At 44.2% G+C, this 480,719-nt stretch overlaps 1 protein-coding gene and 1 long non-coding RNA gene across 20 annotated transcripts; one reads left to right on the top strand and one right to left on the bottom strand.

The window, feature by feature from the left end:
- Positions 1–13,121: 13,121 nt before the first annotated feature.
- LOC143982497 (uncharacterized) lies at positions 13,122–30,710 on the top strand. The gene is made up of 2 exons (XR_013274474.1): positions 13,122–13,381; positions 30,344–30,710. It is a non-coding gene; the product is annotated as an uncharacterized LOC143982497 (long non-coding RNA).
- NFASC (neurofascin) lies at positions 30,303–289,728 on the bottom strand. Of its 19 annotated transcripts, none has more exons than XM_077481264.1 (33): positions 288,984–289,728; positions 209,256–209,313; positions 193,534–193,668; positions 176,974–176,991; positions 176,355–176,460; positions 172,220–172,416; positions 168,850–168,972; positions 165,430–165,600; positions 163,686–163,742; positions 157,913–158,024; positions 140,091–140,275; positions 135,693–135,824; positions 123,467–123,604; positions 118,151–118,262; positions 117,816–117,982; positions 116,906–117,053; positions 112,283–112,407; positions 107,450–107,494; positions 106,523–106,624; positions 104,691–104,888; positions 102,311–102,381; positions 98,188–98,410; positions 94,399–94,514; positions 93,844–94,048; positions 86,096–86,218; positions 84,597–84,770; positions 84,241–84,255; positions 70,293–70,490; positions 52,820–52,936; positions 48,320–48,472; positions 46,724–46,855; positions 37,085–37,154; positions 30,303–32,566 (listed from the first exon to the last, which is right to left on the bottom strand). In XM_077481264.1, the coding sequence occupies exons 3-33, from the start codon at positions 193,613–193,615 to the stop codon at positions 32,335–32,337; spliced, it is 4,047 nt and encodes a 1,348-aa protein (XP_077337390.1). In that variant the 5' UTR covers positions 193,616–193,668; positions 209,256–209,313; positions 288,984–289,728; the 3' UTR covers positions 30,303–32,334. The 19 variants fall into 19 exon arrangements, 18 of the variants coding, with proteins under 18 accessions (XP_077337390.1, XP_077337391.1, XP_077337386.1 ...); XM_077481265.1 differs by having other exon boundaries at positions 288,996–289,728; XM_077481260.1 differs by lacking the exon at positions 209,256–209,313.
- Between the last annotated feature and the right edge of the window lie 190,991 nt (positions 289,729–480,719).

Genomic DNA, 480,719 nt, shown 5'->3' with positions numbered 1-480,719 from the left:
AAGTAAGTTCCTGGCCAGGTGTCAGGGGCCATTCTAAGTGATAGAAAAGCTTGGTGAGGTAAATTATAAAGTACACCAACCTGGGAAGTGAAAGCTTTACCAAATCTACCATGTGAATTTGTTCAAATTCTGGAAAGATCGAGAGCAGGTAGTTCATAGAAATTACCTTGAGGTCCCCTGTAGGGATGGACTTTAGTTCCTTGTGAAACTAATGGATACCCAATTTGATCAACAAATATTTCCAGAACTGTTGAAAGTCCTTGGGGACCCTGGCCACTCACTACCAGGGGTAATGTCTATAATTACACAATTTGGTCACCATTCTGGTCTAATCATAAACTGGTCTAAATCAGCCTTGCTGATGCTAGACGAGGAGCAGGAGGTGGTCCTTCCTGACTCTTGCCCCATTCCTTTGGTCACCAGTTTTAAATATCTGGGGGTAAAGATTTCGCCAAAACTTGAGGATTACTGTTCCCTTAATATAAACCCTTTACTATCTATGTTTTGTGATAAGATAAATACATGGAATAACCTAAACATGTCGCTAGCGGGTAAGGCCAACTTAATTAAAATGATTCTAATGCCCCAGCTACTATACTTCCTACACAATTCGCGAGTAGTGAACACCCTTTTTCGGCGATTGCAGTGGAACACTAAACCCCCTAGAATCAGACTTGAACAACTGCAGCAGCCTAAAGATGGCGGAGGGTTGGCGGTGCCCAACCCTTGGTTGTACTATATAGAGGTTCAAATGCAACATCTGGTAGGATCTATGTCACAAGCCCCAGAAAGTTCAACAGCAAAATTGTTGCTATTTGCAAAGTCCAATAAACTGACCCCGACACTATCGCTTATTCAAAAGATATGGAATAAGAGCAGGCAACTCCAGGAGGTACGGGCTTCACTGACTACAGTCCCATTTGGGGCAATCGTTCATATGTGGCCAAGCTACAGCAGGGGCCAAAGTGGAAGGCACATGGTGTGGCTATGCTATCTCACATATTTGAAAATGGTAGATTGCTTTCTTTTTTGGAAATGCAGACCAGGTTAAATTGCCGGCCAACATGTGGTATTCCTATTACCAGCTGCGGCATGTAATTGTGGCTCAGGGGAATGCAGGGGAATGGGTGTTTTCACCCACCCCAGTGTTCCATGTGCTGCAATTGAGCAATTCAACTAAAGGAATTATATCCCAATGTTATCAAATGTTACTCGCCAGGCATCTAAAGGCCTATCCTTGCAGGGCAGTGAAAGCATGGGAGAAGGACCTAGGCCAAATTACGGGGGATCAATGGGAGGAATCATTGCAGTCAATAATCACCTGCTCTCTAAATATAGCCCAAAAAGTCTCCCAACTGTACATAGTATTGAGGGTACACTACACCCCTGAGAAATTGCACAGGATGGGCAGGTTGGCAGACCCTGTGTGCTACCGCTGCCGGCGACAAGGAGGGGACCTCATCCACCTCCTGTGGCACTGTCCAAAGCTCCACCAGTACAGGACCGAGGTGGTAGACATGCTAAATATGGTGTTCCAAACGAAGGTACCCAAGGACCCAATGTGTTGCATACTTGGGATTCTGGAGGAGGTAGTCCCTGAGAAACTGGTCAGAGTTGCACTTTCAATGGCATTGTTCCAAGCCAGGAAGGTGCTACTGATGGGATGGAAGTCGGCTTTACCACCTACTAGCGCCTCATGGATAACACATATGGGGAAAACCCTGATTATGGAAAAATACATTTATCAACATAGGGGATGCCCGAGCAGGTTTGAACATATATGGGCACGATGGCTGGATATGTCTGGGCAATGTTTTCTTTTAATGAAGAAAGTTGTTTTTGTTTGCTAGTTTTTGAGAAAGTAATAATTTTACAAGAGGATGGCTGTTGCCCCCCGGGCTCCCTTTATTACATTATACATTATATATTTTTCATAGAGGGTCTGGATCTGGTCAGAGGAGACCAGTTTTACACCCCTCCATGCAGATGTGTGCAACAGATCATTTCTTTTTTTTTTTTTTCAAACTTCTTTTTTTATTAGTAATAATTGGCACAGACAGGTAAAATAAAATAGACAGTATACATCTTTGTGTAGTACAAACAAGACATTATAAACAGTAGCAAGTCTTACAGCAGTAATTTCCCTGTGCTTCATTTATACAGAAAGTGTGTACTGGTTTTGCTTTTATTCCCCCCCCCCCACCCCCCAAGTAACAATAAACAACCCCGCAAATAACAGATGCACGCATAAGTAAGACATCCTGGTGGCCATTAGGTCAAAACATCAAACCATTCCTCCGAGGTCACAATAATCCCATGGCAACATTCTCATATCACGGCAGGTCATGATTCAGCAGATCCACACGTTTCTATCTTATCCACCCAGTCTCCCCATATTTTGAGAAATTTTCCTGGCCTACCCCTTGTCTCGTATGTTATTTTATATATTGGTATGTCCTGATTAATCAAAGCTTTCCATCTGTTCAAGGAGACCAATGTGGTTTGCGTCCAATGCAATAGGACAGTTTTCCTAGCATAATATAGTAGAAAACGCAAGAATTGTTTCCGACAGTTACTAATGTCTACCTCCTCAAAAACCGAGAGGAGACACCATTTAGGACTACATATATTGGGGAGGTCAAAAGTAATCGCCACAAAGTGGGTCACCTGAGACCAAAATGGTCTTATCTGTTCACATTCCCATAACATATGTAACAGGTTACCCTCTTCTTTACCACACTTATGACACATTGGGGTAGGTATTTTCCGCATACGGAAAAGGCGTAGAGGGGTATAGTATATCCTATGAAATATACGCATCTGAATCATTTTATCTCTGGCGGAAATAGCAGTGCTAAAATAAGTATCCAGAAGTTCCTCCCAATTATCGTCTGATAGCCCAGGTATATCCCTCGTCCATTGTTGTTTCAGAATTTGTAATCTAGTAATTTTAGGTTCATTCAGTATTTTGTAATAAGTGGAAACAAGTTTAACATGTTCCGGTTGGGCAAGCGCCCCTTCCAAAGTAGAGTTCTGAAAGACAACATCCCGGAGTCCTAATTGGGACTCGGATGCATGCTTCAATTGTAAATACCTAAAGCTCCAGGACTCAGGTATACCGAGCTCCTGTCGTAACGTTGGAAATGTTTTAAATCCCCCCTCCTCGTACAATTGGTGGACATATTTTAAACCCTTTTCAGCCCAACTGCCAGCGGCAGGGAGATCTCTAAAGTGTGGAAAGAAAGGATTATTCCATATGGGCTGATTAGGTGAAATCGTAGGGTGGGCTTCAGGCACCAGCGTCTGGCATACTTTAAAGATTTTAAGAGAGACTTTAATCATATCTGTACTCCTCTTCTCAGAAACTGCTCCCCTAAAGATCACATTCGACAGCGCTTCATAGGAGGAGAGCAATGCTGCCTCCGCCGCAGTAGCAGCATTATTCAATTGCGGAAAAAAACACCAATGTACATATACCAATTGTGAGGCGTAGTAGTACAGTCTCAGATTTGGTATTGCCAGTCCCCCTTTATGTACAGGTAATTGTAGAGTAGTCAGTGCAATCCGTGGGTTTTTAGGAGACCATAAAAATGTAGACACCAGAGAGTCAATCTCTTGAAAAATCGTCCTGGGCACATATACCGGACAGTTTGCCAGGACGTATAATAATTTGGCGAAAAACACCATTTTAAATAAATTAGCTCTCCCCATCAATGTAAGGGGCAAGTCAACCCAGTTGTTAAGTTTAACCTTAAGGGAAGCTATACAAGGAAGAAGATTATCTGGGATGTATGTTGAAATTGGTAGCCGAACCACCACCCCCAAGTATTTAAACGATGTGGCAATCTGTAGAGGACAGTTCTGCGGTAAGTGAGCAGGGGAATCAGAGTCCAAGGGAAATACAGTGGATTTAGTCCAATTAATCTTCAGCCCTGAATATGCGCCAAAAGCAGTAATCAACTGCAGCAGTTTGGGAATCGTACATTTGGGGTTTGACAAATAAAGCAGCATATCATCAGCATATAGTGATATACGCTCCTCCAATGGCCCAATCCACATGCCCTGTAGTTCCGTGGAACTCCTCAACAACCTCGCCAGAGGTTCCACTGCCAGAGCATACAGAAGGGGTGATAAAGGGCAACCTTGTCGGGTTCCCCTATGGATTTTAAAGGGTTTAGAAATAATACCATTAAGCCTAAGGCGGGCCATGGGTTGGTCATACAATATCTTAATCCAGGTGATGACATTATGTGCGAAACCGAATTTCTCCATAATATATATGAGATACGGCCATTCCACGGAATCAAACGCTTTGTGGGCGACCAGGGACACAATTGCTCTGGGGACTGTCAATGAATTGGGGGTTTGTAGATTGGTGTATAATCTGCGAATATTACTATAGGTGGATCTTCCAGGGATAAAGCCGGTTTGATCTGGGCTAACGAGGGTGCTAATGATAGCATTTAATCTGGTTGCTAGAATTTTAGATAAAATTTTTAAGTCTGTATTAATTAAGGAGATGGGCCTGTATGATTCACAGTATTGTGGGTCTTTATTGGGTTTGGGGATTAATACAATAAGTGCTTCTTTCATGGATGGAGGTAAGCAGCCTTGTGCAAAAATGGTTGAAAAAAGTTTTCTCAGTCTAGGAACTAGGATATCCTGATATTCTAAATACCATTCAATGGGGAATCCATCTGGGCCCGGGGTTTTGTGTTTGGCAAAACTTTTAATGGTGAGCGCTATCTCCTCGGTGGAAATGGGTGATTCCAGAGACATCTTCTGTTCTAAGGGCAACACCGGGAAGTCAATCATATCAACATATTCATATAGTTCGGGAATGGTATAGTGGGCCTGGGAGTGATACAAGTTCGTGTAAAAACTGTAAAAAATCTCCATAATCTCATCCTGAGTATCCTTAAGTGTATGTGAGGTATCATAGACACAAGGGATGAAAATAGGGTCAGAGAGCGGTGCGGCTAAAAACGCCAACAATTTCCCGCTCCTATCGCCCATCTCAAAAATCCGCTGACGTTGGTATAGGGTTTTCTTTTGGGTCTTTGAAAGAAGTGCAAGTTCATATTCCCTACTAATACTCTGCAAGTTCTGATAATGGAGGGGAGAGGGATCCCTGACATAAGAATCCTCTGCCTCCTGTAACTGAGAGGCCAGCTTTCGTAGACAATCCCCATTCGCCCTCCTAAGATCAAGTACCCCCTTCATATATGCCCCTCTAGAAACTGCTTTAAAAGCATCCCAAGTTATCAGTTCGGGGACCTCCTCCCTGTTTTCCTGCCAAAAGTGTGTCACTGCGTCCCTACAAGTAGATGTTACCATGGGCTCCTGCAACCAATACGAGCTCATCCTCCACACTCGGTCACCCAGGGCACTACCCGCTCTCATAGTCAATTGCAGAGGTGAGTGGTCCGATATTGCCCTGGGTAAATAGGAGATTTCCTCCACTCCGGGCAGCGCAGCCCCAGAGAGAAAAAACATGTCTAGTCTAGAAAGCGATCTATAGGATGCCGATGCACAAGAGAATTCTCGCGCCTCCGGGTGCTTCCAACGCCATACCTCCTTGAGGTCATAGGACGTGGCCCAGTCACTCAACACTGCGGTCGATGGTCTAGTGCAACGTAGCCTATCCCGATCAGCATTCATGACCTGGTTAAAATCTCCTCCTATAAGAAGGTGACCTCGTAACATAGGAAGCACCACCGCCATACAGGCCCTCAATCTTTGTAAATCAAACGGTGGCGGCATATACAGATTTACTAAAGTATATAACACTCCCAGGTATTGCAATATAACCACGACATAGCATCCCTGTGGGTCAGTCCTAACTTCCAGTATCTGGACAGGTAAGGATCGTAGTATAAGTATAGATACCCCTCTAGAGTAGGTCGAGTAAGTAGCATGAAAAGCATGTGCAATATATCTCTTTTTCAGGGCCATGACCCTCGATCCCACCAGGTGAGTTTCTTGGAGCATAAGTATTTGCGCCTTAGTACGTTTTAAGTAATCAAAGACTAGTGACCTCTTAATCTTTGAGTTTAGTCCCCTGACATTCCAAGTAATACAGTTAAAACTCATCGATGTGATGCAGGATCCATACAACAGAGAAGGGGAGAGAGGACAGGCCAGAAAAAGCCTATTTCCCATCTCCCCCCCCCCCTACCAACATATTACCTACATTATGCATAGAATATAAGAATCGAGCCTCCCACCAGTACTTTCGTTGCCAGTTCGTGCGTGCATCACTTATGCCAGAAAAAAAGAACAAAAACAAACAACCCCACCCCAACCATCTAGGTTCTCCCCTCCCCCCTCCCTGCTCATTAACCCCAACTATAACGAGCTTCATCCCAAAAAAACAAAAAGGAAAACAGTTCAGTCCAGGGAGTGACCAGACGTAGCTCCCAGCTTCAGTTAGTAAAGAAAAAACCTTGTCAGGTCAGTAAAGGGGAATCTTGTGCATCCCCCGGCAAAACATGGCACATATAAGGCACTTGATGAAGTAACCAAATAAAGAGATGCGCATCCCAGGTTGAGTGTAGGCGCCAAGTCTAGGTCCGCCAGCTGAATATAAGGGTAGTACAGCAATAACCACGGTTCCCGGGTAGGATAACCCAAAAATAACATGAAAATACCTCATATAACGTTCGTCCTCCCCCATAATCAGGGATTCCAGCCATAATAATTAGTAAAGTCAATCTCCGCGACGGTCATGTGAAGCCATAGAAAAATGGGATTATTACAGTCCATCCAACCATTCCGAAGCCTCGGTGGGTGAAAGGAAAAATTGCACTCTGCCTTCATTAACTACTCGTAGCTTGGCCGGATACATCATACTGTAGGGAAGATGTTTCTCCCGAAGGCGCTTCTTAACATGGAGGAAAGCTGCTCTTTGCCTTTGGGTGGTAGCAGAAAAATCAGGGAAAATGGAGATCTTCTTTCCGTTATATTGTATATCTTGTAGGTTCCGGGCAGTACGCATAATGCATTCTTTATCTCGAAAGTGGAGCAGCTTGGCCACAATGGGGCGCGGAGGGGCTCCAGGGGGCATAGGGCGCATGGGCACCCTATGAGCCCGTTCAATCGCAAACAAGGGTGATAGGGCTTCCCGTCCCAGTAAGGTACTCAGCCATTGCTCCAGGAACTGCTCTGTGTCCTTGCCCTCTGCGCCTTCTGGGAATCCCACAAAACGCAGATTGTTCCTGCGCATTCGGTCCTCAAGGTCCCCCAACTTAGTGGCATGCTCTTTAAGCTCCTGTTGATGTGTGCGGATAGTAGCAGACATAGGTTGCATATTGTCCTCCATATCACTGATTCTTTGCTCTGCAGTAGAAATCCTAGAGCGAATCTTCTGCATGTCATGTTTAACAATGGATAAATCCAGTCTGACTGTTTCAATCTGTGTGGTCAGTGTGGTCTGGCATTGATGGATAGCCTCCATAACCTGCTTCAGAGTAAGCTCTTCCTCACCCTCCATCGCCCCCTCCGCCTCCATCCCCCGGTCCGCCCGTGGTGTGGGATCTCCAGGGTCACTGTCCTTCTCCCATGTCTCGTCCTCCTCCCATGGCTCCACGGCCTCCTCCGCATGCGGCGACACCGGCGGAGGGGTATGCTGACTGAGTGGGGAGTCCGCAAAGTGCTCTCTAATGGTCGTCGGGGGTTTAGGCTTACCAGGATTACCGGAGGACACTTGTGTACCAGCCGAGGGTCCGGAATCATTTTTCGACTGCGGCTTGCTTTTGGACGATCTACCCATAGAGCAGGGTTGCGCCGGCGCCATCTTTGGCCTTGTTCCCCGCCTGCGTGGCCGCCCGCTCTGCAGCGGATTTCTGACTCGCCGGGCCGTTCCGACCCATTTTAACGGCTCCCCGGGAAAGCAGCGGGTGTTCTGGCGGCGTCTGCGGGGCTGGGACAGTGCTAGCGTAATCGGATGCTGTAAAGGATGATTCGGTGCCGGAGGAGCTCACAAAACGTGCTGTCTACATGTCCGCCGCTGGCCACGCCCCCCCACAGATCATTTCTAATAGTGATCTATTGCTGGCTGAAAAAGCAAGCAATATATAACTGTAGAAAGAGAATTACAGCACTATGCCACTAGGGTGAAAAATAAAAATCCTTAAAAGCACAGCTGCTGTCTAATTGATATTAAATCAACTGTGATAAGTGCTGAAGTTTTTGTAGTTTGCACTTTTAGTGCAAAGTGAATTTGCCTTTCGTAAATAACCCCCAATATGTGTATGCGTTCCACCCACAATACTATAAGTTCATAAAAAATGAATGGTTCTAAGCACATGTATCAAATATAAAACAATGATCAACAGTTCATGTGAATACATATAAAAGTGCATCAACGAAATAGTCCAAATATGTGTTGAAAGTCTTCTATCAATCACCACACCACCACGTGAATCCACCAATCCATCCAGAGAGTTCAGCAGGAGCTAACCTTGTTTAAAAAAGACTAAACTATTTGACTTCTGTCAGTGGAGACACACTACAATGTGAGTGATTTTATTGAATGTGTAAATAAAACTGTTTTACACTATGTGAACTCTTCTGTCCTCTCCCCCAACACATGGATGGATGGATTGAAGGCTTTATGACTATGACAAGGAGATAACTATGAATACTGCATAGTATTACTCCTAGAGGGAAATGCTTTACTAGCTGGTTTACAATGTTACCAGCATATGCCTCTGGTGAGTTCATTTAATTTAGCCGGTGATGGATTCACGTGGTGGTGTGGTGATTGATAGAAGACATTTTTTTATATTAGTTCAAGATATTTTATATTGGTTCAAGATATTGGAACAACTTTCTGTTTCAATAATTCTTATTCAGTTTTAAAGCGGGGTTCCACCCTAAAGTGGAACTTCCACTGATCGGAACCCTCCCCCCTCTGGTGTCACAATTGACACCTTTCAGGGGGGAGGGGGGTGGAGATACCTGTCAAAGACAGGTATTTACACCCACTTCCGGGCATAGACTCCCGTGGGAGTCTATGTCATTTCCTGTCCTGCCGCGCTATCTGCTGGGACACACACGGGTCCCAGAGACAGCGCGGACAATTCCTATTGCGCTGCGTGACTCGCGCATGCGCAGTAGGGAACCGGGAATGAAGCCGATTCGCTTCACTTCCTGATTCCCTCACCTAGAATGGTGGCGGCAGCAGCCGAGAGCCGAGCGATTGATCGGCCTCAGCTGCCGGCATCGCTGGACCCCGAGACAGGTGAGTGTGCATTTATTAAAAGTCAGCAGCTGTAGTATTTATAGCTGCTGGCTTTTAATATTTTTTTTGTAGGTGGAATCCCTCTTTAACAAGTAGCTAACATGCAATAGTTCTGCCCATGCAGGGGCTAGCGTTGACAGTGGTAACAAGAGTTAGCTAACAAAGGTAGACAAAATGAAGCAGTATGAAAACGAGAACTGATACAACAGTAGGAGATAGGAATATATAAATACAACCGCGCTTAGGCAAAGAAATGCAATAGGTATGCAGCCTACCCTGCTAGGTCCCCCCAGAGGGACTAGAGTGTACGGAAATAGAAATAAGAGCAATCTGGCACTCCCTATATAGTGAGAAACAACAGTCCTGTCAAATAAATATACTGAATAGTGATGTGGTTATCAAAATAAATATACTGTGATAGACAAAAAGTCTGAAAAGCGACAGAAAAAATCATAAGTCGCCTTACAGAGTGCTGCACTCCTTAGTTGCTACAATGTACATGTGTTATAAGTTTAATGTCTGTACCATAACATAACAGACACTACCAATGTAATATTAAAGCGGTTCTTCACGCTAAAGGGGAAGTTCCGCTAGTATTATCCCTCCCCCCCTCCGGTGCCACAATCGGCACCTTTCGGGGGGGGAGGGGGGTGCAGTTACCTGGATAATCCAGGTAACTGCACCCACTTCCGGCCAGACCGCCGCATGGCTCCGCCCACCGCCGCATGGCTCCGCCCCCCCCCCCCCCCCCCGTTGTGTTCTGGGAAACACACAGTTCCCAGAGACACAGCGGGGAACCAGCGCAGCGCGACTCGCGCATGCGCAGTAGGGAACCGGGCAGTGAAGCCCTCTTGCTTCACTTCCCGATTCCCTGACAGAGGATGGCGGCGGTGGCTGCAGCGAGACGAGCGATCGCTCGTCATCTGCCGCCGACATCGCTGGAACCTGGGACAGGTAAGTGTGATATTATTAAAAGTCAGCAGCTGCAATATTAGTAGCTGCTGGCTTTTAATATTTTTTTTTTTGTGCAGCTCCTCTTTAAGCCGTGATACTCATACAGTGCCAAAAAATAATAAATTGCATAAAAAATTGCATAATAAATAAATAAATAAATGAAGTGTAAAATAAATACAGATGTGAAATAAATAAATAAACCAAGTCCAAATAATAACGTCCAAAACCATGCAAATCTAACACAACTAAAGCCTTTGGTAATTCTTAAGTGCTTAGTGACTTCCTATTGTAGTGAATGCAGAAAAAATCCAGATGACTTTCGGTACTCCCCCTTGTGGGTCCCCACTCACCAGCTCCAGTCACCCCTGCAGGAGTATCTCGCATGTAAAGGGACTTTGGTGCCCAGATGATGTTATAATCCTAAACATCCGGTATTCAGCTGTTATGGATCATCCGAGGGTATCTTGCTCCTGGATCTGTTAGGATGCACCTAATGTGCTCAAGGGGCAGATCACCCAGCTGTATTGGTATCCAACTCCTTAATTTCACCACTCTCTGATGCAGCCAAGCGTATGCATGCGAAAAAAGATAAGGGCTCCTATAGTGTAGTAAAACGTTTTTTCAAAAAAAAAAAATTATTAAGTAAAAAGCGTAAAAATCCAAAAAACTAAATAAAAACAGGTTTTCCACAAAATAAAAAGTCCTCAAAAACCAAGTCTACATCTACGGGACAAGCATAGGTGGCTTATAGGGTTGTGGAGTAACGCTAACAGCGTGCGTTTCAGCTGTGATCCATAGACACCCACAGCCGCTATTGTACCCGGAAGTGACATCAGTACGTGGTAACGCCTTATGCACGTTTCATTTGTGAACGTCTTCTGATGCGGTACCAGGCATCTGATGTGTATGTCATATATAGGCCAGCGCCAGACAGGATCCACCCATAAAATCACTGTAAAGCAGAATAATAATATGAGGGAGAAGCATCAAATAAGGGCAACTGTCTTTCCGCTGGCTCACATAGAGGAAAAAGTACATATGGTCTATCATAGCAATACATATAATACATCATAATTATAAAATTATTGTACATACATGGTAACATAATACATCCAGGAGGATCTGATAAGCTGCATTATCAGCCTCATCAATCCTGGTAAAAAATCCTGGTAAAAAATTACCTGGATATTAAGTAGGAGATAGGTTTTTTTCTTGAAGCAATGAGGACCAACTTGTTCTAGAGCGGTTCCCTCCAACAACAGCGCACCCCCTAGGGCCTGCCAGTAACTATGCAATGGGACAATTTGCAGCCTATATCAATCTAAAAGGGAAGACGCTCTGCTCAACATTTATCCTTTTTATTCCTGTGTTCTCTTCTACTCCACTGTGGGCTACCTCATCCTACTCTCTAGTTGACTGATCATGTCTCCGACAAAAAAAAAGTGACAGATGCCTAAGATAAATTCCGACATAAGGAGAAGGAGGCATTGGGGGAAGGTGACACTGCTGTGCTCTCCACTACTTACTCAGCCAATGCTGAAACTACAAAAGTTCTAGAGGCAATCTCTACCTGCCAAAAGCACCCTCATGTGCAAGATTGAGGAGGTGAAGGTAGACATATCTCTCATCCGCCAGGACCTATAGAAGTTGAGCTTGGCCAGAGACCCAGCTTGGCCATGTGGAAGATGACCTGCCGCCAGTGGCAGCCTGTCCGCACCGAACCCACCGGCTGCCGCACTTGAAGTAGCAGCGTTGAGTGCGGTGCGGCAGCCGTGGGTTCCTATATTCAGGGATATGCTCAAGTATATGCCTCCTATCTACAGAATTGTTGTACTCCCTCAAAGCCACCACGGATATCAAGTGCCAGGATAGGAGGAGCTGTGTGGTACTGGACCTCTCTCCCTTCTCTCCCCCCCTCCCTTCCCAGGAGTCAGTGTTTATGCTGTTTGACCTTACAGCTGTAAGGTAATTTTTTAGCACGGTGGACACTTGGATGATATGCACGGGACACCTTTTGGCACATACGAGTGATGACTTTCTAGCATTGTTTGGAGGACTTTTAATCCACTATTTTATGTATTTTCACCTTAGTGACACCATTGCACTGTGTATTGGGATATACACAAAGATATTTATTTTTTAAGTTTAATTGATTATCTTAATTTATTCTATTATTATTGATTCACTTAATTTTATGTGATTAATTTTCACTATTCATATTTATTATTTTTTATCACTGTGATATTTATTGTTGTTATCACCAGCTCAACATTTTTTGTATTTTGTTATATTGATGATTGATTATTTAGTTATTTGGATTTTGTCCGACAGATTTTGTCCGATGGATTTTGTCCGGAATGTTGCATACACACGGTCGGACAAAGTTGTCTGAAAATCCGATCGTTCAGAACGTGATGACGTAATTTCGTTACGATGGGACTACGTTCAGGCTAGTAGCCAATAGCTTTGATCTAGGAATTTGATCTGAGCATGCGGGGCACTTTGTGCAATCGGAATTCTCTACACACAATCAAACAAAGTCCGATTGGATCATGTTGTCGGAAAATTTTATAGCCCAGCTGGAAAACTTGGTCCGTCGGATACTCTGATGGAAACAGTCCGATGGAGCCCACACATGGTCGGATTATCCGACAACACGGTCCTACCGGACATTGTCCATCGGAATATCCGACTGTGTTTACAAGGGCTTAGACGTGATCTATTTATCCGCAGGAGCCATACATTTTTTTCATAGTCTATGGGAAGCTTCCCAGCTTCCAGCTGATTGCAAGCTAGGAAGCTGATTTGCCCATGTTCAGGGCGTGTTCGGGTGCTCCAAACACTCCCACTCTTTAATGATTTGTTTCTGGCCGCCTGTTCTTTATTTTTATTGGACGGAGGACGGTGGGCGGTCCTTTTTCAGTATCATTTCCAGTTTCCCTGTCCTATGGACTGGGCATCTAGTAGAAACATGCTGGAGTTTCTACTCATTCACCTCCCTGGGCACATGGGACCTTTTACAGCATGGGACTGAATTCCCCTGGAGCAGCTGGCAGCAGCGATGGATGTCACAATGGCGATCACAAAGTGTCTGAAAGGGGGAATGGCCAGCCTCTGCTCTCTACATAGAGGACAGATACGTTGTCCGGTGAGGGATGGAACTAGTGCACTGTCTATAGAAAGGTGAGATAATGAAGCCAGCAATGTGAGTGCAGCTTGTTACTTTCTCACTAGTTTTCTCCACTTCCCCCTCTCCCTAACCTGCCTGCTTGGATTGCATTGGCCATGCTGGAACAATTACACCCGGCTGTGAGGGGACCATGAGAGTGTTTAGGAGGGGAGGGGTTCACCTGTTAGTGTGTGTGTGTGTGTTTGTACATGTCTACTGCCTGTGTGTGTGCTACACTTAGACAATTGGAGAACGCTGGCTACATGCTGAGAGACCGCTCCCCTCCACTGTATACACTGCATGTCAGAATACACAGTCCCTGATCTGGACACCGGTCCCTCTCCTTCACCCACTACTGTGTATGGCATTGTCCAGGTCCCTGTTTAACCACTTCAGCTTCGGAAGATTTACCCCCCTTCCTGACCAAGCCATTTTTTGCAATATGGCACTGCTGCACTTTAACTGACAATTGCGTGGTCATGCGATGCTGTACCCAAATAAAATTGCTGTCCTTTTATATAGAGCTTTGTTTTGGTGGTATTTGATAACAATATTTTTTACTTTCTGCTATAAAGCATCCAATAAAGAAATTGAAAAAATATATTATTTCATACATTTAGGCCAATATGTACTCTGCTACATGTTTTTTGGTGAAAACAAATCCACATTTTTTTTTTTATATATTTTTTGTGAAAAGCTTGGGGGGGGGGGGGGGGCAGACCCTGTGGATGGGTCGCCACTGCCAGAGACGCACCACTTCATTCCAGGGATGCTCCACTTCATTCTAGGGACATACCACTTCATTCCAGTGAGACACCACTTCATTCCAGGGTCACAGGGACACCCCACTTCATTCCAAGGACACCCCACTTCATTCCAGGGACACACTACTTCATTCCAGGGACAAAGGGACACACCACTTAATTCCAGGGACGCTCCACTTCATTCCAGTGACACTCCATTTCATTCTAGGGACGCTCCACTTCATTCCAGGGACACTCCATTTCATTCTAGGGACGCTCCACTTCATTCCAGTGACACTCCATTTCATTCTAGGGACGCTCCACTTCATTCCAGGGACACTCCACTTCATTCCAAGGAAACTCCACTTCATTCCAGGGACGCACCACTTCACTCCAGGGACACTGCACTTCATTCCAGGGACACGCCACTTCATTCCAGGGACACGCCACTTCATTCCAGAGACGCACCACTTCATTCCAGAGACGCACCACTTCATTCCAGGGACGCTCCACTTCATTCTAGGGACACTCCACTTCATTCCAGGAAAACTCCACTTCATTCCATTGACACTCCACTTCATTCCAGGAATGCACCACTTCATTCCAGGGATGCTCCACTTCATTCCAGGGATGCTCCACTTCATTCTAGGGACACTCCACTTCATGCAAGGGAAACTCCACATCATTCCGTTGACACTCCACTTCATTCCAGGGACGCACCACTTCATTCCAGGGATGCTCTACTTTATTCCAGGGAAACTCCACTTCATTCCAGGGAGGCTCAACCTCATTCGAGGAACACACCACTTCATTCCAGGGACACTCCATTTCATTCCAGAGATACAGGGACACTCCACTTTAGTCCATTGACACTACACTTCATTCCAGGGACGCCCCACTTCATTCCAGGGACACTCCACTTCATTCCAGGGATGCACCATGTCATTCCAGGGACGCTCCACTTCATTCCAGGGACACTCCACTTCCTCCCAGGGACACAGAGACACTCCATTTCAGGGATGCACCACTTCATTTCAAGAATGCTACACTTCATTCCAGGGACAACCCACTTCATTCCAGGGACACCCCACTTCATTCCAGGGACACCCCACTTCATTCCAGGGACGCACCACTTCATTCCAGGGATGCACCACTTCATTCCAGGGACACTCCAGTTCCTTCCGCGAACACACCACTTCATTCAAGGGACGCTCCCCTTCATTCCAGGGACACACCACTTCATAACAGAGACGCTCTACTTCATTCCAGGGAAACTCCATTTCATTCCAAGGACACACTACTTAATTCCAGGGACAAAGGGACACACCACTTCATTCCAGGGATGCTCCACTTCATTCCAGTGACTCTCCATTTCATTGTAGGGACGCTCCACTTCATTACAGGGACACTCCACTTCATTACAGGGACGCACCACTTCACTCCAGGGACACACCACTTCATTCCAGGGACGCACCACTTCATTCCAGGGACGCACCACTTCATTCCAGGGACGCACCACTTCATTCCAGGGACGCACCACTTCATTCCAGGGATGCTCCACTTCATTCCAGGAAAACTACATTTCATTCCATTGACACTCCACTTCATTCCAGTAAAGCTCCACTTCATTCCAGGAATGCACCACTTCATTCCAGTTATGCTCCACTTCATTCTAGGGACATACCACTTCATTCCAGTGAGACACCACTTCATTCCAGGGTCACAGGGACACCCCACTTCATTCAAGGGACACTCCATTTCATTCCAGGGACACACTACTTCATTCCAGGGACAAAGGGACACACCACTTAATTCCAGGGACGCTCCACTTCATTCCAGTGACACTCCATTTCATTCTAGGGATGCTCCACTTCATTCCAAGGAAACTCCACTTCATTCCAGGGACGCACCACTTCACTCCAGGGACACTGCACTTCATTCCCGGGATACACCACTTCATTCCAGGGACACGCCACTTCATTCCAGGGACGCTCCACTTCATTCCAGGGACGCTCCACTTCATTCTAGGGACACTCCACTTCATTCCAGGAAAACTCCACTTCATTCCATTGACACTCTACTTCATTCCAGGAATGCACCACTTCATTCCAGGAATGCACCACTTCATTCCAGGAATGCTCCACTTCATTCCAGGAATGCTCCACTTCATTCCAGGGACGCTCCACTTCATTCTAGGGACACTCCACTTCATGCAAGGGAAACTCCACTTCATTCCGTTGACACTCCACTTCATTCCAGGGACGCACCACGTCATTCCAGGGATGCTCCACTTTATTCCAGGGAAACTCCACTTCATTCCAGGGACGCTCCACTTCATTCTAGGGACACTCCACTTCATTCCAGGAAAACTCCACTTCATTCCAGGAATGCACCACTTCATTCCAGGAATGCACCACTTCATTCCAGGAATGCTCCACTTCATTCCAGGAATGCTCCACTTCATTCCAGGGACGCTCCACTTCATTCTAGGGACACTCTACTTCATGCAAGGGAAACTCCACTTCATTCCGTTGACACTCCACTTCATTCCAGGGACGCACCACGTCATTCCAGGGATGCTCCACTTTATTCCAGGGAAACTCCACTTCATTCCAGGGAGGCTCAACCTCATTCGAGGAACACACCACTTCATTCCAGGGACACTCCACTTCATTCCAGAGATACAGGGACACTCCACTTTATTCCATTGACACTATACTTCATTCCAGGGACGCCCCACTTCATTCCAGGGACCCACCACTTAATTCCAGGGACTCTCTACTTCATTCTAGGGACGATCCACTTCATTCCAGGAAATCTACACTTCATTCCATTGACACTCCACTTCATTCCAGGAATGCACCACTTCATTCCAGGAATGCACCACTTCATTCCAGGAATGCACCACTTCATTCCAGGAATGCACCACTTCATTCCAGGGATGCTCCACTTCATTCTAGGGACATACCACTTCATTCCAGTGAGACACCACTTCATTCCAGGGTCACAGGGACACCCCACTTCATTCCAGGGAGACTCCACTTCATTCCAAGGAAACTCCACTTCATTCCAGGGACGCACCACTTCACTCCAGGGACACTGCACTTCATTCCAGGGACACACCACTTCATTCCAGGGACACACCACTTCATTCCAGAGACGCACCACTTCATTCCAGAGACGCACCACTTCATTCCAGAGACGCACCACTTCATTCCAGAGACGCACCACTTCATTCCAGAGACGCACCACTTCATTCCAGAGACGCACCACTTCATTCCAGGGACGCTCCACTTCATTCTAGGGACACTCCACTTCATTCCAGTAAAGCTCCACTTCATTCCAGTAAAGCTCCACTTCATTCCAGGAATGCACCACTTCATTCCAGGAATGCACCACTTCATTCCAAGGATGCTCCACTTCATTCCAGGGATGCTCCACTTCATTCTAGGGACACTCCACTTCATGCAAGGGAAACTCCACATCATTCCGTTGACACTCCACTTCATTCCAGGGACGCACCACTTCATTCCAGGGATGCTCTACTTTATTCCAGGGAAACTCCACTTCATTCCAGGGAGGCTCAACCTCATTCGAGGAACACACCACTTCATTCCAGGGACACTCCATTTCATTCCAGAGATACAGGGACACTCCACTTTATTCCATTGACACTACACTTCATTCCAGGGACGCCCCACTTCATTCCAGGGACGCCCCACTTCATTCCAGGGACACTCCACTTCATTCCAGGGATGCACCATGTCATTCCAGGGACGCTCCACTTCATTCCAGGGACACTCCACTTCCTCCCAGGGACACAGAGACACTCCATTTCAGGGATGCACCACTTCATTTCAAGAATGCTACACTTCATTCCAGGGACACCCCACTTCATTCCAGGGACACCCCACTTCATTCCAGGGACACCCCACTTCATTCCAGGGATGCACCACTTCATTCCAGGGACACTCCAGTTCCTTCCGCGAACACACCACTTCATTCAAGGGACGCTCCCCTTCATTCCAGGGACACACCACTTCATAACAGAGACGCTCTACTTCATTCCAGGGAAACTCCATTTCATTCCAAGGACACACTACTTAATTCCAGGGACAAAGGGACACACCACTTCATTCCAGGGATGCTCCACTTCATTCCAGTGACTCTCCATTTCATTGTAGGGACGCTCCACTTCATTACAGGGACACTCCACTTTATTCCAGGGACACTCCACTTCATTACAGGGACACTCCACTTTATTCCAGGGAAACTCCACTTTATTCCAGGGAAACTCCACTTCATTCCAGGGACGCACCACTTCACTCCAGGGACGCACCACTTCACTCCAGGGACACACCACTTCATTCCAGGGACGCACCACTTCATTCCAGGGACGCACCACTTCATTCCAGGGACGCACCACTTCATTCCAGGGACGCACCACTTCATTCCAGGGACGCACCACTTCATTCCAGGGACTCTCCACTTCATTCTAGGGATGCTCCACTTCATTCCAGGAAAACTACATTTCATTCCATTGACACTCCACTTCATTCCAGTAAAGCTCCACTTCATTCCAGGAATGCACCACTTCATTCCAGTTATGCTCCACTTCATTCTAGGGACATACCACTTCATTCCAGTGAGACACCACTTCATTCCAGGGTCACAGGGACACCCCACTTCATTCAAGGGACACTCCATTTCATTCCAGGGACGCACCACTTCATTCCAGGGACACTGCACTTCATTCCCGGGACACACCACTTCATTCCAGGGACACGCCACTTCATTCCAGGGACACGCCACTTCATTCCAGGGATGCTCCACTTCATTCCAGGGATGCTCCACTTCATTCCAGGGATGCTCCACTTCATTCCAGGGACGCTCCACTTCATTCTAGGGACACTCCACTTCATTCCAGGAAAACTCCACTTCATTCCATTGACACTCTACTTCATTCCAGGAATGCACCACTTCATTCCAGGAATGCACCACTTCATTCCAGGAATGCTCCACTTCATTCTAGGGACACTCCACTTCATGCAAGGGAAACTCCACTTCATTCCGTTGACACTCCACTTCATTCCAGGGACGCACCACGTCATTCCAGGGATGCTCCACTTTATTCCAGGGATGCTCCACTTTATTCCAGGGACGCTCCACTTCATTCTAGGGACACTCCACTTCATTCCAGGAAAACTCCACTTCATTCCATTGACACTCTACTTCATTCCAGGAATGCACCACTTCATTCCAGGAATGCACCACTTCATTCCAGGAATGCACCACTTCATTCCAGGAATGCTCCACTTCATTCCAGGGACGCTCCACTTCATTCTAGGGACACTCCACTTCATTCCAGGAAAACTCCACTTCATTCCATTGACACTCTACTTCATTCCAGGAATGCACCACTTCATTCCAGGAATGCACCACTTCATTCCAGGAATGCTCCACTTCATTCCAGGGACGCTCCACTTCATTCTAGGGACACTCCACTTCATGCAAGGGAAACTCCACTTCATTCCGTTGACACTCCACTTCATTCCAGGGACGCACCACGTCATTCCAGGGATGCTCCACGTTATTCCAGGGAGGCTCAACCTCATTCGAGGAACACACCACTTCATTCCAGGGACACTCCACTTTATTCCATTGACACTATACTTCATTCCAGGGACGCCCCACTTCATTCCAGGGACCCACCATTTAATTCCAGGGACACGCCGCTTCATTCCAGGGATGCACCATGTCATTCCAGGGACGCTCCACTTCATTCCAGGGACTCTCTACTTCATTCTAGGGACGATCCACTTCATTCCAGGAAATCTACACTTCATTCCATTGACACTCCACTTCATTCCAGGAATGCACCACTTCATTCCAGGAATGCACCACTTCATTCCAGGAATGCACCACTTCATTCCAGGGATGCTCCACTTCATTCTAGGGACATACCACTTCATTCCAGTGAGACACCACTTCATTCCAGGGTCACAGGGACACCCCACTTCATTCCAGGGACACTCCACTTCATTCCAAGGAAACTCCACTTCATTCCAGGGACGCACCACTTCACTCCAGGGACACTGCACTTCATTCCAGGGACACTGCACTTCATTCCAGGGACACACCACTTCATTCCAGGGACACACCACTTCATTCCAGAGACGCACCACTTCATTCCAGAGACGCACCACTTCATTCCAGAGACGCACCACTTCATTCCAGAGACGCACCACTTCATTCCAGGGACGCTCCACTTCATTCTAGGGACACTCCACTTCATTCCAGGAAAACTCCACTTCATTCCATTGACACTCCACTTCATTCCAGTAAAGCTCCACTTCATTCCAGGAATGCACCACTTCATTCCAGGAATGCACCACTTCATTCCAGGAATGCACCACTTCATTCCAGGAATGCACCACTTCATTCCAGGAATGCTCCACTTCATTCCAGGGATGCTCCACTTCATTCTAGGGACACTCCACTTCATGCAAGGGAGACTCCACTTCATTCCGTTGACACTCCACTTCATTCCAGGGACGCACCACTTCATTCCAGGGATGCTCTACTTTATTCCAGGGAAACTCCACTTCATTCCAGGGAGGCTCAACCTCATTCGAGGAACACACCACTTCATTCCAGGGACACTCCATTTCATTCCAGAGATACAGGGACACTCCACTTTATTCCATTGACACTCCACTTTATTCCATTGACACTCCACTTTATTCCATTGACACTCCACTTTATTCCATTGACACTACACTTCATTCCAGGGACACTCCACTTCATTCCAGGGACACTCCACTTCATTCCAGGGATGCACCATGTCATTCCAGGGACGCTCCACTTCATTTTAGGGACACTCCACTTCATTCCAGGGGCGGGCTTCTTCATTTGAGGGACGCACCACTTCATTCCAGGGACACTCCACTTCATTCTACAGACACAGGGACACTCCACTTTATACCAGGGATGCTCCACTTCATTCCAGGGACACTCCACTTCATTCCAGGGACACTCCACTTCATTCCAGGGACACTCATCTTCATTCCCGGGAAGCACCACTTCATTCCAGGGAAGCTCCACTTCATTCCAGGGACGCTCCACTTCATTCCCGGGACACTCCACTTCATTGCAGTGAAATAGGAACACTCCACTTCATTCCACGGACACTCATCTTCATTCCAGGGATGCACCACTTAATTCCAGGGACACACCACTTCATTCCAGGGACACTCCACTTCATTCTACGGACACAGGGACACTCCACTTTATACCAGGGATGCTCCACTTCATTCCAGGGACACTCCACTCCATTCCAGGGACACTCCACTTCATTCCCGGGACACTCATCTTCATTCCAGGGAAGCTCCACTTCATTCCAGGGAAGCTCCACTTCATTCCAGGGAAGCTCCACTTCATTCCAGGGACGCTCCACTTCATTCCCGGGACACTCCACTTCATTGCAGTGAAATAGGAACACTCCACTTCATTCCACGGACACTCATCTTCATTCCAGGGATGCACCACTTAATTCCAGGGACACACCACTTAATCCCAGGGGCACATCATTTCATTCCAGGGACAATCCACTTCATTCCAGGGACAAAGGGACACATCACAACATTCCAGGGACACATTACTTCATTCCAGGGACGCTCCACTTCATTCCAGGGACACACCACTTTATTCCAGAGACACAGGGACACTCTACTTCATTCCAGGGGCACATCACTTCAGGTGTGAATGGGCATGTCATACTAAAATTTTCTTTTTGACATGCCCAAAAAATCAGGGTATCAGGGGAGCCCAGGCTGGAGGCTCCGTTTGTAGATAAGGACCTGGAGAGGTTTGTTTGCGCCCCCCCCCCCCCCAAATTTTTATCATCAGCCACCACTGCCTGCTGCCTTCACAGGTTACAAGTGAAAGGCTTCAACACCAACTGTATGCCGTTTAAAAAAACAAGACAACATGGAAAACAGGCTACAAGGCTGAAACCTGAGGTTTGTGGGCCTGCCTATAGATGTAGAGGGAACCCCAACCCTCCCCACACACACACACACACACACACACACACACATTTCTGGAGAATCTGCTTATCACTGTCTTTGGTAGACCAGCATTCTCCTCCACCTTAGTAGTGGAAAGAGCCAATGGCCTAGCTGCTAGATGACCCCCCACAAGGCGCAACTCCATGTACATTTATTGACAAATTTGTGAACTATCGGGACCGGGATGCTATATTACAGCTCCCCAGAGAGAAGGATAATATCTCTTATCATAATAGCAAGATAATGGTCTTCCCTGATTTTTCTGCAGAAGCAATGTGCACAGTTCACAGAAGTGAAACGCCAGCTCAGAATACACCAATTCCGTATGCCATGCTTTTCCTAGCCAGACCCAGCGTCATGGGTGAAGACAGGGCACACTTCTTCGAGGACCTGGAATCTGCCTCTGCGTGGCTGGAACATTGAGAGGCGTGAGAACCAGCTGCTGGCTGACATACAGTTGTACTCATAAGTTTACATACCCTGTCAGAATGTATGATTTCTTGGCCATTTTTCAGAGAATATGAATGATAACACAAAAACATTTCTTTCATTCATGGTTAGTGTTTGGCTGAAGCCATTTATTAACAATGAACTGTGTTTACTCTTTTTAAATCATAACCACAACAGAAACTACCCAAATTACCCTGATCAAAAGTTTACATACCCCGGTAATTTTGGCCTGATAACATGCACACAAGTAGACACAAAGGGGGTTGAATGGCTATTAAGGTAACCATCCTCACGTGTGATCTGTTTGCTTGAAATGAGTCTGTGTATATAAAAGATCAATGAGTTTCTGGAGTGCTGACAGACCCTTGCATCCTTTATCCAGTGCTGCACTGACGTTTCTGGATTCTGAATCATGGGGAAAGCAAAATAATTGTCAAAGGATCTGTGGGAAAAGGTAGTTGAACTGTATAAAACAGGAAAGGGATATAAAAAGATATCCAAGGAATTAAGAATGCCAACCAGCAGTGTTCAAACTCCAATCAAGAAGTGGAAAATGAGGGGTTCAGTTGAAACCAGGTAGACCAACTAAAATTTGAGCCACAACTGCTAGGAAAATTGTTCGGGATGCAAAGAAAAACCCACAAATAACTTCAAGTGAAATACAGGATTCTCTGAAAACATGTGGTGTGGCTGTTTCAAGATGCACAATAAGGAGGAACTTGAAGAAAGATGGGCTGCATGGTTGAGTCGCCAGAAGAAAGCCATTACTACCCAAATGTCACAAAGTATCCCGCTTACAATACACAAAACAGCACAGAGACAAGCCTCAAACCTTCTGGCACAAAGTCATTTGGAGTGATGTGACCAAAATGTAGTCAACAAGGCCTATGATGAAAGGTACACCATTCCTACTGTGAAACACGGAGGTAGATCGCTGATGTTTTGGGGATGTGTGAGCAACAAAGGCACAGGAAATTTGGTCAAAAGTGATGGCAAGATGAATGCAGAATGTTTTCAAAAAATACTGGAGGAACATTTGCATCCATCAGCCAGGAAGCTGCGCATGGGGACGTACTTGGACATTCCAACATGACAATGATCCAAAACACAAGGCCAAGTCGACCTGACATTGGCTACAGCAGAATAAAGTGAAGGTTCTGGAGTGGCCATCTCAGTCTCCTGAACTCAATATCACTGAGCCACTCAGGGGCAAACGTGCAGTTCATGCAAGACAGCCCAAAAATGTACAGGAACTGGAGGCTTTTTGCCAAGAGGAATGGGTAGCTTTACCATGAGAGAAGATAAAGAGCCTCATCCCCCAAATACCACAAAAGACTTCAAGCTGTCATTGATGTTAAAGGGAGTAATACATGGTATTAAGAACTGGGGTATGTAAACTGTTGATCAGGGTCATTTGGGTAATTTCTGTTGTGATTATGATTTAAAAAAAGTAAACACAGTTGATTGATAATAAATGGCTTCAGCCAAACACTAACCATGAGTGAAAGAAAAGATTTTGTGTTATCATTCATATTCTCAGAAAAATGGCCAAGAAATCATACATTCTGCCAGGGTATGTAAACTTATGAGCACAACTGTAGTTATAGTTCCTGCTTGACTACCTACTGTTTCTGAAATGTCCTTTACTGGGGTGACCACTATCTCCCACACTGGGCAGTTCTTCTGATCCCCACTTCTGCCCCTCAGATGCAACATGTGAGTTCTTTTTTCTCTCTGATAGCATAACCCCCCATGATGGATCAGAAAAAGGAAATACGGATCAGAAACCAGGCGGAAAGTAGGCAGAAGGTGATACTAAAGAAAGAGAAAATGCGCACCTGACAAGTAGAGATCCGGAGAGAGGAGAAGGAAGACTAGAGAAGAAGGGGGGCCAGGGGGCTAAGGGCCAAGAGAAGAGGGAGAGGTAAGGGCTAGGGAGCATCAAGGCCACCCGTTATTGGAGGCCCAAGCTAGCTGAGGGGAGAAGGGGAAAGGCATATAACAGCCATGGTTCCCAAACTTTAAGGAACTTAGCATGAGAGTCATTGCGAATGCTAGATATATGCTCGTTGTGCAAAACATGGCCATGCAATCTCTCACCCCCTGGAAGGGGACAGATGGTTTCTTCCAGGCTTGGCCAATCGTATATACAAAAGCCTGTGATATTGATAACACTTAACTGTGGCAAAATTAGACTAGAACTAGGCGAGGGTGTGCTTCCCTATGCACCAAAAGGCCACTAACTAAAACTTAACCTTTATTGTATATCATAAAAAGTATATAAATGACCATATCAGGTATACCTATAGGATGAGGTCAAAGCCATTATATATAAAAATCTAAAAATCAATGTTATATCTCTATGTGATAATATTAACATCTACCAAGTTTAAATGTTGAAAACTTCTCTTGAATATATATGTATAGACAATATGAGGGTTATAATTTCCTCCTATATTCAATATAAAGGCTCCAGGCTGTATTAGAGGATATGTAAATTAAAGGTCTACTCACCAACACCACCTGGTATCAAGAGGTGGGGGTATATCTGTCTCTCCTCCAGGGGAGGCAATAGGAGTTTATGGGGCCCCCAGGCAATCAGATTATGGGACCACACAGTATACACAAATGCACACACACAGTATACAATCACACAGTATACACAGACATGTTTCTATTGGCTGAGAAGGTACTGAAGGTACTGGAGAGGCGGGGCAGCTATAATCTTGGGATTTTTAGACCAAAAGGATGTCAGTAAGGGACATTTCAGAGACTGATGTAAAAAAAGATTTTTACATACTGTCCCTGGTTTTACTGAGGCTGGCAACCCTGATGGGGCCCCCTAGTAGCCTGAGGCCCTCGGCAGTGCCCGAGTGGCTGAATGGTCAGTCCGCCCCTGCTCTCCTCCCATCTATTGGCCACATATAAAATTAAGATGAAAAGAAAAAGAGAAGGTATACTAGTAAATAATGTCTTATGCCGTGTACACACGACCGGACTTAGCTGCAGACTAGGTCCAAAGGGATTAGTCCGTCGGACAATCCGATCATGTATGGGCTAGTCTGATCGTTTTTCGAAAAATAAATCTGATGGACCTAGAAATAGAACATGTTTCAAATCTATCCGACTGACTCAATTCCGACTGACTAAAATCGGGAAAACCGTTCGTCTGTGGGCTGGTCTGACAGACCAAATATGATGCAAGGGTAGTTATTGGCCACTGGCTATTGAACTTCCTTGTTTATTCCCGTTTACTTCATCACGTTCAAAACAAACTGATTTTTGAACTGACTTATTCAGTTTTTGTGTGGCCAAGTCCGTTTGTTCACAAAGTTCGTCGGAACTCCGCCGAAAGTCTGTCGGGGAAAACCATCGGACCTAGTCTGCCGGAAAGTCCGGTCGTGTGTACGCAGCATTACTGAAGATGTGGGCTATCTATCTTCTGCCCTATGAAATGATCTATCTCTCAGATATGCGATATGGGTACACTCATCCATGTGGACACAAATAACCACTAATGGACATATGATAAAACGAAAATGTATTTTCCAAAAAAAAATATTTTCACCATGTGACAGTCAGCTACTCTTGGTTGCTCATTTTCTTTACTTTCTTTAATTTTTTTTACCTCCGAAGCTATATTTGAAGAGTAAAACATGTTAGGTTTGGGTGATTTGATTGTGGGAGCACCTTCTGACTTTATTTTCATTTAGATTCACATGATTTAAAGTGGTTGTAAAGTGGTTGTAAACTCTCCCCCACAACCACAACCTGACTAAGTCTGCCAGATAGTCCGGCAGAACTCCGCTGCAAAGTCTGGTGGATTGTCTGCCGGACTAAGTCTGCCGGAAAGTCCGATCGTGTGTACGAGGCATAAGACAGTATTATTTACATATCCTCTAATACAGCCTGGAGCTTTTATACTGAATATAGGAGGCAATCGTTCTTCGGCTGAAAAAAAATAGACAGGAAGCGAGCTTCCGCTGATGATATCGGAGCAACTTTCAACACATATTTGGACTACTTAATTGATGCGCCTTTATATGTGTTCACATGTACTTTTGATCATATAGGAATTGTTTTGCATCTGATACATGTCCTTAGCTTGATTCATTTTTAGAGTTTTTTTATGAACTTATCATTTTGTGGGTGGAACGCATACACATATTGGGGGTTATTTACGTAAGGTAAATCCACTTTGCACTACAAGTACACTTGGAAGTGCTGTCAGTCGCTGTAAATCCGAGGGGGACATGCAAGGTAAAAAAAAAAAAAACATAATTTTAGCTTGCACATGATTGAATGATAAAATCAGCAGAGCTTCCCCTCATTTCAGATCTACCCCTCAGATTTACAGCGACTGCTCTTCCAATTGCACTTGTATTGCAAAGTGGATTTGCCTTTCATAAATAACCCCCATTGTGTTTTTGAATTGCACTTATTAATTGGCACTAGTGCTGTTCTTTAGCACATTCAAATATATAACTATAGCAGGATTGAATCCAGTCCATACGCCGTTCTTCCAGTGAAGACGTCACCTGTGACGAAACGGCGTAGTGAGGAGCGACGTGCTGACGTCACTGCATACCGCGCTGGACCCAGAAGACACGGGCAGCGTTTAGGAGCCGGCCGGCTTGATGATTTTAAATGAAGCGCTCTTTTGACTGAAAGTCTGTAAGTGCGGAATTTTACTATTTAAATAAATTATTTGTGTGAGGGTTACACTATGGAGGCTCTTCTATCTTTTACATGGGGGAAGAATACTACCTAGGATATCCTGATATTTCGCTACCACCTGGGATTTTGCAGTGGGGATTACCCTCTTGACTCTCAAAGTGAACCCCTGGCTGGAAAAGAATTGCAGGCTGTTGTAGATCTCCCTAAAAAAGAGATCTCAGAATCTTGTAAGCGGCAGAGTGATTAGAGGTGGAGGATCTTTTCTTTGGAATTCATCACTGTTCTCGGGTGCTTCTGGTGTGATGTCACGATTAACAGATCACTGAGGATATAATTTTTGGCGGACTTTCATTTTTTAACTGGTTGTTCCAGCACTTTACTATTTATGTACTAGGTCTAATTATTAATTCACTTAATTATTGGATTATGTCATTTCATTGCATGCTTTGATTTATCTACTTCACTAGATTCATTGGCATTCTGAGATATTTTTTTGTGTAGAGTTTTTTTTACAGCGCAGCTGTTTCTAAGAGCCCATTCACACAGGGGCAACTCCTGATCCGACTTCAGGTCGCCCCTAGTCGCCTCAGGTCGGACAACATTTAAAAAGCAATGTAAGTGAATGAGAGCCGTCTTAATGCACACTACTGAAGTCGCTCCGACTTCAGAAAAGGTTCCTGTACTACTTCTATCCGACTTGTAGGCGACCGGTACCCATTGATTTCAATGGAGATCGCCTCCAAGTCGGATCTCCGTTTATACGGAGGCGACTTTGACAGAATTATCAGCTCTCAAGGGGGAACTCCACGGCAAATTTCTGAAAAAAATTTGGCGTGGGTTCCCCCTCCGAGAGCATACCAGGCCCTTAGGTCTGGTATGGATTCCAAGGGGAACCCCCTACGCCGAAAAAACGGCGTGGGGGTCCCCCCCAGATCCACACCAGACCCTTATCCGAGCACGCTACCCGGCCGGCCAGGAAAGGGGGTGGGGACGAGCGGGCGGCCCCCCCCCTCCTGAGCCGTACCAGGCCGCGTGCCCTCAACATGGGGGGGTGCCTTGGGGGAGGGGGGGCGTGCGGCCCCCCCCACCCCAAAGCACCTTGTCCCCCATGTCGATGAGGACAAGGGCCTCTTCCCGACAACCCTGGCCATTGGTTGTCGGGGTCTGCGGGCGGGGGGCTTATCGGAATCCGGGAGCCCCCTTTAATAAGGGGGCCCCCGGATACCGGCCCCCCACCCTATGTGAATGAGTATGGGGTACAATGTACCCCTACCCATTCACCTGTGGAAAAAAAGTACAAAAAAAAAACACAACACAGGGAAAAAATATTTTATTGCACAGCTCCGGGGGTCTTCCGTCTTCGGGGGTCTTCTCGCCGGACTCCTCTGCTATCTTCTTGTAGCTCTTTTACTAGCGGAGGAGTCCGGCTTTCTTCCTCCCCGCCGCCGGCCTCTTCTCCCGACTTCGGGGGTCTTGTCCCCCTCTTCGGTTCTTCTGCCGGGCCACCGCGCCTTCTTATAGCTCTTTTACAGGCGGTGGCCCGGTCTTCTGTCGTCGCCGCCGCCGCCGCCGCCGCCTTCCGTTCTTCTTCTTCTTCTTCTTCTCCAGGAGATGTTGACACGACGCTCTCTCCGGCCGGAATGCCAGAGCCGCCCTGCGCTGCCACTTATATAGGGACAATGGGGCGGTGTCACATGGGTTGATGTCACATGGGTTGGTCACATGGGTTGATGTCACATGGTAAGGGGGCGGGGTCACCATGTGACATCAACCCATGTGACCAACCCATGTGACATCAACCCATGTGACACCGCCCCATTGTCCCTATATAAGTGGCAGCGCAGGGCGGCTCTGGCATTCCGGCCGGAGAGAGCGTCGTGTCAACATCTCCTGGAGAAGAAGAAGAAGAACGGAAGGCGGCGGCGGCGACGACAGAAGACCGGGCCACCGCCTGTAAAAGAGCTATAAGAAGGCGCGGTGGCCCGGCAGAAGAACCGAAGAGGGGGACAAGACCCCCGAAGTCGGGAGAAGAGGCCGGCGGCGGGGAGGAAGAAAGCCGGACTCCTCCGCTAGTAAAAGAGCTACAAGAAGATAGCGGAGGAGTCCGGCGAGAAGACCCCCGAAGACGGAAGACCCCCGGAGCTGTGCAATAAAATATTTTTTCCCTGTGTTGTGTTTTTTTTTTTTTTACTTTTTTTCCACAGGTGAATGGGTAGGGGTACATTGTACCCCATACTCATTCACATAGGGTGGGGGGCCGGTATCCGGGGGCCCCCTTATTAAAGGGGGCTCCCGGATTCCGATAAGCCCCCCGCCCGCAGACCCCGACAACCAATGGCCAGGGTTGTCGGGAAGAGGCCCTTGTCCTCATCGACATGGGGACAAGGTGCTTTGGGGTGGGGGGGGCGCACGCCCCCCCTCCCCCAAGGCACCCCCCCATGTTGAGGGCACGCGGCCTGGTACGGCTCAGGAGGGGGGGGGCCGCCCGCTCGTCCCCACCCCCTTTCCTGGCCGGCCGGGTAGCGTGCTCGGATAAGGGTCTGGTGTGGATCTGGGGGGGACCCCCACGCCGTTTTTTCGGCGTAGGGGGTTCCCCTTGGAATCCATACCAGACCTAAGGGCCTGGTATGCTCTCGGAGGGGGAACCCACGCCAAATTTTTTTCAGAAATTTGCCGTGGAGTTCCCCCTTGAGCTCATTCTCTGCTTGGCCTCGGCAAAAGTCGCCTGGCCTGGGGCGACTTGTAAGTCGTCCCAAGTCGGGCTTGAAGTCATCACAAGTCGTTTTGAAGTCGCGCTGTGATCTTAACTCAAGTCGTGTCCAAGTTGCCTGACTCAAGTCGCCTACAAGTCGTGTTGCCCCTGTGTGAATGGGCTCTAAATGTTTGTTTTTCTTTTGGTTTAACAAGATGGTATTTTTTCTACCTAACTGCAACTATGTAATAAAATGGTATCTGTGTCACTTTAACATGAAAAATATGAAAGAAAAGAGTTGAAATTGAAAAAAAAAAAAATGAATTTATTTCTTTTGTTTTACAGTGATTAAAAAAGACAGAACAAGGAACGAACAACAGACAGATATAAACTGATTAGTGGTGCTCATGCAGTTCTCTGCTTGCTCCAAACAAACATAAAAAAGGATTCAATGATACCTTTTTGTGGAAAAAAACATTGATTATTCATTTTTCATTGAGGGGGACACTACTGTCTTGGAGGACTTTGCAGCATCTCTTGCAAGAGGATTATTTATTACAAATTTCAACTCTGGCAAGCAAACCCACTCACCGGAAGAAAGTAGTTTTATTTGTTTAGTACCAAGAATCTTATATGGGCAAACCAACATTCCATTGGTATAAAGGTGATTAATGTGTAATGATTAGATATAAATATATTAATGTTTCTCTGAGTGGTATTTAAACATGGTTTTAAGTTACTATTTACAAGTCTTACTCAAACATAAAAAATGAAGGAATAGTTAGTGCAAAAGGAGAGACAAGGCCGAGTGTTATATAAGTATAGTTGGGACATCTTTGTACCACTACTACACAAAATGTGGGTGAAGGCACCCTTTTAATTTTGGGTGACTGTTAAGGCCCAATTTGGCAAAGCTTCAGAACACAGCTTAAGATATACTAAGGCAGTGCCAGCTCCCCTTAATTTGAACACACTCTGATATGGTACAGTATAGGCAGTGGAAGTTCCAGCCTTCTCCTTACACTTGATATGCATTAGGACAGTATGTCTGTCACCACTATTTTCCTAGCATACGCATCTGTAACAAAATGGAAACACATACAATATTGTAAGGGTGCCACACCCACAGAGAAAAATAAGCTCTTATATGTATGCATAAGCATTCCCATTAGTGTACATAGCTTTACTTTGGATCTTTTGCAGTTCCCCAACCATAAAAAAAAAAACAAATTGCTTATAACTTTTCATTTAACATCTGATTTTTTTATAATCACAAGCATTTACAAATATGGACACTGCCAGGTCTTCTTCTTTACACACCATTGGTCGGTGCTGGTCCCATCTCCACCATTCTAGTGACAATTTTCTTCCAAATAAAAGTAGATGGAAAATTGGGTGATCCAAACAGAAGACAAGACAGGAACAGATATGTTCTGCATAGATTGTTAGTGACACAGAGAGTAAAGGTTTATGTATATAATGCAGTTATTTTACGCTCTTTGTACTGCTACTGTGTTGCTCCTTATATCCTTCTTGCAAAGAGGTTAATGGCAGGAGTTGGCTCTTACACACTGAGATAGTGGGATATGTAAAGATAGCAGCTACAATCGAAGGTCCATGTGACTGGAATTTGTTCAATGGCAGTACCGGGTTCCCCATAAGCAGTAAAAATAGTAAAAGACACCGTCTGTGGGAAATGATAATGGAGCAACACAAATCCAGAGTGTCTTATTGCCCTTTCTGTTATACATGTCATATTACAGAATACTCTGGAGCAGAGCATATAACTCATATTAAAATTGGAGGTAGGGAAAAAAGAATAGTTACCACATATTTGTTATATAGGGATTAGGTACATATCTGACTATCAATTATGCTGCTGCAATGTCACATTATAAAGTAAGAATAGTTCAACTCCGTCTGAGAAGAGTTTGACTTCTGGAACAAATACTGTGAACTTTAGGAGAAGTTAGACCGCCCCTTTCTGAAGAAATTCCTACATATTTTGAATATCAGACAGTCATCCACCTGAGGAACTCAATGGAACTACAATTAACAGATTGCAAGGCAAGGCTCAAGGATGTCCCAGCAGGTAATAATACTGTGTGGGGCTTGTACAGGAACTGCAGCAGCTGTAGGAGGGGATTGCGCTCTACACTTCCATGGCTCCTAGTTGCATTTTGGATGGTAGTTGTCCTTTGGATGTTAGCAGAATCCACACTCAGGTGCAGGCTTAAAATCTGAATCTTGCACGGTGAAGATGGAACCTGTGCTCCAAGGAGAGGCAAAGTCATGGAGGTGGTAGTAGAGTAATAAGGAAGGTAAGTAGTAGTGTCCTATGCCAAAGAATAGATGGCATTAACTGGTGAAGTGGCTTCAGAACTTTCATTCCCTTCTGTCTCATCTTTGTCCTTTTTAACTGTATACTGCCCTATAAATGAGCCGTCTTCATTGAACTGTCCTTCTCCTCCTTCACCATAATCAACAAGGCTGTCGTCACTTTCCTGCTGCTTTATGGTTCCATCTATTGAAGTCTGGCTGCCTTGCAGTGGCTTGTTGTCTTCGTCACTTATTAAAAAAAAAAAAAAAAGTATATTATTTAAACAGTTCTATATATTAGAGAGATCAAACAAAATGCAGAGAACCATATCATACCCAGATTACTCTTTCCAGTTGTTTATGATGCTTAGGGCAATTAAAATGATTGCAGCTTGATTGCTAGGGATTTGTGCATATTTTGCAAATTAAATTAAAGTATATCTAAATACAAAATATATTTTTTTGGTAGAGTGGAGAAATATTAAAACCCCTGTGATGTGTTTTTTTCTGCAGTATGTCTTTCCATGGACAAGAACAACTGTAGTTGTCTTGAGGGCTATTATCACCGGGACAGAAACTAATACGAATTCAAAAATGTTACAGTTTTAACTTGAACAAGAAGTTAGGGGATATCTTCCAAAAGTTACACCTATACCAAATGTCTAAGCCCTTGTACACACGGTCGGACATTCTGACGGAAAATGTCCGATCGGACCGCGTTGTCGCATAATCCAATCGTGTGTGGGCTCCATCGGACTATTTCCGTCGGAATATCCAACCGACAAAGTTTTAGAGCTGGGCTATAAAATTTTCTGACCACATGATCCAATCGGACTTTGTCCGATCGTTTGTAGAGAATTCCGATCGGACAAAGTGCCACGCATGCTCAGATCAAATTCCTAGACCAAAGCTATTGGCTACTAGCCTGAATGTAGTTCCGTCGTAACGAAATAACGTCATCACATTCTGAACGATCGGATTTTCCGACAACTTTGTCCGACCGTGTGTATGCAACACCAGTTTCTGACAAAATCCGTTGGACAACATTTTACGGATTTTTTTGTTGGAATGTCCGACCGTGTGTACAAGGGCTAAAAGAGGATTTCCCCTTACTTTCTGCCCATCACATCACTGCCTTTATAACAGGAAGTGAAGCACAATTTCCTTAAAGCGGGGTTCTGCCCTAAAGGTATTTACACCCACTTCCAGGCATAGACTCCCACGGGAGTCTATGCCGTTTGCTGTCTCGCCGCGCTGTCTGCTGGGACACACATGGGTCCCAGAGTCAGTGCGGACCATTCCTAGTCCGCTGCACGACTCGCTCATGCGCAGTAGGGAACCGGGAAGTGAAGCCGCAAAGCTTCACTTCCTGATTCCTTCACCTAGAATGGAGGTGGCAGCAGCCGAGACCTGAGCGATTGATCGGTCTCAGCTGCCAACATCGCTGGACCCCGGGACAGGTGTGTATTTATTAAAAGTCAGCAGCTGTAGTATTTAGGCTGCTGGCTTTTAATATTTTTTTGTAGGTGGAATCCCTCTTTAATAGGACACAAACAGCAAAAAAAAAAAAAAAAAAAACACAGGCAGTTTTACCTCTATCCCATTTTATCCAACACTTAAAAATGTGGTTTTAAATATACATTAAATAAACATGATTATATATTGCTACAGAAAGGGAAAACAAAGCAAGAAAAAGTTATATCAGCTTGATTCGTATTTTCAGTTATTGTTAAACATTTTTCAAGTGGTATTAAACACAAAAACAAAAATTTAATATATTGCAGCTTACTAAACATTGGATGCGGTGGCTGCATTAGTTCAATTTAAAGCTTTTTTTCCCTATCTGTGTTCACCTAGTGATCTGACCAGTAACACACCTCCTGTATTACAGTGTCTACATTCAGTATAAAGAAGCAACAGAGACATCTTTGGACAGCAGCACCATCAGTGTGGGGGGAGGGGTGTGTTAGATTTACTAGCAGCTTTAGATACACTAACAACTTAAATGCAAACTCCAGCTCACACTTTATAAGATGTTACAGCAACTGTTTTGCTCCTTTTGGGATAAAGGTTTTACATAAACAAATAAAAGCTGAATATTGTAAGCACCCTTGTCAGTAGTAAATGGTTTGATCAACTCTCTAACTACTACATCTGCAGGACATCTTGTTCTACTGAAAAACAGCAGACCCACTGGCTGGATCACCAGGTCAAAATAAAAAAAAGCCTAAAAAAGAAAACAAATGCAGCCATCACAACTAGGAAGCTGCAATAAAGGTTTGTTTTTGGGTTTAATACTATTTTAAAAAGTGAGAAAGCATTAAAGCAGGGGTCTTCAAACTATGGCCCTCCAGTTGTTCAGGAACTACAATTCCCATCATGCCTAGTCATGTCTGTGAATATCAGAGTTTTACAATGCCTCATGGGATGTGTAGTTCCACAACAGCTGGAGGGCCGTAGTTTGGAGATCCCTGCATTAAAGGGTGTTGTATAGTAAAATGCATATAGTTAGTAAGATACGTATAGGTCATTGACTGCAGAACTTGGTGCAAGGTGTATCACATCTCTTTAATACTGCAATCGTTTCCTTTACCTGTAACATGTTAGAACATGTTAGAATGAGTATTTAGTTGTTCTATTATTAGATGAGGAATTACAAACGTTTATTACACTACTGAGTTAAAGTGGTTGTAAACCCTAAAAAAACAAAAACAAAAAAAAACCTGCAAGACAAAGGCATAATGAGCTAGTATGCATAGCATACTAGCTCATTATGAATTACTTACCTGAGATCGAAGCCCCTGCAGCGGCACTCGTTCACCCCTCTGGCGGCCGACATCGCTCCCAGACTTACTTCCAGGTATCGTAGGCTCTGGCGATGTGATTGGCTGGAGCTGCTGGTGAAGCCACAGTCTAACTGAAGCAATTTGCTTCAGTGCGCATGTGCCGATGATGTCAGCACATGCAAATACAGGGGATATCTCCTAAACCGTGCAGGTTTAGGAGACATCCAGTGTAGCTACAGGTTAGCCTAATTATGGGATTATCTGCAGCAAAAAGTGGTTGTAAAGGGTTTCCCACCCACTTTCAGGTGCCATTGTAACAAGATAATTAATGTGATTGACTTCACCTGTCAGTGGTAAAAATGTTTTGGCTGATTGGTGTCCAGTAGGATTCAAGTTGGTTTGAAAAAGGTTATTGTTGTTGTTTCTCACCCTTCTTTATGTCAAAATCTACTAGAGCTGTACGATTCTGGCTAAAATGGGAATCACGATTTTTTTGCTTAGAATAAAGATCACGATTCTCTCACGATTCTCGTGGTGTAACATCTTTCACATTATACAAAAAATTGGGCTAACTTTACTGTTGAGTTGTTTTTTTCTAGAAAATTTAATTTTCAATTCATGAAAGTGTATTTTTTTTTTTTAAATTGCGTTTGAAAGACCGCTGCGCAAGTATGGTGTGACATAAAATATTGCAACAACCACCATTTTATTCTATAGGGTCTTTGCTAAAAAAAAAAAAAAAAAAAATCATGTTTGGGTGTTCCGAGTAGTTTTCTAGCAGAAAATAATGATTTTTACTTGTAATCTACAAATTGTCAGAAAAGGTTTGGTCTTTAAATGGCTAAACTTCCTTCATTTACACACTGGAGTTCTTCTTTCCTTTGATAAAGGAACTAAACAATACTTTGTTTCTACTTATTGGTGTGTTGTGATTAAACTTGGCAGGCTGCCCAGATTAAATTTTTTTTCCCCAGCTTTGAGAACTCTCTGCACTTGTTAAAAAGAATCATGACATGCTGTTTTGAAGATCGGGCAGAGAAAAAGGTTGTGATTTTGATTTTTAACGATTAATCGTGCAGCTCTAGAATCTACTGTTGTGGCTAGGTTATGTTATAAACATTAGTATCAGCAAGGAAAGGTTTACTGTAACAGACAAATAACTTTATCCTACCTTCCAAAAAACCTTTAATGGGAACAAATAGAAATATGATAATTATTTAGGAAAAGTGGATAAAGAGAATAAAGAGACATAAAAAAAACAATGAAAGGTAGGACACATATGGGGTGGAGAAAGAGAAGCACACGTACTGCTGTAACACGGACACTCTTTTGACACATCAGTTTCAATTAATCAAAGGAAACAAATCAATAGCTTATGATAAAATTATGTTCAATTACACTTGTATTACAGTTTAAAGATTGAACCTGGCTTGATAGTCAGATTTTTACTTAGTGCATTGTTTTTTTTTTTACAATCCAAAGAGCTGCACACATGACTTTATAGATTTTGATCAAAAACATAGCAGACTATTGGTTGTTTCAGAGGCAGGTTGCTGGCACACATAACGCACAGAAGGTGACACGTAAGCAATGACGTGCCTCACCTGTGCTCTTTCCTGGAGAGCAGGAAGAAAACAAAGGCACACATGTTATAAGCACAGGCCGGTATGACACAGCAGCAGAGAACTGTCCTTTGTGTGACACTGTGACCCTGTGTGTTGGTCTGACTGATATTGACATATTTCTGAACCATTCTGTTTGCTGAAAACAAATATGTGACAATTATGAACTGTCTTGAGTAAGTGTAATTTATTACACATATCATGTATCTATAATATACTATAAGTGTACTTACAGATATGGAAGTATACAATGAATATATTACAAAGTGATTTATTAGTGGTATTTATCTGTAATGTATATACTGTACATGTCAGATTTTCTACAGGTAATAATACATCATTTTGGAACCTATCCTTACCTGTAATCAAATGATCCATCTTCATCCTTTTGATCTTCAGGACCCAAAGCCACTTCCTTTTTCTCTCGCACTAAAGAATACAACAGAAAAAAAGTAGACTTTGTAAATATTTCCATGGGACTCCATCACTGAATTTATTCACTAGCGAAAATGTGTGTATGGTCTAAAATGGGCATAGTTGGGCATACCAAGAACAAACATTACTGCTTCATTACGTACAATGATGAGGAATATGTGCAGGGAAGGAAAGCATACAGAATCACAGAGAACAATATGTGCAAGGAATGGAGTGCCAGAAAATCAAGCATGGGGTAGAGAGTGCAAAGAGTATGAAGGCAGAAAGTATGTGCTGGAAAGGAGAGCGGATGGTAAGAAAGCAATATAATATTTGCATAAGGGAAGAGAAGAGGGTGTGAGTGCAAGTAGCATGTGTAGAGTTAGTGCTTGAGGGTATGATGAGGGGCGGTATGTGCAGGATAGGAGTACTACTGTATATACTCGAGTATAGGTCGATCCGAATATAAGCCGTGGCCCCTAATTTACCACAAAAAAACTGGGAAAACGTATTGACTCGTGTATAAGCTGAGGGTGAGACATGCGTCCATCCCTGTGTCCATCCCTGTGTCCATCCCTGTGTCCCGTCCATCCCTGTGTCCATCCCTGTGTCCCGTCCATCCCTGTGTCACGTCCATCCCTGTGTCACGTCCATCCCTGTGTCCCGTCCATCCCTGTGTCCCGTCCATCCCTGTGTCCCGTCCATCCCTGTGTCCCGTCCATCCCTGTGTCACGTCCATCCCTGTGTCACGTCCATCCCTGTGTCCATCATAGCCTACCTGTCTCTTTGCCTTCTGCAGCCTCTGTGTGCCGAGCCGTGCCATGCCGAGCCGAGCCGTGCCATGCCGTGCCATGCCGAGCCGTGCCATGCCATGCCGAGCTGTGCCATGCCGCACTTCTCCTCCTGGTCTGACAGACGGCGGCCATTCCACTGTTCAAAAGCCGCGCCTCCGTCTGTGATAGGCGGAACACTCAATTTCCCAGCAGTCAGTGTTCCGCCTATCACGGACGAGAATGAGCGGATGTCCGTGATAGGCGGAACACTGACTGCTGGGAAATTGAGTGTTCCGCCTATCACAGACAGGGAGGCGCGGCTTTTGAATAGTGGAATGGCCGCCGTCTGTCTGCACGACACGCTGATCGTGTAGGCAGACGGCGGTGACTCAAGAATAAGCCGAGGGGGGCACTTTCAGCCTAAAAAAAGAGGCTGGAAATCTCGGCTTATACTCGAGTATATATACGGTATATGATATTATGGCAGCCAATATGTGCAAAAGATGACTCTAGGGGGATTTCTCTGTATGTACAACAGAGAAGTGCTAAGGATACAAGGGCGTGCAGATTTTACAGAACGAAGTGTGAAGGGTATAAAGATGGTTAGTATCTGTAGGAGGGGAGTGGAGAGCAGGATAGAAGTGTAGAGTATGAGGTAGAGCATTGTGTGCAGGTGGGGCATACCAGAGGGTATATGTGAAGGGTATGACAGTAGCCAGTACACCCTCTGCACAACAGATAACTGTATAGTGTGTTGAGGGTATGCCAGTGGGCAATGTAAGACAGAAGTGCAAGCAATGATCTTGCACACATTTTGCATTTGTTGAAAGATTACATATTCTTTGGCCAATCTGATTTCTATAAGCACTTTAGCAACTAGTATAAGGGATGCCAAGCATAGATAGCCTTATGATACTGTGGTAAATTAGTGTTTCTAGAGTTTGCTATGTTTTCTTTACATTTACTGAGATATTACAGTGTACAGAAGTTTTTTCCATTTAGAAGTCAGCAGCTACAATAAGTCACCTGTCCCATGGTCCAGAGATGCGGACACACGAAGCCTCGCTCCTCTCCCCCTCCTCTCCATGGTGCCGGCATTGCAACTTGGGCGCCTGGCTGTGGCTTCACAGCCGGGCATACACTGCCCATGCACGAGTCACGCTGCGTGTTGTGAATGGCCGGGCAATCTTCTGGGACATGTGACATGTCCCAGAAAATTGCAGGGAGGGAGGGGGGAGAAGTGAATTTCCTTCTGGCGCCGTGGAGCCAAGGGAGGAAGTGGAAGCTGGGTGCCTGTCAAAACTGGGTAACCCGCCTGTGAACTGCCTGTGAACTGCCTGTGAACTGCCTTGAATCAAGCTACATGGTCACGAAGTGCAAATATTCGCAGACATCTGTCCAGCTACGGTGCAAAAATGCAGATCCTTCAAGCCTTTACTATTGCCTCTACAACAAAATGGAATACGGTATCACTGGTCGTTCCCTTTTCGCCTCACCTTCCTCTATAAAGGCAAATCCTTCTCATTTTATACCTTCACAGAAGGAGAAATATTTCTGAAATGCCTGGGCTTAATTTCTTCTTCCCCTCCATCATCGCCAGATCCCCACACTTCTTCATTGTCCGGCCGTGGCAGGGATAACATAGGGCGTCCAATATCCCGATTGTGGCACTCACCCAGAACCACCAGAAGCCATAACCGTTATCAGCCTATACCACCTTGACAGCCACCGGGGCCGAGAGGATTGATTCATTTACTGGAGGATTTATTCCGACAGTCTTACACTGGGTCTCTTAACAATCAATGTGGAACATGTTCTATTTACTAGTTATCCTGACATTTATTTTTTATTTTTTGCTTGTATTCTGTGGCTTATGGACCTCCTATATTACGAATAGATCAAATTGTAGTTTGTATATCTTCCACAAGAGGGCAGGAGTGCAAAAAAAATTGCTAGTTCCCCACTCTGGAACATCACCACACCTTAAGCCACTGTTTATTTACCCTAGTTCCCATTGCCGCTTGATTTGGGTCGGGTCGAAGGGCATTGCACCTCCCCCTATTCCAACCACCCTTCCTCCTTCCTGGTTTATTGGGAGGTGGGGTCCTTGGAACACTAAGGTCCTATTTGTGGCATATCCCATTGTTCATTTACGTGTTATAACTTGATAAATTATCATTCTTATTATTGAAATGCGTTTACACTCAATGATTATATCTTATACTGATGACCTCTTCCTTTGGTCCTCTTTTCAGGCCTTCACCCTCATAAGGGTCTTTAACCTTTTTCACTTTCTTTACCATCACTTTCTTCAGCATCCCTCTGGGGCTCCATCAGAATCCTGAAATCCTGAATGTTCCTCCTCCGGGGGACCAGTTGATCGGTTTTGTACACTCCGGTAAGGTAAGAGATACCAATGCCACCAAATGCTATGGCTGACCCACAATCATGCAAGCCTATAAAATGTTTAATACATAATATGCAGGGTCTTAATTTGCCCGTAAAAAGGTGGAAAGCCTTCAATTACTTTCATTCAGTAGGAGCTGAACTAGTATTTCTCCAGGAATCAAATTTTCCGCCTTCTTATAAACCTAATTATAAACCTTGCTAAAAGATATAAATTGGGATAAAAACATAGGAACAAAGAACAGGGAGGAGAGATGGGTTCGCTTTAAGAGAATATTAAATAAGGGCATTAGCCAGTGCATCCAATTGTGTAAAAGATTTAAAAAAGCAAACAAAAGTCCTGAATGGCTGAATGGCTTAACGCCAATCTAAAAATGCATATAAAAGCAAATGAGAAGGCCTTCAAAAAATACAAGGTTGAGGGATCATCATCAGCATTCAAACTTTATAAAGAATGCAACAAGAAATGTAAGGGTGCAATTAGGGCAGCTAAGTTAGAAAACGAAAGACACGGGGAGAGCAAAAAAAAAAATCCCAAGAAATTCTTTAAGTATGTAAATAGTAAAAAAAGGAGGACAAACCATATTGGCCCCATAAAGAATGAGGAAGGACATCTGGTTACAAACGATGGGAAGATGGCGAAGGTATTGAATTTATTCTTCTTCTCAGTCTTCACAAGGGAATCGGGGGGGGGGGGGCTTCAGTAACTACAACTGCAGTGTTAATCCTTATGACACATCACAAAAAGCACCCTCATGGCTAACAGAGGACAGAATTAGAATTAGACTTGGGAAACTTAACATTAATAAATCATCGGGAACGGATGGCTTGCACACGAGAGTACTTAGGGAATTCAGTTAAGTAATTTCTAGACCATTGTTGCTAATTTTAACTGACAGTCTACTGACTGGAATGGTACCAGCAGATTGTAGAAAAGCCAATGTAGCACCAATATTTAAAAAGGGCCCAAAAAAATCCCTGGGAATTACAGACCAGTTAACCTAACATCAATAGCATGCAAGCTCTTGGAGGGGATGATAAGGGACTATATATAAGATTTTAGTAATGAAAACGGTATCATTAGCAGTAATCAACATGGATTCATGAAGAATCGTTCTTGCCAAACCAATCTATTAATCTTCTATGAGGAGGTGAGTTGCCATCTAGAAAAAAGGAAGACCAGTAGATGTGGTGTATCTGGATTTTGAAAAAGCATTTGACACAGTTCCCAATAAATGTTTACTGTACAAAATAAGGTCTGTTGGCATGGACCATAGGGTGAGTACATGTATTGAAAACTGGCTACAAGGGTGAGTTCAGAGGGTGGTCATAAATGGGGAACCGAGGTTTCAGGAAGTAGGATTGCACTGCTGTCTACACAGACATTCTCCTTACCTCTGCCTGTCCCTGACTACGAGTCTGCTTTCCGATTGTATACCTCACTGCCAGCCTGTTGCCAACTCCTGCCTGTTCCTGACCCTGCAATGGATCCTGTTAGACTTTTCCTGGACAAGTCCAGTGTTCAGTGTTCTCCTTACCACTACCGGCTACCAGGTGATATTCGCACTGGCACTTTACATTGCTTGAGTGTATTTGATTTTTAGTACGTATATTATGTAAGGAGATGATTGGGGTTTATTAAATGCTTATCAACAGTATTACGCTATGTGGCAAATCAGTTTTTTCATATGGATCCTTGCATGATAGGGCTATAAATCTGGTGGGAGTTCTTTCGGAGTGGTGGACGGTCAGTGATAAGATCTAAGGAGCATTATTTCTGCATATGTGGTTAGTGCATCCCCAAAGGGGAGATCATCTCACATGGTGAAGTGTTTTGGTGGATGGTGTTTGTCTCCACGATCAAAATTACTACATGGCACTACTGAACTGCATCGCAATATTCCATATATGAACAGTATATTGAAGCTTGCCATCTTTAATATATGACAAGGGTGCTGCTGCAATATTTGAAAGGGAATCTGTTATTTAGAGTGTTTTTTAGTATTGTTTTAATATGTTTATTTATTTTTTGAAGGGCTGCTGTTAATGTGATTTTATAATTAAGGTTATATTTTCATCTGATGTTCTGATATTTTTACCACATAGTACCCTCAACTGATATATCCAGGGTGCTGAGCTGTGCTTTTTTAGGTGGGCAATACTAAGCATTTTTTTTGATAAATAGGAAATACTTGGAATGGTCTGAGGGACCCCACGTCCCACAGCGTTCTGTGCTGGGGCCAAACCTATTTAATTTGTTCATAGATGACCTGGAAGATGGGGTAAACAGTCCAATCTCTGTATTTGCAGATGATACTAAGCTAAGTAGGGCAATAACTTCTCCACAGAATGTGGAAACCTGAACAAATCAAAGGGGTGGGCAACTAAATGGCAAATGAGGTTTAATGTAGGAAAATGTAAAATGCATTCTAGGTAGCAAAAATATGAATGCGATCTATATACTAAGGAGAGAACCTCTGGGGGAATCTAGGATGGAAAATTACTTGGGGGTCCTAGTAGATGATGCAATGCCAAGCTGCTAACAATGAAAACAGAATATTGGCATGCATTAAAAAAGAGATTAACTCCAGGGATAAAGCGATAATTCTCCCACTCTACAAGAACCTGGTCCGGTCGCACCTGGAGTATGCTGTCCAGTTCTGTGCACCAGTCCTCAGGAAGGATGTACTGGAAATAGAGCGAGTACAAAGAAGGGCAATAAAGCTAATAAAAGGTCTGGAGAACATTAGTTATGAAGAAAGGTTGCGAGAACACAACTTATTCTCTCTGGAGAAGAGTCGATTTCAATTTACAAATACTGGTGTAATAGGGATATTACAATATTATAATACTATATTATTATATATTATAATACCATATATTATTATATTATAATACCACAATAGGGAGAAAAATTTTTTGCGGAAGGGAGTTTAACAAGACACGTGGCCACTCATTAAAATGAGAAGAAAAGAGGTTTAACCTTAAAACTACGTAAAGGGTTCTTCACTGTAAGAGCGGCAAGGAATTCCCTTGCACAGGCGGTGGTCTTAGCGGGGGGGGGGGGGGGGGAACGATAGTTTCAAAAAACTATTAGATAAGCACCTAAACGACCGCGACATACAGGGATATACAATGTTATACTGACACAATATCACACACATAGGTTGGACTTTGTGTCTTTTTTCAACGTCACCTACTATGTAATTACTGTATGTAATTATATACATAAGCACTACTCTTCTTTCTAACCAATGCCCCAGACAAGATGCTAAATGAAAAATGGAAAATACTGTGCTAGATAACATATGCAAATTCAAATCAAGCAGATGCTAAAACGGATAAGATAGAAACAGATAAATAATACAAAGTAGCAGTGCTGAAAATACCGTGACTAAAAAATGTGAAATAAAGAAGAAAATAGTCCAAATTGATGGTTGTATATAGATTATTGTACATAAACAACAAAAGTGATAAATGTCCATATAAAGCACAAATAAGTGGGTTTTTATGCTATAACACCTCTTGATGACAGTGCATCTCCGCCATATGAATTGTGTGCTTACCAGAAGGAAAGCTTATAGAAGCCAGCGGCTAACCCAGCCTATACCCAGCCAGGGCCTCTATCTAAGAAGGAAGATGGTTGTCCACAGTAGGTAATGGGAAGGAACTTAAATTGAGCACCAAATAGCCTGGGAAACTTAAGCATCGGCCACAAAGTAAAAGATAAAAAGATCATAAAAACACAGCTGGCTAGCAAGGGAACACCCGTCCACTGAGTACAACGCAATGACATCAGCACATCTACCTCCCTACATGCGTTTCGTCACAATCTGACGTCATCGCCAAAAATTTTGCCTTTTCACCCTTGGCACCTTGGTAACATTCCTTTCCTATTATGCCCTGAATAAAGAGGAATTGCCCTTCTTTCAAAACCTACTCCAGCAACTGTCCCACCTTTTTAAAGGCACACTCCTAATGGGAGGGGACTCCAACATCACTCTAGACTCAAATTATTCACATAGAAATACAGGGGGCAGTGGCACAAAACTGTGGCATACAATGTAAATGTAAGTCCTTGAAATACAGGGGGTAGTGGCAAAAAACTGTGGCATACAATGTAAATGTAAGTCCATACAAGAGTCCTTTGATCTGTGTTGCTCTAGTATGAGATGATAGTCTGTTGTACCCAGGGCAGCCTTGCAAAGGGAGTTGAAGAAAATGCCAAAGCATGTGAAAAAGGAAACCGAGAAAAAAGGCGCCACTTAAGTAAAACTGTATTATTTTAATGAACAAGGTGCATTAAAAGACTAACATGGAGGTTTCTCTATAGAAGCATAGTGACGTCCAGTGAAATAACAGTCTCCGTTCTGGCTGGCAGCATTAGCCTCTTCCTGTAGGGTCGTGTAGAGCAGAGCTGACATCCTATCCACCAGGTGTCTTCCAGCTCTTGGGCGGGAATCAGAGCGAGGTCTGGAGCGCAGTCAGCAGGCATTGGAATAGGGCTTGAACGCAGCGTATGTTGGGATGATGTCGTAGAAGTGATGCGATGCATTTCACAGCGTGCGCAGTGGTGAGATGGAAGCACTGCATGCTCCATGGTCAAGAGCCATAGAGCCTTTCAAGAAAAAGAAATCACTGTGGAAAGAGGTTCTGGCCACTATAAAACAAAGCCTCGAGGCCCGGATAGGTGTACTACCCTGTACTACAAAAAATTCTCCACTTTATTGGCCCCCTCCCTAGCACACCTCTTCAAAGACATAGAGAAAGGTGGTCCAATAGACATCGACTCCAATAGAGCCTTCATCTCTCTTATTCCCAAACCCAACAAAGATCACAGTGATGTAGCCAACTACCAACCCATATCCTTAATTAACACGGATTTGAAGCTATTCACAAAAATTTGGGCAGGAGGTTGACATTCCTGGCTGACTACATCCACTCCGATCAAGTTGGCTTTCTGCCATACAGACAAGCAGCTGACCAGGTCAGGAGAGCAATTGACCTTATATCCTTATTAAGGGGCCATGTGTCAGACTCAATCCACATCTCGTTGGACACCCGACAGGGATGTCTGTTGTCTCCTTTACTATTTGTGATAGCCATAGAAACATTGGCGATAGTGATCCACCATAACCTAGACATTTTGGGAATAGAAAGTGGGGGCAAGAGTCCTAAGTGCGCTTTATTTGCAGATGACCTTCTGTTTTTTCTCATGTCCTCCCATACCACACTACAAAATCTCTTACCCTTATTAAATCAATTCTGGAAAATTTCCGCCCTGCTAATCAATCACGATAAATCAGAACCAACTTCAACTCTTTAGAGCATCAAATCTCAATTTCCTTTTTCGAGGCAACAGTCGTCTCTCTCTTATCTGGGTTATCAAACTGACTTTCGATGCACCCTTACTATATAAAGCTAATTACCCTCCCGTGTTTGCTCGATTACTCGAAGACGTGAAGACATGGTCTGATATGAATTTGTTATGGATAGGAAGAATCGCATCAGTTAAAATGACTGATTATTATATTACATTTGAACCCTGTCTATACAAGTTCCGTGGTGGTAATGTACCATTTCCATTCTAAAATCCTCCATTAAATCTGGGGTACCAAAGGTCCTAGAATATCTCACGCTATGATGTATGTGTCCAAAGACCTGGGGGGTATGGGGGTGCCTGAGTTTCGGAAGTTTTATATGGCAGCACAGTTGGCACAACTATTTCAGCTCCACAGTCATCACTACTGCCCTGAGTGGGTCTCATTGGAGTCCCAAGCGTGCACTCCGCTGGCAATGGACCTCATGCTTTGGACTTCCCAAAAGCACCATAAAGCTATTTTGAGTCCATTGCTTTCCCTTTTCTTATGCATTTGAGAAATGAGTTGCAGGAGATGGCCCCTATGGTCAGCACATACCCCCCCCCCCGTGGCCCCACTCTTTGGCAATCCCTTGTTCCCCCCTGGCATGCAGCCCAATAGATTTGAATGGTGGGTAAACAAAGGACTATACCACATAGGCGACTACTTAGATCACAGAGGACTACATCCTCCCTCGCACGTCACAGGCAGTTTGGAGATACCCCCGTGGAGAGCTTCTGTCTACAAAAAATTCTACACTTTCTTCAATCATTACGGAAAGACGGATCCAACCTGGTGGTACGCACTATGTTCGGAAACAGGTGCCTACAATACACTATATAGGAGGTACAGTATATTTGTATGGCTAATCTAATCCATTAAGCAATGTTTGAGGTTACTGCTAAAAAGACGATTTAAAAAAAAAAAATGCATTTTATCAGGGTTTGTTTACGTTTTCTATTAATGGGCCCCCCCTGTTTAAACCTAGATGAAGACCACACATTTTTACACACATCTGCGATGCAGCCAAAAATGTTCTACTTACCTGGATATTTGCCTCCTCGACTCCTCTTAATGAAGCACACAATCAACAGGATAAGTACAAGCAGAGCAACAGCACACATGAGCCCAATGAACCAGCCTTGAGTGGCAATGTCTACTTGGTTTTTTGTGTAAGCTGCCAGAAGTAGAAAAACATCAGTCATATATGAGAACTATACTTGGTGTAAACATGGCAAACAGCAATGTTTATGTACAACAAATAATACATAACCCACACGAGGAAGAAAACAGTTTAAACAGTATTTAAAGAATAATGAAAGCTTGTATATCATCAGGACTGTAGAAGACAGAGCCCCAACCTTGTCCTTCAACTCAGACAGTAGTCTTTTTAGAGTCTCTTTACAGGATAGAAGGTGGGTATGTATGGGTCAATCACACAGTTTCTCTGGAGCTCATATGAAGAGACCAAGTAACCAGGTTTTTTAGGGGGGCTGTTGAGGATCGAAGAAAGGAACCTCTGTAGTTAGACAATCAAAACAGTAAAGGAGAAAAAAACAGAACTTAGCCTAAAGTAATAGAACAAAAATGTGTGGAAAAAATGTACATACGTATGCATATTTACAAAACACATTTTGCAAGAAACTTATGTATAAAACAACATTAGATATAAAACATTTATTCACAGCATATGATTTAAAGAAAATCTAGTTTACCAATAAAATCACAAATACTCCTACACTTAATTAAATGGGAGGGCATATTCACAAACATATTTTGCAGTTTGGTATGGAAGATATTTTTTCTACTATTATATTTTTAACTCATCACTTAATAGAAAGTCAGATATTTTGCAATAAAAATGTGGCTTCCTGTTAACAAATATTAAAGCTTAATCAAACAAGGAAGATGTGTGGAGCACTAATCAAGAAGGTATTAGCATACACTAAAAAATAGAAGCTTACATTTAAAACTGATTAAAGCAGCTTGATGTCACTCAGCAAGTCTCAAATGCACCACACCATTTTATGCTTCATCAATGAACAAGCTTGTTTAACAAAATATTAATCCAGAGCAACCAATTTAACTGTATTTTTTTAGTGCAATTAAAGATAATTTCTAATTGCTTGCTATTATGTACTGAACTATGCTGTGCTTTTTGAACTGCCTTAATAGCCTCAATAAGCCTGTAAAGAACATATAAAATGCAAATGACCACCCAAAAATTATTGACTGGGTAAAAGTAAAGGTAAACTGGTTCAATTTTGCACACATTAAAAACTACTGCATTATATTGAGCAATATATATCTATATATATATATATATATATATATATAATTGACAAAATTTGACATTTGTCATAAAGTCACACACAGCTGAGTAGATAGATACAGAAGTACAAATAGATAAGTAGATAGACAGATTGGAAAAACAGAGGTAGAGGAACCTTACAGACTGTATGCAATGTATTATCCACAAAATGTAAAAACATCCCAAAGTATACCTTTCCCCTTTACAACCTTATCGTATAAAAACTGTAGTACTTTTCAATTTTAATTTTGTTTTACAAACTATTTTTGCCATTACAAAGATCAGAAAGATTGTACCTGTGTTTCCATTGAAGGAACACAAAGCCCTCACCTGAGCTGGTCTCGAACGTCACGTATGGGCTTGTGACTGAGTGGTGCTCCCGGGAATAAACCCGTACTCGGTAGGTCATCCCGGGGACCAGGTCAGACAGCTGAATTGAGGGGGGATGACCCTTAACGGGAACAGTTCTGTTCATGTTATTACCTGATAGGAAAGAGCTAAGGATGAATGTCGGCTGAGTTGACAGCAGGAGATGGAGAGGAAAGCCAGAGCAAAAGTTTCATGCAATGTGCTGCAGACCCACATACGCACAGATAAAGGCTTTAATAAAAGAAACTGTGCTATCAAACATTCTTGCTGTAAAAATTGCTTATCACAATGCTCAAAATGTAAAAATCTTACATGTAAACATAAACAAACAACCCTAATTTAGTTCCCACCCCTTGCCTAGTTTCTACAGAGGTACAAACACAATGCTTTTTTTTTGCATGGTCATGCAACACTGTACACAAATTAGATTTATACAATTTTTTTCACGCAAATAGAGCTTTCTTTGCTATTTAATCACATTTTTTCCTATTTTTTGTGCTATAATACGATAAAAGATCGAAAAATAGGGGGGAAAAACAAAACAAAACAATATTTTTTACTTTTTGCTATAAAACCTATCCAAACATATTCAATAAAAAAAAAAAAAGTCTTCATCAATTTAGGACAAAATGTATTCTGCTGTATTTTGCTACATGCTTTTGGTAAAAAAAAAAGAACCCAATAAGTGTATATTAATTGGTTTGCATGAAAGTTATAGTGTCTACAAGTGATGGTATATATACTGGAATGTTTTTTCCAAGTGATCAGTGACTTATATATCCGGACTGTGATAGTGCGGCAGGAAGTCTGACACTAACCGACAGTGTTGTGGACACTGACTAACTGACACTGTCATCTCCACTGACACTAATACTGTGCTCACTGCTAAAAATATGCACTGCCACTGTACTAATGAAGTTGGGTAGGAAGGGATTAAAATCTGGCACAATCAAACAGTTATCTGTGTGCCTAGCAAGTGTTATTGTGTTAACTTTGTGCTGTTTTAGCTAAGGGATGTAACAGTTTTCATTCCCTGCTTTGCAGGGAGACAAAAACCTCCACATCACTGCTGTCAGTAGAGAGATCTGTGTTGTTCACCAACACAGATCTCTCTCTGATCTTCGGCTCCAATGATCGGTGGGTTCCAGCCATGAGTTATTGGCCAGGACCCATTGATGGGCATCTAAGAGAGCCAGGGAGAACACAACCAGATGGATGGAGAAAAAACAATCAGGTATATTTATGTGATTCTGTGCAGCCGGTCCGCACTGTAGCAGTAAGACTACAGTGCATGGTCAGAAAGCAGTTATCAGGTGCTTTTTTTGGAAAAGAAAATGATGATAAACCTCCCCAAGGGGACACAGACAGCAATAAAGCTTGTCAAATGTTCCAACCTTTCCCTGCTTTATGATAAGAATAAAAATTGTTGAATTTCTACTTTAAATTTAATATGAGTAGCATTATTTTCCACAATCTTTCAGTCAATTATTATGTCAGTGAGGGCATCATTTTCTGTATTAAGACTGACCTATGAAAAGATTTCTTCTTTAAGCTAGCCTAATTTCTAATTTAATTCATGGCATGGCATCCTAGAAGGGAGCAGGGAACTTCTACTATTTTGGTATGGAATGGGACTTGCAATGCACTTTACATAAAGTAGAATTTCTAAAGTAGAAGACATAAACCACAGTATTTCCTTTATTCATATGCAAAAATTGAGCGGCGTGCTGATGTCACCACTGTTCCCCGTCTGTACCGGAAGCGACGGGCAGCTAGAGAGAGCCGACCGGCTCAAACACATGATATACGCTTTTGTATGTACAACAATAATGTAAGTGCATGATTGACACATTTGTTTGAACGTTTTTTATGGAATTATGCTATGGGATCCCTTTTGTTTTTATCTGATTTAATGAGCACCTATCAATATGGCCGTGAGGAATAATTAGAATGGGAGTGTTTATGCTGGTTCAAGTGGAACATCGGGACATATTGTGCATAACCCTGTACAGAAGCCCAGGTTGGGGGATAAACCACGTGCATATTAGATCTCCTTAAAAAGAGATCTAGCCAGCTGGTAAGCGGCAGTAATTTCATTGGTGGAGGACTTTCCCTTGGTGTACCCTGGCACTTCTCTGAGGGTGTTGTGTGCGGTGTCACTTTTGAGGACTGAAGTTTTACCCCTGCAATTTTTGAGAACTATTTTTTATTTATTCACATTTTATTATTTAAAAAAATCTTTTTTTATTTTTTCACTGTTAGTGTATTAATTCACAATTATATTTGTGTGATTAAGATTGTCATTTTAATTAATTTAATTTTTTGGTTGCACGTTAAGATCAATATTTTGCAGTTACACGTTATAATATATATATTTACTTAAAGCGGAGGTCCACCCTAAAATGGACCTTCCGCTCATCGGATTCCTCCCCCCCTCCGGCGCCACGATTGGCACCTTTCAGGGGGGAGGGGGGTGCAGTTACCTGGATAATCCAGGTAACTGCACCCACTTCCGGGCTAGCTCTCTGCGGAAAGGGGCGTACATTACGCCCCTTTCCGCAAGTGCCCGCCTCCTTCCGCAAGTGCCCCGCTGCCTGCTGGGAAACACACAGATCCCAGAGGCAGCGGGGACCGTCCTCATTGCGCAGCGCGGCTCGCGCATGCGCAGTAGGGAACCGGGAAATGAAGCCGAAAGGCTCCATTTCCTTATTCCCATACCCAAGATGGCGGCGGCAGCACTCGAGTGTCGATCTAGAGATCGGCTTCGGGTGCCGACATCGCGGGCGCGCTGGACAGGTAAGTGTCACTATTTTAAAAGTCAGCAGCTGCAGTATTTGTAGCTGCTGACTTTAAAAAAAAAAAAAAACACGGAGTCCCGGCAGACTCCCGCTTTAAGGGTATATAGTTTTTTATATTTTTTTTAAAATTCAGCGCAGCTTTGGTTTATAGATTTGGATTGTATTGTGTGTATCTCACATTGAGTTGCAGCAGGATTTTTTCTTTTTTATCATTTTTTTATTTATTCACTTCATTCATTTTTCATTCATTTTTCAATTCCTATCACTATCACAATATATTATAAGGATTATTAGACAGTGCTGTTTTCCACACGATTTTGCAAAAATAAAATATAAATTAAAGGCCTTATAGGGAATGGGAGCCTGTATTTTAGGCTGCATCACTGTATTATGGCATGTGCAAAACCTTCTATCTATTTTACATAATTTTATCATATGAACCTGATCCACTATATATACCATATTTGATATTTTTATATAGATATAGACGTGCACAATACACATATGCATAAACCTGGCATCTAGACATATTGACCACTTGTTTTATACAATTCTTTGTATAGTGTTCCAAAACCTTCTACTACAGGTAACTGATCCCATACAATCTCTCTAAGTGGAAAACCATTAAAAACATCATTGTAGCAGACGTCTGCATTGCAGTCTGTACACCACAAGTGTGCACAATGTTTATCATTTATTTAATCTATGCTCAAAACATTAGAAGACACTTCCATTTTTAAAGTCACTTCAGCACTAGTGCATCCATGTGGCTCTGTCTGTCAGTAGTAAACAATATGGAAGCTGTTGGCATGAAGCATGACAAATGAACACACACGCAAAGCAAATTCAGCGCAATGCATATCAGCCAAAAACTCTTTGATATATGAGGTGACAAGACCTTTTTTAACTGTAAGAAAACATAATGAATGGGCAAAATGCCATGCCAAACACATTCATTTACCATAAGCAACTGGCCACCTTATATATACTGTATATATAATATATCAAACTCACAGTCATATATAGGAACTTCCACCCCAGAGAAAGGTGAAAACATCCTTCTGCGCTTTTAGATAAGTAATGTGTTGTTGGTCTCGAATATTTTTTTAAAGATAGTTTTGCAAATTTGGAGCTGTGGTATTTTCAAATCATGTTAACACACCAAAAAAAAAGATATATGCTCTTGTAAGTTGGTATAGTTTTTTTACTCTCAAAAACATATGATGAAAGTTCCTATAGATTTCTATGTGAAGACATAGCACTTAACCTGATATTATAAGCTGATTAAATGCAAAATAGACACTCCAGGAGCAGGAAACTTAAGGTCAGATTTATAAAGTAATAAAGCTGACATTCACCACACATTCATTGCAGGTAAATCTTCTTGGTTTCAAACTTCAATGATTGATCCACCGCCAATAATGTTTGTTGAACGTCACATTAACCGCCTTATAACTATGCTTATTAGAGCAAGCAAAGTTGGGTAAGTACATAGGATTTTTGATATTGCAAAGCAATTGCTGACCTGTTCTTCTGGGAATGTGCTCCTGAAGTGCCTTTTTGTGCTTTGCTCAGTCATGGGTGCAGCAGTAGGTGATTGTATGTAGTAGCTAAAAAAATCCATTATGGCTACACACAATACACATGCTGAAGTGATGCTTACTATCAATATACTCAACCATAAACTCAGAGCCAGGCCCCAAGTTATGCATCCAGGTGATGTTTGCCCAGTGGCTGTTGGGCAAAGCTGTGATGTTCCAAATAGGTTGTCCTGATGTCGCTAGGAAAGTGATTTAAAACAGGTTAGGATGAACAGAATCTTGATTAGGGCAACATCCTAGCAAGCTGGGTGTCTCGTTTTTCAAAGTATACCAACTCTATAGTTTATATTTATGTTGTTATCAAAGGGAATAGATGAATTAAAAACATTATTCTTCTCTGCAAGGGTCCATTCACACCACAGTTTTAAAACACACTGCAGTGTTTTCTTGTCTTTTTACTTCTATTGTTATTACTTAGTGCTCCAGCACTTTGTGATGCATTCAGCATGCCAGATCGCACGGTGTAAAAATGCCAGCTATTTTTTTGTTAGTGCAAACCAACGCAATGCATTGGTGTGAACTTAAACTATAGGGATGCTTGGGACTGCATTGGGCAATGGAGCCAAACACAACCTAACACTGCTGGTGTGAATGGGCCCTAATTGCTGTTAAGTTGCTATCTTACAATATGATCAATATTGTAAATATCTTATAATATATATGTTCGTCTTTAAATTAATACTACTTTCTTTCAACAGATATGCCTTGTTTAATGTCTGCTTCATAATGTGATAAACACAATATAGTATAGTGCTTTATGTACAAAAATACTGTGCTCTTGTAATCAAACAATCAAATAATCAACTAATTTAAGGTGGTAAGTATCCAGTGAAAAAAATTGGATTTTTATAACAGCTTACCTGTAAAATCCTTTTAGTTAAAATACATCAGGGGACACAGAGCCATAGTAATTACTATGTGCATGGGCGTCCCCAGAACTTTTTTCAGGGAGGGGCATCATTTTAAGGTCACCCATGCTCTGACCCTTTTCGACACTGTCATTATCACGGTCATAGACTGCAGACATAGTACAGGTGATGGTCAGAGACAGCAGACATGGCCCAAGAGACTGTTAGAGACTGCGGACATGGCCCAAGGGACTGATAGAGACTGCGGACATGGCCCAAGGGACTGTCAGACTGCGAACATGGCCCAAGGGACTGTCAGAGATGGCATACATGGCCCAAGAGACTGTCAGTGACTGCATACATGGCTCAAGAGACTGTAAGAGACTGCGGACATGGCACAAGAGATGACCAGAGACTGCATATATAGCGCAAGAGACTGTCAGAAACTGCATACATGGCTCAAGAGACTGCGGACATGGCACAAGAGACTGTCAGAAACTGCATACATGTGGGGGGTGATAGAGAGAGAGAGGGGGGTGACAGAAAGAGACAGAGGGGGTGACAGAGAGAGACGGGGTGACAGAGGGGGGGTGAAAAAGACAGAGAGGTGAGAGAGAGAGAGGGGGTGACAGAAAGGGGTTATAGGGGTAATCACTCCTGATCCGATCCCTGATTCCAGGGGGGGCACTTGCCCCCCCTTGCCCCTACCTGCGGACGCCCATGACTATGTGGGTTATAGGCCACCTTAAGGTGATGGACACTGGCACACCCTAAGACAGGAAGTCCACTCGCTATATAACCCTCCCACTACTGGGAGTACTTCAGTTTTTGTAGCAAAGCAATACATGTGTATAACAGAAAAAGGGGAGGGACCTATGTGTCCTGTGATGTACTTAAAAAAAAAAGGATTTTACAGGTGTGCTGTTATAAAAATCCTATTTTCTTAATCGTATATCATGGAACACAGAGCCATAGTAATTACTATGTGGGATGTCCCAGAGCAATGCCAACTGAAGGGAAGGAGACACAACAAAAAGTAGGGCACCATGAGATCAGAGGACTTGTAATGCTGATATGGTCATGACTTTTTACATCCACATGATTGAATCTGATAAATGTATGGACTGAAGACCAAGTTGTGGCCTTGCAGATTTGAGCCATGGAGGCTTGGTGATACACTGCCCACGAAGCACTAACAGCCCTTGTGGAGTGTGTTTTTATTTGAAAAGGTAGAATCTTCCTCTTTAAACCAAAAGCTTGAACAATTACTTGTTAAATCCATTTAGAAATAGTAGATTTCGATGCTTCCTGTCCTCTTTTAGGACCTTCAAGCAATACATACAAAACATCAGTTTTTCGAATCTGTCGTGACTTTTCTTCCATAGAACCGGGTTCTGTAAAAAATGAAGGTAGAAGAATATCCTTGTTTAAATGAAAACTTGACACTACCTTCGGTAGGAAGTTAGGATGAGGATGAAAGAAGAAAGAGAAGCCAACTATGATACCCTTCTTACAGAAGATATGGCTACCAGAAAAACTAGTTTCCTTGTCAAAAGGACCAAGGGAATATGTTGTATTGGCTCAAAAGGCTGTTTCTGTAATGCCCCATACACACGGTTGGACATTCTGACCACAAAATCCGTCTGATTTTTTCAGATGGATTTTGGCCAAAACTAGTCTTGCATACACACGGTCGCACAAAGTTGTCAGAAAATCCAATTGTTCGGAACGAAGTGACGTTCATAACGTACGATGGGACTACATAGAGGCCAGTAGCCAATAGCTTTCGTCTCCAATTTTTTTCTGAGCATGTGTGGCACTTTGTGCGTCGGAATTCTCTACACACGATTGGAAAAGGTCCGATCGGATTTTGTTGTCGGAAAATTTTAAATCCAGCTCTCAAACTTTTTCCATCGGAAATTCCGACAGAAAGAGTCAGAGCCCACACACGATCGGATTTTCCAACAACATAATCCCATCTGACTTTTTCCATCGGAATTTCGTAAGGGGCATAATACTGACAGAACTAAATTCAAGTCCAAAGGGTTCAGGGGTGACCTAACCCGAGGATTAAGCCACGTTAACCCCTGAATAAAGCTACAAACCAAAGAATGCGAAGCAAGTGGTCACTGTAATAATACCGTTAAGGCCGAGACCTTGCCTTTGATAGTACTCAAGGCCAACTTAATTTCTAACCCCATTTGCAGAAAGTCAAGGATTCTACCTATGACATATTTCCTGGGGTGCCAACCCCTGGATTCACACCAGGAGACATATGCCTTCCAGACTCTATAATATATGATTATGGAGGCCGGCTTCCTTGCATTAACCAAGGTAGCTATCACTGAACCTGACAGCCCATGCTTCTTCAGAATGTGGGTTTCAATAACCGAACCATTAAATTTAGCGTTTGTAAGGTAGGATGGAATACTGGACCTTGCGAGAGAAGGTCTGGACGTGGTGGTAAGGTCCATGGGTCCCCTACCGCCATCTTTATGATCTCTGCATACCAAGATCTCCTGGGCCACAAGAATCACCAATTTCCCTTCCTGCTTGATCCTGCGAAGTCGAGGAAGCAGCAGAATAGGAGGGAAAGCATAAATCAGTGAAAACTGATTCCACTGGAATACCAAGGGATCTATTCCGCAAGCTAGCGGATCTTTTGTTCTTGACACAAAGTTGTCAATCTTTTTATTGAACCTGGATGCAAACAGATCTACGTCCGGAATCCTCCATCTTTGACATGTTGTCAGGAGGATATCGGGGTGAAGAGACCATTATCCTGGGAACAACTGCTGGCGACTCAAGTAGTCCGCCTGCCAATTGTCTATTCCTGGAATGAAGACTGCTGATAGGCAAGGTACATTGTTTCTGCCCAAGTTAGGATATGATTCACCTCTCTCTGGGCCGCATGACTTCTCCTGCCCCCTTGGTGACTGATATAGGTCACTGCTGTGGTATTGTCGGAATGGATCCTGACAGGAAAATTCCGTAACCTGGACGTCCAGGCCCTCAGGGCCAAGCAAGCTGCCCGAATCTCTAGAATATTGATGGGCAATTCTAATCTGGACCAAAACCCTTGGACAGTCGCCTCTTCCAGGGCTTCTCCCAACCCGAAAGGCTGGCATCTGTTGTTACCACCTTCTAGGTAACTAGCAGGAAGGATTTTCTCTTCTGCAGATTCTTGGTTATCAACCACCAACTGAGGCTCTGGCGCACCTTTGGAGACAAACACATTGGGAAATCTACAGCTTGGACCTTCTTGTTCCAACCTGATAGCATACTGTTTTGCAGCAGTCTCGAATGAAATTGAGCTCAAATGAAGCTACAATCTTTCCCAACAAGCTCATGCAAAGTCTAATAGAAGGATTCTTCTTTGCCTTGACTACCTGAATCAGCTCCCTTATGGCCCTGATCTTTGCCTGGGATAAGAATACCCTCTTCTTGGTTGTATCTATGATCAGACCCAAGTATTTCAATCTCCTTGATGGTTTTAAGGAAGAACCATACTTTGGTCTAAGCGGGCTACCGATTGGTCTATCAAGATCAGATCATCTAGGTAAGCTAAAATCGTTATACCTCGAGCCCTTAATCTGGCTAGAAGAGGGGCCAGAACCTTTGTAAATACTTGAGAAGCAGTAGCTAGTCCAAAAGGCAGAGCTACAAACTGAAAATTAAGATTTTCTATCTTGAAATTTAGATATTTCTGGTGAGCGGGAAAAATAGGCACATGGAGGTATGCATCCTTGATGTCGATTGACGCCAGAAGTTCTCCCCCTGGTAGGATGGAGACTACCTAATAGGATTGACTCCATGCGAAAAGAGCAGATATTCAAAAATCAGTTTAGATCTTTGAGATCTAGAATGGGTCTGACATCTCCATTTGGTTTTGGCACCATGAAAAGGTTTGAATAAAACCCCAATCCCTGCTCTTCCATGGGGGCCACCGATATCAACTTTTGAGAGAAAAAGGAGAGATTTATTTTTCTCTGGATCCCTGGGAACGTTTGATCTGAGAAAACAAGGAGACAGGGACTCTTGGAACTCTAGTTTGTACCCTAGAGTTATTGAGGAAGCCACCCATTTGTCTTGACACTCTTCCTGCCAGACCCTTGAGAACGGCAGAAGTCTTCCCCCCACTCGAGTGAGCGGGGTGCCCCTTCATAAGGAGGCATTAGTATTTTGTTTTGCAGGTTTCCTTCCCCAGGACTTCTTTTGTCCCTGTGGTTGACACTGAGGTTTACCTCTTGAGTTTGACGGTGGAGGCCATCGTGACTGCCTGGAGGCTGATGCTCCTGGCACTGGAGAAAAGGCTTGTTAAAATGAAATACACTTACTCCTTTTCCTAACTGGCCAAAGAGTACTTTTTCCATTAGAAATTCTTTGAATTTAAATATCCAGATCAACCCCCAAACAGCCGTTCACCACGAAAAGTAAAACTTGCCAGGAGATTTTTGCATGGCACTTTGGCTGACCAATTTTTTATCCATAGTATTCTACGCATATGCACCAACCCAAGCGTAAGGCGTGCGGCCTGGAGGATAGAATCTCTCATAGCGTCGATTGCAAAACATAAAACCCCTGGTAGCTCAGCCAAATCTTGGGCCTGGTGATCAGGAATAACCTTGAGCACCTGTTTAAACTGGTCTCTCAAGGATTCACATACACCAATTGCTGTCAACGCCAGCTGAGTTACTGAACCTGCCAGAGAAAAAGTATTCTTTAATAGGAATTCCAACGTCTTATCCATTGGATCCCTAAACATTTGATCATTGTTTACCGAACAAGTCAAACTTTTATTCACATAGGATATAGCAGCATCAATTGCTGGTATCTCCCATTTTTTATTAAACTTTTCCTCCATAGGATAAAGTGTTGGAAACTTTTTAGGAGGATAAAAATGCTTATCTGGTTGATCCCACTGAGAATACATAAGCTATTCCAGCAATGAATGGATAGGAAAAGCATGCTTAGCTCGGGGAGGCTTTAGCGAACCCAAACAAGAACAAGAAGTAGGTTTATCAACCAACTCAGTTAAGGGTAGCAAAAATGTGGAGCGGCCCAATTCAGTAAGAGATTGTACCATCAATCTTTCAGATTATTAACATCGATCCTTCCGCATTTGACCACTCAGAAGAGGAGTCACTAGCCTCTTCCCAGTCCCTCGAGAAAAATACATCATCTCCCGTCCCCGGTTCCTCAGTTTGAGGGTCCTGGGTAACGGAAGGGTACCTATCATGCTTAGTCCCACTCTGGGAATGCGATTAAAGCCGCTAACCTCTGCTCCAATCCTAATACGTTGAGGAAAAAACCTCCTCAGTAACATGGACAGGGGTTGCAGTGTTGGAAACAGTTGCAACACCTGACGGCCCTGATGGCTCACTCTGATCAGCCACTTCAGATCTCTCAGGGGAGGATGCCATTGTAGAGATGAGTTTAGGCTTTTTTGAGCTTGAAGGAGTCCCTCTTGAGCCCTTTTTTGGGGTGTTTCTACCTTCAATTCTGATCATAGCTCAATGCACAAATGCAGAGGTACAGAGGTACTACCAGAATAAATTGCATCCACTGCTTGAGCAAATAATCCAGAAACTGCTACTGCTATTAATGCTCAGCCTGATGCTTTTAGTATATGTGCCAAGGGAATGCCTGTGTCACCAAACCTCTTACATGCCCCTTTTTGCTCTTACATAGTTACATAGTTAGTCAGGTTGAAAAAAGACACAAGTCCATCCAGTTCAACCTTAAACTTGTGTCCCTCCGACAGCTGCAGCCAGCAAAAATTGAGCTTTTAAAACATACTCCCGCTCTGGACGTTGCTGCACACCAACGCCGCTCTAAGCCCCGCCCGCTCTGTCACATCGCACCCCCTCTCTTTGCAAAAGAGTGCCTCGGGATCGGCATGTGACAGCGTGCATGTGTGGGGGAGGATGGCAAGGAGGAGACCTAGTAACAAACCGCCGTGCAGGGGCGGTGAAAAACCGAGCGGCATTGCCGACTGTTCTGGCTTACCCCTATCCTGGGAGAGGGGGAGAGCTTTGTCCAGACGGGGGGTGTTTTTTGGAAAGGAAATCCCCCCCCAATCTTACCGGAGGCTGCTAGCCAGAGGGAATCTGCAGCTTCTGCTGACACAGTGTGATTTTTGAGGAAAGCATGACAAGATACATGCCCTATACAGCCCCCAGTGGTGACTTTTAGGCATGACAACATATACAATTCATAAGAAACCAACAGACCCAATCTTCACTCCTCACAGTGGGCTCCATTTAAAAACCTTCAGGAACTGGGGCCCCTTTTTATTGGGGGATCCACACTCCTGGACCCCTAAAAGACCCCACCAGAAAAACTTTACGGCTGAAAAAACCAAAGCACTGGATCCCAGGGTCCAGCTCTCTAAAAAGAGAAGCTTTACCGGCTAAACCTCGTTTCTTCCACCACAAGGCCCCGGTGCCATTCAATTTGGCCTAAAAAGCCACTTTGAATGGATCCGGCTGCATAGCTGGCCCCAGCAGGATTGCTCCAGTGGAGCCCAGCACAGCACATCTTTACTCGTGACCAACACCTAAGCCACTGGCGAAAAAACTGAGGTACTCCCAGTAGTGGGAGGCGTTATATAGGGAGTGGACTTTCTGTCTTAGGATGTGCCAGTGTCCATCACCTGAAGGTGGCCTATAACCTATATATATATATATTTTTTTTTAGGGGTTGGCGGTAAAAGCATCCAGTCGCTTACAACTGGGATTTACCCGGTGGTGATCAGGTCTCCACCTGGTTGCTGGGGACCGCATGCTCATTATGGGCTTCTGGCTGTGCTCTATTACCTTTATGGTAACAACTAGCAGGCCTGGGCTGTGATATTTAGTGTTATCTTGAACTATAGGGTTATTGACCATGCTGTGGTTGCATTAAAATGTTATGATTACTAGTGTAGCTCACTGTATATTGGCTTTCCCCCTTGGGCCCCCCTACTTACGTGAGGATAGTCCTGAACTTTGGTAGTCATAGTAATCTTAGTTGAATTAATACAAAAGAAAAGAAAAACACCACGCTAATTCAATAATAAATACAAAAAATTGTGAAACTGCAATATTCCTGTGAAAAACACAGCCAAGCTGCTGACACACAAACAAACCAAGTTCAGATTACCATATATACATAAGTGCAGCGCTTAAAGGTACCTATATCCATAAGTGAAAATATGCATTGAAAAAAACAAAACAAACAAATGATATTGGTGAAAAAGTCCACTAGAATCAAAAAATAAGTGTAACCAGTCTCAAAATTAATCTCTATGGCCGCGTACACACGGGCGGACTGTTCGCTCAACTTTGTCCGCTGAACAGTGTTTCAGCGGACAGTCCGCCCGTGTGTGGGCTTTCAGCGGACAGTTTCAGCGGACAGTTTGACGGACAAAGTCTTTCGGAAATTCCGAAAAACTGTCCGCTGAAACTTGGTTTGAGCGAACAGTCCGCCCGTGTGTAGGCTACTTTCGAAATGAGCAAACTGTTCCCGCTCGGAGGGAAGTCTGCTCATTTCGAGCGCGTGTGAAGGTAGGCGGGGCCCGCGACGGAGACATCGTGGGCTCCGCCGCCTGGAATGGACTTAAAGGGGAACCCCAACGCCGAAAAAAATCGGCGTGGGGGTCCCCCCCCCAAGTCCACAACAGACCCTCGTCCGAGCACGCTACCCGGCCGGCCAGGAAAGGGGGGGCGAGCGAGCGCGCCCCCCCCCTGAGCCGTACCAGGCCGCGTGCCCTCAACATGGGGGGTGCCTTGGGGAAGGGGGGGCCGCGCGGCCCCCCCACCCCAAAGCACCTTGTCCCCATGTTGATGAGGACAAGGGCCTCTTCCCGACAACCCTGGCCGTTGGTTGTCGGGGTCTGCGGGCGGGGGGCTTATCGGAATCCGGGAGCCCCCTTTAATAAGGGGGCCCCCGGATACCGGCCCCCCACCCTATGTGAATGAGTATGGGGTACAATGTACCCCTACCCATTCACCTGTGAAATAAAGTACAAAAAAAACACAACACAGGGAAAAAATATTTTAGTGCACAGCTCCGGGGGTCTTCCGTCTTCGGGGGTCTTCTCCGGACTCCTCCGCTATCTTCTTGTAGCTCTTTTGCTAGCGGAGGAGTCCGGCTTTCTTCCTCCCCGCCGCCGGCCTCTTCTTCCGACTTCGGGGGTCTTGTCCCCCTCTTCGGTTCTTCTGCCGGGCCACCGCGCCTTCTTATAGCTCTTTTGCAGGCGGTGGCCCGGTCTTCTGTCGCCGCCGCCTTCCGTTCTTCTGTCGCCGCCTACTGTTCTTCTGCCGGGCCACCGCGCCTTCTTATAGCTCTTTTAGAGGCGGTGGCCCGGTCTTCTGTCGCCGCCGCCGCCGCCTTCCCTTCTTCTCCTTCTTCTTCTCCTGGAGATGTTGACTCGACGATCTCTCCGGCCACAATGCCAGGGACGCGCTCCGCTGCCACTTATATAGTGACAATGGGGCGGTGTCACATGGTATATGTCACATGGGTTGGTCACATGGGTTGATGTCACATGGGGACTATGACATCGTAAGGGGGCGGGGTCACCATGTGACCAACCCATGTGACATATACCATGTGACACCGCCCCATTGTCACTATATAAGTGGCAGCGGAGCGCGTCCCTGGCATTGTGGCCGGAGAGATCGTCGAGTCAACATCTCCAGGAGAAGAAGGAGAAGAATGGAAGGCGGCGGCGGCGACAGAAGACCGGGCCACCGCCTCTAAAAGAGCTATAAGAAGGCGCGGTGGCCCGGCAGAAGAACAGTAGGCGGCGACAGAAGAACGGAAGGCGGCGGCGACAGAAGACCGGGCCACCGCCTGCAAAAGAGCTATAAGAAGGCGCGGTGGCCCGGCAGAAGAACCGAAGAGGGGGACAAGACCCCCGAAGTCGGAAGAAGAGGCCGGCGGCGGGGAGGAAGAAAGCCGGACTCCTCCGCTAGCAAAAGAGCTACAAGAAGATAGCGGAGGAGTCCGGAGAAGACCCCCGAAGACGGAAGACCCCCGGAGCTGTGCACTAAAATATTTTTTCCCTGTGTTGTGTTTTTTTTTGTACTTTATTTCACAGGTGAATGGGTAGGGGTACATTGTACCCCATACTCATTCACATAGGGTGGGGGGCCGGTATCCGGGGGCCCCCTTATTAAAGGGGGCTCCCGGATTCCGATAAGCCCCCCGCCCGCAGACCCCGACAACCAACGGCCAGGGTTGTCGGGAAGAGGCCCTTGTCCTCATCAACATGGGGACAAGGTGCTTTGGGGTGGGGGGGCCGCGCGGCCCCCCCTTCCCCAAGGCACCCCCCATGTTGAGGGCACGTGGCCTGGTACGGCTCAGGGGGGGGGCGCGCTCGCTCGCCCCCCCTTTCCTGGCCGGCCGGGTAGCGTGCTCGGACGAGGGTCTGTTGTGGACTTGGGGGGGGGAACCCCACGCCGATTTTTTTCGGCGTTGGGGTTCCCCTTTAAGTCCATTCCAGGCGGCGGTGCCCGCGACGTCTCCTTCGCGGGCCCCGCCTACCTGTACACGCGCTCGAAATGGGCGGACTTGCCTCCGCCTTACGTGGGCGAGTCCGTTCATTTCAAAAGTTGAGCGAACTGTTTGGCAAACAGTTCGCTGAAACAGTCCGCTCAAAAAAGTGCCGTGTGTGGCCATGTCCGTCCATGCTAATTTTGAGCGGACTGTTTGCCGAAACTGTTTGACGGACAAAGTTGGGCGAACAGTCCGCCCGTGTGTACGCGGCCTATGGATCTCAAAGTGGTACTTTTGGGACTTTTTGAAGTTGTCAGATGGTATTCGTGGCAGAATAGTTCGCAACCTTCTCAGACCTTCTCAACCTTGCAATTACTTTGTTTTTATGTATCACGTGATTTTTATAGACTATTAGTTCTGTTTTATTTAGAATTTTTTCAATAAACCATCATTGGTTGTATTTCACCATGCGAGGCGTTTTTTATGCTTTGTCCCCCCTATGGTGAATCCTTACGAGAATTCTGGTACCAAGTCCTTCAACGATCCACGGTTCAGAAACTTTATTCACCTTTTCCACCTGGAGATCGCAAGGAATCCTGAGGGGAAAACACCATTCGGCTAGTGTATTGGGGTGCGTGGCTGGAGCCCCCCCATAAGCTCGTATGACACACTACTATACGGTGGATGTGTCCAACCCATCTGGTAAGAGTACCTAACTTTCTTTAATCTGTTTAAAATCTACTTGCAAGAGGCTCTGAGGTCTGAGATGGTTGCGAACTATTCTGCCACGAATACCATCTGACAACTTCAAAAAGTCCCAGAAGTAATACTTTGAGATCCATAGAGATTCATTTTGGGACTGGTTACACTTATTTTTTGATTCTAGTGGACTTTTTCACCAATATCATTTTTTTTTATTTTTTTTTTTCAAATCATATTTTCACTTATGGATATAGGTATCTTTAAGCGCTGCACTTATGTATATATGGTAATCTTAGTTGAATAACTATACTATTTTGCTTGAGCCAATGTCTTTTTTCCTAAGGCTGCATTCACACCTGAGCGTAGCTTTTTCAAGCATTTTTTGCGGCGTTTTTTACCGCGATTTGCGACGTTTTTACCGCGATTGCGGCGTTTTTTACCGCGATTCGCGGCGTTTTTTGCCGCGTTTGGTCGTGAATTTGTGCAGGGCAAAAGGTCACCACTGTTAAGCATTGAGCAGATACAGCGTCAAAACGCCCATAGAAACGCTCGTTGTCGCGCTAAACGCTCGAATCGAGCGTTTCCATTAGTTTCTATGGGAATGAAAACGCCCAAATCAGCCCGATTCACGCGACAAAAAAGGGTCCGGAACTTGTTTGAGCTTCAGGCGTAGGGCTTCAGGCGACTTGGAGTGGAGATGTGAACCATCTCCATTGAGAATAATGTATTTTTTCCCCTTCAGCGTTTTGTAGCTTCAGGCGTAGGGCTACAAAACGCTCAGGTGTGAATGGGGTCTTACTGTTATGCCTTTACATAATTGTTTACATATATTATGTATCCTGTCCCCCCTCCCCCCGAAAGGTACCAATTGTGACACCGGAGGGGGGAGGAATCCGATGAGTGGAAGTTCCAACTTAGAGTGGAGCTCTGCTTTAACTGTTACCTCTGGAAGGGGAGGAAAGCGAGTCACTCTTTAGTAAACTTAAACCCCATACACACTATCGGATTTTCTGCTGATTTTTTCCTTCAGATTTACCAAAACCATATAATATGAGGTCAAACCTTAGGAGTTTCAATTTGTATGCAATCAGGCAGGCCCTTGCACTACATGGTTTTGGTAAATCTGAAGACAAAAATCAGCAGAAAATCTGATAGTGTGTATGGGGCTTTACTCTAATGCTACGTACACACGAGCAGACTTTTCGATGACCTTGGTCCAGCGGACTGGAATCCATCTGACAATTTGATTGTGTGTGGGCTCCAGTGGACTTTTTCTTCCCAAAAGTCTGGCGGACCTAGAAATAAAACTTGCTTCAAATCTTTCTGATGGACATGAGTCCAGTGGAAAAATCCGGTCATCTGTGTGCTAGTCCAACGGACTAAAACCAACGCTAGGGCATCTATTGGCTACTGGCTATGAACTTCCTTATTATACGTCATCACTCTCGAATTCGTCAGACTTTTGGAGTGATCGTGTGTCGCCAAGTCCTTTCCTATGAAAGTCCGGCGGACCTTAGCTGCAAAGTCTGTCAGAATGTCCGCCGGACCAAGTCCGTTGAAAAGTCCGATCGTGTATACGCAGCATTACTAGAAATGCGGGAGGAATGGGACATGTAGTAAATAAAAGACTACCACAAAGCTGTAATTCTCACCCAATGAAAATCATGGTTCCCCCCTTCCACTATCACATTGTGGGCAGAACTAGAATGTTCCCAAATATCGGGAGACAACCTATACAACTTTATGCTAGCTAGTCGCTTCACTACAATCTTACATTTCTCGCTTTCACCTACTATCAGAGCTGCACTGGCAACATGGCAAGAAATCACAGATTTACAATTAGATGACACAACTAGTACAAATCTCCCTCTTCCCATTCTTAGTCTCTCCAATATCATACCACAATATTACAACTTGGCCATCTAAGGGCCTAGTGACAGTAGAAGATCTTCTTAATAGGCCCAGCCATGAAAATGTTCTGATCCTACTAATCGAAATATACAATCCCCAATCTATTACAACTATCTTCAGATCCAACACTTCCTACAAAACAACAAACAACATTTTATAAGATATCCAACACCGAAATGAAAGGTATATCTCTATTTTATACTAAGTTCAGTCAAAAAGACACCTTCATTAAAACCACTCCCTTTAAGAAATGGGAGAGAGATTTTCGGACAATTTACCAAACCTTTGCTTGGCAAAAAGCTCTATCTACCACTTATTCAGTAACCAGAAGCACTAACTTATGGGAACTAATCCAGAAACTAGCCTTGAAGTTAGAGGCGTAACTAGAACCCCCTGGGCCCTGATGCAAGAAACCATAAAGGGCCCCCTGACCCTCGGACAGGGCTCTTTTCTCCGAGCCTGGTGGTGGAACAACAGGGCCGGTCACAAGTGGGGGGCTGCATATAAAAGAACCGATTTCTCCATTCCCCCCACTTCTCCTACTCTCCCTCCCACAGGCATTCAGCGACTGCAGGAGGAAAATGGAGAGATGGGTTCCTCTATGTCTGGGTTTCTCAATCTTTTTCCAGCCAGGGCACCCTTGAAGTATACCCCTTGGTGGATGGGGCTACACTGAAACCACCCTGCAACTGTGTGCATTGCATGTAGTTGCAGCATAGTGATGATGCATTCAAGGGGTTAAAACAGGCAGTCAGTAGGCAACATATTGCCTCTTTACCAGCTGTCAAGTGCCTCTAAAAAGCAATCTGAGGTTCTGATTGTACACATATAGGGGGTCAGGATTAAAAGTGCATACATAAGATGTGCACACATTACTGTAAACACACATATATACTGTGTATATATATATATATATATATATATATATATATATATATATATACAGTGGTGTGAAAAAGTGTTTGCCCCCTTCCTAATTTCCTGTTCCTTTGCATGTTTGTCACACTTTAAGTGTTTCGGAACATCAAACCAATTTAAACAATAGTCAAGGACAACACAAGTAAACACAAAATGCAATTTGTAAATGAAGGTGTTTATTATTAAAGGTGAAAAAAAATCCAAACCATCATGGCCCTGTGTGAAAAAGTGATTGCCCCCTAAACCTAATAACTGGTTGGGCCACCCTTAGCAGCAACAACTGCAACCAAGCGTTTGCGATAACGTGCAATGAGGCTTTTACAGCGTCCTGGAGGAATTTTGGCCCACTCATCTTTGCAGAATTGTCCTAATTCAGTTACATTAGAGGGTTTTCGAGCATGAACGGCCTTTTTAAGGTCATACCACAACATCTCAATAGGATTCAGGTCAGGACTTTGGCTAGGCCACTCCAAAGTCTTCATTTTGTTTTTCTTCAGCCATTCGGTGGTGGACTTGCTGGTGTGTTTAGGATCATTGTCCTGCTGCAGAACCCAAGTTCGTTTCAGCTTGAGTACACGAACAGATGGTCGGACATTCTCCTTCAGGATCTCTTGGTAGACAGCAGAATTCATAGTTCCTTTTATCACGGCAAGTCTTCCAGGTCCTGAAGCAGCAAAACAGCCCCAGACCATCACACTACCACCACCATATTTTACTGTTGGTATAATGTTCTTTTTATGAAATGCAGTGTTCCTTCTACGCCAGATATACTTGGACACACACCTTCCAAAGAGTTCCACTTTTGTCTCATCGGTCCACAGAATGTTGTCCCAAAAGTCTTGGGGATCATCAAGATGTGTTGTGGAGAAATTGAGACGAGCTTTGATGTTCTTTTTGCTCAGCAGTGGTTTTCTCCTTGGAACTCTGCCATGCAGGCCATTTTTGCCCAGTCTTTTCCTGATGGTGGAGGCATGAACGCTGACCTTAACTGAGGCAAGTGAGGCCTGCAGTTCCTTGGACGTTGTTGTGGGGTCTTTTGTGACCTCTTGGATGAGTCGTCGCTGCGCTCTTGGGGTAATTTTGGGCGGCCGGCCACTCCTGGGAAGGTTCACCACTGTTCCATGTCTTCGCCATTTGTGGATAATGGCTCTCACTGTGGTTCGCTGGATTCCCAAAGCTTTGGAAATGGCTTTATAACCCTTTCCAGACTGATAGATCTCAATTACTTTCTTTCTCAATTGTTCCTGAATTTCTTTGGGTCTTGGCATGATGTGTAGCTTTTAAGGATCTTCTGGTGGACCTTACTGTGTCAAGCAGCTCCTATTTAAGTGATGCCTTGATTGTGAACAGGTGTGGCAATAATCAGGCCTGGGTGTGGCTAGAGAAATTGAACTCAGGTGTGGACAACCACAGTTATAGTATGTTTTAACAAGGGGGGCAATCACTTTTTCACACAGGGCCATGATGGTTTGGATTTTTTTTCACCTTTAATAATAAACACCTTCATTTACAAATTGCATTTTGTGTTTACTTGTGTTGTCCTTGACTATTGTTTAAATTGGTTTGATGTTCCGAAACACTTAAGTGTGACAAACATGCAAAGGAACAGGAAATGAGGAAGGGGGCAAACACTTTTTCACACCACTGTATATATATATATATATATATATATATATATATATAAATGTACCTATGCACACACACATATAAACCAGTGGCGGCTAGTGCTCACATTTTTTAGGGGGAGGGGGGGCGCAAGCAAACTGAAAAATTCAAAAAAAAAAAAGACATCAATTGCAGCCACTGTGCCCATCAATTGCAGCCACCGTGCCCATCAAATGCTGCCACTGTGCCCATCAAACGTTGCCACTGTGCCCATCAAAAGCTACCACAGTGCCATCAAATGCCACCACTGTGCCCATTAAATGCTGCCACTGCCACCAAATGTCACCACTGTGTCGTCAAATGCCGCCACTCTGCCCATCAAACTCTGTCACTGTGCCATCAAATGCTGAAAGTGTGCCCATCTTTTGTGTTCTGAGAAGGAATTGTTTTGTTTGCACAGTTTGCTGGAGCACATATTTTGGATGAAGAAGATTTGATGATGAAGGACTGGACTTTTTAAAGACATTTATTTGTGGTTATATAATTTATTTAAGTATAGAGGACATGCTGGATGAACTTTAAATTCACTTTATAGTTTTTCACTAGATATTTACCACATTAAATAAGTTGATTATTTATCAGATTTCTTTTTCACATTTACATGGATTACAAGAGCACAGTATTTATGCACATAAGAGGTGCACAGCATTTTATTGTATTTATCACACAATATCTGTTATCCACTTAGATAGGGGGGTATATTGTTCACAGAGCTAGCAGCCTCCAAGGAGTAGGAATACCACAGTAATTGCATAAGCACAGCATCTTGGTCATTTTCCACCATGCTTAGTAATGTAAATGAGAGGTATTTTCAGTAAGTCATTATTTCAAAAGTTTAAAATGGCAGATGATCTCTGCTAATACTGTGTTATTTTAGAGAACCTTAACAATAACCTGAAAGGTTTTTCTGTAAGAGGGTGTCTAGACAAAGAAGCATGGAGAAGTGCCTGACTTTTACATTGCAGTTTACAGTATTTAGAGAATTTATTGTAAGCTCCTTGAGGGCAGGGACTGATGTGAATGTACAATGTATATGTAAAAGCAATGCGTAAATTGACGGCGCTATAAAAAGTACCTGAAATAAATAAAAAATAAATTTACCTCCTGATAATTTTATGTATGGTTCTCTTACAGGCCATATAAACAGAAATTGGTAAAAGCCAGTAAAAAACCTGTTCCTGTCATGGATCTTCTAGAGCACCAGTAAACGAGCCCCCCCCCCCCCCCGAACCATACTAGGCCGCATGCACTCGACATGGGGGGTGGGTGCTTTGGTGCAGGGGTGCCCTGCGCCCCCCCACCTCAAGCTCCATGTTGGTGAGGGCAAGGGCCCCCCGCCCCAAAGCACCGACTCCCCCATGTTGAGCATATGCAGCCTGGTACGGCTCAGTCAGGAGGGGGGCGCTTGCTCATCCCCACCTCCTTTCCTGACCTACTGGGCTGTGTGCTCGGATAAGGGTCTGGTATGGATTTTGGGGGGGACCCCACGCCATTTTTTTGGCGTGTGGGTTCCCCTTGAAATCCATACGAGACTGAAGGGCCTGGTATGCTCTCGGAGGGGGAACCCATGACGTTTTTTTTTTACATTGTGCGTGGAGTTCCCCCTAAAGAATGATACCAGACAGTGCCTGGTATTGTTGGGGATCAAAGTAGGATCCCTCTTCATTGAAGACAGATGCATGTCGGACTTCAAGTCATGGGCAAAGTCAGATCCACAGTCGTATGACTGTTCTGTCGTACCAGTGTGAAAGGGGCCTTAGTAAAACTCAACTTTACCAAGTGAACATGCATTGCTCTTTTAGTAAACCAACTCCATTATCTGTTAAACACAAGTTTAAATGGTGTATCTGCCCCTTTACACAAACCACTTTATAATAAAATAACCAGACAAATCTAATTCTTGGTTCAATTTAGGATATTACAATCTAAATGATCTGTAATAAAGAAACATTGCACAGCTATGTGTGGCATGTTTGTTATAAAAGCAATCCTTTCAGGTGGTTAGTACCTATTTCGTGGATGCTAGCCACTGTTGTTTGCCTTATTTCAGTAGCAGTAATGAAGGTAGTTGTAGAGAGTGTGGTTGTGCTAGTCGTAGTAGTAACAGTCGTAGTAGTAACAGTGGTGGTAGTACCAGGAGTGGTCAGGGGAACAGTTGGAATTTCTGTAGGTGCCTCCGTGGGAGATACTGGAGACGTAGGGGCAACTAAGAATGAGACAAGAAAGCAGAAGAGAAAGATGCAAGCCTTATCCAAAAGGTATAAAGCATACATTGTGACATTAGGTCCAAAGATCAATTCATGAATGTAAATCTGACACACATGCACTGTGTCTTTTAAGCAGGATTCAAATATATTTGTTGCAATGTGTTTACTTTAGCTGAAATGAAGCTAATACATGTATTACATGCATTGGGCCATGACAACATGTCCATTATAAAGTCAGAACAAAGCATCACTCTTTATATTGTAAATGAATCACTGTAATAGAAAGGTAGAATAGTTTCCTTGTAATACATGGATGCAGTTATAAATTTATGAAGACCATACCTCTTCAACAGAATCCACAAAATATTTAAGAAGCTGGTGATTCAACCCACCATTATCTATTTAATACAATGTCACTTTTGTAAGGAAAATGCACTTTAAATAAAATTGCAGTTCACGATTTCACATTTTCAGTGCAACTGCATAATAATACAAGGGGTAGGTAGAGGAATAGGTGGAGAGGGCACGTTAAGCTGAATCTTATTAATTATTGGCCACTCTAGTACAAACCATTTACATCATCTTCCTCTTTGTGTTTATTATGCAGGAGACCTTGAAGATGCCACCACTGTGCCAGTGTTATACTAGCCTCAAAGAAATGTTTCTGTTTTGAACAGGTACACTTTTTTATATCTTATAACATGCAGGCCTACGGAAGAAATGCATTTATCTTTTTTTAAATGCAGTTATCCTTCAAATTCTGGAGTAAACCAGGCGACAGAGTCACAAAGAGTAAGCCTCATGTGTGGATACAACTAAGACATACAAGAATCATTAAAGACCTAGGTAAAAAATACAGTTAGGAAAAACATAGAGCAAAAGTGATCATCTATCAAACTATAGAGAGCAAGCATACAGAAACTGTATGGCATTAAACAAAAAATAAAAATCAGGAATCAAACAAAAAAAGGGCATGACCAATCAATCTCATTTAATTACTTTTATGACAACTTACCCAAAAATTATATATTATATGTCTCTGCACAGCTTTATTTTGTGAACTATACAATTTGGCGATATCTCCAGTCTGGTCAACCTTTAAACCAAATTTAAAACTGTGTACTCAGTAAGGTTATGTATAGATTTTCTACTGAAATGTAAAAGATAGTTCTAATTTAGTAAAAATGTAATACAGGCAGTCCCCGAGTTACACACATCTGACTTACATACGACTCATATTTACAAGTGGAGGGAGACAACAGGAAGTGAGAAGAAATCTACCCCTAGGAAGGGCAATTCACTCCTGTAATGATGCTTACACACGATCGGAAATTCGGCCAGCAAAAGACAGATGAGAGCTTTTGGTCAGAAAATGCGATCGTGTGTATGCTCCATCAGACTAATTTCGGCCAGCAAAAGATTGAGAGCATGTTCTCAATTTTTCGGTCAGAAAAACCTGCAATTCCGACGGGCAAAAACTCACGTATGCTCAGATTCAACTACGAGACGGAAGCTATTGGCTACTGGCTATTGAACTTCCTTTTTCTAGTCCTGTTGTACGTGTTGTATGTCATTGGGTTCTTGACGGTTGGAATTTGGTGTGACCGTGTGTATGCAAGACAGCTTGAGCGAAATCCCATTGGAATTTCGTTGGGAGAACCATCAGAGCTTTTTCCAACCAAAATTCCGATTGTGTGTATGTGGTATGTGGAGTTTTGTATGGGAAAAGGATGTCTCCACTCAAGCATTATAACCAATCCTTATTTTCCACAACCCAGAATTTTCTAAATCCAATTGTCCCAGGGACAGAAAGTGAGATGAAGTCTTCTGAACAGGGGCACAGACAGCAAAACAAATGTTATAGGTGTGTTAACCCTTTCCTATGCTATGGCTGAAGTTATGCTTTAAAAATTTACCTGTTCCAACTTACATATGAATTCAGCTTAAGAACAAACCTACAGAACCTTGTTTGTAACCCAGGGACTTCCTGTATAGTGATCTTGTACCAGTTTTAGAAAGTATGAGATACAGTTGGTCCTTATACTATATGTAATTCTTACACCCCATTTGCCTGCACAGAGTTCATTCTTACATAAAATTATTTCACAATAGTGGTTAAATCCCAGCCAGAGTTTATTTTTTTCTTATTTAGATAATGTAAGGGAGGGTTAGAACCACTGTCAGTTTTTCTTGTTGTCTATGCCCTGTCTAGGGAGAATGTTCTTCACTTCCTGTTGCAAATTGCATATTAAATATATATATATATATATATACATATATACATATATGAAACCTGGCTGAACTTTCAATTTAATGCTGAACATTAGGAATATATAAAGTACTATTTAAAAGGGGTGTGGCGGAATTATTGGGCACACCTAGCCTAGCTCGAGAGCCTGCACAACTGCCCCTACAGTAAGTGCTTGCAATGGGGGCAGACAGACACAGATGAGGAGGAGTCAAGATTACAAGTGGGGAATCTCAGAGTAGGCTCAGGGCTGCTCTGTGCAATACCACTGCACAGACAGGTGAGTACAACATGTTTATTAATTAAGTTCTAAAAAATTGTCTTTACAAACACTTTAACACAGGGGTGCTCAAACTTTTGAAGAGTGAGGGCCACTTAAATGATCTAGTAACCAGTTGTGGGCCACAATAAACGATGGGGTTTTACCACCCCCAAACCGCAAATGTAAATGAGCCCTTGCTGTTCCCTATAAGGCTGCTTTCACATTGATGTGCTGTGGTTTACCTGCACCATAGGTGCAGCACAGTGCACCTACGCCTTTCCTGCTGGTTAGCTGCCCTGAGCCATAGACTTCTGTTATATCTTGTGCACATTCAGAAAGCACACCAAAGAGGGAGGGGCCAGGATGGTACAAGAGGCAGTCTATCTGCCTAGGAGGAAGCATACACCATTCCAAAACCAGCCGCTGTAATATTTCATGCCATACACAGAGTGGTGAACTGACGCACCTGGTACATGTGAGTACCCAATTGGGGGATTGTTCTTATTTGTTTAATAAAATGTTTAAAGCGATATCACACTATCAAGGCTTTTTATTTCCCATTATTCCTGAGATACTGCGGAAGCCCAGGATCCTGTTATAATTTTAGAACCCAGGGGATGGTTCACAAGCGTGTATTGACTGAACGTAATTGCTAAGTCACACTCTCCAAGGTGAGCATTTAATACCTAGGCAGTCACTGGAATAAGAGCACTAATGCATTATCTGCAACACCTGTCAATCATCCTTAGACGCATGGATTTATAAGCATGTCAGCAGTGCTGTTACTGGATACCACGCATATGCACTTTTTTCAACAGGACTGTCACAGTATTGTTTTATAAGAAGACTTGTTTTTGCAAAATAGCACTTTTTGCTATTTAAAGTTGGACTAGTGTTGTTCCTTATATACTACCACCTTATATACCACCGGACACTTATATCTGTGTTACACAGCACTTGGATGCACATGAGCACGTTATTATGAATCTTTTAATTGACATATTTATTGTTTTTATTTTGTTCATACCACATCTATGTCACATATGTCACTTACGTCACATTAACACTACACGTGTTTGTTTTAATCTTCAGCGCGCATTTATTGTGTAATATTCTAAAGCGCAGCGTATAATTTACTATTTTTTGTCTGTACAAGCTCATGAGTGTAATGCTTCCTTAAGGAAAAGGCCCGATTATATTGTTGGAAAATCCGATAGCGTGTGGGCTCTATCAGACTTTTTCCTTTAGAGATTCCGACAGAAAAAATTTGAGAGCAGGATCTCAAATTTTCAGACAAAAAAAAATCCAAACGGACTTTGTCCGATCGTTTGTAGAGAATTCCGATCAAAGTGCCACGTATGCTCAGATCAAATTACGAGACCAAAGCTATTGGTTAGTAGCCTCAACGTAGTCCCGTCATAATGAACGAACGTCATCACGTTCCGAACGATCAGATTTTCCAACAACTTTGCCCAACCATGTGTTCAAAATCTGTCAGAGGTTTTCCGACGGATTTTGTGGTCGGAATGTCTGACCGTGTGTACGGGGGCTTACACTTGCAGCTGGTTAGTGATATCTACAGTATTAGGCTTTGGGTTGATTGAGGCTCTCAGGAATTGTATTACTTTCACATTGATGTGCTGTGGTTTACCTGCACCATAGCTGCAGCACAGTGCACCTACGCCTTTACTGCTGGTTAGCTGCAGTGAGCCATAGACTTCTGTTACATCTTGTGTACATTCAGAAAGCACACCAAACCCACAGGATATAATAGAAGTCAATGGCTCAGTGCAGCTAATCCATGGGAAAGCCACAGATGCGCTGCGTTACACCTGCAGATTAGTGTGAAAACAGCCTAGAAACCCTTTTTTTATAAGTGCTAATATATGCCCACTGCAAAAGTGCCATGTATGTGATACACAGACCTTTTTCTCTTTCATCTTCTACTGGCATTGCTCTCTAGGCTGCTAGAAAGGCTGAGCTCTCTTTATAAATTACAACCGTCCAGGCTGGATTGTAAAATGAATGCTCAGCACTAGTGATGGACGAACTTCCGACGGGACGTTTCGCGAAAGCGAAATGCGAACGGACCCAAACGTTCGCGAAACCGAACGTTCGCCGCGGGCCCCATTGACTTCAATGGGAGGCGAACTTTGCAAACCTTCATGTCGAATTTGCGGCCACGTGGTAATTATTAGGGGGTAAAACGTAGTCCCACCATCTGGACAATGACATAATACATGTATGAGGTGAATTTGGGATCGATAACTACAAGCATTTTTATTTTATTTGGGAAATTGTTCTAACAATTCAGGACTATGGAGCTAATGAAGGCAATGGAGGAGAGGGAAGGTCAGGGACCAGGGTAGGCAAAGAAGAGGGTGCAGGAGATGATCACCAGCAGCGTGACATACCGGAATGACACATGCACCGTGATAGAGGCATCTGACAGCAGCACCGTAATACAGAGCACTGACAGCAGCACCGTGACATACAGCGCTGACAGCAGCACCGTGACATACAGCGCTGACAGCAGCACCGTGACATACAGCGCTGACAGCAGCACCGTGACATACAGCGCTGACAGCAGCACCGTGACATACAGCACTGACAGCAGCACCGTAAGCAGCCCCAGGAGGAAGTCAGCACAGCACAGGGATGGTGTGATCCCCTCATAATAAGAACCCCCAGGAGGAAGTCAGCACAGCACAGGGATAGTGTGATCCCTTCATAATAAGAACCCCCAGGAGGAAGTCAGCACAGCACAGGGATATCATAAGCAGCCCCAGTAGAAATATGACACCGCTCAACCTCTTCAAAGAGGAGGGTAGGGGCATATAGTACGGTGTGCTTTTTTGGGTCAAGGAAGTGAGCAGACTGTACGTCAGTCCCTATACCGCTGAAGGACTGCTGCAGTATAGGGCAGCGGTCAGCAGTGGTGCACGTCAACCCTATCTATTGTGGACCGATAGCGGTCCTTACAGAACAGCAGACTGTACCGCACTCAAGCCTATGTACCGTAGCACCCTATACCAAGTTACCAGTCCTTATAAGAACTTTTGTGGAACAAGTGAGTTGTGAATGTTTAGCAGACTGCAGCAGAAGGGCAGCAGTCAAGTATAATATCCTTTCTATATTTGGAAGAAAGAATATTATACATGTACAAGCCTATTACTGTACCACTGATACCAGTCCTGAAAAGAACCTTTGTGGAACTAATAATAACAGCAAGTCTTTAAAATTACCCTCACTGCCTGACAACACTGCTTCCTTCCTGTCCCTATACAAATTGGCAAAAAAAGAGAACGATTAGTGGTTACTGGAACAGCTCTTTTGTGGACCTTGATAGTAACAGCTAATGATGATGATGATGATGATGATGATGAAAGACTAATCTGGCTGTCCCTGTAGCATACACCGTCCTTTCCCTTTCTCTAAACTAACAAAAGACACTCAGGCTGCTGCAAGAATCAGCAGCACAGCAAACCTATCAACACCTAACACCTATACCAGTCCTGAAAAGAACTTTTGTGTACCAAATAGCTAGTGGTTTATCTCTCCCTACTCCACACAGGAACCTGTCCCTATCGTAACAGAAGAAAGAATGTAAAATGGCCACCGGATCGGGTGTATTTATAGGTTAGGGGGAATGTCCAAGTGTCCATGTGCTGTCATGTCTCAATTGGCTGTCCTGTATCACATGATAAACGTGTCACCAAAGGTTAAAGTTCTTGTATACATTAAACACGTAAGTCCGCCGCGGCGAACGACGGAAAAAGGCGTTCGAACGTGCGGACCGCGAATGTCGGAAATTCGCCGCGAAACGACCGCCGGGCGAAACGTTCGTCCATCACTACTCAGCACTTTACTGTACATTTCCAGGATCTATAGAAGTATCTGTTACTTCTCAGTTACTTCCGCAGCACTTACTTTTGTAATGTTTCAAACCACTAAATTCTAATGGAGGAAACCCATGTTCACATGTTATTTCTTTGAGCCCATACTTTTCTCAGACAAGGGGTTACAGTTCCAGTTTCCCCTTACTCCCTCCATAGAGGAGTAGTGCAATGTACACCCCAGCATGTATGCACTGACACGGTCCTGACTTATGTCTCAAAGGAAGAATTCTTATTCTATCTCTGTTGCCCATCAACCACTGCTGGGCTTCACCCACCTTTACTGAAAGCAGTATTAAACCCAACAACAAATATTTTTTCTGGCACTTTGCATGAAACAATCAGTTTTTTGGTTAAAACATTTCTTAGAACCCCCAAACATTCTATATTTTTTAACCACTTGCCGACCGCCTCACGCCGATGTACGTCGGCAGAATGGCACAGGCAGGCATAATCACATACATGTACGTGATTTGCCTCCCGCGGGTCGGGGGCCCGATCGGGCCCCCGCCCGGTGCCTGCGGCGGTCGGTTTTCGTTCGGGAGCGATCCCGGACGAGGGGACGGCCATTCATTCATGGCCACCCCCTCGCGATCGCTCCCGACGAATGGAAATCCCCGGTGACATCACTTCCTCTCCTGTAATGTAAACACAGGAGAGGAAGTGATGTATTCTCTCCTCCGTGTCGGTATTTTTCGTTCCGACACGGAGGAGAGCGGATCAGTGAGTTGCACCAACACATCCCACACACAGTAGAACATGCCAGGCACACTCACACCCCCCCTTTACCCCCCGATCACCCCCCCAATTACCCCTGCCCCCCAGTCACAGTGACACCAATGTCATTTTTTTTTTTTTTTTTTTTTTTTTGCATTGGTGTCATTTGTGACTGTAATAACTGTTAGGGCAGTTAGGGTTAGCCCCCTTTAGTTCTAATGTACCCCCCTAACCCCCCCAATAAAGGTTTAACCCCGTGATCACCCCCCGTCGCCAGTGTCACTAAGGCTGGGTTCACATTGCAGCGGTTTATGAGAACGAATGTGATTCGCACCGCACTGCAGTGCAAATCACATCCGATCTCTGTGCGATTCGAGTTCAGCCATTCGCCGCACCCGCCGCACCCGCCACACCCGCCGCACCCGCCGCAAATTCGCACGGGACCCTTTTTTTGGCCCGCAGCAGAATCGGATCGCATGGGTGTTCACACCATGCGATCCGAGTTTGCAGATCGCACTGCGATATGCGAACTGATCTGGGGGTGTCAGTAACATTTCACTGACACTCCCAGCAGTTCGCATAGGGCAGTGTGAACTGCCGCCGGGAGGCATGCGATGCGGGAACCCGCCGCGGATTCGCGGCGTTTCCGCATCGCTCCAGTGTGAACCCAGCCTAATAAGCGATCATTTTTCTGATCGCCGTATTAGTGTCACAGGTGACGCTAGTTAGGCAGGTAGGTATTTAGGTTCGCCGCAGCTTTTTATAGCGCTAGGGACCCCCATATACTACCGCATAAAGCCCCCTGATTGCCCCCTAGTTAACCCTTTCACCAGTGATCACCATATAACTGTTACAGGTGACGCTGGTTGGTTAGTTATTTTTTTATAGTTTCAGGGCACCCGCCATTTATTACCTAATAAAGGTTTAACCCCCTGATCACCCGGCAGGTGTCATTTGTGACTAATAACTGTTAGGGCAGTTAGGGTTAGCCCCCTTTAGTTCTAAGGTACCCCCCTAACCCCCCCAATAAAGGTTTAACCCCGTGATCACCCCCCGTCGCCAGTGTCACTAAGGCTGGGTTCACATTGCAGCGGTTTATGAGAACGGATGTGATTCGCACCGCACTGCAGTGCAAATCACATCCGATCTCTGTGCGATTCGAGTTCAGCTATACAGATAGTATGGCTGAATTCGTGTCGCACCCGCCGCACCCGCCGCAAACTCGCACGGGACCCTTTTTTTGGTCCGCAGCAGAATCGGATCGCATGGGTGTTCACACCATGCGATCCAAGTTTGCAGATCGCACTGCGATATGCGAACTGATCTGGGGGTGTCATTAACATTTCACTGACACTCCCAGCAGTTCGCATAGGGCAGTGTGAACTGCCGCCGGGAGGCATGCGATGCGGGAACCCGCCGCGCATTCGTGGCGTTCCCGCATCGCTCCAGTGTGAACCCAGCCTAATAAGCGATCGTTTTTCTGATCGCTGTATTAGTGTCACAGGTGACGCTAGTTAGGCAGGTAGGTATTTAGGTTCGCCGCAGCTTTTTATAGCGCCAGGGACCCCCATATACTACCGCATAAAGCCCCCTGATTGCCCCCTAGTTAACCCTTTCACCAGTGATCACCATATAACTGTTACAGGTGACGCTGGTTGGTTAGTTATTTTTTTATAGTTTCAGGGCACCCGCCATTTATTACCTAGTCTCACTAGTGTACCCCTAAATTTAGGGGTGTCTACTTTCTAAAATGGGGTCATTTGGGGGGGGGGGTTTGTGCCATCTTGGCATTTTATGGCCTTCAAAACTGTAACGCCCTTAGAAAGCCTGAAGGCGGTGCTTGGTTTTTGGGGCCCCGTACGCGGCTAGGCTCCCAAAAAGTCCCACATATGTGGTATCCCCGTACTCAGGAGAAGCAGCAGAATTTATTTTGGGGTGTCATTTCACATATGCCCATGGCATGCGTGAGCAATATATCATTTAGTGACAACTTTGTGAAAAAAAAAAAAAGTTTGTAATTTTCCCGCAACTTGTGGCAAAATATAAAATATTCCATGGACTCAACATGCCTCTCAGCAAATAGCTTGGGGTGTCTACTTTCTAAAATGGGGTCATTTGTGGGGGTTTTGTGCCATCTTGGCATTTTATGGCCTTCAAAACTGTAATAGGTAGTGAGAAGTGAACTCAAAAAATTACGCCCTTAGAAAGCCTGAAGGCGGTGCTTGGTTTTCGGGGCCCCGTACGCGGCTAGGCTCCCAAAAAGTCCCACATATGTGGTATCCCCGTACTCAGGAGAAGCAGCAGAATTTATTTTGGGGTGTCATTTCACATATGCCCATGGCATGCATGAGCAATATATCATTTAGTGACAACTTTGTGAAAAAAAAAAAAAAAAAAAAAAAGTTTGTAATTTTCCCGCAACTTGTGGCAAAATATAAAATATTCCATGGACTCAACATGCCTCTCAGCAAATAGCTTGGGGTGTCTACTTTCTAAAATGGGGTCATTTGTGGGGGTTTTGTGCCATCTTGGCATTTTATGGCCTTCAAAACTGTAATAGGTAGTGAGAAGTGAACTCAAAAAATTACGCCCTTAGAAAGCCTGAAGGCGGTGCTTGGTTTTCGGGGCCCCGTACGCGGCTAGGCTCCCAAAAAGTCCCACATATGTGGTATCCCCGTACTCAGGAGAAGCAGCAGAATTTATTTTGGGGTGTCATTTCACATATGCCCATGGCATGCATGAGCAATATATCATTTAGTGACAACTTTGTGAAAAAAAAAAAAAAAAGTTTGTAATTTTCCCGCAACTTGTGGCAAAATATAAAATATTCCATGGACTCAACATGCCTCTCAGCAAATAGCTTGGGGTGTCTACTTTCTAAAATGGGGTCATTTGTGGGGGTTTTGTGCCATCTTGGCATTTTATGGCCTTCAAAACTGTAATAGGTAGTGAGGCGTGAAATCAAAAATTTACGCCCTTAGAAAGCCTGAAGGCGGTGCTTGGTTTTCGGGGCCCTGTACGCGGCTAGGCTCCCAAAAAGTCCCACATATGTGGTATCCCCGTACTCAGGAGAAGCAGCAGAATTTATTTTGGGGTGTCATTTCACATACGCCCATAGCATGTGTGAGCAATATATCATTTAGTGACAACTTTGTGTAAAAAAAAAAAAAAAATTTTTTTTTTGTCATTATTCAATCGCTTGAGGCAAAAAAATAAAATATTCAATGGGCTCAACATGCCTCTTATCAATTTCCTTAGGGGGTCTACTTTCCAAAATGGGGTCATTTGGGGGGGTTTTGTACTGCCCTGTCATTTTAGCACCTCAAGAAATGAGATAGGCAGTCGTAAACTAAAAGCTGCGTAAATTCCAGAAAACGTACCTTAGTTTGTAGATGTGACAACTTTTGCGCAAACCAATAAATATACAATTATTGACTTTTTTTTTACCAAAGACATGTGGCTGAATACATTTTGGCCTAAATGTATGACTAAAATTGAGTTTATTGGATTTTTCTAATAACAAAAAGTAGAAAATATCATTTTTTTTCAAAATTTGCGGTCTTTTTACGTTTATATCGCAAAAAATAAAAATCGCAGAGGCAATCAAATACCATCAAAAGAAAGCTCTATTTGTGGGAAGAAAAGGACGCAAATTTTGTTTGGGTACAACATTGCATGACCGCGCAATTACCAGTTAAAGCAGCGCAGTGCCAAATTGTAAAAAGACCTCTGGTCATTTACCAGCAAAATGGTCCGGTCTGAAAGTGGTTAAAGAAGAGGCTCTAGAGAATAAATTGGTAGGGTTTTGCAAATTTCTACTTTACACACTGTCCAGAGATTCTTCAAATGCAATTTTTGGGGAAAAAATACACTTTTTACAATTTTATAAAAAAAAAACAAACAAAAAAAAACAACAATATATAACCAATATATAATAACTTTTTTGTAAAATATAAAAGATAATGTTACGCCGAGTAATTAGATACCAAATACCAAATGTCACGCTTTAAAATTGTGCACACCCGTGCAACGGCAACAAATGACGTAAATGTTACTATCCATAGGCGACGCTTTAAAAACCTTTACAGGTACCGTAATTACTTTAGATTTACAAAAGAGGTCTTGTACTAGAGTTACTGCCTATTATCGGATGTTCACGGTGATACCTAACATGTGTGGGATGGTCGCTGTTTGCGAAGGTGCAGGACCGGTGCACACTTTTGCCTTTGCAAAATAAATTATTATTAATAATAATTAATCAATTATTACCAGTTATTTTGGTTATTTTTTTATTTTTACATTGTTGCTTTAAACAATTTTTGATCACTTTTTTAGCTGTCACAAGGAATAAAATCATCTTTGTGACATCAATAGACATGTGGAAGGTACTCTTTATGGAGAGATCTGAGGTCGATAAGATTTTTTAAAAATGGCAGCGTTGACAGCTGGTTAAACCATAAGTGATGTCATGTCATTGCTTCTAGGTTACTATAGCGAACAGGCTATCAAAGCCTATACCGGCTTTGTGTGCCTCTCCTGCCAGCGGGCAGATGTGCCTGGTTGCTCAGGTACCCTGTCTGAATGGGAGAGCCTGAGAAAGCTGCGGAAGGCGGTGGGGGAGACGTCCCCTCCAGCTGTTAGAAATAACAATCAAGCGAACTAGGTTGCTGCTCAAGAAAGCCGACCATCAGCTGCAAATCCGGGTACAACCACCTGAAGACCGTTGACGTACCAGGTAAGCGACTGGTTGGCAAGTGGTAAAATTGCACTACATCAAATTAAATGGCTGCATTTGTATTCTTTTTTTTAGGCCTTTTTCCTTTATTTTTAGCTTGTGATCCAGCCAGCAAATATGTTATTTTTCAGCTTACTTTAAGTGGACCAGGCTGTCCACATGAAGTAGCATTTAGAAGGTTGAGATAAAATAATAAACACTGTCAGGGATGCTTACAATAAATCAGTTTTTTTTCATGCAAAACCTTTTTTCCAAAAGAAAAAAATAAATTTCTGTAACTGCTTATAAAGTGTCACCTGGAGTTTAGCTTACATTTTTTAGTCAAGTCCATCATAGGTCCAATGCTCCCCTGAATGCCTTTATAATCCCTGAATCCCTGAATGCCTTTATATTCTGGCCATTAGAATGAACAGCTGATTGGAAGAAAGGCACCCCCCCCACTCCTCATAGGCAAAGGAAGGAAGGAATGTGCAGAGCTGGGCTCTGACAAGTCAAGACAAGCTGTCTGCTAATCTATTTATAGCAACCTTTCACTGACACTAATTCCAGGCTGGTTTTTATCTCCTGTGTCAGAGAACTTGTCAGAGGTTATCATGCTGATAACAGAAGAACAGAACAGGAGAAAGCCATGGGACATAGTGCTTTGAAGATAGATAAGAAAACACTACAGATATATCTGCCCAGCTCAAATTTCATGCCTCGAGTTTCCATCCACTTTAATAAAAGGAGAGATGCCAACTTAAAGGGCTTCCTACTAAGTGACTAACTCGATTTTAGACATTTGTTACAAATGAAAAGGGACATCTTGTGGCATCCAAGGAAATTATATACACTAAAACTTTAAACTGCAGGGGTAGGAGTGAGGATTTAGTTATATTATTTAATGTCTAAGGAAATTAAAAGAGGCATCCCCATGTCCTGCACACCCATACACTTACAAAATCAAATGTAGGCACAGATGGCAAACATACGAAATAATGACTGTCCTGAAAATTATCATTTTCAGGTTTTCAGGTTATGAAGCTGTAATATTTTGAGGGGATTTTGGTTTTGCACTTCCTATTAGCTTTCAACCAGATATTAACTGCTAATATATTCATATACGTGTCCACTGTTTAAATGTGATGCAAGACACTGCTGAGTTTTTCACAAGCTGTTATAACATAGGAACTTGGAAGCCACCTTGTGGTAAAAGAGTTACATAGCTTGATGTTTTGGTACATAATTTTTTATAGTGGCTGTAAAGGCTAAAGTTTTTTTTTTACCTTAATGTATTCTCTCTCCAGCCCCTCCTTACATACTTACCTGTGCCTGATCTTGATTGAGCGCTGCTCTTTCTCCTCACCAGAACTCAGGCAGGGGACAAGACGCACTGCGTGTCAATAGATGTACACAGCCTGGCTCAGGATTGAACCCGCATGTGTGCCACCATAGGAAGTGGCTTTTTATGGGGGCACACAGAGATGAGGAGGAGCTGGGAATGCCAGCAGGGGACCCCAGAAGAGGAGGTTTGGGCCACTCTGTGCAAAACCACTACACAGAGCAGGTAGGTACAGCCTTTACTATCACTTTAAGTGCACCTTTATAGGAATTGAGTATCATCAGGTTAAAATAAAATATTCCCATTTTTTCTTTGTTGATCTTTGTTGATCCTTTGCTGCTTGATGTTAAAAAGAGTATGTGCACATAAAAAAAACATCTTAGTACTCATTCAATTTTCAATTGTCAATTTTGCCCACATTTATGCAAAGTATGGTCACTGTGCAGCATGTCCAAATGCCAACCACATCAGAAATAATTTCCTGTATGAAAAATAGACAGTCATGCAAAAATGTAAACTGTAAGCATGCATGAAGCCCCCATGCATGTTACCTTGCTGTTACTACTTTACCTGACGTGGGGGGAACTGCAGACCTCACAGAAAGCCAAGAGTAAGGAAGAGCAAGGAAGAATAGAGAGAAGAAAGAAATAGAGTGGAACACATAAACACACATACTAGAGAGTGTAAGTATCAAAGACAATGAGAAATCAGTCCAGCAAGGTATTTCTGCAACAAAATGACCCTACATGCATGGCTGCACTGCAACATCTAAGACATGAAATTATATCACAACAGACATTTCCAAATGACACCAGTCACAATAACAAATGGCAAAATGTAAAATATCCATCTACACCTTGATGCAATGTGTGGTAAAACTTTTGCAACATTATAATATTCTACATCTACCAGGCTCTGTCTTTTACCTTCATCTGGTTTGAGAGGTGTGTCAACAGTGACAACTTCTCCAGCTCCAACCTGAGTCCTGGCACTCAGCGTGATTCGATAGCGTGAAATAGGATCTGTTCTTGTCAAGGTGTATTTTGTCTGATTTGGTGACAGCGTCTCTACCAATGGTCTTGCAAATCTGGTTCCATTAACTGATTGTAAAATGTAGTAAAAAATAATAGATTATTAAATGAAATAGTCCTAGACTATAATCGATTGCATACTATACTTCCTAAATATTTGAATTATATATTCTCCCACATTAAACCTGAGATTACCTTTTATAGGGGCTTTCAAGTTTTAAGCACTCGGGTGCCCAGGCCTTTTTCTCCCCAAATATATTCCTGTGCCCCAGAGCATCTTTTTTTTTTTTTGGCAAAATTTCGGTTCTGCACATTATAATTTTTGGGGTCCATTTACACAGGTCATTCACACACCCTGAAAATTCCAGCAGCAAGAATCAGTTATGAATAACTGTGGCTGCTGTCAGCCTACCACTGCATTGCGCTGGGCTAAGAAGCTATTCACGTGCAGGGGCAAGAACGTGGACTTTCTTGTCACTGGAATTAACAAGGTGTGCTGTTTTGGGGGACAGTTGGTAACAGATTTGGATGCAATTTTTTTATTTCCTTGGTTCTTATTGGGAATAAATAGCGAACATTTTAAAAGAAAATGCCCCTTGCTGTAATTTTTCCTAACCTTAGGAAAGCTTTATTCCCTTTTCAATGTTAAAAAAAAAAACCTTAAAGGGGTTGTGGGTTGTAAAGGTTCGTTTTTTTTTTTTTTAAATAACAAACATGCTATACTTATCCACAGCATAATGCTGCCTCCTCTGTGCAAGGGTTTTGTATAGAGAGGGCCCTGTCCTCCTCTTCTAGGCTCCCTCAGCTACGCTCCTGCTCTTCTCAAGTGCCCCCACGGAAAGCCGCGTTCCATGGGGGGCACTCGTGCAGGTGTGCTCCTGGGTCCTGCTGCTGCTGCATCCACTGACACAGACAGCAGGGCTTGGGCCCCACCTCCGGCTCACGAGTCACTGGATTTGATTGACAGCACTAGGAGCCAATGGCTTCCGCTGCTATCAATCTAACCAATGAGTACCCGAAACAGCGGCTGGAGCTACTGTGCTTATCCCCGTCTCTGTAACGATCGGGTTCAGGTAAATAAAAGGGGGGCTTTGGGGGGCTGCTGCACTACAGAAGGTTTTTCACCTTAATGTATAAAATGTATTAAGGTGAAAAATTGAGGGTTTACAACCCCTTTAACTTTGCAAAAAATACCCGATCACATGCAAAGAAAAAAAAAAAACAGGGTTTTTTCTTGCACAGTTCTGCACAGAAAATTTCCAAGCAAAGTGAAAATTTCAGTGAACCTGCTCTATTTCTTTAGTAAATCAGTCACTTTCTCAAAAAAAATACTTTTTCACAGGTGCAAAACAAGTGCATAACAAGCTGTGTTAACCTTCTTTGATAGGACTCACATGCTTGGTAGCGTAGATTATATCCAGTTAGATTTCCATTTGGGTGCTCTGGAGGGCTCCATTCCAAAATAATAAATTCACGATTTGGCTCACTGAATCTAAAGTTCTTAGGTTGACTAGGTGCTGTAAAAAAGGAAAGTTTGGTTAGATTGTTAGATTGCATATAGAAATATATATATATATATATGGAGTGCCTTGCAAAAGTATTCACCCCTCCTTGGCATTTTTCATGTTTTTTTTCGCCTCACAACCTTTGTTTCAAATCTATCTTTATTTTTTATATTATGAAACATACATTCAAAAATTTTCCATTCAATTTTCACATCATTATAAAACATTCCCCATACACAACAAAAACATAACCGCACAAAAAAAAAAAAAAAAAAAAAAAAAAAAAAAAAAAAATAAAATTAATTGTCATTACTGATCCATTCAGTCCCCCACCCTTACATAAATTCCCACAATTTTCCTGAGGTACTCAATTCCTCCCATTTCTTCCAATAGTCCGACATCGGTTTTTCTACATATCCCTCTTGTCTAATCTGTTTCTCCATGAAGCACACCTCGCTCATCTCATAGTTCCACTCTATTATTGTTGGGGCTACTTCCTTTTTCCATTTCTGTGCTATTACAGTTTTAGCTATTGTAGTTATTTGATAAAAAAATTCCATCTCTTTTCGTTTTAGTTTTTCAGGTGTATGGGAGAATAGTATTGTCTTTATATCAAGATTTATTCTTATACCTGTCAGTTCCTGATATATTTTTATTATCTTACCCCAAAATATTTTTATCTTCCAACAACTGTACCAAATATGTTCTAGAGTACCCTTCTCCTTCTTACATCTCCAACATAATTCAGAGTTCAGTTTATTTATTTTATTCATAATCACTGAGCTTCTATACCATCTTAATAGAATTTTATAATTTTTTTCTTGATATTTAATAGCTAAGGGTGTTTTATATATTCCTTCAAATATCTCTCCCCACTCTTTCTCTGTCAGCTCCTGCCTTATTTCTTCCTCCCATTTTTTTATTCCTGCTATTTTTTTAATATCCCCACCAGGAAGTAATAGGTTATATATCTTAGCTAATTTCTTATTTGCTTTATCCTTATTCATTGCTATTTGTTCAAATATGGTTGGAGGTCTATTAATCATTGTCTTTATTGGGTCAATAAATGCCCTCAGCTGTAAGTACTGAAACCATTTGTTTTTATACTCTTGCCCCAATTCCTGAAACGTTGGAATATTTCCATCATTTAGGATTTGTATTATCCGGTCATGTTCATCTATATTCCATTTCAAAAATGTATTATCCTTTATAGCTGGATTAAATTCGGGATTACCAAATAAAGGGGTCATAGGGCCTATTAATGATGATAGTTGTTTTTTCTTTATCATATCATCCCAGATTTTTAAAGTTGTTTTTACAAAGATAGGCATTTCCTTCCTCTCTGGTGTTGTCTTAGGTTTTATCCATGGCTGATGTTTTATTTTAGCCCCTAATATGTCTTCCTCCAATTTTATCCATTGCTTGTCTTTTTCATTATGCTGCCAATCGATTATTCTCATTAGAGAGGCAGCTTGTGAATATTTAAAAAAATCAGGCAATGCTAATCCCCCCTTATTTTTCATTCTAATTAATACCTCCCTGCCTACTCTAGGGGTCTTATGTGCCCATACAAAGCCTTCTACCATTTCTTTCAGATCTTTCATAATTTTTTTTGATGGTATAATGGGTACCGTTTGAAAGATATACAGCATAATTGGCAAAATCTCCATCTTTACAATATTTACTCTCCCAAACCATGATTGGGTTATTTTATCATATTTGCCTAGAAGTTTCTTTACCTTCTGAACTGCCAAGTTGTAATTCATATCTTGCAAAAGTTTTAAATCTCTTGGAATATATACTCCCAGGTATTTTATCGCATGTTGCTTCCATTTAAATGGAAAATTCTTTTGTACAATAGTTTGAACTTTCTCTTCTAATGTAATATTCATTAATTCAGATTTGTCATAATTTACTTTGAAATTACTAATTTCACCAAATCTATCAAGTTCTTTTATTAAATTTGGTATAGTAATTATAGGGTTGGTTATATATAATAGAAGATCATCTGCATAAGCGGCCATCTTATATTCTTTACCTTTGACCTTTATCCCCGTAATATCTTTGTTTATTCTTATAGCCTCCATGAGATGTTCCATCATCATAATATATAAAAGTGGTGATAAGGGACACCCCTGTCGGGTTCCATTTGATATATTTATATACTTTGATAATATCCCATTTGCTCTCACTTTAGCCCTTGAGTTCTTATATAGGGCCATGATCCTTCCTAACATCTTGGGTCCCATTGCTGTTTGTTTCAATACTTCCTCTAAGAACTGCCATCCCACCCTATCAAATGCCTTTTCGGCATCTATAGCCAATAGGCAGGTAGGGATGGCAGTTCTCTGAGCGTATTCAATCAACGTGCATGTTTTAATGATATTGTCTCTTGTCTCCCTCCCTTTCAGAAATCCCGTTTGTTCCAGGCTTATATTATTTGAAACAATATCCGTTATTCTTTTGGATAATATTTTTGAGAATATTCTTATATCTAAATTGGTCAACGATATAGGTCTATAATTTTTACATAGTGATTGATCTTTTTCGGGTTTTAATATTAGTACTATATGAGCCTCTGTACCTTGTATCGCAAATGGTTGATCTACAGATATAGAATTAAATGTTTCCTTAAGTATGGGTATTATTTGTTCCTTAAATGACTTGTAAAATCTGGCAGTATATCCATCTGGCCCTGGACTTTTCCCCAGAGCAAGTTCTTCAATAGTCTGTTGAATTTCTTCTGTTGTAATTTCTTCCTCCAACCCCTCCATCTTTTCTTTTAAACAGTTGAATATAGCCATTTCCTTTACATATTTTTGTATGTTCTCCCCTTTGTTTTCTCCTTCTTTGTGATCCTTACCATCCTTAATATTATATAATTTAGAATAGTATGTATGGAATGTTTCAGATATTTCCTCTGGGTCGTATGTAATTTCCCCATTTGATTTTACAATTTTCTCTATATAACTTGGGGGTTGTTGCTTTTTTAAGGCCTCACAACCTTTGGATAAGTCTCTATGGGCTTGCCACATCTTACCACTGGGATTTTTGCCCCATTCCTCCTTGCAAAACTGCTCCAGCTCCTTCAAGTTGGATGGTTTGCGCTTAAGAACAGCAATCTTTAAGTCTGACCACAGATTTTCTATTGGATTGACGTCTGGGCTTTGACTAGGCCATTCCAACACATTTACATGTTTGCCCTTAAACTACTCAAGTGTTGCTTTAGCAGCAGTGTGTTTGGGGTCATTGTCCTGCTGGAAGGTGAACCTTCGTCCTAGCCTCAAATCACACACAGAATGGTACAGGTTTCGCTCAAGAATATCCCTGTATTTAGCACCATCCATCTTTCTCTCAACTCTGACCAGTTTCCAAGTCCCAACTGCTGAAAAACATCCCCACAGCATGATGCTGACACCACCATGTTTCACTGTGGGGATGGTGTTCTTTGGGTGATGTGATGTGTTGGGTTTGCGCCAGAGATTGCATTTTCTTTGATAGCCAAAAAGTAAAATTTTAGTCTCATCAGACCAAAGCACCTTCCTCCATACATATTGGGGGTCTCTACATTCCTTTTTGCAAACTCAAAACGTGCCATTTTGTTTTTTGCTGAAAGTAATGGCTTTCTTATGGCCACTCTGCCATAAAGCCCAATACTATGGAGCATACGGCTTATTGTCGTCCTATGAACAGATACTCCAGTTTCTGCTGTGGAACTCATCCAGGGTTACCTTAAAGGGGTTGTAGACACAATTTTTTTTTAAAATGACAAACATATTATACTTACCTCCAGTGTGCAGCTCGTTTTGCACAGAGTGGCCCTGAACCTGGTCTTCTGGGGTCCCTCAGTGGCTGTCTCAGCTCCTCCCCGCAATAACTAACCGCCTTTATGCAGGCTCTCTCGCATGGTGGTTAGTTCTTGCGGGTGCACCTCCATGATATGGCCGCCGCTTATAGCCGCTCACTGTATCACTCGGGCCTACCCCCCGGCGCACCGCATCATTGGATGTGATTGACAGCAGCGCGAGCCAATGAGTGGGGGAGAGGACATCGGGGGCAAGCATAGTAGGTGAGCGGGTTCAAGTAAAACGGGGGGGCTGGTATTATCTGATGTTTTTTCACCTTAATGCATAGGATGCATTAAGGTGAAAAAACTTGAACTTTTACAACCCCTTTAAGTCTCAGTGCTGCCTCTCTAATTAATGTCCTCCTTGCCCGATCCGTGAGTTTTGGTGTGCGGCCGTCTCTTGGCAGGTTTTCTGTTGTGCCTTATTCTTTCCATTTGGTTATGATAGACTGGATAGTGTTCCTAGAGATCATCAAAGATTTTGATTTTTTTTTTTTAACCTAACCCTGACTTGTACTTCTCAACAACATTGTCCCTTACTTGTTTGGAGAGTTTCTTGGTCTTCGTGACAGTGTTTGATTAGTGGTGCCTCTTGCTTAGGTGTTGCAGCCTCTGGGGCCTTTCAAAAAGGTGTGTATATGTAATGATAGATCATGTGACACTTAGATTGCACACAGGTGGACATTATTTCACTAGTTATGTGACTTTTGAAGGTAATTGGTTGCAGCAGAGCTTTTTATGAGCTTCATAACAAAGAGGGTGATGAATACATACGCACATGCCAATTATCAGTTTTTTTTATTTCTGAAAAATAGCTTTATGTATATATTTTTCTAATTTTACTTCACCAACTTAGACTGTAATGTAACAAAATAGGTAAAAAGCCAAGGGGGTCAATATGTTTGCAAGGCAGTGTGTATATATATATATATATATATATATATATATATATATATTATAGATATAGTTATATCTATATCCAGATATAGATATATCTATAATTGTGCTCATAAGTTTACACACCCTGGCAGAATTTATGATTTCTTGGCCATTTTCCAGAGACTATGAATGATAACACAAAAACATTTCTTTCACTCATGGTTAGTGTTTGGGTGAAGACATTTATTATCAATCAACTGTGTTTACTCTATTTAAATCGTAATGGCAACAGAAGCTACCCAAATGACCCTGATCAAAAGTTTACACACCCTGGTGATTTTGGCCTGAAAACATGCACACAAGTTGACACAAAGGGGTTTGAATGGTAACCATCCTTACCTGTGATCTGTTTGCTTGTAATTAGTGTGTGTGTATAAAAAGTCAATGCCTTTCTGGACTCCTGACAGGCCCTTGCATCTTTCATCCAGTGCTGCACTGATGTTTCTGGATTCTGAGACATGGGGAAAGCAAAATAATTTTTTCAAAGGATCTGCGGGAAAAGGTAGTTGAATTATATAAAACAGGAAAGGGATATAAAAAGATATCCAAGGAATTGAGAATGCCAATCAGCGGTGTTCAAAATCTAATCAAGAAGTGAAAAATTAGGGTTTCTGCTGAAAACAAACCACGGTCAGGTAGACCAACTAAAATTTCAGCCACAACTGCCAGGAAAATTGTTCGGGATGCAAAGAAAAACCCACAAATAACTTCAGGTAAAATACAGGACTCTCTGAAAACATGTGGTGTGGCTCTTTCAAGATGCACAATAAGGAGGCACTTGAAGAAAGATGGGCTGCATGGTCTAGTTGCCACAAGAAAGCGATTACTACGCAAATGCCACAAGGTATCCCACTTACAATACACCAAAAAGCACAGAGACAAGCCTCAAACCTTCTGGCACAAAGTCATTTGGAGTGATGAGATCAAAATTTTGCTTTTTGGTCACAACCATAAATGCTACATTTGGAGAGGAGTCAACAAGGCCTATGATGAAAGGTATGGAGGTGGATCGCTGATATTTTGGGAGTGTGTGAGCTACAAAGGCACAGGAAATTTGTTCAAAATTGTTGGCAAGATGAATGTAGTATGTTATCAAAAAATACTGGAGGAACATTTGCATTCATCAGCCAGGAAGATGCGCAAGGGACGTACTTGGACATTCCAACATGACAATGATCCAAAGCACAAAGCCAAGTCGACCTGTCATTGGCTACAGCAGAATAAATTGACGGTTCTGGAGAGGCCATCTCCATCTTCTGACCTCAATATCATTGAGCCACTCTGGGGAGACCTCAAACGCCCCCCCTTCCATGCACTCTGACCCTTTCAGGATGCCAGACACAGGCGAAGGGTGGGGGTGGTTCTTTTTGAAGCCCCCGATTAGAGCCAGAGGCTCTAATACAGGCATACCCCACTTTTAAGTACACAATGGGGTTTATTTACTAAAGCTGGAAAGTGTAAAATTAGGCTTGCTTCTGCATAGAAACCAATGAGCTTCTAAGCCCAGCTTGTTCAATTAAGCTTTGGTAATAAAACCTGGAAGCTCATTGGTTTCTATGCAGAAGTGAGCCTGATTTTGCACTTTCCAGCTTTAGTGAATAAACCCCATTGTGTACTTAAAAGTGGGGTATGCCTGTAGACTTAAAAACAGGATGGGCTTGAGCGCAGAGAGCGCACCCTGATCCCACCCAATTGTGTGATGATAGCGAAAAAAAAATTGCTATTTTCACACTAACTTTCCTCCCCACCAATCAGGAGGCAGGGCTTCAGTCCTGTTTCCTGATTGGCCAAAGCGCCAGGCCACCCTGTTGGATGCCTGGCACTTAGGAAGAGGAGCGGAGGAGACATACAATGAAGAGGAGGTCCCCGTCATTCTGGTAAACTTGGAGAGGAGCTGCTGCCTGGCGGTAAGTGCCAGGGGGTCTGCCAGAGCCGCGGGGGGGTGGGGGGTTGGGGGTGCTGCCAGAGCCATAAGCCCCACAAGTGTGGGAGTCGGTGGACACAGTGGTTGCATATGAATGGCACAGTGACTGTATTTGGTGGGCACAGTGGCTGCATATGATGGGCAAAGGGGTTGCATTTGATGGAAAAGTGGCTGTATTTGATGGGCACAGTGGCTGCCTTTGATGTGCACAGTGAGGCTGCATTTGATGGGCACAGTGAGGCTGCAATTGATGTTTTTTTTAAAGTATTTTTCAGAATTTTTTAGTTTGTTTGCGCCCCCCTCCAAAAAAATTTGGAGCACCAGCCGCCACTGCAAGACAGCCCAAGAATTTACAGGAACTGGAGGCTTTTTTTGCCAAGAGCAATGGGCAGTTTTACCATCTGAGAAGATAAAGAGACTCATCGACAAATACCACAAAAGACTTCAAGCTGTCATTGATGTTAATGGAGGCAATACCCAGTACAGTATTAACTGGGATAAACATTTGATCAGGGTCATTTGGGTAGTTTCTGTTGCCATTATGATTTAAAAGGAGTAAACACAGTAGATTGATAATAAATGGCTTCAGCCAAACTAACCATGAGTGAAAGAAAAGTTTTTGTGTTATCATTCATACTCTCTGAAAAATGGCCAAGGAAACATAAATTCTGCCAGGGTATGTAAACTTATGAGCACAATTGTTTTATCTCTCTCTCTCTCTCTCTCTCTCTCTCTCTCTCTATATATATATATATATCTTACATTTTGGAATGCAATATTTTTTAAAATAAAACCATAATTAACCTTTTGCGCATATCTGTAAAAAGAATAGAAGCTCTTACATTTATCAGCATTAGATAACAAATAAGGGATCCCATGTGTACACTTAACAACATGTAATTCTGCATATTATATGGAAAAACTTACCACCCTCTGGTGTAGTAAACTCTTTAATATCACTCTTCGGGCCATCCCCTCGTCCATTCACTGCTACCATGTATAATTTGTAGTTGCTGTAAGGTATCAGGAATGACACAATCCCCCGCACGCGATCTCCAATAAAACTCTGCTGTAACTTCTTTCGAGAGACCCAGTGTCCCCTCAGCAAACTACTCTCCCTCCAGTAATAGGCCTTCAAGATACACAACTCAATAATTTAAGAGCTAACATTTTAATATTAGTGGGAAGTTGATTGGGTTCTCAGGGAGTTAGGACAGTCAAGGGTTCACTGGTTAGCACCATTTTGGATTTTGAATAAACAGCAGTCACATCCTTGGTACTGCACAGTGGTTAGACATGGCTCACATGGTATAAGAGCAAATACAATATTGTAATATTGTCTTATAGATTATTTATCAATTCAACATTGGTTAGCTGGTAACTGGATCACATTGTTTAAAATTAATAAGGTTGTTTTTTCCATATTCGTGTTATTTAGATATCAGTGGAGTGTTATAAGTAGTACATGGAGGTTCTGCTCACTCTGTATTCCACAAGGCTTCCTTGGATAGAAGCAGGGGTCACACGACTCCACTGAAGGGAGATGGCAGTGCTGTTCATGACCCTCAATTTAATGTCAGAGGGTGCAGCCTTAGGATCTGAGGGCAAAGAAAAGCTTTAAACAAAGCTAACCATAAAATAGTTCCAGTCCTATAGAAAATTATCCTCAATTGTTTGTTGTACTGGTTCTTCCTGCTCCTCCATATTTACTTCTCAATTAGACTGGTATCAAACAAAAATGTTTATTATGCTTACGTTTTTATTGAAATATGTTTTTCAAATGCAGCTACCTTTTTACTAAAACGTATGACGCTATACCAAGCTATGTATTATCTATACATATCTATATTAACTATTATCTATAAACAGATATTAACAATTTAATGCTTACAGACAAAACCTGTGGTAATAGGATCACTTAGAGCCCTCAAACTTTCTTCTCTCCAGCTTGATTCACTGTAAATTGAAATGGGGTGTTGGCTATTTATGTTCTGATTATTTTTAAGGCACCCTCAGCACTCTTCATTACTTATCAATAGCTTTATTTATAAAGATTGGTATTAAAAAAAAATACATTTAAAGTGGTTGTTACTTCACTTATGAAAAAACATGTAATTCTTTCTTAAATGGAGATCCAATGTGCAGTATATGTGTTTTTTTAAAAATAATTCCACAAAATACCTTATTTACAGCGCCAGAGAGTGCTCACATGACCTCCTGCTGAATCATTTACAAAAAAACACAGATACTGCAAATTAGATCTCCATGTAAGAAAAAGAATTACGTGAGTTTGCACTAGTAATTTTAAACAGCTATAGCAGCCAAAAGGGTGGGGAGGAGATGGCTAACACAGACTCCTGAGATGATAAGCAGGGGGGAGAGCAGCGGGACGAAGGCACGTATCCTGACCACGGTAATCAGGGATCAGCAGCCATGATTACTGTAGACAGGGGGACATAGAAACTGGCAGGATCAACCAGTTTTTTTTTAGAACATAGAGAGGGGCAAATAACAGAGCACAAGCACTATGCCTTGTATTCTGCTGTAAAGGATCAGGATAATTTTTTTTAGGATTACAACCAAAACTTTTTTGGTGACAGGAAATTTCAATCTCAGTTACTGCATGTAGGGCCCATTCACACATTAATGCTTGTTATGGTACATTGCTTTGCATTGCATTTATTTGAACTGCCTTTCTAATGCACCAACGCACCCAAAAACAATCCATTCTAATCTGTCAGCAAGGTGTGTGTGAGTGATAAGAATGAATGACACCACACTGCACCAATGAGCGTAACACATGTACTGCAAAAGCGTGAATGGTCTCTAAATGCACTCAAACTACAATTACATTCAGCAAACATTTAACAGGCATTTCACATCATCATCAAAGTCTTTAATTACGCTTCAGCTTTAGTCTAGCTGTGTTAAATATCTGTCTCCATACAGTTTTTTTCCTATACTTTTTGACTTCTCAAAATGGATTTGGATGATTTTGGAGCAGAAGAATTCAGTGCAAACGTTGGCAGAAATACCCTTTGCCACATATATTTTACACTTATTGCCACCGGAAAGTTAATTTATCACACCCAAAAAAGGTAATTAACACATACTGATTCCTAACCTCATTGTATCCATTAAACAGACTTTACGTTTAAATTCAACCTAAACAAAATACCCAAATGCGTTTATATGATTTCAAAAGTTGTTTTATAATGTTTTATGTCTTCCGTTTTTACCTGATGATCCTGTCTTGAAGGTGCTGTTTTAAGCACTTACTGTTACAAGGGGCTTGATTTACTAAAACTGGAGAGTGCAAAATCTAGTGCATGGTAGCCAATCAGCTTTTAACTTTAGCTTGCTAATTAAGCTTTGACAAATAGAAAAAAAACTGGAAGCTGATTGGTTTCTATGCAGAGCTGCACCAAATTTTGAACTCTCCAGCTTTAGGTAAAAATTAACCCTAAGGTGACAGCAGTCTCACAATTGTGCACCTGCACACACATCCCTTGGTGGAGACTGCAAGTGGGTATGCCAAAAATCATTGTGTAGGTATTTTCCACGACTGTTACTATTGGAACCACCAATACTTACTGTAAAACCCCCCCTTTTTTTTAAGGGTGCTTAAAGAGGAAGTAAACCCTGATGGGTTTTACTTCCTCTTTTTTCCCCTGCAAAGCAAAAGCATAATGGGATAGTATGCATCGCAGTCACAGAGCTGTGGACTTCGGCACAAACCCCTTAGAAACGTGCCCTTTCTTCAGTGCGCAATGCGATGTCGGCACAAGCGTATATGGTAAGTATCTCAGGTTTAGGAGATATTTCCAGTACCTACAGGTAAGCCTATAATAAGGCTTACCTGTAGGTAAAAGTGGTGCAACTAGGTTTACAACCATTTTGAATAAAGTAAAGGAGGGTTATAACCCCTGTTCATTTTTTTTATTTATTTTTTTAACAAGAAAGCCCCTGCTCATTTTTAGTTGCCATCTGTGCTTTACTTCCTGTCTCATAGCCAAAACAAGAAGTGAGAAGAAATCCTCCAAAATGAAGGAATCCTAGGGTGTCACCAGAAGACTTTGCCTCTATTATTGTTTTGGTGTCCATAATTTTTGATTTTATTTTATTTTTACTTCTGATAAAAACAGTAAACAGGACAAAATGGGGACCCAGATAGTAATAAAAGCTGACAGGTATTGTAATCCCTCGCTAATCTATAAAAAACGAAATCAGGTGTTGTCTTTAGTTACACTTTAGAGGAGCTCCAGCCCCCCCAACCCAAAAAATGTAAAAGAAAAGAAAAGCAGAGCTTCCCCTTTTGGGTGGAGCCCTGCTTTAGGTTTCAGCTAATGCTTTTGGAGGAAACTCACAAATTAAACCAATCATAAAGACAATAACACAATGTACTAAAAAATAATCCAGATAGAGCAGTGTTGAGGATAACCAAAAGAAGCTGGATCTGCTATTTTATGCACTTCATAATCGCAGTATAGATTTCAATGTTATATGAAAGTTATTTTTTACAGTCTACTGTATAACATCATTTTGTGTTCTTGCATGTAACAGATTTACTTTAACAGCTAACCAGTCAAATAGAAATGATGGTGGAAAATGCTTGACAATAAAGCTAAAGCAGAGGCAAGCCTCTAAACACAAAACTGAATACAGATTCTGTGCCACCTGTCCTATGATACTTCCCTTATATGAAGCACAGCAAAATCCTAAATCACCACTGCAGCAGTTTGGTCAAGAACACTTGGCCAAAATATACCCTTATCTTTCTGAATTGTCAACGAAACTTCAGCAGTATTCAGATGAAGTAATTACAGGAGATTAATTTATAAAACAAAGCACTAGCTCATTTAAAATACATTAAATTACCTGTTAATGACTGTATTAATTGGGGTTCTTAATATCTGACTAGGGTTTAGCTTTAATGTAAATATTCAGACTTTTTTGGTGTCTGATCTGATCGCCTTCCCCACAGAAGTCAATGTGAATAGAAAAGCAACAAAAAACAGCTTAATGCAGTGCAGAAACAGTCCAATGCAGGTTAAGAGCAGCTTCAAAAAACGCTCTCAGAAATTGCAAGGCAAATTAATGCAACTCATTTGCCTTGCACAGCAAAGCAGAAGTACCCGAAAGCATACTGCATTTGACTTCTTGATATCTACATAGCCCTTATACTTTGCAGGCAATTATACAGCAACATAAGGAGTACACTATATCAGAGTAAGTAAAACTTTTTATGTTACTGTGTCTACTAGTACTTACAGTCTTCTCCTGAGTATCCAATGACAGTGTTCGGATCTGGAGCTCTGCCATACTCATTTTCTGCCTGTACTCTTATCTCATAAGGTGTGTACACTGGGGTGTTCCAGACAACATGCCTGTTATTCCAAACAGTGACATTATTCCAGGCTTCTCCTGACTGACGTTGTCGCCATTTTACATTGTATCGCAAGTTTGGCCCGTATGCCTGCGTGGAGTTCAGTGGCTGTTGGTCGTAAAGAAAAATAATACACAAATATAAATGTAGTGTCCATGTAAAAACGATTGAGCTTGTCTTACTAGCAACGTTAAATTGGACTCTTAAGCCCCATACACACTTAAGCCCCATACATCAGTTTTTCTGCTAAGTTTTTCCTTCACATTTACCAAAACCATGTAGTGCAAGGGCCTGCCTGATTGCATACAAATTGAAACTCATAAGGTTTGACCTCACATTATATGGTTTTGGTAAATCTGAAGGAAAAACTCAGCAGAAAAACTGATAGTGTGTATGGGGCTTTACTCTCCTATCATTAAAGGGTACCAAACCCATAATGTTCTTTGCTCATAGACAAAATGTTTCTTATATGGAAATGCTGTAGAATATTCCTAAATATTGTATAAACACAGAATAGCAAGAACAGTATAAGAAATACACAATCCAGTTTAGGGATTTAGAGTATTTGCAACAGTGATCCAAACAGAAATACATATCTAACAGGGGTTATACTAGGAGGTCCCTACTGTACTAAATCATATTCTTCTTCTGTCTGTGTTGCTGTGTGATAAAATATCAACAGGACAGAACGTAAGGACAACAAGGCTCTTGACAGAGTTTCTAATCTGAGAGGGGTTCTTACACTTTCTAGCTTTATCAATAACTAAGAAAAAGGTTTTGAGTGGCTATATACACTTATATCTACCTGTCAAGTGGTTGTTATAATATAAAGCCTAATACATTTTTAAGAGAGGTGACCTTTGGTGGTTGAATATAAGAAAAAGTTGTATAAATTATTTTAAAATGAAAATGAAGCACAGCAGTGATTTGCTCTTTCTACTTTTTATTGTAGCATTAAATATTGAAAAAAAGAAGAATTACAACTGAGGTAAGCAGAAAAAAATGATAAAACCCTTGATCAATCTATTTATTTGTGGTATATGAAATCCAGTTATAAAGAGTGTTGTCAGATGTTAGTGAAATGCAGTTATAAACAGGGCTGCCCCAGGCTGGCGAGATAACTGAATCAACATTTAACAAGTTACTTCAATTTTCGAAAGAAGACATGATTGGTGATAAAATTTATGAGACTCTACGTGTATCAGAAACTGACATCGGTAAGTGTTGCTTAATGCAAATTGTATGTGATTGTTAGACTTGCAAAATATTAACGACAATAACTTATGGATATAAAAAAATAAAATCTAAACTATTGCTTCACCTTTTTAGGTATAAAAATAAAGTATACACTTGCATTAACTGTAGATAAAATATTAGTAACAATAGAGGTATACCAACTGTCTTCCATTATATTATACTGAGAATGCAGTCTGAGGTCCAGGAGAAGTTTTCACCATGGTCAGAAAAACCCTAAAAGTGTCTAGTGTCACAAAGGGTAAGGTAATATAGAGATGTGGTGGATCGTGTAGGAACAAAAATCCTAACCAATCTTGTGGTGAGGAAGACATATTTATTTGTTGATAGATAACCTCAATGATACGCTTTGTGACAACTTGTAATTTCCTCAGAGTGCAGGAGGATGATTAAATGTCTCTAGTGCCTAAAGCAAGCTCAGATGATGGAAAAGGACTAAAGACGATTCTAGACTTCAAAACAAATGTAATAAATCACAATGGGCTTGATTTACTAAAACTGGAGAGTGAAAAATCTGGTGCAGCTGTGCATGGTAGCCAATCAGCTTCTAACTTCAGCTTGTTCAATTAGGCTTTGACAATAAGCCCTGGTAAACATTGGTGCGATCTGACATGCGATTTAACATTTCAAATCACATGTCAAATTGGCGGTAATTGCCGGCAATGACACTGTCCTAATTGTCCTAAACTTGCTGCACCGCACCGATTTCAAAAAGTAGTTTCGATACTACTTTTTGCGATTTCGGGGTGCGATTTCCATTAACATCTGTGCAGAAACCTGCACAGATGTCTGTGAAATTGCAGCCAAAATCGGGACTGACATGCGGGAGTGAAATTGTGCGAGATCAGCTGAACTCGATTGGCTTCATTCCCGCAGCTCAGTGTGAACCTGGGCTAAAACCTGGAAGCTGGTTTCTATGCAGAGCTCAACCAGATTTTGCACTCTCCAATTTTAGTAAATCAACCCCACTGTAACAATGAGTCAATAATAAGTTACAATGTAATGTAGCTTGTTTCATAAACATTGGAGTATGTAAAAGTAATGTATAAAAATATGAATGTAAAAAGGAAATAAATAAATATAATGAAATAGTAGTAAAAGATAAGAGCAGAACACAAAAGGTCCTATCACACGGACGGTCTGATCAGGTTTGCCTGTCAGTTTTTGCAAGTGGACCTGATCGTACACCCCATTCACTCCTATGGAGCAGCGGATGTCAGCGGTGATATGTCCACTGACACCCGCCACTATCCAAACCGATTCCAGATGAATATCCAAACCGATTCCAGATGGATTGTGACCTTATTTTCTATCCATCTAGAGTATCAGATCAGATAAGATTAGGTAAAAATGGACAGGCGGCCCATTTTCACCTGATTTTCCCATAGGGGAGAGCGTGACTCTGTCTGTCTCTGCTCTGCACAGTGAGCGGAGACGGACCTGCCATCTGCCTGCTCAGTGATCAAAGTGGAGTCTGCGTGAAATGACCCTAATAATGGTTAAAAAAAAATAATAATAATCATGAGCAATACCTTGCCCCCTTGTGACACCATCGACTGCCCCTGATCGATGATGTCACAAAGGGGCGAGATCACCCATTGATGCCACTGGGTGGCCCCAAGGAACTATGAGGCGGCGGAGCTGGCAAACGGTGGGACACTTTTTTTTCTCTCTTGTCATTGGCGTTCAAGATTGACGATGGATCTACACTGGGGGCACATTTTTTTTATTTGTACTTTTTAAATAAAAAACTGGGCAAAAAATGCCTAATGTCTTTTTTCAAAAGCACCCCCCCCATGTTGAGGGCATGTGACTTGCTATGGTTCAGAAGGGGAGCGGGCAATCGCTTGTCCCCTTCCTTTCCTGTCAGGCTGCATGCTCAGATAAGCATCTGGTATAGATGTGGGGGAAGGGGCTCACACCATTTTTTTTTACATTTTGGGGTTTCCCTTAAAAGGCTGAAGGGTTTAGGGATGGGATTTGGCGGGATTCCACACCATTTCTTTGCCCATCTTTTAATTGACAGCAATTGTTTTTTTTTTACTTTCCACTGTCAGCGGGGAACCCCCAGCCTGGAGCACCCTGTTATCATTGTAACGCAATGCCTTAAAATGTTATACAGTGAAAGAGGACTTCTGGGATTTCAGGAGCAGTCAGTTAGAGAGCAGTAGTCTGAACATCCATCTTCTGCTTCTCCCCATGTAAATAGAATGTTTACCAATATCAGTTGCAGCGGCAGCCCTCAGCTGACCAAACCTTCGGGGAAAGGACAGGACAGGGTAGAACTATCCAAAAAACGTGCTTCCAGTTGTCAGCCCACATATTATTATAGCTAAATCTATCTATCATGCAGATATGTACACTTTGCCACTAGGGGGCCCCATCAGGGTTGCCAGCCTCAGTAAAACCAGGGACAGTATGTAAAAATCTTTGTTTTTTTTACATCTGTCTCTGAAATGTCCCTTACCGACATACTTTTGGTCTAAAAATCCCAAGATTATAGCTGCCTCACCTCTCCAGTACCTTCTCAGCCAATAGAAACATGTATGTGTATACTGTGTGATTGTATACTGTGTGTGTGTATACTGTGTGGCCCCATAATCTCTGATTGCCTGGGGGTCCCATGAGTTGTCAGTCCGCCCCTGCTTTGCGTTAATCTTTGCTAAACACACAAGCAAAGGCTTAATGACATTTGATTACTTTTGGCCTCAAAAGCTACGTATATGGTTAAAAACTTGCACTAAGTATACTCACTGTCCATGTTATCTCCATGTTGTCTTTTCGAGTGCCTGCTCCACGGACATCACTTGGGTTAACTTCTGGGGCTGAAATGGCAAATCGGGGTCAAATCGTAATGAAGATCAAACGAAAAGATAAATGGAGTGGTGCAGTAATATTGACAACCCTGATAAAGTAATTCTGACTATCGTGGCTTCATTACCTTCCCACAAAAGCTAGGACTTGTTTTATCCTAAATAAATCCTAGTATTTTAGCTGGACAATGAGGTACACAACATTTTCATAACATGGAATGCAGTGTTGTGCTACACCCACACAAATTACAATAAGTATATATTTTTTCTATATAGTTAATGATTATATAAGCATGGAAATGTTTTCGCTAATACATGGATTTAATTATAAATTTAATGAAAAAGCTACAAAGTTAAATCAGTGTTAAACCAAAAAGTCAACATTTATTAATGGATGTTTTGCTGTATTAGTTTACTTTTTTAGGGCCAGTTCACAGCATAGAAACGCAGTGCAGATGCGCTCTAGATGAATTTCTGCATGAGTGTTTTTGATGCAGTTTTGATGCATTTCTATTGTGTTTTTAAAACTTTACAGCATGTTTTCCCCACTTTTTTTACTTTACCGTAAGGGCCAGTTCACACCACATGCAGTCCAGTGCGTTTTTTTTTTTTTGGAATGAAAAAGCATGGATAGTAGCTTATATGGTTTTCAATAGCATCAATAGTTCACACCAGTGCGGTCAGTTCCAGTGTGTTCCAGTTCCAAAAGAAAAAGTAGAACATGCTGCATTTGTTCTGCACTGGAACACAGTAAAACGCATCAAAAATGCACCAGAATGCACCCAAATGCACTAAAAATGCACTGGAGCACACATGTGAAAAAATTAAACAGAAAGCATCAAAAACGCACCAAAAATGCATCAAAAACGTGCATGCAGAAAAGCATCTGGAACATACCAGACTGCATTTCTATGGTGTGAACTGGCTCTAAATGGGGACATGTGCAACAGGTGCATTTTTTGGTGGGTTTAGGTGCATTCCCAGTGTGTGTTTTATGTGTTTTACCATTTTCCAGTACAGTTTAAAAATGAGAAAAAATAAAAAAATGCAGCACGTTCTACTTTTTTTCTGGAACTGGATGGTACTGTGACTGCAATGGTGTGAAATATTCCATTGGAAACCATATAACCTACTATCCATGTGTTTCTGATGCAAAATGCGCTGGACTGCATGTGGTGTGAACCGCTTCTTAGGATTTTTTTCTATTTTCATCTGGTGATCCAGCCAGCAAGTCTGATTTTCACTAGTTCCAGCTCTCCACTAAAATTTAACAGTTTACATGGATTAGGCAAACCATTTAACACTGGCAGGGGTGCTGACAATGATCAGCTTTTATTTATTTATGAAAAATCCTAAAAGTAAAAAAGACTGCTGTAACAGATAATAAAGTTTGAGCTAGAGTTTGGCTTCAATTTGTTAGTATAACTAAATCTGATGATACATTTAACACCCCCCTCCCCCCTTATCCCGCGTACACACAATCGGAATTTCGGCTAGCAAAAGACCGATGAGAGCTTTTCATCGGAAAATGCGACCATGTGTAGGCTCCATCGGAATTTAGCTGGCTGAATTCCCAGCAGCAAAAATTCGAGAGCATGTTCTCTCTCAATTTTTCTGACGGAAATTCCGATTGTCTGTAGCAATTCCAACGCGCAAAATTCCTACGCATGCTCAGAAACAATTCGACTCATGCTCGGAAACATTGAACTTGATTTCTTCTTGGCTCGTCGTAGTGTTGAACGTCACTGCGTTCTTGAAGGTCGGAATTTGGTGTGAATGTGTGTAGGCAAGACAGCTTGAGCGGAATTCCGTTGGGAATTCCGGAATTCGAGAAATTACCTAGGGAAAACCATCAGAGCTTTTTCCGACCATAATTCCAAACATCCAGTGTGTATGCGGCATTAGACTAACAATGCTGCTGTCTGCTGTGGCGGTTGTTCTTATTCCTCCAGAGTCGTCTCTCACTAACGCAGGAGCTGTGTTACTGGCTAGATCCCCAGGTGAAAACAGAGGATAAAAAGTCAAAGTAAAGGAACCTGGTGCAGCCATCACATCTAATGATTAGTAAGCTGCAATATAATAGATTTTTGGTTTTGGGTTAAATACTGCTTTAAATAAGAAAAATTGGAGTTCTGAAAAGTATTGGACTCAATATTCCACAATTTGGTATGCTTTTCTTTGCAGTTACTATGTTTTTACTGCTGTTTTTTACTAGGACTTTTTTTTTTGTTTTAACCATATTTTTGCATTTTCAAACTATTTAAGAAATCAGGAAACACTGAATATAATCAATTTGTTTTTTAATAGTTTAAGTTACTCACGTGCCCCATTGGTCTGATATCTTTCAGAAGTTGGGCTGGGCATGCTGCTTCCAAGATCATTTATTGCAAGTACCCGAAATTGGTAGTTGACATACGGTGAGAGACGAAGCAAAGCAGAGTTTACATTACCAGGAACAGAAGCAAGGTTATGCCATGTGCCTGGCTGATAACGATCCTCTTCAAACTGTACAATGAAACCTGATAAATGAAGAATATTTTGTCAGAAGAAAAAAAAAATGTTTAAGAAAAATGCGTGACAGTTAAAAAAATATCTAAAGTAAAAATGGCACAAGCAACATAAATAAATTTGAAGTATGCAACTTTTTGCATCAAGTGGTTCACAGCCGACTTTAAATTGTTTGAATTACCCAAACCAAGAACAATAACAAGTGTATTCAGCAATTTAAAGAGTAACTTTTTAGTGTAAAAGATATCACCCACTCAAATGTATCTTCAATTTTAAAACTGAAATAACACTAAGCATTAAGGCTATATTCACACTGCTTCATTGCAAAACGCAGCAAAAAATGCGTTTTTGCCAAGTTTTTACATTTCCGATGTGCTTTGCACCTGTAAAAAAAAGACACATAACTCAAAAAACGCACCAAAAACACAACTGCAGGTGCATTTCTGTTGAGTTTTTCATACAGTTTCCATTCATTTTAATGGGGAGGTGCGTTTTATTTTTTTTACCAAACCAACATGCACCAAAAATGTGGCATACAAGATTTTTTCAAATGCAGCGGACCCACGACTGATCAGTGTGAAGAGTTCCACGGGATTTCATGGTAATACTTCAGAAGAAAAACGGATCAGTGTGAAAGCAGCCTAAGAACATTAGTCTTTACCCCATAGTAAGAACCCTTTCACACTGAAGCATCTCTAAAACAGCGCTAAAGTGCTGTTAATAAAAGGACACTTACCTGTCCAAGGAGCCAAAGCTTTCCTCAGCCGGGGCAGTTTTTAGCCAGTATTTAGGTCCCTGGAGCTGGTATGTTTACTGTGGGAAGCCAGCTTTGACTCCTTGCGGCTTTACAGCTGGCTTTCCACTGTGCACATTGTGAATGGTCCTGCAGCATTGTGAGACCTGTGACATGTCCCAGAAGGCTGCAGGCAAAGATAGTGGGGGCCGAACTCCCGTTTGGATTGCCTAGTGGGTGTAGGTACTGCAGACATTCCTGTGTCTGCAGCGTGAGCTTATCCAAGGCATATCCTACTTACCCCTGCTTCTAATGATTACTATTCCTAATAAATTCAGGGTTTCTTCTTAAATAACTGTGATAGCCTAGTAACTCTAGTTCTACTGAGGGCTTTCTAGAGAAGAACATGTGCCTGAGAACCTGTAGTGAAAGAATGATCTTGCTCCTACTTCAAACTAAGGATCTTATTCCTGCATCTCTCTTGCTGCCCATCAATGATGCTGCTGGTGTCTGTGAATCTGTGGTTCCACCACCTCTCCTGCTGCCTGTTGATCATTCTCTCCACCAGCCACCCCAATAAGCAGCAGTTTATTCATTTATCACCAGTCATCAGAGCCGGCAGGTTTGAGGCTGAAGGATATTAAATCATTTCTGGGGAAAAGATCAGCTTCAGGGAATCTACAGGCTATACTAGTGACCAGTCTTCGGCCCTTTCCTTGATGTTTCTTTGTCACAGCTTCCACAGTATAGGTCCTTTTTAATAATCTGACTGCATTAACTTGGAATCTGATTGATTGCTTTAGGTTACTTTTCTTTATAAATCATCATTGTTTTTTGCACTGCCTTACTGAATAAGCCTGTACATCCAAATATGAAAAGTCGCTTAGCATGTAACACCAAGGGCGTATTCACCTGTTGTAGGACTGTTATTATCGTCACCTGGGATCCACGTAAGACGAACACTTCTTTCGGCAAGATCTGTCAGTTCCAAATCCATGGGTGGGTCTGGTTTGTCTATATATCAAAAGCGAGTAATTACTATATATATTAAATATTCAATCCTGAAACATGGTGTGTGTGTGTGGATTTAAGAATTTAGCTTTACAATAAAATACTTCCCAGGTGTTAGGATTTGAAACACAGCCACCTTCTTCTGGGTTCAGGTATGCCTTTCAACCTGTGTCCCAACCCCAGAGTTGCAACAAAAGGGTAGGGGTATGTGACAAGGAGGCCAGGAAAAACTGATGGTTGTGTTCAGGCAAGGAGATATATTTGTCCCAGGTTCAGGCAGCATGGAGACTGTTTTTCTTTTTCTGCTGTGTAGTGAGCTTGCTGGGTTGGATGAGGTTGGGTTAACAAGCCCAGCTAAAGCAAGTCTGGCTAATCTGGGCTCTATAAACTCTCAGTCTGCTTAGGGAAACTGCTCCAGCCTGGAATCCATGTCAGATTGTGTGTGTCAGGCAGGGGAGCAGACAACTCAGCTGTGTGGTAACAGCCACATCCTGCAGATGGGACTGGGTTTTCTATGTGACAGTTATGTACCCGAGCAGCAGTAGGCTGCTCCAGGATAGTAAATCAGATCCCAGTATGTTAGCAAGTCCTTCAAAGCGGTAAGGATTTTGTTTTTGGTTTTGTTTTGAAGCCCATGCATCTTGGAAATAATCGCTGTAAAAAAACTCATATATTTTCTTCTGCTCCATAATAAGTTCAGCTTAGAAAACTGGAATTGTATACATTGCCAAATTATACATTCTGTATATGCCATGGTAGTAAACATTAGTTATTACAATAAAATTTCTAGTTTCCAGAAGGTTGACAGTGTTAGTAAGGAATGGTTACCTCTTAGTATTGTAGTCAGATGACTAGTAGGTGAGGAAGATGTTTCTGTGAAACAACAGGGATATGTTAAAAACATAGAGTGTTAATGTTAAGGCAAATGCCAGAATCTACATTTTACTTGGAAAGAAGGAGAAACATATTCTACCCATCAATGTGCATCTAAGGAACATTTAAAGGGTATATAGTAGAGCTGCATGATTACTCGTTAAAGAATTGAGATCGCAATTCAACCCCCCTCACGATCTAAGAACAGCATTTCCTTGATTCAGTGCAGAGCCGTTCTCTGCTCACAGCTGTCAAAAAATAAATAAAAAAATAGGCAGCCTGCCAAGTTTATCACAAGATCGCTTAGGCAGAGAAGACATTGGGGGTTATTTACGAAAGGCAAATCCACTTTGCACTAAAAGCGCACTTGGAAGTGCAGTCACTCTAAATCTAAGGGGTAGATCTGAAATGAGTGGAAGTTCTGCTGATTTTATCATCCAATCATGTGCAAGCTAAAATTCTGTTTTTTTATTTTCCTTGCATGTCCCCCTCAGATCTACAGCAACTTTACTTCCAAGTGCACTTGCAGTGTAAAGTGTATTTGCCTTTAGTAAATAACTCCCATTGCAACATGTACAGGCATACCCCACTTTTAAGCACACAATGGGGTTTATTTACTAAGGCTGGAAAGTGCAAAATCAGGCTTACTTCTGCATATAAACCATAAGCTTTCGGGTTTTATTACCAAAGCTTAATTGAACAAGCTGGGGTTAGAAGCTCATTGGTTTCTATGCAGAAGGGAGTCTGATTTTTCACTTTCCAGCTTTAGTAAATAAACCCCATTGTGTACTTAAAAGTGGGGTATGTCTGTAGTTCTTTTAGATCAAAGGAATGAACTTTGGCCTGTAAATGAGGTCAGTTTAACCACTTAAAGAGGAACTGAAGTCTGCTCACAAAATTTGTAATAAAAACATCCTTGCCATTCTAAAGCTTCCCTCCAACCACTTTGCATATTATTTTATATATACAGTGACGCTGTACTTGCCAAATATGCTGCAGAAATCTCCCTCCACTAAGTCTGGCTGCAGCAATTTTAACTGTGGGCAGCTGAAGCTGCTGCCTGTTCACTTCTTGGATTTACACTGACACACACCTCTAGCTCTGCAGCTCTCATTGGTTCTCTTATGACTCGTCCATCCCTCCCTTCCTCGCAAACTCTCACGAAAGTGAGAAAGAGCTGTGTATGATGTCATAAGCCTAGGCTTTTTACCAGACAAGAAACAGGAAGTTGGCTGTATAAGGTATTTACTGGCAGAAAAAAAAAGTTTTACTATCCAAAGTTAAAGCAACAAGGGCAGAATATCTAATAGAAGTAAAGATGAAAAAATTACTGAAAGGAGTTGTAAAGATAGAAAGTTTTTATCTTAATGCATTCTTTGCATTAAGATAAACACATTCTGTGTGTAGCAGACTCCCCAGCATCCCCAATTACTTACCTGAGCCCCTTCTCTCTGTAGCAATGTTCACAAGTGTCTTATCTGTCCCAGACACTCCTCCTGATTGGCTGAGACACAGCATTGGCTGTCAATCAAAGTCAGTCAGCTAATCAGGGGAAAGAGGGGGCAGGGCCAGTGTCTGAATGGATACATGGAGCTCTGACTCGGCTAGGGTGCCCCCTGTAGCAAACTGCTGGCTGAGGGGGCACTCACCAAAGGGAGGGGCCAGGAGAGCAGAAGAGGGACCTGAGAAGAGGAGGGTCGGGGCTGCTCTGTGCAAATCCAACTGCATAGAGGAGGTAAGTATAATATGTTATTTAAAAAAAAAAAAAAAAACAAGCCTTTACAATCTCTTAGAGACTAAACCTTTTTCTGACACTTGTTGCTTACAAGTTAAAAACAGTATTTTTTGCTAGGAATTCAGTGTTCTTTCAAACACAATTTTTTATGACAAAAAATACACTTTAATGAATTAAAAAACATAAACAGTAAAGTTAGCCCAATTTTTTTGTATAATGTGAAAGATTATGTTACACCACAAGAATCGTAAGAGAATTGGGATCTTTATGCTAGATCAAAAAATTGTAATGCTCATTTTAGCCAGAATCGTGCAGCTCTAGTATATAGTAGCAAAAATCCATGTATTATAACTTAGGTAAAGCTCCTCATGATGGTTGGTTGTAATGTATAGTATAATATTAACGGTTAGGAACCGTTAAGCAGCTATCAACATAAGAAAGACCAGCAGTGGACAGTGCACTGAACTTTGCCACTATAACACATCTCTAATAATGATATAGGGTGGGTAAACTGACTCACTTTTGTCACTGAAGCTAGTCTCTTGGCTACTACATGCTATAAGATGTAAGACCGAGAGAGTAGGAGAGTGGGGCTCACTGACGTCACGCTGTTTAGCTGCTGCATGGTTTTCAGATAGAAGTCTGCTTGGCCACTACCAGTTTTTGCAGCGCCAACATGCCACAGTTGCTTGCAGTAAAATAACAATTTTCTGGCAATTACTAGCTTTCCGTTTTATTAAGTTAAGACCAGTTTTGTGGGGAAAAATAAACACTCCTTTTGTGGTCTCATATATACAAATGCAAGGATTTTTACACTTTAGTACACAGTTGGACCTGCTTCTATTTCTGTGGAGAATGTAAGAAGAATTCTATTCACTCCCTACTTAATGTAGGCACTTGCTACCTCTTGAGTGCTGAGCAGGAGGTTTTGTTTGGTATTGTAACATGAGTCCCAGTTGTAATAAGAGAAAAACAAACGCAAAAAGCAGTCAACCAATTACACAGGTGGAAAATTACATTTCTGTGGGACTTCTGTACAAAATAATGTACACAATGCTACCACTGTTGTAATGTTTGTCATAGTTAGTTAGCCATATGTGATTTAATTTTTGACAGGTTTTTAGAAAATTTTAATTAGGTGAAGACTGAAATGGAAAGGTAAGTAACAGTAACAAATACTTCAAAAACTGCGCTGGTGTCAGTGGTACCTTTTAAATATATGTGAGTAACAGCAGTGACTAAACCATGTGATATAACCACAGTCCAAAATCCATTACAGCAAAAAAAGTCACGCTCGTTAAAAATAAAGTGAACAAACCTCAACCTGGATCAAGCAACAATACAAATATTGTGATGAGATATGAATAAAATAAAACGTAAAACGTCCATGTGAAAAAGTAGTAGTGTGGAAATTCTTCAAAGTATTATCCAGTAAGGATTCCTACACAAAAATCTGTAGAATCTCCTTCAGTGAAACCCACCACCTCAGTTTACAGGGGTGCTTATTAGATCCTGTTGACCCTTTATCGCTAGAAAGGTCAAACAAGCTTTAATAGTAACCCTCAGTCTGATAATGTGTAGATGAATATGCCCTTCTAGTAGACATGTACACTGGTGAAAAATGTGTTTGTTTTCGTTTCATTTGTTTGTTTTTTCATTTTTCGGGTCATTCGTTATGATCGAAATACGGAAATGTGAAAATTCAGAAATCCGAAAATAAGAAATAAAATCCAAAAATTCAAAATAATAATTAACTAACTAACTAATAATAACTAACTATTAATTGGAATTTCCTTTAAAATTTGGCTGTTAGTCAACATAAAGAACACAAATTTATCCAACGTTACAAATTATCCAAAATAACGAATGTTGCATCTAAACAAATGGAACGGAATGAATTAATAATAATAATAATAATAAAAAAAGTTTTTATTATTATTGTTATTTATTATTATTAATTTGTTAACTTCCATTCTCTAACAGCCAAATTTTAAAGAAAATTCCAATACCTATAATTAAATAGTCAGTAAGTTATTATTAGTTAGTTATTTCAGATTTTTGGGTTTTTGAATTTTCTGATTTTTGTTCTTTTGAATTTCCGTTCTCATTTTCGAATTTCCGAAATTTTAGATTTAGAATCTTCGAATTTACGATTATTTGAATTCATGCGTTATCGTTAATTCTGATATTTTCGAGTTAACAGATTTTTTTAAATTTGTTAAACTAATTTGTAACAAAACAAATTGCACATGTCTACCTCCTAGGGTCCCAGACTCCCGCCACTTGTCTGCAGGCCAGCCGTATCAATTGCCACAGAACATGGTATATATAGGGAGAGAAACACTCCAATAGTAAAATTGCTTAATTTCTTTATTTCTGACTCCGGAAGTGCGAGTGGATTGATCCTTTTTTTCAGCAAAGAGATAATTTTAACAAGTGAAATTACTAAAAGCAGTATGTAAGTGCAATTTTAAACTATTTTAATAAAGAAATTAAGCAATTTTACACTATTGGATCGTTTCACTCTTTTTCGTGGCAATTGATACGGCTGGCCTGGAGACAAGTGGCGGGAATCTGAATCTAGGAGGGCATATTCATCTACATTATCCCACTGAGGGTTACTATTAAAGCTTGTTTCACCTCTCCAGTGAGGTCAACAGGATCTGGTAAGCACCCCTGTAAACTGAGGTGGGGTGTTACTGAAAGAGCTTCTACGGATTTTGGAGTTTGAGTCCTTAATGAATAATACTTTGAAGAATTTTTACACTACTACTTTTTATGTGCTATTTAAATCATATCTTATCACAATATTTGTATTGTTGTTTGATCAATGTTTATTGAGGTTTGTTCACTTTATTTTAGTGTGGCTTTTTTTGCTATAAAGTAACAAACAGTAAATTGCAAAATGGCTTATAGTATATTATTAGATATCAAAATTTTTAAAACACAAAAATATTTACTCAGGATGTTCTCCTGCTTTACAGCTATAAGCTTACAAGACATCCAGATTTTATCTTTTAAAGTGGGCTAACACATTCAGTAAAAGCAATTACCCAGTATAGTGAGATATGCTTTTGCAAAGTCCTGATCCAGTTCTGTTTTAGCCACACAGGTGTATGCTCCCTGATCCTTCTCTGCTACTCCAAATATAGTCAGGCCATCATCTTCCTTCTTCATTCTACAGAAAAAGAGACAGAAAGAGGTAATGGTAACTGTAGGCGCCAAGAAGTGCATACAATACTTGGGATATTAGATAGCTAGGCAATTAGTCCATAGCATTAAATATGGCAGGTTGAGCAAGTATCTGACAGTTCAGGGGTTAAACAGGTAAATATTGTGGCTGGTCAAAAAGGCGGTTGCTTTCCTCATAGAGCTGGCTCTGTAGTAGGCAAGAGAAGGTAGAAAAAGGAAGCACCACCTAAGTGTAGTATTAGAGGATGCTTTAATAACACAATATAAGGTGACACTTACAGGAAAAGAAGGTTAAACAGGCTAATCTGTGTGTATAAGATGATCCATGGTGTGGTCGTCAGATCCGGATCCGGTGGTATAGCTTCCGGTTTTCTCACAGAGAAGCAGGGCTGTGGATCGATGATTCCTGGCCTATGGAACGTCCTGTGGCTGTCAAGAAGAAGCTGAGGCTGGCGTGGAGCACACGTGACATCTCAGGTCATACGATCACTTCCGAGAGCACTTCCAGAAGTGATCCACACCATGGATCATCTTATACACACAGATGAGCCTTTTTAACCTCTCTTTTCCTGTAGGTGTGACCTTATATTGTGTCATTAAAGCATCCTCTAATACTACACTTAGGTGGCGCTTCCCTTTTCTACCTTCTCTTACAGAAAAAGAGAAACACGAAAACATTCCACAAAGTTTTTATTCTGTGTACAAAAGTATGTAACATAACTATATATAAAGGTCTATATGTAACGGCAAGCCATTTTAAATGCCTTTCACCAAATAAAGTACCTTTTAAATATTTTTTTTCTCCACAAGACAGATAACATACACTATATTGTCAAAAGTATTGGGATGTCTGCCTTTACACACACATGAACTTTAATGGCATCCCAGTCTTAGTCTGTTGGCGTCCAATATGGAGTTGGCCCACCCTTTGCAGCTATAACACCTTCAACTCTTCTGGGAAGGCTGTTCTTTCCTGTTGTGGGTACTGCATGTCTACCAGCCATCTCTTTCCACAGCTTTCTGGATTCCCTGCATACTTTGCAGCTTCTCTGCTGTTTGCTTTTGATTTCTAAAGAGACTACATATACCATGGTACCTTGCTGCTTGTAAGCAGTCAATTACTGTCTCCGCCTCCTGAAAATATTTCACTTGGCATCACTGTAGTTCTTTGAGTTCTGTGACACAGCAGTGCCTTTCTTACAGGGCATAGTGAATAGTCACAATTCAACAACAAAAAAAGTGTGGGAATCTTCACAAAATAGGTTTACAAACGACAAGATCATACAGATTAATAATAATAATAACACTAAAAATAATTGAAATGTGATGTGGAAATTAATGAATGGTTTTAAATTTTAAACATAGCTACACTTTAATGAGAATTTGATAGAAACTAATTTGATAGCAGGAGAGTTTGCACCAGCGTGAAGAGGGACAGATCCAGGGAACCGCATTCCAAGTTCTGTTCACCAAATAAAGCTGTCTTATACTACTTGCTGAAAAAGTATGAACCATTTATAAACACACTTGGAAAAGGGACACAACGTCATCCGCCCCCCTCTGCGCCTCAGCCAACTAGATGAAGATTTTTATTCATTTATAGAACACAAAACTTCCTCTGAATGGCTAAGCAGCTCCAGCTCAATATTGTTCCAGGAGTGGGACAGGAAGTACCCACCCCCCGGCAGAACACAGCGCTGCATACTATATGTAGCTAAGGCTACATACAGTTTATACAGCACACACCACCCTGCCCTATGGACTTCTACAGACCAATCAGAAAATGTTACTCTCATCAAACTACAAAAAATAATAAGACAATGACTGGAGTTCCTTGTCACAAAAGGTCTGTTAACTAATACAAAATCTTAAAAACACATACTACAGTATTTTAAAACATTCTGGACAGCTGGGTACATTTGATATCACCTTACTAATGTGTATCATTAATGCCAAGGGACATATAATGGTTCAAATCTCATCAAGCCAACTATATAGATCCACCCAAGTGCCTATCTGTTTTGCAAAGTGAGTAAATTAATCCTTCCTTAAAGTGGAAGTTAACTTCCATGCATGATTTTACCTATGGGTAAGCCTTTAATAAGGCTTAGCCATAGGCATAGCTCCATCCTGATTTTGAGGGACAGTCTCTGATTTGGAACAAAGTCTCTTTGGCCCTCTTTCCTCCTCATTTGTCCCAGTATAAAGGAATAGTAGTGGTAAAAAAAAGCACTTGTGGGTTTAATTAATATTTTTTGTTTAATTTCTCCTTTAGGGGGTGTGGCACCCCTGCCTGGCTAGTAAAAAAAAAAAAAAAGAATAAAAAAATGCCATAAAAATGCTATAAATCTTTCCCATAATATGCAGACGCTATAACTTTTGCGCAAACCAATCAATATATGCTTATTGCGTTTTTTATATGTAATAGATCATTTTTTTACACCACTTATATTGTTTGTTATTAGTACCGAGACAATTCATCACAATTCTTGAGCCTGGGAATAGATATATGGCCAGCTTCAGCAACTGTTCCATTTTCCCACCCTCATTCCCTTTTTTCTTCTGCATAGATAGCCCAAAATCAAGGTAATCCTATGGGCATAGTTCACATCATTGCAGTGCAGTTCAGCGCAGTTTAAAAAAAGTAGAGCATGCTGCATTTTTCGCACTGCAAATGCATGGACTGTGTTACAAAAACAAATCCAAGCGCGCGGCAAGAGCACGTGAAGTGCACATCAAGCAAACATGCAGTCAAAAATGCCTAATTATGTGCAGTTTCTGGTGTAAATGGGCTTTTCATGTCATTTCTGTCTGCTGCTTCCTTCCTCTATCAGCAGGAGTCTCTTCTAACAAGTTTTCCTGACACCAAGAGCTGACTGACAACCTCAGTTCTATTCAAGTGTGCTGTGTGATAGAGGGGTGTGCCTATCCCTCCAATCAGCTCTCAGAGCTCTCCTCACAGAGTTCTGCAAAATGAAATTTCAGCTCTCCACCCCTCTGTTTCTGAATTCTCAGACAAGCTTTGTAAATTTGGCAATTTGAACAGATGTAGAGAAGAGAAGGCTGCAGATATTTAGGTCCAACTTATGCAAGAGAATTTGTTTCATCTCTGTGTATCATCTGAGGCCAGTCACTTCACTGAGTATTCTGTATATAAGGGTTTACAACCACTTCAACCACTTCAATACAGGGCACTTAAACACCTTCCTGCCCAGACCAATTTTGAGCTTTCAGCGCTGTCGCACTTTGAATGACAATTGCGCGGTCATGCTACACTGTACCCAAATGAAATTTTTATCATTTTATTCCCACAAATAGAGCTTTCTTTTGGTGGTATTTGATCACCTCTACGGTTTTTATTTTTTGCGCTACAAATAAAAAAATACCGAAAATGTTGAAAAAAAAATGTTTTTTTTGTTTGTTTCAAAACTTTGTAAATAAGTACGTTTTCTCCTTCACTGATGGGCACTGATGGGGCTACACTGATGGGCACTGATAAGGCGGCACTGATGGGCACCAATGAAGTGGCACTGATGAGGTGGCATTGATGGACACTGATTTGTGGCACTGATAAGCGGCACTGATGGGCGACACGGATGGGCGACACGGACGGACACTGATAGGTGGCACAAATTGGCACTGATAGCTGGCACGGATTGGCATGGATGGGCGGCACAGATGGGCATGGATATGCGGCACAGATGGGCATGGATAGGTGGCACAGATGGGCATGGGTGGGCACTGATAGGCGGCACAGGTGGGCACTGATAGGCGGCACAGGTGGGCACTGATAGGCGGCACAGGTGGGCACTCATAGGCGGCACAGGTGGGCACTCATAGGCGGCATTGGTATTATACTATAGTAATGGATGCCAATCAGTGCCAAACAATAATGCATGCCAATCAGTGATGCCCATTGTGGGCACTGATTGGCATCCATTATGGGCACTGATTGGCATCCATTGTGCTGACTGGCATCCCTGGTGGTCTAGGGAGGATTATCTTTTCCCTGGTGGTCTGGTGGCGTCCCTGGTGGTCCAGTGTGGGCATCCTCGGGGGGGCTGTGCTGATAATCGATCAGCACAGACCCCCCCTGTCAGAGGAGCAGCCGATCGGCTCTCCTCTACTCGCGTCTGACAGACGCGAGTGAGGGAAAGCCGATCACCGGCTCTTCCCATTTACACTGTGATCAGCCATGATTGGACACGGCTGATCACGTGGTAAAGAGTCTCCGTCGGAGACTCTTTACCGAGATCGTAGTTGCACGGTGTCAGACTGAAACCCCGCAACAACGATCGCCGCGATGCGTGCCCCCGGGGGCGCGCAGCGGCTCATAATCCTGATCACGTCATATGACGTCCGGTCAGGATTATGCAACCACTTTGCAGCCGTCAATTGCCTATAGGGCGGGCGGCATATGGTTAAGCAAACATTTACTTCTAAATATAATTTCTAACCACATAATGTAGTCTGTTTACACAAACCTGCTGCTTATGTACAGCTGAGTATCATCCTTCATCCACGTGACTGTTAGTCTCAGTGTATTATCCCACCTAACACGACAGTCCAACCGAATAGTGGAGCCACGTCTAGCAATCTGATCTTCTGGACCCTTCACAATGCGGGTTGGTTCTGGAGAAAAATATTAGGTAAGTGGCCTTGCATAATAAAACTCTTATTATTTACAAGGTGAAGTTATTAAAATGTATGTAAGACTATGATGTGGGAAAGTGAGAGTATGTGTTGCCCAGTGCCTCAAGGCTTGAAGCTTGAGTAAAAGGAGGAAACAGCAGAATGATGACTTCATCGTTACAGCGGGGTACAGTGGAGAAATTGCCTAAAAGGTAACATCTATCACATTTTAAAGACATATTTTTACTTCCTATTGAGTCTACAGGACAGAAAGTAAAGGAGCATCTCCCTGTGAGATACAGATGACTGTACTTACAGAGTGGCCCATCATTATCAATCCTCAATTATTTCTCTGCCCCCAAGAACTGCTAGTGGTTCAAACACTGACCCATTACCAGTATGGGAGGTCTAAATAGTAAATTTCTCTGCTGCTAATGCTAATCTGCCCATAAACCACTAATCATAAATGTTATTCAAACTTAATGCTGTATATCCTACAATGGAGTTTCACACCACCTAAGATCATTATCTGTATGTGAAATGCTTCAGCTGAATTCCAAGTCAAACGTTTCAGCGAAATCCTTCTAATTCCATATCAGTTAAACATTCCTCCATATAATCTGTGAGATTGCTGTGATTGAAAACTACAATTATATGCTTGAAAACAGGCTCAAAAACAATACTTGAATATTTTGATTACTACAGACAAAGTAGAGACAGTTGAAGAAAAAAACAAAATGAACTCTCCATTCATGATCCTACCTTTGACTTCCAGCCTTACGGTGTTTTCAGCATTGCCAAGGATGTTTGTAGCAACACAAGTGTATTTGCCTTGATCCTCCTTTCGCACAGTACTAATCTCCAGTGTACCATTTTCATGCACTCTGTAATTTCCTCCATCCAGGTTACTGCCCTGTCCGTTCTTAAACCTACCATGTCCGTTGAAACAGAGTAAAATAAAATGTATGACGTGGATCCAATTGTACAGCTGTCAAAAGTAAAATCCTGTTCTGCTTTTACTTGATATTCTCTTTAAAAGAATATTCAAAAACCACAATAGAGAAAGACATGTTGGCTACTTGCAGTACAAGCCTTACCAGCGAAGAGTAGGTATAGGAGATCCAAAAAAGGGGCAGTCTAACTGAGTCCTATTATATTCAATTACTCTAATGAACTGGTTCCGAGGGCCCAGCATTCGCGATGGAACATCTACAATAGGGAACACAGAAGCACTGTAAATGTATGTATTTGTTCACAATAGTAAGCCATCAAATGTAAAAGTACATTCTAATGCAGGAATATACAGACAACATGGTGGGATGATAGATAAAAAAAAACAAAAAAACGTAGGGAGCCAAGAGATGCATGTAATGCTAAAAGTCTAAACAGTTCCATATTTCTTTCAAATGTAGGAAAAAAACAGTGATAATCAAAGTGCCGTACATACACTATATTGTCAAAAGTATTGTGATGCCTGACTTTACATGCACATGAATTTTAATGGCATCCCAGTCTTAGTCCGTAGGGTTCAATATTGAGTTGGCCCACTCTTTGCAACTATAACAGTTTCAACTCTTCTGGTAAGGCTGTCCACAAAGTTTAGGAGTGTGTCTATGGGAATGTTTGACCATTCTTCTAGAAGCTCATTTGTGAGGTCAGACACTGATGTTGGACGAGAAGGCCTGGCTTGCAGTCTCCTTTCTAATTCATCCCAAAGGTGTTCCACTATTAATTCCCTTGGGATCTTGAGCTCTTCCCCTGAGTGTAGTGTGGTCATCTCCACCTGTTGTCCTCTCTGATCCATCCAAGGCAACTGGGGGTGATATGTGGAATGGACAAGAGGAAGCCCAGCGGGGATCAGCCAGAACAGGGAGATCTGCCACAGCAACTTCCCTGCACCACTCTGCATCAGCAAATTGCTTCTGTGCACTCCTGACACCACAGTTCTGTACCCTCCTGACCTCCCAGTACAGTGCCCTCCTAGCTCACCGTATACTGTCCTGCTGACACCCTGTCCCCTGCCCTGCTGATGTTCAATCCTCTACCGTGCTGACCTCCTGTCCTCTGCCCTGCTAATGCCTGATCTGCTTACTCCTGTCCTCTGCCCTAGTGATCCCTATACACTGCTGGTCTTATTACTGACCTATTATTTACCTCTGTACACTCCCCTAATTTTGCAAGAAAATAAAACTGCTGTATTTTTATAAGAATGGATTAGTTTTTCTTGGGTACCTTTGCTTCCTTCAGCCTACTAATTAAGAGGAGTGGTTAATTGGACACAGGTGCTTGAGGCCTATATAACTTTGTGTAGAATTCATTGTGAGCCTGCTCATCTTGAGTCTGCGGGGAACTCTGTCTAAGTGGAACTGGTCAAAGTGGTGAGTTAAAAACCAGAGTTTAAAACAGGAGGTTATAACAGGGGTCATAGGACCTGTGTAGTATGAGTACCTGAGTGTTGTCTGAGTAGTGTGTATGGATTGTTAGTACTTGTGTATTGTGGGTGCATGCTGGTCTGTGAGTACCTGTGTATTGTCTTGAGTACCTGTGTACTGTCTTGTTGAGTATTAGTGTCAGGAAGCTAGTTGTTAGGTAATTTGGACTGGGTATAATCTCTAATCCTAATTAAATTAATAGGTACGATGCCTGGCGGGTGTGGAGAGGCGACTCGGTGTACATCTTGCGGCATGTATGTGTTCCTTGATCATCTGATTGAGAGCGAATACTGCTGTGCAAAATGTAAGCACATTTTTTCCCTGGAAGCCCAGGTTCTGAATCTGGGGAAGCAACTGTCAGCACTGAGAGGACCCTCCATACTAAAGGAGAGCCAGAAACGTACATGGCAGGTGTCAGCAGGGGCCAGCACAGAGGTGGGTGGAGACAAAGAGGTGCAGGCACTAGCAAAGAGTAGATGGGTGACAGTCAGGAAGGGTAGAGGGACAAGTGCCAGGGAGGTCGATCCCGGGCTGGAGCATCCTAATAAGTACGCTCCATTGAGTGACATTGGAGATCCCAGTCAGGGACCAGCACTGCTGGAGCTGAGAGAGTCTCCTAGCTGCCAGGGGAAGAACTCCTCCAGTGAGAGTGGGGGGGGGGGGGGGAGCGAAGGGAAAGGAAAAACAGATTCTGGTGGTAGGGGACTCAATTCTTAGAAGGACAGAGAGGGCAATCTGTAACAAAGACCTGAAGCACCGAACTGTATGTTGTCTACCGGGCGCTCGGGTTCGGCACATCACAGATCTGGTGGACAGATTACTGGGAGGGGCTGGGGAAGACCCAGCTGTCCTGGTGCATGTCACATAGTTACATAGTTACATAGTTAGTAAGGTTGAATAAAGACACCAGTCCATCCAGTTCAACCCTGAACATTGCACACTCACATCGGTCCCTACCCTCAAGGAGCCCACAATCCAAGGTCCCCCTTCATATACTAGGGCCAATTTGGGACAGAAGCCAATTAACCTACCTGCATGTCTTTGGAGTGTGGGAGGAAACGGGAGTACCCGGAGGAAACCCACGCAGGCACAGGGAGAACATGCAAACTCCAGGCAGGTAGTGTCGCGGTTGGGGATTCAAACCAGCGACTCTTTTTACTGATAGGTGAGAGTGCTAACCACTACACCACTGTGCCGCCCTAACGTTGGCACCAATGACAAAGTCAGAGGCAGATGGAGTGTCCTAAAGAATGACTTTAGGGACTTGGGAGTTAAATTGAGGAAAAGGACCTCTAATGCCGCGTACACACGTAGCCAACTATCCGACGGACTTAGTCTGTCCCGCCAGACTGTCCGTTGAACTTTCCGAACGAGCTACTTGCCCACACACGGCACTTTTTCAGCGGACTAAAACGGCGTACTAAGTCCGCCGTACTATCCGCCTTACTTTTGAAATGAACGGACTCGCCCACACACGCGGAGGAAAGTCTCCTTCGCGGGCCCCACCTTCCTGGAGACGCACCTGGTATGGACTTAAAGGGGAACCCCAACGCCGAAAAAAAACGGCGTGGGGGTCCCCCCCCAGGTCCACATCAGACCCTTGTCCGAGCACGCTACCCGGCCGGCCAGGAAAGGGGGGGACGAGCGAGTGCCTCCCCCTCCGAGCTGTACCAGGCCGCATGCCCTCAACATGGGGGGTGCCTTGGGGAAGGGGGGGCCGTGCGCCCCCCCCACCCCAAAGCACCTTGTCCCCATGTTGATGAGGACAAGGACCTCTTCCCGACAACCCTGGCCGTTGGTTGTCGGGGTCTGCGGGTGGGGGGCTTATCGGAATTCAGGAGCCCCCTTTAATAAGGGGGCCTCCGGATACCGTCCCCTCACCCTATGTGAATGAGTATGGGGTACAATGTACCCCTACCCATTCACCTGTAAAATAAAGTATAAAAAAAACACAACACACAAGATAAAATAGTTTATTGCACAGCTCCGGGGGTCTTCCATCTTCAGGGGTCTTCTCGCCGGACTCCTCCGCTATCTTCTTCTAGCTCTTTTGCTAGCGGAGGAGCCCGGCTTTTCTTCCTCGCTGCAGCCTCTTCTTCCGACTTCGGGGGTCTTGTCCCCCTCTTCGGTTCTTCTGCCGGGCCACCGCGCCTTCTTATAGCTCTTTTACAGGCGGTGGCCCGGTCTTCTGTCACCGCTGCCGCCGCCTTCTGATCTTCTCTTCAGATGTTGCCTCGTCGCTCGCTCCGCTCACAATGACGGGGACTGGGCGTGCGGCGACTTATATAGGGACATCGCCGGATGATGTCCCCGCCCATTATGGTGTCACAGTCCCAGAGGATGCTGGGACTGTGACATCATAATAGGCGGGCACATATGTGGTATCCCCGTACTCAGGAGAAGCAGCAGAATATATTTTGGGGTGCGATTCTACATATAACTATGGCATGGGTGAGCAATATACCATTTAGTGACAACTTTTTGTAAAAAAAAAAAATTTTTGTGTCATTATGCAATCACTTGGGACAAAAAAAAATATTTAATGGGCTCAACATGCCCCTCAGAAATTTCCTTGGGGTGTCTACTTTCCAAAATGGGGTAATTTGGGGGGGTTTGTACTGCCCTGTCATTTTAGCACCTCAAGAAATGAGATAGGCAGTCATAAATTAAAAGCTGTGTAAATTCCAGAAAATGTACTCTAGTTTGTAGACGCTATAACTTTTGCGCAAACCAATAAATATATGCTTATTGACATTTTTTTTTCTAAAGACATGTGGCTGAATACATTTTGGCCTAAATGTATGACTAAAATTTAGTTTATTCTATTTTTCTTATAACAAAAAGTAGAAAATATCTTTTTTTTTCAAAATTTTCAGTCTTTTTCCTTTTATATCGATAAAAAATAAAAAATCGCAGAGGCAATCAAATACCATCAAAAGAAAGCTCTATTTGTGGGAAGAAAAGGGCGCAAATTTCGTTTGGGTACAACATTGCATGACCGCGTAATTACCAGTTAAAACAGTGCAGTGCGAAGTTGAAAAAAGACCTCTGGTCCTTAGGCTGACAATTGGTCCGGGGCTTAAGTGGTTAATAAAAATGTAATATGTGATAGCAATCATCTTCCCATATTTCTATGTAACTAGAAAAGGAAGCAAAGGGAAAATGAAAAAAAAGAAATGTCTCTAGTTCTACTGAGAGACAGGGAAGTATTGGTTAAGCCCCATACACACTATCAGTTTTTCTGTTGTGCTTTTCCTTCAGGTTTACCAAAACCATGTAGTAGAAGGGCCTGCCTGATTGCATACAAATTGAAACTTCTAAGGTTTGACCTCATATTATATGGTTTTGGTAAATCTGATGGAAAAACTCAACAGAAAAAGTGATAGCGTGTATAGGGCTTAAGGTGGCTAAAAGGTTGCTGGAGAATTTTACTAATTACTATGCCATAGGCCAGGTTGTATATTACATGTTCCTAAGTTCCGCACTCTGTATGGTGTGATAAATTACACTCCCAACAACTGCACTTTGTACAGTGCATACAGAGCATATTACGTACTCCTGACTGACCACAGTCTATCCGTTGAGCTATTTATCACATAGCTATGGCTAATGTACTCCCCAAATACACAATATTGACACGTTGGACCCAATTTGGACATTTTCAATTAGAGGTGTACTCACTTTTGTTGCCAGCGGTTTAGGCGTTAATGGCTATGTGTTTTGCTATTTTGAGGGGACAGCAAATTTACACTGTTATACAAGCTGTACACTCACTACTTTACATTGCAGCAAAGTGTAATTTCTTCAGTGTTGTCACATGAAAAGATATAATAAAATATGAATAAAATTTACAAAAATGTGAGAGGTGTACTCATTTGGTTGAACTAGATGATTTGGTTGAACTTGTGTCTTTTTTCCACCAGACTAAAAACAAATGAATAAACACTATGTTAAAAAAAAAAAATACTTTACTTTTCTTACCAAGTATTGAGACAAATGCATTAGCCAACAGATATCCATGGGCATTAGAAGCATTACACTGAAAAACTGCACTGTTACCAGTCTGTACTTCTCGGAAAATGACAGTGTCACCAGCAACTTCAAAATTTGGGTTTGGAGCTGTTACAATGGAATAGCATGATAACATTAGATAGTAACATGTATTGATAATGGCAAATTCCTTTTTAGTCAAAATTTCTCAAAACTCTTACAACATTCATCAGATATACCATACTATTAGTGGCCAAGGAAAACATGGTAACGCAAAAGGAAATCTTACTGATTCAAACATCCACCCTCATAACCTCATAAATTAGTTTGTAACAGAATCATTATTTTTTCATGTTTTGAACCAATAAGCATATGCTTCTGCATTGCAGTGAATGCAATTTTGAACTTAAAGCGGGAGTCCGCCGGGACTCCGCGTTTTTTTTTTTTAAAAGCCAGCAGCTACAAATACTGCAGCTGCTGACTTTTAAAATAGTGACACTTACCTGTCCAGGGCGCCCGCGATGTCGGCACCCGAAGCCGATCTCTAGATCGTCTGTCGGGTGCTGCCGCCGCCATCTTGGGTATGGGAATCAGGAAATGGAGCCTTTCGGCTTCATTTCCCGGTTCCCTACTGCGCATTCGCGAATCGCGCTGCGCAATAAGGACGGTCCCCACTGCCTCTGGGATCTGTGTGTTTCCCAGCAGGCAGCTGGGCACTTGCGGAAAGGGGCGGGCACTTGCGGAAAGGGGCGTAATCTACGCCCCTTTCCGCAGAGAGCTATCCCAGAAGTGGGTGCAGAATACCTGTATTGTACAGGTATCTGCACCCCCTCCCCCCTGAAAGGTGCCAATTGTGGCGCCGGAGGGGGGGAGGGTTCCGATGAGCGGAGGTCCACTTTAGGGTGGACCTCCGCTTTAAAGTGGAGTTTCCACTGTTAAATTTATTTTTATTTTTAGTAACCATATCTTTTGTTAATAAGGCTAATTTAGAGCACTCACGTTTTTTCTGCAGAATCTGCCCCCGGATTGAAGATTTCGTAGAGGAATATAATTTATAATATATCTTCTGTAATAAGGCTTACCTATAGGTACTGTGAATATCTCCTAAACTTGCACTGTTTAGGAGATAATTAGAGTGACGTCACCAGTGAAAGCACTCTGAAGGTCTGGCATACAGTGTCGACCTTCAGGGGCCGGACCTTCAGAGCCGTGTCGTAAACGGCAGCTTCCACACGCATGCACAGGAGTGACGTCATCACGCCGCTGCTATTTATGTAGAAAGGGATGTGTAATTTTACAGCAGCTAGAAAGCCAAAGTTGTGATAACAGGGCTTCTTCAATATTTCATTAGCACAATAACAAGTCTTCGGTTAGTTTGGAGGCACTCATTGTCACATGCAGAGGTAACTGTCCATGTATCACCATTTTTTTTATTCTTCCACATATGCATGAGACCCCAGTCTTTCTGATATCACACTGTATTAACAAGTTAAAGGTAACAGAGATATATAATGAATGCAGCACCATACATTAAATTAACTTAGACAACAACTAAAAAAATAGACCATAAATGTTCTATACCAATACATACTGTGTTAGAATCAATGAATATATAATAAAACCATTTGTAAAAATGTGCTCAAAATTGAATAATATTTGAATTAGATAAAATTCCATCAATTCATCAAATTGATGTGCAAGAGAAGTAAATAACTGTAATGATTATAAATACATATGTGCAAACAATTCTGACTTCCACCAATTTATGCGTATTTTCTCACATCAACATTCTGCTCTCTACACACTACAAAAAAATGCTGCACAATGATTGGCAGCTTAAGTGCTTTATAAACCCATGTAAACAGGTTCTCCTTCTCACAGCAGCTCTGGTCCCTTAAAGGCTAAGCTCACTTTTTTTTTTTCTAAAAGCCAGCTTTCCTATATACCAATATATTAATGTTCTTCTTTTGCAGAAAAGAATGGGCTTTCTATATGTCCTAGACCAGGTTTTACCTTGGTGTCCATCAGTGTCCAGTTTGTTGTATAAAAAATCCCTCCATTACTTCCCGGACAGCTCTTAGCCCTTGTACACACGGTTGGACATTCCGATGGACAATGTCCGATAGGACCGTGTTGTCGGATAATCCAACAGTGTGTGGGCTCCATCGGACTGTTTCCGTCGGAAATTTTCCGACAACATGATCCGATCGGACTTTGTCTGGTCATGTGAAGAGAATTCCCATCGGACAAAGTGCCACGCATGCTCAGATCAAATTCCTAGACCAAAGCCATTGGCTACTAGCCTGAACGTAGTCCTGTCCTAACGAAATAACGTCATCACGTTAAGTACGATCGGATTTTCTGACAACTTTGTCCGACTGTGTGTATGCAACAGTTTCGGATAAAGTCCGTCGGACAAAATCCGACGGATTTAGTTGTCGGAATGTCCGACCGTGTGTACAAGGGCTTAGGTTGGGAAAATCTTAAAGGATAAGTTCACCTTTTCAGAAAAAATAATAAATGCACATTTCTTTTCAGGTAAAAAATGTGCATGTATTATTTTGGGTTGCAGGAGCCTGTAAAGCATTGTAGACCTGTCAGTGTATCGGCTTCTTCGTACCTCTTACGAGGAAGCCGATACATTGTGACAGGAAAAATTAATGATCTACCACAGCGCTCACAGCACCATGGTAATTCATTGAAAACTACATGCCGACAGCAGCAAAGGCTGCAGGACCTTGTAGTTGTCTATTCACAGTGTACCGCATGGCCACGTTTAAAAAAAATTGACAGCTATCAGTTGGAGAGAAACCCCCGCTAGCTGGCTCAGCAGGGATCAGGGAGGTGCGGGGGTCAGTGCATTCATAACATTTTACACCCCGAATATGGGTGTAACATTTAACATTTTATGAAAGGTGAACATATCCTTAAAGACACAGGAAGGAGTTCACCAGCTGACCTCATTAAAACACACCCTGCACCTGCCTTCCCCTTCCAGGAGATTGTTCCCACCCACCTCTGCAGGTGTATGCTTTTCCAAAGCAATCAGCAATCACTGTTCTCACTAAATACACCATCAATTTTTTTCTCAATTTTTTTTCTTCATCTTGCATAGATTGTTCATTTGTCAGAGTGTGCAGGAGTTGAGCGATCAGATAACAGCCTATGTGGGGCAGAACTGTAGTATTAAAACAAGAGACATGTGTCCCTGGAAGTCTGGAAAGCTCACCATTAGGGATGAGCCGAACACCCCCCGGTTCGGTTCGCACCAGAACTTTCTAACGGACCCCAAATTCGTACGAACTTTAGAACCCCATTGAAGTCTATGGGACTCGAACGTTCGAAATTAAAAGTGCTAATTTTAACGGCTAATATGCAAGATACTGTCTTAAAAAGGGTTTGGGGACCTGGCTCCTGCCCCAGGGGACATGGGTCAATGCCTAAAATGTTTTTAAAAATGGCCATTTTGGCGGGAGCACTGATTTAAATGACGATTAAAGTGAAAAAAAAAGTGAAATTTTCCTTTAAATATGGTGCCTGGGGGGTGTCTGTAGTATGCCTGTGAAGTGCCACGTGTTTCCCGTGTTTAGAACAGTCCCTGCACAAAATGACATTAAACGGAAATAACATCATTTAAAACTTCTTGCGGTTTTAATGTTATATCTGGTTCCTGCAATATGGTTGAAAATCATTGAGAAAAATGGCATGGGTAGCCCTCCCTGCCCATTACCAGCCCCTTTGGGTCTTGTACGCATATTAAGGGGAACCCAGCACCCATATTAAAAAAGGAAATGCGTGTGGCCCCCAGACCCTATATACTCAGAACAGCAGTATAAAGGCGGTGCAAACAAGACAGGGACTGTGTAGGTTTGTTGTGTTAAGTTGAATCTGTTTGTAATTTTCATCTGGTACATTTTTAAAGTGTAGCTCCAGTCAAAAAAACTATTAAAACATAGGGAAGGGTTATCACCCCTGTATAATTTGTTTTGTCGTACATCTTTTTTCATCTCACTTGCTGTTGTCTCCTTCCGTTTGCAAGTAGAAGATGTTTGTAAGTTGGATGTTTGAAAGTAGGGGCCTGCCCTATATGCTCTGCAGAAATGGCGGAACAAGGTGTTGGTTTTGCCAAAACATTGTAAGCCCTCAAAGTGACTCTTGGTGGGTGCTGGAGCGCCCTGCTGTGAACGATTATATCAAGAATTATAATTACATGCCATTGTTGAACAGTGGTAGAAAAATTGACCTTTGGTGGTTGTGGTGCTGGTGCCACAACACTATAAGTCCTCACAGTTACTCTGGGTGGGCACAGGAACGGGCCCTCCTGTGAAATATTATATCAAGAATTGTAATTACATGTCCCTGTTAAACAGGGGCAGAAAAATTGGGCCTTAGGCACTGGTGCTGGTGCCACGACACTGCAACCTCTCCCATATACTCTAGTTTTATTGCAGGAATTAGCCCTGCTGCAAAGCATTGCATCAAAAATTGTAATTAAACGCCCCTGTTAAACAGGGGCAGAAAAATTGGGCCTTAGGCACTGGTGCTGGTGCCACCACACTGCAACCTCTCCCATATACTCTAGTTTTATTGCAGGAATTAGCCCTGCTGCAAAGCATTGCATCAAAAATTGTACTTAAACGCCCCTGTTAAACAGGGGCAGAAAAATTGGGCCTTAGGCACTGGTGCTGGTGCCACGACACTGCAACCTCTCTCATATACTCTAGTTTTATTGCAGGAATTAGCCCTGCTGCAAAGCATTGCATCAAAAATTGTAATTAAACGCCCCTGTTAAACAGGGGCAGAAAAATTGGGCTGATGGCATCACCCAGAACCAGAAATGTTCTTCCAACATATCAGCGGAGGAGGAAGAGGATAGACAATCAACATAAGAGGACAGTCACTCAGCATCAGCATAGGCAGTCTTGAAGGGATGTGATATTTCAAAAAAAATTTTTCGGTTACATCAGCTTCAGGTGCTTGGTAGCTGTGGGTGATCCAACACTGATTCATCTTGATGAAGGTCAGTCGATCAACTGATTCGGTGGACAGGCGCACCCTGTGATCGGTAACAAAGCCACCAGCAGCACTGAAGGTGCGTTCCGAAAGAACACTGGATGCAGGACAGGCCAGTAGCTCAATTGCATACTGTGCAAGCTCTGGCCAGTGATCCATCCTCAAGACCCAGTAAGCCAGAGGATTTTCGGTGGGAAAGGTGTCCAAGTCTGACCTTGCCCCTAGGTATTCCTGCACCATGTAAATCAGACGCTGGCGATGGTTGCTGGAACCGATCATACCTTGGGGCTGCGGACTAAAAAATTGTCTGAAAGCATCAGTCAGACGGCCACCTTCTCCATCGTTCCTTCTGACCGATGCCTCAGCAACACGTTGTCCAGGACCAGGAGTTTGTAACCTCCCAGTCTCTGGGAACGCGTTGCACAGACCTTTCTGCAAGGCCTCCCGGAGATGTCTCATCCTCTGCTCCCTCTGCGATGGTAAGATAAGGTCGGCAACCTTACCCTTGTACCGTGGATCAAGGAGAGTGGCCAGCCAGTAATGATCCCTCTCCTTGATCCGAAGAATACGAGGATCCTTCCGCAGGCTTTGCAGGATCAGGGAGGCCATGCAGCGTAGGTTAGCTGAGGCATTCGGTCCGGAGTCCTCTGCGTCACTAAGGACAACATGATCCACAGCTACCTCCTCCCAGCCACGTACAAGTCCACGGGGTTTCTTGGGACTGTAAATCATCCCTAGAATACTGCTGCTGCTGCTGATGCTGAGTGCCAGCCTCCACCTTCATGCGGACACAATCATCCTCCTCCTCCTCTTCCTCCTCCTCATCCTCTTCCTGTGTGATGGGTGGCACAGCAGGAACACTGTCTGGATAAAGGGGGCCTTGAGAGACAAGGAAGTCCTCCTCTTCCTGCCTCTGTTCTGCCTCAAGTGCCCTGTCCATTATTCCACGCAGCGTATGCTCCAAGAGGTGGACAAGAGGTACAGTGTCACTGATGCATGCACTGTCACTGCTCACCATCCTTGTGGCCTCCTCAAACGGTGACAAGACAGTGCATGCATCCCTGATCATGCCCCACTGGCGTGGTGAGAAAAAACCGAGCTCCCCTGACCCTGTCCTGGTGCCGTAGTCGCACAGGTACTCATTGATGGCCCTCTGCTGCGTGTGCAGCCGCTGGAGCATGGCCAACGTTGAGTTCCACCTGGTGGGCATGTCACATATAAGGCGGTTCTTGGGCAGGTTCAACTCCTTTTGGAGCTCAGCCAGCCGAGCACAGGCATTAAATGATCGGCAGAAATACACACAGACTTTCCTGGCCTGCTTCAGGACATCCTGTAAGCCCGAGTACCTGCCCAAGAACCGCTGCACCACCAGGTTAAGGACGTGAGCTACACAGGGCACATGGGTCAGTTGTCCCTGTCGAAGGCCGGAGAGGAGGTTGGTGCCATTGTCGCAAACCACCATTCCTGGCTTAAGCTGGCGTGGCGTCAACCACCTCTCGGCCTGCCCCTGCAGAGCTGACAAAACATCCGCCCCAGTGTGGCTCCTGTCCCCCAAACAAACCAGCGCAAGCACGGCATGGCATCGTTTTGCCTGCGTACTTGCGTAGCCCCTGGAACGCCAATGGAGCACTGCTGGTTCTGAGGACAGAGCACTGGAAGAGGCCATGGAGGAAGAAGAAGAGGAGGGGGTGGAGGAGAGAGGTGTGTCACAACCAATAGTAGCATTTTGGAGGCGTGGTGGCGGAACAACCTCCAACACTACTGCACCTTGTCCTGCATCCTTCCCAGCTGCCAGAAGAGTGACCCAATGGGCCGTGAAAGACAGGTAACGTCCCTGTCCATGCCTGCTGGACCATGAGTCAGCGGTAATATGCACCTTACCGCTGACCACCCTGTCCAGCGAGGCAAGGACATTGCCTTCCACATGCCGGTAGAGAGCCGGAATTCGCCTTCCGTGAGAAAAAGTGGCGTTTGGGGACCTGCCACTGAGGAACCGCACATTGTACAAACTCACGGAAGGGGGCCGAGTCTACCAACTGAAAAGGCAGCAGTTGAAGTGCTAGCAATTTAGCCAAGCTAGCATTCAACCACTGGGCATGTGGATGGCTGGGAGTGAACTTCTTTCGCCAGTCCAGCAGCTGGGGCAGGGACATTTGCCTGCTATAATCGGACGTGGGTGTACTGCTAGCAGAGTGCCCGGAAGCACTTGGCTGTGACACACCTAATTCTACACCTTCATTCCTCTCAGAGCAGGTTTCAGAGAGGACTGAAGGTCTAGTGGGGTTGGAGATGCCAGCTGATGAGGAGCAAGGAGAGGTCCGCTTTGTTCTTTGGTGTGGGTCTTTGAGGTACGCTTGCCAACAAGCTGCATGGCAGGTAAACATATGTCTGGTCAAGCATGTGGTGCCCAAGCGGCTGATGTTTTGGCCACGCGAGATACGTTTGAGACATATGTTGCAAATAGCAGCGGTGCGATCTGATGCACTCGTCTCAAAAAAGGGCCACACCAAAGAACTTTTAGAATAACGCGCAGAGGCAGCGCCCTGCACAGGTGGAGCTCTGCGGTGTGATTCAGTCGGTGTGTTGCCCCTAAGCTGGCCCCCGGAGGGCATCCTGCCTCGTTGGACGTGTGCCTCCTCCTCCTCCTCTCTCCTACCAGGCACCCACGTGGAGTCAGTGCCCTCATCATCCCCTCCCTCTTCATCGCTGTAGCAAACCTGGCAATATGCTGCAGCTTGTGGAACATGACTGCCAGATTGCTGTCCTTCTTGAGCATCCCCTCTCTCTGCATTCACGTTACTGCCTTCCTCTAGCTGAGTGTCATCATCAGAGCCTACAAAACACTGGGCATCCTCCTGGAGCATGTACCCAACACTGTGCTCAAAGAGTTCAGGAGACTCCTCAGGAGGACGTGGTGGGTCTAGGGAAGGAGTCACTGATGATGACATTGAGACGAGGGAAGACGATGCATTGGCAGCTGCTTTGCTAGTACCCTGAGACTGGGTGAGAGAGGATGAAGAGGGCTTGGTCATCCACTCTACCAAGTCGTTGGCATGTTGCGGTTCAACATGTCCAGCTGCCGAAAAGAAGGACAAGCATGTCCCATGGCCACGTGCTGATGACAATGCACCGCGTCCACGACCAGCACTGTTGTCTTTAGACACAGAGCCTGCTTGCCCTCTTTTATCGGCTCGCGCCTGTCTGCCTCTCCTTGCTGGCCTTCCAGACATGGTAATGGCCTGAAGGGAGTTGGGTAAAACAGCAGTTGGGTAGTGTATATTGTGCTGGAGGCACACAACACCCACTAACTCCTGCAGATGCCTTTATTATAGAACACCAGAGATAAAGGGGTATACTGTACTGGAGGCACACAACACCCACTAAGCCCTGCAGATGGCTCTATTAGAGAACAGCAATAAAGGGTAGATACAGGTGTATATTGTGCTGGAGGCACACAACACCCACTAACTCCTGCAGATGCCTTTATTATAGAACACCAGAGATAAAGGGGTATACTGTACTGGAGGCACACAACACCCACTAAGCCCTGCAGATGGCTCTATTAGAGAACTGCAATAAAGGGTAGATACAGGTGTATATTGTGCTGGAGGCACACAACACCCACTAACTCCTGCAAATGCCTTTATTATAGAACACCAGAGATAAAGGGGTATATACAGATGTATACTGTGCTGTGCTGGAGGCACACACAACTTCCAATAACTCCTGCAGATGGCAGATGGCTCAAATAGAGAAGAGCTATGTAGGTGGATATAGCGGTGTGTACTGGGTACAGAGCACGCAGACAGCATGCACAAGCTCCTAACACTACTGACTGCAAGCTCTATTATAAAAGATAGATCACTAGCTATATAGGTGAGGTGAATATAGCGGTGTATACTGCGGTCAGAGCATGCAGACAACAACCACTACAGAAGAGCAAGATCGAAAATCGGCTGATAACGATCGGTGTATACTGTGTTGAAGGTACACAGAACACCCACTAACTGCTTCAGACGCCAACACACTACACAAGGACGTCGCGCTGGCGGCCTTATATAGTGTGGGGCGTGTACTACACAGCCTGAGCTATGATTGGCCACAGGCATTCTGCCTGTGGCCAATCATGGCTCTCCTCGCTGCTGGCGCTGTGATTGGCCAAGCATGCGGGGTCACAGTGCATGCTTGGCCAATCATGAGCCAGCAATGCACTGCGATGACGCAGTGCATTGTGGGCCGTGAGCGCCACACGAATTTGGCGCGAACGGCCCATAATGTTCGGAATTTGCCGAACAGGCGAACAGCCAATGTTCGAGTCGAACGTATGTTCGACTCGAACACGAAGCTCATCCCTACTCACCATGTACTATATAATCTGATTGTACAATTTCCTTTAGATCTACCATCAACCATATAGTGCCAGGGCCTGCCTGATTGGATTCAGAGTGATTTGATAGATAGGTGTGTCCTCCTATTATATAGTTTTGTACAATCAGATTGTACAATTAGATTGTAGAGTGTATGGTCACCTTTATACGCCTACAATTACCTAGTTGCACTTTTGACCATTAACTGTCAGTGGTTCCCCAAATGCAGAAGAAAACACACTTTGCCACGTGAGACAAAAGCGTCAAATGCAGCAAAATACACAGTAAAAAACATGCAAACCACACCATGCCAAAATGTGCCAAGAGCTGCTTTGCCACGTTTAGGGCAGCCCACTGAAATCATGAGCCAAAAAACTTGAGCTCCCACTACCCTAGGTGTAAGTGGGACTTCAAAGTGAAATTGGTGTGTTTACACAAAATTAATGAGGCTCCATTCACATCTGCGTGTTTCTGAATGCACAGAAAATGCAAGCATTGTTGAGTGTTTTACAATCGCATAACGCACTCACATATTGCACTGTTAATGGCACCCCAGGCGCCATGTAACAAATGAAAATACACCAAAAAGCATTGCAAAAAAAAGCACCACGCTCTGCTCCAAAAAAAGTCCTAGAGTGATTGTCGCGCATCGGGCAACCCATTCAAATGAATGGGCTGCCCTATAGATGACGAGCAAAAACGTGACAAAACGCCCCAAAAATGTGTGAATGTGTGCAGAAAAGCAGGTTCCCGCTATGCGAAGATGTGAACAGGGCCTGATAGCTGAGTATCTCTGTCCACTCTGTCCTCCTATGTACTTGTATACATCTGCCCATACATTATAACATAAAAAACTATGGAAAAGGAGGAACGATCTATTCAATTTGTATCAAATCAGGCTTGCACTATATAGCTGATAGTAGATATAAAGGAGATTGTACAAAAAGCGGGTGTAAATAAGACAGGAGGTGGTATAGTAAAGAGGGAGGTGTGGGCCAGAGTGAACACACCCTATCACACACCATTCTGTAATGCAGAAAGCCAGTGCATGATAGGATGCAAAAGCTGCCTGGATGTCACATGATCTACAGGAAGTTATGGAAGCAGAAAGCATAGTTGAACCACTTTAATAGGGCCAATTTTCAGCTTTCAGTGCTTCCTCATTCTAAATGACAATTGCACGGTCATGCAACACTGTAGCCATGTGACTTTTTTTGAGGCAGACAGAGCTTTCTTTTTGTGGTATTTAATCACCACTGGGTTTTTTTATTTTTTGCTAAACAAATTAAAAAAGATCAAATATTAGCTAATAATAATAAGAAAAAAAAAAGTTTTCTTTGTTTCTGTTATTCAATTTTGAAAATAAGTAATTTTTCTTCTTTACTAATTTGGGCTGATGAGGCTGCACTAATGGGCACTGTTAGGCTGCACTGATGGGCACCGATGAGACTGCACTAATGGGCACCGATTAAGCTGCACTGGTGGGCACTGCTGAGGCTGCACTGATGCGCACTGATGAGGCGGCAATGATAAGCTGCACTAATAAGGCAGCACCGAAAGGGCACTGATTGACGGCACTGATATGCTTTACTGATGGGCACTAATATGCTGCACTGATGGGCACTGATATGCTGCACTATTGGGCACTGATATGCTGCACTGATGGTCATTAATTGATCTGCATGGATAATTAGGGCACTGATGATCAGTACCCTGATTATCAGTGTAATTGTCCCCTGTAACTGGAATGCCTATTGTCAGACACTGACAGCGCTGAGGAAAGAAAATGGTGACAACTGGCATTTCATTGGACACAGCTGATCACATGGCAAAGAAATGTCATTGGCTCTTTACCCTGAACAGTGATGTGCTGTGTCCGAAGGGCAGGAACGGTAAAGCTCCCGTCAATCTGCTATAGGCTGGGCGGGAAGGTGTTAAAAATTTAAATGGACAGATTAAATTTTAAAGCTGTTATAGATGAGGTAAGTAAGCACTTAGCACACTGGGATGGCTTGGGCAGAAATCACATTATATAATGCTTCTAATGTTACAAAAAGTGGAATTCTGCCTGAAACTGTAAACTTAGGCTTCATGTACACGTAACATTTTTACAACCTCTCCTGAACGATTTAACTTGACAGATAGTGCCCCATTTAGCCGCGTTTGGGTTTACAAGCTTTTTAAAAAAATAATTTAAAAAATCTTTTTACTTTTTACATTTTTTTTTATTTTTATTTTTTAATAGCCAAAAAGGAAAAACACCTGTAAAGGAAACACGGCTAAACATTTTTTTGACTTTAAATGACCCTGTGTACATGGACAGATAAGATAACATAGAGGAGAGTTCAGGGGCAGTTGAAAAAACTCCCAGCTGCTCCTTAACCTCTGTTTACCAGCAGCAATGTACATGAGGACTTAGCCTTTAAAAGGCAGCCAGCTTTATTGGGCTTCACCCCAAGAGGCAGTAAAGGTCATTGTGGCTATACGAAAAAAAAAAACATCAAAAATATTATTTATTTGTTTTTTTATTTATCAGTTTTTATTCACTGATTCTAACACAGTATGTATTGGCACAGGTGAACATTTATAGATTATTTTTATTTTATATTTGATTAGATGTCACGGAGGTTTTGGAGTACTTGTATATCATCCATGCTGTAATCTCAGATCTGTTATAACATATAAACCTGACACAAGCATCTAAACAGCATATCCATATGTAAATAATGTTCTCAAAGTTTAAAAAATAAAATAAAATGTACATCTATGCAGTTAAATATTAAAGTAGAAAAAAATGTTGCACACAGTCCTTTCCATAGCTGTCCATAAAACCTTACTTGAGATTGCTTCTCCATTCATCAACCACTGAATGATGGGTTTTGGGTTGCCACTGGCTCGACAGACCAAGCGGCCATTTTCTCCTGGGGCTAGGATCAAGTTTTTGGGTTCATCCAGCCAATAAGGAGCCGCTGGGGTAACAAAAACAAAATTTTGGGTCATTTGGATAAGGTGCATAATAAAATGGTAAGTAAGACTGATTCATTTAATTTTACAATGTAGTTCACTGCATGACTTTGCCACTTAGGATGCTCACATGATTATACTAAACAAAAAGCAAAATTATTCAGTTCTCTGAGAGAAAGCATACTGTTAGTTTTAGTGTGGAAAAAATGCTGTAAATTAAGAATGCTTTCAGATATAAAAGTGTTAATAATTTACATTAACAATTAACAATATGGAAACTAAATGAACAGAAGAAAAAACTATTATTTGGTGTGACCACCCTTTGCCTTCAAAACAGCATCAGTTCTTCAATACTAGGTACACTTACACACAGTTTTTGAAGGAAATCGGCAGGTAGGTTGTTCCAAATGTTTTAGAGAACTAACCACAGATCTTGAGGTTCAGATCTTCAAATCCAGCTATCTTTTCATGTAATTCTAGATAATTGAGTTGCTTAGCCTTGTTTCCATGTCCTATGCATAAAAACAAAGGAACTGGCATGCAGAAAACTGATAGCAGGTGCTCTGGACTGATGAGTAAAAATTTTAAATATTTACTATAGCAAAAGTCAATTAAGGAGTGGGAAACGATACAATAATGACTGTCTGCAGGCAACAGTGAAGAATGGGGCTGCATTTCTGCAAATGGAGTTGGAGATTTGGCCAGGATCAGTGGTGTCTTCAATGCTAAGATGTACAGACAGATACTTATCCATCATGCCATACCATCAGGCAAGCATGTAATTGGCCCCAAATTTATTCTACAGCAGGACAACAACCCCAAACATGCAGCCAATGTCATTAAGAACTATCTTCAGTGCAAAGAAGAACAATGAGTCCTGGAAGTGATGGTTTGGCTCCCACAGAGCCCTGATCTCAACACTATTGAGTCTGTTTGGGATTACATAAAGAGACAGAAGGATTTAAGGCAGCCTACATCTACAGAAGATCTATGGTTAGTTCTCCAAGATGTTTGGAACAACCTACCTGCCAAGTTCCTTCAAAAACTGTACGCAAGTGTACCTAGAAGAACTGATTCTGTTTTGAAGGCAAGGGTGGTCACACAAAATATTGATTTTTGGATATAATATTTGGATTTCTGAAAGTATTCTTAATTTACAGCATTTTCCACACCTGCCTAAAAAATGTGTACAACACTTGTGTGTATATTATGCCCTTGTGTGTATATGTATGTTATGTATATAACACTCAGATGGTCAGAGAATATATATTATACTCAGAGCGTGCCCATGCAACTAATCCACAATAAAATGAAATTTTTTTAGCTGGAGCTGTCCCTTAATAAAAGACTGATGCAGGGTCAGACACACACACGTGTTGACATGTCCTGCTTGTTGTTTTATGTAATGGAAAGACTCTGAGGAGATTTTCAAAAGTTAGCATATAATTTATTACAATCCTACAATGTCTAGCATATGCATATAATACATTATACATTTTATAAAGAAAAAAAGACAGGGATTCTTAAGAAAAGGCAGAACTAGATATTATAGCTTTTCAATAGAGTGGAATGGATAGGAAATATATAAAAAAAACATTTTTTTATAACATTTGCAAGCATTTACTACCTCTCACCAAGATCATAGTACTCAACCTTACAATGCTGTAATCAGAGGCAGCTCTCTAATTAGGCAAGTTAAGATGGTCGCCTTAGGCCTCGCACACTCCCAGGGGCCTCGCAGCCGCCTAATTTGCCTGCGGTGTGTAGGAGTGGGAGGGAATGTCCCCCTGTGACCCTGTCAGTGTTCCCACTGAGCTGGATGGATGAACGAGGAACGAGCCTAGTATGCAGCTGCAACGCTGCTATATCACCAGCACCACACTGACCAGAAGCTTCTTCCCTCTGCCACTCTCGGCTCTCTCCAGTGCCCCCTCTGTGTCCTCCAGGCAGTGCTGCCTGCAGACAGATTATAGAGGTGGAGGCAGAGCTGCCAGCTGCTGCTAACCCAGGAGGAATGCAATGCATGCACGCACGTGCAGGAGAGGAGTTTGTTCTGCCTTGAGGTGAGCTGGCAGGCTTTGTGCGGGAACTTGTGTGCAGGGACTTGAGATGTGGGAGGGGGCAGTGAGAGCAGTGTCTGCAGAAGGCTGGGTGCTGTGCAACTTCAGTTGCTCTATGCATGCCACTGCAAGGTGGCCTCAGTGGTGATGTAGCAATAAATCAGGGCTCATTCATACCATATACCACTTTTTTACCATGTGCACACCTCTCATATGCATACTACCCCCCACTATACATTCCGCACCCCTGTCATGTCATACTAACCCCCACCATACACTCTGCACCCCTTTCATGTCATACTACCCCCCACCATACACTCCACACACCTCTCATGTCATACTACCCCATACCATACACTCTGCACCCTCTCATTTACATACTACCCACCTCCATACACTCCACACCCCTCTCATTTACATATTGCCCACTCCCATATACTCCGCACCCCTCTCATGTCATACTACCCCCACCATACACTCCGCACCCCTCTCATGTCATACTGCCCACCCCCATACACTCTGCACCCCTCTCATGTACATGCTACCCACCCCCATACACTTTGCACCCCTGTCATGTACATACTATCCCCACATACACTCCGCACCCCTCTAATGTACATACTACCAGACCCCATACACTGCACACCCCTCTCATCTACATACTAATCACCACAATACACTCCACACCCCTTTCATGTACATACTACCCACCCCCATACACTCCGCACCCCTCTCATGTACATACTACCCCCATATACACTCTGCACCCCTCTAATGCACATACTACCCATCATCGTACACTACTCACCCCTCTAATGTTCATGCTACGCACCACCATACAGTCCGCACCCCTCTAATATACATACTAACCACTGTCATACCCTCCACTTTTCTCTCCTACACACCATTGTACAGTGCCAGAATAAAAGCACCTTGGGCAAAGTAATGCACTGGGGCCCCTACTAGGGAGGTGACCTGTGGCATATAGTGACCATGTCTCAATTATGCTACATATTGGGCATGGCTTTTTAGTCTAAATAGAAATTTTAGTCTGATTTTTTTTCTTCTTTTTATGGTTTTATTATTATTTTACATTTTACATGAAGTCTCACTTTTTAGACCTAGAAAGGGACTAAGGAAACACATTCCCAAACCCTTTTCTCTGCGCCTCAGCTGCACTGCAGACGAATGAACAGGAGACAGCGGCTCCTCTCTATTCATAAACCGAAAACCGTAAACATAGTCACACACTCACTGTGTTCACTTAGAAAAGGAAGGGGCTGGTAAATGACATATTTACCAGCCCCTTTTCCTAAAGCTCTCCCATAGCAGTCAGCGGGAGAGAAGAGAAGGGAAGCGGACAGCGCCGTGGGGGGGCATACAGTTATTTTTTATTGCTTGAATTATTTTTCTCAGCATGGACATGAGTGGGGCCTCGTGTCTAAGTTTTGCCTAAGGCCTCACAAAGTCTGAAGCCCCCTCTGGCTGTAATCTGCCTTTTCCCCCAGAACGCTGGCAACATCTGTGCTCAGACATCATTTTGGATCAAAATGTCATTTCTGGATTGAAATGATCATAGTGGCCTAGAGATAACACAACCATGCATATTTCTGCGCCAACTTAGTTGTTTGCTGTGTACACACAACTAAAATCTCCACATCCAGTGCCTATTGCTACACATGTTACAGTCACAGTAATCCGTGGGGGAAATTATGTTGAGAATATGTTTTCTCTTGCAGGCAGCAGACCGATGACATCAGCTTGAGACCCTTGCTGCATATTGTAACATGTCAGCAATTTGTTGACGCATTCATGCTAATTACTTATAGTTTCATTTACTAAACAATAGTAATACTACATTCTCAGCAAAAGGTGTGAATTTTTGTTTATATGATGTTTATATGATTGTTTATATGATTACATATTGTATACAGATATCTGAGACACCAAGAGGGAACTTCCTGTGGTTTGCAATAATTGAGACTTTTGAGAATTTTTCGTCTTAGCACACTGATGGACAAAGTGCAAAATTCAAAGGTGAACGATCAACAAATTATATTTTTCCGATTTTTTTCAATTAGATCAGTGAAAGGTGAATTCTGATTTGCTTTGGACTATTGCACTTCACATTTAATATAAACTCATGCAGTTTTTTTTTTTAAACTTGGCATAATTAAATTTCTAATGCTGTATGATTTTTTTGTACCTTACCCTTAACACGAACAGAAATGGTGTGTCTGATACTTCCCATCCTGTTTGATGCCTGGCAGAAATACTCTCCACTGTCTTCCTCAGAGACAGGTGAAATACGCAGGGTCTTGTTGTAATTCTCAAACTTCAGTTTCTGACTGGGCAGCTCTCCTCCTTTCTTATACCACATTATTTCTGGGGTGGGCCTGTTAAAAACACAAAATCACTACAAATTAAAAAAGATGTATAGGTTACATAATTTGATGTGTGCTAGAAAGTTTATTTGCAGAGTTAAGATGAGTTGAGATGAGTTCCTGACAATCTAAAAAACATGCGCAGTACATTATTTTGATGAAGAACTACATTTTGTTTTGCCTGTTTTATACACCAATCAAAGTACCTGTCATCCTCCATCAAAGTACCTGTCATCACCCATCACAGCCCATCTGAGTACCCGAGTACCTGTCCTAGCCCATCTGAGTACCCGAGTACCTGTCCCAGCCCATCTGAGTACCCGAGTACCTGTCCCAGCCCATCTGAGTACCCGAGTACCTGTCCCAGCCCATCTGAGTACCCGAGTACCTGTCCCAGCCCATCTGAGTATCCGAGTACCTGTCCCAGCCCATCTGAGTACCCAAGTACCTGTCCCAGCCCATCTGAGTACCCGAGTACCTGTCAGCCCATCTGAGTACCCGAGTACCTGTCCCAGCCCATCTGAGTACCTAAGTACCTGTCAGCCCATCTGAGTACCCGAGTACCTGAGTACTTGTCAGCCCATCTGAGTACCCGAGTACCTGTCACAGCCCATCTGAGTACCTGTCACAGTCCATCTGAGTATCCGAGTACCTGAGCACCTGTCAGCCCATCTGAGTACCCAAGTACCTGAGCACCTGTAAGCCCATCTGAGTACCCAAGTACCTGTCCCAGCCCATCTAAGTACCAGCCCATCTGAGTACCTGAGTACCTGTCCCAGCCATTTGAGTACCCAAGTACCTGTCACAGCCCATCTGAGTACCCGAGTACCTGTCACAACTCATCTGAGTACCCGAGTACCTGAGTACCTGTCACAGCCCATATAAGTACCTGAGTACCTGTCACAGTCCATCTGAGTACCTGTCAAGGTCCATCTGAGTACCTGAGTACCTGTCACAGCCCATCTGAGTACTTGTGTACCTGAGTACCTGTCACAGCCCATCTGAGTACCCGAGTACCTGTCCCAGCCCATCTGAGTACCCGAGTACCTGTCCCAGCCCACCTGAGTACCCGAGTACCTGTCCCAGCCCATCTGAGTACCTGAGTACCTGTCAGCCCATCTGAGTACCTGAGTACTTGTCAGCCCATCTGAGTACCCGAGTACCTGTCACAGCCCATCTGAGTTCCTGTCACAGTCCATCTGAGTATCCGAGTACCTGAGCACCTGTCAGCCCATCTGAGTACCCAAGTACCTGAGCACCTGTCAGCCCATCTGAGTACCCGAATACCTGTCCCAGCCCATCTGAGTACCCGAGTACCTGTCACAACTCATCTGAGTACCCGAGTACCTGTCACAGCCCATCTGAGTACCTGAGTACCTGTCACAGTCCATCTGAGTACCTGTCACAGTCCATCTGAGTACCCGAGTACCCGAGTACCTGTCACAGCCCATCTGAGTACCTGAGTACCTGTCACAGTCCATCTGAGTACCTGTCACAGTCCATCTGAGTACCCGAGTACCTGAGTACCAGTCACAGCCCATCTGAGTACCTGAGTACCTGTCACAGTTCATCTGAGTACTTGTCACAGTTCATCTGAGTACCTGAGTACCTGTCCCAGCCCATCTGAGTACCCGAGTACCTGTCCCAGCCCATCTGAGTACCCGAATACCTGTCAGCCCATCTGAGTACCTGAGTACCTGTCAGCCCATCTGAGTACCCATGTACCTGTCCCAGCCCATCTGTCAGCCCATCTGAGTACCCGAATACCTGTCCCAGCCCATCTGAGTACCCGAGTACCTGTCACAACTCATCTGAGTACCCGAGTACCTGTCACAGCCCATCTGAGTACCTGAGTACCTGTCACAGTCCATCTGAGTACCTGTCACAGTCCATCTGAGTACCCGAGTACCTGAGTACCTGTCACAGCCCATCTGAGTACCTGACTACCTGAGTACCAGTCACAGCCCATCTGAGTACCTGAGTACCTGTCACAGTTCATCTGAGTACTTGTCACAGTTCATCTGAGTACCTGAGTACCTGTCCCAGCCCATCCGAGTACCCGAGTACCTGTCCCAGCCCATCTGAGTACCCGAATACCTGTCAGCCCATCTGAGTACCCGAGTACCTGAGTACCTGTCAGCCCATCTGAGTACCCGAGTACCTGTCCAGCCCATCTGAGTACCCATGTACCTGTCCCAGCCCATCTGAGTACCCGAGTACCTGTCCCAGCCCATCTGAGTACCCGAGTACCTGTCACAGCCCATCTGAGTACCCGACTACCTGTCACAGCCCATCTGAGTACCCGACTACCTGTCACAACTTATCTGAGTACCCGACTACCTATCACAGCCCATCTGAGTACCTGAGTACCTGTCACAGTCCATCTGAGTACCTGTCACAGTCCATCTGAGTACCTGAATACCTGTCACAGCCCATCTGAGTACCCGAGCACCTGAGTACCTGTCACAGCCCATCTGAGTACCTGTCACAGCCCATCTGAGTACTCGAGTACCTGAGTACCTGTCACAGCCCATCTGAGTACCTGAGTACCTGTCACAGTCCATCTGAGTACCTGTCACAGTCCATCTGAGTACCCGAGTACCTGAGTACCTGTCACAGCCCATCTGAGTACCCGAGCACCTGAGTACCTGTCACAGCCCATCTGAGTACCCGAGTACCTGTGTACCTGTCACAGCCCATCTGAGTACCCGAGTACCCATAGTACCTGTCACAGCCCATCTGAGTACCTGAGTACCTGTCACAGTTCATCTGAGTACCTGTCACAGTCTATCTGAGTACCTGTCACAGTTCATCTGAGTACCCGAGTACCTGTCAGCCCATCTGAGTACCCGAGTACCTGTCCCAGCCCATCTGAGTACCTGAGTACCTGTCAGCCCATCTGAGTACCCGAGTACCTGAGTACTTGTGAGCCCATCTGAGTACCCGAGTACCTGTCACAGCCCATCTGAGTACCTGTCACAGTCCATCTGAGTATCCGAGTACCTGAATACCTGTCACAGCCCATCTGAGTACCCGAGCACCTGAGTACCTGTCACAGCCCATCTGAGTACCTGAGTACCTGTCACAGCCCATCTGAGTACTCGAGTACCTGAGTACCTGTCACAGCCCATCTGAGTACCTGAGTACCTGTCACAGTCCATCTGAGTACCTGTCACAGTCCATCTGAGTACCCGAGTACCTGAGTACCTGTCACAGCCCATCTGAGTACCCGAGCACCTGAGTACCTGTCACAGCCCATCTGAGTACCCGAGTACCTGTCACAGCCCCTCTGAGTACCCGAGTACCCATAGTACCTGTCACAGCCCATCTGAGTACCTGAGTACCTGTCACAGTTCATCTGAGTACCTGTCACAGTCTATCTGAGTACCTGTCACAGTTCATCTGAGTACCCGAGTACCTGTCAGCCCATCTGAGTACCCGAGTACCTGTCCCAGCCCATCTGAGTACCTGAGTACCTGTCAGCCCATCTGAGTACCTGAGTACTTGTGAGACCATCTGAGTACCCGAGTACCTGTCACAGCCCATCTGAGTACTTGTCACAGTCCATCTGAGTATCCGAGTACCTGAGCACCTGTCAGCCCATCTAAGTACCCAAGTACCTGAGCACCTGTCAGCCCATCTGAGTACCCGAGTACCTGTCCCAGCCCATCTGAGTACCAGCCCATCTCAGTACCTGAGTACCTGTCCCAGCCATTTGAGTACCCGAGTACCTGTCACAGCCCATCTGAGTACCCGAGTACCTGTCACAACTCATCTGAGTACCCGAGTACCTGAGTACCTGTCACAGCCCATCTGAGTACCTGAGTACCTGTCACAGTCCATCTGAGTACCTGTCACAGTCCATCTGAGTACCTGAGTACCTGTCACAGCCCATCTGAGTACTCGAGTACCTGAGTACCTGTCACAGCCCATCTGAGTACCCGAGTACCTGTCCCAACCCATCTGAGTACCCGATTACCTGTCCCGGCCCATCTGAGTACCCGAGTACCTGTCCCAGCCCATCTGAGTACCCTAGTACCTGTCAGCCCATCTGAGTACCCGAGTATCTGAGTACCTGTCAGCCCATCTGAGTACCCGAGTACCTGTCCCAGCCCATCTGAGTACCCGAATACTGCCCCAGCCCATCTGAGTACCTGAGTACCTGTCAGCCCATCTGAGTACTTGTCAGCCCATCTGAGTACCCGAGTACCTGTCACAGCCCATCTGAGTTGCTGTCACAGTCCATCTGAGTATCCGAGTACCTGAGCACCTGTCAGCCCATCTGAGTACCCAAGTACCTGAGCACCTGTCAGCCCATCTGAGTACCCGAATACCTGTCCCAGCCCATCTGAGTACCCGAGTACCTGTCACCGCCCATCTGAGTACCCGAGTACCTGTCACAACTCATCTGAGTACCCGAGTACCTGTCACAGTTCATCTAAGTACCTGTCACAGTCCATCTGAGTACCCGAGTACCTGAGAACCTGTCACAGCCCATCTGAGTACCAGTCACAGTTCATCTGAGTACCCGAGTACCTGTCCCTGCCCATCTAAGTACCCGAGTACCTGTCCCAGCCCATCTGAGTACCCGAGTACTTGTCCCAGCCCATCTGAGTACCCAAGTACCTGTCCCAGCCCATCTGAGTACCTGAGTACCTGTCAGCCCATCTGAGTACCTGAGTACTTGTCAGCCCATCTGAGTACCCGAGTACCTGTCACAGCCCATCTGAGTTGCTGTCACAGTCCATCTGAGTATCCGAGTACCTGAGCACCTGTCAGCCCATCTGAGTACCCAAGTACCTGAGCACCTGTCAGCCCATCTGAGTACCCGAATACCTGTCCCAGCCCATCTGAGTACCCGAGTACCTGTCACCGCCCATCTGAGTACCCGAGTACCTGTCACAACTCATCTGAGTACCCGAGTACCTGTCACAGTTCATCTAAGTACCTGTCACAGTCCATCTGAGTACCCGAGTACCTGAGAACCTGTCACAGCCCATCTGAGTACCTGTCACAGTCTATCTGAGTACCAGTCACAGTTCATCTGAGTACCCGAGTACCTGTCCCAGCCCATCTAAGTACCCGAGTACCTGTCCCAGCCCATCTGAGTACCCGAGTACTTGTCCCAGCCCATCTGAGTACCCAAGTACCTGTCCCAGCCCATCTGAGTACCTGAGTACCTGTCAGCCCATCTGAGTACCTGAGTACTTGTCAGCCCATCTGAGTACCCGAGTACCTGTCACAGCCCATCTGAGTTGCTGTCACAGTCCATCTGAGTATCCGAGTACCTGAGCACCTGTCAGCCCATCTGAGTACCCGAGTACCTGAGTACCTGTCAACCCATCTGAGTACCCGAGTACCTGTCCTAGCCCATCTGAGTACCCGAGTACCTGCCCCAGCCCATCTAAGTGGGAACAGAGGGGCGCCAGACTGAGTGCAGTATAAATCATATATTTAATAAAAACAAGTAGTAACTCACAGGTTAAATTAGATGAGTTCAGTATGCAGTGAAAATCGCCAGTCCTGGAGTCTCATAAATGTCTTCCCTTTGCAGCCTGGGGCACTGGTGTGATCTTACAGGGATCCAGAAAATGCTGGGAACCAGGAGGCAGGAAACAAGAAGCAGCTGGTCGTGACTTCACAGGAACAGGAAGTGTGATTATTCACAGTGGCAAGGAATGGTAATGCATTTCGAAGCTACAGCTTCTTCATCAGACCATGATTGGCTGGCAAACCTGGCAGTCTTATATTGCAGAGGAAATAGAAACAGAGAGATCTGATGGGCTGGCCAGCCCGTCAATCAAATACACAGATTCAAAGAGGTAGATGGCTGGAGACCGAAGAGAATGTAAATATGAGTAAGAAGCTTGCTGATTAATAGTGGAAGATAAGTTTATAACGTTTACAGAAATCGATCAATTCACTAATTGATTAAATACATAAATATAAAATGTATAAATATACCTCAAATTTAAAATGAATACATTTTTATAAGTAAATTAACTAAAAAATGAATTAAGAAAATTATTAGCAATTTGGAAATCAATTGATTATTATAAATTATAATGAATTAATAAAATGGTGAGAATGGAGGAAAGAGAGGACTCTATGCTAGGTATAATATTAAGGTTATATCATGACCAAAACATCATGTACATGTTTACAACATGCAGTTGTAAACATGTACATGTGCAACAAACGCATGTATATACGTGAGTATATACAAACATCTTTCTGTCCCAATACTCTCTAGAGGGAACATAATATTGTATAAAAAAAGGGGAAGGGGAAGAGAAAAAAAAAAAAAAAAAAGGGGGGGGGGGGAAGGGGGTGGTAAAAAAAAAAAAAAAGCGGTGCCAAATTTGTGTCTGTTGCCCAAATGAGCTATTTAGTGGATAAAACTGGGTATCCATTCACCAGTAACCGGGCAACCCACTGAGGCATGACCAGGGGAAGTGCCTGACTTGTGCTCATATTGAACATGGTCAAAAATCCTTTGCTCATAAGGGTAAGACATACACATTCAACACCTTCCATAACTGTTCTTCCATGTTTGTGGTTTACTGTCTAGCTTGCCCTTGTGGCATGCTATATGTGGGCCGTACAATCAGAGCCCTTAGAGCCAGATTTGGGGAACATCGCAGATTTGTCGATGCTGGTCTCCCTAAACACAGTGTCCCCCGCCACTTTCTAGAATATCATAAACAATCATCCAAGGATCTAAAAGTTTGGGTCCTTGAATCAATTCCAGATAAATTTCCCCCAGCAGAACGTTTCAAAAGACTGTGTCGTCAGGAAACGTATTGGATTTTCACTTTGGATACTATGTCGCCTAGAGGAATGAACGAGGAGATCGAAATCAGCACTGTTATTTAATCAGGTGCTGGTGTGATTTTCCCCTGGTCATGCCTCAGTGGGTTGCCCGGTTACTGGTGAATGGATACCCAGTTTTATCCACTAAATAGCTCATTTGGGCAACAGACACAAATTTGGCACCGCTTTTTTTTTTTACCACCCCCCTTTTTGTTTTTGTTTTTACCACCCCCTCCCCCCCCCCCCCTTTTTTTTTTTTTCTCTTCCCCTTCCCCTTTTTTTATACAATATTATGTTCCCTCTAGAGAGTATTGGGACAGAAAGATGTTTGTATATACTGACGTATATACATGCGTTTGTTGCACATGTACATGTTTACAACTGCATGTTGTAAACATGTACATGATGTTTTGGTCATGATATAACTTAGAACCTTAATATTATACCTAGCATAGAGTCCTCTCTTTCCTCCATTCTCACCATTTTATTAATTCATTATAATTTATAATAATCAATTGATTTCCAAATTGCTAATAATTTTCTTAATTCATTTTTTAGTTAATTTACTTATAAAAATGTATTCATTTTAAATTTGAGGTATATTTATACATTTTATATTTATGTATTTAATCAATTAGTGAATTGATCGATTTCTGCAAACGTTATAAACTTATCTTCCACTATTAATCAGCAAGCTTCTTACTCATATTTACATTCTCTTCGGTCTCCAGCCATCTACCTCTTTGAATCTGTGTATTTGATTGACGGGCTGGCCAGCCCATCAGATCTCTCTGTTTCTATTTCCTCTGCAATATAAGACTGCCAGGTTTGCCAGCCAATCATGGTCTGATGAAGAAGCTGTAGCTTCGAAATGCATTACCATTCCTTGCCACTGTGAATAATCACACTTCCTGTTCCTGTGAAGTCACGACCAGCTGCTTCTTGTTTCCTGCCTCCTGGTTCCCAGCATTTTCTGGATCCCTGTAAGATCACACCAGTGCCCCAGGCTGCAAAGGGAAGACATTTATGAGACTCCAGGACTGGCGATTTTCACTGCATACTGAACTCATCTAATTTAACCTGTGAGTTACTACTTGTTTTTATTAAATATATGATTTATACTGCACTCAGTCTGGCGCCCCTCTGTTCCCATTTCTACACAGAGCTCATCGCTTCACTCTAAGGGAGCTGCCTCCAGGTGCTAATCATACAAGATCTCGGATCATTTATGGACATTATGTTTTAAACAAATGTTTTAATATCATGTGTGCTTATTCACACACATTTTATGTATACCTATATTCCAGTTGTTATATAATTTTATGTTATCACCATATCTAGCGCCGCTGTTCACCCTTGTTTCCAGCCCATCTAAGTACCCGAGTACCTGTCCCAGCCCATCTAAGTACCCGAGTACCTGTCCCAGCCCATCTGAGTACCTGAGTACCTGTCACAGCCCATCTGAGTACCCAAGTACCTGTCACAACTTATCTGAGTACCCGAGTACCTGTCACAGCCCATCTGAGTACCTGAGTACCTGTCACAGCCCATCTGAGTACCTGAGTACCTGTCACAGTCCATCTGAGTACCTGTCACAGTCCATCTGAGTACCCGAGTACCTGAGTACCTGTCACAGTCCATCTGAGTACCCGAGCACCTGAGTACCTGTCACAGCCCATCTGAGTACCCGAATACCTGAGTACCTGTCACAGCCCATCTGAGTACCTGAGTACCTGTCACAGTCCATCTGAGTACCTGTCACAGTCCATCTGAGTACCTGTCACAGCCCATCTGAGTACCTGAGTACCTGTCACAGCCCATCTGAGTACCTGAGTACCTGTCACAGTTCATCTGAGTACCCGAGTACCTGAGTACCTGTCACAGCCCATCTGAGTACCTGAGTACCTGTCACAGTTCATCTGAGTACCCGAGTACCTGTCCCAGCCCATCCGAGTACCTGAGTACCTGTCCCAGCCCATCCGAGTACCTGAGTACCTGTCCCAGCCCATCCGAGTACCTGTCACAGTTCATCTGAGTACCCGAGTACCTGTCACAGTTCATCTGAGTACCCAAATGCCTGTCACCAGCCCGTCGGAGTACCCAAGTACCTGTGACCAGTAGGGATGAGCTTCGTGTTCGAGTCGAACATACGTTCGACTCGAACATCGGCCGTTTGCCCGTTCAGCGAATTCTGAACGTTATGGGCCGTTCGCGCCAAATTCGTGTGGCGCTCACGGCCCACAATGCACTGCGTCATCGCAGTGCATTGCTGGCTCATGATTGGCCAAGCATGCACTGTGACCCCGCATGCTTGGCCAATCACAGCGCCAGCAGCGAGGAGAGCAATGACTGGTCACAGGCAGGATGCCTGTGGCCAATCATAGCTCAGGCTGTGTAGTACACGCCCCACACTATATAAGGCCACCAGCGCGGCGGCCTTGTGTAGTGTGTTGGCGTCTGAAGCAGTTAGTGGGTGTTCTGTGCACCTTCAACACAGTATACACCAATCGTTATCGCCCGATTTTCGATCTTGCTCTTCTGTAGTGGTTGTTGTCTGTGTGCCCTGACCGCAGTATATACCGCTATATTCACCTCACCTATATAGCTAGTGATCTATCTTTTATAATAGAGCTTGCAGTCAGTAGTGTTAGGAGCTTGTGCGTGCTGTCTGCGTGCTCTGTACCCAGTACACACCGCTATATCCACCTACATAGCTCTTCTCTATTTGAGCCATCTGCCATCTGCTGGAGTTATTGGAAGTTGTGTGTGCCTCCAGCACAGCACATTATACATCTGTATATACCCCTTTATCTCTGGTGTTCTATAATAAAGGCATCTGCAGGAGTTAGTGTGTGTTGTGTGCCTCCAGCACAATATACACTACCCAACTGCTGTTTTACCCAACTCCCTTCAGGCCATTACCATGTCTGGAAGGCCAGCAAGGTGAGGCAGACAGGCGCGAGCTGATAAAAGAGGGCAAGCATGCTCTGTGTCTAGAGACAACAGTGCTGGTCGTGGACGCGGTGCATTGTCATCAGCACGTGGCCATGGGACACGCTTGTCCTTCTTTTCGGCAGCTGGACATGTTGAACCGCAACATGCCAACGACTTGGTAGAGTGGATGACCAAGCCCTCTTCATCCTCCTCATCCTCTCTCACCCAGTCTCAGGGTACTAGCAAAGCAGCTGCCAACGCATCGTCTTCCCTCGTCTCAATGTCATCATCAGTGACTCCTTCCCTAGACCCACCACGTCCTCCTGAGGAGTCTCCTGAACTCTTTGAGCACAGTGTTGGGTACATGCTCCAGGAGGATGCCCAGTGTTTTGTAGGCTCTGATGATGACACTCAGCTAGAGGAAAGCAGTAGCGTGAATGCAGAGAAAGGGGATGCTCAATAAGGACAGCAATCTGGCAGTCATGTTCCACAAGCTGCAGCATATTGACATGTTTGCTACAGCGATGAAGAGGGAGGGGATGATGAGGGCACTGACTCCACGTGGGTGCCTGGTAGGAGAGAGGAGGAGGAGGAGGAGAAGGCACATGTCCAACGAGGCAGGATGCCCTCCGGGGGCCAGCTTAGGGGCAGCACACCGACTGAATCACACCGCAGAGCTCCGCCTGTGCAGGGCGCTGCCTCTGCGCGTTATTCTAAAAGTTCTTTGGTGTGGGCCTTTTTTGAGACAAGTGCATCAGATCGCACCGCTGCTATTTGCAACATATGTCTCAAACGTATCTCGCGTGGCCAAAACATCAGCCGCTTGGGCACCACATGCTTGACCAGACATATGTTGACCTGCCATGCAGCTTGTTGGCAAGCGTACCTCAAAGACCCACACCAAAGAACAAAGCGGACCTCTCCTTGCTCCTCATCAGCTGGCATCTCCAACCCCACTAGACCTTCAGTCCTCTCTGAAACCTGCTCTGAGAGGTGTGTCACAGCCAAGTGCTTCCGGGCACTCTGCTAGCAGTACACCCACGTCCGTTTATAGCAGGCAAATGTCCCTGCCCCAGCTGCTGGACCGGCGAAAGAAGTTCACTCCCAGCCATCCACATGCCCAGCGGTTGAATGCTAGCTTGGCTAAATTGCTAGCACTTCAACTGCTGCCTTTTCAGTTGGTAGACTCGGCCCCCTTCCGTGACTTTGTACAATGTGCGGTTCCTCAGTGGCAGGTCCCCAAACGCCACTTTTTCTCACGGAAGGCGATTCCGGCTCTCTACTGGCATGTGGAAGGCAATGTCCTTGCCTCGCTGGACAGGGCGGTCAGCGGTAAGGTGCATATGACCGCTGATTCATGGTCCAGCAGGCATGGACAGGGACGTTACCTGTCTTTCACGGCCCATTGGGTCACTCTTCTGGCAGCTGGGAAGGATGCAGGACAAGGTGCAGTAGTGTTGGAGGTTGTTCCGCCACCACGCCTCCAAAATGCTAGTATTGGTTGTGACACACCTCTCTCCTCCACCCCCTCCTCTTCTTCTTCCTCCATGGCCTCTTCCAGTGCTCTGTCCTCAGAAACAGCGGTGCTCCGTAGGCGTTCCAGGGGCTACGCAAGTATGCAGGCAAAACGATGCCATGCCGTGCTTGCACTGGTTTGTTTGGGGGACAGGAGCCACACTGTTTTGTCAGCTCTGCAGGGGCAGGCCGAGAGGTGGTTGACGCCACACCAGCTTAAGCCAGAAATGGTGGTTTGCGACAATGGCACCAACCTCCTCTCCGCCCTCCGACAGGGACAACTGACCCATGTGCCCTGTGTAGCTCACGTCCTTAACCTGGTGGTGCAGCGGTTCTTGGGCAGGTACCCGGGCTTACAGGATGTCCTGAAGCAGGCCAGGAAAGTCTGTGTGCATTTCCGCCGATCATTTAATGCCTGTGCTCGGCTGGCTGAGCTCCAAAAGGAGTTGAACCTGCCCAAGAACCGCATTATATGTGACATGCCCACCGGGTGAAACTCAACGTTGGCCATGCTGCAGCGGCTGCACACGCAGCAGAGGGCCATCAATGAGTACCTGTGCGACTACGGCACCAGGACAGGGTCAGGGGAGCTCGGTTTTTTCTCACCACGCCAGTGGGGCATGATCAGGGATGCATGCACTGTCCTGTCACCGTTTGAGGAGGCCACAAGGATGGTGAGCAGTGACATTGCATGCATCAGTGACACTGTACCTCTTGTCCACCTCTTGGAGCATATGCTGCGTGGAATAATGGACAGGGCACTTGAGGCAGAACAGAGGCAGGAAGAGGAGGACTTCCTTGTCTCTCAAGGCCCCCTTTATCCAGACAGTGTTCCTGCTGTGCCACCCATCACACAGGAAGAGGATGAGGAGGAGGAAGAGGATGAGGAGGATGATTGTGTCAGCATGGAGGTGGAGGCTGGCACTCAGCATCAGCAGCAGCAGCAGTCTTGTAGGGATGATTTACAGTCCCAAGAAACCCGTGGACTTGTACGTGGCTGGGAGGAGGTAGCTGCGGATCATGTTGTCCTTAGTGACCCAGAGGACTCCGGACCGAATGCCTCAGCTAACCTACGCTGCATGGCCTCCCTGATCCTGCAAAGCCTGCGGAAGGATCCTCGTATTCTTCAGATCAAGGAGAGGGACCATTACTGGCTGGCCACTCTCCTTGATCCACGGTACAAGGGTAAGGTTGCTGACCTTATCTTGCCATCGCAGAGGGAGCAGAGGATGAGACATCTCCGGGAGGCCTTGCAGAAAGGTCTGTGCAATGCTTTCCCAGAGACTGGGAGGTTACAAACTCCTGGTCCTGGACAACGTGTTGCTGAGGCATCGGTCAGAAGGAGTGGTGGAGAAGGTGGCCGTCTGACTGATGCTTTCAGACAATTTTTTAGTCCACAGCCCCAAGGTATGATCGGTTCCAGCAACCATCGCCAGCGTCTGATTTACATGGTGCAGGAATACCTAGGGGCAAGGTCAGACTTGGACACCTTTCCCACCAAAAATCCTCTGGCTTACTGGGTCTTGAGGATGGATCACTGGCCAGAGCTTGCACAGTATGCAATTGAGCTACTGGGCTGTCCTGCATCCAGCGTTCTTTCGGAACGCACCTTCAGTGCTGCTGGTGGTTTTGTTACCGATCACAGGGTGCGCCTGTCCACCGAATCAGTTGATCGACTGACCTTCATCAAGATGATTCAGTCTTGGATAACCCACAGCTACCAAGCACCTGAAGCTGATGTAACCGAATAATTTTTTTTGAAATATCACATCCCTTCAAGACTGCCTATGCTGATGCTGAGTGACTGTCCTGTTATGTTGATTGTCTATCCTCTTCCTCCTCCGCTGATATGTTGGAAGAACATTTCTGGTTCTGGGTGATGCCATCAGCCCAATTTTTCTGCCCGTTTAACAAGAGCGTTTAATTACAATTTTTGATGCAATGCTTTGAAGCAGGGCTAATTCCTGCAATAAAACAAGAGTATATGGGAGAGGTTGCAGTGTCGTGGCACCAGCACCAGTGCCTAAGGCCCAATTTTTCTGCCCCTGTTTAACAGGGGTGTTTAATTACAATTTTTGATGCAATGCTTTGCAGCAGGGCTAATTCCTGCAATAAAACAAGAGTATATGGGAGAGGTTGCAGTGTGGTGGCCCCAGCACCAGTGCCTAAGGCCCAATTTTTCTGCCCCTGTTTAACAGGGGCGTTTAATTACAATTTTTGATGCAATGCTTTGCAGCAGGGCTAATTCCTGCAATAAAACAAGAGTATATGGGAGAGGTTGCAGTGTCGTAGCACCAGTGCCTAAAGCGCAATTTTTCTGCCCCTGTTTAACAGGGGCGTTTAAGTACAATTTTTGATGCAATGCTTTGCAGCAGGGCTAATTCCTGCAATAAAAGTAGAGTATATGGGAGAGGTTGCAGTGTGGTGGCACAAGCACCAGTGCCTAAGGCCCAATTTTTCTGCCCCTGTTTAACAGGGGCGTTTAATTACAATTTTTGATGCAATGCTTTGCAGCAGGGCTAATTCCTGCAATAAAAGTAGAGTATATGGGAGAGGTTGCAGTGTGGTGGCACCAGCACCAGTGCCTAAGGCCCAATCTTTCTGCCCCTGTTTAACAGGGACATGTAATTACAATTCTTGATATAATATTTCACAGGAGGGCCCATTCCTGTGCCCACCCAGAGTAACTGTGAGGACTTATAGTGTTGTGGCACCAGCACCACAACCACCAAAGGTCAATTTTTCTACCACTGTTCAACAATGGCATGTAATTACAATTCTTGATATAATCGTTCACAGCAGGGCGCTCCAGCGCCCACCAAGAGTCACTTTGAGGGCTTACAATGTTGTGGCAAAACCAACACCTTGTTCCGCCATTTCTGCAGAGCATATAGGGCAGGCCCCTACTTTCAAACATCCAACTTACAAACATCTCCGAATTGCAAACGGAAGGAGACAACAGCAAGTGAGATGAAAAAAGATGTACGACAAAACAAATTATACAGGGGTGATAACCCTTTCCTATGTTTTCCAAAAAGCTTAAAAATAGTTTTTTTGACTGGAGCTACACTTTAAAAATGTACCAGTTGAAAATTACAAACAGATTCAACTTAACACAACAAACCTACACAGTCCCTGTCTTGTGTGCACCGCCTGTATACTGCTGTTCTGAGTATATAGGGCCTGGGGGCCACACGCATTTCCTTTTTTTAATATGGGTACTGGGTTCCCCTTAATATGCGTACAAGACCCAAAGGGGCTGGTAATGGGCAGGGAGGGCTACCCATGCCATTTTTCTCAATGATTTTCAACCATATTGCAGGAACCAGATATAACATTAAAACCGCAAGCAGTTTTAAATGATGTTATTTCCGTTTAATGTCATTTTGTGCAGGGACTGTTCTAAACACGGGAAACACGTGGCACTTCACAGGCATACTACAGACACCCCCCAGGCACCATATTTAAAGGAATATTTCACTTTTTTTCACTTTAATCTTCATTAAAATCAGTGCTCCCGCCAAAACGGCCATTTTTAAAAACATTTTAGGCATTTACCCATGTCCCCTGGGGCAGGAGCCAGGTCCCCAAAACCTTTTTAGGACAGTATCTTGCATATTAGCCGTTAAAATTAGCACTTTTAATTTCAAACGTTCGAGTCAATGGGGTTCTAAAGTTCGTACGATTTTGGGGTCCGTTCGAAAGTTCTGGTGCGAACCGAACCGGGGGGTGTTCGGCTCATCCCTAGTCACCAGCCCTTTGGAGTACCCGAGTACCTGTCACCAGCCCGTCGGAGTAACGGAGTACCTTACCCCAGCCCGTTGGAGTAACAGAGTACCTGTCACCAACCCGTCAGAGTGCCTGAGTACCTATTTGCAGCCCATGCCTCATAGAATACACATTGGGGTGTTTGCTTTCCAAAATGGGGTCATTTTGTGGGTAATTCCATTTTCCTGGTGCTCCAGGACCTTCAAAAGTGTGATAGGTAGGAACGAAATGAGATGTGTCATTTATGCTCCTAGAACGCCTGAAGGTACCACTTCCATGTTGGACCTCTGTATATGGCCAGGCTGTGTAAAAGTCTCACACATGTGGTATCGCAATACTCAGAAGGAGTAGCAGAATGTGTTTTGGGGTGTAATTTTTGCTATATACATGCTATGTGTTAGAAATATCTTATAAATGGACAACTTTGTGTAAAAAAAAATATATATATTAAATTTTCTTCCCACGTTTTCTGAAGACGTGTGTAAAAAAATTAACCACTCAAAAGACTCATAATGCTTCATAGAATATACTTTGGGGTGTTTGTTTTCCAAAATGGGGTCATTTCGTGGGTAATTCCATTGTCCTGGTGCTCCAGGGCCTTCACAAATGTAATAGGTCGTTAGGAAATTAGAGGTGTCATTTATGCTCCTAGAACACCTGATGGTGTTCCCTGCATGTTGGGCCTCTGTATGTGGACACGCTGTGTAAAAGTCACACACATGTGGTATCCTCATACTCAGGATGAGTAGCAGAATGTATTTTGGGGTGTAATTTTTGCTATGTACATGCTTTGAGTTAGAAATATCTTATAAATTGACCACTTTGTGTAAAATAAATAAATAAATGTTTTCATTTTCTTTCCACGTTTTCCGAAGACTTGTGGAAAAAAATTAACCGTTCAAAAGACTCATTATGCCTCATAGAATATACGTTGGGGTGTCTGCTTTCCAAAATGGGGTCATTTTGTGGGTAATTCTACTGTCCTGGTTCTCCAGGACCTTCACAAATGTAATAGATCGTTAGGAAATTAGAGGTGTAATTTATGCTCCTAGAACCCCTTACAGTGCTCCCTGCATGTTGGACCTCTCTGTGTGGCCAGCCTGTGTAAAAGTCCCACACATGTGGTATCGCCATACTCGGGAAGAATTGCAGAATGTATTTTGGGGTGTAATTGGAAATATGCATATGCTGTGTATGAGAAATAACTTGTGATCAATTTTCAATGATTTGCACCATAGCTTGTGTATAACTTTCAAAGAGACTAAATAATATCCACTAATTTGGTTTATTTTTACCAAAGAGATGTAGCCGTATACATTTTGGCCCAAATTTATGAACAAAAATGACTTATTTGCAAAATTTTATCATAGAAACTAAAAAAAGTGTTTTTTTTTTTCAAAATTTTTGCTATTTTTTTACTTATGTACCAAAAAATAAAAAACCCAGTGGTGATTAAATACCACCAAAAGAAAGCTCTATTTGTATGAAAAAAATGATAAAGATTTTGTTTGGGTACAGTGTTGCATGACTGAGTAATTGGCATTCAAAGTGTGAGAGCGCTGAAAGCTAAAAATTGGTCTGGGAAGGAAGGGTGTATAAATTCCTTGTATTGAAGTTGTTAAGCATCATTAGGGGGGACACCACATATTTTTTTTTTGTTTTTTTTATTTGGGCGTTCACCTTAAAATGAATACCAATCCCGAAGGGTCTGGTATGGACTGGGGGGGGACCTATGCCGTTTTTCTTTTCTTTATGTTTTTCCTGTACGGGAATTCTGCTGTGAACTGAACAGGGGGGTGTTCAGCCAATCTCTAGTTGGGAGCGCTGATCAGTATATTATGATCAATATACTTTTCTGTGCATGGAGGGAATAAAAAAAAAAAATAGAAACATATCAGTGTAAGTGGTTTTCTTTTAGATTTCAGTATCAAAATTTCCAACTATTCTGACGTTGTCTACTGATTTTGACCCAGATATCATCAACCTCAGTGATATGTTTCCCTTTGCTCCATGGAAAAACCTACACTGCAATGAACATACGATGCAGCCCTGTTTCTGTTTATAGAAAGTAAATTTCCATTTTAAGCAGATGGGAGTCCAGCAAAGACTACACTTGGTATGAGCTAAGCTCCTTTATAATACCCAGAATGTTAACTTAGTACAGATATCTTCTCAGTGTCTCAACTGCCTATATAGTAAGTATGACTATAAAAAGTGGTATTATATCATAGGACTCCACCTTTAGTTTTGTATCATCCACCATGTGGCAACCTTTTTAGATATCTGAAGGTAGCTGACAGCTGAGGGCACTAGGATGGTCCCCCAATATGTTGCTGCTGCTAATATATGTTGATGTACTTTTGATAAAATCACTGATAGCATGGAGATGGTACAAAGATATTATTAGATTCTAATTTTGAATTATCACCTGTGTTTGTATCTAAGAACATAAGATTAGGTAACTACTAAGATATTCATAACATGGAAATGGTATTTACTTTCTTTTTGTTTACTGAAAATGTTCAAGTTCGTAATTTTACTAGAAAATCCCAATATACTTTTTTTGTGACAGTTTTATAAAAAATTCCAATTCCTTACTAAAAAGTTTACAGTACTTACACGCCAGAAGCAATGCATTCCAGAAGTAGATCTTCATCACGCAGAACCAGTTTGGTGCTTGATGTCCCCATAGGCAGTAAGAATGTTGGTATTCGCTCTGGTACCCCTCGAGCTGGAAAATTAATATACCAAAGTTGTAACCTTTACTACAAAACTTTAAGGGTCCCCCCGCACACAATCATATTTGATGTATCTGTAAAGATGTGTCATCCCTTATGTAAATTAACCGATAAAACAATTGTATGATCTCTCTAAAGCAGCAATTTATACCCTCCACAATGCTATACAAGTGCATTAGAATTTATACCCTCCACAATGCTATAGAAAACAGCCACCCCCCTTTTACAAGATGTGTGAACACCATTACTGATCCTCTCATTGTCTGCCGCCTTTATGGTGGCAAGGTGTTTGTTCTTCTTTTGCTACATTAATCAAATCAAATAAAAAAACATTAGAACTTCAATTTCTGAGCAAGGTAGCAATATTAGAATGTTAATCAATAGTATAAAATAAATGCATCCGGTAATATATTTATATTAGAATAGATTGCTGCTTTAGTGCTTGCCACACTGGAATTCAGTTGAGTCTTGGGTAAGATTTAAATTGTTATAAGGATCGCTATACATGCTTATTAGGATGGACAGACAGACACACAGACAGAGGTCTGTATGCTATTCCTAATACAGTCTAGGTGATGTTGTGTAAAAGCACGTGTGTGGTTTATACCTCTGTTTCCTATTAGCACATGTCACAGTATTAAACCGAAAAGCAAACATTTATCATATCGCGGCTTACCAATTCTTAGATTTGATGGCTGTATTCATTTTATATTTAGGCTTCCTTTCTTTTATTTTCATCTGGTGATCCACCCAGTAAGCCTGTTATTTTTGAAAGGAACAAGCTCTCTTGCAGTTACAGGGATGTGAGAAGTCATTTGAAAGGGGTGCTTATCGTGAACAGTTTTTATTCATGTAAAAAAAAAAATTTATCCCAAAAGGGGAAAAAAAAAAAGAAGAGGGCGACGACGAAGGAGAAAGCTGGGCCAGCGCTAGCAAAAGAGCGGCAGAAAATAGCGGAGGAGCCAGTAGAAGAACCGGAGAGCAGGAGAAGAGGCCGGACACTGGGAGAAGAACCGGACACCAAGAGAAGAGAAGTGGGGAGAGACCCCCCGAAGTCAGAAGAAGACCCCCAGAGCTGCCTAATAAATGACTTTAAAAACCTGTGTAGTGTGTTTTTTTATTGACACTTTTTTTCCCTCAGGTTAATGGGTAGGGGTACGATGCACCCCATACTCTTTCACATAGGGTGGGGGATGGGATCTGGGGGCTCCCCCTTCCCCAAAGCACCCACCCCCCATGTTGAGGGCATGTGGCCTGGTACGGTTCGGGGGGGGGGGGGGGTGCTTGCTCATCCCCACCCCCTTTCCTGACCGGCCAGGCTGCGTGCTCAGATAGGGGTCTGGTATGGATATTGGGGGGACCCCCGTGACATTTTTTCAGCATAGGGGGTTCCCCTTAAAATCCATACCAGACCTAAGGGCCTGGTTTGCCCCTGGAGGGGAACCCATGCCGGTTTTGATTATTAGAGAGGCGACTTTTCCTGTAAAGTTGCTTCAATATAGATGGAGATCCAACTTGGAGGCGACTTCCATTGAATCCTATGGGTACAAGTCGCCTAGAAGTCAGATTGAAGTAGTACAGGATCCTGTTCTGAAGTCAGAGAAACCGCAGTAGTGTGCATTAAGACGGATCCATTCACTTACATTGATTTTTTCATGTAGCGTGACTTGAGGCGACTTGGGGTGACTTGAAGTCAGATCCAAAGTTGCCCTTGTGTGAATGGAGTCTAACTGGGAAGGTACCAATAAATAGTTTATGTTGTTTTAAAGGAGGAATGTTGGATGCTCTTTCAGAAACAAAGCAAAGGGTATGAAAGGTTCTTATAATCATTTTTTAATTTAGGCATTAACTAATCACTTCAGCTCTCAGACCTGTAAGCGCCTTATGGGTCAGTGTACCTTTTGCATTTCTGCTATGGGACTATTGCATCATTGATAATTGTGCTGTTACATAAGATAACAAAGTAATACATATATTGTTTTATTTTTTCTGCACCAACAAATACCACTATGTCTTTCTCCTGGCAATATTGTCTTTCAAAAAATATGTTATTTTCTATACAATATAGAGACAAAATGGAAAGAAAAAAAACATATTTTTTCTGGATTGACCAGTGTTAGTTTTAAAATGACTAAAGTTACTGTAGCTCAAAAGTAAACAGATTACTCTATAATTTGTTTAGTTAACAGGGGCATTATATTTATGTTCCTAATACAAAGTGTTACATTCAAAGGAAACAAAAAAACTATTTAACATTATTGGTAAAAACAATATCTAAAAAAAATAGCAATATGATAGCTAAGGAAAGGAAGGAGTTATAATGAATGTAATTATTTTTTAACTTTGGGATACAGTTAAATCCTTTGCTAAGTTTTAATTGCTGTGTCCTTGCTGGGAAGCTTCACCCCTCTATTTGTCTTGGTGACCATTATCACAGGGATAGAAAGTAAGAGAAAATATTTTCCTGACGCCAAAATGGCCGCATACATATGATATAGCTCCGCCCCTATACCCACCCACAGGACCTGTTTAGCTCTATAAGGCCTGGTTCACACCTATGCAAATTAGATTACACCGCATCCAATTCGCAGGACATTCTAAAATACCGTCCTTGTGCTCCGACAGAATTATGGGATATCACCTTAAAAATGGCTTTCCTAATAGCCATAACTTCAGGAGTAAGGGTGTCGGAACTCCAAGAATTGGGGGCAGCCGACCCTTATTCCATGTTCTTTCTAGACAGGGTTATGCTGAGACCACTGGATCACTCTGTCCCAAAAATGGCATTGATATTTCATCCCTCCCGTGAATGGGTGCTTCCAGCATTCCCAGCGGAATCAGATGCTGATCTCCAGGCTACTTTTATATTCAGACGTTCGGACAGATATTTTATTATACCTTCCGAACAATGTAAATGGAAAATGGCCTCAGCCAGAACTATCTCAGCCTGGATTGTAAAAACTATTTACCTGACATATATCGCGGCCAGGAAGGACCCCACGGAGGTGGTTAGACCTCGTTTAACCAGGGCGATGTCTTCTTCTTGGGCGGCACAGGCAGGAGTTTCTCTGAAGACAGTCTGCAAAGTGGCTAGCTGTTCATCACATTATACATTCTTAAAACACTACAGGGTGCATCCAGCAACTGTTACTACAGTGGAGTTTGGGAAGAAAACTATCCAAGCTTCTATGTCTATTGTTAAATAAAGTTTGCAGCATTAAACCCTCCCTCTCAAAAACATATTATTTATCATATGTATGCTGCCATGTTGGCATCAGGAAAATGGAAAATTGTATCAAATACTTTTCCTTTCCTGAGACACAATACATGGCAGCATACGAACCCTCCCTCTGATTTTTGTGCTTTATATGGAGAATGAGGGAGGTAACTCTCAGTCAGACTTTTATAAAGCTAAACAGGTCCTATGGGTGGATATAGGGGCGGGGCTATATCATATGTATGCTGCCATGTATTGGCATCAGGAAAGGAAAATTACAGTAAGTATTTGATACAATTTTCCATTTAGAGCAAGAGATGAGGAAAGAAAATCCAGCGGAGACACTTGTTCCAGTGCCAACTTTCCAATATTAGAATCGCAACCATACTGGAGAGATTTCCTCTCATGTCCATTTTTGTGTCCTTTTTGTACAAAGGTACATTTCCCAAATGGGACACAGTCAGCAAGAAATAACATAAGGTTTTAACCCTTTCCAACCTTTGATCTGTTGTGAATGAGCCAAAGTAATTACAACGTAGCAACAGTAATGTTGCTAAATCATAAGTATTATGACACGTCAGACACTGTGCGGTGTGTCTCTTTACACAGGAACAAATAAGGCTATCAAAGAGCCAGCCAGGCCAGGAAGTTTGCTTTCTGTATTAATGTGCAGGGTTGTGTTGTCATACTACTTTTATATCTGCCATGAATAATGTGGAAGGTACTTGAAAATCCTCATTTATAAACAAAAAAAAATTTACTTCGGTAGTAAAAAAAATGAGTATCCTGCTGTCTTAAAAGCAATGACAAAAACTTGCTTGAAAACATGGAAGCCACAAATCACAAGTGCAAAGCCAGCTTTGGTTACGGACACACATATAGCAATAGCCAGGCATATATTAAACTAGAAATAGAAGCAAAGCAAATACATCTTTTATGAAAACATACCTAGAACGTTTACTTAACAGCATTAATAGAGTTGGGGGATATCTAGAGATAACACAATAACATGTTCATGTAACAATTATTTACATGTAGTTTCCCAGATCAGCTTGTCTGCGAAAACAGACAATGGTTTAATCAAGATGAACATGAATATTTTTGTATAACCACATTATATAGTCATATGTTCTCTCAAACACCATGTTGCTGTTTGAAGCTTATTCTTTAATTTAAGAAATTATGATCATGTCACAGCTGTTTTAAGTCTCTTTTTACTCTTTTAATACAAGCATGTCATAGCCCTATACATCCCTGCCTTTGAGATAGAAAGAGGGTGATTTGCTTTAAGGAATAGTATTATGGTTAAAAGGACTAAAAATAATGTAAAAGTCTGCTTATTTTATGGAATATCCAGTTGCCTCTTGGGGGTTCAGAAAATATTGTTTTCCCCTCTGCAGCAAATTGGATCATGCTTGTTTCTTTTTTTTTCCTTCCTCCGGATCAACTGTGGGTATAGGATTGTGTATATTAAGGATTTCAATGTGTGTGTTTTTGTTTCTCTGTGGGTTGAACTGGATGGACAGATGTCGTTTTTTTCAACCAGTCTAAACTATGTAGCTATGTAACTACAGTATATACAGTATTGCATTTGAATGTGTATTCATTTTTACCCAGCCAGAAGTTAGTCATCTTTTCCCCAGTTTTACCCTAACTTGGTAATATAAAAGGACCAAATCTACAGACTAGTAAATCAGTTTAGTCCAAAGTTTCAATCAGATAAGGTCAGTCTAAAAGTTAGCTGCTTTTATTGTACTGATTCTTTAGCTAAACAATATTGATCTGGTAATTCTTTCCCATGTATCACATTTTTATTTTTTTTAAACAAAACACAATAAAGCATATATAGACAATTATAGTTTCTCTTAGTATAGAAAAAATCGATATGGGCACAAATAACTGTGTTTTTTATTTACCTGTATTTTAATGACCACCATGATGATGGAAACCAGGATTAGTAATATTTTGTATTTATATCTATTTTTCCTCTTGAGTGTTTAGGAGAAACATAGTTTCCTAAGACCTCTGTAACACATACTCCCTAAATAAAATCGTTTTAAACTAGAGATTGTGGATTAATGGATTTTTTTTTATCTTGACACATTTTACAACCCCTAGATTCTGCCTTTTTCCATTATATTATTACTAAGACTGGGTGTATAAGCATCAGTCACTTTTGTTCAATCAAATCCTTTCTTTTTACCTAAATCAACATATTTGTACATTTGGAATTTATTAATAGTTTAGACTGTCATGTAGGCTAGCAGTCATTGTATAAACATTTCTAGTAAATGTAGCACAATGATACTACATTTCATATTTTTGAATAGTGATGACCTGACTGGAGTTTTCACCTATATGAAATGTTATGAGTATAATGAATACTGTTAGCTACAAGGTGAGTTAGATTGGAAGTCATAAGACCCCAAGGACTCACCATGATACATAATAGTATGGTTCACGGAATGTACTGCAGAGTCATTACGGGAATTCTCTGTAATAAACAAAATATGGTGAGAGCCCTGGAGGAACATATACTGAAGTGATAGATCTGAAGAAGAAAATATATAGGGAATAAAAAGATGTAGGAACACAAGAAAGCAAAACAAAGAAAAAAAAATGAAAAAAAAATGAAAAGAAAGATTGGGGCCTCTTTACAAAGGTTCTAATTGCTATCTCACATTATTTTTTATACACAACAAAATGGTAAATTAAATGGAAGGAAACTGGAGAAGTTTCCTAAAGTTGGCATACATTTTTTGTAAGTGCTTTGTATCAATAATTTTTTTAACCAATGTACTGTTTACCATTTTTGCTCTGACATCAAACCTACTCACTTTGAAATTTTTAAATTGGAGATAAAGGGAAATGTGCAATGAAACAAATAACAATCAGTCTTTATAAATAGGCCCCTTGGTAAGTAATACAACGATAATAGGCGTGAGTGTGCTCGCAAAAGCATGTAGCAAACATTCATTACAAATTGTACCTCAAAATTAGACACAATTGATAAAGAAATTTCTTTAGTTGAAACAGATCACAAAAACAAGTGATAAAAGACAGACGTGGTAGAAGAATGAAACATTCCGCTATGCTAAAATAGCTGAAATTAAAAGCAGCAAGACAACCTCAGCAGCAACAAGCAAAATGCAATTATTACACAAAGTGGTATTTTCACCAAAGAGCATGAAACCTCTAGTAAAATAAAAGCAAAATTATAAATAGCTTAAATCAAATAATAGCAATTTCCTGTGACATATGGCAAAAACTGTGTTTACCAATCTGATCTAAAGGAGAACCTTGTCACACGTTCAGGAATAAAAACCTGAAAGATAATTCATTACCAAATTCACAGTGACAAGTTATCGACAACCTTAATACTAAGTGGCAGTGTAGGCCTTCTGACTTTCTTAGCATATACAGTACATAGGGATGACAGTCACTTAAATACTCGGCATCTCAGTGGTGTCACTAGCTTCCAGTGCAGTCCAGTTCCAGTGCAGTGTGTGGTCTAACTATAGATGACAGTTACCTCCTAATGAATGGACACTGATTTTAGATTTTTGGTGAACTTAGGCGGCCCATACATGAATTTTTTTTTTCAAACAGCGGGTTCCCCCCCCCCCATCCACAAATGTATGGTGGATAGGGGAATCCTCCCCGCTTAGTTATTTTATTCTGACAGCAAGAAGACTTCCCTGCATTCAGAATACACTGATAAGCTATGCAAGCTATATCCAACAGCCCTGATTGAGAATCAAAAATCCATCAGGGCGGTTATACATAAGGCGTCCAGTAGACCGAATTCTGTACAACCACCCTGCCCATACATGGATCGAAATTTAGCCAGTCCCTACTGAACCAGATGAATTTTGATCCATGATGGTCGGCTTTAGGTATTATGGAGCTTTCTAAATATGCATCTATTAAAAAAGGTCTTAAAGTAGTTTTTTTAAAGAAGTGTGCCACTCAAATAAAATATAGACTTGGTTACTGCCTGTTTTAGACTAGTCTGCCAATATAATGATAAGGATCGCATAATGATGCATAATATAGCACTACAACAATTGACAGTGACTTGGTGATGAATTAGGCTCTTCTTAAATGCAAGTCCATAACTTTGAGAAATAAAATGTATTAAAACAATGATTTGGGTCAATAAAATATAAAAGCTCACTTACTGGTCAGCACTTTTAAAGTGTATGCATTTTTCTGCTGTATGGTATGTGTGAAATGGGAGCGAGCATTGCAGCTATAATCTGTCACAGCATCCTCACGCAAGACGTTAGAGAAGTACAGGTCTCCGTTCAGACCCTGAGACACTCTTCTGTTCTGCACAATTGGTTCCATTGCTAGATAAGCAAGAAAGGTAATAGATTTGTAATCTCAAAACAAGTCAATTCACTAAAAAAACATGCTTCATTTACTGAATTAGTTAAATATTTATACTTTGAGATATTTAGCCCTTAAATTCAATATTACATTGTATGATGTTTTATCGCAATATGTATTTTCACAGGCTAAGGCCCCTTTCATACTAGCTGACCAGTCAGGTCCATCTGTCTGTTTTTCAGGTGTTCCCAATCGGACCCTCCAGTCCCCTCTATGGAGCGGTAAACATATGTCCTAACACTGCATTAGATGGAGATCGTTCTGTGCAAACATGATGTTTTTGCACTTTATTGCAAGGATATTTAAATATGCACTTTATATGTTGTTTGATTCAATGATTTTTTATATTTGTTTATATTTCATGATTCAGCGCTGCACTCTCTTATATTGTTGATTTTTGTGCATATGGGGATGTGATCAGTGCTAGCAGCTGGTCTTTGAATACCTTACACACACACACACACACACACAACACACACACTGGGGTTGATTTACTAAAGGCAAATCCACTCTGCACTACACAGTGCATTGCAAATCAACTTATGAATACAGTTTTATCATCCAATCATGAGCAAGCAAAAATGCTGTTTTTTATTTTAATTGCATGTCCCGCTCAGATCTACAGTGACTGCACTTCCAAGTGCATTTGAAGTGCAAAGTGGTTTTTCCTTTAGTAAATAAACCTCATAGTGTTTCTAGTGCCTATATAATTTGTTTTGTTTTTTGGGTCACTCGCAAGACTCTATCACATATAGACTACAGAGGCCAGCCTTCGCTCCCCATGTACATTAATGAGATTTAACCGCCGATGATTCTATCACCAGTTTTCATTACCTGGATCACTTTTGGTAGGTCCTGTACACTACAGACCAAGAATATCCCACAAGAGCTGAAGCTTTGAAGTTTCACTGACCCCGTCATCTAGGCATGACAGTTTGGCGCGTGTCAAAGTCGTCAAATCCTTACACTTGTCCATTTTTTCTACTTTCAACACACCAGCTTCAGGGACAACATGTTCACTTGCTGCTCAATGTATCCCAACCACTTTCAATTGCTATTGTAATGGGATAACCAATGTTATTCACCTTACCTGTCTGTGGTCATAATTTCATGGCACATTGGTGTATGTGGATGCTCAACTCTGGGTCTCCTTTCCTAAGGGGAACCCACAGTGTGGACAGTTGCCATGCCCTGTGATAATCAGACATGCCCGTTCATTCATAAGTCAAATGTGCATGCTGCTAAAGTTCAAAATGAAACCACAGAAGGAGAGCAAATAAAGTTTATCTAAACCCTTAAAATTCTTCCCTTTACTTTGTTCGATAAGTACAAAAAATACCTTTTGGGTTTGCCAAACAATGTGATCTGATAACTTCCTGTGCTCAGAAATTAAGTAGGCAGGGCTGACACCACATGCTTAGAAATTCAGAGTGTGTAGTCATGCTGAAGAGGAAGATAGGCGTATACTATCTATCTGGCTTATAAACAGTTATGTACTTCAAGTATGGATTCAACGCTTAAACTTTTTTTTTTTTCTCTGCCTTGTCATTCACTTTAATCCACAGGACATTGTGTGTAGACTCTGAGGAAACACCTGCATTGCTACCTTTTGGCAGCTACTGCAGCACAGATGATAGGATAATTAATACTTTAAAATTGACTGATTTCTTACTACCTAGACCACGTACAATGTAAGAGCACAGTATGGCCCCAATGAAAGCAACTGAGGTTTGTATATATGACATACAGTGTTTTTTTTTTTTTGCATATTTCTCACACTTAAATAATTCAGATCACCAAACAAATGTCATTATTACACAAAGATAACCCAAATTAATCCAAGGTGCAATTTTTAAGTTATTATTTCATTTATTAAGGGTAAAAAGCTGTTCAAACCTACCTGACCCTATGTGAAAAAGTAATCGCCCCCTCCCATGCTGAATTATGAATGAACTGTGATTAATCACAATTTTTTTGGAGTTAAATTTCACTTGCCACTCCCAAGCCTGGTTATTGCCAGACCTGTTCAATCAAGAAATCACATAAATAGAAGCTGCCTGACAAAGCGAAGCACACTAACAGATCACAAAAAGCCACACATCATGCCACAATCTAAAAAAAAAAAAAAAAAGAACAGATTAGAAACAATGTAATGTACATGTATTGGTCTAGGAAGGGTTTCAAAGTCATTTCTAAGGCTTTGGAACTCCAGTGAACCACAAGGAGAGCCATTATTCACAAATGAAGATAACTTGGAACAGTGGTTAACCTTCCCAGGAGTGGCCAGCCTACAAAACTTACTCCAAGAGCATGACGACGACTCATCCAGGTCATAAAAGAACCCAGAACAACATTTAAAGACCAGCAGGCCTCACTTGCTTCAGGTAAGATCAGTGTTCATGATTCACAATAAGAAAGAGACTGGGCAAAAATGGCATCCATGGGAGAGTTCTAGGACCAAAGCCACTGCTGACCAAAAATAACACAAAGACTCATCTCACATTCTCGATTATCCCCAAGACTTTTAGGCAAATATTCTGTGGACCAATGAGACAAAAATGTAACTTTTTTGAATGTGTGGGTCCCGTTACATCTGGCATAAAACTAATACAGCTTTTCATAACAAGAACATCATGCCAACAGTCAGTCATGGTGGTGGTAGCTTGATAGTCTGGGGCTGCTTTGCAGCTTCTGGACCTGGGTGACTTACCATATTCATGGAACCATGAATTCTGAGCTCTACCAGAAAACCCTAAAGGAGAATGTTCGGCCATCAGTTTTTGATCTCAATCTCAGGTGCACTTGGGTTATGCAGCATGACAATGATCCGAAACACAACAGCAAGTCCACCTCCAAATGGTTCAAACAAAGCTAAATTTAGGTTTTGGGGTGGCCTAGTCTGGTTATCTTTGTGTAATAATAAAACATTTTTAAGATCTGAGTCATTTAAGTGTGACAAATATGCAAAAAAAGAAAAAATCTGAAAGGGGGCAAATACTTTTTCACAGCATTGTATCTCAGTATTAATGTGTTTGACAGCCTTTCCAATCCTTTTATTTCAAGGATTTGAACTAATACATTACCTAAATTAGAAACTACATAATGTGGTATTAGGATTTACTAAACTATTTTTATCAACACAATACAGTACTTTTAAATATCCTCACATTCTAATAGCTGAAACACACATACTAGCCTCTCCCACTTACAGCTGCTCATCCAGAATATGACTGGAGGAGGGAGACCAGGAGGAGGGTTGCATTGCAGAATGAGAGATGCCCCTTCATTTACAACAACCGGATCTAAATTTTCTTTTGGCCATAGTGGAGATCCTGTGAAATAAAGACATGTGGCAAGGTTATCAGATATATTAAGATAGCAAGATATTTGAGATGCACTTTCATACATTGCTTAATATTAAATCACTGAGTATTTTAGAATAACCTAGGCATTTCATTTGTTTTTATAAAAAAAAAAAAATCTATCATTTGAAAATTTGAAAGTCCAGTATTTAATAAATAAAATAGGTTGATATATATACAGTATCTCACAAAAGTGAGTACACCCCTCACATTTCTGTAAATATTTTACTATATCTTTTCATGTGACAACACAGAAGAAATTACACTTTGCTACAATGTAAATTAGTGAGTGTACAGCTTGTATAACAGTATAACAGAAACGTCATTTAGCTGTGGCACTGTTCTACACATCACACAGATTCGCCACTTTACAGGAAGACTGAGGGGACCCCCATAGGCATGATATTTATTATTTATATATTTATGCCAATAACTTATACTTACATATAAGCCTTTAAAATTAGCACTTTTGATTTTTAATGTTTGTGTCCCATAGACTTTAATAGGGTTTGCATGTTTGCTAGAACTTTTTGCCTGTTCGCATGTTCTGGTGCAAACCAAACTGCAGGGTGTTCGACCCATCCCCAATAGCAATGTACATTATCTCACAAAAGTGAATACACCCCTCACATTTTTTAAAATATTTTATTATATCTTTTCATGTGACAACACTGAAGAAATTACACTTTACACACAATGTAAATTAGTGAGTGTACGGCTTGTATAACAGTGGAAATTTGCTGTTCCCTCAAAATAACTCAATACACAGCCATTAATGTCTAAACCACTGGTAACAAAAGTGAGTAAACCCCTGAATAAAAATGTCCAAACTGGGCCCAAAGTGTGTAAATATTTTGTATGGCCACCATTATTTTCCAGCACTGCCTTAACCCTCTTGAGCATGAAGTTCGCTAGAGCTTCACAGGTTGGCACTGGAGTCCGCTTCCACTGCTCCATAACGACATCACGGAGCTGGTGGATGTTTGAGACCTCCACCTTCTGTTTGAGGATGCCCCACAGATGCTCAATAGGGTTTAGGTCTGGAGACATGCTTGGCCAGTCCATCACCTTTACCCTCAGCTTCTTTAGCAAGGCAGTGGTTGTCTTGGAGGTGTTTGAATAAAGATGTGATGCGCTAATTACAAAACATTCAAATAGCCACAACAAGACTAAAAATGTGCAATTATAGAGCTATATAAAGTGCAACCGTGCATAAATCAATCAGAGAATATCCCTATACATATATATCAATGAGTTAAAAAAAAAAACCATGCCGGTGATTGATAAGTGCAAAAAAAAAACACAAAAAAAAAAAAAAAAAAAACACATAAATGTTTAACGTAAAAAATAAGATATAAGATATATGCACGTGTCCAGCGTGTAATATATATATACAAAGAAAAATAAATAAATATTAAATCGTGATTTGTATAAAATGTCCCATACACAATCAAATCGAAACGTGCAATTCGGTAAGCACACTCAATTAAACGTGCAATGTGCTGGGTAATGAGTCCATTCGTGGTGATCCGTGCAGGTGGTGTAAATGCTATGTAATTACCTCACTGCTGTGGGTAACACAGCGAAAATAGTAATGGACACAAATTTTAAACGTGCAATTCAATAGGCACACGAGATTAAACGTGCAACGTGCTGGGTGATAGATCCATCCGTGATGGTCCGTGCAGATAGTGTTAATACTATGCAATTACCTCACTGCTCACTGCTGTGGGTAACACAGCGAAAATAGTAATGGACACAAATTTTAAACGTGCAAATCAGTAGGCACACGAGATTAAACGTGCAACGTGCTGGGTGATAGATCCATCCGTGATGGTCCGTGCAGATAGTGTTAATACTATGCAATTACCTCACTGCTGTGAGTAACACAGCAAAAGATAGTAATGGGCACCAAGGTGATTGCAGGGATGGCTGTATAAACGAATTTTCTTTAGGAGACTTCTTATGGCTTCCTCATGGATGGTAGGTAAACTCAGAGGAATGAATCAGAGAAAACCGCCATAGTGTAGTTGTTTTTTAAAATATAGCAATTTATTTAAATGATTTAAAACTACTCACAAGTGAAGTAGGAAAAATAGACACATACGACAAACAGCAAATGAAACCAGATACGAACGTCACTTCCGGGCGGGTGTCTTGGAGGTGTGTTTGAGGTCGCTAGGTTGGAATACTGTCCTGCGGCCCAGTCTCCGAAGGGAGGGGAACATGCTCTGCTTCAGTGTGTCACAGCACATGTTGCCATTCATGGTTCCCTCAATGAACTGTAGCTCCCCAGTGACGGCAGCACTCATGCAGCCTCAGACCTTGACACTCCCACCACTACATTTGTCTTTGTACTCCTCAACTGGTTGCCTGCACACACGCTTGACATTATCTGAACCAAAGTCTTTATGTAGAGCAAAATTTTTTTCAGATCCTCAGAGAGTTCTTTGCTATGAGGTGCCACGTTGAACTTCCAATGACCAGTATGAGAGAGTGAGAGTAATAACACCAAATTTAACACACCTACTCCCCATTCACACCTGAGACCTTGTAACACTAACAAGTCACATGACACCGAGTAGGGAAAATGGTTAATTGGGCCAAATTTGGACATTTTCACTTGGGGTTGTACTCACTTTTGTTGCTAGCAGTTTAGACACTAATGGCATGTTGAGTTATTTTGAGGGGACAAGAAATTTACACTGTTATACAAGCTGTACTCTCACTACTTCACATTGTAGCAAAGTGTAATTTCTTCAGTGTTGTCACATGAAAAGATATAATAAAATATTTACAAAAATGCGAGGGGTGTACTCACTCTTGTGAGATACTGTATAGTATATGATTCATTTCTTCATAATTCACTGGAGAAGCCCCAGTGGATGAGAATCTGTTGCTGGATCAGATGTAGTCACTTAATGCCATATATTGTAAAACACTGCTCAAACTGTTGGCGCTATATAAATTGTAAATATTAATAATAATAATATTATACCAAGGAGGAATAGTGACATGCAGTAGCATATATACAATATGCCTGTATATATAAATCTGGCTTTTAGAGGAAATACTTTCTATGTCTATGCTTTTACAGAATAGGTTGCTGGAGATGTTTAAGCATAAAGCAAGAAAACAAGCAAGAAAATACATTTCATAGTTTGATATAAATTACTGAATTTTTCCCTGACTCTGTAACTCAGAACTGGGAACTTACTAGAAACCTGAAGTAAGATTTTATTCGAAAGAGCTGTCCCATGCTGGTTGCGAGCAAAGCACTGATACTCCCCTTCATAATCTTCTGGTCTACCACCCCCATAAATGTCTATGACAAGGGTTCCTGCACGTCTACGAAATGAAACTTTTGGATCCTTAGCAACATTGTAAAATTTTCCATTCTTGGTCCATGTAAATCTAAAAAAAATCAGTAGAATATAGTTAGATAGACAGTCAGACAAAATATATACTATAGGTAGATCTGTAAATAATATTTGGTATTATTATTATTTGTACTTAACACAGAAAATTCATCAATATACTTATGTTCCACCAGGTGTCACTTTCTGCGACAGTTGCACCAGTTAGCTAAATAACCTACATAAAGAACGTATGTATAGTGCTCACGTTTCCCCTCTTATCAACATGCTAAATACATTTTGAAAATAAAAACATTCCATTTTAATTATATACCTTATTTTAGACACAGTCATTTCATCACTGGGTCCCTAAAACAACACTGCCTTATTATGCCTCTCAAAAGCTCTCATCTCTGATTCAAACAGTAGGCTGCCACTTGGGAGGAGTTATGCAAATATCAAAATATCTTTAAAGTGGATGTAAACCCCCAAAAAATGTTTTTAATTAAGGCTTGCATCTTGTACATGTACAGTATAGGATTTCATGTCAACTGTGCCGTGTTGCCACAAAGAGTTAATCCAGCTCTGAGCCGGCCTCTTATCTTTTTTCAGTGACATAAAAATGGACAGACAGAAAAATAGGAGTCGGTTTCTCCTCCTTGCTGTGCATGGCAGGTGATTTACTGTCAGGAAGGGCATGCCAGCAGCCAAAATTGCAGCCGAAGAAGACGACCTGTTACCTCTGCCTGTCAGGAAGGGCAAGCTATCACCCAAGATGGCTGCCGAACAAGATGACCTGTTACCTATGCCCCTGTCAGAATGCCATTGGTGCGCATGCACCGTGACAGCTTTTGGCGCCAAAACAGGCTATTTAAACTCAGCCAGTTCCCAGGCGCAGTGCTGTCTGCTCTACAGCGTTCCAGTGTGTTCCATTTGCCTTGTTTCTGATGCCTGTTCCTGTTAACCGACCCGGATTGCCTCTGGCGTTCCTGTTTCCTGCCTGTACCTGACCCGGCTTGTTTGACTCTGCATCTGCCTGCTCCCTCTTCTACCTTGCTGTCAGCCCATCACCGATCCAGCCTGTATCCTGACTACACTTCTGCCTTTGCATCTGCTCCTGACATGCCCTCCGGTGTATGATCCAGTGTAGGAGAGCCCTTATAGTGTAATACGTTAATTGAAAAACAGTGTGATTTGCTTTCAAAAGGAATAAAGACTATTGAGTTGTTCCACAACAGAAAGAAAAAGTTAAACTTGCATCTGTTGAGGTTGCGGTTGCCCAAAAGGGTGGGGAACACACAACATTCCAAATACGCAGGTGGAGAAAATCTGTCTCTATGCAAGGTCAACGTGGTCACTCTCTATGTCTTGGGGGTTCCCATCCTGGTTCTCAGACAGGTGTAGGAATCAAAAAGAGTAATCAGGTCAAAAAGCCCCATCAGTAGTCCAATCCGCAAAGGTCCCTGAAGTAGTGTAGAGTAGTCTACTTTGCTGAAATATCAGATTTTTTTTTCATTTCACCAGATAAACGCCTGCCAATTTTTATAAACACCACTTCGGGCGCCTCTACTGATTGGACTACTGAAAGGCTTATTTGTGCTGATTCCTCTTTTTTGGTCACATGCGCCTGGTCAAGACCTGTGAGTGTCCCTACTACGTTCTACCAAGCAAATATAGAATATAAAATACACACACACATACACACTATATACACATTTCTGAATGTAATGTAATGTGTCTGTTTTTTTTTTTTGTTGACTTAACCTCCCTGGCGGTACGATTATTTCGGATTTTAGGTGCTAAAAGCGGTACCATTATTTTGCATGAAAATTTGGCGTTTTATATTGTAGTCCTGCAATTCTTATGCCGCGTACACACGAGCGGACTGTATGGCACACTTAGTCCGTCGAAACACATTTCAGCGGACAGTCCGCTCGTGTGTGGGCTTCAGCGGACTTTTTCAGCGTGCAGTCTGGCGTACTAAGTATTTCGGATTTTTCGAAATTCTGTCCGTCGTACTTTGGTTTCAGCGGACAATCCGCTCGTCAGTATGCTAGTTCGACGGACTAAGAATGGCGCATGCCCAGAAAGGATTTACACGGTGGAAGGGTGCTTTGCTGTGTATTGGACTTCCTATTTCTAGCCCCATCGTACGTGCTGTACACGTCATCGCGCAAGCTTTCGACGGACTGTTTGGGTATCCGTGTGTGGTCAAGTCTGTTCAGTGGAAAGTATGACGGACTGTCCGTCGGATTGTTCGACGGACTAAGTACGCCATACAGTCCGCCCGTGTGTATGCGGCATTAGGAATAACTCACTTAAATCTGTCCAAACCAGAGTCTAGCAGACATCCCGGGTATAATAAAGTTTGAAAAATGAAATCATAAATTATAATATAATAAATAATTATAAATAATTGTACCAAATAATAATATAACAATAATAAAAATTATTCAATAATGTAATCAAATCAAAAACACTGAAATTTGCTCAGTTGCAGAATTGTCACTGTCATTACTTTTCAGTATTTGATGACGGATCTCCCCACAAATCACTATCGCTCAATTCTGCGAGTGATTCTAATTTATTATCGCTGTTTTCTAGCTGGTCTAAAACCATTTTTGATGTAAAATGACAGTTTGGTTGCTATGGACAATCTCCAGTTTCAAGGCATAAAGAACAGTTTTTATTACATAAAACTGCATGCAGGACACTGGGCAGACCACTAGGGACAACGGGGAGGTGAGATATTTACATACAGCAATGTAATCTGTAAGATTACAATATACTGTATGTTTACTGTTTGTTTCACTTTTTGAATTTGGCGCCGATCTCCGTCCCCGTGCGTCGCAACGCTCGCAGGGCACGGAGATCGGCGATGTGATGCATCGAGCGAGACACGGCTCGCTTGTACAGCTGGGAGACAACGCTGGATCCGAGGGAGAAGGTAAGTAAACCTCCTCCTGGATCCAGCGATGCAGTCGCGAGTCTGGCTCGGGGATACCGCTTTTGGTATGAAAATTCCACCCCGAGCCAGACTCGGGAATACCACCAGGGGGGTTAAATAAAGGAAAAAAAATGCCTTTAAAGTGGAGTTACCCCTAAAAATGGAACTTAAGGTCGTTGTTACCCCCGACATGCCACATTTGGCATGTCATTTTTTTTGGGGGGGCAGGTACATCGTTTTCAAAGGTACTCAGCTCCCACTTCCTCTCCTAGCGCTGTGGCACGGAGCGGAAGTTCACCTCTCCCCCTCCCTCCCTGCAATCTTCTGGGACCTGTGATTGCCCGACCATTCACAACGCACAGTGCGGCTTGCGCATGCGCAGTGCACGCCGGCTGTGAAGCCACAGCCAGACACCCACACTTGCAATGCCGGCGCCACAGAGAGGAGGGGGAGAGAAGCAAGGCTTCGGGGGACCACATCACTGGACCATGGGACAGGTCAGTGTCTGTTTATTAAAAGTCAGCAGCTACACTTTTTGTAGTTGCTGACTTTTAAAGTGGTTGTATACCCACTTTTTTAACTTTTACCTACAGGAAAGCCTATAATAAGGCTTACCTGTAGGTAAAAAAAATATCTCCTAAACCTGTACGGTTTAGGAGATATTCCCCTCGGTATGCGCCGCTGACTGCAGCGGCGCATGCGCACAAGGGGGTTCTCTCCGTGAAAATCCGGCAGCGCTCGCCCGGCCGGATTGAAATCTCCCGCGCGCATGCGCGGGAGTGACGATATCGCGGCTCCGGCCACTCACAGCGCCGGAGCCGCGATACCCGGAAGAGACGCCGAGGGAGCATGTCGGCTCCCTCGGCGTGGATCGGGCGAGATGTCGGGGCCTCGTTCTAAGGTAAGTATTTCATAATGAGCTAGTATGCGGTGCATACTAACTCATTATGCCTTTTGCTTTGCAGGTTTAAAAAAATAAAAAAATAAATTGCGGGTTTACTACCGCTTTAAATGGGTGGAACTTTGCTTTAACTTTTTTATTTACTTACGTCGGATGTGGATTTCCCTGAGCTTCACACTCAATGATGATGTTATCACGTGGGTCAACAATATAATTTTTCACAGATTGCTTAGTAATGGTTGGTGGCTGAATAACTGTAGAATAAAAAAGGAAAAGTTAGAAAGTTAAACTGTAATCCATGACATTTTAACATTCCAAATCAATTTTATATGTTCAATTTGTAAACAAACATAACCAAACATGAACAACTTGGCAGACAACATTTAAACAAACAACAGTACATCTAGAAATCTTTATTTGTCTTCTTTAAAGAAACCTGGCCCTTGGTATTTAGCCTTTTAGGCGCACGAATAGATATCAACATAAATATTTGTTCTGAATTCTCGTACCAACATGCTCAGTGTTATATATTTGATTCAGGTTATTATTAGGCGCCTTTTTGCATGCATCATGCTCATTTAAAAGAAAAGAAAACAAAGCGTGCTCAGTCATCCGAATTTTCATTTTGTTATCCTTGGCCTATTTGACAAGCAAAAACATGATAACAGTATGACAATTTTTAAACAATCATGCAGCTAGACAAGTAGCTCTGTGTATTTTCACTTTGTGGCAAATAGAAACAAATTTGGCTCCTAAATGAAACTTACGCTCTCGTTGAATGATTGCTGTTAATTTCCATGACAGCAAATAGAAAGTTGAAGAAGAGATAAAGTTAGTAAAACAAAAATACATAAATGAATGTAATGTACAAGTACTGCTGCGAGTTATCACAAAAATCAAATGTGGCAACTTTTTAAAATAGAAATCTTGACTTTCATACTAAGGGGCCTATCCTTGTTTGCTTACCTTGTCCAATGTTTTATTGTGATTACATTCAACCCCAACCCCGCCTTCCCACACACACCATGTTTAATATGTTTTTTCTTTGCAGAACATATTTAAACCGCCTTTTACCTCAGATGGGATGCTGGAAAACTAGGTCAAAGCCCCTCCATCCAGGACAGCGCACTGCCAGTTCACCAAAAGAAAAAGCACTTGCTAATACAAACTAATATTATCCCTTATCATTGAGAGAGGTAATGGGCCTGTCAAAGGTTGGTATTAAAGCGTTTGTTACCGCAACACTTCCTATTCCTGACATGTGCTTGCTGTACCATGTTCTTGTATGAGAAAGTATTCTCTTTCTCTTTGTATGCTTCCTTTATGTGAAATCTCTGGTGTTTCTGCCAGTTCCTCTGCTTCGCTATTAAAACTGACCACACTAAGCAGAAGAGCACACTGTGGTCAGTTCAGTGCGACCTATCAATGCTGCCTATCAGTGCCCTTCTGTGCCACCTATCGGTACCCATCAGTGCCACTTATCAGTGCAGCCTCATCAACCTGTTTGCTAAATTTTATAAGAAACAAAGAAACATTTTTTTTCTTTTTTTTGTATGTGTTTTTTTGTTTGTTGAGCAAAAAATTAAAACCCCAGTGGTGATTAAATACCACAAAAAGAAAGTAAAAACATGATAAAAAATGTCATATGGGTACAGTGTAGCATGACTGAGCAATTGTCATTCAAAGTTTGACCGCACTGAAAGCTGAAAATTGGCCTGGGCAAGAAGGCGCTCAAAGTGGTTAAGAAAGCGAGTAAAGCGTTAACTTCCTATTCCTGATATGTGGTTGCTGTACCATGTACAATGAGAAAGTATCCTGTTCTCTTTGTATTGCTTTATTAATGTGAAATCCCTGGTGTTCCTGCCAGTCCCTCTGTTTTCCCACTAAAACTGATGACACTTAGCAGGAGAACACACTGTTGTCAGTTCTCTAGCTATGCTGGGTACTCTCTTCTCCAATGGTCAGACTTGTCCTGACACGCCCCCCGCTGCACAGCCATTCAATGGGAAGCTCAGTGTGCTGCTGTTTATCCTCCTCCCAGCTGTTATGCAGCTGAAATCAGAGGGAATATGATCACATAAAAAGAGAAACAAGGTATTTATAATGTTTTTTTTTTATACCCATTCACAAATGCGTTGCCTTTCATTTCTATTTTAACCCTTTCATGACTAAGCCTATTTTTGGAATTTGGTGTTTACAAGTTAAAATCCATATTTTTTGCTAGAAAATTACTTGGAACCCCCAAACATTATATATATTTTTTTAGCAGAGGCTCTAGAGAATAAAACGGCGATTGTTGCAATATTTTATGTCACACGGTATTTGCGCAGTGGTGTTTTAAACGCAACTTTTTGGGAAAAGGGACACTTTCATGAATAAAAAAAAAAAAAACAGTAAAATTAGCCCAATTTTTTTGCGTAATGTGAAAGATAATGTTACGCCGAGTAAATAGATACCAAACATGTCACACTTTATAACTGCGCACACTTGTAGATTGACGACAAAGTACGGTACCTAAAAATCTCAATAGGCGACGCTTTAAAAAAAATTTACGGTTACCAGGTTAGCGTTACAGAGGAGGTCTACTGCTAGAATTATTGCTCTCGCTCTGACGATCGCGGCGATACCTCACATGTGTGATTTGAACACCGTTTACATACGCGGGCGCGACTTCCGTATGCGTTTTCTTTGCTTCGCGAGCTCGCGGGGACGGCGGGCGCTTTGAAAATTTTTTTTTATTTTTTTATTTATTTTATTTATTTTAAAACGACTAAATTGTTTTAAAAAATAAAATAAAAATTTGATCACTTTTATTGCTGTCACAAGGAATGTAAACATCCCTTGTGACAGTAATAGGTGGTGACAGGTACTCTTTATGGAGGGATCGGGGGTCTAAAAGACCCCCCACCCCTCCTTTACACTTCAATGTATTCAGATCGCCGAAAACGGCGATTCTGAATACCGGATATTTTTTTAAAACCGGCGCCATTGGCAGCCGAGTAAACGGGAAGTGACGTCATGACGTCGCTTCCGTGTTTACGATGAGGAGACTGGAACGAAGCCGATTACGGCTTCGTTCCAGTTCCTCCGCAGCAGCCGGAGGCGTCGGACAGGGAATCGGTGCTCCCGATCGAGCGGGAGCACCGGTAACAGCGGCGAGAGGCGGCGGGAGGGGGGTCGTCCCCTCCCGCTCCTCCGGCATAACAGCCGAGCGGCTTTTAGCCGCATCGGTTGTTATGGCTGGAAAGCCAATCGCCTGCTGCAAAAAACGGTACCGGGATGATGCCTGCAGGTGCGGGCATCATCCCGGTATACCCCCCGGAAGCCGAGTACGCAGATCTGCGTACGCTCGGCGGGAAGGGGTTAAACCAAATGGATTGTTTTACAAGGTGATTGTTTACAATCACTTTAAGTGAAGGAGAGGAGGTGAGGATGGAAACTACACTTTTAAGAATTACAAATTGCATGCAAAAAATTGTAAACACGCGCATATACAGTTGATATAAAAAGTCTACACACCCCTGTTAAAATGTCAGGTTTCTGTAATGTAAAAAAATGAGACAAAGATACATTTCAGAACTTTTTTCACCTTTTTTGTGTAATCAGTATTTATTGCAATATAACAGAAACAGAAACATGAAAAGCAAGACAAGTCCAACATCACATTCAAGTGCAATACTTATCGGCCTCAGAAAAGCCGCTCTAGTGTCAGGTTAACAGCATGTAAGTTGAACAGATAAACAAACTTAAAGAGAGAGGTCTTAGAGTCATAAAGAAAGGGAGAATATCGTGGGTATACACATAGTAGGTGGGCTGGGAAAACCGTATAATTGCAAGGGTAAAAAGAAAATAATTACCCCAACAGATAGTGGGACTACTCTGGCAAAAAGTTACCTGAAAAATGGACACCGTCCCGGCACTAGGGTAGAGGGGGGGGCCCTAACAGCCGCCAGCTAGCCACCCTCCACCGCCAGCGTATCCCGGGAGCCGGTGTCACCACAGAGGGTCGGCCGGAACGCCTCCCTCTGCCAATCTCAAAAATTCTTGCCTGGCAGCCCCAGCGTCAAAATAGGGATCCCAGCCCACCATCTACCAGCTCCGGTAGCTCAGGCTACACGACATTCAGACCAGAGAAAGGTGGAGAGGTAAGGAAAGAGGAAGAGGAAAAGAGAAAAGGACAGCATAGGGTAGTAAGGAAGAACAGCTGCGTCTGCAGCGGATAGAGGGGAAGGGGTATATTAGGGGAGACAAAAGAAGGGAAGGGAGGCAAGAGGAAAAAGACAGGAAGAAAACAGGAAGAGTAGGTCAATTTACCTGAGTATAGGCTCCAAACGTCTGCTCTGTCCGCACCGGGCACACCACTCTCGAGTGTTAAGTTTCATAGGCAGTATTCCCCCGCTAAGAGCTTCCAGGGGGAAATCCAGTCCCCCCCCCCGGGCTCCACCCAGTCTGAGAGCCTTAAGGGTAGGGTCTGCCAACTCCAGCAGAGCCACGTCTAAACTGGAGGGTACGTGGTTAGGGTCCGATGCATATGCCGACCAAGGTCTCCAGATCTCATGAAATCGGTCTTCAAGGCATTTACATGTGGCAACCCAATTCTCTGCCTCTTTCAGCGCGTGCACTCCCCTGCACCACTCTTCTCGAGTGGGGATTCCAGGCCTTTTCCAGTATATCGGAATCAGGCGTCTTGCTGCATTCAGCAAATGTGCCAGCACAGTATTCTTATAAACACTGAGCGGGACCGGGGGTACCTGCAGAAGGAAGTGCAGCGGCGAGAGAGGGACATCTATCCCGGTCACTGCCTTTACTTGGCCCTGTATGTCTTCCCAGAAGGGTCGAATTAGGGGGCACTCCCACCATATGTGAACTAGGGCCCCTCGTTGCCCACATCCCCTCCAACATAGCTCCAAAGCGGAGGGGTAAATACAAGCTAAGTCCACTGGCACCCGGTACCAACGTGCCAATAGCTTAAAATTGGTCTCCTGGACCCTGGAGTCCCTAGAGGACGAATGGGTGAGGGAATAAAGGTGCGATAATTGCGTCTCTGTAAACGTCGTACTCATGTCAGTCTCCCATCGTCTAATATAGGCAGGGGTGGCTTGGGGGCCGGCTGAGTCCAACAGCTGGTATAACTCAGAAACCAGGTGCGGAGTCGGCTCCTCCGCTAGAAAAATGCGCTCAAATGGGGTAAGGGACAAGGGATCCCTGATAGTATGACCATGTACCTGGAAAAAGTGGTGCAGTTGTCGGTATCTCCAGAAGTTCATTCGTGAACCGCACCTACCTACGGGCAGGGCTTCATACGGCATGAGACCACCATCCCTTAAGAGCTTCCCGCAACTAGCGTTCCCATCGTCCACCCAATCCTCAAAAAAAGCCATCTGTTCTCCCGGCGGGAACCATAAAAATCCACCCAGTGGGGCCAACGGGGACATAGGGGGAGCTAGCTTAAGGGTTGGGTTGAGCCTGTCCAAAACTGAAAACACATGGGTCGTCAAGGGGGAGGTCGTCTCCGCCAGGCCTCTATATTCCCGGGGCAGCCAGGGCGCGTAAGATAAATTCCTGCCCGCCAGACATTTCTCTAGAGGGACCCAGAGCTTAGTTCGAGAATGGAAATGCCAATCCAGAATCTTCTGGAGGGCCACAGCTTGATAATACCGTCTAATGTCCGGGACACCCAGGCCACCCCTCCTCTTCGAACGACGCAGCATCCGTAACGCTATTCTAGGTTTACGGTCGTTCCAAATAAAGCGAGACATCATACTACTTAAGCGGTCAAAGAAGCACTTGGGCAAGGGGACCGGAAGCATCTGCAAGTAAAAAAGTATACGGGGTAGGACATTCATCTTTATGATGTTCACCTAGCCAAACCACGTGAACGCCGTCCCCGTCCATTGCAAAAGATCTCTCCTGATCGCATCCAGTAAAGGTGGGTAATTGGCTAGGTACAGGGTATTAAAACGGTTCGTTAAGTGCACTCCCAAGTATCGCAGGGACGACATAGTCCAAACGAAGGGAAAGGCTGCCTTGAGGGACGCTACAAGGTGAGGGGCTAAGTGAACGGGGAGTATTTCCGACTTCGAAAAAATTGATCTTAAAATTAGATAACGACTCAAAAAGTTTCAGTTCCTTCATCAGGTTCGGCAGAGAGAGCAGGGGGTCTGTAAGGTGAAACAACACATCATCAGCATAGGCCGAGAGTTTGTGTTCTGTATTACCAACTTGGAGGCCCTTAATATCAGGGCTAGCCCTTACCGTGCGGAGAAATGGCTCCAGCACCAGGGCAAACAAGAGGGGCGAAAGAGGACACCCCTGCCTCGTGCCGTTTCTAATAGGGAACCGAGCTGACAAAGTCCCATTCACCTTGACCTGGGCACAAGGCGTGGAATATAGGGCCGCGATCGTAGTCAACATCCGCGGGCCTAATTGTATAGAGCGAAGCACCTCTGTCAGGAAGGACCAGTCTATGCGGTCAAAGGCCTTTTCAGCGTCAGTGGACAAAACAATATACGGTTGCGGGGCTGGGTGGGAGCGTGCCCAGTGAATAAGATGGACCGCTCAAAGGGAGTTATCCCTGGCTTCCCTCCCGGCAACAAAGCCTGTCTGATCAGGGTGGACAAGGTCAGGAATAAGGAGCTTCATTCTATTTGCTAAGATTTTTGACAGAATCTTTATGTCCAAATTAAGAAGGGAAATAGGGCGGTAGCTCTGGGGGACGGTGGGGTCCTTGCCTTCCTTCGGTATCACGGTGATGTGAGCTAGAAGGGCTTCCGGGGGGACGGCACCACCCCCAGCTATTGCATTAAAGTAGGCGCACATAGGAGCCCGTAGCTGTGGCAGGAAAGTTTTGTAGTAAACCTTAGTAAATCCGTCCGGAACAGGACTCTTACCATTAGGCAAGGACTCCACCGTGGCCCCAAGCTCCTCCACAGTAATTGGGAGCTCCAGGGCAGCGGATTGTTCTTCAGTGAGTTTCGGCAGATCAGCCGCCGCCAAGTAGGCACGGGTCGCCTTGAGCCTGTCCACTCGGGTCGTGGGAGAGATTGTAGAGTCCAGATTATATAGCGTCGCGTAATACTCACGGAACCCGGCCGCTTTTTTAGAGGATTGGACCACCGGGACCCCCGCAGAATCGTGCAATTTGTGAATATAGGTCTGAGCGTGGCGTTTACGGAGGGCGCGGGCCAGCATCCGTCCGCACTTATTCCCGTGTTCATAATATTTATGGGCCAAAAAGCGAAATTGTTTGCGGGCTTGGCGGTCCAACAACCGCAGAAACAATTCCCGTAGCTTCGTCAACACAACAAAGCCTCTGGACTCCCATTAGTCTTATGATCGAGTTCGGCTTTCTGAAGGGCAGTGTATACCCGTGTAAAATCAGCCTGACGTTCTTTTTTCAGCCTAGACCCCTGAGAAATTAAGGCCCCTCTAACCACCGCCTTATGGGCCTCCCATACAACTCCTACACCCATCTCGGCTGGCGGATTTTCCTTAAAGTAGTTAGTCAGTGTATCTGTGACCTCCTTCACCGCTACCCCATCATCTAATAAATTATCATTGAGCCGCCATGTCCAGATCCTCTGCAGGCCCATGGGCAGGGCAAAAGCCACCGTCACTGGGGCATGATCTGAGATAGAAATTACGTCAATAGACGCGGACTGAAGGAGTTCCAGGACATTGCGGTCAACGTAGACGTGGTCAATACGCGTGTAGACATCATGCACCTTCGAATAATAACTGTAGTCCCTATCATGGGGGTGCAGTGTCCGCCAACCGTCCGATAGGAGATGGGATTGCATAGTCTTGTTATTAACTGGTAATGTTTAAGGAATTTGTAGGAATGGGAGGGTCTCGCATGGGATGTGTCCAACTGGGGGTCGGGGCTTACGTTAAAGTCGCCTCCACAATTAAAAAGCCCTCCCTAAAATCCGCTAGACGGTCCAATGTACGGTCAATAAAAGTGAGTTGGTCGGCGTTAGGGGCATAAATCGTCGCGAACGTGTAGAGTTGTCCAGCTATGGTGCCCTTCAAAAAAACATATCTGCCCTGGGGGTCTACCTTATGATCAGAAGGTTGGAAGGGGCAGGACTTATGTATGCCAATAGCTGTACCTCTCGATTTAGCTAGGGGGGAGTTGCTCAGGAACCACTGGTTAAAAAGATGGGTAGGTAGTCTAGGGGACGGCTGATGTGTAAAGTGAGTCTCCTGAAGTAGAATCACCTGTGACCTCAGCCACTTCAATTCCCCCCAGAGCTTACTACGCTTATGAGGAGCGCATAGGCCCCTAACATTGTAAGTGCTTACCTGCAGTGCAGCCATCCAAAAAATTCAGGCCGGGTCATACTCGAAAATTGGTGGTGCGCCCGGTGCAGACGGCAGAGTGGCAGGGATGACCTAAAGAAAGAAAAGTCAGAAAAAGGAGAGCAATAACGGGAAGAGAGAGAAAGAGAAGGGGGGAGAGAAAACATACGCGTGAGAGATATATAAGGCACAATTGATAAAACATAGCGGCCTAGGCCGGTCAGAGGTAGAAAAAAACTAAAAGTTATGGCGAGGTCCCCACCCCACCCAAAAGGAGGGTGGGGCCCAGGCCACAACTTCAGATCCCAACCAGGATCTAAGCCCGCAAAAAAGAAAAGGAAAAAAACGTCCCCACCTCCGCCCACCGCATCTAACTTGGTGCGATAAAGGAGGGGGAAAATAAAGAAAAGCAGCGATGACTAACATGTAGCAGGTTCCCCACGGCCGAATAAGAACAATGCCATTAAAGAGAAGAAAAAAAAATTAACTACAAATGTGAAGCAAAAACTCGGACCAGCACAGGGTGCCGTGGGGGATTCCAGATAAGTCAAGTCGAGTCAACTCAGAGTTCCTCAGATCACAGGAGTGCGTCCCTGGGAGAAAGATTCGGCACCCTCAGGGACCCAGGGCAGCAGAGTCCGTGGAAGGATCCATAGATTGTCTCCTATGGCGCGTCTGCGGTTCTGACTTCTAGCGGGCAGCCACGATTGCGGTGTCGGTAATCTAAAAGCCGCAAAGTCCGAAGGGTTCCTCCAGTCCGGGAAGTCAATCTGTTCCAGCTCCAAGGAAGCTAAAAAGTGCGGGAGATCATCTTTAGTACGGAGAGTCACGGTCTTACCGTCCCTGGTTACTTGAAGGGCAAAGGGGAACCCCCAGCGGTACGGCAGGCCAGCCTCTTGAAGAGCCAGCAGGAGGGGGCGCAGGGCCCTGCGTTGCATAAGAGTGCGCCTTGAAATGTCCTGGTAAAAAGCCAGATGTGCACCATCAAAATCAAAATAGGGCTTCCCTCACATTTTCTGCATTATGCGATCCTTAAGCGTATACTTATGTAGTTTACAGATAATGTCTTTGGGATTATTCACATCTTGGGAGGGGGGCTTCAAGGCCCTATGTGCACGGTCAATTTCCACAGTAGCTGTGGCAGGTAGGCCTAGGATCTCCTTAAAGACGCCTTCCAGGGTGGGAACAATGTCTCTAGCTCCTGTGGCCTCAGGGAGGCCCCGGATCCTAATGTTAGCTCTGCGACTGCGATTCTCGGTGCCGTCTAACTGACAAAGCAGGGCCTCAATCTGACGGCCTTGCGCATCACATTGGTCCCGCAGCATAGTAATAACAGGGAGGGCCTCCTCAAACCTCTGCTCCAGGGACTCCATCCTGCCCCCCAGGTGTACTGTGTCAGCCTTGAGCTGTGCAATGTCCTCTTTAAACGCCTTCTCCACTCTATCAGCAAAGCGCTCCAGGTCAGCCTTGGTGGGGAGGGATAGAATATGGCGCCTGATATCAGCATCAGCCAGGGGGTCCGGTTCGTCAGGGGCTTCCATCGGCAACCCGGGGGACCCTGGGGTGGCCGGGGGGGCCGAATCACTCACCGACTGCGGGGAAGGTATCGGCGATGCGTCCCTCCGGTGCGACTTTGCGGCCGCGGATGGCGCGGCCTTGCCAGCTTTCAGGGCCTTGCTGGCCGGCGCCATTTTGGAGGCCTCCCGGCCCTTCTCCTCCTGCCCCGGGAAGAAATTATCGAGCTGTGCTTGCCGTGAGCAGTCCACCCGCGGGTGCTGGGATGATGCCCGGCTCTTGTGGGACATCGCTGTGTGAGGATGGGGACAGATTCACCCTCCTTGCGCTGTTATAATGCGGCGGTGAGACGGAGCTGAGGAGACACACGTCTTCACTCCTCCATGGTCAGGCCACGCCCCTCTTTTTTCACCTTTAATTTGAGCTTAAACTGTACAACATCAGTTAAACATCAAACTGAAATATTTTAGATGGAGGGAAGTAAGAATAAAAAAAAAAACAAATACTATGGTTGCATAACTTTTCACGCCCTTAAACTAATACTTTGTTGAAGCACCTTTTGATTTTATTACAGTGCTCAGTCTTTTTTGGTATGAGTCAGCATGGCACATCTTGACTCGGCAATATTTGCCCACTCTTCTTTGCAAAAAACACTCCAAATCTGTCAGATTGCGAGGGCATCTCCTGTGCATAGTCCTCTTCAGATCACCCCACAGATTTTCAATGAGATTCTGTCAGGGCTGGGGAGAAGAAATAAATGACTACAAACACATATATGTTTATATAAGGGACTATATTTACTATTTGCCCCATTTTTACCACTATATTAAATGGTGTAATTTTTATTGCATTTTCTGTCTCCGTCTGATTCATGGTCCCTGACAGATTCAGGTCTGGGTTCCCTTCTGGGCCATTCCAAAACTTTATCCATCTACTGGTGAAGTCATTCCTTTGTTGATTTGGATGTATGTTTTAGGTCGTTGTCATGCTGAAAGATGATGTTTCTCTTCATGTTCAGCTTTCTAGCAGAAGCCTGAAGGTTTTGTGCCAAAATTGGCTGGTATTTGAAACTGTTCATAATTCCCTCTACCTTGACTAAGGCCCCTGTTCCAGCTAAAAAAAAACAGCTCAAAAGCATGATGCTGCCACCACCATGCTTCTCTGTGGGTATGGTGTTCTTTTGGTGATGTGCAGTGTTGTTTTTGTGAAAAAACATATCTTTTGTAATTATGGCCAAAAAGTTCAACATTGGTTTCATCAGACCATGACACATTTTCCCACATGCTATTAAGAGACTTTAGATGTGTTTTTGCAAAATTTAGCCGGGCTCCGAAGTTTTTCTTTGTAAGAAAAGGCTTTTGTCTTGCCACTCTACCCCATAGCCAAGACATGAAGAATACAGAATATTGTTGTCACATGTACCATACAGTCAGTACTTGCCAGATATTCCTGCAACTTCTTTAATGTGGCTGTAAGCCTCTTGGCAGCCTCCCTGACCTGTTTTCTCCTCTTCTTTTCATCAATTTTGGAGGGACGTCCAGTTCTTAGTAATGTCACTGTTGTGTTATATTTTCTCCACTTGATGATGACTGTCTTCACTGTGTTCCGTGGTATATCTTATGCCTCTGAAATTCTTTTCTAACCTTTTCCTGAGTGATACCTTTTAACAGTGAGATCCCTCTCATGCTTTGGAAGCTCTCTGCAGACCATGGCTTTTGCTGTAGGATGCGACTAAGAAAATGGCTTGAATGACCTACTAGAACAGCTGAACTTTATTTGGGGTTAATCAGAAACACTTTAACACTTTGGCAGGTGTGTACTGACTCCTATTTAACATGAGTTTGAATGTGGTTGCTTAATTCTGAACACAGCTACATCCCCAGTTATAAGAGGGTGTGCACACTTATGCAATCACATTATTTTAGTTTTTATTTTTACTTCCCGCCCGCTTTCAATTGAGTTGTACAGTTTATAGGTCACATTAAAGGCGGAAAAAGTTCTGAAACAATTTTTCTTTGTCTCATTTTTTTACAATACAGAAACCTGACATTTTAACGGGGGTGTGTAGACTTTTTATACCCACTGTATAGGAAGACAAATAATTTAATCACAAAATTAAAGTAAACTACAACATCAAAAAATTAGGAGTACTTTTTTTTTAATTTTTAAAATAGAAAACTATGTTTAAAGTAGGGATTGCTGAAAGACATTAGTGAACGATCAAAATGAAAAGGTTTGAAGAAGCAAGAAGTGCAGGAGGGAGCTAGAGGTAAGGTGGAAAAAAACTGTTTAGCATTAGTAATGTAGCCCTTAAGTATGGTGTGGGAGAAATTGGCCAGCCGCTGCAACGTTTTACATGAGCTAGAATAGGCCTGTATATTGAGAAACAAGGCACAGGCATGTGTTTACCTAAAAAAAAAAAAAAAAAAAAAAAGAACATCAGCTCTCAAAGATGTGTGTACAAATTGTGTAGTGGCAGGACAGTATGGCATCTGCACTAACAGGCCCAAATTCAGAGACTTAATGCATAGGCAGGTGTTTTTCTACAGAATAAGGAGCAATAGCACTTAAGCCTGGTATACACAGGCTGAAAATCAGCTGGTATCAGCCGGTTCAACAGAAATATTGGCCCATGTGTATACCAGGCTGTCTGACAGAAGCTGGCTGAATGGCAGGCTTCTGTCGAACATGCATGCTGGAAAACCAGCATCCGGTCAACATCCAATCAGTGCTGGCAGCCATTGGCTGCCAGCGCTGACTGGTGTGTATTCTAGAGTTAACACAGCAAGCTCTTCCAGAGCTTTTTTTCATACAGTTTTTTTCACACCCTGCTCAGTTTAGTGTTTAGTCTTTTTATTGTAAAATATATGCTAAATTATTTAATCAGAGGTTTCTGCAGCAACTCTGTGATCTAGGCCTGATTCATTTTAATAAAATTAAGCTGGTCAATGCCTGAGGACTGACTACTCATCTCACTGTCTACCTCCATTTGCAAATGCCAGACTTCCTCAGGGGAAGATACAATGTAATCTTCCTTCTGTAGCAAATTAGAATGATCAAATAGACCATCTATCATCTCCAGATTTTGCATGGGTTTAGTGGGATTAGCTCAGGAAGAAAGTTCATCAAAAATTCTGGCAGAAAACTGGCTGCTCTGTGTCTAGGAGAAGATACATGATGCAGCCTTTAAGAGCCAGTCATCTGTGCTGTGCCTGGATGTGTGGATCGCTTTGTATAAGAACAGTGCCTTGCCTCCATTGTGTGTGGCCCTACAACTACTTTATCCTACAGCACTGTTTTCCCCTTACTACATTCATATGCAGCACCACTGCCTCTGCTTTTAGGCTTGGCTGTCATTTTTAGTTTTCAGTGAGGTGCATGCCTTCCTTTTGTTTTAAACTAATAATGGAGGTAAGGTCAATTTGAGTTACGTGAGGTCGTTTGGTGCATACTCTTTGCACAATACGGTGGCATGCTGCAAAGAAAAGCCAGCTCCAAGAGCAGTTATGCAAAAAGTGGATCAACACCTATTGACCAAATATATAAAACAATATACCCCCATATCAAATAAAAACCTTACAGCAAAAAAGCAGTTATGATAAAAAAAAAAACATGTATGTTTGGCTCCTTCTTAAATAAATCTATGTGTTTCTGTATTACTGTTGTAGGAGAACAAACTACTCTGGGGACAGGTGCGGGTGATGTTAAAGTTGTAATGTAATGTGTTGCAATATGTAGAATCAAGCAGCTTCTAGATCAGGGGTAGACAACCCCCAGCACTGGTGCCGCAAGCGGCATGAGAAGCCTCTTTTTCCCGTACTCGACTCCTTCCCCATTAGCAGAGCAGCACAGTGGAAGGAGGTGTCAGTGAGACACCAAATGCATTCCAATTTCAGAAATTCCCACACAGCACCTGCACTGAGGAGGAGGCACTGTGCCTCCACACATTGTAAAAGATGGAAAACATTGTTTGGTTGGAGGACTGTCTTGGCCACTGCTAAAGCCAATCACAGTCCTGCTAGCCTCGTCCACCATCTGGAGGAAGATGACTTGTTTGGTTGCCACTACTAATCTCAGGGATGTCACTGTGATTCAGAAAACCTCAATCAGGTGACAGTTTGTGGAACTACCGTTGAGCTTCTATAAACTTTGTTGAAATTATTTCTGAACCTTTGTGTCTCTTACTACTACTCTGTGTTCCTTTAAGCCACAGCCAGAATTCACACCCAACCACTTTTTCTCAGCTGCAAGGGCCCAACTAATGACCCTGCATACAGGCTCACTGCTTTCAGAAAATGCCCCTTACCTGAGCTCATCATTGCACATCCATTCCATATGCTTGTATGTGACATACAAGCACGTGGGCTGGATGCGAGAGGTGGATCAGCAGGGGAAGTGTGCCAGGACAGGTAGATGTGTCTCATATCTGCTTCCTTTTAGCATACTGCATATCACGCACATCATAGATAAGAAGAGGGTACAGCGGTGGAGCAGATGAGCAGGAGGGTACAGCGGTGGGGAAAATGAGCAGGAGGGGTTTAGAGGTGGAACAGAAGAGCAGGAGGGCACAGCGGTGGGGCAGATGTGCAGGGAGGTACAGTGGTGAAAGAGATGAAAAGGGGGTACAGTGATGGGCCAGATGAGCAAGGGGGTTTAGGGGGTCAGTGTTGGGCCAAATGAGAAGGGGGTTCAGGGTTGGGGCAGAAAAGCAAGGGGGTAGAGCAGTGGGGCAGATGTGAAAGGAGGTGTATTGGTGGGGCAGGTGAGCATGGGGATACAGTGGTGGGGCAGGAGAGCAGGGGGAACAGTGGTGGGGCAGGAGAGCAGGGGGACAAGTGGTGGGGCAGAAGAGCAGTGGGGTACAGAGGTGAGACAGATAACAAGAGGTACATTTGTGGGGCAGATGAGAAAGTGGGTTACAGGTGTGCGGCAGATGAGCAGATGGGTTCAATGTTAAGACAGATGAGAAGGTGATTCAGTAGTGAGACAAAAGAGCATTGGTATATGGCGGTTGGGCCGATGTGCAGGGAGGTACAGTGGTGGGGCAGATGAGCAGGGGGGTTACAGTGGTGGGACAGAAAAGCAAGGGTGTACATGGTGGGACAGAAGAGCAAGGGTGTACAGTGGTGGGGCAGATGTGCAGGAGGTACAGTGGTGGGAGTAATGACAAGGGGGCTCAGTGGTGGGACAGAAAAACAGGGGGGTACAGTGATGGGGCAGATGAACAGGGGGTTACAGTTGTGGCACAGATGAGCAGGGGGTTACAGCGGTGGGGCAGAGGAGCAGGGGGTACAGAGGTGGGGCAGATGTGCAGAAGGTGCAGAGGAGAAAGGAGGTACATCGGTGGAACACATGAGCAGGGTGTTATAGTGGTGGGGCAGAAGAGCAGGGGGGACAGAGGTGGGACAGATGTGCAGAAGGTACAGTCGTGGAGCAGATGAGAAAGGGGGTTACAGTGGTGAGGCAGATGAGCAGATGGGTTCGGTGTTAGGACAGATGAGAAGATGGTTCAGTGGTGGAGCAGATGTGCAGGAGGTACAGTCATGGGGCAGATGAGAAAGGGGGTTACAGTGGTGGGGCAGATGAGTAGATAAGTTCAGTGTTAGGACAGATGAGAAGATGATTCAGTGGTGGAGCAGATGTGCATGGAAATACAGTGGTGGGGCAGGTAAGAAAGGGGGAACATTGGTGGGTAAGATGAGCAGGGGGTTACAGTGGTGGGACAGAAGAGCAGGGTGGTACAGTGGTGGGGCAAATGTACAGGGGTTTACAGTAGTGGGGCAAATGTACAGGGGGTTAAAGTGGTGGGGGGGCAAATGAGAAAGGGGGTTACAGTGGTGGAGAAGATGAGCAGAGGGGTACAGTGGGGGGCAGATGTGCAGGGGGTTACAGTGCTGGGGCAGATGGTTAAAGTGGTGGGGAAAATGAGAAAGGGAGTTACAGTGGTGGAGCAGATGAGCAGAGGGGTACAGTGGTGGGGCAGATGAGCAGGGGGTACAGTGGTGGGGCAGATGTGCAGGTGGTTACAGTGGTGGGGCAGATGAGCACTGTACCCCCCGTACAGTGGTGAAACAGATTTGCAGGAGGGAAAGAGATCTGAGGTGTGGAGTTGAAGGAATTGGGGCTGATCTGAGGCATGAGAGTGCAGGATGTTCATTTCTAATTACTAAATTAGTTTACAGCATTTACTTTATAACAAATCCTTTTTGTGATTGAGAGTGAGAAGACATTTTTTTGTTATAAAATCGGCATGCTCAATTTCTTTGAAAACATTTTTCGGCACTGTGCTCAAAAGGTTGCCTACCCCTGCTCTGGATATTGCATGCCAGCTGGTTCTTTCACTGTACAGTTTAGTGCATTCAATTTACAGCTGCTCTTTTCATGACCAGGTGATGGCTACATAAAGTGTTTGGTCAGTTGCTGGACCAATAAGCCTGTAGAAAGACTCTGGAATGCATAGGGTGATTTAAAAAAATGTGCACTGCAGCAAAAGCTGGGTAATACTAAACAGTTTAAAAGGTATGGTTTAATACTGGTACTGTGTCATATTATACTTGCAGACTAGAACAGAATAAGGAAAAAAAACAGCAAACTATATCATAGTTTCATAGTTAGTAAGGTTGAATAAAGACACCAGTCCATCCAGTTCAACCTGAGTGAGGTGTCTACCCCTATCCCTGTACATTGCACACTCACATTGGTCCCTACCCTCAAGGAGCCCACAATCCAAAGTCCCATACATATACTAGGGCCAATTTTGGACAGAAGCCAATTAACCTACCTGCATGTCTTTGGAGTGTGTATATTTAAAGTACTTTGCAAGTAATGTTAGCATCATTTCGGAAACATTAACCAAAGGATCAAAATGACAATTACTGCTTTTTACACATATCGGACTGTCTTACAAAATATTGGCAACCTGGCAAAAGAAAACCCAACATTTTGGGGTTGTCCCCAGAAAAGTAATAAAGGGGAACTCTTTCAATGGGGATACTAGTTCCAGTGACCACGGAGTGCCCAAGGAATTCCTTTACGTTGCAGGGATTTCCTCTCACTTCCTGTTTGGATATGGAACAATAAGTGAAAGTAAATCTCCGCAATGGGACACAGATGGTGAAAACAGATTTGGCAGGGGTTATAACCCTCCCTTGCTCTGTCTAAAATGAAAAAAGAATTTAGAGTAGAATTAGGGGCAAAACTTTTTGTTTTCATTTTGTATAAAGTAAGTTAGGGTTATAACTAATGTCAGGTTTTTTGCCATCTGCATCCCATTGGAGGGATTTGAGTGGCAATTATTCTTTCACTTTTGGTGATATCTGTAATTAGGACATATAGACAGGGTGAACCTCCCAAACAGGGCACAGACAGCAAAAAAAATAAAATAAAAAATAAAAAAGCTCATATGTTTTTTAATCCCTCTGTACTCTATCCAAAAAAATAGAAAAATCCTTTATTTATAACTATCCAACATTGGCATCCCGACACAGCTATAATATCCTCTTATAACTTACGGTCCAAAGGAACTTCAATAGCATAAACAAGATGGAAAAGTAAAACAATAAAGGGTGTCCATATGGCAGGTTCAGACATCATTTTGCTTCTTTGGATGAAACACAAGCTTCCTTTAAAGCTTTCTATAATCAGATCTGCAAAGACACAAAAGCATTAGTCAATAAAGCAATTGCATATATTCTGAAAACACCCTATTAATCTCACAACCCGATTAAGATCAGAAGCTCTGTGGCAGTGCATGTACAGTAGGCAGGTTTTGCTGCGCCGTCAATACATTTCTTAGTTGCACTTGAGATTGGCGAAAGTGAGTGTGTGCTTTCTCACAAGACATCGCTTTCAAGCAACGTGATCCAGCTCTAGAGATGATCTAATCAAGAGAATCACTGGTTCATCATAACTATATGGTAAACTATATATGATTCTCTATAGATTCGACAAATCAGCATGAAAGTGCAAGAGAACAGAAACATTTGCTCATCATTATCGATCTCTTAGCCCTTGTACACACGGTCGGACATTCCGCCAACAAAATCCGTCTGATTTTGTCCGAATCCTGTGTTGCATACACACAGTCGGACAAAGTTGTCGGAAAATCCGATCGTTCGTAACGTGATGCCGTTATTTCGTTACAATGGGACTACGTTCACGCTAGTAGCCAATAGCTTTGGTCTAGGAATTTGATCTGAGCATGCATGGCACTTTGTCCGATCGGAATTCTCTACAAACGATCAGACAAAGTCCGATGAGATCTTGTTGTCGGTAAATTTTATAGCCCAGCTCTAAAACTTTGTTGGTCGGATATTCCAACGAAAACAGTCCAATGGAGCCCACACACAGTCGGATTATCCGACAACGCGGTCCGATCGGACATTTTCCGTCGGAATGTCCGGCCGTGTGTACAAGGGCTTAGGCCGCGTACACACGCGGGGACTGTTCGCTCAACTTTGTCCGTCAAACAGTTTGAGCGGACAGTCCGCTCAAAATTAGCATGGACGGACTTGCCCACACACGAGGAACGAACAGTCCGCTGAAACCGTGCGCGATGACGTGAACGGCACGTACGACGGGACTAGAAAACGATGTCCTATACACTGCAATGCAACCTTCGGCGTGTAAATTCTTTCTGAGCATGCGCGAGACTTAGTTTGACGAACAAGCCTACACACGGGCGGACTGTCCGCTCAAACCAAGTTTCAGCGGACAGTTTTTCGGAATTTCCGAAAAACTTTGTTCGTCAGACTGTCCGCTGAAACTGTCCGCTGAAAGCCCACACACGAGCGGACTGTCCGCTGAAACACTGTTCAGCGGACAAAGTTGGGTGAACAGTCCGCCCGTGTGTACGCGGCCTTAGATTTAAAAAAATGAAAACTGCTGTAAACTGGACCACTTATTTTTGAAAGAAATAAACTGTGCGGATTATGTATGGGCTCCAGCATTGACTCCATAAACCCTGTTGTTTTTTTGTTTTTTGTTTTTGCCATTTGCGTCCTATTTAACTGGTGCTATTAAACATATTTTAGTAAGGGTTTTTGGTCATGTGTGCTTGCAGGCACCCAACTTTCTACCTTTTCAAGTAAAAAGTGCCTGTCCACCATAAACTTCTCATAGGTAACTTTTTTCTTTTTAGGTGCTCATAGATGATGATGAACGCTCATGAGCCTCCATAAACCTGAAACACAACTGTACTTGGATGGATGCATGAGCATGAGCATCTGAGAAGAACATTTTTAACTTGCTTATATACTCACCTTCATGGCCAGGATCCTTCCAGAGCCTTGAGAGCCTTTAGACAGCTGAAACCCACTGTCACAGGAGTGCAAAAGTAAGTGTACTCTGGTGACCCAGAAGGGAAGTATAACAAAAAACTTTGGCCATACGTCTCTTTTTAAAAGAGGCTCTTCACCCAAGAAAGAAAAAATTAAATACTGTGGCTAATAATTTTTAGCAAAAGGACACTTACCTGTCCAGAGAACCAGTGCTGTCCTCAGGCAGGCCAGGTCTTTGCTGGTCTTTTGGTCCCAGATGCCTGCATGTTTACTGTGGGAAGCTGGCTTTGACTCCTTGCAGCTTCACAGCCGGCGTCCCACTGCGCTTACACAACCGCACTGTGCTTAGTGAATGGTCCCACAGCCTCCTGGGACCTGTGAGATATCCCAGAATGCTGCGGGCAAAGTGGGGGGCCGAACTTCTGCTTGGATCACCTAGGCAATCTGAGAGGAAGCGAAAGCAGGTATCTATCAAAACTAGCAACCGGCTCCCCCCCCCCCAAAAAAAAATATAATGTGGCATAAACTGGAACTTTTCCTTTTGGGTGAAGTTCTGCTTTAAAGTGGTTCCTTAGTCACTTGTGTCCCCGGAAGCACCTGGGCTGGTATCTTCAGGTCCTTCGGGTCCCTGGCTCTGGCATATTAACTGTGGTCAGCCAGCTGTGACTGCTTGCAGCTTCACAGCCAGCTGCCCACTGCACATGCACAAGCAGTTTGTGAATGGTCTTGCAGCCTTCTGGGACCTGTGAAATATCCCAGAAGGTTGCCGGTGTGGCGGGGGATGGACTTCTGCTGGATTTCAGCGGCGATCTGACTGGATGTGGGAGTGGTTATCTGTCGAAACCAGGCACCCCCCCCAAAAAATGATGTGGCAAATATGCGAGTGGGGGCGGGGGGGGGGAGAGAGCTACCCCTTTTGGGTGAAGTTCAGCTTTAAGTTTTAATACCTTGATTGAATTTCAAATTGTATTTGCGGCTTCAGAAGCGACATTGAAATGCATAAATCCTTTTAATTAAGGAGTTGGCAAGCTTCCTAATGCCTGGTACACACTGTAGAGTTGTTGTTTTTTTGTTCAGCCCACTGAAGGAGGTCTCAGTACTAACTATGCAATGTTAATACAGCGATCTCCCGCTGAGTTATTGTGTTCTGACAGGGGTACTGCAAATGGCTGTGAGCGCTGATCGACTTCTACTCGACAGGCTGCTGTACATACAGGCTAATGGTCGGCCAGTTTCTGTTGACCTGGCTGATACCAGACGATATTTGGCCCATGTTTACTGGGCTTAAAGAGGAATTGCAGTCTGCTCACATAATTTGTAATAAAAACATCTTTGCCATTCTGAAGCTTCCCTCCAACCACTTTGCATATTATTTTATATATACGGTGATTCTGTACTTGACAAATATGCATCAAATATGAAATATCCATCTACTGAGTCTGGCTGCAATAATTTCAACTGTGGACAGCTGAATCTGCTGCCTGTGCTTTTCCTGGATTTACGCAGACACACCTCCAGCTCTGTAGCTCTCATTGGCCCTCTTATTTATGACCCCCCCCCCCCCCCCCTTCCTGGCAAACTCTCACAAGAGTGAGAAAGAGCTGTGCATGATGTCATGAACCTAGGCTTTTTTCCTGGACAAGAAACAGGAAGTGGGCTGTATAAGGTATTTACTAGCAGAAAAAAAAAAAATGTCTATCCGAAGTTAAAACAACAAAGGCAGAAGTTTTAATAGATGGAAAGATGAAAAAATGACTGAAGTTCCACTATGCTATTCATGGTGTTACAAAACTACCATTGTTTTTAAGGAACAGCTTACCCTTGAATGTACAGTAGATTTGGCTGTTGAATTTAAAAATGTTTACAAACAGCTTTGCAACCCCAGTCCAACAGCAGTACCCCAATCAAGTCATTCTTTTATTATGCCATAATTCGCTGACAATGTGCCAAAATGTACCAGTATAAAGGCAATTTGAATCCTGGAAAATTGTTGTGAATTAAAATGGAAGTAAAGACAAAACCTAACTAACTCTAAACCTACTTTAAGCTACATTCTAAACCTAATCTATCTAGTCCTGTGAAAATCTCGATACTTACCTATTCTGCAGCCACGGCAGTCTGATCCCAGGCTGAACGGTCAATGGCGGCTTCAATTTGTATAACAGGCAGCCGACTATGGAGGCCCCATAGTAAGTGTATGGGTAAAGTCACTTCCCAGGCATTTCTCAGCTGTTGTCGGATTTCTCCTGCACACAGAGGGCGCTGCTGGAGACCGGACCGGAGTGGCTGCAGAATAGGTAAGTATAGCGATTTTTTTCTTTACAGGGCTATATTGCCAATAAACAAAAAAAAAAGCCTACATTTTGAAAAAAACATACCGGTATATATTTTTTACTTTTTGCTATAATAGGTATCCAAAAAAACAAAACAAAAACAAATTTCTTCATCAGTTTAGGCCAATATGTACTCTACATGTTTTTGGTAAAATATTTTTTTTTTGCAATAAGCGTATATTGATTGGTTTGTTATATTCGTTAAAGCGTCTACAAAATAGGGAATACATTTATGGCAGTTTTATTTATTTATTTTACTTGTAATGGCGGCGATTTGCTATTTTTAACGGGACTGTAACATTGCGGTGGACAGATCGGACACTTCTGACACATTTTTGGGACCATTGATATTTATACAGCGATCAGTGCTATAAAAATGCACTAATTACTGTGTAAATGTCACTGGCAAGGAAGGGATTAACACTAGGGGACGATCAAGGTGTTAAATGTGTTCCCTGGGAGATGTTTCTAACTGTGGAGTGATGGGACTGACTGGAGGAGGGGAGAGAGAGATCGTTGTTCCTAATCACTAGGAACAGCAGATCTGTCTCTCCTCCCCTGTCAGAACCCTGGGGATCTGTCTGTTTACATTGACAGATTCCCATTCTGGCTCTCTATGGAGCAAAATTAAGCAGTTAATGACCTTCGTCTGTAGGGTTAAATATTGAGTTGGCCCACCCTCTGCAACCATAACAGCTTCAATTCTGGGAAGGCTGTCTACAAGGTTTAGGAGTGTGTCTATGGGAATGTTTAAGCATTCTTCCAAAAGCGCATTTGTGAGGTCAGCCACTGATGTTGCACGAGAAGGCCTGGCTCGCAGTCTCTGCTCTAATTCATTGAAAAAGGTGTTTGGGTTGAGGTCAGGACTCTGTGCAGGCAAGTCAAGTTCTTCCACCCCAAACTCGCTCGGGATTATGGTGTGGGGTTGTTTTTCAAGGTTTGGGCTTGGCCCCTTAGTTCCAGTGAAGGGAACTCTTAAGGCATCAGCATACCAAGACATTTTTGACAATTTCATGCTCCCAACTTTGTGGGAACAGTTTGGGGATGGCCCCTTCCTGTTCCAACATGACTGCGCAACAGTGCACAAAGCAAGGTCTTGAATATATATGGGCTGAATACCAGTGGTGGAATTATAGGGGTCGCTGAGATCGCCAAGGCGACCGGGCCCCATGCTGCAGGGGGCCCTTGAGGGCCCCCCTGTATATCTGAAGGGGCGGGCGACTGAGACCGAGCTCCTCGATCTTCGGCCGAAGTTTAATGGCACTGTGCGGGGAGCTTGGAGTCATCACACGGCTTATAACTAAAGTGAAAGCAGTGTGTGCTCTTTGTCTCCCCCTACAGTGCAGTACCCAGCAGGAAGAGGTAAGATAAAGCACTGCCTTTTTTTAAAAGACTTTATGTGTGTGTGTGTGCATTTGTGTGTGTGCATGTGTGTGTGTGTGCATTTGTGTATGTGTGTGCATGTGTATGTGCATGTGTGTAGATGGCGAGCGGGCGGGGGGGCACACTGGGGGCATTCAAGGGCACACTAGCAGCATTTGATGGCACACTGGCAGCATTTAATGGCACAATGGCTGCAATTGATGGCACAGTGGCAGCGTTTGATGGCACAGTGGCAGTATTTGAGGGTACAGTGGCAGCGTTAAATGTGCACAGTGGCAGCGTTAAATGGGCACAGTGGCTGCAATTGATGGCACAGTGGCAGTGTTTGATGGCACAGTGACAGCTTTTGATGGCACGGTGGCAGCGTTTGATGGCACAGTGGCTGCAATTGATGGCACAGTTGTAGCATTTGAGGGCACAGTGGCAGCGTTAAATGGGCACAGTGGCAGCGTTTGGCACAGTGGCTGCGAATTGATGGCACAGTGGCAGCGTTTGATGGCACAGTGGCAGTGTTTGATGGCACGGTGGCAGTGTTTGATGGCACAATGGCAGCTTTTGATGGCACAATGACAGCGTTTGATGGCACAGTGGCAGCGTTTGTTGGGTACAGTAGCAGCGTTTGGGCACAGTGGCTGCGATTGATGGCACAGTGGCTGCATTTGAGGGTACAGTGGCAGCGTTTGACGGCACAGTGGCTGCATTTGAGGGTACAGTGGCAGCGTTTGACGGCACAGTGGCTGCATTTGATGATTTTGTTTATAAAAATTATTGTGCCCCCCAAAAATTTTGAGCACCAGCCACTGCTGTTTAGATGTATGTATGCACATTTTATGTATCTGCGTTTAATCCTGCCCCCCCCCCCCCCCTCCCATATTAGAGCTGGGCGATTTTCTAAAAAAGAAAATTTGTCATTTAAAAAAAAAAAAAAAAATTCACAATTCGAATCCAGTTTTATTTTATGGACACCGCGCCAGTCCTGAGGAGCTTCGGGCAGGAGCTTTTAGGTGAGGCCGTGGCTTCGTCCTAGTCCGTGGGTCCGGCCTCGCGGACTAGGCCAAAGCCGCGGCCTCACCTAAAAACTCCTACCCGCAGCTCCTCAGGACCGGTGCGGTGAAAAAAAAAATATCTAAAAAAAACTATTTGCTGAAAATTTGAATCGATTTGACCTCTCAACTCGATTCAAGATTCAAATCGATTTTTTCCCCCAGCCCTACCCCATATGTGTACAATCAGAACTGTTTTTTTTTCTTGCTTGTTCAAAGTACCAGCAAAAAAATGCTATTCCTCTGAAAAGCAATCTGTGCTCAGATCGCTTTTCAGAGGCATTTGACAGCTGGTAAAGGGGCAATATGTTTCCTCCTGACCACCTGTTTTAACCCCTTAATGTGATTGCAAAGGTTTGCTTTTTTTTTTTTTAAATAACAAACATGTTATACTTACCTTCACTGTGCAGCTCGTTTTGCACAGAGTGGCCCCGAACCTTGTATTCTGGGGTCCCTCATGGCTCCTCCTCTTATCAGACAACCCCTTAGGAGAAGCGCTCTCCCGGGGGGGTTACCTTGCAGGTGCCCCCGACGCCTGCGTCATTGGATTTGATTAACAGCAGTGGGAGCCAATGGCTGAGCTGCTATCAATCTATCCAATCAGGAGCCGAGAACCCCGGGCAAAGGAAGAGCACATCTCCACCTGGTGAAGTTCCAGGGCTCAGGTAAGTAAAACGGGGGGGGGGCTGGGGTTCTGGTGACTGCCAGGTGTTTTTTCACCTTAATGCATAGGATGGATTAAGGTGAAAAAACACGAGGGTTTACAACCCCTTAAATGCATCATGCATACAATGCACACAGTTGCAGGGGGGTTGTAGTGCAGCCCCATTCACCTAGGGATGTACTTAAAGGGTGCCCTGACTGGAAAAAGGTTGAGAAACACTGACATAGAGGAACCCATCTCTCAATTTTCCTCCTGCAGCCGCTGAACGCCTGTGGGAGGGAGAGGAGGAGAAGCGGCGGCAAATGGAGAAATTGGTTCCTTTACATGCAGCCACCCACTTGCAACTGGGCCCTGTTGTTCCGCCACCAAACTCAGAGTAAAGGGCCCTGTCAGGGGGGCCCTTCATGGTTTCTTGCATCGGGGCCCTGAAGGTTCTAGTTACGCCACTGCTGAATACCCCCCTGTAGCAGAACTCCCGAACAGGGGAAAGGTTCTAAGCCAAACAGTGAGCCCCACTGAAGTATATGGGAGCCGAACAGGAAAAATCAAACGTGCCCACTTTGAAGGATTATATGCAAGTAATTGGCCATAAAAGGAGTATAGGGATCCAGGTACTGCCCTGGGGGACATGTATCAATGCAATTTTCTTTCAGGAGCAGTCATTTTAATTATACTTAAAGTGCAACAATAAAAATGAAAAATTCCTTTAAATATAGTGTCTGGAGGGATCCCCTTAGTCTGCCTGTAAAGTGGTGCATCTGTAGCATATACAGAACCTGCTGCAGCAAAAATGAAATTTCTGAAGAAAAAAACGAATCATATCCCATTCAAAACAACTCTCGGTCCACCGTGGAATATCAGGTACATGCGAATGAATATTGGGTACATAGTACTCCTACCCACTCACCACAAAAAGTGTAAAAAAGCAATAAAAACACACACACAGTTTTTGACAATTTGGGTAGTTTCTGTTACCATTATGATTTAAAATAAGTAAACACAGATGATTGATAATAAATGGCTTTAGCCAAACACTAACTATGAGTGAAAGAAATGTTTTTGTGTTATTCATATTCTCTGAAAAATGGCCAAGAAATAATAAATTCTGCCAGGGTATGTAAACTTATGAGCACAACTGTATTTCACCAACTTCCCTTGCAAAACAAACTGCCTATTTGTCTTTAGCAAATCAACCCAGCATGTGGTGGCGGAACAAGGCCTTCTAGCATCCAGGGTGAATATGCTACATAGAGCCATCCCTCGAGGATTCAAGGGGTTAGAGAAGTGTATGCATCACTAAATTTTATGCATTGGATTTGGCATGTGCTGCATTGATTACAACTCTTAGCCCTTGTACACACGGTCGGAGAATCCGTCAGAATGTGTCCTATCGGACCATGTTGTCGGATAATCCGACTGTGTGTGGTATGCATCGGACTGATTCCGTCGGAATATCCGTCGGACCCAATTTTCCAACTTGTTGGAAATATTTCCCAACCAACTGGTTCGATCGGACATACTCCGATCATGTGTAGAGAATTTTTATCGGACCAAGTGCCACGCATGCTCAGATCAAATTCCTACATCAAAGCTATTGGCTACTAGCCTGAACGTAGTCCCATCGTTACAAAATTACGTCATCACGTTCTGAATGATCGGATTTTTCGACAACTTAGTCCGACCGTGTGTATGCAACAGTTTCGGACAAGATCCGATGGACAAAATCCGACGGATTTGGTTGTCGAAATCTCCGACCGTGTGTACAGGGGCTTAGTGTGGAATAGGAAACTTGGAAATGATGACATGTTTTTTTTTTGTAAAATCTTTATTTTGAAACATTTTAACAGAAGACTACACTTGAGTACACATAAGACAGGTGTGTCAGGACCAATTACAAGTCAAATAAACTGTATGAAACAATTACACCTGTTGATCCTTTCCCGGGTGGCAGAGAGTTGGTGGTCTAAGTCGGACACATAAGTCTGGTGCTCAACTTCTAACTAACACCTGTAGTGTCTCTTGCATACCCATATCTAATCTGGTTTCCCTGAGCCAGGGCCCTGCCCCAGAGTGCCTCTAATTTCAAGGGAGGGGATAGGCCGATGCCCAATCCCCTTCCCCCCCAATATGCATGGGGTCGGGGAGGCATGGGGCCGCCCTCCCGACGGCTACCCAGGAGAGGGGGGCCAAATTGCCTCCATCTACCTCTCCCGGGCCTCCCCCGGGGGTGAAGCGGGCCCACAGCAATCCCACCGCCCAGGAGGGGCGGGTCTGTAAGGGCCCCTCCGGACAGAAGGATTCTGATGACATGTTTTTGATTTAAGCTTAGTTTACACTTGTGGTTGGGGAGCAGAAAAAAAATGAGTTTTTAACACCCCTACCGACACCCCCTAAATGGCAAAAGCAGCTGTATGGAGGTATACGAATGCCACGACAAAAGCATGTGCAATTTGTGTGATTGTGGCACACCGCTGAATCAGAACAATGCAGTCAGCATGGCAACCAAACAACTGCCATTTTTTTTCAGAAAAAAACGAAAACCTCAGCTTCCTTGTTTCAATGTCAGTGCAAACATCACCAATGAAGACACACGTTATAATAAAACACAGAAATAATCTTTACTGTGGAATTTCTTTGAAATGGTAGCAAATAGCAATGTAGCTGAACAGCAGACAAATATATCCCAAATAGATCAACGATATAATACTGACTGAGGATCAAAAGCTATAGAACTCTACTGTACTAACTGTCTGCTTTCAGGTGACTCCCCAAGATGAGTAACCCCAAGAGTGGAGGCAAACACTTTAACAATTGACAGATCACAATATAGCAGACACTGTAATGAATTGACCACCACTCTACTAAAATTGGGCTCTATGAGTCCAGGCAGAAGGAGAGCAGAGGAATGACTCTCTCTTATGTCAGACCTCCCCCTTCTGACTCCTGACCCCACAGGCCCACAAACTATAAATACTGCACCTAACTCAGTGGTTAATAGAGTACTTCTAAAGTCTAACTATCCCACTCTTGCACGACATATACTGAGCCCTGGGTGTATGTGTGTGCCTGTATGGCACCAGTAACTTCAGTCCCTTGGAAGAAGAGGCCTTGAATCTTCAGCTAGCCATTTTAGTTGGTGCACTTAGATGTCCTGTTTGGTAGAGTGAAAGTGCAGTATGCTGGTAGCATCCAGGTAACAAGGCGGACACTGTGACTATAAGCAATCACAGTGTCCACCTTTTTACCCGGATACTGTGAATAAATAAGGCAGTGTTAACACTGTAGGTGGAAGAAAGGAGATCACCCACTGAAAACACAGTAAGTGTGACCCAGGTTCTGGCAGGTGTGGGCAAAATAGGCAACATTGTCTGCATGCAGTGTCTCTGTTTCTTTGCAAATGGGCAAGTGCCCGATCACCAATTCTGCGGTCAAGGCCCAAGCGAAATGTCCTGGAACAGAAGAGGCCGACTGGCTACCTCACAACTGGAACACTTCACGCCATCTGTACAGGTGAGCCTGGAGAATGCACCTGGGATCCCCCTCTCAGGCAGACCAGCTGTGGATGTTTGGAAGGATGGAATGCCGACCCAGGAGGCAACACCTCTCCCCTGGGTCTGGTCTTCTCCTTGCCTCATGGCGTCTGCCCCAAATACCTGTCAGCCTCTCGGTCCCTTTTTCTCTTCCCCCCTGCTGCCTGCTGGGGTGTGTAGTCCTGTCCCTCAAGAAGGCTATGCGGCTGTTTTGTGATATGGACTACATGTCCCCAGATGCACCACTGCAGCACTCCTTGATTTTCATTGGTTCCCTCCCTCTGCCAATAGGGAAGCAGGAGAGGGAACAGAATAGGTGGCCGTTCTCCCTGCGAACGCTGCTAGCACACACTGCAGAGTGAGGTGGAGAGGGAGGGGGAGAACTCACCCACATGAGCTGTGTCTCCCTGAACCTGGGTTAGTCCTGGCGATGGCCAGCGGGAAGTGCAGGACCGCGGAGAACCCTCTACAATTACAAGCCCTCACTCTCTTCCCAAAATATACAGTATGCTATCAGTCTGTTTGATGTAAGCTATCCTCTGCTGCAATAAACTCACACACATAATAATCAGCTGTAGGACAGGGAAGCTGTTTCCTCTCTCCTTGCACTGACAGCAATAAAGGACTGAGGCTTGGCTGAGTTCCTCCATGCTGCTATTAACTTCCAAGATTGCTGTCACTCGGCTCTCTGCAACTTTGTCCTTCCACAGGACTCATGTAGCCTGGCTGTACTAGAAGGAGCCTGTGATTGCACTCATATTACTCACATTCACTCACATTACTGCTTCTGTGTCACTTGCAGTTGATGGCCAAAAAAAACAGGAGGGGGAAGTCTCCTCTCATTCTCCAGTTGAGGGAGATATTTTCAGTGGGTGATCTCCTTTCTTCTGCCCACAGTGTTAACGTTGCTTTGTTTATTTACAGTACAGTATATGTATTTGTGAGTTTTTTGCTGTTAAAGTGGTTGTTAAGCCACTACAATATAACCATACAATCCCCTCTGTAAAATAACTTGTGTCCTGGTGTCTCTGTCTCCCGGCACTCATGTGACTCCTTGGCTCTCTCCTCTCCCCGGCTGACAGCTACAGCCGGCAGAGAACTCCCGCAGATGTCAGCCGGGGAGCATGGAAGGAGAGAGAGCCGACGAGTCACGTGAGCATTGGGAGAAGCTCTGATATAAGGTAGGAATCTGTATCTTTTTATATAACAAAGACATTGGGGCACATAATGTTATTTTACAGAGGGGTATGTATGTTATAATATATTGTAATTATGATAGCATGCCCTCCAAACCCAATTTCTCTCTGCAATTCCCCAGCATGACTCTAACCCTGTCATGTAAGTAGTTAAAAGCTTACACCCCAAAGAATTTAATTCTGTTTTCTATAACATGCTATTTCTCCCTTTTTCAGCCAAATTAGCCTATGAGCTTAAATCGAGATGGGAGAGAGATGTCGGTGTAATGGAAGATGAGGAGTGGAGCCATGCTTTGGACACTTGTAACAGTGTCACCCAAACTATCAGATTGCCTCACTCAATTATACATACTTCATCACTCCTACCTGACTCCTCTTAGATTAGCCAGGTACAAAAGTAACCACAGTACCACATGTCCCATGTGCTCCCATTACGCGGGGTCATTTTACCACCTATTATGGACATGCCTAGCAATACAAGGCTTCTGGACCCAAGTTGTTCAATTTCTGCACCAAACTATGGGCTCCCCTTTAACACTGCACCCTAAACTGTCTCTAATGGGAATATTCCCTGAGCCAGATATGGACAAATTTACCAAGATCTTTCTGCATGAAACCCTATTTTCTGCTAGAAAAACCATTGCTAGCCAATGGATGAGGAATACACCACCTAAATTTAGTACATGGCTACAAGAAATAAACAATAATTTACCATACAATACAATATTTGTACATTCGTAGGGTTGCCCATCTAAATTTTAAGGCTACTTTCATACTGGGGTGGTGAGAGCATCAGCGGTAACGCAATGCTTTTTTTTAGCGGCGATTTACCATCGTTTTAGCAGCGCTTTTCGGCTTTGTGGGCGCTTCGGCAGTGCTGCCTATTGATTTCAATGGGCAGGGGGCATTTTAGGAATGGTGTATACACCACTCCTAAACCGCCCCAAAGATGCTGCTTGCAGGACTTTTTTAACATCCGGCAAGTGCACCGCTACAGTGTGAAAGCACTCAGGCTTTCACACTGGAGTGACAGGAGAGACACTGTACAGGCGCTATTTTTAGCGCTAAAACGCCTGTAAAGCGCCTCAGTGTGAAAGTGGCCTAACAAAATATGATGGCTTCAAGCCCCTGAAACTTGCACTTGATTGTAGCTTGCTTTATAAATGTTTAACTGACTTTCCATCACTGTCACCAGCAGAATTGATGTATCCATATATATACTTGTCAACCGTACAAGGCAAATGCTTAATAACCATTTGTTTTTGATGTGTCTCTCGTAATATCTTGTACTTATAAGGGATTAAAGACTCCCAAAGACATTTAGCCACTTTATTGTTAATGTGTACAAAGTACAGTCTTTGTATCCATTAATTTGTATAATTTTCAATAAAAGTTACTGTTTAAAGTAAAAAAAAAAAGGGAACTAACGCACTTCAATATACTACTGTAAAAATGCACTAATGCCCTTCAATATAATGCCATAAAAGTACCCTGACGCACTTCAATATACTGCAGTAAAAGTGCACTACCGCACTTCAATATACTGCAGTAAAAGTGCACTACCGCACTTCAATATACTGCAGTAAAAGTGCACAAATGCATTTCAATATACTGCAGTAAACGTGCACTAGTGCACTTCAATATACTACAGTAAATATGCACTAATGCACTTAAATATACTGCAGTAAAAGTACCCAGACAAACTTCAATATACTGCAGTAAAAGTACCCTGAAGAACTTCAAAATACTGCAGTAAAAGTACCCTAACGCACTTCAATATACTGCAGTAAAAGTGCTCTAATGCACATCAATACACTGCCGTAAAAGTACCCTGATGAACTTCAATACACTGCAGTAAGAGTACCCTGACAAACTTTAATATACTGCAGTAAAAGTAACACTGCAGTAAGAGTACACTGGCGAACTTTAATATACCGCAGTAAAAGTAAACTAACGCACTTCAATATACTGCAGGAAACATGCACTAATGCACTTCAATATATTGCAGTAAAAGTGGCCTAACACACTTCAATATACTGCAGTAAAAGTGCACTAATGCATTTTAATTTACTGCCGTAAAAGTTAACTGACACACTTGAATATACTGCAATAAAAGTACCCTGACGCAATTGAATATACTGCATTAAAAGTGCACGAATGCATTTCAATATACTGCAGTAAAAGCGCATGAATGCACTTCAATATACTTCAATGAAAGTACCCTGACGAACTTCAATATACTCATGCTCAGGCCTAACCGTTCTCTCAACACTAGTTATAATCCATCCCCTACTTTATCCAAAAAAAAAGGATTTAGATACACTTGAAGGCCAATTCAAATGGGGGGTAAGGGGGAGAGGGGGCAAAGCAGTCACATATCATTGTTTTGGCCAGCAAGGGATCTGCAATGGACATTTAGGTTGTACCCTACTAGGGAGGGTAATAATTTCCAATGGTTACATATTCCTGCCACAACAAATTTATATCAGTATGTACGTAAAGCACTTTAATTTCATTGAAATATGAAAAAAAAATCATGTACCCCTCGATATTATTTTCATACTAGTTAATACTATAAGCATAGTTCAGGTATGAGAAGTAGTTATAATAACTGTCATTAAGAAGATTTAGAACTAAAGAATTCCAGTTGACTGTGACAAAAACAGCAATTTATTTTTACTTGAGATGGTATTGGGACATCCTAATGTGTAAACCTCCTCAAGCATAGGATATAAAAAATGTAAGTTCTGTGATCGTAGACCTGGTTCTGGTCAGGAAGGAGACTTGGGTTCAGTAAGTATTGCAAGCTGTCAAATATATTTGTATACTAGATGGCCATATTAATTAGGAGAGGGCGTTGGACTGAGATGGAAGTACTACAGGTTGGAGACTTTGGGGTTGATTTACTGAAACTGAAGAGTACAAAATCTTGGGCAGCTCTGCATAGAAACCAATCAGCTTCCAGTTTGTTTTTTTTGTCAAAGATTAACTTAAAGGGATTGTAAATGTCTTTTTTTTATTTATTTTTAAATAACAAACATGTTATACTTACCTCCACTGTGCAGCTCGTTTTGCACAGAGTGGCCCCGAACCTGCTGTTCTGGGGTCCCCTTGGCGGCTGTCTCTGCCTTCTCCCGCAGGTACTTCTCACGTTCATGCAAGCTCCCTCGCATGGTGAGAAGCATCTGCGGGCACGCTCCCGTGATACAGCCGGCAGCTATAGCCGCTCCCAGTGCGCCACGTCATTGGATGTGATTGACAGCAGCGCGAGCCAATGGCTGCGCTGATTTCAATCCATCCACTCCAGCCAATCATTGGCCAGGCTGAGTGGCGGAAGAGGATGTCGGCGTTGAGCGCGGGACTTTTGAGGGGTCAGGTAAGTAAAATGGGGGGGGGGCTGGGGGTGTTGGCACTGTCAGATGTTTTTTCACCTTAATACATAGAATGCATTAAGGTGAAAAAACATTTACCTTTACAACCCCTTTAACAAGCTGAAGTTAGAAGATGATTGGCTACCATGCACAGCTGCACCACATTTTGCATTCTCCAGTTTTAGTAAATCAATCTCAGTGACATAAATCCAGGAGCTATTTTAAAACATAGAAAAACTATGAAATATTTTTTTTTCTTTTCTAAGCATATTGTGCATAATTATTTTAATATGTTTGGTTATTTCTACAAAGGATTATATATATTAAACATTTATTATGGGTAATTTTTTTAACAAAGCTTGTGAAATGAAATTGAAATTGAAAAAAACTATTTCAATAAAATCATTTTTTAAATCATTTATACAGTAAACTTACTCCAGACAAGGATTGTCAGCTCCTTAAGTTTTGTCAGTCTTGCAATCCGAATTTCAGTCTACAAAAAAGCACATAGGATTTGTCATTTTTTTAACATTCTGTATAATAACAGCTTATCTTAACAATAGGCATAAAAAATTCCTGACCCATTTCAAATAACAAAAAATATTTAGTTAAAAGGATGCTGGGACTGTGACATCATAATGGGCGGGGACATCATCCGGCGATGTCCCTATATAAGTCGCCGCACGCCGCATGCCTGTCATTGTGGCCAGAGACAGCGACGAGTCAACAGCTCAAGAAGAGAAGAACAGAAGGCCAGAAGACAGCGGAGACAGAAGACCGGGCCACCGCTTGTAAAAAAAAGAGCTAGAAGATGGCGTGGTGGCCTGGCAAGAAGAACCGAAGAGGGGGACAAGACCCCCGAAGTCGGAAGAAGAGGGCGGCAGGGAAGAAGAAAGCCGGGCTCCTCCGCTAGTAAAAGAGCTAGCAGAAGATAGCGGAGGAGTCCTGCGAGAAGACCCCCGAAGAGGGAAGAAGACCCCCGGAGCTGTGCAATAAACTATTCTAACCCTTGTGTGTTTTTTTTTATTTTTTTCACAGGTGAATGGGTAGGGGTACATTGTACCCCATACTAATTTACATAGGTTGGGGGGGCCGGGATCCGGGGGCTCCCTTATTAAAGGGGGCTCACGGATTCCGATAAGCCCCCCGCCTGCAGACCCCGACTACCAACGGCCAGGGTTGTTGGGAAGGGGCCCTTGTCCTCATCAACTTGGGGACAAGGGGCTTTGGGGTGGGAGGGTCGCACGGCTCCCCTTCCCCAAAGCACCCCCCATGTTGAGGGCACGCGGCCTGGTACGGCTCGGGGGGGTGCTCGCTCGTCCCCACCCCCTTTCCTGGCCGGCCGGGTAGCGTGCTCAGATAAGGGTCTGATGTGGACCTAGAGAGGGACCCCCACGCAGTTTTTTCGGCGTATGGATTCCCCTTTAAGTCCATACAAGGTGACGGGGCCAGCGATGCCTCCTTCGCTGGTCCCGGCTACCTGGAGCCGCGCTCAAAATGAACGGACTTTCCTCGGTGTGTGTGGGCGAGTCCGTTCATTTAAAAAATACGGCGGATAGTCCAGCGGTACGGCAGATAGTCCGCCGCAAAAGTACCATGTGTGGGCAGGTAGCTCGTTCGGAAAGTCCATCGGACAGTCTGGTGGTTTGTCCGCCAGACTAAGTCTGCCAGATTGTCTGATACGTGTGTACGCGGCATAAGTAGGCTAGGTGACATCCTTCCCCTTGCAGAAAAAAATCACCTTTTAATTTATCAAAAAGTAGGTTTCCCATACATGAAAAGTAACACAATGAATTTGGGACATCCCATTACTATTAGAAGCATTAAATTCTATGATGGGTATTTATCAAACCAGTCCTATTGTTTGTGGTTACTTCTGTTGCTTCTTCTTTTATTTCTTTATTTAATTTTAATTTAAAAATTTCCTTAAGTTAGGGAAATATTTATTTTCTGCCCCCAATTTTCTGAATTAATTATCCACTGAACATATCTGTGTGTTTAAATGTACCCTTTACCACTTCTAAGTTCTGCAAGAATTCTGAGGTTACATTTCATCAGTAAATAAGTGCTCGCAGTTGATGCCCAACAGAGAAAATAGGCTATTTTGAAGTTTGGCGTCATGAAGTTGATTAATGAAATTATGGGGTTTTCAAAGATGATGACTAACAGTCCAGAGCTACAAAAAGTATTGCCAGATTTTCAGACATAGCTATACATATAGACATATACTATAGACATAGTAGAGATGGGCCAAAGACGTCAGTGCCTACTCATCAGTGCAGCCCATCAGTGCCGCCCATCCATGCCCATCAGAGCCACCTGTCCTTGCCACCTATCATTGCCTATCAGTGCCACCTATAAGGGAGCTAAACAGGAAAAATCGAAAGTCCCCATTTTGAAGGTTTATATACAAGTAATTGGCCATAAAAGGAGTATGGGGGTCCGAGTACTGCCCAGGGGGACATGTATCAATGCAACAATAAAAAAAAAAAAATTATTGTTTTTTCAGGAGCAGTGATTTTAATGATGCATAAAGTGCACCAAGAAAAATGAAAAACTCCTTTATATATAGTGCCTGGCGGTCTCTTTAGTCTGCCTGTAAAGTGGCACATCTGTAGCAGGCATAGAACAAGCTGCAGCAAAAATTGAATTTCTAAAGAAAATTAAATATAAATTGACTCGCAATGATTCACTCGTCTGGTGTGGATTTTAAGGGGAACCCCACGCCAACATTTCTTAACTACCTCTCCCCTCGTTCTGGAGCACGGCCATATGACGTCGCCCCAATCTCGTAGCTCTCACGTGCCCGCAGAGCGCAGCGATCGCTGTTGAACTGTGTCCCTAGGAACAGCGTGACCCCAATCTTGGTATAGAGCTGATGACACGGCTCTTTACCCATGTGATTGGCTGTGATTGGTCACACTGTAAATACGAAAGTGCAGTTTATTGGCTATCCTCGCCTCACAGTGACAACGTGTGAGGTGAGGAGAGCCGATCAGCGGCTGTACAGATAATCATCAGTTATCAGTGCAGCCCCAGCATTGCCCATCAGTGACACCAACCAGTGGCCATCAGTGACATCAATCAATACCCATCAGTGACACCAATCAGTGCTGCCTCTCACTGCCCATTAGTGCTGCCTTTCAGTGCCCATCAGTGCAGCCCATCAGTGCCGCCCATCCGTGCCCATCAGAGCCGCCTATCTGTGCCACCTATCATTGCCCATCAGTGCCACCTATCAGTGCAGCATATTAAAGTGGTTGTAAACCTACTAACAAAAAAAAAAGCTGCAAGACAAAGGCATAATGAGCTAGTATGCTTAGCATCCTAGCTCATTATGAATTACTTACCTTAGATCGAAGCTCCCGCAGCAGTTCTTGTACACCGCTCTGGCCAGTGACATCGCTACCGGAGTTACTTCCCGGTATCACAGGCTCCATCGATGTAACTGGCCAGAGCCACGATGACGTCACTCCCGTGCACGTGGCGTTGCTTCAGTGCGCATGTGCCAATGACGTCAGCACATGCAGATACAGGGGATATCTTCTAAACCAGGTTATCCGGGGTAGCTACAGGTAAGCTTTATTATAGGCTTACGTGTAGTAAAAAGTGGTTGTAAAGGGTTTACAACCACTTTAACGCCTCCTCATCAGTGCCACCTAATCAGTGCCCATCAGTGCTACCTCATCAGCACACATCAGTGAAGGAGAAAAATTACTTATTTACAAAATTTTCTGACAGAAGCTAAGAAAAACTTTTTTGTTTTTTCATTTTTGAAAGTTTTTTTAGTAAAAAATAAAAAAGCCAGTGGTGATTAAATACTACCAAAAGAAAGCTCTATTTGTGGGAAAAAAATGGCAGTGTTGCATGACCGCACAATTCTCATTCAAAGTGTGAATGCTGAAAATAGGCCTGTGTAGGAAGGGGGTGAAAGTGCCCAGTATTGAAGTGGTTAAAAAAACAGCACGGTCTCCCCCAAAATCCATACCAGACCCTTCTCTGAGCACGCATGCCTGCCAGCTTTGTTGATGGGGAAAAGGGTCTCTTCCCCACAACCCCGGGCTGTGGTTGTGGGGGTCTAGATCCAGATCCTCCCCCCTATGAATGAGTATAGGGTATTATGTACCCCTACCCATTTACCAAAAAGTGTCAAAAAGTAATAAAAATATAGAGAATGTTTTTGACAATCCCTTAATTTAAAAAATAAATAAACAGTGTCCCTCCGAAGTCAATCCATTGTTAATCACGCTGCCCAAATTCACCCAAAAAACGAAAACAAAGAAAAATAATGCTCCGCCTTTATTGATGACCGACTGCCGAATGCCTCCTCTGCTTTTTGCCAGTTCTTATATAGGTAAGGGCGGGGCCACCTGGTGGACGTGGACACTGAATTCAGAATACAGTAGGCAAGCGTAATTAAAGGTTGGTAAGTGAATATGACCAGGTAAAATAAGCTTATAATGTATCATTTCAGCAACATTTTTTAAAACACGTGTGGGCAGCATGTTGGGAGTCGCAGTCTGTGATGTGCTTACCCAGACCCGCAAGTAGCAGGTAATGTAGCAAGGTCTTGGGTACAGGGGTGCCAGAGGCTTTTTTTAGTCATGGATCGCAGTGATTGCTGAGGTGTCCCCCTCCCCATGTTGCACAGTTCAGGCAAGCAATGTCTTCATAACACCATTGATAAGCTATGCCCTTACCCCTCTATATTAATTTGATCTTTGTGTAAAGTTGCTACATCCTGTTGTGGAGTTATTGCCCTGCTTAGTTCTGGACCCGTTCCTTAACCACTTGCCGACCGCCGCACGACGATATACGTCGGCAGAATGGCACGGGCAGGCATATGGGCGTATATATAAGTCCCTGCCTGCCCGCGGGTGGGGGGCCCGATCGGGCCCCCCCCCGGTGCCTGCGGCGGTCGGCATTCCTTCGAGAGCGATCCGGGATGAGGGGGCGGCCATTCATTCATGGCCACCCCCTCGCGATCGCTCTCGACGAATGGAAATCCTCCGTGACATCACTTCCTCTCCTGTAATGTAAACACAGGAGAGGAAGTGATGTATTCTCTCCTCCGTGTCGGTATTTTTCGTTCCGGCACCGAGGAGAGAGGTTCGGTGAGTTGCACCAACACACCACACATACAGTAGAACATGCCAGGCACACTCACACCCCCCCTTTACCCCCCGATCACCCCCCAATTACCCCTGCCCCCCGAGTCACAGTGACACCAATTGCTTTTTTTTTTTTTTTTTTTTTGCATTGGTGTCATTTGTGACTGTAATAACTGTTGGGGCAGTTAGGGTTAGCCCCCTTTAGTTCTAAGGTACCCCCCTAACCCCCCCCAATAAAGGTTTAACCCCGTGATCACCCCCCGTCGCCAGTGTCACTAAGGCTGGGTTCACATTGCAGCGGTTTGAGAACGGATGTGATTCGCACCGCACTGCAGTGCAAATCACATCCGATCTCTGTGCGATTCGAGTTCAGCCATACAGATAGTATGGCTGAATTCGTGTCGCACCCGCCGCACCCGCCGCAAACTCGCACGGGACCCTTTTTTTGGTCCGCAGCAGAATCGGATCGCATGGGTGTTCACACCATGCGATCCGAGTTTGCAGATCGCACTGCGATATGCGAACTGATCTGGGGGTGTCATTAACATTTCACTGACACTCCCAGCAGTTCGCATAGGGCAGTGTGAACTGCCGCCGGGAGGCATGCGATGCGGGAACCTGCCGCGGATTCGTGGCGTTCCCGCATCGCTCCAGTGTGAACCCAGCCTAATAAGCGATCATTTTTCTGATCGCTGTATTAGTGTCACAGGTGACGCTAGTTAGGCAGGTAGGTATTTAGGTTCGCCGCAACTTTTTATAGCGCCAGGGACCCCCATATACTACCGCATAAAGCCCCCTGATTGCCCCCTAGTTAACCCTTTCACCAGTGATCACTATATAACTGTTACAGGTGACGCTGGTTGGTTAGTTATTTTTTTATAGTTTCAGGGCACCCGCCATTTATTACCTAATAAAGGTTTAACCCCCTGATCACCCGGCGGGTGTCATTTGTGACTGTAATAACTGTTAGGGCAGTTAGGGTTAGCCCCCTTTAGTTCTAAGGTACCCCCCTAACCCCCCCAATAAAGGTTTAACCCCGTGATCACCCCCCGTCGCCAGTGTCACTAAGGCTGGGTTCACATTGCAGCGGTTTATGAGAACGGATGTGATTCGCACCGCACTGCAGTGCAAATCACATCCGATCTCTGTGCGATTCGAGTTCAGCCATACAGATAGTATGGCTGAATTCGTGTCGCACCCGCCGCACCCGCCGCAAACTCGCACGGGACCCTTTTTTTGGTCCGCAGCAGAATCAGATCGCATGGGTGTTCACACCATGCGATCCGAGTTTGCAGATCGCACTGCGATATGCGAACTGATCTGGGGGTGTCATTAACATTTCACTGACACTCCCAGCAGTTCGCATAGGGCAGTGTGAACTGCCGCCGGGAGGCATGTGATGCGGGAACCCGCCGCGCATTCGTGGCGTTCCCACATCGCTCCAGTGTGAACCCAGCCTAATAAGCGATCGTTTTTCTGATCACTGTATTAGTGTCACAGGTGACGCTAGTTAGGCAGGTAGGTATTTAGGTTCGCCGCAGCTTTTTATAGCGCCAGGGACCCCCATATACTACCGCATAAAGCCCCCTGATTGCCCCCTAGTTAACCCTTTCACCAGTGATCACCATATAACTGTTACAGGTGACGCTGGTTGGTTAGTTATTTTTTTTATAGTTTCAGGGCACCCGCCATTTATTACCTAATCTCACTAGTGTACCCCTAAATTTAGGGGTGTCTACTTTCCAAAATGGGGTCATTTGGGGGGGTTTGTGCCATCTTGGCATTTTATGGCCTTCAAAACTGTAACGCCCTTAGAAAGCCTGAAGGCGGTGCTTGGTTTTCGGGGCCCCGTGCGCCGCTAGGCTCCCAAAAAGTCCCACATATGTGGTATCCCCGTACTCAGGAGAAGCAGCAGAATTTATTTTGGGGTGTCATTTCACATATGCCCATGGCATGCGTGAGCAATATATCATTAAGTGACAACTTTGTGAAAAAAAAAAAAAAAAAAAAAGTTTGTAATTTTCCCGCAACTTGTGGCAAAATATAAAATATTCCATGGACTCAACATGCCTCTCAGCAAATAGCTTGGGGTGTCTACTTTCTAAAATGGGGTCATTTGTGGGGGTTTTGTGCCATCTTGGCATTTTATGGCCTTCAAAACTGTAATAGGTAGTGAGGAGTGAAGTCAAATATTTATGCCCTTAGAAAACCTGAAGGCGGTTCTTGGTTTTCGGGGCCCCGTACGTGGCTAGGCTCCCAAAAAGTCCCACATATGTGGTATCCCCGTACTCAGGAGAAGCAGCAGAATTTATTTTGGGGTGTCATTTCACATATGCCCATAGCATGTGTGAGCAATATATCATTTAGTGACAACTTTGTGTAAAAAAAAAAAAATAATTATTTTTTTGTCATTATTCAATCGCTTGAGGCAAAAAAATAAAATATTCGATGGGCTCAACATGCCACTTATCAATTTCCTTAGGGGGTCTACTTTCCAAAATGGGGTCATTTGGGGGGGTTTTGTACTGCCCTGCCATTTTACCACCTCAAGAACTGAGATAGGCAGTCGTAAACTAAAAGCTGCGTAAATTACAGAAAACGTACCTTAGTTTGTAGATGTGACAACTTTTGCGCAAACCAATAAATATACAGTTATTGACTTTTTTTTTACCAAAGACATGTGGCTGAATACATTTTGGCCTAAATGTATGACTAAAATTGAATTTATTGGATTTTTCTAATAACAAAAAGTAGAAAATATCATTTTTTTTCAAAATTTGCGGTCTTTTTCCATTTATATCGCAAAAAATAAAAATCGCAGAGGCAATCAAATACCATCAAAAGAAAGCTCTATTTGTGGGAAGAAAAGGACGCAAATTTTGTTTGGGTACAACATTGCATGACCGCGCAATTACCAGTTAAAGCAGCGCAGTGCCAAATTGTAAAAAGACCTCTGGTCATTTACCAGCAAAATGGTCCGGTCTGAAAGTGGTTAACAGGTTTTATGTCCAGGTACATGCCATGTCATTAATTCCATTGATAAGGTGCGTTTTCCTTAATTTCTTTTTAATACAAAGCCATTTATTGTGAAAAGGGGGAAGGCTGTAAAGTAAATGTAAATGGTATTTTTTATCTGACCCTCATGGACCCCCTAAAACCCATCTGTGGACCCCAGGTTAAGAACCACTAATAAAGAGGGAAACCACAAGTAGGGTATATGTTACATATATGTTATATAGTTACCTTGGTCCAAGCTGGACCAAGGTAACTATGTAAAAATTCCTTGCCTGGAATTGTTCTTTGAAGTGATTGTAAAGTTGTTGTTTTTTTTTAAATAAGCATGATATACATGGTTTTACACAGGGCAACCCCAATCCTCCCATTCTGGGGTACCCAACAGACCTCTAAGCTCCTATGGTGGCACATGTGTGGGCTCAACACACAGAGTGCAGTTCCCTCCCTCCTCACTGGATTTGATTGGCAGCAGCAGGAGCCAATGGCTCCCACTGATCTCACTGAGTCCAGCAAGGAGGGAAAGCGAGAGCAGCATCGCTGCTCTCAGGCACAGCACTGGATGCAGATTGGGCCCAGATAAATATTTTTGGGGGGGGGGGGGGGTATTAATAGTTTTTTTTTTACCTTAATTTAGAGAATGCATTAGGTAAAAAAAACTTCAGTCTTTACAACCATTTTAACAAATTAGAGCTCATAGGAGATTTTAGTGATTGCGTTAACATGTACTTTAATATTGTACTCGTTGGCATGGATCAGAATGGGCGTAAACAGAACAAAACATTTTGTACTACTACTACCATGGTGACATTTTTGTTCATTCCTTGCTATATTGTAATTTATACTATACTAAAGAAAATGCATAGAGTGGCTGTAGCTGTAAAGTACACAGCAATCCCAGAAACTTCAGAAAAAGAAGCTCACTTACAGAGGCACAAAGAGAAATCTAAAAAAAAACTCAGTAATAACACGACAAGACTTCTCCCCGCTATTGCGATGGTCTTCGTTTCCACTCTGTTATTTTTCATTAACAAAAAAAGGATTCAGTCTGTACAGAGCATTACATTCCTACATCCCACACGCAAATTCCTAACCTCTTTCTCTGTATCTCTATGAAGCTTGTACACAAGTTCATAATCTTGGTGTAACAATGATGTTCTCATTAAAATACTATTTGCATAACTACCGACCTGTCTATAAACGCTTCGTTCATAGCTTTTCTTTATTTTCTAGCGGCGTAAAATTAGTTCATTTAGCCTCTAACCTTTCCAGACTGTGTTTCAGTTGCTAATACTGATTCTTGGGCGTTTTTTCCCCCCTGAAAACCATAAACATGTGAATTTACCCCGGAGTGTTTCTGTGCAGATGGAACGATGCCAGCCTGTCTGGTTATAGGAGATCAGCAGGCAGACCTGTTAATATGCAGATGAGTACAGAGGATTGTCCTCGCCCTTAGGCCGACCAGCCTCATCCATATGTATTTGTCACTGCAGTGTGGGTGGAGATGGCCTAGACAACTAAAGATTCATCGGTTATTTCATGTTCTGTTGTAAAAATATGTGCGTATTTTTAACATCGTCTTGACATTTCCTATGATACAAGTAAACAAATGATGGTTCCCCATGGGCAATGAATCGTCTACATTATTCTGGACGTTTGCACCTGCCGCTGATGAATCAATAAACTGTATCCCCTTGTTGAACCTCCCATGCTATCAAGAGACTGGCTAAAATGTTATCTTTGTGACAACAAATACTAATCTCCCAGAAGACTCAGGCTGAGGGTTGGGAAAAATAATAGATTATAAACCCATGAAATAAGTTTCTATAAATATAAGAACACTTATGAAAAGGGGAATCACAGCAAGACTTTTCTAAAGTGAGTTTATGCCTGCTCCACAAAACAGATGCATAAACAAACAAGCGTTACTGCTGGCCTAGCAGCCTTTACTGTGGGTCAATCGGATGAGGATTTTAAAATATTTATAGAGCAGAGCCATACTCCTTTGTTACAAAGGAGCTCTTATTTATTTGCCTCTCCTTCGATCGAAATGACAAAGCTTCCATTTCATATCTTTTTTTACAATAGGGCTTTTCTTCTTGACCGTTGCCGTTAACCCTTTCCTTGCTTTAAAAAAGAAAAATTCCAAGTTACTAAAACAAAAAGCGGTATGCATAAAAATGTATATCTAGGTTCATTTGAATTACATTTAAACAAAGATGCTGATTTACTAACGTAGCTGGGAATGTTCACAGAATAAATTGGGAAAATATTCACTTCCATTATCCAATCATCTGCGGTTGAAATCAGTAAACAGTAATCTGCTTTTCACATCATTGGATAATTGAAGTGACTTTGAACAATTTACTGTGTGAACATTCTAATTTCCTTTAGTAAATCATCTTTATTTTATAAATCATGTTTTTTTCATTGTGTCAACATCTTTTTTCTTTATTAGCAGAGATGGACGATTCTAGCAACTGACTGTGGAATATAAAAGAGGGATAGGAGGGGCTTGGGCCAGTGATCCCATGGAAACAACTGTAATCCCAGGATTATGTGTACATTTGTTGGTACTAAAATGTGTACATTAAAACACTATTAAAATGACATTTAGCTTTGTCCTTGTACACCTCAAAGACAAATGCAAAATGACTTTATCCAATAATAACAAATTGTACAGGAATCATAGGAAAAGGGGGAAGACAGTTTCTTGCCCCCCCCCCCTTTCCTCATGGGAGAGCGGTGACAGTGGCAGTTTCAAGTCCCCCCTGTGAAGCCGGACGCTCTCAGGTGGAACATAGTAGGCTCACGTGGCTAATGCCCTGTACACAAGGTCGGAAATTCCGACGAAAAAGGTCCGATTGGATTATATTGTCGTCCGAACGATCGGATTTTCCGACAACTTTGTCCGACCGTGTGTATGCAACAACAGTTTTGAACAAAATCCGGCAGAAAAAATCTGATGGATTTTGTTGTCGGAATGCCCGACCGTGTGTACAAGGCATTAGAGAGGGGTACAGCTGACCTCTCCTAAGTGACACGACTTGCAGCACGACTCACAGACGTGACCTGCACATGACTTCAGCTGCGACTTGCAAAATGACTTCTGTATAATAGTAATAGTAAATAGTACAGGAACCTTTTTCTAAGTCGGAGCGACTTGAGTCGCTCCTATTAGAACGGTTCCATAGTACAAAATGGAGCATGACTTGTCAGGCGGCTAAGTCGCCTGACAAGTCGCTCCTGTGTGAACCGGCACTAAGTCTTGTGTAAAAGCCCGGGAGAATCCAGTTTAAACTGGACAGAACTAGGCTACTTGGGGCTATAAAAAGGAGTTCCATAGCTAGCGGGCTCATTTGCCTCATAAGAGGAGCTGTGGTGTTCAAACCCACCCCTTTTATTAATTATTCTCTGTCGTGGCTGTTGTTATGCGTTAAGGTCACCTTTGTTAAAAATAAATAAATAAAATATTTTATATATATATATATATATATATATATATATATATATATATATATATATATAATAATAACAAAGGGACTAGTTATTTGATTTGTGTTTGTTGAATAAAGTTATAAAAGTTGGGAATTGTGTTTTGCAGCCTGAGCCGTAGTGGCTAGGTTAGCTTTAAGCTTATATATGATATGTGAACTTGATTGAATTCATTTATTTATAAACTTTGGAAACCAATAATAAACAACCGCAGCATTTATTATCCAATACTTGTTTGCTGGCATTTATTGATTTAAGTTTTAGGCAACATTTCCTGCCTGCTGTCCCATGATAAATGCATATGCAAGTTTGCATGTTTGTTAGCCCACAGTGTGGGAATTCAATAAAGCTGCTGCGCCACTTTTCTGGCGGTAATTGCTCTTGATAATACGTTGTGCCTAATTTAAAAAAAACACCTGCGACAGTTTTGGTTCTGACAGTGCGCCAAATTCAAGTCGTTCTAACTTGCTCCACTTCCACATTGTGACGCAATTCGTATTGAATTAAAAATAAAATACAGACAGTTTGTATTTTACTAAAACTTTCTTTTGGCATACAGAGATTGATTTTGTAAAAGTGTCTTGTAAGCGTTCTGAAAGTGTCAGAGAATGTGCCAAACTCACAGATAAGTTCTAGACAGGTGACATACTGGGCTACTTTTTGAACACGTGAGAATCTTTTACTGACTCGACTGCTGGCAGTGCCTGGGAAACAGTGATATGGCAGTTTATTTCTACATGGGCCATCAAACGATAAAGTAAAAAAACATTTCTTTTACAGGGGGGATCTTTATGGTAAAAATGACCCAGAAATGTGTTGCAGGTCAATGCCCAAAACAAAATCAATAATTTGCAGATTGGGGTGGATTTACTAAAGGCAAGTACAGTTGCTCTGGAGCTTAGTAAATGAGCAGAAGCTCTGCGGGCTTCCATCCTCTAATCATGTGCAGCAAACATGCAGTTTTTATTTATTTTCCTTGCATGTGATTGCGTATTCTTTGCAAAGTGAAGATTTACCTAATTTACTAAGCTCTGGAGAAACGTCACTTGCAAAGTGCACAGTCGAGTTGCCTTTAGTAAATCAACCCCATTGTGTCCATTTATTTGTCAAGGTCTTTCACACTGCTGGTTATATATGGGAGCATTACAATTTTTTTTTTTTTTAACAGCATATTCCTTGGGAATTTTATTTCAATATAAAGCTTTTAAATGTACCATGTTATATAAGTAACATTAACCCATGACTCCTGCTGCTGTCTGTGTATCCTGTGATAAGAGGAAGAGAGGAGAACGAGGCTGCAGTTGAGCACAGCACTGGATCAATAGAGGGCTCAGGTAAGTGTTTAGGGACAGAGAGGAAGGATATTAGTATTGAAGCATTGTTTGCCTTAATGCATAGAATGCATTAAGTTAAAAATATTAGAACCCCTTTTGCTAAATATTTGTCTGTAAGCTTAACCGCTTCAATGTCGGACACTTTCACCCCCTTCCTGCCCAAGCCAATTTTTAGCTTCCAGCACTGTCTCACATTGAATAACAATTGCGCGGTCAGGCAACGATGTACCTAAATTACATTTTTACAATTATTCTTCCCACATATAGAGCATTTCTTTGGTGGTATTTAACCACTTAAGCCCCAGACCAATATGCAGCTAAAGGACCAAGCCCCTTTTTGCGATTGGGCACTGCGTCGCTTTAACTGACAATTGCATGGTCATGCGACGTGGCTCCCAAACAAAATTGGTGTCCTTTTTTTCCCATAAATAGAGCTTTCTTTTGGTGGTAGTTGATCACCTCTGTGGTTTTTATTTTTTGCGCTATAAACAAAACTAGAGCGTCAATTTTGAAAAAAATTCAAAATTTTTTTACTTTTTGCTATAATAAATATCCCCTAAAAATATATAAACATTATTTTTTTTCCCCTCAGTTTAGACCGATGCGTATTCTTCTACATATTTTTGGTAAAAAAAATTGCAATAAGCCTTTAATGATTGGTTTGTGCAAAAGTTATAGCGTCTACAAAATAGGGGACAGTTTTATGGCATTTTTATTAATATTTTTTTTTATACTAGTAATGGCGGCGTGGTTAATCACCGCTGTTTTTAATTTTTTCCTTAACCCCCCTGACGGTTTTCCCGAGTCTGACTCGGGGTGGATTTTTTATACCATTAGCGGTATCCCCGAGTCAGACTCGGGACTGCATCGCTGGATCCAGGAGGAGGAATACTCACCTTCTCCCTCGGATCCAGCGTCGTCTCCCCGCTGTACGAGCGAGCCGTGTCTCGCTCGATCTATCACATCGGCGATCTCCGTGCCCTGCGAGCGTTGCGACGCACGGGCACGGAGATCGGCGCCAAATTCAAAAAGTGAAACACACAGTAAACATACAGTATAATGTAATCTTACAGATTACATTGCTGTATGTAAACATTTCACATCCCCGTTGTCCCTAGTGGTCTGCCCAGTGTCCTGCATGTAGTTTTATATAATAAAAGCTGTTCTTTATACCTGGAAACTGGAGATTGTCCATAGCAACCAAAACTGTCACTGTACATCAAAAATGATTTTAGAGCAGCTAGAAAACAGCGATAATAAATTAGAATCACTCGCAGAATTGAGCGATAGCGATTTGTGGGGAGATTCGTCATCAAATACTGAAAAGTAATGACAGTGACAATTCTGCAACCGAGCAAATTTCAGTGTTTTTGATGTGATTACATTATTGAATAATTTTTATTATTGTTATATTATTATTTGGTACAATTATTTATAATTATTTCTTATATTATAATTTATGATTTAATTTTTCAAACTTTATCATACCCGGGATGTCTGCTAGACTCTGGTTTGGACAGATTTAAGAGAGTTATTCCTAAGAATTGCAGGACTACAATATAAAACGCCAAATTTTCATGCAAAATAATGGTACCGCTTTTAGCACCTAAAATCCGAAATAATGGTACCGCCAGGGAGGTTAAAAAAATGAAAAAGACAGAAAATGTAAAAAAAAAAAGGTTTCTTTCTGTCAATAAATTTTGTAAGTAAGTAATTTTTCTCCTTCACTGATGTGCGCTGATGAGGCAGCACTGATGGGCACTGATAGGCTGCACTGATGGGCAGTGATGAGGCAGCATTGTCAGGCTCTGATTAGGTGACACTGATGAGGAGGCACTAATATGCGGCACTGATATGCGGTACTGATAAGCACTGATAGGCGACACTTATGGGCCCTGATAGGTGGCACTGATAAGCAGCACTTATAGGCCATGATAAGCGGCACTGATGGTTCAGAACTGATGAACATTAATAGGCAGCACTGATGGGCACTGAAAGGCAGCACTGACTGGCATTACTGATGGGCACTGATTGGTGTCACTGATGTGTCACTGATGTGCACTGATGGGCACTGATTGGTGTTACTGATGGGCACCGCAGGGGCTACATTGATAATCAGGGCACTGATTATCAGTGCCCTGAAGATCAGAACATGTCTCCCCTGTGAGTAGATCCCGCTCTGTCAGTGTGAGGCGATGAGAGCGAAAAACAGCACTTACGTGTTTACATGTGATCAGCTGTGGTTGGACACAGCTGATCACATGGTTAAAAAGCTGTGTCATCGGCTTACAAAAAGGGAACACAACCTGTTAATCTAACTGCCTAAATTGTGGAGTTAGTTTTAATTTGCCTCTTGACTGAAAGGTTCATCTATGCCTACCATGTCCACAGAATGACAGGAAAAGGGAGAGGGCAGTTTCTTGCCCCCCCTTTTCCTCATGGGAGAGCGGCTGGATCAGCTGTTTCAAGTTCCCCCGCAGAGCCTGTGGCCAGAGGGGAAACAGCTGTTAGTCACATGTTTTGAGAAGGGGTACAGGTGACCTCTCTTCATGACATGTGAAAAGCCCGGGAAGAACTGGTTTAAACCAGTTTTCTTGGGGTTATAAAAAGGAGGTTCCGCTGAGGGGGCTCATTCGCCTCAGAAGAAAAGCTGTGGTGTTCTCTCCCCTCCCTCCCTCCCTATAAAATAAATTTGTATTTAATTGTATTTTAATTCTGTATGGTTATGTTAATTTATTCTGTCGCGGTTGTTGTTATGTGGTAAGTCACCTTTGCAAAAAAAAAAAAAAAAAAAAAAATAATAATAATAAAATAAAAAATATATAATGATAATAATACTGAATTATAACAGCAAAGGGGGACAAGTTATTAAGAATTTTAATTATAGTGTTCAAATATGTGCTACCTGAGCCGTAGTGACTAGGTTAGCTTTAAGTTTATTGGATGAGTTTGTTGTGATATGTACTACATGCCCCTTTTGGGGATTTTGTGTTGCTGCCTGAGCCGTAGTGACTGGGCTAGCTTTAAGTTTATTGGATGAGTTTGTTGTGATATGTACTACATGCCCCTTTTGGGGATTTTGTGTTGCTGCCTGAGTCGTAGTGACTGGGCTAGCTTTAAGTTTATTGATGAGTTTTGATGAGTTATGTACAACATTTTGAAACCAATAATAAACAACCGCGGCCATTATTATCCAAACACTTGTCTTCTTGTCTTATTTCAAAAGTTATTGGAAAAAAAATTAAAATTCCGGCCTGCTGTCCCATGAGAATGTGAGAGCTTATTGCAGAATAAACAGCATTGTTAACCTGACAAAAGCTAAGTTTACCTAAAAAAGAAATACTAAATAAGCACAAGAGACATTACTTACCTTCAGTTGGGATCTGTCCTCCTCCCCACCCACACTGCCATAATGTTCTGGTGCAGTGAGGCACAATTCTGCCTGTGATTCCAAGTCACTCAGGTGTGAATATGGCCTAATACTTACCTTATCCCTCGTTCCTGCATGCTTCCCCCTCCAAAGCAGATTCCCTTTTCAGCTTTGCAGGTTTCCTTTAGATCTACCAAAACCATATAATATGAGGTCAAAACAAAACACTTTCAATAGTATGTAAATTCTTGGAGGGGATGATAAGGGACTATATAAAAGATTTTAGTAATGAGAACGGTATCATTAGCAGTAATCAGCATGGATTCGTCTACTAACCTTCTATGAGGAGGAGAGTAGCCAGCTAGATAAAGGAAGGCCCATAGATGTGGTGTATCTGGATTTTGCAAAAGCATTTGACACAGTTCCCCATAAACATTTACTGTACAAAATAAGGTCCGTTGGCATAGGTTGAGTACATGGATTGAAAACTGGCTACAAGGGCGAGTTCAGAGGGTAGTACTCAGAATGATCAGGGGTGGGTAGTGGGGTCACCCAGGGTTCTGAGCTGGGATCAATCCTCCTATTTAACTTGTTCATAAACGACTTGGAGGATGGGGTAAACAGTTCAATCTCTGTATTTGCAGACGATACTAAGCTAAGCAGGGCAATAACTTCTCCACAGGATGGTGGAACCTTGCAAAAATATCTGAACAAATTAATGGGGTGGGCAGCTACATGGCAAATAAGGTTCAATGTAGAAAAATGTAAAATAATGTATTTGGGTGGCAAAAATAGGAATGCAATCTATACACTGGGGGGGAGAACCTCTGGGGGAATCTAGGATGGGAAAGGACCTGGGGGTCCTAGTAGATGATAGGTTCAGCAATTGCATGCAATGCCAAGCTGCTGCTAACAAAGCTAACAGAATATTGGCATGCATTAAAAAGGGGATTAATTCCAGAGATCAAAAGATAATTCTCCCGCTCTACAAGACTCTGGTCCGGCCGCACCTAGAGTATGCTGTCCAGTTCTGGGCACCAGTCCTCAGGAAGGATATACTGGAAATGGAGTGAGTACAAAGAAAGGCAACAAAGCTGATAAATGGTCTGGAGGATACTAGTTATGAGGAAAGGTTGCGAGCACTGAACTTATTCTCTCTGGAGAAGAGACGCTTGAGAGGGGATATGATTTCAATTTACAAATACCGTACTGGTGACCCCACAATAGGAATACATCTTTTTTGCGGAAGGCAGTTTAACAAGATTTGGTCACTCATTAAAATGAGAAGAAAAGAGGTTTAACCTTAAACTACGTAGAGGGTTCTTTACTGTAAAAGCAGCAAGGATGTGGAATTCCCTTCCACAGGCGGTGGTCTCAGTGGGGGGCATCGATAGTTTCAAGAATCTATTAGATAAGCACCTGAACGACCACAACATACAGGGATATATAAAGTAATACTGATATATAATCACACACATGGGTTGGACTTGATGGTCTTTTTTTCAACCTCACCTACTATGTAACTATGTAACTATGTATGCAATCAGGAAGGCCCTTGCAGTAACATAGTTGAGGGTAAATATAAAGAAAATTGAATAGGAACTTTGTCTAATGTATGGCCTGCTTAAGTTGTTGTTAATTAGGAAATGTCAAACACCCCCAACCGATCTTACAACTTTATGTGGCACATAATAAAACAATTAACTCAATCTCAATCCCAACCACGACACTACCTGGCTGGAGTTTGCATGTTCTCCCTGTGCCTGCATGGGCTTCCTCCGGGTACTCCGGTTTCCTCCCACGATCCAAAGACATGCAGGTAGGTTAATTGGCTTCTGTCCAAAGTTGGCCCTAGTATATCCCTTTCATGACTAAGCCTATTTTTGGAATTTGGTGTTTACAAGTTAAAATCCATATTTTTTGCTAGAAAATTACTTGGAACCCCCAAACATTATATATTTTTTTTTAGCAGAGGCTCTAGAGAATAAAACGGCGATTGTTGCAATATTTTATGTCACACGGTATTTGCGCAGTGGTGTTTTAAACGCAACTTTTTGGGAAAAGGCACACTTTCATGAATAAAAAAAAAACAAAACAGTAAAATTAGCCCAATTTTTTTGCGTAATGTGAAAGATAATGTTACGCCGAGTAAATAGATACCAAACATGTCACACTTTATAATTGCGCGCACTTGTAGATTGACGACAAAGTACGGTACCTAAAAATCTCAATAGGCGACGCTTTAAAAAATTTTTACGGTTACCAGGTTAGCGTTACAGAGGAGGTCTACTGCTAGAATTATTGCTCTCGCTCTGACGATCGCGGCGATACCTCACATGTGTGATTTGAACACCGTTTACATACGCGGGCGCGACTTCCGTATGCGTTTTCTTTGCTTCGCAAGCTCGCGGGGACGGCGGGCGCTTTGAAAAATTTTTTTTTATTTTTTTATTTATTTTATTTATTTTAAAACGACTAAATTGTTTAAAAAAAAAAAAAAAAAATTTGATCACTTTTATTGCTGTCACAAGGAATGTAAACATCCCTTGTGACAGTAATAGGTGGTGACAGGTCCTCTTTATGGAGGGATCGGGGGTCTAAAAGACCCCCCACCCCTCCTTTACACTTCAATGTATTCAGATCGCCGAAAACGGCGATTCTGAATACCGGATATTTTTTTAAATCCGGCGCCATTGGCAGCCGAGTAAACGGGAAGTGACGTCATGACGTCGCTTCCGTGTTTACGATGAGGAGACTGGAACGAAGCCGATTACGGCTTCGTTCCAGTTCCTCCGCAGCAGCCGGAGGCGTCGGACAGGGAATCGGTGCTCCCGATCGAGCGGGAGCACCGGTAACAGCGGCGAGAGGCGGCGGGAGGGGGGGACGTCCCCTCCCGCTCCTCCGGCATAACAGCCGAGCGGCTTTTAGCCGCATCGGTTGTTATGGCTGGAAAGCCAATCGCCCGCTGAACAAAACGGCACCGGGATGATGCCTGCAGGTGCGGGCATCATCCCGGTATACCCCCCGGAAGCCGAGTACGCAGATCTGCGTACGCTCGGCGGGAAGGGGATATGAATGGGGACCTTGGATTGTGGGCTCCTTGAGGGTAGGGACCGATGTGAGTGTGCAATGTACAGGGATGGGGACAATTGTAGACACCTCACTCAGGTTGAACTGGATGGACTGGTGTCTTTATTCAACCTTACTAACTATGAAACTATGAATCTGAATAAAGATTTTTTTTCTTACATACAGAGATATAACAATATATGTGAATTATTTTGGTATATACCAGCATAATGCAATTTATTTAATTATCTATCAATTTATTTGCTGTTTCTTTCTTTCAACATAAATGACGGTATTAAAAATTAAATATGTAAACAAACGACATTAAAAAAATATGGTAATTGCTTGAACTAAGTGAAACAAATTGCAATTATTGCTCACAGTTGTTTGAACAAAGAGTGCCAAAAAAGCACTCTGAAAAAAACGAATACAAATTCATTTACACAACGTCTTCCTTCTATCTTGCTAATGAAAACTCCTATACTTTACAATTACATAGCAGCTGATCACAAAAAAAAAAAAAAAACAGCTTAGAAAACTGTTTTAAAGATTATGAATGTAACTATACTGTACAAAGAAAGCTAATAGAACTTTATAAATACATACAAAAGGCAAATATATCAATTATAAAACAAGTCTTACTGTTCTGTAACAGGAAATGGCTTATTATTTTTCAGAATGTGGGTATTTATTAGTCAGAGTTTAAAAAAAACACAAAAAAACGCCACAGATGTGCCTAATACACAATAAGTGATATGCAAATGAAGTATATCTGTTTATTATAATTAGCACATCTATTGTATAAACACTGGCTGAAACAAATCAGGGTCAGTTGAACCAGTCATTGAAAGTCATCTGTGATGGCTAAAATGAAATGCCAAATATAACTGCCACATTATACTCTGTCACTGACCATACAAAGGTCCACTACATTGCAAATGCTCCACTCTCCAATAATTATGTTCTTGGTGTGTTTCCAAAACTCAAAATAAAAATTTTCAGCATTTTTATCTGAATGGTTAATTATTGTGACATCACAGTTTGCCTTACAGACAAACAAAGCACGCATAATGAATGCCGCAGGATCGCGTTTTTCAATAATCCTGTGTTCTGTCTAAATAGACTCATTTTATTGCAAGTAGATGTTATGCTTACTACATTTTAGTTAATCATATTCCATAAACCGTAGTCAGACCAGTACAGCCATGCCCCTTTTAGTTTGTTCTGCATTCCTGTGACCCATATTCAACAGACAGCAGGCCAAATACCTAAGGCAGATCTCTCTCCTAATTGGCCATTGACACAGCCAGTGAGGAGGGAGTGGGGGAGGGGCTGCGCCACGGTCTCTGTATCTTATAGACAGAGGGAGGAGCCCAGAGCACAAGTGGGGGACCTGAGAAAAGGAGGATATGGGCTGCTCTATGCAAAACCATTTTTATTGCCTTTACAAACATTGTAACTGTTTCCCAAGGCATTCCATGAATGATACCTGTCACAGTTGCCAGTGTGCTTATGTCCACTCTCAACTGAACTATCAAGCCATCAAATGGCTGGTGTCATAGCAGATCGCATGGGCTGCAACATGGCAACTACATATCAAACAGAGGCTAAACTGACTGTAAGAGGGTTTAGCCTCAATTTGAGCATTAGAGAAACAAGTAAAAATCTAAGGCTAGGTTCATGCCAGTGGGCTGACTTTTGGGCGTAGTGTGATTACATGTGCATTTTACACACAATTTTGGGCATGTTCCTATTCACTTCTATTAGCCCCTATACACACGGTCGGACATTCTGCCAACCAAATCCGTCGGATTTTGTCCAACGGATTGTGTCCGACGGATTGTGTCAGAAACTGTTGCATACACACGGTCGGACCCAGTTGTCGGAAAATCCGATCGTTCAGAACGTGATAACGTTATTTTGTTACGACGGGACTACGTTCACGCTAGTAGCCAATAGCTTTGGTGTAGGAATTTGATCTGAGCATGCGTGGCACTTTGTCCGATTAAAATTCTCTACACATGATCGGAGTATGTCCGATCGGACCAGTTTGTCGGAAAATATTTCCAACAAGTTGGAAAATTGGGTCCGATGGATATTCCGACGGAAACAGTCCGATGCATACCACACATAGTCAGATTATCCGACAAAACGGTCCGATAGGACACATTCCGTCGGAATCTCAGACCGTGTGTACAAGGGCTTAGACTGCATTTTCATGAAAGTGCATCAAAGTCCTGCATTCTGCATCTTTGATGCGCTTTCAGAAAATGCACATTCTAACAGAAGTCAATGGGAACATGCCTGAAACTGCATGTAAAAGGCGCATACCATCTCACTGCGTCCACATTGCAGAGCACCAATGCAAACACGGCCTAATGCCAGCTAAGACTTTTTGAGCAGCTACAGAGATAGTTATGTTTCTTTTGGCAACATATGTTTAAAGTGATACTAAAGTTTTGTTTTTTTATAGTTAAAAATAACAAAAATGTGCAGTGGTTTTGAACAGAGCAGACCAGATCCTCCTCTCTTTGGGTCCCTTGCCAGCGCTCCTAGCCCCTCCCCTCCTGTTGAGTGCCCCTACAGCAAGCAGCTTGCTATGGGGGTACCTGGGCCGAGCCACAGCTCACTGTGTACATTCAGACACTGAGCCGCGACCTGGCCCCACCCCTTTTCTCTCCTCATTGGCACACTGATTTTGATTGACAGCAACAGGGGGGCCAAATGGCGTATGCTGCTGTCCAAGCCAATAAGGAGGGGAGCACTCCTGGCAATGTAATACAGTTGGTCCTAGCCCTTTAACTCACCTTTTTTTGTATGCCTTAGACTGTTAAAGAAGTGGAAAAATATATGTTATGAAAATATGTCGAATTTTGCCCTTTTACACTTTAACTTTTTTTTTTTTTTTTTTTTTTTTATAAATGTATACCAGAAAAACACTGATAAAATATGTTCTTTTTTTTAGAACATAAAACATAGATGAATTGTGCATGCTACCTGACATTGTGAAAATGACAGGAGAAAAGCAGCTTCAAAAATGCACCTTAGCTGCGTTTTTGCAAATGTGGTTAAGTGTGACAAGTGCTTGGGTTTTTTATTTCATTGCCCAGAATATTAAATTATTCTGGCCACTGAAATAAAAAAATGCTTAAAAAGGGGTTGTAAAGTAAAAATTTTTATTTTTTTAAAATAACAAACATGTCATACTTACCTCCACTGTGCAGCTCGTTTTGCACAACTGCTCTTCTGGGGTCCCTCGGCGGCTGTCTCTGCTTCCTCCCGCAGGTGCTTCTCACGTTAATGCGAGCTCCCTCGCATTGGTGAGAAGCACTGCGGGCGCGCTCCCGTGATACAGCCGGCGGCTATAGCCGCTCGCTGTATCACAAGGCCCCGCCCTCCGGCGCGCTGCGTCATTGGATGTGATTGACAGCAGCGCGAGCCAATGGCTGCGCTGCTTTCAATCCATCCACTCCAGCCAATCAGCGGCCAGGCTGAGTGGCGAAGAGGACGGCGGGGGCGAGCGCGGGATTTTCGAGGGGTCAGGTAAGTAAAACGGGGGGCCAGCAGTGTGAGATGTTTTTTCACCTTAATGCATAGAATGCATTAAGGTGAAAAAACATTTACCTTTACAACCCCTTTAAGTGCTACACCCGTCCATGTTTAGACATGTGAGGCATTTTTTATGCTGAAAAAAATTCTCTCCTGAATGCGAAAGTGATTTTTTTTTACTGCCACATGGAGGGGTGTTTACAGGCAGTGAAAAAACCCTCATATGCCTGTATAAGCAGTGTTTTTGAGCTCAAGAGTGCATGAGGCTTAACATAGTTGATTAAACACTGCAGGCATTGCAGATGAACACTACACCAAGGCCTCGTGTACACATGAGCTTAAAGAGGAAGTAAAGGCTAAAAAATAAAAAAAATAAAAACACACCATGTAAGGCAAATGTATAATGAGCTAGTATGCATAGCATACTAGGTCATTATGAATAACTTACCTGAGAACAAAGCCCCCGAAGCGGTCCTCCGTCTTCATGTCCGCCGCTGCCATAGATCCCGGAGTGACTTCCGGGTCTCGCTGCTCCAGCGCTGTGATTCGCCGGAGCAGCGATGACGTCACTCCCGCGCATGTGCACGGGAGCCGACACTCGCGGCATATCGCCGCGATCTGCGGCCTGCCCAGTGCACCCGCGCACCGCTGTCTACGGCGGTGGCTGTCTTCGGGTAAATATCTCCTAAACCATATAAGTTTAGGAGATATTTCTTGGACCTACAGGTAAGCCTTAATCTAGGCTTACCGGTAGGTCAAAGTTAGTTGTAAAGGGTTTACAACCACTTTAAAAACACTGCTTTTACAGTGTTTGAGCTTTCTTTTTTCTCTCTGCCTTTAGAGAAGGGCTTTTCCTATGGATCACAGGAGTGCAATTCGTTTTCAGCAGAGAGCGGTCTGAAGTGCGCTTTCTGCTGGCATCCCAGCAATCAGATTCTATAGTGTATGGCCAAGTTTATATACCTAAAATCACCTAGTTGCGCTTTCATTGTCGTTAATTGTTAATGGTACACCAAACACAGAAGCAGGCACACATTTTGCCACATGAAAAAACAGATGACAAGCGCAGTAGAAAAAAAACATAGCCGATCTCATATATCGCAGTAGTACACTATATTTCAGTTTTTTCCTTTTTTATGGTGAATGAGAGCCAACGGATTGTGGATCAAGATTGAATGAGCATATGCGATATAGCTGGGTATTCCCTTTGCTAGCACTCCCAGCCTGGTGTTTGCGAACAATGTGTATGGGACTGAGTGTTTGAACACCAGACTTAATTCAATATATCTTGATTCCTTGGCTATTAATATTTGTGAGTCATTTGATCGTGGTTTAGTCCAAGAGAGGTGCATTTTTATTAACCTGATTTAATTTACGTATATCAGGTGCAGAGATAGTATAAATTTTACACGTGAAATTGATTTAATCTTTTTACACGGAATCTTTTTACATGGGATTTTTTTTAATATCGTATTTATCAATTCATTTATTTTTTATTCTTATTTATTTACACGGTTAAATTTCATATTTATGTTTATATTTATTTATTTTGGTTATCTATCTATCAAATGAACAATATTTAGCTTTATTTTAGCGCACTGATCATATTTATATATAAAAAAAAAAGCATGCAACTCGCACCATGTCAAAATGGGAAAATGAGCTACTTTGCCACGTGTAGCGCAGCCCATTGAAATTAGGGATGGCTTGACCAGAAATCTCATTGGAAAATGCTTTATTATGAAAAGTGAAACTCTCCTTTAAGCCCTGATTTAAGGAATTCTTTGTTCCCTACTCTATCAATAAGCTCCAGGTGCAATGAAACATGTTATGGCTGTGGGAAAAGTGGATCAGCTTGTGCTAAATGTACTTTAATAAACACACGCAAGGTTTTAAACCTCATAATGATGGAGGGTAAAACAAATCCTAATGCTTAAACACAATTTTGCAACTAACATGTTTTAGTAAAACTGTACATATTGCAACTACTAGTGTATCTAGTTGGATTATACCTTATTTGTTTGGGGACAAATTGGGCTTTCATTTGGTGGTAAATGGTAATGGATATCTCATTATTTATTGTTTTTATTACCAAAGAAATATAGGCCCTAAATTGTGAAAAAAATATATATTTTAGCTGTATATTTCTTGCTATTACCATAACCTACCATCAAAAAACAGCCCAAAATAAATTCCCCTCCCAGTGATACCACCTGTATGTTATTAGTTGTTTGTACCAGTAATAGAGTCCATTGTACCAGAAGTAGGGTCCAGAATCAAAATACACTGACACTGATACTAATTTAAAATTTATTTATTTTTTAATCCTAACCTAAATACACTAACCCTGACCTTTGACTCTGAACCTATCTCTAACCCCGACCTAGATTAAACCCTGATCTAAATATTTTTTCTTTCTTATTTTTGTTTTACATATTCTTTTGTATATATATATATATATATATATATATATATATATATATATATACACACACACACACACACACACACACACACACACACACACACACCCGCACACACACAAGGGTGGCTGTACTGCAATTGATCACTGTAATAACCAATCAGAACAATCAGGTGATTGGAAAGCAGATCTCCTGATTCCCAATCGTTGGTGAGATTGGCACACCCAGCACAAACATATGTATGCATAAATGCAGCCCCTACAGAAGAAGAGAGGCTGCATATATGTACAGTCAGCTGCAAGGGGTTAATGGCAAGTGACTTCACTTACTTCTTGCATGAATGTGGCAATTTAGAACACAGTTTTTCTTGCTCACATATGGTATTTCCAAAGCTACCTTTTTCCTTAATATTAGTTGACCTGACTCTCAGACCCCTTTCGCACCACACCGCCCATAGCGTCGGCGGTAAAACGCCGCAATTTTTAGTGGCGTTTTACCGCTGGATTTGCGGCGCCTTTCGCCGCTAGCGGGGCGCTTTTACCCCCTGCTAGCGGCCGAGAAAGGGTTAAAACCGCCAGCAATACGCCACAATAGCGGCGTTTTGCCAGCGGTATTACAGCGCTGCCCCACTCTTTCACCGCTCCAAAGAAGCTGCTGGCAGGACTTTTCCCTGATGTCCTGCCAGTGCACCGCACCGCACCGCTGTAGTGTGAAAGCCCTCGGGCTTTCACACTACAGACAATGGTGCAGCTTTTTTAGGGCGGATTGCAGGCGCTATTTCTAACGCTATAGCGCCTGCAAAACACCCTAGTGTGAAAGAGGTCTAAGCTTGTGCTTGTTATTTCTACAAATAGTCTGTTATCAAGTCTTGCATTTCATTTGTCTTCAGCAAATAAATAACTTGTCAAATGTATATGTAATACATTTCTTCCATGTACCGTATATACTCGAGTATAAGCCGAGATTTTCAGCCTCTTTTTTGAGGCTGAAAGTGCCCCCCTCGGCTTATACTCGAGTCATCGCTGTCTGCCCGCTCGATCAGCGTGTCGAGCAGACAGACAGCGGCCATTCTATTCAAAAGCCGCGCCTCCGGCTCCGCCTTCGCCTGTGATAGGCGGAACACTGAATTTCCCAGCAGCCTGTGTTCCGCCTATCACGGACATCGTATCATCCTCGTACTACGGACGAGGATGATACGACGTCAGTGATAGGCGGAACACAGGCTGCTGGGAAATTCAGTGTTCCGCCTATCACAGGCGAAGGAGGAGGCGCGGCTTTTGAATTTTACAATGGCCGCCGAAGAGGGCACGGGACGGAGGCAAGGCAAGGCAAGGCAAGGCACGGCACGGCACGGGACGGGACGGGACGGAGGCAAGGCAAGGCACGACACGACGGCAAGGCACGGCACGGCACGGGACGGCACGGGACGGAACGGAACGGAGGCAAGGAGGCAAGGCACGGGACGGAACGGAGGCAAGGCACGGGACGGAGGCTCGGGACAAAGGTAGGCTGGACACACACACACACACACACACACACACACACACACACACACACACACACACACACACACGGATACACACACACACAGGGATGGGTGGATGGATGGAGACACACACAGGGATGGATGGATGGATGGAGACACACACACACAGGGATGGATGGATGGATGGATGGAGACACACACACACAGGGATGGATGGATGGATGGACACACACACACACAGGGATGGATGGACGGACACACAGGGATGGACGGACACACAGGGATGGACGGACACACAGGGATGGACGGACACACAGGGATGGACGGACACACACACAGGGATGGACAGGCATGTCTCACCCTCGGCTTATACACGAGTCAATAAGTTTGCCAGTTTTTTTGGGGGTAAATTGGGGGCCTCGGCTTATATTCGGGTCGGCCTATACTCGAGTATATACGGTACACTATATTGCAAAGACCTTGTCTTACCTATTCCCTTGACTGAATATGTACAACTATGATCGAATAACAACTTGACTGAATATGTACAATATGTACAATATGTTCATGTTTTTGTCATCATTGATATTGTTACAATTGCCCTTTTCATACTAATAAACCTTTTCAGGATTAAATAAAAAAAAATCTAAGAAATTAATATAAATGCATTTGCATAGAAGTTTAAGGGTTGTGGATTATGAGAACATACATTTCATTCTGGTCTGTGGCTAAATGTTATATTTCTGAGATTTGTTATACTTAGTCCAGTCCTGTTCTTGCTTGATGGCCCAGGTCAGCATATGTGAAACTAGGTTTTTACACCCTCTAGCTGATCAATTTGAACCTTCTTGATGAAACCAATGGCATTTAAAGTGGCTGGAAACCGCTGGGCGTTTTTTATTTTTTTACCCTGCAAGGTAAAGCCATAATATGCTAGCATGCATCACATACTAGCATATTATGTTAAACTTAACTTAAAACAAAGCCCTCCCACGCTGAGATGCCAGAGCTGGATGCCCCTTTCAGCTTTATACATCTTGCTTTCGGGTTCACGGACACTGTGACTGGCTGGAGCCACGATGATGTCACTCCCATGCATGCAACGGAAACCGCTGTTTACGGCACAGGGCTCTGAAGGAAACGGCAAGGGTGGCCGTTCCTTCAGAGCTCATGCGCCAGTGATGTCACTGACAGCATATACAGTAAATATCTCCTAAACAGTATATGTTTAGGAGATATTTACACTACCTACAGGTAAGTCTGATTATAAAAGTCAGTGATGGAAGTTAATATCCACTTTAATGTTACTACAGAAAGCAAAACTGTAGGAATTTAGGCAATGCCTATAGCTCCAACTGCTTTTCTGATTTCTAGTCTTTTTTTATTTGCCCACAGTTTGACCTACTGATGCAACATTTTTTCTGTCCGCCACCACACCTCTGTGTTATGTTGTGGGTGTAGCACTAACCCCCGAAGGAGCTGCTGTTTTTTTTTTTGGGCTTACCGTTACCTTTTGTTCTCCTTGTGGCATGTCTAGGGGATGTCCCGTGATAAATAGCCTAGTAACTTCAGACTGACAACAGATCCACTTGAATGGATTTTATTTGCAAAACTCAGTCAATTGAACAGTCTTTCAACTTGGGATCAGAGGATTGGAAAGGAGGTTCAGGTACTCTTAGTATCAAAGTCAAAAAAACGTTGAAAAACTTGCTTACTTTGACTGCATCCAGAAAATAGCCATTCGGAGCTGGATGGTCACCCAGGTTGGACAGTCCTCCTCTCACAAGGCCTAGCAGCCAACAAGGTGCTCACTCAGGAACAAGTCTCTGCCACAGACGTAGAACGTACAAAATAATGTCTCTGCCACAGATGTTGTAGAACATGTAGGGAAACTAAACCTGAAACACTTGTAGGATACCTGGATCTTCCAACCTGCTTGGCAATAGCCACAAGACCAGACTTTCTCGGTTACTTCAGCCCTTCCAGGCTCTTGTTAAGAAAACCAACCCGTATGTGGTGTTCTTCTAAAGAGTCCTCCCCTGGAATGCTCAAAGTACTCTGGGTCTCTCCCGAACCGGAGACGGCACCCAACCACCTCAGAATCCTCCTTTAGTTTCCTTGCTAGCCAGCCCGAGGCATTAAAGTTGGGTGGATCCGCACCCCAGGCCATAGCCTTCCTGGGGGCTGGTCAGAAGGACCAGGACCATGAAGTCAGCACATCATACTGGACCAGAACCCCGAACCACGTGACGTCCACATCTTAAATACCCTCTCCCAGAGGGCACAGCGAGAGGGCCACTTCCACTGACCTGGCTCCGAAAGAGAGTAACTTAAGCACCTAACCACACCATAGTTCCACGCCTGCCACAAGAGCCAGTGCCCCCTGTGGCCAGGCTGAAGATCTCACAGTCCAGTCAGACTGATGCAGAGGTCCAATTTAGACGAATAAACCCAAAGCAAACTGCAGTTTAGGCAAAGTTTAACTTTGAAAAACCCATAGCGCGTGCTCTTTAGGAGCCGCCGCTACATGGGCATTTTCATTTACAAATCTGGAAGCTTGAAAATATAGCAAAAAGCAACAATATACTTTATTTCACAAGATTCACAAATCCTTACATCTTCACCAGTTATACACAGATGTAAACTGCAGCAGTGCCACACAGATTTATTTCTTGCCCTAAAGTGCACCTGTGTCCAGACTGTAGACAATAAATTACCAAACAACTTTAAAATAAATCATTCATGACATTTCTAGGTGCTTTTTGTGTGCAGTAATGCATTCTCAAAGAATGGGTTTCTAACAGCTTAGAAACACCTGATGGGTGGAACTGTACATGGGTGTTCATATTACAAAAGTAATCATTGGAGTTTGTTATATACCTCCCAGTGTTAATGAGGAGGTGGAGACTAAGCTCCTTGTACAGATAGAAAGGGCTGCAAGGGCTGGGAAAGTGATAATAATGGGGGATTTTAACTACCCAGAAAGAGTAATAGCACTGCTGGGACAGTCAAAGGGCAAACATTTATAAACCTATTACAAGACACATTTATGGTCCAGTTTATTGAGGCTCTGACTAGGAAAGATGCTTTGCTAGACCTGGTAATCTCAAACCATGCTTATTACCAATATTCATATAAAAGAACATGTGTAGCAGTGACCATAACATGATTTAATTTAATGTTAGCTGTAAGCCACAAGCTCATACTGGAAATATAAAAACACTTAACTTTAAGAGAGCAAATTTTCCAAGGTTGAGGGCTGCTCTCCAAGACTTACATTAGGAGGGAATATTGGCATAGATGAACACAGAACAGAAATGGGAATTCTTCAAAAAGACTGTATACAATCTCACGGCAAAGTACCGTATATACTCGAGTATAGGCCGACCCGAATATAAGCCGAGGCCCCCAATTTACCCCCAAAAAAACTGGCAAACTTATTGACTCGTGTATAAGCCGAGGGTGAGACATGCCTGTCCATCCCTGTGTGTGTGTCCGTCCATCCCTGTGTGTCCGTCCATCCCTGTGTGTCCGTCCATCCCTGTGTGTCCATCCATCCATCCCTGTGTGTGTGTGTGTCCATCCATCCATCCATCCCTGTGTGTGTGTGTCTCCATCCATCCATCCATCCATCCCTGTGTGTGTGTGTCTCCATCCATCCATCCCTGTGTGTGTGTGTCTCCATCCATCCATCCATCCCTGTGTGTGTGTGTATCCATCCATCCGTGTGTGTGTGTGTGTGTGTGTGTGTGTGTGTGTGTGTGTGTGTGTGTGTGTGTGTGTGTGTGTCCAGCCTACCTGTGTCCCGAGCCTTTGTCCCGAGCCTCCGTCCCGTGCCTTGCCTCCTTGCCTCCGTCCCGTGCCGTGCCTTGCCGCCGTGCCTTGCCTCCGTCCCGTCCCGTCCCGTCCCGTGCCGTGCCTTGCCTTGCCTCCGTCCCGTGCCCTCTTCGTCGGCGCCTCGGCGGCCATTGTAAAATTCAAAAGCTGCGCCGCCGCCTTCGCCTGTGATAGGCGGAACACTGAATTTCCCAGCAGCCTGTGTTCCGCCTATCACGGACATCGTATCATCCTCGTCCGTAGTACGAGGATGATACGATGTCCGTGATAGGCGGAACACAGGCTGCTGGGAAATTCAGTGTTCCGCCTATCACAGGCGAAGGCGGAGCCGGAGGCGCGGCTTTTGAATTATAGAATGGCCGCTGTCTGTCTGCTCGACACGCTGATCGAGCGGGCAGACAGCGATGACTCGAGTATAAGCCGAGGGGGGCACTTTCAGCCTCAAAAAAGAGGCTGAAAATCTCGGCTTATACTCGAGTATATACGGTATATTCTGATGGGCAATATGTTTAAAAGGTTAAAAATAAAACCTATGTGGTGGCTTACAGCTAAAAAACTCGAAATAATAAGAAAAGAGCTTTTAACCACTACAATACAGGGCACTTTCGCCACTTCCTTCCCAGACCAATTTTCAGCTTTCAGCGATCTCGCACTTTTAATGACAATTGCGCGGTCATGCTACGCTGTACCCAAATTACATTTTTATCATTTTGTTCGTGCAAATAGAGCTTTATTTTGGTGGTATTTATTCACAACTCTGTTTTTTTATTTTTTGTGATATAAGCGAAAAAAGAGTGGAATTTTGAAATAAAACCAATATTTTCTTCTTTCTATTTTAAAAGAAATCCAATAAAATTAAATTTTGTCATAAATTTAAGCCAAAATGTATTCTGCTACATGAATTTGGTAAAAAAAATTCCGTTAAGTGTATAATAATTGGTTTGTGTGATCACGGATATACGTATGCAAATTATCATGTACAGATGTGTGCAGGTGATCACGGACATATGTGTGCAGATAATCATTGGGACATGTGATTTTAGTGGCGCATATGTGGGGGACATGTGTTTTTAGTATTTGGGGACATGTGTGTTTTGGGGATGTGTGTTTTGGGGGCATTGTGTGTGGACATGTGTGTTTACACTAGACTGGTGATCAGTGAGTAAAAAGCTGTAAAAAACAGCTCATACTCACTGATCACCAGCCGGCTGCAGCGATCTGCTCTCCTCTCCTCAGCGACAACTTCCTTGTGAGGAGAGGAGAGCCGATTGCCTAGCAACCGGCTGTTTGTTTACATCACATGAAGGCTGTGATTGGACACGGCCATCATGTGATCAGGGCCAATCAGAGAGCCCTCCTGCTGATCGGAGATGTGCCATGTCCGGGTGACACGAGCGCATCGGGATCGCACCGCTGTGCAGGCATGCGCATGGGATCCCCCTCCTTCTGAAGGACGTTCCTGAATGTCCACTCAGAAGGAGAGAGCTCCCATCCATATGTACATTGGCCGGGTAAGAAGTAGTTAAAAAATATAAAAATGAAGGAACACTATCATCATTTAAATGTTACAAAGAATATAACATAATATGTAAAAAAGAAATCAAGCATGTAAAAATTCAAAACAAATGACAGATTGCAAAAGATAGTAGGACAAACTCCAAAAACACTGCAAATATATTAATAGTAAAGGTTAGGTATGAGCATGTAGGCCCTTTACAAAATAATCTAGAGTGGGTGACTAAAGACAAAGAGAAGGCAAATGTATTAAAAAAAAAATTTCAGCTCTGTGTATACAAAAGAGCATGGAGGAGCTCATGTCCATAATGGGGAAGATGATTCACAAGGGCTCAAAAGTGATATATTCCAGAAATATTTAGACAGAATAAAGGTGGACCAGGTGGTATCCACCCATTGATCCTAAAAGAATTAAGCTCTGTCATTTCAAAGCCATTGTTTCACATTTTTAGGGACACCTTGATGACTGGAATAGGACCACTGGATTGGCCAATGTGGTTCCTATATTTAAAAAGGGATCAAAGTGTTTACCAAATAACTATAAACTAGTTAGTTTAACTTCTATAGTTGGGAATATACTGAAGAGATTAATAAAAGACCACATAGTTCTTACTGGAAAAAAATATTTTAAGCAACAGACAGCATGGATTCATGAAAGGCAGAAGTTGTCAAACAAATCTTATTTCTTTTTGTGAGTTAAACCTTGGACAGATGGGTGGCTGTGTACGTGGTATACTTGGATTTTGCAAAAGCATTTGAAACAGTTCACCCCCAAAGCTAATTTGTAAGGCCCCTTTCACACTGGGGTGCTTTGCAGGCACTACAGTGCTAAAAATAGCGCCTGCAAAGCGCCCTGAAACAGCCGCTGCTGTGTCTCCGGTCAAAAAAGTCCTGCAAGCCGCATCTTTGGAGCCCTGTAGGAGCGGTGTATTTACCGCTCCTAAATCGCCCCTTCCCATTGAAAACAATGGGACAGTGCTGCAAACCCTATTTCGGCCGCTAGCGGGGGTTAAAGCCACCCCGCTAGCGGCCGAACAGTGCCACTAAAATGACGGTAAAGCATCGCTAAATATAGTGCCGCTTTACTGCCAGCGTTTCAGTGTGAAAGTAGCCTAAGGTAAAGTCTACAGGCATGAAAGATCAGTTTGTAAATGGATAGAAAACTGACTAGAAGACAAAATTCAGAGAGAAGTGGTTAATGATTCATACTCTGAATGGTCTAAGGTTATCAGTGGTGTACCCCATGGTTCAGTGTTGGACCCTTACTTTTTAATATCTTTTTAAATGATATAGGGTCTGGAAATAAAAGTACCATTTTAGTCTTTGCAGATGATACCAAGCTATGCAGTGGAATAACGTTCTTACAGTATGTCTCCAATTTATAAGCCGACCTCAATGTACTGTTTAATTGGGCAACTAGGTGGCAAATTAAGTTTAATGTTGATAAATGTAGTTATGCACTTGGGGGCTAAGAATATGCATGCATCATACATACTAGGGGGAGTACAACTGGGGAAATTAATGGTGGAGAAGGATCTGGGTGTTTTGCTAGATCATAAGCTTAATAATAGCATGCAATGCCAAGCTGAGATTTCCAAAGCGAGCAAATCCTTTTACATAGTTACATAGTAGGTGAGGTTCAAAAAAGACACAAGTCCATCAAGTCCAACCCATGTGCGTGATTATATGTCAGTATTACATTGTATATCCCTGTATGTTGCGGTCCTACAGGTGCTTATCTAAGCCCTTGTACAAAGTCGGACATTCCGACGGAAAATGTCCAATCGAACCGTGTTGTCGGATATTTCGACCGTGTGTGGGCTCCATCTGACTTTTTCTGTCGGAAACCAAAGTTTGAGAGCTGGATATAAAATTTTCCGACAACATGATCCGATCGGACTTTGTCCAATCGTTTGTAGAGAATTCCGATCGGACAAAGTGCCACACATACTCAGATCAAATTATGAGACCAAAGCTATTGGCTACTAGTCGCAAGGTAGTCCCGTCGCAACGAACGAACGTCATCACGTTCCGATCAGATTTTCTGACAACTTTGTCTGACTGTGTGTATGAAACACCAGTTTCAGACAAAATCCGACGGATTTTGTTGTCGGAATGTCCAACCGTGTGTACAAGGGCTTATAGTTTCTTGAAACTCCCCACTGAGACCACCGCCCGTGGAAGGGAATTCTAAATCCGTGCCGCTCTTACAGTAGAGAACAAAATAGTTTCAGGTTAAACCTCTTTTCTTCTTCTGAGTGGCTATGAGTCTTATTAAACTTCCTGCTGCGAAAAAGTTTTATCCCTATTATGGGGTCACCAGTATGGTATTTGTATATTGAAATCATATCCCCTCTCAAGTGTCTCTTCTCCAGAGGGAATAAGTTCGGTGCTTGCAACCTTTCCTCATAACTAATATCCTCCAGACCTTTTATTAGCTTTGTTGCCCTTCTTTGTACTCGCTCCATTTCCGGTACATCCTTCCTGAGGACTGGTGCCCAGAACTGGACAGCATACTCTAGGTGCGGCCGGACCAGAGTCTTGTAGAGCAGGGGAATTATCGTTTTATCTCTGGAGTTGATCCTCTTTTTTTTTGCATGCCAATATTTTGTTTGCTTTGTTAGCAGCAGTTTGGCATTGCATGCCATTGCTGAGCCTATCATCTACTAGTACCCCCATGTCCTTTTCCATCCTAGATTCCCCCAGAGGTTCTCCCCCCAGTGTATAGATTGCATTCATATTTTTGCCACCCAAATGCATTATTTTACATTTTTCTACATTGAACCTCAGTTGCCCAACCCATTCATTTGTTCAGATCTTTTTTGCAAGGTTTCCACATCCTGTGGAGAAGTTATTGCCCTGCTTAGCTTAGTATCATCAGCAAATACAGAGATTGAACTGTTTACCCCATCCTCCAGGTCATTTATGAACAAATTAAATAGAAATGGTCCCAGCACAGAACCCTGGGGGACCCCACTACCCACCCCTGACCATTCTGAGTACTCCCCATTTATCACCACCCTCTGAACTCGCCCTTGTAGCCAATTTTCAATCCACGTGCTCACCCTATGGTCCATGCCAACGGACCTTATTTTATACAGCAAACATTTATGGGGAACTGTGTCAAATGCTTTTGCAAAATCCAGATACACAAAGTCCATACGCCTTCCTTTATCTAGATGGCAACTCCTCATAACCTCCTCATAGAAGGTTAAAGTGGTTGTAAACCCTCCCCCACAACTTTGTCCCATGTAAATCAGCATACAAAACCCTAATGAACACTGCTTATAGATATCTCCTTACTTGCTTAGTATTGTTGTAATCCTTTTTGTTCTTTAGAATGAAGTCACTGAGCATGCCCAGATCTCCCCTGATTTACGGCACACTCTTATCTATCTGTTATCAGGACTTCCTCACTTAACTCCCAGGAGACTTCAGACTCATTCAGAGCTTCCCCCTACGCACCATGTGACCATGTGACATGACATACAATGTAAACCTGGCCATTACTGCAGTCTTATCAGCTGAAGCTGATTCATACTGACACCCGTCTGCCATCCGATGCGCTCAAAACTGACGTATGGCGCTACGTTCACCATTGGCAGATTGGATGGGATCTGATGAAAACAGACATGCTGTCCGCTTTCGTCCAAATTCCCCGTATAAATCGTTGTCCGCTGAGTGGATCCGCCACATGTGAAAGGGGCCTTAAAATGTATCTAAAGGCAAAACTTTTTTTTTTTGTTTTGGATAGAGTGGAAATGGATTAGAACATCAATTTGGTTTTTATTGCTGTCCGTGCCCTGTTCACTTCTCAATTTGTCCTGTTTACAAAGTAAAAATAAAATCTCAATTTTTGGGTTGTCCCCAGGAAAGTCATAGAGGAGAAGTCTGGGGACATCAGTTCTTGTGACCTGGGGGTCCCCAATGGATTCCCTTTAATTTGCAGGTTTTTCTTCCCAATTCCTGTTTTGGCTATGGGACAGGAAGTGAAGGTACATCTTAACAATGGGAACCAGATGGCATAAAAAAAACTGACAGGGGTTATAACCCTCCCTTATTCTATCCAAAATGAAAAAAAAAATAAAGGTTTTGAATATCTACTTTAAGATTAAAGCAAAAAAAATAAAAAAATCCTATAACTGTGCAATGGAGGTGAATAAAACATTTACCAGTAAAAGCAAAGTAGCAGGTACCAACTCTTCTGTTACTTTATTCATAGGTGTCACATATAACTTTACAAACAGCAGATGTTGCCCAGTGGCCAAGGGATCTTTTGTCATTAATTGGACAAAGGCTCTAGTTTTCTTTGGCCAGACATCTGTTTGTTAACCACACAGAATTTGAGTCCATTAGTCATTAACGACTGTCAATAACATGTAATTGACATTCCCTTTTGTGCTGTCTCAATGTACAACACTGATAAGAAGTAGTTCTTACACTTACATATTTTGAAAGGTCTTCTTCTCTTTTCTTTTTGTCAAAGCTTAATTGAACAAGCTGAAGCTATACTTAAAACAAACATTACACCCCTGTTCACATCGGGCTGATTTGACATGTGATTTGACATGTCAAATCGCATGTCAAAATCGGAGCTGACTACCGGCAACGTGACTTTGCGGAGCTGCACCGATTCCCAAAAGTAGTTCCTGCATTACTTTTGGTGACTTCATGGGTGATTTCAAAGACATCTGTGCATGAACCTGCCCAGTTGTCTTTCAAATTGCTTCATAGAATGCATTAAGGTAAAAAAAAAATTCTGCCTTTAGAACCACTTTAATTTTTCACTCACATCTAGTGATAGACAGTTAGTGTGCTCATACTATCTTTACATGTACTGTATGTCAAGATTAATGGGATGCTTTTAATTAATGAATACATGTGAGTCAAATACAGCTAGTCAATCTCTAGTTGTCAGTAAAGTTGTCTTTTTTGCACAAAAACAAATCAATGGCTTCTTATACGGCCATTCCACCATATAGAGAAAAAAAAATGGACACATGGGTAAATGCATGTGATGCTGTGCAGGCAGCTGACAATAAGACAGAAGGAGAAACAGCAGGGGATATTTAAAGAAAAAGAAGAACAAAGAGCTGTGAAGAAGCTAGCATGGCAAAGGAACAAAGCATATAGCAGGATAAAGAAAAGAACAGAGCAGATGTAGAGGGGGATCTGGGGGAACAGATGAACATATATATTGATTATATTGGAGAGTAGAGCATGTGGTGAATGAAAATAATAGGGCTTATTTCTCCACTCTCTCCTATTACATATGGAGCTTGTCAGTGAATGATCTCACAGACAAAAAAGCACAGGGCCTGGCACCACCACCATTCATAGAAAATACACTGAAACCTTTATATATGGGAGTAAAGGTTTTCAGCTGTCCATGTTGCACAATAGGGGACCAATATAAATTATTTATAGTCGTGGCCCTATGACCAAAAGAGATGTGGATCACATAAACACGCGAAAAGACATACAACATAAAACACGCGAAAAGACATACAACATAAATAGACCTGAAGTGTGGCTTGGTGGTCTGGTTGGTATGCCAAGAAAAGGGGGCATACCTAAAGTAAGTAATGGGTAGTTTTGCTGAGAAGTGCCCTGAAAAACAGAAGGGTGGAAGGGTGTCGCACACTGAACCGACAAATAACATGGGCGAGTGGGCTGCTTAAATACCCTCCGGGTTCCTCCCATAAATTCAGGCCACCATACTGGCCTTCTTATTTATAGTCATGGCCCTATGACTGAGGGAGATCTGGATAACATAAACACGTGACAAGACATACAACATAAATAGATCTGAAGTGTGCCTTGGTGGTCTGGTCGGTATGCCAAGAAAAGGGGGAAAAAGACTCAGAATAACTCTTAATTGATTCTTGTGTTTATTGATCCAGCTTGGTAAAGATTTGTGCCATTTCTTACTGAGTCTGGTACTCCATGTTGGGAGGCAGCTGAGGCTGCTCCGATCCGGAAGGAATGTCCAGAGGACTGACTGGGGTTGAAGCCCAAGTTGCTTAGGAGGATCCTGACGTGCTTGATAAACTGGCTGCCACTCAGGGGGCTAGTTAGAAAGGGTAGCTACCATCAGATTGGCTGGGTAGATGGGACAGTAGTCAGTAGAGCACCGTCACTAAGCACCAGGCGTTGTTAGTCTGAAACAGGTTGATGTCAACCCCGGGGCCAGTTTGTTGCATTTTACAGACTGTGCGATGAAGGGTGTAATGGTTCGGAAAGCAAGTCAGGTGGCGTCAGAGCAGTGTCTGACTGCCAGAGCTGCTGATGGTAGATTCACTAGGTCATAGGAAACCATAGAAGGCCTTGTAGATGGCCGCCTGGATAACTAGGCTGAGCAAAGCCCCAAATGGGTCCCTGAACAGAGCAGTCGTGATAGGTAAGCGTTTGCCACTGACTATGGGTTAGTGCTTCTGTATGCCTTGTAGGAGGGACTTGAGTGCATGGTCCGAGGTTTACCCAGGTCCTGTAAGCACAGGAAATGCTCTACGCCGGCTAGGTATAGCATGATAGTATTGTGAGAAAGGGCCAGCTGCGTGTGACAATACGATACAAAGGCTAGGATATGTCTAATGTCGCCTATCGCTGCTCCGAGGCAAGAGGCCAAAAACTTGTGGTAAGTGTTCCAAGCAGTGTCATAGGCCTTCAGTGTGTTACGTGCGAGGAGTGGTTAATGAGCTGGAAAAAAAGTAAGGTTGAAACGGGACAGCGCATCAGCTGTGATATTGCATTTGCCTGGAATATGTCTACAGACAATATTAAACAAGTGGCGGAGTGACAGCTGTGTGAGCCTGCGCAGGAAGGACATCATGGGGAGTTACATGGATCTACCTTTATTGATTATGTCGGGCGTGGCCTGGTTGTCCAAATGCCATTCCAGCTGGTGAGGAACTTGTCTCACATAGCTAAGTCTGCTACTGCTGCTTGGTCTAGTTTGAGAACTTGGTCTGGATCTTGCACTGGAGTGAGAAAAACTAAAAGCTATGATATAAAGGACGGTTCTTGAGGAATAATCCTCAACAAGAAGTTCAGCATCCCTGGTAAGGATTACAACTGCCTCATGGTACACCCTTGTGACCAGTTGAAGTCACGGATAAATGTCTTGGTACGAGCTAGTTCGTTGGGCAGGCAGGCTATGGCACTCATGTCCAAAGTGACACCTAGGAAGGTGACAGAGTGTGCCGGGCCTTCCAATTTATGTTCTGCTATGGGCATGTTGAGATTGCTGAACACTATCCTCAACCTGTCTAGATCTGCTGGTGGTGTGCCTGGTTTTTTGGTGAGCAGGGAGTCATCGAGGTGGTGGATAACTGTCTGACGGTGGGCCTGGTGTGACTTTACCTGAAATGAACTGTCTCATCCCTGTCAAGCGACTGGAGCTGGGGAAGATGCGAACTGTATGTTCCTCCCCTCCTATTTATTTATTTATATATATATTTTTTTATCTGTGGATATAAAGTCCAACCTGGTACCGGATGGAAACCTGAACTAACCTCAGGGAGAAAGACGGAGAAAAGATGAGTGGCCCACGTGCCACTGGAGATGAATGGCCAACTGGGTGCCGCGGCATGTTTATGTGGCTGATTGTTTGTCACTGAGGTGTGTTTGCAAGTTAGTTTGTATGCGGGTTTGCATGTACAGTGGTGTGAAAAAGTGTTTGCCCTCTTCCTCATTTCCTGTTCCTTTGCATGTTTGTCACACTTAAGTGTTTCGGAACATCAAACCAATTTAAACAATAGTCAAGGACAACACAAGTAAACACAAAATGCAATTTGTAAATGAAGGTGTTTATTATTAAAGGTGAAAAAAAATCCAAACCATCATGGCCCTGTGTGAAAAAGTGATTGCCCCCTAAACCTAATAACTGGTTGGGCCACCCTTAGCAGCAACAACTGCAACCAAGCGTTTGCGATAACGGGCAATGAGGCTTTTACAGCGTCCTGGAGGAATTTTGGCAAACTCATCTTTGCAGAATTGTCCTAATTCAGTTACATTAGAGGGTTTTCGAGCATGAACTGCCTTTTTAAAGGTCATACCACAACATCTCAATAGGATTCAGGTCAGGACTTTGGCTAGGCCACTCCAAAGTCTTCATTTTGTTTTTCTTCAGCCATTCGGTGGTGGACTTCCTGGTGTGTTTAGGATCATTGTCCTGCTGCAGAACCCAAGTTCGTTTCAGCTTGAGTACACGAACAGATGGTCGGACATTCTCCTTCAGGATCTCTTGGTAGACAGCAGAATTCATAGTTCCTTTTATCACGGCAAGTCTTCCAGGTCCTGAAGCAGCAAAACAGCCCCAGACCATCACACTACCACCACCATATTTTACTGTTGGCATAATGTTCTTTTTCTGAAATGCAGTGTTCCTTCTACGCCAGATATACTTGGACACACACCTTCCAAAGAGTTCCACTTTTGTCTCATCGGTCCACAGAATGTTGTCCCAAAAGTCTTGGGGATCATCAAGATGTGTTGTGGAGAAATTGAGACGAGCTTTGATGTTCTTTTTGCTCAGCAGTGGTTTTCTCCTTGGAACTCTACCATGCAGGCCATTTTTGCCCAGTCTTTTCCTGATGGTGGAGGCATGAACGCTGACCTTAACTGAGGCAAGTGAGGCCTGCAGTTCCTTGGACGTTGTTGTGGGGTCTTTTGTGACCTCTTGGATGAGTAGTCGCTGCGCTCTTGGGGTAATTTTGGGCGGCCGGCCACTCCTGGGAAGGTTCACCACTGTTCCATGTCTTCGCCATTTGTGGATAATGGCTCTCACTGTGGTTCGCTGGATTCCCAAAGCTTTGGAAATGGCTTTATAACCCTTTCCAGACTGATAGATCTCAATTACTTTCTTTCTCAATTGTTCCTGAATTTCTTTGGGTCTCGGCATGATGTGTAGCTTTTAAGGATCTTCTGGTGGACCTTACTGTGTCAAGCAGCTCCTATTTAAGTGATGCCTTGATTGTGAACAGGTGTGGCAATAATCAGGCCTGGGTGTGGCTAGAGAAATTGAACTCAGGTGTGGACAACCACAGTTATAGTATGTTTTAACAAGGGGGGCAATCACTTTTTCACACAGGGCCATGATGGTTTGGATTTTTTTTCACCTTTAATAATAAACACCTTCATTTACAAATTGCATTTTGTGTTTACTTGTGTTGTCCTTGACTATTGTTTAAATTGGTTTGATGTTCCGAAACACTTAAGTGTGACAAACATGCAAAGGAACAGGAAATGAGGAAGAGGGCAAACACTTTTTCACACCACTGTAGGTGCGTGCTGCAAAGTGTTTTATACTACTGGAGACAATATTACGTGGTTGCAAGGGTATCAGTGAGTGTCAGGTTGCTGGGGCAATATTGCATGGTTTTGCTGAGATGATTTTGCGCGGTTGCAAGGGTCTCGATGAGTATGAAGTTATTTTGAGATGATATTGTGTGGTTGAAAGGGTCTCAGTGAGTGTCAGGGTGCTGTGATGATATTGTGTGATTGTAAGGCCGCGTACACACGCGCGGACTGTTCGCCCAACTTTGTCCGTCCAACAGTTTCGGCAAACAGTCCGCTCAAACTTAGCATGGACGGACATGGCCACACACGACGGACGAACAGTTTGCTGAAACCGTGCGCGATGACGTGAACGGCACGTACGACGGGACGAAAAATACGACGTCCTATACACTGCATTATAGCTTTCGGCGTGAAAATCCTTTCTGAGCATGCGCGCAACTTTGTTTGACGAACAAGCCTACACACGAGCGGACTGTTCGCTGAAACAAGGTTTCAGCGGACAGTTTTACGGAATTTCCGAAAAACCTTGTCCGTCCAACTGTCCGCTGAAACTGTCGGACGAACAGTCCGCCCGCCCGTGTGTACGCGGCCTAAGGGTCTCGATGAGTATGAGGTTTTTTATTTATTTATTTTTATGATGAAATTGCATGGTTGCAAGGGTTTCGGCGAGTGAGGGGTTGCTGAGATGATATTGCATTTTGCAAGGGTCTCAAATGAGTGTCAGGCTGCTGAGACGATTTTGAATGGCTGCAAGAGTCTGAACGGGTGTCAGGTTGCTGAGACGAGATTGCGTGGTCGCAAAGGTCTACATAAGTGTGAGGTTGCTGAGATGATATTGCATTTTGCAAGGGTCTCAAATGAGTGTCAAGCTGCTGAGACAGTATTGCCTGATTTATTTTAATTTTTTTAAATGACTGTAAACAAAACGCTGATAAATGTGAGTTACCGCGTTTAGCAGCGTTTACAAGCTGTTACAAGTATTTGACATTTCTTTTTTTTTTTTTGCATTCCGAAAAGCTTCTAAACTCAACTGACTAGAAACTACTATAAATGACCCTGTGTACATGTACGGATAAGATGACATAGAGGAGAGTTCAGGGGCAGCTGAAAAAAACATTCAACTGCTCCTAAATGTCTGTTTACCAGCAGCAGTTGTACATGAGGCCTAAGACGATTTGTCTGGCTGCAAGAATCTCAATGAATGTCAGGTTTCTGGGGCGAGACTGCATGGTCGCAAAGGTCTTGATGAGTGAGAAGTTGCTCTAGACAGTATTGTGTGGTTGCAAGACTCTCGGTGTGTGTGGGGCTGCTGAGACGGTATTGCATTTGCAAGGGTCTCAACAAGGGTGTCAGATTTCTGGGCCGAGATTGCATGGTGACAAGGGGGTATTTATTTATTTATATTTATTTATTTGAAAAGTGAGAGGTTGCTGAGACGATGTTGCATTTTGCAAGGGTCTAAACAAGCATGTCAGTCTGCTGAAATGATTTGCATGGTTGCAATTGTCTCAACAGGTGTCCGGTTGCTAGGCTGAGGTTGCATGGTGGTAAAGGTTTATTATATATTATTATTTCTATTTATTTAATGAGTGAGGGGTATCTGAGATGATATTGCACTTTGCAAGGTTCTCAACAAGAGTGACAGTCTGCTGAGACGGTTTTGTATGGCTGCAAGGGTCTCAACGAATGAGAATTGGGTTACTGAAAAAAGGATAGAAACACCTAGTTTGTTTGGCGGCTTACCGTACCTTTAAGCAAGCAGTATAAAGGATGACAACGTCTGCTTGATTCGTAGGTTCCGTAGGGGACTAACAAACGATATGGGATACAATGAATGGTAACGAATTGATATGACATAAAGAATGTGGTAACAAATCTTACTTGAGACAGTGGGCCATGCGAGTGAGTTTGAGGCGGACTGTGGCGGGATTGCAACATATCAGGAAGGTGTTTCGTGATTCCGTGCATGAGGCAAAACAACAAGGTTTGCTGTAGAAAGTAGAAAGTGGGAAGTGCGTTGGAATAATTCTTAAGTTCCAGTGTGGGAACTGAATACGTGGTATGGGTGACACCACGAGTGGCTAGGAATTTTGACATGACAAACACAGTAACGAATCCTACCTGCGACAGTGACCATGCGACTGGGTTCACATTGGACTGGAGCAGGTGTGCAACACACCCAAAGAGTGTTGTGTGGCGCCGTGCATGACGCAAAGAAAATAACTTTGGTTTGGTAAATAAATGAGAGAAGAACCATCTACAAACGATTCGTGGTTCCGCTGCAGGGACTAAAACACATGGCATGGGGGAAACAAAGAATGGCAATGGCAGAAAGTATGCAATGTATCTGATATGAATCGGTTGTAAAGAGAAATGACTTTGATATGAATCGGTTGTAAAATGTATGAAATTCATTCATTATGAATCGGTAGTAAGGAGTATTAAATGAATCTGATACGAAGTGGTTGTAGAGTGTATGCCACCCCTTACTCTGAAACCAAACACCTACCAACTACCCAGCCCCCTAGGCTAATCAAGTGCAGACAAGGCACCAGGTGGGTCTAATTACCAGCTCAATCAACCAAAGACCCCGTACAAACATTACATGCTCACCTGCAAATGGATGAGATGGCAACCCCATGGACAGTGAATCTTATAACCAGTGAAGCCTATGGTGAGTGATATCAGACAATGACTGACAACGGCTCAGATTTACAAATGAATTATATGTTTGTCAGAAAGAACTTACGAATTTACAACGCCTGTTCCGAATGATCTCGGGACATGAGCGACAACAACTCGGAGGCAGGTTTTTTTACGAAAGGGATGCAGGATAGGAAGCATAACAAAACACAAAATTTGCACATGAAACGAAAAGGTTAGAATACTGCCTGCGACAGTGAGCGGTAACTGCAGACGAAGACCACGAACGGAGAAGCCTCAATGCACTTGCGATCGAATGCAAAGCGTGATGTACATGAGGTGAGCCAGCAAGAGCCGGCCTAGTGACGTGTACTATCGCACACTGAACCAACAAAGAGCATGAGCGACTGGGCTGCTTAAATACCCTCCGGGCTCCTCCTATAAATTCAGGCCACCATACTGGCCTTCTTATTTTACCAAGGCCACAACTTCGTTATCATGGCATTGTAAAGTTACTAATTTAATAAGGGCAAGGGATTTGATATTTAAATAGCATCATTTTACAGACACACACATTTAACCACTTGCCGCCCGCCCTATAGCAAATGGACGGCGGCAAAGTGGTTTCATAATTCTGACCGGACGTCATATGACGTGATCAGGATTATGAGCCGCTGCGCGCCCCCGGGGGCGCGCATCGCGGCGATCATTGTTGCGGGGTGTCAGTCTGACACCCGGCAACTACGATCTCGGTAAAGAGTCTCCGACGGAGACTCTTTACCACGTGATCAGCCGTGTCCAATCACGGCTGATCACAGTGTAAATAGGAAAAGCCGGTGGTCGGCTTTTCCTCACTCGCGTCTGTCAGACGCGAGTAGAGGAGAGCCGATCGGCTGCTCCTCTGACAGGGGGGGTCTGTGCTGATCGATTATCAGCACAGCCCCCCCGAGGATGCCCACACTGGACCACCAGGGACGCCACCAGACCACCAGGGATGCCAAGGGCAAGGTATGCCACCCTAGACCACCAGGGATTCTAGTCAGTGCCACAATGGATGCCAATCAGTGCCCATAATGGATGCCAATCAGTGCCCACAATGGGCATCACTGATTGGCATGCATTATTGATTGGCACTGATTGGCATCCATTAGTGCAATATATTATAATACAATGCCGCCTATCAGTTCCCATCTGTGCCGCCTATCAGTGCCTACCCATGCCCACCTGTGCCGTCTACCCATGCCCACCTGTGCCACCTACCCATGCCCACCTGTGCCGCATACCCATGCCCACCTGTGCCGCCTACCCATGCCCACCTGTGCCGCCTAACCCATGCCCACCTGTGCCACTTATCCATGCCCATCCATGCCAATCCGTGCCAATTTGTGCCACCTATCAGTGCCCATCCGTGTCGCCCATCAGTGCCACCCATCAGTGCCGCCTATCAGTGCCACATATCGGTGTCTATCAATGCCACCTCATCAGTGCCACTTCATTGGTGCCACCTCATTGGTGCCCATCAGTGCTGCCTTATCATTGCCCATCAGTGTAGCCCCATCAGTGCCCATCAGTGAAGGAGAAAACTTACTTATTTGCAAAGTTTTGAAACTGAAACAAAAAAAAAACATTTTTTTTTTCAAAATTTTCGGTATTTTTTTATTTGTTTAGCAAAAAAATAAAAACCGTAGAGGTGATCAAATACCACCAAAAGAAAGCTCTATTTGTGGGAAAAAAATGATACAAATTTCATTTGGGTACAGTGTAGCATGACCGCGCAATTGTCATTCAAAGTGCGACAGCGCTGAAAGCTCAAAATTGGTCTGGGCAGGAAGGTGTTTAAGTGCCCGGTATTGAAGTGGTTAATATTGAGAAATATTACGAACTTGAGAAAATGTTACTTTTAGGTTGATTACGAGTAGATAATCAGATTTTACCTTTAATTCTCAAATCTGCTTTTCAGTTGCAGCATATATCTGCTACAATTAAAAGATGCCTATCTTTACTTGCGTTTTAAAATACACGATATTGACAAAAGTATTGGGACACTGCCTTACACGCACATGAATTTTAATGGCATCTTAGTCCGTAGGGTTCAATATTGAGTTGGTCCACCCTTTGCAGCTATAACGGCTTCAACTCTTCTGAGAAGGCTGTCCACACGGTTTAGGAGTGTGTCTATGGGAATGTCTGACCATTCCTTAAGAAGTTCATTTGTGAGGTCAGGCAAAAAGGTCTGACTCACAGTTCCTCCACCCCAAACTTGCTCATCCATGTCTTTATGGGCCTTGCTTTGTGCACTGGTCCAAATCATTTGGTGGAGGGAGGATTATGGTGTGAGGTTGTTTTTCAGGGGCTGGGCTTGGCTCCTTAGCCCAGTGAAGGGAACTCTTAAGGCGTCATTTTGGACAATTTCATGCTCCCAACTTTTTGAAAACAGTTTGGAGGTGGCTCCTTCCTGTTCCAACATCACTGTGCACCGGTGCACAAAGCAAGGCCCATAAAGACATGGATGAGCTACTTTGGGGTGGAGGGGCTTGACTGGTCTGACTTCAACCTGATAGAATACCTTTGGGATGAATTAGAGCGGAGACTGTGAGCCAGGCATCCTCCTCCAACATCAGTTCCTAACCTCACAATGGCACTTCTGGTAGAATGGTCAAACATTCCTATAGACGCACTCCTAAACCTTGTGGACAGACTTCCCTGAACACCCAATGTTCGACTTGAACATCCAGACCATCCCTAATTGCTATACAGTGCTTTACAGTGCCATACGATGCTATTTTGTAGATTGCTGTGTGGTGGGCTAAATATTCTTGTGCACAATAAAAAAGCATCTCTGGCTGCAATATTCACATACTGAATTGTTATTGCAGCTGCCCACAGTACGCAGCACACCACTGCAGTGTGCACCAAAAGCACAACATATTAACCCTTTTATCAATATAGCTTTATTAAAAAGTAGACATTGCATTCATCCCCCAAAAAACTACAATAAGAAGTAGGCCAAAAATGAGAGCAGAGGTGATGCATGTGGAGAAAGTAGGGACGAGCAAGTCCTGCAATGCATAGTGATGGGAAAGCTGCTAAAGTGCGTGTGCCTGGAAATAGGGTACATGTGTGTTTTTTTCACTAAAGTAGTTGAATAAATACAGCCACAGCAGACCCAACAGATAGTTGACAGGCTGACAAAACCTTCCACACTAATGCCGCGTACACACGTATCAGACTATCTGGCGGACTTAGTCTGGCGGACAAACCGATGGACTGTCCAAACGAGCTACCTGCCCAAACACGGTACTTTTGCGGCAGACTAGGTCCGCCGGACTATCCGCCGTACTTTTGAAATGAATGGATCTTCCCACACACACGGAGGAAAGTCCGCTCATTTTGAGCGCGGCTCCAGGTAGCCAGGACCAGCGAAGGAGGAGTCGCTGGCACCGTCACCTGGTATGGAGTTAAAGGGGAAGCCCTACGCCAAAAAATGGCGTGGGGCCCCCCCCAGGTCCATATCAGACCCTTATCCGAGAACGACACCCAGCCGGTCAGGAAAGGGGGTGGGGACGAGCGAGCCCTACCCATTCACCTGTGAAAAAAATGTAAAAAAAACACAACACACAAGGGTTAAAATAGTTTATTGCACAGCTCTGGGGGTCTTCTTCCGTCTTCGGGGGTCTTCTCGCCAGACTCCTCTGCTATCTTCTGCTCTTTTGCAAGCTCTTTTACTAGCGGAGGAGCCTGGCTTTCTTCTTCGTCGCCGCCATCCTCTTTTTCTGACTTCGGGGGTCTTGTCCCCCTCTTTGGGGGGTCTTGTCCCCCTCTTCGGTTCTTCTTGCCAGGCCTCAGAGGATGCTGGGACTGTGACATCATAACTGGTGGTGACATCACCCGGCGATGTCCCTATATAAGTCGCCGCACTCCGCGTGCCTGTCATTGTGGCCAGAGACAGTGACGAGTCAACAGCTCAAGAAGAGAAGAAGGGAAGAACAGAAGAACAGAAGGCGGCAACAGAAGACCGGGCCACCGCTTGTAAAAGAGCTAGAAGAAGGCGCAGAGGCCTGGCAAGAAGAACCGAAGAGGGGGACAAGATCCCCAAAGTCGGAAGAAGAGGGCGGCGGCGATGAAGAAGAAAGCCGAGCTCCTCCGCTAGTAAAAGAGCTAGTAAAAGAGCAGAAGATAGTCTGGCGAAAGACCCCCGAAGGCGGAAGAAGACCCCCGGAGCTGTGCAATAAACTATTTTAACCCTTGTGTGTTGTGTTTTTTTTTTATTTTTTCACAGGTGTACCCCATACTCATTCACATAGGGTGGGGGGCCGGGATCCGGAGGTCCCCTTATTAAAGGGGGCTCACGGATTCCGATAAGCCTGCCGTCCGCAGACCCCGACAACCAACGGCCAGGGTTGTCAGGAAGAGGCCCTTTTCCTCATCAACATGGGGACAAGGTGCTTGGGGGTGGAAAGCACCCCCCCATGTTGAGGGCACGCGGCCTGGTACGGCTCACCCCCTCTCCTGACAGGCCGGGGTTGCGTGCTCAGATAAGGGTCTAATATGGACCTAGGGGGGACCCCCACGCTTTTTTTTTGGTGTAGGGCTACCCCTTTAACTCCATAAAAGGTGACGGGGCCAGCGACGCCTCCTTCGCTGGTCCTGGCTACATGGAGCCGCGCTCAAAATGAGCGGACTTTTCTCCGTGTGGGAAAAGTCAGTTCATTTCAAAAGTATGGCAGACTAGCACACACATTGCCATATTGTCCGCCGGACTGCAAATCCGGCAGACATATTTTGGTGCAAAACTACTTTCTTAGTCCGCCGGACTTTTGGCTAAAAAAAGTCCGCCAGAGCCCACACACGGAGGGATTGTCCGCCGGACTTTTCCATCGGATTGTTTGATCGTGTGTACGCAGCATTACAGTACATCCTCCCAGGAGCAGTTGTCTGCCAGTGTGCCCTCTTTCCTGACCTTCTCTTTCCCATAGCTCATTAGGCTAGGTTCACACTGCTGCCGTCAGATTTTGATCCGACTTTCAGTGCGATTATGTGATGCAACTTGGATGTGGTTTGCATATTCTATGGCGCCAGATTGAATTGCACCAAAGGAGCACAGGACCCTTTTCCAAATGTGCTGCACTGTTATAAACAAGCAACGTTAAAAACAATGTGATTTCCATTGTCACCCGATTGATTCTGTGTGACTCAAGACACATTTGAAATTGCACTAGTGTGAACCAGGCCTTACTAATAACAGCAGTTATCCACTTCCGGACCGGCTCACGCCGATATATGTTGGCACTTTGAAGAGGGATATTGTTGTTATGGCAGCAGCTAGTATTCTCTTCTTCAGTGAGCGGTCCAATTTTAAATAAAAGTGGTCTCTGCGGCGGATTCGCCGCAAGATCACTTTTATCGGTGGCAGGAGAGGTCCACGTCCCCCCATCCGCCACTCTCTGGTGTGATCAGGTCTGTTCCCTGGCTGGGTATGGAGACGAGTGAGGGGAAGATGCCCCCCCCATCTCCATACCATTGCAGGGAGAAAGCAACGTCAAAAAGTCACTTCCACCCATAGCTCATAAAGAGACTTTTTTTTTTTTATTAGATTTAATTTTTTTTTTTTTCTTGCATCTCAGTGTAAATATGAGATTTGAGGTCTTTTTGACCCCAGATCTCATATTTAAGCGATCCGGTCATGTTTTTTTTTTTTACAAAGGATGTTTAGATTCCTTGTAATAGGAATAAAAGTGACACAATTTTTTTTTTTAAAAGAGCAGTGTAAAATGAAAAAATAAAAGGTAAAATAAATAAGAAAAAAAACCCACATTTTTAACCACTTACCGACTGCCAAACGTCGATATACATCCTAACTTTGAGGATGGATATCGTTGTTATGGCAGCAGCTAGCTGCCATAAACCCAGTATCCCCGTGTTCAGTCGGTGGTCGGCTACAAGATAAAAGTGGTCTCTGCAGTGGATTCGCTGCACAATCACTTTTATCAGCGGCTGGATAGGCCCCCACCCGCTGCGATCCGGGGCGCCCTCCGCCGCTTACCGGAGCCGTCGGCAACGGCGGAGGCGATTCGGTCCTCTCGGTGGCTGTGCATGGAGAGGAGTGAGGGGAAGATGGCCCCCCCATCTCCATGACACTGCAGAGCGCAAGCGACATCAAAATGCTACTTCCGCTCGTAGCTCTTAAAGCCATTTTTTTTAAATATTTTTTTTTATTGCATTTTAGTGTAAATATGAGATCTGAGATCTTTTTGACCCCAGATCTCATATTTAAGAGGTCCTGTCATGTTTTTTTCTATTACAATGGATGTTTACATTCCTTGTAATTGGAATAAAAGTGAAACATTTTTTTTTAACAGTGTAAAAATAAAAAATAAAAGGTAAAATAACTAAGAAAATTTTTTTTTTTAAATGCGCCCGGTCCCGCCGAGCTCGCATGCAGAAGTGAACGCATATGTGAGTAGCGCCCGCATATGAAAACGGTGTTCAAACCACACACGTGAGGCATCGCCACAATCGGGAGAGTAAGAGCAATAATTCTAGCCCTAGACCTCCTCTATAACTCAAAACATGCAACCTGCAGAATTTTTTAAATGTCGCCTATAGAGATCTTTAAGGGTAAAAGGTTGTTTCCATTCCACGTGCGGGTGCAATTTTGAAGTGTGACATGTTGGTTATCAATTTACTCAGTGTAACATTATCTTTCACAATATAAATAAATTGGGCTAACTTTACTGTTGTCTTTTTTTTTTTTTTATTCAAAAAATGTTATTTTTTCCCAAAAAAGTGCACTTGTAAGACCGCTGTGCAAATACGGTGTGACGGAGAGTATTGCAGCGACAGCCATTTTATTCTCTAGGGTGTTAAAAAAAAATGTATAATGTTTGGGGGTTCTAAGTAATTTTCTATCAAAAAAATGTTTTTAATCTGTAAACACATCTAAAAAAGCCCGGTCCTTAAGTGGTTAAACGCGCCCTGTCCCGCCGAGCTCACGTGCAGAAGCAAACGCTTATGTGACCAGCGCCCGCATATGAACACGGCATTCAAACCACACATGTGAGGTATCTCTGCGAACGGTAGAGCCCTAGACCTCCTCTGTAACTCAAAACATGCAACCTATAGAATTTTTTAAACATTGCCTATGGAGATTTTCAAGGGTAAATGTTTGTTGTAATTCAATTCAATACGGTGTGACATAAACTGTTGTCACAACCGCCATTTTATTCTCTGGGGTGTTAGAAAAAAATATATATAATGTTTGGGGGTTCTAAGTAATTTTATAGCAAAAAAAATGTTTTTAATTTGTAAACACCAAATCTCAGAAAGAGGCTCGATCCTTAACCACTTGCTTACTGGGCACTTAAACACCCTTCCTGCCCAGACCAATTTTCAGCTTTCGGTGCTCTCACACTTTGAATGACAATTACTCAGTCATGCAACACTGTACCCAAATGAATTTTTTGTCCATTTTTTCCCACAAATAGAGCTTTCTTTTGGTGGTATTTGATCACCTCTGGGGTTTTTATTTTTTGCGCTATAAATGAAAAAAGACCGAAAATTTTGAAAAAAAAACGCATATTTCTTTGTTTCTGTGACAAAATTATGCAAATTATTAATTTTTCTTCATAAATTTTGGCCACAATTTATACTGCTACATGTCTTTGGTAAAAATAACCCAAATTAGTGGATATTATTTGGTCTTTGTGAAAGTTAGAGAGCCTACAAGCTGTGGTGCGAATCATACAAAATTGATCACATCTGATGTACTGGTGGCCTATCTTGCGACCCGAACAAGTCAGTAAAGTACAAATACCCCCCAAATGACCCCTTTTTGGAAAGTAGACATTCCAAGGTATTTAGTAAGAGGCATAGTCAGATTTTTGATGTTGTCATTTTTTTCCCACAATTCTTTGCAAAATTAAGATTTTTTATTTTTTTTATTTTTTTCCACAAAATTGTCATTGTAATAGGTTATTTCTCTCACATGGCATGTGAATACCACAAATGACACCCCCAAAAAAATTCAGCTACTCCTCCTGAATATTCCAATACCACATGTGTGAGACTTTTTCACAGCCTGGCCACATAGAGAGGCCCAACATGCAGGGAGCGCCATCATGTGTTCTAGGAGCATAAATTACACATCTAACTTGTTGACTACCTATTACACTTTTGAAGGCCCTGGAGCACCAGGATAATGACACCTGACACTGATGACAGATGGCACTGATACGTGGCACTGATGACACTTATACGTGGCACTGATGACACGTGGCAGTGATGACAGATGGCACTAATACATGGCAGTGATGACAGATGGCACTTATACGTGGCACTGATGACAGGTGGCACTTATACGTGGCACTGATGACACATGGCACTAATACGTGGCACTGATGACAGGTGGCACTAATACATGGCACTGATGACAGATGGCACTAATACGTGGCACTAATACGTGGCACCACTGACAGATCGCACTAATACGTGGCACCGATGACGCGTGACACTGATGACAAATGGCACTGATACGTGGCACTGATACGTGGCATTGATGACAGATGGCACTAATATGTGGCACTGATGACAGATGGCACTATGTGGCACTGATGACACGTGCCACTGATGACAGATGGCATTTATACATGGAACTGATGACAGATGGCACTGGGGACAAATGGCACTGACAACAGGTGTCACTGGGGACAGATAGCACTAACAGGTGGCACTGGGGACAGATAGCACTAACAGGTGGCACTGGGGGCAGGTGGCACTGGGGGCAGGTAGCACTGGGGAAGATGGCACTGGGGAGGATGGCACTGGGGGAGGATGGCACTGGGGGAGGATGGCACTGGGGCAGATGGCACTTTTTTTAACTTTTTTTTCTTACTTACGGCCGCTGCAGCCGTTCATCTCTCCCTTCTCACACGCTGTCTGTGTGAGGAGGGAGAGCGGAGCTGAGAGATGATCTCATATGTTTACATATGAGATCATCTCTCATTGGATAGGCCGATCGCGCTATAAACGGCCACTGTGATTGGTCGTTTACAGAGATCTGTGACTGGCTGTGTCCGAGGGACACGGCCAGCACAGAACTTCCCCGATGCGCGCTCACGGAAGTAAACAGGAGGCCATCCAGGGACGGCCTCCCGGCAGTTAGTGTCTGCTCTGTAGCCGTCTTTCGGCTATAGGGCGGGCGCGAAGCAGTTAAATGGTTAGTTCCTTACCAACACAGTTGTTAATCAGGGCCAGATTAAGACCATCATGGGACTGGTGCTGAGGATTTTGCTGGGGCTTTTTATGAATCAAAAAAAAAAAATGCAAACAATTTTTTTGTTATAACAAATGAAAATCAATAGAGAGAGGGAGGATGAGAGAGCGAGAGAGAGAGAAAGGGGATGAGAAAGGGGTGAGGGGTAAGGGATGGAGGATGAGAGAGAGAGGGGGGATGAGAGAGAGAAAGGAAGCGCATGAGCATGCGTGGGAGTGACAGCAATGCAGCCCGGCCAAGGCCCCCTACTGACCAAGTTGCCAACATTTCAAAAATATTTTCAGAGACCCTTTTTTTTACCAGTGGTATATTTAGAGTAGTTGAGATCCCCTATGTTCCTCTATACATCACAATAGTAATCACAAACTTAAATGAGAGTACTAACCATGGGCAGAACAAATATGAGGACTGGGAAGATTTCCTTTAGTTGAAATAACAAAAGCACGCCCATTCTAGAGCTATTAACATTGAGGATATTCAATATAATTTTAAAGAACTGTTTTTGTGGGTAAGAGGCATAGGGAAGGAGTATGGATGGTATAAAATAAAAGTGGGAAGTATGTGCATGTGCAGAGTATAACAATGGGCATTATGTAAAGGAGAGGAGTGTGGAGGTTATAACAGTGGGCACTATGTACAGGAGAGGAGTGTGGAGGGTATGGCAGTGGGCACTATGTACAGAAGATAAGTGTGCAGGGTACGACAGTGGGCAGTATGTACAGCAGAGGGGTGTGGAGGGTATGCCAGTGGGCAGTGTGTACATAAGAGGAGTGTGGAGGGTATGATGGGGACCATATGTACAGGAGAGGAGTGTGGAAGGTATTATGGGGGCAGAATGTAAAGGAAAGGAGTGTGGAGAGAAAGACAGTTGGCAGTATGTACAGCAGAGGAGTGTGGAGGGTATGACAGTTGGCAGTATGTACAGGAAAGGAGTACTGAGGGTATGATGGGGGTAGTATGTACAGGAGAGGAGTGTGGAGGGTATGACAGTGAGCAGTATGTACAGGAGAGGAGTGTGGAGGGTATGACAGTGGGCAATATGTACAGGAGAGGAGTGTGGAGGGTATGATGGGGATGAAATTGGGCCTGATCCTTCATGCAACAAATCAGACTCAATTCCTGCCCTTTCACGACTCAGGATCAGGCCCAATTTCTGCACCTCCAGATCCCAGATTAGGCCTAAATTCTGCACCTTTATATGAGCCCCAGTGCATGCACCTTCAAACCACAGAGTGGGACCAATTTCTGCACCTTCAGATCTTGGATCAAGCTCAGTTTTTGTTCTTTAAAGCTCGATACACACAATTTTCTTTTTCTTTAGATTTACCAAAACCATATAATATGAGGTCAAACTTAAACACTTTCAATTTGTATGCAATCAGGCAAGCCCTTGTACTACATAGCTGAAGGTAAATCTAAAGGAAATCGAACAACAAAAGTTTTATAGTGTGTATCCAGCTTAACACCTCAGATCAGGTCTCAAATGAGCCCCAAATTCTGCACATTTAGATCTCAGATCAGCTTCAATGCATGCAGCTTCAGAACCCAGATCAGCTCCAATTCATAAGTTTGGATTTTTGACACACAAATGCTTTTAATTAAAGCTGAACTCCAGAAAAAACGTTTATTGTAACTATTGATAACTACTACTTTAGAACAGCTATTGGTAACTACTACAGTAACTTAGCACTGTTAATAAGTAAAAGAGGTGTGTATGGCTTCTGCAAAATTCATACCTAGATAAGTTGGCTACTTAAAAAAAATACTATATTTTCAGGTGCTGTGGGTAAAGAAAGTAGCAGCTGTGACATTAGCATCCCTCCCACCACATTTCTTGAACTTAGTAATAGGTCTAAGTTATTGGACTTGTGTATTTTTTTTAATTGATTTTCACAGGCTCCAAAAAAAAAAAAAAATCTTAATATCCTGAATGAAAATGTAGTTAGGACCAGGAGTGGCCCATTAGGGGCGCCGCCCCCCTATCCATGTGTTTGGCCCCCTAATCTACATTTTGGGAGCTGGATGCATCCCAATGGGGGGTTTAAAGCACCACGGAAATCAGAAAGCGGGTTGGACCCCAATTGATCAAAACGTCAAGCAATCCTATTGTACCATGACGAGGAAAAAGGAGCTGTGGAGGCCGCCGGAGGAGATTCAGGGGACAAAGCTGCCGCCTAGAGGGAAGCGCTGCCTATGGGTAAGTGCGGGACTCATCAACTGACTGATAGTTGTGGTGGTTTTGTGTGGGCCCAACTGACCCACGGGGGTGGGGGTTGGCTGTGGGTGCATTGTTCGCCACCCCCTGAGGCCCCCCCCAATATACCCCCAGCCACCACTGGTTAGGACTTCTATTAATGCAAGACTGGTTCTCATAGGATTTCATGGGAATGTGTGGGTTCCCGTGCGATTCTTGCATGTTCCCATGCAGTGTGTTTTAAGTAGTGCACCGAACCATGCAAAAATGCACTACACCTAAACTACATGGTAATGTGTTTGCAATCTGGGATGGCATTAACAATACACTGACTCTGTGGCATACTCCCAGGGGTAACACCATGTTGTCCTGCCACTGCTCTTAGCACAAATCCCCCTCCTCGCACATATCTCCAAATCTACTCTCCTAGCATAAATCCCCCCCCCTCGCACAAATCCCCCAATTGCCTCTCTTCGCACAAATCCCCCCAATCCCCTCTCCTAGCACAACCCCCCATCCCCCTGTTTAGCACAAATCTCCCCTCCCTCCTAGCACATATCCCCCCATTCCATCTCCAATTACAACCCCCCCCCCCTATATTACTATTGCCCTTCACAGCACAAATAGCTTCTATCCCCCTCCTGCACAAACCTTTCTCCTTAGCAGAAATTATTGTTACCCTCCCTCCTACCTCATTCTGTACATACAGCTACCACAGGTCCTCTTTAATGCTGCTTCTGAGGAAGTGGAATGGCCCTCAGGGTGTGAGCAGGCATACTGGCAGGAAGGCTCAGGCTAAAATGATCTGCAGTTCTGTAGTTACCTGTTATAAGCCAGAGCACAAGAGCAGGCAGCTGGGGCATCTGTCTCCACATTGCTTCAGGCTCAATTCAGGTGCAGAGTGAGGTGAGCAAGCCGTAGCTGAAGTGGGTCGGTGGAGACTGTGACCCATCCCTGCAGCGTTTTATGCAGGTGGGCAGGATCTAAGATGGGGAGGGCAGGAACTGAGACCTGGGGAGCCAACCACGCTGCCTTGTATACATAGACCCGGGCAGTAGCTGTGACCATCCCTGTTGTTTCCTATGTGGGTGGGCAGGAGCTAAAGGAGGGATGGGAACTGAGGTTGGGGGAGCTAACCACACTGCCTTGTACTGTATGCAAAAAGCCGGTCTTCTTGCTATTTCCTATAGGCGAAAGATAAGGCGGGGGCAGGAACTGAGACTTGCGGGAGCCATCCGCACTGCCTTGTATGCCAAGAGCTGGGCCGGACCTGTGACCATTCCTGCTGTTTCCTTTTGCAGAGGGGCAGGAGCTAAAGGGGGGGTGGGAACTGAGACCTGCAGAAGCCAACCCGCTGCCTTGTATATATAGAGCACAGCCATCAGCCAGCTCTGTTGTGCGGGAGATAGGTCTCCTCCTAGGTTTCCCTTTGCGTGTCATCGTGAATACCGCTGCATGCCACCTCTGGCACGCATGTCAGGGGTTGCCAACCCCTGTCCTAAGGCACTGAACATGTTTCAAAAAATTTTGTTTTATTAAATTATTTTTTGCTTTTCCCTGAGAAACCTCAACAGGCAAAATTTTCAGTTAAACAACTGATAAAATGATATGCAATTTCAAGGACAAAACTACAAGTTAAAGCCGATGTCCACCGACCATTTTTTTTTTGGCATTCTGACACTTGCTTAATAACAATATAACACTCATGTGCTTGGTGTAATAATTCCCCTGATGTCTGTTTTCATATCTAAAATGAACTTATAAAAAGTGACGATGGCCGGTTCCAAGTTGCTTGTGGGCATATGAAGCCCACAAGCATTGATTTCCTGGATGCGGTGAATGCTGAGCTCCCAGGATTCAACGCTCATTCTCCCGCGCATGCTCAGTGTGTGGGGATTTTGCAGCGGCATTCAGCATTGGCTCCTGGGAAGCCTGACACTCCCAGGAGACCGCGTGCCTCAGGGGAAAAATAAAATACATGCCTACTCCCGCGGGAGTTACATACAGGAAGAGGCAGACTAAAGACCGATTCAAATGTAAATACATGACCAAAAACATTTTTTCTTTTCATTTGCACATCTGCTCATAGTGCTGATGGGGTTGAGGTTATTTGTGTGAACCTCCGCTTTAAGAAAACATTGGCAGCATTACTCTAGATATGCATGCTTCCAGCCCTCAACTTCCTGCAGAGATGAGCAGTGGGCAAGTACAGCCACTACACTGTGATGCCCTCCCTCACAAAACAATATAACTAAAGTGTCTCTGCCTTTTTTTCACCCTCAAGTGTCAGCCACTGTTGTTTGGGTAGGAGATTGAATTATACAAATTATACTTTTAGGAATGAACACTGCGGGGAATAGTTCAGAAATGTATCAAGAGTCAAGAGTAACCACGTTTAATTTTGCCATGTAAGTGAGTGTATTCTTTGAAAAATGTAAAACAAAATTATACATGAAAATACTGTACAAATAGAAAACATTGCAACAATGTTCACTTTTTGTATCTCACCAGAATACACTGCTTTTCTAAAATTCATGCGTAGCTGTATTCATACAGCTGCTGTGCCTTTGTGGAATAACAGGCAGCTCCAGCCACACAGACAAACCCCTCATTCACACTGTCACACTGGCCAGAGAAGCTGTGAGCATGAGCCTTTAATTATGTGTTTTTTATTTGTATTATTTTTTACCGGTTCATTTTATTTATTTTAAATTTCTTTATTATTTTTGTTGTCTTTGACCTTGGAGATAACTCACATATCTAAATTCCTTCCTAGCACCTGGATAAAATAATCCTTCTTTTAGCCAGAGCAAATTTATATTCAAGTGCTTCTACTGCTGCCCCTGGCTTAAACAGTACTAATATATATACATATATATATATATATATATATATATATATATATATATATATACAGTGCCTTGCGAAAGTATTCGGCCCCCTTGAACTTTTCAACCTTTTGCCACATTTCAGGCTTCAAACATAAAGATATAAAAATTTTATTTTTTGTGAAGAATCACCAACAAGTGGGACACAATTGTGAAGTGGAACGAAATCTATTGGATTTTGAAACTTTTTTAACGAATAAAAGAATGAAAAGTGGGGCGTGCAAAATTATTCGGCCCCCTTGCGTTAATACTTTGTAGAGCCACCTTTTGCTGCGATTACAGCTGCAAGTCGCTTGGGGTATGTCTCCATCAGTTTTGCACATCAAGAGACTGAAATTCTTGCCCATTCTTCCTTGCAAAACAGCTCGAGCTAAGTGAGGTTGGATGGAGAGCGTTTGTGAACAGCAGTTTTCAGCTCTTTCCACAGACTCTCGATTGGATTCAGGTCTGGATTTTGACTTGGCCATTCTAACACCTGGATAAGTTTATTTGTGAACCATTCCTTTGTAGATTTTGCTGTATGTTTGGGATTATTGTCTTGTTGGAAGATAAATCTCTGTCCCAGTTTCAGGTCTTTTGCAGACTCTAACAGGTTTTCATCCAGAATGGTCCTGTATTTGGCTGCATTCATCTTCCCCTCAATTTTAACCATCTTCCCTGTCCCTGCTGAAGAAAAGCAGGCCCAAACCATGATGCTGCCACCACCATGTTTGACAGTGGGGATGGTGTGTTGAGGGTGATGAGCTGTGTTGCTTTTACACCAAACATATCGTTTTGCATTGTGGGCAAAAAGTTTGATTTTGGTTTCATCTGACCAGAGCACCTTCTTCCACGTTTGGTGTGTCTCCCAGGTGGCTTGTGGCAAACTTTAGACGAGACTTTTTATGGATATCTTTGAGAAATGGCTTTCTTCTTGCCACTCTTCCATAAAGGCCAGATTTGTGCAGTGTACGACTGATTGTTGTCCTATGGACAGACTCTCCCACCTCAGCTGTAGTTCTCTGCAGTTCATCCAGAGTGATCATGGGCCTCTTGGCTGCATCTCTGATCAGTCTTCTCCTTGTCTGAGCTGAAAGTTTAGAGGGACGGCCAGGTCTTGGTAGATTTGCAGTGGTCTGATACTCCATTTCAAAATGATCGCTTGCACAGTGCTCCTTGGGATGTTTAAAGCTTGGGAAATCTTTTTGTATCCAAATCCGGCTTTAAACTTCTCCACAACAGTATTACGGACCTGCCTGGTGTGTTCCTTGGTCTTCATGATGCTCTCTGCGCTTTCAACAGAACCCTGAGACTATCACAGAGCAGGTGCATTTATACAGAGACTTGATTACACACAGGTGGATTCTATTTATCACCATCAGTCATTTAGGACAACATTGGATCATTCAGAGATCCTCGCTGAACTTCTGGAGTGAGTTTGCTGCACTGAAAGTAAAGGGGCCGAATAATTTTGCATGCACCACTTTTCAGTTTTTTATTTGCTAAAAAAGTTTAAATTATCCAATAGATTTCGTTCCACTTCACAATTATGTCCCACTTGTTGGTGATTCTTCACAAAAAATTAAAATTTTATAACTTTATGTTTGAAGCCTGAAATGTGGCAAACGGTTGAAAAGTTCAAGGGGGCCGAATACTTTTGCAAGGCACTGTATATATATATATATATAATAACAAAGGGACTAGTTATTTGATTTGTGTTTGTTGAATAAAGTTATAAAAGTTGGGAATTGTGTTTTGCAGCCTGAGCCGTAGTGGCTAGGTTAGCTTTAAAGGGGTTGTAAAGGTAAATTTTTTATTTTCTACATAGCTTCCTTTAAGCTAGTGCATTGTTGGTTCACTTATCTTTTCCTTCGATTTCCCTTCTAAATGTTTTTTTTTCTTTGTTTTCTTTGTCTGAATTTCTCACTTCCTGTTCCCCCTCAGTAAGCTGTTCAGTAAGCTGTTCTGGCTGACTAACCACCAGCTCGAATGATGGTGAGAAGTTTACTGAGGAGAAACAGGAAGTGAGATATTCAGACAAAGCAAAAAAACATTTAGAAGGGAAATCAAAGGAAAAGCTAAGTGAACCAACAATGCACTAGCTCAAAGGAACCTATGTAGAAAATAAAAAAATTACCTTTACAACCCCTTTAAGCTTATATATGATGTGTGAACTTGATTGAATTCATTTATTTATAAACTTTGGAAACCAATAATAAACAACCGCAGCATTTATTATCCAATACTTGTTTGCTGGCATTTATTGATTTAAGTTTTAGGCAACATTTCCTACCTGCTGTCCCATGATAAATGCATATGCAAGTTTTCATGTTTGTTAGCCCACAGTGTGGGAATTCAATAAAGCTGCTGCGCCACTTTTCTGGCGGTAATTGCTCTTGATAATACGTTGTGCCTAATTTAAAAAAAACATCTGCAACAGTTTTGGTTCTGACAGTGACTCATGTGCCAAATTCAAGTAGTTCTAACTTGATCCACTTCCACATTGTGACGCAATTCGTATTGAATTTAAAATAAAATACAGACAGTTCGTATTTTACAAAAACTTTCTTTTGGCATACAGAGATGGATTTAGTAAAAGTGTCTTGTAAGCGTTCTGAAAGTGTCAGAGAATGTGCCAAACTCACAGATAAGTTCTAGACAGGTGACACTTTTTGAACACGTGAGAATCTTTTACTGACTCGACTGCTGGCAGTGCCTGGGAAACAGTGATATGGCAGTTTATTTCTACATGGGCCATCAAACGATAAAGTAAAAAAACATTTCTTTTACAGGGGGGATCTTTATGGTAAAAATGACCCAGAAATGTGTTGCAGGTCAATGCCCAAAACAAAATCAATAATTTGCAGATTGGGGTGGATTTGCTAAAGGCAAGTACAGTTGCTCCGGAGCTTAGTAAATGAGCAGAAGCTCTGCGGGCTTCCATCCTCTAATCATGTGCAGCAAACATGCAGTTTTTATTTATTTTCCTTGCATGTGATTGCGTATTCTTCGCAAAGTGAAGATTTACCTAATTAGCTCTGGAGGCCAGGTCTTAGTAGATTTGCAGTGGTCTGATACTCCTTCCATTTCAAAATGATCGCTCGCTTGTGCTCCTTGGGATGTTTAAAGCTTGGGAAATCTTTTTGTATCCAAATCCGGCTTTAAACTTCTCCACAACAGTATTACGGACCTGCCTGGTGTGTTCCTTGGTCTTCATGATGCTCTCTGCGCTTTCAACAGAACCCCGAGACTATCACAGAGCAGGTGCATTTATACAGAGACTTGAGAGGTCGGCCGGCCGATATATCAGCTGATATTTGGCATTTTTTAATTAATCAGCATAGGCCGATTGTGCTGTTAAAAAAGGCAGATGATATATTCAGCGCGACTTGCAAATTACTTCAGTAATAGAAGTCAGTGCAAGTTGCCTGGAGACTTGAGTGAAGCGACTTGTCTCCTCTCTGGGCAGTCTGCCAAGAAAAGATCAAAAAGATACAATGTTTACACTTGAATGAATGAACTCAACTCAGTGTGTAGAGTTCTCAGTTTAACCATTTAAAGACTAAATCTTTTTTGACACTTGATGCTTACAAATAAAAATCCTGTATTTTCTGCTAGAAATTCACTTAGAACCACCAAAACTTATATATTTTTTAGCAGAGATCCTAGGGAATAAAATAGCGGTTGTTGCAATATTTCATGTCACACAGTATTTGCGCAGCGGTCTTTCAAACTCAATTTTTTCTGGAAAAAATACACAGATTAAAAAAAAAAAACAGTAAAGTTAGCCCATTTTTTTTTCATCCAAAAGTTTTGATTACCTATTTTTGTGTAATATATATAAAAAAAATATATATTATATATATATATATATATATATATATATATATATATATATATATATATATATATATATTATCATTCTAAATTATACATACAAGTGAACTGTTTGGATGTTTGTTTTGTTTAATAAATGTAAGAAATTTTCTGTATCACTTAAGGCTGCTTTCACACTGGAGCGAGCAGGCGTTGACGGTAAAACGCTGCCAGTTTTAGCGGCGCTTTACCGTCATTTTAGCCGGACACTTATAATCCAGCTAGCAGCCCAGGAAGGGGTTAAATGTGCCCGTGAAGCGCCGCTGCCAAATCGCATTGCAGGTGCTTCGGCAGCGGTGCCCATTCATTTCAATGGGCAGGAGTGGTGGAGGAGCGGTATACACCACTCGAAAGATGCTGCTTGCAGGACTTTTTTTTAACGTCCTGCCAGCGCATCTCCTCAGTGTGAAAGCACTCGGGGCTTCCACACAGACTGCAGGGGAGCCGTTTTGCAGGCACTTTACAGGCACTATTTTAAAGCGCCTGAAAAACGCCCCAGTGTCTGTTAGATTTTATGAGATGAAGGGGAAAAAATAAATAAATAATCGGCCTAACATATCGGCCCAAAAAAATCGGCATCATATATCGGCCATCGTGGCGATTTCTAAATATCGATATCGGCATCAGCCAGAGAAAAACCCATATCGGTCGACCTCTATTCTATTTATCACCATCAGTCATTTAGGACAACATTGGATCATTCAGAGATCCTCGCTGAACTTCTGGAGTGAGTTTGCTGCACTGAAAGTAAAGGGGCCGAATAATTTTGCACGCACCACTTTTCAGTTTTTTATTTGCTAAAAAAGTTTAAATTATCCAATAGATTTCGTTCCACTTCACAATTGTGTCCCACTTGTTGGTGATTCTTTACAAAAAATTAAAATTTTATATCTTTATGTTTGAAGCCTGAAATGTGGCAAAAGGTTGAAAAGTTCAAGGGGGCTGAATACTTTCACAAGGCACTGTGTGTATATATATATATATATATATATATATATATATATATATATATATATATATATATATATATATATGTATATGTATCATTTTTTTTTATTACAGATACTATCACTCTGGGCCATTGTCACAGGAGGGAGGCACAAGCCCCATTAGGGTCCTTGTAAACGCACGCTGTTCCCCCTATTTCACACACGCCCCTGTTAATTGTACCACACAACCATTCCACCAAACAGGACACAAATTGGTTTCATGTATTTTTGCTGTGCTTCTATTGGGTTTATTATTGTAAGTACCAACAGCAGCCAAGGCTTCATGCACACAAGACGCAGATGCAAACGCTGCTGGACACATGTTGAAACCGGCGTTTAGAAACGCGCGTTTTGCCGCGATTTTTACCGCGATTTAGCGGCGTTTTACCGCGTTTGCGTCTAGAAGCGTTTAGTTAAGCTAACATCATAGACCCTCCCCAGCTCAAAAAAACAGTATTATTAACTATTTCAGCAATTTTGTGAGACCAGAGTGAGTAGCAGCAGCTGTGAGAGCTGCAGTGTACTTGTATTTAGCGTGTCACTTGCCACGGCACCTGCCACAAGTTGTGGATTGTCCACTTGCCACGTCACTTGCCACGTCACTTGCCACGTCATCTGCCACAAGTTGTGGATTGTCCAACTGCCACGTCACCTGCCACAAGTTGTGGATTGTCCACTTGCCACGTGACTTGCCACATCACCTGCCACGTCACTTGCCACGTCACCTGCCACAAGTTTTGGATTGTCCACTTGCCACGTCACTTGCCACGTCACTTGCCACAAGTTGTGGATTGTCCACTTGCCACGTCACTTGCCACGTCACTTGCCACGTCATCTGCCACAAGTTGTGGATTGTCCAACTGCCACGTCACCTGCCACAAGTTGTGGATTGTCCACTTGCCACGTGACTTGCCACATCACCTGCCACGTCACTTGCCACGTCACCTGCCACAAGTTTTGGATTGTCCACTTGCCACGTCACTTGCCACGTCACTTGCCACAAGTTGGGGATTGTCCACTTGCCACATCACCTGCCACGTCACCTGCCACAAGTTGTGGATTGTCCACTTGCCACGTCACTTGCCACATCACCTGCCACGTCACTTGCCACGAGATGTGGATTGTCCACTTTCCACGTCATCTGTCATGCCACCTGCCACAAGCTGTGGATTGTCCACTTGCCACGTCACCAGCCACATCACCTGCCACAAGTTGTGGATTGTCCACTTGCCACGTCACTTGCCACATCACCTGCCACGTCACTTGCCACATCACCTGCCACAAGTTGTGGATTGTCTACTTGCCACGTCACTTGCCACATCACCTGCCACGTCACTTGCCACGTCACCTGCCACAAGTTGTGGATTGTCCACTTGCCACGTCACCTGCCACGTCACCTGCCACAAGTTGTGGATTGTCCACTTGCCACGTCACTTGCCACATCACCTGCCACAAGTTGGGGATTTTCCACATCACCTGCCACGTCACTTGCCACATCACCTGCCACAAGTTGTGGATTGTCCACTTGCCACGTCACTTGCCACATCACCTGCCACGTCACTTGCCACAAGATGTGGATTGTCCACTTTCCATGTCACCTGCCATGCCACCTGCCACAAGTTGTGGATTGTCCAATTGCCACGTCACCAGCCACATCACCTGCCACAAGTTGTGGATTTCCACTTGCCACATGACTTGCCACATCACCTGCCACATCACTTGCCACGTCACCTGTCACAAGTTGTGGATTGTCCACTTGCCACATCACTTGCCACCTGCCATGTCACTTGCCACAAGCTGTGGATTGTCCACTTGCCACGTCACTTGCCACGTCACCTGCCACGTCACTTGCCACGTCACCTGCCACAAGTTTTGGATTGTCCACTTGCCACGTCACTTGCCACGTCAGCTGCCACGTCACTTGCCACAAGATGTGGATTGTCCACTTGTCACATCACCTGCCACATCACTTGCCACATCACCTGCCACGTCACCTGCCACAAGTTGTGGATTGTCCACTTGCCACTTCACTTGCCACATCACCTGCCACGTCACTTGCCACGAGATGTGGATTGTCCACTTTCCACGTCATCTGCCATGCCACCTGCCACAAGCTGTGGATTGTCCACTTGCCACGTCACCAGCCACATCACCTGCCACAAGTTGTGGATTGTCCACTTGCCACGTCACTTGCCACATCACCTGCCACGTCACTTGCCACATCACCTGCCACAAGTTGTGGATTGTCTACTTGCCACGTCACTTGCCACATCACCTGCCACGTCACTTGCCACAAGATGTGGATTGTCCACTTTCCACGTCACCTGCCATGCCACCTGCCACAAGTTGTGGATTGTCCACTTGCCACGTCACCAGCCACATCACCTGCCACAAGTTGTGGATTGTCCACTTGCCACACCACTTTCCACGTCACCTGCCACAAGATGTGGATTGTCCACTTGCCACGTCACCAGCCACATCACCTGCCACAAGTTGTGGATTGTCCACTTGCCACATCACTTTCCACGTCACCTGCCACGTCACCTGCCACGTCACCTGCCACAAGTTGTGGATTGTCCACTTGCCACGTCCCCTGCCACGTCACCTGCCACAAGTGGATTGTCCACTTGCCACATCAGCTGCCACAAGCTGTGGATTGTCCACTTGCCACGTCACCAGCCACAAGTTGTGGATTGTCCACTTGCCACGTGACTTGCCACATCACCTGCCACGTCACTTGCCACATCACCTGCCACAAGTTGTGGATTGTCTACTTGCCACGTCACTTGCCACATCACCTGCCACGTCACTTGCCACAAGATGTGGATTGTCCACTTTCCACGTCACCTGCCATGCCACCTGCCACAAGTTGTGGATTGTCCACTTGCCACGTCACCAGCCACATCACCTGCCACAAGTTGTGGATTGTCCACTTGCCACACCACTTTCCACGTCACCTGCCACGTCACCTGCCACAAGATGTGGATTGTCCACTTGCCACGTCACCAGCCACATCACCTGCCACAAGTTGTGGATTGTCCACTTGCCACATCACTTTCCACGTCACCTGCCACGTCACCTGCCACAAGTTGTGGATTGTCCACTTGCCACGTCCCTTGCCACGTCCCCTGCCACGTCACCTGCCACAAGTGGATTGTCCACTTGCCACATCACCTGCCACAAGTTGTGGATTGTCCACTTGCCACGTCACCTGACACAAGTTGTGGATTGTCCACTCGCCACGTCACTTGCCACATCCCCTGCCACAAGTGGATTGTCCACTTGCCACGTCACTTACCACGTCCCCTGCCACAAGTGGATTGTCCACTTGCCACGTCACCTGCCACAAGTTATGGATTGTCCACTTGCCACGTCACATGCCAGTCACCTGCCACAAGTTGTTGATTTTCCACTTGCCACGTCACCTGCCAGGTCACTTGCCACGTCACCTGCCAGGTCACTTGCCACGTCACCTGCCACAAGTTGTGGATTGTCCACTTTCCACGTCACTTGCCACTTCACCTGCCACAAGTTGTGGATTGTCCACTTGCCACATCACTTGCCACCTGCCATGTCACTTGCCACAAGTTGTGGATTGTCCACTTGCCACGTCACTTGCCACTGCCATGTCACTTGCCACAAGTTGTGGATTGTCCACTTGCAATTGCAATTGTTTAAAATATTTTTCTAATGGTTTTTCATCATTTGCAATCATTTTTGAGATTTTTAATGTAAAAAAAAAGGTCACCTTTAAAAACGCATATAAACGCATACGCGGCTAAACGCGGTAGCGGCGTTTTGCCGCGTTTTACCACGTTTTGCCGCGTTTTGCGTCTGAAACGTGAACATTTTTGCTTCTGAACGCATTTTTTTGCTTCTGGAAAAACGTGATTAAACGCAACTGCATAAAAACGGAAAAAAACGAGACTGTGTGCATGGACACATAGGATAACATTGAATGAGTTCAGGGGCAGTTGAAAAAACTGTCCAACTGCATCTGAACGCGCGTTTAACTGCGTCTCGTGTGCATGAGGCCTTAGGCCCCTTTCACACTGACGTCCCGTTCAGGCCCGCCTGTCAGTTTTTCAGGCGGACCTGAACGGGTGCTCCATAGAGCTCTATGGAGCGTCGGATGTCAGCGGTGACATGTCCGCTGACATCCGACCCGCTCCGATCCGAAAAAGTGTAACGGAGGAAAAAGCTATTTTTCCATCCGTCTGCGGATCGGATCGGGTGATGACGGGCACTGCGGTCCGTCGTCATCCGACCTCCCATAGGGGAGAGCGGCGCTGTGACAGGTCCGTCCCTGCGCAGTGTGCAGAGACAGACCTGTCATCTTCCTGCTCAGCGGGGATCGGCGGAGTGATCCCCGCTGAGCAAACGGATATCCACGGGGCGGATCAGAACTGATCCGCCCCGTGTGAAAGGACCCTTAGGGTGTTTCATTTTCTAATGGAAAAAAAAAAGCTGTAAAATTTTTTCAGACTTATACACTAAGATTAATAGGTAATATGATAGGCAAAACATGTGTTATATTAATCAACTTTGAATGATGCAATCCCTTGTATTCTGTCACGTCGTGGATCCCAAACAATTTAAAGAACGTCTTCGTTCTTAGTAATGAAATAGCTCAGGTCTTTTCCTTCAAAAAACATGTTTTTACCCTCTAATTTTTTCACTTCCTTTTTCTTTGCAGGTTTGGTTTCTAAATTTTTAGTCATATTTTCCTTAACAGCCTGAGTAATACATTTGTCCAAAAAAGCCAATCCTACGTTTGTTTCTGACAGATACCAAAAGATGTCTCTTAGCAACTGTGAGAGCACATTTTTTGACGTCTGCATCTGGGTAAGTGCTCAAAAGTTGTAGCATATCCATATCATTCTTTGGAGCCTATCGACTTACAATTGCCTCATGCCAAAAGCAAACATATATGAGGCTGATAAAATGTGCAACCTGTTTCATTCCTTCCAATTGTCGTTGAGGAATATTCAACTGTTTAGTGAAGAGGACAATATTAAGTGCATATATTGCCTTTGCCATCTACCTTGCTTGATGCAGTGCCCCTGGGATCCTGAAACTGAAATCTTTTTTACACCAACCTCCTAGGTACAAGAGTGAGAGTTGTAATGACTCTTTACAGTCTTCTCTTGGATAACTTCCGTCTTTTAGGACATTTTGGATGTAGTTAACCATTTTCACATGTTTTTCTTCTAGAAAGCCTTGAACGGGACTTTCTTCATCCAGCATTGTTGTATATGACTTCTTATCAAGTGAAGCCCACAAACTTTGCTTTGATAAAAGTCATCAATGTGTGCAACCCCTAAATATTATCCAATCTTCTTGAACTTTGTCATATATATCTTTTACATCACTGAGACACGGGGCGTAAACAAAGTCATATGAAAATCACATCTTTGGAAAAATGAAACACCCTAAGCAGCCTTTACTATTATGTATTTAAGTTTGGATTGTACATCTGTAAAATTTTGTTTTTCTTTACATAACTAATGACTGCAAAATCTATGTTTTAGAACTCTCAATGGCCCCCACTATTCCTGAGGAAGGTCTATAAGTCCGAAACATGTCGGGTTTCATCAAATCAATTCATAAGGACTGAGTCTGGTCCACAGTATCGGCAGCCCTTTGGCTGTATGTGATGGTGCTAAGGAGTATTTGAGCATTATCAAACCATGATGTTTATACATGGATGACGTTTTGATGTAATGTAATTTTGGTAGCACTAGAGTCCTTTTTTTACCTGATGTTTCCAAAATAAAGCTGAACTTTTTTATGACCTAGATTCATATGTGATTCTGCCAATGAGAGACAATGAGGGTTTTTGGTGCACCGTGTGCATACATTTTCTTGTTCCAATGATGTATAGGATGTTAGTAGACTGCAGTTTTGTACACTACACTCTATCCTTAAGGCTCTGTTCACACCTAGCCATTTTGTTTTCAGGCAATAAGTCACATGATTTTTGCTGTGATTTTGCTGCGATTTTGTACAGGTCAAAAGGTCACCAATGTAAAAAGCACAAAATGCCTGTAATCTGCCAAAAAGGAGCTCTTGTACTTTATAGAGCTTCAGGTGTTTTGCTTTAGATGACAAAATGCTCAGATGTGAACGTGGCCATTTAAATGAATGGTATTTGTCATGTTGGGCCTTTTTAGACCTGAAGCTTTCAGCAGAAAAATGCCCAAAAATGCCTAGGCGTGAACAGAGCCTAAACTATTTTTTTCTAAAATCCTTTAAAAAGACCTGGTTCTACTGTCTCGGCTTCACATTTTTGTAGGAAGGTAAGATTGATGTTTGAGGACACTTGACTCTGCTTCCATTCAACTGGCACACCACCCAAGGTATCCCCCCCCCCCCCCCCTTACCAGACCCCTACCTTGTCCACAGCCTTTCCACCATTTCTCTTTCCATTTCTTTCCCTTTGCTCGTCTTTACCCTACCTCCTCCCCTCTGCCCCAATCTACCCCCCCCCCCCACCCTTCAGACATTCTTACACCTCCTTGTCTTAACAGATACCTTGTTATTTTCTCTCAACACATTATGGTTACTTCTGATGGTGTTTATCTTTTGAACAACTTCTGTTAGTTTTATGTATACTAGATCTGCATGCTTTTCAATGTCAATATTATCATTTTGTGTGATTTGTATACCCTTTCCTATTCAAAACCAAAAATAAAGAATTAAGAAAAATAAACTATACCCTTTGGCAGAGTAAGAATAGTATATTTTTTACTGTTGGGGGACACTGAAGCACTCCTGGACTGGTAATACTGGGATTTGTGTACATATTTATCAAACATCAAGATCAAACAAAGTGATATTCCAGCATAAGCTTTGCAAACTACTGTAGTAGTTGGCAATAGTATATCGTTGATACAGATCAACTTTAAACCCAATTCCAAGAAAATTTTAAAAATCCACCCTTGCAGTGGCCTTACATGCACACACACACTGCAATGGTTAAATGCATTCCAGTTTAGGGGAGAGGATTAAGCAATATATACTTAAAAATAAATAGTTACAATACCTTATTCCTCACTCCAGCGGGCTCCTTCCAGTGTTGCAACCTGTCCTCTGCAGCTGCTCTGTAAACTGCGACCATCTCCAGTCTCATTCAAGCCTCCCCAATGTACAATACAGTGGTAATGTCCCTGTGTTGTACGTGATGTTGCCAATGCTCTGCCCACAGACCTGAGCTTCAGGCAGAGGAGAAGAACACTGGTGTAATGTAAGTAATGCGACCACCATAGATAGTTACATAGTTACATAGTTAGTAAGGTTGAATAAAGACACAAGTCCATTCAGTTCAACCTGAGTGCGTGTCTACAATTGTTCCTATTCCTGTACATTATACACTCACATCAGTCCCTACCCTAATAGATAGAGCTGTTTTCTTTCCTAAAACCAAGGATTGCCCCCCCGCAGAGTCACTGTGTTCTCAATGGCCGCTAGCAAAAATTACACATAAAATCCAACAGGCTGGTTGTACCCAAGTCGATTGATTAATCAACTTGGGTACATTCAGTTTGCCCATACATGGTTTGAGTCTCAGTCGGTCCCTGCTAAACCGGCAGAGATTTGAACTGTCTTTGGACAGCTTAAAGCTATTGTACAGTAACCCATAGGCATATCATGCATTTAGAGATTGATTAATGAAAATTAACTTTTCAGGCACCAACACTTGAATTAATAAAATGTGTACATACTTTATTAAAACATTGCATGCTCTCCAATTGAGCCTATAATGCATCCCTGGTTGTGTTGTGTAGGTTTGCCCCCTTATCTGCCTTCTGGTCTACGCCCATATCTGATGTCTTCACCTCCACGTACCTGTATTTTATTTTTATGCACTCATTTATGTGAGTAAAATAAAAGAATTATGTTCAATGATTTAATATCTATATGGTACTTACTGTTTATATTTATAAGCAATATATTGATTCTGTGTTCTTTATCCATTTAGATACTTGCTTAAAGATCCTTTTTTTTTTTTTTTTTTTGAAATTATTTTTATTAATTTGCAAGTAAACAATAAAACAACCTACAGCCTATTGGGCATACCCAGGCTGATTATTACAAAAACCCCCCTGAGTCAACCCATCAGGGAACAACCAAATAACCCTCCCCCTCCCCCCACCCGATACACCGCCACCGGCGTGTGCATCCAAACAGAAAAAAAGAAAATCCCCCCTCCCCCTGTACGCTCCAGCACCACTGCACATTACTCAGGACAGTTACTTAATTCGCCCATGCTCCACCGCAGTCCACACTCAGACCCAGGATAAAATATGCAAGCATCACCCTTCACCTACCAATCCCCTATTGCCCACGTAAATAATGACCCAGGATTACATGAATATCACACAACCTAGAACTCTTCCACTAATCACTAATGAAACTCCATCAGTCTGGATTCAAGTCAGCGTTGGTGTCACGCGACTCCGTCCAAATGCCCCATACTTTATGAAATTTAGTGCCACAGCCTCGCGAGAGGTAGGTGGCCCTGTAAAGAGAGAGAGCCGTATTCACTAAGTGCTTCCAAAAATTAATAGAGGGGGCTACCGGGGCCTTCCATTTGAGAACAATCGACTTACGGGCATAGTACAGCAATAAGCCCAGGAGTGTTCTGAGCGCTCGGCGTGGAGCCAGCGGCTCGACCAGTCCTAAGAGGCATATCTCGACCGATAAAGGTATGTTAACGGTGGTAACCGCCAGAATAAAATTAGTCACCTACACCCAAAACCTAGCTATCTGAGGACAGCTCCAGAACATGTGTATGAAATCCGCCGAAAGTGAGTTGCATCTCCAACAAAAATCAGGGACAGATGGATAGATTCTGTGAAGACGTTGCGGAGTGTAATATACCCTATGTGCTATTTTGAATTGCACCAATCTATCTCTGGCTGACACTAACTGTAGGAAAGGATACTCCCATACATCTTCCCAGTCCTCCGTATCCAAGGAGGGAAAATCAGCTTCCCACCTTGCCCTTTGGAGTTCAAAACCGGTATGAACACCTGGGAGTAACACCTTGTAGATAGCAGACAACGGTTTGGACAGATCAACATCTCTGAGCAGAGATTCCAACCTTGAGGTGTAAAATGCGACGGGGGCATTTACAAACTGCGTTCGAAAGGCATGATTAAGTTGTAAGTATCTGAATAAGTGTGAGTTGGGCAGTGTATACTGTTGTTTCAGCCTATCAAAGGTCTGTATTTTGCCCTCAACATAAAGTTGATCAATATATTTGATACCCCTGCTTGCCCATACACTAGGGTCGGGAATAGAGCCAAATTACGGTAAATTCGGGTTGAACCAAAGAGGACTATGCGGGGAGATGTGTCCCGAGGGTACGGGGCGCATCAGATTGGCAGCATTCCATGCCCTTATAACCGCCCTCATTGCAGCAGTAAGAGGAAAAGGGGCTCGTAGACCGCGATACTTAAAGATCCTTTTTAGCACACAACTAATTCAGCAGGATTGGTTCATCTGAGGTGGCAAAAATTGCCAACTGAAAGTCACCATATTCAGTATTCACGATTGTCAGTTGTTACAATATTCTATGTCGGGGAACCTAGCAAACCTTATGGGTGAGATTGGTATATATGTGATTAACATTAATGCTTGTACAATTTGATATGGTTCAAATGTTGTCTTTTACGTTGAATTTTTTAATAAAATATGTACACATTTTATTAATTAAAGTGTTGGTGCCCGAAAAGTCAATTTTCTTTAGGCTGGGTTCACACCAGTGCAAAATCGAATTCGCATGACAGGAGATTGTGACCAGCTCTCTATGGAGCCGGTTCACATATCTCCGGGGAGGCTACGGAACGGATTGCACAGAGTGGTAATGTCCCTGTCCCAGTCCCAGATTGCACTGTGCGTCTTTGGCTCCATTTCAGGGCAAAATTCAGGCAAAAATTCGTCCCTGATTCGTCCCTGAAACTGAGAACAGAGATGCACTGGACCCCTGCTATGAGCCGCATGCAGCTTAGATGTGAATTCAGCCTTAATCAATACTGGTCAGTATTAGGACATGGCAAAGTTTATTTTGCTAATATCCACAGTGACACTCTGTGGTGACATACTTTGTCAATACCATGCATTTAACCCTTGCAGTCCAAGGGTGGATTTTATTTCATTTTCCCATAGTTGACTTCTTGGTTTCAAAGAAAATGATCAATTTCTAAAGAAGCCATGCCTTCCTCAATATGTAAATGATGACTTGATGAAGAATGAAGAATTCACTGATTTGACATGTGAAAACCGCCTTACTCATAGCTATAGGATTTTTTTAGAATCATAAGTACTTCTGCACTCAGGTGTCTTCCGAAAGTTTTCCAAAAAGTGAAAAATCTTTAAAAAAAAATCTTCAATTGTTCAGAATCTTCTGTAATCCCTTATTTTACTTACAACAGAGAGGGATATCAGTCAGCAGAAGTTTTGTTTATGAGGACTTTCTTGAAAATCTGCTTATTCTTCTGCTGCAAAAAAAATCTATCCCTCAAGAGAATTTTTTTTCAGTTTGTTGCACATTGTTGGCTGTAAAATTACTTAAGATCCCAAGAATGTTACATATTTTCTGAAAGCAGAGGTCTTATGGAATGAAAAGATGGCTGTTGCAATTTTTTTTTTATGTCACACAATATTTGCCCGACTGTTTATCAAACACATATTTTCAGAAAAAAATATACTACAATTAATTTTAGTGCAAAACACACAATTCCCAGTTTTTGGTCAAATATAAAAGATGGAGTTAAAGCAAATCGTTACATACCAAACATGTCAAGTCTTATGCTGCGTACACACGACTGGAAAATTTGATTGTGTGTGGGCTTCATGGGACCTTTGCTGTCCAAAAATCTGACGGATATTAGAAATTGAACATTTTTCAAATTTTTCCGCCAGAACTCCGCCGGACCCAGTTTGTATCGGGAAACCCGTTCATCTGTACGCTGGTCCTATGGACCAAATACGACGCAAGGGCAGCTACAGCAGCTACAGTCTTCTTCCCTCCGGTCTTCTTCCGATGTTGACACAACGCTCTTTCCTGTTGCAATGCTGTGTGCACGGTGCACTACGACTTATATAAGCATGGTGACCCCGCCCCTTATGATGGCACAGTCCCAGCATGCCCGGTGACCCTGCCCCTTATGACAGCACAGTCCCGGGGCACGCTTGAACTGTGCCGTCATAAGGGGCGGGGTCACCACGTGACATCACCAGGTGACCCCGTCCCATGCCTATATAAGTCCTAGCGCACAGTGCACACAGCATTGCAGCAGGAGAGAGAGTCCTGTCAACATCAGAAGAGGACTAGTGGGAAGAAGACGCAAAAGAGCTGAAGATATCTGAGGAGCCCGGGAGAAGAATTGGAGAGTGGGAGAAGAGGCCGGAGAGGGGGGGAAGAACCGGAGACCAGGAGAGAAGGCCAGAGAGCAGGAGAAGAGGCCGGAGAGAGAGGAGGAGTCAGAAGAGACCCCCCGAAAGACGGAAGAGACCCCCGGAGCTGCCTAATAAATTACTTTAAAAACCTGTCTAGTGTGTTTTTTTATTGACACTTTTTCCCCCCAGGTGAATGGGTAGGGGTATGATGTATACTTATATGTATACCATACTTATTCACATAGGGTGGGGGGCTGGGATCTGGAGGGGGCCCCTTATTAAAGGGGGCTCCCAGATTCCGATAAGCCCCTGACAACCAACAGCCAGGGTTGTTGGGAAGAGGTCCTTGTCCTCATCAACATGGGGACAAGGTGCTTTGGGGTGGGGGGTGCGCAGAGCGCCCCCTTCCCCAAAGGACCCACCCCCCCATGTTGAGGACATGCAGCCTGGTACGGTTCAGGGGGGGGGGGGGCGCTTGCTCGTGCCCACCCCCTTTCCTGACTGGCCGGGCTGCTTGCTCCGATAAGGGTCTGGTACGGACCTTGGGGGGACCCCACACCGTTTTTTTTTTTGGTGTAGGGGTTTCCTCTTAAAATCCGGGGCTCATAAGATGTCAATCTCGCCTATAAAAGCGGCGAGATTGACTTTCTCTTCTAGTCCCATTGTCACTCATCACGTTCAAAATGAACAGACTTTAGTCTGTGTGTGGGCAAGTCCGATCATTTGGAAGTCCGTCGCAACTCCGTCAAAAGTCCGTCGGGAAGACCGTCGGACTTAGTCTGTCAGGAAAGTCCGGTCATGTGTGGGCAAGTCCGTTCATTCGGAAAGTCCTTTGGAACTCTGCCGAAAGTCCGTTGGGAAGACCATCAGACCTAGTTTGTTGTAAAGTCTAGTCGTGTGTACGCAGCATTAGAATTGGGTGCACCCATGATATTGCAAAAAGCCTTGGAATCCAAAAGTCTTCATTGGCAATGCTTTAAAAGCCTTTACATGTCAAAATTACGGTCCTAGAATTATTGCTGTCACTACTTTCGCAGCAATACCTCAAATATGTGGTGCAATCACGGTTTACATATGTGCGGACTGTATGCATGCAGTAGGGTTACATTTATTTTTTATTATTACATTTTATTTAACTTTCTTTTAACTTTCTTTTCATTTAGCTTTATTGATATCACAAGAGGGCTAGCAAGCGCCCTATGTGATAGTATTGGGGAGGTGACAGGTCCTCTTTATGGAGGCATCATGGGTCTATGAGAGGCATAATGCCATTCAGGACATTCCGACGACAAAATCCGTCTGATTTTTTCTGATGGATTTTGGCCCAAACTTGTCTTGAATACACATGGTCGCACAAAGTTGTCGGAAAATCCTATCGTTCAGAACGAGGTGACGTAAACCATGTATGACGGGACTATAAAGAGGGCAGTAGCCAATAGCTTTCGTCTCGTCATTTATTCTGAGCATGCATGGCACTTTGTGCGTCGGAATTGTCTACACACGATCGGAATTTAAACAATCGCATTTTGGCAGTGCGATGCCTGTTTTTTTTTTCTGCCATCTTTATTTAAATATCAAAATGACATTTCATTTATTTCTAGGCACTGCTGCATCTGCAGTTCGTACACCTGACAGTGCCCAGAGCCTTCAGATGAGCTCTGATCCATTATGGAAAAATGCATGCCATATGCATTTTTATGCACCACACTGCTCGGCCCCGAGGGGCTAAGTTGCAGCTTGACCAGAACAAATAAAAAACAATTGTTTTTCCCTGTGCCCTTGTAATGACTGGCATTGATCCAATGCAGGAAAACACAAGTCACCACACCAGTGTGAAGAAGTCCCAAGGGTAAACAAGCCAGTAATGAGGAGCTCTAGACTCCTTCAGAAAAAAAAAAAATTCAGCAGCTACAAATACTGTAGCTGATGTATTTTAATATAAAAATTCAGGGATCCCACGATGTCCTAATCCAGGCCGATTCTTCAATCAGCTTCGAGCGCATGTGCTGGCATCTCTAATAAAGGAAACAGGAAGTGAAACCTTGCAGCTTCACAACCTGTTTCCTAATGTGCATGTGAATGGTCCCACCGTTTTCTGGGACCTGTGATGTGTCCCAGAAGACTGCAGGGGAAGGAGGGGGCCGAACTTCCGGCCCAGTGTGCCACAGCGATCTGAGCTGAAAATGGAAGTGGGCACCTGTCAAAATCTTTCCCCCCAAAAAGTGCCAAACATGGCAGCAGGGGGGGGGGGGGGGGTTGAGGGTGCAAACAAGGTAGAGCTCTGCTTTAATGATATTACAATGGGATTAAGGCTGGGTTCACACCGCTGCGGGGGGAGAACCGGATGTGATTCGCACAGCAAATCACATCCGATCTCCGTAGCACTGCGAGTTCAGCCATACAGATAGTATGGCTGAACTTGCAGCGGTCCCACAGCAAACTCGCACAGGACCCTTTTTTGGGTCCGCAACGGAATCGGATCGCATGGGGGTTCACACCATGCGATCCGATTCCTGTGCGAGTCGGCAGATCGCACTGCGATATGCCGACGGATCTGGGGGTGTCATTAACATAACATTGACACCCCCAGCCGTCCGCATAGGGCAGTGTGAACTGCCGGCGGGAGGTGAGCGATGCGGGAAAACGCCGCGGATTCGCGGCGTTCCCGCATCGCAATAGTGTGAACCTAGCCTAAAGGTTGACATTTTGAGGAGAAAATGTTGTGGGTAGAGCTACATACCCCAAACATGGCTAAACTCTAGGACTGGGAGAAGCAATGATTTCAGCATTTTCCAACGTGTCATAGTAACCATTGTAATTAGTGACAATTGCTTGACAAATTAATGTGTTTTCAATTTTCCTGTCATATATTTCTCCCCTTTGTTGTATACATCTTTGTGGTTTTCACTGAGCACAATAATGTATAAATAAGATAAGGCCATTATATATATATATATATATATATATATATATATATATATATATATATATATATATATATATACAGTATTTAATTGTGTTAGAAATACAGGGCAAATTCAAATTCTTTTGTGTTCATTTGTTGCATCAGAAACAGAGATAATGTTATTGGATAAAGACTGTAGTTGTATTAATGGGTTAGTGAGAGTGAACCCCCAGACTAGACTAGAGCCCCAGTCCTCCCAGATACCAGGTACTGATTTTATTTGCTAAAAGTGTAATCCAATGGTATATTCTTAGTCAATACAGAAATGCACAGTCACTGTGCAACGCATAGATAAAGTTGCTTAGTCGACATCACAGGCCTATAAGAAAACATTTTTACAACTCAGGTTTTCCTCTTGCAGAATCGACTCTTGAACATTCAGCATTAACATTAAAATTGAAACCTTCTTTCCTATAGCAGTTCATACAGACATATTTACTTTTACTGTTATACAACATGCCACTCAAATTTTACTACCAGCTGCCCCAAAAGTCATCAGCCTTCCACCAGCCATAATGGTCAATTGTTTTCTATAGGGTCATTATGGAATAGTGAACTTCCTGCAGATGGTTTCATAAATGTGCAGTAGAACTAGCAACAAGAATTGTGTGTTGAAATCAAAATATTGAGCCCCAAAATAGCATATTCACAAATAATTACCCATGAATAATTAATATGTAACTAAACCAAAGAACAGAAATTGCAGCTTACCAGTCCTTTAATGAGGTGGCTGCATTTGTTTCCATTTTCACCATTTTTTTCCCCCTTTATTTTAACCTGGTAATCCTGCCAATAACTTCCTGTGTAGGGTGACAATTGTACTGAGCAACGTTGTCACTCTAGGACAGGGAATGTGTTAAAACGACATAACTCCCGATGATCTACCAAAAGGGGGGAGGTGTTTTGTAGTCCACCAAGACAGCTGGGAACAAGATTTCTGGTTGGATGAACAGCTATTTTTCTTTGCACTTCTTTCCATTGAAAGCTCTTAATTATGTCTCTGTTATATAATAAAGAGCTTTCAATGGAAAATGTAACAGACCAGAAGGGATTTGATATCTAAGGAATAACTAGGTACTGTTTTATATCTGGTTCTTTGATGTTATCTATGAGTTCACTGTCTCCTGGAGTCCATTTAAATCAGACAATATTTGAGAAAGTGGTGTTAAATAAAAATAGCCAAAGCTCTCCAAATGAACTATTTGATAGCGTTGTATTACTGACATGTAGAATTGGAGAATTATTTGAAAGCATAGCACCAGAGCAGCTTCCCCCCTCAGTCTCTTCCGTGCCCTATCTCCGTCAGTCGGACTAACCATGCATCTCCTCAGCTGTACGTCTCCTCCTCCTCTTTTCTCCTCATAGGCCAATAGGATGGCTTCTCCTTTCGACCAATCAGGAAACGGTTCTCATGACCCGCTTTCTGATTGGTCGGGAGGAGAATCAGTGTGATAATAGCAAATATTCATTCGCAATTGTCACACAACTGGGTGGGCTTCGGGCACAGTGCACTGCGCCCCAAGCCCACACTTTTTTGAAGCCTATTGGAGCCTCTGGCTCTAATCATGTGCATCCTGCATGTAGATCAGGCACCTGGCCGCAGGGAGGAGGGGGGGGGGTGGCTCCCATGCACACCATGGGCCGCCACTGATTAAAGTGTATGTAAATATGAACAATATATGTCTCTTATTTGCTCCCTTTTGGTCAGTAAAATATGCCATTGAAAAATTTTCTAATTCTATCTGTTTGACGTTCTAAAAATAAAATAAAAACGCTATTCATCCAGCCAGAAATCATGTGGGCTGATAACTATCAGTTAGCAGTGTTCCCTGCGAGCTTGGTGGACTACAAAACACCTCCCCCTGTTATGGGCAAGGGAGGTGCTATGTAGTCCTAACACACTTCTAGGATGACAACACCGCTCAGTACTGTTGTCACCCTAGGACAGGGAATGTGTTAATGGCAGAATTACCAGGTTAAATTAAAGGGGGAAAAAATGCATGAGAAAACAAATGCAGCCATCACATCTATTGATAAGTAAGCTGCAATACTATAAATTTTTGTTCTTGGGTTTAGATATGCGGTAATGCAGTCCATGAATAAGGTATAACCTGGTGCGTCCATACAGGGTAGGTCATCTTAAGCGACTGATTAGCTTTTGCTGGGCACAAGTGACACATAATAGGAGCTGGAACTGTACACTAGCAGTGCAGGGGAGCAGAAGGAGGCTGTGTAGTGTGAAGTCTATTCAGCTGGCAGCACACAAAGACACAGAGAAAGATGAGAGCAAGGGCTAGCATGCACACAAAGAAACATTAACAGCTATAGGAACATTGATTGTGAATCTGCTAGCACACACAAATCTACATTTTGCAGTATGAATGTCAAGGCTCAGTGACAACTCTAGCCTATAATAAGGAGCCCCCTCCCACCTAGAGCCGCAGTGCTGACCTGTCATCTCACCGAACAGCTTTCCTTGGATGGTGGTGCAGGGCCTGGGATGAGGCTGCCCCCAGATATTCTCCTCCTTCTTCTGGTTCCACCACTATGGATGGTGGTGATGATGTGCAGACCCTGGGATGAGGCTGCCCCCAGATATTCTCCTTCTTCTGGTTCCACCACTATGGATGGTGGTGATGATGTGTAGACCCTGGGATGAGGCTGCCTCCAGATGTCCTCCTTCTTCTGGATCCACCACTATGGATGGTGGTGATGATGTGCAGGGCCTGGGATGAGGCTGCCCCCAGATGTCCTCCTCCTCCTTCTGGATCCACCACTATGGGTGGTGATGATGCTGTGATGATGAAGTGGCTGTAGCTTGCAGGGTGGGTGGTGCAGAGACCAGATCCCGTTGCCTAATACATTTTTGTAGGGCGATGATGGTGCTTTCTTCAGAAATAGGAGGGCATGATGATAGGCAGAGAAATCCGGACACAGCTGTCACTGGTGCTGAGAAGGATGCAGTAGTAAGCAGCTGCTGGCTGGCTCAGGCTGTGCCCTGGGTGGGTGTCTCTCTTTCACGCCCTCTTCTAGGCTGGATGCTCTAGATGAGGACTTAATTTCCCTTTCAGTATCTTGAATAGGATGTCTTGTGTGTGAGCCGTGCAGTGCGTATGTGACAGGCAGGCAGAGCTCCGCATTAGGGCAAAAGCCCAGAGAGTGATCAGCGCATTCCCGCAGTGCCATGCACGCCCCCGATCCGTCTCCGTTATGGATTGCTGCTGTGCGCGTGCCCTGAGCTCAGCACCATCATCATCATCAGGGACTGTTCCTTGTAAGATGTGCTAACCACAGGCCCAATGGTCTACACATAGTGACTTTGACACCCCCTTATTTACCTATACTTCAGAATCATTTTTACTAATAATCAGGAAATCAATTGAATCAGTATTCAAGGCCAGGACACATACCAATATGGGGATGTTTTTATTTATTCTGAGTTTAAGGGCGATTCATACTATTGTGATGGCAGACATCGCATGTAATTCGCAGCGCACTGCTGTTCACATTACATGCGATGTCTGCACGGTGCGATATCAGCCATACAGATAGTATGGCTGATATCGCACCGCATTCAGTCCAAACACGCACGGGACCCTTTTTTCTGTTCGGATCAGAATCAGATCGCATGTGTGTTCAGACATATGCAATCCGATTCATGTCCGATCTGTCAGTTTGGCTGAAACGGGGGTGTTGTTAACATATAATGACACTCCCCATCAGTTTGCATATGGCAGTGTGAACTGCCGTGTGTGACGGGTGCGATGCGGGAAACCCGCAGTTGATTCGCAGGGTTCTCGCATCGCAATAGTGTGAACCGGCCCTTAGACATTTATAATCATGCCAAAAAAGGAAAAAATAAATAAATTAATAACAATGATGGAACAATGATGGCGAAACACAGGGCCGCATCTAGCCTGTCTGATGTGGGATGCAATAGAAAATGTATGTGTGTTGTGGGGGGGGGGGGGGGGTGGGGGGGCAGAGAATGAGGTAAGCAGAGCAGTGTACAGGGATCAGCAGGGCAGAGAATAGGGTCAACAATTTTTAAAAACCAATAGGGGCTATTGGCTTTTAGGGCAGTGTACAAGGGGTCAGCCGGTGGAGCTGGTCCGTCACCAGCCCCGCACTTACCCCATCTAGGTCGCGGGCAACGGTTTCTCCAAGCGGCGGCCTCGCCCTGTATCTCCTCCTCCTGATTGTCAGGTCTCAGAACGCACTTTCTGATTGGCTGGGAGGAGAATCAGGAAGAATATTATTTATTAATATTATTTTGCTATTATCACACAGCTGGGTGGGCTCAGGATACAGTGCTCTGTGCCTTGATCCCACCCTTTTTGAAGCTAATTAGAGCCTCAGGCTCTAATCACATGCTTCTAAAAAAAAAACACTCTATTGGAATCCATGCGTCCACCGCCCTGCATGTAGATTAGGGGCCGGGTGTATGGATTAGGGGGACAGCACCCCACATGGACGGGCCGCCACTGGGTTCAACAGGGCAAAGGATGGAAGGTCAGCAGGGGATTGTACAGGAATTGGTGAGATAGTGTATAGTACAGGGATATTCAATTACCCTATTTCCCCGAAAATAAGACCTAGCGTGATTGTCGGTTATAGCTGAATATAAGCCCTACCCCCCAAATAAGCCCTAGTAAAAGTCGTGGTAGGTATTATTTTCAGGGTAGGGCTTATTTTTGAGGAAATCAGGTAGGGCTTATTTGTGGGGTAGGGCTTATATTGCAGCCATCACTGACAATCACGCTAGGTCTTATTTTCGGGGAAACAGGGTAGCAGACCTCCAGCTGTTGCAAAACTACAAGTTCCATAATGGGTGTCATGCTTGTGGCTGTCAGAGTCTCGCTATGCCTCATGGGACTTGTAGTTCTGCAACAGCTGGAGGTCTGCTAATTGCATATCCCTGGTATAGGAGGTCAGTATGGCAGAGGACTGGGGTCAGCAGAGCCAAGCATAGGGGTCAGCAGGGTGGATGACAGGGGTCGCTGCTGGAGAGACAAAGAACAGGGATCACCGCAAGCAGAGCTACTTTCTCATCATAGCACCTCCTTCCCACAGTTCACACAGCTCACACACAGCCACGATCTGCACAGTGTGTATCTGGCTACTATGTTGCTGGTCTGATCTGTGAAATTCCCTGACCGACTTATTAAACAGCACCCCTGGACACTGCCCAGGTGCACACGGGGCATCATCAGGGCCAGTCGGATCTAGGGGGCATGCTGCTAGCAGTGCTGGGGTGACATAGTAAACTGCACTGCACACAAGGAGTAACTGTGATCTTGTTAGCAGCTGCGTAAATATGCTACTTGAATCTCTTTGTCATCATTGTCGGTCTCATCCCTCTGGCTGGGAGTTTGTGGCTGGGGGTGGGTGCATTGTCACGGTGCTGTGCGCCAATCCTGTTACTAAATATCCTCACTCAAACAGATCTTGTGAATGAGACACACAGGATTTGGATTGCACAACACACACACACAGGTCTTGAAAAAAAAGATATTTTCTATTTCTTTTGTTTTAATTTTTTTTTTAATAAACTCAATTTTAGTCATACATTTAGGCAAAAATGTATTCAGCCACACGTCTTTGGTAAAAAATGTCAATAAGCTTATGTATGTATTGGTTTGCGCAAGTTATAGCGTCTACAAACTAGGGTACATTTTCTGGAATTTACGCAGCTTTTAGTTTATGACTGTCTCATTTCTTGAGGTGCTAAAATGGCAGGGTCTACAATCCACCCCCCCCCCCCACATGACCCCATTTTGGAAGGTAGACACCCCAAGGAAATTGTTGAGAGGCATGTTGAGCCCATTGAATATTTTTTTTCTTTTCATTTTTTAATCTCTTGTGACAAAAAAATAAAATATCACAAAGTTGTCACAAAATGATATATTGCTCACACATGCCTTGGTTATATGTGGAATTACACCCTAAAATACATTGTGCTGCTTCTCTTGAGTACGGAGATACCTCGTGTGTGGGACTTTTTGGGAGCCTAGCCATGTACAGGACCAGAGGCGTAACTAGCATCTTCAGGGCCCGGGTGCAAGAAACCATGAAGGGCCCCCACCAGGGACGTTGCTGGGTCTACAAAAGATCTCGATGCTAGAGCCCATAGCAGCAAAGAAAAGAAAGTCATACACCTGGGCGGGCATACACATGTATATTAGAGATTTTATATATATATATATATATATATATATATATATATATATATATATATATATATATATAATGTCATTACATATCTGAGTACGGGTCCCCCACTTACATCAGGGACCCCAGAGAACTTTCCTACTTACATTAGGGTCCCCAGAGAGCCTCCCCTTACATCAGGATCCCCAGAGAGCCTCCCCCTACATCAGGGTCCCCAGAGAGCCTCCCCTTCTATAAGGGGTCCCCAGAGAGCCCCCTTACATCAAGGTCCCCAGAGAGCCTACCCCTACATTAGGGTCCCCAAAGAGCCTCCCCTTCCATCAGAGTCTCCAGAGAGCCTCCCCTTCCATAAGGGGTCCCCAGAGAGCCTCCCCTTCCATAAGGGTCCTCAGAGAGCCCCCTTACATCAAGGTCCCCAGAGAGCCTCCCCCCACATTAGGGTCCCCAGAGAGCCCCCTCCTTACATAAGGTTCCCCAGAGAGCCCCCCTTTACATTAGGGTCCCCAGAGAGCCCCCTCCTTACATCAGGGTCCCCAGAGAGCCCCCTCCTTACATCAGGGTCCCCAGAGAGCCCCCTCCTTACATAAGGTTCCCCAGAGAGCCTCCCCTTACATCAGGGTCCCCAGAGAGCCTCCCTTTACATCAGAGTCCCCAGAGAGCCCCCTCCTTACATCAGGGTCCCCAGAGAGCCCCCTCCTTACATAAGGTTCCCCAGAGAGCCTCCCCTTACATCAGGGTCCCCAGAGAGCCTCCCCTTACATCAGGGTCCCCAGAGAGCCTCCCCTTACATCAGAGTCCCCAGAGAGCCCCCTCCTTACATCAGAGTCCCCAGAGAGCCCCCTCCTTACATCAGAGTCCCCAGAGAGCCCCCTGCTTACATCAGAGTCCCCAGAGAGCCCCCTCCTTACATCAGAGTCCCCAGAGAGCCCCCTCCTTACATCAGGGTCCCCAGAGAGCCCCCTCCTTACATCAGGGTCCCCAGAGAGCCTCCCCTTACATCAGAGTCCCCAGAGAGCCCCCTCCTTACATCAGAGTCCCCAGAGAGCCCCCTCCTTACACCAGAGTCCCCAGAGATCTCCCCTTACATCAGGACCCCCAGAGAGCCTCCCCCTACATCAGGGTCCCCAGAGAGCCTCCCCTTCCATAAGGGGACCACAGAGAGCCCCCTTACATCAAGGTCCCCAGAGAGCCTCCCCCTACATTAGGGTCCCCAGAGAGCCTCCCCCTACATCGAGATCCCCAGACAGCCTCCCCCTGCATTATGGTCCCAAAGAGCCTCCCCTTCCATCAGAGTCCCCAGAGAGCCTCCCCCTACATTAGGGTCCCCAAAGAGCCTCCCCTTCCATCAGAGTCTCCAGAGAGCCTCCCCTTCCATAAGGGGTCCCCAGAGAGCCTCCCCTTCCATAAGGGGTCCCCAGAGAACCTCCCCTTCCATAAGGGTCCTCAGAGAGCCCCCTTACATCAAGGTCCCCAGAGAGCCTCCCCCCACATTAGGGTCCCCAGAGAGCCCCCTCCTTACATCAGTGTCCCCAGAGGGCCCCCTCCTTACATCAGGGTCCCCAGAGAGCCCCCCTTACATCAGGGTCCCCAGAGAGTCCCTCCTTACATCAGGGTCCCCAGAGAGCCCCCTCCTTACATCAGGGTCCCCAGAGAGCCCCCTCCTTACATCAGGGTCACCAGAGAGCCCCCTCCTTACATCAGGGTCCCCAGAGAGCCCCCTCCTTACACCAGGGTCCCCAGAGAGCCCCCCTTACATCAGAGTGCCCAGAGAGCCCCCTCCTTACATCAGGGTCCCCAGAGGGCCCCCTCCTTACATCAGGGTCCCCAGAGAGCCCCCCCCTTACATCAGGGTCCCCAGAGAGTCCCTCCTTACATCAGGGTCCCCAGAGAGCCCCCTCCTTACATCAGGGTCCCCAGAGAGCCCCCCCCTTACATCAGAGTCCCCAGAGAGCCCCATCCTTACATAAGTCTCCCCAGAGGGCCCCTTCCTTACATTAGTGTCCCCAGAGGGCCCCCCTTTACATCAGGGTACCCAGACAGCTGACCCCCCCCCCCCCTTCCAGAGGTTTCCCTGTACCTGGCTGGTGGAGGTGGGAGGCGGCGATCGGCAACTCTATGGTGTCCACAGGCAGGGGGATCTCCATGGAGCTTGTAGTTCTACTCCCGAGTGTATACAGTGGAGAAGAGAGGGGCCTCTGACCAGAGAATGTATCAGAACCAGTGTACAAGCAGAGCGACTCACTGAAAGTGAAACTGATACCTGCCCGGGTCAGAGGCCCCTCCCCTTTCCTCTCCACTGTATACACTGACACTCGGGAAGAGAGAACTACAAGCCCCAGGCAGATCCCACCGCTCACAGGCACCATAGAGCTGCCGATCGCCGCTTTCCCCCTCCCCCCAGTGCTTTCTAAAGTGCCAGCCAGAGGTGCAGGGGAGATGCCAGGTCTTGGGCCCCCCACAGCGGCAGAACGGCAGGGCCCAGTCGCAAGTGCGACTGCAGCGACCCCTATAGTTCCGCCGCTGTACAGGACCACGAAAACCAAGCACCATCTTCAGGATTTCTAATGCCGCGTACACACGACCGGACTTAGGTCTGACAGACTTTCAACGGAGTTCTGACGGAGTTCTGACAGAGTTCTGACGGACTTTCCGAATGAACGGCCACACACAATCACACCAAAGTCCGACGGATTCAAACGTGATAACGTACGACTGGACTAGAATAAGGAAGTTCATAGCCAGTAGCCAATAGCTGCCCTCGCGTCGGTTTTTGTCCGTCAGACTAGCACACACACGAGCGGATTTCTCAGTAGGAACTGGGTCCGGCGGAGTTCTGTCGGAAAAACATGTTCCATTTCTAAAGTCTGTCAGACTGCCGGAATCATTCCGTCTGACTTTTGATGTTGAAAAGTCTGGTCGTGTGTACACGGCATAAGGGTGTAAATCACTAAATCATCACTAACTATCGTAGTTTTTAAAGCCATAAAATGCCAAGATAGCACCAGCCCCCCCCCCACCCCCATGATCCAATTTTGGAAAGCAGACACCGCAATGTATTTGCTAAGAGGCATGATGAGTATTTTGCAGATCTTATTTATTTTTGAAAATGAAGAAAAATAAAAATGTTTTTTTTTTCCAATTTTCAAAACTTTGTGACAAAAAGCGAGATCTGCACAATACATAACATGTCTCTCAGCAAATAGCTTGGGGTGTCTACTTTCCAAAATGGAAATGTCCAGATAGCAGCACAACACCTCCCCCCCCATGACCATTTGGGGGGGGGGGTTGTGCTGCTATCTGGACATTTCAGGGCCTCTGTAACTGTGACAGGTAGGGATGAGCTTGGTGTTCGAGTCGAACGCACTGTGACCCCGCATGCTTGGCCAATCACAGCGCCGGCAGCGAGGAGAGCCATTGGCCAATTATAGCTCAGGGTGTTTAGTACACGCTCCTCACTATATAAGGCCGCCAGCGTGGCGGCCTTGTGTAGTGTTCCAGCGTCTGCATCTGCGTCTGTTAGTGGGTGTTGTGTGCCTTCAGCGAAGTATACACCTGTATCTACCCTTTATTGCTGTTCTCTAATAGAGCCATCTGCAGGAGTTAGTGGGTGTTGTGTGCCTCCAGCCCAGTATATACCTGTATCTACCCTTTATTGCTGTTCTCTAGCCATCTGCAGGAGTTAGTGGGTGTTGTGTGCCTCCAGCACAGTATAAACCTGTATCTACCCTTTATTGTTGTTCTCTAGCCTTCTGCAGGAGTTCCTAGCTGTTCCGATGGGACGTTTTGCGAACGCGAACTGCAAACGCGGCCAAAAGTTCGTGAACCGCAAAGTTTGCAGCGGGCCCCATTGACTTTAATGGCAGACGAACCTTAAAAACCTCCAGGTCATATTTTCAGCCACAAAATACTTACTAGCTGTGCACACATAGTCCCACAACATAGACACTGGCTATGAAGGGGGTGCAGGAGATGATCAGTGCCACAGTCAGGGCAGTGCAGTCCAGTGTCCCAGTGTGCAAACCTGTGCTTGAGCCCCTCCCTCTGCACGGCCCTTACCCCCACCTGTGCAGGGCTCCACTGCGGTGGTCCGGAGGTGCCAGTTTAGGTGCTGGCACTGCCTGCTGATTGGCTTCTCAGCTGCTATCTCCCTCACTGACACCAGCATTGAGATAGAACACTGACACCAGCACCGCGATAGAGACTGAGCACTGACACCAGCACTAACATAGAAAGCACTGACGCCAGCACCGAGATGGAGAGCACTGACACCACACCAGCACCGAGATAGAGAGAGAGCACTGACACCAGCACCGAGATAGAGAGAGAGCACTGACACCAGCACTGTGATAGAGAGCACTGACACCAGCACCGAGATAGAGAGAGAGCACTGATACCAGCACTGAGATAGAGAGCACTGACAGCAGCACTGATACCAGCAACTCGCTGCGGGACCCAAAAATATGACACCGCTCAACCTCTTCAAACAGGAGTGTATGGGCATATAGTACGGTGTGCTTTTTTTGTACAAGGAAGTGAGCCAAAGGCACAAAAAAGGTTTGTGTGCTTGATTAAATAAATCGTTTATAGAGTTATTCATATACATGCTCTACTGGTCACATGTGTTGAATTCCTCCGAGATCCATGACTCATTCATTTTTATAAATGTGAGGTAGTCAACACTGTCGTGAGCTAGGCGAGTGCGCTTATCGGTCACGATCCCCCCTGCTGCGATGAACGTCTTTTCGGACAGGACACTGGACGAGGGGCAAGCCAATAGTTCCATTGAAAATTGGGCAAGCTCTGGCCAGAGGTCAAGCCTGCCCACCCAGTAGTCCAGGGGTTCATCACTTCTCAGAGCGACCACAACGACTGTTAACCCAATGTAGTCGGACACCTATCGGTGTAGGCATTCTCTGATGCTGGATCCGGATGAGACTTGACGATGGGTCGGCTGAAAGAATGACCTCATATCAGAAGTCACCAACACATCTTTAAACCGCCCTTTTCTTGCAGGCGCTGTTGGATTGGTACCCGCAACTCTTTCTCTGGGAGTGGAAAATCCTCCTCTGCCAGCGCACGCAAAAGCAGAATACAGCATTTCTCGAAGCAAGACCTGTATGTGCTCCATTCTGACAGCCCCCTGTGACGGTGGTAACATTTCTGCCATTTTGTGTTTGTACCGGGGGTCTAAGTACGTTGCCACCCAGTACTGGTCCTTGACCTTTATGCTTTTTATACGGGGGTCCCTGTTAAAACACTAGAGCATGAAGGCCCCCATTTGCACTAAACTGGAAGCGGTGTGGTGGCCTGGCTCCTGCTCATCATCCAGGATAATGTAGTCCTCCTCATTCTCCTCTCCCCATCCACACACAACAACAGGGATCCCAGAAAGGTTTAAAGTATGCTCTTCTTGCTCCTCCTCATCTGCCCCGGCACCATCCTCCTCTGACTCCTCTTCAGACTCCTGTTGTTATCTTGTCTCAGATAGAGTAGCCCCCCTGGGAATTCATCCAACATTGCGATTTCCTCATGTTCCTGCTCCTGCTCCTCCACGGCTTGATCAATGACACGACGCAATGCACGCTCCATAAAGAAGGCATAAGGTACCATGTCACTGATGCGCCTGACCAGTTTGGTGATCTCATCAAATGGCCACAGAAGTCTGCATGCGTCGTGCATGAGCAGCCACTGGCGCGGTGAAAAAAAACCAAGCTCCCCAGAACCTGTTCTGCCGCAGAGTTCATACAGGTAGTCGTTAACTGCACGTTTCTGCTGGAGCAGCCTATCAAGCATATAGAAGGTTGAGTTCCATCGTGTCGGGCAATCGCATATAAGACGCCTGACCAGCAGATTATGTCACCACTGAATGTCAGCAAGGCGAGCCATGGCCGTGTAAGATCTTCTGAAATGGGTTGAGATTTTCCTTGCCTGCTGCAAGATGTCCTGGACCCCAGGGTATTTGACAACGAATCGCTGCACGACCAAGTTTAAGACGTGTGCCATGCATGGCACGTGTGTAATTTTGCCCTGTTTCAATGCAGTAAGCAGATTGGCACCGTTGTCACACACCACTTTACCAACTGTCAAATTGAGCGGTGTTAGCCACTGATCTGCCTGTGAATGCAAAGCTGAAAGGAGTGCAGGGCCAGTGTGGCTCTTGGCTTCCAGGCACAACAGTGGCAGCACAGCATGGCAACGTCTCACTTGGCATGTTGAATAGGTTCTGGGGGTCTTGGGCGGTGCAGCGGAAGAGAAGCTAGCAGCGGAAAAGGAGGAGTCAGCCGAGGAGGAGAGGGAGGAGGATAGAGTAGGAGGAGAAGAAGAGGCAGGCCTGCATGCAATCCGTGGCGGTAAAACCAAATCTACATGGGTGCCATGGGTTACATGCTTGTCGGCCGTCAGAAGGTTCACCCAGTGGGCAGTAAAAGTTATATACCTTCCCTGCCCGTGTTTGCTAGACCACGTGTCTGTGGTCAGATGTATCTTGGCATCGACACTGTGTGCCAGAGATACATTCGCTTTCTGCTGAAGATGGCCATATAGCTCTGGGATGCCCTTCTGTGAGAAATACTTCCTTCCTGGGACCTTTCATTGTGGTGTTCCAATGGCCACAAATTTTCGAAAGGCCTCCAAGTCCACCAGTTTATATGGCAGTAGTTGGCGGGCTATCAGTTCTGACAAGCCAGCCGTCAATCGTTGGGCGAGAGGGTTATCCAGCATCATAATTTTTTTATGCTCGAACATTTGGCCCATGGAAGCCTGCCTTTTTCCAGAAAAATGTGAGGACGGTATGATGGAAGGTGGAGTGGAGGACAATTGTGAGGAGAAGGTGAAGTAGAAGACGAGGCTGGATGGTGAGAGCCTGGAGTGTGGCTTTGTGGGTTCCGTTGCTCCCACTGGGCTCGGTGATGGCAGCTCATGTGCCTTCTTAAGGCGGTCGTCCCTAGGTGAGTGTTGGGCTTACCTCGACTTATGCGTTGACTGCAACGATTGCAGATAGCAACACGTTAAAAAAAAAGCCCACACTGTGGAGCCATGTGCTGGCGTCCTGGGAGCGCCAGATGTGACCGTACATGGTTTTTGAATCGCTCCTGATACATTAGCAGTCTGCTTTGTCCCTCCTGTGCAATCTAAGTTCTGCCTGCTTCTCCTCCCTATCTGCTGGTCCATATCGCCCTCTGAACTCCCCTCTTCTTCCTCTCTTGTGGGCACCCACATGACATCACTAGACATGTCATCATCTACGTCACCTTCCCCACCGCTATAATTAGAGATCTCAGAGTAGGCAGCAACAGCGGGGACCAACCTCCTTGGGCTGATCTGGGTACTGTCGTCAGACTGCTGAGTGGCGGTTGTTGCTACTTCCTCTTTCTGATCCAATGCCAAGAATGGCTGCTCATCAGAAATGTCTTGTGATGGATCGGAAAATAATTCCTGTGACTCAAGCGGAAGGTATATGGTGGTGTTGGTGATAGTGTCTTTGGAGGTGCACACAGCAGAGAGTGAAGAGGGTGCAGATCGAGAGGATCAGGAGGGTGCAGAAGAGTAAGGCTGAGTGAGTCACTCAACCAAGTCTGGTGCATCTTTTGACGTAATCGCACGCACCTTCTGCAATTTTCCGCTTTGGCTCAAGACTGTTGCTCCTGCCCTACCCCTACCACCCATGTGGAAGGGCCGGCCTCTTCCTCTGCCTGTCATTTTTTAAATGACCCTGTGACAAAAGTCTCTAGAGAAGTGCAGTATGTATGTGGAAGAAGGTATATAACACCCCGCTTCAATCGGTTGTTTTTGGGGGCCACTGGTCTATCACACCAGTTATAATACTTTTTTTTTCATTGCGTTTGTCACTCTTTGTAGTATCGCTGCAGAACCGCTCAGCAGTCACAATGCTGCACAGTGGAAATGCACTATACTATGCTTTCTATATGTGCAAGTATGTGTATTACACCCCTATATACTGCACACCAAATAGTACACCTATACCAGTCCTTAAAAGGACCTATTAGTAGCTAGCTAGTAGCTAGTGAATTGCAGACTGTCCCTGCTCCAAAAACCAAACTGTCCCTCCCTAAACTGAGAAACGACAGCTGCAGAATTGGTCAGCAGCACAGCAGTGCAGTACACTATATATGCTTTCTATATTTGAAAGAAATTATATTATACGTGTACAACCCTATATACTGTACACCTATAAAAGGACCTTTGTGGACCTAGTAGCTAGTGAGTTGCAGACTGTCTCTGCTCCAAACACCAAACTGTCCCTCAGTCCCTACACTGATAAAAGACAGCTGCAGAATCGGTCAGCGATCAGCTCAGCAGCACAGCAGTCAAATATAATATGCTTTCTATATTTGAAAGAAAGTATATTATATGTGTACAACCCTATATACTGTACATCTATACCAGTCCTTAAAAGGACCTTTGTGGACCTAGTAGTGTTATGTACAGCCTTGAAATAAAAGACCTCTACGAAGTTGCATTCATCAATGTATATTTACTCAGAAAATCAATCTCCGTACAGAGGATCACGTCACTTCCTTTCCAAAGGGAAAGTGATGAAAGTGATGATATTACTCAATTTGTAACAGCGTTTTTATAAGAAAATTATAACATTACAGTCTATGTGTGGGAAAGAGTGAAAATAGAAAATACACAATACATTCCAGGATAATCTATTTCATATTTCACATGGTCATTTTCGCCATAACACAATAACAACTTTAAAAGGTCATTCTGACTTTTTGGTAAGTTATGTTATCAACAGGTATTTTCCATAAAAACATTTGAACATCATTTCTGGGAATAATCTCATGTGAAGCAAATAACAAGTAATAACAATAACAATAACAAGTGAATAACAAGATATGTGTTGCAATATTGAGAATACCCAAGAAGAATTAAAAAACATTATATAAAGAAATACATTCTTATATTGAAGGGGAACTCTGGGTTATATACAGATATGTGTTACATATGTCTTCATATCTTGACATCCCTCCTATGTTTATAATTCCTTGGGTATTCCTCTTTAAACTTCCTCTATGGCTCTGGGTTGACCTCCAGGTATACGAGCCACCATCTCATGAGCAGTTCTAACTCTTGACCTTTGGGGCTCAAAAGAACCAGTGTTAGTACAAGCTTTCCAAATAGCGCAACAAGAAGTGGTAGTTACTTTAAAACAACATTTGAATAACATAGGTGCACATTTGATTATAAGGATTATAAGTACTATGATACCAACAATATATAGGATACCATGTAATATACCAGCAAACCAACCTCCAATGCCTGAAAACCAGTTGGCAGGATTGAGCCAGGAAGTCCAGCTTTCCCAGCTTCCTTCAACCCAAGCAGTTTCAGTATGCTCTTTCCGAAAATTGAGCTTAAGCTGTTGTACCTGCTCCACATGTGAAATGATAGCATCTTCTGCTTTAGTATCATTTCCAATGTAGTTACAACAGCTTGTTCCCACTATGGTGCATATTCCTCCCTGGCTCGCTGTAAGATAATCCAGCACCAGCCGGTGCTGCAACATCTCCTTTTTAACCATTTTTAGTTCAGTGGCAAGCATCACAAAGTTCATATCATACAATGCTGTAATATTATCGATCAAGTCAGCTAAATCAATGATAAAACTGAATGCCTTTTTGATACAACATCTATTTACCCATGGTATGGAGAATATTGGCTTTATCTCCCTGTCATGGGACTCTATATTAGTGCCAATGTCACTATTATAAATGTTATTAGTATTTTCCTCAACATTAACTAGGGGTACCTCAATGTTAGTCTCACCCTCCTTGTTCATGTCAGGATCTTCAACCTCATCATGATTCTCTTCCTCCCCCCCAGGTTCTGACTGAGAATCTAAATCTCTTTTTAAAAGATGTATGGGGATTTTACGGATTTGGGACTCCTTAAACTCATCGTTACTCATATACCAAGTGGCAGGTATTACTCTCCCAAAATAACAAACCCCCATAGAATTTAAAGGGATCCAATTATATGCTTTCTTCCCACATATAAAGTAATAACCTGGGGGAGCTGCACAAGCCTTCTTGAAATTATACCCCTGCAAACACATTAATAATTTCATATTGTTTTGCCTAGAATGTTGTCGATGCGTGTAGTCATGTAGTTCCTGATACCGATCTGTGCTCCATGCTGTATCCTTACCATCAAACCAATATCTGATCTCAGCATTGTCCATACAGTTAGAGTTCCCAATAGGTCTGGTAGTACTTTGAAAACCTTGAGTAAGCAGCTCAGATGAATATTCTCGAGTGAAGTTTATGCAGACAGAGGGGATTGTCATTGGAGCATTAGTGAACAACAGGAGTGAAACAACTCTGTCAACCATAGTTCTGCTTACATCTTCAAAGTGAGCACTGTTCTCTATTTCAGCCAATGTGCTGGGAACACCTAATAAGGGTATAGTCTTATGTGATATAGGTGCGTGTGTGCATATCCAGCAATTAGAAATGTTCAGTTTCTTTGCTGCCTGTAGGTGCATGGACACAAAGGAGTTATGAAAGGGTTCACCCAATTTAACATGATACTCATGAGTGTCTCTTCTTGCTCTTTGATTGGGATTACGGCTTTCTTCAGGTTGCAATTTCTCACTTGTCACAGTGGCATTGAAAAGGTAGGTGTCATGTATCTTACCCTTTTCTTTATGGTATGTCCATTCGAATGCCATTACTGTGATCCACACCACCGCTCCACCACAGAGGATAATGCTCCATAACACCACATTCGGTCTAGGCCCCAGGAGATTCATTCTGGAGTCTTCTGGCTCTGGCACGAGTAATTGGCGGTGATGACCTAGAATGCAAGGGTAAAGAAGAATACCTGCTACCAGCAGACTGATCTGTAGGTTCCTTCGGAGCTACAGTCTTTTTACAATGGGAACCATGAACCCAGTACTTGTAGTCTTTCAGCTTCACTGCAGTTGGAGATACAAGAATGATCTGAAACGGACCTTTCCACCTAGGAGACAAAGTGGTCCGGGGTGTATGATTCTTGATGTACACCCACTCTCCTGACTTTAGTCCATGCGTTCCGTCACTTGTGTCCACTGGTTGTCCTGCTTTGGCTCTGGAAAAAGTATCAGAAAACACATTTGCCAGTCTGCGCACATAGTCTATCATGGTATCTTGACCATTTCTCAAATTTACTGTCTCTGGGGGTGCCAAAGGTGCAGGAAGTCTCCGAGGTGGTCTTCCAAATAGTATGTCGAAGGGTGATAGCCCGTGTTTTTCTTTAGGGGTAGTCCTAATGGTAGCTAAAGCTATAGGCAACGCTTCTACCCATGTGCTTTTCCCATTAGCAGTTATTTTTGCAAGATATCTCTTTAAAGTCTGGTTAGTGCGTTCAACCATCCCACTAGCTTGTGGCCTATATGGCGTGTGCAGCTGCTGTCTTATCTCCAGAATATTCACCACTTCTGCCATTAGTTTATTATCAAAGTGTGTACCTCTATCTGAGGAAATGACAGCCCCTATACCAAACCGTGGTATTAATTCTCTAGTAAGACATTTAACTACCGTACGGGCATCATTCTTCGCAGTGGGGAAGCTTTCAACCCAGTTCGAAAATTGACACACGCAAACCAAAAGATACCGGTAACGGCCACAAGGGGGCATATCTGAGAAGTCAATTTGCACAATTTGAAATGGCTCCTCAGTATGTGGAATATGCTTCATAGGAGTGGGAACTGGTTTACCAATATTATGCATTTGACATGTTACACATTCCTGAACCTGCTTAACAGCATATGTGTGGAAACCTGGAGCCCACCAATGTTTTTTTACCGTCCGACACATCCCTCCTGTTGAGACATGGCAAGGCCCATGGCTCAAAGCAAACAGAGAAGGAAAAAGAGTCGGAGGGGCAACTAATTTCCCATGGAAACGCCATAATCCATCCTCTACACAGATCGCTCCTTTAGCGATCCAAGAAGATTTGTGAGGCGAGCTGTCTTGTAAGGCTGATAGTACCGCTAGATCAACTTGTAGATCCATTAATGTGAAAGTAGAAACCAGGTTAGATGCATCATAGGAATGTATAACAGTTCTAGCCTGTTCGTCAGCTAAAGCATTCCCAATAGACACACTATCCTCCGCTCTGGTGTGGGCTTTGCACTTGATTACTGCAACTTTGAAGGGTAACTGTACTGCAGTAAGTAGTCTAACAATCAATTCTTTGTGTTGGATAGGAGTTCCTGCAGCTGTAAGATAACCTCTTTCCTGCCAAAGTTGTGCAAAACTGTGCAAGATACCCACAGCATAAGCTGAATCACTATAAATGTTCACAGTGTCACCTTCAGCAAGCTCTAAAGCCACACAAATAGCAGTAAGTTCAGCTGCCTGTGCTGATTTAGAATTTTGCAAGACTTCAGCATGCAATAGTTTACCTTCTCTGTTCACTACTGCACAGGCAGCTAGATTCAATCCATCAGGTCTTCTAAGGGATGAGCCATCTACAAATAGGTCAGCACACAGAGGCAGGCCTGAGATGGGTTCATCCAATAGGTCGGGTCTGGGTTTGGTCACTTCATCAATTGAGGTAGCACAATCATGTGCCAAGTATGAGTCCTCAATCTCCTCGGTGTCATCTTCTGGCAAGAAGGTGGCCGGATTCAAGGTCTGGCAACGTTGAATTTTTAGATTAGAAGCTGACAGCAAAATCAAGTGATAGTGGGTTATTCTCTGGACAGAAAAATGTTTAGTATAAGCACTGTTTAACATAGCTTCCAAGTCATGCGGACACATTAAGTATAAGTCATTTCCAAGTACAATGTCAGTAGTTTTTTCTACCAGCAGGGCAGCCGCCGCTACTGATTTTAGGCAACCAGGAAAACCTCTGGATACACTGTCCAGTGGGTAACTGTAATACCCTACCGGGCGATGCCTGGCACAGAAATGTTGAGTTAGAACCCCATTGGCGTGTCCATTAACCTCCGTACAAAACAGATAAAAATCCTTGCTATAATCAGGCAAAGCCAGACTCGGTACAGTTAGCAAGGATTGCTTTATCTGTTTAAACGCTTCCTTAACTGCTGGAGTTAACTCTTCTGTGGTAAATTTGTAATTGCTTTTCGTATGACCTTTCAACAAGTCTTGTAATGGACCTATTATAGTGGAATATTGTGGTAAAAATTGTCTACAATAGCCCACTAGTCCTAAAAATGCTCTTAATTGTTTTAAGGTTACAGGCATTTTTTGTTTAGCAATTACCTGTTTCCTTTTATCGGTGAGGTGTTTTATGCCATGAGAGATGCAGTGACCTAGGTATTGCACTTTCGTTTTAACCCATTGCACTTTCGTAGCATCTACTTTTTGTCCAATAGTGGCCAAAAAGTTCATTAGGGATATAGAATCTTCAGTACAGGCTTCCTCATCCGATGAGGCCAATAGAAGATCATCCACATACTGTATTAGGATGGACCCATGGAGCGGCTGCCACCCATCCAGTTTGTCCTTTAATGCCTGAGAAAAACAGCTAGGGGAGTCATGATATCCCATAGGTAACCGTGTCCAGGTTAGCTGTTTTTTCTCAAACGTGAAAGCTAGAAGCCATTGGTCCTCTGGATGAACAGGGACACTGAAGAATGCTGAAGCTAAATCAATTACTGTGAAATGAGTAGCAGAGGGAGGTATCGTTGCCAAAATTGTCGAAGGATTAGGCACCACTGGTACAGATGGAACAATCACTTTATTAACTGCACGTAAATCATGTACCAACCTCCACCTGCAACTCCCCTCACCAGCTTTCATGGGTTTTGGTACTGGATAAATAGGAGTGTTAGCCTGGCTCCTACAGGGGGTGAGTACCCCCTCCTGTAGTAGCTCTTCTATCACTGGCCTTATACCTTCTACTGAATCTGGGGATAAGGGGTATTGAGGTAGTCTAGGTACTGGCAGTGTAGGGTCTCTTTTTAGTCTTACCGGAGAAACTTGCATGAGGCCAGGCGTGTTAGCGCCAGTCACCCAAATGGAGGGGTTAATTTGTTGCTTTACTCCCTCTGGTATCCCCCCCTCCTTTTCCATTTCCCTCACTGATAAGGGCATGAACAGGAGATCAGCAGCCTCCTGCTCCATTCCACTGGGTATATCCACTATAGTTTTCCCTGGGGATAAAGCAATGGTCACTCCCATTTTTGACAGCAAATCTCTACCTACTAAATTACAGGGGGAATGTGGAGACAATACGAAGGAATGCTCTGTTGAATGTCCACCCAAAGTTACTCGCACAGGTTTAGTAACCTCTGCTGAGATAACATTATTACTCACCCCCACCAATGAGACTTTCTCATTAGAGAGCAGCAGGTCAAGGTCAAGGACATTCAAAAGGGATCTCGAAGCACCTGTGTCAATTAAGCTATACAGGTTAACGCCATTGACATTTATCATGATCATCGGCTCTTCACCTGAATCAATTTCAATAGCTGCCAATGCCTGGTACACTGTTTGGTCCTCCGTAATATCACCACATTCCGCCTCATCCTAGCGCCTCCGGCAATCCCGTGCCAGGTGACCCCCCACACCACACTTAAAGCAGGTGGGTGGAGCACGAAGCTGGGGAGCCGCAGGTCTAGGTATATTTGGAATGATCTGTTGATATCTGGATTGTATTTTAGGATTCCTGCGGGGCATTTCATTTTGTTTCCAATTAGTTAGTCTATTTTGGGGAACACCATAATTAGAAATGTATACTACACCTGAGGGTGGATAGGGAGGATCAGCTACAGGCATACCCTGAGGTGATACCTGCACCGTAGAAACTGGTATTCCTTTGGGCTCAGAGATCTTTTCTCTGACTTCGGGAGTTTGCACATTCATTATTTTAGATTTCTCTTTCTTCTCTATTTTATCCTTTCTCTTTTGGAGCACCTCATAGGCTGCTTGTGCTATATCAACCAAATCTGGGGCAGCCTTCTTTCTCCATCCTACAGTTCTAAGCTCTATTTCTTCTCTTATTTCAGGCAGCATTCCTCCTACCAACACATTCACTAACTCAGGACGTTTCATATCAGCTTCATCATCAACCATCCAATCTGTGTGCTTCTGTATAGCATCCTTGAACCTATTCCAATAATCTAATACATCCTCACCTTTCTTTTGAACAACATCCATTAACACTCGCATATCTTGTCCCTTATCAAACGTAGTTGTAACCCAGTCTTTCAAAATCTCATTCAATCTATCAACAGCTTTTTCATATGCTTCCGCCCCATCTTCTTCTACCTTCAATACTCCCTCCTGACAGGCACCCTTCTTTTGAGCAAAAACCTTCCAGACATCCACATACTTCTCAGGGATGGCACAATCAATCAAGATCCACATATCTATATATGTGGCTTGCTGAGTCCTTTCCATCCACATCATTTTTCTATACCATTTCTTAGGGCATTTTTCCATGTTGGGCAATTCTGCTACAATAGCTCTTATTTCACTAGGCTTCCACGGGACATAAACCTGGGCCATATTAGCTACATAGTGATCTCCCACTATCCCTCCTGGCAGGGCTACTTCCCTTAGGGGCATCTGCTCTAGTGGCTTTTCTCTTAATAGAGACCTAAGCAACTCTCTTGTTTCTCTCTTTCTTTCTGGAGTATGCAGTACCCCCAGAGTTGTTTTCTGTTTTGCTGCCTTTTGCCTTGTAGTTACTGGGCTATACTTTTGATTTATCTGTCTTAGGGGGCTATGTGATTGATCTACCTTTGTGAATTTTGCTAAAGCATTTGGCCTTGATGGAGTGTACTGCCAAATTTGTCCATCTTTATCAAATATTACCCCCTCACTTCTATCTAATGAAGATCCCAAACTACTCCTCCGCTGGGAAGTCCCTCGGGCTCCCTCTAGCCTTCGACTCCTTCCCTCCTGTGAGAAGCTGGAAACAGCTTGCTGCTGCTGAGGGGTAACCTGAAAAGGCGGGTAGGGAGCACTTTGTTCTCCCGTGTCTTCTTCCCTTTCCTCTACAGGATCAACTTCACCTATAGGGGCAGATGCTGCTCTAGATGCTACTTCTAAATCCCTTCTTGCAAACTCATACGTGGATGTCCAAGCATTGGGAAGCTCCTCTTCATCTTCCAGATGCAGAGCAGTTTTTTCAGTACACATTTTATAAGGGGGTGGCTTTAGATTCTTTCGGGACTCTTCTTCCCAAGCAGCCAAACATTCAATCCCCCCACAATCAGACATTTAGAAAAGTAAATTAAATAACGCATCAATTGTTGGGGTGTCAAATGCACCTTGTGGAGGCCACCATTTAGACGGGTCCTTTTTGTATTCCCTTTTTGTAATTTTACACCACTTTACATGATGCTTTAAAGCATCCGGCTCTCCACTTACCATCATCTTGATGATAGGAGCGCTTGGATGCAACTTTGATACATTTAACCCTGTTTTCTTTGCTATTTTTAATAATTTCTTTGCCCTTTTTTTTGTTAACCCAAAAGTATTCATTACCGGTAAAATATTTTTTCCAAGCAAATTTCCCATTTTCTTTATGTTTTTCCTGTTACCCCTTTCAGAAATGACAATAGTTTAGAGCTCCGGGACTGAGAGCTCTACTTTTTACTTCTTACGGCTGTGTACCAGCAGCCCAGTACATATATTGAGATATCTCACTTCGTTCTACTCTCAGAAGGACGTCTCCTTTCTGAGTGGTAATAGGCTAGTCTTTCTCAACTCCCTATTCCAGAGAACATACAGCAGGTCATTCACCCATTTGTGGCTATCCGCTGAAGGCAAACCTATCCGCCTTAGGACCACAAACGTTTCTCAAAAAATCACACAAAAAATTCAACATTCACCACCTTCTATTCACTCATAGAAATTGTGGCACCTGCCTCTTACACATCCCTTAATAACACAACTATATACATTGTCATTTCTGAGGGCAACAAAAAGAAACACAAGTACGTACATTTGCATGCATCAGCTATAATTGGTACCATTATTATTCTCAGTAATCATACATAGACAGAATGCATTGAAATCAAAAAGGAACGTGTTACCTTCTGTATTCCACAAGCCCCACCCGGCTCCTCAAAACCGCACAGAAAGATAGTACTTTATAATAATGAGAAATAAAACTTTTCTCACCTGAGGCCTCTTTGTTGTCTCTCCTGTTGCGGGTTGAGAGCCGGAGGTGGGGATGCAGACAAGAAGAACGTCAGGGTCACCAAATGTTATGTACAGCCTTGAAATAAAAGACCTCTACGAAGTTGCATTCATCAATGTATATTTACTCAGAAAATCAAACTCCGTACAGAGGATCACGTCACTTCCTTTCCAAAGGGAAAGTGATGAAAGTGATGATATTACTCAATTTGTAACAGCGTTTTTATAAGAAAATTATAACATTGCAGTCTATGTGTGGGAAAGAGTGAAAATAGAAAATACACAATACATTCCAGGATAATCTATTTCATATTTCACATGGTCATTTTCGCCATAACACAATAACAACTTTAAAAGGTCATTCTGACTTTTTGGTAAGTTATGTTATCAACAGGTATTTTCCATAAAAACATTTGAACATCATTTCTGGGAATAATCTCATGTGAAGCAAATAACAAGTAATAACAATAACAATAACAAGTGAATAACAAGATATGTGTTGCAATATTGAGAATACCCAAGAAGAATTAAAAAACATTATATAAAGAAATACATTCTTATATTGAAGGGGAACTCTGGGTTATATACAGATATGTGTTACATATGTCTTCATATCTTGACAGTAGCTAGTGATCTGCAGACTGTCCCTCAGTCCCTACACTGATAAAAGACAGCTGCAGAATCGGTCAGCACTCAGCTCAGCAGTCATGTATAATATGCTTTCTATATTTGAAAGAAAGTAGATTATACGTGTAAAACCCTATATACTGTACACCTTTACCAGTCCTTAAAAGGACCTTTGTGGACCTAATAGTAATAGCTAGTGATTAAACTGACTGTCCCTGCTCCACACAGCGTCCTGTCCCTACACTGACAAAAGACAGCTGCAGAATCGGTCAGCAGTGCACCTTTATTGCTGTTCTCTAATAGAGCCATCTGCAGGAGTTAGTGGGTGTTGTGTGCCTCCAGCACAGCACAATATGCACCTGTACCTACCCTTTATTGCTGGAGGTCTCTTCTACAACCATCTGCAGGAGTTATTGGGTGTTGTGTGCCTCCAGCACAGGACAATATACACCTGTATCTACCCTTTATTGCTGGTGTTCTCTAATACAGCCATCTGCAGGAGTTAGTGGGTGTTGTGTGCCTCCAGCGCAGTATACACCTGTGACTACCCTTTATTGCTGTTCTCTAATAGAGCCATCTGCAGGACTTAGTGGGTGTTGTGTGCCTCCAGCACAGCACAATATACACCTGTATCTACCCTTTATTGCTGGTGTTCTCTAATACAGCCATCTGCAGGAGTTAGTGGGTGTTGCGTGCCTCCAGCACAGCACTTTATACACCTGTATCTACCCTTTATTCCTGTTCTCTAATAGAGCCATCTGCAGGAGTTAGTGGGTGTTGTGTGCCTCCAGCACAGCACAGTATACACCTGTATCTAACCTTTATTGCTGGTGTTCTCTAATACAGCCATCTGCAGGAGTTAACGGGTGTTGTGTGCCTCAAGCACAGCACAATATACACCTGTATCTACCCTTTATTGCTGGAGTTCTCTAATACAGCCATCTGCAGAAGTTAGTGGGTGTTGTGTGCCTCCAGCACAGCACAGTATACACCTGTATCTACACTTTATTGCTGTTCTCTAATAGAGCCATCTGCAGGAGTTAGTGGGTGTTGTGTGCCTCCAGCGCAGTATACACATGTGTCTACACTTTATTGCTGTTCTCTAATAGAGCCATCTGCAGGAGTTAGTGGGTGTTGTGTGCCTCCAGCGCAGTATACACCTGTATCTACCCTTTATTGCTGGTGTTCTCTAATACAGCCATCTGTGGGAGTTAGTGGGTGTTGTGTGCCTCTAGCACAGCACAATATACACCTGTATCTACCCTTTATTGCTGTTCTCCAATAGAGCCATCTGCAGGAGTTAGTGGGTGTCGTGTGCCTCCAGCACAGCACAGTATACACCTGTATCTACCCTTTATTGCTGGAATTCTCTAATACAGCCATCTGCAGAAGTTAGTGGGTGTTGTGTGCCTCCAGCACAGCACAGTATACACCTGCATCTACCCTTTATTGCTGGAGTTCTCTAATAGAGCCATCTGTAGGAGTTAGTGGGTGTTGTGTACCTCCAGCACAGCACAGTATACACCTGTATCTACACTTTATTGCTGTTTTCTAATAGAGCCATCTGCAGGAGTTAGGGTGTTGTGTGCCTCCAGCACAATATACACTACCCAATTTCTAGTTTTCCCATCTCCCTGCAGGCCATTACTATGTCTGGAAGGCCAACAAGGAGAGGCAGACAGTCACGAGCCAATAAAAGAGGGAAAGCAGGCTCTGTGTCTAGAGACAACAGTGCTGGTCGTGGACGTGGTGCATCGTCATCAGCACGTAGCAATGGGACACGCTTGCCCTTATTTTCAGCAGCTGGACGTGTTGAGCCGCATCATGCCGAAGACTTGGTAGAGTGGATGACCAAGCCCTCTTCATCCTCCTCATCCTCTCTCACCCAGGCTCAGGGTACTAGCAAAGCAGCTGCCAATGCATCCTCTTCCCTCGTCTCAATGTCATCATCAGTCACTCCTTCCCTAGACCCACCATGTCCTCCTGAGGAGTCCCCCGAACTGTTGAGCACAGTGTTGGGTACATGCTCCAGGAGGATGCCCAGTGTTTTGAAGGCCCTAATGATGATACTCAGCTAGAGGAAGGCAGTAGCGTGAGCACAGAGAGAGGGGATGCTCAAGAAGGACAGCAATCTGGCAGTGATGTTCCACAAGCTGCAGCATACTGCCAGGTTTGCTCCAGTGATGAAGAGGGAGGGGATGATGAGGTCACTGACTCCACGTGGGTGCCTGATAGGAGAGAGGAGGAGGAGGCATATCTCTAACGAGGCAGGATGCCCTCCGGGGGCCAGCTTAGGGGCAGCACACCGACTGAATCACACCGCAGAGTTCCGCCTGTGCAGTTCTTTGGTGTGGGCATTTTTTGAGATGAGTGCATTAGATCGCACTGCTGCTATTTGCAACATATGTATCAAACGTATCTCGCGTGGCCAAAACATCAGCCGCTTGGGCACCACATGCTTGACCAGACATATGTTGACCTGCCATGCAGCTCGTTGGCAAGTGTACCTTAAAGACCCACACCAAAGAACAAAGCGGACCTCTCCTTGCTCCTCATCAGCTGGGATCTCCAACCCCACTAGACCTTCAGTTCTCTCTGAAACCTGCACTGAGAGGAATGAAGGTGTAGAATTAGGTGTGTCACAGCCAAGTGTTTGCGGGCACTCTGCCCCAGCTGCTGGACCGTAAAAAGACGTTCACTCCCAGCCATTCACATGCCCAGCGGTTGAATGCTAACTTGGCTAAATTGCTAGCACTTCAACTGCTGCCTTTTCAGTAGGTAGACTCGGCCCCCTTCCGTGAGTTTGTGCAATGTGCGGTTCCTCAGTGGCAGGTCCCCAAATGCTGTTAATCAATCAGCGGCCCAACCCCTTAGGTTCCCCTTATCAATGGGATTATGTTTGGGCTGTTTACTGTTCTCTTGCATTAATATCTGTTTTATTACAATTACAGTTTTTAGGTTTACAATCTTTGCTGATTATCCATATGCTTCACTTATATCACTCCCAATAAGTATTTTTTGATACATGATATTTTTTGGCTTTGTTGCCAAGATACTAAATCAGTGTTTGCAAAGTGGCCTTTTTTTTTTTTTTTTCCTTTTTTTCTTTTTATTTTGACTGCCTCTATCTACCGATTATTTCGGTGACCAGCCATAGGCAATGAATATGCACAATGCACTTTCTCATGTTTTATCTATGTGTTTGATTGATGCAGGCCCTTGGCCCCTTATTTAGAGTCCAAGAATAGATGCACTCGTTCGTGAGATATGTGCCCGTTTTGAGCAGACTATTTACCTCTTTGCAAATGGCCGCCATGGCTTCACACGCCGTGCGGAGCGCTCGCTGTGTCTCCGTGCGAGCTTGTTGTTCTGATCTGTAGTTTCCAAAATGGCCACCGAAGCCTCAGCACGTATTGCGTCCTTGCGCGGAGCCACGTCGTGACGTCCGCGCATGCGCATTTCCTTTTAATTGCAAGAGGACCGGAACGCGCCCTTTCTTCCTCCTGTTTTGTTTCCGCCCACAGCTCGGCGGTGACGTCAGACGCCGCCGAGCTGGAGAGGCATAAAACCCTTCATTTCCATCAGTTGCCTCTTGGCAATTGATAGAATTGGATGTACAATATGCATACGTTAGACAGCCTAACCTTGGGTAAGCTGACTTTCTATATTTGTAGCCATAGCTCTACAAATGAACCCATCCATGTGGGCTCTATTGGATGCTTTTCATTTCTTTGATTTATACAATGCTGGATTCCTTTGTCAATAGCATTCTTTTTACTATTTTTTCTTGATTTATTTTTCAGCTTTAACCATTACGTCTATTTTCATATAGACTATGTTGATTCTGATCCACCTGGTGAAATTTATGTAACCTCGGTTGCAAATTTTCATTGATTCAACGTCATTATTATGGTAATTTATTACATTCATGACTTATGGATTCTTAGTTTAATTTTCATAATTGGCCCTTTCTTCGCTAAAGGGTCCAATTGGAGTTTTTTCATTCGTTTTATTTTTTCCTGAATGTTTTATTTCTCTCTGCGGATTCCCCCCAGGTGCCAAACTTCACTTTGATTCGTGCGTTTTTTCGCTATAACAAATATAGAGAGACTTTCTTGCTTTAACACTGCCCTATATTGACTGTTGTCTAAGACTTTGAATTCTTTGGAGCATTGGCAATTTTGGTGAGATACTAACTGATTGTAATTCATAACTCAATTATTCATAATATATTATGTATCTGTGTTTTCATAACTTGACTTATGTAATAGATCATTTATATCAATTTTGTTATGTATTTTATTGACTGTTATTATTCTATACACCAATTGATAGTAACATTCATTCTCTATTATCTATTACCTTAGCTTTGTTGGCTGTTCAATCAATTTTTTCCTGAAGAAGCCCATTCCGGGCGAAACATGTCGAGGATGATTGCAGCTTACCTTCTTTTCACTTTCCTTGTTTGGTGAAAAATGGGATCAAATATGAATATGCTTTTTCTGGCAAACTGATGTTAAATCATTGTTTTTATGAATGTCCAAATTTGTGTATAGCTTGAATAAAATTGTAATATTTTATACATTAAGATTTTTTCTTTGCGAATACTTTTTGACTTGATACCGTTAAAGTCCCGGGGGTTGGTGATTCCCCAGCCCTCTTTTGGCCTCCCTTTTTTTCTTGTTGTATTCATTAATATGGGGACGTGGTATCCTTAATCTGTTAAGACTCCCCCTCTCTCAAAATCTTTTTCCCTTAATGTCCCCAAATGCCACTGTTTCTCACGGAAGGCGATTCCGGCTCTCTACCAGCATGTGGAAGGCAATGTCCTTGCCTCGCTGGACAGGGCGGTCAGCGGTAAGGTGCATATTACTGCTGACTCATGGTCCAGCAAACATGGACAGGGACATTACCTGTCTTTCACAGCCCATTTGGGTCACTCTTCTGGCAACTGGGAAGGATGCAGGACAAGGTGCATTAGTGTTGGAGGTTGTTCCACCACCACGCCTCCAAAATGCTACTACTGGTTGTGACACACCTCTCTCCTCCACCCCCTCCTCTTCTTCTTCCTCCATGGCCTCTTCCAGTGCTCTGTCCTTGGAACCAGCGGTGCTCCGTAGGCGTTCAAGGGGCTACGCAAGTACGCAGGCAAAAAGATGACCATGCCGTGCTTGCGCTGATTTGTTTGGAGGACAGGAGCCACACTGGGGCAGATATTTTGTCAGCTCTGCAGGGGCAGGCCGAGAGGTGGTTGACGCCATGCCAGCTTAAGCCAGGAATGGTGGTTTGCGACAATGGCACCAACCTCCTCTCCGCCCTCCGACAGGGACAACTGACCCATGTGCCCTGTGTGGCTCACGTCATTAACCTGGTGGTGCAGTGGTTCTTGGGCAGGTACCCGGGCTTACAGGATGTCCTGAAGCAGGCCAGGAAAGTCTGTGTGCATTTCCACCGATCATTTAATGCCAGTGCTCAGCTGGCTGAACTCCAAAAGGAGTTGAACCTGCCCAAGAACCGCCTTATATGTGACATTCCCACCAGGTGGAACTCAACGTTGGCCATGCTGCAGCGGATGCACACGCAGCAGAGGGCCATCAATGAGTACCTGTGCGACTACGGCACCAGGACAGGGTCAGGGGAGCTTGGTTTTTTCTCACCACGCCAGTGGGGCATGATCAGGGATGCATGCACTGTCCTGTCACCGTTTGAGGAGGCCACAAGGATAGTGAGCAGTGACAGTGCATGCATCAGTGACACTATACCTCTTGTCCACCTGTTGTGGAAAAAAACGCTGCGTGGAATAATGGACAGGGCACTTGAGGCAGAACAGAGGCAGGAAGAGGAGGACTTCTTTGCCTCTCAAGGCCCCCTTTATCCAGACTGTGCTCCTGCTGTCCCACCCATCACACAGGAAGAGGATGAGGAGGAGGATTGTGTCAGCATGGAGGTGGAGCCTGGCACTCAGCATCAGCAGTCTTGTAGGGATGATTTACAGTCCCAAGAAACCCGTGGACATCTACGTGGCTGGGAGGAGGTGGCTGAGGATCATGTTGTCCTTAGTGACCCAGAGGACTCCGGACTGAATGCCTCAGCTAACCTATGCTGCATGGCCTCCCTGATCCTGCAAAGCCTGCGGAAGGATCCTATTCTTCGGATCAAGGAGAGGGACCATTACTGGCTGGCCACTCTCCAAGGGTAAGGTTGTGGACCTTATCTTACCATCGCAGAGGGAGCAAAGGATGAGACATCTCCGGGAGGCCTTGCAGAAAGGTCTGTGCAATGCGTTCCCAGAGACTGGGAGGTTACAAACTCCTGGTCCTGGACAACATGTTGCTGAGGCTTCAGTCAGAAGGAGCTGTGGAGAAGGTGGCTGTCTGACCGATGCGTTCAGACAATTTTTTAGTCCGCAGCCCCAAGGTATGATCGGTTCCAGCAACCATCGCCAGTGTCTGATTTACATGGTGCAGGAATAACTAGGGGCAAGGTCAGACTTGGACACCTTTCCCACTGAAAATCCTCTGGCTTACAGGGTCTTGAGGATGGATCACTGGCCAGAGCTTGCACAGTATGCAATTGAGCTACTGGCCTGTCCTGTATCCAGCGTTCTTTCGGAAATGCACCTTTGGTGCTGCTGGTGGCTTTGTAACCAATCACAGGGTGCGCCTGTCCACCGACTCGGTTGATCAACTGACCTTCATAAAGATGAATCAGTCTTGGATCACCACCAGCTACCAAGCACCTGAAGCTGATGTAACCGAATATTTTTTTTTGAAATGTCACATCCCTTCAAGACTGCCTATGCTGATGCTGAGTGACTGTCCTGTTATGTTGATTGACTATCCTCTTCCTCCTCAATGATATCTTGGAAGAACATTTTTGGTTCTGGGTGATGCCACCAGCCCAATTTTTCAGCCCCTGTTTAACAGGGGCGTGTAATTACAATTTTTGATGCAATGCTTTGCAGCAGGGCTCATTCCTGCACTCCAACTAGAGTGTCTGGGAGAGGTTGCAGTGTTGTGGCACCAGCAAGCAGTGCCTAAGGCCCAATTTTTCAGCCCCTGTTTAACAGGGGCATGTAATTACAATTCCTGATATAATATTTCACAGCAGGGCCCGTTCCTGTGCCCACCAAGAGTAACTGTGAGGACTTATACTGTTGTGGCACCAGCACCACCACCACAACCACCAAAGGCCCAATTTTTCTACCACTGTTCAAAAATGGCATGTAATTACAATTCTTGATATAATCGTTCACAGCAGGGCGCTCCAGCGCCCACCAAGAGTCACTTTGAGGGCTTACAGTGTTGGGGCAACACCAACACCTTGTTCCTCCATTTCTGCAGAGCATATAGGACAGGCCTCTACTTTCAAACATCCAACTTACAAACGTCTCCTACTTGCAAACGGAAGGAGACAACAGGAAGTGAGATGAAAAAATGGACGGCAAAAAAAATTATACAGGGGTCATATTTACAGGATATACAGGATTTTTTTGACTGGAGCTACACTTTCAAAATGTACCAGTTCAAAATTACAAACAGATTCTACTTAACACAACAAACCTACACAGTCCCTGTCTTGTTTTCACCGCCTGTATACTGCTGTTCTGAGTATATAGGGCCTGGGTGCCCCACACCTTTCCTTTTTTTTTTATTTGGGTACGGGCTTCCCCTTAATATCCGTACAAGACCCAAAGGGGCTGGTAATGGGCAGGGGGGCTACCCATGCCATTTTTCTCAATGATTTTCATCCATATTGCCAGAACCAGATATTACATTAAAACCACAAGCAGTTTTAAATTACCCTTTTCCCCGTCAAATGTCATTTTGTGCAGGGACTGTTCTAAACACAGGAAACACGTGGCATTTCACAGGCATACTATAGACACCCCCAGGCACGATATTTAAAGGAATATTTCACCTTTTTTTTCACTTCAATCGTCATTATAATCAGTACTCCCGAAAAAACTTCCATTTTTAAAAACAATTTTGGCATTGACCCATGTCCCCTGGTGCATGACCCAGGTCCACAAACCCCTTTTAGGACAATATCTTTCATATTAGCCATTAAAATTAGCACTTTTTATTTTGAACGTTTGAGTCCCATAGACTTCAATGGGGTTCTAAAGTTCGCATGAATTTTCAGTCCGTTCGAAAGTTTTGGTGCGAACCGAACCGGGGGGTTTGCGGCTCATCCCTAGTGATAGGTAGTGAGGAAGTGAAACCATTTTGCACCCTCATTTTGCACCCTCATGCCGCATACACGCGATCAGACTGTCCGGCGGACTTAGCCCGGCGGACAAACCACCGGACTTTGAAGCGGAGGTCCACCGGACTTTCCGAACGAGCAGACTTGCCCACACACAACCGGACTTTTCCGGTGGATTAGATCTGTCGGACTATGGCGGGAGTCCGCCGTACTTTTGAAATGAACGGACTCTGTAGACAGGAGTAGCGAAGGAAGATTGACACGTCGCTGGCCCCCGTCACCTGGTATGGACCCCATTTTGCAAAGTAGACACCCCAAGCTATTTGATGAGAGGCATGTTGAGTCCATGGAATATTTTATATTTTGCCACAAGTTGCGGGAAAATTAAAAAAATGTTTTGCACAAAGTAGTCACTAAATGATCTATTGCCCAAACATGCCATGGGCATATGTGAAATTACACCCCAAAACACATTCTGCTGCATCTCCTGAGTAAGGCGATACCACATGTGTGAGATTTTTTGGGAGCCTAGCCATGTACAGGACCCCAAAAAACAATTACTGCCTTCAGGCTTTCGAATGCCGCGTACACACGATCAGACTATCCAGCGGACTTGGTCCGGCTGACCAGAGTCGGCCGGACAATCCGCCCATGTGTGGGCTCCGGCTGACTTTTTTTTCCCAAAAGTCCGGCGGACTTAGAAAGTAGTTTTGACTCAAAAATTGTCTGTCCGTCTGTGTGCTATTCCGTCTGACTTTTAAAATGAATGGACTTTCCTGCACACGGAGGAAAGTCCGTTCATTTTGAACGCGGCTCCAGGTAGAGATTGTCCGGCCGACTCTGGTCCGTCGGACCAAGTCCGCCGGATAGTCTGATCGTGTGTACACGGCATTAGAAAGCCTGAAGGCAGTAATTAGTTTTTGGGGTCCTGTACATGGCTAGGCTCCCAAAAAATCTCACACATGTGGTATCGCCTTACTCAGGAGACGCAGCAGAATGTGTTTTGGGGTGTAATTTCACATATGCCCTAACATGCCATATGTTTGAGCAATAGATAATTTAGTAACTACTTTGTGCAACAACAAAAAAAAATTATTTTCCCGCAACTTGTGGCAAAATATAAAATATTCCATGGACTCAACATGCCTCTCATCAAATAGCTTGGGGTGTCTACTTTGCAAAATGGGGTCATTTTGGAGGGGGGGGTTTTGTGCTATCTTGCTATTTTATGGCCTTCAAAACTATGATAGGTAGTAAGGAGTGAAATCAAAAATTTACACCCTTAGAAATCCTGAAGGCGGTGCTTGGTTTTCGGGGTCCTGTACGCAGCTAGGCTCCCAAAAAGTCTCACACATGAGGTATCCCCGTACTCAGGAGAAGCAGCGGAATGTATTTTGGGGTGTAATTCCACATATAACCATGCTATGTTTGAACAACTTGTGGCAAAATATAAAATATTCCATGGACTCAACATGCTTATCAGCAAATAGCTTGGGGTGTCTACTTTCCAAAAAGGGCTCATTTGGGGGGGGTTTGAACTATCCTGGCATTTTATGCACAACATTTAGAAGCTTATTTCACACATCACCCACTCTTCTAGCCACTTTAAGACAATGCCCTTTCTGACACTTTTTGTTTACATGAAAAAATATTATTTTTTGCAAGAAAATTACTTTGAACCGCTAAACATTATATATTTTTTAAAGCAAAGGCCCTACAGATTAAAATGGTGGGTGTTGCAATTTTTTTCACACAGTATTTGTGCAGCGATTTTTCAAACTCAATTGTTTTGGATAAAACACACTTTTTTCAATTTTAATGCACTAAAACACGCTATATTGCACAAATGTTTGATGAAATAAAAAAGATGATCTCATGCCATGTACATGGATTTCAAACATGACATGCTTTAAAATTGCGCACAAATGTGCAGCAGCGACAAACTCCATACATTTTTATCCACTTCAGCCCCGAAAGGATTTACGCGACTTCTGTCACCAGAGTGACCAAAGCACATTTTGCGATTCGGCACTGCGTCGCTTTAACTGACAATTGTGCAGTCCTGCTGTGTTGTACCCAAACAAAATTGACGTCCTTTTTTTCCCACAAATAGAGCTTTTTTTTGGTGGTATTTGATCACCTCTGAGGTTTTTATTTTTTGCGCTATAAACAAAAAAAGGCGTCCATTTTGAAAAAAAGCATTATTTTTTACTTTTTGCTATGATAAATATCCCCAAAAAATATATAAAAAAATATATTTTTTTTCACAGTTTAGGCCGATACGTATTCTTCAACATATTCTTGGTTAATTTTAATGTTTTTACTAATAATGGCGGCAATCAGCGATTTTTATCATAACTGCGACATTATGGCGGACACATCGGACAATTTTGACACATTTTTTGGACCATTGGCATTAGTACAGCAATCAATGCTATAAAATTACATTGATTACTGTAAAAATGTCACTAACAGTCAAGGGGTTAACCAATAGGGGGCTAGGGAGGGGTTAAGTGTGTCCTGGGGCATGTTTCTAACTGTCTAGGGGATGGGCTAGCAGTGACATGATACTAATCGCTGCTCCCGATGACAGGGAGCAGACGATCTGTGTCCTGTCACTAGGCAGAACAGGGAGATGCTGTGTTTACTTCGGCATCTCCTCCTTCTTCAGCTCTGTGACACGATCGCAGGTATCCCCGCGAACATCAAGTCCACGGGTTCCACGGTCACGGAGCTTGCAGCAGGCATGCATGCGCATGGCGGGAAATTCAAAGTAATGTAGGGGTACGTTACTTTGCCCAGCCGTGCCATTCTGCCAACGTATATATACAGGCAGCAGTCGGCAAGCAGTTAAAAGATGTTAAAAGCCTTTACAGGTTACCACTTTAAAAATACAGAAGAGGTCTACTGTTAAAATTACTGCCATCGATCTGACCTTCGTGGTGATACCTCACACGCATGGTGCAATTGCTGTTTACTGTGGGCTGAACGAAAAAAAGAGATTCATTGGTGGCTATGCCCACCATTAGAATACTGCCCTTCATCCACCCACTTCTTTTTTTTTTAGAGTATAATTCTTTATTCAAAAGATTTTTCAATTATAACCAAGCATATACAAAATAACAGAAATGGGAATAAACCTAGTTTAGAATAAAAAATCAAGACAAACATCGCTAAGCATATATAACTAATAAACCAACATCCACCCAGTTCTAATGATGGGCATACATGCACCATTTTTTTTTTTAACTGTGGTTTTGAAGTCACCTCCTACAGCACTGGAGTCACTGTTTTACGTTTCATGGGAGTAATCAATGTTGCTGTCAAGATAAATAAATCAGTACTGCAGCTGAATGGTGTACCTTCTAAGCAAATGATGGTTAACAATAAAACAAAGTAACATTACAGTATAACAGTAAGACTTACCATACCTGCAAAGCAAATACAATAAAACATAGTAAAAATAAAAAAAATTTTTAACGCAATCTGTGACAAAAAAATATATGTCGATGCATGGGGGCAATCTGCCCCTAATGTTAGGAGCAAATCACTCCTCCATCCTTGCCCCCATGCTTCGGCATATATGCTCTTTTTTTTAACTGTGGTGGTGAAATCCCCTCCGACAGCGCTGGAGTCACGGCGTTACATATCATGGGAGCAAACACTGTTGCTCTCAAAATAAATAAATCAGTGCTGCAGCTGAATGGCATACCTGTTAAGCAAATGATAGTTAACAATAAAACAAAGTAACATTACAGTATAACAGTAGGGATGGCCGAACGGTTCGCCTGGTGGTCGTTTTGGCGGCGAATTCCGGCTGTTCACGGTCCGCCCTATCGGCTGACTATTGCCGCTGTTCGCCCAGCGGACTTCCGTGTTTACTGTGTAAAAGAACTTTGACCTATGATGACACATCCATCATGTGGTACAGGACAGCCAATTGAGACATTACAGCACATGGACACTTGGACATTCCCCCTAACTTAGAAATAGACCCGATCCGGCAGCCATTTTACATTCTTTTGTATGTCACTATAGGGAGAGGTTGCTGTGTGGAGCAGGGAGAGACTGCAGTGACCCAAATCGCTAGCTATTAGGTCCACAAAAGTTATTTTAAGGACTGGTATGGTATAGGTGTTAGGTGTAGTTCAGGATATAGGTTTGAGGCACTGCTATTCAAGTTATTGTTGCAGCAGCCTGTCTTTTGTCAGTGTAGAGAGACGGACAGGACGCTGTGTGCAGCAGGGACAGTCAGTTTAATCATTAGCTGTTACTATTAGGTCCACAAAAGTCATTTTCAGGACTGGTTTGGTAAAGTAGTACAGGATATAGTTTTGAGTGCTATTCAAGTTATTGTGGCAGCAGCCTGTGTTTTGTCAGTTTAAATAGGGACAGGCAGGAAGCTGTTTGTGGCAGTGAGGGACAGTCAGTTTAATCAGTAGCTGATACTATTAGGTCCACAAAGGTTCTTTTCAGGACTGGTATGGTAATAGGCTTGTACACGTATAATATTCTTTCTTCCAAATATGGAAAGAATATTATACTTGACTGCTGCCCTTCTGCTGCAGTAGTCCTTTATGAGTATAGGGACTGAGGTACAGTCTGCTAATCACAACCTACTAGTTCCACAAAGGTCCTTATAAGGACTGGTAAGGTATAGTGTACTACAGTACATAGGGTTGAGTGAGGTACAGTCTGCTATTCCTTAAGGACTGGTATAGGTCCACAATATATAGGGTTGAGGTGCACTACTGCTGACTGCTGCCCTATACTGCAGCAGTCCTTTATCAGTATAGGAACTGAGGTACAGTCTGCTAATCCCAACCTGCTAGTTCTACAATGGTCCTGATAAGGATTGGTAAGGTATAGTGTACTACAGTACATAGGGTTGTGTGAGGTACAGTCTGCTATTCCTTAAGGACTGGTATAGGTCCACAATATATAGGGTTGAGGTGCACTACTGCTGACTGCTGCCCTATTCTGCAGCAGTCCTTTATCAGTATAGGGACTGAGGATCAGTCTGCTAATCACAACCTACTAGTTCCACAAAGGTCCTTATAAGGACTGGTAAGGTATAGTGTACTACAGTACATAGGGTTGAGTGAGGTACAGTCTGCTATTCCTTAAGGACTGGTATAGGTCCACAATAGATAGGGTTGAGGTGCACTACTGCTGACTGCTGCCCTATTCTGCAGCAGTCCTTTATCAGTATAGGGACTGAGGTACAGTCTGCTAATCACAACCTACTAGTTCCACAAAGGTCCTTATAAGGACTGGTAAGGTATAGTGTACTACAGTACATAGGGTTGAGTGAGGTACAGTCTGCTAATCCTTAAGGACTGGTATAGGTCCACAATAGATAGGGTTGAGGTGCACTACTGCTGACTGCTGCCCTATTCTGCAGCAGTCCTTTATCAGTATAGGGACTGACAGTTTTGTCACAGGGTCATTTAAAAAATGACAGGCAGAGGAAGAGGCAGGCCCTTCCGCAGGGGTGGTAGGGGTAGGGCAGGAGCAACAGGCTTGAGCCAAAGTGGGAAGTTGCAGAAGGTGCGTTCAATTACTTTACTTTACTTTAAAGGACGCACCAGACTTGGTTGAGTGGCTCACTCAGCCTTACTCTTCTGCACCCTCCTCATCCTCTCGATCTGCACCCTCTTCTTCACTCTCTGCTATGTGCACCCCCAAAGACACTACCACCAACAACACCACCACCACCACATACCTTCCGCTTGAGTCACAGGAATTATTTTCCGATCCATATCAAGACATTTCTGATGCACAGCCACTCTTGGCATTGGATCAGGAAGAGGAGGTAGCAACAACCGCCACTCAGCAGTCTGACGACAGTACCCAGATCAGCCCAAGGAGGAGGTTGGTCCCCGGTGTTGCTGCCTACTCCGAGATCTCTACTTATAGCGGTGGGGAAGGTGACGTCGATAATGACGTGTCTAGTGATGTCACGTGGGTGCCCACAAGAGAGGAAGAGGAGGGGAGTTCAGAGGGAGATATGGACCAGCAGATAGGGAGGGGAAGCAGGAATAACTTACATTGCACAGGAGGGACAAAGCAGACTGCTAATGTATCAGCAGCGAGTCATCGACCATGTACGGTCACATCTGGCGCTTCCAGGACGCTGGCACATAGCTCCGCAGTGTGGGCTTTTTTTAACGTGTCCGCTGCTGACAATAGTGTTGCCATCTGCAATCTTTGCAGTCAACGCATTAGTCGCGGTAAGCCCAACACTCACCTAGGGGCGACCGCCTTAAGAAGGCACATGAGCAGCCATCACCGAGCCCAGTGGGCGCAACAGAACACACAAAGCCACACTCCAGGCTCTCACTGTCCAGCCTCGTCTTCTACTTCTCCTTCTCCTTGAGGGCTGGCTTGTCAGAACTGATAGCCCGCCAACTACTGCCATATAAACTGGTGGACTCGGAGGCCTTTCGAAAATTTGTGGCCATTGGAACACCACAATGGAAGGTCCCAGGAAGGAAGTATTTCTCAGAGAAGGGCATCCCAGAGCTATATGGCCATGTTCAGCGGCAAGTGAATGTATCTCTGGCACACAGTGTCGGTGCCAAGATACATCTGACCACAGACACGTGGTCTAGCAAACACGGGCAGGGAAGGTATATCACTTTTACTGCCCACTGGGTGAACCTTCTGACGGCCGTCAAGCATGTAACCCGTGGCACCCATGTAGATTTGGTTTTACCGCCACGGATTGCATGCAGGCCTGGCTCTTCTTCTCCTCCTCCTACTCCATCCTCCTCCCTCTCCTCTTCAGCTGACTCCTCCTTTTCCGCTGCTAGCGTCTCTTCCGCTGCGCCGCCCAAGTTCCCCAGAACCTATTCGACATGCCAGGTGAGACGTTGCCATGCCGTGCTGTGTCTGTTGTGCCTGGAAGCCAAGAGCCACACTGGCCCGGTACTCCTTTCAGCTTTGCGTTCACAGGCAGATCAGTGGCTAACACCGCTCAATTTGACAGTTGGTAAAGTGGTGTGTGACAACGGTGCCAATCTGCTTAGCGCACTGAAACAGGGCAAAATTACGCACGTGCCATGCATGGCACACGTCTTAAACTTGGTCGTGCATCGATTAGTTGTCAAATACCCTGGGGTCCAGGACATCTTGCGGCAGGCAAGGAAAATCTCGGCCCATTTCAGAAGATCTTACACGGCCATGGCTCGCCTTGCTGACATTCAGCGGCGACACAATCTGCCGGTCAGACGTCTTATTTGCGATTGCCCGACACGATGGAACTCAAGCTTCTATATGCTTGATAGGCTGCTCCAGCAGAAACGTGCAGTTAACGTCTACCTGTATGAACTCTGCGGCAGAACAGGTTCTGGGGAGCTGGGTTTTTTTTCACCGCGCCAGTGGCTGCTCATGCGCGACGCATGCAGACTTATGCGGCCATTTGAGGAGATCACCAAACTGGTCAGTCGCAGCCATAGCGCCATCAGTTATATGGTACCTTATGCCTTCTTTATGGAGCTTGCATTGCGTTGTGTCATTGATCAAGCTGTGGAGGAGCAGGAGCGGGAAGATGAGGAAGTCGCAATGCTGGATGAATTCCCAGGGGGGCTACTCTATCTGAGACAAGTCAACAACAGGAGTCTGAAGAGGAGTCAGAGGAGGATGGTGGCGGGGCGGATGAGGAGGAGCAAGAAGAGCATGCTTTAAACCTTTCTGGGATCCCTGTTGTTGTGCGTGGATGTGGAGAGCAGAATGAAGAGGACGACATTATCCTGGATGATGAGCAGGAGCCAAGCCACCACACCGCTTCTAGTTTAGTGCAAATGAGGGCCTTCATGCTCCAGTGTTTTAATAGGGACCCCGTATAAAAAGCATAAGGGTCAAGGACCAGTACTGGGTGGCAACGTACTTAGACCCCCGGTACAAACACAAAATGGCGGAAATGTTACCGCCGTCACAGAGGGCTGGCAGAATGGAGCACTTCCAGGCCTTGCTTCGAGAAATGCTGCATTCTGCTTTTGCGTGCGCTGGCAGAGGAGCAATTCCCACTCCCAGAGAAGGAGTTGCGGGTACCAATCCAACAGCGCCTGCAAGAAGAGGCCGGTTTGAAGATGTGTTGGTGACTTCGGATATGAGGTCATTCTTTCAGCCGACCCATCGACAGGTGTCATCCGGATCCAGCATCAGGGAACGCCTAGACCGTCAGGTGTCCGACTACATCGGGTTAACGGCCGATGTGGACGCTCTGAGGAGTGATGAACCCCTGGACTACTGGGTGGGCAGGCTTGACCTCTGGCCAGAGCTTGCCCAATTTGCAATAGAACTGTTGGCTTGCCCCTCGTCCAGTGTCCTGTCCGAAAGGACGTTCAGTGCAGCAGGGGGGATCGTGACCGATAAGCATACTCGCCTAGCTCACGACAGTGTCATCTACCTCACATTTCTAAAAATGAATGAGGCATGGATCTCGGAATTCAACACATGTGACCAGTAGACCATGTATATGTCTATAAACAATTTTTTTAATCGAGCACACAGACCTTCTTTCTTGATTTGGCTCACTTCCTTGTCCAAAAAAAGCACACCGTACTATATGCCCGTACCCTCCTGTTTGAAGAGGTTGAGCGGTGTCATATTTCACATATTTAATAAGGGGCCCCCGGATACTGGCCCCCCACCCTATGTGAATGAGTATGGGGTACAATGTACCCCTACCCATTCACCTGTGAAAAAAGTACAAAAAAAAACACAACACAGGGTAAAAATAGTTTATTGCACAGCTCCGGGGGTCTTCCGTCTTCGGGGGTCTTCTCGCTGGACTCCTCTGCTATCTTCTTGTAGCTCTTTTGCTAGCGGAGGAGCCCGGCTTTCTTCCTCGCCGCTGCCTCTTCTTCCGACTTCGGGGGTCTTGTCTCCCTCTTCGGTTCTTCTGCCGGGCCACCGCGCCTTCTTATAGCTCTTTTACAGGCAGTGGCCCGGTCTTCTGTCGCCGCCGCCGCCTTCCGTTCTTCTTCTTCTTCTTCTCCTGGAGATGTTGACTAAACGCTCTCTCCGGCCGCAATGCCAGGGACGCGCTGCGCAGCGACTTATATAGGGACAAGGGGCGGGGTCATCGGTTGATGTAACATGGGTTGATGTCACATGGTGACCCCGCCCCCTTACGATGTCACAGTCCCGGAGGATGCTGGGACTGTCGCCATGTGACATCAACCCATGTGACATCAACCGATGACCCCGCTCCTTGTCCTTATATAAGTCGCCGCGCAGCGCGTCCCCGGCATTGCGGCCGGAGAGAGCATCGAGTCAACATCTCCAGGAGAAGAAGAAGAAGAACGGAAGGCGGCGGCGGTGGCGACAGAAGACCGGGCCACCGCCTGTAAAAGAGCTATAAGAAGGCGCGGTGGCCCGGCAGAAGAACCGAAGAGGGGGACAAGACTAGTGATGGACAAACTTCCGACGGGACGTTTTGCAAACGCTCGCGGCGGACCCCATTGACTTCAATGGGAGGCGAACTTCGCAAACCTACAGGTCAAATTTGCAGCCACAAAATAATTAATAGCTGTGCAAACATAGTCCCACCACATGGCCAATGACATAACACATGTATGAGGTGAATCTGGGATCGACAACTACAAGCATTCTTTTTTTATATGGGAAATTGTTGTGACAATTCAGGACTGTGGAACGCATGCAGGCAATGGGGGAGAGGGAAGGTCAGGGACCAGGGTAGGCAAAGAAGAGGGTGCAGGAGATGATCACCAGCAACGTGACATACACCTGCACCGTGATAGAGTCATCTGACACCAGCACCGTGATAGAGAGCACTGACATCAGCAGCGTGACATACAGCAATGACACCTGCACTGCGATAGATTCATCTGACAACAGCACCGTGATAGAGAGCACTGACATCAGCAGCGTGACATAAAGCACTAACACCAGCACCGTGATATACAGCACTGACAGCAGCACCGTGATAGAGAGCACTGACATCAGCAGCGTGATATACATCACTGACACCTGCACCGTAAGCAGCCCCAGGAGGAAGTCAGCATAGCACAGGGATGGTGGGAGCCCCTCATAATGAGCTTAGCACAGGGATGGTGGGAGCCCCTCATAATGAGCATAGCACAGGGATGGTGGGAGCCCCTCATAATGAGCATAGCACAGGGATGGTGGAAGCCCCTCATAATGAGCATAGCACAGGGATGGTGGGAGCCCCTCATAATAAGCAGCCCCAGGAGGAAGTCAGCACAGCACAGGGATGGTGGGGGCCCCTCATAATAAGCAGCCCCAGGAGAAAGTCAGCACAGCACAGGGATGGTGGGAGGCTGGGAGCCCCTCATAATAAGCAGCCCCAGGAGGAAGTCAGCACAGCACAGGGATGGTGGGAGCCCCTCATAATGAGCATAGCACAGGGATGGTGGGAGCCCCTCATAATATGCACAGCAGAGGTACAGCCCCAGGAGGATGTCAGCACAGCACAGGGATGGTGGCAGCCCCTCATAATAAGCAGCCCCAGTAGAAATATGACACCGCTCAACCTCTTTAAAGAGGAGGGTACGGGCATATAGTACGGTGTGCTTTTTTTGGACAAGGAAGTGAGCCAAATCAAGAAAGAAGGTCTGTGTGCTCGATTAAAAAAATTGTTTATAGACATATACATCTTCTCCTGGTCACATGTGTTGAATTCCTCCGAGATCCATGCCTCATTCATTTTTAGAAATGTGAGGTAGTTAACACTGTCGTGAGCTAGGCGAGTACGCTTATCGGTCACGATCCCCCCTGCTGCGCTGAACGTCCTTTTGGACAGGACACTGGATGAGGGGCAAGCCAACAGTTCTATTGCAAATTGGGCAAGCTCTGGCCAGAGGTCAAGCCTGCCCACCCAGTAGTCCAGGGGTTCATCACTCCTCAGAGCGTCCACATCGGCCGTTAACCCGATGTAGTCGGACACCTGGCGGTCTAGGCGTTCCCTGATGCTGGATCCGGATGACACCTGTCAATGGGTCAGCTGAAAGAATGACCTCATATCCGAAGTCACCAACACATCTTCAAACCGGCCTCTTCTTGCAGGCGCTGTTGGATTGGTACCCGCAACTCCTTCTCTGGGAGTGGGAATTGCTCCTCTGCCAGCGCACGCAAAAGCAGAATGCAGCATTTCTCGAAGCAAGGCCTGGAAGTGCTCCATTCTGCCAGCCCTCTGTGGCGGCGGTAACATTTCCGCCATTTTGTGTTTGTACCGGGGGTCTAAGTACGTTGCCACCTAGTACTGGTCCTTGACCCTTATGCTTTTTATACGGGGGTCCCTATTAAAACACTGGAGCATGAAGGCCCTCATTTGCACTAAACTGGAAGCGGTGTGGTGGTCTGGCTCCTGCTCATCATCCAGGATAATGTCGTCCTCTTCATTCTCCTCTCCCCATCCACGCACAACAACAGGGGTCCCAGAAAGGTTTAAAGCATGCTCTTCTTGCTCCTCCTCATCCGCCCCGGCACCCCCGCTGCTGTGCAATAAAATATTTTAACCTTGTGTTGTGTTTTTTTGTACTTTTTTTTCACAGGTGAATGGGTAGGGGTACATTGTACCCCATACTCATTCACATAGGGTGGGGGGCCGGTATCCGGGGCCCCCTTATTCCGATAAGCCCCCCGCCCGCAGACCCCGACAACCAACGGTCAGGGTTGTCGGGAAGAGGCCCTTGTCCTCATCAACATGGGGACAAGGTGCTTTGGGGTGGGGGGGCCGCATGCCCCCCTCCCCCAAGGCACACCCCCCATGTTGAGGGCACGCGGCCTGGAACGGCTCAGGAGGGGGGGGGCCCCCGCTCGTCTCCACCCCCTTTCCTGGCCGGCCGGGTAGCGTGCTCGGATAAGGGTCTGGTGTGGATCTGGGGGGGACCCCCACGCCGTTTTTTCGGCGTAGGGGGTTCCCCTTGGAATCCATACCAGACCTAAGGGCCTGGTATGCTCTCGGAGGGGGAACCCACGTCAAATTTTTTTTCAGAAATTTGGCGTGGAGTTCCCCCTTCAGAGCTCATTCTCTGATTGGCCACGGCAAAAGTCGCCTGGCCTGGGGAAACCTTTCTGGCTGTGAAAGCTTTTTGCATTCATTCAGCTAAATGCATGAACATCCTCAACAAAGTAGAAACTAGAAAGCCTTTATGCGGTGACTCACCTGTCTCACTGTCTGCCAGCTAAGGGCTAAGGAACGGAGCTGCCGACGTCACTTCCAGGTTTTGTGAAGCAGCCGAAAGCCGGAAGTGACTGCCTGTCTAAGAATGACAATGCTCCCGCCCGTAGAATCACAGTGATTTTACGGGCGGAAGCTAGTCGGCGTTCTGCAGTGCGCCGCAAGGCGGGTTTTTAATCCGCAAATGAAGCGCCATGGATGCAATCTTGTGATTGCATCGACGTGGCGCTTCTCATAGTGCACTGTGACCGGCGCCACAGTACACTATGTCAAATTGTTAAATGACATTTTTTTTTTTTAAATGTCTTAAAGGGCCAGTTTTGTTTTGTTTTTTTTACTTTTTTTTATTTATTTTTTTACTTTTTTTTTTTTACACCTAGGGAGAGGGGGGGGGGCGGCGCCCGGGTGCCCCCTATGGGCGGGCCGCCACTGTTCCCGCTCCTGCTCCTCCACAGCTTGATCAATGACACAACGCAATGCACGCTCCATAAAGAAGGCATAAGGTACCATGTCACTGATGGCGCCATGGCTGCGACTGACCAGTTTGATGATCTCCTCAAATGGCCGCAGAAGTCTGCATGCGTCGCGCATGAGCAGCCACTGGCGCGGTGAAAAAAAACCCAGCTCCCCAGAACCTGTTCTGCCGCAGAGTTCATACAGGTAGATGTTAACTTCACGTTTCTGTTGGAGCAGCCTATCAAGCATATAGAAGGTTAAGTTCCATCGCGTCGGGCAATCGCAAATAAGACGTCTGACCGGCAGATTGTGTCGCCGCTGAATGTCAGCAAGGCGAGTCATGGCCGTGTAAGATCTTCTGAAATGGGCCGAGATTTTCCTTGCCTGCCGCAAGATGTCCTGGACCCCAGGGTATTTGACAACGAATCGCTGCCACAACCAAGTTTAAGACGTGTGCCATGCATGGCACATGCGTGATTTTGCCCTGTTTCAATGCGCTAAGCAGATTGGCACCGTTGTCACACACCACTTTACCAACTGTCAAATTGAGCGGTGTTAGCCACTGATCTGCCTGTGAACGCAAAGCTGAAAGGAGTGCCGGGCCAGTGTGGCTCTTGGCTTCCAGGCACAACAGACGCAGCACGGCATGGCAACGTCTCACCTGGCATGTCGAATAGGTTCTGGGGAGCTTGGGCGGCGCAGCAGAAGAGACGCTAGCAGCGGAAAAGGAGGAGTCAGCCGAGGAGGAGAGGGAGGAGGATGGAGTAGGACGAGGAGGAGAAGAAGGGCCAGGCCTGCATGCAATCCGGGTCGGTAAAACCAAATCTACATGGGTGCCACGGGTTACATGCTTGACGGCCGTCAAAAGGTTCACCCAGTGGGCAGTAAAAGTGATATACCTTCCCTGCCCGTGTTTGCTAGACCATGTGTCTGTGGTCAGATGTATCTTGGCACCGACACTGTGTGCCAGAGATACATTCACTTGCCGCTGAACATGGCCATAAAGCTCTGGGATGCCCTTCTCTGAGAAATACTTCCTTCCTGGGACCTTCCATTGTGGTGTTCCAATGGCCACAAATTTGCGAAAGGCCTCCGAGTCCACCAGTTTATATGGCAGTAGTTGGCGGGCTATGAGTTCTGACAAGCCAGCCGTCAACCGTTGGGCAAGAGGGTTATCCGGCGTCATCATTTTTTTACGCTCGAACATTAGGCCCACGGAAGCCTGCCTTTTTGCAGAAAAACGTGAGCTTGGCGTGATGGAAGGTGGAGTGGAGGACAATTGTGAGGAGAGAGGAGAAGGAGAAGTAGAAGACAAGGCTGGACGGTGAGAGCCTGGAGTGTGGCTTTGTGTGTTCCGTTGCTCCCACTCGGCTCGTGATGGCTGCTCATGTGCCTTCTTAAGGCGGTCGTCCCTAGGTGAGTGTTGGGCTTACCGCGACTAATGCGTTGACTGCAAAGATTGCAGATGGCAACACTATTGTCAGCAGTGGACACGTTAAAAAAAGCCCACACTGCGGAGCCATGTGCCGGGGTCCTGGGAGCGCCAGATGTGACCCTACATGGTCGATGACTCGCTCCTGATACATTTGCAGTCTGCTTTGTCCCTCCTGTGCAATGTAAGTTATTCCTGCTTCTCCTCCCTATCTGCTGGTCCATATCTCCCTCTGAACTCCCCTCCTCTCTTGTGGGCACCCACGTGACATCACTAGACACGTCATCATCAACGTCACCTTCCCCACCGCTATAAGTAGAGATCTCTGAGGATCTAACCTCCTCCTTGGGCTGATCTGGGTACTGTCGTCAGACTGCTGAGTAGCGGTTGTTGCTACCTCCTCTTCCTGATCCAATACCAAGAGTGGCTGCGCATCAGAAATGTATTCTTGATATGGATCGGAAAATAATTCCTGTGACTCAAGCGGAAGGTATGTGGTGGTGGTGGTGGTGTTGTTGGTGGTAGTGTCTTTGGGGGTGCACATAGCAGAGAGTGAAGAAGAGGGTGCAGATCGAGAGGATGAGGAGGGTGCAGAAGAGTAAGGTTGAGCAAGCCACTCAACCAAGTCTGGTGCGTCCTTTAAAGTAATTGAACGCACATTCTGCAACTTCCCACTTTGGCTCAAGCCTGTTGCTCCTGCCCTACCCCTACCACCCCTGCGGAAGGGCCTGCCTCTTCCTCTGCCTGTCATTTTTTAAATGACCCTGTGACATTCTTTCTATATTTGGAAGAAAGAATATTATACCTGTACAAGCCTATTACCATACCAGTCCTGCAAAGAACCTTTGTGGAACTAATAGTAACAGCTACTGATTAAACTGACCCTCACTGCCTCATACACTGCTTCCTGCCTGTCCCTATATAAACTGACAAAACAGAGGCTACTGGAACAATAACTGGAATAGCACTTTTGTGGACCTGATAGTAACAGCTAATGACTAAACTGACTGTCCCTACAGCAGACACACCGTCCTGTCCCTTTCTCTAAACTGACAAAAGACGCTCAGGCTGCTGCAACAATCAGTAGCACAGCAAACCTATATACACCTAACACCTATACCAGTCCTGAAAAGAACTTTTGTGTACCAAATAGCTAGCGATTTGGTTCACTGCAATCTCTCCCTGCTCCACACAGCAACCTCTCCCTATAGTGACAGAAGAAAGAATGTAAAATGGCCGCCGGATCGGGTGTATTTATAAGTTAGGGGGAATGTCTAAGTGTCCATGTGCTGTAATGTCTCAATTGGCTGTCCTGTACCCCATGATGGATGTGTCCTCATAGGCCAAAGTTCTTTTACACAGTAAAAACACGGAAGTCCGCCGGGCGAACGGCGGCAATAGTCCGCCGATCGGGCGAATCGCGAACAGCCGAAATTCGCCACGAAAGACCGCCGGGCGAACCGTTCGGCCATCACTAGACAAGACCCCCGAAGTCGGAAGAAGAGGCCGCGGCAAGGAAGAAAGCCGGGCTCCTCCGCTAGCAAAAGAGCTACAAGAAGATAGCGTAGGAGTCCGGCGAGAAGATCCCTGAAGACGGAAGACCCCCAGAGCTGTGCAATAAACTATTTTATCTTGTGTGTTGTGGTTTTTTTTGTACTTTATTTTACAGGTGAATGGGTAGGGGTACATTGTACCCCATACTCATTCACATAGGGTGGGGGGCCAGTATACGGGGGCCCCCTTATTAAAGGGGGCTCCCGGATTCCGATAAGACCTCCGCCCGCAGACCCCGACAACCAACGGCCAGGGTTGTCGGGAAGAGGCCCTTGTTCTCATCAACATGGGGACAAGGTGCTTTGGGGTGGGGGGCCGCGCAACCCCCATGTTGAGGGCACGTGGCCTGGTACGGCTCAGGAGGGGGGGCGCTCGCTCGCCCCCCCTTTCCTGGCCGGCTGGGTAGCGTGCTCGGACAAGGGTCTTATGTGGACCTGGGGGGGACCCCCACGCCGATTTTTTTTGGCGTTGGGGTTCCCCTTTAAGTCCATACCAGGTGGCGGCGCCAGCGACGTCTCCTTCGCGGGCCCCGCCTACCTGGAGACCCGCTCGAATGAGCGGTCTTTTCTCCAGGCGGGAAAAGTCCATTCATTTCAAAAGTACGGTGGACTGGCATACACGCGGCTGGATTGTCCGCCGAAATGCGAGTCCGGCGGGAAGATTGGAGTGCAAAACTACTTTCTAAGTCTGCCATACTTTCGGGTCAAAAAAGTATGCCGGAGGCTACACACGGGGGGATTGTCCGGCGGACTTGAGTTTGCCGGACTTTTCCACCCGATTGTTTGATCGTGTGTACGCGGCATTAGACTTACCAGACTTTAGTAAAAATAATTTTTTTTTTAACGCAATATGTGCCTAAAAAATATATGCCAAAGCATGGGGGCAATCCACCCCTGATCGCCCCTCCATCCCTGCCCCCATGCTTTGGCATTTTTTTATTTATTTTTTACCTGTGATGGTGAAATCACCTTCTACAGCAATGGAGTCACTGATTTATGTATCGTGGGCGCAAACGCTGTTGCTGTCAAGATAAATAAATAAGTGCTGCAGCTGAATGGCTTACCTGAAAACAAAAAAATGGTTAACAGTAAAACACAGTAAACAGTAAAGTATAAAAGAATTACATACCTGAAAAGTAAACATGATAAAACACAGTAACAATAAAACATTGCATTGTAGAATAAAGTAAAAAAGAGCAGAACAATGGAGAGAGACGAGAGAGAGAGAGAGAGAGAGAGAGAGAGAGAGAGAGAGAGAGAGAGAGAACAAAACAACAACTTTTTTTTCCATTTTATATTTTTTTGTTTTACTTTATTTTATTTTATGTTATTTTTTTACATTTTTATTTGTAACTGTAATGGTTATAATGGTTTGGTTCCTGGTTTGGATCTCCCAAAATGCGATGGCATCTTTGGAGACCTTGTGAAAGCGTGTCCTAGTCTGTGCAGTGCTGTACCTTATGCTAATGCTCCACTAGTGTGTGGTAGCGTTCAAAATCAATAGCGTTCACCAATGCAAAGATGGTCAGGACAGGAAGGACAATAATAGCCGTTGTCACGCCTATATTCTCTATATTTCTACAGACAACATTTTCTTTGGGGGGCGCACTGGGTAGGGGTACCAGGGAGAACATACAGAAAATGCCTCTCATGCAGCCGGCTTACTGCATTTGGTTTAGGAAGGTGGGCCACAGCACCGTCTGGAAACAGAAGGGCTGTGATGATCTCTTCCTGAAATTTAAGGAAGGATCCAGTTCATCCTGAAGCTTTGTATAGCACATAAGAATTCAGCAGAGCCAATTTAAATAAGTATACAGACACTTTTCTGTACCAGCATCTGGCCTTACAGGCAACTAGTTATGGCACCAACAACTGGTCAGTGAGGTCCACCCTTCCCATATTAAGGTTATATTCGTGGACACAGAGGGGTTTCTCCACAACACCAGTAGGAATTTGGACTGTCGTGTGTGCGTGAAAAGAGGACAGAACGAAAACATTCTGGTTATCCCTCCACTTCAGAACAAGCAAATTATTACACTTCAAGCAGGCTCTCTCCTCCAGCCTAAGACGGGAATCTACAAGCCATTGGGGTAAGCCCAGGCGATTAGATCACATGGTGCCACATGTGCCAATTCCATGATCGAACCAGTGTCTAAAAAGTGGCACGGGAACAAATAGCGTGACTAGTGCGGAAGCGTGGTAGTTGGGAAGATGGGAGAAGGCTGTGTGAGAGAGTCTGCGGCCGTTCCCCTACCCCTCCCCCTGCTCCGCTACGATCATGCTTCCTAGTATGGCTTACTTCTCGCCCTGAGCTTTTCTCTCTGCAACTGCCGCTCGGCCGCCCTTTTGCCCTTCTTTCCTCTATTCCTCCTCTCCCGTGTGGCTGTGGATCGGTGAGTCAGCGGGACGAGGGCACTGGCATCCGGTGTGTGTGCCTCTGAGCCCCTTATGGGGAGTGCTCTGTGCCGCTGGCAGGATGGATTGAGAACCCGGCGTGACTGCGGGAGGTGATTCGGGCCGTGGTTGGTGAGTCGCTGCAGCCTATGTGAGAGATACAGCTGCTGCTCCTCTATACTGCCTCGAGTGGAAGACCTGGTTAACCTGTATCCTGGATGAATGAATGAATCATCTCTCTGGAGTCTGTGAGAAGTGTATTACTGCATTACTGTGTATTAACTGACTGCCTCTTTTGGATCTCTGGAAGGGGAGTTATAGTGCTTGATAGTTAAAGTGCCGGAGTGTATAGACTATATTTTTTCATGTGGACTGCACTACTGCTCTTATGCATATTCAAGACTCATATGTCCTTATATATTTATTTGGCTTCCCGCTGCTGAGCTAAATTTGGCTTAGAGTTTGGGTGTTGGGGGGTTGTTTGTATAGACCTGAGCAGCGATTTCCATCTATACGCCTAAACGTGCCCATAGGCTATACTCCTCCCTATATAGTAGCTCTTCTGCGTTGTTTTCCAAGTCCTATTCCAATTGGCCCTCATATATCTCTCTCCCCCTTTTTTTGCGATTAAGTCAAACCGCGCTGATTACCTCCTAGTCCCTAACATTACCAGACATACGGCCCGACCTTCTGTCCTCCTTTTTTTTTTGCCTGCTCCAGGGGGTTTCCTCTCACTGTTCTCTTGGGTTTTTTTCTCTCTCTTCCCTCCCCCCGGTCTTTTTTTTTTTTTTTTTGCTACAGACGGGGGCGGACCACTGGGAGAAGACAGAGTATATTGAAGGCCGGGTGCATATGCTGGGGATAGGGTGAGAGGAGAGGATTCTGGAGGATCTGGGTATTTTGGCTTGGCGCGAAAGGGAGGCTCAAATATTATTTAAAGGGAGCTCTTTAAGTGGCTATTTAACCATGTCTAGAAAAAGATCTCCCGAAGACCAGCTATCTTTAGAGGGGTCTCAAATTACCCGCTCTGCTAAGGATAAAACCAGCCATATGGCTCTAGCGGCAGCTGCAAAATTGGAGCGATGTGCTCACCCATGCCCAGTCTCACCTTCTAAACCAGGTACTCAGCAAACAACTATACAGAATAAAGACTGCAAAAATTCTTCTGTAGATAGAAAAAGTCAAGGCCATCCCTCGGGCAACCCCCCCCCCACTCCATCGGTTGTTAAGCCCGGTGGTAGTAAGGGAATAGGGGGAGGTAAAACTGCAACGGCCATAACAAACATGGATACAACTGCAACACCAGCCAGCATCTCCATACCTACACCTGCTATGCGAGAGGGGGAGCCTACATTAAGAGACATACTTAATGCGATTAAAGAATGTAAAGACTCAATATCTAGCTTTGACAGCCAGTTAAGATCTATCAAGGAGGAATTATTATCCATGAGACAGGAATTGAACAGGACCTTATTAAGGACTTCTGATCTTGAGGAACAGGTAGGCGTGATTGAGGATGAGTTGAGCCCTCTAAAGCATGAAGTTGAATCGCTCAAAAGTATAATTAATTCTCAAGTCGTTAAATTAGACGAGATGGAGAACAGGAACCGTAGAAATAATATCAGGGTGATAGGTCTCCCTGAGCATTGCGAGGGCACTAACTTGATTGGATTTCTTGAGGGGTGGTTTTGGAACCTATTTGGGGCTACTGTACTTAGCCCCTTATTTGCAATAGAACGTGCACATCGGGCCCCTGCAAAGGTTTGCCAAACGGAGGACCACCCCAGGCCTATAATGATTAAAATTCTTAACTATCAAGATAACGTTTCCTTACTACGAGAAGCCAGGGTGAGGGGTGACATTAGGTTTGAGGGAGCCAGGGTCTCTTTATATCCTGACTTCTCGCCTGATCTCCAGAAGCGTAGAGCTGAATATATTCCAGTCAAGCGTGGCATGATAAAATACAAGATAGACTATGCTCTCCTCTATCCAGCTCGCCTGAGGGTTATAGCACTTGGCAGGACTTTTTTCTTCAATACACCGAAGGAGGCAGCCCAATGGCTGGAAGAAAACAAAAAAGAGTTATAAATCTATATAGATTGGGCTTGCTTGTCGACTTCAAAATTAGATTGTTTATAATTTATAATTTATAATTTGTTTATAATATGTTTATAACTTGTTATGAGGGGGTGAGGGGGGTGAGAAGGGGGTATGATATATTAACAATTTGCACGTTTACTTCATGTATAAAAGGATTAGGGGGGGTGGACGGTGAGGGATTGGGATAAAAGGAATGCAAGTAGGTGTGTGTGGAGGGGGGCAGTTGTGCTCCCAGTTTTGGGTTTGTTTTTTGAGTGCAGTGTTAATTAGGAATGATGGAAGCAAGTGTTGGGTGTGTGGTAAGAAGGTCACGGGCGTACCCCTAGGGGGAAGCCCTGTGGGGCAAGGCGGGAGGGATGGGGGGGCTGGATCTAGCTATAGAAGGTGGGAGGGTCAGGGTGGGAAGGGTGGGAATTGATAAACCAACACATATACACACACGTATGAGGATCTACTGTATAGGAGGGATATATCACACTTGGGGGGATAAGAACCACAATCACCTTAAACCACGTAAGTGGGAACGGCACGTTTGCAACTTTAAGGAAAAGGGTTGATTTTCTACGTGTTCCTTTTTTTTTCTCTTCTCTTTTTTATATTTCCTTTTTTTTATTATTATTTTTTATTTTTATTTCTCTTTCTTTTCTTTGTTTTAAATTGGCCCGCTATATAGGCTGATAAGATGAAATGCCGGTAAAAATAATTAGTGTAATGTCATGGAATGTCCGGGGTTTGGGAGATCCGACCAAGAGGGCGGTGGTATTATCAGCATTGGAGGCCTTAGGGCCCGGATTGCTCTGTCTGCAGGAGACACATCTGACTGCTGAGACGGTTCCGCTCCTTCGTGGTCGGAAATTCCAAACTCAATTTCATTCGGTATTTTCTTCATATGCAAGAGGGGTGAGCATCTTGATTGATCGGGAGGTTCTGTTTTCTTGTTATAATAGTCGCATAGACACAAAGGGTCGCTATATTTTTTTATATTGCTGTATTGAAAATAATCCATATGTGATAGCAAATATATATGTCCCACCTCCATTTAAGTTGGAGATTCTGCATGAGTTAATACTATTCACAATAGATAAACCTGATATCCCCGTAATAGCAGTGGGGGATTTTAATGAAGTTCTGGACAAGTCCTTAGATAGATTCCCAACGGTAATTCCAACAACCGCGGGGAACGAGACGAGATTATCTCGCTTTCTGCATGAAGTGGGGTTATGCGACTCGTGACGCACCCGGCACCCGTTGGAGCGACAATACTCTTGTTTTTCAATGACCTTCTTTACTTTATCCAGACTTGATATGGCCCTGGTGAATAGCCAAGCCTTGGCCTTAGTGGAGGCAGTACAATATGGTCCAAGGGGGATATCAGACCACTCCCCTTTAACATTGACGCTTATAGTGGCGAAAAAGCAGTATTTTGGGCAATGGAAAATCTACCCTTTGTGGTTAGAGATTCTAGATGATCCAGAGCGATTAATACTTGAATTAAAACACTTCATTCATATTAATGCGGGTACTGCATCGGCGGGAGCGGTTTGGGATTCATTAAAAGCTTTTTTAAGGGGACTCTTTATCCAGAAAATTGCTAGATATAAAGCCGAGATGAAGAACCAGGAGGAGGAGGCTAGGAAGGTTGTGCAAGGGGCAGAACAGCAGTACATTATCAATCCAACTCCACTCACTCAGAAGATATGGCTAGAAAAGCAGCAAGAGTATAAAATGACCATTAGGAGAAAGATAGAGAACAGACGTATTTTACAGAGACAAGTGAACTTTGGGGAAGGAGAAAAAGTGGGCCGTTTATTGTCTTTATTGGTTAAAACAAATACTGTCCCTTCAATGGTACTAGCGGTTAGGACTTCACATGGGGAGATCACTTCTGAACCCACTATTATTAAAAATATATTTCCTGACAGACTCCATGGCAGCCTACGTATGGGTTAATCCCGCCTCTCATACCTCATAGGACCCCACTCCCATAAATCTTTGCTTCTGAACAGAGACTGTGTTCCTTTTTTGTCCTCCTCCTAGGACCAAGGTGTTTGCTTACCTTATGAAGAGTTCCGGTCCAGTCCTGTTTGCACGAAGATCCTGAGGGTGATCATGGATTCCAGCAGTCCCAGCTATTAGCCGGGTGGAAACGGGCGATATATGCGATGCCATGAAGAGCTTACTAACCTGCCATTGGCAGGCAAGCGGCAATTTGGCCATACATCCTTTGCTATTAGCAGGAGGCCTCTATTTTGATGTCCCGTTCGTGCAGTGGGTGGAGTACCCCCAGTCAGGATGGATCAGGATCGTGCCGTGGCGGTATCGTATTGTTTTCAATCATTATCATTATGGCAGCCTGTTTGTGTGTGTTGTTTGTCATTTCCTTCTTTCCATTTCCTGGTATGTATGGCGGCTGGAGCGCATTTGCATTCCAATCCGCCGCCTCTTCCGTTCGTTCTGCGCAGGCGCGTGCCTCATTCGGATCGAGGCTTGGTCCGAACGTGCGCAGTTTTCGAAAGAACGTCAGTGATCGTGCATGCGCGCGAACTCCGCTGACCGACGCCAGGGGGCGTGGTGACGTCACCATCGGCGCCAACATTTAAATAGCTGTCAGATACAGCTATGGTTGGGATCGCTCTGCGAGAGAAAGGCAGCTTCCCGGTGTGCTGTGTGTCTTGCTTGGAGGTATGTTCTGTTCGCCAGTAAGCTCTACTATTTGATTCCTGTCAGGTGCTTATGGTGTTTTCGAATCTCTCCAGCATACAGACTTTCTCATTATGGACGTATCATCGCCCCCCAGTGGCCAACCCTTACGCTGCAGGTAGGAATATTATTTCCTTCTGCTGGGTTTGTTTTGGGTAATTACTTTTGGTTTTTCTTGCTGTAGTTTTTTCTTCTCTATTTAGCCCTTCTAGGTCTGAACGTCATTTATCGGCACGCAAAGATACTGACCAGTCTAGGTTACATCATCGTCAGTCTACGTCAAGTTCTACACGCTCTAGATCACCCTCCAGACACCATAGATCAAGATCTGGATCTGGTCGTCATTCAACCCACCGTTCCAGCCGCTCAGAGAAAGCCTGCTGGGGTTGTAAATCTCACGTTCCAGAGGGTAAATCTCTCTGTGAGTCTTGTTATTCCAGAGCTATGAAGGAAAGGGGAGCCGGAGACCAGCAAGTGGAAGCATTGGTCAGGAAGGTGGTTCAAGAATCTCTGAACAAAGCAGAGTCTGGTCGGATGTTTAACCCTCCTTCCGTTACAGCTCCTGTCGATGTAGATGCAGACCCTGTAATTCCAGGTCCCTTCAGAAACAGTGTCTCTCCAAGTGAATCTTCGGACAGTGAGATTGATGAATCAACTGCAGGTTTTGATTTTTCTCTTGTCCCGCAGTTAGTCAGAGCAGTCAAGGATGCTCTAAAATGGGAAGATCCAGTTGAAGCACCCTCTAAACAGAGGAAGTACTTTAAACACCTTAAGAAGGATCGCCCAAATTTCCCCTTCTTGGGTGAGCTCGGTGAGATTATTTCAGACGAAAGATTGCCAAAATGTACCCGTTTAAAAGCGAGGACGTTAAATATCTGGATTCAGCCCCTCTTATTGATGCGGCTCTAATGCGTCTAGTCAGACATGTTACACTCCCTCTTGAAGATACCGTTTCGTTCAAGGATGGTTTAGAGAGGAAGATTGACACCGACCTAAAGCGCATTTATATCACCGCAGGCATGGCTTGTAAGCCAGCTCTGGCTCTTGCAGCATTATCTAAAGCCATGGAGTCTTGGACGGATGATGTTGGTGCGGCTTTGGGAAGCGTTTCGGAAGAACTTATCCGGAATTCGCCAATACATGAACTGAAATTAGCATCAGTCTTTTTGGGTGAAGCATCCCTGGATATTATCCGCCTAGTGGCACGTGTCATGCTCTCCTCAGTTACTGCGAAGCGCGCTCTGTGGCTTCGTCCGTGGGTTGCAGATCCTGCCTCTAAACAGGCATGGTGTAAGATTCCCTTTGAGGGACCCTCCCTCTTCGGGAATAAACTTGATTCTGCCATTTCCCGTGCTACTGGGGGTAAATCAGGGTTCTTACCCCAGGATCGTCGTCTCTTGAGTCAGAGGAAAGTTCAGCCCAGACAAGAACAAGAGCGTGCTAGAGATGCTCGCCGTTACAGGCCTGGTCGGGAATTTAGGAAGAATTGGAGAAGGACTCAGTCTTCAAGTCAAAAATCCTCTAAGTTAACTACATCAGGGGGTAGAGAGGCTTCTAAGTCCTTTTGATGTGGGGCCTGTCCAGACGGAGCAAGTAGGGGCTCGGCTACTCCATTTCCGGCACGTCTGGGCAGCCTCGATTCAAGACTATTGGACGGTCAAGACGGTCTCCTCAGGTCATTCCTGGGTGTTCAACAGTCCGCCCATTTATCAGTTTGTTCCTACAATCCTACCACTTGTGGAAGAAAAAAGAAAGGTTCTTCTGTCTTACACAGATTCCCTGTTGGCTCAAGGCGCTGCCATTCCTGTCCCAACCAAAGAGAGATTTCAAGGGGTCTACTCCCCCCTCTTTATGGTCCTCAAAAAGAATGGCTCCTGGAGACCAGTTATCGACCTAACGCATCTAAATTCCTTCATCAAGAAGGAAAAATTCAAGATGGAGACATTACTAACAATACGTCAGTCAATACAACCAGGCGACTGGTTGATTTCCATAAACTTGAAGGATGCTTATTTCCATGTTCCAATCGCAAAAGAGTTTCAGAGGTACCTTCGGTTTGCAGTGGGCGAATTACATCTTCAATTTGTATGTCTCCCGTTCAGGCTTACAACATCGCCTCGAGTGTTTTCGAAGCTCTTACTGGCTGTGGTAGCACTAATCAGGATCAAAGGTATTCGATTACACCATTACCTAGACGATCTACTATTGCTTTCCCAAGACAGAGAACAGCTACTGTTACATCGAACTCAAGTCATCTCGTCACTCACGGAATTCGGTTGGCTGTTGAACCGGGAAAAAAGTCATCTGGACCCAACTCAGTCTTTGATTTTTCTCGGAGCCCAGTTCAACACGGTCGAAAGTACCATCTCCCTTCCGGTGGAGAAAATTCCAGTGATTCGAGACAGGATTCGGCCTGCATTGCATTCTCCTCTTCTCAGAGCCTCGCAGTGCCTCAAGATAATTGGCACTATGGTATCCACAGCCCCCATGATAAAGTGGGCACAATGGAGGATGCGTCCCTTTCAGAAGGGTTTTCTTCTACAATGGGACCAGGGGTCTGGAGACCATCTGGTCAGGATAACCTCCTCCATGCGGGAGAGTCTCTTCTGGTGGCTCCAATGAAAGAACCTCCTCAATTGCCATTCCATAGCTCCCGTCTCTTGGATCACAGTAACGACGGACGCCAGCAACAAGGGCTGGGGCGCCCTGTGTCTGTCAGAAATAGCCCAGGGCGTGTGGGAATTTCCAGCCCAAGAGGTAGTATCCAATGTTCTAGAGCTTCGTGCTGCTCTCTGTGCTCTTCAGGCCTTTTCTCACCTGATTTCGGGGACCTCGGTTCTCCTAAGGATGGACAACACGACGGCAGTGTCTTATATCAAGAGACAAGGAGGCACCCGCAGTCTCTCTCTGCTGAGGGAAGTGAGTCCAATCATGTCTTGGGCTCAGATGAACTTGTCAAATCTGATGGCGGTTTATCTCCCCGGAATTCAGAATGTCCAGGCGGACTTCCTATCAAGGTTCTCCCTGGACAACAACGAGTGGTCTCTCCATTCCGAGATATTCACATGGATTCTGTCTCTGGGGATCCTGCCAGAAGTGGACCTATTTACCTGCCCGTGCAATTTCAAGCTGGAGAAATATTATACGAGGTGTCGTTGTCCTCAGGCCTTCGGTATGGATGCACTGACGGATCAGTGGAGGTTTCGCACGGCTTATGCCTTTCCCCCAGTCCCGGTCATCCTGCGATTCCTTTCAAGACTCAGGTGGGAGAAAGTGATGGTGGTGACGGTTGCTCCATTTTGGCCCAACAGGCCGTGGTTTCCGCTCCTAATGCAGCTGAGTTTTCGGGATCCAGTTCCTCTCCCTTCCAGGGCAGATCTCCTGCTACAGGGAACATCTCTTCACCCATGCCCGGCCCATCTTCATCTGATGGTTTGGTTCTTGAAAGGGGAAGGTTGGAAGCATTAGGGTGTCCAAGTAATGCCATCGCTACTCTACTGAATGCCAGAAGGCCAGGTACTAATAAAGTCTATCAAAGAATTTGGGCGAAGTTTGCTGACTATACTTCTTCCGTTGGCAGTTCCTGTAGTGATCCGAAGATTCAAGACATTTTGGGTTTCATACAGACGGGACTAGACCTGTCACTATCAGTAAGTTCCTTACGAGTTCAAATTTCGGCAATTTCAGTATTTACTGGCGTTTCCTGGGCCAAACACCGTCTTGTCAGACAGTTTTTCAGGGGAGCAATAAGGCTCAGACCCCAGAAAAAAACAAGATTCTCCAAATGGGATCTTCCTTTTGTCCTGGATTCCTTTTCAGAGGAAAGACCTGAGCATATGGTTCAATCATCTATCAAGGCTCTTTCTCTCAAAGCTGCCTTTCTGGTGGCTATAACATCGGCCAAGAGGGTCTCCGAGATCAGCTCTCTGGGTTGCAAAGAACCCTTTCTGACGTTTTTCCCGGATCGTGTGGTCTTGGTTCCCATGTTAGGGTCAAATCCTAAGGTCACATCTGTATTTCATGAGAACCAGGAGATTGTTCTTCCTACTTTTCGGACTTCCGGAGATTCTAACATTCATCCTTTAGATGTTGGAGAAGTTCTAAAACAGCACTTAGAATCCACAGCTCCTTTTCGGACTTCTGACCATCTCTTTGTTTACTTCCATGGAAAGAATAAGGGATTGCGTGCTTCTTCAAGAACCATTGCAGCTTGGATTGTTCAGGCTATTCAAGGGGCTTATAAAGCTAAGGGTTTGGCTCCTCCAGAGGCGGTGACAGCTCATTCTACCAGGAGCGTTTCAACATCATGGGCGGCTGCTCGTCATGTTTCTCCAGAAGTAATCTGTAAAGTGGCCTCATGGTCATCAATCAATACCTTTATGACACATTATTGTGTTGAGCCGGCTTCTTTATCGTCGGTTAATTTTGGTTTACATGTCTTATCTGTTGACGGTGCCAATTAAACCTTTTTTCTGTTAACCAGCAATTTCCCACCCGGGTGTGTATGGCTAGTTATTTCCCATACGTAGGCTGCCATGGAGTCTGTCAGGAAAAAGGAAAATTTATATCAAATACTTACCGTAATTTTCCTTTCCTGATGGACTCCATGGCAGCAGGAGTTCCCTCCTATTTGCTGGAGTAGGCTAAGTTACGGAACACAGTCTCTGTTCAGAAGCAAAGATTTATGGGAGTGGGGTCCTATGAGGTATGAGAGGCGGGATTAACCCATACGTAGGCTGCCATGGAGTCCATCAGGAAAGGAAAATTATGGTAAGTATTTGATATAAATTTTCCTTTTTCATCATTACTATTGCTCGGTATATAAATCTCAGAGGGGGGGAGTGGGGGGAACGAATGCTGCTTTTATGGGAAATGTAAGCATACCAACTTTATCAGTAGAAGATTCTATGACAATGGAGGCTCCAATAACTATCGATGAACTTCGTAAAGCCGTGGCGGAGATGCCCAACTTGAATTTGAATATCCAGATCCCGATAGACAATGGAGGCTCCAGGGCTATATTAGCCCTGGATGCAGCCAAGGCCTTCGATTGCCTTGAGTGGGAATATTTGTTTGAGGCCCTCGTTAGATTTGGATTTGGGCCTACCTTTATCAAATGGACAAAGATGCTTTATACTAATCCAAGCGCAAAAATAAAAATTAATAATGAATACTCTGATGGGCTTCAATTGGAGCGAGGTACGAGGCAGGGATGTCCCCTTTCCCCTTTGCTCTTCGTCTTGGCGATGGAGCCATTGGCCATTGCTATTAGGGCTAACCCGGATATTCAGGGATTTAAGAGAGGTCAGTTTGAGGAAAAGAGCGCATTATTTGCCGATGATATTTTGCTCTTTTTAGTTGAGGTTCAGACCTCACTAGAAGTGGCTATGAGAATAATTAGGGAATTCGGCCAAATATCTGGATTGACCATCAACTGGGACAAATCTGCACTACTTCCGATAGATATCGGGGTCACTGATGTATTACGAGATACCTTCAATTTGAAGGTGGTGGAGAAATTTAAGTATTTGGGGGTTTGGATGGCAATGGATGTAAAGGGGTATCTGGAAGATAATTTAGTCCCTCTCCTGCTGAAGCTCAAATGTAAGGCGGATATTTGGAGCCGCCTCCCCTTATCGATGGCGGGACGTTGTAATTTGGTTAAGATGGTGTGGCTCCCCCAAATTCTATATCTTCTCCATAACTCGCCGATATGGATTGGTTCGAGGTACTTTAAGAAAATAGAATCTCTGTTTAGAGATTTTATATGGAGAAAGGGGCCACCGAGGATCAGTCTACGGTTGTTACAGCTACCGTTGGAGAAGGGGGGGATGGCGGTTCCATGTCCTAGACTTTATTATTTGGCGGCACAGCTGCAGCACCTAGCAGGAGTAGGAATATCAAGCGAGGCTACACCTCGCCACAGCCTGCTAATGTTAGGAAGCCCACATAATACACTTATCAAGGCCCTTGAGGCTAACTCGTTCGGTACAAACTGTCCAACGATTAACCAGATTGTTAAACTCTGGAAAACAGTCAAGCTTATACTAGGATACCAATGGGGTATCTGTATTGGCTCCGTTATGGAATAATAGAAACTTGGCCGAATTAGCTAAAGTTGAAAGATGCAGAGAATGGGAGAACCAAGGTATAAATCAACTAATGCAAATATTTCAGGGCTCAGATATTAAATCATTCAATAGTTTAAAATCGGAGTTCTCGCTGTCGAACCGTTCGTTCTATAAATATCTTCAGGTCAGACATGCAGTCCAGTCACAATTTGGACCTCAAAAGGTTCAGTGGATTCAGATGCCTGTGATATCACAAATTATGTCTCAGGATACGCTTAAGGGACTGATTTCCTATATGTATGCCAGATTAGGGGATAAAACGTTAGGTCATGAAGCCCTGCTTAAAAGTAGGAAAAGCTGGGAGAATGACGTGGGTCCACTGTCCAATTCTGACTGGGATCGGATAATCGATTATGGAACTAGAGTTTCGATTTCCCCCTCTCAGAAAGCTTCCCACCTTTTCTTTTTTTATCGGGTATACTATACCCCTAAGAAAATGTTCAAATTAGGCTGGAGAAATAACGATCACTGCCCCAGATGCGGCTTGACTGGTGACTTCATCCATATGTTTTGGAGGTGCCCGAAATTATTCAGGTATTGGACGCAGGTTATAATTCATATTAACAGAATCTTTAATCTAACATTGAAAGCAACGGTCAGGACTTGTTTCCTGTCTATACCAGAGGAATCTACAAACTCCAACGTTACTAAAATACCAGTGATTAGATGTCTCTTCCAAGCAAGGAAGCTAATTGCTCAACAATGGCATTCACATTCGGGCCCGTCAGCCGAAACCTGGCTGGCAACCATAAAAACGACAATTGGCAATGAAAGGGTCTTCTTCATCAAACAGGGTAATAATAAGAAGTTTATGAGTTTATGGGGGTCTAGTCTGTGGAAGTTGGGGATCCTACCATAGCTAGACGGGCTGCATTAGCTTTTGCTACTGAAAATTGATTCCCCCCATGAGTGTCGGATGTCTCTGTTTCTTTGGATGTGACTCCTCTATTATCTCATTATTTTCAACCTATTTAGTCCTTCTAGAGTCTCTCTTCCGTCTCATGAAGGGTGGGCCCTTCCTGTTCTTTAGGATTTCTCTGCTGGCCTCTTCATGACTCTGATTGTCAATCTGAGAATGATATTGTTACAAAATGGCAGTGAGGAGGTTATATTTGAATTGAGTGTATGACATGATCCTGTGGGGACCGAGGGAGGGGGGAGGAGGGGGGGGATTGGTTGGTGGCGGGAGTAGGGAGTGGGAAATTTAAATTAGATATGAGATGCCAGGACAATAGATATCGCCACGGTGTATATTCCGCGAACATCTGTGGATTTTCTACTACTTTGTCTACCTTTGTATTTCTCAAATGATACAAAATTTTTATGTGATCACAGTAATCTTAAAATTTATATAATCAAATATGCTACGATGATGTGGAATTGCGAATGAGACACAAGTGAGCGGCAAGCTGAACCTAGACTCTGGTATAAAAACACTGACGTGGCAAGAAAAAAAAAAGAAAAAAAAAAGTGGCACACTAGTGTAATAATTGTTCACATACAAGTGGTACCACTTTCCGAATAAGGGTGACACCAACTCCCACACAATCTTACCAGCGCTCCCAATGTAATCTGGCCAGTTCTCCGGCTCTACGTGACTATCTCTTCCGTCGTAAACCATAAAACTATATGTTTACTCTGTGGCACTGTCACAGAGCTTATATATCTTGACCCCATAACTGGCACACTTGCTGGAAAGAGACAAGGAGTGAAATGGTTAACTGGGGCTGATTAAGGGGTTAAACCTTTATTAGGGGGGTTTAGGGGGTAATCTAGACCTAACGGGGCCTACAACTAACTGCCCTAACACTTATTTCAGTCACAAATTACACCAATGCAGTGATCAATGAAAAATTTGAAAACTGCAATTGGTGACACTGTGACAGGGAGTGAAGGGGTTAACTGGGGCAGCGATCGGGGGTGGCAAGTGTACCTGTGTGTACTGGTGTTAGTGTAGTGTTGTGCAACTCACGGTTAGATGTTCTCTCTTCTCTCACTGAAATCGAAAAGACTCCACGAGGAGAGGTGACATCACTTGCTCTTGTCTGTGTTTACACTTACACAGACGGGGGAAGATTTCCATTCGTTAGGGCCGATCAGTAGGTCCAGACCATAAATCATTGGTCTGGCCCTGGGGACTGATCGATCCTCTAACGAATCTGCTCGCCGTGGGCACTGGGAGTGACGTACAGGTACGCCCATATGCCCACCCATGCCATTCTGCCGACGTATATTGGTGTGTGGTGTAAAGTAAACTGTGCTTATTATGCTTCCATTTGCAAATCAACAGGAAGCCTCAGGGATGTTTACAAAGGGGACAGTGTGTAGAGAGGGTAGGACAGTGTGTACAGGTGGTGAATATATTTTGAGATAATTCTCTGATTGTGTTTGTAGTTTCTAATCAGACCAACTCAGGAATTGCCCATCCAGATTCAAGAATAGTACAGCTGGGCACCAGCTGCGGCATGCCTGTACATGCATGGTAACCTTGCTGCACCAGGCACCTGCTTCAGCAGTGCCATTTTGGAATCTGCACAGACGATTGCCGGGTGGATGTCTGCACTGTGCATTGTTTTCTCTGGGTTGCCAGGATGCACAGCACAGTGGAAAGCAGGGAGAATGCCTTTGGACACCTACATGAAAAGCCCAGCAAACAGGAGGAGAAAAATGGGTACCAGACTGTGGATCACAACCATGCCAAAAGCCAAAGTAAAATATCTTTAAATTAATATGCTGCAGAAGCACTTATTATCCTGCATTATGTGTAATACTTGTTTTTGGCCTCTACAATCTGTATTTTACACACTTCTGATCTGTGCACTCTTGACCACCGCATTTTGTTACATGCTCATGACCCCTGCATTTAATACAAAAAACACCCTGATCCCTGCACTCAAAACATTATGCACACCTGACCACCGCACACTGTGTATTGTGCAATATTGACACAAATCAGAGTAGGCAAAGCTTTTTCTAACTATACCCCTTTAAGCCTCTCCTACTGTTACCACAATATGGCCACATCTACATTCCACTAAGACATGTCATATAAACCACATTATTTGATTGTTCGTGATGCCAAGTTGTTGCAGGCATGTAAAAATGATGTCCCTGCTGCGTTGAATTCCCAGTGTTGTCAGCCTTGCCAAATTCTCCCTATGGATTACAGAACCCCTTATACTGTCTACTTAACATTCCCCTGTCATCTGGGGAAGCTGAACTCAAGCAAGGCTGACAATGAAACCGCAGGAGAGAAAGTTCTGATCAGACCCTCCTAAACAATTATCTTCTCCCCAGCCAAACATTATGAGCCTTCCTACCTAGGGATTGACTGAGGTCAAATAAATATGCATAATCCAGTGACTGACCCTCCCACAATTTTTCTGGAACATACTTCCAGAGGCAGACAGAAATCAGCCTCCCCAGGTTTAGGGATGAACTTGGTCAGACCTAACAAGCAGCTCAGCTGGCTACAGCAGAGCCATATACTAAATTTAACCAGCCCAGGAGCAGAGGAGCTACACTGATATTGCTATTGAAAATGTACCTTGTTGGCAGACATTACCTTTCTGCTTATAGAAGTGTGTAACCCGCAACATATGTGATGCTATTTCTATATACTACTTTATTTGATCATTCAATTTCTGCAACATAATGTCACAGTTAAGCCCCTCTCCCTTATAAGCTATTTTCCATAGGAGTTACTAGTTTTCATACAAGATTTAGGTGTAAAAGTGCCCCCTACCCTGAGGCATTTCACATACATTCCACAATAACTCATTTTATTGTCTGCAATACCAGAAAAGCTTTTTCTAAAAGGGAATACAAAATTTTAATGCCAAGGTTTAATAATGTAAAGGTATCCTTCACACTGCAAAGCACACTAGAATATACTTCCTGCACCCATTCCTCCCTAACCCAGGAATTCATGTTTTAAAGTGATATTAAAGTCATCAGAATAGAAGCTGTTATACTTAATTGATCTGTGCAAAGATATTAATTGATACTGTGCAATGGAGTGGTCTCTTACCTCCACCCCTGAACCCCCCTCCTCGATGTGGTCCGCTCCCCTTCTTCTGCTATGGAGGTCCCCATATGGACTGTATGCATCCATAGACACACAGAGCACCTGTAAGCCACGCCCCTGCACCCTCCCCCCATCATTAGCTCGAAGTGAGGTGAGTATATCGTCCTGCTCCGTCTTACGCATTTCGTAAAAGAATTACATCTTCCAGGGACTCCTGGAAGACAAAATTCTATTACGAAACGCATAGGGAGGAGCAGGACAGCGCGCTGATGTCACTTCAAGTTACTGTTGTGTATCCTGAAGGATGAGTTTGTCCGAACATGTCCGGCTGGCACTTCGGACTTCAGGCTTTCTAAGATGCGGTTTTTGTAAGTGTGTTTTCTGTTTTAATGTTCTAATAAACCAAAGGTTGTACACTATCGGAGCATCTATGTTTTCTCTACATGTTCCATGCACCTATTGTTGAGGTTACTTGAGAGCAGTTGGTGAGCAAGCAAGTACGATCGGTGTACTCAGGAGTCACAGCTACGCTTTCAGCATTTGTCTACACTGATCCTCTGTAATGGGGACCCACGATCATTCAATTAGTGATTACCACAGGCGATGTGAAGCAAACTGGTTCCACTTGATATACCCCGGAGAATATTTATTATTACAGGCTTCCCTGGATCCTCTGCAACGGGGGATCACTGGCTTCTGGTAAGTAATTTTATACACAACGGTGGTGGATTGAGCACTAATCTTTTCTGCCCCAACATTTGAAGATTTATCACAATTTCTTTTTTTTTATTTTTATAAATTCTTTATTTTTCCATCTTTTCTTTCCATAGATTACACATTACATTTCGTTATATACCTACAATTTCTTTAACAGCTATATCTTATAACATTTCAGTCTATACCTCAATTCCACATCATCCTCCCCCATCCCTCACCCTCCCAAGAGAAAGAAAAGCAAACAAAAAGGGAATTTTCATAATAATCCACCCCCTCACCTCTTCACCCCCCCCCCCCTACCCCCATGATCCGCCAGCTCTACCATATTTCAAATGTTCTGCATCATACTTATACTTATACTTATATTTATCACAATTTCTGATGAACTTTTTTACTATTTTTAGTTTTTTTCATTTATACGGGTGGATGCTATATATATATATTTTTTTGTTTCATATATATATATATATATATATGAATGGACACTTCTTTGTGTTTTTGTTATTTATTTTCCACTTGATACATTTGATTTTGAGTTTTCATCAATTTGGGTCTCAAGTTTTTTAGATTTGGTTTATTTTATTTATATGGTTTATCACTCTATGCCAGATTATGAATATCTCCAAAACAGTGGGGTAATTCATTAATTTGTATTTATTAGTATATTTAATTATTTTTGTCATTTTAGTGAGATTCTAGTTTTTCCAATTTTCTTCACTGTGTTGAAGTTATGCAGGAGAATTGCTGCTTTCACAATATTCACAGTTTCTTTGATGTGATTTTTGCGTATGGTTAGTTTTGATCCTAGCGCAGTATCCCTTTTTTATTTTTCCATTTACTCCTGGTAATCAATGACCTAAAATATGTGTACATTGGCAACAATATATTACATTGCTTTGCTATACACATGGATCAGGTAAATTCTACATTGTGGTCCAGAATAAAAGAAAACCTATGTAGTTTCATAAACGAGCATGAAGCCCTTAAATCCTCTTAGTTACTGCCATATAGTTGGTACATAGTATACATAGTAGGTGAGGTTAAAAAAAGACACAAGTCCATCAAGTCCAACTCATGTGTGTGTTTATATGTCAGTATTACATTGTATATCCCTGTATGTTGTGGTCGTTCAGGGGCTTATCTAATAGTTTCTTGAAACTATCGATGCTCCCTGCTGAGACCACCACCTGTGGAAGGGAATTCCATATCATTGCCATTCTTACAGTAAAGAACCCTCTACGTAGTTTAAGGTTAAATCTCTTTTCTTCTCATTTTAATGAGTGGCCATTAGTCTTGTTAACCTCCCCTCTGGGAAAAAGTTGTATCCTGTTAAAGAAAATTAAAACTTCTCCCTGTAATCATATAATTTCTTTGCGCTTAAGAGCACAAAAAGCCCTCTTATAGAATTCCAGGAAAGCGTGCCCTTCTTTCTCTCCAAGTGACACAAACAGTTGTTGGTGTAACCTTGAGCTCAGTAAGAAATCCTGAGCAAAATAGCCAAGTGGCTTTTATTTATATTAAACAGATCGATAACAAAAGAGGCTGCTGACTTCTGAATCAGCCAATCAGACACTTGTATGCATTCAAAAGAACCAATGACACACATGCATATATTCAAACAGAAATACAGTAGTGACGTGTGCAGACGGTGGTGTGCAAAACCAAGTGGCAAGCACATGGCTTTGAACACAACCATGTGCACATTCCCACTGCTACCAGTGATGCGAGCCATACCAAACTATGGCCCAGTGGGCCATCATTTTGTATAGTTATACTATGGTTCCCAAATACACCGATCTGCTTACTTAGGAGTTTAAATGCAGTCGCCATGACTGGCCAGTTCCTTGGGGAGGCATAAACAAACAACCTTAAAAGAGCAAACAGATCCAACGTGTCCAAGGGAAGGTTTCCGCATCCAATGGTCTTCCACCAATGTCTGTATGTGCAAATACCCTCGCATGAGTGTTTGGCAGCAATACTGACACTGGGGGGCATCTGACAACATACATTGATAACATTTTCCATAACAATCCATATTGTGGGGTCACCAGTATGGTATGTGTATATTGAAATCATATCCCCTCTCAAGCGTCTCTTCTCCAGAGAGAATAAGTTCAGATCTCGCAACCTTTCCTCATAACTAATATGCTCCAGACTCTTTATTAGCTTTGTTGCCCTTTTTTGTACTCGCTCCATTTCCAGTACATCCTTCCTGAGGACCGGTGCCCAGAACTGCACAGCATACTCTAGGTGCGGCCAGACCAGAGTCTTGTAGAGCGGGGGAATTATTGTTTTATCTGTGGAGTTGATCCTATTTTTAATGCATGCCAGTATTATGTTTGCTTTGTTAGCAGAAACTTGGCACCCCAGATCCTTTTCCATCCTAGATTCCTACAGAGGTTTCCCCCCCCCCCCCAGTGTATAGATTGCATTCATATTTTTTCCACCCAAATGCATTATTTTACATTTTTCTACATTCAACATCATTGCCATGTCGTTGCCCAACCCATTCATTTGTTCAGATCTTTTTGAAAGGTTTCCCTATCCTGCGGAGAAGTTATTGCCCTGCTTAGCTTAGTATTGTCAGCAAATACAGAGATTGAACTGTTTACCCCATCCTCCAGGTCGTTTATGAACAAATTAAATAGAATTGGTTCCAGCACAGAACCCCGGGGGACCCCACTACCCACCCCTGACCATTCCGAGTACTCCCCATTTATCACCACCCTCTGAACTCACCCTTGTAGCCAGTTTTCAATCTATGTACTCACCCTATGGTCCATGCCAACGGACCTTATTTTATACAGTAATCGTTTATGGGGAACTGTGTCAAATGACCAGGACTCTCCAGTGTACACCAACTCCTCCTCACTGTGTCATGAGTCCACCAGCTTGAGACCTTACAGGGATTCAGGGGGGTGCGCGCCACCATCACCTGATCACGTGGTCAGGCTGCCGCCATATGACGGTGTTTGCGCTCCAAACCTCATGTTGCCTCCCGTACCAGGAAGCCACATCTAGATTGGTTGGGCAACAGACGGATGTGACCAATATGGCGCCAGCAACCCCTAATGAATGTGAAAATCAAATAAATGGTGTTGCGCTACCTTCAAAGATTAAACTAAACTAAAGTGCCTAGTGCATAAGTATATATTGAGAATAGTGCAAAACAGCAAGCTAGGAGAGATAACACCTCCTACTGATATATAAGTGTACCAACTTCGCCCTAGGCCAGGCAATTACATAATAATATATAAAAAAAATAGTTCAGGAAATATAAAATACCTTAGATAAATTAAATCGTGAACAATCCAATAAGTGAATAAAATGTCCAGTGCTTAAGCATAACAGCAAAACCAAGCAGATAATAAAGTGTCTCGTGCTTTAAATATTCATAGATCGATTGATCTATGATCGCATATATAAAAAACCACAACCTCCAATAGTGCAGTAGTGGAGTATACCCAAATATATCATAAATAATAAAATCATATATATTACATAAAACAATTTTTATAATTCAAACGTGAAAACACACAGTGCTACAAAAACAAAAAATAAAGTCTTTATGTGGACCTAGATGAATAAAGTGGCCAGTGATCTATTCAGTGCTTCTCCAGATAAAGGTGCCAAAACCAGTGTATTTGACCCTTCTATCTCTCCAGTGTTCATGGCACACCAGGTGGAATGGCCCCTTACCTTACTGCTGTAAGGTAAACAGCAAAACAACAAAGGTGAAGAGATCCAGGGATTGTATCCCTACTCCTGGCAGGTAGGTGCTGTCCCCCACGGCTGGTGGTTATACCTCAGTGATTTTCCACAGAGATCTTACTGCTCAATATTTTCCACAAGGATCAGCTGTTTATGCCTCACACTACCGTGTTTGGCTATAGATGCTTAAACACTCTTTTCACAGGGATGAAGAGTGACAGATCTTCAGGTGTCAGTCAGAGGCAAATACACAGCTCCCAATTAATCCTCTTTACACACTTACTGTTCTACATCCATGATTCAAAACGTATCCATTGCTTCGGTCTTACGTCCTTACAGACTGTAGATCAAGACACAGGAAGGAGTTGCCATCAATTATGTTGTGCAAGGGCCTGCCTGATTGGATATATCCATACACACATCCATTGGATATATAGCCTTAGGTTCCAATAACACTGCACAATGAAGTATAGACATTAGGGGGGCTTTTTTACAAGACCCCATCAACCCCCTCTTTTGCCATGAAAGTGACAATCACAAACCCTGTTGCCCCTAATATGCTCTTAATATTCACCTGGATTACTTTCCCATAAATGTACCACTATCTCAAGCATGTAAAAATAGAGAACAATAAACTCATCAGATTTAGTAGATATCAGATCTCAGTTGTATAGCAATTGTCCATGAAAAACAAAGGGGATGGGGCGTGACAGTCCATAAAACAAAAAGGGAGGGGGCATGGCAGTCTTTAGGCCAATGAAAAATGGTCCCAGAAAAGAAAACAAAAAAATTCTCTCTTGTATGGCTTATGAATGTCCATAAAATTGAAAAAGGTTCACATTATAATTTAATTTTCCTCCAAAGATTTGATTATGTAGTCATCCATGTAAACAGAAGATTCTCCACCCCAAAAACCTGCCTCTTTGTAAGAACAGAACTTGACATCCATAGACAAACTGGAACTGATGGATTGGCCCATTGGGCTAGGCTTGCGTCTTTGGGCTGGCACTTCAGATCTCTCCCTTGTGGGGTTCACTGGAAGTCTTCCCTGGGCTCATCCTCAAGGTGTCATTCCCAGGAACATTTTCCAGCAGGAGTCCCCCTTTACTCATCTCAGGACCTCCTGTGGGATTGGAACAACAAAGAATTCCATGTAAATGATGTAGTCATTTCTTCAAGTAGCAGGCATCCGTATAGAGACATAAATGTGTGGGGGGGGGGGGGGGGGGTTAATTTCTTCACTTGAATGGGGCAGGCTTGGTGGATACTGGCTGGGGTGGATACTCCTTATTCAACACAGAATCACCTAGCTGACATATTAATTCAGGCCTTCCTTACCCACTGGAGGTGTCAAAAACAGTATTTCTCATTAATTCAAACATAAGTCCATTAAGCATGCAGAAATAAAATATTTGAATGAAAAAGCGGCCGTTTACAGTGCGATCGTAGCTGCCAATGGGAGATGATCTCAAATGTAAACATATGAGATCATCTCCCATTACCCTGTCTTTCACTCCTCACATAGAGACATCGTGTGAGGAGAGAGAGGATCTGTGAGTTATAAAGTGATACATTGTATAAAATCTGTCAGCCCCAGTGCCATCTGTCAGTCCCAGTGCCATCTGTCAGCCCCAGTGCCATCTGCCAGTGCCGTCAGCCCCAGTGCCATCTGCCAGTGCCATCTGCCAGTGCCTTCTGCCAGCCCCAGTGCCATCTGCCAGTGCCATCTGCCAGCCCCAGTGCCATCTGCCAGCCCCATCTGCCAGAGCAATTAGCCAGAGCAAATAGCCAGCGCCATCTGCCAGCGCCATCTGCCAGTGCCATCTGCCAGTGCCATCTGTCAGCGCCTTCTGCCAGCGCCATCTGCCAGTGCCATCTGCCAGTGCTAGTGCCAGCCCCAGTGCCATCTGTCAGCGACATCTGCCAGCGACATCTGTCAGCGCCATCTGCCAGCGCCATCTGTCAGCGCCATCTGCCAGCGCCATCTGCCAGCCCCATCTGTCAGCGCAATCTGCCAGTGCCATCTGCCAGTGCCATCTGGCAGTGCCACCTGCCAACGCCATCTGCCTCCAGTGCCATCTGCCAGTGCCACATGTTGTCAGTGCCACGTGTTGTCAGTGCCATGTGTCGTCAGTGCCACCTGCCAACGCCATCTGCCTCCAGTGCCATCTGCCAGTGCCACATGTTGTCAGTGCCACGTGTTGTCAGTGCCATGTGTCGTCAGTGCCACCTGCCACGTCAGTGCCACCTGCCACGTCAGTGTCACCTGTGATCAGTGCTGTTAGTGTCACCTGCAAGTGTCACTTGCCACATCAGCGTCACCTGTCAGTGTCATCTGCCACATCAGTGTCACCTGTCAGTGCCATTTGTGATCAATAAAAATGTCACAAAGATTATATTCAGCCGAGGAGGCATACGATATTCTTGCAGCCGACGAGAGCAACGGGGAGCTCTCCGCTTCGGATTCCTCCTCATATTCAGATTGTAAGTCTGACATGGACTACAATAACAGCCTCAGAGGAGGAAGATGATAGTCCACCCGTCAGACGAAGGCGTACTGGTGAGGAGGCGGTACCATCCACCAGCACCGCAGAGCCATCCACCGGCAATGCAGTGCCATCCACCAGCACCACAGTACCTCGGCAAAGGCCAAGTACCAGTGTGTCAACTCGGCCCCAAAGGGTTAGGTCCCATGCCAGCCTTCCCTATTCCCTCCAGAACCCCTTGTGGCTTCCTCCTAACTCAGGAGAAGCTAACGTTCCCCCTTTCACTGCCAACCCAGTCCAGGTGGACACACACAATTTTTCCCTGATGGACTTTTTCCACTTAATTTTTACCGAGGACATGCTTGAATCGATTGTGGTCCAGTCCAACCTATATGCCCAACAATTTATTGAAAGCAACCCAATGTCCTCTTATGCCCGTCCCTACGAGTGGAGAGCCCTAACAGTGGAGGAGCTTAAAAAATTTTTGGGCCTCACATTTTGTATGGGACTAAACAATAAAAATGAAATACGTGCATATTGGTCATCCCGCCCCATCTATCACATGCCCATCTTTTCCTCAATAATCCCCCGGACCAGATATCTCATGATAATGAGATTCCTACACTTTAACGACAATACATAGATGCCTTCCCCGAAATGACCCAAATTTAGATAAACTTTACAAAATTCGGCCGCTTATAAATTATTTTTCTCAGATTTTCCCCCAGTTGTTTACCCCAGACCAACACATATGTGTGGATGAGTCCCTGATCAAATTTTCTGGCAGGCTGGGCCTAAAACAATTTATTCCCTCCAAAAGGGCCCGCTATGGGGTGAAAATGTATAAATTGTCTGACCGAGCCACAGGGTATACATATTCCTTCATTGTATACGAAGGGAAGGACACCCAGCTACATCCCCCTAATTGCCCTGAATACATCGGATCGAGTGGGAAAGTTGTTTGGGAACTCATAAATCCACTCCTGGAGAAAGGCTACCATCTTTATGTGGATAATTTTTACACAAGTTTACCCCTATTCCACAACCTCCATAGAAAGAAAACTCCAGCATGTGGCACCGTAAGGATGAACTGGAAGGGCTTTCCTCAAAGCCTCGTCAACAAAAAGTTAAGAAAAGCTGAAGCGGTGAGTTTACGGAACGAGGACATTTTGGCTGTGAAGTGGAGGGACAGAAGGGATGTGTACATGCTTTCTTCGATCCACAACAACACATTCATTGAGATCACCAGGAGGAATGGCCCAATACAAAAACCAACTTGTATCCATGAGTACAACATGTTCATGGGGGGTGTCGACTTGAATGACCAGATGCTCGAACCCTACCTTGCCACAAGAAGAACATACAAGTGGTATAAAAAAATTTCAATTTATTTCTTTAATTTGGCCATATACAACACGTATGTAATCTATCGAAAATCCACAGAAAGACCCATACCCTTCCTTGGCTACCAGGAGGAAATCGTCACTGCCCTTATATACCCCAACGGCCCACCAGAAAACATTCGATCTGATGTAATTAGCAGACTCTCTGAACGCCACTTTCCTTATAAAATCCCTCCCAGACCAACAGGCCGAAGACATCAGAAAAAAATGTCGGGTGTGCAGCAAACGAGGATTGAGAAGAGACACCACTTATCATTGTGCCCAATGCCCTTCCCAACCAGGCCTCTGCAAAGGTAACTGTTTCCGCCGTTACCATACTTCAGTGAATTATTAGTGAAGTATGGTAACCATAACCCTCACTTCCTGCCATTTACCTTCACACCCCTTATGCCTCTGCTTGCTCTGTAACTGACCCTGGCTTGTTATTCGACCACGCTTCTGCCTACTGATTCTGTTTATGCCTCTGCCTGTTCTGGAACTGACCCTGGACTGTTATTCGACCATGCTTCTGCCTACCAATTCTGTACATACCTCTGCCTGATCTGGAACTGACCCTGGACTGTTTGATAATGCCTCTTGCCTGCCTCTTGGACTGATCTTGTACCCTCTCAGTGGACTAGTGGGATTCATAACAGGGGTCTCACATATGTGAGGGGCTCCAGAATTGTTTTTCAGGATGAAGAAGACAATTTCATTTGTTTTCTCATTCCTAGATTAGGGTCTGGAGACTCGGAGGCTTCAAAGAGATTTGGGTGGGAGAAGCCTCTACCCCTATCCCCATTCTGTCCTGAACGAGGCCCTACTTCTGCCTGCTGCCTGTAGGACCTACCGTATATACTCGAGTATAGGCCGACCCGAGTATAAGCCGAGGCCCCCAATTTACCCCCAAAAAACTGGGAAACCTATTGACTCGTGTATAAGCCGAGGGTGAGATATGCCTGTCCATCCCTGTGTGTGTGTCCATCCATCCATCCATCCATCCCTGTGTGTGTGTGTGTCCATCCATCCCTGTGTGTGTGTGTCCATCCATCCATCCATCCATCCCTGTGTGTGTGTCCATCCATCCATCCATCCCTGTGTGTGTGTGTGTCCATCCATCCATCCATCCCTGTGTGTGTGTGTGTGTGTGTGTGTGTGTGTGTGTGTGTGTGTGTGTGTGTGTGTGTGTGTGTGGCCTTGTGTGTCCAGCCTACCTGTGTCCTGAGCCTCCGTCCGGTCCCGAGCCTCCGTCCGGTCCCGTCCCGTCCCGAGCCTCCGTCCGGTCCCGTCCCGAGCCTCCGTCCCGTCTGGTCCCGTCCCGTCCCGAGACTCCGTCCGGTCCCGTCCCGTCCCGAGCCGAGCCTCCGTCCGGTCCCGTCCCAGGATCACCGCTCTTCGTCGGCGCCCATTCCCCTGTTCAAATGCCGCGCCTCCCTGTCTGTGATAGGCGGAACACAATTTCCCAGCAGCCTGTGTTCCGCCTATCACGGACATCGTCTCATCCTCGTCCGTAGTACGAGGATGAGACGATGTCGGTGATAGGCGGAACACAGGCTGCTGGGAAATTCAGTGTTCCGCCTATCACAGGCGAAGGCGGAGCCGGAGGCGCGGCTTTTGAATTATAGAATGGCCGCTGTCTGTCTGCTCGACACGCTGATCGAGCAGGCAGACAGCGATGACTCGAGTATAAGCCGAGGGGGGCACTTTCAGCCTCAAAAAAGAGGCTGAAAATCTCGGCTTATACTCGAGTATATACGGTATACCATCATGCCTCTGCCTGTCGCATGAACTGACCACACCACATGGATGGACCAGGACCAATATTTTGGCACTGCTGACAATCTCTGCCTGCACTGACCTTGGACTGTATATGGACAGTATCCCTGCCTGCTGCCTATATTGACTATGGACAGTATATCTGCCTGTTGTCTGGAAAATTGTGTTCACTTTTGCTGACCAAGTCCCTGCCTGCTGCCTGGACCAGTGCTATCATCCTGTGGACAACTGTGCTGCTAAAACCACAGGTAATCTTTTGTTTACTCTTTGCTCAGCAGAATGTATTTTGGGGTGTAATTCTTGGTATGTGCATGCTATGTGTCCCTGGAACACCTGATGGTGTTCCTTGCATGTTGGGCCTCTGTATGTGGCCAAGCTGTGTAAAAGTCTCACACATTTGGTATTGCCATACTCAGGAGGAGTAGTAGAACGTATTTTGGGGTATCATTTTTGCTATGTACATGCTATGTGTTGGAAATATCTTATAAATGGACAACTTTGCGTAAAAAAAAATGTGTTTTCATTTTTTTCCACATTTTCCCAAAACTTCTGGAAAAAAATGAACCATTTAAAAGACTCATTATGCCTCATAGATTATACGTTGGGGTGTTAGCTTTCCAAAATGGGGTCACTTTGTGGGCATTTCCATTGTCCTGGTGCTCCAGGGCCTTCAAAAATGTAATAGGTGGTTGAGAAATGAGATGTGTAATTTATGCTCCTAGAACGCCTGATGGTGCTATTTCAGTATTGGGCCTCTATATGTGGCCAGGCTGTGTAAAAGTCTCACACATTTGGTATTGCCATACTCAGGAGGAGTAGCAGAACGTATTTTGGGGTGTCATTTTTGCTATGTACATGCTATGTGTTGGAAATATCTTATAAATGGACAACTTTGCGTAAAAAAAACAGAAAATTGTACCATACTTACCGTAATTTTCTTTTCCTGGTGCCTATCCATGGCAGCATACCTGTGACAAGCTCCGCCTTGGCTTCTCCCTCAGGACTAGGGAATATTATAAAAGAAATGGTTAGCGCAGCCCCAGCATTCTCCGTAATATAGAATACCGAGGGTGGGATTGTATGCTGCCATGGATAGGCACCAGAAAATTACGGTAAGTATGGTACAATTTTCTGTTTTCCTGGTGCCTCCATGGCAGCATACCTGTGACAAATAACTAGCTAAGACGAGTGGGATGATGCTTAGAAGTTTATTTTAAAGAAATTATTATTTAGAAGAAGCGAAGGCTGATGTGACTGCCTGTCTGCCAAACTCCACCGATGAAATAGTTCCTGGGTCCACCCTGTAATGTTTCAGAAAAGTATGTTGGGACGGCCAAGTCGCTGCCCGACAAATAGTTTCAATTGACACATTCGCTCTTGCCACCCAAGAGGCAGAAACTGCTCTGGTGTAGTGCGCCCTGACCGCCGAAGGGGGTTCCAGTCCATTTGTCCTGTACACCTTGTGGATGAGTTTAACGATCCATGAGGCAATCGTTCTTGCTGACGCCTCCTTGCCTCTGTTTTTACCCCAGGGAATTATAAACAGCCTGATGGAACCCCTGAATGATGCTGTGGCCTGCAGATAGCATCTCAAAGTGGAGGCAATGTCTAGCTCATGAAGAGAACAAGAGTCCTGTTCCGAAAATGCCCAAGGTTCTGACATGTTCAAGGATGATGCGACCTTGGGAATAAATCCTCTCACTGTTCTGAGTTCTACTCTGTCCGGATAGAATATGATATGATTATGATCTGCTCCTAAAGCTTGGAGCTCTGACCCGTCTGCCAGAGGTTATAGCTATCAGGAAGGCTAGCTTCAACGTTAGATTCCAGAGCGATGCCGACTCCGAAGGGGCAAAAGGTGGACTGGCTAAGGACTCTAGGATGATAGCAAGGTCCCAAGTGGTAAAAGATTGTTTAGTTGGTGGACAGATCTTTCTGACAGCTTTGAAGAACTGGATTATCAATGGATCCTCGGCCCATCTTCTACTGGTTGCCAATGAAATTGCTGATACCTGTACCTTTAGGTGTACCTAGTGCAAGACCTAGGTCTAGGCCTGCCTGCAAAAACTCAAGAATTTGAGAGGATGATGGGGAATCTGGATCACAACTTCTGCCAATCATGAAGGCCCTGAACTTGTTCCATAACTTATCGTGTATACCGTTTGTGGATAGTTTTCTTGCTTTGAGCAGGGTTCCGATCACATTGTTGGAACACCCTAGGGATTGGAACCTTTCCCTTTCATCTGCCAGATGTGAAGATCCACCCTGCGGGGATCTGGATGGGTGTGACATCCTTGCGACAGGAGAAGAGGTATTATTGGAACCTTGACTGGAGGCCGGGTACTCAGATACATTGCTGTGGGGAACCAAGGACGTCTTGGCCAGTACGGTAGGACCGCTATCACCGTCGTGGTTTCCCTCATAAGTCTTGACAAGAATCTTGGAATGAGAGGCCGTGGAGGGAAGGCATAGGCCCGATTGCATGCCCAGTGGGCTGAGAGGGCATCTATTGCCTCCGCTTGGGGATGAGGAAGCCTTGAGATGAACCTTGGGAGTTTGGTATTGAATGTTGTTGCAAATATGTCTAGCTCGAGGGGACCCCACTGGTTCACTATACAGTTGAAAATCTCCGGGGTGTAGAGACCATCCGTTGGTATCCACGAACTTGCGGGAAAGGCTGTCGGCCCTCGAGTTGAGATGACCAGGCAGATAGACTGCCCTCAGGTCTTTTAGATTCCTTTCTGCCCAGAGGATTATGGGTTCCACCTCCTTCAGGAGGGACCTGCTGCGTGTCCCCCCTTTTCGGTGTACATAAGATACCACAGCCCTGTTGTCCATTCCGAGGAGAACTGGTTTCCTCGTAATCTTGAACTCTAGGGCTAGTAATGCAAGGTAGGCCGCTCTGACCTCCAGGACATTTGTCACCATGCCTGCTGTATGGAAGAACCATCTTCCCTGCACTGAGATCTGGTTGCAGTGTGCTCCCCAACCTGCTGCACTGGCATCAGTAGTAATTATGATCCAGTCGACATGCCCTAGCGGGTGTGATTTCCGAAGTGTCTGTTTCTTCATCCACCAATGTAGACTCCTGAGCATCAAGGTCGTCAAGTGTATGGGTTGTGATAGATACTGTCTGTTCCACAGTCTCAGGAACTCCAGCTGGAAATGTCTCAAATGCCAATGGGCCCAGGGAACGACATCCGGCCTATCAGGCTCAAACAGTTTGAGGCTGCCAGGTAGGATCTCGTACTTACTTTCTTCATTTGTTGAATAATGGATGTCGCCTTCTGAGGTGGGAGAGCTACTGTTCCGTTCCTTGTCTCCTGGGTTGGAGAAAGGTGACTTTTCTCCTGATTTATCTTCCATACAAATTCTGTTAGAGTCGTCAAAAGAATTTTCCTGTGTTCCACTAACTGGGCTGGATCCTTCGCCAGAAGTAGAAGGTCGTCCAAGTAGTGGTATACCCGAAGCCCCAATTCTCTCAGAGGGGCTATGATGGCAATCAGCGTCTTTGTGAAGACTCTTGGCGACGTGCAGAGGCCAAATGGAAGGCTCTGGAATTGGAGATGTACCTGCCCCACTGCGAATCTCAGATACTTCTGGAATGGAGGGAGTATGGGTGTATGCAGGTAAGCGTCCTGCAAGTCTATTGACAACATCCAGTCCCCTGGTTGGACTACACGAATAATCGTTCGTAGTGACTCCATCTTGAATTTTTCTAGGAAGATATAACGATTTAGTCTTTTTAGGTCTATCACGGGTCTCCACCCACCGTTTCTCTTGGGGACTAGAAACAGGGTGGAGTAAAAACCCGAAAATCTTTCTGATGGAGGCACTGGGACTACTGCTTGCTGTTCCTGCAAGGAGAGAAGAAATCGATGTAGCGCTTCCGCTTTTTGGGGGGACCTTAACACCCTTGTCGGGGAGAAGAAGTCCTTGGGAGGTTTGTCTAGGAACGACCAGAAATGGCCATATTTGACTGTGGAGACTACCCAAGGATCCCTGCACTTTTGTTCCCAGATCTTTGAGAGGTGTTTTAACCTGGCCCCTACAGGCATCGCTTGGGCTGGCCTGGCGTCAGAAGGATTTAGTGGAATCCTGTGGGGTAGGCACTGGTCTCTGTCTTCGGGTCTTGAGGAACTTGGACTGTGTGCCTTTCCAATTATGCCTGAAACCTTTCCCTTGCCTGGACTGTCGGTAATCCTTATTCTTGGAGTATTGGAATCTGGGTGCGAATGTCCTGGAGCGTCCGGATCGCCTGTCTTGGGGTAGTAGGACTGATTTTCCGCCAGTGACTCGAGAGATGGCCTTGTCCAGTTTTTCCACAAACAAGGCTTTGCCGTCAAAAGGAATCTTGCTCCAGTTTTGTTTTGAGGCAATATCCGCTGCCCGCGGTTTCAGCCACAAGGCCCGTTTGGCCATCACTGTGTGGAGCATTGCCCTTGCGGATCAACGAATTGAATCAATGGCGACTTCACGAATAAAGTCTGCTGAGAGCTTCAGCTCATCCAAGGCCTTGATTATATCCTCCTTTGGGATGTCCTGTTGGATTGCCGACTCTATATTATTTGTCCAGACGCGTAGTGCATTTGACACTGATGTCAGGGCTATCACAGGCTTACAGGCGTTGCCTGCCATCTGGTAAGCCTTCTTGAGATCGAGATCCATCCTTCTGTCCAGTGGATCCTTAAAAGAAGTTGAATCTTCCAGTGGCAACGTGACATTCTTTGCCAACCTTACCACTGCTGCATCGACCACTGGAGAACCTTCCAGCATTGCGGAATCAGCTTCTGAGAGAGAGTATAACTTTCCCAAGCAATTAATGGAGAATCTTTTCTCTGTCTTTTTCCACTCTTCCTCAAACACATCCCTGATCTCGTCCGTGAGAGGGAAAAAGGTGATCTGGCGTTTGAGAAAGGGGAAGTATGATTTAGACTTCTTAACCTCTGTGTTGGTCTCTTCCCAGCCGATCGCTTGTTTAACTGCCTGTACATAAGGCTGGGCCATGGCGAAAGCAAAGCCAGAGGCATCTAGGTCATCAGATGATTCCTCTGAGATAGCATTCTCTTCTTGATGTTTAGAGGAAGGTGCAGGCGGCAGATGAAAAATTCCACTTGTGGACAGCCCGGGAATGGAAGCCTCAGCCGTTTGCTCCTGAGGAGGGGATGCTGGTTATTGCGTCGGCATTGTGGCTACCAATTCCGTAAGGGAATCTTTTACTGCTTTTTTGAGTAGGTCCGCCACTTGCAGACCTTCAGATTCTCTGTCCACTGCAAAGTCCTTGAGGCAGTTTCGACAGATCAGTTTGTCTAGAAGTGGGGTAGCTCCACAGGCCTGACATCTTGGAGATCTAGGTCTCGGGGAGTGAGAATGACGGCGCTTTTTGGCTGATGCTTTCCTGCCACTCCTATAATCCCCATGCCTGGACGACCTGTCTCTGCTGTGACTAGAGTGATCGTCGTCTTAGACGTCTTCTGGCGTACAGGACTGAAATACATAAAAGTACCAGCCCCAGTGCACTCTTTTTTTTCTTTTTTTTTATATAAACTTACCTGGACGTAGGTCCTTACCTTGGGAGTAGAGTAGGATCTTGTGCGGGCGGCGAATGGCTCATGCTAAGCAGAGGCAGCAGCTAAGAAAAGAGTCAGAGGAGAAGCATCAACTGGCCATGTTCTGACTTGAAAAAAAGGGATTACCTCTAAAAATAAAGGGTTGTCTCTTTTTTTTTTTTTTTCCTAGGACCCCAAATAAACATTTATTTAATTTATTAATTTTATTTATATTAATAATTTAATATATATTATTTTATTTATTTATTTTATATTATTTAATTACATTTTTTATTTATTTATTTGCCTTACCTGAAGTGAAAGGGAATTTCCTTGCCTGGAGCTCTCCAAATGCAATTCACCCTCAGGCGTCCCACTGAGGCTGCCAGGGAGATAAATAGGAACAGGAGAGGTGGGGCACGCCTCTACACTGTCCCTGATGCTTTGAGGGCTCTGCCCTCAACCAAAATGGCCGCCGCGGTCTCCGGATTTACCGCGCATGAGCCGACCGGCGGAACGAGCACCCGGAGGACCTGCCCCACCGGTGCATGCGCAGAACATGGCGGGGAATGCCGAAAGTGTTTGACAAGGAACGAAGAGGAAAGAGGAAAGAAAAAAGAGAGACCAAGAGAAAAAAATGGAAAGTTGGGGAGAGGAGGGGAGGAAAAGAGAGAGAGAGAAGAGGAAAGAGAAAGGAGGGAGAGAGAGAAGGGGGGAAAAAAAGGAATGCAGAAATAGCTGCTGCCTCTGTAACCATAAGTGAGCTAATGCCTAAATGACCAATTTGCAGATAAAGCTCTTACTTAAGAGACAAACTGCTTGTCCTAAAAGATCCTACAGAAGGGACTTCCAACCTTATAAGCGCGTTTAGCTGCCCAAGAGAAGGAACTGCGTCTGGGAGAGGCTTGAACCTGGACGGAGGCTGCCGAATGCAGAAGGTAAGGATGCTTGACCAGAATTCACTGCCATGAGGTATGAGGAAAAAAACTGAAAATTGTACCATACTTACCGTAATTTTATTTTCCTGGTGCCTATCTATGGCAGCATACCTGTGACAAGCTCCGCCTTGGCTCCTCCCTCAGGACTAGTGAATATTATAAAAGAAATGGTTAGCACAGCCCCGGCATTCTCCGTAATATAGAATACCGAGGGTGGGATTGTATGCTGCCATGGATAGACACCAGGAAAAGAAAATTACGGTAAGTATGGTACAATTTTCTGTTTTCCTGGTGCATCCATGGTAGCATACCTGTGACAAATAACTAGCTGAGATGGGTGGGATGCTTAGAAGTCTATTTTAAAGAAATTATTATTTAAAAGAAGCGAGGGCTGATGTGACTGCCTGTCTGCCAAACTCCACTGATGAAAGAGCTCCTGGGTCCACCCTGTAATGTTTCAAAAACGTATGTCGGGACGACCAAGTCGCTGCCCCACAAATAGTTTCAATTGACACATTCGCTCTTGCCGCCCAAGAGGCAGAAACTGCTCTGGTGGAGTGCGCCCTGACCGCCAAAGAGGGTTTCAGCCCCTTTGTCCTGTAAACCTTGTGGATGAGTCTAACGATCCATGAGGCAATCGTTCTTGCTGACGCCTCCTTGCCTTGGTTTTTGCCCCAGGGAATTATAAACAGCCTGATGGAATCCCTGAATGATGCTGTGGCCTGCAGATAGCATTTCAAAGTGGAGGCAATGTCTAGCTCATGAAGAGAACCATAGTCCTGTTCTGAAAATGTTGGGAGTTACATAGTTACATAGTTAGCCAGGTTGAAAAAAGACACAAGTCCATCCAGTTCAACCTTAAAAACAAATAAATAAAATAAAAAATAATCGTACAATCCAGATACCCAATTTTATGCCCACAATTGATCCAGAGGAAGGCGAAAAAAAAACCCAGCAGAGCATGCTCCAATTTACTACAGCAGGGGAAAAAAAATTCCTTCCTGATCCCCCAATAGGCGATCGGATTTTCCCTGGATCAACTTTACCTATGTTAGTACCTAGTTATATTATGTACCATCAGGAAAGTATCCAAGCCTTTCTTAAAGCAATCTACTGTGCCCAAGGTTCTGACATGTTTAAGGATGATGCGACTTTGGGAATAAATCCTCGCACTGTTCTGAGTTCTACTCTGTCAGGATAGAATATAATGTGATTATGATCTGCTCCTAAAGCTTGGAGCTCTGAAACCCGTCTGCCAGAGGTTATAGCTATCAGGAAGGCTAGCTTCAAGGCTAGATTCCAAAGCGATGCCGACTCCGAAGGGGCAAAAGGTGGACTGGCTAAGGACTCTAGGATGATAGCAAGGTCCCAAGTCGGAAAAGATAGTTTAGTTAGCGGTCGGATCTCTTTGACAGCTTTGAAGAACTGGATTATTAATGGGTCCTCGGCCCATCTTCTACTGGTTTGCCAACGAAATTGCTGATACCTGTACTTTTAGTGTACCTAGTGCAAGACCTAGGTCTAGGCCTGCCTGCAAAAACTCAAGAATTTGAGAGGATGATGGGGAATCTGGATCACTGCTTCTGCCAATCATGAAGGCCCTGAACTTTTGTTTGTGGATGGTTTTCTTGCCTTGAGCAGGGTTGCGATCACTTTGTTGGAACACCCTAGGGATTGGAACCTTTCCCTTTCAGCTCCCAGATGTGAAGATCCAGCCTGCAGGGATCTGGGAAGGGTGTGACATCCTTGCGACAGGAGAAGAGGTATTATTGGAACCTTGACTGGAAGTCGGGTACTTAGATACATTGCTGTGGGGAACCAAGGACGTCTTGGCCAGTACGGTAGGAACGCTATCACTGTCGTGGTTTCTATCATAAGTCTTGACAGGAATCTTGGAATGAAAGGCCGTGGAGGGAAGGCATAGGCCCGATTGCATGCCCAGTGGGCTGAGAGAGCATCTATTGCCTCCGCTTGGGGGCGAGGAGGCCTTGAGATGCACCTTGAAAACTTGGTTTTGAATGCTGTTGCAAATAGGTCTGGCTCGAGGGGACCCCACTGGTTCACTATCCAGTTGAAAATCTCTGGGTGTAGAGACCATTCGTTGGCATCCACAAACTTGTGGGAAAGGCGGTCGGCCCTCGAGTTGAGATGGCCGGGCAGATAGACTGCCCTCAGGTCCTTTAGATTCCTTTCTGCCCAGAGTATTATGGGTTCCACCTCCTTCAGGAGGGACCTGCTCCGTGTCCCCCCTTGCCGGTGTACATAGGATACCGCAGCCCTGTTGTCCATTCGGAGGAGAACTGGTTTCCCTGTAATCTCGAACCTTAGGGCTAGTAACGCAAGATAGGCCGCTCTGACCTCCAGGACATTCGACACCCGGCCTGCTGTATGGAAGGACCATCTACGCTGCACTGAGATCTGGTTGCAGTGTGCTCCCCAACCTGCTGCACTGGCATCGGTAGTAATTGTGATCCAGTCGACATGCCCTAACAGGCGTAATTTCAGAAGTGTCTGCTTCTTCATCCACCAATGCAGACTCCTGAGCATCAAGGTCATCAAGTGTATGGGTTGGGATAGATACCGCCTGTTCCACAGTCTTTTGCCAGGAGTAGAAGGTCGTCCGAGTAGTGGCATACCCGAAGCCCCAATTCTCTCAGAGGGGCTTTGATGGCAAACAGGGTATTTGTGAAGACTCTTGGCGATGTGCAGAGGCCAAATGGAAGACTCTGGAATTGGAGATGTACCTGCCCCACCGCCAATCTCAGATACTTCTGGAATGGAGGGAGTATGGGTATATGCAGGTAAGCGTCCTGCAAGTCTATTGACAACATCCAGTCCCCTGGTTGGTCTACACGAATAATCGTTCGTAGTGACTCCATTTTGAATCTTACTAGGAAGATATAACGATTTAGACTTTTTAGGTCTATCACGGGTCTCCACCCTCCATTTCTCTTGGGGACTAGAAACAGGGTTGAGTAAAAACCCGAAAATCTCTCTGATGGAGGCACTGGAACTACCGCTTGCTGTTCCTGCAAGGAGAGAAGAAATTGCTGTAGCACTTCCGTTTTTTAGGGGGGAACCTTGACACCCTTGTCAGGGAGAAAAAGTCCTTGGGAGGTTTGTCTAGGAACGACCAGAAATGGCCGTATTTGACTGTGGAGACTACCCAAGGATCCCTGCACTTTTGTTCCCAGATTTTTGAGAAGTGTTTTAGCTTGGCCCACACAGGAATCGCTTGGGCTGGCCTGGCGTCAAAAGGATTTAGTAGAATCCTGTGGGGTAGGCACTGGTCTCTGTCTTCGGATTTTGAGGAACGTGGACTGTGTGCTTTTCCAATTATGCCTGAAGCCTTTTCCCTGCCTGGACTGTCAGTGATCCTTATTCTTGGAGTATTGGAATCTGGGTGCGAATGTCCTGGAGCGCCTAGATCACCTCTCTTGGGGTAGCAGGCCTGATTTTCCACCAGTGACTCGAGAGATGGCCTTGTCCAGTTTTTCCCCAAACAAGGCTTTACCATCAAATGGTATCTTGCACCAGTTCTGTTTGGAGGCGATATCTGCTGCCCATGGTTTCAGCCACAAGGCCCGTTTGGCCATAACTGTGTGGAGCATTGCCCTTGCGGAGCAACAAATTGAATCAATGGCGGCTTCACCAATAAAGTCTGCTGAGAGCTTCAGCTCATCCAAGGCCTTGATTATATCCTCCTTTGGGATGTCCTGTTGGATTGCCGATTCTATATTATCTGTCCAGGCACGTAGCGCATTGGACACTGATGTCGGGGCTATGACAGGTTTACAGGCGTTGCCTGCCATCTGGTACGCTTTCTTGAGATCGAGATCCATCCTTCTGTCCAGTGCATCCTTGAAAGAAGTCTTCCAGGGGCAACGTGACATTCTTTGCCAACCTTACCACTGCTGCATCGACCACTGGAGAACCCTCCAGCATTGCGGAATCAGCCTATGAGAGAGGGTATAACTTTCCCAACCGATTAATAGAGAATCTTTTCTCTGTCTTTTTCCACTCTTCCTCAATCACATCCCTGATCTCGTCCATGAGAGGAAAAAAGTATATCTGGCGTTTGAGAAAGGGGAAGTACGTGTTGGTCGTTTTCCCAGCCGATCACTTGTTTAGCTGCCTGTACATAAGGCTGGACCATGGCGAAAGCAAAGCCAGAGGCCTCTAGGTCATCAGATGTTTCCTCTGAGATGGCATTCTCTTCCTGATGTTTAGAGGAAGATGCCGGTGTCAGACGAAAATTCCACTTGTGGACAGCCCCGGGATGGAAGCCTCAGCCGTTTGCTCCTGAGGAGGAGACGCTGGTTGTTGCATCATCATTGTGGCTACCAATTCCACAAGTGAGTCCTTTACTGCTTTCTTAAGTAGGTCTGCCATTTGCAGACCTTCAGATTCTCTGTCCGCTGCATAGTCCCTGAGGCAATCTCGAACAGATCAGTTTGTCTGAAAGTGGGGCCGCTCCATAGGCCTGACATCTTGGAGATCTAGGTCTCCGGGAGCATGAGTGACGGCGCTTTTTGGCCAATGCTTTCCTGCCACTTCTATAATCCCCATGCCTGGACAACTTGTCTCTGCTGTGACTAGAGTCGTCATCGTCTTCATGTCGCCTTGAGGTCCTCTTAGACATCTTCTGGCGTACAGGACTAAAATACATAAAAGTACAAGCCTCAGTGCACTCTTTTATTTATTTTTATTTTTTTAAAGTATCAACTTACCTGGACGTAGGTCCTTACCTCAGGTGTAGAGTAGGATCTTGTGCGTGTGGCGAATGGCTCATACTAGACGGATTAGCAGAAGCAGCAGCTAAGAAAAGAGTTTTAGAGGAGAAAAATCAACCCGCCGTGTCCTTGACTGGTAAAAGGGACTTTACCTCTATAAATAACGGTTTCTCTACGTTTTGTCTTCTTGTCCCTTTTTTTTTTTTTTTTTGGGGGGGGGGGGGGGAGGGTGAAATTATATTTATATATATATATATATATATATATATATATATATATATATATATAATTTCACCCCCCCCCCCCAAAAAAAATAAAAAAGCCCCATTTGCAACCTTATCAAAACACATTAAAACATGTACTTAGCCAGTTACACAGTTACTACTTGCAAGCATAATAAGCACTTATACTCTATATACAAATATTCATAAAGGGGAGACCTCCTAGACCTGGATCCTTCCGCTATCATTAGTACACCATCTATAATCACTAGAATATATAACAAGGTAATGGTACTTATCTATAATCATGTACTATAAACATATTACACAAGGTATTCCCTATCTCATACACTATTTAACCTTTACCGTGGCACCCAAACGAACATTTATTTAATTAATTTTTATTAATTTTATTTAATAATTTAATATGTTTATTTCATTTTATATTATTTAATTAATCCTTCTCTTTTTTTTTTTTTCTAATTAAATTATTACCAAAAAAGAGTGGGTGTTTCTTCCTTGGAGCTCAGAGTAGCAGTTCTCCCTGCAGCCACAGGCATCCCATTGAGGCTATCAGGGAGATAAACAGTAGAACAGGAGAGGCAGGGCACGCCTCTATCCTGTCTTTGACATTTTGAGGGCATAGACGTCACTGTGCCCTTATCAAAAATGGCCGCCGCAGCCTCCGAATCCCCTGCGCATGCGCCGATCGGCGGAACAGTAAGCTGGAAGCCTCGCACCGCCGGCGCATGCGCAGAGCACGGCGGGGAACGCCGAGAGTTAAATAAAACGCCAGCGCTGAGCGCGCGTGGCTCCTATGGAGCCGGAAACGGTGGCAGGGGCTAAGAGAGAGGTTTTTCCTCTGAGAGAAGCAACAAACAAATGGGAGGTAAAAAGAAAAGAAAGAAAAAAGAAAGAAATGAAAGGTTGTGGAGGGGAAGAGAGGAAAAGAGAGAGGGAAGAGAAAAGGGAAAAGATAAAAGATATAAAACCTAAAAGGGAAAGGAAAGGAAGGAAGAAAAGAGAGAAGGGGAAAAAAAAAAGAAATGTAGAAATAGCTGCTGCCTCCGCTACCATGAATGAGCTGGTGCCTGATCAACTTGCAGATAACGCTCTTACTTAAGAGACAAACTGCTTTTCCCAAAAGATCCTACAGAAGGGACTTCCAACCTTATAAGCCCGTTTAGCTGCCCAAGAGAAGGAACTGCGTCTGGGAGAGGCTTGAACCCGGACGGAGGCTGCTGACTGCAGAAGGTAAGGACGTTCGACCAGAATTCACTGCCATGAGGTATGAGGAAAAAAAGGAGAATGCTGGGGCTGTGCTAACCATTTCTTTTATAATATTCACTAGTCCTGAGGGAGGAGCCAAGGCGGAGCTTGTCACAGGTATGCTGCCATGGAGGCACCAGGAAAAGGAGAATGCTGGGGCTGCGCTAACCATTTCTTTTATAATATTCACGAGTCCTGAGGGAGGAGCCAAGGCGGAGCTTGTCACAGGTATGCTGCCATGGAGGCACCAGGAAAATGCGTTTTCATTTTTTTCCCACATTTTCCCAAAACTTCTGGAAAAAAAATGAATCATTCAAAAGATTCATTATGCCTCATAGATTATACATTGGGGTGTTAGCTTTCCAAAATGGGGTCACTTTGTGGGCATTTCCATTGTCCTGGTTCTCCAGGGCCTTCAAAAGTGTAATAGGTGGTTGAGAAATGAGATGTGTAATTTATGCTCCTAGAACGCCTGATGGTGCTATTTCAATATTGGGCCTCTGTATGTGGCCAGGCTGTGTAAAAGTCTCACACATTTGGTATTGCCATACTCAGGAGGAGTAGCAGAACGTATTTTGGGGTGTCATTTTTGCTATGTACATGCTATGTGTTAGAAATATCTTATAAATGGACAACTTTGCGTAAAAAAATGCATTTTCATTTTTTTTCCACATTTTCCCAAAACTTCTGGAAAAAAAATGAGCCATTCAAAAGACTCATTATGCCTCATAGATTATACGTTGGGGTGTTAGCTTTCCAAAATGGGGTCAATTTGTGGGCATTTCCATTGTCCTGGTGCTCCAGGGCCTTCAAAAGTGTAATAGGTGGTTGAGAAATGAGATGTGTAATTTATGCTCCTAGAACGCCTGATGGTGCTATTTCAATATTGGGCCTCTGTATGTGGCCAGGCTGTGTAAAAGTCTCACACATTTGATATTGTAATACTCAGAAGGAGTAGCAGAACGTATTTTGGATTGTCATTTGTGGTATACACATGCCATGTGAGAGAAATAACCTATTACATAAAATAAATCTTCATTTTGCAAAGAATTGTGGGAAAAAGATGACAACATCAAAAACCTCACCATGCATCTTAGTAAATACCTTGGAATGTCTACTTTCAAAAAAGGGGTCATTTGGGGGGTATTTGTACTTTCCTGGCTTGTTCTGGTCGCAAGAAATGAGATAGGCCACCAGTACATCAGGTGTGATCAATTTTTTATAAATCGCACCACAGCTTGTGGACTCTCTAACTTTCACAAAGACCAAATAATATCCACTAATTTGGGTTATTTTTACCAAAGATATGTAGCAGTATAAATTGTGGCCAAAATTTATGAAAAAAAAATTAATAATTTGCAAAATTTTATCACATAAACTAAGAAAAATGCATTTTTTTTTCCAAATTTTCGGTATTTTTTAATTTATAGCGCAAAAAATAAAAAACTCAGAGGTGGTCAAATACCACCAAAAGAAAACTTTATTTATGGGGAAAAAAAGGACACAAAATTCATTTGGGTACAGTGTTACATGACTGAGTAATTGTCATTCAAAGTGTGAGAACACCGAAAGCTGAAAATTGGTCTGGGCAGGAAGGGTGTTTTAGTGCCCAGTAAGAAAGTGGTTAAGGCATGAACAGAAACCCTTGCCTTAGGTATTGATCAAATAATACCTTTTGCATAACCCAAATTATCCTTGACACAATGAAACACATTTGCATTCATTCTTACTTCAATCATGCAAGATATTGTCATATATTTCCCCTAAAACATCTCTTTTTCCATATATATATATATATATATATATATATATATATATATATATATATAGATAGATAGATATATATAGATATATATATTTATATATATATCAAATCCATAATAATCACCACTGCTTAATGCCTAGAACCTCTTCCTATATCTACTTCTGCAATCACAGGCAGCCTTATCCCGCACACCCCCTTTTTTTTTTTTTTATATAGCAAGAATCATCTAATCTTACTGATGGTATAAAGTAAAAATAAAACATTTTAAAATCCCACAGCTTTGTTACAATTATTCCAAACATATAATTTCTCTTAATTAAACATTTACTCTCCCCTCCAGCAAGTCTACAACGCTCTGAATATGGAGTGAATATGTACCAATATGTATTCTAGGGTAATATATATATGACAATGAAGTACAAACATAAAGTAATTCACAAGAACCCACCTAACACTATCGACTTTTTAAAATTATTTAACCTCTAATATTGAATATACAGTACAAAGATGGTAATTTATATGTGTCCAAATTAAGTGTTATTCATGTATTCTCTTAAGAAATAAGTAATATATTTTGCTCAGATCCTAACTGTGCACTCTGTGCACACACTAGTTCTCAGTCCAAGGCAATTCCAGCAATTTGAAGCACAAAATGCCCTCAAGACTTACACCAATGTAAGCACAAGCAACTCCCACAAAAAATTATTATTATTATTATCATTAGGAGCTCAAATGCAGACCAGACTTTTAAGATGTATAGCTGTGAAACCCATATATATCACTAGCCCCTACTGTACCTATAACCATATTCCTTCTTTTCCCTAAAATATACATATACATTGAAATATTTCAATTAGTCAAGGCCGCTCAGTGAAATTTTGTGGTTTCAAAATAGCTAGGCCAAACCAACTTCCACAATTTCACTTAACCAACTTGAAAGAACAAAACATTATTTTAAGGTGGAACTTTACACCTCTACCATAAACATAATTATTATTTACATTTAGAATTTAACTTTCAAAATTCCTAATTGCAATATTTTCCCAAAACATTCAATTTGGATTGCTTTTGAACACTTTACTGTACTACGTTCATTAAGAATTTCTCTTTTAAAAAAAAAAACAACTTACCAGAGTACAATGTTGGGTGTTTTCATTGCAAAAACACTCCCTTCGCTACACCCCCCCTCCCCCCCGCACACCCAAAAGCCCCATTTGCAACCTTATCAAAACACATTAAAACATGTACTTAACCAGTTACACAGTTACTACTTGCAAGCATAATAAGCACTTATACTCTATATACAAATATTCATAAAGGGGAGACCTCCTAGACCTGGATCCTTCTGCTATCATTAGTACACCATCTATAATCACTAGAATATATAACAAGGTAATGGTACTTATCTATAATAATGTACTATAAACATATTACACAAGGTATTCCCTATCTCATACACTATTTAACCTTTACTGTGACTGGTTCCTTAATGTTCATTTTCTTTATGAACTGTTTGCCTGTTTCAGATATTTGCCAGTCAGTAAGCATAAACATATCTGTTTCTACTCCTATCTTAGAATGCACCAGTTTTTGTTGAAGTTGAGGTAACATTATCAAAGAAGTTTCCTCTTCTTTAACAATTAACATTCCCCTTCAAATTCTCGCCGTCACTCTAGTTATAAGGTTTTGTGTGTTAGTTAACGCTTTAAGTTTAGATCGTAAAGTTAAAACCCCTTTCTCCCGTATGCACCATACCAACAAAAATTTTCCTAGTTTCTCAGTCTTTTAACACCTTATGTGATACCATAGATACATTTGAGATCCCCCTTACCGTCTTTCATCCTATAAAGGAAACTTAGCAGATTCTGAGACTGCACATACAAAAGCACTTACAACTCTCACGATATCTGGGTGTGAGTTAAGGGAGATTCCTAATTTACTTTTGCCCCTATTTCTGACTAAATCCCTAAATCCCTACTTTACTCACAAGCTCCAATTCTACCAATGGGCGTGTACATTTTTTCCACGGCATTACAGCAACACTTAAGACCAACCTGGGCACAACAATATAAAAGCCCCAGGCTGCCACACCAAACAGTGCGCAACTTCTTCTGGAGGCATCTGTCCTATTGGGGGGGGGGGCAGCCCAGGTGCAATTTAGTAGTTAAACAACACCTCAGCGGCCCCCCATCCCAAAAAAAATACTCTAGGTCCCTATTAAATCTACCACAGGCCCAGCTAGCAGTGGTACTGCTTGAACTATTTAAACATGTTACCTAATTTCTGAGTATTTTAAATTCTGACAACAAAAGCTTTTGGGGTGCTCCTTTAACCTATAACTTCTAGTCATAACTTTCCCTATTATTATCAGCCAATTACCTTATTGCCTGCATCAGTCCATTAGCCACACCCAGAAACTGCGCAGCTAAAGGTGTAAACAAACGTGACACAACTCAGATTGATTATGCACTGTTTGTTTATTTTGGGCTTGTACAGGATCTTAAAATACACAGGATGAGATTTATTGAGCATTATTAAACATTTTTTACCAATAAGGGGTACATGTTTAAATGACATGTTTTCTTTACTTATTCAATTAACCAATTATAATGACACATATTTAGAATTCTTAACATCTCTGTATCTGAGCAGAACTATTATGTCACTTAGAATATATATCTATTACGTATAGTCTCATAAAAGTCAAACAATGTTTGGTGTATTTATGGGCATTTCGGGTTATTTTTATATATTTTTCTATATACTTTACATATTAAGTATTCTTTCAGTGGTGATATTGTTCTTGTCCACTAGATGTCATCCTCTCATACTTAATATGTCTATAATTGTTTATACAAACTACATTTGGCAGCACTATTATTCTTGCCCACTAGATGTCACCACTATCATCCTCTCTCGTTCTTACCATGTACATTTTATATTTATTTTATTTTTGGATTTCGTTTTTTCCTCTCCAATATTTATTTTTGGGAAATTTTGTATGCAAAAATACTTCTGTATCAATTTGCATACTGAATGTCTAAAATTTTCCATGTTTTGTCCGCTATTTGTGTTGTATTTAATTTTTTTATTTTCTTGTATTGTTTGCAACCTATCACTTTTCGATTGCTAGCCAGTTTCCTCTGCCCATGAGATTTTATTTTATTTAATTGTGTGCAACCTATCACTTTTCGGTTGCTAGGCAGTTTTCTCTGGCCATGATGGATGTTTTTTTCTTATTGGCCAATTAACTACATTGGACACAGATGAACTGATGACTAACCTGTTACTAAGGCTTACCCATTGGTTAAAGGGGGTATAAATACCCGGCGCTTGTCATTTGGCTCCTATCCCTGAGGAAGTCACGTGACACAACACGTTGGGTAGAGCCTTGTGACATCATTTCCAGTGGCGTTTTGCAGAAGTGTGGCGAGGAAGCGAATGTGTCACTACTCCTATTGTTTTTTTACTGCGGTTTTTATTCTTACTGGATGTAAGCAGTTTCTTTTACTTAATAAATATACTTTTTATTTGGCAATTTAGCACTATGGCTGTTCTTTGTTCTCTTTGAGCGTAATTTATACAAGAAGTGCCATTCCTCGGAGCGAGCTGTTTCCTTTATATATGGAATTTCCCAAAATGTTTTGATACCAAGATCTGGACGTACTTTTTCATTTTCATTTGGGACCTGGATGTCTTTACAGATCCATCAGCAGGACTCCTTATCTGACTATCTGATGATCCTTGTTTGACCTTTGGGTCATTGTCGGAGGTGAGCGGCCAATTCATAAATATAACAGTCGATGTTTGGATTGATATGCTATCTGTTTTTTTCTTCTATCAAGTGATCCCTATGAGGTTTTTCCCTTTATATGAACTGACTCCTACCATTGGGCTTTAGTTGGACTTTTATTCACATTTATCTATCTGTATGTTTTGGATACTTGTCTTATTCATTCTTTATGTATATTAATCCATGGCACATTATTGAATAAGAACACCACTTTCATTTCTTGCTTTTACATTTAATTACCCAGTGTTTTTGAGTAAACTACTAAGTGGTTGTAGCTAATTCACGGTCACTAGACATGTATTATATTTTTTTTCTGATTTTATTGTTATCTTTACTATATTCACTGTGGGTTGATGGTTTATATTTTCTGAAACATTACACATAGTAGTGCGCAAGTTTTTCCTTTATAACACTCAGCGTATTAAACGTCATCAGGGGCATGGCCACAGGCTTTTACAGAGCATATATATAGGGCAGGGACTCACAGGATTCATCCCACCCTGATTGTGTTCCAAGCCTTATCATGGAAACGGTCTACAGGAAGCGGAAATTATGCCGCTCCCGAAAGTCGATCCTTTCATATGACATCAGAGCCAGGAAGTAAACAGAAAAAATCGTTTCTGGAATATATATAAAGCTGCCTGAGTGTCACATCAGAGGTTCTAATATTGAGACCAGGCCAGATAAATCAAACATTATATATATATATATATATATATATATATATATATATATATTAACACTTAAAATCAACAAGTGGAATTAAATAAATGAAAGCTAAAAAAGTGTAGAATAACTGCAGTAAGGACTGTATCGCCATCTTGTGGTTAGAAACCTTATGGGTCCTAAGGTAAAAATACATAGACACAGGTCATAATTGCTACAAAATGTCATATAAATCATAAGAATCCTAATTAGTTAAAATAAAAAGGGCTAGCTATTGTTGATAAAGGCATTGACATCCCATTCAATATTGAGTCCATGGGGTCTATAAGATCTTGAAGAATAAATCCACCATGTCTCAAGTCTGGAGATGCCTCTTCTCATTTGGCTACCACTCCAATTTGGTATAAAAATGTCAATTGACATAAGTAGTGCCCCTTGGGTTATTTCCATGGCATAAAGCGTAATGTGGAGAGACTGTGGTTAGGAAAACCTTTACGCATGTTAGCTAAATGTTACTGTAATCTAACCTGTAGTTTATGAACCGTTCTTCCTACATAGTGTAGCCCACAGGGGCAGGTATTTAAATAAACCACATTTTTGGTAGTACAGGTCATTAAAGAATTGATGGTATGAGACTGGAAAGTAGTATTGGAAGTAAAAGTTAAATATTTCATATTTCTCCGAGAATTGATCTTACAGGTATGTTTAACAGGAGGTTCAATGATATTAGGAGCTATTTTTAGTCTGAGAGGGTGAACCCCTCTGTATACCACCACAGGAGTATCTAGAAGTAGAGAGCTCAGAATTCTGTAATTTTTTAAGATATTCCAATGCTTTCTTAGCCCTTGTACACACGGTCGGAGATTTCCACAACCAAATCCGTCGGATTTTGCCCGTCGGATTGAGTCCGACGGATTGTGCCCGAAACTGTTGCATACACACGGTCGGGCCAAGTTGTCTGATTTCGCGGTTGCCAAGAACGCGGTGACGTAAGCCGTGTACGGCGGGACTAGAAAAAGGAAGTTCAGCACCACGTCCGGCACCCTTTGTGCTCCTTCTGCTAATCTTGTGTTTTAGTAGAAGTTTGGTGAAAGACGATTCGCGCTTTTCAGATTAGTGATTCAGATCGCTACTGCTCTTCAGTTTGTGCTTGTCTTTGCGTATCTGATAATCAGTGCATGCAGTCATTAAGTATTTGCTTCTCATTGTGGACTCTATCTTGGTATAGTACGCTTTGAAAGGCATTTTTTATTGTCTGCTTGCTTCTGCTATTCAGATCGTCCTTTCAGGCCTCGCTGTTTAGCGTTGCTTTCTGGTGTCCGTTCTGACCACCCGACCGTTTTCCAAACATGTTTTTCGTCTACGTACTCATCGTACAGCTTGTGCTGTGCAGGGGTTCTTACTTTGACTTTGACACAAGCCAAAGGGCTTGTGTCAAAGTCAAAGTAAGAACCCCTGCACAGCACAAACTGTACGATGAGTACGTAGACGAACCTTCAGGACCTCAAGTTCTCTACAGGCATCTGCCCCCAGGCTCTGGGGATCATTATTCCAGATTTGCCTCACTAACTTCCCCACCATGCTCTTCTTGGCCCCTAAAACTAGAGTCTAGTCACTTGACAATGTCTTTTGGCAGCTCCATAGTATTGCTTTTCCCTAAACACCCCCTAAAATCTCTACAAATGTGATGTGTGTGCTTCAATTCATGCAAAGTGACCTTTTTATTGTTTTTTGGAGTTGTGCCAAACTCATTAGGAACCCCCCTCTCCCCAACTGTTAACTGTTCCACCTTTTTCATGATAACATTTATGGACAAATTCACCAAAGCATGTAGTGTAAGGGCCTGCCTCAATACTTTCAAATGCTAGTTTTATTTTTTAAACACATTAATTTTATTGCTATGTAATAGCAGAATGTCAAAATGTCCTTCCATTTTGTTATTATGACACTTCTTACCTGTCCGGTGGGCTGCCAATAGTGTAACTAAGGAGGGGCTTCACAAAGTATCACACATTATTTAGGCATTCAGCTCTCAATCAAGTGGAGAGGGTTACCTCTCCTAAACATCCCCCCTCATTTTTTTCAAGGGCCCATCAGATGGGGGGGATGGGGGGGTTAGGCCTCTCATAAGGGGACCTTATACTTTAGGCTTTAAATACTCATTTTAAAAAATGTTATACTAATTGTCTTCAAAAATGTGGGTGTCTAATCTGCATGCAATGTTGATTTGTAAAATTACTAGTTTTTTTTCTTGTGTCACTACACAGTGTCCTTCAACGCAACAGGAATGGCAGACTGTGGCCTCCCACTTTGGCATTTTTTGACAAGCTGTGCCTTTTTCAGCAACAGTGCAAACCCAAGTGCAGAGCGAGATGAGATCTCTTCTTCAGATAATCTTATTATGTTGTGGGTCTGCTACACACACACCTTCTTTTTGTTAACTAATGTGTAGTGCATTACTGATCTAAATCATGCTCATTTTCAGCACCATGGCAGGAAAATGGCACGATTGTCCAAATTTACACCTCACTGTGGGTGCTTTTTACTAAAGGCACATCCACTATGCACTACAAGTGCACTGCAAAAGTACACCTGAAACTGCACTTGGAGTGCAAAGTGGAGTTGCCTTTAGTAAATCACACTCCTTCTCAGCACAAACTAAAATGTCACTACAAATACATTGTAATCCCAATGAAAAAGGAAGCCACACATTGTTGAGAATGAAACTTTTTAATACAAGCACATTCATACGTGCGTTTAGTAAAGGTTTTTACAACACAACCAAGATATTTTGGGTATCCAAAACCCAGTTTAATAATATTTATTTTTGAGTTTTTTTTTGTGTAAACAGGCATGTATCAAACCGTAAAATACAGAACACAGGAACTTACAAAGTTCAACTTGGAAAAGTGAAGACAATATCAGACATGAGTATGTACAAACTGGGCTGATATTGCCTTCATCACATGGGGTGTGACCCCTGAAAAATACAAATTTGGAAGATGCACACAGTGTGTCAACATGTGCTAACTCCCATCATGGAGGATCAATGTACATGCTTTGGGGCTGCAACCCCTTCATCTCAGACACTTTACACAAAACATGTACATTGATCCCCCATGATGGGAGATAGCGCATGTTTACACACTCTGTGCATCTTCCAAATTTGGAATTATGCTAAATCCACCTTTTTTATTTTCTAAAACAAAAATAAAACCCTATCTAGTTTTTTCGTTTTCACACTCTCCCCAAAACATCAATGATGTTCTTCATTTTATTTTTAACATCATTGATGTTTTGTTGTACAATTTCCAAATCCCTATTGCACACCATTATCCCCCCGATCAAGATCTGGGCACTTTCACTGGTAAAACGGGAATCTTCCTCCACATGACCTAGAAAAAAAACAAACAAACACACCATGTAATCCAAATATGGTGATATACATTGATGAGCTTACCGGAAGCTGTGTTCTCCGACACTCACCTGTTGTGGTGACAATTTGGCCAACCTCCACGATCTCTCCTTCTTCCTCCTCCTCCTCCTGCTCCTGCTCCTCTGTTTCTTCTTTTGGAAGTTGCCCTTCTTTGGGAGGGGTGTGGTCCCTGGTGTCCTCATGGTCCCTGGTGTCCTCATACTTGCCGAGTCTTCTCTCCCCTATGAGAATGTAAACAAAGATTAATTAGCACACAGAGGGCATAAATAGGAATATGAAACATTGCTTGGAAGTGTTGTACAATGTGTTTTTGGGCCGAGTTCCAAGGTGAGAACATTATTGGGGCCACTTTGTTAAGCTGGAATACTTCCCTGCAGAACGATGTTTCATACGAACGAACGAAACCATGACCTTGAAAGTGGCCATGTTAAAATGCACAACATGAAATCCAAGCACATGGAGCATGTATGCAAGCAAGAATAATGATATGAACACACGACAACTACCGTATATACTCGAGTATAGGCCGACCCGAATATAAGCCGAGGCCCCCAATTTACCCCCAAAAAAACTGGCAAACTTATTGACTCGTGTATAAGCCGAGGGTGAGACATGCCTGTCCATCCCTGTGTGTGTGTCCGTCCATCCCTGTGTGTCCGTCCATCCCTGTGTGTCCGTCCATCCATCCCTGTGTGTGTGTGTGTCCATCCATCCATCCATCCCTGTGTGTGTGTGTCTCCATCCATCCATCCATCCATCCCTGTGTGTGTGTGTCTCCATCCATCCATCCCTGTGTGTGTGTGTCTCCATCCATCCATCCATCCCTGTGTGTGTGTGTATCCATCCATCCATCCATCCCTGTGTGTGTGTGTATCCATCCATCCGTGTGTGTGTGTGTGTGTGTGTGTGTGTGTGTGTGTGTGTGTGTCCAGCCTACCTGTGTCCCGAGCCTTTGTCCCGAGCCTCCGTCCCGTGCCTTGCCTCCTTGCCTCCGTCCCGTGCCGTGCCTTGCCTCCGTCCCGTGTCGTGCCTTGCCTTGCCTCCGTCCCGTCCCGTCCCGTCCCGTGCCGTGCCGTGCCTTGCCTTGCCTCCGTCCCGTGCCCTCTTCGTCGGCGCCTCGGCGGCCATTGTAAAATTCAAAAGCTGCGCCGCCGCCTTCGCCTGTGATAGGCGGAACACTGAATTTCCCAGCAGCCTGTGTTCCGCCTATCACGGACATCGTATCATCCTCGTCCGTAGTACGAGGATGATACGATGTCCGTGATAGGCGGAACACAGGCTGCTGGGAAATTCAGTGTTCCGCCTATCACAGGCGAAGGCGGAGCCGGAGGCGCGGCTTTTGAATTATAGAATGGCCGCTGTCTGTCTGCTCGACACGCTGATCGGGCAGACAGACAGCGATGACTCGAGTATAAGCCGAGGGGGGCACTTTCAGCCTCAAAAAAGAGGCTGAAAATCTCGGCTTATACTCGAGTATATACGGTACTTACTTTTTTTAAGAACACGCTTGATCCTTACATACTGCTCGTGCTCCCTCAGTTTCAGGTCTGACCAGCGTTTTCTCAGTTGATCCTTGAATCGGCATACCCCAAAATTCTTCAGAAGACTCTTCACAACTTTTTTCATGATCTTGGCCTTTCTGATATTTGGGTTTGGGTAAGGTCCATACTTCCCATCATAGTCGGTCCTGTTCAATATGTCAACCATCTCCAACATCTCTCCAAAAGACATATTTGAGGCCTTAAATCTTGTCTTCCTGGATCGGGACGTTTCTGGCTCCGGGCTTTCCTCACCCTCCTCCTCGTTAGTGGAACTATTATTGCGCACCTGTGTTCTCCCCGCCATGTGCTCTCCCCACTGCGCGGGAAGCGAAGGGGTGGGGAATAGTCTGGAAAGAACGTCAGGGGCGGGCAGAGTTTCACGCATGCGCACTGTATATAAAACACCACACATGTGTATCGTCCGTACGATCTGGGAGGAGAGTGTGAGGCACGGACGCGGCGAACGTCGAAACGAAGGTAACATTTTTAAATTTGTGCTTCACTAGACTAGACTGCTTGTATCTAGGCCGCTGTTGGGACAAGATTAGGAGGGATTTTAATTGCATTATTAGTATTGGAGGGTTTGTCTTGTGTTGTGTCTTGCAGACAAAATGGACCCATTCACCAATCCCAACTTTATGGGGCTCTTCCTCGAGCTATACATGGAGATGCCCTGCCTGTGGCAGTTCCACAACAAATTTTATTATGACAGATCCAAGAGGAACGCAGCACTGGAGAAACTGCTTGTTTTGGTGCAGATCAGGGTCCCCACGGCAGACATGACATATCTGAATCGCAAAATTGTGACCATGAAGCTTACATATTTCAGGGAGAGAAAGAAGCACCTGGAGTCCTTGAGAGCAGGGGATCCAGATGCTGTTTACTACCCCAGGATGGTGCACTTTGACAGGCTGCATTTTCTGTTAGACCAGGGGGTACCCAGGCCACCACTCAGGCCACCACTCTCCATGCTTCCTCCAAGGCATCCTTCACCCCCAGCTGAGGCTTCTGATGACCAACCTGGGCCTTCCAGGCAGCACCATGTGGTGGGGCCCAGCTTGAGACAGGTATTGCATTGTTGAACATATTTCTTGTGTTACATTTAATGATGTTAACTAGATTAGATGTTCTTATTGATCAGTAAGTTGAGATTTCTCCAAGTGGTTTACATCTCAATAGACAGTAGTGACCAAAAATGATTGGGACGGAAAAGAAAAATGCTGGTGTCAGAATGATAGTCTGTTCTATTTGGTAACAGTCAGATAGCAAAAGCCAGGAGCACAAAATGTTGTGATTGATGATCAAAAAACTAAAACTATGTCCCCTTTTCATACACAGGAAGACCTCAGTCGGGGGGAGGCTGTGGCAAGTGGCAGCCAGGAGGTCCAACAACGCCCTCCTCCTCCTGCCCCAGCTAGAGGAGCCCAGCCACAGCCTGGAAGAATGCCTGGTGGGAAGTCCCAAAGGAAGACCAGAGAGTGATGGCCTGGGATGAGTCTGGTGTGCCAGAAGATGCAGCCTCTTCAAGATCACCATCCTGGGCATCTGAATTTCCTGCTCTTGAGGACTTCAGGAGAAGACTTCTCTCCCTGAGATATGTACTCCTCAGGCCAACAATTTGTTTTGATATAATTTATTCATGTCTGCCCTGGGGGCCAAAGGCTGCACCAAAGTTAATAAGTTTCTCCAGTGCTGCGTTCCTAGTTTTATTTTCAAGCAAAAAAAATAAATTTTATTTTTGTTTGATGAAATACTTGTGTAATGTGTTTTCCTTCAAAAAGTAGAGTTTATTTGTGAGCAGGCAGGTACATTTCCAAAATACAAAGGGAAATAAATAAATAACAAGGGGTACCAACACTAAACAACCTCCTGTAGATTAAAAAATAAAATCGAAAAAATACAATAATGTTGTTGTTGTAAGTTTACACCCAAAAATAAAAAGTTCAAAAAAGGGGAAATGAGTAGTGTCTTTAAAGGAGATTTTTAGGGAATCCCCCCCCCCCCCCAAAAAAAACATCCAAAAAATAAAAAATAAAACAAACATTGTGTAGATGTGACTTAAACTAAAATTGTATTGCTGAAATGGTTAAAAAAGAGTAATGAAATCTGTTCGGGAGAAGTGTGTGTGACTATGAGCATCAAAAGAAGTTCGTTCTTGCAGAATTGTTAAAGATCAAGAGAATGCGCTTGATGAATGAATTTTTAACATTGCAGCGCGACGAATGTGCTATATCGCTTACGAGCAGTAGTTTTACGTGAACGAGCGCTTCCGTGTCGGAATTTGAATGTGAGCATGCGTGGCACTTGGTCCGATGAAAATGCTGTACACATGATCGGATTAGGTCCGTCCGGCCCAGTTGGTCGGGAAATCTTTCCAACATGTTGGAAAATTGGGTCGGACGGAGATCCGGACGGAATCCGATGCATACCACACACAGTCGAATTATCTGACGACACGGTCCGATAAGACTCATTCCGACAGATTCTCCAACCGTGTGTACAAGGGCTTAAGATTTTCGTATCAGAAAAATGCTGATTGGAGAAAGTCATGAAGAAAGGGAATCTAGAGGAAAAATCCATATTGGCTGGTCTAGTCTTGGGAATTAACATGGCCCTGTCTCTACCACCCACCTCCTCCAAATCCCTATCCAGCTCCTCAGGGTCATAACCCTTATCCTAAAATCTCTGTGGACACCCACATCTATTTCTCTACCCCTCAGCTCTCTCCCTCTGTCTCCTCACATATCACTAATTTACTATCAGATATATCAGTCTTGATGTCACACCACTTCCTCAAACTCAATTTATCCAAAACCAAACTTATAATTTTTCCTCCCCCCAAATGCCCTTTTCCCTTTCCCTGATCTCTCTCTCAAAATTGATGGCACAACTATAAACCCATTCCCGCATACCAAGGTTTTAGGTGTAGTTATGGACTCTGAACTCTCCTTTAACCACTTAAGCCCCGGACCATTTGGCTGGCCAAAGACCAGAGCGTTTTTTGCGATTCGGCACTGCATTGCTTTAACTGAAAATTGTGTGGTCGTGCGACATGGCTCCCAAACAAAATTGACGTTCTTTTTTCCCAACAAATAAAGCTTTCTTTTGGTGTTATTTGTTCACCTCTGCGGTTTTAATTTTTTACTCTATAAACAAAAAAAGAGAAACAATTTTGAAAAAAATGCAATATTTTTTACTTTTTGCTATAATAAATATCCCAAAAAATATATAAAAAAATTATCTTCCTTAGTTTAGGCAGAATCTATATCTTTTTAGTAAAAAAAAATCACAATAAGCGTTTATTGATTGGTTTGCGCAAAAGTTATAGTGTCTACAAAATAGGGGATAGTTTTATGGCATTTTGATTAATATTTTTTAATTAATAATTTTTTTATTAGTAATGGTGGTGATCTGCAATTTTTATCATGACTGCGACATTATGGTGGACAGTTTGGACACTTTTGGTGCTATTTTGAAATCATTCACATTTATACAGCATCAGTGCAATAAAAAAAGCATGGATTACTGTGTAAATGTGACTGGTAGTGAAGGGGTTAACCAGGAGGGGGTGCTGCAAGGGTTAAGTGTGTCCTAGGGAGTGATTCTAACTGTGGGGGGAGGGGCTACGTGTGACACGACACTCATTACCGCTCCCGATCACAAGGAGCTGTGATCAGTGTCAGTGTCACCAGGCAGAACGGGGAAATGCTTGTTTACATCAGCATTTCCCCGTTCTTTCCCTCCGTGAGACGATCGTGGTTATCCCTGCAGACATTGAGTCCACGGATTCACAGAGCTTGCCGCTGACGGCGTGCACATAACCACATGGCAACAAATTTAAAGTGACATACCTTTTAAGCCCATTTGCCTGTTTGTGCCATTCTGCTGACATAAATGTACATGCAGCGGTGGGCAAACGGTTAAGCACCACGTCCAATCACTGTCCAAACCTTACCGCCTCAACCTCCGCAACATCTCCAAAATACGCCCCTTTCTAACCAATGACACAAAAAAGCTCTTAATTCACTCCCTGATCATCTCTCACATCGACTACCGCAATTCCCTTCTCATTGGCTTACCTCTACATAGTCTATCACCTCTTAAATCCATCATGAATGCTGCTGCCAGACTCACCCACCTTATCAATCGCTCTGTATCTGCTACCCATCTCTGTCAATCCCTCCTCTAGCTTCCGCTCCCAACAAATTAAATTCAAAATATTAACAACTACTTACGAAGCCATCCACAATTTAGCCCCCAGCTACATCACTGGCCTAGTCTCTAAATGCCAACCTAGTCGTTCTCTTCGTTTCTCTCAAAACCTTTTGCTCTCTAGCTTCCTCGTCACCTCATCCCATGCTCAACTCCAGGACTTTTCCAAAGCCTCTCCATTCCTAATGGAATGCCTTACCCCAATCTGTCCGCTTATCTCCTACTCTATTAGCTTTTAGACGATCCCTGAAAACCCTTCTCTCCAGAGAAGCCTACCCTACCCACACCTAACAACTGTATTTTCATTTTCTCCACCAGCTCGCCCCCCCACAGTTATTACCTTTTGTTCCAATTGACCCTCCCTTCTAGATTGTAAGCTCTAATGAGCAGGGCCCTCTGAGCCCTCCGTATTGATTTGTATTGCAACTGTACTGTCTGCCCTCATGTTGTAAAGTGCTGCGCAAACTGTTGGCGCTATAAAAAATCCTGTATAATATTAATAATAATAGTATATTTGTTGGGCATGTTGTAAATTACTGTACGTGATTGAAGTTTCCAATATTTTCACGTTATTAATGTAATTGTACTTCGTTTTGCCCTTTCTGGGGGTTCAATAAAAATGATATTTAACCACTTGCCTACCAGGCACGAACACCCCTTCCTGCCCAAACCATTTTTCAGCTTTCAGTGCTGTCGCACTTTGAATGACAATTGCACGGCCGTGCTACAATGTACCCAAACAATTTTTTTATTGTTTTATTCACACAAATAGAGCTTTCTTTTGTGGTATTTAATCATTGCTGGGTTTTTTATTTAAAGACCAAAAATGTTGGGAAATTTCTTTTTTTTAACTTTTTGACAGGCTCTGACAGGCAGCACTGACTGGCATGGCTAATGGGCACTGATTTGTGGCACTTGTGGACAGTGTGGGCACTGATTGCTGCCACTGGTGGGCACTGATCACTGGCATTATTGGGCACTGTATGCTGGCATTGGTGGGCACTGTGTTTTAACAGTTTTTTCTATATTGTAATCAGGGCACCGATGAGCAAGCAGTTAAAAAAAAGAAAAAGACACCACTTTCCATTGATTAAAGTGCATCCAATTACACATTTCCCTGTCTCTATTACATTTCGGTAATAAGCTCCTCACTATGTCTGAGAGACCAACAAGGAGAGGCAGATGTTCCCATGCCACTGTGAGGGGGCCAGAAGCGTATGTGTCCACAGGTAGAGGTGGACGTGGTTCAACCTCAGGCAGGGCACTATTTTGTTTAACCACTTTAACCTCTTTTTTAGATTTGGTGTTTACAAGTTAAAAACTGTTTTGTTTTGTTTTTGCTAGAAAATGAATTAGAACCCCCAAACATTATCCATCCTAGAGAATAAAATGGAGGTTGTTGCAATACTTTCTGTCAAAAACAAACTCTCAAAACTTTATCCCATACCTTCTTCACAGGCTAGCCTTTGGGAGACCCCACCAAATGTGGATGCAGCCTTGCAGCGTTTGGAAAGACATGTGTCCTTACCTTTGGAGAACTCGGTTACTTTCAGGGATCCAATGGATCGCCAGTTAAATGCAGATATTTAAAGGATTTATTCCATGGCTGGGTCAGCCCTTTGCCCAGCCATTGCCCTGATGGCCTTGTCAAGGGCCTTAAAGACATGGCTTGCCAACATTGAGACTGCTTTAAACGCAGGGGTAGACCCCTCAAAGATTGATACAGCCAAACATTTCAGTGGATTTCCTTGCGGAGGCATCGGTAGATTTAGTAAAGCTGTTAGCCAGATCTATGGCCAGTGCTGTTACAGCAAGGAGGGCCCCGTGGCTCCACCTTGGGATGGAAGACGAAACTTCCAAACAGGCCTTGTGCAACATACCATAGAACGGCAAACTACTGTTTGGAAAGACCTTGGATGATGCAATTAAGAGAGTCACAGGAAGTAAGTCGGCTCTTCTCCCTTGGCCTGGTCGAAAGAAACCACTTGGACAAACCAGTCAGTCTACCTACAAATGCTTCCAGAAGGCAAAATGGTAAAGGCCAGGACAGGAGAGACCTCAATGGAGAGGGACTCAAAGTACCTTTCTCCGGGGCATCAAGTCTAAGGCAGCACAGGCAGCAAGGACAAATGAAAAGTTCTTTTTTGAGCATGAACCCGCCTAGGCTTGTCCAGTGGGAGTGAGGCTAAGCTCCTATTGGAGGATCTGGGTGGCGAAGGTTACTGATCGCTGAACCCTGGACACTGTAAAAAACTGATAATCTATAGAGTTCTTACACCACCCTCCAAATTCCTTTGTGAGAACTCAGTGGCCAGAGTGTCCCGAGAAGAGACAGTCCTTGCAAACCTATATAGACGAACTCTTCTCCAAAGGGGAGAGGGGGAGGTTTCTATTCCCCAACCTTCCTGATGCCCAAATCTTCAGGGACTTTGAGGCATGTGTTGGATTTAAGAAGACTGAACAAATACATTGTCAACGGGCGATTCAAGATGGAGTCCTTTCAGACCATAATGAAGGTGGTCCAGGAGAATGACTGACTTATTTCGGTGGACCTTTCGGACGTGTACCTACATGTCCCTATAAGGAAGCAACATCAGAGATTTTTGAGGTTCGCAGTATGCGTCCATCATTAATAATTCACATGTCCCCCTTTTAGCATCTGTACTGCACCAAAAGTATCCCTAAAGATTCTAATTCACCTTGAAGGAAAAAAAATGTACCATTACTTATACGATATCATCATTCTGGGAGACTCTGCTCAACAACTCAGAGAGCATCGAGACTGGGTCCTTCTGAATCTAAACAGTTTTGGTTGGATAATAAACAGTCAAAAGAGCCAACTCCATCCCTCCCAAACAATAGAATATTTGGCGGTAATTTTCTCCACTTCTCAGGGATGGGTGTATCTCACAGAAAGGAAGATTTATTGGCTGAGCCAGTGTACCCTAAGCACAATGAGGTCTACCTTTCTTTCAGCCGAAGACTGCACGGTCCTGATCAGGATGTTTACCGGCACAATTCCGGTAGTCCCATGGGCCAGGTGGCACATGAGGGCATTCCAGGTAACCTTCTTGAGCCAATGGGACGGGTCATCCAAGAACCAGAAGATATATATCCCAGATTGAGTACATTGAGATCTAAGCTGGTGGACCATGCCAGAAAACCTATCCCAGGGGGTACCCCTCAACCCAGTGGACTGGACTATCGTCACCTTGAACTTCAGCCTACGGGGTGGGGGGGCCCATTGTCGTGGAAAAGAAATCCAAGACCGTTGGAACCCACTATACAGTCAAACTATTTGGAACTGAAGGAAGATCTTCGGGGAGCATGGGTCAAGATACTACTAGACAACAAGACCACAGTAGCTTACCTTGCCCACCAAGGGGGGACAAGGAGTCTAATGCCCCTTCACCTGTCGGGAGACATATTTGCCTGGGCAGAGGAGCATCTTCAGGACCTTACAGCAGCATATCTCCAAGGAAGTCAGAATCAACTGGCAGATCAGCTGAGCAGACATTTTCCCGAACACAGCAAGTGGTCACTCCAACCAAGGTACCTCCGGACAATTTTAAGGAAGTGGGCACGCCCATGGTCGTTTTGATGGTGACCCCACAAAATGCTCATCTTCCCCTGTGGCTTCACAGCCGGGCACCCACTGTGCATGCGCGAGTGGCGCCGTGCAACATGATTGGCCGCGCAGTCATCTGGGACCTGTCACATGTCCCAGATGACTGACAGGAGGGAGGGGGCGGAGCTGAGCCCTTCCTGTGCCACGGGGAAGTGACGTCAGGAGCCCAGGCACTGAAGGAGGCAGACTAGGAAGGACCCCCTAGCAACAGGCATTTAGCGGTGAGTTAAATTTATTTTTTCCCAAATTTTCTTTCTTTTTTCTTTCTTTTTTTTAGGAATTTAAGCATTTTTTTTTTTTGGTGTTTGGAACACCACATTAAAGAACACCGGGGATTAGGAGGGTGGGTCTTTTATTATATTTATTGGAGGTGGTCCTTGGGGTTACCTACAGAGGATTAGAAAAAATATATAATAGCCGCTCTTAGGAAGCAGAATATTTTTAGGTTGCTGCCACCCTCTAAGCCCTCAGCCCCTGTTAGGGAGCTATGGCTGTTTAGCTATTTATAATGTTACTATAGGGCTTATGGCGCTACCTATACCAGAATGACTAATTTATCTATAATATAATACCCATGTTATATTTTCCAGTGCTTGTGCCAGTGTATAAACAATGGAATTAGCTTATCCACACACCATGTTACCAGTCATATATGCACTGTACTATTGTAAAGGAGATAGCAACCCAAAAAAGAAGAAACGGAAGGGGAAGGAGGCTCAAATCAATAACTTAAATGAAGACAGAATCCCTAAAAAAAGGGCCCCTTTAATGCTAATGCGTGCTCACTTCCCACCTACCCCCTTTATGTACACCCCTCTGTGGTGCGCAAAAAATGTATTGTACCCGAGTATAAAGTTTGCTAAAATATACAACAGTAATGTCCCAAAAAGTGCTCAGTGAAAGCTGTATATATAAAGTTCAATAAATGTCTCATGAAGTTCCAGATGCCTCAAAAAAAGGGGAGCAAAGGTGACTTTTGTGTTCACATAAATCCAGTGACTTCTGTGCTCGTGCCCCTTTGGGTCCCCACTCACCAGATTCCTCTTCCCCTAAGGGGTTGCGGGCATGTAGTATCTCCGCCTGTGTACGCCCTGTATCGAATACTTCCACCTCCTTGCTGTGTAGTTGGTACCCAGATGGCGCTCCTTTTCAAATGATGATCAGCGGGCAGGTGTTTCCTATATTCTGGTCTGCAGTCCCGGCGTTTCCCCTGTCTTATTTTCTCCACAGCTCTTCCTAGTTCCTTGTGCATCAGTGGGCAGAGGAAGTCACAAGGTGTGATGAAACCGGTAGCAGGAGTCTGGCTGACTGATGCACAAGGAACTAGGAAGAGCTGTGGAGAAAATAGGACAGGGGAAATGCCGTACGCTGGGACTGCAGACCAGAATACAGGAAGCACCTGCCCACTGATCATCATTTGAAAAGGAGCGCCATCTGGGTACCAACTACACAGCAAGGAGGTGGAAGTATTCCATACAGGGCGTACACAGGCGGAGATACTTCATGCCCGTAACCCCTTAGGGGGAGAGGAATCTGGTGAGTGGGGACCCAAAGGGGCACGAGCACAGAAGTCACTGGATTTATGTGAACACAAAAGTCACCTTTGCTCCCCTTTTTTTGAGGCATCCGGAACTTCATGAGACATTAATTGAACTTTATATATACAGCTTTCACTGAGCACTTTTTGGGACATTACTGTTGTATATTTTAGCAAACTTTATAATCTTTGCACTTGATTATTGTGGGTTGCTGTTTAGTATAGACAACCTAATAAGTTTTTTTCTGCACTGTAGCTTTTATATTTTTTTGCATGGGTCTAGTGTATATTTTTTTGATGGTTTTTTGCTGCATCAAGTTTTTTTGCACGTATTGCACTTTAGCACTATTTGCACCTTGAGGACACTTTATTAGTTTATAATATTTTCTAATGGCGTTGGATTCTATAGTATCTGTGAGATAAGGATCTGGAGTTTGTACTACATCAGATACAATAGAACGTTCATGTGGACATTACCTAGATCCTTCCTGTAAGAAGGATACACTAAACACATATAGTTATTTGTTTATTGGGATCTTCTATTTTCATTATTTTTTATTTTTACATTTCACCACTTATATTTGAAGGAATACTTATTTAGTTTACGCCCACAGAGGGGTGTACATAAAGGGGGTAGGTGGGAAGTGAGCCCGCATTAGCATTAAAGGGGCCTTTTGTTAGGGATTCTGTCTTCATATAAGATATTGATTTGAGCCATATTCCCTTTCCTTTTCTTCTTTTTTTGGGTTGCTATCTCCTTTAGGTCCGGTTCACACCGCTGCGGGTGAGAGATCCGGATGTGATTTGCACCGCACTGCAGTGCAAATCACATCCGATCTCCGTAGCGATGCGAGTTCAGCCATACAGATAGTATGGCTGAATTCGCATCGCTCCCGCCGCAAACTCGCCGGGACCCTTTTTTTGGTCCGCAGCAGAATCGGATCGCATGGGTGTTCACACCATGCGATCCGATTCCTGTGCGAGTGTGCAGATCGCACTGCGATATGCGGACGGATCTGGAGGTGTCATTAACATTTCATTGACACTCCCAGCAGTCCGCATAGGGCAGTGTGAACTGCCGGCGGGAGGCATGCGATGCGGGAAAACGCTGCGGATTCGCGGCGTTCCCGCATCCACAATGGCTCATAAGTGATATGGTCCAGAAATATTTGGACAGAATAAAGGTGGAGAAAGCACCTGGACCTGATGGCATCCACCAACGGATCCTAAAAGAATTGAGCTCTGTCATTTCAAAGCCATTGTATCTAATTTTTAGGGACTCATTAATGACAGGAATAGTACCACTGGATTGGCGCAGGGCCAATGTGGTGCCTATATTTAAAAAGGGAACAAAGTCTTTACCAAGTAATTATAGACCTGTTAGTTTAACTTCTATAGTTGGGAAGATACTGGAGGGATTAATAAAAGACCACATAGATAAGTTCTTGCAGGAAAAAAATATTTTGAGCAACAGACAGCATGGATTCATGAAAGACAGGAGTTGTCAGACAAACCTGATTTCTTTTTATGAGGTGGTAAGTAAAACCTTGGGCAGAGGGGTGGCGGTGGACGTGATATATTTGGATTTTGCAAAAGCGTTTGATACTGTTCCGCACACACGGCTCATGTGTAAGGTAAAGTCTACAGGTTTGGAAACATCAGTTTGTAGATGGATAGAAAACTGGCTAAAAGACAGAATTCAGAGAGTAGTGGTTAATGATTCTTACTCTGAATGGTCTAAGGTTATGAGTGGTGTACCCCAAGGTTCAGTGCTGGGACCCTTACTTTTTAATATCTTTATAAATGATATTGGGTCTGGGATCAAGAGTAACATTTCCGTCTTTGCAGATGACACCAAGCTATGTGGTGCAATAACGTCCTTACAGGATGTCACCAATTTACAAGCAGACCTCAATGCTCTGTCTAATTGGGCAACTATGTGGCAGATGAGGTTTAATGTTGAGAAATGTAAGGTTATGCACTTGGGGGCTAAGAATATGCATGCATCATACACGCTAGGGGGAATACAACTGGGGGAATCCATAGTGGAGAAGGATCTGGGGGTTTTGGTAGATCATAAGCTCAATAATAGCATGCAATGCCAAGCTGCGGTTTCCAAAGCGAGCAAAGTCCTTTCCTGTATTAAGAGAGGTATGTACTCCAGAGAGAGAGATATCATTTTGCCCCTGTTCAAATCATTAGTAAGACCTCATCTGGAATATGCCGTTCAGTTTTGGGCACCAGTTCTCAAAAAGGATATCGGGGAACTGGAGAAAGTGCAGAGAAGGGCAACCAAACTGATAAGAGGCATGGAGCAACTCAGCTATGAGGAAAGATTAGAGGAACTGAATTTATTCACTCTTGATAAGAGGAGATTAAGGGGGGATTTGATCAACATGTACAAATATATAAGGGGTCCATATAGGGAACTTGGTGTCGAGTTATTCACTTTAAAGTCAACAAAGAGGACAAGGGGGCACTCTTTACGTCTAGAGGAGAAGAGATTTCATCTCACAAATACGGAAAGGTTTCTTCACAGTAAGAGCTGTGAAAATGTGGAATAGACTCCCTGCAGAGGTGGTTATGGCCAGCTCAGTGGATTGCTTTAAGAAAGGCCTGGATTATTTCCTAAGTGTACGTAATATAACTGGGTACTAAAATTTATAGGTAAAGTTGATCCGGGGAAAATCCGATTGCCTCTCGGGGGATCAGGAAGGAATTTTTTCCCCTGCTTTAGCAAATTGGATCATGCTCTGCTGGGGTTTTTTGCCTTCCTCTGGATCAACTGTGGGTATAGAATTGGGTATATGGGCTGGTATATGTATGTGTGTATGTATGTGTGTATATATATATATATATATATATGTGTGTGTATATATGTATATATATATATATATATATATATATATATATATATATAGTATATAGATATATTTTTTTGTTGAACTGGATGGACTTGTGTCTTTTTTCAACCTGACTAACTATGTAACTATATGTAACTATGTAACCTAGCCTTACAATAGTACAGTGCATATATAACTGGTAATGTGGTGTGTGGATAAGCTAATTCCATTGTTTATACCCTGGCACGAGCACTGGGAAATATAACCTGGGTATTATATTATAGATAAATTAGTCAATCTGGTATAGGTAGCACCATAAGCCCTATAATAACATTATAAATAACCTATGGATTAACCCATTGTGCTGACGTGAGGGTACGCCAGGAAAGAGAAATTACGGTAAGTATTTGATAACAATTTTCCATAATACATACAGTATATATATATATATATATATATATATATATATATTGGCATTCAGTGTAGACTACATATACAGTGCATTCAGTGAGTGGTGTACAGTATATAATACACTTCAGGTGGTGTATATATATATATATATATATATATATATATATATATATATATATATATATATTTTACACTTCAGGTGGTGTACACAGTATATAATACAGTGCAGCAGGTATACAGTTTCTAATACACTTCAGGCGGTATACACAGTATACCATACAGTGCAGCCGCTGTACAGTTTATAATACAGTAGGTGGCGTACACAGTATATAATACAGTGTGTACAGTTTCTAATACACTTCAGGCAGTGTACACAGTATATAATACAGTGTGTACAGTTTCTAATATGAATATAAGAGTTGTCAGAGCACCAACACAAGATGAAACTGTGGGTGCTTGTGGTAGAGCAGTGCCACATCCTAAAAGTAAGTATGAAACGTCAAGTATGACAGTGAAAAAATGTACTTTCTAGGCACCAATCATAAGAAAAAGAAACAATAAATTTTTATTAACAATTAATACATAGAAATTTAAGTATTAAATGATTGTAGTATTACTACAGTGTAAATGATAGTGTTTTATTCCTGCGCTACCACTGGTGATCTATCAAATGTCAGGGGCTGCTGCTACTACCGGAATGGATCACACCGTATCCACTTAATATGAAACTAAAGATATGTTGGTATTGCGCTGTCCCTATATTAAATAACCCTCCGAGGGTGATAAGTATAATGCCTAATTACATAAATCAATAGTGTAATATAAAAATATATATCTATAAATGTCTACTGAATAGTATCAAAAAGTGCAAAGTGCTACATTAAATAAAATAAAATAAACACACCACAAAGGTGATAGAATCCAAATAAATGAAAATCAAGTGAACAAAGGTAAGTAACTAAAAACAGTCTCTTAGAAAATTACTATTTTGATAAAGTGCAGAAAAAATGCAAAAAAAAAAAAAAAGTCAACGCACTACAGAGTCAATTGAAAACCTCCACAGAAACACAACTGCTTCAATTGAGTGCAAAGCCAAAAAACAGTGAATTGATCATAAAGTGGCAAGTGCGTCTTATAAATGTGCAAATAAGTAAACACTCTCCAGAGGTGATATAAGTGAACCACCCTAATAATAAACAAATGATATACAAGAAAATAAGAGAGTATACCTAGACCAAAAAGAGGGTACCCTCTCCTGATCACATAGGAATAAACTTTAGAATAAACAAAAACAAAAAAAAAAAAAAAAATATATATATATATATATATATATAATAGTAAACGCACTACAGAGCCGGCTGCAACATATGTTATATCAGAATGAATCCAGCCTCTATAGATTAAATATACATATTGAAATCCATCAAAAATAAAAAGATATAAATATTCAAGTCCATAAATAAACAACAGTCTCCTTTAAGTGCAAGTGCTTTGTGCAAACTTGTGCAAATTCAACTGAGGTGCGGATCTCCCAGTGCTTAATCCCGCTGTGATCACACTTTAGTGGGCAGTGGCCCCTTACCTATAGCAAGGAGGGATTCGCATAGAGGTATATAGATTTCTTTATATGTCTGCTCTCCTGGTAAATTCAGTCACCTTCTCCTTTGAATTGTATTCTTATTGCTCCAGAGGACCCAATAGATTAATAGAGAGGGAATACCATAGTGTAGTATCTCACAGATAGCATTTATTAAAAATTTACATACACAGGGTACTCACATTAATAGATAGAAAAAAGCCTTTTTCTAGCAATCAGCAGCAAGTGCATCCACAGTCAGCTTCCTTCCCGTCCCTACGCGTGACATCACATTACGTGACTTCATCAGGGGATTACTACAGTGGCAACTAGATCTCACCAGTATTGGTCATAGATGTCAAAACGTCATAATAGACATGTGTGACTAAACTATAATGTAGCAATCTATTAAAGCGGGAGTCCACCGGGACTCCGTGTTTTTTTTTTTTTAAAAGCCAGCAGCTACAAATACTGCAGCTGCTGACTTTTAAAATAGTGACACTTACCTGTCCAGGCGCCCACCTGGAGAGTTCCCTCGCCCCTTCCTGGTTCGTTTTTTGAACTTTCGGGATCGGGACATGATCCTGTCCTGCGCCAGGAGACTGCCGGAATAGAGCCATGAAAACGCAAAAGTTATGCTGTTTCCAGACTTCTCCGCAGCCACGCAACAGAAACGAAGATCCTTTAATGACGTCAGGAGGCGGCTCAGAGAAAAGGAGATCAAGTACAGCATGCTGTACCCGAGCAAGCTCCGTGTTCAATACAAGGGCTCTGTACATTTTTTTGATCACCCGGAGGAAGCAGTCGACTGGCTGGATAAGGAATTCGGCAGGTAGACCTCAACCTATGGGTATGGGGGGACGGGGTACCATTTTGGGCTGATGGGGGGGGCTTTCCGCATCCGACCTGGGTCTATGGAACTGGACTGGAGCGCCCATGGCTTTGCATGTCTCCCGGGGTGTAACTCCTGCAGACTGCCGCTGTTGCTTGGATGCCGGGGGGTTGGGGATCAGCGTGTTCTCCTGCTGCTTGGCCCACTTGTTTGTTTGGGGGGGCCTGTGATGCGGGGGTGGGTATGGGGTGACGTTTCCTGAACATGGATGCCGGGGTGGTGTGTGTTACCATTCTGGAGGTTGCTCTACAGTTGGTGGTCTTTTTGGCTATCACGGCGCCCTGTCACCCACCCTCTACTCTTGTGCGGAAGTCCTACGTGACCCCCTCGGCTGATGCTGCAACGGTTAGTTATCCAATGACTGATTGCTATGTAGGGCCACTTGCTAGCCTTGGCTGGCGGTGCTGTCGTGCCTAGCTCCTGTTCTGCTGTTCGGAGCTCGAAAAGACACTACGGAACAACTAAGGAACTGCCGGACTTTTGTTCAGTGCGGCGGGAGTGCGCAGTGACAGTTATGGTCACTTTTTTTGGTTCTGGGATTAAGCTTAGTGCTGGACTTGTTGAGGTTTTTTCTGGCATGCAAGCAAGGGAGGGTTTGTTTAGGGTCACAGCTCGATACAGGGGATTAAGTGATGTTACAGTTGTCTTAATGTTGTTGTTGCTAACCTCATGGGAGAGTCAGCTCCCGCCAGTCGGGACATGCTGGCGGGCCGCGGTAGCCACGTTTGACAATGGTGGATGAATTAAAAATTGTGTCTTGGAACGTTCGAGGCCTTAACCACAAACTTAAGCGGGCCTCAGTGTTCCAATTCCTTAAAGTGTATAAGCCGCACCTGGTTCTCCTGCAGGAGACACACTTGGACGGAAGTAGGGTCCTTGCCCTGCGCAGGCCGTGGATACAGAGGTCGTTTCATTCCACCTACTCCACGTTTGCGCGGGGGGTTTCCCTCCTGGTCAGCAAGAGTGTGCCCTGCGTGATTCATCAGGTTGTGTCAGATCCAGCTGGGAGGTATGTGGCGCTTGTCCTAGATGTGTTCCATAAACGACTAGTGGTGGTAAATGTATATGTGCCTCCCCCATTTCACTCAAAGGTGTTATATGAATTACTGACCAAGCTTGCGCCATATGGCCATCTTCCGACTATATGGCTTGGGGATTTCAATGCCGTTCTTGATGCGGCTTTGGACTCCTCCAATCCGGGCAGGGGGGACTCTGCCGGCCTGACTGGCTGGAGCACTGTGGCGGGGTTGACGGAGTTGTGGCGTTGGCGTCATCCATCCGACAGATGCTACTCGCACATATCGACCACACACAGGTCTTCAGCCAGGATTGACCTGGCCTTTGGTAACAATGGGTTGTTGTCGTATGTATCTGAGGCCTCATATCTGGCGGGAGGGTTGACTGATCACAATCCTCTGGCTGTTACCCTGACTTTTGGGAAGGGGAGGGGTAAGAGTGGTTGGCGGGTCTCTCCAGGGTGGATACAAAATGAAGGGGTTTCTGCTCAGGTGAGCACGGCTATTCAATCATACTGGACATCAAATGATGGCACAGCTGCTCCGGGGATAGTATGGGACGCCTTCAAAGCAGTGGCAAGGGGTGAGTTTGTATCTGCCATTAAAGTTGCGCGGAAGTCGGATAGCGAGGACGTTGCGGAGTTGGCGCTTCGGGAGAGGCGGGAGGCAGAGGCGCATGCGGATTCTCGGTCTGAGGAATCGTATGAGGCCTTGTTGACGGCTAGGAGAGCTGTGTCCTTACATTTTACGGGACAGGCCAGGGTGGAATTGACGAAGACTGCTCAGACGGTGTTCCGGAAGGGGATAAAAACGGGAAGCTCTTGGCAATGCTGGTGGCGAATCGTCCTCCCCCTACATGTATACCGGCGATCCGGGACGGGACGGGGAACTTGATCACCGACCCTGAACAGATTCTGCGGGAGTTCGTGTCTTATTACTCCGGGCTATATTCCCCCATCCCTCCCTATGATCCTGTGGCCTTGGGAGCTGGAGACCCTCCCGATTCCGCAACTGTCCACTGTAGACAAGGAATTTTTGGAAGCTAAGATAACTCTTAAGGAGATTCAAGGGGCAATCTTTACATTTCCCCCCAATAAAGCGCCGGGTCCGGATGGTTTTCCAGCGGAGTTCTACAGGGCCAATGTGGAATTATTAGCTCCCAGACTTAACTCCCTTTTAGACTACTGTCATGACAATGGTGCTCTCCCACAATCCATGATGGAGGCCTACATGGTCCTTCTACTGAAACCGGGCAAGGACCCTACAGAGTGCGCTTCATATAGGCCAATAGTGCTTCTAAACATGGATTTCAAAATTCTGACCAAAGTACTGGCCATTAGGCTGGCTACGGTACTGCCCACGATTGTTAATATTGACCAAACGGGCTTTATGCCGGGAAAGTCTACGGACACAAATTTAAGAAGGTTGTTTACGCACTTACAGATTCCCCCACGGGATACTGGGTCGAGGGTGGTGGTTTCGATTGATTTTGAAAAGGCTTTCGACTCTGTGGACTGGGTATACATGTCCGCGGTGTTGAAGGCCTTGGGTTTCGGCCCTCAATTTAGGAAATGGGTGTCTATGTTGTACCGGAGTCCGAAAGCGGCTGTCAGAGTGGGCTCCTCCCTCTCTGGGTTTTTCGAGGTGGGTAGGGGGACCAGACAAGGTTGTCCCTTATCCCCGTTTTTGTTCGCCCTGGCCCTGGAACCCCTGGCGATAGCCTTGCGCACCTCTCCCGAGGTTGTTCCTATCACTGTGGGCACGGTGAGGGAGACCTTAGCACTTTATGCAGACGATATGCTGCTTTTTCTTAATGACCCGGGAGCGTCGCTGAGGGCGGCATTACAACTTATTGACCGCTTCGCTGGCTTCTCAGGGCTCAGGGTGAACTGGAGTAAATCCTCTATCCTGCCAATAGATCAGGGGGCCCGGGGGAGGGCGGATCCCGTGTTACCGTTGCAATGGGTCGAGTCGATGAAATATTTAGGGGTTCGACTCTCAGCCAATGTCCGGGATTATATGTCTCTGAACTTACTCCCTCTGATCCCATTACTCACGAAAAAGGTTCAGGCCTGGGCTAAATTACCGTTGTCCCTTGCAGGGAGAATTAGTCTACTGAAGATGAAATTTCTTCCAATTATTTTGTACTTCCTTAGACATGCTCCTGTGTGGGTTCCGAAGTCGTATTTCCAAAAGATTAATAGCATTGTCACGTCTTACATTTGGGCCCCCGGGACCCCAAGGGTGGGCATTGGAACGTTGCAGGAACCGACTGACCAGGGGGGACTAGCGTTACCCGATTATCATAAATATTATTTAGCTGGACAGCTGGTGTTTGCATGTAGATGGCTGACAGCCGATGAGGGGGATGCTGCAAACGTTCTGGAGGCTGCTCAGCTGGGCTCCCTGGAGAGTCTCCGGTTCGCCCTGTTTAGGGGTCTCCGGTCTGAATTGCCCCTAACGGACACGATGAAGGCCACTATTAAGGCGTGGGGGGCAGCGGTCAGGTTGGCATGCCCGTCCTTCCGGGGGGTGTCCCCATCGACCCCTTTGTGGATGAACCCCACACTACCCCACTTTTATAATTTGCCGGATCCTATGCTTTGGGCGACGAAAGGTATTAAAACGGTACGGGACATAACCACGTTTGGGGAGTTGCTTACGTTCCCTCAATTGCAGGCAAGGCATGATCTCCCTAATAGGTACTTGTTCAGATATTTGCAGATCCGACACGCTTATCAAGTTCAGTTTCGAGTGATGAGAGTGGAGTCGATCCCTTCTTCGCTCGAGACTCTGATACGGAGCGAGAGTCTGATAAAGCCTCTATCGCTCACGTACAAGGCAATGTTTGCATCCACACCTCGGGCGATTGTTAAATGCAGGGATAAATGGGCGGTGGAGGTCCCGGAGGTGAGGGGGGAGGACTGGGACTCTCTGTGGATCCAACCGTTTAGACACTTGGTGTCTGCTCGGGATAGGTTAATCCAGTTCAAGTTCCTGCATAGGTGTTATTTTACTCCGGCCAGACTGCACAAGATTTACCCGACAGTGTTGGCGGAATGCTGGCGCTGCACCCACACACCCGCAGATGCGGATCACATCTTCTGGGGATGCCCTCAGATACGGAAATTTTGGGAGGAGGTAGTCTCTTGCATAACTGATTTAATACAGGTACCAGTCCCCTTAACAATCCCTGTGTGCTTATTGGGGTTGGTGGAGGAGGTAGTCCCGTCCAGGGCTATGCGCACAATGCTAAATGTGTTATTATTCTATGGCAGGAAAGCCATACTGCTGCACTGGAAGAAAGTCAGGGCTCCTGAGGTTTCCTTCTGGAAGGGTTTGATCAACTCGATGCTGCCCTATTACAAGGCCACCTATGAAGCTAGGGGGTGCATGAAGAAATTTGACAAAGTATGGCACACGTGGTTCAACTCTGAATCAACAGTGGGATGAGAGGGCCTGGACTCACATGGTGGCTCGGGCGCTGGGCGTGTTACTGTTGAAGTAGCCGGGTGGTGCTTTCGTGACTTCTGTATAACATCTAAGGGAGTATGACAACTGAGGTTATGATACTGGGGGTACCTTGCTAGGGTGATATCAGACAACGGATAAATCCGTCAGACGATCGAGCTGTGACCAGGGGGGGAGGGGGGGTGGGGGGGTTTTGGGGGGATAGCTAGTTGTATGATGTTAGTTAACGGCGGGCCGGCCGGATGGATGCCTCCAGTTGAGGTGTTCACTGTTTGTATTGTACTGTTTTATGACAAAATAATAAACAGAATTTTATTTTAAAAAAAGCAATCCACTGAGCTGGCCATAACCACCTCTGCAGGGAGTCTATTCCACATTTTCACAGCTCTTACTGTGAAGAAACCTTTCCGTATTTGGAGATGAAATCTCTTTTCCTCTAGACGTAAAGAGTGCCCCCTTGTCCTCTTTGTTGACTGTAAAGTGAATAACTCGACACCGAGTTCCCTATATGGACCCCTTATATATTTGTACATGTTAATCATATCCCCCCTTAATCTCCTCTTATCAAGAGTGAATAAATTCAATTCCTCTAATCTTTCCTCATAGCTGAGCTCCTCCATGCCTCTTATCAGTTTGGTTGTCCTTTCTGTGCACTTTCTCCAGTTCACCGATATCCTTTTTTGAGAACTGGTGCCCAAAACTGAACTGCATATTCCAGATGAGGTCTTACTAATGATTTGAACAGGGGCAAAATGATATCTCTCTCTCTGGAGTACATACCTCTTTTAATACAGGAAAGGACTTTGCTCGCTTTGGAAACCGCCAGATCCTTCTCCACTATGGATTCCCCCAGTTGTACTCCCCCTAGCATGTATGATGCATGCATATTCTTAGCCCCCAAATGCAAAACTTTACATTTCTCAACATTAAACCTCATCTGCCACATAGTCGCCCAAGTAGACAGAGCATTGAGGTCGGCTTGTAAATTGGAGACATCGTGTAAGGACGTTATTCCACTGCATAGCTTGGTGTCATCTGCAAAGATGGAAATGTTACTTTTGATCCCAGACCCAATATCATTTATAAAGATATTAAAAAGTAAGGGTCCCAGCAGTGAACCTTGGGGTACACCACTGATAACCTTAGACCATTCAGAGTAAGAATCATTAACCACTACTCTCTGAATTCTGTCTTTTAGCCAGTTTTCTATCCATTTACAAACTTATATTTCCAAACCTGTAGACTTTACCTTACACATGAGCCATGTGTGCGGAACTGTATCGAACGCTTTTGCAAAATCCAAATATATCACGTCCACTGCCACCCCTCTGTCACATGCCACATGCACCAAAGAAGGTTACAACACTTAAACTGTGTAAGTAAAGGAGAAGAGAAAAACTGAAAATTTATGTCAAATACGTACCGTAATTTTCCTTTCCTGATGGACTCCATGGCAGCCTACGTGTGGGTTTAGTCCCGCCTCCATTACCCTATAGGACGATACTCCCATAAATCTTTGCTCCCTGCCAGAGGCCGTGTTCGGTAACTATCCTACTCCAGCCATTTGGGAGGGAACTCCTGCTGCCATGGAGTCCATCAGGAAAGGAAAATTACGGTACGTATTTGACATAAATTTTCAGTTTTCCTGACAGACTCTATGGCAGCCTACGTGTGGGAAATAACTCGCCAAGACACACCCGGGTGGGCAAAAATGCTGCTTAACAAAAATTTATTTGACACCGTCAAGCGACAAAACCTTAACTCCAAAGTCAACTGAGGATAGAGCCGCACAACACAATAATGAGACATAAAGGTGTGAATCGAAGACCACGAGGCCGCCCTGCATATCACGTCAGGAGCCACGTGGCAAGAGGCTGCCCACGAGGTAGAAAGACTTCTAGTCGAATGCGCCGTCACCGCCTGAGGAGGAGCCAAGCCCTTTTCTCTGTATGCCCACTGGATCGCTTGAACTATCCATGCCGCAATTGACCTGACTGATGCTCTAGTGCCCTTGTTCTTCCCACAGAACAGAACGAACAGGAAGTCCGATTGCCGGAATGGAGCTGTAGCTTCCAAATAGAGCTTTAATGAGCGCCCAACATAAGGAGGATGAATTTCCGAGGAGTCCGAGGATCTGAATAAGGGTAGAGAGATTTCTTGATTTTCATGAAAAACTGAAGTGACCTTAGGGTTTGACCCCAACATTGGAACTAGGACCACTCTGTCCGGAAAAAAAGTTAGAAAAGGCTCCTTGACTCCTAGAGCTTGAATCTCTGATACTCGTTTCGCCGAGGTGACCGCCACCAGGAATGCAGTTTTCAAGGTAAGTTCTCTGATGGAAAGAGCCTTACTGAGAAGAGAAAAGAAGTCCAGAACTAGAGGCAGATCCCATTTAGGGAATCTGGGTTTTTATGGGGTCTCAATCTTCCTGCGCCTTTGAAGAACTGCTGGATAAGGGCATGCTTGGCCCACTGAACCCCTGTAAATGCGGAAATAGCCGAGACTTGAACCCGAAGGGAGCTAACTGACAAGGGTAAGTCCAAGCCTGATTGCAGGAAACCCAAAACGTCTTGAACTGTGGGTGAAACATAGGAACTGGTTCTGGAGGACACATAAGATACAAATTTGGCCCAGATCCGTTCATACACCCTATTAGTACTTCTTCTCCTTGCACTTAAGAGGGTGGAAATGGCTTCCTTAGGACACCCTAGTGCTTCCAGCCTTCCCCTCTCAAGAACCAGACCCTCAACTGAAGGTGAGCCGGACATGGATGGAGAATCGACCCCTGGGAGAGCAGGTCCCGTCTGGATGGAAGAGGAACTGGGTCCCGAAAGCTGAGGAGGGATAGGAGAGGAAACCAAGGCCTGTTAGGCCAATGCGGAATTATTGCCAACACCTCCACTTCTTCCCATCTGAGTCTCTTCAGGAACTGAAAGATAATTGGAATTGGAGGGAAGGCGTATGCCTTGTGGAACCACCACTGCTCTGTTAGGGCATCTATCCCGTAGGCCTGCGGATCCTTGAACCTTGAATAGAACCTCGTTAGCTTCCTGTTGAAACGGGAGGCGAAGAGATCCACTTCTGGAGACATCCCCATGGATAGAACCCACTGAAACACATCTTCGTGAAGGGTCCACTCGTTGTTGTCCAAGTGGACTCGTGATAGAAAGTCCGCTTGGACATTGAGAACTCCAGGCACGTAGGCTGCTGTTAGGTTGGCCAGATTCCTCTGGGCCCAACGCATTATTGGATCCACTTCCCTCAGCAGAGACCAACTTCTGGTGCCCCCTTGCTTCCTTACGTATGCGACCGCAGTCGTATTGTCCAGCCTGAGGACTACGGATGCACCCACTATCAGATGCGGAAATGCCAACAGCGCTAGGAAGGCTGCTCGTAGTTCTAACACATTTGACACTATCCCCCGAGAGGGAAAGTCCCAAATGCCCTGAGCCACTTCCGATAGACAATGTGCCCCCAGCCCTTGTTGCTGGGCATCTGACATCACTGAGATCCATTTAATTGGAAGAAGAGAGTGGCAATTCAATAGGTTCTCCCGACGAAGCCACCAGAGGAGGGAACCTCTCATGGTCTGAGTAATCTCGATGGACTGGACCTTTTCTCCCGACCATTGGCGAAGAAAACCCATTTGAAAGGGGCGCATCCTCCACTGTGCCCACTTCACCATCGGTATAGTAGACACCATGGTGCCTATGATCTTTAGGCAATGAAGAGCACTGAGACGAGCCAGGTGGATCCTGTCCCGTACTACTGCAACCTTCTCCTCGGGCAGAGAGATGGTACCTTTTGCCGTATTGAACAGGGCGCCGAGGAACACGAGAGACTGTGTAGGAACTAACTGGCTTTTCTCTAAATTCAGGAGCCACCCGAATTCCTTGAGGGTTGCGATGACTTGATCCCTGTGTTTCAAGAGACAATCCTTGTCCTGAGTAAGAAGAAGCAAATCGTCCAGATAATGATGAATCCGGATTTTCCTGACTCTCAACAATGCTACGACTGCTAGAAGCAGGGCCGTATTAACATAGGGGCTATTGGAGCTGCAGCTCCAGGCCCCTTTCTCAAGATAGGCCCATTTGCCCCCAAAAAAAAAAAAAAAAAAAAAGATCGACTTCGAGAATTGTAGCTCGGCGATCAGGAGTCACAGAGACCTTTGGGGGGTAGGTAGCTAAAGACCCACTCTAGCACTGGTTCAAATATGGGGCTGCTATCATCTATGGTTCCGGAGATACAGGGCTCCTTGCGCAGCCTGTCAGAAGCTGCATACAGAGCGACAGTATAAATACAAGCTGGAACACTCTGCAGCAGACGGAGAGGATGAACTCACAGTGCTTATAATAATTATTTGTAGATAATTTATGATAATTAACCCCTTGCCACCCAGGCCCATTCTGAGACTTCTCTCCTACATGTAAAAATCATCATTTTTTTATGCTAGAAAATTACTCAGAACCCTCAAACATTATATATTGTTTTAGCAGACACCCTATGGAATAAAATGGTGGTTTTTGCAACTTTTTATGTTATACGATATTTGCGCAGCAATTTTTCAAACTTTTTTTTGGAAAGAAACTGTTTCATTCATAAAAAAAAAACACTAAAGTTAGCACGATTTTGCTTTACATTTTTTACAGGTTACATGTTTAGAGTTACAGAGGAGGTCTAGTGCTAGAATTATTGTTCTCGCTCTAACAATCGTGGCATATGGAACCTGTGTGTATCTGACTCTGATACTAACCAGAGCCTACCCAGGGACTGACTAGTATCTCTCCCCAGCCTGTCCCCACACACCCTTTCACCTGCTGACCTGTGAATGGGGCAATCACTCCCGCAGTGTTATTGTGTTCTGCCAGTCAATACAATGATTAGTGTTGCTAACTATAGCTGGCAGCACTGATTGTTTTGGGGAAAACCTGACAGGCTGGTTGTACTCAAGTTGGTTAATAGGTTGACTTGTGTAAAACCAGCTAGCCCATACATAGATCGACTATGGCTGGTCTCTGCTTAATTGGTGTAACTTCAATCCATGTCTGGCTCCCTTAACCACTACGCAGTCCCTAAACATCCTTCCACAAACCTTTACATTTTTCCTTCCCAGATTACTTCATCCTCCTCTCCTATACATAGTGCCCACTGCCATACTCTCCACACTTCTCTCCTATACATAGTGCCCACTGTCATACTCTCTACACTTCTCTCCTATACATAGTGCCCGCTGTCATACTCTCTACACGTCTCTCCTGTACATAGTGCCTGCTGTCATACTCTCCACACTTCTCTCCTGTACATACTGCTCACTGTCATATCCTACACACTCCTCTCCTATACATAACGCCCGCTGTCATATCCTACACACTCCTCCTCTCTTGTAAATAGTGCCCACTGTCATACACTTCTCTCCTGTACATATTGCCCACTGTCATACCCTCCATACTCCTCTCCTATACATACTACTCACTGTCATACCCTCCATACTCCTCTCCTATACATAGTGCCCACTGTCATACCTCCAACACTTCTCTCCTATGCATTCCACCCACTGTCATACCCTCCGCACTCCTCTCCTGTACATACTACCCACTGTCATACCCTCCGCACTCCTCTCCTGTACATACTACTCACTGTCATACCCTCCATACTTCTCTCCTATACATAGTGCCCACTGTCATACCTCCAACACTTCTCTCCTATACATAGCGGCCACTGTCATACTCTCCAAACTCCTCTCCTGTACATACTACTCACTGTCATACCCTCCATACTCCTCTCCTATACAGAGTGCCCACGTCATACCCTCCCTCCACAATCTTCTCCTGTAATTACTGCTTACTGTCCTACTCTCCACACTTCTCTCCTGTACATAGTGCCCACTGTCATGCCCTCCACACTCCTGTACATATTGTTCACTGTCATACCCTCCACACTCTTCTCTTATACATAGTGCCCAATGTCATACCCTCTACACTCTTCTGCTGTGCATACTGCCCACTGTCATACCCTTCACACTCCTCTCCTGTACAAAGTGCCTTCTGCCATACCCTCTGCACTCCTCTCGTGTACATAGTGCCCACTGTTAGACCCTCCACATTCCTCTCCCTCACCTGCACATACTTCCCACTTGTATACCATCCATACTCCTCCCCTATGCCTCTTACCCACAAAAACTGTTCTTTAAAATTATACTGAATATCCTCAATGTTACCAGCTCTAGAATGGGCACTTTTGTCAGTTCAACTAAAGGAAACCTCACAGTCCTCATATTTGTTCTGCCCCATTATTAGTACTTATTTCATTTTGTAATTACTATTGTGATGTATAGAGGAACATAGGGGATGTCAGCTACTATAAATATAGCACTTGTAAAGAAAAGCGTCCCTGAAAATATTTTTGAAATGTTGACAACTATGCACTTAGGCACTGCCCAAGGGCCACAGGGTCAGTAGGGGGCCCCATGAGAGGCTCGTGATATTAAAGCGGTAGTAAACTTTTCTAACATTACGACTTTTTAGAGGCCCTGGGGTAGGTTATGCCATAATGTACAAGTATGCACAGCATATTAGCACATTAGGGTACACTTAAATTGTCAGACTGAGCCCTCCAGTGCTGTGCTGTGATCAACCGGCGGGGCCCCGGGCACTTCCATCTTCACCCGGTCTTCCTTCTGGGTTCTGTGCCTTCGGTCACTTGCCTTGGCCAGGCTGCGTTGATGTCATTCCCATCCTCTCTCTCTCACCCCCCTCCTTTCTCTCACATCCTCCCTCCCTTACCCGTCTTTCACCCCCTTTCTCTCTCTCTCTCTCTCTCTCTCATCCTCCCTCTCTCTCTTTAATTTAATTTGTTATCACAAAAAATAGTTAGCATTTTTATTTATTTATTGTTTATAAAAGGCCCCACCAAAATCCTCAGCACCAGGCCCATGATGTTCTTAATCTGGCCCTGGCTAGAAGGACCTTCGAGAATGAGCGAGGGGAGGTTGACAGACCGAAAGGAAGGCAGGTAAACTGTAAATGAAGCTGGCCAATGGAGAAACAAAGAAACTGTTGGAACTCTGTGGCCACTGGGACGTGAAAATAGGCGTCTTTGAGGTCTATTGAGACAAGCCAGTCCCCTGGCTGCACTGATTGTTGAATCGTGGACAGCTTTTCCATTTTGAATTTCTCCTTTCTTATGAAGCGATTTAGAAGCGTCAAGCCTATTACGGGTCTCCATGTACCGTTCTTTTTCTGGACCAGGAAAAGAGGGGAATACATTCCCATGCCGCGTTGGTTGTCTGGAACAGGAATAGCGGCGCCTTGATCCAACAAAGATTTTATGTAGGTTAGAAGAATTTGTCTTTTTTCTTCCGACTTTGGAATGGATGTGGGAACACACCTGAGTTTGGGGACACTGCTGAACGACCAAGTGTGCCCGGAGGAAACCGTCTTGACGGTCCAAAAGTCCTGGATCAAGGCCGCCCAGACGTGCCGAAAGTGGAACAAACGAGCTCCTACCCGGACCGCCTGGACGGGCTCGATCTCAAAAGGACTTAGTAGGCTCCTTTTCCCCCATTGAACTGCCCTTTGCAGATTTTTTGAGAGATGTCTGTCTGGACCTCCAAGATCTGGAAAATTCCCGTCCAGGCCTGTAAGTGTGTGTCTCCCTGGCACGATCTTGACCCTGCTTTCTTGGGAACGATCTCCTTTGATTCTGCAGGCGCCTATCCTGGGGGAGAAACCCCGACTTACCCCCAGTGGCTCGAGTTATAGCACTATCCAGCTTATTGCCGAAAAGGGAAGAACCATCAAAAGGAATACGGCACCAAACCTGCTTAGAAGCGGAATTGGCTAGCCAAGGACGGAGCCACAGGGCACGCTTGGCAGTTACAGACGAGAGCATAACTCGAGCCACCAGTTGGATAATATCGATCGAGGCCTCTCCTAAGAAGGCTGAAGCCAGTCTTAGTTCTTGAATGGGAGAACTCTTGGCCAGATCTTCAGAAACATTCCTGAGTGTTTCATCAACACTTTTAGACCAAACTTCCATTGCTCTAGACAGAGCCGCTAAGGACAGAGCCGGCTTACAGGCCATGCCAGCCGTAAGATAGATCCTCTTCAGGTCAGAATCAATTCTCCTATCCAGAGCGTCCTTAAAAGAGACTGTGTCCTCAAGAGGAAGGGTCACATGTCTGACCAATCTCATTACCGCCGCATCCACTAGAGGGGAAGACTCCAAATTTTTTACTTCTTCCTCCTTAAAAGGGTAAAGTCTCTGAATCTTAGATAGAAGAGAATTCTTTTTCTCTACCTTACTCCACTAATCCGAGATCACTTCTCCCAACTCTGAGAGGAAAGGGAAGCTAATACGCTCCTTCTTTAATTGCTTAAAAAACTTTCTTTGTTTCGCCGGGGCCACTACCGGCTCTTCCCAGTTCAGTGTATCCTTGATGGCTTTGACCAAGGGAGGGAGCAGGGCAAAGTCAAAACCCGAACCAGACTCTTCTTCCTCAGATTCACTCTCTGAGAGGACAGCAGACGGATGGCTAGGCAACGAGGAATCCCATGTGTCCTGGGCCTGAGCATCCCTCTCCGGAGACCTTGGAGACTCTATGGGAGGCAACTGGGGGGCTTCAAATTTCTTTAGAATGTCCTTGACCAATCTTTCCACCATAGACTTCAGCTGTTGGTCAGAGTCACTCCTTTCACCCGTCGCTTTAACATAACAGGCATCACAAAGGGACTTGTCAGCAGGAACCTGCGTCCTGCACCCCCAGCATAAACCTTCAGCTGCGTGACTTGGGCAAGCTGTTGAAGGGCGGGAAGATTCCCGGCTACGGAGACTGGTTCTCGCAGGAGAATCATGTCGTCTGGATCTGGAAGAGGAATGCCGGCGGTGGGACTTAGACGAATCACTTCCTCGGTGAGAACTCCGTCGCTGAGTAGACCTAGAAGGGCTGAAAAAGGGAAAAACCCAGCAGTGTTAGTGGAACATTCCCTAAAAAAAGTACCTTCTCCGAGAGGGCTGGCCACTAGCAGGCGGTGAGGCATCCAAAGGATCCATCAGGGCTGGAGATACAACAGCCTCAATTAAACACAGAAAACAGCTAAGGAGGCAGAGATAAACTGACCTTATCAGAGGCACATACCTAATGCTGAAGAACGGGGGCTCAGGAATGGCAAGATTCCCGGCTACGGAGACTGGTTCTCGCAGGAGAATCATGTCGTCTGGATCTGGAAGAGGAATGCCGGCGGTGGGACTTAGACGAATCACTTCCTCGGTGAGAACTCCGTCGCTGAGTAGACCTAGAAGGGCTGAAAAAGGGAAAAACCCAGCAGTGTTAGTGGAACATTCCCTAAAAAAAGTACCTTCTCCGAGAGGGCTGGCCACTAGCAGGCGGTGAGGCATCCAAAGGATCCATCAGGGCTGGAGATACAACAGCCTCAATTAAACACAGAAAACAGCTAAGGAGGCAGAGATAAACTGACCTTATCAGAGGCACATACCTAATGCTGAAGAACGGGGGCTCACTGCAAGTTGTTTTCTGTTTTTAAAACTGCCGCCTTAATGACGTCACGAATTTCATCATGAAAATGCTAGTGCGCATGCGCGAAGCCCGCAACGCGCATGTGCGAACCAAGCCTCGTCCTCGCGCCGGTCTCGCGCATGCACAGAACGACCGACCGGCGAACGAGGAAGTAACTGGGCGGCTGGAACGCAAGGAAACCAGCCACCCAGCAAGCCAGATACACACGCACAGCGCTGTATGGGGAAAGAAAAGACACTGCAAAAAAGAAAAGAAACACACAGAAATGACACAGAAAGGCTGCCATGGAAAAAACAAACAGCTCACTACTCCTGTAGACGGACACCAGCCGAGGTAGGTCCCCAAACACATGCCGGACTTCTGGGAGGAGGGGGAGCAAAAGTCACCTGCTAGTAGCTAGGCTCACGACTAATCACGCGGCTTCACCTGTCAGTGACTAGGCATACACCTCTTCAGCGCCTCTTCCATATGCCCCTTTTCCATAATCCGCTAGTAGCTAGAGCTTATTGGAAATATGCGACTCCAAGTCGCTCGGCCGGTCCGTATTGCAGAAAAAAATGCAAGTCTTCAGGGTAAAAAGACACATGCTAGGTCCTATGGAGGAGGACAAAAAAAGAACACGGGCTCTGGCAGGGAGCAAAGATTTATGGGAGTATCGTTCTATAGGGTAATGGAGGCGGGACTAAACCCACACGTAGGCTGCCATGGAGTCTGTCAGGAAAATGATTTTATATATATATATATATATATATATATATATATATATATATATATATATATATGTGTGTGTGGCAGACTACACCCATATCCAGATATTTTCCATGCTTTGTGGTACACAAGATCTTGTACATGCCTACCTTTATAGTAGCGTTAAGTATTTGGGGACTAAAGGTATTTTATCTGTAGTATGTGGCTGGGATCTTCAAATGTGCTTAGCAGCAAAAAATTGCCATCTATAGAATAAAAGGAGCCAAATTAAATAAATAGGAGCCAAATTGAATAATTAAAAAGGAAAAGGGGGAGTTTTGGGGGAAAAAAAGATGCAAGACACATCTATATACCTTATAGAAATGGTTTGTAAGATTGTTATTAGTTAATTCCAGGTGGATACGTAATAATTATTATTATTACATTTATTACTCCACAAATGGCAAGATGTTGACTCCCATAAGCAGACATTTAGATCTATAGCATAGATTTAATATATCGCTAGTCACCTTCCTGCAGTTATACAGCAGGATCCCAGAGGAGGTGACTGGAACAAAAGAAAACTACAACAAGAAACCAAATGGAGAGAACTCTAAGCCCTTGTACACACGGTCGGAGATTCCGACAACCAAATCCGTCGGATTTTGTCCAACGGTTTTTGTCCGAAACTGTTGTATACACATGGTTGGACAAAGTTGTCGGAAAATCCGACGTGATGGCATTATTTCGTTAATACGGGACTACGTTCACGCTAGTAGCCAATAGCTTTGGTGTAGGAATTTGATCCGAGCATGCGTGGCACTTTGTCCGATCGGAATTCTCTACACATGAGCGGAGTATGTCCGATCAGAGCATTTTGTCGGAAAATTTTACCAACAAGTTGGAAAACTTGGTCCGTCGGATACTCAGACGGAAACAGTCCGACATAGACCACACACAGTCGGAAAATCCGAAAAAACGGTCCGATCGGACACATTCCGTCGGAATCTCCGACCGTGTGTACAAGGGCTTAAACCCTACGTATCCACCTGGAATTAACCACTTAAGCCTCGGACCATTTGGCTGCCTAAAGACCAGAGGACTTTTTACAATTTGGCAATGCGCTGCTTTAACTGGTAATTGGCGGGTCATGCAATGTTGTACCCAAATTAAAATTGCGTCCTTTTTTTCCTACAAATAGAGCTTTCTTTTGATGGTATTTGATTGCCTCTTCTATTTATTTATTTTTTGCGATATAAACGGAAAAAGACCCGAAAAGTTTGAAAAAAAAAATATTTTCTACTTTTTGTTATAAGAAAAATCCAATAAACTCAATTTTAGTCATAGATTTAGGCCAACATGTATTCAGCCACATGTCTTTGGCAAAAATAAAAATGTCAACAAGCATATATTTATTGGTTTGCGCAAAAGTTATAGCGTCTACAAACTAGGGTACATTTCCTGGAATTTACACAGCTTTTAGTTTATGACTGCCTACCTCATTCCTTGAGGTGCTAAAATGGCAGGGCAGTACAACCCCCCCCCCCCCCAATTACCTCACTTTGGAAAGTAGACACCCCAAGGAAATTGCTGAGAGGCCTGTTGAGCCCATTGAATATTTCATTTTGTGTCCCAAGTGATTGAATGATGACAGAAAAAAAAAATACAAAAAGTTGTCACTAAATTATATATTGCTCACATTTGCCATGGTTATATGTGGAATTGCACCCCAAAATACATTTTGCTGCTTCTCCTGAGTACAGGGATACCACAAGTGTGGGACATTTTGGGAGCCTAGCCGCGTACAGGGCCCTGAGTTGAGAAGTCAGAGATATTATAAAATGAAACAATCAGCACCACAAGTAAAAAATATTGTGATGTTTAACCACTACAGCCCCGGACCAATAAACACCTTAAGGACCAGAGGTCTTTTTCCAATTTCGCACTGCGCTGCTTTAACTGGTAATTGCGCGGTCATGCAATATTTCACCCAAACGAAATTTGCGTCCTTTTCTTCCCACAAATAGAGCTTTCTTTTGATGGTATTTGATTGCCTCTGCTTTTTTTTTTTTTTTTTGCGATATAAATGGAAAAAGAGCGAAAATTTTGAAAAAAAAAGATATTTTCTTCTTTTTGTTATAAGAAAAATTGAATAAACTAAATTTTAGTCATACATTGAGGGCAAAATTTATTCAGCCACATGTCTTTAGTAAAAAAAATGTCAATAAGCGTATATTTTTTGGTTTGCGCAAAAGTTATAGCGTCTACAAACTAGAGTACATTTTCTGGAATTTACACAGCTTTTAATTTATGACTGCCTATCTCATTTCTTGAGTTGCTAAAATGGCAGGGCAGTACAAATATATGAATATTTATTTTTTTTGTCCTAAGGGATTGAATAATGACAAAAAATAAAAATAAAAATGTTTTACAAAAAGTTGTCACTAAATGATATATTGCTCACACATGCCATGGTTATATGTGGAATTGCACCCCAAAATATATTTCGCTACTTCTCCCGAGTATGGCGATACCACATGTGTGGGACTTTTTGGGAGTCTAGTCGCGCACGGCCCCCCCGAAAATCAATCACCACCTTCAGGATTTCTAAGGGTGCAAATTGTTGATTTAACTCCTCACTACCTATCACAGTTTCGAAGGCCATAAAATGCCAAAATAGCACAAAACCCCCCAAAATGACCCCATTTTGGAAAGAAGACACCCCAAGCTATTTACTGAGAGGCATGTTGAGTCCATGGAATATTTTATATTTTGCCACAAGTTGCGGGAATATTACAAACTTTTTTTTTTTTGCACAAAGTTGTCACTAAATGATATATTGCTCACACATGCTATGGGCATATGTGAAATGACACCCCAAAATACATTCTGCTGCTTCTCCTGAGTACGGGGATACCACATGTGTGGGACTTTTTGGGAGCCTAGCCGCGTACGGGACCCCGAAATCCAAGCACCGCCTTCAGGATTTCTAAGGGCATACATTTTTTATTTTACTCCTCACTACCTATCACTACCTATCACAGTTTTGAAGGCCATAAAATGCCAAGATGGCACAAAACCCCCCCAAATGACCCCATTTTGGAAAGTAGACACCCCAAGCTATTTACTGAGAGGCATGTTGAGTCCATGGAATATTTTCTATTTTGCCAAAAGTTGCGGGAATATTACAAACTTTTTTTTTTTGCACAAAGTTGTCACTAAATGATATATTGCTCACACATGCTATGGGCAGAAGTCAAATTACACCCCAAAATAAATTCTGCTGCTTCTCCCGAGTACGGGGATACCACATGTGGGGGACTTTTTGGGAGCCTAGCCACGTACGGGACCCCGAAAACCAAGCACTGCCTTCCGGATTTAAATATAAAATGCTACCAAAAAAACTGTTAGCGATCGCAGGGATCAGGCCTGACTCTGCGATCGCTGCAGTTATGTGTTTAGTGTTTTGTAAGTGACAGTGATCGATCGATACTGCACTTGGGTGGGCTGGGCAGAGGGGCAAAACGCAGGTGCTAGCAGGTATCTGGGCTGATCCCGCTAACAATGCGTTTTTTTGGAACCCTGAACTGCTGGGGACGCTAGTATAGACCTGGCGGTGAACCTAAAAAAATAACTAGCTACCTAGCGACAGTAGCGACACTGATGCAACGATCAGAAAAATTATCGCTTAGTGACACTGGCAAAAGGGGGTGAAAGGGTTAACTAGGGGCAATCAGGATGTTAAAACCATTATTGGGTAGTATATCGGGGTACCTAGCGATATAAAAACCTGGCGGTGAACCTAAAAAAATAACTAGCTACCTAGCGACAGTAGCGACACTAATGCAGCGATCAGAAAAATGATCGCTTAGTGACAGTGGCAAAAGGGGGTGAAAGGGTTAACTAGGGGCAATCAGGATGTTAAAACCATTATTGAGTAGTATATCGGGGTACCTAGCGCTATAAAAACCTGGCGGCGAACCTAAAAAAATAACTAGCTACCTAGCGACAGTAGCGACACTGATGCAGCGATCAGAAAAATGATCGCTTAGTGACAGTAGCAAAAGGGGGTGAAAGGGTTAACTAGGGGCAATCAGGATGTTAAAACCATTATTGGGTAGTATATTGGGGTACCTAGCGATATAAAAACCTGGCGGTGAACCTAAAAAAATAACTAGCTACCTAGCAACACTAGCGACACTGATGCAGCGATCAGAAAAATTATCGCTTAGTGACACTGGCAAAAGGGGGTGAAAGGGTTAACTCTAGGGGCAATCAGGGGGTTAAATCTTTATTGGGGGGTGATAGGGGGCTACCCTGGACCTAACACTAACTGCCCTGACAGTTTTTACTTTTACAACTGACACTGAATGCATTGATCAGTAAAGAAATGATCAATGCAATCAGTGACACTGTGACTGGGCGGCGATCGAGGGGGGGATCGGGGGGGGGGGGGGGTTTGTGTACCTATGTGTACCTATGTGTCAGTGTAGTGTTTTGGTGCACTTACTTTTAGTCTTCTCCTCGTAGTCCGGTCAAAAAGACCGCCCCGAGGAGAATGACATCACTTCCTCCTTCCTGTGTAAACAATACACAGTGGGAGGAAGTTCGTCATTGGCCAGGAGCGATCGAGAGGGGGTGGCCAGAAACCAACAGCCATCCCCTCATCATGGATCGCTCCTGGAGGGAAACGGACCGCCGTATCCAGCGGGAGGGGGTCCGATCTGACCCCCCACCCGCTGGAAGGCAGGCACGTACATGTACGTGCTTGTGCCTGCCTGTGCCATTGTAATGACGTACATTGGCAATACGGCGGTCCTTAAGTAGTTAACCACTTGACCACTGGGCACTTAGCCACTTAAGCCCCGGACCAATTGTCAGCCTAAGGACCAAAGGTCTTTTTACAATTTCGCACTGCACTGCTTTAACTGGTAATTGCGCGGTCATGCAATGTTGTACCCAAACGAAATTTGCGTCCTTTTCATCCCACAAATAGAGCTTTCTTTTGATGGTATTTTATTGCCTCTGCGATTTTTATTTTTTACGATATAAATAGAAAAAGACTGAAAAGTTTGAAAAAAATATATATTTTCTACTTTTTGTTATAAGAAAAATCGAATAAACTCAATTTTAGTCATACATTTAGGCCAAAATGTATTCAGCCACATATCTTTAGTAAAAAAAAAATTCAATAAGCGTATATTTATTGGTTTGTGCAAAAGTTATAGCGTCTACAAACTAGAGTACATTTTCTGGAATTTACACAGCTTTTAATTTATGACTGCCTATCTCATTTCTTGAGGTGCTAAAATGGCAGAGCAGTACAAAACCCCCCAAATGACCCCATTTTAGAAAGTAGACACCCCAAGGAAATTTGCGTTTTTTTGGAACCCTAAACTGCTGGGGACGCTAGTATAGATCTGATCAGATCAGATATTGATGTGTTCAGATACTATACCACTACGGGAGGTGTATGCTTTGCGCCTGGGTGTTAGTGGTAATGGCACTAACCTAGCGCTGCCTGGGGCGACGCAGACCCTATCTGACCCTAAAACCTAATTGATATCACCCGCCGGGTGATCAGGGGGTTAAACCTTTATTGGGTAATAAATGGTGGGTGCCCTGATGCTATAAAAAGCAAACTAACTAACCAGCGTCACCCGTAACACTTATACGGTGAAAGGGTTAACTAGGGGCAATCAGGTAGTTAAAACCTTTATTAGGTAGTATATGGGGGTACCTGACGCTATATAAAAACCTGACGGGGAACCTAAATAACTAACTGGCTAACCAGCGTCACCAGTGAGGCTGTGTACACACGGGCGGACTGTTCGCCCAACTTTGTCCGCTAAACAGTGTTTCAGCGGACAGTCCGCTCGTGTGTGGGCTTCAGCGGACAGTTTCAGCGGACTGTCTGACGAACAAAGTCTTACGGAATTTCCGTAAAACTGTCCGCTGAAACTTGGTTTGAGCGGACAGTCCGCCCGTGTGTGTGCCAGTCCGCTGTACTTTCGAAATGAGCGAACTGTTCCCGCCCGGAGAAAAGTCTGCTCATTTCGAGCGCGTCTCCAGGTAGACGGGGCCCGCGAAGGAGACGTCGCGGGCCCCGCCGCCTGGTATGGACTTAAAGGGGAACCCCAACGCCGAAAAAAATCGGCGTGGGAGTCCCCCCAAAGTCCACAACAGACCCTTGTCCGAGCACGCTACCCGGCCTGCCAGGAAAGGGGGGCGAGCGAGCGCGCCCCCCCTCCTGAGCCGTACCAGGCCGCGTGCCCTCAACATGGGGGGTGTCTTGGGGAAGGGGGGGCCGCGCGGATACCGGCCCCCCACCCTATGTGAATGAGTATGGGGTACAATGTACCCCTACTCATTCACCTGTGAAAAAAAGTACAAAAAAAAAACACAACACAGGGTTAAAATATTTTATTGCACAGCTCCGGGGGTCTTCCGTCTTCGGGGGTCTTCTCGCCGTACTCCTCCGCTATCTTCTTGTAGCTCTTTTGCTAGCGGAGGAGTCCGGCTTTCTTCCTCCCTGCCGCCGGCCTCTTCTCCCGACTTCTCCCGACTTCGGGGGTCTTGTCCCCCTCTTCGGTTCTTCTGCTGGGCCACCGCGCCTTCTTATAGCTCTTTTAGAGGCGGTGGCCCGGTCTTCTGTCGCCGCTGTCGCTATAAAAACCTGGCAGTGAACCTAAAAATAACTAGCTACCTAGCGGCACCAGTAACACTAATGCAGCGATCAGAAAAACGATTGCTTAATGACACTGGCAAAAGGGGGTGAAAGGGTTACCTGGGGGCAATTAGGGGGTTAAAACCTTTATTAGGTAGTATATGGGGGTCCCTGACGCTATATAAAAACCTGACGGGGAAATAACTAACTGGCTAACCAGCGTCACCAGTGACACTTATACGGTGATCGCTGGTGAAAGGGTTAACTCTAGGGGAAATCAAGGGGTTAAACCTTTATTAGTTGGTAGGGGGCTACCCTGGACCTAACACTAACTGCCCTGACACTTTTTACAGTCGCAACTGATACTAAATGCAGTGATCAGTAAATAAATGATCACTGCAATCAGTGACACTGTGACTGGGGGGGGGGGGTGATCAGGGGGTGACTGGGGGTGAAAGTGTGCCTATGTGTACCTACATGTCAGTGTAGTGTTGGTGCACTTACTAGGATGTCTTCTCTCCTTGCCGTCCGGTCAAAAAGACCGCATCGAGGAGAGCGACATCACTTCCTCCTGCCTGTGTTTACACTACACAGGCAGGGGAAGCTTCTCATTCGCCAGGAGCGATTGAGAGGGGATGGCCAGAAACCAACGGCCATCCCCTCATCCAGGATCGCTCCTGAAGCGAAACGGACCACTGCAGCCAGCGGGAGGGGGTCCGATCGGACCCCCCACCTGCCGGAAGGCAGGCACGTACGGGTACGTGCTTGTGCCTGTCCGTGCCATTGTGCCAACGTATTTTTACATGCGTCGGTCCTTAAGTGGTTAAACATCCTTTATAACCAGACCGAAAATTCCACAAGCTATGGTGCCAATATTTGAAAATTGATCACACCTGAAGTACTTACGGCTCATTTCTTGAGACTCTAACATGCCAGAAAAGTACAAATACCCCCCAAATGACCCCTTTTTGGAAAGAAGACATTCCAATGTATTTAGTAAGAGGCATGATGAGTTTTTTGAAGTTGTCATTTTTTCCCACAATTCTTTGCAAAATCAAGGTTTTTTTTCCCTTTTTTTCACAAAATTGTCATATTATCAGGTTATTTCTCACACACAGCATATGCATACCACAAATTACAACCCAAAACACATTCTGCTATTACTCCCGAGTACAGCGATTCCACATGTGTGAGACTTTTACACAACCCGGCCACATACAGAGGCCCAACATGCAGGGAGCACCATCTGGCGTTCTGGAGCACCCAGGCCAATTCTGACATTTCTCTCCTACATGTAAAAATCATCATTTATTTGCTAAAAAATTACATAGAACCCCAAAACATTGTATATGTTTTTTATCAAAGACCCTAGAGAATACAATAGTGGTTGTTGCAACTTTTTATCTCGCACGGTATTTGCGCAGCAATTTTTCGAATGCATTTTTTTTGGAAAAAAAAACAGTTTTGTGCTTTAAAAAAAAAAAAACAGTAAAGTTAGCCCAATGTTTTTGCATAATGTGAAAGATGAAGTTACGCTGAGTGAATAGATACCTAACATGTCACTCTTCAAAATTGCACACGCTCGTGGAATGGCGCCAAACTTCGCTACTTAAAAAACCCAATAGGTGACCCTTTAAGTTTTTTTACTGGTTACATGTTTTGAGTTACAGAGGAGTTCTAGGGACAAAATTATTGCTCTCGCTCTAACGTTCGCAGTGATACCTCAAATGTGTGGTTTGAATACCATTTTCATATGTGGGCAGGACTTACGTATGCGTTCGCTTCTGCATGCGAGCACATGGGGACAGGGGTGCTTTAAAAAATATATATTTTTATTTTTTTATTGTTGATTTTACTTTATTTTAGTTTGACATTTTTCCCCAAAAATAATTTGTTTGATCACTTTTATTCCTATTACAAGGAATGTAAACATCCCTTGTAATAGGAATATGGCATGACAGGTCCTCTTTATTGCAGAGTATTGGCAGGGAATTGAGGGGTTATTTGTCGGTGAGCAGCACTGTGGGCACTGCCGATACAGCCCACAGCATTGCTGACACCGATCTCTCCCCCTCTACTGTACCGATTGGTACAGAGAGGGGAGGGAGGAACCGTCGTCATGACATGACGCCAGTTTGTTTATTAGTGATCACTCCGTCATTTGACGGAGCTATCACGTGTTAAATGGCCATGATGAGCGGCCGTTTACTGTGATCCATGATGCGCCGGGTCCACAGGAAGCTCTCGAGTGTGCGCCACAAGAAGTCACGGAAGCTCTCGAGTGCACGCCCCAGGGGGCGCGCAAGAGCAGAATTCTGGGAGGACGTCATATGACGGCCTCCCAGAGTTAAGTAACAGCCCTGTAGCCGTCATTTGGCTATGGGCCGGTTGTTAAGTGGTTAATTAAGTGGTTATTAACCTAATAATAAACGTGCACAGCTGCTAAACATTCCAAATGGTACACAACACTAATTTCAAAATAGATAGTAAATAAATAAATGTAGCGCTATGTGTAAAAATATATATAAATATAAAGTGAAAATCTCTAAAATAAATAAATCCTACATATAAATGAATAGTCCATAAAATGAAAATTAAGAAATTAAACATGAAAAACTCTTCTTGTGATCAGTGTGAGGAACTACTAAGGAAGGCCTGTGATTAGCCGATATGCTTCTAGAAGGGAGAAGCTGTGACGTTCAGCTACGCACTGTGTATGTGGACACAGTGGTGCTACTCTGGAGGTTTATATGTGATTTTAAAAGTTTTTATCTTGAAAGTGCAACTTGTCTGTTTGGGGGCTTTGAATAAATTTGTAGACTGAGAACACTATGGTCTCTCTAATTATTATTTACATGTCCTGAACTAATGGAATCTTGAGCCAAGCTTAGAGGTGATTTGTTTCTTTGGATGGTAATGAGCTACCATTAATAAAAGAGCCATCTGGATTACCCACCATTGATTGGGAAAAGGAAGTGAGAGCAAAGAGCTTGTAGGGAGACCCGCATATGAGTTTTGACTCATCTGGGGGGTGAGCACGCATTTTTACTGGTGGTGGTGTGCACTGCTTTTGAGGACGAACAATCACTGTGGTAGAATTGTGTGGATACACTGATCACAAGAAGAGTTTTTCATGTTTCATTTCTTCATTTTTTAATTTTATGGACTATTCATCTATATGTAGGATTTATTTATTTTAAAGATTTGCACTTTATATTTATATATATTTTTACACATAGAAGTCAGAGATACACTTGGAGATCTTGGTTTCTATTGTCTCGTCGAAGATCCAGTAGCGAGATAGTCACCACAGTCTCTCCGAGGGGGGTGTCTGAGTCTATAGGCAGGGGAGTATAGAAGCATGGTTCGATATGCCCCTTGGGAGTATACTTACTTCATGCACTGGGGGAAGGAGCCCCCACTGACAAACACCAGGTCAATTCTAGACAGTGTATGCTAGGAGGTAGATTGGCAGGTAAAGGCTCTATCATTTGGGTATCTCGATCACTAGACATCTGTCAGACCATAGAGAGATGCTCATCTATGTAGGGGAGAGTCAGTGCCATTGCCTGGAGACAGCCTATCTAGGGATGGAATCTGAGCCATATTGAAGTCCCCAGCTATAATAAGGTTGTCAGTAAGGTATCTAGATAGAGTAGGAGTCAAATACTTTAGGAGGGATACTGTAGCTGGTGGTGGTATATATAAACCCAGAATCAGCATCTCAATAGTGTCCACCACAGCATGTAGCAATACATACCTACCCTCTGGGTCAATCTTAACATCTAGCAGGGTGTAAGACAGGGTATTGTGAATTTGTATGCTAAACCCCCAGGCGTACTCAGAGTATGTAGCATGGTGATAGTATCGCACCCATGTTTTTTTAAGGCTAAGAACCTTACATCCCACTCTTGTAATATACATATGAGGGGTGTCTTTCTTAAGATAGGCCATGACTAGGGATCTGTTGATCTTGTCATTGAGTCCCTGGACATTCCAGGAGATAAATCTTATGGAAGCCATGTCGGTGATAGCAGAGTATAACCGCCAGGGGAGCATCGATAAGGTTGACCCAGGGTGAGGCATTCACCCTGCAACACAGAACCATCTACTTCTGAGGCATTGGACACCCAGCCTTCGGTTATGACAACGGTTGGAATAGGTGTCCAAGGCAAAAAACTGCATACATTTTCAGTAAACTCAAAACAACAAAAAAAGAACAGTCTTAACATATAGACCCAACCCTGCCCACCCCCCACATCCGTGGAGAAGCGAACAACCACCGAACACTCAGGCGGTCAGCAAGTTCTTGCCGGAAAAGATGAGTTCTTGCTGGAAATTTTTTTTCTTAAGGAACAGACAGCACGGTTTCCTCTAAGTCAGAAGTTGTCAGACAAACCTGATTTCTTTTTATGAAGAGGTAAGTAAAACCTTGGACAGAGGGGTGGCTGTGGACGTGGTATACTTGGATTTTGCAAAAGCGTTTGATACAGTTCCGCACACATGGCTCATGTGTAAGGTAAAGTCTACAGGCTTGGAAATATCAGTTTGTAAATGGATAGATAACTGGCTAAAAGGCAGAATTCAGAGAGTAGTGGTTAATGATTCTTACTCTGAATGGTCTAAGGTTATCAGTGGTGTACCCCAAGGTTCAGTGCTGGGACCCTTACTTTTTAATATCTGTATAAATGATATTGGGTCTGAGATCAAAAGTAACATTTCTGTCTTGGCAGATGACACCAAGCTATGCAGTGGAATAACAGGATGTCTCCAATTTACAAGCCGACCTCAATGCACTAATGTCTAATTGGACGACTATGTAGCAGATGAGGTTTAATGCTGAGAAATGTAAAGTTATGCACTTGGGGGCTAAGGATATGCATGCATCATACATGCTAGGGGGAGTACAACTGGGGGAATCTGTAGTAGAGAAGGATCTGGGGGATTTGGTAGATCATAAGCTCAGTTATAACATACAATGCCAAGCTGAGGTTTCCAAAGTGAGTACTTTCTTGTATTAAGAGAGGTATGGACTCCAGAGAGAGAGATATAATTTTTCCTGTGTTCAAATCATTAGTAGGACCTCATCTGGAATATGCAGTTTAGTTTGGGGCACCAGTTCTCAAATATGATATTGGGGAACTAGAGAGAGTGCATGTCAGAAACCATGAATTAGACTGAGACAGAAGTACAATTAAATCACACTTGTTTATTAATAAAAATAAAAATGTAAATAGAAAAAGCGTAGTCAAGCATAACCAGAGTCCAGTAACCAGATCGGGTAGTCAGCCAGGCCAGAGGTCAGGTATCCAAGTAGAGCAACAGCAAGCAGGATAAGGAGCCAGAAGGGATGTCAGCAAGCCAGTCTTTAAACAAACCACAGGAGATGGTTTCTAGTGAAGTGACCAAGGCAAAGGCAGAGGTGAAGTGAGCTGGAAGGCTTTAAGTAGGCAAGTCAGACGAGCATCATCAGGAACAGCTGGTAACTGTGGAGAGAGAAGAGAGCTGGCAATTAGCCGACAGCTGAACGGCCAGCCCAGAGAAGGAAGGGCTAAGCCAGCCTTGACAGTGCAGAGAAGGGCAACCAAGCTGATAAGAGGCATGGAGGAGCTCAGCTATGAGGAAAGATTAGAGGAACTGAATTTATTTCTTGAGAAGAGGAGAATAAGGGGGGATATGATCAACATGTTCAAATATATAAAGGGTCCATATAGCGAACTTGATGTTGAGTTATTCTCTTTACGGTCAACAGAAAGGGCACGGGGGCACTCTTTACGTCTAGAGGAAAAGAGATTTAATCTCCAAATATGGAAAGGTTTCTTCACAGTAAGAGTTATGAAAATGTGGAATAGACTCCCGCCAGAGGGGGTTCTGGCCAGCTCAGTAGATTGCTTTAGGAAAGGCCTGGATACTTTCCTAAATGTACATAATATAACTGGATACTAACATTTATAGGTAAAGCTGATCAACGGAAAATCCAATTACCTCTCTGGGATCGGGAAGGAATTTTTTCCCCTGCTGCAGCAAATTGGAGCATGCTTTGCTGGGCTTTTTTTGCCTTCCTCTGGATCAACTTTGGGTATATAATTTTGATATATTGGATTGTACGATATTTTCTATTTTATTTATTTATTTATTTATTTTTTATAGTTGAACTGGATGTTTTTTTTCTCATTCAGACTGACTAACTATGACTGACTAAGTTTCGTTTAGTACAGAGGCAAGAGCCTACAAACCTGTATAAAATTAAAAGACAGTCAGGATCTACGTATATGTGAAATAAAAAAAAACACCTACTGCTAGCTAGGGGCACACACTTAAACTGTTCAACAGAATATAACAGTGGTAACTACAAACTCTAAACTCCCAGGGCAAGGATCTCCCGTTGTCCCCTCCAGTCTTCCATGATGGGGAGTGCCTCAGCAATGCATCAGAAACAGTGGAAAGAAAAAAATAGTGGCCAGAAGGTGCCACAGGCCAGGTGTAACATACTAGAGTGTTGCAAGCTCGGCTGCAAAGGGTGAGGTAGGTATGCTAATGACTAGCTCAGAAATATAATCATACACATGGGTTGGACTTGATGGACTTGTCTTTTTTTCAACCTTACCTACAATGTAACTATGTAACTATGTAACTATATGAATGCTGGCCTTGTGTCCCAGAACTGAGCCAGTGCTGCTGTGCAGTAAAAGAATGGTGGAGTTCTGCCAGTGTTCTGTGCCAAAGGTGCAAGGACCTAACATCAGTGTAGCTGATAGTCTCAGTCAGGCACAGCCTTGGGGAAGAAAAGGAAACATAGGAGGCATTGGCTGGTCAAAAACAGGATAAACAGGAGAGAAATATATACAGTTAACGGGCCTGAGGAAGGGTATAAAACCATTGGGAGGCATCATCAGGTGAGGTGAAATAACGGGTGGATTCCCTACCCACAACTCGTAGGTGAGCCAGGAACAGCATGCTGTATTTCAGGCCTCTGGTACGAAGCTGAGCTTTGATGTGGTTGAAGGTTCTGCGAAGCTTCTGGGTATTGACAGATTAATCCGGGAACAGCATTATCTTTGCGTTTGCTCTTCCACTTTCCGAGCTTCATGTGCCAGGTCCCAATCCCGGAAGTTTTGTAGCCTGAAAATGAAGGTGCGCGGGGAGGCTCCTGGTTGGCGTTGTACAGGTAGCATTCTGTGGGCCCTCTCCACGACAGTGTTGGGAAAATGGGGCCCGTGGGAGGACGGTGTGGAGCAGGGTCTCTGTAAAGGCTGTAGGATCTTGGCTCGCAACTCCTTCCCGCAGTCCCACCACCCTCAGGTTATTCCTGTGGCTCCTGTTCTCAATGTCTTCCGCCCGAAATTTGAGGGAATTTATTTTCACCTGTTGGGTGCGAATGGAAGCACATTGATCTTGGGATGAAGTCCCCTGAGTTGCCCACACGCTACCCTACCTCACCCAGCCGATCCCGCATTTTATCTATGTCCCTCCGCATCAGCCCGAAATCCATTTGCAGGATGTCAATTTTCGCCGTCAGAGATGTTTTGCAGCTGGAGATGTCCTGCATGAGGGCCTGGAAGTGATCCTCCTCCATTGTCCCTGGATCTGCAGGCGTAGTTTGGGACGCCATGTGCGCGTGGCCTACAGGGCCCTGCTTCTTCTGCTGCGGATTTGCCTCTTCTCATACCAGAGTGTCACCGGTGTCGGCGCCGGTAAAAACAGAAGCAGATCCTGTGGAAACCAGATAAAATAGGCAGGTAGGAGCGGAGCTCCGCTCAGACACATCCATTCAGGTCGCCAGCTTGAGCATGCCCCTGCTAATACCATTATTTAATTTGATCCTAAAGCACACCTATGTGTTCCTTGTTCCTAAGATTTTATCCCATTTAGTATCTTCTAGCAAGGATCGTAGTTTCTGGAAGTTGGCTCTTTTGAAATTCAGTGTCTTTGTATCCCCCTTATGCTTCATATTTGTGTGATTTATGCTGAAACAAATTGACCTGTGATCGCCGTTTCCTAAGTTGCAACACAGATCTACATCCGCGATCAAGTCTGTATTGTTAGTAATTAATAGGTCTAATAATTAACTGTTTCTTTTTGGTGCATTTTCCATCTGACCCATGAAAATGACAAGCCTTAGATAAATGTGCAGTTCCTTCTGCACAGTCTGTCTGGATAATTAAAATCCCCCATTATAATGACACTTCCCATCCTTGTCGCCATTTCAAACTGTGATAGGAGGTCCGTTTCCCTCTCTTCCCTCAGGTTAGGGAGCCTATATCATACTTCTAGTAGTACTTTCTCCTTGGTTTCCCCCCTTTGTAACTATGGCCATAAGGATTCCACCTCTTCCCTTGCTCCATTAGTGATGAAATCCCTCACATTTACCTGTATATCATTTTGAAATACAGGTATACCCCTCCCCCCTTTTTACCCTCCCTGTTCCTACATTATAGGGAATACCCTTGAATGATTGCCAGCCAATCAAGAGAGCTATTGAACCAGGTCTCCGAAATTCCCACAAATGAGTCAGGCAACATAGATGGTTGGAAACCATAATTCTCCATAAACTGAGACAATCGGGAAGCGGTATTGACAGCACTATTGTGAGCAAACTCCACCCAAGGTGGACCAGAGGTCTGACCAGTTGTTATGGTGGTCAGAAATATAGCAATGTAGAAATTGCTTGTCAGGAAAGGTTCCATCCACTGGTAATATCTATCATTTGGCGTGCAGTACTAAGGTCCACCAGCAGGTGTCTCCTGGCAGTTTGGAACTGTCAGGACAGCTTTCCCCTGCTGGTGTTATGTCATCTTTGGGCCGCAGTACTGGCATCCACCAGCGGATAGATCCTGGAAGTGTGGAGCAGACAGCACCTCCTGCGATCAGGTGTCATCTGAGGCTAATTGCAGGTGTGCATATAAATACCCGGCATTCACATGCTTGCACTGGTAGCATCCTTTGACCCTGACCTGTTAACCTGCAACCTGTACCTGATCCCATCCTGATCATGTCCCTCCTGTGTTCCTGTTCCCTTGTAGCCTAATCCCCTCCTTCATCTCCCTCTCCTGTCCTGCCCTTGTTTATCAGCTGATCTGCTGTGTATGACCCTGGCCTGGCTAATGTTTGGGATTCCGGAACTGCCCTTTGTTATCTGCTGATCTTCTGTCTATGACCCTGGCCTGGCTAACGTGTTTGATTTTGGTATTTTCTCTTTGGCTGTATATATTATCTGTTGTCTGTGGGTTTCTGTTGAGCACTATTTTTATTTGGGGTGTTTACTTTTTTACTACTTATCTTTAACCACCTCGCGCCCGCCCTATAGCCGAATGACGGCCATAGAGCAGGCGCGTTCGTCCGGGAGGCCGTCCCTGGACGTCCTAATGTTTACTTACGCAACGCGCGCTGCCGTGTCCCCCGGGGACAGGCAAACACAGATCGCTGTAAACGGCCAATCACAGCGTCCGTTTACAGCGCGATCGGCGTGTCCAATGGGAGATGATCTCATATGCAAACATATGAGATCATCTTTCAGCGCCGCTCTCCCTGCTCACACAGACAGAGTGTGAGAGGGGAGAGATGAACGGCTGCAGTGGCAGCCGTTCTGCTTTGCTTTGTTTTGCTAAAAAAAAAAAAAAAGTACAAAAAAAGTGCCATTCTCCCCCAGCAGTGCCATCCATCCTCCCCCAGCAGTGCCATCCATCCTCCCGCAGCAGTGCCATCCTGCCCCAGTGCCATCCGCCCCAGTGCCATCCACCCCAGTGCTACCTGCCCCCAGTGCCACCTGCCCCCAGTGCCACCTGTTGTCAGTGCCATTTGTCCCCAGTGCCATCTGTCATCAGTGCCACGTATAAGTGCCATCTGTCATCAGTGCCACGTGTCATCAGTGCCACATAGTGCCATCTGTCATCAGTGCCACGTATTAGTGCCATCTGTCATCAGTGCCACGTATCAGTGCCATTTGTCATCAGTGCCACCTGTCAGTGTCACGTGCCATCTGTTGTCAGTGTCACGTGTAATCAATGCCACTTATCAGTGCCATCTGTCATCAGTGTCACACATCATCCGTGCCATGTATTAGTGCCATCTGTCATCGGTGGCACGTATTAGTGCCACGTATTAGTGCCATCTGTCATCAGTGCCACGTATTAGTGCCACGTGTCTTCAGTGCCACGTATTAGTGCCACGTGTCATCAGTGCCACGTATAAGTGCCACGTGTCATCAGTGCCACATATTAGTGCCATCTGTCATCAGTGCCACGTGTCATCAGTGCCACGTATAAGTGTCATCATTGCCATGTATCCGTGCCATCTGTCATCAGTGTCACGTGTCATTGTCCTGGTGCTTCAAAAGTGTAATAAATAGTCAACAAGTTAGATGTGTAATTTATGTTCCTAGAACACATGATGGCGCTACCTGCATGTTGGGCCTCTCTATGTGGCCAGGCTGTGAAAAAGTCCCACACATGTGGTATTGTAATACTCAGGAGGAGTAGCAGAATTTTTTGGGGGGTGTCATTTGTGGTATACACATGCCATGTGAGAGAAATAACCTATTACAATGACAATTTTGTGGAGAGAAAAAAAATGAAAAATCTTAATTTTGCAAAGAATTGTGGGAAAAAAATGACAACATCAAAAAGCTCACTATGCCTCTTACTAAATACCTTGGAATGTCTACTTTCCAAAAAGGGGTCATTTGGGGGGTATTTGTACTTTCCTGACTTGTTCGGGTCACAAGAAGCGAGATAGTCCACCAGTACATCAGATGTGATCAATTTTGTGCGATTCGCACCACAGCTTGTAGACTCTCTAACTTTCACAAAGACCAAATAATATCAAATAATTTGGGTTATTTTTACCAAAGATATGTAGCAGTATAAATTGTGGCCAAAATTTATGAAGAAAAATTAATAATTTGCATAATTCTGTCACAGAAACAAAGAAATATGCGTTTTTTTTCAAAATTTTCGGTCTTTTTTCATTTATAGCGCAAAAAATAAAAACCCCAGAGGTGATCAAATACCACCAAAAGAAAGCTCTATTTGTGGGAAAAAAAGGACAAAAAAATTCATTTGGGTACAGTGTTGCATGACTGAGTAATTGTCATTCAAAGTGTGAGAGCACCGAAAGCTGAAAATTGGTCTGGGCAGGAAGGGTGTTTAAGTGCCCAGTAAGCAAGTGGTTAATGAACATTATATTATTCACCTTACATGCACTTTGGTTTGCTTTTTGCAGTCAACACAGTCTGGTCACATCTGTTCATGACACTGCTCCAAGGCTTGGTTGGCTCGTTATGCAGCCCCATTGGACTGTGGGTGATGTGCAGAGGGGAAGGAAAGCTAAATTCCCAACTGTGCACAAAAGGCTCGCCAAAACCTGGAGACAAACTGGCTACCCCTGTCCAAGATGATAACCTTGGGTAACCCATGCAACTAAAAGATCTCTCAAGCAAAAATGGAGGCCAGTTTTTTGGATGTGGGCAATTTCTTTAGTGGAATACAAGGTGACATTTTCAAGAACCGGGCAACCACCGTAGGAAAATTGGTGTTGCCCTGGGAGTTGGGTAACTCCACAATAAAATCCACAGGCAGGTGGGTCCAATGCCTCTCTCCATTGGGAATGGGTTGTAGGAGGCCCACTGGAAGATGTTGTGGTGCCTTACTCTGAGCAAACCTGGAACAAGCAGCTATGAAATCGTTGAGAAATAGCCCAAATGAGATGGATCTTCACAGAGTAGCCAGCTGCCTTGGGAGAATGGTAAGTCTGGAGCAAAGCAATGCAGATATTCTCAGGGACAAAGCAGTGGTCACCAGGTTTCTCGGAAGGAGAATGGATCTGAGCAGCAAGAATTCTGTTGCCCAACGGTGAAGTGAAACTAGTAGTATATCCCCTATGTTACCTATGTAATTATGTAACCCGGAAATTTAACCTGTTCATGATGGAACTTGCACTTTTTTTACTTACAATATAGGTTATTGTCTCTCAGCCTCTGTAGCACATGGGAGACATCTGAGTGGTGGCTCTCTAAGGATTTTGAATATATGAGAATATAGTCAAGATAAAACACCACACATTGCTGCAACAGATCAAGGAGGACATCCTTGATGCATTCCTGAAAAACTGTAGGAGCGTTGCAAAGACCAAATGGCATTACAATGTATTCATAATGTCCTGTCCTGGTATTAAATGCAGTTTTCTATTCGTCGCCCTCCTTGATCCTCACGAGATTGTATGTCCCTCCTAGATAGCTTTGTGAAAAATGTTGCTCTCTGGAGGTGGTAAAATAACTCCATAATCAAGAGATTTGGATAGGCATTCTTAATTGTGATGCTCTTGAGACCCTTATAGTCGATACAAGGTTTAAGTTCACCACTCTTCTTTTTCACAAAGAAGAAGCCAGCACCAGCAGGAGATGATGATTTTACGCATAAACCTTCGAGAAAGTACGTCTCAGCATAGGCCTCCATGACTGGCACCAAGTTGAAGGTCAATTGCGCAATCATAGGACTGGTGTGACCTTTGCCAAAGACATCGCTAAATATGTGGTAAGGAGAAGAGGGAAGAGGGAATAGGTGCACAAGACCTTAGCCACTTTCTGAAAACATGTTTTACTGCATTGTGGCGACCAGGAAAGAACCTCAGCATGATGCCAATTAAAAGAGGGGTTGTGCCTCTGTAATCAAGGATAACCAATGACTACCACTGTGGGGCGGCACAGTGGTGTAGTGGTTAGCACTTTCACCTAGCAGTAAAAAGGGTCACTGGTTCAAATCCCAACCACGACACTACCTGCCTGGAGCTTGCATGTTCTCCCTGTGCCTGTGTGGGTTTCCTCCAGTCACCACAGCTTTCTCTCACATTCCAAAGACATGCAGGTAGGTTAATTGGCTTCTGTCCAAAATTGGCCCTAGTATATGAATGGGGACCTTGGATTGTGGGCTCCTTGAGGGTAGGGACTGATGTAAGTGTGCAATGTACAGGGATAGGGACAGTTGTGGAAACTCAGGTTGAACTGGATGGAATGGTGTCTTTATTCAGCCTTGCTAACTATGTAACTAAGTAATTGGATCTAACATGCCATGCCCCCACCCAGGGGACCCAATACTTGCACACTAGGGATGAGCCGAACACCCCCCGGTTCGGTTCACACCAGAACTTTCAAACGGACCCCAAATTCGTACAAACGTTTGAAGTCTATGGGACTCGAACATTCGAAATTAAAAGTGCTAATTTTAACGGCTAATATGCAAGATACTGTCCTAAAAAGGGTTTGGGGACCTGGCTCCTGCCCCAGGGGACATGGGTCAATGCAAAAAAAAGTTTTAAAAACTGCCGTTTTGGTGGGAGCACTGATTTTAATGACGATTAAAGTGAAAAAAAAAGTGAAATATTCCTTTAAATATCGTGCCTGGGAGGTGTCTGTAGTATGCCTGTGAAGTGCCACGTGTTTCCCGTGTTTAGAATAGTCCCTGTACAAAATGACATTTAACGGAAATAACGTCATTTAAAACTGCTTGCGGTTTTAATGTTATATCTGGTTCCTGCAATATGGTTGAAAATCATTGAGAAAAATGGCATGGGTAGCCCTCCCTGCCCATTACCAGCCCCTTTGGGTCTTGTACGCATATTAAGGGGAACACCATACCCATATTAAAAAAAGGAAATACGTGTGGCCCCCAGGCCCTATATACTCAGAACAGCAGTTTACAGGCGGTGCAAACAGGGACTGTGTAGGTTTGTTGTGTTAAGTTGAATCTGTTTGTAATTTTCAACTGGTAAATTTTTAAAGTGTAGCTCCAGTCAAAAAAACGATTTTTAAGCTTTTTTGGAAAACATAGGGAAGGGTTATCACCCTTGTATAATTTGTTTTGCCGTCCGTCTTTTTTCATCTCACTTGCTGTTGTCTCCTTCCGTTTGCAAGTAGGAGATGTTTGTAAGTTGGATGTTTGAAAGCAGGGGCCTGCCCTATCTGCTCTGCAGAAATGGCGGAACAAGGTGTTGGTTTTGCCACAACATTGTAAGCCCTCAAAGTGACTCTTGGTGGGCGCTGGAGCGCCCTGCTGTGAACGATTATATCAAGAATTGTAATTACATGCCATTGTTGAACAGTGGTAGAAAAATTGACCTTTGGTAGTTGTGGTGCTAGTGCCACAACACTATAAGTCCTCACAGTTATTCTGGGTGGGCACAGGAACGGGCCCTCCTGTGAAATATTATATCAAGAATTGTAATTACATGTCCCTGTTAAACAGGGGCAGAAAAATTGGGCCTTAGGCACTGGTGCTGGTGCCACGACACTGCAACCTCTCCCATATACTCTAGTTTTATTGCAGGAATTAGCCCTGCTGCAAAGCATTGCATCAAAAATTGTAATTAAACGCCCCTGTTAAACAGCGGGCAGAAAAATTGGGCTGATGGCATCACCCAGAACCAGAAATGTTCTTCCAACATAACAGGACAGTCACTCAGCATCGGCATAGGCAGTCTTGAAGGGATGTGATATTTTAAAAAAAAATATTCGGTTACATCAGCTTCAGGTGCTTGGTAGCTGTGGGTGATCCAAGACTGATTCATCTTGATGAAGGTCAGTCGATCAACTGATTCGGTGGAAAGGCGCACCCTGTGATCAGTAACAAAGCCACCAGCAGCACTGACGGTGCGTTCCGAAAAAACGCTGGATGCAGGACAGGCCAGTAGCTCAATTGCATACTGTGCAAGCTCTGGCCAGTGATCCATCCTCAAGACCCAGTAAGCCAGAGGATTTTCGGTGGGAAAGGTGTCCAAGTCTGGCCTTGCCCCTAGGTATTCCTGCACCATGTAAATCAGACGCTGGCGATGGTTGCTGGAACCGATCATACCTTGGGGCTGCGGACTAAAAAATTGTCTGAAAGCATCAGTCAGACGGCCACCTTCTCCTCCGCTCCTTCTGACCGATGCCTCAGCAACACATTGTCCAGGACCAGGAGTTTGTAACCTCCCAGTCTCTGGGAACGCGTTGCACAGACCTTTCTGCAAGGCCTCCAGGAGATGTCTCATCCTCTGCTCCCTCTGCGATGGCAAGATAAGGTCGGCAACTTTACCCTTGTATGTGGATCAAGGCGAGTGGCCAGCCAGTAATGGTCCCTCTCCTTGATCCGAAGAATACAAGGATCCTTCCGCAGGCTTTGCAGGATCAGGGAGGCCATGCAGCGTAGGTTAGCTGAGGCATTCAGTCCGGAGTCCTCTGGGTCACTAAGGACAACATGATCCGCAGCTACCTCCTCCCAGCCACGTACAAGTCCACGGGTTTCTTGGGACTGTAAATCATCCCTACAAGACTGCTGCTGCTGCTGCTGCTGCTGCTGCTGATGCTGAGTTACAGCCTCCACCTCCATGCTGACACAATCATCCTCCTCCTCCTCCTCCTCCTCCTCCTCCTCATCCTCTTCCTGTGTGATGGGTGGCACAGCAGGAACACTGTCTGGATAAAGGGGGGCCTTGAGAGGCAAGGAAGTCCTCCTCTTCCTGCCTCTGTTCTGCCTCAAGTGCCCTGTCCATTATTCCATGCAGCGTATGCTCCAAGAGGTGGACAAGAGTTACAGTGTCACTGATGCATGCACTGTCACTGCTCACCATCCTTGTGGCCTCCTCAAACGGTGACAGGACAGTGCATGCATCCCTGATCATGCCCCACTGGCGTGGTGAGAAAAAAACCGAGCTCCCCTGACCCTGTCCTGGTGCCGTAGTCGCACAGGTACTCATTGATGGCCCTCTGCTGCGTGTGCAGCCACTGCAGCATGGCCAATGTTGAGTTCCACCTGGTGGGCATGTCACATATAAGGAGGTTCTTGGGCAGATTCAACTCCTTTTGGAGCTCAGCCAGCTGAGCACAGGCATTAAATGATTGGCAGAAATGCACACAGACTTTCCTGGCCTGCTTCAGGACATCCTGTAAGCCCGGGTACCTGCCCAAGAACCGATGCACCTCCAGGTTAAGGACGTGAGCCAAACAGGGCTCATGGGTCAGTTGTCCCTGTTGGAGGGCGGAGAGGAGGTTTGTGCCATTGTCGCAAACCACCATTCCTGGCTTAAGCTGGCGTGGAGTCAACCACCTCTCGGCCTGCCCCCGCAGAGCTGACAAAACATCTGCCCCAGTGTGGCTCCTGTCCCCCAAACAAACCAGCGCAAGCACGGCATGGCATCGTTTTGCCTGCGTACTTGCGTAGCCCCTGGAACGCCTACGGAGCACCGCTGGTTCTGAGGACAGAGCACTGGAAGAGGCCATGGAGGAAGAAGAAGAGGAGGGGGTGGAGGAGAGAGGTGTGTCACAACCAATAGTAGCATTTTGGAGGCGTGGTGGCGGAACAACCTCCAACACTACTGCACCTTGTCCTGCATCCTTCCCAGCTGCCAGAAGAGTGACCCAATGGGCAGTGAAAGACAGGTAATGTCCCTGTCCATGCCGGCTGGACCATGAGTCAGCGGTAATATGCACCTTACCGCTGACCGCCCTGTCCAGCGAGGCAAGGACATTGCCTTCCACATGCCGGTAGAGAGCCGGAATTGCCTTCCGTGAGAAAAAGTGACGTTTGGGGACCTGCCACTGAGGAACCGCACATTCTAAAAACTCACGGAAGGGGGCCGAGTCTGCCAACTGAAAAGGCAGCAGTTGAAGTGCTAGCAATTTAGCCAAGCTAGCATTCAACCGCTGGGCATGTGGATGGCTGGGAGTGAACTTCTTTCGCCGGTCCAGCAGCTGGGGCAGGGACATTTGCCTGCTATAATCGGACGTGGGTGTACTGCTAGCAGAGTGCCCGGAAGCACTTGGCTGTGACACACCTAATTCTACACCTTCATTCCTCTCAGAGCAGGTTTCAGAGAGCACTGAAGGTCTAGTGCAGTTGGAGATCCCAGCTGATGATGAGCAAGGAGAGGTCTGCTTTGTTCTTTGGTGTGGGTCTTTGAGGTACGCTTGCCAACGAGCTGCATGGCAGGTCAACATATGTCTGGTCAAGCATGTGGTGCCCAAGTGGCTGATGTTTTGGCCACGCGAGATACGCTTGAGACATATGTTGCAAATAGCAGCGGTGCGATCTGATGCACTCGTCTCAAAAAAGGCCCACACTGAAGAACTTTTAGAAGGGCGAACAGCCGATGTTCGAGTCGAACTTATGTTCGACTCGAACACAAAGCTCATCCCTATTGCACACAAATCCTAAACAATGTACTTTTTCCTGTATTGATCTATTTTTTCAATGTACAGGAATAGGGACAATTGTAGACACTCACTCAGGTTCAACTGGATGGACTGGTGTCTTTATTCAACCTTACTAACTATGTAACTATGACTTGGAATTGGATTATCTCATGGTGAAGAGTCCCTACAGCCATGGTCAATGGAGCAGTGTCATGAGTCACATGGGCAGGCTGTAGAGGTCCTCCATCAATTGCCTCAATGGCAAGTGGAGTGGCATGAAGCTGCAGTGGAATCAAGTGCTTAGACACAAAGGCATTATCTATGAACAAACCTGCAGCCCCAGGAATCGATTAGAGCCTGTGTCTCGATGGACAACTCAGACCAAAAAAGGGTGACCGGAACTAGAGGCTTGTCCTTCAGGATAACGGGGGATGTAAAAACATTACCTAAGGTCTTTCCCCTACAGGACCTCAGGTGCAAGCCTCTCCCGGATGGGTAGGACAAGACTTTGACCCCTTCTCCTCAGAGATGTGTGAAGCCCAACTGCATGGGTTATACTTCACTGGCGGACTTGGTACCGGGAGGCATGTGAGATGAAGAAGGGAAGGGTGGGATTGCAAAAGCTTGGAGCCAAACATACAGGATGCTTCTGCAAGCGCTCGTTTTTGGAAGGTCTCTCGCAGAGTCTGGAGTCAATGAGAAGGCAAATATGATCAACTTGGGGATCACATGATCAAAGTGGTGCTATTAAGGAAGGTAAGAGAGGCTGGGAATATCCTTTATAATCGATTCAAAGTCTTGTTATACTCAGAGCTCATTTTATTGAAATGAGATGTACCCTACAAAAATATAATCTGTCATACGCACTGCTTTACCCAGTGAGGCTACGTGTAGTAGCACTGGGAGGGAGTCAGATTTGTGATTCCCCATCCAGAGCTGCATCCTGGCTGGAGGATAATAAAGAGAAGTTATGGACAGACTAAAAGAAAGAGGGAGGGAAGCTGCAAATAAATTGAAGGAGGAAGGGAGGGGGAAAGGAAAGGAGGGAAATGGCCACAAATGTTTGAATTTATTGTTTTATTTATTTATTTTCTTTTAAATTAGAGTCAATCTACACAGTCAGGGGTGTGTGTGTGTGTGTGTGTGTGGGGGGGGGGGGGGTGCACACACATGATGAGGGAGGACAGCTTTCTCTTCATATGAATGAGAAGGGAGGATGTTTTTTGTTGCTAGTCTTTTGCTGTTTGTGTTTGTTAAGAGCGGGTGGGATGGATGGGAGAAGTTATGGGAAGTAAGTGGTGTGGGAAATAGTCACAATAATGCCCCTTAGGGTACACCTAGATAGGTGATGGGGAGGGGGGGTTTGAGGGGAGCTAGGGAGGATGGGTGGGGGAACAGATAGAAAGGAAGGGGGGAAATAGAGAATTTTATTTTTATATGTAGAGGAGAAAGATAGATTTAAGAAAATATCAATAATGAAGTATACACTAGATCTAGAAGACAATATAGTAGGAAATGATACTCAGTGTTTACAACACAGTACACAGGAGATCAACGGTATATCTTTGAATTTTTATAAAACACATGTTTTTCTCTATAATGATGGAGAAATATGTATAAGGGCATAACACAGCACACAGAAATTAAGGGTAGTGATGCACAGATAAGTTTTAATTTTCACATGAATTTATTTTTTAAGATTGTAGTTCCAACTGATTTCTATGTCCCTTTGGCTTACATATGCAGGTTAAAACTTTTAAAATAGGATCTTGGAACGTCAGGGGAATGGGTAGTCAAAAAAGCATTCGCCATGCTGGAGAGATATGGAATAGAGCTGATCTGTCTGCAGGAGACACACCTAACAAAACATACAATCTAATGCCGTGTACACATGACCGGACTTTTCTACAGCAAAGGTCCGATGGAATGAATCCGCCAGACAATTCTATCGTGTGTGGGCTTCATCGGACCTTTGCTGTCTAAAAATCAGACGAACTTTAGAGTTAGAACATGTTTCAAATCTTTCCGACGGAGTTGAGTCCGGTCGAAAAAATCAGTTCGTCTGCATGCTAGTCCGACGGACGAAAACCGACGCTAGGGCAGCTATTGGCTAGTGGCTATGAACTTCCTTATTCTAGTCCAGTTGTACGTCATCATGTTCAAATCCGTTGGACTTTGGTGTTGGCCAAGTAGTCTGTTTGGAAAGTCCATTGGAACTCCGCTGAAAATTTAGTTGGGAAGACCATCAGACCTAGTCTGCTGGAAAGTCCGGCCATGTGTACACGGCATTACAATTAAAAAGTAGGCAATACCAACTTCAATATCATTCAGTATACTCCTCTTATTCCAGAGGTGTAAGTGTTATGGTGAGAACAGGGGTGGCCTTTTCCTGCAGACAGGTCAGCAGAGATGAAAAAGGTAGTTATATCTTTCTTTATTGCTTATTGCACAATAGGATCTATGTGCTGGCAAATATCTATGGCCCTCCACCTTTTAAAATAGATGTCATGGTTAGATTGAGTGAATTTATTCTAGATAAGGTAGAAGTTCTCGTTATAATAGTAGGAGACTTCAACAAGGTTTTAGATAAAAAAAAATGGATAGGTTCCCCATAGGGGGGCAGCCGGTGCAAGCAGAGAAGAGCTGGTTGAGTCAATATTTGGAGGAAGTTAGGCTGGTTGATATGTGGAGAGCATGGAATCCAAGTGTTCAGCAATATTCTTGCTTTTTGAGCTCATACTCCACACTCTCCAGGATAGATATGGCCCTGGGAAATATTAGAGCATTGCATCAGATCACACGCCCAATAGTGCTGACATTGAATCTAGTGGGGAAAAGAGTTCAAAGAGTCTGGAAAATAAATCCATCCTGGTTTGAATTAATAAAGAAAACAGATGAAGTCCTGCCCAAACCAAAAGAGTTCTTAGAGTTTAATGAAGGTACGGCCTCATCTGGGGGGCTTTGGGATACTCTGAAGGTGTCCCTTAGAGGTATCTCAATCCAGCAGGTGGCTGTTTGATATGGAATCTTGGGAATGGGAAGAAAATACCAGAAGAGAGGTCTTGGTAGCCGAAAATAACTATGTAAACGATCCATCTCCGAAAAAGCAAAAAATATGGCTAGATAACAAAACTATAATATAGCAATTACAAGGAAGGTTTAGAATAGAATGGCACTTCCATGTGCTTTTGGAGAGGGAGAAAGTGTGGGAAGAATGCTGGCACAATTGGTGAGATCCAATTCTCCCCCTCCACCATCTCTGTAATTAGGGCATTAAGAGGAAAGGTTACTTTTTGTACCTCAGAGATACTGGCTATGTTTAGTGATTATTATAAAAAAAATTATAACTCGCAGAGTGGGGGAGGAGGGACTAGTGGATGATTTCATGGAGAAACTAGAGATACCGACCATTACACAAGCAGATAGAGATGAACTGGAAGCCCCAATAACTCTTGTAGAGCTCCAACAGGCAGTAGCCGCTATGTCAAACCAAAAATCCCCTGGTCCAGATGGGCTCCTGATGGAGACATACAAATATTACGGAGAAATATTACTCCCCGAGTTGCTTAGAGCATTGAGGGGAGCAGATATGGAGGGAGGACTTCCCGCCTCGCTGCTAGAAGCAACAATTATATAGATACATAAAGAGGGGAAGGACCCTTTGGATACAGTGTCATATAGACCAATCTCTCTCTTGTGCTTGGACACTAAAACATTAGCTAAGGTCTTGGCAGTTAGGTTGAATAAAATCACTTCAAAATTAATTCACCCAGATCAGATGGGATTCATTGCTAATAAATCCACTAGTATGAATATCAGAAGGACATTCCTGAATCTGCAGCCCTCATCAGAAAATGAGGGATCAAGAGCTGTGTATTATCATTGGATGTGACCAAAGCTTTTAATAGGCTGGAGTGGGGTTATATCTGGCGGGTTCTGGGGAGATTCGGGTTTGGTCCTTCCTTTATAGAATGGATAAAAATGCTTTATAATGATCCTAGTGCCAAGGTTAGAATTAATAATGAATTTTCATACAAGATTCAGTTGGAGGGGGGACGAGAAAGGGGTCCGCACTGTCACCCCTACTCTTTGCCCTTGCGATGGAACCCTTGGCCATTTCTATAAGATCTTGCCCTGAGATAAGAGGATTCCAGAGGAAGACAGGAAAAGAACGAATCGCCCTATATGCGGACGATGTTCTCTTTTTCCTGGGGGATATGGGACAATCTTTGGTTAAAGCAATGAGTATAGTGGAGAAAAATGTGGTAGATTTAAAGGACTAGTGATAAACTGGGAGAAATCGGAGCTCCTACTGGTAGACTCTATGAATGGTTACACTTTATGAGGAATGCCTCAACTGACGGTAGTAGATACGTTGAAATATCTGGTGAAAGATCCTAACAAGTTTTTTTAGTAAAAACTTAATACCATTACTGACTAAGTTTAAACAAAAAATGAATATCTGGAAATGGCTTACATTATCGGTAGCTGGTAAATGTAGTCTAATCAAAATGTTATGGATACCACAGCTACTACACTTATTGTATAATTCTCCAGTGTGGATATGTAAGAAATTGTTTAAAAAAATCGAAGCTCTCTTTGGAGACTTAATTTGGAAAGGGAGACAAGCTAGAATCCGACTTTGAACTGTGCATCTCCTGAACGGGGAGGGGGGTTTGGCAGTACCGCATCCCGAGAGTTAATATCTGGCAGCACAGTTGCGACATCTAATGCCTTATATAGTGTGGGGCGTGTACTAAACCCCCTGAGCTATAATTGTCCACAGCATCCCGCCTGTGGCCAATTATGGCTCTCCTCGCTGCCAGGGCTGTGATTGGCCAAGCATGCGGGGTCACAGTGCATGCTTGACCAATCATGAGCCAGCGATGCACTGCGATGGCGTAGTGCATTGTGGGCCGTTCGTGCCACACGAATTTGGTGCAAACGGTCCACAAAGTTCTGAATTCGCCGAACAGATGAACGGCCGAGCTCATCCCTAGTGTATACATATATATATATATATATATATATATATATATATATATATATATATATATATATATATATATATATATATATATAAAATGTGTGTGCATATACATGTATATATAATGTATGTGTGTATATATATATATATATATATATATATATATATATATAAAATGTGGGGGGACTGTTTATTTTACTAACATTGACCATGCCATCTGTCAGTGTACTGAGCAGTGATAGTTTATCACTGCTTAATAAACTGACATCTCAGTGTTTCTATGAATTTCTGGTGCTGGAATCTCGTAAAGTCTCACGAGATTCCAGTATCAGTGGCTGTTCTCCAGTGTTTGTAGATCGCTTCACACCTCAGAAATATACTTGTCATACTTGTCCCTTTTTTATGACTGAAATGATTATTGTGTTCTTGAATTTTGTATTGGAAAAAATCAAATAAAGAATACATTAAAAAAAAAAAGAAATCATCTTGACATAATAACAACCATGGTGCCAGGATGATTGAAGCGCTAACAGCAGGTGTTTAGAGTATCTTTATCTGTTGATTGTTAAACTTTTTAAAATACACATATTTCTACTGTGGTGTAGTAGGATCCGGGCCTGCTGTCCCTCCATCCCTCTCTTGTTCCCTCCCTCCCTATCTCTTTCTTTCTCTCCCTCCCTCTTTCTCCCTCTATCCATCATTCATCTCAGACTCTAACCACACACCCTTTGAGCCACGCCCCTTTAAGCCACGCCCAATATCTTTCTTATACCATGCCCATTTTCCTGGCGACACATCACATTTTTCTTTTCCTGCTATGCCACTCCTACAGAAGAATGCCCCACCCCCTAATTATAATAAGACTCCACCTGCAGGCAAAAAAGTGTCCCTATATTTTTTTTTATAATGTTGGCAACTATGCCAAGGGAGCAACATCACCCAACAATAGAACTTTACAGGCAGTGTCGGGCAGATTACCCTGATTTGATGTGCGCTGTGGATATCACTGTTTAACGCCATTACAATGGGTACAGATTAACAGCACATGACCTGCTGCCACTCTGTGATATCCCAGGAGGAGAAAGGGAGGGAAGAGCTGGCTTATCTTATCAATTCCTATGTATTTCTTTAGGTTAAAATGGACATAAGCTCCTTAAGCCTACACCAACACACACAAGCCTGTTTGCCACCACTGCCCAGATGCACAGGGCCCTGTTTGTTGCCAGTTCACTGATGCACATGTAGGCAGGTGTAGGTTTTCTTCCATCCAGTAGGCGGCACTGTACCACCACACAGATGGAGTCTTTGTGGGAGTTTCTCCCACAGGCACTCTGTAGTTGTAACAGTAGTTGCAGTTGTCTGATTCAACACTGCAACCTCTGATGACCTCTGGCATCCATTTTGTGTGGGATCCTATAAATTACTTGCATAATCCTGCATGCTGATCCTCCGCCAGTATGCACTTCTTTACTTGTCACAACTACACTGATACACCATTGTAGTGATACATACTTCTTTAAGTGATTTTAAAGTGTTTTTACCTTGATGCATTCTCTGCATTAAGGCAGTGAAGAGCCTGGCCTCAGGTGATACACAGAGATAAAACAAGTCCTCTTACATAGGTTGTACCTGTTTATCTGCTACCCTCTCTTCTCTACAGCTGTTCAAAGTCCAAAAAATGTTACAGCTTGTCTGAGCTTTTAGAAAGTGGGTGGCAGGGAGCAGACATTACACTCTGTAGAGCTCATTGAGAGCTGATTAATATTATTATTATACAGGATTTATATAACGCCAACAGTTTGCGCATGAGAGCAGATAGTACAGTTACAATACTTACTGGGGGGAAGAGGAACACAGGAACAGAGCTGAGGCTGTCAATGACAGGTAGTGTGCTGGAGCTCCCTCCCCTGTCTCTTTTTTATCTCTTATGCCGTGTACACACGACCGGACATTCCGGTAGACTAGGTCCGACGGACTTTCGGCGGAGTTCCGATGAACTTTCCAAAGGATTTTGCCACACACAAACGGACTAAGTCCGTTCGTAAGTCCGTTCATTTTGAACGTGATGACGTAAACGGGACTAAACAAGGAAGTTCAATAGCCAGTAGCCAATAGCTTCCTTTGCGTCGTATTTGGTCCGTCGGACCAGCACACAGACGAATGGTTTCCAGATTTTAGTCCATCGGAATTGAGTCAATCGGAAAAATTTGAAACATGTTCTATTTCTAGGTCCGTCTGATTTTTTTTTTTAAAAACAATCGGACTAGCCCACACACGATCGGATTGTCCGACGGACTAATCCCTTCGGACCTAGTCTGCCGGAAAGTCTGGTTATGTGTACGCGGCATTAGGGAATAATGGGTGGCCTCATATATAGAAAACACATATTAAAATATTAGTGTGCACCCTCATCCCAATCAGATAGACTAAGAAATGGCATCAACATCTCTGGTCTCCAATCAGAGATGTCAAAAGGGTGTGAGCAAGGGGACTATCATGGGGCACATACAATCATTAAATCAATATGAAAAAAAATAATTTTTCATAAAAACAATTTATTAAAGTTACAAAATGTTATATCTTCGGGTATATGTCACATATTCATAGGGAAGGGTGAGGTAATTCGACTAGTTTTGTTTCTCAGCTTCAGGATATTACCTACATCTAAAAATACATTGATTTAATATAATTATAAAAATTGTAATCACATCACAATGCATATGACCATTCAAAAAAGGAAGACAATATTACAATAAGTATAGTGAGAGCGTGATCTTACCTATCCACCCTTGTCCCTACACCAACCTGAACCCGGCTGGGGGAGGAAGAAAAGTCTTACCCGGCGACTGGGAGGGGAGTTCACCCCAAATGCCGACCTAGATCCAAGCATAAGTACCATTCATTGGACAAGAAAGAAGATAGAGAAGAGCAGATAAAGCTCATAATAAAAAATATAAAATTAAAATGAAAAATTTAAGAGAAAGGGAGAACAGTTCCCATTGTGCAAAGAATGGTGGGTGTTGGTATACATAGCCCTAAAGTAGGGATGAGCTTCGTGTTCGAGTCGAACGTACGTTCGACTCGAACATCGGCTGTTCGCCCGTTCCGCGAAGTCCGAACGTTTTGGTCCGTTTGCGCCAAATTCGTGTGGCGCTCACGACCCACAATGCACTGCAATGGCGCAGTGCATTGTTGGCTCATGATTGGCCAAGCATGCACTGTGACCCCGCATGCTTGGCCAATCGCAGCGCCAGCAGCGAGGAGAGCCATGATTGGCCACAGGCAGGATGCCTGTGGCCAATCATAGCTCAGGCTGTGTAGTGCACACCCCACACTATATAAGGCCGCCAGCGCGGCGGCCTTGTGTAGTGTGTTGGCTTCTGAAGCAGTTAGTGGGTGTTCTGTGTACCTTCAACACAGTACACACCGATCGTTTTCGGCCGATTTTCGATTTTGCTGTTGTGTAGTGGTTGTTGTCTGCGTGCCCTGAGCGCAGTATACACCGCTATATTCACCTCACCTATATAGCTAGTGATCTATCTTTTATAATAGAGATTGCAGTCAGTAGTGTTAGGAGCTTGTGCGAGCTGTCTGCGTGCTCTGTACCCAGTACATACCGCTATATCCACCTACAGAGCTATTCTCTATTTGAGCCCACTTGCCATCTGCAGGAGTTATTGAAAGTTGTGTGTGCCTCCAGCACAGCACAGTATACATCTGTATATACCCCTTTATCTTTGGTGTTCTATAATAAAGGCATCTGCAGGAGTTAGTGGGTGTTTTGTGCCTCCAGCACAATATACACCTGTATCTACCCTTTATTGCTGTTCTCTAATAGAGCCATCTGCAGGGCTTAGTGGGTGTTGTGTGACTCCATTACAGTATACCCCTTTATCTCTGGTGTTCTATAATAAAGGCATCTGCAGGAGTTAGTGGGTGTTGTGTGCCTCCAGCACAATATACACTACCCAACTGCTTTTTTACCCAACTCCCTTCAGGCCATTACCATGTCTGGAAGGCCAGCAAGGAGAGGCAGACAGGCGTGAGCCGATAAAAGAGGGCAAGCAGGCTCTGTGTCTAGAGACAACAGTGCTGGTCTTGGACGCGGTGCATTGTCATCAGCATGTGGCCATGGGACACGCTTGTCCTTCTTTTCGGCAGCTGGACATGTTGAGCCACAACATGCCAACGACTTGGTAGAGTGGATGACCAAGCCCTCTTCATCCTCCTCATCCTCTCTCACCCAGTCTCAGGGTACTAGCAAAGCAGCTGCCAACGCATCGTCTTCCCTCGTCTCAATGTCATCATCAGTGACTCCTTCCCTAGACCCACCACGTCCTCCTGAGGAGTCTCCTGAACTCTTTGAGCACAGTGTTGGGTACATGCTCCAGGAGGATGCCCAGTGTTTTGTAGCCTCTGATGATGACACTCAGCTAGAGGAAGGCAGTAGCGTGAATGCAGAGAGAGGGGATGCTCAAGAAGGACAGCAATCTGGCAGTCATGTTCCACAAGCTGCAGCATACTGCCAGGTTTGCTACAGCGATGAAGAGGAAGGGGATGATGAGGGCACTGACTCCACGTGGGTGCCTGGTAGGAGAGAGGAGGAGGAGGAGAAGGAGGAGGCACATGTCCAACGAGGCAGGATGCCCTCCGGGGGCCAGCTTAGGGGCAGCACACCGACTGAATCACACCGCAGAGCTCCGCCTGTGCAGGGCGCTGCCTCTGCACGTTATTCTAAAAGTTCTTTGGTGTGGGCCTTTTTTGAGACGAGTGCATCAGATCGCACCGCTGCTATTTGCAACATATGTCTCAAGCGTATCTCGCGTGGCCAAAACATCAGCCACTTGGGCACCACATGCTTGACCAGACATATTAAGAGAAATTGTTTTTTTGTGCGTTGCGCTGCTGGATTATATATGTCCTGGATGGAGGGAGTGAGGAAGGAAAAAAAGAGAGAGGGGGGGGGGAAGGGTTTGGGGAAAAAAACAGCTGAAGTTGGTAAGTTGGCGTGGCGGATTTAGGGATGTCAAGTCTGCTTATCACAGAGTTTTGCAATCCTTGCTGTATATGTCAGTAAATGCAGCAAAAGTAATGGATAGCTGGCAGGATCACAAATTATAGTCCACAGTTACTGGTTGTGGAAGATAGCCATAGAAAGGGGAGGATTTCTTTAGCACAGGCAGGAAGGCAGCATGTTCAAGGGTAGAAGGTACCTTGTAAAAGACATATAAACAGAAGAAAAAACAGCGCCAATCTAAGTGCAGTATTGTTGAATCAAAGACATTTAATTTGTGAAGTTATGCACTCACACTCTACCAGAAAGTTTCAGGCACATCATGTATCTAGAGGACATCGCAGGGCTCCCGAGGAGAAGCGGTAACTCGTTCGGCTGTATCTCTCGTCCGGTGGCGCCGGTGGTTCCCAGCGTCGCACGGCTCGGTGTAGCAGCGTCCGGGAGGTCCGTTCGTCCGTTCGTTGTTACGTTGAGGGGCACACTGCGATGACGTTTCGTTTGTGGTTTACGTTGCACGCGTTCGGAGCATGCGTGCTCCTTCATCAGGCATCTGGATTACCATGTTTGAAGTGGTTTAAATAGGGAAAAGGGGGCAGTTCTAATTGGTCGTTCGAGTTAGGTTCCACCTTATGGGGCGGAGTTGTTCCAACCAAGGCATGGTGTTGATTACTCATGTGTTGCAGGCTGGTTGTATGTTATTATTGTGTGTGTGTCCATCAATGTATGTGAATACAAGTTGGATAATGTGGAAAAAATGTGGAAAAACATGATAAGAGTTGGAACTTTTTTATTTTTTTAATTGTTTTAAAAATGTTTTAAAAAATACTTGTAGAAGGTGTAAAATGGAAATGGATTTTTCAAGAATTAAAAAAAGGTTGTTAAGGGTTGAGAAAATATATAAAATATATATAAAAAAAATATATATATAAAAAAGTTATACGAAAAAATCATCAATAAAAATAGAAGTAGAAAATAAGAATAAAATTAAAATAGGAATAAAAATAACAATAAAAATAAAAATAAAAATCAAATAAAAATAGAAGTAAAAATAAAAATAAAAATAAAAATGCAAAAAATGCAAGAATATAAAGTAGAAAGGGGGGGGAAGAATGGGGCAAAAAATTGTTAATTGGATTGCTGAAGGTATATATCTATGGTGCGTATTAGGACATAACATAGTGAGAGACATGTATATTGATAGGATTTGATATTGTGAAATTTGGTACTATAAAATACAATAAAATGGTGTTAAAATGAGACGTGGATGTTAAAATCAAAATAAAACTAAAATCAAAAATAAAACATACATATACGCATATACATATACATACATATACATATATATATATATACATACATACACATACATACACATACACATACACACACATACACACGTGTGTGAACCCACATATAGTGGGATTAGAAAGGGCGCGTGAATACTGATTTGTGGTGGGGAAGGTGGGGGGGGGGGAATTTTAAGTCTCATTAAAAAAATCTCATTAAAAAAGTGTGATGGATAAAGATTAGACAACTGAGTTGATTTCTATGTCCTCGTTGAGGCCTCCAGGCGTGAGGGTGTCTAACGTATATATCCAAAAAGTTTCCCTCTCGCAGAGACATTTGAAACGCTCTGCGAGGGGGAAGGATCCAGGTATCTGTTCAAGGGCCCAAACTTGCATGCCCTCTGTGGACCCTTGATGGTGTTCTTTAAAGTGTCGTGGGATAGTGAGATTAGAGTCCCCTTCTACTGATCGGCGATGTTCGCCGAACCTTTTTCTTAGGGTACGAATGGTACGCCCTATATAAAGTAGGTTGCAAGGGCAGCGGATCGCATATATTACAAACTCAGAGGAGCAGTTGTAAAACTCTTTCAGTTGGTATGTGTTGCCCTTTGTGGTAAAGGATTTTGGCGGTGTTGGACAAATTTACAGGTGAGGCATTTTTGTTTCTTGCATTGGTACATGCCCTTCAGGGTGAGGAATGTCCTGAGTGGCTTTGGTTTATTATCGGTTTTTAATTTGCTCGGGGCAATAAAACTTTTTATGTTGCGTGCTCTACGATATGTTATCTTGGGGGTATCTGTTATGGAGGTTTTTAACAGAGGGTCTTCTAGAAGGATACTCCAATGGTTTTTGAAGATTTTTTCCATTTTTTTGTGTTGGGAGTGATATTGAGTAATGAATCTGGTACTGTGAGTTTGGGGATGGACAATCAGTTTGTTCGGTATGGTTTCATGTGGTTGGGGTGTGGCCGGGTGTGTTTCTGGCTGGGTGTCCAGGAATTTGGTGAAGGCTTCATCTACTAGGGTGGGGGGATAGCCTTTGTCTTCAAATTTTCTTTTAAACAGAGTGCCCTGCTCGATATAATCTGAGTTGTGAGTACAATTTCGTTTTAAACGATTAAATTGACTCTTTGGGATATTGGTGATCCACCTTGGGTGGTGGCAACTTTGAAAGTGTAAATATGAATTTCCTGCAGTGGGTTTAATGTGGTTTCTTGCGAAGATGGTTTTATTGATATGACAGAGTTCAAGATCTAAAAAGGGTAAGGTATCTGGACTGGATTCAAAAGTGAAAGATAGGCCTAGATCATTAGCGTTACAGTGTGAAACGAAGTGGTCTATGGGTGGTCCGGTGTTGTCCCATATGATGATAATATCATCTATGTAGCGACCTATGTATATAATATGCTCTGTATATGGATTGTTGTTCCAAATGTAGAGAGTTTCCCAGAAGCCCATTGTCAGGTTTGCATAGCTAGGTGCAAAATTGGCACCCATAGCTGTCCCTTGGGTTTGCAAGTAAAATTTTTTATCGAAGGAGAAGTAGTTGTGGGTGAGGCAGAACTTTGTGGACTCTAAGATAAACTCTGCTTGTGCAGTTTTTAGGGATGGGTCTAGGGCTAAGAAGTGTTTTACTGCCTGAAGGCCAACAGCATGGGGAATTGAAGTATAGAGGGAATTGACATCCAAGGACACCCATTGGTAGGTGGGCCCCCAGGAGTAGGTTTTTAGGATCTCTAGTAGGTGTGTACCATCTCGTATGTAGGTTTGGAGATTTTGTGCCAGTGGTTGCAGGAAATGGTCAATGTAGATAGAAAAGGGGCTGGTTATGCTTTCCATTGCGGCAACAATTGGTCTCCCCGGGGGATTCTCTGAATTTTTGTGTATTTTGGGAAGGTGATAGAAATAGGGAGTGTTATAATATGTTTTGGATAGAAAGGAAGCTTCTGCTTTTGTAATAATATTATCTCCAAGGGCTCGTTTTATGAGTGCTTCAGCTTCTATAGAGAAGAGGGGGAGCGGGTCACTTTTTAAGGGCTTGTATGTATTATTATCGGAGAGTAATCTGTTGGCCTCATTTAAATAGTCTTCCGAATTCTGAATTACTATACCACCTCCTTTGTCCGCTGTTTTGATGACAATAGAGTTATTTTTTGCTAGACTCTGGAGGGCCCGGGTTTCTTGTGGGGTGAGGTTGTTCCTGTGGTGATGCAGGGGGGAGGGGGGGGGCCTTGATTTACAAAGTCGTTTGATATCTGCATAAACAACCTGGTAGAAACTTTGTATGTAAGGGCCTTTTGCCTGGCTGGGGTTGAAGATGGATTTTGGTCTAAAAGGAGTGTGTTTTATTGGGGGGGAATCTGGTTGATAATATATGCAAGAAGTGTCTGAGAGACTAGTGGTGGTGACGGCGGGGTCTTCATTCATATTGTATAATTCTTCCAAAATGGCTAGGCAGGGATCATCTTGGTATATATTTTTTGTACATAAAGGAGAGGTATTATTCATACTGAGTATTGTGGTATTGTTGGGATTTTCCTTATTGGATTTGATATTGAAAAAACGTTTCACTGTGAGATTACGTATAAATTTGTTTAGATCCACAAATAGAGTGAAAGGGTTGGGCTGGCTGGTGGGTGCGAAGTTGAGTCCTTTATTAAGTAGAGAGATTTCATCTGGGACTAGGGTATGTGAAGAAAGGTTGTAGATTTTTATAGTTTGGCAAACTTTTCTTTGGGTTTTGTTTCTTCTCCCCCCTCTTCTGCCTCTTCTAGTTTTCTTTTTTGTGCAGGTTGAGGGGTTAGGACTAAAAAAGACTGATCGTCTGTCTGTGTGGGAAACTCGAGAGGGTAATTTTGGACTATTTGTGAATAGGTTTTATATTGACCCATTGGAATGTTAGTGTCATGTGTGCTTTGGAGAGACTGTTTTACAGGAACATCCGGAGTTGTTGTATTGGAGGTAACCTGATTACTCTTTTTTGTGTGTCCTGGAGGGGTATTATCACCTCTATTGGTATTATTTTTATTACTATTTTTGTGTTGGTTGAGGGTGTTTGTTGGTTTGTTATTAATTACACTGTCAGTAGGAGTAGTGGTATATTTTTTATTTTGTAGGGTTTCTATATTTCTTTTCGGTTTTTTATACCGTTTAGGTTTTGGTTGTAAGGTGTGGGGGCTGTTCTCCCTTATGGGTTCTGGATTGTAGGACGATATGTGTTGGGTTGGTTGGTTGGTGTGTTTTGAGTATGGATGTTGGGAGGGATATTGGGAGGGAAGTATGGGGGGGTGGTGGGTTTTGAAGAGCCGAAAAGACGGTGGAAATTGGATCTGCATTAGAGGCACTGGAGCAGAGTTACTGGTTTTCCATTGGAAGACCCTTTTATTGTTGTAGTCGTCCACATCTCGTCTCATTTTTTGGAGTTTTACCTTTATTAGTTTATCTTCATCTAATTTTGTTTTTTTCTTTAGTAGATCTAGCCATGTGCTGGGAAGGTTTGATGTCTCCTTAGTGAGGTTTAATATCTGATTTTTTAGCTTTTCTGAAAGAGACGTGCTTTTGAGGTCCCGCTGTTTCAAAATGATATTTATCCATTTTTGGGAACAAAATTCAGAGATATGTTCCCATTCGGTTTGGAGATCGGGTGAGAGGAAAGCACATCTAGTTTTTATTCTGAGGCCCCTCGGGGTGATTTTGGAGGAAAGGTAGTTTTCAAGAAAAAACTTGTCCCATTTTTGGTGATTAAGTGTTATGATTGAATCCGCAATTTTTCTAAATAGTGTGCATAATTTCATATATACATTCTCTCCTATTTCGAAATGTACCTTGAAAAAGTCTTTTGGGAATTGCGAGAATAATTCATCTAAAAAAACTTATTTGGAATGCTCTACTGATTATAGCATGTCCATTGTAAAAAAAAAAAAAAAAAAAAAAATATAGATAAAAGATAAAAGAGATTTAAGTAAGAGATATATAGAAAAAAATTAAAAAATTAAAAATTATATATATAAAAAATTATATATATATAAAAAAAAAAAAAAAAAAAATTTTGATTAATTGTTAGGGGAAGGGGATGTGGATGTGTGTATGTGATATTGTTATGGGAGTATCTGGGCAGGTTGATGCGCTTTGTATAACTCTTCTGATGTGAGTGGTATGTGTATACACACGTGGGCGCATGTGTGCATGTTATTTGTCCATAAGGCAGATACTCCCATAACAATATCACATACACACATCCACATCCCCTTCCCCTAACAATTAATCAAAAAAATTTTTTTTTTTTTTTTTTATATATATAATTTTTTATATATATAATTTTTAATTTTTTTCTATATATCTCTTACTTAAATCTCTTTTATCTTTTATCTATATATTTTTTTTTTTTTTACAATGGACATGCTTCAATCAGTAGAGCATTCCAAATACGTTTTTTTAGATGAATTATTCTCGCAATTCCCAAAAGACTTTTTCAAGGTACATTTCGAAATAGGAGAGAATGTATATATGAAATTATGCACACTATTTAGAAAAATTGAGGATTCAATCATAACACTTAATCACCAAAAATGGGACAAGTTTTTTCTTGAAAACTACCTTTCCTCCAAAATCACCCCGAGGGGCCTCAGAATAAAAACTAGATGTGCTTTCCTCTCACCCGATCTCCAAACCGAATGGGAACATATCTCTGAATTTTGTTCCCAAAAATGGATAAATATCATTTTGAAACAGCGGGACCTCAAAGGCACGTCTCTTTCAGAAAAGCTAAAAAATCAGATATTAAACCTCACTAAGGAGACATCAAACCTTCCCAGCACATGGCTAGATCTACTAAAGAAAAAAACAAAATTAGATGAAGATAAACTAATAAAGGTAAAACTCCAAAAAATGAGATGAGATGTGGATGACTACAACAATAAAAGGGTCTTCCAATGGAAAACCAGTAACTCTGCTCCAGTGCCTCTAATGCAGATCCAATTTCCACCGTCTTTTCAGCCCTTCAAAACCCACCACCCCCCCATACTTCCCTCCCAATATCCCTCCCAACATCCATACTCAAAACACACCAACCAACCAACCCAACACATATCGTCCTACAATCCAGAACCCATAAGGGAGAACAGCCCCCACACCTTACAACCAAAACCTAAACGGTATAAAAAACCGAAAAGAAATATAGAAACCCTACAAAATAAAAAATATACCACTACTTCTACTGACAGTGTAATTAATAACAAACCAACAAACACCCTCAACCAACACAAAAATAGTAATAAAAATAATACCAATAGAGGTGATAATACCCCTCCAGGACACACAAAAAAGAGTAATCAGGTTACCTCCAATACAACAACTCCGGATGTTCCTGTAAAACAGTCTCTCCAAAGCACACATGACACTAACATTCCAATGGGTCAATATAAAACCTATTCACAAATAGTCCAAAATTACCCTCTCGAGTTTCCCACACAGACAGACGATCAGTCTTTTTTAGTCCTAACCCCTTAACCTGCACAAAAAAGAAAACTAGAAGAGGCAGAAGGGGGGGGAGAAGAAACAAAACCCAAAGAAAAGTTTGCCAAACTATAAAAATCTACAACCTTTCTTCACATACCCTAGTCCCAGATGAAATCTCTCTACTTAATAAAGGACTCAACTTCGCACCCACCAGCCAGCCCAACCCTTTCACTCTATTTGTGGATCTAAACAAATTTATACGTAATCTCACAGTGAAAAGTTTTTTCAATATCAAATCCAATAAGGAAAATCCCAACAATACCACAATACTCAGTATGAATAATACCTCTCCTTTATGTACAAAAAATATATACCAAGATGATCCCTGCCTAGCCATTTTGGAAGAATTATACAATATGAATGAAGACCCCGCCGTCACCACCACTAGTCTCTCAGACACTTCTTGCATATATTATCAACCAGATTCCCCCCCAATAAAACACACTCCTTTTAGACCAAAATCCATCTTCAACCCCAGCCAGGCAAAAGGCCCTTACATACAAAGTTTCTACCAGGTTGTTTATGCAGATATCAAACGACTTTGTAAATCAAGGCCCCCCCCTCCCCCCTGCATCACCACAGGAACAACCTCACCCCACAAGAAACCCGGGCCCTCCAGAGTCTAGCAAAAAATAACTCTATTGTCATCAAAACAGCGGACAAAGGAGTTGGTATAGTAATTCAGAATTCGGAAGACTATTTAAATGAGGCCAACAGATTACTCTCCGATAATAATACATACAAGCCCTTAAAAAGTGACCCGCTCCCCCTCTTCTCTATAGAAGCTGAAGCACTCATAAAACGAGCCCTTGGAGATAATATTATTACAAAAGCAGAAGCTTCCTTTCTATCCAAAACATATTATAACACTCCCTATTTCTATCACCTTCCCAAAATACACAAAAATTCAGAGAATCCCCCGGGGAGACCAATTGTTGCCGCAATGGAAAGCATAACCAGCCCCTTTTCTATCTACATTGACCATTTCCTGCAACCACTGGCACAAAATCTCCAAACCTACATACGAGATGGTACACACCTACTATAGATCCTAAAAACCTACTCCTGGGAGCCCACCTACCAATGGGTGTCCTTGGATGTCAATTCCCTCTATACTTCAATTCCCCATGCTGTTGGCCTTCAGGCAGTAAAACACTTCTTAGCCCTAGACCCATCCCTAAAAACTGCACAAGCAGAGTTTATCTTAGATTCCACAAAGTTCTGCCTCACCCACAACTACTTCTCCTTCGATAAAAAATTTTACTTGCAAACCCAAGGGACAGCTATGGGTGCCAATTTTGCACCTAGCTATGCAAACCTGACAATGGGCTTCTGGGAAACTCTCTACATTTGGAACAACAATCCATATACAGAGCATATTATATACATAGGTCGCTACATAGATGATATTATCATCATATGGGACAACACCGGACCACCCATAGACCACTTCGTTTCACACTGTAACGCTAATGATCTAGGCCTATCTTTCACTTTTGAATCCAGTCCAGATACCTTACCCTTTTTAGATCTTGAACTCTGTCATATCAATAAAACCATCTTCGCAAGAAACCACATTAAACCCACTGCAGGAAATTCATATTTACACTTTCAAAGTTGCCACCACCCAAGGTGGATCACCAATATCCCAAAGAGTCAATTTAATCGTTTAAAACGAAATTGTACTCACAACTCAGATTATATCGAGCAGGGCACTCTGTTTAAAAGAAAATTTGAAGACAAAGGCTATCCCCCCACCCTAGTAGATGAAGCCTTCACCAAATTCCTGGACACCCAGCCAGAAACACACCCGGCCACACCCCAACCACATGAAACCATACCGAACAAACTGATTGTCCATCCTCACAGTACCAGATTCATTACTCAATATCACTCCCAACACAAAAAAATGGAAAAAATCTTCAAAAACCATTGGCGTATCCTTCTAGAAGACCCTCTGTTAAAAACCTCCATAACAGATACCCCCAAGATAACATATCGTAGAGCACGCAACATAAAAAGTTTTATTGCCCCGAGCAAATTAAAAACCGATAATAAACCAAAGCCACTCAGGACATTCCTCACCCTGAAGGGCATGTACCAATGCAAGAAACAAAAATGCCTCACCTGTAAATTTGTCCAACACCGCCAAAAATCCTTTACCACAAAGGGCAACACATACCAACTGAAAGAGTTTTACAACTGCTCCTCTGAGTTTGTAATATATGCGATCCGCTGCCCTTGCAACCTACTTTATATAGGGCGTACCATTCGTACCCTAAGAAAAAGGTTCGGCGAACATCGCCGATCAGTAGAAGGGGACTCTAATCTCACTATCCCACGACACTTTAAAGAATACCATCAAGGGTCCACAGAGGGCATGCAAGTTTGGGCCCTTGAACAGATACCTGGATCCTTCCCCCTCGCAGAGCGTTTCAAACGTCTCTGCGAGAGGGAAACTTTTTGGATATATACGTTAGACACCCTCACGCCTGGAGGCCTCAACGAGGACATAGAAATCAACTCAGTTGTCTAATCTTTATCCATCACACTTTTTTAATGAGATTTTTTTAATGAGACTTAAAATTTCCCCCCCCCCCCCCGCCTTCCCCACCACAAATCAGTATTCACGCGCCCTTTCTAATCCCACTATATGTGGGTTCACACACGTGTGTATGTGTGTATGTGTATGTATGTATATATATATATATATATATGTATATGTATGTATATGTATATGCGTATATGTATGTTTTATTTTTGATTTTAGTTTTATTTTGATTTTAACATCCACGTCTCATTTTAACACCATTTTATTGTATTTTATAGTACCAAATTTCACAATATCAAATCCTATCAATATACATGTCTCTCACTATGTTATGTCCTAATACCCACCATAGATATATACCTTCAGCAATCCAATTAACATTTTTTTGCCCCATTCTTCCCCCCCCTTTCTACTTTATATTCTTGCATTTTTTGCATTTTTATTTTTATTTGTATTTTTATTTTTATTTTTACTTCTATTTTTATTTGATTTTTATTTTTATTTTTATTTTTATTGTTATTTTTATTCCTATTTTAATTTTATTCTTATTTTCTACTTCTATTTTTATTGATGATTTTTTCGTATAACTTTTTTATATATATATTTTTTTTATATATATTTTATATATTTTCTCAACCCTTAACAACCTTTTTTTAATTCTTGAAAAATCCATTTCCATTTTACACCTTCTACAAGTATTTTTTAAAACATTTTTAAAACAATTAAAAAAATAAAAAAGTTCCAACTCTTATCATGTTTTTCCACATTTTTTCCACATTATCCAACTTGTATTCACATACATTGATGGACACACACACAATAATAACATACAACCAGCCTGCAACACATGAGTAATCAACACCATGCCTTGGTTGGAACAACTCCGCCCCATAAGGTGGAACCTAACTCGAACGACCAATTAGAACTGCCCCCTTTTCCCTATTTAAACCACTTCAAACATGGTAATCCAGATGCCTGATGAAGGAGCACGCATGCTCCGAACGCGTGCAACGTAAACCACAAACGAAACGTCATCGCAGTGCGCCCCTCAACGTAACAACGAACGGACGAACGGACCTCCCGGACGCTGCTACACCGAGCCGTGCGACGCTGGGAACCACCGGCGCCACCGGACGAGAGATACAGCCGAACGAGTTACCGCTTCTCCTCGGGAGCCCTGCGATGTCCTCTAGATACATGATGTGCCTGAAACTTTCTGGTAGAGTGTGAGTGCATAACTTCACAAATTAAATGTCTTTGATTCAACAATACTGCACTTAGATTGGCGCTGTTTTTGACAAGACATATGTTGACCTGCCATGCAGCTCGTTGGCAAGCGTACCTCAAAGACCCACACCAAAGAACAAAGCGGACCTCTCCTTGCTCCTCATCAGCTGGCATCTCCAACCCCACTAGACCTTCAGTCCTCTCTGAAACCTGCTCTGAGAGGAATGAAGGTGTAGAATTGGGTGTGTCACAGCCAAGTGCTGCCGGGCACTCTGCTAGCAGTACACCCACATCCGATTATAGCAGGCAAATGTCCCTGCCCCAGCTGCTGGACTGGCGAAAGAAGTTCAATCCCAGCCATCCACATGCCCAGCGGTTGAATGCTAGCTTGGCTAAATTGCTAGCACTTCAACTGCTGCCTTTTCAGTTGGTAGACTCGGCCCCCTTCTGTGAATTTGTACAATGTGCGGTTCCTCAGTGGCAGGTCCCCAAACGCCATTTTTTCTCACGGAAGGCGATTCTGGCTCTCTACCGACATGTGGAAGGCAATTTCCTTGCCTCGCTGGACAGGGCGGTCAGCGGTAAGGTGCATATTACCGCTGACTCATGGTCCAGCAGGCATGGACAGGGACGTTACCTGTCTTTCACGGCCCATTGGGTCACTCTTCTGGCAGCTGGGAAGGATGCAGGACAAGGTGCAGTAGTGTTGGAGGTTGTTCCGCCACCACGCCTCCAAAATGCTACTATTGGTTGTGACACACCTCTCTCCTCCACCCCCTCCTCTTCTTCTTCCTCCATGGCCTCTTCCAGTTCTCTGTCCTCAGAACCAGCGGTGCTCCGTAGGCATTCCTGGGGCTACGCAAGTACGCAGGCAAAACGATGCCATGCCGTGCTTGCGCTGGTTTTTTGGGGGACAGGAGCCACACTGGGGCGGATGTTTTGTCAGCTCTGCAGGGGCAGGCCGAGAGGTGGTTGACGCCACGCCAGCTTAAGGTAGGAATGGTGGTTTGCGACAATGGCACCAACCTCCTCTCCGCCCTCCGACAGGGACAACTGACCCATGTGCCCTGTGTAGCTCACGTCCTTAACCTGGTGGTGCAGCGGTTCTTGGGCAGGTACCCCGGCTTACAGGATGTCCTGAAGCAGGCCAGGAAAGTCTGTGTGCATTTCTGCCGATCATTTAATGCCTGTGCTCGGCTGGCTGAGCTCCAAAAGGAGTTGAACCTGCCCAAGAACCGCCTTATATGTGACATGCCCACCAGGTGGAACTCAACGTTGGCCATGCTGCAGCGGCTGCACACGCAGCAGAGGGCCATCAATGAGTACCTGTGTGACTACGGCACCAGGACAGGGTCAGGGAAGCTCGGTTTTTTTCTCACCACGCCAGTGGGGCATGATCAGGGATGCATGCACTGTCCTGTCACCGTTTGAGGAGGCCACAAGGATGGTGAGCAGTGACAGTGCATGCATCAGTGACACTGTACCTCTTGTCCACCTCTTGGAGCATACGCTGCGTGGAATAATGGACAGGGCACTTGAGGCAGAACAGAGGCAGGAAGAGGAGGACTTCCTTGCCTCTCAAGGCCCCCTTTATCCAGACAGTGTTCTTGCTGTGCCACCCATCACACAGGAAGAGGATGAGGAGGAGGAAGAGGAGGAGGAGGATGATTGTGTCAGCATGGAGGTGGAGGCTGGCACTCAGCATCAGCAGCAGCAGCAGCAGTCTTGTAGGGATGATTTACAGTCCCAAGAAACACGTGGACTTGTACGTGGCTGGAAGGAGGTAGCTGCGGATCATGTTGTCCTTAGTGACCCAGAGGACTCCGGACCGAATACCTCAAATAACCTACGCTGCATGGCCTCCCTGATCCTGCAAAGCCTGCGGAAGGATCCTCGTATTCTTCGGATCAAGGAGAGGGACCATTACTGGCTGGCCACTCTCCTTGATCCACGGTACAAGGGTAAGGTTGCCGACCTTATCTTGCCATCGCAGAGGGAGCAGAGGATGAGACATCTCCGGGAGGCCTTGCAGAAAGGTCTGTGCAATGCGTTTCCAGAGACTGGGAGGTTACAAACTCCTGGTCCTGGACAACGTGTTGCTGAGGCATCGGTCAGAAGGAGCGGTGGAGAAGGTGGCCGTCTGACTGATGCTTTCAGACAATTTTTTAGTCCGCAGCCCCAAGGTATGATCGGTTCCAGCAACCATCGCCAGCGTCTGATTTACATGGTGCAGGAATACCTAGGGGCAAGGTCAGACTTGGACACCTTTCCCACCGAAAATCCTCTGGCTTACTGGGTCTTGAGGATGGATCACTGGCCAGAGTTTGCACAGTATGCAATTGAGCTACTGGCCTGTCCTGCATCCAGCGTTCTTTCGGAACGCACCCTCAGTGCTGCTGGTGGCTTTGTTACCGATCACAGGGTGCGGCTGTCCACCGAATCAGTTGATCGACTGACCTTCATCAAGATGAATCAGTCTTGGATCACCCACAGCTACCAAGCACCTGAAGCTGATGTAACCGAATAATTTTTTTGAAATATCACATCCCTTCAAGACTGCCTATGCTGATGTTGAGTGACTGTCCTGTTATGTTGATTGTCTATCCTCTTCCTCCTCCGCTGATATGTTGGAAGAACATTTCTGGTTCTGGGTGATGCCATCAGCCCAATTTTTCTGCCCCTGTTTAACAGGGGCGTTTAAGTACAATTTTTGATGCAATGCTTTGCAGCAGGGCTAATTCCTGCAATAAAACAAGTATATGGGAGAGGTTGCAGTGTGGCGGCACCAGCACCAGTGCCTAAGGCCCAATTTTTCTGCCCCTGTTCAACAGGGGCGTTTAAGTACAATTTTTGATGCAATGCTTTGCAGCAGGGTTAATTCCTGCAATAAAACAAGAGTATATGGGAGAGGTTGCAGTGTCGTGGCACCAGCACCAGTGCCTAAGGCCCAATTTTTCTGCCCCTGTTTAACAGGGACATGTAATTACAATTCTTGATATAATATTTCACAGGAGGGCCCCTTCCTGTGCCCACCCAGAGTAACGGTGAGGACTTATAGTGTTGTGGCACCAGCACCACAACCACCAAAGGTCAATTTTTCTACCACTGTTCAACAATGGCATGTAATTACAATTCTTGATATAATTGTTCACAGCAGGGCGCTCCAGCGCCCACCAAGAGTCACTTTGAGGGCTTACAATGTTGTGGCAAAACCAACACCTTGTTCCGCCATTTCTGCAGAGCATATAGGGCAGGCCCCTACTTTCAAACATCCAACTTACAAACATCTCCTACTTGCAAACGGAAGGAGACAACAGCAAGTGAGATGAAAAAAGATGGACGACAAAACAAATTATACAGGGGTGATAACCCTTCCCTATGTTTTCCAAAAAGCTTAAAAATAGTTTTTTTGACTGGAGCTACACTTTAAAAATGTACCAGTTGAAAATTACAAACAGATTCAACTTAACACAACAAACCTACACAGTCCCTGTCTTGTTTGCACCGCCTGTATACTGCTGTTCTGAGTATATAGGGCCTGGGGGCCACACGCATTTCCTTTTTTTAATATGGGTAGATTCCCCTTAATATGCGTACAAGACCCAAAGGGGCTGGTAATGGGCAGGGTGGGCTACCCATGCCATTTTTCTCAATGATTTTCAACCATATTGCAGGAACCAGATATAACATTAAAACCGCAAGCAGTTTTAAATGACGTTATTTCCGTTAAATGTCATTTTGTGCAGGGACTGTTCTAAACACGGGAAACACGTGGCACTTCACAGGCATACTACAGACACCCCCCAGGCACGATATTTAAAGGAATATTTCACTTTTTTTTCACTTTAATCGTCATTAACCACTTCCCGACCAGCGCACGACGATGTACGTCGACAGAATGGCACGGGCAGGCATATTGGCGTACAGGTACGTCCAATATTCGATGCCGCCCTGCCATGGGGAGCGCGCCGCCGGCGGCGCGCTCCCGCGCTGGTCGGGACCCCCGTGAGTCCGGTCGCGGGGCCCCGCGGACTCGATCGCCGCGGGCATCCCCGCGATCGTCTCACGGAGCGGCCGAATAGAGCAAATGCTGTGTAAACAACATTTGTCTATTCTGCCTAGCAACTAGTGACGCTGATCTCTGCTCCATGTGATTGGAGCAGAGATCAGTGTACACTAAATGAAAGCCCAACCCCCCCACAGTTAGTAACACTCCCCTAGGAACACTTAACCCCTACACTGCCACCCACTGGTTAACCCTTTCACTGCCAGTGTCATTTACACAGGAATCACTGCATTTATATAGCAGTGATTACTGTATAAATGACAATGGTCCCAAAAATGTCCGATGTGTCTGCCATAATGTCGCAGTCACAATAAAAATCGCTGATCGCCGCCATTACTAGTAAAAAAAAAAATAATAAAAAATTATTAATAAAAATGCTATAAAACTATCCCTATTTTGTAAACGCTATAACTTTTGCGCAAACCAATCAATAATCGCTTATTGCAATTTTTTTTTACCAAAAATATGTAGAAGAATACGTATCGGCCTAAACTGAGGGAAAAAAATGTTTTTTTATATATTTTTGGGGGATATTTATTATAACAAAAAGTAAAAAATAATGCGTTTTTTTCAAAATTGACGCTCTATTTTTGTTTATAGCGCAAAAAATAAAAACCGCAGGGGTGATCAAATACCACCAAAAGAAAGCTCTATTTGTGGGAAAAAAAGGACGTCAATTTTGTTTGGGAGCCACGTCGCACGACCGCGCAATTGTCAGTTAAAGCGACGCAGTGCCGAATCGCAAAAAGTGGTCTGGTCTTTGACCAGCAAATTGGTACGGTCTGAAAGTGGTTAAAATCAGTGCTCCCGCCAAAACGGCCGTTTTTAAAACTTTTTTTTGCATTGACCCATGTCCCCTGGGGCAGGAGCCAGGTCCCCAAACCCTTTTTAGGACAGTATCTTGCATATTAGCCGTTAAAATTAGCACTTTTAATTTCGAACGTTCAAGTCCCATAGACTTCAATGGGGTTCTAATGTTCTTACGAATTTGGGGTCCGTTCGAAAGTTTTGGTGCGAACCGAACCGGGGGGTGTTCGGCTCATCCCTACCCTAAAGTCAATCAAAAACTGATGATAATAATTATGATCATTGTTGGTGGAAATCAAAACCTTAAAAGTGAGACACCAAGTGACTACAGAATATGTCAACCAATCACCAAATCCAGGGACATAAAAGTCCCATTAGAAACACAATTAAAGACCACAGTATGGGTGAATAACAGTGCTGTGCAATATTAAGTGTGGGTGAAGACCAAAGAAACCCAGGGAAGAGAGGGGGGAAGTCAGATAAATAGTTACCCATTTATTAGATGTTTGGAGGAAAATGGATCCCAGGATATACGTTTATTTAATGATTGTATGTGCCCCGTGATAGTCCCCTTGCTCACACCCTTTTGACATCTCTGATTGGAGACCAGAGATGTTGATGTCATTTCTGATGCCGCGTACACACGGGCGGACTGTATGGCGTACTTAGTCCGTCGAAACACATTTCAGAGGACAGTCCGCTCGTGTGTTGGCTTCAGCGGACTTTTACAGCGTGCAGTCTGGCGTACTAAGTATTTCGGATTTTTCGTAATTCTGTCCGTCGTACTTTGGTTTCAGCGGACAATCCGCTCGTCAGTAGGCTAGTTCGACGGACTAAGAATGGCGCATGCTCAGAAAGGATTTACACGGCGGAAGGGTGCTTTGCTGTGTATTGGACTTCCTATTTCTAGTCCCGTCGTACGTGCTGTACACGTCATCGCGCAAGCTTTCGACGGACTGTTTGTGCATCCGTGTGTGGTCAAGTCCGTTCAGTCGAAAGTATGACGGACTGTCCGTCGGATTGTATGACGGACTAAGTACGCCATACAGTCCGCTCGTGTGTACGCGGCATTAGTCCATGCGGCATTAGTGTCAGGAAAACATGTCAGACCTGACTCATGCAGGAGAGAGAAATGACACTTAGTGCTTTAGATTGAGACAAGTACACACTATAGAGGGATATGCTTTGTTAATATTTCATATCAGAGGTTTGCAACCACTTTAAGGTAAAGCGTGTTCCCCTCTTCTCTAACACTTAACTAACTCCTGTATCGAACCAGCTCTTTGACCAGCTGCAGGTCTTCTTTCCTCTCTTTCTAGTCTCACAGGCTTTATTGAGAACAGGAGCCATTGCCAAATCCAGTAAGCAGAGAGCCGAGGAGGAGGAGCCAAGATCACTGGGGAGGGACCCCAAAGAATAGGAGGTAATATCGTTGCACAGAGCAGGTAAGTATAAACCTGTTTATTATTTTAATTTTTAAAAATGTACTTTACCATAACTTTAGCTTGTCATCACTTCAGCAACACTTTCTGTTGCACTCAGGGCCGGTGTTACCACTAAGCAATCTAGGCAGCTGGCTAGGGCTCAATGCTGCCTAGGGCGCCCAGCCACTGCTGTTCTTACTCTCTTCTCTCTGCAGCAAGCAACTAAGTCTCAGCATCAGCAGGCAGCCACCGCTCCATTCGCACACAGTGTCAGAGGCGCAGAGGCATTGAGGACTGTGTCTGTGTCCCGACTCCCGAATAAATAGAAGCAAGCAAACATTCATTGATGGGCACTGGTGAGGCTGTACTTTATGGGTGCTGATAAGGCTGCATTGATGGGTGCTGGTGAGGCTGCATTTGATGGGCACTGGTGAGACTGCATTTAGGGCACTGGTGAGGCTGCATTTGATGGGCGCTGGTGAGGCTGCATTGATGGACGCTGGTGAGGCTGAATTTGATGGGTGCTGGTGAGGCTGCATTTGGTGGGCCAGAGTGAAGCTGCATTTGATGGGTGCCAGTGAGGCTACATTTGATGGGCACTTCATTAAAAAGGTGGGGTATACATGGCCAGGGCAAAGGAGGTTGGGAAGGGGGGTTGGCAAAATGAGGTTTCGCCTAGAGTGTCAAAAATCCTTGCACCAACCCTGGTTGCACTTGGTTCCACTGAACTAATATGCATGGTGCCCTATCACTGATGTGCACTACCCCACTTGATGATTTGATAACGATGACAGCTACCCCACTAATCACCACTGCATTGACATGCTTCCTCACTTGTAAAGTCACTAATGAATGCTTCTGAAATTCATCCGATTGAGCCAATGGACACTTTTTCTAGTCTTTTTTTTAAATAGTTGAATTACTATGTTCAATAACAGGCTGTCAGCATCCCATTCAATCATTATGCTTTTTTGCAGACATCAATATTATCCCTTGCCTATAACCCACAGATGGACCTCACTCTTTACTTCCAGCTTCAACTAAATTTAATTAGACTGTGCCCTTCAATCATCAGTTGACTGTGCACCTGATTGGCATTCTCCAGCTATAAACAGAATATCATCGATCTAGCATGCACAATTCAAGTAATGTTTACTTCTGACATAAAGAGTTATGCGTGACAGCAGGCTAAACAAGGGTTTGGTTAGTGTGCTGCCTGTCAACCGAAAGTGTTCTGATTTTATATCATCTCAAACCCAAATTGTCACTGGGTTTCCTAGCAACCATCCTGAAAAGAAATATGGATGTAAGGGAACCACAAGCTTCTGACCGATGAAGGGAAACTGGTTATTGAAACACTGTAATAAACCCTCTAAAAAAAAAAAAAAACGCCAACAGACAGGTAGAGGACAGGTCCACTTGCTGCTCAGATTATTGCAGCAGCAGTCTACATCGCTAGGATTTGTTACATATATACAGTGAAGGAAAAAAGTATTTGATCCCTTACTGGTTTTGTATGTTTCCCCACTGACAGAAATGATCAGTCTATAATTTTAATAGGTTTATTTTAACAGTGAGAGACAGAATAACAACAAAAAATATCAGAAAAACGCATTTCAAAAAAGTTATTAATTGATTTGCATTTTAATGAGTGAAATACGTATTTGACCCCTTTGCAAAACATGGTTTATGCCGAGTACACGCGACCAGACTTTTCAACGGACTTGGTCTGGTGGACAATCTGACAGACTTTGCAGCTGAGGTCCGCCGGACTTTCAAAAGAATGGACTTGGCCACACACGATCACTCCAAAAGTCCGAATAAGGAAGTTCATAGCCAGTAGCCAATAGCTGCCCTAGCGTCGGTTTTAGTCCGTCGGGCTAGCACACAGACGACCGGATCTTTCGACCGGACTCAAGTCGGAAAGATTTGAAACAAGTTTTATTTCTAGGTCCCCCAGACTTTTGGGAAGAAAAAGTCAGCTGGAGCCCACACGATTGAATTGTCTGACGGATTCCAGTCTGCCGAAAAGTCTGGTTGTGTGTACGCAGCATTAGTACTGTACTTGGCGGCAAAACCCTTATTGGCACTAACAGAGAAACACTTTTCGTGTAGCTGGCTACCAGGTTTGCACAAATCTCTAGGCCACTCCAGGACCTCAATGTGCTTCCTTTTGAGCCACTCCTTTGTTGCCTTGGCTGTGTGTTTTGGGTCATTTTCATGCTGGAATACCCATCCATGACCCATTTTCAATGCCCTGGCCAAGAGAATGGCCCTGTACATTGCATACTCACATTGGTCCCTATCCTCAAGGAGCCCACAATCCAAGGTCCCCATTCATATACTAGGGCCAATTTTGGACAGAAGCCAATTAACCTACCTGCATGTCTTTGGAGTGTGGGAGGAAACTGGAGTTCCTGGAGGAAACCCACACAGGCACAGGGAGAACATGCAAACTCCAGGCAGGTAGTGTCGTGGTTGGGATTTGAACCAGCGACCCTTCTTGCTGCTAGGTGAGAGTGCTAACCACTACACCACTGTGCCACCTAAACACCCTTGATTATTCTGTCCCATTAGCAGAAAAACACCCCCAAAGCATAAGGTTTCCACCTCCATGCTTGATGGTGGGGATGGTGTTCTTGGGGTTATAGGCAGCAGTCCTCCTCCTCCAAACACGGCAAGTTGAATTGTTGCCAAGTGCTATATTTTGGTCTCATCTAACCACAACACTTTCACCTAGCTCTCCTCTTAATCATTCACATGTTCATTAGCAAACCTCAGATGGGCCTGTACATGTGCTTTCTCGAGCAGGGGGACTTTGCGGGTGCTGCAGGATTTCAGTCCTTCACAGCGTAGTGTGTTACAAAATGTTTTCTTGGTGACTATGGTCCCAGGCGCCTTGGGATCATTGACAAGATTCTCCCATGTACATCTGGGCTGATTCCTCATTGTTCTCATGATCACTGAAACTCCACGAGGTGAGATCTTGCATGGAGCCCCAGATTGAGGGAGATAGACAGTTCATTTGTCTTTCTTCCATTTGGGAATAATCGCACCAACTGTTGTCGCCCTCTCACCAAGCTGCTTGGTGATGGAGATTGGATTCTGATTGGAATCTGATTGGTTGATTGCTTCTGTAGATAGGTGTCTTTTATACAGTGAACAAGCTGAGATTAGGAGCACGCCCTTTAAGGGAGTGCTTCTAATCTCAGCTCCTTACCTGTATAGAAGACGCATTTGGAGCCAGAAATCTTGCTGATTGATAGGGGATCAAATACTTATTGCACTCATTAAAATGAAAATCAATTTATAACTTTCATGAAATATTTGTGTTGTTATTGAATGAATGAATGAATGAAATACTTGTATAGCGCACAATGCGAACTGAATCGCCTCTAGGCGCTGTGGCGAGCTTTGATCATCTGCTAAAAGAGGAAGGTCTTGATTTTTTTCCTAAAAGCCAGGTGATTTTCTTCCAGGCGGATGTTGATTGGTTGATTTTCTTCCAGGCGGATGTTGATGTTGTCATTCTGTCTCACTGTTAAAATAAACCTATCACAAAAATTATAGACTGATCATTTCTTTGTCAGTGGGCAAACGTATAAAATCAGCAGGGGATCAAACACTTTTTTCCCTCACTGTAGTGTAATATCAAACATTTGAGTATAGCCCCACATTCTACTCGATAATATACAGTATAAAAGTAGCATCATCCAAATTGACATATGATAATTGGGGAGTGGAAATATGGGGGCAGTTGCTGATCGGTACTGATACAATGACAAAATTGTTATGATAAAATTCAAATTGTATTACATGAAAAACATACAAATGTGTTAAAAAATATATACACCACATATAACTGACTGCTAACTGGTTCCCCCGTAGGGTTTCTGTTGGAGTGGAGTATAGGGTGTTCCTCTACCGGTTTAAGAAAACATGTTACAATTAATGTTAAAGTAGGAAGACTTGCTCACCTGATTGGACAAAAACGACTAGCGTCAGGACCCGACAAATTCCCCCCATGGTGGACAAGGGGGATTATGAGTAGCGACCATCTCTAGTTAGAAGGTAATGATGATAATAATAAAAAAATTGGGTTAAAAGGAAATTGGTGTAGTGCAGTGACAGAGGAAACAATGTAGTGCTGTTGTCAGACCAGAGGAAGGGGGGGGGGGGAGAAGAGAAAAAGTATAAATAAAAATAAGTGGGGGGGGGGGAGAAAGGGGGGGGCAGAAAATGGGAAACGAGGGAGGGAAGGGAAAAAATAAACTAGAGCCACAGAGGAGAGGAAAGAGGGAAGGTGGGGGTGAGAAAGGGGAGGATAAAAAGGAAAGAAAAGGGGAAGGGGTGGGGAAAGGGGGGTGAGGCTAGGACAGGGCAAGTAAAGGGAGGGGAAGGGTAGACAAGAGGGGAAGGAAAAAGAGGGGTAGGGAGGGGAAAGGAGCAGAGGTAGTGAAGGCAGGAAGGGAGGGACGAAAAAGGGGGGGAAAGTTGAGAAGGAAGGTGGCTGAGGGAAAAGGGAAAATGAGGGGGGCAAGAGAGGGGAAAAGGAAGGGACCGGAGGGGAGGCAAAAATGTGGGGGGGGGGGGGGTTAGTGGCCCAGGGTTAGGGGGAGGGGAGAGGGGGGAAAAGGGGAGAAAGAGAGGAGGGGGAGGAATGAAGGAGAGGACAAAAGGTGATGTGAGAAGGAAAGGGGGAGTATAGAAAGGGGATAGAAGGGTGGTGTAAAGGGAGTGGAAAGAAGGTAAGGAAGAGAAAGAGGAAAACAGGAAGGGGTAAGAAGTCCGTGGAGGGGAAAAGCACCCCACCCAACACAGTGACATATGTTAGGTAAAACACACGCTGAGGACATAAAAAGAGATAATTGCAAGGGCTGGATGTAATAAAGGGCAGATTAGAGTTAAATTAGAGAACTTCTGACTGTGTGGGTGTGGTGCTTTTCCCCTCCACGGTCTTCTTACCCCTTCCTGTTTTCCTCTTCCCCTTCCTTACCTTCTTTCCACTCCCTTTACACCACTCTTCTATCCCCTTTTCCGTCTCACATCACCTTTTGTCCTCTCCTTCACCCCTCCCCCTCCTCCCTTTCTCCCCTTTTCCCCTCCTTTTCCCCCCTTTCCCCCCCTCTTCCTACCCCTGGGCCACTACCCCCCCCATTTTTGCCTCCCTTCCTTTTCTCCTCTCCCCCCCCCCTACTTTTTCCCTCTCCCGCCCTCCTTCTCTCTCTTTTTCGTCCCTCCCTTCCTGCCTCCCCCTACCTCTGCTCCTTTCCGCTCCCTACCCCTATTTTTCCTTCCCCTCTTGTCTACCCTTCCCCTCCCTTTACTTGCCCCGTCCTAGCCTCATCCCCCTTCCCCCACTCCTTTCCCTTTTCTTTGCTTTTTATCCTCCCCTTTCTCACCCCCACCTTCCCTCTTTCCTCTCCTCTGTTTTTCTAGTTTCCTTTTCCCTCCCTCCCTTTCCATCTCCTGTCCCCCCCCCCCCCTTATTTTTATTTATACTTTTTCTCTTCCCCTTTCCCCTCCCCCCCCCCTCCTCTGGTCTCACAGCAGCATTATCTTGGTTCCTCTATCACTGCACTACACCACCTTTTGGAATCAATTTCCTTTTATCCTATTTTTTTATTCTTATCATCATTACCTTCTAACTAGAGATGGTCACTCATAATCCCCCTTGTCCGCCGTGGGGGGAATTTGTTGGGTCCTGTCCCTAGTCATTTTTGTCCAATCGGGAGAGCAGATCTTCCAACTTTAACATTAATTGTAACATGTTTGCTTAAGGTTATTATGCTTTGTATATATTGTTTTCTTAATGTATTGTTTACTTAATAGCCCAATCCTCCTGAAGAAGTGGTTTATACCACAAAACCAGTAGAGGAACACCCTATACACTACTCCAACAGAAACCATATGGGGGAACCCATTAGCAGTCAGTTATATGCTGTGTATATAATTCTTTATCATACATCACGGGACACAGGGCATTTATTCATGACTATCTGGGTTATACACTACCTCTAGGTGACTGGACACTGGCAACCAATAGCAAGAAGGTTCCTCCCATATAACCCCTCCCATACGGGATTGCTGTGTTCCCCTCCCAAGCTGTTACAGAATGTCTCCATGCTGTGTGTTTTTTTTGCGATGAGCCGCTGGCACATGCGCCTTCTGGGGGACGCCGGTGCCATGCGAACGTGTGCACGCGCCGTTACCATACAAACGTACGCGTGCACCGTTCAGGTATGACGCAGAGATTCCCCTCGTATGGGCGCCGTATTTTGGCGCCAGTTGCGGTATACGCGTGGATGCCACGCCCACCACACGGGTCGAATGACCCAATCTAGAACCTTAAAAGATGCAGTTCACCTGGAGTGCACGGTGGAGGCATAGAGCTTGTTGGGCACGTGAGTCTGCAGGTTTTTGGACACAGTTGCATCAGGTTAATGGGGACGGTTTTGAAACTGTAATAGCTGTTGTATACTGGATTACAGTTAGAAGCTCAGAGGGAGTATTGTCTTCCCATACTTGTAAGAAATGTCTTCCAGGAAAAGAGGAACAGGGAACAAGACCAATTAAGAATACCTCCTTTAAAACTAGGAGATCAAACTCTTGAGGATATTGTCCCAGTTCCCCCTGAAGGTCCTGCGGCTTCTGGCCTAGCTGAGCCATTGCATTTGTCAGGCATTGTGGCTACGGCTAGTGCCCCTGCTTCAGCTTATGTTACTAAAGATGATTTGGTGTCTGCCTTAGCTGGCCTTGAAGGTAAAATAGCGTATGATTGCCTCAGTAGTACAAGCAGGGAAAAAATTTAACAGATCTCCCTCTCCAGAGCCTGATCCTGATGGTGAGTCATCTGAGCATCAGGACTCTAATAACCAGGCAGGGCCAGGGGACCCAGAGCCAAAGTGGTAAGAGGATCTTGTCGCAAATGATCGGGAAGAAGGAGAAGCTGAGGACTCCTCAACGGGGGAGTCTAGCTCAGAGCAGCCTTTCTCAGCCTCCCATTCCCAAAAGTTATTTGTCCAATCTCTAACAGATATGTGTCAAGCTGGGTTTAAATTACCCCCAGTTCAGGAGACTGGACCCTCCTGTTCGACTTTGGGTTCTCTTCGACCTCAGGAGGGTTCCCAGGTATTTCCTGTGCATCCATTATTAGAACAGGTGATCTACGCAGATTGGGATCATCCTGACAGGCAGAGGCATAACTAGAACCTTCAGGGCCCCGGTGCAAGAAATCATGGAGGGCCCCTCTGACCTCCAGCCAGGGTCCTTTCCACTGATCCCGGGGGCAGCATGACCTGGATAGGAGGGGTAACAAATCCCCTCCAATTTTCCACCTGCAGCCACTGAATGCCTATCAGAGGGAGAGAAGGAGAAGCAGACTTTTAGTGGCTGCAGGAGAAAAATGAAGGGGATTTGTTCCTCTAAATGCCCCCCTATCCAGGGGTTCAGGGGCAACATGTGCGCTATTGCAATTGTGCCCCTGGGATGAGTGGCAGCGGTGGGGGATGGGATCAGTGGCAGCAGTGTGGTCGGGGAGGGATAGGATCAGTGGCATTGGTGGTGGTGGTGTGGGATGGTATGAGTGGCAGCAGTGAGGAAGAGATTGGATCAGTGGCAGTGGTGGTGGGGTGGGATCAGTGGCAGCAGTGGTGGTTGGGTGGGGATGGGATCAGTGGCAGCGGTGGTGGTGGGGGGTGGGATGATTGCCAGCTGTGAGGGGGGATTGGATCAGTGGCAAGGGTTGTGGTTGGAGGATGGGATCAGTGGTAGGGGGGATTGAATGGGATGAGTGGCAGAGGTGGTGGGGGGAATGAGATTAGTGGCAAAGGTGATGGTTGGAGGGGGATGGGATAAGTGGCAGCGGTGGGGGGCATTGGATGAAATGAGTGGCAGCAGTGGTTTGAGGATGGGATCCATGGCGAGGCTGGTAAATGAGGGGTGGGATGGGATGAGTGGTGGGGAGGGCAGTGGCAGCAGTGGTGTGGGGGTTTCAGTGGTGGTGGTGTGGGGGTATCGGTGACAGTGGTGGTGGTGTGGGGGGTATCAGTGGCAGTAGCGGTGGTGGTGGTGAGGGGGGTATCAGTGGCAGTAGTGGTGATGTGCGGGGGTATCAGTGGCAGTAGTGGTGGTGTGGGGGGGGTATCAGTGGCAGTAGTGGTGGTGAGGGGGGTATCATTGGCAGTAGTGGTGGTGTGGGGGGTATCAGTGGCAGTAGTGGTGGTGAGAGGTGTATCAGTGGCAGTAGTGGTGGTGGTGTGGGGGGTATCAGTGGCGGTAGTGGTGGTGGTGTGGGGGGTATCAGTGGCAGTAGTGGTGATGTGGGGGGTATCAGTGGCAGTAGTAGTGGTGGTGGTGGTGTGGGGGGTATCAGTGGCAGTAGTGGTGGTGAGTGAGGGCGTATCAGTGACAGTAGTGGTGATGGCGGTGTGGGGGTATCAGTGGCAATAGTGGTGGTGGTGTGGGGGTTATCAGTGGCAGTAGTGGTGGTGAGTGAGGGGTGTATCAGTGGCAGTAGTGGTGGTGAGTGAGGGGGGTATCAGTGGCAGTAGTGGTGGTGGTGAATGAGGGGTGTATCAGTGGGCAGTAGTGGTGGTGAGTGAGGGGGGTATCAGTGGCAGTAGTGGTGGTGGTGTGTGTGTGGGGGGTATAAGTGCAGTGGGCGGGGACTGTGCCCGTGAGAGCACTGCAGGCGGAGCCGGAGAAGATGAGCGGGGACTGTGCCCGTGAGAGCACTGCAGGTGGAGCCGGAGAAGATGGGCGGGGACTGTGCCCGTGAGAGCACTGCAGGCGGAGCCGGAGAAGATGGGCGGGGACTGTGCCCCAGGGAGCACTGCAGGCGGAGCCGGAGAAGATGGGCGGGGACTGTGCCCGTGAATGCGGGAGGAGAGGGTGGGTGGAGCAGCTGGAGAGAATGGGCGGAGCAGACGGAGAGGATGGGCGGAGCAGAGGCAGACTCCCCGTAAATGACCAGTACTATATCTGGGGCAGCGGCGGGCCCCCTACAGTGGCGGAACTCAGGGGCCCAGTCGCAAATGCGACTGGTGCGACCCTGATAATTCCGCCACTGCTGACAGGATATATTTACCTCCAAAAAGGTTTCCCCTCTTATATCTTATGGAGGAGAAATTCAAGAACAAGTGTGGTACACCTTTGGTAGATGCCGCCATTTCCTCAATGAACAAAAATTTGACCTGCCCAGTTGATAACGCCCAAGAATTTGAGGACCTGGCCGATAAAAAGCTAGAATCCTTGCTGAAGGCCTCCTTTGCAGTAGCTGGTTCAGCAGTTCAGCCAGCAGTAGCAGCTATTGGCATCTGCCAGTCCTCAAAGGATCGTGTTAAAAGATTGTCAAGGAGAAACTACAGAGGAATTATCGGAGCTCCCTCGCGCCTTGTGCTTTGCAGTAGACGCATTAAAAGATTCAATCCAGCAAATGTCTCGCTGTGCACTTCTGTCTGTGCATATGCACAAGGTCTTGTGGCTAAAGAATTGGTCGGCCGAAACACCATGCAAAAAGCTTCTTGCAGCTCTTCCTTTTTATGGTGAACGCCTGTTAGGCGAAGATCTGGATAAGTATATCCAAAAGATCTCAGGTGGAAATAGCACCCTGCTCCCTGTTAATAGGAAGAATAAGCGACCCTCCTTTAAGATTCCCCGGGCTCCAGGACCTAGTTCTTCTTCTCCCATTCGGTATCGATGGCCTCAGAAGTCCAGTTTTAAAAAACCGCATGGTCAGAAAAAACCCTCAAAGGTCAACCAAGCCCAGTTCCAAGTCTACCCTGTGAAGGGGCCCCCCGCTCTTACAGGTGGGGGGAAGACTTTGGCTGTTTTTGGATGCTTGGGAGAAGCTGGTTCAGGACAAGTGGGTCATTTCTATCATAACATCAGGTTACAAGATAGAGTTTAGGGAGTTCCCTCCAACTCGGTTCCTGAACTCAAGGGTTCCGGCGGAACCAGAGAAAAGGAAAAGTCTGCTCCTAGCCTTAGAGCGTCTGCAAAAGCAGGAAGTAATCATTGAGGTCCCGCACGGGGAAAGGTTCAAAGGGTTTTACTCAAACCTTTTCACCGTGCCAAATCCAAATGGGGAGGTAAAGCTCATTTTGGACCTCAAGCCTCTCAATCTTTTCCTAAGTGTCCGAACTTTCCGTATGGAATTGACCCACTCAGTGATAACATCCCTAAGAAAAGGGGATTACTTGGCGTCCATAAATATCAAGGACGCGTACCTTCATGTGCTTATCTGCATGTCGCATCAACGGTTTCTGCGTTTCGCAGTAGAAGGGCGCAATTTTCTGTTTGTTTCATTGCTGTTCGGTTTAGTCATGGCCCCTCGGGTCTTCACAAAAATACTGGCTCCTGTGCTGGCGGTCCTAAGATCCCAGAGAATTGCTGTGGTGGGATATCTGGACGATCTTCTCTTGAAGGATCAATCTTGTCCCACCCTGGTCCACAACATCTTGAAGACTGTTCAGATTTTACAACACCTAGGCTGGATTCTGAATATAAACAAATCAACCCTTCATCCCACTCAGGTATTGATGTACTTGGGCCTAAATTTGGACACCGTCCGAGAAAAGGTGTTTCTACCCCCTGCAAGGATCAACTCCATAGTGGAGCTCGTCCGGAGGGTGAAAAGAGAAGAAAAACCATCTGTTCGGCTTTGTATGAGGTTACTGGGCAAGATGGTGTCATCTTTCAACGCAGTCCCTTCTGTTCAATTCCACTCCAGGTTGTTCCAGAACAACATTCTAAGAGCCTGGAACAAAACCACTCCGACTTTGGATCATCCTATGGTTCTGTCCCCACAGACTCCATGGAGCCTATTTTGGTGGTCAAAAACCAGCAATTTAAAGGTCGGAAAATCCTTCAAACCGACAATTTCACAGTGGTCGCTTATATCAACCACCAGGGGGGCACCAAGAGCCCAAGGGCTCAGAAAGAGGTGGATCACATATTGAGGTGGGCAGAAAGGCATGTGCCGTTTCTGTCAGCAGTATTCATACCGGGGGTGGACAATTGGAAGGCGGACTATTTAAGTCGCCAAAAGTTGTTGCCAGGGGAATGGTCCCTTCATCTCAAGGTCTTTCTCTGGATTTGTCAACATTGGGGAACCCCGGATGTGGATCTCCTAGCATCCAGGTTCAATGCCAAACTGGACAAATTTGTGTCCAGAATCAACGATCCTCTTGCAGTCGGGACAGACGCATTGGTGGTTCCTTGGCACCGGTATTCCCTGCTGTACGCCTTTCCTCCGATCCAAATTCTGCGACACCTGCTACGCAGGATACAGGAGGAACTAAGACTGGTAATCCTGGTAGCCCCAGCCTGGCCCAGGAGATCCCGGTACACGGAAATTGGCAGTAGGGGACCCGGTGCTCCTTCTGTTCCATCCGGATCTGTTGTCCCAAGGACCCATATTCCATCCTGCTTTAGGGTCGCTGAATTTGATGGCCTGGCTATTGAGGCCAGGGTATTAAAGGACTACAGGGTCAGAGGTGCAGCCTTGTCCACTTTGATAAATGTTAGGAAGCCGGTCTCTAGGGCCATTTACTACAGGGTTTGGAAATCATACATTTCCTGGTGCGAAGGGAAAGGTTGGAACCCTCGTAAATATACAATTGGTAAAATTCTTGCTTTTCTTCAGGCAGGGGTGCACTTAAGGTTGGCCTTAGCCACAATTAAGGGTCAAATTTCAGCCTTATCTGTTTTTTCCAAAGACCAGTTGCAGCCCATTCTTTGGTGCCTACCTTTGTTAAGGGAGTAACGTGCCTAAGACCACCGGTTAAGCCACCCTTATGGCCTTGGGACTTGAATTTGGTACTATCAGCCCTTTAGAGACTACCCTTTGAGCCTATTAAGCAGACTCCTTTAGTCCTACTGACCAGGAAATTAGTCTTCTTGGTGGCCATAGTGTCGGAGTTGGCTGCCCTTTCATGCAGAAAGCCTTACTTGATTCTGCACCAGGACAGGGCAGTCTTGCGCCCTCGTCAGGAGTTTTTGCCGAAAGTAGTTTCCAATTTCATTTAAATCAGGACATCATTCTGCCCTCCTTTTTTCCAAATCCCAGGTCTAAGGAAGAAAGGTTACTTCATTCGCTTGATGAAGTGTGGACTATTAGGGCCTACTTAAGGGTGTCAGCCCCTTTCACGAACACTGACTCTCTCTTTATTCTGCCAGACTAGAGGGGTTAGTGCTTCATGGGCAGTGCATCGACAGGTGTCTATGGCTCAGGTCTGCAGGGCAGCCGCTTGGTCTTCAGTTCACACATTCACCAGATTTTACCAGGTGGATATCAGGTCTCGAGAGGAGACAGTTTTTGGTCACAGCGTGTTGCAGGCAGCCCTATAGGGCCAGGGGACAGTTGGAACGTGTATAGGCTGTATCTCCCTCCCATCAGGTGCATTGCTTTAGGACATCCTAGATAGTCATGAATAAATGCTTTGTGTGCCATGATGTATGGTAAAGAAAAACAGATTTTTAATAAAGCTTACCTGTAAAATCCTTTTCTTTGAGTACATCAGGGGACACCGAGATCCCTCCCCTTTTTTCTGGGACTTTCATTGCTTGCTACAAAACTGAGGTAATTCCCATATGGGAGGGGTTATATGTATCAGCAATGAGGTACTCACCGAGGCCAAGATGCAGAGAGCGGTGGCTGTTGCGACTCAGCGCACACCACCCCTGGAGGTGATACAGGGAATGGGTTGCACCAAGCAAAGGCGGATCCAGAGTCAAGTCTCGGGAGGGGCACTGCCAGAAAATAAGGTGTTGCTTATTGGTGGTGGTGATGTTAACCCCTTCCCTGCCAGTGTCATTAGTACAGTGACAGTGCATATTTTTTAGCACTGATCACTTTATTAGTGTCACTGGTCCCCAAAAAGTGTCAAAAGTGTCAGTTAGTTGTCCGATCTCTCCGCTGCAAGGTGGCATTACCGCTACAAATCACTGATCGCCACCATTACTAGTAAAAAATAATTAAATATAAATGCCATAAATCTAGTATGTAGGCGCTATGAATTTTGCGCAAACCAATCAATAATCGCTTATTGCGATTTTTTTTTTACCAAAAATATGGAGCAGAATACATATTGGCCTAAACTGAGGAAGAAATTTTTTTATAACAAAAAATATATTTTTTTTCAAAATTGTCACTTTTTTTCTGTTTATATCACAAAAAATAAAAACCGCAGAGGTGATCAAATACCACCAAAAGAAAGCTCTATTTGTGGGAAAAAAAGAACATCAATTTTATTTCGGTACAGCATTGCATAACCGCACAATTATCAGCCAGCTGCAGGGGTGAAGATTAAACAAGTCAAGACTAAAAGGGCATTTTTTTCATACATAATGGCACACATGTATTTTGCGATTTGTCACATGACATGCATTCATACTTTTACTCACGTTTAGTCAATTATTTTGGTGCTCTGATGAGGGGAGGGGTTCCCATGCAGGAGCAATGGAGTGGAGATTGATGGGATGGATGGATCCAGAAATCTTCTCAATAAGTCTTCTTCCTGTAATACTGTATTCAAGTCATGAACTTGCAGACTGCAAAAGGTGGAGAATATGGAGGAGGTGGGTGGAGCCAACACTAACTCAGGGGCAGCAGAGGCCTGTAGCGTGGACAAGATGGAGGGAGGAGGGTGCATGCCGGTGGGTGGGGCCAACACAGTCAGGGACAGACTCGGCGGAGAAAGAAGAATGCTGGCTCTGCAGTCAGTCACAGAATGACTGTGGATGCCAGCAGCTGGATAATATGATTATGATGATTAGTGTGACTGCACTGGTCTGCAACTACTACCTTCTCTCCTCTCCCTGGCCGGTTCTCCAGCAGCTCCGCATTATGCAGTGACTGTGAGTCACGTCGGCTCTGAAAGTGAGACTGGATTCCGACGTGACTCACTGACGTCACTCGTTGCTAGACGCCAGGCGGCCCAGGCGTTAGCAACGAGTGCAGGGAAGAGACTCCACCCACCTGTTCCTCCTGCTGTTATCAAGTCTCTCTCTCTGCGCCGCTGATCGGCTGACGTGAGAGAGACTTAGCAGCGGCAGCCGCAGAGTCCTGAAGCGAGTAAGACATGTCATGCCATTCATTGTCACGTCAGTCAGTGCTATTTCGGGGGGGGCAAGTGCCCTGTTGCCCCCCCCCTGGATCCGCCCCTGGCACCAAGAGGCACAAGCCTCCAGCGGGATACCTGACTTGAGTGAAGGTCTGGAGGAAGGCTTGTGCAGGATGGACCGGACCAGAAGGTAAGCAGCCAGCAGGTCTGTAAAACAAGTAAAGAAAGTGCAGAAACAGGCCGAGGGTCAAACACCAGTAATCAGTCCTGGAGCCAGCAAGGCTGAGTGCAGAGGATAATCCGGAGGCAGGCCGAGGGTCAAACACAGGTGATCAGTCCTGGAGCCAGCAAGGCTAAGTGCAGCAGACAGAGAATAATCCAGAGGCAGGCCGAGGGTCAAACACAAGTATCCGTCCAGTGCGCAGCAAGGTTAAGAGTAGGAAGTCCGTTTAAACAAGCCAGGGGTCAGGTCAGGAGAGAATCAGCAAAGTCTTCAGGCAATCCGGGTCAAAGCAGGAAGTGTC

This window comes from Lithobates pipiens, unplaced genomic scaffold (genome assembly GCF_037356315.1).
Source record: "Lithobates pipiens isolate NorthernLeopardFrog02 unplaced genomic scaffold, aLitPip1_a1.2 Scaffold_16, whole genome shotgun sequence".
NCBI lineage: Eukaryota > Metazoa > Chordata > Amphibia > Anura > Ranidae > Lithobates > Lithobates pipiens.
The sequence above is the reverse complement of the archived record's forward strand: the minus strand, read 5'-3'. Positions and strand labels throughout refer to the sequence as shown.

Excerpts from the sequence above, each read along its gene's own strand:
- NFASC (XM_077481260.1), bottom strand. Across the intron at positions 135,825-140,090 it reads CATTTCTGTTCGTGTTAAGG|CGGCTCCTTATTGGCTGGAT; the intron begins GTAAGGTACAAA and ends TTGTTACCCCAG. Across the intron at positions 107,495-112,282 it reads AGCATATCTCACTATACTGG|AAACATCTTCCTCACCTACT; the intron begins GTAATTGCTTTT and ends GTTGTTTCACAG.